The sequence below is a fragment of the Vanessa cardui genome, chromosome 11, assembly GCF_905220365.1.
Source record: "Vanessa cardui chromosome 11, ilVanCard2.1, whole genome shotgun sequence".
Taxonomy (NCBI): Eukaryota; Metazoa; Arthropoda; class Insecta; order Lepidoptera; family Nymphalidae; genus Vanessa; species Vanessa cardui.
The window spans coordinates 9,027,737-9,555,499 of NC_061133.1; the positions used below are offsets into that span (position 1 = coordinate 9,027,737).

The 527,763-nt window shown below is 32.5% G+C and overlaps 10 protein-coding genes, 1 long non-coding RNA gene and 1 other non-coding gene across 35 annotated transcripts; 5 read left to right on the forward strand and 7 right to left on the reverse strand.

Moving 5' to 3' along the window:
- Positions 1–21,791: 21,791 nt before the first annotated feature.
- Positions 21,792–40,993, reverse strand: LOC124533655 (eukaryotic translation initiation factor 4 gamma-like). The gene is made up of 4 exons (XM_047109067.1): positions 40,479–40,993; positions 36,587–37,612; positions 23,842–23,849; positions 21,792–21,799 (listed from the first exon to the last, which is right to left on the reverse strand). The coding sequence occupies exons 1-4, from the start codon at positions 40,946–40,948 to the stop codon at positions 21,792–21,794; spliced, it is 1,512 nt and encodes a 503-aa protein (XP_046965023.1). The 5' UTR covers positions 40,949–40,993.
- Positions 40,994–44,507: 3,514 nt separating this feature from the next.
- On the forward strand, positions 44,508–50,974 carry LOC124533847 (NCK-interacting protein with SH3 domain). Its single transcript, XM_047109385.1, has 10 exons — positions 44,508–44,870; positions 44,944–45,128; positions 45,205–45,517; positions 45,914–46,122; positions 46,799–47,032; positions 47,883–48,005; positions 48,322–48,505; positions 48,888–49,109; positions 49,467–49,639; positions 50,302–50,974. Exons 1-10 carry the CDS (start codon positions 44,855–44,857, stop codon positions 50,491–50,493), a joined length of 1,851 nt encoding a protein of 616 aa, XP_046965341.1. The 5' UTR covers positions 44,508–44,854; the 3' UTR covers positions 50,494–50,974.
- Positions 50,975–64,996: 14,022 nt separating this feature from the next.
- On the reverse strand, positions 64,997–130,774 carry LOC124533460 (plasma membrane ascorbate-dependent reductase CYBRD1-like). Of its 4 annotated transcripts, none has more exons than XM_047108745.1 (6): positions 130,725–130,774; positions 116,884–117,239; positions 68,665–68,900; positions 67,659–67,861; positions 66,852–67,021; positions 64,997–65,271 (listed from the first exon to the last, which is right to left on the reverse strand). In XM_047108745.1, exons 2-6 carry the CDS (start codon positions 117,036–117,038, stop codon positions 65,124–65,126), a joined length of 912 nt encoding a protein of 303 aa, XP_046964701.1. In that variant the 5' UTR covers positions 117,039–117,239; positions 130,725–130,774; the 3' UTR covers positions 64,997–65,123. The 4 variants fall into 4 exon arrangements, with proteins under 4 accessions (XP_046964701.1, XP_046964700.1, XP_046964704.1 ...); XM_047108744.1 differs by lacking the exon at positions 64,997–65,271 and adding an exon at positions 65,592–66,354 and having other exon boundaries at positions 130,725–130,772; XM_047108748.1 differs by lacking the exons at positions 64,997–65,271; positions 116,884–117,239; positions 130,725–130,774 and adding exons at positions 65,592–66,354; positions 112,415–112,643.
- Positions 130,775–136,490: 5,716 nt separating this feature from the next.
- Positions 136,491–140,817, reverse strand: LOC124533607 (25S rRNA (cytosine-C(5))-methyltransferase nop2). Its single transcript, XM_047108995.1, has 6 exons — positions 140,586–140,817; positions 140,092–140,283; positions 139,564–139,772; positions 137,816–139,180; positions 137,311–137,492; positions 136,491–137,122 (listed from the first exon to the last, which is right to left on the reverse strand). Exons 1-6 carry the CDS (start codon positions 140,683–140,685, stop codon positions 136,546–136,548), a joined length of 2,625 nt encoding a protein of 874 aa, XP_046964951.1. The 5' UTR covers positions 140,686–140,817; the 3' UTR covers positions 136,491–136,545.
- Positions 140,818–141,224: 407 nt separating this feature from the next.
- On the forward strand, positions 141,225–142,408 carry LOC124533725 (peptidyl-prolyl cis-trans isomerase H). The gene is made up of 3 exons (XM_047109177.1): positions 141,225–141,397; positions 141,653–141,829; positions 142,037–142,408. The coding sequence occupies exons 1-3, from the start codon at positions 141,314–141,316 to the stop codon at positions 142,328–142,330; spliced, it is 555 nt and encodes a 184-aa protein (XP_046965133.1). The 5' UTR covers positions 141,225–141,313; the 3' UTR covers positions 142,331–142,408.
- Positions 142,409–142,603: 195 nt separating this feature from the next.
- LOC124533724 (coenzyme Q-binding protein COQ10 homolog A, mitochondrial) lies at positions 142,604–144,264 on the reverse strand. The gene is made up of 3 exons (XM_047109176.1): positions 143,969–144,264; positions 143,750–143,875; positions 142,604–143,251 (listed from the first exon to the last, which is right to left on the reverse strand). The coding sequence occupies exons 1-3, from the start codon at positions 144,031–144,033 to the stop codon at positions 142,786–142,788; spliced, it is 657 nt and encodes a 218-aa protein (XP_046965132.1). The 5' UTR covers positions 144,034–144,264; the 3' UTR covers positions 142,604–142,785.
- A 3,344-nt stretch (positions 144,265–147,608) lies between these two features.
- On the reverse strand, positions 147,609–226,560 carry LOC124533899 (NAD(+) hydrolase sarm1). Of its 10 annotated transcripts, none has more exons than XM_047109465.1 (13): positions 225,632–226,560; positions 225,049–225,260; positions 177,167–177,223; positions 161,286–161,438; positions 154,740–154,897; positions 153,957–154,398; positions 152,625–152,870; positions 151,021–152,342; positions 150,700–150,935; positions 150,248–150,537; positions 149,798–149,964; positions 149,164–149,355; positions 147,609–148,850 (listed from the first exon to the last, which is right to left on the reverse strand). In XM_047109465.1, the coding sequence occupies exons 1-12, from the start codon at positions 226,158–226,160 to the stop codon at positions 149,196–149,198; spliced, it is 3,972 nt and encodes a 1,323-aa protein (XP_046965421.1). In that variant the 5' UTR covers positions 226,161–226,560; the 3' UTR covers positions 147,609–148,850; positions 149,164–149,195. The 10 variants fall into 10 exon arrangements, with proteins under 10 accessions (XP_046965421.1, XP_046965422.1, XP_046965423.1 ...); XM_047109466.1 differs by having other exon boundaries at positions 161,310–161,438; positions 225,632–226,559; XM_047109467.1 differs by lacking the exon at positions 177,167–177,223.
- A 6,179-nt stretch (positions 226,561–232,739) lies between these two features.
- LOC124533612 (putative fatty acyl-CoA reductase CG5065) lies at positions 232,740–249,204 on the forward strand. Of its 3 annotated transcripts, none has more exons than XM_047109005.1 (9): positions 232,740–232,870; positions 239,924–240,123; positions 240,453–240,575; positions 244,590–244,775; positions 245,112–245,307; positions 245,417–245,615; positions 246,093–246,332; positions 246,699–246,956; positions 247,678–249,204. In XM_047109005.1, the coding sequence occupies exons 2-9, from the start codon at positions 239,932–239,934 to the stop codon at positions 247,853–247,855; spliced, it is 1,572 nt and encodes a 523-aa protein (XP_046964961.1). In that variant the 5' UTR covers positions 232,740–232,870; positions 239,924–239,931; the 3' UTR covers positions 247,856–249,204. The 3 variants fall into 3 exon arrangements, with proteins under 3 accessions (XP_046964961.1, XP_046964963.1, XP_046964962.1); XM_047109007.1 differs by having other exon boundaries at positions 247,696–249,204; XM_047109006.1 differs by having other exon boundaries at positions 232,743–232,761.
- On the reverse strand, positions 246,028–260,894 carry LOC124533613. 2 transcript variants are annotated; one of them, XM_047109009.1, is made up of 6 exons: positions 260,735–260,894; positions 260,284–260,547; positions 257,866–258,060; positions 257,018–257,269; positions 250,306–250,486; positions 246,028–246,515 (listed from the first exon to the last, which is right to left on the reverse strand). In XM_047109009.1, the coding sequence occupies exons 1-6, from the start codon at positions 260,793–260,795 to the stop codon at positions 246,509–246,511; spliced, it is 960 nt and encodes a 319-aa protein (XP_046964965.1). In that variant the 5' UTR covers positions 260,796–260,894; the 3' UTR covers positions 246,028–246,508. The 2 variants fall into 2 exon arrangements, with proteins under 2 accessions (XP_046964965.1, XP_046964964.1); XM_047109008.1 differs by lacking the exon at positions 246,028–246,515 and having other exon boundaries at positions 250,151–250,486.
- A 2,765-nt stretch (positions 260,895–263,659) lies between these two features.
- On the reverse strand, positions 263,660–487,344 carry LOC124533629 (ecdysone receptor). Of its 8 annotated transcripts, XM_047109030.1 has the most exons (11): positions 487,032–487,344; positions 475,807–476,014; positions 443,535–443,593; positions 392,103–392,147; positions 364,533–364,799; positions 270,735–270,905; positions 269,998–270,290; positions 269,629–269,808; positions 269,245–269,403; positions 268,888–269,110; positions 263,660–268,324 (listed from the first exon to the last, which is right to left on the reverse strand). In XM_047109030.1, the coding sequence occupies exons 5-11, from the start codon at positions 364,744–364,746 to the stop codon at positions 268,026–268,028; spliced, it is 1,539 nt and encodes a 512-aa protein (XP_046964986.1). In that variant the 5' UTR covers positions 364,747–364,799; positions 392,103–392,147; positions 443,535–443,593; positions 475,807–476,014; positions 487,032–487,344; the 3' UTR covers positions 263,660–268,025. The 8 variants fall into 8 exon arrangements, with proteins under 8 accessions (XP_046964986.1, XP_046964988.1, XP_046964987.1 ...); XM_047109032.1 differs by lacking the exons at positions 443,535–443,593; positions 475,807–476,014; positions 487,032–487,344 and adding an exon at positions 414,534–414,997 and having other exon boundaries at positions 269,245–269,394; positions 269,629–269,793; XM_047109031.1 differs by lacking the exons at positions 443,535–443,593; positions 475,807–476,014; positions 487,032–487,344 and adding an exon at positions 414,534–414,997 and having other exon boundaries at positions 269,629–269,793.
- Positions 415,036–418,620, forward strand: LOC124533630. 2 transcript variants are annotated; one of them, XR_006966702.1, is made up of 3 exons: positions 415,036–415,882; positions 416,575–416,709; positions 417,231–418,620. It is a non-coding gene; the product is annotated as an uncharacterized LOC124533630 (long non-coding RNA). The 2 variants fall into 2 exon arrangements; XR_006966703.1 differs by having other exon boundaries at positions 415,036–415,395.
- Positions 487,345–508,595: 21,251 nt separating the features above from the next.
- On the forward strand, positions 508,596–508,668 carry Trnar-ccu. The gene has a single exon. It is a non-coding gene; the product is annotated as a tRNA-Arg (tRNA).
- The last annotated feature ends 19,095 nt before the right edge of the window (positions 508,669–527,763 follow it).

The following is a 527,763-nucleotide window of genomic DNA, read 5'->3' on the forward strand; positions in this document are numbered from 1 at the left end:
AACATTTATTTTTTTAACATTCAATAAGTAAATTTAATTCAATAAGAAAGCTATATTGGTGTGTGCTAATTTACTCCTCATTACTACAGTTGTCTGCCAGTGTACCCCATAGTCCCATCAAAATCGGTCAAGCCGTTTCAGCGATTAGATAGAACAAACAATCAGACAGATAGATAAAGATTAAAATAATATTACTTTTTGATATATGTACCGTGTATACAAACATATGCATGTAGTAAAAAGCGGTTATATTAATATTACAAACAGACACTGAAATTTTACAACTTGTATAGATTTTATTATGTTTCATCAAACTTTATTTGAGAAAGATCGATGTCAAAATTATATCCAACATACAACGTTTATTGATCATTTGAACTGTCACACAGACAGAAAACTAAGATATTTTCTCCTGAAATCATCAGAGAATGTAATGAAAGATACATATTCCAATCTCATTTAAACATTTTTCATACAGTTGAAATAATAATTACCTTTCAGATTCGTTTCGCATAAAAGTCAAAAAAGGCAAGTAACAGCCTGTAAATTACTCACTGCTGGGCTGTCTACTCTCCCATTAAGGAAAGGGTTTTGGAACACATTCCACCACGCTATTCCAATGCAGGTTGGTCAATTTTGATGAAATTAGACACATGCAGGTTTCCTCACGATGTTTTCCTTCACCGCCGAGCACTATAGAATTATAAACACAAATTAAGCACATATATATAGTGGTGCTTGCCTGGGTTTGATCCCGAAATTTTCGGTTAAGATGCACGCGTTCTAACCACTGGGCCATCTCAGCTCTTGGCATTCTCTTCTCTTCGTTTCGAATACATTACTCTAATATGTCACACACATAAACATATTCAGCTTATTGCATTTAATACAATTCGGCGATAGAACTTTGCCAATTAATACACCAAATCTATTAAGCGGGATATATCCGGATCGAAGTCTGAGGACCGTAATTACGTCAGACCTGTTCATCTTAGCATTCCCAAGCCAAGTAATAGTCCAAGATATACTGGTTGATATTATTTTTATTAAATTGAGATATACGTTACTAAATAATTAACGTGTACTCATAATATACTGTTACGCTGATCGTTTAGCATTTGGTTTGGTCAGTAGCGTTTTAAATCAAATCATTTATATTCAAACTTTACAATGAAGCGTTTTTGAATTATCAAAAATTAAATACTACAACCGGTTCGGAAAGCAGCCTCCAGCGAGAACAAACGGCAAGAAACTGGCATTGTTGCTCTTTTCGAATAATCGATCCACAATATTATACTGTTTTTCATACTGATTAGTGTCCAGCTATGAAACTCGAGTGTATATGCATATAACATATATACATTTAAAACCTTTGTAAAACTTAGTAAAACAATAAGTAATGCTCTACTAAAACCAGACGTAGATTTATACATTTATTTTTACATTTGTTTTTTTTTTTTGTATTATAGACCATCGAAGTCAGATCGAACGCAAAACAATAGTGCAAGGTAGTATCAATAAGGCACATGATTTTTTTTTTTTATGGTATAGGTTGGCGGACTACCATATGGGCCACCTGATGGTAAGTGGTCACCATCGCCCATAAACAATGACGCTGTAAGAAATATAACTATTCCTTATGCACATATCCCTACCACCTTAATTGTATTATTATGAAAATATTATTAAGAACAAAAATAATAAAAACGCATTCGTGCGAATTCGGGGCAAGTAGCTAGTAAATAAATTCTGTAAGAACTAAATTTATATAATAAATATGCTCTGCTTTTAAGAGTGCACTCTGCTTTTTAGCCTACAAAGGCTTAATACATATAAAAAGAAAGCCGAACGCGTATTCCACTATAACATTATTATACTCCCGAACAACCTGCATGCATTTGCGCTTTTCGCTCAAAACTCATAATACAGTTGAGAGCTCATACATTGCATTAAATAGATAGATATACTTTTCACATATGTTGCATTTGTATTTAAAACAGAATATCAATATGAAATGAATGGATAAATTTAACAAATTGGTATGAGTACGGTTTTGATTTAAGTTTAAAAAGACTCTAGGTGACGTTAGAGCAAGCGCGTCTCATCACAGACTTACCGGGTTTTGGCAACCAAATTTACATATCCTTACATATCTTATAGAAATAATATAATATTATTTCTATAAGATATGTACCTAAGGGCATGTACATATAGGCTATATAGTACCTTAGATCCGATTTTGGTAATACAGCGTGGAGCCAATACTTGTTGACTTTCAGTCTGGATATATCTATATCTATACCAACTTACTTTCTTCTACCTCCTTCTCTTCTTCTATATAAATCTGTAGTCTGTCTGTACAGTCAATTTTTTGACGAACTTAATAATAAATATATTTTTTTTGACTCACTGACGCTATAATTAAAGAACGGTTGAACTGATCTCTTTATTCTAAATTTGTGTACAGTAAGAACATGTGATTGAACAAATGAAAGACTATGTATAATGCCGGTAAACCTCAGCAGCTATATCAAAAATTTTAATCATTAATTTTGTATTAATTATCTTTTATGAACAATTTTTGTTTCAATGCCCAGCGAAGCGGGCGGGTAACAACTAGTTATCATATATAATTGTATTTTACTAACTAACTAACTTTTTAGTATTGGAAAAGAGTAACTAATTATTCCTTGATGGTTCGTCTTAGTAGATTCATATACATTCCGAACTAACTTTACTAAATATATGTAGTTCTTTAAAATAACGACTCAAAAGCTCTTGTAAAAGACCACTTCATAGTATATTTTGATTTTGATTTAATAGCTTTCATCGATTTTGCTAATTTGAATTTAAATAAATCTTTACATTACACTATGCCTCTATAAATAATACAATGTTCAGAAATGCATCATTATTTTCGGAGGTTACTGGCAACATACAAATTTTATAAAATAAATATAATTAAGAATTCAAGTAGAAATAATTAGTGTACCTTGGCAAAGTTCTATGGAGCTATTTGTATTCGTATTGACGTATTCTAATAACGAATGTATGAATTCGCTTACCTGACTCGCTTACATGGAAAATGTTTGAAGAAAACTGGCAAATATTTTATTGGCTAAGGGCGTCCGCTTAAATGACGAATTGGCTTGTAAAGTAAAACGATTTGAGTACTCCCACGCTAATACAAGTTTTCGCTTTAGTCGATCTCTGCGGCTTTAACTGTCACTACAGGAAGACGAGGGATCGCCTCGAGATTTTAGTCGAAGATTTCGCGATCATCTTATTAGTGAAACGTTCTTGTTATATATTGAAGAAAAATAAGTCTAAAATAAGTTTATTTTTCATTAAATTAAATTTTAAAAAATACAAACGGAAAATTACTTAATTCAAAAATGGAAAAAATATTTAAAATTACATTTGACTACGGAATCTAAAATATCTATGCATATATTTCTCAATGGATATGTATTAATACACGGTACATATACCAAAGTAACATTTTTTACAACTTTTGTTGGTCTATCTGTCTGTCTGACTGTTTGTTCCGGCTAATCTCTGGAACGGCTGGACCGATTTTGACGGAACTTTCACTGGCTGATAACTGACATAATAGGGAGTAACTTAGGCAACATTTTTTTTTTTTGTTATATACAAAGGCGTACAAGGTCGCGGGCACAGCTAGTCACTTATAAATCTTTCCAGTTGTTACATTTGCGAACATTTAATATTAACATTGTTGGATAAGCGATAAGGAGGGCCATAACTTCTAGCAAGCAAATTGCGAGCTCAGTTTTTCAATACATACAAGAATTGACGAAACGCCATTTTTGGACTTATTCTACTTCCATCAGGTCACTAGTACATCGTTTTTATTTAAATTTTAAAACATCTTTATTCAAATATACCTTTAAAAGCGCTTGGTAATATTTTGTTTAATAGCTGAATGAATAAAATTCACGGAATCTTTTTTAAGTCGACTTTTGATTGAATTTTTATTGTGATAAAGAAAAACGTACAATGTCGGCCTTTCATTTACATCCAACAACACATAGAAATAGCTTCGCAAGAAACACTTCATCAGAAAAATCGGTTTAAGGAATATGCATGAGTCACAAGTGCAGTTCAGGCCATTGTATTGGTCGCTTTATCGAGGCGACATGAGATGTTTTAAAATTGCCTTTAAAACTGGAACTCATCCAATTTTCTTCTTCAATTATTTAGCTCCGTCACTCGATAGCAGTATATTGTGAGAATAGAATACTAATATCTCAGCTCCGATCAGATAATTGTTTATACAGTATATTCGTTTGAAAATACCTTTCAATGAAAAATTTTATACTGTTTTTACAAGATTTTATTTAATTGCATCCGCTCGTCGTTAGTATGTGTAGGTCGAATTTCGCAACTGAATTCAAAAGTAGTTCTATACGAATTTCGGAGCTGAAATTTTGCTCTTATTGTCACCAGCCACGGGTAAATACAATAGTTAAATATCGTTTTTTTTTTTTTTGCAATTGTACCAACTAAGATTTTGTTTAGATTTTTTTATTCGACTTTATTACATATACAATTTTTTTAAATGTCTTTTACGTTTGATCGGAATTCCATGTTGGTGGAGGTAAAATATATTAAATTGGAGTATTTGTCAATTCTTGTTAAACGTCTTTATGTTATTTATATTTTCTTGTTCTAACAACCGAAGGAAAGACGATATATTTTTAATGTGTACATGGGTATATTTAACACTTTTATTTACAATTTTAAACAATTTTACTACATTTTTTAACTACTAAAACTTGAAGAATTTTTAAATTATTGTATAATTTAAAAATTCTAAAAAGGATATTAAAAATAATATATAAGTGATCTGTATTGTTACAGATCACTTATATACTACTTCGATAAATATTAAGTATCTGATGATAATGATAATTATTATACGCATAATGCGTATTAATTTATTTTTTCAACGTTTAAATTTGAACGTACCAAAAATGACTCATGGTTATGCAAATGAATATTCCGAATCCAACCAATAAAAGTATTATGACAATGATAGATTATACTAGCAGCTACAGTGCAGTTTCAAACAAAACTTTGAATATAACTCTTGGTGTGATGTGCCTTATAAATGTATATATGAATGGTCTGGAACCGGTGGTGTAACACTATTATGAGTTTTGGCATTTTGTGAACACGCCGCCGCACATCCGATCAGAATAAATAAAAAAGTATACGGAAATGTGTCGCGGCTCCGCTACGTAGCTGGCAGCAACTTAAATTTAAAATTTAGCTTTATGTAAAACTCCATGCAATTCCTGTGTGTATACAGACATTTTGTGTTTGCATTTTTGTTTTAGGGAATACATGTAGCCTACATTGGAAATATTGGAACTGTTCGTATTGTTGGTTTATGATGATATTTGTTTAATTGTTTTGCCATTGTCAATTAAAATACCACTACAACCAATAATACTGTCATTGAGTGTAAAATATCCACTACTGGGTACAAAATAATTTTTATTCCAGTAGGTTTTTACAAGCACTTCTAAATTGTCATTCTTTTAACAGAATTAAGTGAAGTTACCACCAGTTCGGAATATAGATTGTACCGAGTAAAACCGGCAAGACTAAGTAGTTAATCTTTTTCAATATTTCGAATACAAATAATATTTTTATTGTGTCTATATATATGTGTCTCCATTCATAATAAATCCAAAAATCTGTAAAATATTAGATTCGATTTGGAAATCGAAAGTTAGCAGCTTAAAACCAGGGCTTGTTACTATTATCAAATCACTTTTTTATAAAATGGTTAGAAATGGTTATATATATTTAACATCTCTGCCAGACGTCCTTGCGAATTTGGAGATTATTTGCTAAAGTTGGTTTACCAATGATACATAGCTATTATTTTATCTCACACACCTTTTGATACCACTTACTTAAGATAGCGCAGTGATTAGAACGCGTGCACCTCAACCGAGGATTGCGGGTTCAAACCCAGGCAAGCACCACTATATATGTGTGCTTAATTTGTGTTTATAATTCATCTCGTGCTCGGCGGTGAAGGAAAACATTGTGAGGAAACCTGCATGTGTCTAATTTCATCGAAATTATGTCACATGTGCATTCCACCAACCCTCATTGGAGCAGCGTGGTGGAATATTTACCAAACCCTCTCCTTCATGGAAGAGGTGGCCTTATCCCACAGCAGTAGGAAATTTACAGGCTGCTACTTTACTTTTTTTACTTTAGTTAAGTCTTATACAATTTTTTTTTGTCTTAATGTGTATTTCATATGGGGTTTTAATAAGTAAATCATCAGAACAAGATTTAAATCGGTAATATTTTCGAAACCCCAGTACAAGTCACAGTAGTTAGCATAACTCGAACAGATACTATTTGAAGTTAGATCAATTCATCGGGTGCACACTTATCGAAATCCCTGAAGCGATGTGATTCATACTTAATCGAATCCACCGAGAACTTGCAAATCATCCCCGTTGCTTAAGCTGTATGTAATATTAAAGTTATTGAGTATCTTCATATGAATAATATTAAAAATTATTGTATGTATATTATGACAAAGTTCCAAAAAAATTTAATTGGCAATTGTCTTTAAATAAAAAACATATTACTGCTACAGTAACCATATAAGTTTTAGTTTTTGTGTTGTTACCAAGGAAGAAACTATTTATTCACATAAGAATTAATAACATTTAATATTATTATCAATATCTTATTAATTAACAGCTTTAGTTGAATTAATAATAATTATATTATTACCGAATACATATTTTAGTCGCCATGATAGGCTGTATATCTTAGTATTGTATATAGGATACTATTATAGTGAGGAAGGGCAGCGGTAATTTTTGACCTGACGCTTAATAGTCACTAGGTACTGCACCCATATACGTTTATATTACTAGATTGATACAGAACGTGTTACAAAATAAAAGATGCAAACATAAGATAGATAAATGCAGAACATCTTTGAAAATGTGATGTCCTATGACTGTGGTTATATTGGTTCTCTCACTCATCCTTCTAATCGAAAGCAATTATCATTAAGGATAATTGGTTGAAAGTATTATATAAAAGGTTGTAGATCTAAAGGTGCAGTAGTACGTTTTAGCAATGCACGTAAATCTATTTATTCCGTGAACTCTCTCTGTTCGTATTGAATTGCTGATCCATACTAAAAGATTGAAGAGAGTTAACTTGTGCTTACGCAACCAGTTGCGGGCTATATCTCCAGCGCAGTTAGCCATTCTGCAGTAATAATGACAAGTTTTAGTAGGTACCATTACACATTGAATGAACTATTTAATTTCTAATCGTAGAAGAAGAAGCATTAAGTCTAGATAGAAGCATAATATATTAAAAAGTGTCAATATAATTCGGTCTGATATGAAAGAAGAACGAACGATGCTATTACAAAGCTAATAATGTAACAACTTCCTTGAAATATTAAACATTCATTCATCCATTCAATTAAATTGGACTCTACTAAGCGCGTATACTATAAACATCCGATACGTGGAGGTTTCTTAACGATTTTTTATTCACAACCTAGCACGAAATTAATTATAAACACAAATTTAGCACGCGAAGTCAGTGGCTTGAATAATTGCGATAGTTAAGCAATAAAATGGTTATTAGTCATTATAAAAAGCTATGAATTTAACTTTACCTACAAAGTTATAGGAATTTGTTTCCAGTGTTTCAACTATCACCAAAAAGGTATAATATAATTCGATGTAGAATATAATCATCGAGAATAATCAGGATGTCACTACGATAGTACTATCTGATTTAGCTTCTCGTCGCTTTGTGTTAACTTGACACGGTAACAACTCGTTATTCAACGAAACCTCCGGTCACAGGAAAATTAAAGTAAACGCTCTAAGTTACTTTGAGAAAGAAAATAGTAAACAATGCTTAAGATTTCTAATGATTTTTTAAATCAAATATCAAACAGAATTTTAAGGAAAAAACATAAAGAATTACTAAATGGAATATCGATATTGGTCTATTTGTAATTCATTACTGAAAAACAATATGTATAAAACCTTTTTTGTTTTGTAGTAATACTATTAAGCAATGAGCTTGCTCTTCGCAGCTCACTCTCATAAAATTTAAACTTATGTAACAGACGTGAATATTATATGATTGTAAATAAAATACTGTATCTGTTTGTGTCAATAGAATTACTGAAATCAATACATAATATATGTACATATAAGTTTTAGTTCTAGTTACGTAAGACAAACACTTTTGAATTTATAGTTCATGAGATACAAGAAATCCTCAGCCAGAGGTTTTAATAGAATTAAAACTTGTCTCAAACATTCCCAACTTCGCACACATAGAATCTGTATACATGAAACATGTACACCGAAATACATATAACATTAGTTTTCACGACGCTCGTTTCTAAGTTTCTAGAGGGCATAATTTTTTAGGCATCTTCAACAATCATCGACTTTTTAAAACGTTTTCATGAATCGTTTCTTAAAACGCTGAAAAACTGTTTAAAAATCTGATTCATCGGGTTCATCGCGTTCAAACAGGCAGACAGAAAGACACGGCAGATAAAATCAGTGATAGTGAGGTGAATGACCTATTATTTTATTAAAAATAAAATTGTTACACTCGAAACATCTATAAAAAAAAATTAAAAGATAATATTAGGAAAATGAGGTGTCATATTTTTTCATGTAAATTTTCTTTATTTATGCAATTTAAATTAATATTGTTTGTGTAATGACAATATATATTATACTTCAGACATATTCGAATAAGGATTTAGTTTAGTTTATAAAGTTAGTTCCACTGCTATTTTTGCTTACAGATTACTCATACTGGACGCAGACAGAGACAAAGACCTCTCAGGAGACGAACCAGTCAAAACGATTTGTTTAACATATTCTGAAACCACATCACGTAAATTATGGGGCATCCTTTCATTTCCTGTTTGAAAATTATGTTGTAAAGGATATTAAAAATATTACCGAGAAGGAAGGGTTCGGTACGATTTAAAGAGAGGGTGGCGTGTTCGAGACTTGAATTGAAATAGATTCGGACTGAATACATACACGTGGCCAGCGGCTTTTGAACCAATCCATATATCTTATGCGTCAGTCTAACCTCCGACTCGAACCTCTATATTTCACTGACGCTGCTAAATGTTCACTTATTTCTAACTATGATATTTTTCAAACAAAATATCCTCACTGAATTATTTATATTTGGTACTGAGCTAAATTATAGGAAAATGTAGGCAATATATTTTGTAGAAATCTGGTTTTGTTTATAAGTAATATATAAAGTGCAAAAGGGTAGTTCAGTATAGAGGGTCCGACAACGAATTTGTCACGTAGCTCCTTCAACTATGCCAAAGCATGCTTCAGTTAACTGTTCTCTTGGAAATGGCCCGAGCTGAGATAACTGCTATGTTCCGAAGACACGTTTTCTTGTCATAGATTTTGAAGTTACAAGTTATGCGATAGCGAAGCTTCTAGAATTTGTAAAATTTTACCAAAAAATAACTATTGCGTACATATTTTAATAACAAAATTGTGGATTAATTTCATTGTGTCGTAAAAAGTGTCGAGTAAATCTCAAATACGAAATTGATTTAAAGACGCGTCTTAATATTTATTTTACGACGAAGTCATTTCATACCAACAATTTTACAACTTAGCTCTGACATAAAACGAAAACGAATGTTTGAAATTTAAACCAACAACAGTGTCTTTCATTTCTACAATTTCTTACTGTCACGACATGGTTACAGCGAGTAAAAGCTTTTATGTTCTGGATATTTGATTCTTTTTCTCGATATTACTTTTTCCAGAATATTTTAACTTGCCCATTTACATAACCTTCAATTTGCAGGTCATTTACCTTGTTCAAATATTTTATTGTCACTGTCAATATTTTAACTGTGTGTAAAAAATTTTATTTTGCAATTGAAAGATTCGAAATCTTTAGGAAAATCTATACAATGGATACATTTCTTAGACGTATCCACCAAAAAGACCATCAAACCGTCAATGCTGTAATACAGTGTTATATTCTTCATAAGCCCTATCAGGAACTATAGGTTCGATTTGAAGAAATATTTCAGTGTTAAATAGCCCCATATATCGAGAAAGCTTTAGGCTTCTATAACATCACTATACGTCCAATAGAAGTGGACTATAAATGAAATATGGAGGGAAATGATTTCTTTTAAGAGCTTCCGTTATGTGTACTGCGTAAAAATCGTGTATTACCGAATTGTTTCTCTTCGAAATTCAAACTCAAACTCAAAAAAAGCAGATGATATTCTATCTTCTTTACCTAACTTATATACCTACACTGCTTTAATATAATTTAACTGTATCTAAAATAATGTATGATTCGCTAAGGTGTTTTATCAATCAATTTTAAATATATATTTATTCAACTACAATATTTATAAAATTGCCTTTATCATGATTAGGTTTCAATAAATATTTTAGGAGATATCATAGTCGGCCAAAATCGGAACGTCGCTCATGGAATGTTGGGCTTGAGGACGAACCTATCTCAAGGGGACGGTGATAAAAGGTAAAAAAGGGCCCAGGTGATGTATTTCTATATCTACTAGTTAGAAAGTCCTGGAGGCCTTAGTCCAGTTGTGGAATATTTACATGCACTTTAAATAATATATGTATAAACGCAAACAACTGACACTAACGCTATTTTTTCAGATCTACACGAACCATTCAAGTAATTAGCCGAAGGCAAAATAGTCAAGTAACAGCTAGTAAATGTACCACTGCTGGGTTAAGAGCTCTCTCATTTTGAGAATGTTTGGACCATATTTCACTACGGTACTCCAATGCGGAATGGTGGATATAAAAGGCAACAGAAATGCATAAACCAAGTTCACTTATGATTGTTTTGTAATAGATCGTTTCGTTCTTTATTTGTTAGTTGTTAATTATTGGCTGAAGAATGATCCAGACAATTAAATGCCGATGCAAAGAGCCCCGGGTTGCCGTTGACAGACACATCAAGATGTTTTATTTAATTTGAAACAACTTTGGTACAGACGTTACAGATCGACTGCAATGACAACGCATTATCAAAATCCTCATTACCCCAGAAATTGAGCCTGATTTAAATCAGACTTTCCTTAAGAATTAATTATATGTGTTAACCTTAATAAATTATGAATATCTATGTTCTTTATATCCAACAAAATTTTCAACTTGTGCTATGGTTTGTGAGCAAAATTTTACTTGTGACAGGTATTAAGCTGTTTAAATAACGTCACTGTTCTATATTTCTTTCTTTTCTGATTTGTATTTTTTTATGGTATAGGTTGGCGGACGAGCATATTGGCCACCTAATAGTAAGTGGTCGCCATCACCAATAGACAATGACGCTGTAAGAAATATTAACTATTCCTTACATCGTCAATGTGCCACCAACCTTGGGAACTAAGATGTTATGTCCCTTGTGCCTGTAGTTACACTGGCTCACTCACCCTTCAAACACAACAATACTGAGTACTGTTATTTGGCGGTAGAATAACTGATGAGTGAGTGGTACCTACCCAGACGGACTTGCACAAAGCCCTACCACCAAGTTAAGTTAAGTTGTTCTTTTATCATCATCATCATCATTACATAGTATAAAACAAGGTCGATTACCACTGTCTGTCACTATATATGCATAATTATTTAAAATTACATTATGGGTTTTGATGCGGTTTTTGTAATAGACTAGATTAAAGAGAAAGGTTTATGTGTAGAATACATGCACTGCGTAGTAGAGAAACACTGATAATTGTAGAGGTTTCAAAGTGATGTTATAAATAAACACATTTTAGCATCAGCATTGCACCCATGGGAAGTCCGATCAGGTCGCAGGAATATTAAGAAAAAAAAATTACGTATAATAATTTATATACAACACTGCTCCATACAGTAACTCTATTTAAATCAACCAGTTGCATAAACACTATTTGTTTTGAATATATTTAACTATATTAATACGGTTTTCACAATGATTATCGTGCCGCGCCATTATGTACCAAATATTGTGTTTGTGTTATTATTATAATTTTATTCGGCATTAAAAATAATTTACATATTTTTGTAACATAACAAAGGTTTTATGTAAAGGATAAAACAATCCAATATTCCGTATCACAGCTTGGTAATACAAAGTAGAATTAAATAGAATGACATGCTAAATTCCATTAGCCCTCGCATAACATTGCTTTTATACGTTGCGGTAACATGAAATGATGCTTTCGGTTACAAGCCCATAGGAAACGATGATTTTTCAAGCTCTTTATTAGGATAAAGAGCCGAATTTGAATATATATTTCAAATCATTTTTCGTTGGTTAAACACAAAAGAGGTTCTATAATATTATTTTGATTTTTCGATGATCCTAGAAATTGCTAAGAAAATTGAGCAAATCTATCTAAATTCCAATAATAGGTAATTGTAAAATATTGCAATCGTCCTAAGGATTTCAATGATCATTACCACCGAACACTTCGTCGTGAAGAAATCAATATGAAGAAGGAAATATATTCACTTTTAAATTTGACGCACTAAGCCTCCAAAATATTAATCGACATATTATTCTCCTGATGGTAAGTGGTCACCACTGCCATCTTTTTGGTATTGCATATAATATTGGAACAAGGAAATCCGCGTATTACTGTATAGCGGTAGAATAACTTTTCCGCGCCTTTTTTCACGCAATGAAACCTTCAGATAGGCACCTAGGTCTTGGGGAGAAAACAGGTTGTGTGGGATTACTAATCACTACAATCATTGCGATCCCTCCTCGATACCGATACCGTTCCTAGCACAGATCGAAAAGGCTGCGGGATCGTGACTGTTGCTCAGCGGCGCTCTCGTCAAGGGTGAAAAATAGTCTCGCTAATCCGTAAAGGCTATCCCAGCTGACCTTATATATCTTGCATGCTATCCTTTTCAGGGCCACAAGTAAACTCCATCGATCAAAGTTTAGTATAAAACTTTATTATAAAACGTCCAGCCGTTCAAGCTTGATTTAATGATAAAAAATGAACAATAATGCTTTCGTAGGTTTTTTATATTATTAGGATTATTTTACGGTTTAAATTTGTAGGGTTATATTTTCAAATCTAGATAATCCCGCAGCTTGAATCTGTGTGGGATGTTAATGTGATATTGTTTGTTAAACCTACGCTCGTCGGAAGCGTGGGTTTATAACAATATAATACGCTAACGACAAATAATATAATTTTCTATTAAAATAATATCAACTGTTTAATTTGGTGTAACGAATTAAACTGAAAATATTTTTATCAATTCCCTTTAAAATTATAACGGTTTTTTTTATCAAAAGTAATTCGTAGAATTTACTTCATTTATAAACGATCCCATAAAAGAACGATATATATGTTCGACGCGTATTTTTTATGTTTAGCATCGATAACTCGTAAATCGCTTGACCGGCCCAGGTGATCCCATATATTTGTCGTTGCAAACCTTTTACGACCCCGCTGCTGGTCTAAGACCGCCTTTCATTTTCAGGAGAAAATTTGAACGTAATTCCTTACTATTCCAATGCACTGCACATTTGAAATTTACATCCAAAATAAAATGCTGGTTTCCTCAAGGTGATTTCGAAACACAACTTAAACTCGTGTAAGTTTCAGAGAAATAGTCTGGATTTGAAGCAATTGTCTTCGCTTAAGATTCATATCTGACTCGTACTTTTCCTCCGACGCATAATTAGTTTTATGGTTAAACAATCGTCAATGTTTTCATGGGTTTTATTTCATTCCCCTAAACGGTCAAATATTGATCCGATTATTTCGACAATTTAAGATTATTTTTTATACATACCTATTTATATAATTTTAATTGAGTATTATACATAATTAGGGGCATTTTAGTATATTATAATTATTAATACAGTGGCTTAAATGTATTTGTGTAATATTTAAAGCGTTTGGACGTGACAAATTAATTGATAACAATTTCATGAGTAATTAGTCATTTGAAAATATTACTAATACTGATTATATTTAATAATTTATAATAGCTTATCTGTCAATATTTATTCCTATTAAAGTCTTTTATAATAAATCATAAAATAGTTAACATTACGCTTTTATTTATATATATAAAAATAAAACAATATATATTAATTAAATTTTCGTATCTTGAAATTGTAAGCGAATTCCGCTTCGATTTCGTAAATAAAATACAAGTACTTTTTTTAATTACGAATTTTCTGCAACACTGCAGTGCACTGCGAATTTTTGGAACAATTAATTTTTACAATGACGCCGTGTAAACAGTAATGGCCGTTCATTATCTACATGAGCAATTAAATTGACGGCGGAGTTTCGTTGTTTACCTTTAAAATTGTGTTAGTGCTTAAAAGTATCATTGTGTTGTGTGCTGTCTTGTTTTCATATGTTTTGTAGTGAGAAGTAACATTTAGCACGACATTTTATATAATATAATTGCTTTCATATTTGAATGCGTCTTTTTTTCTATTTTATTTACAATGAAATTAATAATAGTTATTTTTTTACTTTTATATTTTTATATTGTATGCTCACTGTGTTACATTGAACTATTAATTTTTCTGTATTAATTATTTTCATTTTATTTATTTAACAGTTTATTAAAATTTGCCAGATACAGTACAGATACAAATATATAAGTCACAGGAAAGCAAAATTTATAAGAGATTTCTTCCAGCATACCCAGAAGAGTGAAAATAGACGGAACAGTGAAAGGTAGACAGGCAAGAGTTTACAATTACAAAATAAAACTAAAACAAATACTAAACTAAAAATGAGAAATATATATATATATATATATAATACATTAAAGTTTACATATACACTACTTAATATGCCAAAATTAGGAGATTGATAAGAAATGCTCTTTTAACTTCTTTTTAAAAATGTGAATTGAATTAGAAGTGCGAATCGTGCACGGCAGAGTGTTCCACAAACGCGCTGCATGCACTGTGAAAGCGGAGGTGTAAAAATTAGAATTATGAGAAGGGATTTGTAGTAGGAGCTGGGCATTAGGACGGCAAGGAGAACCAGGAGGATGCAAGAACTTGAAACGTTCTCGAAGGTAATTGGGATATAAGGGACTAAAAAGTATATTATAAAGGAGACATAGAACGTGAGTATCCCTGCGAAGGCGTATAGGAAGCCACTTGAGTTCAGCACGAAATCTAGAGACATGATCAAATTTGCGTAGACCAAAAATGAAGCGGATGCATAAATTTTATAGCCTCTCAAGTTTATCAAGCAGTTCTTCAGTAGCGTCAAGAAGACAGGAATCAGCATTATCTATCAGAGGAAGCAAAAGAGATTGAACAAGAAGAGTTTTTGTTTTTGTAGGAAGGAAATATTGAAGAGGTTTAAGGGAGTGAAAGGAGAAATTAATCTTTTTACTTATCTCATTGATATGCTTGGACCAAGACAGGTCACTACTGAAAAGAAGACCCAAATTTTTGGCATGCTCGGTATAATAGATTGGTATGCCGTTATATGCCAAAGGAGGAATGCTATTTAAAGAGAGACATTTATGCATATACCGACTTCCAACAATTAATGCCTGCGATTTTGCGGGATTCACGACAAGGCCAAAACTGTTAGCCCAATTGTGAATCCGTTTGAGGTCTTCGTTTATACCAGTAATAGCCGTAGTAACATCCACAACACTAAAGTGGCGATACAATTGTAGATCATCTGCATAAAGGTGAAACTTAGAAGAAATTACCGCTGATATAGTATAAATGAAGACAGAAAATATAAATAAAATTTTAACAAAAAGAAAAACCGATGTCAAACAAAACACTATTTTAAAACAAATAAAATGCACTAAAAATAATAAAAATAATTGCATATGTAACATATTTTTGAGAGTCCTCCTATGTAAAATGAAATGAAAAATATTAGACTACTTAAAAGTCGATTTATGGTTATATAATGTAGTTATAGTTATTGTTATATTTGGAGCCGGTGTCAGCCACGGGCACACGCCTCAACAATCAAAAGAAAGAAGCGATACGAGCCTCTTGATTGACTCAGTATAATATCGTATAAAAGGTAATTGAATGAAATTTGAAATATACCGTATCTTTACAATGCCTGCATGGTTCCTGAAAATTCAGTCTTCTAGTTTTATCCACAACGAAGTTACAAGGGGTCGAAAATGGCCTGAATTGCTTCGAGAAAAGGATGGTACGGCCGTGCCGCTTTTTTGCTCGACTTAGTGAGGGCACTGCCGTGCCCCCAGATTTGTAAGAAACATATTTCTTAAAGTATTCTCGTATTGTTTTCAACCGACTTCAAAAAGGAGGAGGTTATCAATTCGTCTGTATTTTTTTTTTATGTTTGTTACCTCCTAACTTTTTACTGGGTGGACCGATTTTGATAATTTTTTTTTGTTTGAAAGGTAGTGCTTCCCGTGGGGTCCCATTTTTATTTTATTTCTTTCCGATGATGGTATCCGTATGAAAACGACATAAGTCTTAAATTTGCATTATGTATGTGCGCGATAAATAGGTGAATAACTCAAAATTGGTTGGCACAATTTTGATGATTCTTTTAAAATTATAAACGACATACTTTAAGGGTAGTTTGGTGAAAGTTTGGTAAGGTTCTGAGCATAGGATCCATGACAAATTAAGGGAACGGGAGGGAACGGAACAATTCTGAGGAGCACGTTAGCAATACTAGGTCGAATCTTTTATTTATTGGTTACTTGGATATTTAAATCACCTTCCGGAACGTGGTTATGTTCATGTTATTGTCATAATCGAATATTATAATCAACTAGCGACCCGCCCCGACTTCTCACGGGTGCAAAACTGATACTAAATATACTAAAGAATTAGTTTATTTACGACATCACATTGCAAACTTCTACAATTGTCAGTGTTTCTTAACTATATTGTTCATTTATTATATACACAAACCTTTCCATGGAATTACACTATCTATTAAAAAAAACCGCATCAAAATCCGTTGCGTAGTTTTAAAGATATAGGGACAGAGAAAGCAACTTTGTTTTATACTATGTATTGACGGAACTTCTAAACGGCTTACAGTTAGGACGCGATTTGGGGCAGAATTTCTTACCGTCTTTAATCAAGTTTTGTGTATATGATGTGATGTCATATGATGTACAAACATATAATAGCTCTTTTGCAAAGTTTTTTACTGACTTATTTATGATAGACTTACTTACTCTTACTTATTATAGACTGATTTTGATAAAAAATTATCAAAATCGGTCCACCCAGTAAAAAGTTATGAGGTAACAAACATAAAAAAAAAAATACAGACGAATTGATAACCTCCTCCTTTTTGAAGTCGGTTGAAAAGAGGGGATAGCACACTGCCTTGAGGAACGCCCGAATTAAGCGCGCTCCAATTTGAGCTTAATTCACCCAACTGAATGCACTGCGAGCGTCCTCGAAGATATGATTCAAACCAGATACACGCAGAGGATGACACTTTAAAGATCGTAAAACGCATAAAAGAACATCATGATCTACCGAGTTAAATGCATTGCTAAAATCAAGCAATACAACTACAGTAAGTTGACGATTCTCCATAGCGTATCGAATGTCCTCCGTAACCCTTAGAAGCGCTGTAACCGTGCTGTGACCAGCTCGAAAACCAGACTGCCAAGTGCTCAGGAGACGATTAGACACGAGGTAAAACGCCAACTGTTCGTCAATGATATATTCCAAAACTTTAGAAAGAAAAGGGAGGATTGAAATTCATCTATAGTGTGAAGGAGAACTAGGTTTAGGCATTTTAGGTAGAGGGATAATGTGAGCATTTTTCCATACTGACGGAAAAGTGCAGGTATATATGGAGTAATTATACAGATGCGTCAGGTCAGGAAGGAGCTCAGAGAGAATAGGGAGAATCATTCTGGAACAAATCGAATCACTACCAACTGCAGCTGATTTAATCGATGATACATGTTTCTTTACAACATCTTCGGTAACTGGCTGAAGAGAAAAAGAAGAACATTGCGGTAATACATGTTTGGACAAGTCCGAAATAGTATTTGATTTAATTACATCGTCAAAAACAATAGGAGATGTAGAAAAATGTGAATTTAAAGCATTGAGATCCACTAAATTGTCACCAGAAACGGGAACTTTACCAACACCGCAAGTTTTTAGGAAATTCCAGACCTGTTTACTGTCAGAATTATGAATAGTGTCGTGGATGGACGTATCTACGCTTCGCTTATAGTATAATTTGTTGCATCGGTTTCGCAGTAATCTGTACCGGTCATCATCAGACGACCATTTTCTAAGGCGAGCTTTAGCTTTATCACGCATGTACATATATAGTGAATATTACATAAAATATTAAATTTTCATCGCATTTAATTTATTATATATGTTTTTTAATTCAACATTGTACTCCATACCCATTTATAAAACAACCAATCAAAAAGTAAATATAAATATTTGACGCGAAATTTCTTAACAATATACATTTACAAATACACAGTACAATCCCTAAGTACGTACTTTTAATTTTTAATTATTAATGTTTATTTGATAATAATAATAACTGTATTGTTTCCATAAACTTCTAGAATCTCCGATATCGCGTCTCCGGGTTGACAGGTGACACTTGAAGAAATTGATTAAACTTCTGATGCCATTTCTTAGAACCCCTTACGAACTTTCAATATTTATCAACATGGTTCGAATCAAACCGATATACTGGTAAGTAAAATAATTACAACACACACATATGTTATGTCTCTTGTATGTGTTTATGTGTGTTCTGTTTGTAGTAAAATAGGTCATGAGACCATCTTACATGACTGTATTTTTTAAATGTTGAAAAAGAGTAACTACTGAGTTTCTTGCCAGTTTTCTCGGTAGAATTTACTTTCCGAACCGGTGGTAGCTTCACGTAATTGTAAAATGACGATTCAAAGGTGCTTGTAAAAGACTACTTAAATAAAGTTTAAGTTTATTTTCCTAAAACAAAGTTAATTTCAAGATCGTCCATATTTAAATCCAGTATATTCCAGTTATACACATACATATATAGAAATATTTAATAGAATTTACCGCACTGTATTGAATTTGTCAAGTCTGTACTCGTGAAACACAAATTAAATCTGCTGCATCCAATCAATTAAATATAAAAGTTAGCAAGCATGAAAATTAATAAAAACCCTGTAACAACATGTTCGAATAACATTCAGTTTATTTTATTAATATTGCCGAAACACAATTTGAAACTATCGAGATTTACACTGTACAAATATATATTTTTGGGGTTCCATGTGCTAATGGGAAAACCTTATTTCTTGAAGCTGAAAATTAACGATTTTTTTAATGTAATATGTGGCAGACGAGAATGTGGCTGACCTGATGGAAAGTGACTACCAACGCCCATGGACATTTGCAGCACCAGGGGGCTCGCAGGTTCTTTGGCGGCCTTAAAGTTCTTTGAACTATTTAAAAAAGGAATATCAGATAATTCATGTATGTTATTAGCAATAAAATTTCTATGCATGACGGAAAATAGCGCCATTTTATAAAAGTGGACCAAGGTTATGGGTCAGTAGCTACACGGGTTCGGCGAAAATGTTAGCAGTTTATAACATTTTAAAATAATACCAACTATTTCTCAGTACAGTACCAATTATTGAATTTAGGTAAATAACTTTTGTAACCTTGTTAGTACAAATATAAAATACGTTAGTAGACGAAAAATATTTAGTGTAAAAATTTCAAGAAGTTCGACGATTAGAGAACATGGATCTTGAGAGAAACGCAGGTCGTAGACTTATATATGTGCAACCTTTTTTAAAGCCTTATCTTTTGTATTATTAAATTTCCAATAAAAGGAAAAGGAAAGATCTTCCTGATAAGTCAAAGTATAATACAAAAAGCTATGTTTAAAGTATGATATTTAAAAACAACACCTGAATTTTTGGGAAATATCGACAAGTTCTATGAACAGATGAACACGTTTAATCCTGTCTGTATTCGAGCCTTAGATATACGATACGAAATTAGAATAGCACTCAGACAACTCAAAAACAACTAGGCCCTGATGTTAAGGGACTGAGAACCAAGCTTCTGAAGGCACGACAAGGTGGTTCACCGGTCCTTAAGGTATTTCAGAAGTTATTTCAACTCAACAACTTAATGTTTTACACATGACAGTCATGGCACAGTAATGTGCTGGTGCTCTCGTTCGAAAAGGACATGAAACCTTATTGAATAATTACAGACCCATCTCATTTCTGAGCCATGTTTACTAAACGTTTTCAAAAGTTTACTTTTATCTAGAGCGCATTTTTTGTAGATAATTTTGTGATCTACAGTTTTCATCTGGGGTATTATTATGATAGAACTGACCGTTTTGCTGGTGAAATTCAACATTTTATTTATAATTATATTTTGATCAATTTTACCAATTATTATCAGCTTGTTGTAAGTTTATGTATCACCGAATGTCTAGATTGCCCAGATTATTTGTAATAGGTACTAAAAATTTTTTATTGAATTTGCCCAATACGATTACGAGCATATATATTATACAACATAAGGATACTGATTGTGGTATAATATTTTTATGTTCTTATATAAACAATAAAACCACGCAGACGTTGTCCTGCCTGTATATTTTATTTTAAGTGATCGTAAAAGCTAAACCGATCTTCTTAACAATATAGTGTAAAAACAAAACAATTTTATATGTTATCTATATAAATGATTCTGTTCAGGTCTACGATAGTACCGATCCTATCCAGAATAACCGAAATATATCCGAAATAATGACATGACAGTTCAACGGGCGGCTATGCTTGACGTTTACGGGTGCGTTCAGAAAGCTGTGTAGAGAATAATTATTGTGAGTTTACGCTACCACCTAAACAGAGAATATGGGTTTGATAATCACAACATTTATAAACAATTTATATGTTAAGTAAATTATTAAAACGTGTTTGTTTAGTTTTATTCATTTCATCCAAACGAAGCTATCACCTAGTATAATTATATCTTTATATATTAAGTCAGTCATGTTATATTCAGTGATTATCATACATCGTCGTTGATTTTTCACTGATTTTATTAAGCTTCTCAATTTTTCGATAGAAAGCATTCATAAGGCCGCATTCAAGAAAACGCATTTTACACTCTGCATAATTGTCATAAGATCATCCGAAATCATATGTATGCCTATATCCAAAATTACAATTTAAAACATAATTTATGATTCAGATTAAAATTAAAACTCCTTATTTTACACTCAAACCCACATTTTAAAACCTTTCAACTAATACCCTAAGCCTCGAAAGTAGTTCAGTTAAACATAAAATTACTGTTATTTATAAATTTACAGATTTCAGAGTTTTCTTTAGTTTCCCTAATAAAATTAGGGTAGTCTGTATAAAATAATATGTTTATACATATTTCTTTAAAATATTTGATTACACTTTAGTAATATACGACTGGTAAACTAGTTATCACAAGGTGGGCAAAATGAAACAACTGTAGAAAAAAAAATCAAATATTAAAAAAATACATATTGACTCTAATTTTATTTTTACTTATAACACTACATACATAATAATATTATGCATTTAAAACTTCTCTGAATTTTTTTTTTCTGGAAAAAAAATCTTTGTAGGTATAGATGTCATAATAACTAAAATATTCTAAAGTAATAATGGCTTAAGAACATAAAAGCTGTTATAGATTTAGTGACCTATTGACAATTGACAAGCTTAAGTTCGTGTCATTGTCGCTCTCAATATGAAGAGGGTATAGACACTGTAAACATTTACGCTGCTTCTTAGGAAACACCTGAATTTGGAGCACAGTTCTTAGAACAATCGAACAGAAATGGCATGCAAAAAATATACTTTTAGTTTTAACATATTGAACTTAATTGCACATTTCGACGTAAAAATTCTAACGTACTAAAAAACTTCCAAACAAATTCTCAAACTCAAATAACTTTATTCAATGTAAAAGCACTAAACCTTCTTATTGATGGTCAAATTAAACACTACCACCGATTTGGAAGAAGAAACTCCCTGACCTAAGAAGAACCGGCGAAAGAAACCCAGCGGGTCTTTCGGTCTGAAAGCACATATCGTCGTAAAGACTCTCGTCGTGTATGCAAAATATTCACGCTTTCGTCTCCAGTAGCGAGATTGAGTAAGATAACCCAATAGTTTCTATCATACCTATCATTCTACATATGTGCATCTCACCTATTTCACTCGAAAAAGAAGCTAAAGTAAATAAAGCTTAGAATTACGTATTTGGATAATGTCTCCATTAATATAAATATTTTAGATAATCTCGATCGATAATATCGCGTCAGTTCCATGTCAAATTAACTTATTTTGCTTTCTTCTTCTCGTGGTTGAAATAGGCTGTAGTGTGTACAGAAACAATCAATATTGTTTTTTATATAATATGGATCATAAAAAATAAATTGTGATGTATTAGACGGATGAGCAAACTGCCAAATGAGCAACTGCTGATAAGTTGGTAAGCTACTAAGCTGTATGAAATATAAACCATTTCTTACATCGGCAATGCACTACCAATCTTGATAACTAAGATGTTATTTCCACTGGCTCACTCACCCTTCAAACCGGAACACTACAATACCGAGTACTGCTGTTCAGCGATAGAATTAATGGTTTATATAAGTGAGTGGTACCAGCCCAGCCAGCCCATGAGTGGTATCTTACACAAAGCTCTACCATAAAGTGATCTATTCTGAGGTCTCTTCCACAACTAACTGCGCCATTTAAAGGTGATAAACAGACGCGTTATAAGTTATTCATTAAGTGTTACTTAAAACTGGATGTTGATGGCCTCTCTCGTTGATATATGTAAAAGTTTCAGCCTAATGACTCGACGTCGTTAAGTTTATTACGTATTTCCCAAGAGTAACATATTATGTGAAATTCTGTTATATGTTAAAAGCAAACGAACATAAAGTAGGTTAAATGTATGCCTCGTTGTTTTACCAATTAACGCCCGAAGACAAATGACAGGACTATCTTAGATTTAAGGCTTTGTGTCGGTCCGTCAGGGAGAATACCATGCAATTATCACTTACCAACAAATATCAAGACTATGTATAGAGTTACCCGTAACAAAGGAGTCCATGTGAGTGAACAAGTTTAATTACAGGCACAATTAAACCTTTAGATTTCATGGTTCAGCGCACTGACGGTGTTAAAAGCTCGTTATACTTCTGACACCATCGATTATAAAAGATATAAAATAAAAAATATTATAAAGAACCGATTCTAACTATGTATATAATACTATGGTATAGTATTAAATAAACCTATAATTTTTAACGTATTTATTTATTTTGCGTTATGACAACTAGTAGCTAATACAATTAGACTCAGACTTTTCAATAAATATGCTGAACAAATAGATGTATAAAGTAGATCTATGTATCGTTAAATATGTAAATTAAAGTTTTCCGCCACTATGACGCTATTGCTCTTCGGAGATACAGCACATATAGTCTGTGAACACGTTACGTTTATTATAATCCGTGAACAGTACAGTAAATTAAAACTTGTGCAAAAATAAATATGGAATAAAGTAAAAAGTTTTATTAAGAGATTGCCCGGGCTCAATAAAAAACATACTCAACCTAAAATACTGGCATGAACAGATTATTAAACAACATCGACATTTTAAAAATTAAAAAAAAGGAATTTGTCTTATTAAAATTAAAAGCTTAAACAGAACACAAAGAAGAGTAACTTAACATTAGTCGGTCGGCAACTAATTGAATCGCTACGACTTTCATCAGATTTTTTGCGGGTAAAATATTTTGACACTGAAAATATTTTAACATTTTCAACGATCGGAGTTATGCATTGGTAAATTATAAAATTTTAACACGTATACGCTTTTACGAAAATATGTACAAATGGGTAATAGAATTTTTCTGTACTTCTCATCACAATAATACTCTGACAAAATTTGTATTTTTATTTATACAGACACATATATTAAATTTAGCCGACATGGCCCAGTGATTAGAACAAATGAATCTTATCAGATGATTGTTGGTTCAAACCCAAGCAAACACCACTTAAGAAAAACATCATGAGGAAATCTGCATGTGACTAATTTCAACGAAATTCTGCCACATCACACATTCTCTTCAATGTTTATCCACCAACTAAAAATGCTCCGAACCTTCTTTCCACTGCTGGACTAAGGAATCCTTCCTTAGTCCAGCAGTGGGCAATATACAGGCTGTTAATGTAATATATTAAATTCATACATCAATAACAAAATGCGTGTCCAACAACGTTATTTAAATTTGACCTTGGAAAATTTACTTCAATGTATGTATCGCTATGAAATGTATCTCGATCCTAACAAATCGGTTGGGTTCAGAGTTATTGAGAGATAGTTATATATCTTAATAATTATGATACTGAACAGTATATTTCTCGTCGATATTTCTACGCTAAAATGTTAGCCTCCTCATATTATTAACTTCCTCATCCTACACGAGTTTGTCTAGCCGAGGAACTAAATAATTGAAGCCTTCCGGGCGCGTTCCAGTTTTGGTAGCAATTTTAAAACATCTCATGTTGCCTCAATAAAACGTTCACTAGAGGCTCGCTCTTATGCATATTCAAAAAAATTATCTTATTTTGAAAGGCATCTAAAAATGTTAAAAAATCGGATTTCATAAAATATGATTTAATATTGAAAAAGATTACGTCAATTATAATTTTAGTGCTTAGAGTATTGTTCATGATAAATTATCATTACAATAAATAAAACCATACGACAAAATAATTTATTTATTTAATTACTGTCACTTTAAGCTTTAAAGTAAAAAATACTCTGTAGTCTGTTTTTTATAAAACGAAAGAAATGAATCAAAAGTGACACGTAGCTTGCTCTTAGGACTATTATTGTTTTTAAGTTATAATATACGTGAATAAATAAATCAAATAATACAGATACTGTATTGATGTATCAAGTTTAAAGACACTATTACGATAGGCCGTTAACCTCACATTAATAAAACTACCCTATAACTGACAAGAAAAGTCGAGACGCCTTCGTTAGGATGAAAAAGAATAATAAAAACTTTCCGATCTCAGCACTTCCTACCGGGTTCAAATACATTTGTTTTTTATCGAAATCGGTCTAACCGCTTAGGAGAAAATTAGTTATATACATATAACATGCGTATTTATTATCTTAAAATAGCTGTTTAGAGTAATTCAACGCCAATAAATTAATTTAAGCTATATTAGTGAAGATGATAAAGTCAAAAAAATTTGAGCAACGCTCAGATTATTCGTTCGTACATCATAACAGATGCTTAATTAATTTCAATAATAATATACGTCATACTCGGTAGTAGACGAAATTTAAATGGGTCGAAAAAGGACAATGGCCTGCCTGGTAGAAAGAGCTTTAAGTCCCGGATACTATAGAAAGCGGATATGTACCAGATAACCTTAACTCTCTTATATAATGTGAGTAATTAAATATCCTACGTTAAGGGTAGTTCATTGTTTGGTCAAAACAATTACACGTTGCGGAACTTTTGGACCTCCTCCGAAGTAACTTTTTATTGTATCATAACTTGGTTTCCGGCTATTCAATTAAACCGCTTCGAATCAATTGCTTTAATAATTATGATCCTAATTCAAACAAAACTAACGCACTTATAATCTGTAATTTATAAATAATGACTAAATTGTACCGAGAGTTTATTAAATGAATCGGTGACTTTTCAATACTTGTCATTCTACTTTTAAATTTTAACTCGATAATGCTGAGCACGTATAGTACGACACAACTTAGACGTAGCATCAGAAAACAACCCACTCATCATCATATATTCTACGGCAAAATATACATACTTAGTATGGTTGTGTTCCGGTTTGAAGGGTGATCCAGTAGCTGTTATGTCCCTATGTTATGTTAGCACTAGGGACATAAAATCTTTACATCCAAGGTTGGTAGCGCATTGGAGTGATAGGAGAAATGATTAATATATCTTGCAGCGCCAATATCTATGGGCGATATCAACCACCTACCACGAGATAGCCCGTTTGCCCATCCGCCTTCCTATACCATTTTTTCAACACATACAACATACAATTAATTAATATCTGTAAAACGTAGTAACTTCACATTCATAGGAGTCCTATGGCAAACAATACCATTTTATAATAATACATAGGTACACACACACTATATAAATTTAATAAAAACATATGTAATAAACTTCCTTTCATATACAATATATCAATTCGTATTAAACAGTCCCTATTAATTAATTATATTTTATAATTATAATTTAAGTACTATTCAGAAATAGTACATATTAATAACTTCAGTTTTAATATTCCCAATGTTATTTTTATGAAATTATGAATACAGTGTTATATATTTATTTTTCTTAAATAATAAAATACCATTGAGTATCTATTTCATTTCATTCAATTAAATTTTAAATTATTTAATAAAAACATTTAAAACATTACTATAATATATTATGCTATTTGCGAACATCAATAATGCACAGATTAAATATAGAATACTTGACTACAAGGGAATTATGTATTTTTTTAAATCTTTTTACTATCTGTGTGAATATCTGTATAAATGATATGCAATTATTTTAAAACTTCTTCATTTAAATTATACTCCACTTGTTCTAAACCTCTCTTAGATAAGCAAAAGCCCGGAGCAGAAATCGATACGGGAAAACTCGTTTAAAATGTTTTTCCTAACTTCATCGATAGTTGTTCCAGCTTCAAGACAATTACGACGAAACCGCAAACTAAGCTTGCATATAACTTGTTGGTGCAAGTTATCGCAGTATTTGGAGCTATTTGGAAACATTCAAATTAAATATTTTGATCCAAAATTAAACTTAACGCAAAAAGCCTTCTAAAAAATATATCAATTTCAGAGAGCAATGAAAATGATATGGACTAAAAGCTATATTGAACTCGAAACAAAAATAATCTTCAAAATATGCCATACATAAAAATGTACACGTTTCTCTCCCAATTAGTTTGAAATTTAAAATATATTCTTTTTAATTCATATGTTACTCGAATACTCACAACTGAAACATATTATCGATATTACAATATACGCATATAAAGGCTTATAACATTTAAATTATAATCATAAACACATAGATAATATTGGACTGTTAATAAATGTGGATTTTAATTAGCACGGATTTTGGTAGTTAATGTGTTATTTACTTTACAAACTAGAAATATTTGAAAGTCAAATATCATGGTCATTATAAGTTATGTTTTCTTTGTTTGAAATTCGTATTATAATATGTATAAACTCGACTAAATCACGGTTATATGTATTATTATATGGAGGGCAAAAAAAGAAGGGGAGGAAGAAATGTTTATGTAGTAAAACAAATTTACAAGTCAAAGCATTTATCTCTAAACACTGATTACAAATACACTCATCTGGCTAATAAAAAAAAAAAGGTTAAGAGCAGTTCCATAGTGCAGTATTCAACACTGAACCACTTCTGATCTGTTGATTTTTGTGTTTGTGGATCGTTTTGGCGTTGACCATTGAGTATGGAGCACTTCTGTTCGTAGTACTGATTGTTAGATTGACTTCACGAGCGCTATGGTGACGTCAGTAATCTAGGATCTGAAACATTGTAGGTGTGAGGTCTGTAGTGTTTTACCTACGACTGGCCCGTTTGCGATAGTGATGCGATCGTCTTTGTCGTTCAGAACGTGCATAGGATGCCTGAGTCTGTTTGGGAGATTTGGTCTGAACGAGGTGACATGCTTGAGTCTATCAACGTATTGTGTGTTGTTTGGCTGTCTTAAAAAAGGTTGCAGAAAGTATTCTGAGGTGATTATGCAAAGTCAGGGCTCGCATAGATCATGACAGGACGAATTAAGTTTTTGTCGTCTTATTTGTAAGGGACATTTTACTCCGCCTACACAGTCACATTTAGATAATATAACCCAATACAAATGCTGCTCTGACTCTACTAATAAGGAAATGTGATACCTTTTTACAAAGACTTATTATTTGAGTCAATTACACAACCGTGTTATAAGACCGGAATTTGATTAAAATATATGATCTTCCACAAATACATAGTAACAAATATTATTCAATAAATGAATTAATTCTTATACCTACAGATGAAATATTATTCTATTCAAATTACTTTTGTAACCGACTGTAACGGTATGACACGTTTGAGATGTAAGAATCCCATTTGCAATGAAAAGCTGAATAAGATTGCAAGATACGGAGATGAAATTGCCGATCATAATATTCTGTTGTAGAACATTCGTGAAATAAAAAGACTCGACTGTTTTATCTTTTATTGTTATCGTTTCATATTTCTGCAATCGTTTTTAATAGAGAAAATATTTTTATACCTTTAGATTAAGATAGAATTATATATGTGTAAAGTTGTAAAAGTATCCCATTGTTGGGGAATGGTTTCCTTTCCCCTTGAAGAAATGCTTATTTCTCTCTGCTTTAAAATGTTTCGGAGGATATATATGTCGCAGTTTTTATGTCTATGACTATGAATGACGAAATTTAATAAACGTGCTAGTCATACAATCAAACGGCAGTTTCAATCAGATGACTGCGACATACATATATACGGCTGAGAATGTTTGTAGCTGCCACACATATTCCCCTACAAACGGAGTTTATATTTGTAAAATATAAAATCGACGGGTAGGTTTCCTTCCGATGAAGATTTTCATTCACTAATCAGCATGAGATAAATTTTAATCACAAAATTAACATTAAGTTTGCCTGAGATTTGTTGTTGAAGTAATTTGACACTAGAAGCACATAATTTACAACAACAAAACTTTTTGTTTCTGTTTTTTTTTTTTTTTAATACAATAAAAGTGTAAATGAGAATATTAGAATTTGTTGATAATTATAATCAGACATATGTCGTGAAGTTTCGCCGATGTTTGATGATTCAATTAATTAAATATTTTTTGTCTTATATTTATATTTTTTTTTGTGTCTGTTTGTTAATACAAAAAATAGATAAATATATAGAACCAAAACAAAACACACACGTAAAGAAAGAAAATTCATAATTTTACACAATCTGATTGGACAAAGTCGTCAGTATTTTCTTGTAAGTGAACTCTCTTAAATTTCGTCACGCAAGTTAATTTCAGAGTCACGCAACTGGGCTGTACAAGTCGGGTCTTGGATGATAAAAACATTGAAATAGTTTTTAAGCCGTTACATTGTCTTTTCAACCGACTTCAAAAAGGAGGTTATCAATTCGTCTGTATTTTTTTTTTTTTTTTTTATTTTGTTACCTCATAACTTTTTACTGGGTGGACCGATTTTGATTTTTTTTTTTGTTTGAAAGGTAGTGCTTCCCGTGGGGTCCCATTTTTTTTTTTATTTTTTCCGATGATGGTATCCGTATGAAAACGACATAAGTCTTAAATTTGCATTATGTATATGCGCGACAAATAGGTGAATAACTCAAAATCACGTTAACCAATTTTGATGATTCTTTTTTTATTATAAAGAATATACTTTAAGGGTAGTTTGATGAAAGTTTGGTAAGGTTCTGAGCACAGGATCCATGACAAATTAAGGGAACGGGAGGGAACGGAACAATTCTGAGGAGCACGTTAGCAATACTCGGTCGAATCTTTTACTTATGGGTTTCTTGGATATTTGAATCACCTTCCGGAACGTGGTCATGTTCATGTAATTGTCATAATCGAATATTATAATCAACTAGCGACCCGCCCCGACTTCTCACGGGTGCAATACTGATACTAAATATACTAAAGAATTTGTTTATTTACGACATCACATTGCAAACTTCTAAAATTGTCAGTGTTTCTTTACTATATTGTTCATTTATTATATACACAAACCTTCCCCTTGAATTACACTATCTATTAAAAAAAACCGCATCAAAATCCGTTGCGTAGTTTTAAAGATATAGGGACAGAGAAAGCGACTTTGTTTTATACTATGTATTGACGGAACTCCTAAACGGCTTACAGTTAGGGTGCGATTTGGGGCAGAATTTCTTTCTGTCTTTAATCAAATTTTGTGTATATGATGTGATGTCATATGATGAACGACATAGCATACGAACAGCTCTTTTGCAAAGTTTTTTTACTGAGGTCGATTACAGCTCATTCGAGGGTGGTACCTTGTAGTTTATGCCGCATGACGTATTAAAGCCGCATTTTCAAAAGTCTATTTTTGCTTTATTCGAAAGTTTCTTTTGAAATTGTCCCTGAAGTAGTTTCTGATATATATAAACGGCACGCTTAATCTATCCATATTAAGAAAAAAATGTTATGTTATGTGTGTATGTGATTTTAAGTGAAGCTGATGTAGACACATCAGCTTCACTTAAAATCAAAAAATAAATAAAATTTTAACAAAAAGAAAAACCGACTTCAAACAAAACAGTATTTTAAAACAAATTAAAATGCACTAAAAAGTAATAAAAATAATTGCATATTTAGCATATTTTTGAGAGTCCTCCTAGGTAAAATGAAATGAAAAATATTAGACTACTTAAAAGTCGATTTACGATTATATAATGTAGTTATAATTATTGCTATATTTGGAGTCGGTGTCTTCCAACCCTATACTATACGTATCAAAAAACAATACGAGAATACTTTAAGAAAAGTTTCTTACAAATTACCTTTTATACGATATTATATGGCTCAATCAAGAGGCTCGTATCGCTTCTTTCTTTTGATTGTTGAATCGTGTGCCTGTGGCTGACACCGGCTCCAAATATAACAATAACTATAACTACGTTATATAATCGTAAATCGACTTTTAAGTAGTCTAATATTTTTCATTTCATTTTACCTAGGAGGACTCTCAAAAATATGCTAAATATGCAATTATTTTTATTACTTTTTAGTGCATTTTAATTTGTTTTAAAATACTGTTTTGTTTGAAGTCGGTTTTTCTTTTTGTTAAAATTTTATCATGGAATAAAATTCTAACACTTAATTTGAGAACCGTAAACAAAATTAGCGATTTTGTACGTATATAGAATAGAACGTCCATGTCTGTTCATATTTACTATGTTTTTTTTGGATGCACTTTGTTGTACCTTTACGCTATCGCTGAAAAACCATGTCATAGTTTTTGTATTCATTTCAATCGATTTAGAGTTATTTTTTGTAAGTAGTAATGAATAAATAAGTATTAAGTAGCAACCTTTACATCGATCAATATTATTCTCCTTATTTCTAGTTAAGAATATTAGTGCCACCCAATTATAGAAAACTCGTGTCATCAAAACATAAATCAATACAAAAAGGTACTTAAGCCTCTATATATTAGTACTTTGGTGGGCTGACAAAATATACTGACTAAAATATGCAAACAAAGACTTAAAGTTATTTGATTTTTGTTTCAGCTACGAAATCTTACATTTTAGTGTAATTCGAAACACTACTGTAGTTAGAAAAATACAAATGAGGGTTTGAATTAACTTTGTACTTAAGTATTCAGGATAAAAGACGGAGTGAGCAAGAAAATGGTCAATTTACACTTCAAATGGTCAGTGGAATGTAACTGAAAAGTGGTATTTATAGTGCTTGAAATAAATATTGCCTTAGGTGGCGTATTCAACGCCTGGCTTAATATTATAAAATGTAATCGCCAGATAACTTTGCAGAGTACATTTTTTTAGTATTAAAGAAGAAACCATCGAGAGAAGCTTTTTGCCATTCCGGATTATAGCAAAAAATAAGTATGCTTAAATGTTATATTCCAGAATGTTAATTAATGCAATTATTTCTAACACAAAAAGACAGCAAAATGTTAAAAATAATAGAGAAAATAAAACCTTAAATGCAGTTCAATTAAAGTCGCTCGAGTTTTTATGAGAAAACACTTCAGTGTAAATGTATAGGGTTAGTGGAAGTATGAAATATTTACGACGCTTATTAATGTTGGAGGTTCTATGCCGCGAAACAATATAAAACGTTAATTACGTAAGCTATTTACATAATCTGCAAATATTAACGAAGCCTGTACTTTTATAACATAACATTAACTATATTTTAATAAAGTAGTTTAAGCGATATGAAAAACAATGGTTTTCCATTAGACATACATTTGTTCAGGAATTTCATTAAAACCTATCAGGTACATTTTGACGGTCCGGTATATACCGGATTTGAATATTTCATGGAACGATGTATTTTACTTATGTATGGTATGTGTGAGGTATTCAGAAACTACAGTTGGTTTGCAGCTTGCAGATCGAAAGACTACAAATAATGGGAAGACAAGGTATGTGGGTAAGATTTTTTTTATAACATAGGTAAATGTACGGAGGGATGAGGTCCATGTTTTGAAGAAGTTCTTGAGCATGTGGATAAATGTAGAGGTAGGGGACGAACAAAGAAACAATGGTTGGATGAACTAATGGTACTTATAAGATGACGTTAGGCAGATATGTTTGGAAGAAGGAGATGCTGTGCCGACCTCTAAATAAAATTGTGATAAGGGTAGGAGCATGTATGCGGATGATTCAGGACCATACCGCTGAATTTGAGGAAATTTTTAGAAGTAAACTTGAACTTCGAGAAAGGACATGGGCTACTTTTTTCACTGTCACATAAGTAACTCTTAGCATTGGTACAAGGAACAAACACAAACTTGTTACACCTGTTACTCGACTGCATAGAGTCAGTAACTCCTTTGTGGGGCAATGTATACGGTTTTACAACAGGATCCTAGAAAACGTTCAAAATGCCTCTATTGCCAAATTTAAAAAAGCACACCTCTGGAATGAAACGATCGCCTCCTGGCTATCTCATTTCATTTAAATTGCTTATATAATATATGAGACAAAAAAAAGAACCAGCTGAATTTCTTTCGCCGGGTCTTCTCAGGTCAGGATATTTTCTTTTCCGAACCGGTGGTACTGTTTCAATTGACCATCAATAAGAAAGTGTAATACTTCTATATTGAATAAAGCAATTTGAGTTTGAGTTTGAATAACGGCCAACACCCTAAAACACCACAAAATCATCCGTTTATAATTAATCAGACAATTTGTTGATTAATAAGAAAATACAGATCATAAAACGCATACATATAAACTTTGACACCCACAAGCTTAAGGAACTAGTAATTAGATCGTGTTGCGTAATAGGGAACAATTAAACTACATAGTATATATTGTTTACAAAGGTACATAAACACGTGAGGAGCATATAAGTGTGTACCGGCTCACTTAACAAACATGCTAGTTAAAGGAAATAGCAACTCGCACGCCATTACAGGTGTAAAGAACTAGAGAATTATATGTAAACGCTTATTAATCCTGAAACATTATTTCCTGAATCCTGATTTATTATTAAAAAAAAAATCATTGACGAACTTTATCATTAAATTAAAAAGCATGGTTACAAACCAATATTTATGTAGTACTATATATTCGCTTTTTAATTAATTTATAAAAAGTGTCTGTTGTTTGTTTGTATTCATGAATATTGCATGGTAGGTCAGCGTTTAGTCTCGAGGGATGTTGAAATTATTAAGCTACTTGTTACGCTTAATATAATTGACAATTAATGCTTAGAAATATTTGTAAAAACGACGTTCTATATATTGGCCTCACCTTAAACTGAAATTAAAAAACAACTATTATGTTTTGTCATACAACTCAGAATAGTAGTACTTTTTTTATTTTTTAAATTACTAAAAAAACTAAAAATAGGAGCTGATTCCTAATTCAAAACATAACTTATTTAAATGTATTTATTCAAAGATACTTTCTTACATTCTTAGAAACGCGGTCATCGAAAAATGGAATAATTGTTATTCCATTACATAGAACATTTATTTAAACCCTGAGGAATTTTCGATAAACATAAACGTCAACCAGTCTGGATAATAATATAGATAAGCATTAGACTCAAGCTTAGACTCAACATATGTCTAAATCGAGGAACTTTTTAATCATTTTTATTCATCATTGTCTAGATGAAAACATCGTTACTTCCAGCCTGGATCAGATTAAAGGGGCCCCTTTTATCTTTTCGAAATTTCTCTTATATCACTACATTCATACTTATTATGCCTTTTTGATGTAGTTACCAACGAAATTAAAAACCTTTTACCCCAGTTGCTGGCCTATCTACTCGTACTTCGTTCCTGCCACAAGTATCGTATCAACAAAAGGAAAATGAGAAAAGCAAGTGAGAATAAAGATCAGGTACAGTGTTAAGAAATGTATTGTAAATTTTAATAACAACGGCCATTTTTCAGTTTAAAAGAAAATAGAGGAAAAACATTTTTTTTATTTTTTTTTATTTGAACGCACAATTACTTTTTTTACTATTTCAATGTACGCGATTAAGTTTGTGTTGTTTATATAACTTTTGCGAAAGTTGAGAATTTACTGTTAGGCACCACGTAGATTAGAACTTGCCTCACGATCGTTGTCTTAAAAGTTAACATAATTCTGCTGAAACTTTTGAGTCTACTTTACCATAGACAAAATGGGATCCTAAATTAGTTGTTTTAATCGAATTGTATAAATGCGCAAATTAAAAAATTACATTCGAATACGTTAACTATAAAGGCTTATCGTTCAAACCTATTAATTTGTCGTGTTCGGTGTTGAACAAGCACAAGTTTTACCACACTTCTTGTATAATATCTTGTAGATTAAAAAAACAATTATTCAATTGTCATCGTAGTGTTTGTTAATATCGATGATTTTAAAAAACTTATTTAAAGATACATTCTAACAATACGAAATGTCAGTGGAAACAAATGCATAAATTGATATTTTATGAAAATACTTGTTACATACAAACGTAAAATAAAATGAAGTCATTGTTTTTATAACTAGAGCTCTGCATCAAAATCGTGTAACACTACGAATAAGTGAATATTTCGCACATCGTACTTTATTTTTGTCTATTACTTCACCTTGTAAACAAACGACCTATTTCAAAACCGTAATGTAACGAGTGTTCACGAAACAAGTGAATAGTACGCTGCGAGTGTAACATGCAAGTCGTGCAACAAATAATTTGCATGTCATGCGAGCCCTCACATACCGCGTGGCTCGGAGTCGAGCACAGCCGAGTCGAGTCGCCATTACGTGCGCACCCGCGCGCTAGCTCTAGTGCAAACTTCCTTTAATTAACTCGACGCCACTCGCGTCCTCCCTCGTAATTAAGGCACCGTGCACTAGCCTCGTTGACAGATGGAAAAGTAGTTACCAGTCTAGTTTCGCTCTCAAAGGGCTGAATATAATTGAGTTTTCACTTAATTTTTGTGCTCGTAGTTGTGGGAACGATTTCTTACACGTTAGTAATTAGCATATTTGACAAGATTCAATTATCTCTCTACTCATTTGTAAATATACACATAATATAAGAACAAAACTGTATTATGATCGTGTGATAGTAAATTTTGGAAGTCACGTTATATTTAAAATTTATAATATTATCCAGGATACGTTATTGTTATAAACGCTATCCAGTTAATATTTATTGCGAAAATTTGTTACTATTCATATAAAGTTTTGTGATCAAATATATCGACTGTTTAAATATAAATTAAATTTGTGTCAAGCTGAGAAAATGAAATATCTATTTTGTAAAGATATATGCATTATGGTGGGCTAATATTGAATTCATGTCACGCCCGTGAGGGTGGGATAGTACCGAATATTTGCAATTAGATTACGTACGTACACGTCAAGATAACAAAGTTAGTGCGAATGTAAAATCATTTGCGATCTGCAACATTTAAAAATAACATTACGCTGAGAAAGACAAGTCATTACATGGTGAGTTAATTACAATAATAATGTGTTTAGAGATTAGCTAACTTTTTGCTTAAAAAATTAAATTAAAGCTCGAAATATATATTTATTAAAACTTTTTTACTGTATAAATAATGACCACGTGGTATGGTGGAAAGAATGCTAGCAGCATTTCCCCGTTGAATCGCAATTCCGATCCTCTGGTTAACAAACGAACCTACTGTAACCAGTGAAGACAATAAAGCGAGGTGTTATATTTTTAATTAAGCTTTGCACTACTAGATATTGGCACAAGTGTCGTGCAATCAAAATAACTAGCTAATTAATTATAAAGTATATGAATTAAGCTACTGACGTAAGTGCACTTTTACACAATTATTAGTAATTAAATTTTGTAATATACATTATCAAAAAATAAATTCGGTATTATTTAATAAAATCAAAAGCAAGCTATATTGAAAATAATATTTTAATTTATTGTATAATATAAATCATATACGATTAGCAAAATGCTACTAATGAAAAATAATGTCCTCAATTCACTTGTATAAATATATTTTTATGATAAGTTTTGCCAACACTGATCGATAAATCACTTTCAACACTGGCTGCACTACTTATTGATTAGACTTTTCCCCGATACTTCTAGGCAAGGCAAAACTAGTCTTTTAAGCTTCTTCAACGCTTCTAGGACTTCGAAGAATAGTTTCCTGACTAGATAGGCCTTCGATTTGGTGACTTAACATTTCTGCAATGCTTCTAGGACTTCGAAGAATAGTTTCCTGACTAGACAGTGCCTCAACTTGTTGACTTGACATTTCTGCGATGCTTCTAGGACTTCGAAAAATAGTTTCCTGACTAGATAGTGCCTCGACTTGTTGACTTGACATTTCTTCGACGCTTCTAGGACTTCGAAGAATAGTTTCCTGACTAGATAGTGCCTCGACTTGTTGACTTGCCATTTCCGCGACGCTTCTAGGACTTCGAAGAATAGTTTCCTGACTAGATAGTGCCTCGACTTGTTGACTTGCCATTTCCGCGACGCTTCTAGGACTTCGAAGAATAGTTTCCTGACTAGATAGTGCCTCGACTTGTTGACTTGCCATTTCCGCGACGCTTCTAGGACTTCGAAGAATAGTTTCCTGACTAGATAGTGCCTCGACTTGTTGACTTGCCATTTCCGCGACGCTTCTAGGACTTCGAAGAATAGTTTCCTGACTAGATAGTGCCTCGACTTGTTGACTTGCCATTTCTGCGACGCTTCTAGGACTTCGAAGAATAGTTTCCTGACTAGATAGTGCCTCGACTTGTTGACTTGACATTTCTTCGACGCTTCTAGGACTTCGAAGAATAGTTTCCTGACTAGATAGTGCCTCGACTTGTTGACTTGACATTTCCGCGACGCTTCTAGGACTTCGAAGAATAGTTACTTTTTCCTGACTAAGCGCCTCGACTTGTTGGCTTGATATTTCCTCGACACTTCGAGCAACGCGAAAATCACCATTTTTTACTTCCTCACCGCTTCTAGGGCCATAAACCTTTTCCTGGCTAGACAATGCTTCGATACTTCTCTTATTGCGAGCTTTTACCCGTAAAACTTGCCATGGCTGAGTTTTAACGTTTGGATTCCAGTTTGGGATGACAACATCATGATGAGTCGGTTTCTTCATTTCAGGAAAACTCATATCACGTCTTACACGAGTATTGGCTTGATGTGGTTGAGTATGTAAATTAGCATGCCCTTCATCCCTTTGCAATATAACTCTACCCACACCTGGCACGTTTGGACTCTTTTCGGATTCTTCCGAAACAGAGACAGCCACCAGTAACAATACGGACAGTGCACATCTAATCATTTTCAACAGATATAATAAACTGATGTTTACAAACGTTTGCAGTTCTTATATATACAGGAAATTGTGTGAGAAACTCGTTCAAGATAACATATCCAGAGTAAAAGGGTAATTACTTCAAGTGATCCCCCTATCTTTTTCTTGTTTACATCTGCAGCTTCATTTCGAATAAGCGAAATTGCTAAGATAACCTTTACCAAGGACGTTATGGGGGCATTTCATATTAAAAGATAATTTCATTTTATAAGTACATATAAAAATACAATACATATTTATATAGTGACTCATATTTTTTAAATTATAATTAGCGATATTTTGATCTCATTTCAAAAAGGCCTTTACTTTAATCTTATAGAATTTACTGTTACTTACGCGTTGGGGATTCGTTTTATTATAACTAATATATTAATCATAACATTTCATGGCTATTTTGGCGATAAAACAATAAAAAAACTCAAATAAGCTTTATTTGAGTTCGCACCCAATGACGAGTTATGCAAATTGCGATGATCTGTGTCGATGACCTTTCAATTTTATCGGGGTTTTACCTCACACCGAAATATCTAAAAAAACTTACTACAAATAGATATATATTTGAAAGTGATAGTGATTATTACCAATCGTTATTACCATTATTGTAGTGATTTCTCAATTTAATATCATTTACAGATTAAATTTATTCTACGTCAATGGCTGATAAATTAACTGAAATGCAAATAAAAAATCATTACAACAACAGCCTGTAAATTCCCACTGCTGGGCTAAAGGCCTCCATTTGATGGGAAGGTTTGGAACATATTCCACCACGCTGTTCCAATGCGAGTTGGTGGAATACACATGTGGCAGAATTTCTATGAAATTTGTCACATGCAGGTTTCCTCACGATGTTTTCCTTCACCGCTGAGCACGAGATGAATTATAAAGACAAATTAAGCACATGAATCAGCGGTGCTTGCCTGGGTTTGAACCCGTAATCATCGGTTAAGATGCACGTGTTCTAACCACTGGGCCATCTCAGCTCGAAAAATCATTATAGCTTACAATTTCGAAAGGGATTCATGTCACAGAATACTTATGTTAAAAAGTAATTATTAAGTATACCTACTTTTTACATTTTTATTATTAGTTTTCTTTTGTTTATTTGTAATTGAACCGTTGAAAGGTAACTTAGTATAATAACATGGTTTCCTCTAATTTTATATTAAGTGATAAATCAAATTATGGCACACAATAGAATCCAAGCTAATCTTACAACTTAACAACATTATCTGTATGTCTTGAAAAAAGAATTAATATCTTAAATACACACAACATAAAGTATTATATTAATTTACTAAACCTTTTTTTCTAATATGAGCGTCAGTATTTAGAGTATTGATTCTAAAGAAGAATCGTTTATTTTGTACGTTTTGTGTTTATATTTTTATTATGTCGTCGCCATTTAAAACAAGCAGACGCAGGTCATGTCTGACATATTAAATTATCAAGTAATTGTGAACTATAAATAAATTTGTTGTTGTGCTGTTCTTGTTTGAGCTCATTTCAAATTAATCAAGTGACTGATAAGACTCGTACGAATAAATAATTATTTAAATAAGATTTATTAATAATATACGTGTATTTTAACTAGTGATTTTACCCGTGTTAAATTTTCTTGCGGACTCATAACCTTCTTCTGGCCTTCGAGTATTAAGTTATTATTAAAATACGATCGTTAGTTCAATTAACAGCCTCAAATAAAAATCAAAGAAATTAACTGGCTTAAATAAATGAATACATTTTCTCTGAGTGTATAAAGAGGAAAATATCTTCAACAGCATATCAAATGGGTTTAATTGCTGACCAGATAAGAGATTGATAACAATTTAGTCATGTTAGATAACGGTAGGAGCCGAGATGTCTCACTTCTTAGAATACCTGAATCTTGACCTCTGTTCTTTATTATACGGTGAAGGAAAACATGGTAAGGATACCTAGCATATATTGTATGAAAAACTGGCACACCTTATTTACAGACGTGCATTTGAGCAGAGTAACAGAATGTGCTTCACACCATCTTGTCAAAAGGGAAGGAGGTCTGTCCTAAAATGAGACATTAACGAGCGGACGGTGCTTACTTTTTTGACGACCACTATTTCGTCGTCTCAAAAGACCAAAAAGTATTTATTCCCTAATCAACATAAACCAGATATAAATTCCATAACGGAAAAATTTGGATATTTAAATTTTTTATCTATAATAATATTATAAAAAGTAACTGTTTGTCTGTCGCTCTTTGACGACCAAGCCGCTGAACCCAATTTGATGAAATTTGGTATGAAGCAAACTTGAACTCCAAGAAAGGATTCATAGGCTACTTTATTGCATAACAAATGACAACCTACACACTAAAACGCGAGCGAAGCCGCGGCCAACTACTAGTAATTTATATACTAATATTGAATTACAGAATAATTCAACATGGGAATGGCAATGGAATAATTATTGGCATGTACTGATGTATATTTATTTTTTAGTATAATGTTAGCGTTTTAAAATAATTTACATATAGTAAATAATAATTAAGGAGTGGTCCGTGATAAAAACATTTTATAAATCTAATTCAGTATTTATTATTTATTTCAATTATTAACAAACAATTTTCCTTCAATTAGTTGTAATTTTTAAAACAATACATAATTTTGGACTTTTAAAATTTAAAACTTAAATTTTATGCATAGATAGGATAGGTCTGTCGTGGTCCTCCCGGGCGTGGGAAAGGGTTGCGTGGACCAGTCGGTCGAGGCATTGAAGGGCGTGGCATAAAATTATTCCTGATGCTCCTTGCGTTTCGACGATTATATCCAGGATGGGTTGCACCAGTGTCGCGGCTGCTACTAGATGTTCTGTGACTTCCACCCGATCTTTTAGCACTCGGCGAGTCTACGCTGCGAGCATATCTCCTGTTCGGGTCCAGCTTAACATCATCTATGTAAGTTGGTAAGTTTGGATGGTCGCCAGTCGCCGGTGCTCGGGGCACGTCGCCCTGATACAACCATAATGGTTGTTGATCTCCCGTGTCTCGAACTGTGCGAAGGATCGGTCTTCTTGTTGGTGGCGGTCTGTACGTTGGATGAATAAAGCGCTGGCCGTAGGTATCAACGACCACTGTCGCCAAGACTAACAGACTCAATAATTTGAACATTGTTTCAAAATCTTCACTGATTCACTTCAAGGAATGATACTGGTTGCAACAGCACAATCTTTTTATACTTGCTACATCTTAAGGAAAACAAGTACGTCGTTAACCAGGGACTTTACATATTATCTTTCATTTGCAAACAAAGGGAAGAACATTATTACTTACATATATGATAAATATAGACTCATATTAATTACTTCTTAGGTGTAATAAACATCTACTTCGTGATATTCTGATTTATACTAACGTGCATATTATGAAATCACCTGTAATGAGAATAATAACTTTGTATGAAATCTCCAGTAGCTGAAGTGATATTATTTATTTTATTATTATTTTGTATTTAGTCCTACAATAATTTCTCATAATCTAATTTTATAATAATAAAGCAAAGTAACGATGATAAAAACTTTTTATACAATTTATGGTACGCTATTTAATAGAAGTCTTTTCTTACCGTATTTTATAAGGAAGATGGGGATGCATGAATTAAAGTAACCTTTTCAACCGACTTCAAAAAGGAGGAGGTTATCAATTCGTCTGTATTTTTTTTTTTTTTTAGAATGTTATATAATATAAGCTCTCATAAAGTGTCAATAACTGACCAAATTCCAAGAGTTCATTTTAGTTGTAGATTATATAGTTTTTTACGTAGTTATACTATGATATGATTTTATTACGTAGTTACCATTACCATTACCATACCATACCATTACCATACCGTTTACCATTTAATTACGTAGGCAATTTTACATTTAAATGTTCAAATAACAATGTATATAATAAACAAGGATTTATATAAATGTGCTTGGATATATTATGTAATTAAAAGTAATGTATTATTATATGTATATTGAACTGAAGCTGTATATTACGATATGGAGAACAAAGTGAAGCATTCGTTAATCATATATTATTTATTTAAAAAATATATATTTCAGATAATTATTAACAGCAACAATTTTAGTAAAATTAAAAATAAAACTAATTCTTATAAATCGAAAAGAAGCAAAAGAAACATATTTATTTTTTATTTATATTATATATTATTCATAATTAATAACAAATTCAAGGGGAACACCCTTAAAATCTAAAGATAACAGGAAACTAACTTGTATTGAATACGCGTGAATCAATCGATATACTGATTACTGACTAAGTATTTTATACGTATATGATCTTATGATATCATTAATTGTCCGATTATTTCGAAACTTTCAATTATTTTTTTAATCAAACTCATTCGTTTTCTAATAATTATTCTGTTGTTTTCCAATATGTAAACATAACATTTATTCATGAAACCTAATAAATAGAAATATTAATAATATTCTTTTCTTATATGTATTATGCACCTACTTTAACAACATCAATATCCATAAAGTAGGCACGGTAATAAAACAATAACCATGAGTCAAATGAGACTCACGGGACACCGGATAGGGAAATGGTTAATTATTGATAAATAAACAAATTACCTACTATGTATACTGGATGTTAATCCAACAGAAATATGTGACTTAATATATAAAAGCGTAGATTTATTTACTTCCGGTAACGCCAACCTGCTACAGTTTGTGCAGCGCCAAAAATTCAATTAGACTATTTAAATATATGTACTTAATATAACTTGGCATAAAAAACATAATTTGTGGTGTGATCCGTAATTTCCACTCAATAAACTTACGACTAAAATGTAACTTAAACGGAAATATGGCACTGCAATAGTACCCTTTAGTTAATCATTATGTATTTATTATTTTTATAAGCGTAAACTTTTATTTACATATTCGCTTTTCTCTCTTCGAATGAATGATGACTTAATTGTCATTTACTTTGAAATCCACAAAGTATTATGGGTATTTATATTTAAAAAAAAAAACATGTGTGCCTCTTATAATTATATATATAATTCACGACCGCCATAGTGACCTAGAAAATGTTTTGCATTCTGATTTACGACGCCATAAACAAATGTATTGTCTTTGTCTTTCTTTTTGCGTTACCTATTTAAATACAAATTACATTTGTACATTCTGTTGTTGGAATATTTTTCTTCGAATAGGCGCCTTTTCCCATTCTTTGCATACGACAGTCGACACCATGTTTCTTTCTTTGGCTGGCTCTGATAGTTGCAAAATTATAGTAAATATTCCGTGATAACCGCCTAGACCAAGCACTGAAAGCAAATATTCTTCCGAAGCAACAGATTATAGGTACATATCTATACTATAACAACTATTATTGTTGTGTACAGATTTGAAGGGTCAGAGAGCCTGCGTATCATAACGATTAGCGACACAAGGAAAAGTTAATATTTCTTCAGCGCCAACGTTTATGGGCAATGGTGGCCATTTACCACAAGTCAGCCAACCTACAGCATTAAAAAACATTTTTCTAATTTTGACTAATAATATTTTACATTAAAAAACATGTAAATATATATGTTTTAAGCAGAACTGATGTTGATTTAAAAAAAAATCGGCTTTATAATATATGACAAATAAATATATTTTATTAAACTAAAATGACGCAAGTTGGTTTAATAAAATATGAATTTGGTTTTGATCACATTGTTGGGTATTCGTCCGATTTTTAATAACATTCATTGTTTTTGTCGAAATGTGCGAGACGAATTAAAATAATTTTAATTTTATCTTACTTATCAGAAGGCTTACATCAGCCTCGCAACCAGACACGACAATAGCGAATCATTTATAGTTGGTTAACACCTTTTTTTTTCATTCCAATAACCGTTGATGGATAATACCACGCCACTATAAAAATAATTAAAAAAAAATGTTTTATTAAATGAATATAGCATGCCTACAAACTTGAATTACAAAGTTGAATACATAACGTCAGCCATGAAAACATCAAAATTTTAGATACAAAGATAAAGAATATATAATGTTTATGACGTTAACAAATACAAAATTTTAGTAAGTCGTTATGTAAAAATATTTTTAATATGATTAATTAATAAGATTAAAAATATTTCTATACAAGAAAAATATTGCCTGAGTTGTTTTGCATCTAAAATAAATTTCAAATATTGCCGCTCATTTTGTCCCCGCGCCTACTAATAAAAGCACCAGATATAATAAAATATTAATGATATAAATGTACCATAATAATTATGGTGCATTTATATTTATATCATTAATATATATATATACCCAAAATATCAGGTATATTTCTTATTGTTCGGTATCGAGATATGTTATAACAACAAAAAAATTATAGTTTTTAGCGAATATTATTTTGTAACAGATTGTTTTTAATATGAAGGTATAAATTGCAACTATAAAACTAAGCTAAAATTAAATGTTATTACACAGTGAGTTTTTAGATTTATTAAATACGCTTACAATTCGTAAGCCGTAAACTCTTGAACATAACTCAGTCCCTTAAAAATCTATGGGTTTCACAATATAAATTAGTAACAATAGTTTTTTCACTCGGCATAATAATAGTATGCTGATGAACATACAAAAATATTAATAAACCAATTATAAATATTCATTCCAACTCAAGTAATAACTTCAACAATCGTTGGCAACATTGCTTTCTGTCAATGTTAGGTTGGATTCTGAAGACTGTAATTTTCCGGAAAATTTAAAGAAAACTGTTGAGATTTATTTTAAAAGACTCCGAAAATCCCTATTTTCACCAGAAATTTCAACAATTCTAAACATTTATGTCTAAGTGATTACTAAATTTTCACATAATGTTGAGTTTTTTTTTCATAGACCTGAGATATCAATAAATGTCCTCACCTTAAAATTGATTTTAAACTGCGAATTTTGAGAACGTGAAACATTATTGATAAAAAGCTATAACTGTAAAAACTCTATGCTTAAATAACACGGAATATTTATTTTATAATATTAAAATATCATATTCATAATGGGTGATAATATCGGTACGGACAGTGATCGTTATTTCTATTAAGAGCTCGTTAATAAATCGTTATTATTAAAACAAAATGATTTCAGATGATATGGAAATGCTTACTGCATTATACGACTTTGAAGCTACGCTGGCTAAAACTTTGAGTTTTACAGAAGGTGAATTCTTTTATCTCCACCAGAGTAATACGAAACAGAGAAACTGGTGGCATGTTGTTAATAAAAAAGGTCAAATCGGATTCGTACCTTCGAATTACGTCGCTGCTGTCAAGGTAATAATTTGCTTAATTATCTAAATTAACGTGAACTCTGTTGAGACTGTTCAAATTATTTTTACTTCGAATACAGGTCGAACCAGACTTCTTTTTGGCGTTTCTTAACGATTGCATCAAAAATTTAAATGACAATGATACAATGACTCCACCAAAATCAGAACTAATATCAAGATTGACTGAAAAGAAAAAACAAATACAGACTTTGATAAAACCACCCGGTAAAAAACAGGCAGCTCCTAAGCCTCCTCCACGTCTGGATGATAGTACACCACCAAATGGTGTGTCGCCTTGCTTCGACTTAAGGCCAGTTGTATCCCAGCAGCAGATTTCAGAAGAAAAACAATCCTGCTCATCGCCTAAATCAATAAATAGTGAGCTTGCAAAGGGTATGTGTTTTTAAGATTATATCATTTACAAATAATCACATAAAAAAGGAAGACATTTTATTTCTATTTTGTTTTTATTAAATATGTGGTTTATATTAAAGCTAATATACATTCTCAAAATTGTCCCAAAAGATAACTGCTAAATTTGTAATCAGTAATTTTCCAAAGCATCCATATTGTTAATTACCTGTGTTAATATCAAGCTAAATTAGCTGCTAGCTGTTCAGTTGAATAGATTTTTTCATAGAAAAATTACCATTACGTATAGATAAATGAAAATAATTATTTATACATTAATATTTGTGATAATTACTCAACTTTTATTTTGTTTACACAGTTGAAATAGTAAAATTCAAAAGTATACATAAATTATCATTAAATATTCTTCTTTTCTAGATAATGATGAGGAGAAAAAGGTTTTAAATGTCAAATTGTCATCAAATCAGCTATCCTCTGACACTGATAATCAAGATGACAGCCAGGATAGCAGTGAAAGTATAAAGCCGAATGCCATCTATGAGATTGTTCAATCTGTCCGTAGAGAGACTCAACTCAGTCACGACATGTCAAAAGTTGCTGTTGAAACTGTTTTGATTTCATTAAGAGTATGTCTACTTTTTATTACATTATTGAAGAACATAAATATTTTTATGTTGTTGGTCTGCCTGTAAGCTTATCTGGGCAAATACAGCCTGCACATAACATGTGCCAATGCCTGTTAGTTTTATTGTGTTTGGGTTTTAAGACAGAGTCTGAGTCAATTGATGACATCATACTACTGTATGTGAATGATTTTTCTCAAAGTGGCTGGGTCCAAAGATATTGACCATTTACCAAGTGGCCCTTCTGCCTGCCATTATATTTAAAATAATAATATTAAAGTCATTAATTTATTTCAAAAAGCATTCTTGTTGAATGAGAATGTTGAAAAGTTATCAGTACCTAGGTACTTATGTTTCATAAATAATTCCTTAAATTGCAGAAATTACTAAAGCTTGTTTCACATTGTTACCAAGGTATTAAAACACTATAGTATTACAGGCAATCTCAATAGGGAAACAATACATCATTATTAAGAACTTTATAACCATTTGTTTCATTGAATGAGGTACCCATATATTGTGCATGTATTGTGGGATATACTGTTTCCTCGTTAACTCTTACACAATTTTGCTATTTATAGACAGTTTAATTTGCAATTTTATTAAAGAAATAGTTTTAAACTAATATACTTATAGTTATTTTTATATATATCCAAGAATTTGTATTATAACTTTATAGGAATTTTTGCCTGGAGGTGCAGCAAGATCAATAATAGATGCTTTGCTTCGAGAGGCAAATAGCAACATAACGTGTCCTAAAAATGCAATTGACGCTGCTCCCGATGCCCTGCGAATGATGACTGCATTGAATGCATTGTCCAAGGCAGCTAATGACGCTCAGCAGCGGGGCTGGGCTCTACATGATGATGCTCATGATATACAAACGCAGTTATTAGAACTGATCTCTGTTATGGTATGTTATACTAAAATAAAATAAGTGTTTCAACGCAAGAGTGAATAGCTATCTTCTAGGAACAGTGAGTGAGGTAGTGTTACTACAGCGTCAAGGGACATAAGGTCTTAGTTTTTAATAAACTTGCATTGGTTTGATCAGAGCCGTATTTAGGGGACGGCAACCGGGGCAACTGCCCTGGGGCCTCCACATTAGTGGGGGCAACATTTTTCAGCAAGTTAACAAATACCGAGATATAGTCAAATTATAATAATGTTATTATTTAATATTTTAAAAGTTAACGATACAAGTAAATAAATCATAGCTTAGTGATTGAAATGAAAAAGTAATTCATTCATGATAATATAATTATTAGGTTGTTCAAGCTTCTGTTTGTGTAGGGCCCCCACTGCTTTGTGACCTGGGGGCCTTCAGACCTTTAAATCCGACTCTGGGTTTGATAAGTAGTGGATAATATTTGTTATTGGGCCTATGTACATAGCCGATCTTGACAGGTGGGCTACCATGGGGATTACTATCAGGTGTCTCATTTGCCTGCCTATTTTATAAACAAATAAACCCTCAGTACTCATTACTACTCAGTAGACAGTAGTAGATAAAGTGGAAGCCATTAAAAAACAATTCTTGTTTCTATATGGATATTATTTAATCATGCTTGCTCGCATGCAACAACTAAAGAGATTAGATTATTAACCAAATTTAATTAATATCATATGTATAAGGACATCCTATATTTGAAATAATTTACTTTCTTAAACATTTACAATTTGAAAATGATTTTATATAATGAATCCTTGTTGTTTTATTTTAAAGTATATGCAGTTAATTAAAATAAATAAATTTTTTTTAGTCAAATGCAGATGTGAATATCTCTCAACATGTATTAAGCAGCCATCGTTATGTCTATGTTACAACACTCGTCCAGTATTACCAGATGGAAACGAGATGGCCTCTACGTCAACTCTTACTTCAGGTTTTTTTAAATATTTATAGTACAAATAGTAATGAACAAATTTACAGATAATACTAATAGTTGCCTGAGACTTCACTCGCGTTTTAGTCTTTTGGTTGTCGTGTATTAGGCAAGTAGTTGTAGTAGTAAGTAGTTGATGTCAAATTTCATGAAATTCAGTTAAGCGGTTTGGTCGTGAAAGAGCGGTAGATAGACAGAGTTACTTTCACATTTGTAAAATTATATTATAGTTACAACATATATTAGATTATAGTTATAACTTAAAACATTGAGTAACGACTTTAGAATCCATAAAAATATTATTTTAATTTTTCAGGCATTCGGTGTGATGTGCGGTCTGGAACGAACAGCGCTTGCGACGCTGGCGCTGTCAGCGCTTCCCGCTGAAATAGCGCGCGACATGCGCGACAACCCGCGCGCTGTCAGCCGACTCTCGCATTCCGCCTTGCTATTGTCTATGGTATTGTCTATGGGTGACAAATTACCGATCACGCACTTCGGTAAGTTCAAATTCATTCTATAGTTATATTATTTTACTAGCTGCCCGCTACCTTGTACACGTTTGAATTTAACAAAAAAAATATACATATTATTGTAGCCTAAGTTACTCCTTATTATATCAGTTATCTGCCAGTGAAAGTCCCTTCAAAATCGGTCCTGACGTTCCAGAGATTATCCGGAACAAAAAGACAAACAAAAACTGTAATAATGTTATTTTGGTATACATACTGTTTTCATATACATGGAATGAGTAAAAAAGGGCTATTTTGATATAGCAAACAGACACTCCAATTTTATAATATGTTTAGATAATATGATCACATGTTTATTTTTCTTTAGAATTTTTTACTTTAATTTAACTTTAATTTAAACATATTTCAGAACAACTTGGCACCGAATTCGCTCAGTTCCTCCTCGAGTTGACAGAAAACCCACCGGAAACAGATGTTGATGAACAGATTCCTGATTTGTTTCTCACACTTCTCCTCGCATACAATTTACAGTTTGAAAACTCATTCGAGAACTTATTACTGAACGCGTTGGAGACGATAGATAACGCGAAAATATTCTGCGAGAAAGTCCTTCTACTGCTCAACCGTGAAGGTACTGTTTATTCAAAAAATATAATTTATCTATATAATCTTCTTAATTTAATATAATAAATGACCTCGTACAAAACAGTATTAGCTAGTGTTGAAGTAAGCCTTAGATATCCATCATTATTATTTCGAAAACCTTCCTTTTAATCTTGGCCTCGTAACATGCTGGCAATGCCCAAAATTATAACAGTATATGTATATAATAGTGCAGAAGGGTATACCTGGAGCGCCTTGTATTAGCTTCTATATATTTTTATTAATAATTAATTGCTCAGAGAAATATGTTTCTTTGATTTATTTATCACATACTAAAACTAAATAAATTATATATTATTTAAATTCAATAAATAAATCAACGCAGAGGATCCAGTGCACATTTTCGACCACGAACCGGCGCCTGCGCACTCCGTTCTGAAGTTGGCCATAGATCTATTCAGCCGTAAGAAGACCGCCGAACATTTCTACACGAACGACGTGAAAGTCGCTATAGATATAATCGTGAGGCAACTGGCTGATCTCTCCGCCGGTGATGTAGTAAGTATTCCATTATATTAGTGTTTTAATAGTTATAATTTTACAAAAATAAAATAACTATTTTGAAACAGATTGATTCGATCTATGGTTATATTGCTTGACAACAAAAATCGACGCACATAACAACTGACACCTTAATCTGTTGAGAAATATTAACTAAAAAAAAAAAAAAACATTCACTCTGTTGAGTGAATGTTTTGATGATATAACTTATAACACAGACAGATTATCGACTTTGATGATTTGATGTTTCAAATCAATTCTTTCCTGTTTTCATACATTAGTGAAAATACGGATTTTTTTTAATTTTTGTTAGCTGTATTTTACATCTATTTTGATATAATTATCATTATAGAAACAAACAAGTCACTGCATGGTGAAAAACAAAAAAAAAAGAATATATTATACATTTTTCTGTCTCAGCGAAGATCGAGTGGAGCTTAAATCCAGGAACTCGGAATCCCTGACCTTATATTTGGCTAAATATAAGGTCAGGGATTCCAAGTGGCTACTAAACTAAGTCAATATCATCAATGACGACGATCACCAACGACGCTGACAATAAGGATATTCTTATCTCAGCATGAAATATTACCTAGCTGCTGTAGTACTGTACAAACAATTTGAAATAATGTTAAAACTCTCTACTTGTACAATTCCAGCGTCGCCAGCAGTACCTGAAGATACTCCAGGGAATAATTCGCAACACGGAGTACGGGGCTCACTTACACAGAAGAGACGACTTGCTTCGTTGTTTCGCGCGTATTTTCTGCGAGGAAGGCGACTCTAGTCGTGATGACCAGACACTTGTAAGGGCTATTTCTAACGAGTTCCCGCAGTACTTCAAGGCTTAGGGTGTGGATATGGTTGCTGTGCTATAGTAAGCTGTAATGGAGCTTAGAAGATGTTGGAATACCATGAGCTTCAACAGACCCTTGTTGGATAAGTTCATAGATACTTAATCCCTCAAAATTTAAATCTCAAATGGACGGAGATTTACCTACTTTAGGGCGGTCACTTTTTTAGTTTGAATCCTCAATAGCAATGGTTATAAGACGGATATAGTTGTGGATACCTTAGTTAAAGGTAATATATAAGAAATACTAGTATTGCCTAGTTTTTAATATATCAAAGTGAAACTCTGAGAGGACAAGAGTTAATCTTTCTTTTCATTAAACTGACCGTCAGATCAAGTATCCCACCTGATAAGTGGTTAGATGGCTCCGAAGAGACTAAGTTTAAACTACGTGGCCTACTTGATCCAATTTCAATGCAACAAAGGAATATAAAAGTCGGTCTGATGTTGGAAAAACAAATGAATGAGATGTTTCCCATGAAGCAGTTAAATAAAGATGTCAATGGTGAATCATATGTAATTGGTAATTAATAACCATTATATGTAATTGGTCTACAAAAAATCATATATCTAGAAAAAAGTATGCCCCTTATCGAGAAGACTATATAGATGTATGCCCCTCAAATATTTTACGAAAAGTTTTGATGTTGATGAGTAAAACTACTAAAATATTTATCGAAAATACTCTAAACGAAAATATAGAATTATCCCATGACAACCGCTAGAAATAGTGGGGATGGTTTTCTGAAAATGTGTGCTTAGTATTGTGTGTGTATTTAAATAGTATTTAAAAAAAGTTTCAAATATTTAATAAGTAGATGTTAGTGTTGAATCTCTTTTACACAATTATAATTTGACGGGACGAATAATATTTGTTCGAAATATATGTATGTAGTATGTTATAACTGTTTGATGGTTTTGTTATATAATCTGTTTAAATTTTTCATTCATATGATAATATTTGTGACAAAGCATAAGTTACCTCTAAATAAATTATTATGATATAGTATGTATTACAGTTAAATTCAAGTAGACTTTTGAATCGTCATTTAGCAATTATGTTTAGTGAAGCTACCACCGGTACAGAAAGTAGATTCTACTGAGGAGAACTGACAAGAAAATCAGCAGTTCCTCTTATTCAACATTTAAAAATACATATAAAAATACGTGTAAGATACAATTAAAAATGTATGTAATATATTCTGCCTACCACACTTTTTTATGTAATAAAGCAAATATACTTCTATCTCTCTCTCGTGTGTGGTGTAAGAACGAAATAGCAAGTATTTTCGTCCTGACGAATTAGATAAATTGTGTACAAGAAATTCAGCACGATTGAAATGTTTTGTCTTTAATCTTGAAATTTTAAAGCCTACTACGAAATAAAATTAATTGATATTTGTATCGTGTAATTGGCTGTGTTAGTATCTATTAAAGAGTTTGCCTCGTTATTATTGTGTCTTATAATGATATATTATGCTCGTAAATTAAATGTTACTAAATAGTTATGCATGCAAATTATAGAATATGGATCTCATATTTGTTCCAATTGAATTAAATCATATTGACTTGTACTCGATCGATGCAGTTCTATGATGTTAATAGTCAAACTATTTAAGATTAATATAGTTATTTCTTTAGAATAATAAGTTGCACAATTTATATAATATGATAAAAAAATTATCTATTTGAAATTTATATTCGATCAATGATTAAATTTTCACATAATTTAATAATTTATCTTTTTAAATATATTTACTGAAATTGTATTTAACAAATGACAGCTTAAAAATTTCTATACTTATGTAAAAATACATATAATTGTTATTTTCGCTGTTATTTCACTGACTGTCTATAACATTTATTTGCATTTAAAATGTATTTTCTATTAAATCTTTTATGGTTGTTTTAGTATAGTAATGTTGAAAACAAATATTGTATAGTACATGTTTTATCATGTTATAATTGATTAGAGTCGGGCCAGAGGATAGTGATCTTTAAATTGACACAAATAACAGAGAAAACAATATAATACCTCCTAATCAGAAGATATCATACTTGTTTTGTTATTTTTATTACTTACTCTATAAAGTCTTAACTTCTATTTTATAATTATATTTGAAGACTCTGATTTCCAAACAACTAATCAGTAGTTTTTTAGCCATTCTTTACCAGCCTTTGGCCTGGCTATAATTTTTTCGAACGATTAAAAATAATCACATCAATAGTTAGCGCAGATCTGGTCGAAGCACAAGCTCAGATTTCTTTTTTGTTTTTGTTTTTAGTCAGAACATGCCGCTGCCCTTCGTCAGATGTGTATCGATAATCTGTCTGTGTTATAAGTTCAATACTTAAATTGTGTGTACTTAGTCAGGATATATTGTTTTAATTTTATGTGCCAATCTGCACCAAAGATACTAGTGTGATTAGGTTAAACCTAGGCACTAATAGCTTATGTATCTGTCAATTATTCCTAGCGTTATTGCTTAAAACCACAGAATATATTTACTTATTAGAAGATTATATTCTTATATGAAAAATAGTTGCATTTCCATAGATTAAATACATTTAAAAGGCCTAAATAGAGATATTATTTTATTATCTTATGTTTGTATTTGAAAAAAAGAAATCAAATAGAATTTATTATTGATAATATTCAGATGATTCGAATTTTGAAATTTTTTATTGCATGTCTATGATTAAATCTAAATTAATATTATAGAATTGTTTGTTAATATTCTGAATGATGTATTCAAAATTTAGTCTCAAAATGATGTAACATTTACATTGTCCAAAAATAAATAATGCATGAATATTTTTTGTAAATAGAACTTATACGATGTGTTTTCAATAGATATATTTTAAGAAATAAATCTGAATGTTTACGAAATTTTAAGAATGTGTCTGTCAAATGTATTAAAAATGAATTCGTATTTAAATACCATCTCATTGACCAATGTATCAGGGTGATAAGTTAAATAGATTTTTTTGTTCAAGTAGCTACGTCCTATGATGTTATTATTAATATACTATAGTATTCATTTTACCTTAGACCCGTGTTAGGTCCGTTGCCTATAGTTGCAAAATTATTTTTGGTTATATAATATAATGAAATAAAAAAATATATGTCAGAATTTCCATAAAAAAATTTCTTTACTTACAAAAAATCAGAAGTATGTTTAACAGGGAAGATGCAATATTTTTAATTTTGTGTTTATTTTCAAGAACTCTATATAGAATGGGCCACAAGTATATTAAAAATATAAAACACTAATTTATTGCAAAAAAATGCGGTTACAAAATGTCAATTTAAATTTTCGCGCAAAAACGGATCTATATTTCGTATGACGTCACTCCTGTCTGTCACTGGCCCATTGATTATGGCCCATACTCCGAAAAAAGCCGTATTAACGTACGATTTGTGCCAATGTGTTCATCTACTTCAACAAAGTTTTCAAACAAATGGTTTTTAAGTGGACCTTCTCAAGCAAAACTGAGAAAAAAGTGGTGTCAAGTTGAAAAGAGGAATCTGAAGTCTTCTTTAACAAACCCAACTTCCATTTTTATTCGAAATAATCAATTAATTTTCGTTTCAATGTTCACTTTTTTTACAACTATAACTTGAAATAAGTAGTTATAACAGGAGTGACGTCACTGAACGCTATTTAGTGTTTTGAAATACATTCCGTTTAAAGTTATTTTATTCGTAATTATTGTTAAAAAAACAACATTATATCGATTACAAACCTTGCAATTGCCCTTCTTTTATACTTTTTTAACATTTAAATAAAATCTTAAATATTGTATTTGCATGTTCCCTACTAAAAAAGAGGTTAGTTTTATGTCACAATTCGTGTTATATGGAAATTTGAAATGGGAAATATGTATTAAATGATTTCACTACACAGTACTTATTACTACTACTACTATATTACTAACCTAAGCAACCGTCTCAGCTACAAATTACTTTAATCCGTATTCAATTGATAAACGTAACATATAATGATATTATATATTCTGAAGTCAACGTCGAGTTCGACGTTACAACATAATTCAAAATACAAAAATTAAATATTGTCTTTATGTACTCTTCTTATATTGTAACGAATAAGGAAAATGTTTGATTCTTTTCAATAAATGTAACTGATTGAAGATTGATGAACTGTATTAATATTATATAGTTGTATTGTTTAGCATGTGTTGATAAATGTGTAGTTGCATTTGAGACAGCTCAAAGCAATGCCAAATAAACTAGATATTATGAAAATGTGTTCATTAATGTTCGAAAAATGATCTAAAATGTTAAAATGACTTCTGTGCTACAATGTTTATCCTCATATATATCAATAACTTACTTTAACTACTTCTCGTATAATTGAATAGATACAAATAACGCGAGATCATTTACAGAAATTAAACTGTCCCTCAATGCTTAGCAGTGGCGGATTTACCAATAGGCTGAAGCTTATGGCGGCAGATTTAGAGGGGCGGCAAATATTAGCCCAATTTTTATCTTACAGAGTTAAAAAAAAACACTTATAATAATTATGTATATACACATTACGCCCGTCATCCGTATATTCGTCACTAAATAGCGTCACACAAATCATTCGACGGGTCCCAAGAACAAAAAATAGTATCTGCGAAATTCCTACTTAACAGTGTGATGGCTTAAAGTTTTGTAAAATTATGTTTGTGAATAATTTCGTTTGTTTGAATAGTTTCGTTTTCGTCGTTCAATCAAATCAAACAGTCAAACACACTACCGTGTAGTTAATGTTATATACAGGTTAATTTAACAATAAAGTCGATTTTGTCTTATTTTTCCATGAGATTTTGTTCTTGGGACCCATCGCATTATGTTGCAATTTCAGAATCTAAAGAAAGTAAATAATATGGTTGTGAACTAAACTAACAGTAACTAGTCAGGGGCGGCAAAAATTTATAGCCTACTAGCGGCAAATTTGTAAATCTGCCACTGCTGCTCAGTACCCTATACAACCTCTTGAATTAGTTAGCCGTGCCAATAAAGATTTTTCGTTTTGTTGTATTTCATTTTAAATCAATTTTTGAAAGGGATGCGTTCTTATAGAATTACTTTTTGTAGTATTGTTTTAGGTGAAAAAAGAGTCTTGAGACTCTAATACAGTGGAACATCGATTAACCGAAACAATTCGGACCGAGACAAGTTCGGATAAATGAAATGTAGGTACTTTGGGACAAGACCAACACATACAACACTTTGTCGCTTAAAACAATACAGGTTATTAAAATTTAATATGCATAATAAAATATAAAACATTGTAACATACCTCAAAAAGTCAAATGCTATTTTATAAAAAACTTATAAAATTGTCAATAGTTGACACGCGCCACGTTCGGTTAATCTATTTTAGCGTTCGCGGTTAAATAATCAAGGTATATATAACACAGTTCTTCTGTATTTTAAATGCTGAACCATAGCACTATTTCTGCGGATCTCAAATATTCTTACATAGATGCTTGCAACTATCCATAGCAACAGTGTATTATTAGTAACAGGAGAACACCATTCATTGTAACATAAAAGATAATGAGAGCATTTACGATTTGTTTAAAGTTACTTTTCAAATATAATAGGTATATTCTTATTCTTCTTATCTACTTTTAAAAGAGTATATTACGACATAACTTAGATGTAGCATCGGCAAATACAATAAAATCGATTACGGCCGATTCAAACAACCAATAGAAATAGCTACCCGACTCCTAGGGATGTCGGGTTATGTGAAATTGTATTAAAAACCCTTCCCGCTCCCCTCGCTGGTGCGTACACCGACAGTCCAGGGCCATAAGAGGCTGCCGTCCTCCTCTCGGCCGTATGAAATGCGTGGATGCGTGAGACCCCCATCTCACACACCCACGGCTGGAGGGAATGCCCTATTTATTCCGCCCAGGGCAATGGGACTTGGAGGCCGGGAGGACGACCATGACGGTCTCACAGAAGGGGACTACGGCCTCCCTTACGGATACGGATTTACGGATTCCCTGCGTAGCGTCGCCGACACGACTGCACGCAGGCAGAGATTTCGCCCGATTTCCTGGAACAAAACCTTCCTCTCCGCGGTCCACGCGGGACACGCCACCAGCGTAAGTCTCTGAAGGTGACTCATTGCTTCCTACGCATCCAGGCCTCAAAGACCGGCAGGAACGCACTCACGACGCATTTATGCGCGTACCGATCTCCAAGGAGACGGGGCTCACCACGTCGTGAAAGCCCTTCGCTGCTCCTGCCGCCTGAGCGCTCCGAAGGCACTGGCATGGTAGGACGCACTTCCACCACTTTGACGAAGGGCGCGAATCCGGTCCTAGACCCTCGCGTCCCTCTCCGCCAGGATGTCCAGCAGCGGGCGCACGTCAGTCGGAGTGATCAAACGGGCGCAATTTAGAGGACAATCGATCGCACGACACTAGCATAAAGGCGACGAACCTCCTCCCTCGGTCCCCCGAGATAAGACAGCAGTCTGTGCATCGCACCCACTGCCTTCTCGATCCGAGGGGCCAGGAGCTTGAAGTGCTCTTCAAAGCTCCAGCGTCCGTCAAGGAGGAGGCCGAGGTATTTCATGTACCTGGCCACCTGGACGTTTGAGTCTCCTACGCGAATGATCTGCGAACGGGGCGGTTCCCGGCCCACCGACCACTTGTGGAACCGTAGCACCTCGGTCTTATGCGGCACTATCCGAAGGCCCAATTCGCAGATTTTTGCGACGACGATTTCAACTCCGAGCTCGGCGAGCCGTTTGGTCGTCTCGATACTTAATTTTGAAACTATCAAGTATGCTTTTATATAGTGAGAATCCTAAACTGAAAACCTATTCCAATTCTAGCAATGGGTTTATCAAAAATAATGGCCAAATCTGAGCAGTTTCTTTAATGTTCTACTCATAATTTTTTAAGAACTCAAACATTCCATTTTCAAGTGACATGTCATTCTTAGCACACCAAACTATACTACGACACAACTTGACACAAACAACAACGATGTAGCATCGGTAAATGCAATAAAATCGATTACTGATTTATACAAACAATAGAAATAGCTCCCTATCGCGCCATTCGACGCTATTCGTCGCTATAGATTCTCGCGTCAGTGATTTGTAAAATTTTCCAATACATTAGGTCTTATGATGTTACAAGTTATTACGTTTGTGTAAAGATAATATTCACATAAGAAATAAATATTGATGATATGGAATAGCGTATAGTACGACACAAATGAGATGTAGCATCGGAAAATGCAATGGTATGAAAATAAAACCGATTACTGTAGATTTACACAACCAGGGCCGCCGTAAGCGGGTGTGCAGCGCGTGCACCGCACGCGGGCGGCACGTCCAGGGGGCGGCAAATTGAGCAATACATCACGTACCTAATTCAAGTCATTATTATAATTCCCACAAAATTCCCTTAAGTAGCATAAATTATTCAAAGCATCGAAAAATATCGCACTGAGTAAAGTTAAAAGTCCGTCGTCCGTTATCCTATGAAAAACAGTATTGTCGAAGTTAACAGAATCCCCTTTATCAATTGGTAGATTAGGTATCCGTTACTTGTAGTAGGGCGTTGTTGTAGGGCGGCTTGAAGGGTTTCGCGCCTTAAGGTATATTGGTGGTCGCTAGAAATAGCAGGATTACGGGCACCGTCAAACCGGGCGAGGAGGGCATACGTTCGCTGTCGCAGGCGCAACGTAACAACACAAACTTAAAGGAACAGCTGTAGGCCGCACATCGCCTGTTAACAATGGACTTAGAAAAGGCATTAAGTAAACAGTGAGTAAAGAGTGAAGCTCCGGACACACGGCGCTCCTGTTACCGAATAACAACCGACAGATCTCCAGCGACTGGTTGGGGAGCTATTTCCGGGAAACAGGGCGAGTCACTCAACCATCGATGCCCTAAAACACCCTGAAGACCCGGACATTGGAGGCGGTGGTCCAAGGGAACGTAGTCCTAACGGTATCACCGGACGTGACGAACGACTTCAATAGTCTTCCTTTCTTTTTTCTTATTTAATTTACGACATCCACGGGCTCATAACTGCCCGTGCCTTTTTTATATTTTACATTTATACACTTTGGCGTTTCATATTTTTACTTAACATCAGCAGATATTCGCTGGACTTCAAGCTCGCCGTCATCCTTTCGAGACCATAGGGGATGCACTTCGGTATCACGAGTTGCCTTCCTATCTCAGAAGCCCAACGGGGTTCCTCCAGGATCCCTTCTCGATCGAGGATCGATTCTCATCACGGTGACGGGGCGAACCTTTCAGATGGCGGCCTAAGGTCGGAGTGTCACTCACGGTGGATCGAATCGAGATGCTGGTCTTAAAGATTTCTCTAACTAAAACGGAGGCCCTCCTAATACATGATAGTCGCTGAGGTCTCCTCGAGGAGCATCTACCGCCCTCCAAGGGACGGTAATTAAGGCGCAGACACAAATGAGGGATCAGGGCCTTACCCTGGATGGTAGATGGAGCTTCGGGCAACATTTTGTCCAACTCAGCTTGAAGCTCATCAACGCCAACGTAGGAGGACCTTAAACACCTTGCCTGCGTGCGCTCTATGGCATTGTATTTATTTATTTAGTAAATAAATAAATCCAATCCAATCCATCAGCCCATTTTCGTCCACTGCTGGACATAGGCCTCTCCAATTGCACGCCACTGAGATCATTCTTGGGCGACTCGCACCCAGCTCCTGCCAGCCGGCTTGCGTAAGTCATCACTCCACCGTGCCCGAGGACGTCCTACTCTACGTTTGACGAGACGCCGTCTCAACTCTAGAACACGTTTTCCCCAATGGTTATCGGTTCTGCGAGAAATATGGCCCGCCCACTGCCATTTCAGCTTACTAATCTGGTGGGCTATGTCGATGACTTTGGTTCTTTGGGGGATCGCCTCATTTCTGATGCGATCCCGCAGAGAAATGTCGAGCATAGCCCTTTCCATAACACGCTGAGCGACTTTTAGCTGGCGGACCAGCCTTGCCTTGAGTGTCCGCGTTTCGGCTCTGTATGTCATGACGGGTAGGATGCACTGATTGAAGACTTTCGTCTTAAGGCACTGTGGGGTCGACGATGTAAAGATTCCATCGCCATTGATGTTGATGCCACGTCCTTTCCAGTTTAGCGTCTTGAACATATCCTCCATTGCATTAGTGAACAATTCGGGGGAAATAACGTCCCCTTGTCTCACTCCTCGATGCAATGGTATGGGAGTTGTTTGCTGATTCTGTACTTGGACAGAAAATACACCTATTTGGTTGGACTCCCTTAATGCTCGTAACAAGGCTCTGATCTTACGGAACCGTGGTAACAGTGCTGACCCGCTTCGCCGAAAAAGACCAGAAGAAGGGTTCTTCGCTATGGATGTCTTCTCCTCCCGCCATAACTGTCCCGGGGTTAAGGGTTTCTGTACTCTGAGAACTCCCTAGGAAGTAGAGCCCCGCAGAGGTGAGCCTACCGTCAGAACTTTACGGTAGTATGCACAAACGATCTCGTGACATCCTCCGAAAAGATTTTGGATGGGTGGCTGACGTTGGGTTTTTAGCAGGTATACACCCCGCCCCCACCTCATGTGGAGGAAAAGTGGTATGTGTTTTTGCAGCGAAAAAAAGGGCGGCATAATAGTTATTGCACGCGGGCGACAGAACAGGTAGCGGCGGGCCTGTACACAACCAATAGAAATAGCTCCCTATCGCGCCATTCGACGCTATTCGTCGCTATAGATGCACGCGTAAGAGACAGCAAGTGCATGTAAATCGACGCGTCAAATTGACGAATATGATATTACAAGTTATTAAGTTTGTGCAAAGATCATATTCGCATGAGTAATCAATATTGATAATTTGAGATAGCGTACTCAATTCGGATGTGGTCGGTTTTATGGTGGTGGTGTGGTGAATTTTGCCGATGCGACATCTAAGTTGTGTCGTACTATACTTAATTCGGATGTGATTGTGTCGTGCTATACAAGTTTGTTTAAGTAAATGCGGCAACCTCTTGTCTTTATAGCCAACATATAAATATGTTAACTGTCACAATTTGCTACATCATTGATAAATACAATAAAAAGGAGAGGGCCTAAATTTGATTCCTGTAGCACACCAATGATAGCTTGAAAGCAGTCGAATTGTACCCCAATAATAACCACTTTCGATTTTCGATTAATTATGCGACTTGCAACAAGACAATAAAGAGTTATATAAGCTACAGAATGATATTTTTTGAATACTTAAAACGTAGTCGACCCTATCAAAAGGCTTCTGAAAAATCGATATTAATAACATCGATTAGTAAATCCATATGCACATATAACTATTGCAATATATCGGCGCTATTTACTACTCCCTGCTCATATGTTGGATCTCAATTATTATTGGCATCTAAAATCGTTTACTAAAATATAAGGTTCAACTAGACAAATCAAATCAATTTTATTCAAGTAAAGTTCACAATGAAGCGTTTTTGAATCGTCAACAATTAAATGCTACCACAACAAGAGAAGTCGTTCGTATAAATTCGAGTTAATACCATATATATTTGTCTTGAAAATATGAATTACGATATTAATTATTATAAAATGTATGCATTTAATTTGATTAATATTAATTTTAGATCCTCATATATACCATTTGGTTATAATAATAAATAATTAGACTAGCGAACCGCCCCGGACTCGCACGTCCGCAATGCTGATACTGAGTATACTACAGAAATTTTCTTTGAAATATTTTCCATCATTTTCCATGTTTTATATGCAAAAACCTTCCCCTCGAATCGCTCTATCTATTAAAAAAAACCGTATCAAAATCCGTTGTGTAATTTTAAAGATCTAAGCACACATAGAGACAGACAGTGATGAGCGACTTTATTTTATACTATGCAATGATTTCGAAGTTAAATCATTTATAAATTAACTAGGAGAAGTGAATGTAATATGCAATGCTACTGTTTACGGAGTAGTGTTCTTTTTCTATTGTTATTATCTTATCAACCTTGAAGGTCGGAGTGATAAAGATTGGTAAAGTTAAATTTTAATAAAAAGATGAGAAACCTATCTTTTAATGAAACACGTCTATTTTTTCCTATTAAATTATATTCTTCTTGATTACTAATTTACTTACGTTGTCATCGTCATATTGAAACATTTAACTACCAGTGGCGGATTTACAAATCTTCAGCTAGTAGGCTAGTAGGCTATTCAATTTTTGCCTCCCCTTCTTTTTTGCAATATTTATGATTTGTGTTCTATCGTCCTCATTACATCTGTTTTTACCCGTTATTATTATGATTATAAATTAGGTGATATTTCTGTCAGTTACTAGATTATTTTTCCAACCCGCTATGTAGTGACGAGTATACGAATTACGGACGTTATGTGTATACATATAATTATAAGATTTTATTAATTTCTGTAAGATAATAACAAATTTGGGCTAAACTTGCCGCCCCTCTAAAGCTGCCGCCCTTGGCTCCAGCCTACCTAGCCTAGCTACCTAGCCTATTGGTAAATCCGCCACTGATACTCACAGCGTTCATTAACACATGTTAATGGCTACATAAGAACATTGAAATCAGGCCTAATCTTTTGTGTTCGCATTCCTTTATCATAGTTCAATACCTAACATCCCTATCTATGAGACTTGGTGATCTTATTTGGCAACTACATCATAAATTAAATGAGGTCGTTTTAAGAATAAACTTAATTATTTTATTTTAAATAAATATTGTTAACATCACGAAAATGTATGAATGAATAAAAATTGTCTACTTTATGATACAGTGTTAACTATATTTTTTTAAATTGTAATGTTAAAAAATATAAATAAATAAGTATCAAGCAAAAAGTTCATTTAATTTAAAATATCTTAGTGTTGTAAACCTTTTTAACTGACATACAAATACAATTTTGTAAGTGACTTATTAGATTAAATCCTGGGATAAACATAGTTGCAGCTTCGTTCCATAAAATTGTTGATCAACAAAATAAAGTCCGGCGGATACAAGTTTAATGTCAAAATTGACAGTGATACTCTTGTATCTCTGGTTATCCTGCACCTGAAGTCCGCCCGTTGTCAGATTTCCGGTCCCTAACCCATCGCAGTATGAGAATATCTCATATCGTCGTTGCTCCTGCAAAAGTCGCTATGTTATATTTTATATTTTTCGATCGTTACACCGTTGGACTCATTATTTCAATACGCACGAATTGTAAAAAGACTATTTTGTCATTACTTCTATAGTTTAAAAATAATTTAAATTTCCATGTATTGAAATAACGAGTAAAGCAGCACAGCAATCGAAAAATATGAAAAAAATACTTATCGACTTTTGCAGAAGCCACGACGATATGTACTGCATACTTGACTACGATACGACGTCTCTGTGGAACCTCGTTGAGGTGGAGGCTGTAGATAGGTATTTATTGTGGAAAGAAATAAAACAACTCGTTTTTATACATGTAATTTAATGTACCATTATGAATGCGTATAAATATTTAAAAATGTAAAACAGTGATAAAATTCATAGTAACCAATATACAACTGTAATCAACAAAACTAAGTTTAAAAATTATATATTTCAAAAAGGCAGATTAATACAAGTACTTATAAAAGTTGAAGATTATAAATTGTTTCTGATGCAAAATGCATACATAAAAATATTAATTTGCAACTCTTTCGATTGGTTAAATAATTTATTAGAAAACTGGTTTTTATTTTGCTGATTAAACGTGTGGGTTTTATAATGTAAAAACTTGGCCCCAGCGTTTTTAGGGATCCTTAAAAACGGGAATATTTAAAATTTGTAAATATGCTCTTTGCATAGAGTAAAAATTATCGCAATAACATTATTTAAAACGACAAACTACTTATGATTACAGTCTTCGTACGGATTGTATATTTTCGTAAAAAAACGATAAAATGCATCAAATTTTACATTGGAATGTAACTTTTTACAAAATGGAATATAAATAAGTTTTGCCTAATTAATAGAAAACTTACTCAATTTCTACACAAGGAAATAATATAGAGGTATCCCTCGTATAAACACATTGAGCTTTATCCTATATAATTATTGATAAACATGCTACATGTATTTACGTAATACGTAGTAAATTGATTATAACAAGTTTCACCTCAAGACGTTATATCGAATTTGGCAACTTGATTGAACACTTCGCTTAACAGTACAGACGCATACAACAATGTCTAAACAGTACACAATATTATGTTTTTCCTCACAATCATCAATATTACTATTGATTTCTCTTGATTTCAAGCTTATTGAAAATTTTAAATACTACCTATCATAATATTGATTTCAAAATGTTTTATTAAATTAATTTTGTAAACGTTGCTTCCATCAGATGCTATTTTTACTAACAATAAATATTAAGGGTAGATATTCACTACGAATCAATCACATTCTACAATCTATCGAACACTCGCACATTACGTTAATTAAATTTAAATTTATATACAAATTACAGCTAAAATATCTTAACTAAACGCCTACTAAAATGTTTAATAACTCGGTTACTATTTTTAGGTATATGGCCACTGACATTTTTAATTTTTTATCTGTTATAAACAAATATAGGTATTTTTATGTTTTTTTTTTAATTTACCTTTTTATTTTATTTAATGAAATAATCATTCCGATCGTGATCACATTTATCTACACCTCCATTATTCTTACTGCGAATCTAATACATTAACAGTAATTACCACAGGGTAGCGAGTACAGATAATTTGAAAATCATTAAAAATATTTTCGTTGAATTGATTTTATAATTTATAAAATATGAATATATCATTGTTATTATATTTTAAAATTATATTTCGATTTTCGATTGGAATAAATAGTGGTCCAAATAAAAGAAAAATCTTTTAAAATCAGTCATCATAATTTTGAAGACGGATTCAAATTGATAGGTTTTATTTATTGAACAACGCACAACTGTTCAATCATAATAACGTTACTCAAATAGAATATATATAAAACCTAAAAGCAACAAATTGAGCTAAAGGGCGTGTAACATATAATTTTAATTTTCTTCTTTAACATAATACTTTTCTTTAGTGAAGTAAATTGTTCAATTTTGATTCATAACAATACTGATTCATTTACGTTTGCTGAGTTCATTGTATTAGCACATATTACCAACATGACAAGTTTAATAAAACAGAACAAACAATTCAACTTATACTTATACCAAGTTAAATCATTTTTAAATGGAAAACAATTTTATATATCAAGAATTTACAATATTTGGTGTTGTGCGTTCCACTGCAAGCGTAGTTTTTAACGTTCATTTGAATTTGTTATATTTTTTTAATGTTTATTTAATTAAAAATAAAATTCGTTTGATTCGATCAAACGAATTTTATTTTTAATTAAATTTACGGCCGAAACGTGGGCTGTTTAATTGTTTTTTTTTTTTTTTGAAATATAAACGTCAAATATAAACGTCAAAACTGAGAAAATTTAGGTGGCAATTTAAATGTCAAACCACAGATAAAAATGGAACAGATAATAACTACGCTTGCAATGTTAATCTCGATTACCGCTACTTCGACTGGATTCGCTTAGCTCGGGTTCTGCGTGACCTTGCGCAGCCGATAGCCGCCGGTGCCGCGCACGGTGTAGAGCACCACAATCGCCACCGCCACCACCGACATCCCGATGGCGTTAATGACAATCGCCTCTGTTGTCATCGAAGCGTATGTCTCGCTCCTGCGTACCGCATGCCCCGGGTTAGTATAGCATTTAAAGTGTACATTTTAAGGGTACTTAGAACCTCTTTAATACATTTTTGTGTAAAGAAGTCCTTAGGCAATTACATTAGTAAATTTCGCAGACTTATTTATAAAAAAAGGAAAAATATAGATTTATTGTTATTCATAAAAAAATAAATTTTACAGTTATTTATGTATAATATCATATCATATGTATAATAACTTATATTAATATTAATATGTATTATTTACATGCCTTTCGTTAGTAGCAATACAGTTCAGCAAAGCATACACATGCTCATAAAAATTAAAAGTCAATTTGCCTTACAATATTTTATTACCACAAAATATTTTTACTTAAATAATATTAATATCAAACAATTATTTTCATAAAAAATGTAAAAAATAATCTATGCCTTACTTTATAAAAAATATATTTTTGGTCTGATGCAGACCGAATCTATCGTTTAATTATAAAAGCCTCCATATTTGTACATAGGTAGGTACTTTTTATCGCTAACTTAAAATGTATAAAACTAAACTTTCCTTAAAGATCTAACCCTTCATTGAAAAATATTAATTTTAAAATAATAAATTTTCGTATATTTATTACAACAAATAACTATAGAATATCTGATACGGTCGGAAATGAATGACCGGTCTTTATATCAAGAATAAAATATTTTGGAATATGTCACATTTTAGTAAAATAGATACCTAACTAATTGATCGCATAGAAATCTTTGTACATTATCTTTTAAAATATTATCACTGCAGACTTCCGTGTTGTAATTTATAAATAACAAATTGTACTGAATGAATAAAACATTTTAATTGTCTGTAGCACTGATCAATCAGTTATAAAGTCAAATCTGTAGATAATGCAGTTTTGATACAAACGTCAGATTATTTTTTAAATTTGGAAGTCTACAAATCAACAGATGCTCTCATTTCACGGGAATCTGCTTTAAATTTGTCCCTCGATACGATATACATGACGACGGCGAGTATCGCTATGATGGCAACACCAATGGCGTTGATGATCACTCCTTCGTCCGGCAGCCCGCTGTACCGTTCCGCGCTGTGGATACGTACACATACAAGCAACTAACACAACACATGCTTAATAAAAATACAAAAGACAGATTCATGAAAAAATGTATGAGACACTTAAATGATTCCAACTTAAAATGGGCACGTTCATGCAATAATGACACATTACATTGCTGTAAAATCATAGACATTTAATAAAACATTATCAAAATAAAAATTAGAGGCGATTCGATTGGCTTATAAAAATACCAACAAAATGAATAACCAGTGAAAAAGTACCTGAGTTCTCCCACAGTTCCATTTCTGAAGTAAAAAATACGATGAGTATGTTTAAAAATATATTCTTGGAAAGGTACTTTATAACTTCTATACTTTTATAGGACCCTAAGGAAAAGCATGCTTTTCATATAAGTAAGTAAAAACTCCAGATTTCGTCTATTAAAAACGATCTAAATTTGACTCTAAGTGTTGAGTAAAACTAATCGATATCTATCTAAACGTTTTAAGCAGTTAAAATATACGTACCCAAGGGTGAAGAGAGCTTTTTCAGTAAGTCCAGTAAGACAAGCGCACACTCCAAGGACAAACGTCAGTATACCGAACGCGGCGTGAATCGGCACCAATGAAGCTCGGAAGTTCGCCGTTCCTTTGTTGCAGATCAATAGGAGCAGAAAACTGAAGAATCCGACAGCATACTGTGAATATAAAACAAAGTTTAATAACTCGTCTGTACCGATATGACATTTAAACGACTTGGAAATTTTTAATCTAGATCGTACCAAAGATCAAACTAAACTTGAGACGAAAATTAGTTTTATTCCGAACGAGTTTGGATGGAACGATGAAATGTATTCATACAAGATGTGCAGTTCTTTTGAATTTTAAACTTTATGCTATGTTTCAATGACTTATTTAAATATCTCACTAATACCCATTTCAAGAGAAAAAAGATTCTTAAAAAATGTTTAAAGAGACTAAAAGATCTACAACAGCCTGTAAATTCCCACTGCTGGCTAAAGGCCTTCTCTCCCTTTGCGGAGAAGGTTTGGAACATATTCCACCACGCTGTTCCAATGCGGGTTGGTGGAATACACATGTGGCAGAATTTCTATGAAATTTGTCACATGCAGGTTTCCTTTTCCTTCACAGCTGAGCACGAGATGAATTATAAAAACAAATAAAGCCCATGAATCAGCAGTGCTTGCCTGGGTTTGAAACCGCAATCATCGCGTTCTAACCACTGGGCCATCTCGACTCTAATAGATCTAGGCAGATAAATTTTGATAAAAAATTTACATTTTTAATACACAGTAAAAGACATCTAAACATTACCTGAAGACCGAATAGTCCCATAGCCACGAAGCCGATCCAGCTGTGCAGCGAATAGAAGTTGTTGATGCCCTTCTTGTTATGGAAATCGAGAACAGCAAGGAATCCAATGACTATGCAAGGGAACGCCAACGCGTGGAATATTGCATGCAGCAGTTTCACGTAAATTCGTCTGAAGCAGCGGCAGATACGGTAGAGCAGTACCGCTAAAAATGTAATTATTATAATTAATGGATGTATACAACAACAACAGCAGCCTGTAAATTCCCACTGCTGGACTAAAGGCCTCTTCTCCGTTTGAGGAGAAGGTTTGGAACATATTCCACCACGCTGTTCCAATGCGGGTTGGTGGAATACACATGTGGCAGAATTTCTATGAAATTTGTTACATGCAGGTTTCCTCACGGTGTTTTCCTTCACCGCTGAGCACGAGATGAATTATAAAGATAAATTAAGCACATGAATCAGCGGTGCCTGCCTGGATTTGAACCCGCAATCATCGGTTAAGATGCACGCGTTCTAACCACTGGGCCATCTCGACTCGGATGTATACAATTACGGCAAAGTTGCGTCCGTGTGGTTACACGAGCGAAAAAAAAAAAATTTATAGAATGACACTGCCACTTTAAACAATAATAACTTCAATGGTAGGAATGTTTTACGGCTACAACTAAAATAAACGAACAACTAGCGTAAATTACATATACCCCATATGGAAAAAAAATCTTGGTGTAATATTACAACGTACTCGAAGAAAAATAAATTTTCTTAGTATATTATAACAATATACTCCTATCACTTAATCAAAACTTGCTCATAGTCAGAAACTAGTACAAAACATTATAATAAAAAAAAATAGAATAAATTCAATTAAAAAATTACATACTGTATAAGACAGTGCAGTTTAATACTAGTTTTAGATACAATTTAATTTAATTTAATATGAAGGAATGTCGTAAGTCCATCTTAATCATACTTTTCTCAATAACATCCAAAAGAGTAAACTTACAAAATCCGCTGAATGTGATGAAACCGGCCACCATAAGCGTTGGATGGAGGTTGAATTGCTTCTCAGGGATGTCATCAGCCCAGCCATAGCCCTCTCTATAGAAGAAGGTCCAGAAGATGGTGAGCGCTGACACACCGATCAACAGGATGGTGGCTAAAGTGATGACCAGGGCATATTCGCACCACTCGCAAGCACCACGCTCGTGTTCATCCGACTCGTAGGAACGGCTGCGTTGCCTAGAACAGAAAGGAAAATACTTGGTTATGGATTTATTTTGATAATTAACAAGTACATTCAAATACTTTTTAGATTCGCTTTCATACTCAACCATAAGAGTATGAATATCATCTAATTACCATTGCTTCTAGTGACACACAAGTAACACGATTATTAAAAATATATTAAATACAAACTAAACTAGATCTAAAGTCTATTATGACAAGTTAATACACATATATTAATATTATTAATGAGAAAGTAACTTTGTATGACTGTCTTTCACGACCAAACCGTTGAACTGAATTTTATGATATTTTTGAAGTGTGTGTGTGTGTGTGTGTGTGTGTGTGTGTGTGTGTGTGTGTGTTTAGAAGTGTGCTTTATGAAGCACACTTGAACTTTAAGGAAGGACATAAGTTACAATTTTTGCCTCACACATGACAACCAAACCCCTAAAACCCGAACGAAGCCATTTGAGCCAACTAGTTAATGATAATTGCTCAAATCGTTCGAAAATGTTTAATGATTAAGGTACTAAAATAAACAGTCAAAACTTAAAACAAAGCTTTAAATGTAACTCTCAGACTGAACATTTAAATTGGCACACTCGTCTCCTGAACAGTGTTTGTTCGTTAACCCGGACACGAGTCAGGAGGTTTCCTGTTTGAATGGAAACAGATAACTGAAGCAGACGGAGGCTTGAAAGGAAACCGCAATGCCATTGATACTAAGTTCCACGAGAACACTTGTACCCCGTTGTTCGTTTTACCTCTTTTTTTACACTTTAGCTGTTTACCTCTCACCCTTCCATACCTTTCATCCTCACACACTTTAATTCAAATTTTAGATACATTAAATTCAATTTATATTTTTTAGTAGTTTTGATTACGATTTTAAAATATTGTTGACAATCAAAAGGAAAATCATTTTATACGAATATTTAAACGAGAATTTTAATAACACAAACTAGTTGTTAAATATTATATTTTATGTATTTAAAATTATAAAATATGTATCATTTGTGTGTTCGTCTACATTTGTCGTTCTTTTAAAGCCTATAGAGGTGTCAGATGTCATGAGATCGTCGAAGCGACACCGGATGCCCTGAGACTTCACGGGACGCTGTGGTTACATTAAGTTTTATATACAACGAGATAAGAACATATCTACACAATTATTTACCAGTAAAATCACACAATTAAAAAAAAACAATTCGAAGAATAAGCAACATTAACCATAAATACATATCATTATCATTACATAGTATAAAACAAAGTCGCTTACCACTGTCTGTCCCTATGTATGCCATAGCTCTTAAAATTACGCAAAGCATTTTGATGCGTTTTTTTATTAGATATAGTGATTCAAGAGGAAGGTTTTTTTATATAATATAAATATAATATAGAACAAAATCAAGAAAAAATCGCTAGTATATTATAGCTTTGCACGCATATGAAGCCAGGGCGAGTTGTTAGTGATATATAAAATGAGGTAATTACATAGAATAACGATGGATAGAAAAAAATATTACAACAGATAGTGATTGAGGAAAACACTCAGCGAATACAAATAAATAGGTTTAGGTCAAGCAAATGATGATGAGCGAATGATGACGACGAGATCGAACTTAATCTTCAATATTTCTTCTCTCTGATAAATTTATTACAGAAAGTAAATAGAAAATACATACTATTTTATAGATTCTTGGTCGCACTTTCATGGTGTGTGTGGCAAACGAGCAGGACTCATCTTATAAAAACTACCACCACACATGGACACCTGCTTACTTGCTCACCGGCCCTTAAGAAATGAGTGGGCTTTTTTCTTGAGGTTCCCGAGTCGTATCAGTTAAAAAAAACCTTTTGCTTATATTTAAAAAAAAGTATCAGCTGTTTTTGAGTAACATTTCCGCGTTCAAGAAATAGCTATCTGTTAACTAAAAGCTTTCAACAATATTAACTTTCCAATAAGAACTAGTTGTGCCGAGCAGCTTAACCCGCACTAGATTCAGAATATACAATAAACGTACCTGTTTTACAGTTTAAAATATCGCTAGAATCATAGAGTGAAGTCATAAATAATATAACCTTTTTAAATAAAAGGATAAATTAAAATAAAATGCGCCGATAGTTTAGTACGCCGACCATTCTCTTGAACTTTAAATGATAAGCATAGAAGATATTCAATATTTATATTCGTCAATGTGACTTTGGTTTAAAGTTACACGTTGGTGCTTAGTTAATTTAAACACAACAGTTAACTACAATAAAAAATAGGGACCACCAAGTAAGTTCCCTAGAAATTGGTTCTACATTTAATAATAAAGGTTATATTGGGTTAACGAGTTTGGACTAATTTGATTTCCATTAATAACAGATTGAAGTTTCATAATTAAAAGTAATATATAGAACTTACGTAATAGAATAGTATCCTCACATAAAAGGAATATCAAGCTTAGATCGTAATAGATGTACCTATGGCTTAACCCGTGCGAAATTTATAAAGCTTCACCTACAGCACAAAAACTGTCACTCCCATTTTACTCCCTTGAGAGGTTTTTTTTTATGGAATAGCTTGGCGGACGAGTATATGGGCCACCTGATGGTAAGTGGTCACCATCACCCATAGACAATAACGCTGTAAGAAATATTAACTATTTCTTACATCGCCAATGTGCCACCAACCTTGGAAACTAAGACGATTTGTCCCTTGTGCCTGTAGTTACACTGGCTCACTCACCTTTCAAACCGGAACACAACAATACTGCGTACTGTTGTTTAGCGGTAGAATATCTGCTGATGGGTGGTACCTAGCCAGGCGGGCTTGCACAAACCTAATAAATTAAACATATGAGCATATGTCTTTCCTCATGACTTGAACTATCTCCAGAATATACAATATAGTGGTTTAAGCGTAAAAAGTAATAGATAGAGCTACTTTCTCATTTATAATATTAGTATAGACTGATTTATATATATGAGTTCCTTAAGTATTATTAGAGTGACTTAATAATATATTATATCAATTGGATCTACTGTTGAGATGAATACACATCGAAATAGTTGAATCAATAATAATGAAAGTGGACCATATCTGTATTCCTTTAAAGGAGGTTATATACAATACACATTGATGCTACTTGCTACTAGATGGCGCTACAGTACATATACACAGACAAGACATCATTTCCACACTAGTAATATTAAACTATTTTAAACCATAGCTATTTTGAAAACTAATTTATTTTTATTAAGTACATCCTTTAAACACGTGGTGGCATATACCACTTATATGGTGACATGGAATTAATGCATCAGCAAAAGTGTTCCAATACACTTTACTTTGAGTGATCTACCAAGTTTCTTGCAGTGGTATAAAGTACATCAAGCTTAGCTAAATCAATATATGATAATTATAATGTATAAAAATAGTTATCGACTAATTTAATATTGTTATTAAATTTAATATCTCTTTATCATAATCGAAATGAAAGGAAACATTAAAATAATATGTGGTCATAATCTTCCCGTTGCTGGTGAAAGTTTTACAGCATAAGTATACACTGTTTAATGACAAGTAACTTTATAAATTATATAAGCTTTCCTATTAATGCTTAGTCGGTCCATGATTAGCCAATCGATTATATATTAATGATTACCAGCACAAATAATACTTTAATAACACTGTAACTGTTTTGCTAAATAGGTACATTTATTCTTACTATAAATTGTATCCGCGTTTGATGCAAATGGAAGACACTGCCAATAGATATTGGCGATGTCAGAAATATTAACCAATTTATCTCCAATGCACCACCAACGTTGGGCGCTAAGATGTTCTGTCCATTGTGCCTGGCTCACTCACCCATCAAACAAACACATCAATACTAAGTATTGTTCGGTATTTGAATGACTGACAAGTGGGTGGTATCAGACGAGCTTACCAAGTCCTAACACCAAGTGTTCACCACAAATTCTTTTGATATATTATCTGTAGTTCTACATTCGAAACCAAATTCCAACATCATCGTTCAGGTTTTTTTTATGGTATAGGTTGGCGGACGAGCATATGGGCCACCTGATGGTGTGTGGTCACCATCACCCATCGACAATGACGCTGTAAGAAATATTAACAATTCCTTACATCGTCAATGTGCCACCAACCTTGGGAACTAAGATGTTACGTCCCTTGTGCCTGTAGTTACACTGGCTTACTACCCTTCACACCGGAAATAAAACAATACTGAGTACTGTTATTTGGCGGTAGAAAAACTGATGAGTGGGTGATACCTACCCAGACGGGCTTGCACAAAACCCAATTGACAATTGTTGCTAACGTTTTACACCAAGTAAAACGTTAGCAACAATTGTCAATCTCTCATGTTTTGTTTATAATCGTATTACGGAATTGCAACGCCATGACCATGGATAAATAACTGTCCATTTGACACGGCCTAGCAAGGTGATCGAAGTCGTGATAGGTTGTTTGTGAAAGTTGTGTGTTAGGACAACGCAACTGAAAATTACCTATTTTATTTACAATATTTGTCAACGTGATTGTTGTGTAAATTGTTTATGGACACAAAAATCAAACATTGGGATACGTTCATACTTTTATAGCAAGATATCGGAAATAACATCTTAGATGTTAAAGTTATTGGTAAATCAAATATGAACCAAAGATGTACCGTACCGTACCGTATGTAAACAAAGTAAACCCATTACTTACTCAGCGCATCAATTGGAATACATAGAAAAAATTAAAGATAAAAATCGCACCGAAACTCTTATTAAAATTATGTGCGAAACCAGAACCTATACTAACAAATTTAATCATCTGACAGATGAAATACTAAAAAAACGCAAAATTAAAATGCAGACAAATGGAAACAGAAATCAAATATAAATATTAACATATCCATAAACGTTCAAATAGTAAACTATATATGTATAAGCAGATCCAATTGATGTAATGCCATTGACAAATTAAATAATAATACGCTTTATTGGTTTTCTAAGATAGATAATCTAGATAGTCTCTCTGAGAATGTTCCTACGATAGAAACACGTATGTCTACAATTTAAATATAATTCGTCGTGCAATTTTGTAAAAATAATATCAAAATTGCAACACTTATCCAATCTGAGAGATACACAATATCTAGTTACTTTCGCTGTCTATTTCACACTGTCGTACATATAATTTTGATGAATTGCGTTTTAACAGTTTATACGCAATTGTATGCGAAGGAAACGCCAGCTTTCAAATCTTAGTGAGATTTTCTCGTGCATAAAAAAAAGCGGCGAAACGAGTTGTATCATCTAGCTGTTCTACTTAAACGGTTGCATTGAAGAGAGGAGAAATGTGGCGTAGGGTCTTGAGGAGCGAAGGGAGGGGGGATCGGTCAACGACCTCCCGGGCCATGGTACTCCTGGCCTACATGGGACATGCTTCACTATTGCTGAGTCCAAATATTAATTAATAAATTAACGTCAATAATGATAGCAATAACCAATTAATTACAACTACTAACGTATTGATTATACTATGATCAATCAATTATGAATAGTAAATAAGACGCATTTACTTCAAATAATTCAATTAGACTCTAATCGTGTCAAATACCTTGTCTTTTTCATTATCAAAGTCCATAACATGAAGTATGACTCTTCAAAAGTTTTAAGTCGAATGCTTTCACAAACACGAGACCGAAACCGTCAAAAGGCGTTCGTAAGATTGCATAATAATCTTAAGAAGAACCGTTAAATTAACCACATTCATTCCAAAACTTCTTAGAACTTTGCCTCTGAGAGACGGGAGATCCCGACTGCCCGCTGTAATGACCACACAAAATGAACAAGAACCCTACAGAGGATGGCTGGCTCAGTAATCAAACTCTAAAGAGCTTGTTTAAAGGTCTATTTTCATGTATTACTCGCTATGGCAGTGTTTCAACAATTATACAATTCTGGCAAATAATAATGAAATGAAGGGCTTAATAAGATAAAATAATTTAAGAAAATTAATATAAAACAAATAATACCTTAGTAACATGTTGCTTGGTATAAAATTTATTAATAATATCGAGAGGTCAATAAACTTAAACCTTCTTATCATTTAGGTAGGTATTTGAAAGTCAATTCAAATTCCTCTCTGAAATTTCATAAGGCTACCATAGCTTGAAACTTATGGCTAACAATTTGATATTCGAAGAGTTTATATGCATGAAATACAATTATGGGAACATTATCATACCTAAAACTTCAAATCAAGCGTCACACACATTTTTATCATATTAAACAGTTAATAAAAAACATTTTTTGGCGTGCTAAGGTTGAATAATGTGATACCTTTGTCTTAAAACAATAAAAACATGTTTAGTATATTCTAGAATTAATGAACGACTATAATAGGACTTATATGCAATCTCTCATAAGCATTAAGTATGAGAAATAGAAAAATATGTATCAAAGACTTCGTAATTATTATTACAAGTTAATTACAAGTTGTATATAAATTACGTTCTTATTCTAAGTTAATCATATATTATTTAATCTCATTTTTTCCGGAAAGAATTTCAATATTTATATGGCATTTGCATACAAGATTATAGCATAGAGTTCAGTTTTATTTTTAAATCTATAATTAGTCTGTTTTAAACTAATTAATGTAAAAGAAAAGTTTTGTTATTTTAGGACAATATAGGTCTGAATTAAAAATGTTATTATTGTAGTGTTAAGTCGTGGTAGCTAGTTAATTTTATAAATAAACTATTATACACGCAAAACTTTGTTCTTTCTTGACGTTTACTACTTAATTGCTCTTTCAATAAAAACCTGGAACAGATGTTTATGATACATCGTATCTATTTTTTTTAATCCATTACAGCCTAGGTACTGTCATACACATTGAGATATAATTTCCTTATAAGGCAGAGGTCGAAGCCCCGTCTTAGTCCCGGGTCGGGTCGGGTTATTGTTTTTTTTTCTGAGTGTTTCTCATAATGAGACCGGAGTTAGAAAGTTTGAGTTATACTCCAGTGCCTCAAAAAGTACGTAAAGTTTTTGATCTCTCTTTAGTCGTGAAAGATTTCTGTTTTAACGGATTATGAAAATGCATAAAGGGTGCATTTATGTATACGATTACACTTGTGGACTATAATATCGCTCTTTTCTATAATATATTAAGAGATTTTAGATTTTGAGATTATCCGTCGTAAGCGAAGTTCGGTCAGCAAGACAAATAATATTGTTAGTACTTATTCATTTCAAAAATCGAATAAAGGTAATAAACGAAAATACAGCATTCAAAACGTTATACAGCAATTATCAAGATAAAAATAAAAATAGTTTTGCTTTGTTTTAAAACTATATATTATATTAGAAGATGATTTTAAGTGTGAATATTATTCATATTTAAATCAAGAAGACAAAAATAAGATAATTGGCAGATACAAGCAAGACAAAGAGGAAAATCGGCCAAAATGGTTTTTTTTTTGTTATAGCGGCAACAGAAATACGTCTTTAAAAATGACCGATGGACAGACCGACAGACGGTCGGATAGCGGAGTCTTACTAATAAGTACCCGTTTTACCCTTTGGGTACGGAACCCTAAAAACGATCGACTGATGTGTGAGTGAGAGAAAAGATTTAACTCGGAACAATTGATAATTTAATCTTTAACTTAACATTATAATAGAAAGCAACACGAAATAGATAGGCAACGTACCTCAGAAGCCGTTTACCTCAAGCACTTAACTACAATGGATCTTAAGTGCCCTCGGGAACTCGTTGTGATACGACGAACAGTTTAATAAATTAATACATAAAGACCAATTTGCATCAAGTGACGTTTAAAGTTAATAGATAATATTGCGTATTAAAATCTGTGCAGATATAATAAGGTTTTAATTTTTTCATAATTTTATTAATTTTAATCTGTTGTTATAATGTTATAACAACAGATTAAAAATAATAATTTATCGGGTTCTATAAAATTATTTGTTTTGTTTATATTTTCTATTTATTATTGTAAGGTTAATTCTAACTTAGGACTGTTGGATTAAAGCAAGAAAAAAAAACAACAAATAAGATCCTGTGTAGGTAGCGAACTAAAAAATTAAAAGTAAATAAAACGTACATACAAGACATTTTAAAGAAATTTAAAAAAAAGCAAGAAAACTCCTGTCACAATAAGCAAAGTAAATGTAGCGACGAGTTTAATCTCCAGCATTCTGGGATTTACTTTGTATTATACATGGCTCATCGCCAACAGCCATTGTTATTAATTATCCAACTGTCACTGCAATTATGTTTAATTTCAAAATAGTCACACAATTAACTAAAACGAACGAACTATCTGACCAATACAATGAACAATATTTTCCTTTAAGTATTGCTGATGCTAAAGCAAGAAACTGAAACAACAATTTCCCACTGCTAGGCTATGGCCTCATCTCCTTCTGAGAAGATGGTTTGAATTATAAACACAGATTAAGCACATACATATTCAGTGGTTTAAACCCGCAATCATCGACTAAGATGCACGCGTTCTTACCACTGGGCCATCTCGGCAAAACTTAAAATAAAGTTAAAAGTTTTGAGAGCCTATTGTAGCCTAGGAATTTTAAAATCACAGATAAAAAATCACTTTATGTATCCATATTAAATACTTTTTAAGTCGACTAAAAGGTCAAACGATTGGCTGTCTCAATAAAAATGTATTCAACGCATTAAATATGCATTTTAAATGTTACTTGCACTAATTATACCCTGCGCATAGCGTGGGTTTTTCATCTTATTTAAAGTATTAATTTAAATTGCAATCATCGGTACGAAATATGGTCGCATTTATGTCACCTTAGAATACTATAAGATCCACCTTGCTTCTTTACTATAAATAGAAATAAGAAATATAAAACGTCAACGTATATGTCAATGTGACCAGTATTCTAGTACATAACTTGTAAATGCCAAGCGATTGTTTTTTTACGGATACTTCAAGGTCTTCAAAACGTTATTAAGATATATATTCCGCAAGCAATCAGTCTCCCAATCCATTCTATACGATATTATTAAAAGAAAACAACGGCATCGTTTAATTCTATTTTACTCACTTCCCCAACTCGGAGCGTCTTTTCATGTCTTTTCATGACACAAGTTTGAGAAGCGACAATAAAGGAGTACTAAACAAAAGTTTTATCTGGCTGTTTTTTTTTCTAAATGCGACCCATTTTCAGTACGTTGTGATGAAAATATAAAAGCAGACAAAAGTAGGTTTCAGCGAAATAATATATTTTTATATACAATTGTAAAACTACGATTACTCTAACAATAAACTTTGCCTTGTATAAAATTCGTATTGTTGTCTAAGCAAACGATAAAATATTATTTTTATGTTTGGCTAAATTTAGTAGACGATATGATTTTCACGCATTCGCTATTTAATTAGAACATTAATATAGTACAGACATTTACTTTAATATAATAAAATCGTTATGTCCCCAAATAAGGCCCGCATATCTCTGCATGAGTATTGAACACAGTTTTTGAAACCACTTTTAATATATCACAATATACATGTGTCATGCAATGTTTTAACTATAAAATTATATAATGTAAATTTTTGTCTATACTCTCATAAATTCCATAAGGTCATTTCACTACGACAGTTTTTCATATTTTAATCGATATTTAATACGAACTCTTTACAATAACTACATACCATTGAACTATTACATAGATTGTGACAAATATGTATATAACCGGTTAGGAAAAAAAAACAAATAAATAATAAATGACAGAGGATTTCCTACTATCTATTAATGATTTTAGTTACATTTATATATTAATAAATAAACCGTTGGTTGTACGAATAATAAAACAAATGTAACTTTAATCAATGAACGTAAAACCAGTTAGGTACGACTACGTATCTAATCAGGTTGAGATAAACATCTTGTTTGCGTCTGAAATTTGTACATGAAAGCCGTCGCAGTGAGACGGCACGTTCCTTTTGAAGCTAGAAAGTATAACAAGTCCCTTGCAACTGCCGACGACAGCTATTTACTTGAATATTATATACACATTTTCCTTGTACATATCAAGTATAAAAATTATTTACTACAAGATTTAGTATTGATTTCGTTGTCATCTTAACATCAGATGTAAACATTCAAATTCCATAGATTTAATGCTGTTTTATAAATAAGGGTACTTAAATATTATTTGTTGTATTTACTTTTTTGTTTAAGTAAATCTTTTTATGTAACTTATTGTTGATTTTTATTATTAGTTAATAGTAAACTATGTGTAGCCGTATTTCTCCATAACAATTTTATACCAACCAGTGCTGTATCCACTGTTCGTTCTGATTAAAATTCAATAAATTTAAATTTCAAACGGAGCCTATCAATTCATCCGACATAGCTTTTCATGTGAAATTTCGAGCCGTATGATTTTACGCTTTAAAAAAAACATTTCATATTTACCTGAACATTAAAGAAATAAAATGGTGATATTTTATTGGAAATAATCGGTTAAATTAAGATTACGCGTAAATAGCTCATAAGGAGATATTATATGCTGAGCCGAGATGGCCCAGCGATCAGAACGCGCATTTGAAGCGATGATTGCGGGTTCAAACCCAGGCAGGCATCATTGTAAATTCATCTGCTTAATCTGTGTTAATAATTCATCTCGAGCTCGGCGGTGAAGAAAAACATCGTAAGAAAACTTGTATGTATCTAATTTCAAATAACTTCTGCCACATGTGTATTCCACCCATCCGCATTGGAACAGCGTGGTGGAATATGTTCCAAACCTTCTCTTCAAAGGGAGAGGAGGTCTTTAGCCCAGCAGTGGGAATTTACAGGCTGTTGTTGTTTGTCTATCTGTCGCTCTTTCACTGTCAAACCACTGAACCGAATTGGACGAAATTTTGGTTGAATATTGGACATACAACAACCAACGCCCTGAAACACGAGCGAAGCCGCAGGCGAGAACTAGTTCATGATATAAACAGCTCATTACCATCTACGGACGAGACCACGTCGATTGATCATAGTCTCATAACGATGCGTTCAGAAATTGTCACGTGATTGATGAAAAAAAAAAGCATATTATGTGTACGTAATTTTTTTATACAAAAATTGATGGACTAGGTGATCGTTTGACCGATTTATTTAAAATTCGAATCGTGTGTATATTTATAGAGATGGTTTTTAACTAGCATCGTTGGAACTAGTCGCAAGCTGGCTTTTAACCGATCAACCAGCAGGAAAGCGGCCGGTTTTTGCTAGTACAGTATAAAATCACTTGTTTGTAATTTTATATGAAAAATAAAGAATCCAAGAGGCTGGGTACGGTACAGAATTAATAAGGTATTTTAATTGTGTACCGTGCGTTGTGGATTGACAGTTCTTATAATCCAAAGATAAATAAAATAACGGTCGTAATGTCATTTTAAATTTTTTATCTCGTAGATTTTTTTCGATATAATCTATAGTCCGAAACAATGCTTTGTATCTTCTCTTGTGACTATTCGAAACTGTGAGAGCTTACGAAATAAAGTATGCGGGTATATTATATACCTATGTCTCATTCAAGCATCAAATAACAAAACTTTGTAAAACTATCTTTCGGTTTGAGGGTCAGTAATTACAGACACAAAGATTCACAGGATGTTACGAGACAACTAAGATCCCGTTCATAATTGCCCTTTGAAGTATGAATCACACAATAACCACAGATAACACATTAAATAGATTACCTTTCCGAAATAAAAAATACAACCTATATATGCATTAAACGCAACAGTAAAATAAACTCATTGCATTAAATATTATTTACCTATTTTGTAAGCAGTCTACATATCTATTGTAGAATTTTGTCACATACACTATGCTCGCTCATTCTCGTCACGTATTAAGGTGTACACATACAATATTCAATTTGTGGGACACGTTGTTTATAACCATCAGAAACATTACACAGATCATCAAGGAATTCCCTAAATAAAAGCAGTAATATACATATACGAAAGTTTATTTTTCTACTCGAACGCGTCACAAGAGATTACATTTGGATATAGCTAAAGTATAACTTGGAATATTCCACATCATATTACCTTAACACACTTTTCAATTGTTTCGATTATAAAACAACTATATTATAATTTACGCCATTTACAATTGAAAAAGCAATAAAAAAAATACGATTTAAAGTCAATCATACCACGTTCGGATACTCTTTTTAAATATAGAACGTATTTTTTATTTAATCTGTCACAAAAGTAATGACAAAATAAACATATATTATCTGTATTATTAATTGTAATAATAAAAGTTTTTTTATTAACCAACCAGCATCAATGAAAAATCACACCATCCAATATTTACGTGTATAGTCGAAGCGACAGTTATATAATGACACCGATAGCTCAGCCCCTATAAGCCCAATAATAAGCTTCATTGATCTTTTGACCCTTGCAATTGGATTTAACGAGTCGTCGCTGATTGCAAAAACGATGACAAAGAACATAATACCAAAAGAATTATCCTGTGTTACGTAAAATCAAACGACTCATTGCATATTTTATCCTAATATAATAAATTCGTGACAGAGTTTGTTTTATTTATAATAAATATGCTAGTAGAATGTATAGTATTATTATTATTGTCGATTTTATTTTTATAAACTGTTATTGCCCTGAAGTTAACAAATCGAATTTTTTTGCAATAATTTTTAAATGTTGTTCCATGCGCGACTCTCTCTTGTTTTTTTAATAATCCGTTTGCGCGGGAAAACATCATGTATTATTTTATACAGCCATACCAATGACGTTCTAAAATCGATTACACTTTTACGAAAACGGATACACTAAGAAAATATGAGTTTATTAAATATGTAATTGTAATATAAATGTATTAGCATAAAGAAGTATTTCTAACATTTATTTGTTTGTTACGCTAATAACTGTATATATATATATATATACAGTTATTAGCATCGATCAAGTCATTTTGGATACATGTTGTTTGGAGTTACTAACACCTTTCTGACACTACCCCTCCCTTGTCTGCACATACATGTGAAGGGCATTATGGTCGGTAACTAGTTACAATCCTAGTATTATTTTATTTCGTTATGATAATACAATAAAGATCGTATGTCTATTGTTTATTTGAAGGCGTAAACCTCAAAAAAGGATACGTTTTAAACTATGAACACTGAACATAACATTAGAATCTATAATTATTCACACTCAATTCTCATAATGCAGCAAATTAATTAACCGAATTACCCTACAAAGTGCCCTAGCGGTATGTCGTGCATCCGTTAATAGAGCTCGTGGTAGCGTTAAATTAAATGAGCTGCCAATGCGACAAAGACCCCTCCCACGCTTGCAGTGTAATAATCCTTTTCCGAAACCAGTAATGGAATACACTACAAAACCTATGATATTAATAAATTCAGACCCGGCTTTGCACGGGTGCAATACTGATACTAAATATACTGCAGAATTTGTTTATTTACGAAATCACATTAGAAACTTCTAATATTATATTGTTAGCGTTTCTATACCATATTTTCCATGTATTACATACAAAAACCTTCCTCTTTAATCACTCTATCTATTAAAAAAACGCATCAAAATCGGTTGCGTAGTTTTAAAGATTTAAGCATACATAGAAAGTGACTTTGTTTTATATTTTGTAGTGATGATTGACCTATACATTAAATTCTAAAAAATCTTATAAGGACATATAATGATTAGGTAATTGCAAGTAATTCTTAAAAGTCAAACAGTTCTCCAGCAATTAAGCCGAGCACAGCAGGCGGAGTGTGTAGTATATCCGAAGTTTTAGTTATAACCGTAGATCTCGGGTTAAAGACAAATACACAACAGTTAGTATCTTCAGACTATATTTGTGTTTGTAATTTATTTCTCGGTTCTGATAGAAACTATAATCTGGAAACTAAATTTATAGTTTACAGTGTAATTCTATCACTAGGACTATATATAAACTCAGAACCGTCAGATGAGAACTCTTCGGTTCAATTATGAGGTGTTAATACTCTTTGCTCTGTATTTTATACAATGATGCAATTTTTATCTGACAAAACAAGTTTTTGTTTTTCCACCTTTAGGAAGTCACAGCTAGATAGTTTTTCATTCCCAACTATGGGACCGTTCATTTATTACGTAAAACGAATTAGAGGGGGATCGACCATATCTTCTTACAAGGGTGGGAAGGAGTTTTGATTTTTTACGTAAGATCAAAATAAATGCGCGAAGTTAAAATTATTTGAAAAATGGCGCGATATTTTTTTCTATTAAAGAGGATAATAAAAAATATTCAATAAAGGAAATTTTTATTTCAGTCGAAATACAATATAATAATTCACGGATTCGCTGATGTAAGCATACGTACGTTAAATTAAATGGGTCGGCGCTAGTCAGACGATTTAATATTCGTCGCTACAGTACCCGAAGTACAACATAAATTGCAAATTCCAGAATACATTTTTTTTATAAAAAATACTGTTCACAAAATTTTCAATTCATAAATCAAAAGTTTATAATAACAATTCGTTATTACTTATAGTTTTATTCAGGTTACATACATACATAAATTTACTATGCATGTATATACAATTTCAATGTAAATAATGGTTGTATATTTTTTAATCAATACAAATGTTTTTTCATTGTCGATATAATCCCGAATATCGGTCAATGATAGCTTCACTACACAATAACGGTTAAAAACTTATTTCAAAATAGTTTTTTTTTTTGCTTTTTTCATCTTGCATTTCACCTAACAGTTAAAATAGTGATGATGATGATGATGTCCATCTGAGCGATCGCGGTCACAGCGGCCGTTCAAAGAATAACCCGGTCGAGAATTGCCGGTTATATGTATGTATTATAATGTTTGAGTGTATGTGCAAACACAGGTGCATCTACTCATTCAAAGTATCCGATAGGACAGCTTGACCGGCTTTACATGCTTCCAATGCACCGGAGTGATACTTACAACCGGCTTACAAACTTCAGGCTCATACAGAGAATCCTTCTTTTGACGGAAAGACTAACGCTGATTTGTCTCGATTTTAGATTTGATTTCACGCTTTGCAGCCTTACAAACTAATACAAACAAGATTGTTACAGGCAAATTTATACGTACATATATAATTCTCGATAATGGTTAAAATCGATGCCTATTCACATCACTAGCTGTATATCATACGGTATCGAGATTGAACTTTTTTTCCCAATACGAGTGAGCAAAACTCGCCTGCTAAAGTTCTTCCAGCCAATATTACCCTCCCTGCCGTCAATTAATATTTCCATTTTTTTTTTAAATCGCCGTACCAATTGCCGTGGGATCCGCTTCGGCGATTAGCTATGAATTGTGCAAAGGTCGCGAGGTCAATGGAAGGATAGATGAATTAACAGATTCATGGTCAAATTCTTTTGTGTTACAATCAAAACAAATATGAACATGTATGTCGACGTAATCTGTAGTGAATATAATTTCGGTATAAAAAATATTAGCTGTCAATTTGAATTCTAATTTAAATTTTGTTACTAATTCTTGCAAACATACCTCTTATAATAAAGAATATAAGCTTGGACAAGACATGTATATAAAAATAAATGATCGTTTGATTGAGTTAAGACTTTGTACAAATATCATTTACACTTTCTAATATAGTACATCAACGTACAATAGATGGAGCACGACTAAATTGAAGATGCTTTATCAATTATTGCCCACACACTCACACACACGGACACACACACATCTGTCGAGCCTAGGCGAATGCACGAAATCTTTTTAATGGATTATCTATTGACAATTTACCAAGGAAAGTTCATTTAATATTTTTATATATCTATTCCAAAATATATCGATCAACAATCTATAATATTAAGTACGTACCTATAATATTATAAATCAAAGCAAACCACACCATTATTTTCTTTTTTTTTTTTAATTTTGTTACAGCCTGCATTTCAATTATCATTTATCAGTTGACAGGTCCAATTTATTTCCGATCCCAATTAATTCTGAGTTTGTATTGTTGCGGGAAATCATTTTAACGTGAGAAATTAATTGCCTATTTGTGGCGATCGTAATTTCAGTTAATAAACAACTAACTGTCCAGTCATTCCAATACCTTATAAGGTACATTTGGTTTAGTTTGGTAATATTTTTAATTAAAATTTACTATAGTGACTATTATTCAATCAGTATTGACATAATTGAAGATAAATTTCGCAATGAAAAATTAATGTATCTCAATTGTCAATCGTATTTAAGATACAATCTTTTTCTCTTTCGATTAGGTTGTTATATAACAACCCCTTTTGTCTGGTTTGCCTGTGCTGGGCAAGACATTTTCAAGATTGCTCTGTGAGATTTAGAGAATACACAGGTTGGAGAATTTTGTCCACCGCAAAATAATCCTTACGATATCATTCGCCATCCTCGATTTCAGCACGTAATCAGTTGTACCTAACATTTTTGAACTAAACTGTACTTTCTCATTTCAAAAAAAGAATAAGTAATAACTATTTTATTTTATTGAATATTAATAAATAACTTCAATACGGGGTTGCAATAAAAATTATTCATGGTAAGAATATTGAAATGTCATGACCGCGTTACCATCGCGTCCGTTGACTGATGCCAAGTCAGATGTGCCGAATAAATGGTAAAAGTGGACCGCGTACGTACATACATAAACTATGTTAATTTACATTGCATTACGGCCTTTACGCATGTTGCTTTAAAGGTTAGAAGGTACTAAGACACGTGAGACCCACTACTTCGTAACGGGACATTGTTTATCAATGGACTTCGATGGCTTACGGTCAAAGTCACCTCTATGTAATGTTATTCATGCAACATTTTATGCGTGAATTGAACTGTGTTCTGTTTCCTTGTTAGCTATGCTTTAGAGATACAACCAATACCAATTAGTTCAAGCCCTTATAATCACTACATACTATAAAACAAAATCGCTTACTTTATCCCTATATCTAAGTATGCTTAAAACTTTAAAACAACTCAACAGATTTTGATGCGATTTTTATTAATAAATAGATAGAGTATATTATGTTAGTTGGGGTAATTTGAGAGGAAGGTTTTTGTATATAATACATGGACTATATAGTAACGAAATACTGATAATTTTAAAAGTTTGTAATGTTGGCATGCATTTGTCATAAATAAATAAATTCTGTAGTATATTTAGTATCAGTATTGCACCCGTGCGAAGTCGGGGCGGATCGCTAGTTGCTAATAATATACAACTGAAAATTTGGTAAATTAAAAGTTATTAAGCCGGTTTAAAAAATACGCTCTACCCTTTCATTGTTAGTAGAATTGTCCCTGATTTTATGTCGAACTTTAGAAAATAATGGATTACTTCATAAATGTATGTTATTATATCGTAGTCACGAAATGTATTCTATTTTATAGTATGTTCCACCAACATATTATTATTATTTTTTAATCATTATCATAAATATTATATTTAAGTTTTAGTTGTTGTATTGTTGTTGTTATTGTATTTTTTTTAATAGCTATTGAAGTAATTAATCAAAGAGTTGAAAAATATAACGGAGTTCGTTAAAGTTTAAAAATTAGCCAAAATTTCACTCTTATTGAACAGGGAAATTTTGTATAATTTCTCCACGGTATTTATGTTTAAATCAAATCACAGTCATGTACCAAATAATATTATATTAACCTAATTGGAAACTAAAAGATAATGAAACGACAGTTAACATAAATTAATTAATCTCTATACATTAATTATTCAAGCTCGATTGAACCCGTTTTCGGAATGGCGAAATTATCACTAGCGTTCCTAATTCATTGGTTTTGCAATATATTCTGCGTGAACTTTAATTATAAGCATACCAATCGTAAGTGTAAAACGAATCTATACATGTAATTACATAGTACATACATTTTATAAGAAACGAAATGCCGTAAAATAGAGCCTGTAAATTTCCTTAAATGTTGGTCGAAGGCTTCCTCTCCCTTTGAAGAGATAATTTGTAGCATATACTATGCTGCTTCAATGCGGGTTAGTTAATGAAAAAAAGTAAATAAATAGAGAATAACGAAAAAAAATAGAGAACGATTTTTTCGTTTTGATACTTATATACATAACAAATCTTAAAGGAAAATGGTATTAAGCCGTTGAGCCTGCATTTCTTCCCTCAAACTGTTAACGTATGGGTGCACGCAACTTTTGCTCCGTATAGTCACTGCACTATAATTCAACAACGCGAAAATTTATTTATATAAAAACTTACGTAGAATTAAATAAGAGCCGTCAAAGAGCCCTGAAGATCACGTAGGTTGTTCACGAATTTCGAACATGGACAACAAAATAAAATGCTTAAAATACCGATTTACATTAAGTTAACAATTAACCTGTGTATCTATAATGTCTATTTTATTTTATTATTTTCAACTGATTTCGAAACTATAAGAATTATATAAGAAATTTTTCATAAGCAAACTTCTTCCGCCTCACTAAGCTTTTAAATCGACAGTCAAATCATTATTACAATTGTTAAGTCATTTCAAGAGTTACAAAACAATTGTTAAAAATTCTTACACATAACGGTAAATTACCATACAAGACGAATAAGACATTCTTATGTAAAACATTCGCTTAACATTATCTGATTTCAATAAAGAATTTTATTCCTGACAACAAGTCTGAAAATTGCTCTTTTGGGGTACAATTTTTCAGGAAATCCACCAGGCAAGCATACTTCCTATAGTGATTTTATTCAAACCACAATCATTGAATATAATTTTATATTTCGAACATTCTGACCTTCGTTTTGACAATAACATTACACGTTCGTCGATGTCTACCATACAAAAAAAAAGAAATTCGGTTGTCAAACAAAAGGTGACGAAGGAACTTTCTTGTCTTTACCTATTCATACATAGGTAACCATGACTCCCGATATTTATTCACAATTTCTTTTCACAAATTTTCTTTATAGTATTATAATTTCTCTTTGTCATTTTTGTTTTTTTATTTATGGTATTTTAATGTGCCTGTATTTTATTAGCTGGCAACATCACAAGTTAAATTTTTAGAACTTATTTTTTATCACCAACGTATATTGTAACACGAAAATTTTCGTCAAGAGAGAAAGAATCAGGTTAACGTTTCACAACGTCGTCCCTTAACATAATAAACATTAATCAAACATTCCAGGGAAGTTTTTCTCTGAAAGGAAAAAGGAGCGCCCGGATAAAATATTCCGTTTCTAATACGGCGAATGGAAAACAAAGACCTCAAAATACTTTGGAAATTCAGAAGGTTGAACTACTAAAATTATATAATTATTACCGACATTTATATTCTTAACATATAATATTATATATAGTACACTATTGTATTAATAGTTATTATTTTATTTATTTTTAGACTATATTATTAGTTTATGTTATTTTTAACAAGGTATGTGCTATTAAATACAATATATTTTATTAAATTATTCACATAAATATGGTACAAGACAAATAGATATTAATAGATACAGAGTAAATAAAAATATATTTATTATAGCGGCAAGGAATGCTAGCAACATTACAACGTTGAATTGCAATTTCGATTCTCTTGACGAAACATTAACTTGCCTTTTACATGATGTATGTATGATGTTGTATTCCATACTGTAAAAAAGTATTAATTTTTTTATCTTTATAGTATATTAATAAAAATAATATTAATCTTTTGAATTCAATCTATTTTTAACGATAACTTAAGACGTATTTGTGTGTCAATCAATTTGAGAGCAACCAGTGTAACAATGCGGTAAACACTTTACCAAGATAAATATCTTAAAGACAACCTACAGGTGATACTGTCCAAGGTTGTGTATTTCAACGCTGTTTAACGTCAACACACACACAAACAAATTAAATCAAATATCAGAGAAGCAATAACAATACAACATAGGAAATATTTTGCTTACAAAATATAGAACGACTATGAAGGAATAAAACCCATTTCTGTCGATTTATACAACCAATAGAAATAGCTCCCTATCGCGCTATTCGACGCTATTCGTCGCTATAGATTCTCGCGTCATTTCAACCCGAAAAAGCAAGGGCATGTAAATCGACGTGTCAAATTGACGAATATATGGAAGTGTAAAGATCATATTCACATAAGAAATAAATATTGATAATTTGGGATAGCGTACTTAATTCGGATGTGATCGGTTTTACGAATTTTGTCGATGCTACATCTCAGTTGTGTCGTTATACTCTTACCCGCAGATTGAAAAGTTTTCTGTATCTCTTAGTTTCACGTTCAGAATCTTCCGAAACAATGTAACGGACTTACTGATTAGCGACTTGTCGAAAATTCCTACAACCGACAAACGAAATTGCTAAGTCGCTTTTGAGATTATCATTCGAACGATTTTATATCTTACGGTACTAAATATAAGGTTAACTTTCTATTACTACTTTTAATAGCACATACATAGAACAATTTGTCTTGAAACGAAATCAATGTATTTAGACACGCATTCTTAAATTATTTCCTCTAGCAAGTGTTATGAGCAACTCAGATAAAAAATCAGGGCACGGTTTCAATTGATGACAAGAACTAGGATTATATTTAATTAAATATTTAAATAAGGTAACTTGTTTAAGACTTTGTAAAGAAAGATTAAATATCAAATAAAATAGTTTTATTATATGTATTAATTTTTTTTTCCGACAAACAGCAATACTGAGTATACTATTACCGATTTGAAGGATGTGTGAGCCAGTAACTAGAGCCATAACGGACATAACATCTTAGTTTGGTGGAGTATCAACGTCGCAAGAATATCTATTTAATAAAAAGTAATAATTATGCTTGATATACGTTGCAGTTGACGTAATACTCTATAAAAACAGTAAACCTTATGCAACATTCAATATGTGTACTTATTATATTGGAATTTGGTAGTATAATTGATGAGTAAATCGTACAATCATAAATATAAAATAAGATATATCTATATTACTTTTACTACCTATTAAATACAAAGATCATTTTGTTGTAATCTCAGAAACATTATCGAACGATTTTATCCTTCGCTTTTATCTAAATTATTCAATTCGTTTTCAATTCGTCATTTAAAGTCACGTGATAAATCGAACATTGGTACGTCAGCTCTATAAATTGAAGCGTATCTTTGCAAAATCGACAACATCTATGTGTCTTTGACTGAGACCGCTGACGTGCAATGGAAAACTGGGTTCATAACTTATGTAATTATGCAATCAATCAAATCTGTCGCGATTTTTTCAACGATAAGATAACACAAGGACGGTGTTAAATAAACTGTTCCCATCAGAAGCGCTGATAAACGTTATTTGTGATGACAACGATAACATCGGCCTTGTCTATAGTTTAAGGTAATTGTTTGTACAAGCCTAAGGTGTTAAATTTATTTGTTTTATTTTTCAGGTTCTACCTTACCGTGTGATATCAGATGGGAATGTGGTTTAAGGCCGTTTTGGTACATTTTATATTATTTAAGGCTTTTAAGATTAATTGTTTTTTCGATGTTCTAAAAAAAGTATTTAAAAGCTTTAATTGTTGACTTCACTATTTTTATCGCAGTTTAATGATATAATTTGTTTAGTATGATAATGATAGAAAAAAGAAGAAGTAAAAATAGATAGACAAACGAAACTACGAGTAAATGAGTACTACTATACTGAAGTAGGGCTTGTGGTAGTACCTAGTAGAATTGGTACCGGTACCAAGTACCATTCTAATCAGTTATTCTAAAGCCAAACAGAAATACTTATTACTGTGGTAATTCGGTCGGTGAGTGAACCACTGTAGCCTCAGGCATATAGTTCCAAGTTTGATGACACATTGGTATAATTTTATTCGTCTGTAAGTGCTGACCACCATCAGATGATCTATTTGATCGTCCGCTAACCTATATCATAAAAAAAAAATCCTATAATAATTTAGTACCGACACAGCATGCTAGAAAAGAGTACTCCATTGAAACGAGCAAAGCATGTTTTCTGAAAGCATTTATTACACAAATTACATTATTTATACAAACGTGGTAATAAAGATTGTGTCACTGACCGATGTAAGTATCACTTATTTACTTTCTTCTTGGCCACAGGTCGTAAATTTCCTTTAAGTTTACAAGTTGCAGTGATTGTGCATGTTAGGCTGCGTCTCGACAATTGCGACTTTCTAAAGAATTGCAAGCAATAAGCATGGATAATCTAAATGACCCGATGGTTAGAACATGCGAATTTAAAACAAAGAGAACGTACTTAAACCTGTGCGAGTACTCCTTAAATCATTGTCCTTGATAAGTGCTTATAGCTCATATTATATTCGGTGCTAAAGGAAAACATCCTGTGCGTAAAGGAAAACGTCGAGAGAAAACCTGTATTTTTTTCAGATGATATTCTATCACACCAACAAGATGGTATAAAATCCTTTTCTATATACATCAAAAGATAAAATAACAATTGTTAAAACCTTAGTTTCATGATTCTGAGAATATATCTTCATAATGTTATTGGCGTAAATGTGTTAAACAATGACAAAAAACCGAAAAAAACAATCATATATGACCTACCTACCAATTATTAACAATACAAAAATAATTAATTCATATACCAGTGCTAATCATAACATCACTTCCAACACGTGTGATAGGTTAATGGAAAACAACAACAGTATTGTGAATATTTTATAAATAATCAACATTAAACATACATTCCTGACATATCTCGTTGTATTGCGTAATATGAATTGAAATTAATTAGCAATTTACTCAATACACGCGTTCCATCCTACACGTAGATTACACACGGATTTAAGTAGGAGTATTGTCAATTTGGAAGTGTGTCAATGGAACAGGAGTACGATCCAAGCTTAACGCTCAGCGAACGCTTTCAAATGGTTTATTCATATCCACGTAACACACATGTGAACACGTGAAGATATCTGTTATTTACGCGACATGAAAATCGGAATGATATAACGCTATCAAATTGTTGACTTCGTATTTCTTTTGGGAACAAGAGTAGCTACGGAGTTTTTGATTAGTAGTTTACCTACGTTTCGAATGGACTTTATGTTCAATTCAATTCTGTAACATGACGCCTCAAAGATCTCCATCTTTGAAGCGTCGTGTTAGAGAATACTTTATTTTAGAATTTTATTTAATTTTATTTGTTTAGTTTAACTAAAATAACAGTAACTCTCTTCGTCGAAAAGTTTTAGAGCAAATTTCTAAGCGAATTGGTGGATACATATATCGAAAAATTTTATTGAAATTTTACAAATGCATATTTCCTCACAAAGTTTTCCTTCATATTACAGAGATAAATTATTAACACTAACTAAGCACTTATAAATTCATTAATTGCCGAGGCTTGAATCCGCAATGACCAGCTAATATGCACGGGTTCTAAGCACTTGGCCCTACTGATACTAATTAATGCCATATGTAAATGATTTTTGACTAAGATAAGAAGCTATAGTTGTGCATGTAACTTATAATGTTATTGTGTTATTACATTTTATATAGATCTTAATTTAACAAATACCACAGAGATACGAATATTATATATATTATGATCAACGTACGTAGTAGTAGGAGTACCGTCTCTTCTATATGTTTTTACCTTTTTATAGCACGTAAACAACTTCGTAATATATCAACAGATTAAAAAAATCAATTATGGTCAATTTTATAACGTGGCTGAATGGGTACCGCTACAACCTGGGAACACGAAAAGAAAGAATAAATATGTTTATAAACTTTAAAACCTCACGCGCCAAGCGAACGTGACTTCCGTCCTTAGGAAATTACGTTAAGTTATAGCTTATACAATTTATCAATGTCGAATACATTTTAATTCGATGAAAATATATTTTAAAGGGACTTTATTAATTTTTATTTTAAATATATTAAGCAACATCTTCTCAATGTGTCCTTAATTGTCAAAGACCGCGTCGTATCTCAGGAAGGTTTGCAATTCAATCTGCCTACTGCGGATTGGCAGAATTTCATCTAAGAATGTATGTAGTATGGAGTTTTATGACGGTATTTTATTTCACGTTAAAGCGTGATACAGATAAATTAAATCATTCTCGGGATTATGCCCGTGTCTTTCCATGAACCAACTGAAGTTATTTTAAAGTGTTAGAATTTATAATTGGGTTATTTTAACTATAATGGATATGACCAAAAATCGAACACGTGCCAATTTGTTTCATCACATTAATTTCTAAAGCGACTTGTCTGTAACTTATAACAGATAGTTCGAGCTGCAATGTACTTGACCGACAAATGAAGTCACTTTCTATATAGCTAACGTTTGATGATCTTGTCGATCAACGCAATAACATATCAATTAAAATGGTTTAACTGGAATCGGTTGAGATGCTTTTATGAATACTAAGAAGCCTGCTAAGGGAATTACTAGCGGGAATTGAGCTTAGGCAATAAATTAACATCATTACTGTAACGAATACTGTAACCTCAATAATTATTAACATATACATTTGTGTTTGTGTGTGTGTGTGTGTGAGTGAGTGTATGTGTGTGTAAATAATAAAGTTTTAATTATGACAAACATTTTTCAGTGCAATCAATCAATGAAAGATGAATTTAATTAAAATATTCTGTATTTGTAATGTTGGTAACGGTGTTTTTTTATAATTTCAATTTTTTTATTTTAATAAGTGTATAACATGTGTTTTTGTAATGAGTTATCATTATAATATTTATAACATTTTTCACCTGTGAATAATTAATCAGTCTTAAAAAAGTTTGTATATGCAAAAATTAATGTTTCATAAGAATTATTTATTTTAATAAAGGACACGTATGTATTTTTAAAATGTTTGATTAAAATAAAATTCCAATAAATAACATTTAATTACTGTACTTTTAAATAAGCGTAATTCGAAAAGAATGCGACTATAGTCTATCTATATCACTTAATTATTTTAATGTTTCAATGTTAATTTCCTGAAACCATTTAGATAAAATATTTCTTACTAAATAGTAGGAAAAGTATAACGGTCAATGTTAAATATTTAACATCATATCTGCTGGTTAAATCGTGAGACGTATCCGAAGATAACGATATAAAACAATAAAGGTATGCGAATTTAAGTAACGTTTAATGAAAATCGCTAAATATTTCCTCATTCTTTCGGAAGCGGACGAAGACGCCAGCTGTTAATAAATTCTCGACTTCGTGCCGTGATTATTCAAGAACAGCTCCGCAATTTGCATAATTTAGTTTATCATCTAAAAAAACGCAAATTATAATTAACATCTTTAATGAGAATTACACTCACTGTGTACATATTTAAGCTGTCATCTCTTACTTCCCTTATGGAATTTGAATAAATTCTTATTTATCCAATAAAGCCTACATTCTAATATGAATCAGCTTTATCTTGTTATTATATTTGAAAATGAATAATGAATATGAGACAACATCACATACATTACTCTGATCCCAATGTAAGTAACTGAAGCACTTGTGTTATGGTAATCAGAAGTAACGACGGTACCCCAAACACCCAGACCCAAGAAAACATAGAAAACTAATGGTAATCTAGATCGACTCGGCCGGGAATCGAACCTGGGACCTCAGAGTGGCGTACCCATGAAAACTGGTGTACACACCACTCGACCACAGAGGTCGTCCAATATTATTAATATTTTTATTAATGTAGTTTCACAAATGCGATTCTCTAAGAATTCGCTTCGAATCTCATTCTGAAAATGTATACAATGGAATGACGGTGACACACCATTTTGATACTTGTATCCTGTGTATAATTATTATACCAAATGTCGCATATTCTGTCATTCTTTCGTTTCAAGTTCTTATTCTGCGGTGAACTTCGAATCAACCTTTCAAGCTTATCCCAGTGATCAATGAAATCTATCAACATCTTTAGATAAATCTATAAATTTGAACAGAAATAAAATTTAAATCTGCTGATATTAATCTAAGAAAGCAATGCACCACCTATTTACGTGCCTTCAAATCTAGTTGAACATCTAACATAAAAGTTAATCAATAAAAAAATATCGAAACTCACCGTCGAACACGATCATGAAACGTTATTTTTCGTAATATTGTTCACCGGGATCGTTTTTCGAGTGAAATGTCAAATTAATAAAAACAAACAGCCTAGCTTAGGTTTCAAATAAGCAAGAATTATAATGTATACGTCAGCTTAATTAAAAAAGACATTTGATAGTTCTGCTAATTAACTATTCCGTAATTAGTTTTTAATACATAATATGAACACGTTTATAGTGTTACATGCATTTAATGCTCTTTTAATCTTCCTCGGAATACTCAAGGGTAACTCGTTAGCTAATTGCTAACGTTACTTAATATACTTGTTAGGGAATAATTATAAGGGTCATAAGTATGTGCGAGGGAGGAATTAAACAGACTTCAAAACTTCAGTATACCAGTTGACTCAGCTATTATAAGCGTTTAAGAGTTCATACTACGATTAGACACGTGTCACCGTACTTATTCAAACTGAACCTTGTACGTTGTGATCACTTTTCTTTCGATATTAAAAAAAAAAAAAATTTTTTTGCATACAAAAAATATAATTAGATAATCAATTAAATTAATCTTTAGTCCTTTAAATAAAGTTTTTGTTGAGTAATCTTTAAGTAACAGCCTGTAAATATCCCAGCTAAGGCTTCTTCCACTAAAAGTAAAGTTTTTGGAGCTTATTCCACTACGCTGTTATAATGAGGTTTGGTGGAGTAATCGAAACTAACATATAAATTTATAAATATATGTTATATATTGATTACGAATTGATGTACGTTGTATTTTTAATATTTAAACCTATTCAGATTTCGAAATACAGTTTGAACTAACATTTATTAGACGTTACGAAGTGAACTAAGTTTATTAAACATTCATACATTTAAACTGTAAAGCAATTCACAGCAACGTCTCCTATTTATTACCAGTACGAGTACATACATAAATTGCACAAATTGTACTGGCCACAAATCATTGGTCGATTGTGATTTGTACCTCGGTAACAGATAACCTTTATGTCCAGAAATTGGCCAATACGCAAAGCGCATCGCACCTTATAACATATATTTCATGTGTTTTGTAATATCTGAACACAAATCTCTCGTCTATTTCGAATTTAAATAAAAAAAAATCGTAAATTTTAAAATAGAAAATACCAAAAACTGTGGTTTCGAATAACTGAAAAGTGTTTGATTTTCAAATTAATTGCTAACTGTTTAGTACGAATATAAAATAGTTACAAATTGATATTCCGAAAACACTTAACCTATATTATTTTTATAGTCAATAAACTTCATGAATTATTTCTAAAACGATCTCATCGTAAAACAATCATATCATTACACGATTTATACAAATTAAAATAAAAGTTGTATATTCAAATTTAAATGTATCTTAATACGCATTCGAATTTAAAAAATGTCATATTTGTCGAGTTTTCACAGGCAAGCGAATTACAATATTTAATGAGAAAAAGAAAGATTTCTAACCAGCTCTAGACACTTCGACGAAATCAATAGTTAATCAATGAATTTATAGAGAGAAAATAAGATAATTTCTTCACGAAAATCTTACCTTACAGAGACAATAGGCGTTCAAACAGACAAGGTAATAAACAAGGTCGTTAACATAACAATTTCATAGTGTTTGCATTCTTCCTGCCTTCACCGGACTGCCTTGAATGCGGCTCGAATAGCACTCGCTTGTATTCTAGGATTGTCAAATCATATCTAAATACGAACTCTTTACTGACAAACCAAAACAGGTTCGGTATTCATGTATTAAAAACAGTTTTATAAACACCGTTATTTAAAGATTTCGTACTAAACAAACTGCAAACAGACCATTTTCAACCGACTTCAAAGAGGAGGAGGTTATCAATTCGTCTGTATTTTAAAATATTTCGTTGTCAATTGAATTCATCCGTTCAAAAATTCAATTATTTTACTCTGAAATGTTTTAGTAGCCTTCTTATTGTAATAATAATATAATATATGGTACAATAATTGAATGAAGCAACGATATACAGAATTCAAATAATATTATACATGATACTAGAAAATGGCTCTACAAACAAATAATTTAAAGTCTATAATGTAATATGATTTTATTAATTAACTACCCGTCCCATCTTCACACATTTAAAGGATAAACACACTTTTTTTGTCTCAGGACTCTCTCGAACAGCTACACAAAGTTTAACTATATCTAATGGTTTAGGGACGTATAGAGGACAAATATACATATATTATTATTTATATAAAGATATATTAATGGATTAAAGCAACATGTTACCGAGTTTATTGTATTTATCGGTATAATTAACATTTAGAACCGGTAGTACTGACGATTCAAAAATATAATGTACGAATATCGTAATAAATTCTTACCGTTGTTTAAAATCCTCCATCAAGAACACAATATATTTACCGAAAAATGGTAAATATATTTTATTGACGCCACTAGTTTTCATGTGTTCGGTTATTTCAATTATACAGTAAGAATGTAAAGAGATACCATTGAATTTTATTAATTAAACAAATGACACCTTCAAACACTTGTGCACTTGATACGAAGCTGACTTTGAACGGTGTCGAGTTGCCTATTATCCGTATTATTTCGTCGACGTGTTCGCTGAATGCATGTTTCGAAATTTGTTAATGCGAAGCAATCAAAATTTATTAACACTTCTTTAAAATATGTTTTATATTCGCTAGATGTAAAGAATATTTATACATAAAAATGTAATAGTATTATGACCTTTGTTTTGATTTAAAACTTTATATAATTCTCACACATCTATCTGTATCTAGAGGTAGTATATATAGCCTTGCGATACTTTGTCAACTTATGAATCAACTAGGGACCCGCCCCGGCTTTGCACGTGTAAAATACTGATACTAAATATAACACAAAATATGTTAAGACATCACATAAGAAACTTCTAAAATTAAGTGTTTCTTTACTGTATACTTCATGTATTATATATATACAAAAATCTTCTTCTCGAGTCAATCTATCTATTAAAAAAAACCGCATCGAAATGCGTTGCATAATTTTAAAGACATACCTAGGGACAAACAGCGGTAAGCGACTTTGTTTTATACTGTGTAATGATGAGGAATTTATTTTTAGAAATTACTTAATAATATGTTAATTATCACATTATACTATAAACACATGTCTTATATAAAAGCGACTTCACACGGTTCGAATAAACTTGACCGACAATTGTTGGAAATATAAAAATTAAAGTGTATACATTCACCTTAATGGATTCGACTACTCTGTCTTCAATTTATTGATTATAAATCGACTAAAATCGACTCGTGTGAGCACTTCTAAACCCCATTTCGGTTCACATGCAGAAAACGTGACTTAATTAAATCGTTAACGTTTAGGAAACACTGACAATGTAATTCTAAACCATTACATATTACTTTCTATGGCGTTTTCTGATCACTATAACACAGTACACTTGCCGTTTTGTAATTACATAAACGTTACGTACAATATTATAGTGTACATAGAATATGACTAGTGTAAATTTAATATATATCATATCTACCATCTATATGTGTGTGTCTGTGTGTGTATGTTTGTTTGGGTTGAGTCAGAAATACCAATAAATAGGGTATAGACTGAACTACAAGAAAGGAACCATTGCATGAATGAATTTAATAATAATATCTCTGATGCCATATGTAAGACGTCCCTTATAGTACGAGGTCATTATTTAAATCGGGACTGGTGAAAACTGGTGAGTAGTATCTATCCAAATGGCACTTACCTCTACCACCAAAGAGATGTGTACCAAAGTAGTAAACATTAGTTTAATTTAATGTAAGGTGTTAGAAATATAATTAATAGAGAAGCATCGTAGATCTCTTATAAAATACTGTCAAGCCATGTAGAGAAGAAAGACGAACATAAGCATATAGACATAAAAAGAGTCCGTATATATGCACACCTAATTATTATTTATATTTTTTATTTTAACTTTATAAATTAAAAATATGTATACCTACATTTATTTTAATTTACACCGAAGCGAAGCATATGTATAATATGTAGTCCACACTAGTTATTCATCTGTGTAACGTGTTATGTAAACTAATCGAAATATTATTCAAAAACACATTTAAATATACCAGCTATTAAATAGCTTATAACTTTCATATGGCATAATAATTTGCAATTAAATTGATACAGCGTTAATAGTACACGCAAACCATTATAACACTTCAGGAATTCAGCATAAGATAATATTTGGCATGTCGGTACTTTTGTAATTTACATATCTATATATGTTGCAAGGACGTCAATGATCATTGACAAAATACAGTACTGTAACTGCTACTTGCTTTTTTTTTTTAAATAATAATGTTTTCATCTCGTCAAAGCTAATTTTCATTGACAAAATTATGACCATGAATAAAATATTTGACCTTTTGTAATTATATATATTTTATTGCAAAAACTAATGAAAACGATTAGGTACGACCTTTTCCAATGTGCATAATGACATGTGACACAGAGAAATAAATATTTCTTTAAAACCTAATGACATATAAGTCACAACAAAATTGCTTTCAACAGTGTTGCCAGTTGTAAATAATTTGGCGCAAAATTAATTCTGAATTTGAAAAATATTTTTTTATTTACCGAAGACTGTTTCCGTACAGACACAAACAAACAACATGATATATGTATTCTGCCGACAGTATATAGTTTTACAAGAGCAGTAAATAGATTCAAAGCAACGTAACAACATCCTTTAGTATTGCCTCTTAATTTGTATCAAGTTGGACCATTCCGCATTCTCGGAGTGAGTGGTTTGCAAATGTTTAGCCGCTATACATATATCTAGGATACAAGTACAGGTTTACGATCTATTAGCAAATTGTGAGCTATACTTAAATAAATCTAAGAGATTTATGTGAAGTAACATTAAACGTGGTTACAAATTCAGAATTGCAAAAATTTTACATTGTACTGCATAATTATTCTACGGAATTAATCTTCTAAAAAAAGATATATTAATGTTTTTCCTCTATGTTAGACTGTTCATCTGATTATGATGAAACTTTGTTATAGGTCGAAACTGAATTTTCCTGATAATCGAGTAGTAAAAAAGTAAGTAAAGTAAGTAAAAAATCGATTTCTCAATTTAAATTGATGTATAATCGATTGTTTAATTTTTTTTAATTTGTTATAACATTCATACAAACCCATGAATGTCCTGTCGATCAGCAAAAATATATTTTCCTCTTAAAAAAACACCGACACAGGTTTCCTCAAGATGATTTTCTATCCGTTAATCATCTTTGATCATTAATAATATTTTTAATTATAGTAAAACTTGTAATCAAAAGTTTATTTAATGCTAATAACTGATTTATTTAATCGTTTAAACAGCTTTACGATGCTTTCAGTACGCAATATTTAAGTGCAGCTGTTATGCTTTAAGTTAACTTGTTTCAGAACGGTTTAAATAATTATCTACATTGGTTTTTCTTTTATTAAAACAATGATAAATTAAGTCTACAGTGAATTTAAAAAAAAAAAGATATTCAACCTATTTTTCAACGAATCGATGACAAAACATTCATTTTGTATTCTCTACATTTGTATAAAGGTAAAATTTATCAAATGTTTTTGATATTAATTTCTGCCAACGCGATGATTGGACGGACTAGATCTGAGCGTCGCGTATGCCAATTAAGGTCACTTTAATACGAATAACATATTTGAATTTCACATATAAAACTGTAAAAAACAACGATGTTTTTTTATAGTTTTAATAATTATAATCAAATTGAAATTGATCGCAAAAATTCCAATAAAATTGTGTTTTGAATTCTTTATTGCATTTTTATTATATTAAATGAGTTTAAAAATTCGCACATAAAGTAAATAATATATTATTTGACGTGGGAATTAATATCGTTGTTTTAGAAAGAAAAGAAATTCCTGAATCATATTCACATCTTACCAAATATGTTACGTCAGTAGTATTAAATACTCATAGATCGGTATCTATTGAAGTATCAGATCTATCGAATCGAAATGACTCCGTGTAAGTAAATCTTATTGATGATACCGAATTCAAAGTCGGCAAGCGCCACTGAGTTTTCGATTACTTAATTTATTTCTTTAGTCTCTCTGTGTCTGAAATTCACTTTGTTAGGTTGATAGAAAACTTCCTGAGGAAAACTGCATGTTAAAAAAGCAATCGAATTAGCTTCCAAACTTTTCCTCAAAAGGAAAGTAGGGTTTGTCACTTTACACGTCAGTAAATACTTAAAATTATCGTTTATTCCTCAGCTATATTTCTATCATAAATGTTAAAATAACCATTTATAATTAGTATTGCTTACAACCACAGGTAAAATTAAAACTATGATTAGTGCAATTCAGTTAGACCGGGAGGTGATAATGACAAAATATTTGGCCATTTGTACCAGTATGGCGGTTCTTTAGGGGTCTAATTAGGTAAAGGCAAAAAGGAAAATGATGGTCCATTCGCGTTCGTATCATTATCATCTCCCGGTCTAAGTACGACATATATGACAAAAGTTAGTGTGCGTCAGAAACCTATGGAAATGTGAAAGTCGACCTTGAAATCAAAGGAGTTTATCGCACTACCCTAAACCTATCAGTGTCGCATTAATCATGAAATATTTTATGTGTGTTTGATTTAATGACGAATATCTTTACATTTTGATTCTAGTGTTTATTTAATCCAATTTCATTTATTCATATAATATCTTATCAACACAGCCTCATAATCTTATCTTATAAGATGACAGCATCTGGACTTACCTGAAACAAAAAAAATGGAAACTTTAAGCAGACGTATATTTTAAAAATACAATGCTGTTTTCACAGCACTTGAAGTTTTCCGTAAAACAATGTTTAGTATTTCTAAACATGCCAGTCTATTGGCTGTAACAAAGAACTTATAAACAATGTTATAAATATTTACATTTACATGATGTCCTTAAATTTTCAACGCCGTTGAAAATATGTAAATTTTCAATGTATTTTTTTTCCGTGAAATAATTAATATTCAACGTTTCCATATAGTTGTTTGTTACAGAACGATTCTTTTTCAAATTTTGTGTCACTATTAATATTGTGTTAACGAGCAATGTAATGACTACACAATAAATTACGTCATTTTTGCTTATAGGATAATACAGATTTTTTAACATAACAATATGAAAAGAAAGAAAAGAGTTCTGTGTTAGATATTATCATGCGTTGCATCGTTGCGTCCTGAGGAATGCCATTGTTTGTACTCGGTCATTTTGAATATAAATGGACATTACTTTCTTTCTATTGTTCATTGAAAGTATTCTCGGTAATGTTCAATTTAAAATTGACATAAAAATTACTGTAACCGTATTGAAATAGGTAAATAATTACATAGAGCTTACAAAGGATAGTAGTACGATAAGTAAGCAAATACGTACGGTCGCTGCTTTAGTTGATATCTCTGACGCATCTTGACTTATTCTATAGTTTTATCAATCACTGTACTATTACGCGTAATCACCGAGTTTTATTCACGTGAGCCATACGTCGGCTATGTAGAGTGAACTCGTCAATTAAACATGCGGGTCCCGGTGACACGGGCGCGGCCGATCTAATGAATTTAACGTTTCAAAAATTCACGATCCGTACAGAAATTATCGGGTTGCAGCATGCGATGTTATTAAGTATTAACGCAAAACGTGTATCAGTCGGTCGGAGGGGCGCGCGACTGCGGACTAGGCAGCGGCGCCCGCGCACCTCTGTACCGACATTAGCGAGCCGTATCAGACACCAGAACAGAGCAATCAATTTATGCAAATTACCGACGGGATGGGACTGGACACGAATAAATTGACTATCAAGACCAGAAATGGTCGGATATATGTATAACTGTCTCGGGGATAAATGAAATATAATCCTTTGGGTGCGCACATGCATAATAAACCGACGTCTCGTTCATATAAAACACATACATAACATTTACGATGGTATAATTAATAAAGGACATGCCAATACATATATTTTCGTAGCCGCGTTTAAAATATTTAATAAAACGAGACTGTCCCAATAAATAAAGCAGATATACCGTAAGTTGTTACACTTTAGCTTAGAATATTGCGTAGTATTTAACGAAGTGGCGTCAAAAGAAATGATTTCGTACAAACTGGACCACTGTCACAACGTGTCAATCTTTCGGCTGGTCAGTCGTTACGCGCCGCTGATCTCGTTAAGATTTATCGCTTTGCTCACCTGTTATACGACTGGTTTGTGTAATTTGGGTGCTATTACAAAAAAAAGAAACAATTAAGTAATCGATTCCTTCCTTATTCCTTATTTAGTTAACTATGATTACCATGTCTGTAGATAAATAATCTCTCCCTCTATCTTTAATATTAAATCTATATTAATATTGTAAATGTGAAAGTAACTCTGTTTGTCTGTTTGTCATTCTTTCATGACCGAACCGCTGAAACGAATTTAATGAAATTTGGTATGTAACAAGCTTGAACTCCAGGAATGGACAAAGGCTACTTTTTTTGCCTAATACATGACAAAAGCCTATCATGACAACGAATATATGACGATCTTCTTCAATATTTCAGTCAACATCATCAGTGACACAAATATAATGAAAAACTTAAATGTTTCCAACTGATTTATGAACGGTCTTGTCACAGTTGCCGTCTCGACATTTAAGCATAAACTTAATCAGTAGTATCAATTAAGAATTCACAAGAGCAATCTACTAGTGTTATAACTCTCCGGCTTTGAACTCCACCCTAACATTCAGAGCCAAACGAGTTTCCTGTCAACGTCAACGGATATATAAATAGACAACAACATAATTGATGCCGTCAGTTGCAATAGAGCAGTAACATTAGACTTAGCAAACGAGCCACATGCGATTGGCACTTTATGTCAATCTTAGTGTGTTTTATATAAAATAATGCCATCGTAAAAAACGTTTCGACAATACTGCGTACTGATAGTATTTATTTACATTCAGCGTGCCTCGAATGTTTTAAGATTACTGGAAAGTTAAGAATTATTTGACCGCTATTTTATTATTAATAATATTAGCATAATTGGAAGTAGTACTACATGGAACAATTTCCAATAATAATATAGATAATATGTTCGGTATTTTAATTTTGGTCATTATGAGAGAAAAAAATGAATGTAAAAAAAAAAACATTTTTTTCGTATTCTTTGATATTCTATCTATCTATTTCGTGTATTTCCAAGTAATTACGGTTTATCTCGTTTACAATACAAACTAGCAATATTTAATACAATTATTGCATATAAATCGTGCGTAAAGTAGACAACCGAGAGAAAGGTGCCAATGAAAGTGTTTTCGAATGGTTAGCTTTTGAAACCGCAGCGAGACGGTTTACAAAATGACAAATCACGCCTTCTCGACACACTGATGCTGCAAAATCGATACTCACACATGATTACTGTATACTTAAAAAGAGAGAGATAGAAAGAGTTTTTTAAAGAACATCGCCTGATTGACATATCTTGTAAACGCTACTGATGCTACTAAAATTAGTAGTTAGAACAATGCATGTTTTTTGACACGAAAAAAATAGATTTTTGGAAAAAATAAATCTGGTGGAAGAGCTCTATGCGTTCACGCCTGTGTACTGCGTAATTGCCATCAACTCTATGCTATTGACAAGCGTTAAGTCTTAACATTTTTGTTAAGTGGGTAAGCCAAGTGGCAGGGCGAACGATACAGTATCAGGTTGGAAGTACAGCCGCAGCGGAAACGCTAAAAGGAGACCACCCATCTACGCAAGACACGTTATATATACAAGTTTTCTTTAAGCACAGATGTAGTTTCTATTCTATCAGTATCGTAATTTGATGTGACAACTAATTTGACACAACCTAAAAGATTTCAAGCATGAACAAGCCTTCCAACATCCATCCAGATTATATAACAGCCCCATAACTTTTTATCGGACTAACCTGGGTTTTGAACCTAGAATCTGGCCTCTGGGATATATGGCCTTACATCTAGACACGAGACCAACGACGTAATGCAATTTAAGTAAGACATTATTGGAATTTTTGACAGTATCAATATGTACGATACGATCGACTATTACTAGGTGTGGACTATGACGTATACTGCATTCAGTTACACACACATAGATAAACTTTACATAGGTGAAGATGTTCATAATATCAAACGATCAGTTAAATTAGTGATAAGCGAGCCAATGTGACCTTGTTTTTTATCTTCTTTCAATATTCACATAGAAATTTCAAGGCGATAAGTAAGAGGAATTCTAGTTTGTTTGATTAGGCAAGAACTCGAATAAAAAATTCCAAGTTGTCTCTTACGACTTTTTATTATAAACTAACATTTCGACGAATTGTCTAAATGGGATGAATGAATTCTGTCAGAAGTTGGATTGTTTGAATTAAGAGCTAACACAATTTCATCTCTCGGACTGGATGCGGGCAGATCGCATACATACGCGATGAAGGTATCTTCGGACTACACTGTAGTACGATTTTGTCAAAGGCAAATACAAGAAATAGTTAGGGTCAAGTCATTTTTCGAAAATGGAACACTTATTATAAAAGAAGAACGCCCAAAGTGTCTCCAAGGATAGTGAGGTAGTACATTAGAGATGCTTCTTTACTTCTATGTACTTGTCTAATGTTTGAGATTTATCACTCTGGTAAAAATACAATCATACCAAAAACATATATACACACGAACAAACAATGGCATAATTATATATTAATCAGGTAATGCTAAAAGCAAAACGACTATACTTTTACATTTTTTCTTATATCATTATGAGTTAATATTTATGATCATATAAAAGTAGCTTGTAAACAATTTAATACTAGTAGCAATTATTTATTAAAATTACTTTTAATATATCAAACCTGGATTACTTTTAAGCTGGAATTCAATCAAAACTTTTAATTCATATTTGCATATGTAATTTACCAGTTTCCAACGCATAATATCTGAGCGTGGAAGTGAAACCGTCGTTAAAATAACCCCCAGGTTAGGTGGAAAGTTAGTAATAACGTACAAATTACTCCATCCTTACCGCGGGGCCAATGACCTCGACAATTGCATAGAAACTCGACGATTGTCAATGTAACACGATCCTATCGTTTAAGGACGTATGTATATGAGAAATGGGAATAACTCCCTCTTTGTGAGTTTATTACAATTTTTAATTATTTAAATGACTGTTTTAACTACACCTGTGCATACAACATTAGCCTTTTTGGAATTGACATCCATGGAACTATTATCTATCATCGTATTTCTATCTCATTCGGATGTCTAACAGAATCGTAACTTAATATTTTTTCGTATACAGCTCGTTATCTAGTATTACCTATTCAAGTATCCAATGGTTACCCACGTCAACGTGGTTTTCCGCCTGTCTGACCCTTCCGACAAATGCGGCGGGCATTTTGTTCTGGGACATCGCTCGACCAGCACAAAGGTTCTTTATCGGATACGAAACTCCTTAATTTGAATTACCTTCACATTAAATTTGGATTTCAATATTTGAAAATGCACTTCTATTTAAACTTGAGAGTAATGAAAATAATTAATATATTTTTAATCTAACCTTGATACTTTTTCTTTTAAAATATTCAATACGTCTCAAAAAAGGTACCAATTCGGCCAAGAGCCAAAGAAGTTAAGTCAAAATATTTTTCATAAATGGAACACATATTGTGTTGCCTCATTAATAATTTTAGTTGTAACGCACATAACATTTTAATTATTATCTGTGTCACGAAAATGTCGAAAAATAATAAAGCGTAAAAATATATTTTCATCACTCATATTTTTATAACACATGGAAACTATGAAGCATTGCGAAAAATCCCCGTATTTTATCTGTTGCTACTCCGAGATTTGAATATAAAATGTCCCGGAAATATTTTAACCGAGACGCTCGATTTTATTTCCACTTCAGACGTCGCTTTTGTCTTTCCAGGTCTGTAATTGCATGACTGGAACGAGAAGATCGGAAAATCTAGAAGGGTAATTTAAATATCATTTCTCCGTAATTATTTTTCTGGTTTATATTTCGTAGTAACTAAATATATTTTTAAATGAATATGTCACTTTATGTTTAGTGATATATATACTAAATTTAACAATAGTGTTTCCAGATTTTTTTTTACTTAATAAAAATATATTAGTCTTAGCAACGTTTTATTAGATAATACTTCATTTTTCAAGTGTCTCGAATTTCCGATGTATTTGAAAACTTGCAACGCTGATACAAATTTAAAAAAAAAAAATTTTGATTTTAGGAAGACTACAAATAGTGCTCATAGTATCAAATGTACATATTTAAGGCATTTACATTTGTCTTGCAGAATCATGCTGGCAACATCATACCTAACAAATTTTAATAAGGCTTAAACACATAATCACTCTAAAACTATTGTCGTTTCAAAAGTAGGTTTCTGAGTGGGTGTCAAAGATATACACTTATTTTATTAAGCGGAAGCGCAGATTGAATCAAGGTCTGGTGCAGTGATGGATGTCCATCTTAATGTTTAAGTTATGAAATTGATGTTTATTTTATGAATACGCACAGAAAATTCTTAGTATTTCGAGTACTATTTTTTTTTATGATATAGGTTGGCGGACGAGCATATGGGCCACCTGATGGTAAATGGTCACCATCACCCATAGACAATGACGCTGTAAGAAATATTAACTATTCCTTACATCGTTAATGTGTTGGCGGTAGAATAACTGATGAGTGGGTGGTACCTACCCAGACGGGCTTGCACAAAGCCCTACCACCAACTAAATGTTTGTTTCCTATCAAACCAGTGTGCTAAATATATCGTAAGCAGATGAACTTGTTTATACGTTATTCACTGACCAGCCAAGGTAATGCGTAATAGATGAAATAATCGTTTTACTAATAAAAAAGTTAAAAGAAGAACCATTTTGTTAATGATTTTATCTCAACATGATCCGTATATTTAACTTATATTGTCTCTTCAATCATAAATTGTTTCTAGGGATTAAAAAGTATAATATTAATCAATATTACAGGTATTCTAAAACGAGATCAAAATATTCGACGACCTCCGTGGTCGAGTGGTGTGTACCGGTTTTCATGGGTACGCCACTCCGAGGTCCCGGGTTCGATTCCTGGCCGAGTCAATGTAGATTATCATTAGTTTTCTATATGTTCTTGGGTCTGGGTGTTTGTGGTACCGTCGTTACTTCTGATTTTCCATAACACAAGTGCTTTAGCTACTTACATTGGCATCAGAGTAATGTCTGTGATTTTGTCTCATATTGTCTATTGTCTCATATTTTTCATAACAGTACTGAAAATTCTTACTGAAAACTACTACTATTCTTAGTAATACGCGGTAGTAAAAACTCACGTTACATAAAAATATATAAAGTCGAAAATATCGTTACATTAAATAATCATCTGGTATTGTATACACCCACCCCAACTCACCACTTCCCGCTAAGTGATAATCCGTCAAAACCGATCAATAAAAGATAGGGAGTCTAATGAGCTCTTTACCGCCTATATCCAACTCGTAGATAGGGGAACTATCTGACTCATAACAAAGAAAATATATTAAACTGGCGACCCGACCCGGCTTCGCACGAGTACAGTGCTATGACATCACAGTAGAAACTTCTAAAATTGTCGATGTTTTTTACTAAATTGTCCGTGTTATATACATAAACCTCTCGAATCACTCTATCTATTAAAAAAAAACTACACCACAATCCGTTGCGTAATTTTAAAGATCAAGCATACATAGGGACAGACAGCGATGATTCTTACAATACTAATTTTGTGCATAAGCTTGGCCTTAAATCTGTATAATTATTTTGTAATCAAAATATACTCTATACAAGTCGACTTCTTTAAGCACGTTTGAATCGTCATCTAACAAAATTAAATTGTATTACAAGCACTTTTGAATATTTTGATGAAATGAAGAGTAAGAGCAAGAAGAATCGATAAGAATCTAAATATAATCAATTCTAGAAGTTTTGGTATCTGTTTATTTATAATTATTTAATATGTAAGCAGTGTTGGGCCTTTATTTCAAATATTATTATTAGAAAATGTTTTATCTCGAAATATCTAGTAGCCAATTAATTACAAGTTTTTATCAGGCATTTCGATGAATCGATTTAATTGATCGAATTAAACGTAAAAGGGAACGCAAACATGACATTTTTAAAGTATTTCGATTTAAAAAAATATGATTTCCTTAGAGGTAATGTATGTTAAACATGAATAGAAAGTTATATTTCTATTATAAGAAACAACTCGTTTCCTAGAAATCATCTAGCAAGGAAATCGATTAAACGATAGCGGATGCTGCCGTCGTATTCCTTACGCCAGTCTTGTTATTAAATATAAACTTTAACTTGGCCGTAATAACTTGTTCTCATTCTAGTATGTATTTTATTTTCTTACTTAAACAACTCGGAACTTGCAAGTCAACCTAACTTATAACTTCGGTTAACTCGCATGCATTTCTACAAATATTAACAACTTTTGTAAAAAAACTTTCATATTACTTTAAACTGTATTTTGTATACTATTTTTGATTAATTATTATTATAATAATCTCTTTTAAGCAATTGAGGACATTGCTAAAAAAAATCAATTTAACTTTATTTCGATATAAATAAAGTTGCCGAAGACAAGATTAAACGACATACTTTTGAAGTATACGAGCACATTTTTTCAACTTTTCCGATTAATCCCGAAGAAATTTTAAAGTGCACCGTTATGCAAAATGTAGAGCTCTCGTAAATCCTCCCATAGCCTGAATAAGGGGTCAATCGTAGTCGGTTTAAAGACGCAAGCACACGACATTCCTCTATTTTTATAGCGACAAAAAACGCTCTCATTTCCGATAATAGTGAATGAGAATATATCTCATTCAATTTCATTCTATCATGACCGTTGGTTAGGCTGATTCAAGTTTTATTTGCTATAATGTAGGATGCGATATATTATTGTAATCTTATGCTTACGTATACATACTTGTCATGCATATTTGCGTGTTATTTAAAGATGAAATCACCGATACGATGGATGTAACGATATGCTAAAACGATTATATTGTATAGTATTACATAACAATGCATCAGATAACGCTCGGCATTGTTTTCAATGCCTTAATATATGGAATATGTAGAGCGTAAGAACGCACTCAAAGCGAATATTATGTGACTTACAATCGTATGTGTAACTAAAACAACCTGTAGCGGCATCGCTTGTATAATTTGCGAGGGATTTGAGAAGCTTCAGTAAACCCAGAAATGTATAAAGTAAAGTCTGCAAATATCCTGACCACGACATAAGCGTCCTCACCCCTAAGAGGACATTTGGAGCTTGTTTCGTCACGCTGAAATGTCATTTTAATCCGTCACATATGTATGTCAGTATTCCAGCAAAGTTTTCCTTTGCCACCGAGCACGAGATGAATTATAAACACAAAATTATGCATACATTCGCAGCGGTGATTAACGTGTTTTCATAGAAATATGCTGCAGTATAATCTTATAATAATAAAAATTAATGCAATGTTTTATTGTTCGTGATATTTTAATGAACAGCAAATAGAAACGCACTGTTATTAACGCAAATCTTGTAATTGCTACCAGCTAATCCTTTTAAAGAAATACGATGTTTCGTGTGGAGCCCGCTTCATAGGTACTTAAAAATGGCGGATGATCTGTCAAGTGCATTTGCCAGACCAACTCGTTCCGCTCTCGTCGCTCTCAATTCGCAACTGGAAGCTGACGAGTTTTTTTTTATTAAACAAGCATTTCTTTCACGCAAAAACAGTTTAGTGACACTGATCTAGCGACATGTTTTAGGCGTTAATAAGCTTCATATTCTAAACAGAAAGTTCAACGAACTCTATATTGATGGTTTACTTAGTTTTTTTTATTTACAAATTCATGTTATTTTCAGATATGTGAGTTGTAGTAAATAGTTTATTTAGCATCAATGTTTAGCGACTTAGAAAGCGACGACGTTGATCAAGAGACATAATTAACGCAAACAAAACTTTTCCATGAACTGGAAAACATTAATAATCGATAGTAATAAGTAGCAACTAGCAAGAAATTATACACATATCTAACTGAGAGTCATTACGATAGAGTTTTAGAGCAACAATATTCTACAGGCAGAAAGTTTTGGAAATAAAATATAAAAATTTAATGCAGCTATTTTTTACATTTACATCGTATTTATAGTATAAAGGTAACATATTTTTTAATTGCATTTAATCAAAGTTATAATAATACAAATCTCATATATAAAACAAACAATATCTGGTACGCATGTACCCAGTACGCAAGTACACCAGTAAATAGCATCAATTTCATCCCATTTCCTGAGCAGCTCCCTGTGACTGAGACCCACTCTGCGAATTATTAGATTCAATAAAATTACTCTTGGAGGTCAAATCTACCCATATTTCTTCCCAGAGGATTTTAGTTCGTTGGATTTATTAAGCACGTGCTTCCTTTGAAATTTATTACGATCATTATTTTCTTATTAATAATATTGACGTTCTAGGTATATTAAAACTTTACTAACAACGAACGAGTTTAAAAAATATTATGTCGGTATAAGTAATAACTGGTAAGGTTACGTAAAAATAAATTCCATTAGTTATATTCAAGGAAGTAAGTCGGTGAATTGTAGATAGTCCTTGTAATAGAATCGTATTCAATTAAATCAATCAAATTGTTTCACGTAATTGCCGACATCGCCATCGTACGCCGCTGTGCGAATTTCTTACGTAAATGTATTTAAATAAATTACATTTTTTTTTAATAAGAGAAAAAATAATTCACAAATCTCAGTATATAATTCCAAAAATGCTAACAATCTATTATCATTAGCAGAAGTACAGCTTTTACAGTAAAAAAAAAATCAACAAACCATGAGTACAAAGACATTCCAGTATTCAGCCAAACGTTTTCTTAGATCTATTATATCATGTCGTCAAATTATTTACTAACGATAAGGGAATAATTCATTTTGTCAAATGAGAACAATAGATGTCTGCTAAGACACGAAAAGTACTTAAATAAACACAAGTATGGTTTTTATCTGAGCACTGAAAAAAATGCGTTAAATTGTTACTTTCTTATCAGATCATTTTCATTTAAATTCAAATAAATTAATAACGTTGAAAATACTAACTGTTTTTTAATTTGTTTTTATTTTAACCTTACTACAATTGCATAATAGATATAAAACATAAATAACTAACAATTATATTTTAAGAAAAAAGAAAACAAAATTACTTACTGTTGACTTTTACGTGTCATCTTTTAAATTCACTTTTTCAAACCAAAAGCACTGGCAGTTATAGTTCGATAGATTTAAAAAAAAGTTCACTGAACACAAACACGAGCCGTTAAAATAAAAAGAATATATTCGATATTGGAAATTTGGCGGCAATCGTCACATAAGCATGTTTCCCTCCGCGATCGTGTCACCACTCTCCGAGATCTCGACTCGATCCGAACACGATATGCGCCCTACTTCAACTTTAACATATCGTTTGCCTGATAGAGACCGCATGTACATTTCTCGTTGCTACAGAAAGAGACAAAAATATCTATTCAAAATTAATGATGGTTATTTACAATATATTTTTATAGTACGCAATAACTAATTACGAAAATATTTTTATATATTAAGTTTAACAGAGTAACTATTAATAAAGTTGAAGTTATTATATTGATACTTGTAGTCGCGGAACAGCGCCATCTATACAAGAAGTCGTGTAATGATTCGTGACTACGCGTAGGAAAGGTTTTTCACATGAATTAATCCATTGATTTGGATCACTTGTACAAGGTTATATAGATAGATGGCGTTACTATAATGTTGCAGTAAATTTTTAAATCGACTTATAAAAAAGGAGGTTATCAGTTTTGACAAGTATGTATGTAACGTTGACATTTAATTATATTTGAGTATGATGATCCATTTAGATTTCCAAGCACGTGTCCCTTGTGTGGGACACTACATGTGTTGACACGTTGGCCCCATCTCATATCCGAGAAACAATGTTAAGAGCCGGTGCCGCTACGGAAAAAGCTGAAGCCAAAAAAATAACTAAATATTCGTGTATTATATCTAATTACTTTTTTTTTCCATTTGCTGTCGAAACGCTTGGCCCTTGGAGTAGTGGTGCAAAAAGCTTCATCAAAAGTATAACACCTCGCCTCATTGCCTCCACTGGTGACAGGAGGGCTGGTTCGTTTTTTGCCCAGAGGATCGGAATTGCGATTCAACGGGGAAATGCTGCTAGCATTCTTGCCACCATTCCACGCGGTCAAGATTTATACAGTAACTAGTTTAAGTTCATATTTGTATATATATATATTTAAGCATTTAATGTTGTTAATTCTTATGTTAATAAAGATAGTATTTATTTATTAATCAGCACGTGTGCTTAATTTCGTATATATAATGTTAATATGTATGTTTGTCTCCGAATTTCTCGAAAAGTAAAGGACGTATTGAGATGATCATTTTTAATCTAATTTAGGTACACTTCAACTTATGGAATAGTTACACTATTTTGTTTATTTGTTTTGTTTCATCAAAATCGGTCAACTAGTTTCATAGGTTTATGTATTTATACTTATAGGTATATAAATTTAGAATTGTCTTTTGTAATTGGTTGTTGTATTTCTTCATTCTACCTAGTCTTCTTCATAGTGCTCTGCTTGTACAGCCACAGAGTTATTCGATACTATAAGGGATTTGTGCAATCCCATCTCCCATCCCATTAGATAGGTACTCTAACGCTAAACAGCTATACATTGCATTTTTGTGTAACTATCGACATAAGACATAACATTTTATCACCCAAAATTGGTAACCCATTGGTAAGATGTATAACTATTAACATTTCCTATACTAACGTTTATTGGCAGTGACTTACCACCATGTGCCCAACACTTGCCCGTCGACCTACGTAGTATGAAAAACTACGTTAAAGAATAAAGTCGTGGTTCCCGTAAATGTAAATGAATTTTGTTTCGAATTCGTAAATTGTGTCCCACAGAACTATGAGAGTGTGAGAAAAACAAATGCATTTTAGCATATGGGCCACCTGATGGTAAGTGGTCACCATCACCCATAGACAATGACGCTGTAAGAAATATTGACTATTCCTTACATCGTCAATGTGCCACCAACCTTGGGAACTAAGATGTTATGTCCCTTGTGCCTGTAGTTACACTGGCTCACTCACCCTTCAAATCGGAACACAACAATACTGAGTACTGTCGGGCTTGCACAAAGCCCTACCACCAAGTGACTTATTAATCTCGTGCTGAGTTGCCTAGTCACAGTTAATAATGACCATGGTGACCGAAAGCAATGAACAGGATCACCAACATGATCTTGTATTATCATCATTAAGAACATCTTTATTGTATACACGCTGTATATACATGTTTGTTCTTTATATCACTCAACGGTTTTCGGTAGCCTTCCGTATTAAACATCCTGTATAACTATTGTTTCATAGTTCACTACCATCACTTAACACCTTTAAAACCCGTATTGGGATAGAAAACTATCAGTAGAAGCATTCTACAACTGGCGGTAAAACTCTGGCCAATTCTTTTCATGCAGTACGCATTGCGTCGACCTGAAATGAATGGGTTTTTGCAAACGAATGATAAATTTATATATCTGTTTGTTACTGCTGCGTTTGCTATTTTGTCCTCTATTTTATTTATAAAATTAAATTGGGTGACGTAAAGGATTTGTTTTCATACTTGTGTTTTTAGTGTCTATTTTAAGATTTATGTACTAAATTATATTTTCATTTGTCGCAAATTTTTGTCAGGGTACTATCAGCAATCATTAGCCTCCAATTTTTTTTGTTCCTTCTTCTTATTCTAGTTTTCTTTCTTTTATACTCCATGTGGATACGAAACATAAGTTATCAGTTGAATATACTAACAAATTATTATCGTTTTTGATACAGGTCGATGGCCCGCTAGTCGCAAGTTGTTCGTTAAAAACACACGAGGACACCCATAGACAATGAAGTTGTAAGAAATATTAACTATTCCTTACGTCGTCAATGTGCCACCAACCTTGGGAACTAAGATGTTATGTCCCTTGTGCCTGCAGCTACACTCGCTCACTCACTCTTCAAACCGGAACACAACAATACTGAGTACTGTTATTTGGCGGTAGAATAACTGATGAATGGGTGGTACCTACCCAGACGGGCTTGCACAAATCCCTACCACCAAGAAAACTTCTGAAAATTTGATAAAGTCAAACTTATTTTATTATTGTCGTCATTAAAAAAAACCCTTTCTCAATTTATGTCTAACATCGACGTTTCGTAAGCAATTTTTATTTATTCAGTCTCAGTTATAAGTCCTTTGCAGCCTTAGCAGTACGTTATACTCTCACATACAGGAATAGGTCTCATTTCTGCTACACGGGGCAGCTATCTTCAAAGAGAGCGAGCAAGCGAGCAGTAGCGACCTGTATTCGCATCTTTATTGTGATCTTTATTGCTACCAAGAGCGAGCACTTCAACTAAATGATACAACTATAAAATAGTTTACTTTTAAAGTGTTATTTGATATATAAATTCATCGCCCCTAAGTTTGTTGAAGTCAATGAAAAATCATTTTCATTTAGACAATTAAATATATATGAGGATAAAAAAGTTTGTATAATAATGAATTTGTTTACGTAGTATTATTTCATAGATTATTTTGTGCAATTGAATTGAAATACTGTATCGTTGTTTCCGAAAGGAAGTCAATGGAAAATATTATCAATCTATTAAAAGTTGAACGTACAACAGACATTCGTAAACGAAAAAGCTTTACGGAGGGATTGCAAGCGATTGTGCATAGTTACTAGACTTCACGTAGTATACGCAACGGATTTTGATGCGGTTTTCATCAATTAACAGACTGATTCAAGGAGAAGGTTTATAATTACATTACATGCATATTATAATAGCGAATTTCAACATTCCTAGTCGACAAAAAAATAAGAATAATTCTTGTTTGGTGTTCAATCTGTAGATTACTAGACTAGTGTGAATCTGGGAAGGAACATGTTACTAGATATGTCCTACACACAGATACAAAACAATAAAATTCTAACTCTATTCAATTGAAATACCATCTTTTCGAAATCAAAATGTACGCAATTTATTAGCATTGTCAGGGATTAAATCAAAGTGATATTTTTCATCAGGTTTAAAAAATTATTCCTCCTTAAAACGAAATTATCTATTGTAACGGGTCGTTAATAAATAACTTGAATCGTCATTTTATAGTACAGTAATGTATTGATAAACATACACAAAAGTATGATCCTAAATTAGTAATATCTTAATTTTTTAAGTCGGTTCAATTGTCTTAAGACTCCATACTATTATGTCCAATTTTACGATAAAATATAATAACGCTAATCTCTTTCAATATTTAATAAAGAAGTAAAGAGTTTAATTGTGTAAATGATATTTAATATAAATAATAGACATTTTGAAAATACTCCATTTAAAGTAATTGATATAAGTAGTTGATTATTTGTAATGAAGATGATCAAACTAAATTAATCCAAACAACAAACCAACGAAAAATCCTTAAATATATAAATACAAATTAAAAGTACTCATAGTCTAAAAGTTTGTTATTTTTTTCTTATTTAAGCCAATATCTATATTGGATTTTTAAAAGTACTTATAAGTGAAAAAGTTGAGGATAACTTACACTTTAATCTTCTTCCCTTCAGCCTGCGAGATAGTAGCTGGAGGCGGCGGCAGGTCGTCCATCGGCACCTCCTCATTGGGGGGCGAAGGCGGGGACTTATCGAATTCCGCGATCGGCGCTAGTTCCGGCATCGGTGAAACAGAATTGCTATCCATCGCCGACAACTTTATGGGAGACACTTTGACTGTTTTGAAATCCTAGTCGACCTCCGCAACTGCCGGAGGATGTGATCCTATTCGAAATTCAAACACTCACTGTAAGTTCTTGTAATGTTTCAGCGACAAATGTCTAATTCGCCACTGGTGTTATAATGATATCGTCGAATTTCGAAATCGACTCCGAACGAACTTCGAGACCTGAAAGCAATTATCTTTATTTACTGTTCTTTCGAAACAGCCCTCGTTTCAGTTCTCATTGCGAGATTACAGGACGGGTATGTTTGTTTTGATTGCGAATTCTCTGACCGGAATAAATATACTATTTCATTTTGCACATGATTACATACGATTTCATATAGAATGTTGATGAAAATGACATTCAAATAGAGGTATAATTTCTAAGATTGTTACTCATTTGAGTAACGTTTAAGATAAAGGCAAACAATTAGTAGTTATACAAGCTTCATTGATTCTTCTGTTAATACGTTGTTGGTATACCCAAGTTCACAATAAAGCGTCTGTTTCCGATCGTAGATATTAAAAGTGTGGTTGAGTTAGACGCGGAAGGACAATGCCCTTCACCCCATATTTATATTTCGTTATACATGACATCACTGAAGGGATCAACCATGGTGTTAGAACATCATTAATATTGAACCATGTGGGAATAAATAATGAAAGTGGTTTTTTACATGAAGTACACCTTTTTATAATTATAAATAATTAATATGATTATATTTTATTATAGACTGCAGGAAATTTGTATTTGAATTTGAACCTTAACTCTTTTGAGGAGTATTCTTATATTAAATTAAATGAAGAACTGTATTTTATTTTATATATTATTGTTTTTTTTATACATTTTCTTCTTACATCTTCTCTCTATGTTCAATAATTATAAATTACGAGCCTTTCCATACATTGCCCGGGTTTAAAAAAGCCTATCTCGTTCTTCCATATACCAAGCTGGCGAACAAAGAAACACACTATCACATTTATAAAATAAAATATCTGTGTTAGTATTAAATTATACATAAAATAATAGATACTGTTTGACACTCTAAAGGCGGCAAATCAGTCATGTTACTAAAGGTACATTCAAGTCAAATAGCAACACATATGGATTGTCATAGTATTTCCCATAGACAGGACATTAAGCTGCCTTGTGCTTGTGCTGACAGGTGCATTGACCAAAAAAAATCATTACTCTTAAACAAAATTCTACGTCAGTTCGTTTGTAAAAAAAAACTTTTGTTTTTAAATATATAGAACAGGTGAATCTTCACCGAAGTTAGGCGACACTGAGTTCTTTTCGTGTCACTTGAGTTGTGTGAGAAAACATTCGTGAATGATTCTATATGTGTCTCATAAAATCTTGCCCCTTATGTATCCAACATCCCGCATTTGCACATGATGGAATAAGCTCTGAAACTAGAAGGCTGTTAGAGAAATAAATTGAAGAAGGCCATTAAAACATATATATAAAAATATATTTAGTTATTCAAGCGTATATTAAAAATACTTTCATTATACAAAATAGACGTGGAGTTGTTTTCTAAAATAATTTTCAATATAAAGAAAAAGTAAGATAAGAAATCGGACAAAGAAAGCACGCTACACTGAATGAAAAATGGAGTCCGTTTTAATAGAATTAGTTAAGAAGTGCTGAGTCTTGTAAGTCCTAGACTGGCAACTAACAAGATAACAAGCGCCCGACTTGATTGAGTAATCAGTACTACGGCTAGTTATGTTTGAGGAATAATTGGTGAAATTAAATGAGAAGTGAAAACCAGACCGACCTGCTCCAATACTTTGATAAATACGTTCAGGTACTGGTCGAATATTTTGACAGGAACATATTTAAAAAAAAAAAGAATATTTTTTTATAAACCAATTGTGTACTCATGTTTAGCGTTAACATATTTATGGCCAAAAAAGCCGGTGTAAGAAAATGAAGTACCTACTGTGGTTTTTTCGTATCCTATATTAATAAATGAACATCAAAATATGTCGTTTATTTTTGTAATAAGTATAAAATGAGAAGATACAAATTTATGCCATTCGAAAAGTTTAATACGTTAGTAAAAGAAAAAAATATCGAATTTCGTTCAAAAACTTGAGCATATGTCGCTCACGCGCAAAGTAATCATATGTATGAAACAAGCTTAAACTAAGGGTAGTCGGCGTTCGATTAATTATAGATTTACGTAATTAAACCACAAAATAACCAAAGATAAAAGATAAAATAAACATTTATATCCAATATCTGTTCCTAATACATTGCAACCTATATCTCTTTCAGGGTGAACCCGAGAGTATTGTAGCCACATTTCTAATTCCACTAAAACTCCAGTACAAAACATTACGTAACCCAGGAAGAAATTGACTTCAATTCTCTGAGGACGGCTAATAGTGGTAGGGAATAAAATAGAGAATACTTATGTAATTGAACATTGATACATTTAAAGGTTTTAAGCAATTGATAAGATCTTGTTAATTGATAAAATATATTTTGATAAGATAACAATAGGGTGAATTTCCCAGGAACAAAAATTACGTGGCATCAATGAAATCGGTACTATAAAACATGGTTATAATGTTCTAACATTTTTTTCTGGTTAGGTGATATAGTAATCTATGTGTAGCACTAAATATGAAGTTAAATAGGATTAATAGAAGCTCCAAAAAAAAAGTTACACCTCGAAATCTTTCATTGCCGTGTTTGTCCACACATTACCTCGATGTGTATTATACGTCATTGATAAAAATCTATTGGTTATTTATATTAAAACCAAGTTTTAATTGATACGTAAACAGTTAAAGTATTGTTATGGAATACATTTATTCATATATTTAAACAATACAAAGAATGGTTAATAAAAATACATTTGTCCTAGAACTACCTTTCATCGCCGTGTCCTAAATATATTTAAGAATATTGTTTTATCTAAGGACTTGCGTCCCCCACACCTGTGCGCTAAACGTTGCATGATAGTTTCGCTCGGTGCTCCACGTGGAAGCACGTGCATACGTGCCTACGTTTTCGCGCCATAAAGGTAAGTATTCGATTTTTATGTTACTGGACATTTTTTCTATCATCGCCGTGGATAGACCTAACTTCTATTTGAATAAGTTTGTCCTCTTGATTAGGCATTCGATAGAATGCCATTTGTCTTATGTTTATTTGTGACGTGTTAATTACTCTGAATAATTAATAGATTTTTGGCTACTTGATGTTTTTGCCTTGATTTTCATCGCCGTGCTCTCATTGCCATGGTTTCCATGGCCAAAATTTGCTATGGAAATGAAAAAAAGACACGGTGATGAAACGAAATTTCATTGCCATGCCTTTTAAAAGAATTTAGTTTCATTGCCATGAGCAGTTGTTTCATTTCCGTGACTTATGTTTTCATCGCCACGGTATGGTTAAGGAAAGAAACAATCTGTAGTGTACATTCAACTACAAAAATATATCTCCACGTTAACCTTACGAAATAATTTACAATATAAAAATACATTTGGAAACAATATACATTCAAACATACGCACACACAATCGCGCACACACTCACACACGCACAAAGAGTCACACACACACACGCACAAACTTATAGTCACACACACATATATTAGTCTAATTATAAACATAATAATGGTTGCTTATTTTTAGAAAACCAAATTGCCTAAACCGAAACTATCGGAAGAGGAGAGAAAGGAAAGAAGAAGATTGGCCGAACAAAAGCGACGTGAAAAATTAAGAAGCGACCCTCTTTTACGAGAGGAGTATTTAAAAAAAGAAGATGAATAGGCTATTTTGATTTGTGATGTGCAAAAATATATCTTTGTGATCCAAGTTAATATTGAAGTATAGATAATAATAATGAGACGAGTGAATTTGAAAGGCTGATATTCCTGTTAACAGTGCTATACTGTTGGTGTTAATTAGATGTAAGTGTTAATTAGAAAGGCTGATTGTATTCTATAATAAGATTTCTTTATTGGAAAACGATGAACATACCAAGTTCACACCCTTTTGTATGGTTTATCTTTCTTGCTACACTACACATACCTATCATATCTAAAAACGAACCGTAGACAAAGGGTGTAATCTTGTTGAATCCAATACTGTAAGTCTGTATTAAATATAAGATTTAATAGAGAAAAGGTAAAAAATATTATGTTGATAATAAGGCTGTGATTAGGTAGGCCCTACGATTTGTCCAGACTTGATTTAATCATAATAAATAATTGTTTATTCGCGAATTGTAAAATTATGTTGTGTTAAGTATATATTGTTAGCAATACCTATTGCATACTTTAGAAAAGTTTATTTTTATTTGTTAATTTCTGTTCTGTTAATTTTTTTTGTGTAAAAACTTAAAATAAATGATTGTGTTGCTTTGATTCTATTAAAATTTTGTTTAATTTTACTCCTATGCAAGAAGATTATTGACAAGAGGGTAAAAAGAGTGCATGTATATGTGTATGCCTTTCCCTCTCAGAGACATGGATGTGTCCATCCCAGGTAAGTATTAAATACATATAAAAATATCATGTGTTATTGGATTTTTTCATTACCGTGGATTGATTCTATCATTCCCGTGGCACAGTTCTTTCATTGCCGTGGACACATGTTTCATTGCCGTGCATCCATGTTTCATCGCCGTGGCACGAAATTTTTAATCTTGTATATCTAGTTAGTTTTTTAAGCTATCTGCTAGATATTAAGCAAGAATACATATATTATCAAAAACTTGAATAAACACTATTTTTTCTTGTTCTAAAGTTGCAGAATAAAAAATCCACGGAAATGAAGATTTTATTGGACCTGTTGAAATTCACCCAATAGCATTCCCGACGCTCTTAATATTTATGTAACTGTCTTACTAGTGATCTGAAGAGCCTTCTCTCTTATTAATAAGTTGCTGGATTTATACCACTGTGCTCCAATCATTAATCATGCAGGTTTGCTCAAGTTTTCATGTGCAAGAAATTAATTATGAATACAAAATAAGCTTATGATGATTTTTTTGCGCTTGTTTGCTATGGAAGATTGCGGGCAAAACTAACGCGCCATCTCATCTCAGGTCAAGATGATGTTGCACTATACTTTTCGCCCGAAACCATTTACCAATGTATCGCATAGGATGTTTTCTATCCCTATATATAGACTAAGACTAAGGCTATGAACATAATTAATTTATTATGTAAGGATCCTATAAAATAACTGAACGATAATTCCACAATTATAATGCGTGTGTAACACATGGTTTTAGCAACGACCTTTGAATAGAACAGTAGAGCCTGTAGAGGCGTAACTAAGGAAAGTATACCCATATTGTTGCAAATTACACCTCATGTCTAAGACCTGTATAAATTGTCTGACGCCCGCGGCGCGCTCGCGTAATTTTCTCAGTTCTACAACGAATGTGAAATGCGATACGTAACCAATATCACGAATGAAAGTGATACTTGGTCGCTCGAGCCCTTGTACTCGTAGTATATTTACTAGGACGACGAGGTGCATTTGAGAACTTATGTCATGCGCATGCGAAATCTTAAAAGTGTTATTTTCGCAAAGTTTCCACGTACCTATAAGCGCGATTTGAATAAATTTTCAAGTCAATTAGAAACCCTTTCGATATAGGTATTCTGTAACGTAGCTACTTATGTAACGTCTCTCCTATACCCAAGAGCTCGCACTCTTATCTTTTGAAATATATATATCTTTACTTCAAAAAGGAGGGTCGTCAATAACATACAACCATGTTATTTTAAAAAAAAAGGCCACAGACTTTGGCTCTGTAAGATATGCTAACTATTCCTTACATAGTACCTGCACAGAAGTACTTTCACAAAGCCCTATAACCAAATAAAAATATTATTCGAAACATACATTTATCCAAAGGATCTAAGATGTCTTGCCCTGTGTACCTGTAATTACATCGGCAGTCACTCATCAAATCGAATCAGAGCAATATAAATTATTCATATATCTCTTTATGAAGACGGAAAAGTCTTTAATTTGTATATCATGACCTTTTCAAAAAATACAAAAAATAAAATTGTAGTTACGATTTTCGCAAATCAAAATGTTTGCACGCAATAGTGCAGTATACAATATCATATAATAAAATATAACAAAATGTGCAGAATTTAAAAAATAATACACCAAAAGTAATTTCCATTTCTAAAATGGGTCAAAACTCAAGATATGAAACAGTATTTCTCCGAGGAATCCCGTAGCTCGGGATAACACTGAGTACAGTCGACTTTGTATAGTAATGCATATGCACTATATTGCATTGTAGTCCTTATCCCACTTGTTATAAAAGTCATAATGGGCTAAAGCGAATGCCTGTAGATAGAACCGCACAGGTAGCTCGGCGAGTGAAGCGAAGGGGATTGTTAGCAAATGAGGTCGACTTGAATAGGTTCCATTGCCATAGTTAAATATACATTAATATATTAATATCGCACTTTTAATCATTCTTAAAGCCTCCCTAGAAAATATGTGTTATCTGACGCCGACTATCTGTTTGAATTCTTCTGACTCTATTTAATATTAAACGTAAGATTACACAATCTTGATCTTTACAGATCCTAAATGTAAGAGTATCAAAATTCAGGAGATGAATTTAAAATGATTGAAGTGAACTATAATATGATTAAACCTATTTTAGGAATAACAAGGTTTCCATTTACAACTCGAAATATTTTTATGATTTTGTACTATGTTATGTATAAAAAAATTGTAGTCAAGAGCACTACAAATAATTTCTGTAAAAATAAAATGATTTAAAGCTGTAAAGTACATGGAATTGTACATACGACCTTTATAACCGTAGCGATATCCGAGTTTACGTTTTAAATACCAAAATCGATTTTACAGATGGCTTACAAATTGCATAGAAATAGCTTTCTAATCCGAGTTTAATTCTAAGCTTGCTATTTAAATGCCATTGGTTTATTAAATCTGTAACAGCTGTGAATATTACAGAGCAAGGCTAATGAATCGAGATATATATGTTCTACCAAATGCCACTAAAACAACGATATGACCCAATAAACCATCTGTTTAAGATATATAGTATGTATCATCTTTGTGGTGATTTTATGACAAAATATGTTCTTAACTATATGTCGTACATTATTATATTACTTGTGGTACATATTACTGCACTATCCCCTTGAATTGTAGCGTGATTTTATTATTCAATAAATATGCTTTCTAAATAAAAAGATAGATACATAGTGTAATTGACCAAAGAAGAAACTCTTGAGCTTTATCCATAGTGATATTATGACTAAATGTTACTTTTATAGATTTACCTATGAAAAATTACTTTTCATGACGTTTGCTTTTGATTTATTATCACGAATGAACATGACTCTGACATATCTATGAATGAATTTCTAGATATGATGACTTATGACTTTGTTAATATTGATCACCCAGATAGTTTCTCGAAAATTAATACACCGACAACAACAACAGCCTGTCAATTTCCCACTGCTGGGCTCCAACCTCCTATCCTTTTGAAGGGTTAGGAATACATTAAACCTCGCTGCTCCAATGCGTGTTGCTAGATTCACATGTGACAGAATTTAGTTGAAATTAGACACATGCAGGTTTCCTCACGATGTTTTCCTTCACCGCCGAGCTCGAGATGACTTATACACACAAATTAAGCACATGAAAATTCAGTAATGCTTGCCTGGGTTTGAACCCGCAATATTCGATTAATATTTACGCATGCTAACCACTGGGCCATCTTGGCTCTTATACACCAAAAATATTAAATATTTACAGTACCATTTTAACTTTATTTAATTAGATAGTTTCTTTTTAATACTGACGAAATAATATTATACCTAGTACCACACTAATTTTTATCACACACATGTGTTTAGAACAGCTTAAAACAGTCACATTACCCGTCATCCTGCTCTTTAAAACAGTTCCCGGGACACCGCGATAAGTGATTATATGACTTGGGGCAGTGGATATAAGGGCAATTATTCGTTGTAGTGACGCGAGGAAGACGACAATTTGATATGGCCTCAAATCATTCCAATGCAATGGGGAAGGCTATCCTACGCGCCTAGATCCGGGCCACCTAACTCCGCGATTTATGCAACACATTGGTATCTGTCATGCCTTAGTGACTCTAGCAACGGTCACAGTCAGTGGCTTTACATTTTCGGTAATATTTACAATTATTTTAAATATTGAAATTACGTCAATCTTTCGTGATATCACAACTTTCACATTATATCGAGTTTTTAAAAAATTATGTCAGTAAAAAGAACCACAATTACCTACAATATTTTCCTTCTTAAAAGCTTCCTCCCTACCAGCAGTCTTAACTAAAACGTTACACATTTAGTTACGTACATAAACAAGGATACTGACTCATAATGGCATGAAGGAAATGACACTCCTGTGATGCCGTGTCACAACTTGTCACAGAACACCTAAATTTGACAGGGGACATATGAAAAGGCTATTTCAGTAATTAACCAGGGACTAATTCCATTTGCGCGTCGTTAATAACATGCTAATGATCGAAACGCAAAGTTTATGCTTAAAGGCAATTAAGGTTATTTATAATAATATATTCAATTAATTTTTTGGGATTGGCTAACCTATCCTATAAATTAATTCATATTAGTGGACTTAAAAATTGCTTATTTCCCCAAAGACTTTATAAATAAAATATATGAAATAATTTTTTCGACTACCTCCGTGGTCGAGTGGTGTGTACACAGGTTTTCATAGGTACGCCACTCCGAGGTCCCGGGTTCGTTTCCCGGCCGAGTAAATGTAGATTATCATTAGTTTTCTATGTTGTCTTGGGTCTGGGTGTTTGTGGTACCGTCGTTAATTCTGATTTTCCATAGCAAAAGTGCATTAGCTACTTACATTGGGATCAGAGTAATGTATGTGATGTTGTCTCATATTTATTTATTTAAATTATTAATTGCTTTTTTTTTAACCGACTGTCTAAAGAAGGAGGGTATCAAATCGATTTTAATCTTTTATAATCTTTATTACCTAACGTTTTCACTCTGTCATTTATCATATGATTTGATCATCAACATTCGATACAAATTTATTTTTTAAGTTAGTAGTTACTTTTGAATAGAATAGAATCTATCTAAACGACCTTACAAAATTGAGTACTTTGGGTACTATTTTCATGATCAACTATGATAATTATATATTATATTGTGATATATGATAGGTATATTTTATATTGAAAAAAACCTCAAATAAAATTAGGTAAAATTTTCAAACATAATAATAATACATACTCGTTATGTAAAAGATAAACGAAACGCCATAAGAAAAGACCTAAAGTGGTTTATTAACTGCTCAAACACCGTAAGGGTAAACATCAAAATGTAAAGGACTTGAGAATCAACTTGATTACATCTCCCTGAAAGCAGCCGACTACAGTACCCCGAGCAAATTTCTTACGCAAAAATATATTTTAAACCAAAGTGTTTAGGTACAAATTTCTCTTGCACATTCGGATATAAGTTGAAAACATATTTATCAAATATAATTTCCGGTATAAGAAGACGATCTTGGTTAGAGGAAATAATATTATTCGACATCATTGTTTGTTAACACAAAAATAATGATTCTTTTAAGAATCTATATTATATGAAACAACGTTAGCTAATTTCAAAGTCATATTTCTTCACTAGAAGGTTTCAAGAATAGATTCAAACATTAATAACTTCTACGAAAAGTATATTATTAGATAAATATTTTATAATGTTTATTAATAAAACAAGTGCAATATTAATGAGAACCCTATTTCAAGGGATTAAAATTAAGTTCAGAACATCAGAAATTCAAGTGATCATTAACCTGGGACCGCAACGTCTATTTCGAACGGATCCAAAGTAAATATTTATGAAAAGTCCGAGCTGTGTGGTCCCTTTCATGGTAGTACTTTTCACTATGTTTAAAGCTCCTGCATTTTGTTGGATTATAATAAGTATTACGCAATAACTGAAGATTATGGAGACATAATTAAAACAGCAGATGTCACTGAGATACTGGAAGGTTAATGACCTTAGCAACGAATCTGCATTTAACGTTCTGAATTTGATTTATCTTGCAAAAGAAACCAGCATAAGATGATCAAATTTGTCATGAAAGAGATTTGTATATTACGACATTCGTAATTTTAGCTACTGTATAATTCCTTGACATTTTTGATGACATACATGTACAAGTACTTCTTTACGCGATTCCCTTGAGACATTGAACTATTTATACAGAACTTCTATGATTTTCGGTGGCTAATTTACACCTACATTTGCACAAAGCGACGGTACAAAAGAGCTTTAATAAAGGAAGAATAAAGCTATAATGAAACCTTACTTAAAATGGTTTCGTATTGAAAGCACATTTCAATGTTCTAGGAACTAGGGCACGGTGTGGGCTCGACGCGGGTTGAATTATTAAAAAAGGAAATGAAAGAAAACATTTAATTAGCGTTCTGTAATCCACTTCATTTCGAAGTTATTCTCGTCGCAAATATAATATTTAATTTCGTTAAGGATTTTATTTGATTTACAGAGAGTTTAAAACATCGTCTACAATAATTATACTTATGTCTTCTTTTAAAATTACGTTCCTATTTTATATGTAACTAGCGATCAGCTCTGGCTTCGCACGGGTACGTATGATACGGCTATGTATTATTATTATGACCAAATTACATAAAATAATTATAAATTGTAGCCTATGTATTATTCTGATGTATACCTATATTATTGTAAAATTTCTTCCAAAGCCGTTCAGTATTTTTTTCATAAAAGAGCAATAAACATACATCCATTCTCAAACTTTCGCATTTATATTATTTGTAGAATGCACAAATATTGCATAAACGTGTTTTAATAATATAACTTAAATGCACAACATTCAGTATTGGAGTATTAATTTTAAACTATATTCCGTACTCCCGATTGTAGGAAAGTTGGAACAATTCCAAATATAAGGAATATCGTAGAGAATACAATTGTATTTTGCACGTTTTGTATGTAACAATCTGATATAAGAAACAGTTAAGAATACAAAGTGCAACGTAAGAACGAAATGAAAGTTAAGAACAAACTCTATATAAAACAAGTAATACGAATATACATTTATGGGTGTTTTTTAAAATCGAAGACGCGAAGGAACGACATCCCACAGCTATTCCTAAGGTGTGTTAATATAAATTGATCCAGTTTCACATAACTCCATTTAATATTCATAAAATAAATAAAATAAAAGATGTATGTTGAAAAAGTCACCTATAGTCTAGTAGACGCATCTATAGTCGATTGAACTATAAATCTGTGATGCTCTGAAAGAACACGGCTATTACACAAGATCAACGTTGTATGGATTTGACTAGATGAAATATTTATTTTGATATTTTGACTATAATACGTATATTTTTGTAAATTAATAATAATTATTATCATGTAGAAAACACCTCTTTTAAAACGAAGTCAAGAATTTTATCAAAAATATAATTCAATAACGTTTCATGAAAAAATCATCAGTCATTTTTAGAAAATATGTTTACTGTAAGCAGTATATTTACAAGGAAAACATTTCCAAACAATGACAACTCAATAGTGTAATACTACGAGAAAGTAAAAGTGGCAGAACGGATAAAATCGGCATGCTGCCAGCTGGTCATTCACGAATTTTATAGCCAATTCGACAATTGCACTGGGGAAATGGGTGAGGCGTTAAAACGTTTGACGTGTGAAATACAATTCGGTATAGTGAAGTTGTAAAACGATATCCGGGTGCTGGGCAAAGTGGGAAAATGTACTACTATTATATAGAGTTAGAAAATTTACTACCACGACATACTACGTGTACTACATAAGATAACACTATCATTATCATTACATAGTATAGAACAAAGTCGCTTACCGCTGTCTGTCCCTATGTATGCTTAGATCTTTAAAAATACACAACGGATTTTGATGCGGCTTTTTTTTCCATAGATGGAGTGATTCGAGAGGAAGTTTTTTGTACAGAATTCATGGACAATATAGTAAAAACACTGATAATTTTAGAAGTTTCTTATATGATGTTGTAAATAAACCATTTTTTTATATTTGATTTTTCATTTATATAGCAATGCGAAGCCGGGGCAGGTTGCTAGTATATGATAGAATTGCAAATATAACAGAAATCGTAATATTAATTTATTTTTGTTTTTACTTGTTAGTTTATAAGAAATCTATTTAAAATGACTGCACCTAAGTCATGATATAAGGTTAATATAACGAAATCTAATTACATTAATACTATTACATCTGTAACACATTATATTTGTATTTATAATTAATTGTTAATCATTCGTATCATCGATGATTATAAAGGACCTGACATATATACAATTTTCAACTCAATAAATGTTTTTCTAATAGTGATTGCAAAATACAGTAGAGCATGCGCGTGAGCCGTGAAAGTATGATACGCGGTGTGCATTATTTGTTTTAGTTTATCAAGAACTGCATTCGAAATTAGACTTGCGAAGAACGTAGAACGAGATAAAAATCTTTCAACAAATAGAAAAATCAATAAACAATAGTCGTATTTATACAATGAACTATACCTACTTGTAATCTATTTATATTATACGAATAAATTTTTAAACTAAACTAGTTTTTAAAAGATAATTCACCGTGTTTATTAACTTCACGATACGTATGCATTCATAACATTATGAAGTAACAGCAACGTGAAGCGAGCATAATGCCTAATTAAACACGAAATGGTCTATGAGTTAGATGTTTCTAATATAGATATTACTCGTGTAATCTTTGTTTACACCGCACCGTAACGATTTCAGTGAAAGTGAATACAATGCTATACAGCATTCTAATTAATTATATACGTATCTGTTTGATTGCATATATAGTTTGAGTAGACTTAATGAAATAACATACCAAAATTTTCCTATTTGTTTTCCAAGAAATAAATATATGTTGAATTATTCCCATAATTGAGAAGCATTTTGTTAAAACTATTTCATATAGTTTCACGTTTAATACGGTCTTCATTAATCCAATAAACCTTCCAACTTTCTGCCAGGTATTAACACTCCTGTGGCGTATCCCCGTGGCCTATTTGTTCCAAGTGCTCTCATCTACACTTGTATGAGGTGCACGGGAAATGTTGCGGGCTCATTAGCATCGGTGTAATATGCGCCCCTTTACTGAACCGAGCGAATTTCTTTATCGCTTTCTATTACATCACAAGATAAGATATTTTTAATTGAATAAAGTAATATGTTATATTTGAAATATATGAAATTATAATACCTATTTTTAATATAAAAAAAATACTTCCAGTTGAAATAGAATATAAAGAAAAATTAAGTGTGAATCATAATAAAATAATAGTTGTTAAACAGCAGGCTATTACTTGCACCGCTTTATGCGTCGGGTTGAGATAGCGGACGGCGAGGGATGCTGCGCGCTACAGCCTCCGTCACGGGCGTAGTACGAACAAAGCGTCCCGCCCTTCCCGCTTCCGACCGGTGAAAATTCGCAACACAATAAATTAAACCCGCACTGTAATTCTCAATGGAGTCGAAACGAATGCTCGGAATATTAATTAGTTTTTATATTATATTTAGTAAGATACTTGTATTTGTATTTAATGCGTGGGAGCGTATGTCGTACGTGTGAAGTCGACAGCGCGGCTAGCGAGATACTGGCAGCCTCCGAGCGAGGGGGCGCGGGGCTGCGCGGACTACGCTTTCATTAAGGACAATCGTAGCACATAGCTACGGTCGCCGCCCGGCTCAGATAAGCTCAGATTCGAGCCCCCGGGGTTATTTGGAACACTAGTGTACCGTCCTCTAAAGCCAGGATACGTTTGGTGCACACTTACTATAACATAGAATGTACTTAGATGATTATAATATATATGTATATTACACACCTTAAGAGTAATACAAAATTATACAGTTCCTTTTTTAAAAACCTTTTACGATTAATTAAATATATCTTGATATAATTACTGAAACCATTTAATAGGGATAATATTGATAAAAAAATTAATTTATATTCTTATCAGTTATTAGTCTGGCTACAAACGTGGACTGAGTCACGGATAAATTAAAAATTAAAAATCTCTTACAAAATCGTTTTTGTAAAACTTTATTAGATTTTAGTGTTAATATCTCAAAGTTACGAAAGATTAAAATCCTGAAACTTTAGCTAAGCACTTATCAGTCTGGTATATACTGGAACTAACTAACTAACACATCTATAACTACTCGGACTAACTATCCGACTACCTAATGAGGTCGGAGTAACTTTATACATGTAAATTTAACTACTTAAATCGAAAAACATTTTTCGTCGTACTTTTTTAACTAAAAATTCAGATATAAAAAGCTCGTAACCCTTTCAAAAAGGCCAAATATATTATCCTGTACTTAACCTAACTAATCCAGTTAGGCAGGTGATATTTAGGATATATTTGTATAATATATTTTAAGAACAATGTAGCCAGTTTATAACATAATTGGCTAGTACACGCTAATTCACCGCGATAAATTAATTTCTCGAGGAGTTTTCATTTCCCAAGTGCCGATTCAATCTTCATTATATATTTCTAATATTTAGAATACATTTTCAAACGAATTGTTCGTTTAAAATCTTGTTTATCAACGAGTGTATATTTATTTAATATATATATTTATTTATATATTTATTACATTACTATTATATGTATTCGGCTGAACACTCATACTGTGTTGCATTCTATTTTCTTAATTATTTTTTTTTTGAGATTTAGTCGTCAATTATATTTTTTTCATTTTATTCTGAGTGTTCTCATTTCTATTTAAATATATTATTTAACTTAAATCCTAATTTATAAGAAAAAAATATTTTCTCAGACGGGAAAAAACCGCTGGTGATCTGGGCAACTATATTCCAAAATAACATTTTAAGAAGCTCTTAGTGAGTTTCAATTTGTTACACTGTTCTTTTGAAATAGATTTTAGAAAACCAGGCTCCAGCCTGGTTACAGCCTACCTTCCAAGGTAGGCCACCTTATGTTAATCCTTACGTCCTTTGCAATTGAAACGTACAAATGCGTTTTTCCAGCGAGATTAAAATAGGAGAGCTTAGGGCAGCTGTGTTCACTCCTTACTATAATACCGCAATATTATAGTTAGGACATTTTTTTTATTAAATACTTATACTTAATTAAAATATTTATAGTATTAATAATAATAACCCTAATTAACGACATAAAAATGCAGGTTATACTATGAAAAAACTCTAATTCAAAACACGGACATACAAGTCTGTGTCTGTGGAGAAAGTAATAATAAATCTCTAATCTATAATATCTAGCCAAATAACACGAATACTTCTTGACTCAAATATTTCGATACATAACTCATAAGTTACTTAAATCAACCACATGCTTAGACTTCTTTGAGCCGGCAAATACAAAAAAAAATTAAAAATATAAAATTTTCTTTACATGGACTTTAAAACAGATTTTCAAATTATCAAATTTTTTTAAAACAAAATATACCAAATTTGCTTTGACCATTTTCTAATTTGCTCTGAATGTCTTCAAGAATATATCCTCCAAATAGTCTTTTTTGTAATAAATATATTATGAATACTCCTCTCCATTAAAACTTTATGATCATCTGACAGGTCCTGGTATTGAAAGAGCAACCTCGTTAATACAGGTAGAGTTCCATGTGCCACATATGCTGGTTACACCTCAAAAAATTTTGTTGACCTCAGGCAGCGGAATACCCTAAATGATTAGCACCCGAATGAAAACATGAAATACTTATAGTATATTATGAAATAGAATTAATAGATTACCTACAACCACTCTTTAACGTAATTATGATTATTCTATTACTGTACGAAGTTTATGCACGTTCAGTTTCTGAATGCCAACTGTTCTAGTGCAAGTTATTCAGTATATAACATGTACATTAGCTGGCGTTTGTTTGGACCACGTCACATATTAAACTACATTTCAAAACATAACTACAAAAATATAATATAACCTTTGTCACTAAGTTATCATATAATCTAATACAGACTATAATTATATACTTCTCTGTACACCAAAATAAAATAAATAAAAAAGTAGGCGAGGAATTCTATAGACAGGCTAGAAAAAAAATTTTGGAATAGAATTTCCTCAAAATCATGATAGCAGGAATAAGTTTTGTTAATAAATTCGACACAGCGCTTACGCGTAAGATTAAGAGTTTTTGGATTTAATGGAATATTATAAATTGTGCCAGAATGTATTTACAATGAAAACCTTAAATTTATACAAATATGAATTTAAAATAGTTACTGTTTACACCTTGACCGCGTGGAGTAATGGCAAGAACAACAACAGCCTGTAAATTTCCCACTGCTGGGCTAAAGCTTCCTCTCCCCTTGAGCAGAAGGTTTGGAACATATTCCACCACGCTGTTCCAATGCGGGTTGGTGGAATATACATGTGGCAAAATTTCTATGAAATTTGACACATGCAGGACTTTTTCCTTCACCGCTGAGAACGAGATGAATTATAAACACAAATTAAGCACATGAATATTTTGCCTGGGTTTGAACCTGGAATCATCGGCTAAGACGCACGCATTTTAAGCACTGAGCCATCTCAGCTCTCATGGCAAGAATGCTAGAAGTAATTTCCCGTTGAATCATAATTCCAAATCTCTTGTCAAAAAACGAACCAGCCCTCCCGTCACCAGTGAAGGCCATAAGGCGAGGTGTTATATGTACCTCAACTTCTAGAGGACCTGTAATAGTGAGAAGGCTATATACAGAATTAATTTGGAGTTGCCAATGATTCTATAACTTGACCGTTGACTAGCTTAACTTTGAATCCAAATAAACTAACTGCTTTTTAAATAATTATATGCTTGCAATCCAAACACATTAATAATTTTACCTCACTAGCATTGTCGACTATTTCATGAGCGAAGTGACTAGAAATAAGATCGCAGATTCCAAAGTCCAATGTCCAAACAACAGGTCAGGTTGGTAAAATTATTGGGATAAATCAGTTATTGGGTATATCTGTCGAAAAATTCTCAGCAACAGACTGAGTGAAGAACACTCCTCGGAAAGCACGTAAAGTCGTTAATTCTGCACTGAAGTATCATTTTAAGAATTGTTCGTGCTGGACTTGCCAGCCAATCAGATTATGGGACTAACTAACAGTAAGTGCACCTGTGATTCTGCACTCGCGTGTACTCTTATATGTACTGAGTCCGAGTGTAATCAGTCAAGACGACATCATATTAATATATAGATGTAGACGTGTATTCAGATTTCAGAGGTATATATTTTTTTAATGAGAGTATCTAATTCTTAAAATCGTCAACATACAAATAATTTAGCAAAGATATTTTCGTAATTTACGCAGTTTTGTAAATCTAGAGGTACTAAGACATTCATTTGTTTTTTTCTAAACTACTATTATTATACAATTGTTAAAAATATCTAAACTCACCGCACTCGATGTAGAATTGTCAAAAAGTTATATTATATCCTACTAGTATTATAAAAGCGAAAGTTTGTGAAGATTCATGTATGTATGTTTGTTAGTCTTTCACGAAAAAACTGCTGATCAGACTTGGATGATTTTTTATAGTAATATACGTTATACATCAGAATAACGCATAAGCTACAATTTATAATGATTTTATGTAGTTTGGTCATAATATAACGATAAATATCAAGTTACCGTGCGAAACAGGAGCGGGTCGCCAATAATATAATAAATATAGAAAACAGTAGCCGTACTATGTCAACAACAACAACAGCCTGTAAATTCCCACTACTGGGCTTAAGGCCTCCTCTCCCTTTGAGGAGAAAGTTTGGAACATATTCGACCACGCTGTTCCAATGCGGGTTGGTGGAATACACATGTAGCACATTTTCTATGAAATATGTCACATGCAGGTTTCCTCACGATGTTTTCCCTCATCGCTGAGCACGAGATGAATTATAAAGTTAAATTAAGCACATAAATCAGTGGTGCTTGCCTGGGTTTGAACCCGCAATCATCGGTTAAGATGCACGCGTTCTAACCACTGGGCCATCTCGACTCACTATGTCAACGTTCTAGGAATTAAAAGTGCAGTGCACAGAGCAGTGTTCTTAGGCAAAATAACATAAAATTGTGCATTCAAGAACCATGAAAACGAACCAAATATTAAATAATTAGGATTGTTGACTTAAAGAAACAAGTGAATTATATTTGATTCATTAACTATTGGAGCTTTGAATCAACGCAATAGCTTTATTACCGCGTCATAGGAAAACTGCCATATATTGCCGTGCAATTTTTTTATGATAACGTTTTTAATAGCAAGTAATAACAACAACAGCCGTAAATTTCCCACTGCTTTGCTAAGTTATAAGAAAATCGACTGAATTTTGAAAATTCAATCACCTACAACGTTGAATTTGAGAATATAAGTTTGTGGTTCGCCATATAAGATATGTATATTGTGCTTTATACTTCATCTATTGCAGACATTGTTTTGTTAGCAGGGTTATACAGATATTGCACCGTAGCCGAGCAAAAGTAAGGATATGTCCATTGTAGGTTACCTTTACAACGAAAATTTAATTTTCGCATAGAACACGTAAATCTCTTTGAAAATTCATCAATCTTTATAAGTCTACTGAAAGAATCATAATAACAATCAGGTTACAATATTTAGTTCCGGAATTATTACAACATTATTAGAGTTGAGATATAATAAGACACTTGCTACTTAGCTACCGAATAAGAGCCAAGATAACCCTTAGAACGCGTGCATCTTAACCTATAATTCCGAGTTCAAACCCAGGCAAGCACCACTGAATATTCATGTGCTTAATTTGTGTTTATGATTCATTTCATGTTCGGCGATGGAGGAAAACATCGTGAGGGAACCTGCATGTGTCTAATTTCATAAAAATTCTGCCACATCTGCATTCCAACAACTCGCATTGGAACAGAGTGGTGCGATATTTTCCAAGCCTCCTCCTCAAAGGCTTGAGCCCAGCAGTGGGAAATTTACGGGCTGTTGTTGTTGTTGTTGTTGTTGTTACCTTTAAGTGACTTACGTATGGTGAGCTCTACGTTAAATTATATTATCAGCATGCATTAGTCTTACACTGGGCACGAATCGAATTACAGCAAAGACAGCAGAGAAATATAAATTAGATTACAATTGTTAGGTCTGCTTTATTTTTGTTTATTTAATATTTTATGGTGAGTGGCGCACCTTTGTGAGTGAATAAACCTATATCGTTATTGTATTGTGGACGATAGATTGTGTACAGACTACAGACACACAAAATCCTTTATATTTTACATTAGAAAGGAGAACATACAAATGATACAAAATTAAATAAAAAATACATTTATTAAGCATGGTCCTAGTATTATTATTTATAACAATTTAATTTTTCTTAACCTTATTTTTATTAAACTTGTTTGATATACTTCCATTACTTGGCTTTGGGCCACCAGATTTTTTTTCATTCAATTGTCCAACCTGCTTTTTTTTCTTCTTATTTTTAAGTTTTTTCGATGCGGCTATCTCTATTTTGTCGGTTATCTTTGCTTCATTTTTATTGACAACACTAGCTTCTGGTTTGTTTATTGCTGGTTTGTTCTTCTTTTTGTTTTTGTTTTTATTTTTTCCTGGACTTTGATTTTCTGTAGGTTTATTTACAACTTCAGTTTTCTTTTGATTCGACTCTGTTTTTGGTTGCGGTGCAACTGGAGCCTTTACTGTATTTTCTTGAACTTTTCCTTGAGGGGTTTTTACATTGGGTTTACTTTCATTTCTTTCATCATTTGGTTGTTTTGAATTTTGAGTGCCCTGTTCACTTGGACCAACTGGAGTTTTCTTATTTTTCTTCTTATTACGTTTTTTCTTTTCATTTTTAGTGTTTGCCTTTTCATCTGTTTGTTCTGCATTTTGTTTTGTCTCTTTTGTATTTTCCTTTTTTACGTCTTTAGTTGATTTTTCTCTGAAAGATAAAATTACAATATTGTTAGATATAATCACCTGAATAATTGTTTTTACTACCTTTCTTTTATATAAATATTATAGCAATCAATCATTGTATTAGTAATTATTTACATACAAATGAAGACTTATTTGGTCATCTCAATAGTACACACCGAAAGAAAAATTGTATCAGTAATAAAATTATACCTATTAACAACGGCAGGTTTGCTCTTCTTATTATGTGGCTCCATTTTGTTGTTCTCTGCCGGCCTTTTCGCTGGTGCTTTTATTGCGTCCGATTGTTCTTTAGGTGTTGCATCACCATTTTGTTGTACTTCTTCACCTTCCTTTACTTCCTCTTCTTCCTCTTCATCGTTTACGGCTTCAGGCTGTTAAAAAAAATCTCAAATTATTTACGACAATAAGTACCATATTTTAATATTAAAGTAAATAAATTTTATTTATTGATGTGCTCTATAAAACAGACAGAGCAAAATGTGTCTGGTCATAGGCCTTATTTTTAATTGATTTATTTAAAAAAAATTCACTCATTTAGTTTATGCCTTATAATTCTATATCTATGAATACTGTCTCAACATATAAACATAAAAAATCCATAAGTAAAATAAAGCACTTTTACATTTTGATCATGACACCAACTAAACATATATAGAAATAATTACAATAAATGAATTATGATTAACATACTCACAATGACATTAGAGAATTTCTTTAATTTCGCTACATAAAATCCATCCATGTTGTGTGTGTGTGGGTAGAATCGTTTAGTTAACTTTAGTGATGGGTGGAATCTGTGATGTCTGTATTTGACAAAACCCTCAGTACCAAAATCAAGACCGGTTGGGACTAATTTTACATTGCGCCTTTTTAATGCGTAATTTACTACCCATTCGTTTTCTTCTGGTAATATAGAACAAGTTGAATATACAATGTAGCCACCAGTACTAGATTTGGCATTACAGCAATCTATAGCCGCTAACAACAACTGTCTTTGCAAATTAAAGCATCTTTGAATGTCCTTTTGATCCTTTGTTGTTTTAACGCTAGGATCCTTTGCAATAACACCGGTACCAGTGCAAGGAGCGTCAAGTAAAACCCTGTCAAAACCTTTGATTACATCGGGGAATTGTCGACCATCATAGTTACAGATAACTGCATTAACAACTCCCAATCTATGGAAGTTACCAACAATAGCCTTAGTCCTCTCCTTATTGGCATCATTAGCAAATAGTGACCCTGTATTTTTCATAATGGCAGCAATGTGCGACGCTTTACCACCGGGCGCTGCACACATATCTAAGATTCTCTCATTTTCTTGAGGCGCTAACGCCATAACAGGCAGGAAACTTGATGCTCCTTGTAAAATATAATGACCAGCCAAATACTCAGGGGTAGCACCAATTGGAACCGTTGAACTGTAAATCACCAACCCTACTTTACTCCACTTTCCAACTGGATCCAAATTCACACCCCTGTTTATAAGAGCTTGAGCTAAGTCACGTCTTCTGGTCTTAAGACTGTTAGTTCTTATGGTTAAAGGCCGAGCAACTTCGCTCGCTTCAAGAAATTCTACTAACTCTTGAACTGGGAACATTTGCATTAAAACCTCCATTAGAAATTCATTATAACTGTAATACACACATAGATCTTTTAATAACAAGTCCGTATATTCACAACGAGACTTGCCCTCTTGTTTCAACCGGTTAAAATCTCCCAAAACTGTAACAACATCTTTTATTCTCTGATGGATATCTTGCAAACTAGTTGGATTGTCTAATTCCTCCTGACTTGGAAACGCAAATACATCCTGTTTAGCAATATTTAGTTGTAGTTCCTCATCTGCCAACTTTTTGTCCAATTTCTGCTTCTTTTTCAACTTAATATTTGCTTTTTCTATGGGCAGCATATCATCGTCACCCTCATCATCATCATCATCTTTCTCACTAGAGTCAGAGTCATAAGTCATTTTGTTTGAAACATTTGTGTCATCTTCATCATTATCATCATTTTCTTGCTCCTCATCTGTATCTACAAATAGGTCATCAAGTTTGCCAACCTAAAAATATTAGAAATTTATTATAATATTGTAAGCAATTTTTGCAAAGCTTGGCATTAATAAACATAATATATTATTGTTATTCCTCATACAACAATCGATTTTAGCTCTTTATTCTGTAATCTATACTAATATTATAAATGTGAAAATAACTATGTCTGTCGGTCACTCTTTCACAACCAAACCAATGTACCGAATTTGGTGAAATTTGTTATGAACTTGAACTCCAAGGATGGGTGAAGGCTATTTTATTTCTAACCTAACACATGAAAATCAACCCCTAATATGCGAAAGAAGCTGCGGGCAGCAACTAGTGTTGTATAAATACATTTATTTAATTTTGATTTATTAAAACTCATTTATATAATTTTCAATAATGTTACCTTGTATGATTCTTTGCTCGATTTTTTTTCAACTCTAGGACCTTCATCATCTTCGTCAGACTCCTGATCTGGTTCATCCTCCTCTTCTGACATTTCTTCATCTTCTGACACATCATCAGGCTGACTGTCGCTGTCAGCTTTTGTTTCCTTGACATTTTTCTTATTTTTTGGTTTTAATTTTAACCATTCTTTGTTATCATCAGTAAAACCTGTTAAAAAATATATTTATAGCAATCAATATACTTAGACTAGTTGAGAGTGGATTTTAACATAACTTCTTATTTGGTAATATTATTATTTTGCTATGTTACGGTGAAAACTACAGGTCTCAGTTTTGCAATTAAATTTTACAGAATCACAGTTCATGATATTTTATTTACAGTAAAAATTTGTGAATAAGCTAATTTTAAACTTAATCTTTTACCACCTTGTAACAAAAAACATATATTATATACATACATTTAATTATCCACTATCATTTTAATATTATATTATAAAAATTTAATGATTTAGTATATGTCAATATACCTTGAGCATTTTCATCTCCTGAAGATTGATCTGATTCTTCAGCTACTATTTTCTCCTGTTGTTTGGCAACATTTTTCTTAGCTTCTTTTAGAGCCTTCTTCTTTTCTACAATTTCCTTCTTCTTTTTAACTCTACGAGCAGCCCTTTGTTTCTGTCTATGACTTAACTTTTTTTCTTCTTTATCATCGTCCACTAAAATTCAATGACAGTATTAAAAATTTAAATATTATAATTTCATTTATAACAACTGAAATTTCTTACTGTTTCTTATTTAGACTGATATTATGTTTTGTAAAGGGAATAAAGAGGCTTCATAATGCGCCAAATATATATACTTTAAAAAAATAATAATACACGTGTTTTACAACTCTTTAGTCATAACTCTGTTTCGTTCATGTATAAGTTCTAATCATTAATTTTATGTAATATTATGTTTCCTTATAACCATAACATATAAAATAGAACTAAAACTTATAATAAAAATAAGGACTTACAGAGTCCTTTCTTAAATACAGGATCGGGTTGTTTACGGGCTTTTCTACCGGGTCCCTTCTTTACCTTCTTCGTTTCATCAAATTTAGCTTTACGACCCATTTAAATGATGGTTTTGTGTTATTAATATTAACAATTATTCGAATATATTAAAAACTACTTTAAATATAACCACTATAAACACGTGTGGATCTCAAATCTCGGGAACATTGACAGTTTAATCGTATTTGACAGAAGGAATGACAATTATAAATAACCTCAGATTATAACTACATAATATGTTTCGTTTTGCGTAAAACACGTCGGTATTTGGAATGTCATACAAAATATACATATATAATTTAAATACATATCTAAGCACAATTTATGTTTAAATCATATAGTTAGGTTAGTATAAAAATTGCAGGTTTATACGGTATTCAATTTCTCAATGATTCAATTAAAATTATCTATTATTATTATATTATATATTATTGGATATTACCTTCTTGATGTTTATATTACATAAAATATGAAGAAATTAATATTCATAAAACGCTTATCTTAAATAGAATTTTTAGCAATCTAGCATTTTTAGGCTGTTTAATAACTTTTGTTTTATCTAGAAACACTGGCTATTTTGTTTACATCTTATTCATGTAATTCATGACATATTATTTTATAGGTTATATTTTTAAAAGTTTTTGTAGGTGTTTCATTTGAAAATTAATATAGCTTATTCAATCCCAAAATGCCTACATGGAACCAAATTCAATCTCAATTGAGAAACCCAAATAACCCAGTTGTATTTTTTGATGTCACCGTCGGAACTACGGTAAAAAACAATAATTATGTATTTCATTTTTGAATGAAATAATAATTCTTTATTTACTATAGTTATAAACTTTGATTAGCGTCTGTTTAGTTGAAAACTGGTATCTCTTTCGTTTTCATTAATTAGATTCTCGTAAAAGGAAGAGAGCATTGTTATAAGATTCTCCCTTAGTAATCATTTCTTAGCTACTTCGTTCATGTTTATGAATCTGTTTGTAGTTACATAGCTAGCAATTACAACTGTTGTTTATTACAGGAAATAGGCCGAATGATTTTTGAGCTATTTGCAGATGTAGTGCCAAAAACCAGTGAAAATTTTAGGGAATTTTGCACTGGTGAATACCGGCGAGATGGAGTTCCATTAGGATATAAAGGAGCTACATTTCACCGAGTAATTAAGGATTTCATGATACAAGGTGGAGATTTTGTAAATGTAAGTAAAAAGTTTTGTTTTTTTATTATAATGATAACATTTATTACAAAAATTAAAAAAAACCCAATAAAATAATATACTGTACAAGTATAAGATCACAGTAAATTGTAGAAATTTTGTAATATTTATTTTATTTTTATACCAGATATATTCCAGATATATCTATAGTTTAAAAATATTAATATTATTTTGTAATACATATTTCAGGGTGATGGAACAGGTGTAATGAGTATTTATGGAGGAAGTACTTTTGCCGATGAAAACTTTGTGCTTAAACATGATTCACCCGGCCTCTTGTCTATGGCTAACAGTGGCAAAGATACAAATGGATGTCAATTCTTCATAACATGTGCAAAGTGTAACTTCTTAGATAATAAGCATGTTGTGTTTGGAAGAGTAATAGACGGTTTACTTGTTATGAGAAAAATTGAAAATGTACCTACAGGTCCAAACAACAAACCGAAAATACCAGTAACCATATCTCAGTGTGGACAAATGTGAAAATAATGTGTTAATACAATTAATTATATGTTTAAGAATAATATAACAAGCCAAGTAATAAGATTTTTACTTTCATAAGATACATCTCATCTTTTTAATTATTGAACTGTAATGATAAAAATTTAACTGTTTTAAAATTATTGTAATTTCCCCTCTTACTAAATTTATGTACATTAGATACATATTTCATATTTTTTAATATATTTTAATAAAAAAAAATTCTGAATTTGTAATGTCAGTAACAAGCCTAAATCAAAATTGTTTTAAAAAAAATACTGTTGACACGCAAATGGTAATTTATTAATAACTAATTGAAGCTTTGCTTCACCTTATAATCATTTAAATAAATATTTTACAATTCATAACATCATACAACTAATAACAGATTATATAAATCAAGTTAATCATAACTTTGTAAGTTTGACATTTCGCTAGGTAATAACTTAAGCCCATTGTCAACTTTTTAGTGTATTACTATTCTGAAGAAGGTTTGTCGGTGGCATTGTGGCCGGGCCGTGTCTCTTTCCAACTTCTCGTATAAAAGCTCCCTCCATCTGCCTTGCAACTTGGTCAAAAAATAAATTCGATAAATGTGAATGAAAGGCAGAACGAAATTCAAATGTTATTTGAAAATCAACAACACAAGACTGTTGTTCTCTTTTCAATCCAGGACTAAATCTCCATAGTGTCAGCAAGTGATGAAAGAGTCGCCCATCTTTACATTCAGCTTTAACTAGATATGGTTTTACTAATGTAACATAGGATGTATAACTCTCATTTATTGGTGGAAAACCAACAATTAGGTCTGCTTTTAGGTGATCAGTTGTTTTTGTCAACACAACTGATTGTTTACACCATGGAACAAACTTGTAATAATTCTCTACATCTGAGACAACTTCAAACATTTGTTCCATTGTATACCTGAAAATAATGAAATTTATGTTCAAACCATTCAACTGTTTAAAATGAATGATCAATTATGATAATCTCTTAGAATGTTCATATATGTCATCCAACATTTGTGTTCATTATGAATCTTGTCACATTTCATGACTTTATACAATTTCATTACTTGAATTGATTCATAAAATAATTTTGATAACATAATTATTATTAATTAATTAAATTAATGAATTGCTCATTAATTTAATTAATCAAACACCAGATTTATTGATTTAGAGCCATTTATCAGTCATTGTATAAAACATATTCAATATCTATTGCTATCTTTTGTTTGAATAAGATAAATTTTCTAGATCAACTGCAGTTAGAGTAATGCACTTTAAGAGTAAACCGAATGAACAGTTCTACAACAATTTGACATAAAGTAATATGTACTAAACTTGTAATATTTATTGAATGTATATTTGTGATATTGCTTATATAGTAAAGAATATAACGTAATATAATTTGACTTACCCGACTAACTGTCTCCCACAGTATTCTCGTTTTCGACTAGATTTAGGAAAATTGAATAATGTTCGTTTTTGATGCTGTGATGTATGACAATGACAATCAATATTATTTACGTAATGACCCTGAAAACTGAAAGAAAGGTTAAAGTTAGATACATCAAATTATAAAGGGTTTCAGTAAACATATATAGTAAACAACAAACTATATTTTAATAAAAATTACCTATTATTTTTTTGAAGGGAATATAATATCACTCGCCCTAGTGAATAATATTTCGAAAAATTCATTTTGACATCGATTTATTTTTTCTTCAACTATACAATAATCATTTTATTATACCTAAACATTATCATACATAGACAAACTATGTAAACTATCGAATCTCAACATTATAACAAGTCAAAACTATAAATTAATTTATTAAATGAACTAACATTGCTTTAATAAATCAATTTATATTTGCACAAAATTCGCATATAGTAGCTGCGAAATAAACTGTCAATAACATTGACATTGACAAAATAAATGTGTTCTATGACAGTTGATATCCACAACTCCGATAATCAGCACAGATTAAAATAAAATAGGTTTTTATCTGCACTGACTACAGAGATAAAAAATGGAAGAGATAAAAAGCTGAGAATGTAAATTTTCCTACCCTTTATATTGTTCAAAGAAGGAAAGTTTTCTCAAATACATATAATACAAATGGTTGTTTAGTTTTAAAATCACGTGAAACTAAATAAAATCTACCTTTTTTTTCTTTCTCTTCGAATTAATGCCATGCACTTACCGATACACATAAGTAATAAATATTGGATATCACATACATTACTCTGATTCCAATGTAAGCTAAAGCACTTGTGTTACGTAAAATCAGAAGTAACGACGGTAAGACAAACACCCAGACCCAAACTAATGAACTTTTTCTACATTGACTCGGCTGGGCTTCGAACCCGGTACCGCGGAGTGACGTAACCATTAAAACCGATGTACACATCGATATACAGCATCGATAACATAAAAGTCAATGCTATGAAATTAATTTAGGTCATATTACATTTTTTAATTTATACACGTATTAAGTACCATTTAAATTTAACTTAAATCTGAGTTTATTGTATTTTCTTACAAATAATATTCAAAGAGTCCTGACAGCTGATATTGTAACACTGAAGTGTCAATGTCTCTCCTCGTGCTATCGCCTTCAGCACATAAAACTATTATTATGTATTTTATTTGTTTCCAAAATACAAAATAAATCACGCAAAATTATATTTAAAATTAAAGTTCCCATTTTTCTCAGTTTTATATCTGTATCTACTTCACTCAAATGCAGGAGGTGGAGAGGTTTGATAACTATTATGAAATACTTCAGTGCGAAAGAAATGCTACTGACGAAGAACTGAAAAAAGCTTATCAGCGTCTAGTCTTGGTATTCCATCCTGATAAGATAGATGGCATTTGCCATGGAGAAGACTTTCATCGTATTCAAAGCGCTTGGTCAATTTTGAGAGATCCTCAAAAACGTAAACAATATGATGCCATGCTTGCTTGTTATGAAAGCAGTGACTTTTTGCTGTATAACACAGTGTCGTTAGGTGATATGAACTTTGATTCTTCCGAAAGTGTATATACATATGTGTGCAGATGTAGCGGTATATATTATTTAGAGGAAAATGAACTTATATCGCCTAAAGTCATAATAAACTGTAATGAATGTTCATTTTCCATTCTGGTTAATATTCCAGAGAACAGATAATAGGTAGTTTAATCATGCATTAGTATACATATTTATTATTTAAGTATAATTTACGAATTTTATCTTGTTAATAAAGTTTTTTTATACTTGTTGCTGTTAAATTGTCTTATTTTTTATATACTGAATTTGATGATAAAAATTTTATTTTGATTCATACCAACCACTTTATTATATTTTTTTTAATACAGAAATTATTTTTTTATATTATCTTCAACACCTAATTTACTTATGTTGTAATCTTACTGGTCACCTTTCAATTGGGCTTACTGTGTATATATTTATATAAACCATGTAATGTTACAACAATATACTCCTATAAAATTGTGATTCAAAGAAAAAAACTTGAATAAAGTATACATTAGATTTTATAGAAACGTTATATTACAATGTAAAAATTTTATGTGCTAGCAGATTATAAATAAGGAAATAATTGATATATTTGCTGAAATTTACTGAAATTTAGTATTTTTACTTTTTTTTACTGAGAAATTTAATTATTAATTACAAAATGTATTAATAAGTTTTGATTTGGACAAGTGAGGAGTAAATATGAATGGAAATGGTTTTTGACTACATTTTTATTTATTATTTTTGGGAAATGTTATGCAAGTAAAGAGCCTATAAATATCTTGCACCTTGAGTTGCAATCTCCCTATTAAGATCTAGCTGACTTACTCCCTGGCCGGTCCTGATTAAATTTATTTATAATTTTTATTTCCTTTATATGCAGAACATCTGGTTGATGAAATTTAATTTTCAAATACATTCAAACAGTATATACCAGAAGTAGTTTTTTATGTTAAATTTCCCGATCATACAGCAGGCTGGGTCGCAGGTTGTGATTACCACCACCAGGAGAACTGCAAATAGTTGCTGGATTTTACGGTTTCTATTTGTCTATACCTTTGAATAGTCTCATTATGTGGTTAAAGCAAAAAATCTGATCTCAGTGATTTCAAGTATCAAAGAATTTGAGGATTAAATATGATTAGGTAATTAAAAAAAAAAATAAGGTGATACTTCAGAAATTGATTAATTCCATTTATTTTATGGTTAGGCTAAAACATAGATATATAATTATGCTACACATTAATGGTAGAATTATAAGTGTATTCACCCTTTTCAAACTAAAACTTTCAATTTAAGATCAAAAACGGAATCAATCGGCGAATCAGACATGACAAACCAAAAATGATCTATATTCAAATTACAATGCTGGTGGGGGTCAGTGGAGAGGACTTCAATGTGCTATGTGATAATTAATAGTCTGTAATGCTGATTTTTAAGAGCCCTAATAAAAAAATCCATATATATCCATATCCCCGACGTATCAGCCACTGCTGCTGATTTAATAATTAGAGCCTCTACCTCAACAATTTAAGTATTACCAAACCTCACTGCACCAAATAACATTAGCAGGGAATTCCGTATTAGCAAGTACGAAAAAGTTTATAGTAAGTATAGACACAAAACTCTAGCATTATCCAACCTTGAAAAATCACGCCGTCTCTCCAAGCCAGCATCATTATCACTAGATTCAAGAAGTTTTTCTGACTTTTTAGCAGGTCCTGATTTAAAATGGTTGTGTATATAAGGGTGTATTGACTCTTAATTATTAAGATGATGACAACATCAGTTTTCATTCAGAGACCTAAGAGGGTCTTATTTTGGACAAAATTGTAGATCAAATGAAAAACCCAAATTTATAGGAGAAAATTTTGAACAGAGAACTAGTTTCTCTAATACAATTTTTATGATGTAACAAGGAGGAACTTGATTAATTCCACTCGAAAAGTAATGATGGGAAGTTTGCTTCTATAAAATATATATTGTGATACCCATTAAGGTGGAATTGGGTCAATGGAGCACATTCCTCATTCTCTTATTATGTTATCATTTTTCTAATCTAATTTAAAACATTTCTAATCTTTGTCATATTTACTTATGGAAACCCGGGGATGGTTTTAGTGGGTAGGACATTAGGCCCTGGCACGGGGCCCTCATGGCCTCATTGAGCCCCATATATTTATTTCGGTTCCTCAACCAAAAGTTGGTAAAAGGATTGTGTAAAAGGATTTCCTCCTCATAAAACACAAAAAAAAAAGAACATAGATATATAATCATGACAAGGTAAATTTATAATAATCATGGTTAACTCTTGTGAATGACTAAGTTTAAATCTAAAGTAAAATTTTGTACAGCAATTTAATTATAACTTAAAAGGTACAAGACAATTTTGATACAGCGATTTGAGAAATAAATTATTACACTGAATGTCATTATATAAGAATGGATTTAAATTTTTTATTTATAACATGTAAAAGATCTAAGCTATCACATATGCAAATAGTAATTTCATAAGAACTTTTGTATTTTACAAAAATACTTTAGTGGCAAGAAATTAAAATAGAATACATCGATAAATTCATTTTTTAAATTCTATAGAGAGTGAAGAGAGAGTGAGAGTTACATAAAACTTAATTAGCCAAAGTAACTAAAGCAATTTGCCATACTACAAATGTACAAACTGTAATTCTCTTCATTACCACCTCATGTAATGTTCTCAAAACATAACAGGGTAGTAATCACTAGTTACATTTCATATGTAATATTACACATGCACTCTTTGAGATTACATAATTCAAGTTACCAATTATTGGTATATTTGATACACAAATTATTTACATTATTGTGCACATATTTGTACTTTAAAATAAGATTCACATAAATATGCGAAATAAGTCCAATTAAACTGAAGTTTCCACGTAAAAACACTTGTGCTATTAAAATCTGGGACCACAATATTGTCACTATTCGCACTATGAGCAAGCTCATATACATACACAATAAATATGTATTTAACTGAAATGCAATCTGCCGCATTTTGAATCTGATATCCTTTAGATTTAATTAGCATGTGGAAACGCAGCTAAAACAGTCTATTGTTACACACTCTTAAAGCACTTCCAGTGTTTATCTTTAAAGCCATTTTCCAGTCCTCATCAGCAAAGTCTCACTTTGTTAACACATCTGTCCATGAAATTTTTCTTCCTCTTGGTTTGTGTTGTAGCATCTAAGGGTGCAGGTAGCGACATCTGTGTGTGTTCATAGGAATCTACAGGGTTTTCGCAGACTGGACACATGTGTTTCCTGTCGAGATTTTCCTGTAATTCTTTCGTGTCCACATTATCACTACTTTCAGATAGTCTTTCAGGAACACTGTATAAAGTTTTAACAGGCGAATTTGTTTTGGAGGTGCTGCTGCTACTGCTTGGTGATTGATCACAGCTTTGTGAGTTTGCTGAAGCTTTTTCTACTGATGACTGCCGGCTTCTTCTCGGTCTGTAAAAGAGGAGAACATTATTTTTTTTTTAAATAAAACTAATTATAACGGATGAATCGCGTATATTAATTATTTTTAAACATCCCGACGTTTCGAGCACTTTGCAGTGTTCGTGGTCACGGGTAGACTAAGATGACATTTGTCTATTTGAAGAACAAAGGAAATATTATTAACAACTACCGCCAACGATTTTTCAATTGATATCTTGAGTAACGTTCCGGTTGCACGCATTTAAGACAACATTATTTTTTTAATGTTATTTTATTTAATGCGGTTAAATCATTATGTAATTGATAATTTAATCGAACATACCTTACTGGAGGCAGAGTGTGTAACGTTTCTAGTCAATCTGCTTTATCGCTGCCTCTACTTTCGCTAGAGTGCATACGTTGGTAGTTAGGCGGACCGCGACCGATGGTGGCCGTGCCGGGCGTCGGCACGTCACCACGACTTCTCAGCGCACCTTCCAACCTATTAGCGAGGTTGGATTTACCGCGGAGGAAACTAAAAGAAAACAAGAACGATGTATTTATAGCCGACTAAACAGCATTAAAATTCATAATATATTATTTATATAATTTTTAATTAGATATACACATAGTACGATACAAATTAGATGTAGCATTGACAAAATTCGTAAAACCGATTACTGGCGATTTGCACAACCAATAATAAGATCCCTATCACTCCATTCGACGCTATTTGTCCCTATAGACTCTCGCGTCATTTCAACCCATAGCCAGTCAGTCAGTCAGTTATATGATATAACACGTTGTTACGTTTGTGTAAAGATCATATTCACATAACAAATAAATATTTATAATTGGCGTGTTAAATTCGTATGTTTAGGTTTTACGAATATTGTCGATGCTACATCTAAGTTGTGTCGTACGATACATAGATTTTATATTTAGAACTTAAATTTAATCTGTTAAAAAAAATGTACCTCTCGAGTTTCTCAACACAGGCGTCTTGATAGTCATGTATCCAGCGTACACCATTGAAGTGGCACACGGCACGCATGTCTTCCGGTAACTCCTCGGGTTCTGGCCATTCGAAGTTGTCGATAATTGGTACAATATTGCACTGTGATTGCAACGCTGCCACTATCTCCTGCAAATATTTATAAGACGTTGCTTTAACGACGATGTATTAAAATTCTTATATACCTAATTACTGATGAGAATCTTAAACATCACTAATAAATTACGAGCTCTTGTTAAACTACACAGTACACTGAGTAAAATATTGCAACTGAATTTTGGAAAAGTTCCACGTAACGATTTGGAATTAAATTTTTGGTACAAGTTTACTCGTTTATCTGATATTTGTTATTTTTAATAATCTAAATTGTAAAATCAATGTAATTTGAATTAAATTTATTTAGAAAGCTTACCCGATGGACCCAGTCTTTTTGTTCTGTATCATGTTTGCACCTTTCAAGGGCGTTTGGTGTTAGGACCAACAAAAAGTGTTTGGCTTGGCGTATGCTTCGGAGTAGGTTGTTGTCGAATTTGCCCGCCTCTAACCTCTCGACGTCGATGAAAACCGTAAAACCTCGCACTTGCAGGTGAACTTTTAACAAACTCGCCAGTTGAGAACCGTTCGAACGACGATAGCTTACAAAAACGTCCAATTTCTTTTCCATATTCTCTTCGCCTTTACTGAGCAAATTGTTTTCGTATGCTGTGAATAACATGTTTATTTTAAGGTTACGCAATTTACGAGCGGTGTCGTGTGTAGGTATTTTATAGGGGAACCGTTATTATGAGTTAACGTAAACAAAATAAAAGACGCAGACTTTACATTCCCAGGGAATGTATCACAATGAATGATGGTTGTGCTCACCTCGTATTGCGTTTAATATTCGTAGTCGATGTATGCTATTAACTATCCTACATTCCACTTCAAGTTGTTCATCACTTAACCCTCGAATTGATTCTTTATCTACACCAGCATTTAACATTGAATATGTATAGATTGTGTATTCTGGACCAATTCCTTGTAAGAATTCGTTTAAACTGCCCGTATCACGTGAACTGTAGTCTGCCATTTTCTTTAATTGCTGAAGTTCTCTGGTGAATCTACAAAAATGAGAGGACATTAGACAAGACCTTTATAACTAAATTATAAATGACAAAAATTTCGAAATGTTTGTATATTTCGTACCTTTTACGTTTGATTCCATTATGTAATCCAATGTCTTCTTTGAGATTGTCTTCAGTTATTTGTAATAATAAGTCTCCATCCACTCGACTCTCGTAAAAGTTGGTGGCATATTCGGAAAAACCTATTTGCTTCACCCATTCTCGTACATCTTCTATCGACCAAAGAGGTACTTGTTGGGACAGCTTGTGAGGAACCTCCTCTCCTATGAGTCTCAATGCTTGTGCGGCGTATTTCGACGCGACCGCATTAGGACAACTGGCTACTTTCTTTAATGACTCAATAGCTCCGATTTCCCTAAAGATTTCTGTGTTACCTTGCTGTTTCTTTATTCCGGCTTCCATACAAAAATGGAATGCAGCGAGGTTCCTAGCCTCTTCTCTTTTTGAACTCAGTACAGGAACTAACCTCTGCAACCAGTTTTTACTCTGGCCGTGTGCATGTGCCAAATTTGATCGAGCGAACTCGGAAGGATTGTGTGTTGTAACGAATGGCTCTACTAGATCAAGAGTACCAGACTTTAGGACGGCGGCTTCTATTTCCTTATTCGCAACTAAAACAGCGATAGCTAAGCAAGCATAGTACTTGATATTATCATCATTGTGAAAAGCTAGAGGGAACAACCACATCGGTACTGATCGTTTTATCATGGCTTCTTGATTTTCAGCACCACCGTACAGCGAAAGGTTAGCAAGGGCCGTGGCACAATGTCGAAGAGTTTCAATGTCATTTTTCCTGCATTCGAATAAAACTGCGTCTAAGCCACCGAGCTTAATAACGTCGCTACAAGTGCCTTCACTGTGTTTGAACAAGTGTTCCAAGATTCCAGTACCTATTCTTGCGTGATCCACGGAGTTTGCGTGTTTCGTACATACACAGGCGACATTCACGACTTTTTCAAGTCCGTTCTCTACGACATGAGCTCTGTTCTCTGTAGTAAGGCATTGTTCGAGAAGTTTAGCGGAGCAAAATTGTAAATCAGGATTATTTGATTCTAAGCAGTTGGCCATTAATATGTCAAGACCGCCAGAAGTTCGCAATGTATTGCACAAGGAGTAGCCCAGTTCGTGTCCGTACGTCGGCACTGCCCATGCTCTCCTCAGCATTTCATTGAGTTTGTTGAAGTGTGTGCATGCGTTTTTTAAATCTATTTGATTGTTTTTTACAGCGGTTATAAATGCGTTCACACGGTGAGAATATTTTTGTATCGCTGTTTCGACGTCTTTTTGGTTCGAACTAGCATCTAATTTGTCTAAATCTTCAAACGTTAAGTTTGATAAGTCTTCATCACCGGGCTTAACTGTTCCATTCAACAATTGACTCATCTGAAACACGGTATATTATAGTTTTATTAGCAGTGTTTTGGTGAATTCACACCTACGTCACGCCGTACCAAATAATAATTAACGTATACATGCAATTTAGTATTTTTTTTATTTCTAACATAAATTCAGTTCATATCAAGAATATCAATTGAATTAAATTCCTATTTTAGAATAGTAATATTAAATTCAAAAACTTATAATTGCTAAATTTTCACTGAAGGCAATCTAGTGCGATCACGTAAATAATTTATCATATAATAAGAAGTAGAAAATACTATGTACCTGTGAGGATAAAAGAGTTGATTTCGTCGTTAAGTTTTTGCTTGAAATGGTCATATTCGAATGTGCGACACTTGAGTGTTCCTTGTGACTAAACATGCCGCTTGATGTGACTGTTTGTCGCGCTTGCGACGAAGCCATTGCCTTCTTCTCTGCACTGAACGCCTCCGTCTGCAACCGTGAACTTGTTGCAGACATGTTGTTCGCTTCCTGAGCTGTTACCTCCCCAGCTTGCAATGAACGCTTCTCCTAAAAAACACACGGATTTTATAATTTCAGTTAAAATATATATCAACTACGCTATTAGTTAACTATTAAACTCTGGAAAGTTCTTATGTGTATAGCCATGCTTATCACTAAATCACTTTTGTTTTGGCACTTTACACTGATACGTTGTACAAATATTTGATATTTACGGGAATTATAATGCGCAAGTTCGGCTTAAGGCGTCTTTTTGACGACATTGTTTTAAAATTTATAAATTAAATTCTGAATTCGAACGCAGTGGGTATTCGCTCGTCTCAAGATGAAAACTACTTTTAAATTCAAAAGTACTGCGCGTCATAGCTCGGATTGTGTGGTGATTCGTTTCTATTGGATATAGGCCAATCGCACGGCACTCGTGGGCATCCGATGATAATTTTAAAGTTTGTGTACAGACGTCACGTTTTAGAAGGTCGATGAGTAAAATATTCCGGGGAAACGGACTCTCACCGAAGGATAAAACGGCTTCGGGGGAAAGCGTGCAAGGACGCCTCTCTGCACCGGCCACGGGGCCGAACCCCCTCCAGTAGACATTCCGCTTCTAAATTTAAATTATTCTATTCGTGTACCGAAACGCGCATGCGCAATAATTGACTTCCGCGTATGCTCGCACGCACGACGGTCAAACTCTAACTGAGACAAGCATGGTGCGGTAAACGCAGCGATAAGCGCTCGCAGATAAATGAGCTCACCGCCCTCGGCGAACCTCCTCGCCGCAGCATCCTAGCTGTCCATGCCACTATGCGTGCGGCCATGGTACACTTGACATTGATAACATATATCGATTGCAGTCGTTTTATTGTTTATTATTATACAGTTTTATTATTGATTAACATTTAAAACTTCATGTGTTTTCAAGGCAAGGAGCCGAAATCGACTGAGCGTGTTGTCGGTGCGCTAGGGAGACGTCGCTTTAGACTATCGATCGAACGCCGCCAAGCGAGGTCGCGTCCTTCGGTCGCGCCTTGATGGCGGCTACAGAAATGGCGGTACACACATTGTAATTTATAAAATTTCGTGTAAAACAAAGGGTGTTGAAAAAGAGTTTTAAAGACATAAATAAATGCTTACTTGGTGATATGCAGCATTTTGTTCCGCAGTTAACCCCTCAGCTTGTAAAAGTCTATGTGAGGCTCCAGCGGCACTGCGTTCCGCGTATTGCATGTCCCCATGTTGCAGCCGGCGCATCCTTGTACTGTTAGCTTCTGATTTTGACGCACTGTATCCGTCCGTAACTACTCGTGTAGAGCTCGCTGAAGTCATTCGGGCGGCGCTGTATTTCAACTCGTTTGCGGCATTAGTCCCTACGGATGTATTACTTGCTAATAGGCATTGCTTGTCGGGGGGCGGCGTGTCAGATTCTGGAAACGTAACTAAAGGGCCATCTCCAGCCAAGTCACTCATGTCACTCATATCACCAATATCCCCCATTTCACTGAGATCTCTTATGTCAGAAATATGCCGGTCTTTTATATCATCTTGATCTACTATGTTCTCCATCGAGCTTCTTAATCTGTGAGTAAGAAAAATTCAGTTAAATTGAAACGAACCACTGAACAATAGTTTAATTTGTTTAAAATACGAGGTTTTCTTAATGAAGCTAATTTATTTAATGTTTTTTTTCGAAAAATCAGATTATTCAAATTGATCCCGCGAAACCGTACGTTGCTATTGTTTGTCGGCAGTAAACTACATACAAACGTGGAGCGGGGAAAACAGCGGGGGAGACTTGGCTTTGGGCCAAGGCCGCTCAGGTGAGCTAGAAACGGTGTTATCTTTAATAACCATTGACAGAACAATGAAAAACCTTATTACATAAAGGTAAATGCGAAATTACTAAGCACTTTGAATTACCTTTGTCCGAAATTTAAAGCGGAATTGCTGAGTGTCTTCATTTCAGAAATTGAACTTTTTAGTTCTGTGAGGTCAGACTTCATGGAACTAGCGCGCTGTGACGAGCTCTGCACCCTCTGGCTCGTGACCGCACTGCTTGAAGTTGTACTGGACACCATCTGAAATAAATAAAACAATTATTGACATTGCAAAATCCCAAATATACTCACTGACTTCTTATATCGTTTGAATCCGTCGAAAAAATCTTATAAAAATACCTTTATCAATGTATTGTTGTATAATCGTAAATATGTTCAGCTTATGCGGATTGTTTTGCACAATATTTCACAAAAAACGGAAACACTGAGGCTGATAATACACTTCGTACACAGCCGTTATCTAGACAGGGACTGTTGAGTTCAGTGCCAATGCTACAGAAGTTCGTGCGGGCGTCACGCGTTTTGGCGCACTTGCGACCAAGTTATACAGCCAGTACTATGTCAGAACAAAAATAGACTTATCCAAAAATAAAAAATCTATTTTTGATATTTCATTTCGAAATCTTTCGATTATTTATTAATAATAATGTAACACATATGATTCATCATTTAGCTACCAAAATGAAATGTATAAATAGACTTGTCTAAGGATACGTTGATAAAAAAAAATTTAATGCATAAATATCGTTATTTAGCTACCTAACCTGACAGCTGTTAATAGTTTGGAGGAAATTAAGTAATAATTACATTACGAAATCATAATTTTGCAATGAGCGGGGTGTCATGTCGTGATTGAGAAGCAACACTATGATTCAGAACATGTGGGTGGGATGCATCAAAAGGCCTTGAACCTCGTAGCCAACGAATATGCAGAGGTGGTTGTTGCCGATTTGTCTAATATACCGGTTTTAAATATTACGATTTTTTTTGTCGACGCGACGTACGACGTTTAGTCTGGCGCAAATTACATTCGTGACTTTAACATTATTTGACAAAAACACCTTTTTTTTCTAACTTCAATCTGTAATTGACGTAACAAAGTTAACCATATTTAAGAAATAGTAAAATTATTTATCGATAAGGGGATATATCGCCGATCGAACTTTTTCGTTACAGTGCAGTGGGTGTCTCAACACAAGACAATGACTACTTTTTTTTATAAATTAAATATTTTGTATTTATAATTAAACTTTAAAAATGGCACGAAGGCTGATTCAGGAAGACCTTCGTCACAAAAAATATGCAGTCAAAATCGCGGTTTCAGATTGTTCAAAATAAGTGTTATGTAAATCCAAAATGAACTGTACGAATGCATATAAAAAACAAACAATGCACGTTGATCAAGGACGAACATAATAGGAGGATGGAATCAGGTACAAATTACTTAAACACATTAAAATAATGACGGGATTAGTTCTTGTAAGGCTTACAGGTACTATTATTGTTTCAGTATAATTATAATAATCTATATGGCGGTAATTAATAATTGCACTGCATTCCGAACAGGGCCATGAGAGTAGGAATTAACGATGTATTTATTTCCTAGTTTTGTCCAAACGTTTGTAGGATTATTAAAAAAATCCGGGCTATAAAATAAATGAATAAAAATTATTTTGAGTTCCTTTGCGTTAAATGTATGAAATAAAAATAATTTAATAAATACACACGATTTTATGATATTAGTGACTATAAAACATGTTATAATTTTCTATGAGAGCAATTTAACATATATTGTGCCGCATATTACTACAAAGTTTCCAAACGATATCAACCAATATGTGTCTAGTTTATTTCTAATATAATATACCTGTCTCTTCTGGTGTAAACAGTAGGGTTGGCAACAAATTAATTGATATACAAGGTAAATCATATTTTCCTTCCAACATCATATTTATTTATTTCTATGATTAATAAAATATTCCATGCTGTATAAGTTCTATTTTTAAATATAACTTTAATATCTTATCCGTCCTATCGAGATAATCTATTACAAATATTATTTTTAGTACTCTTGTTCATAAAATATACAATTATGGTAAATTTTAAAGCTGCGTGGGTGAAATATGTGAACATGTATTACTCGCAGCAAATAGTTGTTAAAAATGTTTTTGATATGATAATAAAAAACTAATCTTTTTTCAAATAGTGTGTGTAATTTACAAAAAACAAGTAATCATTACACAGTATAAAACAAAGACGCTTACCACTATGCATATTTAAGATTATATCTTTAAAATAACGCAACGGATTTTGAAGCGTTTTTTTTAATAGATAGAGTGATTTGAGAGGAAGGCTTTTGTAATACACGGACATACTAAAATAACACTGATAATTTTTAAAGTTTCTAATGTGATGTAAATAAACACAGTGTATTGTTAGACAATACAAACTATCGACTGAGAAATTGTAAATGTTAAAACATTCTGTAGTATGTGTAGTATCAGTATTGCATCCGTGCGAAGTTGGGGCGAGTCGCCAATAAAATATAAAACCGTAAGTACCTAGTAACGTTCACTAAGCTTAAATCAATTACGTTTCAATTCACGAGATAAATATCGTAATTGATATTATTATAATTATATATATATTAAGGGTATTATTTAACAATATATTTCGTGTCCTACGTTACGCCATGCCGTTAGGTTTTTTCGTTTTGTGGCTCGTTGCCAACACAGATACTGTGGGTACGCACACGAAGGAATCATTGCTAGTAGATTTATCGTAAACAGAATTCATTTTCGGATTCCGTATAAATATATCGGTTTTCCAGTAATAAAGAATCGATTTTTTATTAATTTAATTAAAAAATATATATTATTTACTAAAATTATAAATGCAATAGTTTGTTATTTAAAATTTTTAATAAATATGGCATAAAGTCGATTGCCGTGGAATAAAGCTTGTATTTAAAGTAACTTAAAGCAAATAACGTCAAGTTATTAGCAGCTGGTATTCTGAAAATCGAATACAAAAAAATTTGAAATTTACCTAATGATCGCTGATAATGTTATAATAATTTATTACTTCTTGCAACAATTGATTTTCATGCTAATCCCAATACAAAGACATGTTAAAATCTTAATGATAATAACGGATACCGTTGACCTTGACGACGATAATTCCAAGTAGTTCTAACAATAGGTATACGCATCCCATATTGTTGCTCCGTGGCGCATTTGTTTTATTTTATTTATTTTTCTCGTAACTCGCGCTCGTCGAATTCAAAATAAACTGGCAATTTTATGAACCAACCGAGGCCAGAGCCGAAATAACCCGTGTTCTATATTTAAACATATACTAGCAAGCATTTCTATAACATATCAGATAAAAGGTCCTAAAACGTGAATTAGTAAAAAATATTAAGTTACAGAGCCAAGATGGCTCAGTTGTTGGAACGCGTACATCCTAACCGATGTATTCGGCTTCAAAGCTACCACCATTGATTTAATGTGCATCATTTTAGTTTATAATTCATCTCGTGCTCAGCATCGAATAAAACCATCGTGAGAAAACCATGTGAAGCCATTTACCTCAAATTGAGACGAGACCTTAGCTCAACGAGAAAGAAATTTACAGACTGCACGTATATTAAGTAACATGCGCACATTGAATTATAAGATTATGACTAATGTATAATAACTAATAATGTATAATAATAAATGTATTTAGGGTCAAATATTGTATGTGATTAGTATGTTATTAGCTTATTTTTCTAAATTAGTCTTTTATATGAGTATTGCTCAAAGTACCGAGTTCGCCTTGATCTTTCCAACCTTAAATCACTTACATTGGATAAACAGGCTTAATGCAAGATTTCACGCTTGTCAAAACTAATCAGAATCAACGCTATAAATTATATTGTGATTGTTCCAGTGTTTGCGATGTGTTAACGATTTCTCGAGGTATTTAACTTATTACTAAATAGACATTTCAAACGTATATGTTCGAAAAAAATGTATGTACTTATGATTTTTTTGAATAGTCTAACGCATCTGTTAGGAATTTCGGCTCTGCCGTGTAGAACCAGCAAAACTTCTCTTTTTGTTAAAATCGCCTATAAGAATATCATCATCATAATCGTTATAATCAGCCTATATGTACATAGACGCGCCACTGATCTTCGGCCATTTACTTCCTACCACCCACCCTAGGTACATCATCATGACCATCCAGCATGACATAGGGCGAGTGCCTACACTACGTTTGCCGATTCGCTGTCTCCACTCTAGAACCGTTTTATTATTACCATATAATAACATACAATTATTTGTAATTTCTACACTAAACTGGTAATCATTAAATACATGTAATTTTGTCAAATATATAATCTTATCAGAATAACTTCTTTCTTTGTGCTTTACTATAAAATAAAGCTTTTTATAAACAAACTAATATTCAGCTCGCGTTTGAGGATGTGGGTTGTTATGTATTAAAGTCCTTTCTTGGAGTTCAAGTTCAAACCAAATTTCATCAAATTCGGTTCAGCGCTTTCGTCGTGAAACAGCGACAGAAAGACAGAGTTACTTTCACATTTATAATAAATAATAATATAGAGTTAACTTCGCAGCAGCTCAATAATAATTTTTTTTAAAATGCTTATGTGTTGAAAGGTACATATTACTATAGTATTTGAGTTACTGTAAGTTAATATGAATGATTTTATATGTTGACCGAGAAATTTCGTTGTAAAGAATAACAGAAGGAAATATTCAAATTAGCCATTAGAAAAACGAGGCAGTCAATCAAGTTAAAATTTACATATAAATATAGACATGTAGGTTTTTTTTCATACATTTAAATATATTAACGATTTAACTAAATAACTAAGTTTGTTCACGTGTAATTATAAGACTCATTTTAATTGTTAATATACGCAAATAGCAATACAGATTGTTGCGAAGAAAGTTATTTTGAATGTATCTACGTTTTGTTAAGTAAAAGTAAAGTAACAGCCTGTACATTTCCTTCTGCTGAGATAAGGTCTCCTCTTCCATTAAGGAGAAGTTTTTGGAACATATTCAACCACGCTGTTCCAATGCGGGTCGGTGGAATGCACATGTGGCAGAATTTCGATGAAATTAGACACATGCAGGTTTCCTCACGACGTTTTCCTTCACCGCCAAGCACGAGATGACTTATAAACACAAATTAAGCACATATATATAGTGGTGCTTGCCTGGGTTTGAAACCGCAATCATCAGGTTAAGATGCACGTGTTAGATGTTTTTATTACTTAATCCGTCACACGCGTTCAAACCACTGGGCCATCTCAGCTCTTCTACATTATCTTTATTTTGGGTAGGTTGAAATTTAGTATAAAATTAAGAACTACCATTGTTTATAATGTTTCCTGTCTTCGGTTTACAATTACAATTAGTAATGTCCGTGACTTCTGATCTAGACATTAATCTGTGTAGTAGAAGTCAATAATACCTTATAAGTGTTAGGTATTATTGACTTCTGTATGTTATGTGTACAAAGACTTATTATTAGTACCATATTTTTTACTTTAATTTTTTAATTAAATTGTATTAATTGATATTTATAGATTGTTACTTGTGTGCTAGTAACAATCTATTTAGTATAATCTAATCTAAAGAAAAAAAGAGTAACTACTGAGTTTATTGCCGGTTCTTCTCGATAGAATCTACTTTCCAAACCGGTGGTAGCTTCACTTAATTATAAAATGACGATTCAAAAGTGCTTGTAAAAGCCTACTTGAATAAATTTTATTTTGATTTTCATTTTGTGCCCGCGACTTCGTTCGAATTTGAATTTATGAATAAAATAGTTATTGTTCAGTTTGCAGATTTAACTAAAACTTATTAATTCAGTATTTGTAATAGGTATTATCAATTATGGAGTGGTGTTATGAGCGAGGTAATGGACAGTATTCGGACATTGCGGGCTCTACATTCTGTTTTTATTTGTTATTAAACAATTTCAATTATAGTTTTAAGTTTTCAATATTGAATTCAAAATCTCTATTAAAACGTTTAATTATATGTAAGGCTACCATCGGTATGATTCTGATGTTCTAATAATAAACTCAGTAATATATGTCCATTATGATTTCAACTATTAACGATATGAATAAATTGTATCCTATATAAAAATCAACGCATACTATAGTCTGTTGTAGCTATCGTTAGCGCCCTAACGTATTAATAGCGTTCCTTAAATAATAGTTACGATATATATAAAATTTGTTGTGTTGTCTATACGACTATTTGTTTGTTTCTGGGGTATAATTGTCAGAATTATGAAACAAATTCACTGGTAGAAAGTTAAATTATTCCTGAGTGCTAAATAAATTAAGGGTTGTTATTATTTATATCATGTAATTTTGTTTAAACTAAATTAAACCCGTGCGGAGATAGAATGAGTTGTATATGTATGTACCAGATACATCTCCGATCTCCGAACCTCCTCTCAAAATAATTGTTATACATATATTTATATCATAAAATATACAATTTAAATTTAGAACACGAAATAGCCCGGTATATGAATCGGAAACGTATAAGTCAAGTAAAAATATTTATCATTCTGTTAAAATTTTAATTACTTGTTGTTTTAAAGAGCTTGTGACCTGTGTGTTGAGAGTCTGGTTCTGGCGGGCGAGGCTGCTCTTCTTCAGGTTCTCCATCACGGAGGCCAGGTCCTTGGCGCTGCCGTTGGACTTTAAACTGTTGCTGCCATCCAAAGAGAATTCTGGTATCTGCAAAGAAATATATATATGAATAAATTATAGGGCAGTGGATATAGATTTATGTATGCAATAAGAAAATATAAATCAAATCAGCCGGAGTCCAGGGTGCTCTGTCTGATGGGGCGTTATAAATAAAAACGCCGACAAACGAAGGTTGTTTATTTCTAAATGAACTTTTAAGTGTGTGACCAAGTGTATGCAACTCTCTGATCAATATAAATGAAGCACTTATATGCATCACTATAGATCTATTAGATTGCATTTATTATATGCGTTTCAAAAGTGAAAAAAGAAATATCCTGAATTATTTGCTTAGGTATTTTTTTTGTTTTATTAATACAATTGGATCAAATGAACTATCTAGTTTTAGCCTACTCTACATTTTTAAGACAGGTACGTGTTTTTTTTTTCAATAATTAAATATATTATGAAATATATCAATTATCTGTTTTATCGTAATTGTATTGGTATGATTAATATCCGTTATCGAATAAAAAAAATATTAGTAAAACAGATATTAAGCTATACTCGATAATGATATAACATGTATTGATTGATAATATTATATATATCCATACTAGGTATATAAAAATATAAACTGGGAGAAATATACCCTTTGTGAAGTTATCTCAATTTTATAACCCAATTAGGAACAATACAACCGACAACACTGTTATATAGAACATTGTAAAATTTCGCAATATGATAAATGTAGATTATACGAGTACACAATAGAAGTAACCTTCGCATCTACCTATATAACAACTTTATTGCTTTCTGGGAATCTGTTTAGAATTCAGCGCAAGGACAATCAGCAGCACTTAGCGGACCGTTGATAGGGTCAAAGGAACCATTGGTATAATGTATAATCTATGCGTGAGTCATCGGAGTCTCCAATAATTGTCTATCACAAACACAGCTCATGTATTCGAGTGTAGAACACTAGGAAACGCGCTTTGAATACTGATCGCCCCGCCTACAAAAGTCAACACTCCATCGAGACTTGAAAACGCCAACGCAATCGAAATACGCCAGTCAACAGTCACTAAACAATGGCCCTTAATCAGAGGCACGACGACGTAACAAAAGACAGAAATGTGGAAACGATTAGATCGGATCGTGGTTTCGTCGTAATCATAATCAATCAAATCGCGAAAATTGCAGAATCGAAATACATTTGTAGCGACGTAATTCTATTATCGATTTTACAATTGTAAAGATAATGTAATAATGCTTTAATTGGTTTATGACAACATCACTGATTGCATGTACGGAGAATCCGTTGAAGATGCGCGTGACGCGGCCTGACGTGTCCAGTTGATGTCATAGCTCGCGGAGCGCCGGCGGTGGACCTACGTCATCGCCATACGAAACTATTAATATGTATAATAAAAATGTAACAGAGTTATGTATCAAGCGTTTATTGAAATGATTAATCGTTATTAACATTATTTGATGCGAACGTTAAAAGTATCGTTCGTCAGTGCAACAAGTTGACACGATGATCTTTATATTTCTTAGAATAATGATTACACTAGATACGTAATAATTAATTATACTATTGCAGATATGTAATAATTAGATATATAACAGACACGAGTCATCCAAACGCATTGCTATAAAGTCGTAAGTTCAAAACATCCATAGAAACAATCACTCCTATTCCTGTATTGTAATGTCTAAAATCTCATGTAGAGAAATCCATGCTGGCTATGAACACTCAAATCATAGCTTCTATGAAAACAATATATCATTTATAATTTGCATAACAATTTGTATTTTCACATTGCGAATGATACGTTATCGAGTGTTTTTTTTTATAACTATTTTCTCAACGTTTCATATCATAAGATCCGGTGCGAAACGCTTATCATATATAGTCATATAGACGCGATTACATAATGATTTCATTGATAACTTTGCTGATGCCCTGAGTCAAGGATGAGTAATACATGTCGAAGCAAAAAAGACGAGATCTCCGTCAAAACAGGTCAATTGTGGTGATCGTGACTCATATTTCTTGGTAATGTCGTCACAATTCCAGATACGAAGCATAGGTTACGTTGGGGCACGTCACTAGCATCGTATTGCTGTGATCATATGTTGTAATACAATTGTCATTTTTCAATTACTATTGTTAAACGAAACATGACATGAGTTTGACGTGAATATCTGTATTTTTGTGTGACTGATCGTAGCTACCGAGTGCATTGAACTGAATTGATAATAGGAATAGTTCCAAAATTAAATATGTGGTCTCTGGTCAGCGGTTTCAAAACAATCCTCTTGTAATTGTTGGAGATATTCTGATTTTTTTAAATTAAATATAATATTTATAATGTCATCTTTCCAAAGTATAATGTACTAAACCTGGTAGTTAAGCAATATATTTAAAATAAATAAATAAATATTCAGTTATCTTGTAAATTTTTTTTTTCTTATAACTAAGTAAGAACTTATATCCCTTTAGCGTTTTGTTACTCTGGCTCACTCACACTTTGAAAACGAAATACAATACTATAGTATATATCATAATATAATCATAATATAATATAGTAAATACAATAGTATCGCTATTTTTCCGTAGAATATATGTTATTTGGGATGTACCTATAAAGGACGTTAAAAAGGTACACAACCTTAAACGAAACCATCGGATTTCCGAACTGTAAATTTATCAATACCTGAACCAAAGAAATATGTTTGTAAAAATGACGTATAACTCATACATATTTATTTATTTCTGTTATATTCAAAGTGTCTTGCAAGTCTACGAAAGACCCGATTGAAAACTATTCACAATTACAGATAGTTAAAATAACTATTTTTAGAAGATAACAAACATATTCCCACAAAATTCGTATAATCGAGATAAATAGATTTAAAATCCGTGAAATTCAATGGCATGACAGTTCAACGGGCGGCCATCTTTGACGTTTACGGATGCGTTCAGGAAGTGTGTTTCAAATAATAATTTTAGTTGAGGGGTACGATTATTATATTTATATTTGTTTAGTGTTATTTATTTTGCCCGGGCGAAGGTTCTCATGTAGTATCAAATAATAATGTAAAATATAGTATTTTATATTGTAAATAATCGAATAAATTGCACGAACTAATATCGTATCCGTAATCGTATCTGAGACCGTTAAAATGTTATTCATATATTTGTATACGAAATTACATATTCATAGCATCCCGGTATCTACCCAGACGGGCTGGCACAAAGACCTACCACATGCATATTATGTAACATTGAAATATTAAATTGAATGATGTATCACTACCATATGTTTACAAGTTCGTTTGTACCTAACGATGGTGTTAATAATGGGAAACAAATATATTATAATAATATAATGTACTTCAAGAGGTTAAAATAAATCTAAACGTTTTAAAAACTTCGTATGAATGTATGTTCAGAGACTATAAAGACTTGGTATCTTTGTTATCTTAAACTTATGGTAACCTTATGGTATGTGACCAAGGTGCGAATTGGAAATAATTTTATGTGGGCGAAGAAGTATGCCTTTATAGCGTTAAAATAAATAGCAAATTTGTTACATGAATGTTTTTTATTATAAAACAAATAGATTTTTAAGGATCTCGGGTTCAAATCCCGGATATAATTTTAATGTTAGCTATTATAACTACTCTATGAGAGTCTATGTATCAAAGAGCGCTCAACTTTTAAAGATTAAAACGCTCTATATTTCTGTAATTAGTAGCTAAAAATAGATAAGTTATTGAAAACATGCATAAAAATATAAATTATTTATTTATTTAAAAAAAAAACGTTTGTTCCCTATGCGTATATTCCACGTATAAGAAATTTACTTTATGGTTTTTTGGTTGTCTCATATAACACGCTTTAAGTAACACTTTGTACGATGCGCAGAACTAGCGGCGGTCATATTACGACCTATATTTCTAAATTAATAAGTCATTCGATTTGAATAAATTATTTCGTGAAGTTATACAAACCGATGACGAAATAAACTCATTTCGAATTTCGTCACATTCACGTGGATCAGTTAATCGACTATTATTTATTCGATTTTAAATTATTTAATTATTAATTATTAACTTTGGACCATATCACCATTAATCGTGATAATATTGTACTTACTTAGAAGAAAATTTTCTTTTAAAAAACGTCGTATTCACGATGAACTCTACAGGCGCCTTTATTTAAACATTCGAACCTCTAAAGAAAACATTATACACAATATGCACACATATCTTGATGATAAAAATAAGCACACGCATATTTTGTCGTTACTGACGTCAAAATATTTAAATCTTGCCAGTGCTTAGCCAAGCATGGTATTCTAATCGCTATCTCTACCGATAACTTATTTCCGTTTTTCATACTTTGTTGTGCAATTAAGTACATATATACATACGTAGTTATGGCAATTATAATCTAAAGCGATATGACTTCATAAATATGATTACGAAGCTATGACAGGAGTTACAAAATTTAAGTAAAGGCTTCATAATTTTTTATGTATAGTCGGGGTAAGAAAAGATACGTCACCTTAAGATTTAATTTCGTGTGCTCAGTTTGAGCGATAATTTGCTTTACCGATTGAAAATGACATATTGTGTCGCAATGGTTTGATGTTTAGATTCAAAAGGTACTAAGAGCTTAATAATTGATAAAAAAATGAATTTAAAAAATGTCGAAGGTTTTCTTACTCTGACTGTACCTATGTTATATCGTAACGGTAGATAGACCACTTGGGTCTCATACAAAGTTTTAACTTCCAACTCAAAGAAGTATTGATTTTTCATGTGCTTTATTTGTATTTATAATTACATATTTAGCGCTGGAAACATGAGAAAACCATGCGTAAGCATGTGTCGGATAGAATTCTTCTCTTTGAATATCGAATCACCGCAATGAAAGAGTGTACTGCAACCCTTATCCTTAACTGGTACATTTCACCAGCATCATAACATTTCGCCTCTTACTACAACAGTTTAATCAGTACAATCATTGTGTATAGTAAGGGGTAAACTTATTTGTCAGATTAAGAATATAATAAATTCTTTATAAAAATAATTTTATAAATACTATTATTTAAATGCAGATATCATATGAATTGTTTCAATAAGAATCAATTGTGATAATCCGAATACCAAATATAGAATGATTTATATTATACGTAATAAAGGAAGTACTTCAGAACGAAAGTGTTTGCATCGGATAATATTTTATTATCGATATGTATGGGTAACAACTGCATTTATCGTAAATAATAGTAGATAACAAAATTCCGAAGCGACTGAATTCAATAGAAATTTTACCGTTCACTGTAAGGACTTAAAAGAATTCCGATGTTGACAATCAGAACATAAATAAAATGTAGAAAACGACCTAAAAGACAAATAAGACGATGCCTATTCTCCTCATGCAGAGAGTGCTTATTTCTTGGCAGAGCTTTCACAGCTGCAGCCATTCTCTGCATATCCATTTGCACGATCAGGTGGACCTTATATGTGTTAATATAGAGATTATATTTGCTTGTAGTTTAAGATTCAATAAGTATGGCGATATTCTAGGTTAGTGCCAGATGCACTATGTAGTCATGCAGGGACATTGTTGATGGAGGTCAGTTTTGCATGCACAATAAACGCAACTGCGATGAGCGTGTATCTGTTATATAACTCTTGAATACAAATTGTCACGAAGTACTATATTTGCAATGTTTAAATATACTGTAGAATAGAATTTCAGTGTATATTTACCTACACCAAATGTATCGGTCAAAACAGTTACGTTTTATATAACACTACACAGTCGTAAACTTAATTTAATAAGCGGAACAACAGGTCCTTTGATTTTGCATTTATTAACATACATTTTATTGCAAATAATGTTATATGTATTTTAATTTGTACGGTAAATATGATGGGGTATCGTTGTGATCATTTTTACGTATCGTATTAAGGAACCATTAAAATTCCATAGTGTGTAAGCAAGAAATTCATTGCATATGCCGGGTGTATTTTAAACCTACTCGTCTCTAGCTATTTTTATAAACTACCTATAACTAAAATAGAAAAAGTTACAAGAGTAGACACCGGCGTCAGTTCCATCACAAGTATTTGGAAGGATTTTCCTTTAAGTCATAATGCAACAAAAACTGTATGAAGCAAACGCGATTACAATTGAATTTAAATTCCAATGTCCAAGTAGAGTTTGTTTTCATTATGCCCATGATATTTTATCGCAAATCGCTTGCACTAATTACACTTTATAAACAACGTTTAACATAATCAGTTCGTATGTAAGGGAATTTTACTCAGTCAGGTCGAATAATTAATTCTACCAAATATATCGAATGCATAACGTACTTGCAATGAGGATGCAGCAGGCTAGTCAGTATCCACGTCGCACAATGGTGCCAGTTTTAGAAGTATAGGAGCCGAACATAATGGTTTTACCTTGCGTTATGCCAACGACTAGATCTGGTGCACTGAATAAACTGTCTATTTAATACAATTCACATGATTCAAATGGTAATTTCTCTGTAATGTCTCTTGTTATCTATCGAGAGCACTGTCAATCACTTATCGTCATCACAAGCGAAACGCGTCGCGTGTTGTGTTTGAGTATAGAGTTAAAAATACGTGCCAACTTGACGGCGGTTGCGGCGTGACTGCCTTGCTACTACACTAGCCGGCCGGCCGATCGCAAACTTTAACTGGCGACCACAATGGCTAATTAGAATGGCGAGCACAGCGGGGCGAGGACCGAGAGGGGCACCACCCACGGAACTTCGCATCCGCCTCATGGACGACTCTGATGAGACACCGATCTTATCAATGCGTCCTGAACTAACAAGATCAATATTGGTAGATCGCAAGTGCTCTGATTTTTTTGGCACTGACAAATGTCAGACTAAGTATAGTTCGCAAACGCCATCGTGTCAAAATTGTGTACTAGCGTTAGTAAATAAAAAACCTATCGTCTGTATACAAAGCTCTATTTACATTCAGCCTAACATATTCGTTTTATATTTAGACTTAATTATTCTAGTTAAAATAAGACAAACCTAAAAAGAACACAAATTATCAAGTGGAATTATCAAAGTAGCAAAAACTTCATAGTAGTCAAAATTTTAATATACATTTGAAAATATTTGGTCTGTTAAAATTTGAATTATGAGATTTGAAATAATTATTTGTGAAATAATCGCATGCGTAAAACTTAAGCAAGTGAAGGGAGAGTCAATAATAATTCCGTCGTGATGAGTCAAAGACCTTTCAATGTCAGCAAGAGACGTCGGCGGATCATCGATATCGATGTGTAATTAAAGAAATATGATTTGGATATCTTTAAAGTCCAAATATGTAGATATAATTATCGATATGTTTATAAGCGCCAGACTATTCATATAGAGATTCATTCAGAATATTTATTTATGACGACACATTTTACTAGTAATTTATTGCTGTTTTCAAAATTTGAGTTCATGAACTTATAAATTATTTCCTTGAAGATATACGGAATTAAATAAAAAAAACCGCAATATGTTAAAATGACGATTCCTTAATAATTTACTTTTTATTTTGTTTATAAATAAAGTATAAATTTAAAGCAATAAACGTTAGCCTTCGACGTCGGACAGAGCGTCGGCGTCTTTAATTTCTTTGCGGAACATAAAGAGTTATTTACAATTTCTCGTTTATTGAAATCTGTGAATGAGTCAGCGTGTTCAATTCAGTGACTTAATTTGCTTGCATTCGACACGCGTGCGTTACCGTTGTGCGATGGTTTACTAAAATCGTGAGTAAACACCGAACGGTATTACGAAAAAAATTTTCTCGTGTATACATAAAAAAATCAAGTCAAAACAATTCTATATTCATAGATACATGGTTTACGAATTAATGACACGATATGTGCAATCTTAAAACGTTAGATAAAAATATATTTTACGTCTTGACGTGTAAATAATAATAAGTATGGTTTTAAGAGGCTATTGTCTGCACATCTTGGTCTCTGTCGAAGGACACGGTTCGTCTCCCACACGTATCAGATGCTTGGAGGAGTTGTATAGGTCATAACTCTGAACAAGAAATATAGCAAAAATAGCATGTGCGTAAAACAGCTGCTTATATTGAATTATTTTTATAACATATTATTCGAATGAATGGGAAATATTTTCGTTTATAATTAAGCACACAATTTCGATATTTCATTCGAAAATTATTTGTCTCTTCTATGTTCTTAGTTTATCCATTGTTTTAAATATATAAAAATATATTTCGTAGTCCATGTGTACTTGATTTCATAAAGTCTATATGCTGTGTCAAACATTTTAAACTATATTAAGTCGTTCTTATCAGTTAGACGACGAAATGTGCGAAGGTTTTAAGAGTTAAAACTCGAGTTGCAAATATTTTTAAATTAATCATTTGGTTTATTTAATGCGTGGCTTTAATAAGAATTTATTCAAATAATTTATGGACTGGGCTATTATAGTTGATCCGAAACTAATGAAGCTATGATAATAAATTTATGGAGTAGGTTATTCACCGACGAACGCAACCGTCATCATCAACCGTCAAATCAGATTTTTAAATTATGTATTTCAAATGTGGGAAATGCGTATATTATATATATAGATTTGAATAATACTTCCATCACTTGAATAAATATATATTCAGTAAATAAACTATTATTACATATTTTAATGTAGTCTAGATTACACATTAACATACGATGTCACTCTATTTAATATGTGTAGGAAAACAAGATATGTTATATGTTGTTATTGTTGCAATTATATGACTCAGTATGCTATACAGTGCTTCTGAAATATAGCATACGATTCTCAGACGGTATGACTAAAATGTATGAGTTGTTCCATTCATGAATTCACCAAGTTCATCGGTCACTGATGTTTACAAACTTTTATGATTATCAGAAGTGTCATCGTTGATAACACGTATTACGCCCGAATTTTATATATAATCTACGATAAGGCGTTATTTATGTAATGCTAGAAATATTTGGGTACACCGCTCTTTATATAAAGTTTTATACGTCATAATTTTGGTGGACGAACAAATGGATCTAGTTATAAGTGGGCAACACCAACACCGCACTAAATTTTGACCCTGTAAAAAATATTAACCATTTCTTACATACCCATCATAAACTTTGGGAGCTCAGATGTATTGTGCCTGACACTGGCTTACTTTACATTAAAACAGGAATACAACAATACAGGGTACTGTTGGGCGGAAGGATATCTGATTTGTTGGAAAGGTATCCATCCATACGGCACCAAGCCCTACTGACAAGTAAGAAAATTAATCGGATCATTACGTCGTTATATCCTTTCAGATAGATAGAGATTTTTTTGAATTCATTTAGTATTGACTAGTTCTACAATGATCATGGTTTCCAATATGTATAGATTAATTATGTAGAGCTATTATCATATTACTTAATTCATTTTTTGCACCATTCGTAGGAAATAGTTACATTTAATCAGATCAAGATTAAAATAAAGCAAGTAATTATGTTGTTTGTTTTTAAAGGATCTCGAAGCGTAACGGATCTTTTTCAAATTTGACGTAGAAATCATCTGGAGTTTGGATAAAGACTATCCCATGAATCCTCATGGGAAGAATGACTTATATGAAAATACTTTTAAACGTAAATCATTGTTTTAATAGTTAACTCAGTAATGTTAAATATTTATGAAATAAATTCAAATATATATACTATAAGGATGACTCTACCTACAATACTAATAGCAAATTTTTATAACTTCTCAGACCGTTATATTTCGCATTTTATAAATATATTGTATAGAATATTATAAACGAAAGCGTATTTGATGTCTTGCCCTTCTTCGCGCGGCAACGAATCTGCATGATTTTTTACAGAGTGTTACTTTGTAGATTGAGCGACAAGACTAATATAGATTTATTTATTTAATTTGAATGCATATTAACTAATCAGCTCGTTAGAGATTCGTCTATATTATGTATTTATGTTATTGAAAGCTATTAAGAATGCATTAAGTAACTCGTTGCCGATGATTCGCGTACTTTTAAACGCGCAAAAGGTATGCGCTATGGTGATTCATCATTCATTCACGTGGTCGCTTATCACCACACAGGCATAGTACAATATTACGGCAGTGTTCTGTAGATGTTACCTGCGCGTGCGCAGACTACAACAACCATGACTCACACATCCTGTTCCACCTTCGCGGCACTTTCACGAATTTAATATTCAAAAGGTTCGTGACCGATATTGATTTAATGATAGGAAAATGTTTTCCTTATTATGATTTTCAAAATAAAAATGCATCTGTGCACTATTATTGACAGATTAAATAAAATATATCAAATGTATTTTTTTTAATGTCGTTAATCATTTTCAAGCAAGGGAAAATTACACACAAAATAATACTATTATTAAATTTATTTCGACTCTACAAATTTACCAATTTTACAAGCTTTTTTTTAACTTTACGCGGTGTTTTTATGTATCTGTCAAGAGTATAGGAATTTCAAAGCAGCATCACCCGTTGAGCTGAAAATTTTCAAATACTTTTGTGCTGATGACTATATTTAATTCGTTTTACTATATGAATGAAACAAAATGTTATTTTTTTATTATATATTTTTTTAATTGAAAGTTATTTAAATACTAGATCACTACCGTCACCCGGTATTCGCATAACCTGTTGAATTTCTAACGTGAGTCATGTATCTTGTTTCAAGTTTAAATCGTAATATTTTTTTTTTCATCTTTTTTAATCGAACAAAATAGATATATGATGAAGTCATCCAATTAGCTTAATATTTAAAAGTTTAAATAAATTTCTTACTTGACGTAAATGTACCGATATGTCATTTGATTGTCTGATTGACTCTTCCTATTATTATTTTATACAGATAACGAAAATTCTATAATTATTTAATACAGATAAAATATATTTTCCTTTTTAATCGCGAACCAATAACAATGAATATTAATAACTTAATATAAGTTATAAATAAACACTGATTACAAGTTGATTAAACATAGTTATGTGTAGATTAAAAGTTAGTTTATTTGTTAATAATTAGTTGATGAGCATGATTAATATGATAATAAGTCAAATGAATGCGATATTAGTGGTCAAAATTAAACCAAAAAAATAATAATACAAATTTAAAAGAGATATATGAATTTTCACTTTCCAAATATATTTTTTACTCTCATTGACTTTTATATCGAAACGAACGAACGCCAAATAAAATTAATTAACAAAAACATGAGAAAATTATTCCTAGCTATCTTTGCCTATATATAATTATAAAGATAACTTATTGTCGTAGTTTACTGTGTCAATGGTTTGGTGGCTAGCTTACGAGGCTTAAATTCCGGTCCTATAAAAAAGTTACTTGATTCTTTTATGAAAGTCGCAGTAGATTATTGAGTCTAAAAGATGGCCGCGTCACGCTCCTGTGATTCGCAGAGTACACATGGCCGTTCTGAGTTTAATCTCCGATCGTGTCGCAAGTCTAATCCTCGCTGTTATGATACGAGCGGACCACCAGTATGTCGCTTGTGCAATACTATATACTAGCGCTGAAGGTCTTGTCTTTGAGATTAATATAATAATAGTATATTTATCGTACATTATTATGTATAACAGGTGAAATTTCCAACAAATCATCATCTCATTTCACAACGACTTATTTCCGTTTTGAAGTGTCCTACCGTATAACAAAATCCTAGTAATTGTTGAGATTAAACATCGGAAGCGACATAATATCTGTGATGACATTATTTACTTTAAGTTTTAGATAATTATGTACTTAAAAACCTAGATAAGTGACAACGTTCGAGCGGAAAAGAGTCTTAAGTGTTATTAAAACCATGTGGAATTTATTATGCAACCACAATTGATTATATGACGTTGTAAAAATTCACATCACAGAAATTAGGTTATAATATTAGCATTATATAGCGATGAATGTAAACAGCACGGGGAAAACCAGACATTTATCTATTTACATAATAATCGTTCTATACAATTTTAAACAATGTCTTTGTATGTGTCGATTAAACGATGAACTAAACTTGTTGCAAAAACTATCATACATTATTGTAATATCTGATGTCGTGCGATCATATCAGTAGACACAGAGGCTAATGTCAAATGTAGTAACAAGTAACAAGTTGACGCACGCGGCATTGCTCGCATTTTAGAAAATGGTTTCCATGTTTTAGGCTTAAAACGTAGCTTATGTTGTCCAAGCTTGCTGCATTTCATTTAATGGTTTTGACAGAGAAAGAGCAACAGTATTAATATAGTTATAAAGTATGTTTTAGATTAAATATATGAGTACGATGTTGATTACAATTATGTCAAGTAATTATGTTCAACACGGTGATGCTGTTTTACTGACCGATTTCGACAAGAGATGTTATCCTCAAGGGAGAGTAGCTCACTGCTGGTCAAGTTTTAGTAAAAAAGTGCGTGCAATAGTACATCTTGAAGATCTTTCAAAACTATTTTCTCCCCCATTTGTCCAAAGGTTTATTTGAAATAATAGCAGATAATAAAAGTTCGTAATATGCTAATTCAAATTGAGTCATTGTCAAATTTTTAATAATGATTAATTATAGTTGAATTTCGGCCGCTGTATGAACTGTAGTTAATATAACATAGGTTTAGCATCTCTTTTGTCACAAATGACATTAGTAATTAGTTATGAGTCCAACGACGCGATTAATTATTTGCTCTTGCGAACATGGTAAAAATATAACGTTATGTTTTTATTATAATAATATTAAACTGAAATGCTGCACGAGTTATTGTTTGTACAAATTATTTTGTTTTTAATTAAAACATCTTAAGTCGGTTTTCTCGTCTTAATTTTTTTATAACTTATGAAAGGTGACTAGTCTTTTCTTATTTCAAGAACTGAATTAATTTGATCTGTTCTTTTTAATAAATGGAAGCCTGCCCTATTGCACCTGCATTGACTCCGTGCGTTGAAGTTCCACATTTATGACATTTCTTTGAAGTCACCTGGATACTTGATTATACTATTTAAATTAGATCTTCAATACGTGTTCTGGGATTGAATTATTTTCAGTGAATGACCATTGTAGAATACCAATTATAAAGCTATCTGTATAGTTGCGGTATTTTTAGACCTTTTGTAATTGTATCTGAGTTTTTTTCGCCGGTTCAGGTCAGGTCAGGGTGTTTCTTTTTCCGAACCGGTGGTAATGTTTAATTTCACCAACCCGCATTGGAACTGCGTGATGGAATATGTTCCGAATCTTCTCCTCAAAAAGGAGAGGAAACTTTAGCCCAGCAGTGGGAAATTTACAGGCTGTTGTTGTTGTAAGTAAGTGTAATGTTTCTACATTGAATAAAGCTATTTGAGTTGGAACAAATTTCATCGTCCCGCAGTCCTCGTATAAATTGTAGTAATACAAGTGTTTACAATAGATTTATAACCATGTTCAACGTCAAATTCACAATGGGTGGCCAGATGTTTCAGTTCCAAGTGGTATTTTATTAGCGATTCATCTTCTTGTTGTCTAACCATATTAACGTAAGTTGACGAGTCCAAATTATAGGCTACGGGTAATCTTATAATAAAAAAAACATCCTTATATTTTTAGTGTTGTGTAAAGTACTATTAGGGGGTTTATGTATTTCGATTATCGTTGACCAAATTTGTTGCTAAATAAAAATGAATAAATACGTTCTATTATGAATACATTTAATTTAAATTAACGTTAAATTTGTCAATGACCACCCTGATTATTCTTTGAGTTTTTGCAAGTGTCTTATAATATTGAACTAATTCATAGATATTGGACAAGCAACTGCTCGCTCTTAAGCTACTTTAAAAAATCTGTTGTGCATGAGATTGAAAGGTGGTTTATTTTTTTATTTTAAAATACTACATGGATGTTCTGTTTCAGACGACGGTGCCTAAAATCCAAACGAACAAAACCCAAATTATATCGTGGCAGTCAAATTTCTTACGAGCTAAAGATACCTGATGTGGATTACGTAACTACATAATACTACAATTTCATGAAGTAGTTCATACTATAATCCTGTATACAATATGAAACTACATGGATCCGTACAAATCTTAATAATACATACAAGCAATTTTAAGCATACTTGAAATTAGCCTTTGTATGCAGATTAGGATAAATTAAGTACATAGCCGTGTTTTGTGGTTAGTCGGCTAACTGACAAAGCGGTTATGATTCATTTGTTATTTTAACCAATACATTACGAATATTTTGCGAACCTTATCTCGGAGACATGTATTTAGTGGCGGTCTCAGAAAACTTGTAATTGTATCATGCTGATATTATAAAGAGGAATATTTTGGTTTCTATAATGTGTCTACACTTTTGCAGTAGTACAGAGTACAAATGAAATTATTTAATAGATTTTGTTGACAATCATTTTTTTAGTTATCAACGTGTTATTAAAAACTGAGAAATTAAGAGGTGTCAAAATTCTGGATTTGTGAAAACGCAGGTATATGATAAAGTTTGTGAATAATGATTAATGCAATTGCTTAAACTTGTAGAGTCGATATCGTTATTTTTGTCTATAAAGCAAAAGTTTATTGTTTTGTTTGAACTCATTAATATCAGGATATACCAAATCGTTTTATTTACCTTTAAGATATCCCCTTTACAGAGAAAGTTTATCTATAGTAATATTAAAATAAGACACAAAATGTGTTTTACTGTTGCTCTTTCACAGATTTACCACTGAACCAAACTTGATGAAATATAGCGTGAAGACAGCTTAAACTTCGAGGAAAAAATAGGTTGCTTTTGCCTTATATATGACGACTGATCCCTAAAACTAAACGTGGGCAACATGGTTGTTTACTGGGTTCTGTACTGATGTAGAGAATAGTGTAGAGCGGAGTAATAATTATCAACGAGCGCAGATAGTAATGTTATGTATTGTATTATAAATCGTAAAGGGAAAACGATATTTCAAAACAATTGCCACTTCGGCAATTCATTTAAATATTAATTTGTTTGTACGACTATTACATTATCAGAAATAAAGGTATAATTTAATATTCATTTTGTAAAACATGTTTGAAGTTTACGCCTCTTTGACTAGTGTTATCAGTGTAAACGTAGATGTGATTAGAAAATATGATAACCAGAGCGGTGTTTTCAAATGTCTACTAAGACTGGGAAACAATAAGTTAGACGTAAAAATACGTTTAGAACATTCTCGCGGACTTCTATTTAAAATGTCTTATGTAATTTTTAGCAATTTAAATTGTTAAATTTCTACGGCATTGACTGTAGTATTGACTACGGCACTATTCTGTAAGAACTGACTTCGCTACACTCGTAAAAAGATTAAACCTATTTTGGTTATTTTTTTTGGGGTTTTGGTTCTTTAATTATTACAAGCAACAGTTCTTCCGTAGTGAGTTTTAAGTTTGGTTTTATAGAATAACAAAACTAACTTCTTCAGACTTATAAATATGATAAAATACTGAACGCACATTGGCCAAAAATATTGCCATCGGCTGTTATCGACCAATTAAAATTCAGATTGAAATAAAATTGGTTAATTTGACATTCATCTTAATTAAAAAAAAATAAAACTCTATAATCTATAGTTTAATAAGAACACTTTTAATTATTTTTAATCTACCCTCCACCGAAATTTAAACGGTCAAGTTCATACCCATCGTGAAGTTTTTGTTGTCTTTCCCGGTGAAAGGAGGGACTCTTCTGAACGTACCTGAAATATTAGGAAACCATTTAATTCAGTTTAAATCATAAAATATATTTAAATACAGAACATTTAATTGAAATTATAAAATGAGCACTTTAAACAAATATAATATCATTAACAATAAGTCCGGGCGATAAATGTAATGACGGCTTTTTAATATCTTACTGGGCCTCCTTCCCCATTTGAGGAGAAGTTTCTAGAGCTTACTTCACTTCGATACACGTGGAATATTCAACACGTGCAGTTTCCCTCACGATGTTTTCTATCACCGTTGAGCAATTATGAATACAATTACGCACATGGACACAGTGGAGTTTGCCCCGGGTTTTTACTCCGAGTCAACTTGAATCCTTTAAGTTTCACACAAGTTGGACATGTGGTACATATGTAGTGACCAATAGACTTTGGTAATTACCAATTTTAATAGACATTTGTCACAACAAAAAGTCCAACACTTTTACTGTGACAGTTTTTATCATCTACGGTAAATTATACATACGCATAAAGCGTTTGTATTTTATATATTATCCTAAGTACATAAAAACTTGAATAAAATTGATACGAATATCATAAGCCATCGATATCTGCGTCTGTATGTTATAACTCTATCAAGATCTACTAATATAAGTCCCGCCATTTTTAAAGATAAGACCAATGAGATAAAAAGTTTAAGCCTGTTGTAAATAAATAAGAATATCATACTTCTACTGATATTTAACAATCACGATTTTGATTTATTTGTACATTAATCTTATCTGAAATAATTAAAAGATATATTGGGTTATTAATTTAACCATGCAATGATCGATCATTGTTTTAAATGTATGTAAGTAGATATAAAGTTTAGGTAAAATCTTGCTGAAATAGAACTCTTTATATCCTACGAAGCCTGAGTTTTACGTGTTTATTTAGAATCAATGACAAATTATTTTATTGATCACATGATCTGATTCTGCAACTAGGATTAGTTCCAGACGAACTCTTCAATTGTTAACAGCATTTACACCAAATTCTGTATATAAAAGCTTCTTATTTACCTATACTAATATACTAATACAAAAACGTAACTCTGTCTATATGTTTCTCTTTTAGGGTTAAACTAAATTTTCTAAATCTATTTTCCCTGGACCAATTTTGACCTACAAGAAGGACATACTAATATACCATTTTCAATACTTAGTACTTAACGACCAACCCCTAAAATAATTAGTTATTTATAAATTCTGAATAATTTATCTGATTCATACACATTTTTTATTGTAGCATAAGTTATACTTACTATGTAATTATATAATAATTTCCATTTGCCATACATTCGATATTCTGCAGCATTGAAGCAATGATTGAATTCATTGAAAATTAGAATTTTAATGCTTTGTTTATGTTATTATTAATTAAGTAAAAGGTATAACAATATACTAAGGTTGAGTCACAACTTATGAATGATTGACTCATAGTTCATTTACCTTTCTGCTTATAGCTAAGTAATTCTTATGCCACAGCTTATATTTCAGTTGCATATGCTATGCGATTATCTATGGAGCTTCATTTACCGTTCAACGTCACCGATTTAATAATCTCTCAGAAAAACAAGTCAACATCAAAATATACTTGAAGTAAACTGTCCTAAACACTTTAATCATCATTCACATCAAAATTCTATTTCAAACTACCACCGGTTCTGAAATGAAGCGAGAAAAACCATTTTCGTCGAATTATTAAAAAAAATGCTATCAACATTTCAATCAACTATGTAATCTTGTATTTAGTAATATACTTTATCATTATATATTTTGTACAAGAATATTCATTCATTAATTTACAAAGTTAAAAATAAACTATCTGCGAAATTTTATAATAGCATGCCTTACCAGGAAGGATTTATTGACATTGCGTAGTCGGAAACTTTTATGAACTAAAATTATTATATACCATTTTTAGTAATTATAATATGTGTTGTATATAAAATGCTATGTTTTATAAATTATTATTTTGAATCGCCTCTCAGAGTATTGATTTTAAAATTATTACTAACAGGTTAATAAAATATTGATATGAACATAAAATTGCCGTAAATATTGTTCGATGTCAAACTAGTACCTCTATAATATGTAGTTGATAATTAAATAAGTTATCGTTTAAGGTTAATTATAAGATGTTTTATTAGATGTCTGCTAAAGGTTAACAAATGATATTAAGACGAACAATGTAACGAGCAATTCCAGAGTCAGCCCACAGTGCCGTCTAAACGCTTTAAATCGCCGACGGTCAATAATTTCGATCCAGTGCGAGCAATTTAATTCAGCTTAAGATGTCGCGTGGGCACATTGCATTGCTGCTCGTGAGTGCGTTATAAAACTTTATAAGTGTCGCGACAGTAGGCGGCCGGAAGAGTCGAGTGGCGAGTGTTAGTGGACTTCCTACTTAGACGGCTCGGAGTTCAACGGAAACGCTATTTTTGGCGCCCATCGTCGCTTCCTCGGAGGAAAGCTGCAGTTGAACAATACATGTAATACCATATCAGTTTTTTCTTTCCTTTCATGAAATGATGCGATATTTTGTAGCAATATAAAATGTTTTTAATAAACTTCTAATGAACTAAGATATATAGTTTTATTGCTATATCAATATGGAATACTTAAATTGCTTTTTCTTTTTTTTTATGGTATGCGATATTCATGTAAAATAGCGACGATTTTTAAAGTCCAATGAGTCAGGAAGGCGGCGAGAGCATTCCTTACCGCATTCCTTCCGCTGAGGGTCCAGAATTCCCATCATTGTGCCATCATGGCACGTCGGGAATCCGGCAACCACTCAACGCCTCGTTGTAGGGCATGAATATAATGTTCAGTTATTTTTATCTTTCAAAAGGTTTCTCGATACTCTCGTTTCGTTATTTATTGAAAGTCTAGCTTAAATTTCTTAATTACAAAACACTTTTTTTATTTTATAATTGGCAATAAGTTCTTTCATATAAATTTAATTTGCTTGCTACATTTAAGATAACGTTTTATTCGTAAAATTATGTTATGAGTATTTTTATTGTTTTAAAATTTAACTTAAAGAGGTTGTGAATTGAAGTGACATTTTATTTCTTGGTATTTAGTATTTAGGTAATATATTTTTTGAAATCGGATCCACCTAATTGAATGAAATTTCAGAAATTTGACTCCATTGCCACAAGACGAGATGAGATTGATTACTATCACATTACAATCTGAATGACGAAGATTATATATGTATGCCGCAATAGCATACAGAAATTATAAAATGAAGTACTTATATTTAATAAATATGTTAAGGTGTAAAATGTTAACTAGCAACCCGTCCCGGCTTCGCGCGGGTGCCATGCTGATACTAAATGGTTTGAATATTACAATAGAATCTATATTGTCCATGTATTATATACAAAAACATTCCTCTCGAATCACTCTATTCTATTAAAAATTATCGAATCAAAATCCGTTGCGTAATTTTCAAAGCATACAAAGGGACAGACAGCGGCAAGGGACTTTGTTTTATATTATGTAATGATGAAGAAAGTATTACCAATTTTATTTTCTAAGTTGACGAACGTTATATTCTAATAACAGCCACCTTAAGCTTGAAATTTGTTTTTTGTTAAGCATTACAAGGTTAGCCATGGCTTTAACAAGTTATGCTAATAAAAAAAAAACGTTCTTGTTCGATAAAAAAAACACTATATCTTATAACACAGAGTACATCGAATTATTACCCAATTGAAAATGATTATTTAATAATCTATTATAAAAAATGGGTCAGATGAACGGAACCTATCTGGCCTAGTTACAAAACTGCATTACTAAATGAAAATTCTCAGTAAAAAGCCATAATGCGATGTAGAGTGCGCGTCTGTTATCTCGACGCGGCGCTATCAAAGGGAATCGCAATTAAAACAATTTTACTCTTCTCATCTGCAATATAAAGGTTCAAATTCACTTGCTCATATATATCCAGATGCAGGGACGGTTTTACCCTTTTAACCTAAATATCGATAAAGAATACTCGCCTTCAAAATGGGGGACTTTCGTGCAATATTCATTTTTGCGTTATAACATAAGTAGGTTACAGTGATTGTGACTAATAAGTCAAAGGCAGAATTCCTAATATGATTGAGATAAAATGTTTTCATTTGCACTTAGCTATTTTAAAATCTTAATAGGTAATCTTTGTTCATGCGTTTAGCTGAAGCCTCCAAATTCACTGATAATTCTTAGAATTCAGCCAAGGTTGAAGGTGCGAATATTTCTGAAGTAGGTCGACAAAGTGGAGCGACATCGCACTTCTGAATCATATGGTACACAAAACTGAAACGTTCTCTTGACGCGTACACATTGTTGCCATACGTTTTATGTTTCATTTATAAAAAAAAATCGATATTAATAAATACAAACTAAAATAAAATCAATTTATCATTTTAAAAACAGAATGTTTTGTTACTTTACATAAATAAACCTAAAACGTACATAATTGATGTTAAAAAAATATATATGAGAAGTAAAATATATTAATTAAATGCAAATTGGGGAGTTATTAAGTCGTTGTCTACTTATAAGACGGATTGATGTATTTCATACGTAGCGACTGGCATTAATTAACTTCGCACTCGTTTGGCGGACACTTGGGAATACCTCAGCTACTCATTATTGTATACCCTATTTGGTATCTATGACTGATTCGTTATATATTCCAAAAACGTTATAGTTTTACAATGTTTAGTATTTATATGTACGTATTTATCTTTACCCACCTTGCTCAATTTGAACGCGATATTAAAACGACTTTAATTTTATGGAGGATACGCCGCCAGCTGATGAATTATCTAAATTATTATGGTAACTAATTACAATTCGTATTTGGTCGACGTAATTAACTCATTTTATTATTCCATTTACAAGCACACCTACGTAAACATAAGGCTCAATTAATAAATGTTTTGTGTTGTAATTCTTTAATCGTCAGTTGTTTATGTGTTCTTTCGTAGGTACGGTAATCGAAATTCCGTTAACGTACCACCTTTACCTTGATATCTTACCTTCTTTGGGAATAGAATTTTTGGTTTTCCCGTGTAAGCGGAATATGATGCCATATTATCGACTTTCGTAACAACCATAATTCGGTAAAGAGCACTTAATCCGGAACGAGCAAACACTAGTTAAAACGAGAAATTTGTAAAGTAAACGATTCGAGAATTTTCGTTGATCACGTGTATAAAGGTTATAGTGACTCGCTAGTAATGTTTCGAGATTACGGTCCCTTTTGCCTACGCATTGAGATCACAAAGAAAGTTTCTTTTCGGTTGATTTTCGTCGCAATAAGCTTTTAATCCTTGGACGCTTTGTGTCCACGTCACCGACGTCGCGGCATTATTTGTACGCGAATCTAATATTTGTACAACTGTTTTATTCACAACCAGTTTTATAATAAATATTATTCGAGCACTCATCAAATTTGCAGTCACATTTTAGTATCGTCGCGGACAAAATACGAACGGCGCATACACCACACCACGCGCGAGTCTTTTTCCAAACTGATTTTTGGTCGGCTTCAACTGTTGCTTTTATCAATTCAACCAGCGCGTCCCTCCCTCCGTTGTGTCTCTCGTTCACTCGAAGTGCGTAACGGCTTTGAAGAAAAGAGATAGCATCGTCGACGCGTCTCGTTCACGATATAAGTACGCCGATAGTGAATTCATATAACGACATATGTATGAGACATGTTCTGTATATTTAATATATTTATTGTATTTATATTTACCATAAAAGAGCCTGTAGAGCAGACGGCAATGTTTTAAATATTATTAACTTATATTTTATTTTATTCTTAGTTATTATTAATCGATAATCAGTTATTATTATTGAAATATTTATTTATCTTTAAAAAAATAATTTATTATTAATTTAGAATTAGAAATTAATTTAGAATATAAAATATATTGTTAAATTTCAAATAATTATTAAATAAAGGGAGAATATTGTCTGTTGACTTTTATTAACGGACAATGCGCCTACGAAGTGCCGTGTGGTAGATACATGTTATTATTATGGTAGACATCTATCCATAGAGCACCTAATGTTATGAGGAAAAACCGTTAATTGTATTATTAAGTAGAAATTTAATTAACTAAACTATCATAGTTTTAATAACGAATTAAAAATGTGTTCGAATAATTACATTTTTATTAATTGATTGATTGAAAAGGTACATAATAAATAAACTAGTGTTAAATATTTTAGGATAAAATTAATTTGAAACAAGACTCATATTTGGCTTCGAAATCGATATTCGAAGCGAATTAAATGCATCAGAATTACATACACAGTTACGAATAATTCCGTTCTTTATGAATAAGGGGGTAGGTGGTACCAGAAAGGAAAATCAAGATTTACAAGATGATTCACGAAGACCTAAGTAGGATTTCTTGTTTTTCAACGAAACTTACTCACTTGTACCTACAGCTTTGAAAATGATTCCAGTAAATTTTACTTTTCGAAAAAAAAAATATCATCAAATATTTTTTTATCATCATTAATGTTTTAGATATTCCGTTAAATTTATCATTTGATTATACTCCAAATATTTTATTATAGAATAATATGTTAAATAAATTCGAAATTTAATAAATTATTCTTATATGATATGGTTTTATGAACGCAGCTATTAAATAAAGTAATATTTATTGACTGCTTAATTATATTTCTATGTAAGGATGTTGAAGGTAAGAGACAACGTCGTAAATGAATACAATTTATCTAACTCTTTGTTTGTATAATAATTATTTTATGAAAATAAAAATAGTCACGTTACTAAATGATAACATTGAAAACGATTAATAATATTTTATATATAATATTAATTAATTAGTTTTAAATAAACGTATTGTTCTTCGTAATAATAATAACAAACTTATAATCTAATAAACTACAACACATTATTAATTATTATACATTAATGTTCTTTGAATTAACTTTACAATTTAGTTAATTAATTATGCAATTTAAATATAGATTAACAACATAACTATTTGTATTTATTTGTGTAATTAGAAGTATTTTATTACAACTATTTTACAAATTATACTATCTATTAAATGATCAATCTAGAATTTATATGATATTATGACGGTTCTTACAAAAATATGATGTGTATAATCTACGCATTTAGTTTTCATACATAATTTCCATTCAAAATTAACATGAATTGTTTTAAACATTTAAGTCACAGATAAAGGAAGGGCTTGCCAACAGTGAGACGTTTACAGGCTATTATTATTTTTATTTTACTTTTAATCAAATTAAAAACTTATATCTTTCACGAGTACGCCACTGGGGGTCCCGGGTTTTATTCTCAGCCGAGTCGATGGAGAAAAAGTTCATGAGTTTTCTATGTTGTCTTGGGTCTGGGTGTTTGTGGCACCGTCGTTACTTCTGATTTTCATAACACAAATGCTTGAGCTACTTACATTGGGATCAGAGTAATGTAAGTATGTGATGCTGTCCAATTGTAAAAAAAATTATTTGAATTTAATTAAAAAAAAAATTGGTTGTCGGATATCATAAGCAAATCAATAAAAAAATATATGTTTAATCAAATGCTGACGTTGACGGAGAGTGACAGACTACTTGTTGAGAAGTGTAATTTTTTTATGAAATATGACATGCGAATATTGAATAAGGATTTGAGAAAATGAATTGTCTAAAAGTATTTAGTTGTAAGTGTCAGTTTGTAATTTGTAAAAAGAAAAAAACAGTAATACCATCGTAATTATAGAGTATAGATAGATTTAGTCTGTAGTCTGACTCAGAAGTATAGATTGTATATACGGTAAAAAGGCTATGTAGGACAACTTAAAGAAAAACTAGAACGTTTGAGAGAAAACGGATATATCCTAGGGAAAGACAATCAGCCATACTAGTTAAATGTATGTTAAGTTATTATTTAGAAAAATTAATATGTATGACGAACAAAATTTTTTGCATAGATTATATACGAACGTCAGTTAAACCAAAATATTTATTGATTTATGTTTAGAAAAAAAATATATAAAAAAAACAAAACAGTTCTATAGCCATATATGATTTAACAGTATTATTTACGTGAGTAATAGGTAATAACTTAATAAACTGGGTAGTCAGTGGAAATAGAAAGCCATGACACATAGATGTCGCGACATTGTCGTCAACGGCGACTTGCGCCGGCGCCGGACGACATACTATTTTCAGTAATTTTGACTCAATTCCATCCTACTAAAATATATATGTGTCTTAAATCCTTTTTATGAGATTTTTTTATCATTTTAAATATTACTTAGTGTTTTTCGTTATTGTTTAGGATTATTAGGTACAGATTATTTAATCACACTAATATTTTAGCTGGAAAAGTTTATTTGGATGTTGACAGACGACAGTATACAATCGCGTCAGGCAGTATGGGCACCAGTCTGTGACCATATCAAAGTTTATTATGCATACATGCATTAAAAAAAAATCAAATGTTTTTCGTTTCGTTTGTGATGATTCGTAAAGTGTTGCTATTATATAATAACATCTGTGGTCGCATATTATACGCATTTTTTTATATCTATGGAATTATTTTATACTGGTAACCTATCCCGCTTCGCACGTCTCTGATACCCGTCGGACTTAGGAATGATATAGCTTTTTAGTGTGCAGTTAGTAGTTATGCAGGTTTTTATAGGTATAGACAGAACAAGACACACTAGAAGTCAAAAAAACAGTATTAATGTTTTAATATTATAGTTTATTTATTTATCTTAATTGCATTACAACTCAATCAGAAAATAAAAAAGTAAGATCGCGGTTTTATCTCAAGTAATGTTTTATTTATTCAATGAAATTGATATTGCACTCCTAAAATGTACCGACATAATAAATTTAAACAATTATTACTAGATAATATTTACGGTTTCATTTGCTAAACGAAACTATCATTTCACGGCTCTATTTTGCAGTGAGAGCTTTGATAAATACTAAAAGCACATGACAATTCTTTTATTATAATTATAGTTAATTCAAGCCTCTCCATTTTCATTTAATTATGTTCCTCAGACTCTATTAAATTTTTAATTGTCCATTTAGTTTAAAAGTGATTGTGATCTTATCCATACTAATATTATAAATGTAAAAGTAACTCTGTGTGTCTGTTTCGCTTTCAATCTACATAGGAAACAAATGAAACTTGGAACACTAATAGTCTAGAGCCTGAGAAAGGACAAAGGCTAGTTTTTAATTGAAATAAAGTTCTGTTGTAAACAAAGAGGTCTTATATCAAGGTAATATTTTAAGTTAATTTGTATATATATTCATATTTTCTACGCGAGAAAAACAAAGCTAGTCTTATATATATCATATGTAAATTATGAAATTTCTATTCTATAAATATAATATTTACGATTATTAATAGATAATATAATATATCGAAGTGATTGTGACATATATGTGACGAAGATAACACTTTGTTTATTCGGAGCATAGTTTTTAGTCATCTATCGTATTTTCAGAGAACTGGAGGTAACCATGACATCATTGCAAATTTCGACTTTTTTATCAGGAATTAATGATAAGTATATTAACAAAGATCTGTGATAGTACAGCGGCAATATACACGTTTTTTAACTGAAGATTACTTTTTCACGTGCTTTATTTGATTGTTCCTCTCGTAGAGAAACAAAGTAATATTCTGTGCCAGTTGATGACAAAAAACATTTCATTTATCAATTATAATAGTAATTACTAACTGAAATTATGGCTTTACCTGCACGAAATGTATAAAGCACAAAATACCAATTCGGTTTTACCCCCTTAGTGGTGGATATTGGTAAAATCCGTTCTGTTTTACACCAATAACCTACCTGCCAAATTTCGACAATGGAGCTATTATAGTTTTTGAGATTAATCATTGCCTACCTTGACATTAGATATAGATTACATTTTATTGAATCAAAAATGTACTTTATTTAAGTAGGACTATGTTACTATCTTTGAATCGTAATTGTGGATTAAAATTTAATGTAAAGCTACCTACCTGCCTTTGGTATAGTACATGCCCGGTATGTATTATGATAAAGTTTATGTATTATTGCTAAGAAAATTTATCGTTTACATACTCATGTACAGTATAATACGACATATTTGTTATTATTTTTTAATATGAACCGTAAATTAATTCGTTATTATTGTGTATGTATCTGTTCCATCGTCTTATTAGCTAAAACTTATTATTTAACTTCACCTGCCGAACTATTTTCGTAGAATATTCTACCGAAAATGCATTTCCACGTACGCAGCATGTCACCGTTTTCTTCAATTTCATTACACACCCGAAATGAACTGTAACACTTTTAACGCACACAATGTAAGCGTACGTCTACATCAATTTATAGTTTATACAATTCTGTCGCTAACTGACAAGAAAAATAAATCCTCATTCGATCTAGAGCGTAATCAGCACAAATCATTTACACGACCGATATTTTATACGATTTCGCATTTTCTATTGTATTGTTATGCAATTTAAATTGGCACACGATTTTTCCCCTCGAAGAACTGCACAAAATCATAACATATATAATTTGACTATCGTTTTAAATTTACGAACGATATTTTCAAAAATGACGGTAGTATAATATGTAAGTATGTTTATCTATTATGATATGATACAAATATGAATGTCAATATGAGTTTATATTATATGTCTATGGAAAATTGATAAATGCATAATTATATCTAAACTTAATTTTCAGTTAACAAATATTATGTTTAAAAGTTGACTATTTCTACTATAATTTTAAGCTCATATCAAAAATATCTAAGAATTATACTTTAACATAATTTGTTTATATTCAAACTTGTAGGTATTACGCGGTCATTGGCACTTACAATACTGAACGTGGACGTATACCTTTGCGCTTGCGCACCTTTCGACACCGATACAAATTGCTCTCCCAGCAGTTTATATGGAAGCACGTAGGCAAGTCTAACTTACTACCAATGTGTACGTGACGTAGGCGCTGTATTTAGAACTTGATTCAAATATCCTTTACATAAAAAAAAGAAAACTATAAATAGAAAAGGAACTCAAATAATTATTTACGTGTAAAATCTTTCTGTTTTAGTAATATGATGAAATATTCTTAAACTAACTAAGTTGTATGTATATAATATATAAGAGCGATATCCCGATGTAATTATCCATGTACATAAATTATAATAGATACAACTTAAAACATTATTTCGTTTGACCTTTGATGGGTGATGGGGCCCCTTTTTCTCATTGGGCACTTTGGGCAAGTGCCCAGGGCCCCGCGATCGAGGGGCCCTCAGTTTAAATAGATAATAAAAGTATGTGATTGTTAATAAAAAATAAATCTATTACCATCTTCTAAATCTACTTTCTTTATTTATTATGGGGCCCCATTATCCTAATGTACCCAAGCCCTATAGGTTAAAGACGGCCCAGTCGGTAATATATAGATAGATTTTAAAAGTAACCCCTACTTCTAAGAAAATTTAAAAGACCCTACAAAGCGTGTCATTATTTTGAAAATAAAGCTGCCACTCAATATTCTCATATACTTTTTAGATAATAACTAATAAATATTTTTTATCTGTGACCGAAGAAAAGACGGGCAAAACTAGCTGGTCTTTGAAATAATTAAATAGACATTGACAAATCTGAATCTGTCGCAAAGGCTGTACCTTTATAATGTATTTTGTTTTGTATTATTAATTTTAATAATATTTCATAAGATCGAAACGTTAGCGCTAGTAAGGGATAACATTCGTGTACTAGGCGTAACTATTGCCTTGTATATGTTAATGAGCCCTTTGATGTTTAGGATAATGGGTCTCAAGGAAATATTTTCTTAGACTTCTTGCGTCATACTATGTTAACAATTTATAATAATTTATTGTACATCGTTTACCCAAGAGTTTATTTTAAATCAACGAAATAATGTTTGAATATTTATTAGAAAATATTAACTTAATTACTGTTTTCTGTTGCCGTCGATAGTCCCGTGTTTGTAATTTTATCAAAATCGATCTAGTATTTGAATGCGTTTTCAGCCTGGGGGAGACATTATCTATAATCTTGTTAAAGGCTCTATTTAGAGCAATGTTTCCCCATATTTTTTTTTAATTTTGTTTGTATACGTCTTTGAATAAAACAATTTTTAGTTGTACTTATTGTACGATAGTTTTTTCTTTTTATAAATACTTTTGGCAGCATGTAATACAGAAGGAAGTCGATAAAATAATTCATTCATTCAATTGTTAATCTAAAACGTTTTTAAAAAGATTAAAAAGAAAAATAACAGAAGATGAAATACACTGCTCAGGAAAGGGTTTTCTATTTTTAAATAAATTTGAATGTAAAATTAATGAATTTATATGAAATTTGATACAAAAAGAAAGTAAGCTTTGTTTATTTGGATATGTTGAGAGGCAAAGTTCATAAGGGATCAATGACACTGTAATCCGATCTGAAAGTAACGAGATATTCGGTTCTTTATACTTAACACTAAGACTTACGAAGATTAAATACGTGATGTTTTAATAACCAAATTTTTGAGTACAATAGCAATTGAGTATTCATTTTTAATTTTTAAGACAAATTTGGTTGCTTTATTTCCGAGATGATTCAATAAAATTCTCTCTCTTATCTCTAAGCCTGAGACTTCTAGCCAGTAGTAGTCAAAACCAACTATTTTTAGTTGATAACACATTGAAAAATATGCTTTTGTTTTGTGGTGATATAGTGATTACTCATACCTGAGAATCGATAAATTTGTTTATTTGTTCAAGACTTTATCAAGACGACTTCAGTTCTAACAAGTTACAAAACAAGAAACGTGAATGGTTTCCATTAAGGAACCCAAAACTAAGCAACGTTTTTGACATTTCTGCTGTGCTACTATCGACAGATGTAGATTTCATAAATTCAAATTATATGCAACACGTGTTTAAAATAATTTGCTCTTAAGAAACTGCGTATTAAGCGAATAAAGCGGTATCGAATGAAAACAACAGAAAACCGAATACAAATCATGTATCGCTGATATTCGTAATTGGATATTTCGTCGAGCCTCCAAGACGCGTGGGAAGCAACAAAAAACTGCTACGTGAGGAAAAGGTATCACAATAATATATACCTACATATATAACACGAGTAATTGTCCTCGTATCTGTTTCACTTAATATTCAGTTCAATTATGCGCCTTGTCATAATTTATTAGTTTTTTTTAAATGTATATATAGTAAATTAAAAGCAACAATCATTGATTCACAGTTGGGCTGAATGTCTTCTCGTTTTCTTTCGAGAACAAGATGAGATTTGAGATTATTCAACGACAACAAAGTGGTTGAAACTCCAAAATGGTTTGTTGAACAATTTGAGAATGCAAAAAACTCATTCGACGCTTGCTGGCTTTACGTGGTTTTCTTTCTCCGAATATTAGGGACATAAATGCTTAGTTGTGCTTGAATGTGATCATAGTAGTATTTACAGTATAGTAAAATATGCAGATCAAGTATGAACTCGTATAGTACATCGATATTATGATAATTTCACGTCAATCATCTTAATTTAGTGTCATCGTCCCTATTGCTTATTTGGAGAGTCTTTTGTAGAGTCTAGAAGAGGCATCCTGCATGAAGAAACTTAAACAGATCTCTAAACACGATCGTGCTAAATGCCACAATGTGATATGTAATATTGACTACAATATAATAACATTTAAAGGATATAAGTATCAAAATGGCGTATCGCTGTACGTTGGTTTTCAACGTTTTACGTCTCAGATACGAAGTTAATTCTTATACTATGACACCAGAGTGAATATAAGCTGCATAGAATGGTCTTGTTAGGGTTATGGTGTGTAGTTTGTAATGTGTTTCTGTAGGGATATTAATTGTTCCCTAAGACTATACCTGTCAGATGTTTTACTGTTCGATTAAAACTTTTACGTTTAACACAACAAGGGATACCCCTGTGTTGAGGCTGAGAGGATCTATTCTCAGTCGGAACACAAAAACATGGCGGCTCATAAGACTATTGCTGTTAATTTTTGTAATGAACTAGTACTAACATTGCATGTTTAACGTATAGATGTAATAAATGTAGACTATATAAAGACGTCTCCTTTCTATGGTCGTTAAGATTTAATTATAAAATTCGGTGTCAAGTTGTAATTGTTATGAAAATTAATGTTTGGTTATTTTAAGATTAAGTAGCTAAGGTGTATTACAAAATAATTGCAAATATTGCACAAAGCAATTACTATATAAGAACAGAAATAATGTTTGAATTAATGATTATTGAACATGTTTGAAACATCGTAAAGTCATGCTGTAATAACATGGGATAATTAAACTGTTTACGAGAAGGTTGCAATCTATAATATTACGAGTATATAAAATATTTGCTATTCCAATGGTGCCATGTGCTTAGTAATACAGTAGAGTCAATATAATCAATTTACCATTCTCAAAATTTAAAAAGATTATTAATACTAAATTAATAAATAAACCATATTTTTCATTAAAATAGTACTTTTTAGAAGGAAACGCCTGGAGTTAAGCTCGGGTTTCATCATAGGACACTAATTACTGTAAATAACAGCATTGTAAATCTGTTTATTTGAAAAGATCAACTATGCGAGTGTCTTGCCGTTTCTTCTCGCTAGAAGCTGCTTTCAGAAACGGTGGTAGTATTTAATTATTGACGATTTAAAAACGCTTCATTGTGAAGTTTACTTGAATAAAATTGATTTGTTTTAATTTGAGATGAGTCCTACTTAGCTAGACCCCGTTTATATTAATACGATCATTTAAAAAAAATCGATATTAATGATATAAACTTGAAAACAATTCTGTCGCTCTTTCACGACAAATCAATCAACCGAATTATCCAAATTTGCTATGAAGCAAAAACTAACTTCAAGGAAGGACCCTATTCTTAAATAGGGTTGTCAACTCAAGTTCAGGTATCGAACATAAATGAAAAATTTAAGTAAAAGGTGTATTCAATAATTAAAAAATCTGGATGAACATTCAAAATAGAAATAAATAAATTGAATCAAGTCGGTAAACTAATGAGACTTTAGTGTACGTAAATTCTATTCCAGGTGTAGTAATGAAAATAATTTATAGCATATTGACTAATGATTTAACGATTAAATTTGATTTTCTTCAAATTAGTATTGGTATTTATGGATTTAACATGATAAATCTTGATTACTTTTGAGATAGAGTTTAGTATTATTTATACGGATAGTTTCACTCAATTTTGTTTTCGCTTTGTAAAACAAATGCTTCAAAAGTAATTTAACAATATTTGTTTATTTATTTACATATTCTAATAGTTTAATAGCTCAGTGCCTTACTATTGATACTGGAAATCATAATTCGTTCATAAAAAATGCCGTATAATATTACAGTCAAACTAACCTGTGTTTTTATAAATACGTACATATATGTATATTACGTTTATATATACGTAAGTATGTATTGACATGGAAATTCGATTTCCTCTGATTTTTCTAGTTGATTCATGCACATAAACAAATACACATAGATTAATTTGCACTAATTGTTCATTGACAACGCGTTTCAGCGGTTATCATATGTTAGATAAAACAAGTAGCCTATGTTAATTCTTGGATGGTTTGATCCTGAAAGACATACAGACAGATACCGCAATGTATGGCTATGCTCTTAGATATAATCGTAAAAAAAAACCAGTAGTTTTAATATACATATAACGCTAGGTCTAATCTAAACCAACATATTAAACTTTGACCTTTTAATAGTGTCTAAAAGCTTATATTGGTAGCGGCATTTACAGTACTTACACACAAAAGGGCATAAGAGAGCTTATTAAAAGTTACTGTATTTATAGCTGTGTTTTAGATATTAGGTAAATAAGTGATTCGATGGGACGTAGAGTGCTAGCTAGTAATTTTATAAAATAATAATGACTTTATAAATTTTATAAATGAACTTTAAAGAGTGAAGCAGCACAGCGTGTGGCAATTAATTGTTACTTCATATATCTGTAATATCTACAGAAAATAAAAGATGATAATAATCATTATTAAAGAGAATGAATGCGAAGACACACGGATAAAATGAAGTTGATTTCGCTATATATTGTAACTTATATGTTACTTGGTGGTAGGGCTTTGAGCAAGCCCGTCTGGGAACGTACCACCCACTCATCAGTTATTCTACCGCCAAATAACAGTAGGTACTCAGTATTGTTGTGTTCCGGTTTGAAGGGTGAGTGAGCCAGTGTACTGCATGAGGGACATAACATCTTAGTTCCCAAGGTTGATGGCACATTGACGATGTAAAGAATAGTTAATATTTCTTACAGCTTCATTGTCTATGGGTGATGGTGACCACTTACCATCAGGTGGCCTATATGCTGGTCCGCCGACCAAGGAAAAAAAAAGCCTGAACCATTTTTTTTCCAATGATTGTGAGACGATAGCCGCACATAAATAATCGGTTATGGTCTCATTTTAAAGAGCATTTTGTAGAAATGCAGAAAAATAAAGATAATTCTTGATTGCAATTTACTGAATTTTTACGATTTAGCAAATAAATAATATTAGAGAGCGAAAAAGTTACGGCTGCATTAGAGAAAAATGAAAAACGTAAACAAAATTAATTAAAGTAAATTGTTGTCGATAAAGACCAATTCTAAATGAATTAATACAATTTAACGTTGTTAATTTCATTAAAAAAAAAGTTTTAGCGTCAAATGTACACATTTACAATGAAATTAAAACAAAACCTGTGCTAGGTTTCGAATATCCAAAGAAAAATCTTTTGAATTAACGCGAAGTTTCGCGGGAGACCTACTAAACACAATGCTAATAAAAAATAATTTGTGATTTAAAACAACAACAAAAAAGAAATCTAAAACGGTCCTATTGTTGGTTCATTTCCGATAACATAAATTTAAACTAATTAATTAAGATAAGAAATTTTTCAATTTAATATAAATCTAAAATTATACTTTTTCATTACATAACACAAATCTTTTTATAAACTGATAATTTTATCAATGAATTTGGCATTTACTATTGTTAATTTACATTGCATTTTGTCTCAAACACGTGTTCGCAAGCCCTGCTTTATCTCTAGAGCACGTGTCTATAATGTCAACAGAGACTGGTGTTGAATTTCGCCACAGACAACGCTGACAAGAGCCTGTGATTATCACTGGGTAGGTTCTAAATGAAATACGATTAATAACACGATCAGTTTTTAAAAGGACCTCTTATTTACAATTGGATTAATCAGTTTTGAAAGTAGTAGAAATCTTCATGTGAAAAAGGTCTTATGTCCCGATCAGGCGATATTTCCCTTTCTTTCTCTCTGTATATTTTATTGTATTGTTTTTTTATCATATAAATTAGCGGGCGACCAAATGGGCTACCTGATGGTAAGTGGTCACCATCAGCTATAAACAATGGCGCTGTCAGAAATATTAACCATTTCTTTCATCGCTAATGCGCCACCAACCTTGGGAACTAAGATGTTAAGTCATTTGGGTCTGAAGCTACACTGGCTCACTCACCATTCAAGCCGGATTACAACAATACTGAGTACTGCAGTTTGGCGGTAGAATATCTATTTTATACAGCTATTTAAAATTGATACCTATTGTTTAATCTTTTGAGTTTTGTTACTCTTTAAATTCAAACAAGATTCTTGAAAACAATTTATTCATATTCTAAAACGTTATTTAGTTCAAAATACATATCGATAGCAACTTCTTTCTCCTCCTTTTCCCTCCAACTGGGGTTTTCAAGACGACTCTTTTTTGGCATTATAAGCTTTGATGATAATTTATGTTTGTTTAGGTCAAGTCATGTTAGGGCAAGTGGAACTGAAATCACTTTCTCTTATCGGTAGCTCTGATGATATTGTGTTTTTCATGATTACGCACCAGGTGAAGGAACTCTTTATATTTACTAAATTTTGTATACTACCTATACATAGTATCTTTCGAAGCCCAGATTATTTGTATGCAAAATTTATAATCCATGTGTAATATTTAAAATATTAGTCATAAAATATATTTTAATATTTTAGCAAATAAATGAATTAGGAACTAAGAATTCAAATATTAAATTTAAAAAAAATGTATATTTTTTATATTTTTTAAGAAATATTAACATGACTGTGTTAAAAATGTAGAGATTGGCGCCGACTTTATCACATTCAACTAAACGACGATTAAATCCAGTTAATATAAGGCTGGTATAATTATTGAATAAATAAATAAACCAATATTTACACATTAAATTTTTTGAACGAAATAATTCACACGGATATTAAAATTAATAAAACCCCAGCGCTATTTGCAAGTTTATTTCAGTAACTTGTAAAAGCGGCAACACCGCGCGGCAGCGCGAGTGCTGGACGTAACTGCTCACCACCTCTCCGCTCAGTCCCCTTTGAAGTCTGACTTCAGAAGTCATTACTTTAAGTTAATAATTTTAGAATGAACTGTTCGAAACGACAGCGTTTGACCTATTTTGGCCGTAAGTTATTGACCCGATAGTATTTATGTAACAATATCTCCGATGATGTTAGAGGTAAAAAAAAAAAAATAACAGCCTGTAAATTACCCACTGCTGGGTTAAGGCTTCTGTTAGAGGTGTTGTAGATTAATGAAAGGGAAGAAAAATAAAGATTTAATGCGTGACGTCACAGGCAAAATGTATTTATAAATGTGTATGAAAAGTAAAAATACCTTTAAATTTTCGAAAGTAATTATTAAAAGGTTTGTACGGAGTTGACAATATTTTGTTGACGACGTAATGTTCTACTTCATATCAGACATTTACTTATCGTAATACAATCATATCGAAGGTCTAAATTGACCTGATTATTTTTCTGTGTATTATACATTTATCTCAGCTTCTCCGGAAATGACCACATTCCATCTCGGACAGATAGAGAACTGAAAGATAATAAAATAACCCTTAAGCTGTTAGTTATAAGGCTGTGGGTATTGTCTCGATATGATGAGCTATATGTTTGAAAGATAACTGATCCGATATAATTACTGAGATAGCATGTATATATATTCAACCTATTATTTAGATATGCCAATAAATTACAAGGTCGTAGAGGTAGTGTTACAGTTTGCAAACCCTGGGTCTGCTAATTAAAATGTACCGTTGTGATAATCTAAGTAACCAACGCCCTGAACACAGAATCATGAAAACAAAATTTACTTCTTAATAATATAGTATAAATATTTATAGCAATTTAATAAGCATATAATATTTACTATTACTGAGGTCCTCACTAGTTGAAAAATATGTTATTATGTGTCCTGCCTGTTGCCTGTAGTTGCACTGGCCCACTCACCCTTCGAATATATAAATACAAAAATTGTATTTGTATACTGCTACTTGGCGGTAGATTAAATTGATATATTAAATAAACTTACTTGAAACTTTTGAAAGTTGATGATATTTTGAAGATATCTGTCGAAAAATATGTCAAAAACGTACAATTACTTTTACTTAGGTATATACATATAGTTGTTATATAAAATGGTGCTCTAAACGCGGGTCGAATGATAACAATATTAACAATCACGGGTAGCTACACCTTATTTATAAAATGAAGGTTTCATTGTTAAAACAAAGCGAACGGTTACACGCTAATCAAACGTACGCATTTAATGTTGATATTTTATCACGCTTAGTGTAACCAATGTTTACTAAACCTAATTCGTCGAGAGAAACTAATATCATAATATAATTCAAATTAGAATGATGAGAAATAATAATATTAGATAAGCACGATCGTGTAATGTTTTTTTTTAATAGGCTAAGGCAAAACAATTCGTACTTTATTCTATTCTGCTTGTTAACAGTTTTTTTTTGTTTGTATTATATAGGTTTAGTGTTATATAAATAAAGTAATATTGAAAATATGAGTTTAAAAAAATGTTCTAACTAACAATGTTTTTGGCGTAAATACTGATCTTTTAGTGTTAATATATTGGCATACATTTAAGAAATGAAATTGGTAAAATTATAAATGTATAATAATGATTACTTACTTCTAGAAAAATAAAATTTTGAAAATCAATTTTTTCGGTGAAATAACTTTTATATGTTAAATGTACTATATTATTTATATCTAACGCGTATACCTACACTTGAAATAAATAAAAACTTTCTCTGTTTAACAATGCGACTGAAAGCTAACTGAAAAATATAGCCTAAATAAGTATGCCAAAAAAAAATGTCCAAGTATAATTGTTGTTAAACTACAGAAGATTATGTACTAAAATATACGTCAATCAAAGGGATTCTATAAAAATACAATAGTCCGAATTTTGATCAATTTGGCATTGGAATTTTAACGTTCGTGGGCGGAGCGACTAAAGTCTAAACCCTAAATTGTAATGACCCGTTTCCATTCACCGGCACCGATAAGGATATATTTACAGTGGTTTATTTTATTCCTATATATTGTCAATAAGAAACACTTTTTACACCCACACAACTATCATTTTAATTCAAATACAAACCACCAGTAACATATAAATTTAAATTATTTTATAAATAAATTAACTCTGCGGAAAATTCACTGATACATAACTTGAAAAATATGGAGTGAGATAAAGCGTAAATCTAATTTATTTCTAAATTATCTATTTTAAATGAATACTAATAAACAAGGAGGTTTTTTTATTTGTAATACCTAATTGAATAGCATAAAACCATTGTACATAAAATGTATACCAGATGATACAGGTTTCAAAGATTGTTCTACTTTTAAATTTAGAAAATTGAAGTGACAAGCGTGTATTTAATTTCTTTATACATTAATAAATAACTGTTCTTTTTTTTAGAAGCGATGTTATAGTTAACAGTTATTTTTTTCATCAATAAATATGACAATTGTCAGTATTTGAAAAAACTTAATTTTTAATCTGGTTCATATTTTCTATGTATGTCATTTATAAAATGATGAAACATATATATTTACGTAACGAAACACACCTAATATTGGTCGATGAAGTCAAACAAGATAATGCTGATTCCGTATCTCCGTTACGTCAATCTGAATAACATCGGTACGAATATCAGAACGATAAACGTCATAAGTGCGCGCGATAAGAGATAGCATTATCGACATTTTCATTCTAAGAACTACTTATCTTATACCATCATTATGACACAACTTCCTTTTATTTCCGACATTCCACTTAAAACGGAAATATATATGAACATCATCACATCACAGATTATATATAAAATGTATTACTTTTTATAATCTGTAATTTCCATGTTACATCGCAAGCCAATGGAACTTAGCAATCTCGCCGGCAGGACATCTTATTAGAGTCTGTATAAAGTTATTTGTTTAAGTTTAGTGCCTGCCCACGTGCCCTGCGATAAATTAGAATATTATGGTTTTATTGTGGCTCATTCATTGACCACTTCCACCGACCATTTGACCTCCGTTTAATAGGACACTTGACACCGTCGCAACATAATACGTCTAACTAGCTTAACTGATCATTCGGTAATTGTTGTGATTTTGTCTAGAATTCAGATTATCAAGATGGAGTTTAAGGAAAGTGTGGTGTAGTACTTAGACGTATATGCTTAACAATTTTTCCAATAAACTATCTATCTATTTAATCTATATCTATATTTTATATTATAAATGTAAAATTAACTCTGTCTGTCTGTCGGTCTTTTACGACCAAACCGCTGAACCGAATTTGATGAAATTTGGTAAGAAGCTAACTTGAACTCTGAGAAATGACATAGGCATATTTTTTTTCCTAACGCATGACAACCAACACGTTAAAAAGCGAGCGAAGTCGCGGTCGAAAATTAGTTTTAAATAAATGGATATCGTTTTATTATGATATTAGAACGCGGCGATTCACCACGTCCTTTTGACAGGTTGGCAGTGTTTCCGTATATCCTTTTAAATACTGGTCTGAAGTGCAGTTCTTCTAAACTTAAATAATTATATAGTGAAGAAACTGTAAGAGAACTTGTGCTTGCACATACATTTGTATAGGTATACATGTCAGTCATAAATTACAGTCTCTTGTGAATGGCCGTTCCGTTGTATGCGAAATCTTTCAGGAGGCATTAGGTATATAAATTAAACATATCCTCATTTCTATTACGGTACATAATTTCTTATAAACATTATGAATGAATGCGTAATGTATTACAGTTACATGAAACAGTAAACGTTTTATTATCGCTGAAGATGATTCACTTCGTTTCTACAAGAACATATTTTCCTTTATGTATTTTGTTTAAAACAATGACTCTTGATAAACACAAAGAAACAAATAGATATGGATTACTGGGGATCCTTATCGATACCGTTTAAAAGATATAGTTTTTTTGATCTAAGTTGGCTTAGTCACAGTCATTTCCAAGCACAACACAAAATTTATTGTAGGTACGAAATTTCTGTCATAATTTTTTAGTAAAGATATCGACATAATCATAATCGATGTTATACCATTTGTTTATAGATTTCACTTATTTGTAATGAAAATTTCAGCTGGACTGAACAACTACATACTTCTTACTTTTAATATACAATACAAAGAGTGTTTTATAATCGGAAGCGACACACAAAGTATTCATTTTGACTTTCATGATTTGCATCACTCGTAATTAACGCACATTTTATTTCACCCTGTATTTATTATTTTTAAACATAGTGTATTCTTTAGTATTCAAGCCAATATCTACGACCTAATATTAAATTATTAGATTAACAAAAATGGTAATAATAAGTATTTTGTATTCTGCTCAAGCTTATATTCAGCTGCTATGTGGTAATTCGTATTACTCGCGTAATGCTAAAAACTGAACTACGGTGATACGCTACTTTGATATTAATCCTTTAAATGTTAAAGTTGTTATAGTCATTGTCGCATATGACTTTATGACATTTCACGATCGTGTTTAGCGCTTGGTAACTAGTTTTTGCATACAGAATAGTTCTACAGAAATCTTATCTGTTGTTACTTTACTAAAAATGACTGTGTAAGCAAGCCCAATTTTCGGTAGCCTAATTATTATACCATTGAATCAGCCAGAGTATTGGCAGATCCTAAATCACACTGTATATCACAGAGTTGATAACTTAGAGACGATGTTTTAAAAAAATAATATTTTATGCTTATCTAATAGTAATGATATCTATGGGCGGGTAGCATTAATGGTTAACCCAATTGGCCGTTTTCCTACCTGTTGAATCTCGTGACAAATTCTAGCTAATCATTCTTATTCATCGTATTTGAAACACAGTGCATTTTCCTTTTGTTACTGCTGAACTTCTTTACGTTTTAACTGAGTCACATTATAACATACACAGAAATGATCACTCACCGCTATACTGCATTATTATACAACACGAGACTTACCTGTAATAAAATAATGAAAATCTTTGATAAATCTCGAATAACAAATGTAGCTCGCTGATTCATGTATTAGTCAAGTTTATGGCGAGACGAGCCCGTGATATCGTTTGCTTTGTTAGTAACGATGGTGGATAAGAGATATAGAACAGATTCAACAATGGTAGTGCCATCAACATTAATCTACCGATACATTAATATTTGTATGGCGAGACCGCGCATATCGATTCATACTTCCTACATTTCAACATCTAGAAGTTTTACTATAAAGGGAAAATGTAACAACGTTATATAACTGCAGGAAGCAATCGCAAAATTATGCTTGTAAATTGTTTTATTAATAAAACAATGTAGTTAAAATACCCTACATTCTGGATTCTGGATTCTGGTAATATTTGATGAGTTTTTCTGACAACAAAATTAATTAATTTATTTATAATACAAAACTGTATACATATTATAACAGGACATAGTTGTCTCATCTCGATATTACAGCACGTTTAATAATAATAATTTGAAAATAAGTCTCTACGTTATATAGGTTATATTCCAGGTGACATTCCTTACGAGCGAGCTCAGGCTGCAACAAAACAAATCCATCCTGTCGTCTATCATTAAATGTCATTAACTTCGGACAACTGCTTAGAATTTTTAACAGTGTTATACTTTGAGTCTCAAGAGCGATATCACTGGTGCTGTGCTTGATATCTGTCAGTGTTCCTTGTCAGGTCATGTTAGGTCGTCAACTTATCAGATTATACACGAGAAAGAAAAGAAAGTACGTTTATGCTAGCATATAAACAAAGAAATATACACAGTTGTATAGCCTTTGAGATTGCATCGATGGTCGGAAATACCAGTAGCAATAAGTACTAGCGTTTCAGGTTTAAAACAGACGTCAGATAAAACTTATAAGGAAGAAATAGTAATCAAAATCAAAATATACTTCATTCATGTATATTTTACAAGAATTTTTGAACCGTCATTTTATAAAACTATATTTAAGTAGAGTTACCACTTGATCGGAATATAGATTCTAATAAGAAGAACCGGCAAGAAACTCGTAGCTCTTTTCGAATGTTCGTTATATCTTTAAATTGTTTAATATAACTTCTAATTTATGTAACTAATTATTAAATTACTAAAAACATTGTCTTTTTATTAAGATAATAGTATGCAGAAATGAAAAAGTATCGTAACCTGTAACCATGGAAAGTAGAGGCAATGAGTCAGATTCTTAGTTCGGATATTAGTAAGAATCTGCGTCAATCTACTTAAATTAGGACTAATTTAAAACAAAATCATTAGTTTCCGACTCCAATAGATATACAAATGTAAAAAAACAAATAATTTTAACCTCAAATAAACCCAATAAATAAGTCTCTAAGTAGTTCGGTGAAATGAGTCAAAACCATATATTAAAAAAAACGTTGTGTTTACCATCTTCCTTCCGCATTATAAATTTACCTTGCAATAAGGTATTTATAGAAATTATTCAATGACTATTTTTTCAATCATGTATCTATGGTATTAATACAGTACACACTCCTCCATCTCTATAAAAAACAAAAACTATTTGCTATAGAACTTCGTGTAATAGTATCTAAGACAAAATGGAACGCTTTAGTAGTAGATCCAAGTCAAGAGGACAAAATTATAATGAATATAAGAGCTAATTTAAAACCATATTTTAATATCTTAAGTATTCATAAAGAAATATTTCATGGAAACAGTCTAATTACCTAACAACAGGTTAATGGCCAATGTTGACTTAGGCTCCGCAAAGGCTACGCATAACTTACATACGACGAGAATGATGTCAAAATTAAAAATATGAATTACTGCACGACATTTATAAGTACGTGGATTGGCACAATACTAACACAATTCCCACGTTGTATTGCGATACTGAACCAGCCGTCCCGACTATTGGAAGCGGTCGTATAATTAAATACATTAATATTGTTACACAACAGCGCGGTAAAAACATTACGTGTATACAAGTTCAAGGACATTTTAATGTGACGCAAACACGCAAACAAAAATATTACATGTTTTTTTTTTAATTTTGAGCTTAGATGACCCAGTGGTTAGAACATATGCACCTTAACCGATGATTGCGGGTTCAAACCCAGGCAAGCACCACTATATATATATGTGCTTAATTGTGTTTATAATTCATCTTGTGCTCGGTGGTGAAGGAAAACATCGTGAGGAAACCTGCATGTGTCTAATTTCATCGAAATTCTGCCACATGTGCATTCCACCAACCCGCATTGGAACAGCGTGGTGGAATATGTACCAAACCCTCTCCTTAATGGAAGAGGAGGCCTTATCTCAACAGTGGGAAATTTACTTGTCTTGGCTTGTGCTTATTTATGAGATCACTTTAGAAACCTCTAAAATTATCTGTTTTTCCCTATTCTGTTTTGCATGTATACTTTCTAATAAAAAAACCGTATGGAAATCAGTTGTGTAATTTTAAAGATCTAAGTTTACAGGTACAGACAGCGGTAAGTGACTTTGTTTTATACTATGTAACGAAGCTATCATGCAAATGTCCTTTGTAGGACAGAGGGAAAATTAAAAAGAAATATATACAAAAGAATTATTTTGTCGACATCTGATTAAATATAATGTTTGGGTTTTTCAGCATATCGTTTAAAGAGTACCGTGTAAAACAGAATTTTGTGAATACTGAATACATTATTTGCAATGTTAAATAATAGAGTTTTGTTATTAAAATTGGCGTAAATTATTTTAAAGTTTGAGTTAAACTATAGCCCAGTCAATGATAGCTTTTTAAATTACAGTTATAAACAGTTAACCAATGTTTACTTTCGATAAGTTTATTGCAGTATTGTAACTTTATATTTTTTTTATTGTTAAGTCTAGTATTTGTGTATTGTAGATCATTGTGCTACATAGTTATATATTAGAATTTATAATATTCAAACAAAATAGACTTAGAATTAGGTACGTTTTAATAAAATATTAAGATTAACTTTGATTTCCTTACAGAATAAATAAATAAATTGTATTGTATTATTTAATTTAAGAATCGAAAAAAAAACTACTGAAAAATTCTGTGACATTTTGCACGATTTAGATTTATATTATTCGTGTAAATAAGGTTCATTGTGATAAAAGGGTAATTATAATGTTTGAAAATTACAAATATACGTAAGCTTTAATAATACTTTTGAGAGTTTCTTGTTAACAAATAGTTAATTATTCGTCATAGAAACACTAACAAGCGGAAAGAAAGACGCATACCTACGTGATAAAATACCAACGTTATCTATCAAACATAGCTGTTGATATCTTTGAATAATTGAGAAGATATCTATAAATTAATAAGATAAGTACCTACTTTGATTGCCATTGTTCACCTTCCGCGAATTTCTTTGATTTACTATGTATTATGTTTATTATGAAATTTACAAATCATTCTAGTCCCGGTTTAAAATGGCGCCACGATGATTCATTTTATATTATCAATGAATGACCTAATTTTCGCAATGAATGATGATTACGATTATTTCGTTTTATTTATACCGTATCCGCGGAATTGATCTAACTGTATTGTTTTTTATGTAACAATATAGCGAAAATATTTTTGTCTAAAACTGGAGTAAAAAAAGTAAATATTTTGAAAAAAAAAAAAAAATGTTTCGATTCGAATAAAATGTCTTTTTTTTATTAATTGTAAAAATTATTGGATGAATATTATAATGATTTAAATCATCTGTGTTTTTCTAGTCATTAAATACATATTATGTCTATATCTGGATGAATTAATATGATTTTGTATCACTGATTAGGCTTGATTGATATTAATTGACAAAATAATCAGAGATGTTTTATCGATAAATATAATTCATTAATAAATTGAAACGGTACATTTTTTTATTTTTCAATCTTGTCTGTGATATACATAATTAATTTAATCTATATCACCATAGATAATTATATCAATAAATAAATCTACATCTATAATTTCCTCCCATTCATCCGGTAGGTACTCAATTTAAATTATTACCTTTGATTAGTAAATAAATATTGGAATATTTTAAAAATATGTTATTTATATCGCTATTAAATATGTAAACGCGATCTATGATATCGATTGGTTATATTTGCTTTGTATTTTGAGATATGCCAAGGCAGAAAACTTTACTGTTTATTGTCATAGTAGTTACGCGTCTCGCCGGCGCCTGCGCAACCTAACAAAGAAGACATTGTTTTATGTTTACTTACAAGGTTCGTTTTATTCTTGAATGTCAAGTTAAAATGTTTAGCGTAATAAATGTACTACTTTACTGTTTAACCGGCAGCTATATATTACTTTGTTGTTAACATCTTAAAAATCATAAGTGCATTCTTATCTTACAGAACAATGTAAAAAAAATTGCAACTTTCCAAATAGCATAAAAGATAACAGTGAAAAAATTTAAAATTAAAATATTTGAGGTGTATTTGTTATATTAATAAACAAAAATATAGCTTCTATTATTGTACTTATTTTTAAAACACTTTTTATTACAAACTTTATACGCCTGCATAATGAGTGTTAGCAAATACGCTTGTATGCAAGTCAATGCAGATTTCAAGTTTGCCGGCGTTGTTAACTTAAACTTTAATATATGAAAAAGAAATAGAATTATGACTAACTGTTACAATACTTAATTAAAACTTTATAAATTAATATCACAATTTACTTTAATATTAATTGATCATATAGAATAAGGAAAGTTACATCAAGAAAGGAATAAGTAAAATTGAATAGATTTCTTATATACGAGTCACTATATTTAGCGTAATTACAAATAATTAAATCCATATTTTAAAAAGTATCAATTTTATTTATTTTGTATAAATACACCTAAAGTTTCATTCGCTTTCTAAAATTTTGGTGAATAGCTTGTCTTACTTTGTATTTACAAAACAAATTAAAATTTTTCAAGGTTTAAACTTCAACAAAAATGGTATAAAACGAAAAATTGGTTTAAAAGTCCTGACATGTATTTTATACCTTTTCATTATGTTCTAATTAATAGCACATTCTTATGTGATAATGTTTGCTATCGCAATAAAGACGGACTACTTGCGTCGGCGCAGGGAAATTTAATAAAGAAGAAATATGATAGTGTCAACTTGCCATCTCGATTCTCGTAGGCTACTTGTCTCCGGTCAGGAGGGCAATGACCGCGGACTGTTTCCGCCGACATTCGGCACGTTAATCGGCAAATTACAAAATGAAACCGGATTACAGTGCACTTCAAAATTTGTGATCGCAATGAAGATATATTTATTTTATTTTACAAATGCCAATTTTCTTTATTTAAATATATTTAAAGTCAGGGTTGCTGTACGGCTACTTAGTTTAAGAATAAACTTTAATGCGGCAAGATAGTAAAAAAAGGAAAATTGTCTTATTTTCATTATGTACTAATATTTGTAATTGATATCATCAGAGTCCTAATCTGGTTTAACTGAGTCAGTATGTATTTTTCATTTAATTATAGACGTCTACTAACATATAAATAAATAATAATATTATAATTAGGTAAAATTTCTTCGTATTTATATAATTCAAAATTATTACTTGGAATTAAAAACAATCGCATTTCAATGTTTATTAATTTTCAATTAAATATATGTCACTAAAATCAGAGATAGGAAAAAATCATAACAATCATTTCAGCTTAATATTAACAATATAGTATACCTGTATAGTTATTTTTATTCGTTCACTGCTATTAACAATCAAGTCAAGCAATATGACAGTCGCGAAAATTTTATTTTTATCATTCTAATTACAATTTATTAATGTGTATTCAGAACAACCTCGGACGCCATTAGCGCGTGTCAAAGTGTCAAAGGGTGTTAATTTAGTCGCATCATCGTTAAGACCACACGCGATATGCTAAAAGTCAATTGCGTAATTGAGTGTCTTCAAAACACTTCTATTATAGGATAGGTTATAAAATCGTATCCTATGGTATAGGCGCTTAAGACTTGTCGTATTGTGTAAGAAAGAGTTCGATAATATAAGGCTGTGAGTACACTATTAATAATATACTTATTAGATAAGTAATTTTTTGATAGTAGTGAGATATTTTTCAGGTCTTTGATTTACATAAATTGTGATAAATATCAATAATGTAATCTGCCTTTTAAGATACTGTAAAAATTCAAATGATTAAATAAATGTAATTTCATTATGTGAAATTTTAATTTTGTTTTTAATGGTGGTATTATTAATTTTGTTATTGGTTAGTATATATGGCTGCAGACTTGCGTCAGGCTCATAAGAGATTAATTATCTTCTGTGAAAGTATTATCAGTAGTTAGTGTAAAAAATGGAATGTTATACATTGCTTAGTTCTTGCGTCCGATATCCCTGCAATCGTGACATAATTCCGTTCCATCAATATAAGTACACCTGTGTTTTTGCACGGACAACAACAACAACAACTTGTAAATATTCCACTGCTGGATTAAACCTTTCAAAGGCCTCTCCCTTTGAGAAGTTTTGTAACATATTCCACCACGCTATTCCAATGCGGGTTGTGCACAGAATAGTACCTATGATAAAATGTAGTTTTATAATGAGAAATTTTATTGTAATCCAACATGCATGTCTGTTGACATAAATAGACTATCAGAATGTACCAAAAACGAATTTATTTAACTGTTCTCGAAATTTAATCCACACATGCCAGCGATACCGTCCCGTTACGGTTTTGTTACGCATCGCCTGTGAAAATAAATGGATGAGTTCATTTTGTATTTACGTGTTTTGTATATTAAGTCTTGCTATGTTCAATTACATTCTTAATCTAAAATATATATCGACCATTTCTAAAGCCTTGTATAGGCTGATAAAAATTGTTAAGCTTTTTGTTTTTCTGCATAATGCATTGAACTGGCTGTGATTAATAATCTTTCTAACATTAAAATATTAAATATTTTAATATAATGTTATTATCACTATTATATTGATTAAGGCATTGGTGTTAAACTGAAATAAATTGTTCCGATTAGGGTCTACGTATATTATACAAATAAAATATAATACGAATATATTTCCCGATAAAAAAGAAATATTTTATGTTAGAGATACAAACAAGGACACGACACTTATGGCATAAAAATATTCAGTATTACACACATCATCTATGTTACCACTGATACTAATTACACAAACTATTAAATTAAAAAAAGACTAACAAACATAAAATCTAATACAATAAAAGTATATTAAAAAAAACATTAACGATTATGAATAAAATTAAACATTCATATTAATTGAAGTATCAAAAACATGTAATCAAGGTGCTTTGATTTTTAAAATGGAGCAGAACATAGTATTTAATTATTTCTGTCCTGAATCGTGCTGTGAAGGATTAGTGGGTCATCCATTTTCATCGTGCGTTTTAATGCAGGTTATATATAGCTAGGAATTTCATAGTGGGCGTTCCCGTTATTATCCCTATCTAGCTTTGAACTCTTTTTTTAAATATCAAAATGAGTCATGTTCAATTGAAGCAACAAAATGTTTGTATGTGTGTGTTAGTCGTGTTCGAATATAATAGTCGGGTTTTAATCGCATTCGTGTAGTTTTTTGCTGAGTTAAATATGATACACTAGCGGCCCACCGGCTTCGCACGGATGCTGATACTAAGTATATTACAGATTTTTTCTTGTTTATTTACTATATTGTCCACGTAATACATACAAAAACCTTCCTCTTTAATCACTCTACCTATTAAAAATAACGTATCAAAATCCGTTGCGTAATTTGAAAGATCTAAGCACACATAGAGACAGACAGCGGCATGATAATAACGGCACTACCGTTCTAATCTATTTTTAATTCTGATCGCTTAAATAATTACCAATACAAGAAAAAAAAATGATGTCATAGATAGGCAAATGGACAATTTTTTTTTATGTTATAGATTGGCGGACGAGCATATCGGCCACGTGATGGTAAGTGGTCACCATCACCCATAGACAATGACGCTGTAAGAAATATTAACTATTCCTTACATCGTCAATGCGCCACCAACCTTGGGAACTAAGATGTTATGTCCCTTGTGCCTGTAGTTACACTGGCTCACTCACTCTTCAAACCGGAACACAACAATACTGCGTACTGTTGTTTGGCAGTAGAATAACTGATGAGTGGGTGGTACCTACCCAGACGGACTTGCACAAAGCCCTACCACCAAGTAAAGTTGATAATTGATGGTATCCATCGTCAATGGATATTGGCACTGTAAGAAATATTCTCTGCGTCGCCAGAGCTTTGCCATCCTATAGAACAAATATGTTATATGCCTCTTATTACTAAAGCCATAGTTAGGCTGGACGAAAAGTCAGAGCGTAAACGTCGGAAGTAACAAAATAATAATAAACATTTCATGTTACCTAATTGGTATGTAATTATTAGAATTAGGCAACACTTCGTTAATTAACGTTAGAGGTAATTAAATACACTATTCTTTGTTGGTATGATTTGATCGATGTTAAATAACTTGTGGATGTTGTTAAAACTTTTTTATAAACTCTTAACGAAATAATGACCACTTAAAATTATCAAATCGACTTAATAGCCTTACCATTTAATTAAAAATTAAAAACACAAACATTAGCAAAAGATATAACCTCCTTGTTCTGAAATCCGTTAAAAAAATACGTCCTGACCGTTTAATATAATGTCTCTTAAAAATAATTATTCGTTTGCATTGCATATTTTCAGTCTAGTTACAGCGTCTTGCTTCCTAAGAGTAATGGCGGATTGTGTACCACTTTATTTTACTCTATTTTAGATTTCATATCACTGCTTGTGTATATTTAATTAATTTATATTTTTAAAAAAAGTTACATGTTTATTTTCCGCTATTTATGTATAAATAGCATATATACATTTTATTTGTCAAGGTATAAGTTGAAGAGGCATAATAAAAAAACTGTATTATTATGTATATAATATATACATTTCTTAATTCGTTTCTTTTTGCCATAATTATTAGAATTCATCTTACTGCTGACTCAATATGACAAACATAACATTTACAAATGTAAAAATAATATACGTTCTCATAAAACTATTGCTTTCGTAAATAATAAAATCGAAACGAATGTCTACTACAAATCCTTGAGATTTGCTTCTCTTTTAATATATAGTTTTAAACACGCATTATTTATCTTCACTGGACTAACTCTACGTATATTTGAAAACTAGAACTAGAGCTTTCTATCGCAAGCACAAGGCGCCGCTAGCGTATTTTTGGCGTGCCTTTAAAATTTTTCTTCCGCGTTTCCAAGGTCCAGGTTTCCAAATTAAAGTTATATTTTGAATATTTAGAAACATTGTACACATTTCTTGTAGAAAGTTTTAAAGAAATGTAACGAAATGGAACAAACCGTATTGGCTTGGAGACTTAGCTCTCATGAGATTTATTGGTGCTTAGATTGGCATCGTTATCAAACCAATGCTCTAATCAACGCTAAAATATTTGACTCGGCGAAAAAGAAGGCATTGGCTACAAAGAAAAGTTACTTTAGGCTTTGCTTAAAAAAATTACTTTCATTTTTAAAAGTTCAATAAATTTTATTTTATATATAAACAGTAAATGTAACGAAGTCTTTACTTTTCCTATTTAATAAGAAATATGTATATGATTAATATATTTAAAGTAGAATTAGCTATCGTGTAATAAATTCCAAATGTCAAAACTTAATTTTAAATTACATAAAATCAATGAAGTTTATTTTCTTTGTTAAATAAGTATATTTAACCGTGTTTGTAGTTTTACAACATTCATGTAAATCTTATGCATTGTATGTTTTAATCATGCTCAGCCATTTATAATAATCGTCATCGCATAAAAATAGATCGAACCCTCGCTCCGAACGAGAAAACATCATTATCAGTCGGAGTGAACGATTACAAATCTGATTCATACCTAATTCTAAAGCTCTGTACTGACGTCACAGACAATCCAACATACAAAAAAACACTTAAAGTTCTTTAGATTTGGGTGCGGTTACATACTTGGCGTATATCGTCAGTGGTCTCAACGGATTTATTTATTGTGTATGACGTCACGCGCCATTGACCCCCGCTTCTGCGTCTAGGTCGATCACTCGACTCAGTGACAACTCATATTATTAGACTTTGTGCTTTCGTACTACTAGTCTTATTAATGGATCTTACCGAGAATACTTTTACTACTAACGAAATAAAAATGTCGAAAGATTAAAGAAATATAGTCAAAGAGCTTTGTAGGCTTTGAAGAAAGAAGCGTGCCGTCTTTGAATTATCCAAATATAATCAATTGAAATTATATTTAAGATATATTATATATCTATTATATTGTTTAGAGTGATTCATCAGTCACGAGATATGAGTCATATAATATGTTTTAGAACATGTACTTAACGAAAGCTAAAACAAAAATATTAGAATAATTTCAAATAGTTACTTATATATCCTAATCAACAGATTTTTTGGTTATTCATATAGACACTATTTCAGTACATCATTACATAGTATAAAACGAAGTCGCTTTTTCTGTCCCTATGTCCTTTTGTACGCTAAATCTTTAAAACTACACAACAGATTTGGATGCGGTTTTTTTTAATAGATAGAGTGATTCGAGGGGAAGATTTGTTTATATAATGCATGAACAATATAGTAAAGAAACACTGATAATTTTAGAAGTATGCAATGTGATGTCGTAAATTAACAAATTCTGTAGTGTATTCAGTATTAGTATTGCACCCGTGCGACGCCGGGGCGGGTTGCTAGTTACAACTTACAAATATAATTGAAGATGACATTTTTATTTATGAGATTTTCAATTGTATTTTATTTTTTATTATTGCATGTTTTTCAACCTAAGATTGGGTTCACTTGAATACAATTTCAATTGAATAATAATCTGAATTATAGTATATTTATCCTTCTTTATGCTAAACTGAAGCATATTCAGAGAATACTAAGAAAGTTACATTTTGGTACATATTGTAAATTAATAACATAGTACCATATTTTACGTACATATGTACTTTAAATGATTAGTTTACATTAAATAACGAGACACCTTGTACGCAATCATGAAACAGTAGTTATTTTTAAGTATAATTAATCTTTACATATGTATTGAAGTCATGTTAATATAATACATGATGGTATTTATCTTCGCGTTAATATATCGAGAAAATATATAAAGTTACATTACCCCTGAATTTTCATGATTAATTTGTGCTAATACATTTCGTCGTGAAGGAAAACATCGCGAGGAAATCTGTGATGAAAATCTGCCACATGTGTATTCAAATATCAAAGGAACATAGCCTCAGCCGACAGCTGGGTTGTCCACATAAATGATCCGTTACTTTTTTACTTCATTAACTTACAAATGTCAAAACAGTTTATGTGTTTGGATATCATACTAATATTGTAAATGGGAAAGTTTGTAAGGATGGACGTGTGTATGTTTGTTTAGTCTTTCACGAAAAAACTACTGAACGGATTTGGGTGAAATTTTACAGTAATATAGGTTATACATCAGAATGACATATGGTCTACGATTTATAATGATTTTATGTAATTTGGTCATTATATAACGATATATATCAAGTACCCGTGTGACGCCGGGGCGAGTCACTAGTATATATACATATATAGGCTTAAATGTCGTCTCGAGTATTAAATGTTTGTTATATTATCTAAATTCTTATTTAAATTAGCGAAACGTGAAGTATCACAGTGCTGAGTGTGTTTGTATTGTCGTTTAGCACTCCAATTGACCTTCAATTCGTTACGTACGGTGAGAATTTTGTATAACAAGTTATCAGCTACGTCTTCACACAATTTGTACTGTTAAATATTCGATATAATATTAAGATAACGCAATAAAAGGCGCTATAATCCGGATCCATTTAAGTTATTTACCGAGATGTGTTCGCCACGTTTATAAAGGTCAATAGGCTAACTACTCGAGCGGGAATTTTCAAATCATTTTAAGATAAAAAAATGTAATTATCTCGATTACAATTTTTTTTAAATTAACGTTTTTCATTTGTTTTAAAATTGGAGAAATTTGAAATGATATTGTTTTCGTTGTATGTATTTCATTTACATTATATTTTTTAAAATGTATATATTATACGTTTTATATTTTAGTAACAAAACAGGTGTTTGGCTGTCTGAATATTATGTAAGTATTGTATTACTTATATTAAAAAAACAATCGCTTCTATAGGTTTCATAGTAGAATATATACGCCCGTCTGGATAGGTACCACCCACTTATCAGTTATTCTGCCGCCAAACAACAGTACTCAGTATTGTTGTGTTCCGGTTTGAAGGGTGAGTGAGACAGTGTAACTACAGGCACAAGGGACATAACATCTTAGTTCTCAAGGTTGGTCGCGCAGTGACGATGTAAGGAATAGTTAGTATTTCTCACAGCGTTATTGTCTATGGGTGATAGTGACCACTAACCATCAGGTGGCCCATACGCTCGTCCGCCAACCTATACCATAGTTAACTATATATATATATACTAACTTTAACTTTCATTAAATATGTACGTAGAAATAGTAACTAGGCATAATATAAATTTGTAACCAGTGGTAGATTTTCATTAAATATAATCACGTAAAATTATTCTTGTATGCTCCTTATTAAAAAGTTATTTTATCATGATGAAAAAAAAATTGTTTGACGTCCGGCCCGATAAATTGACGCGATTACTATTGGTCTAAAACTTGATAATTCTACGATATTCAATTCAAAATTTCGAAAGTAAAATAAGATTGGTAATTAGTATGTAGTAACTTTTACAATAAATAAATAAATATGATTTGTGGTGCTTAGTTATTTGGTCAGCCGTGACTAAAATCGGCCGAATTTCACTCGAAAGAAGCTAACATTGCAGTCGTGATTTTATATCAAGACTTACTGTATTACAAAATAAAATACAATAAGTTATGATATGAAGATACATAATATACAACTAACAGCTAAAATGAATGGGACAGTTTCGAATAAATCTTTTCAAAATTAACTTATTTCCAAGCATTTAAATTATATACTAGAAAAACAAAGCGTATTGTCTTGTTAAGCAATACATCGTTCCGAGCGACAAGATATTTGCGGAGTAAACCCACTTAGAGAAACGACGCTATGACGCAGAGTTCCATTTCATTCACATGAATTTAAATTTTGTTTAGCAACTTGTACCTTTAAAACAAAGTATTACACTGTATATTGAAAAAGTTATTTATCTTGCAACGAGAATAAGAATACCAATTGGTAATATTGGTAATATAAATTTGCAATTGGTAATATTGTTAAATTATTTTTTACGACCCGCCTGGCTTCACACGGGTGCAATGATATGATATCACAGTAGAAACTTCCAAAATTATCAGTGTTTCTTTACTAAATTGTCCACGTCCATATTTAAAAAATCTTCTCGAATCACTATTAAAAAAAACCGCATCAAAATCCGATGCGTAGTTTTAAACATTTAATCATACATAGGGATATAGGGACAGAAAAAGCGACTTATTTATTTATACTATGTAATGAAGCTACGTTGCTATCGGTACTTCGAAAAACCTTCGTTTCGAATCGAGTTTAAGTATTAAAACTATTATATTGATCGTTTTATTTCGGTAACGGTTTTCCATTTACAGATTTTTGAATACAATTTAAATTCATTTAACTCATAACTGTTGAGAAATATGATGCGGTTAACCGCAAACTGAATTAACTAATTTAGACTTGGAATATTAAAAACTAATTTCTTATCAATGGATAGATTAAATTTGAAAGGAAATTTCCTTCTTTAATTGGTTATGCATTTCCGTCTCTGATTAAATATATTATTTATCAATTAATAAATGAACATCAAGATGTTAAATATTATTTAAAATTTTACAAAATAGAAGGGCATCTTTTTTCTCGTATTCGATAAATACTATGATATATATATCTATACTCTATACTACTATTATAAATGCGAAATTAACTCTATTTGTAACGCTTTCATGGCCAAGCACTGAACGGAATTTGATAAAACTTCAATTGGTCGTCTGTCGATCAACCCTTAAAACACAAGCGAAACCGCGAGAGACAGCTGATATGTGTAATAATGTAATGCTTAATAGCGAGGTTTGTTAGTATTCTATCAAAATAAAGCATTCGTTTGTTTATTTATTCATATATGCCTTAATAGCCCAGATAACGAAGGTAAAATAAAAATAATAAATGACCTGGGCCTAAGCATACCTAAAATAAATTTTCAATTCCAATTTTCAATGACCACTAAATACGGAATTGTTCTATGCGAAAATCAAAACATACTGTTATACAGAGCGTTAAACATTTTAGAAATTATTATTTCTAAAGAGAAAACATCGAATCAACATTTTAATATATAAAAACATAAAACACTATGCATTTCAACGTACAGGTTTGTACTATTTTTTAAGTGAATCACAAAATCACATACAAAGCCGTAAAACAGTTAATGTATACCAGATACCGTTTGAGCCTTTCCTACGAAATGTTTTGGGTAATAAATATATTCTAATTGAATCTAAATAAATAAAAAGGTATAAAACGTGTTCCGTAATAAATTCTAAAGAGTGGTTTTATTTGAAAGATACTTTATTATACGTAAAATACATTTTACTTTACCACATGACGTCAGTTTCCTAAACAGATACAAAGTGTTACAGAAATAGCAACACGTAGAATTTTATCCGAAGAAATATGTATCTTAAAGTTTAAATGAACAACGGATGGAAATTAGTTATTTATTATTAAATATATGTCAATGTCTATATAGCTATAAGGTTGAAGATCCCGTGTCACAGATACAAAGTTAGGTCATTAAAAAGTTATTCGATTTTTCTTTTCTCAGTAGCAGTTTTTAGTTTGACAGCTGGCCGCGATCGCGTTACCTCGCTTCGCGAAATTAATTAAATGTCTTGTATTATCTCTATATTTACTCGTCTCAATTGCAAAGCGTACAATTTAATTTGAATTATAGATAATTCTCATATTAATAAGTAATTTGTGTCGCTAATCTACCCCGATTTAAATAAAGTTATCGCTTATAATTTCCAATTTGTTTGAAAACTTTTTGTAAAGATACGAAAGTACTCGTTCACTTCCACACGATTAAAGTATATTTTGGTTTGATATGACGTATCTGTAAGAGATAGTTTCTGTCATTGTTTTTCTTTTTGAGATCAACAAATCTTCGATACACTGTTTTTGTTTTTTTTTTGTTATCGTTTAGGCAACGGTGACTTGGAAAGCGGCCGGACTATATTATCTCCGAAAATAAAATTAAAAATATAAAAAAATATGCAACTTATAGCCAGCCCATGTCAATCAAGAAACTTTTAACGATAAAAGAAATACATTTGTACTATTTTATTGAAACATTGGAAGATATCATTTAAATTAAGAATCTTATTTTAAATAAATACGTATTGAGTTCTATTAACAATCGCATGTGCTTTGTTTAATAGCCATTCCATTTCGATATAGCCGACAAAAATCAGAACACTTTAAAATTTTATTGTTTATGTTTTGTTCTGCTCATCATCGTCTGTGTTCCCATTTGATTAAGAGATAAAATTTATTTTAGATGCAGTAACGCGTAATCAACGTGAATTGTATTTTGAGATCAGTTTTGTTTTTTCAAAACTATATCAATATATGAACAAACAACAATTATAGTAATATTTATAATAATTTTGATTCCACATTATGTATCCTAAATTATTGTGTAGTGTATTAAAATACTTTACTTCGCTTTGCAAATCAGTTTTCAATGATTCACTAGAGACAGATCAGATTTTTGAAATAAGTATTATATATTTATTCTATTTTTTATGAATAATCTATAATAGCAACGACTATTATTACATTTATAAGGTTTTATACGTTTATTTAACATGCAATAATTAATGTTAACAGAGACAACTAAAGAGTACAGTCTTGTCGTCTTAGTTAGGTGATGAGAATAATCTGTGTCATAAATATATATGCATTTAATTAGAAATTAGAAAGACCATAAAGTACTCGAACGCAATAAACATTTAAGTCAATAGGGCAACAAAACGTATAATACGTATTCGGAACAAACACTCGAGTGTAAAATCTCACACCAACTCGGAATCGCGTTTATTTCAGGAATCGGCTGGATCTGATCCAAAAACGAGTATAATCGGAAGCCGGTCACTTTTCCCGCTGACTCAACCACTGACTAACTCCTCTCCAGTGACTCCGTTTTACGAATGTCAAAGATTCAGCCCACGTGCTATTTTTATATGACAATCCCGAACTATTTTTGAAATCTTATTTGTAATTTACTCGGAATATAATCATTTGGTCGGTACTGAGATTTTTTTTTTTTTTTGATGATTTATTAGATAAATATACACGTTACTCATGACATTGCATCTATTAATATAATTATTGACGCATTAATGGCATTTAGCTCTATAATGAGTAGTTCAATCCCTATTGGAAGTTCTGTAAAACTTACCTAGGTAATTGGTACAATTGCATCGAACGAAATTTCATTAAAATAGATTCAACAGTTAGCCATGAACGAAACATGTAGACGTCTAATTTTGCATTCATAACGTTAGTACAAAGTATCTCGTGATTTTGCAAGATAATTACGCTTGGATAGTGATGTACTGAAGGGAAAAAAATCGATAATATTTTCGATGTTTCTGTGAACACACTTAGGATGATTCTGTTGACAGTGTTAAATAAGATTGATAGCTGAATAGTCGCTCGTACATGCGAGGATAACTATTTTCTGTTGTTACACAATCGCTGCTCTATGCCAACTGTTTTCTACGACATTGTCGCGAAAATAATAAATAGATAAAAATATATTTGACGTGTTTGGATATCTATTCCACGTCGATTTTACTATGTCATTGTTATAAATTGTCTATTAATTGTTATTTTTATTATTATTTATTTTTATTTTATAAATAATTTGAAGTCATAAGGTGAAATTGATTATGCTGAAAAATAAACACTATGAATAGTTTTTTTTTTAAATAAATCCATTTTGGAAATTTTTAATTTTTTGTATAGGTTTTTTTTAACTATTAGTCAGTTTGAAATTCAAATTCAGTTTTTGGTGAATCTTACTAGATTTTCATGCAAATTTTTACATAACTATGGAAGGATGAATTAATAAGAAATAAAATAAAAGTTGACTTGAAAATAATCCAACAGTAATTTGCTTGCATATTGACTGACGATGTTTCAGTTAAATCGGAAACTTGACATGTTTCTCAATTTTGGTTTATAGAACTCAATAAATTCAATTAAAAGGAAATGATTACTTTTATATTATTTCTTAATCAACAAATCCACTTCACGCACTTAAGATTAATATTTATTTCAGCCTTAACAAATAATACGTCTGAATGCATCCCTATCCTAAAGAGATCAATCCGCTGTGTTAATTTGTAAACATATCACTCAAGTATCAGGTTTGAAGATTCCGATATGTTCCAGAGACATTGTTATCCACCATTGATTAATACGTACAATTTTCATTATATTTATTCTTTTTTCAACACTACTAAAATTAAAAAGTTTTTAGAAAAAATTAAAAATATAAAAACTATTTTGTAATTTAATAAATAAATTTTTGAGCCCACTTTGAGGCATTATTCATTTTACATTATATACGTCTTATTATACAGAAGATCGGATGAATTTTAGACATTTACTTCAAGGTACGAGGAGAGGTCAGAATGGCATCCTTGACAACTAATCAATGCATGTTAGATCATCACGGAAAACCTGTCTAATGGCTAAATATTTTAACAAGTTAATAAATAACAAAATAACCACTACACAAACATCATAACACGAGTACAAACGTTAAAAATCGTCGTGAAATCGATATTTCGATTCAAAAATCGATTATATTGATATTCACAAGTTGCTCGAATCAACTTACAACGACACGTTCCGAAGTAAACATTGACATTTGCATATGTACAAATGTCTTTTGACTTTTATCGACGTAATTACATGAGACTACGTTATGTTTCAATAGGTACTTATAGCTTGTACTGCGATCGTTTATTAAATACGTAACAAACATCTGTTTTGCTGACGTCGGGTAAAACTCTCGAGATAAAACAAAGATATGGGGTATATTTTAAAAGTCATTATCATGAGTTAAGAGAGCAACATTAAATGATGTAAAACAGATCGGCCTCTGTGAGACGGTCGGATTTGTTCCGCTATGATAAGTGTATTGAATCGTTTTGAAACGAACTTGGTCTATAATTTTGGTTTATTCACTGAAACGTAACTGTATTATGCAAGAATTACTTTATTATTTATATACCTGACCAAAGAAGCGTTCCCGCGCCGCTGCCATGGTTTCGTTTCGTGTCTCACTTTTGACAGAATTTGTATCGGTAGGCTGTGTCATATTTAACGATTCCTGGGATTTTTTAACGGGATCATCAGGAGTTGCCTGCGCCTGCGCAGCCTGAAGCGCAGCTCTCTCACAGTTGTCATCTGCCACTTTCGGTACTGTGTACACACTCTCGTTTACTTTACCACCTCCGACACCGTTAGTCTTTTCACTGTTTTCTTTCTGTTTTTTCTTGTTTTTCTTCTTGTTCTTCGGTTTCTTGGGCGTCTTGCCTTCGTGAAGACGGTCGCTAGCGCAGCACTGCACATTACCCATGTCGAGGTGTGAGCATGTCGCGGTTGCTCGGTCGGCGGGAGTGGGCTCGGTCGGTCGGTCGTTCGAGGCGCGTCGGCGTCGGCGCCGGCTCGCGGAATGAGCTCGTGAGTCCCCGGCGTCGTGGCGCCCACCCGCCCCGGTATTTTTGACGCAAACTTTGGATTCGCGCTGACCGCCGATTACGCGGATGGCGTCCACGAAGGATCGCACCCGAAAGCCAAAACGTTTACGCGTGCCGGCCGCGCTGGCGTCATCGCGCGCCTCGGCCCCCGCACCGCAAGGTCAAGGCGTACTCATTATTCCTCCTGGGCACCCGTCGTCACGAACCGCTCCGTCGAGAAGGCTCAGTGTAGCAACGAGCGAAACCTCAACACCTTCCTCGTCAACTGCGGCCGAGTCGCTACCCGATACTGTTATCGATCACGCAATGTTTACGTTTAGCTACCACGGGAACGGCGAAGTAACCAATGGCGACACGATATTTACGGTCGTTATGCATTTAATTAAATCGTGCGATGCATAGAGTATCAACTCGGCACGTATAATATAACTATTATTTTATACAATTTATTTTCATTGTAAACAACGCGCAATGTTTTGTTTTAGTGCGGTCGTGCCGTGCGCGTTATCAGACGCTCCGAGACTGGCGATGACAGATCGTAGTTATATAGTAACGCGACCACGTGGTTCCGCTATGCATCGAGTTGTAAATTCAATACGCTGACTTATCCACGCTAGAGGGAAACGAATAATTATAATGATGATCAATTTGATGTAATAATATCAGTATCGGAAATTCAAATTAAGAAACGAAACCATTTGTCAACGATTACCTACATTAAACTGTTACCTATATACCAGCACTGTAGCTCTAGTAAACAATGTATATCATCACGTATCAAATATATATTTGTTTATTGTGTACAAGCGAATGTCTCTGACTATAATTAGTCTGTAACGAATCATCCTAATCACAAACCTGTCATGCACGAGCCCCATCATAATTTTGAAGCCCCATTTAATTAATTTTTGCTTTACATTAAAAATAAAAGCATTCTCGATAACTGTACACAGGTATTTTATTGTTTCGTGTCTAAAATAAAATTCGAATCATGCATATAATTATTCCAAGAAATAAAACAGTTTTTAATTGTGTATTTCATTATTTTCGTCAAAGCTAGGATTTGAACAAATTTTAAACACTGAGACGGTTTATTTTAAATAGTGTTGTACATTAAAAAATCACTCTATTATTCCTAAACAAATTGTAATAAAACTTGTAGAGTATACATGCGTAAGCGACTCCGTAGCATATGATATGAAGTGAACTGCTTTCTTTATACTGGCTATCAATGGAAAACCGACCCGCCCTATATAGTCCCAATTTACATTGGAAAATTTGAGAATGAATTTTATAGTATCAAAAAAATATCTAACTCTACCTGAGTTCCACATTTTTTATTAATAAATTCTTGTATGAAGTTTTGTATGTTTCATTCGTTTTACGTCATTGTAGTCATCTATTTGAAATTAATATTGCGTTGGCTTGGTCACTGATAAATAGCAATTACGTTTTTACTACCCTCAGTGCAATAACGATAAGAGACGCAGCCATATTGATTATTGATTGCTATTCTATATAAACGAAAATAATCTTAACAATGTTTTTTAAAAAAGTAAATAAATCACACACACGCAAAACAATATAGAACAATACATATGTGTATATGTATATTACATTTGAAAAAAGTTATTTTTCGTACTCTAATCGTACAAAAACTTATGTAATTGTATTATTAATAAAGAAAAAAAATTCAATAATACAATTATAATAACTATAATTAGGAAAAGCCATTTGTTATAAATATGTTATTTAAATTGTTTTACAATTATTAGAAAAATTTTTTTTTGTATTTTATTTTGTTTGTCTGATTTAATTAAACGCTTTCGATGTATTGAACAATTTATCTACTCATTCTTAATCTTTCAACATTATATCATCATTTGATCGACCTTTCTTGAGTGCGTAGCGTAACTTTTATTCAACATTTTTTTATGTAATATTTTGCGTATGTCATTTGTCCAATTACGCACGTCGTTGCTACTCTGAGAGATAGTCTTGGACAATTTATAAAGTCATGCCTTTAATGTTAGGATTATTATAGGTTTAAAGTATTTCAAACTGATTTTGAGACTTCCACGGTCTGGCCGTACTCAATTCAGTTCTCAAAATTTCTCAAATCAAATTAACAGGCGAACTTTTATCATGATAATGCAGTACACAATTCTCAGCGCAAATACTTGCACTTTAAAACTTTATAATAAAACACATCAATATCCAAGAAACGAGAGTATATCTCTACCAATTCCCTAACTCCTGACTTCTAATTTTATGACAGAAAAATGGCGCAATATTTTACTCTATCTACCCAAAATTTGAATCTGGGATTCTGGGGATGGGATCTGACTAGCTAGATTATCACTTAACTGATAGGAGAGGTTTGGATATATGTATTAAGAAGGTTTGTGTGTTCATTTGTTTCTTGTTTCATTTATAGAATACTAGCTACCCGTACCTCACGCAGGTATAATATACAACTTATAGAATGTAGAACACATACAAAAATAAATAATAAACTGCTATTTTCCTAAAATTTTTATTATTAAAAATTAAAATACAATTCTTTGCTTATTAATAAGATCTCAGACACAGAAAACGGGACGCAAATATGTTTTACACTACGTAAATATAGTAAGTAACCCAAGTTTTGGTGGTAGGGCTTTGTGCAAGCCCGTCTCACCACCCACTCATCAGTTATTCTACCGCCAAATAACAGTACTCAATATTGTCGTGTTCCGGTTTAAACGGAAGATGTTATGTCCCTTATGCTTGTAGTTACACTTGCCGTGTAACTATAAGCATAAGGGACATAACATCTCAGTTCCCAAGGTTGGTGGCACATGATGTAAGGAATAGTTAATATTTCTTACAGCTTCATTGTCTATGGGTGATGGTAACCACTGACCATCAGGTGGTCCATATGTTCGATCGCCAACCTATACCATAAAAAATCAGGAATATTGACGTAATTGACACTGGCATTCCGCCTCCTGATGGTAAGTGGTCATCACCGATCATAGATATTGGTAGTGTATGAAATATATCAGGGTATAGGGTCCCTTATGTCTGTAATTAGTCATTTAATTCATACTTCCAAAGGAACACAATACAAATACAAATATTCGGTGATTCCATATATGACCTACCCAAGCAAGCAAGTAAGCATTCTAAGATAACAAAAAAATTAACTCTTTTGGTTTACATAATAATAGTGGGCGGCTGAAATTTAATAGGAATACATAAGAATAAATTTAAAACTTCAGATAAAATTTCGTTAAATTTAAACTTCGGTTATTTGGGTACGTGTGTCGCAACCTTTGATGGCCAGGAAACCGGGCCACGCGGACTTTTAACGTATCGACGCCTTTCACGCCGACACAACGTGAAAAGAACAACTTTCTGTATTCAACTTACTGGCTTTCTTATCAAGATATATGATAATTTTAAACTTTAATGAAAATTATACGAATTTTCCTTATCTTTTTATTAAAAACCAAGATAGAATAATGAATCTTAATTGACGCTTGCGGTTTGTGCCCCGAGCCATTTAAAAGACTTTTATAATGTTTAACTAAGCATTATTTAAAAACTATATCAATCAAATATGCCTTTGCTATGGTTACTATTAAAAAAGGTGTTATTACCTGTGTTCGAATTTTATTCAAAAATGGTCCAAGAATGAATTAAAATTATGTCATTTCGTATTAACAATTTAATTACGAAAAACCTTGCTACCAGCGAACGAGATTAAAAGGAAAGTGGTAAAATTTTTGGAGATTCGAATTTTAAAATTTATGAAATAAATAAAATAATAAATTTATAAAATTCCGTTTTCTTCTATTGAACGAATGCCTTCGTTTCCAGGTGGGCCATTTACAGTATCTACGCGATGCGTTTGTTTAAAATGAAATAAAAGCAAAAGATAAAAACTCTTGAATACACTGTCTTACCACAATGGAAATTTTCAGTTGAAATTTAATTAAAAATGCTTTACAAAATATGATAATTCGAAAGGTTTAACTTATTACTTTTTTTAATAGTCCTGAATATAAGAATAATTTCAATTATTTAAATATAGGTATGTAACAGGAAACAAAACAGTTATTTTTTCATAGAATTATTTAAACATGTAAATATTCTATTATTTTTAGTCAGAATTGTTTACTAATAGTAAACAATAAACTAAAACTAAAAATAAACTAAAAAAGTAACTGTCATCAGTCTGCAAGATAGACGAATTTAATGGAACCACTTAATTTAATTAATTATTAATAAAACGTAGCTAGAATGAGGAAAGTACTCGCTATTGCGCCAGAAACGTTTCATTATAAACGTTACATAAAGAACCGAATTAATTAAGCATATAACACTAATAAGTAAAACGCACTTACAATCGTTATACCTTTAAAAAACAGGTCATGCCATGGATACGTCATCTCAAATGGTGTCAATAACAACGCATCACTCGTTAACTAGATTTACAGTTTCCGTAGACCTCTGACTGGCGTGACCGAGCATCGTTTCGCTCGTCTGACAGCTACTTCGCGTTATAAACGTAATTATGACAAATCGCATGGAACCAGAGATTTCAGACGCGCCAGTGGGCGTTTTGAACTAACTAATTAACTTGATTCTGAAATTATTCCGGAAATTTAGCGTCTAGAACACGACAAAAGTTGCAAATGGAGATCAAAGAATTAAATATGCTGGTAAATCTGACATAATTTAAGAGTGAAGATAAACCATTTCCCTAACTCATCATTACTAACTAGCAATGCAACAGACGCTTCCGTTTGGTATAAAATAAGATGTTCCGACGGTTAGAAAAGTTAGTCAATTAACTAATGATACTGTTTGGTGAGTATACTTTAATTAGTTTCATCAAGTAAACTTGTACCATCTTACTTCCGACTTTGCAAAATTAATACATCCTTCCTGGAACACGGTATTCGTAATAAAATATACAAAAGCGTACGTTTTTTTTTTATTATTAAGGATATATATTATAAATTCAATTGTAAATTACTATCATATTATGAAATTAAGAAGAAGGGGAAAGGGGGAAGAGAGTGTGAGAGATGGCCCAGTGGTTAGAACACGTGCATCTTAACCGATGATTGCGGGTTCAAACTCAGGCAAGCACCACTGTATATATGTGCTTAATTTGTATTTATAATTCATCTCGTGCTCGGCGGTGAAGGAAAACATCGTGAGGAAACCTGCATGTGTCTAATTTCATCGAAATTCTGCCACATGTGCATTCCACCAACCGGCATTGGAACAGCGTGGTGGAATATGTTTCGAACCCTCTCTTTAATGGAATGGGAGAACTTATCCTAGCAGTGGGAAATTTACGGGCTGTTACTTTACTTACTTTCTGCAATGCAGCTGACTAGCTGTATTCTAGAAGTAATTGATTAAGATTATATTACTAACCTCAGTGTCACTTTCCGAAACCGCTATTGCGACATCTTTGTTTAAGTGTTCCTCTCCCTTATCAAATTCTCTGTTCAGTTCTAATACTTCCAGTTCCAGCTGCGGTGATGATTGCAACTCCTCGATGCCTATGGAGTGCTCCGAGTCGGAATGAAGGATATTTGGAGTTGGCATTTTCAAGATAAGAGGACGAAAGTTCAGACGAGAAATTTCTGGAAAAATGTATAGAGTAATTAGTTTAAAACATCGAATAAATCTTGAAATGAAAAGGAAGCGAGGAAAAAATTTAAATAGAATCACAAAAGATTTAAAATATAAATCTCTGTAAGAACTTAAATTGTTTGTTATTTTTTTTTTAATCATAATGGCTTTGTTATGTAAATTATATTATATAATATTAAAGTCGTATTTATTTCCTGCCACTACAATACTATAATAACCTTGTAAAATCCATGAACTTACCCACGCAAGTTATTTAAATTATAATACTATTTCATTCGCGTAGGCTCAATAAACGAGTTTTGCTTAGTAACCTTAACCGATATATTAAGAATTATTGAAATTACAAAGTTAATGTACTTACTTTTATTTTCGGACTTATCTCTTTTCGTCGTTTTAGGAGCTTCTTGAACGGTTTGACCTTGGGCTGCGTTAGAACAAATTGGTCTAATTGTAATTTTCTGAAGGCCACTGCCGGGAAGAAGCGTTGTGACCACTCGCTTAGGTCTCTCTCTCTCTGGGCTTCTCTGATAATGCCCGTATACTTCGTCAGCCTCCGCATCAATATCGATTAAGCAATCTTCAAATTGTTCGAAGTGTTCCAAATCAGAATCCAGTTCGCTCTTCGAGCCACGCGAGTCTGGTCTATAAAATGATTCGGAATTTCGTCTGCTACTCGACGGTTTAGGTTCGGGTGACGAAAAACTCCTCATGACTGCACTTTTACTTTGACTACTCCGGGGACTGGTCTCATTTTGTGGAGCGGGTGAGGAGTAGCTTCTCGGTAGTTGACTTTTAATCCCTTGCATCCTGTGCTGCTGTTGATTCGCTCTGGTTGCTATTAAACCTCTGCCTCGTCCGCTTTGAGCTAGAGGAAGCTCCTTCCGACGCATCACAGTACGACGACTTGAGACGTGTTTATCTCTATGGAACCTCCGTCCAACTGCTCTGGGAATAGTCCGAATGTAATTTTACCGTACCATGCGCGTGTCTACTTCGTAATGATTGAATTACTATATCGAATAGCAAGGCCGGGTGCAGCCAGGTGATATATAATATGATAAGCACTGGCGATCACGACTGATTTACAAACACTGTTGCTCCACATTGAAATTTGATTAGTCTAAAAGATTTTAGCCCACGCAGGTCATTGATATAGTTCGTATGGTAATCGACCACTCACGTTTTGAATAATATTAAATTAGCGATGTAATACGCGGTTAATAAATTCATTTATATTTTTAATTTTGCAATTAGCGGCACACGCGTGCTTTTCAGCTTACGGCGTCGTTGTTCAATGACGGAGCTTACGTTACGCTACGAAGAAGCGTAGGTTAAGCTCAGGAGGTAGACAACTTTCTCTTTTCCGGTCTCTTGTAATAACCGTCATTCATTAACGAGCCAGTGTCATTACAAAATTCATGTCTCACCAATTTCTATTCTGTCCAATATTTGTTTTCTTTAAAGCTTCAATAATTAACAGTAAAATAAAAGAGTTAATCGTTCAATTTATACTAAGTGGCCGTTTAAAATATTTCGATTTCAAATGGCCTGGAGGCGATCATTTAATTTTCAAGGTGTGTTTTCTTCTACGTAGTATCATGTTATCTTCTAAGTTACACAAACTTAAATAAACTTTTTTTTTATTTTGCATTTAAATAGTTTTGGATGTTTGCTCGGAGTTGTCCAAAAAAACAATTATAAACCCGCAACGTGTTGCTTATTTTATAATATCGTATTGTATCGTAATTAGTTAATTTAAGTAACAAATTCGACAAAAGTCTTTTATATTTTTACATTATCACGTTGATTAGAAGCCACAGTCACTTTTTTAATTTCCTTTAATCTATTTCCCAAAGAAAGTCTTTCCAGATTACATATAACAGTCAGTATGGCAGCCTGAGCCAGTTTTCTTCTTCTGAAACACAAAGGTCGACATATTACGCCAGAGCATAGGATCTTATATTGTGGAAATAACTAAATCAAACATTGTGAGTTGCATACAAATGTTATTTGTCATATTGGAGCAATAACCGTAATTCTTTCAAAGATGCATTGAAATCAATTAAGATCGTATGATTGTTGATTAAATAAAGCGCCATAGATGAAGTGTAAACACGCAACATTACAAGGAACTAGCAATAAAAAAAAACGAAATTAACAGTTATGTATATAATTATTACAAAAGTCATCGACATAGCCCACCGGATTAGTAAGCTGAAGTGGCAGTGGGCTGGTCATATTTGTCGTGGAACCGACAACCGTTGGGGAAAACGTGTTCTAGAGTGGAGACCGCGTCTCGGCAAACGTAGTGTAGGACGTCCTCAGGCTCGGTGGAGAGACGATATACGCAAGGCGGCATGCAGGAGCTGGATGCGAGTAGCCGAAAAACTACAGTGGCGTGCACTTGGAGAGGCCTATGTCCAGCAGTGGACAAAAACGGGCTGATGATGATGTTATAATTATTACCAAAAATACAGCTTACATAGTTCACTTCTACTTCTACTCAACTGTATGCAAATGATGTGAGTCCGTGATGTGCAGATTTCGGATCAGTTCCAGTAGTCTCCCAAAAATTATTGCGAACAGATAGACCGCAGGTAAGTGATCCATTCTTGCGCTATTTCCAGTTCAACGGATCAGCGATGACTTGCAAATCAAGGTTGAAAGTTAATGCTATTATATTTATTTACATAAGATAGATAAACATAGAAAGTAATAGATATCATCTCCCGGTATGATGAAACAAAATATTTGGTAACAAATCATTCGACACTCGTTATTTTTCCGACGCGTTCGATTAACGCCCACGCGATTGGGCCGCCGGTGCGAGCGCTATGACCATCATTTTCCTCTTTGCCTTTTCGTAATTAGACCCCTGAAGAACCGCCATACAAATGACCAAATATTTTGTGTCATCATCTCCCGGTCTATAAGCAATACAAACACAATGAGTCTCGGGTTTTTATAATAAATCATATTAGAGTCTCAGGTGTTTAAATTAAAAATATATTACTATTTTTTATGCAAAATTAAAACTTGCTGGTGTAGTCGATTCACTGAATGCCCTTATTATTATATTTAATTGATACTGAATAACGAGGATTTGGAATTTACGAACGTTTCAGATATTACCAGATTAGCATTGGATTGTAATAGCCCGCTACAGATACGGACACGATCTGCACGTAGCACCAAAGGTTAAATTTAAATATATTTTATGAAATTTTGTCTATATATTTTTATTCCCCGATTAAACATTGAATTTTTTTACTGAGTTTTATTAGGATATATAAATAAATATATAATAAATATTCGACAATGTTACCTACGTACATACATTACTCTGATCCCAATGTAAGTAGCTAAAGCACTTGTGTAGAAGTTAAATGATGGTACTACAATCACCTAGGCTCAAGGCAACAAAGAAAACGAATTTATTTTTGTACAACGACTTCGAGTGGAATCCAACTCGTAACCTCGGAGTGGCGTACCCATGAAAACCGGTGTACACACGGTCGGAACGGTAGAAGACAGAGACTTCTTTGCACAGAAGATGTCTAGTGTTTGTAGATATATTTAATTACAAATTAAAATACTAATATTTGTTTTACAAATCAGCAACTTCGTTTGTTGACTATCCTTAATAGACCCACCATTTTTATGTTGGTGATGGATGGGTCAAGTGGTAGTAAGTATCCATCAAAAATTGCCACCAACCTTGTGACCTAACATGGTATATTCCTTGTAGCTGGCTCAGTCACCATTCAATCTGGAACAGTATTAAATATAGCTATTTGGCAGTGGAATTTCTAATGAGTAGGTGGAACTCTCAGAGGGGATTACAAAGCTCAGGAAGTAAAGGATAATAGGATAAGGATACAACTATTAGTTACTATTAGCGGCCCGTCTCGGCTTCACACGGGTGGTCGAAGGTTTTTTTTAAATATTATTACCCTTAATTTATATTTTTTCGACATGTTTAACAATTGTTGTACTTTAAGTTATTAACACAAAAACCTACATAGCGGTCGGTGCTTCTGTCTGTCTGTATATAGGTAGGACTTTGTTTAATAATATGTATTGATTATTATGATTTGAGAGAGCTGAGATGGCCCAGTGGTTAGAACGCGTGCATCTTAAATTATGATTGCGGGTTCAAATCCAGGCAAGCACCACTATGTATATGTGCTTAATTTGTGTTTACAATTCATCTCGTTCTCGGCGGTGAAGGAAAACATCGTGAGGAAACCTGCATGTGTCTAATTTCATTGAAATTCTGCCACATTCCACCAACCCGCATTGGAACAGCGTGGTGGAATATGTTCCAAGCCCTCTCCCTAATGGAAGAGGAGGCTTTATCCCAGCAGTGGGAATTTTACAGGCTGTTACTTTACTTTTTACTTTATTATGATTTGTTAAATTTTACAATATACTAGTTTCATGGATTTAAACTGCAACTGTTACATAGTTCCTCTGTAAGAATTCACATCGATTCATACTCCTGAAGTGATAACAAATAACTTACACTGATACGCCATTTTGATACGTGTGTTCTATAGATTTTAGTCCATGTTGCATATCACATCAACGTTTTATAATCGTGTTCTGCGGTGAGTTTTGAGTTTATTGTTACAGAATACATCTGTGCTATGGTGATCAATTAATTCATTAAGAATATTTTACGATTGAATCAATTTAATTTACGAGTAGTAATATTCGAAAGTTTTGTGTGGTTAAATTTTTATTGCTTAATCACGTTCGAAGACTGTTAGACAGATTACAATTTCCATAATGAAGTTTTATGTCAGTTTTATGTTATGGCAAAAACAAAGGACACTTTTTGATTTATTCAATAAAAAAATGTTGCCATTATTGCGCAAATACGCATAATAATGAGGGCTCCGTTTACACGAAATTCAAATAATTTAAACAAAAAATATCCTTGATTTTTTGTTTCAATTTTAATTTAAATATAAGTACCATCATCATTACACCATCCAAAACAATTTTTTAATTTTTATATAAACTATTAAATGGACAACAAATATGATCAAAGCAAAATTTGATTATTTTTAAATCTATTTATTTTATTTGTCAATATCCTTTTATAAGCCATTCAATTAACAACTTTCAGAAATCGTCATTTTTCTGACCGGCTCTATACAACCATCTTTTTCATTCATTCACTGAATTGGTTTATTTTAATAGACCTCTCTCGTAGAAAGGACATAGACAATATATTAATTTAAATAATTGTATTAACTAACATGACTTTGTATTTTTTAAATGTTGAAAAAGAGTAACTACTGAGTTTCTTGCCGGTTCTTCTCGGTAGAATCTACTTTCCGAATCGGGTGGTAGTTTCACTTAATTATTAATTGACGATTCAAAAGTTCTTGTAAAAGCCCACTTGAATGCAGTTTATTTTGATTTTGAAAACATTACGAAAACGTGCTGAAAGTTTAATATACGATTTTATTTAACTAAATGATATTGTAACCTTACCTATATAAATATTTTTATTGTATCAAAGGTTATTTAAACCAGTTGATTACGTAGTGCATATCGCTACTACTCTTTTTTTTTTCAATTAAATAAGTTTTATATAGAGACATCTATATTATAAGACCGAAACTATGTAATAAGATAATTAAATTTGCATTTTATTAACACTAGATGGCGTTAAGCGTGGCTTAGTACATAATAAGTAATCCTGTCCAGAGATGGCGTTAATAGGCGCAGTAATTATCCTTTTTTTAATATATATGTGTTAAAAACTGCATGTAACACATTATGCAAAAGACCCGTGACATTAACAGGTTATAATACACTTAATTATTAACACGAAATAAATATTATGTCCAAATTAACTCATTAGTAACGTTAATATCGTCTAATTTTTTAAGAGTTTGATTATTATTTTTCGTTTTTTTAGTAAGAATATTTTTGGAAACTAGAACCTCCGTATTTTATTTTACTTCGATGTGATCAGTCTTCTTACATCCATTTGTTTCTTAATAACAAATTATTTGTTCAAGAACAGGATGAATTGAGAATTATCATTTTTGTTGACTAATGACGGATTTTCCTCTTATTCATATTTGTCCTTAAAGAATGGTCTATATCAGATTGTCAGTAAACTTAAACGTAACAACACATGTTGAAGATATATTTTCATAGATTTTGGTAACGGCGGGACAAGGGTGGATCAACTAGGTGTAATGCGACTTAGCAATACTGTCCTTGGGGCCCATTTGCCTTCTGAGATTTTTGTCTTTTAGAAGGTATTTCATTGATATTTATTACCAGATGTATCGTTCTTATATTTTGACCAAAAATGTGCCTTTGTTTATGACGTTTCCATTTTTTAGAAATAGATACATTAGTTTTACAACTGAAGTTATTAAATACGTTTGGATTTTTGTAAGTTTAATGTATATGAGTAAGTTATGGGCGAGGTGTGTGTAAGATATGTATATATGTACGAGTAAATCATTGATATGAATCAATCAATGTATTATCACAGAGAGAGTAATGCTCATATCTAATGCTACATATTAATATACATATTTATTTACATATTCAAAAAGTGTTAACAGCGTACCTACGACGCTATTTCGTACTTTATAAAAAATTAAATATAGAAAGCCAATTAAATAAAGGAAGAAGAGACTTGAACCAACAATAGAACAGCATCCGTCTGATTTCGACGACTCAACACGTGATCAAAACAAAACATTTAATGCGGCCTTCTGTTGTTGTCTTCAAACTCCGCAGTACCAGTATTTCATGTTGCATGCAATCAGACGCCTTTCTCTAGCCAACCTTTCATCCTTTTAGTGAACCCTTTTTACTCCATCCTTTAGATTCAGTGGTAATGTCTCGATGCCGAACTGAATTAATTATTGACGACCAAAAAGTACTTCATGTAGGTTCTTAATAATTGTAAAAGCGGAGACGTGATCTCCGTCTGTTTCGATTACATAATTAATTATATTCCATGTCATTTTAATTATATCTCGTACACGGTATTTTTGTTTATATTCCTGTAATTATATTGGCAAATGGTAGCTAGTTTATTTATGCCAGTTTGTTATTAACATAATCATATGTACGTTTACATACGTTTTAGGCATAAGATGATTGTTTTGTAGAACAAAAAAACGAGAAATTTTTGTTGAACCTACGAGAAGCTGTCACATCTGAAACCGAATTGGTATACCTTGTACCAATAATTTATTTATTTATATAGTAGCTACTTAGTATAAACAGTTTGGTAGTCATTTATATACTCTACCAAAACAGTTAAATTATAAGTAAAAAAAATAGAGTTGATATTTATTAAATACTTTTTGTTACAAGACAATTTATTTCATTTAATTTTAATGCGTGATTTAGTGTTTTGCGTGGTAACTATTAAACAGTTTCGTATAGGTATTATACTGTAACACACAGTTTACACGCAATTGCAACCTCCTACCAAGCAGTCAGGTAAGTTAGACAAGCTTTACACAACAACGCGCCAGTTGCCCTGCGCCCGCGCAGAACGTACCGCGGACGTCGCGGTCTATTGCTTTTCGTAGAAAAAAATTGTGATTCGGTAAGCTATTTTGAAATTTTATTTACTATACAACGTGTAATCCAATAAACCAATAAACCATAAACAAGAAAATAAAGATAGAGACTAAAATATTAAAAAAAAAAACAACAGATTCAGTTTATGGAACATACTATGATTGTTTCTACGGTTTTCAATCTATGTATTTCATTTCTAAGTAAATATATATGGAACTAATTTGTCTATCAAGTTATAAAGCTATGTTTTCTTGTCAAACTATTTTTGTGTTCTAATAATTATATGTTGTTCAAAACAAGTTTACATAAGTTGAATAGAATGAGAAGTTAATACATATTTATATGTGATATGTTTATGCTTTTGTATAATTAGATTAGTACCGACATACTTTTTGGCGTTATTCTCGTAAATTGTGTGTACTACATATTATTATATAATTATTTAATTAATATTGCGTTAACTTACATTGATAATCAAGTTTTATTATATAATAAGTAATTATAAAGGCCTACTGTTACAGACATCTAAAAAAGATTTTTTTTTATATAAACTTGCAAATATTAAGACTTGAAATAAAATTAAAAATCTATAAAAACTATGCGCTCCTATTTATGTTCCACGTAACTTTTATATTAAATTTAATTTATTACTTTATATTTTTTTAATTAAATGTTGTTATTATTTAGCTTTGATATATTTTTTCGTGAGGTTGTTTAATAGTAGGTGTGGTATATTGATTACGATTAATAGTAACCGGCTACGTTACGTAATACAAACACTCCCACGCTGGCTTTAGCATTCATAACATTTGATAATTTAATATTAAAATATGAATGGGTCCGCTGGATATGATTATGGATGTAAAGATGAGACCCGAAAGGTGACGGTATTGAAAAGAACATAAAATATTGTATACATATATAACCCTGATCCCTTTTCCTTTTCATTATGGTATTTTTTTCATTCATGAAATCATGAAATTCATAGCATAGTATCTATCCTATAGTCTAAAAAACGATTAAAATACCTCTGTTACTTAGTAAAAAAATCGTTTAAGAACTTTTGAATGCAAAGAGTTTTTATGTAAAATTAGTTAAGTCGTCAACAACACAGTGTTTTGAATTAAAGCCTTCTGGCTGTTTGTGTGTTACATTGATAAATAAAAATTTTAACAAAAAGAAAAACCGACTTCAAACAAAACACTATTTTAAAACAAATGAATATGCACAAAAAAGTAATAAAAATAATTGCATATTCAACATATTTTTTAGAGTCCTCCTAAGTAAAATGAAATGAAAAATATTAGCCTACTTAAAAGTCGATTTACGATTATGTAATGTAGTTATAGTTATTGGTATATTTGGAGCCGGTGTCAGCCACGGTGCCCTTGCCCCAACAATCAAAAGAAAGAAGCGATACGAGCCCCTTGATTGATCCAGTATATCATTGTGTAAAAGGTAATTTGTAAAAAACATATTTGTTAAAGTATTCTCGTATTGTTTTTTGATAGATATACTATAGGGTTTTATTGGCTGACACCGACTCCAAATATACCAATAACTATAATTACATTACATAATCGTAAATCGACTTTTAAGTAGGCTAATATTTTTCATTTCATTTTACTTAGGAGGACTCTAAAAAATATGTTGAATACGCAATTATTTTTATTACTTTTTTGTGCATATTCATTTGTTTTAAAATAGTGTTTTGTTTGAAGTCGGTTTTTCTTTTTGTTAAAATTTTTATTTATTTTTTGATTTTAAGTGAAGCTGATGTTGACTTACTAATTTTTTTTAATATGGATAGATTAAGCGTTCCGCTTATATGAGTCAGAAACTACTTCGAGGACAATTTCAAAGGAAACTTGCGAATAAAGCAAAAATAGACTTTCGAAAATGCGGATTTAATACGTCACGCGGCGTAAACTACAAGGATCCCTCGAAAGAGCTGTAATCGAACTCAGCAAAAAAACTTTGAAAAAGACCAACTATATTTCGTACACCATGTGACATCACATAACATACACAAATTTTGATTAAAGATAGTAAGAAATTCTGCCCCATATTGCACCCTAACTGCGAGCCGTATAGGAGTTCCATCACTACATAGTATAAAACAAAGTCGCTTTCTCTGTCCCTATATCTTTAAATCTACGCAACGGATTTTGATGCGGTTTTTTTTAAAAGTTAGTGTGATTCAAGGGGAAGGTTTGTGTATATAATACATGAACAATATAGTAAAGAAACACTGATAATTTTAGAAGTTTGCGATGTGATGTCTGTCGTAAATAAACAAATTCTGTAGTATATTTAGTATCAGTATTGCACCCGTGCGAAGCCGGGGTGGGTAGCTAGTTGATTATAATATTCGACTATGATAATTACAAAAACATAACCACATTACGGAAGGTGAGTCATATATCCAAATAACCTATAAATAAAAGATTCGACTGAGTATCGCTAACGTGCTCCTCAGAATTGTTCCGTTCCCTTCCGTTCCGTTACTTTGTTATGGATCCTGTGCTCAGAACCTTACCAAACTTTCACCAAATTACCCTTGAAGTATATATTTTATAATAAAAAAAAGAATTATCAAAATTGGTAAACGTCATTTTCAGTTATTCACCTATTTGTCGCGCATATACATAATGCAAATTTAAGACTTATGTCGTTTTCATATGGATATCATCATCGGAAAAAAATTGAAAAAAAATGGAACCCCACGGGAAGCACTACCTTTCAAACAAAAAAAAAATTATCAAAATCGGTCCACCCAGTGAAAAGTTATGAGGTAACAAATATAAAAAAAAAAAAAAAAAAAATACAGACGAATTGATAACCTCCTCCTTTTGGAAGTCGGTTGAAAATTGTAAGCAATTACAAAATCGGTCATAAACTGAACTAAATTTATTTTACTGGTTTTTCTCAGGTCAGAGTATTATCTTTTACGAGTCAATAGTTTTTAATTTATATATCTTCTAAATAATATTGTGTATAATGCTTCTACATATAACATTTGTTACTGTGCTTCATTATTGTTACTATAACATAATCTGATCTTTAATATTTTTAATTTAAATCATTCATATATTTTAATTAAGCCTTTTTTCGTCTTACTTTTTAAGCAACAGTTAACAATTCTCAGTCATTTGTTTTCATACCAATTTATGTTTCAGAACAAATGCCTTTGTCAACAGCAATCCTCCTGGTTTTTGTACTAAATATTTATATAATCTGTCCTTACTTAAACTTTGTAAATAATAAATTCAGCTAAAGCAAGACAAGGCAATCTGTAAAACATGAACAAAGACTCCAAAAGTAACTTATTAGGTATTGTAAATATTTAAACATTATATTTAAGTTTTCAGCTCATGGGAACCAAAATTTTTTTTTCTTGGTTTGATTGATTATTAAATATATTTTATTATATATAAATAACATATACATAGAGCTATCAGCTTTATCCCGCTGTTTTGTCCTCGTTTTGGGGGATAGGAGTTAAACAGATTTTACCTATAAAAAAAAGCTCTGTTTTTTCTATGAAATCGTAATAGAGTTATTTGCCCAGTTAAAACTTTAATATAATATATAATGTTTTTTTTATAATAGGTGCGGGTACAATTAAAGTAACATTATTAAGAGAAATATAAGTGCAATAAAACAGGCTAAAACAGTTTTAATACCTATACTTAATAAAATTTTTCTAATATAATAATACTAATAATTCATGTTTTTAAAAAATAGAAAATTCTATTTTTTAACACAGCAACCCTAATTACTCTATCACATTCTTGACATACATAGTATTTCTGTATTGTTATTCTAAAGAATATTGACGTAATATTTGTTATATATACAAACATCCGGCTCATTTCCACGTAGGCTTACTTTCTCTTTATAAAGACTCGTTTATATCACTAACCAATCTAAGGCATACTTTAATTATTGAAAAACATAAAAAATAAATTAGATTTTTTAATGAAAAGTCTCTTAAAAAATCGACCAAATATATTTTATAAACCAAATACTTAAAACATGTGTTTCAAATGTACAATGTTTAATATTTTTATTTATATGTTAGTAAAAGCCTTTGGTCAAATTTCGTTGAAAATCTCTATGCCACACTAACCAATAAATTAAAAGTAAAAAATGTGTTTGGATAAGATCATAGAGACACAACCAATGCAGAACAAAAGGTGTTTGATAAAACTTGTTTCCAATGCATTATTATCTATAATAATATGACTACGTTATTTTTTTAAAGTTACACTACATCCACGAGCTCACAGTTACGACTTACAATCTAACTTATTAAATATCAGTTGATATTAACTGGTGTTGGAGCTAGTCCTTCTTGCAAGACGTGGCCCATACTGACTGGTTTTTCTTTCTTTTTTTTTTTAATTTATAGGTAGATATTGAGTTATAGTAATTAATTCACATGTAGTCCAAACTGACAACAGACAAAATGCGCAGATTGGTGTGTATAAACAGAAGAGTTATCTCTTCTTACACATTACCTACGATTATCTCAAACAAATAGGATACAGCCTTGGCTATGAATGATGACATTGATGACGTCATACCTTTGTCAAGGAAAATAATTAACGTACTCTTAAATTGTTAGAAAAATAAAAATATGAAAGATTGACATACAATGGTATTTACAAAAGGGTCATGGTCTTAGGTTTTTCGTGATGGTATTGTGCTACATTAACATAAATGTACCTTTTTTATGCTGATGGTACTTTGCCAATAGCTTATACGCGTACGAAGAGACAAAAAGAAATATACTTATGTTTATAATAAAATTTTCTCTTTATTAAATATACATTAAGTATATGTATGTATGAGGAGTGTCTGTTGCGATCGACGTTGAATTTTTAATAATGATTGATCATCTAAAACTAAAAGTTTATATTTTATTTATTTATTATTATTCATAAATCTAGAAAGTAGGAAACAAGTTCTTGTGCCGTGCAAACTACTACTACAGCTACAAGCGTTTACGTTATACATTCATAGCAAAAAATTAAACACTTCACTCCCACCTTAATAAACGTTAGAATAAAAACACAAAAAGTAATACAAAATTAAAGGAGAATATAACATATAGAATAATAGTTTATATAAGAATTTATATTTTATATAACATTGTGATTCATAATTAAGTTGACAACTCCTTACGAGATAATCGAATAATTGAAATTATTCCCTAATAAATTTAGTGTTAGATTTATCGATATTTAAACGACAATAGAGAACATCAACTATAACATTATTTGACGACCTCCGTGGTCGAGTGGTGTGTACACCGGTTTTCATGAGTCCACTCCGAGATCCCGGGTTCGATTCCCGGCCGAGTCAATGTAGATTATCATTAGTTTTCTATGTTGTCTTGGGTCTGGGTGTTTGTGGTACCATCGTTACTTCTGATTTTCCATAACACAAGTGCTTTAGCTACTTACATTGGGATCAGAGTAATATATGTGATGTTGTCTCATATTTATTATTTATTTATCTGGTAATTGTACAAAAAATAAATAAAAAAAATATTACGTTATAATGATAACAGAAGAAACTCAGTAGGTACTCTTTTTCAATATTCAAAAATAAAAGTCAGGTTAGTTAAATACTATAGTATATAAATTACATATATAATACATCCTGCCTGGAAGTCAACAAGTATATATAATAAGTTACATCTCGTCGTCAAATATATACAATTCTAGTTAGATGAACAAGCGACAATAAATTGATGTTGTTTCTCTGCGCTTAGATCCGATAGATTTACGTAACCACGCCAGAATGACCTTATTTAAGAGAAAACCGCCTTACCTCATATTCGCGTAATATGCGGTTCCATCACCACGGAATTCATTCTATCAGATTCGCTGAAAGTTTATCTTATTAAATGCTCAATAAATAGTATTTAATGAAAAGTAGACATCGCTAAGAAAAAAAATATCAACCTGTAAGGGTTAGTCGTTAAGTGTAAAAGTTAAAAAAGTGTCGCACATAATTATGTCCTTCCAAGGAGTTCAATTTGGCTTCACACCAAAAGTAATCAAATATTCAATGGTTTGGCCATATAACAACAACACATACACAGACAAAAGTAGTTGTTCTCGCATTTATAATATTAGTAGAGATTATAAAACACTAAAAAGCAATTTTATTAATATTTATCATTAAATTGAGATGGGTGTCTTTGGGTTTATCGTTACGTATTTTGGACTGAAGACGTTCTACTAAATTTTTTGTTCAAAAATCGATTACGTTATAATACATGATACTTTATTCCTTTAATTTTTTAATCAAACAAAATTATTTTCTACTCATAATATAGAGACATAAATAAAATATTCGAAAATAAGTATTTCCAAGTCATAAATAAGGAACACAAGTCATTAATTTGGTTTCAATGTCACGGCTCTTTGAAATAACCGTTAGTAAATTGTTATGTTCGTAAACCTTCGTCGTTTTGCGGTAAAACTAAATTACACTGAAGATCGTAAGTACAAGTTTGCATCAGATGTTACGAAATACATCACAGCACTCATTTGCGGCGCGTACGCACATAATACAGTGAGTAATTCACTTTCGTGTTATACTTAGGTAACCATTATTTACACGCGGTGAAATATATGGTATTTATTTATTAAATTATTTTGTTTCAACTACAAGCCTAAATGACCTTGGTTATCTAAACTTTCACACTTCGTTTTATTAATTTTATAAATCCCGATTTGGTTTATTTTTCTCACAGAAAAATGAAATTGCTATGTAAGAGGGAAATATCATCCTTTCGAAAATTCCACCCATTTTAATTCCCTGTAAATTACAATTTCCTGTAATTATTTTTAATTGTGATTTTTATGCTTTTCTTTATCATTCCTTACATATTTCAACATGAATGGAATTTGTAGTCAATATTTTGTAATTTGCACTTTCTTATAGTTACAAAATATTTAAAAAAATATGGAATTTCAATAAGAATATGTTTCATGTATAATACAATATCTTGAAATGGTTTATTTTTGGTTATAACACTAGTTTTAATTTCTATTTAAAGGTACCACAATGACGTCAGAAGTGAACGAGTGGTACAGAGGCAGAAAGGTGCTTGTTACTGGTGCCTCAGGACTGATGGGGAAGGTTCTTATAGAGAAACTTCTATACAGCGTGCCTGATATCGGCTGCGTGTACGCACTCGTGCGCAGCAAGCGCGGGAAGACGCCTGAATCGCGAATAGAGGATATGTGGAAATTACCTGTATGTACAGCCAACTGTATTTGTTAATCTATTCCACATTTTGTATCGATGCAATATTGTACACGTACTTATAAATTATGACCAGTAACGAACTTTGTTTAAATAAAAGAAACATCACTTTTTTGTAATCTGTGTAAATCTTGTGTATTAATCTTAGTAACATTATATATTTGTAAATGTACAAGTTAGTTAGGGAACTTAAGAGTCACATATTAAATCAAATATCAATTCCACCTTAAAATAATCGTGAAAATAAAAATAGTAAGCGATTTTTTTTGTAATAGATTGTCGAATTCACTAATTAAATTCTCACTTTTCTGTTATTTCAGCTATTCTCAAGAATAAGGGAAGAAAAACCGCATGTCATGAAGAAACTCGTGCCGGTCAGCGGGGATATCCTCTACGACAACCTTGGCATCGAAAAGGATCAGCTAGAGAAAATATACGATGAGGTATTTGAATTTAATTAATTGGCAATATTAAATTCAAACGGTCTTCGAAATAAACAATTTTTCAAAATAAAATTTTTTATGCATTGTTAAGCAATAAGTCGAAATACTTTATCGCCACAGATACACAATACAAATTAAAATGCTAGCTACTTAAAATTACCTAACTCACTCGATCACTCACTAACCTAACAAACTCGATGGACTTAGCGATAGTTTTGATTAAATAAAAGTCTTCAATTTGCGTACTTAGTAATTTGGAAAAATCATAAAATGAATGCTTTGTTTACAATCGAGTTCTCATGATTTGTGATACAAGCTGGCTGTTAGACCAACATAATTTATGTATTTAGAAAACAGACAACACAAAGCCTTTAGTGTTAATTATCCTATGTGAATTAGTTCAGCATAAGGCTGTTCATCTTAACTGCTGTCATGTACAGGATTATGTTGCTATCTTTATTATCCGGGTATATGAAAAGTCACCACTACCATTTACCATCTTGGAATAGAGAATCCAAGATGGTAAATCGTAGTGATAAGAACTATCAGGAAGAATGACCTGCTGAAGAAGGTAGAGAATTTCAATTTAAATTGAATTGATAACAGCCTTCATATAATGCTTTGGATTTATGTCACAATGGCAATTTTGCTTTGTATACCAGCGTAGTGTTATAGATGGATGGGACTGGGGAAAATGGAGTCTTTTTCGCTGTGAAAGTGTTTACCCGTGTTTTCTTGACATTAAACTCAATTAAATTATCAGAGCCCTATTTGGCAATGTCCAATGTCCTAACGAGTTTAAAAATTAGATCCCTCGGCTACCAGCTGCTGCCCAACCATAGAATCTTTATGTATTGTACTATCGTCTATAGAAATGTATATTCCGAAAGGTGAGCATATAATTGATATGCAAAAGAAAAAGAAAGAAAGATATTGAGGTAAAGCCCAGCATTCACTGCATGAAATTTCGAAGCGCAACTACCAAATAAATCTCGAATCCTTTGCTTTTATAAGATGCTGGGAATCTAGATGCACAGTTGAACTGGCAATTCGTATGCCTGTATCTTGGAATGAAGTCTTCTGTGCAATTTTCGACGCCTTTCGAGAGCTTCACTCCAGAGTTGTGTTATGTACGCTAGATAATCACCTGTAGACGAAACCCGTTCTAGCGATAATTAGTTAAGACTGTGAATTCATAGGTGCATCAACTTACGAAGTACAGAGGTATTACCTATTGGACGATAATTTTCCGGATCAGACAGATCCCCTTTTTTGAGAACCGCTTGTACATTAGCAGATCTCTAAGATCCTCCACATATCCTGGTAGAAATCACTGATTTCATGTACTAGAATCTAAACTATATTTAATACTAAGCGCATGTCGTGTCCACATTATGAGAAATGTAATCATATTTATTCTTTGATGGACATTTTATTTTGTAAACCTTTCAAGCATAAAATAAGAACATTTCTGTTTAAGGTACCAATATTCAAAAAGTGAAATTAATTTTCATTACAAGATCATAACGTAGCAAAAAAACATACGAAAATTGTTTATATTATTGTGTATACGTCGCACTCGTGTATTTTAATTAGCCTTTAAGTTGCCATGTAGAAAAAAAATATTAATCTACGGACCAATAAACAAATCATGGACTCATACAAAAGTAATAAATTTGAAATTGAACAAAGACGTTTAATTCTTATAAACATTCCATGGAGAAACCTTCGACGTGAAAAGAGTTCAACCTTGAAATACTCTCACAATTGCTACTTATAATAATAAGATAGTTTAACGCCCGTTTTCAATAACCTATCTACGATTATAGATAGATCGCTATCCTCGAATGTCAGTTACAATTTATCTATCGTTAATATGCGTTTCACAATCAAGGATAAGTGCCATCTGTCTTCGACCAACGATAGATTACTTTTCCCTCTCACCTATCTTAGCTTCTTCGAACGTTTCGTTTAACGATAACCACGAAACGATGTCACTTTCAAAATTTATTTTTCATTTATATCTTTTTTATTTGTTTATTATTATAAAATTGAGTAATAAATTAATTTTAATATAAATTAAATATCAATATATAAATAAGTATTTGTTTTGTGTGATTTTGCATTCTTTTTAACAAAGTCACGGTAATGCTAGCCATCCAAAGTCAATAACAAAACGAAACATCTTGACAGTTTGAACTTTCAATTTTGACAAAATTGCTCATGTAAGTATCTACGAAATATATTTATGTTTAATAGTTACAATGCGTTCATCTCCTCTCATCATTGATATACCAACTTTTTCAGACAGCAAAGGCAGCACCTACGACTAGAGACGAAACAATGAAAAAGAAATAAGTTGAATTAGAGCTACAGGAAAAAGAAATCGTTATTGCTAAACTTCAGCTAGAATTAGAGAATGCAAAGTTAGAAAATTTAAAAATTAAAAAATGAAATAAATAAATAGTTTTTCCATTTAAAAGGAAGGACTTTCATTGTTAAGTGTAAAATACCTATATATTTAAAAACAAATAAAACGCTGATAAATTCAATATTTATATGTATAATTATGTGTTGTTGAAGTAATCATTTATGAGTGATTGCCGTGAATAATAAAATCTAATGGTTAAAGGTTATCTATAACAAAATTATTTTCTTGTGGTATAATGGCAATTGATATTTCTGGTTCTAATTCTTGTAAATTCATTTTCCTCGCAATATTATGTAGCACAGCAGTAGCTATAATAACCGCTTGCAAATTTTGAACTTTGAGTCAACAGATACCAGCATAGTGCCCAACGCATTAAATCGTAGCGCTAAAAGTATCTGATGCAAGGGAGACATACCATGGTTTCTGAAAAAAGTTAAAACATGAGTGAATTCTGATATTAGGTACCTTATGTAGGTAATGTAAGGAAATTAGAATGACAAAATTAACCTTACCTTTTAGATGTAGTTTTCAAATAGGTTATATAATATTTAATTCATTTACAGCACCTTTGCTTAGTCTGAATCGATATGCAAATTCGTAATAATTTAGCTTATTCTTGTAATTTATTCGTGGCTTATACTTCTTTTATGATCGCACAGTATCGGAATCACTGTCACTGTCTGTATCACAATCATTTATAATTTGTAATAATTCCATATCACTATAATCACTGCTACAATATTCCATCATTTATAAAAATTAGAGCAATAATATTTCAAAATCTCAAGTCAATCGGCCGAATTTGACGGATAAGCGATTGACATTACTAGAGATAGCTTCGTCTATCCGAGAGTAACTTCAAGCGTATATAGAAATGTAGGTAACCACGAATCGTATGAGCGTTCTATCTCTAGTAAGCTATTTGTCCTCCCGATGACAGATAGCTAGTATCGATAGGAAATGCTATCCGTTGATAGGTAATTGAAAACAAAGTAAAGGCAGAAGGATAGATTTGGTTATCTTTAGTTACTGAAACAAGGGATAGATAGATTATTGAAAATGGCCGTTAGAGTTACTAGCAAAGAGAAAGTGGTTTGCGTCCAACGGTTAAACTAAGGCGTATAAATCTTTACATGGTCCACGCTAGAATGAAGTGAAACCGCGTTGATGTAATATACTTATTAGAATATGTGATTTACATAATATATCTGGTAATATTTGTATATACTTTATAATTCAGAACGAGATTTTTTACTTGTGTTTTGAAATGACGTCCTTAATGACATTTTAAATATTTGCGTGATGACGCCAAAACGAACATATATGCTAATTAATATTGCTCACCTTTTTTTGTTTACAAAGAAGTAGTTTTAGAAACTTTTTTATAGTAATTTTAACATTAAAAATTATTAATTAATAATGTAGTTGATATGGGAAAATAAGTAACGTCAATTTTTTTCCAATTTTACCTAAATCATTATCAATTTATGCGCAAATCATACAAAAATTGAAGATTTTTTCATCTATGTGGCCTGAGATGGAGAACATGTCAAATATAAATATTAAATTAAATTTTTCTTTAGGTGTCCGTATTGTTCCACTTCGCTGCCAGTCTCCGGCTAGAGGCTCCTCTGAAGGAGGGCCTTGAAATGAACACCAAGGGAACGCTTCGAGTTTTGGACGTGGCTAAGAAAATAAAGAACCTCGTAGCCTTTGTACACCTGTCAACAGCCTTCTGCTACCCTGATTACGAGAGAATGGCTGAGAAGGTATTTCTTAATATTATCAAATACTATTCCGCCAGAATTCTGAAAAAAATAGTATAAATATTAATGTTTAAAAGTTTAATTAGTTTACCATATTCTTTGTCTTTATTTGTAAATTCTGATTGGAAGACAAAAAGGCAAAAATTGTATTGTGAACGGTATTTTTTGGCCCAAACATTGAAATCATTATTTTCTATCAACCGTAGCACATAAGATGTTGTTCTATGTGTCCAATTTTGTTGTAAGCACTAAACTAATTTATTTGTGCCTTGTGGGCTTGTATGAAACCTTACCATAAGAGCACCCGATTGGAATTAAAATAGCTATCAACGATTTCAGGTTCACGATCCACCGGCGAATCCTCACGACGTTTTACGAGCCGCGAGTTGGTTGTCAGACGATCAGCTGAATCTTCTAGCACCGAGTATGATGCAGAAGCATCCGAACTCGTACACTTACTCCAAACGCCTAGCCGAAGCTCTCGTCAAGGAGAGCTATCCTCAAATACCAGCTGTTGTAGTTCGCCCAAGCATCGGTTAGTCTTAAAACTATTCCTTAAATTTGCACTTTATAATTAGCTATTTAAAAATGGCTTGTACGATTTGAAGATTTCCTAAAATTAATTTAATTTAATTTAATTTTAGTGACACCATCATACAAAGAACCGACTCCTGGTTGGGTAGACAACCTTAACGGGCCAATAGGGTTGATGATCGGAGCCGGTAAAGGGGTTATTAGGACAATGCATTGTTATGGACATTATCACGCGGAGGTCATCCCTGTAGACATCGCTATTAATAGTATTATTCTCATCCCTTTCTACATTAATACGAAAATAGAAAGGTAAATATTTTATCAGTAATTTGTTTGTTATTGTTTAAAATATGATTGGAAATAACTTATAATAACTATTTGTCTATAAAATCAATATTATAATTAAGAATACTCATTTGGGGACTTTTTATAAAATCTCAAAGGTTAGCTAGTTCGAACGCAGAGATATTTAACGTTTAAATTTACTTTTAGAAAATTGTTTTTTTACAAAATTGTTGAATTTTTGTCTACATATAGTAAGAAAAAAATAATTTTATGCGCTATTCTTAATTATAGGTACTATAAGGTCAAGGTAATGTGTCATTATTTAAATTATATATTTCCTACAATCGAAGAAATATTTTCTATAGCGAGTTTATATTTTTATATCATGAAGCATTGATACCATTACGTTTCAATAAAATTTCTTAAAGATAAGATGCATAGTTTGAACCACTTTATTGTAATTCCTTTACACCACATTAAATCGAATCTTATATTTTACAGACCGGCCGAAATACCCGTTTTTAATCTAACATCAGGGGATGATAGAGACACAACGTGGAAGGAGGTCCTGGATGTTGGGAAGGCAACCGTCCGCAAATTTCCATTCGAAGGGCCGCTTTGGTATCCAAATGGAAACATAAGGCATAGCAAAATAATCCACGAATTGTGCGTTTTTTTCTACCACATCATTCCAGCCTATCTCATTGATTTCTTGATGCTTATATTCGGGCAAAAAAGATTGTAAGTACTTTTGCATATCACATTTATTTCAAGATTTTATCGTCCACTTCCGACACAGATATCATCTCTTAAAACTGAATTATCACTTATTGTTCACTACGCTTGAAAGCATAAAAGCGTATCTTCACTCATTTGGGAAGTCATTGGTAGAAAGATTGCAACTCCCAGTGCCGTTCTTACTTCCTAAAACAAAATAGGCTCCGATATAAATTTACATTTAAAGACAAATAAAAAGTATTCTATAGGATTAATTGAAAACATAATGATAGACATCTGAGCTCTGAGATATTGAACTTATTCTACATCAATGAAAATCCCAAGGTAAGTGTCGATATAATATTATCATGCACGAAAATTATGTTTCAGCATGGTACGCATACAAAATCGTATATCCGTTGGTTTGGAGGTGCTCCAGTACTTTACTACCCGTGAATGGTGGTTCGATACACACAATTTTAAGGCTCTAGCGACAAAGCTGAACCAAACCGATTTCGCTATTTTCCCTATGAACTTAGCGATCATCGAAGTTGAACCGTACATAGAGAGTTGTATGATAGGAGGAAAACTGTACTGTTTGAAGGAAAAGTTAGAAAATCTACCGAAAGCAAGGCTACAGAATAATATGTAAGTATACCGTATAAAATATATCATAGTGAATATCATCCATCTCTCGAAGTTTGAAGACCGCCTTAGTATCCTAAATGATATAAGAATAACGTCTAAAATGAAATTAATTAATATCGATTTGTTTACCTGCAGTATTTATCAAAAATCATGTTGAGTATTTGGGACATGTTTTACGGTAACCAAAACCCAAGTCAATGCAAAACCTTAATAAAACGTTACAATATTTAAGGATAGCTCTGACGAGAAGTAAATAGGTAAATAGGCAATGACATTACTAGTGATTACATGTCATTCTGGTTTTATTACTTTAAAATTATTTTTTTATTGTATCTCAATCAAGTTAATTTCTTTTTATTTCGAATCATATCAATTTATCGTCCTTTATCATTAATACTAATTGTTTATTAAATTGAAAATTTTAACGTTTAAATAATTTTATATCTCATTATTTCTAAAGATCTGTGACTTAATACCAATCAGTTTTTCAACCTTGTAATAATCAGAATGTTCTTAAAACTGGGACATAATCGGGAATTTCGAAACCATAGAAGACACAAAAAAACCGTTTTAGAAACCATTTAAGCGTTAATAAAAGCCCTTTTAAACAAAAAACAATTTGGCATCATCCTCTTCAATGTTTAAACATTTTTTCTGTATCTTGTATGGTTTCGCATTTCCCTATAACGTCCCAGATAAAAAAAATCACCGTCTAATTAAGTAATGTTTTTTATTTCAGATTATTCCTCTTGGATCTAATCGTCTCTGTATTCTTCTACCTATTTCTTCTTTACTGGCTCGTTCATTTATTCGAACCATTACGCGTAATACTTAGTTACGGAGGCCCATTCGTTAGATATCTACCATTGGTTGGAAATGCTGTATTCAGAGATGCGTAAAGACAATATTTCCAGTGCAGGGGTCTAAAATATTTAGCGTAAGGACCTCTATTTAGTCATAAGAATCAAGACCTGATAAAATTTGACTGATTTGGTACATATCCAAGATAGTGTATATCCATGTTTTATATAATACTTCGCAACAAAAAAATATTACTCGAATTAAATGTAAATAAATATTAATGCATTGCAATGATAATTTTAAGTGAATAGATTTATGATTTTAATATCTAATATATTATTATTGCTAGCTTTCGTACTTATTAATAAACATTCTGTAGCAAACAATGACATACGCCGACTTCTCTTTCTGTCATCAATAATCTGACAGTTGATAGAAGAAGACAGATATATCGTTATAACCCATCGTTTATTAGTTGTATATTAGTACATATTAATTGTTTAGCTGTATGAAAAGTGTTACTTTGCTCAAAAATAGAATAGTGAACAGGTAAAAAATATCTAGTATTTTTTTTAATTGCATTAATTTTAAAGTGAGTTATGATTTTTATATTAAAGGAATATGAGTACTCAAACATATGTAATGATAAAATCAATGTAAGAGGTCACGAAAAGTCAGTAGCGGATGATATCGAAGACCTTTAAGACTATAATAACGCACTCAAATCAACAAGTGTGTCTTTAAATGAAAATATAATTATTTCTCCTATGCTACAGTTTAATATTCCGTCAATTTTTTTTTTGATAAATAATTAAAAATATATTTTGTCGCTATCGAGTGACCACAGATAAAATAATATTGTAAAATTATTTTATTATTCTGAATAAATAAACTATGATTCACAATATTACTATGATTTATGATTTGTTTGTGGAATACAAAAGCATACATATTTATATCAAACAATATATACCTACTTGAATTGTATACAAAATTATAAATATATTCGTAAATAGGGATGATAAAGTATTGATAATACGAAAACGGCAAAGGATTAAATATTAAAAATAAAATGTATAAAATATTTCGTTTTATTTCCTCGTGAATGTGTATAATATATTTGTATATTATTTAGCTTATACATAACGCAGTATAATACAAATTATCCTAAGAAATCTACTATTCTTATTGATTATATGGCAAGGTAATCGAACAAATGTTTACATTTTACTTGTTCGAACAATCAGCTACAATATTTTTAAACGCTTTTATTAATATTTCAATTATTATATCAATTGTATCATGTACAATCTACATATTCTACTTGCCGAATGTAAATACTGCTGTATGAACACCATCGTCGAGTAAGGTAAGTTAAATGAAAGTTATTTGAACGATAATATCTTAACGTAGACAATATAAACTTTGAAAGCAAATATCTGCACTTCACAGTCACAGCTTTGAAGAATATAATACAGGAATCATAATATGTATAAGAATATATCAAGATAGAACGTAAAATCTGCCGATACATTGGAAAAAGGTTAGAACTGATACACTACTTTTTCTTGTATTATTTGCTTTACTTAATAATGTAAAAATAACAGTAGTGCTATGTGGTTATAATACAATACAATATATTATAATAATGAATGGATTGCGATTTCACAAAGGTACGATTTGGTCTTAATTTAAAGCTTTGGTAAGTAAGGTGATAACCATTCCATCTTAATATACTAACGTTTAGGCAAAATAAAAGCAACCATTGCCATGATGTTATGTTAAAAAAAGTAATGATCGTAATATTGAATGCAACGAGAATAGATAATATTTAAGAAATGTCGTGAAGAACAAATCTAGAAATCATGTTATGGGTTAACATGCATGTTCTATTAAATAATCTGTTCTAAGCTACTAGTTGAAGTCAATTAAATATCACATACCACAAAAATATGTAGTATTACATCTTTATCATTTTAATGACCTAAATCTACTATCAAAATTAAATGCTTTGACTTTTAATTTATATAAAAATATAGGCATCTCACACATACAAGAAAACTAGATAAAGAGTTTGACATTTAAATCGTCACAAACATTAACCTTTTAATAGCCGAGATGTCCCAGTGGTTAGTGCGTCTTAATTGATGATCGCGGTTTAAAACCCAGGCAAGCACCACTGATTGTTCAAGTGCTTTGTTTGTCTTAATTATTCACCTCTTGCTCGGCGGTTAAGGAAAATATTGTGAGGAAACCTGCATATGTCTAATTTAATTGATCTATATGTGTCCTCAAAGGGAGAAGAGGCCTTAACGCAGCAGTGGGAAATTAACAGACTGTTGTTGTATTAACCTTTACACGTCACGACAAATCGCGTGTATATGTCGTGTCGCGTCGTAACGTGTCGTAAAAGCGACTCAAAACCGACATTTACATTTAACTCAAACTATTTTTGTGGTTGAATTTAATTAACTTTATAATGAAATCATGCGTTAGAATATTCATTTACATTCCGTCATGCGGTTTTGTCGTGAACACGTCACCAAACCTTAGGACGTAGCTGTTACGTAGTAAGTCTATCTCGTGTTCGCAGATAAAGAATAAACTTTGATCGCAACGGATGTCGTTCAGGTGCCCGTTATAAAACATTGAGCCACACTTTTCCGCCCCTTTTCCATCTGGCTGGCCGCCTCCCCATTTAGTGTAGCCGCTGTCCGGTAAAGGCATGTCTGAAAAATAAGTAAATATATATTTTCACTGATAAGTCGAACGTATTCTATATTTAAATATAAATATTTAGATCACTAATTATCACACTCGTTTTATTATCCTATTTACATAATATTTAATATTATTATTATTATTATTTAGAAAATGAGAAATTTACATAAAATTTGATCACCGCAACAAATTGAAGTGTCTCATTTTCACCCCCCTAAAAATAAAGATTCTTCATTCAATTTTATATAATATACATATCTTAGATCTTTGTCTCAGTGGTAAATTTTGATGTTTTGAAGCGTACATTTTGCACAATATATTAGAAGTCAGTACAGAAGACTAGTGCAGTACTAATGACCTATTTATGAATATTTAAATATTTACGATTAGAGTACGAATAGAGTCGAGATGGCCCAGTGGTTAGAACGCCTGCATCTTTACCGATGATTGCGGGTTCAAACCCTGTTTCATGTGCTTAATTTGTCTTTATAATTTATCTCGTGTTCAGCGGTGAAGGAAAACATTGTGAGGAAACCTGCATGTGACAAATTTCATAGAAATTCTGTCACATGTGCATTCCACCACATGCGGGTTGCATTGGAACAGCGTGGTGGAATATGTTCCAAACCTTGTCCTCAAATGGAGAGGAGGCCTTTAGCACAGCAGTGGGAATTTACAGGCTGCTGTTGTTGTTATAAATATTTACGTATTGTTGAGTAGTCATTTACTATATAGGTATAGCTAAACACATCAACCAACTACCCTCTTTTCAATTTATACATTTTCTAAACGGAAGGTTGAGAAGAAATCGCTAAAAGGCTATAAGACTAGACACATTTGAACTATTCTGTAAAACAGACTAATGGTCAGCATGGTCAGAAAGTGTCATTGACCTTTATGCTTCTCATGTTTGAAGAAGTCATAAATTAAAATACGCTATCACGGTAATTCGGTATTCATTTTGCTAATGAGATACGAAAATATTGTTACAGAATATAATTAACTATTTCTAACATACTATATATATTACTAATAGTGAACAAGGAAGAGTATAGAAAATATGAATAACGATTCCTTTGACTTTACAGTGTGTATCATAAAATGAAATTATTGAATTTCCAGACTCAGCTAAAAGTAGATTTAACGGAAAATCCGAGACCGCTAACGGTCTCTATGTTTGCAAAATTGTATAAATTAATGCAAAAACCCATTAATTGAATATTAAACTATTCCTTTGACGAAGCCTTATTATTTTGTTATATTAATTCATTTTTTTAGACGACGAAAATACACCGGGTCTGTCATTAAGAGGTTTTTGTTTCGCAATTATTTTTCATATTTATAATACATAAAAAGTTTCGTTCCGGTTCTGACAAAAATAATTGGTAGAAGATTAACAAGATGAAGAGGAATGAGGATGCAATATATTATGTTAAAATGAAATATTATTGTATAGCACACTGTATACATATAGGTAACAGAATTATACTAAACGAATAAAGTATTTTAATTCAGTTGAAAGTCTTCGCTAAATAATTAACCTGACAGCTTTAAGTAATGAAGACCATTTCTAATAGAAATTTGATAATGGCGTAGTTTTTATAGTGCAAAAGTACGTGCCCAAACACAAACACTTTATAAAAATATTAGTATTATAAATATGAAAGTAACTCTTTATGTATGCTTGTCTGGCGCTCTTTCACGAACAAACCGCTGAACCGAATTTGATGAAATTTAGTATGAAGCAAACTTGAACTCCAAGAACGGGCTACTTTTTTGTCTAACACATGACAACCAACTACCTAAAAGCAAGCGAATTCGCGAGCGACTACTAATAATAATATATATGCATATATATGAACTTATCTTCATACGATGACTTCACACATCTATTATTATTTTAAGGATGTTGAAATTTACTATTAACATTATTATAAAATATATTTGCGGAAATTATTATTGGTTTAAATAGCTTGCCCCAGGAAATATAAATTAGTTATATTATGTAACATTGTATTTACGTCTTGTTTTGTACCATGTTTGTCATTGTCCAGGATGTTTTTAGGTATATTCATATCAGTTGAACATTTGTAATATTATTTATATAGCTTTAAACAGTACCTAATGACTTTAAGGTAATAGATAATACATTATGGTTATAACTTTTAATTAATTGTTTACTTTTTAATACTATGAAATGTTAATCATGGACGTCAATTCAAACATTTTATAGGATTCCATTTTTTATATAACAAGTAAAATAACATTAACAACGTCCAATACAATTGAGCGATATTATGTAAGACTCAATTAGATTGCAATTCTCTATATCAAATATCATATTTATTATTATTATCTGCAAAATACAGACGCTTTGTCTGTCATCTGTCACTTTGTCTAGTAACGTTATATTTTTAATCTGGTAACATGTTGACAGGTACATATAATGGCGCGAAAATTGATTCTGATACATATATAGGGTTATTGGTAATTCGACGTATATCCGTTAGGAGGTGATAGGGGTGACTATTTGCAATAATTTTAACCCCCATATGCATCGTGCAAAAATTAACCATTTTTGAGTTATCACTCAGTGTTTAATCGTTTTTATAACACAGAAGAAAAAAAAATGATTTTAATTGATACTTTTTTTAAATCAATTTTTGAAGTTGTATTTTTGAAAATTTTGAAAAAATTTAAAAAAACGTTAAAACTTTATTTACCGATAACCTAGTATATTTAGCGGCGTATCGAATAAATAAGTAATAATTTTTTTTTTCTGTCTGAGTTAAGACTAAGTTCTTACAATTAATCAACGCAAAAATAACCAAATTGAATTTAGCACATTTTTTTTAAAAAAGCTATTACAAAATAATCCTTACCATTATGATCAGAAATATTGACAAATGAATCATTTGAACTCTGATCCGCGAACGTATTACGTCATTACACTGATTGATATCCATATTTTTATTTTTATGTATCCATAGAAAATTATCCACAAGTGCACACATAGAAATACAAATTCGTATACATTTTTTTATTAAATTAATATGTATAAGGAACTGTTTTTGTGGGTGAAAAATGTATTTAATTTATTAACGCCAAACATTATTGAAAACATTTAAATTAGATTTCAATGTCGTGCACACATACATAAATACATACAAACATAGAAAACAACTGTCGATCATTTGGAATATCCTTTTGTGTAATTGTAATAAAACTATAATAGAAATGAAAAAATATCTAAGTGGATTTTGACTTTTTTGCTGGTATAATTCAAATCAAGATTGATAATTCTAATGATAAATCTTTAATTATGACGTCAGCAATATATAACATGTGCATATCGGCTTTACCAACAGGAAGTAGACATTTAATAAAAACCGGGCTAGTGCGTACTCGTGCAATGAGGGTTCCGTACCAGAAAGACAAACAGACACTGATGTTACAACCCATTTACGGCTTTTCGGTTTTTTTTCTTATATACATATATGTGCTACAATATATTGCTTCTTGTCTAATTTCATGATTATATGTCAATAACAACCCTATAGATTAGGATTCCCCAGTGCGACTGAACTGAAAATGCAATCTAAAACTTTTGATTACGTTGACTTAGAGGTTTGATTTTATTTAGCTCCAGGGGAAAGTCACCCTGTATATTTTGTATTAATTTCAATACAGACAGACAGATGGACGCACAATGTTATCTTGAGAGCACATTTTGCCTTTAGAAATACGGAACCCTAAAAATACTTGTTTTATAACGACGTCTTAATAATACGTACGTCTTTAACTAAATTTATTGTTAATTGAGATTGTTAAAAACTCATCCTTCATATCAAATATAGTAGAACGATTTGTTTATGGCACAGTTTTGCAACTTTAAATTATAATAATATTTATTATGTGTATTTTTAAAAACTTACTAAGTTGAATAATTGTTTTTTTTACGAAATATAAATATTTAATAATGCTACAGCTTTATATGCGTTTGTATTTATGTTATTTGGTAAGAGCTCGCAATGGGCTCTCCATTAAGTAAGTGATCACTTGCCCATAAACATTAGTACAGGAAGAAATATTTGACGGCGCATGGTGCGTCATCTTGTTTTCAAAGAGTATCAATGGAAGTGGAAAAGCGCTCTAGTGAAGAGTCGCGGCGATGGTAGCGAGGCAGCCATCTTGAATGCAGTTACAATGGTAGTAAAATGTCTATATGTTTATCATTTGTCATATGTTATTGAGGGTATCAAGATGTTATATTTTTTGTATCTAACAAGGTACATTCATCCTTTCCATGCTAGACCTCAGTACAACATGTAACACAATACTAAGTATTGCTTTTTGGGGATAAATATTAATTCTACCGCCAAACTTTGGAACGAGGTCTTGAAGGGTCATGGTGAAGCAATAGCCGTTTCATTAGACATCTCAAAGGCCTTTGACCGGGTCTGGCACGAGGCTCTACTTTGTAAGCTTCCAGCATACAGCATACCTTCTGAGCTCTGTGACTGGATATGTGACTTCCTGAATGGCTGTTCTTCCGATCTAATGGCAATCAATGCTGGGGTTAGCTTACCACCCAGTATTATTAGCTACGCCGATGACAGCACTGTAGTTGAGAGGTACATGTCCAACCCGCGAGCCAGTACAGATGAAATACGGTCCTTGAGAGAGTCCATGATTGAACGGGTGAACGTGACTTTGCAGTGAGTGTCCGATTGGGGTGACGCCAATCTTGTCCAGTTCAACCCTTCCAAAACACAAGCGTGTCTTTCCTCCGCAAAAAAAAGGGGCTTCGATTTAACACCCACCTTCGAAGGTGTATCCTTACCGATCACAGACCATCTAGGGCTTTTAGGCATTACCATCACCTCTAACCTCCACTTTGGCCAACAAATCGAGTCTATGGTATAAGCGGCATCCAAGAAAATTTCAATCCTTTCAAAAGTTCGGCGGTAATTCAGTTCTGAACAGCTGCTTAATCTTTACACTGCACAAGTTCGATCATGCATGGAGTACTGCAGTCATCTCTTGAACGGTGCAGCCAAATATCATCTGGAAGCTTTGGACTCAGTTGACCGAAGAGCCCGTAGGTTAATTAACGACGAAAAGCTCTCAAATAGCAGACTGCACACCTTTGAGCATCGTCGTCGAGTGGCCAGCTTATCGGTTTATTATAGGATGCACTTTGGAGAGTGCTCGAAGGCTCTTTTCGAACTGATAGAACCATCTCCATTGGTTTATCGGACAACTAGGCGCAGACAAAAGTTTCATCCATTCATTGTTGACATACCCAAAAGTCGAACTAAACGATTTGTCAGCTCGTTTTTTGTAAGAGTCGCTAAGATTTGGAACGACCTGCCTGCGTCTATTTTTCCTGATAAATTGAACTCCGGAGCCTTTAAGAGTAGAGTGAACAGGTTTCTTTTGGATGGGCGTGTACCACCTTCGTCTTCATCTACACTTTCCATCAGGTGAGATGGAAGACAAACGGCTAGTCCATATAAATATTAAAAAAAAAAAAAAACTGGAAACCCTGGGTGTGCGTAATACATATATGTATAACACAAACACATATATATTTATATATAAGTGTTTGTGTTCATTTACATTTTAATCAAAAGTTATTTTTATATTAAGTTCAGGGTTAAGTGCGCGTGTATTAAAATCACACGGTTGACAAAGAATACTTTAACTTAGCCAACGAGATGTGATTAATCTATACATATAATAAAATTGGAGTGTCTGTTTGTAATATTAAAATAGCCCTTTTTTACTCAATGCATATGTATACACGGTACATACACCAAAATAACATTTTTTTACAATATTTGTCTGTCTGTTTGTTCCGGCTAATTTCTGGAACGGCTGGACCGATTTTGACTGGACTTTCACTGACAGATAACTGATATAATAAGGAGTAACTTAGGCTTCAATATTTTTTTGTTTAGTCAAACGCGTACACGGTCGCATAGCTAGTTTAAAATAAACATTTCAAACATAAAAAAAAAATCAATGAAGTTATCGTCACGTGATATCTAATTTAAAAACACATTAGAAACATTTGATTAACCGTTCAATATTTTGTCTCTAACAATACTAAAATTATAAAAAAGCAAAATTTGTTTGTATAGGGGGCAATGATATTCTAATAAACAGATATGTTATATCCATACTGTACATACTGAATAACAAAAAACAAACAACAGAAATGTGAAAAGTTAAAAGTAAAAAGGATAGCTTGATAAAAACAATAAGTAAAAGGGATAACTAGATGTTTTAATCACGCAAAACGTATTACTACGTAATTATGATGTATTATAACGTATTACTACGTAAAACGACTAAAGGCAAACGTCCCAATTAGGACGTTTTCTAGTCTTAACTTTTTGCGCGTTAATAACATATCTGTTTACTAAAACATCATTGATAGGGGTAATAAAAGGGATAAAGGCACATTATTGCAAAGCAGCTGGCGCGTCGCTAGTCAAAAATGTATTAACAACTAAATAGCAGTAAGTACTTACTTTTAATAATAGTTTGCCATCTATTCCTTTTAAACTGAAATCCTAAGTGTACTGCGCCTCGTAAATAGTTCCCTTCCACGGTCTCTTTCGGGGCTTTATTCGTCATGTCGACTAGATGGTCCGCCTCGTCTTGAGAATTGATAACGGCCAGATATGACTGTTCCGCGTTACAGACTGTGAAGGCATCCGTCCAGTTCATCGGCGTCAAATGGAATTTATAGCATCTGCCGAGTTTCTTTACGTATTCGTAACCTAAAAATGTTGAAATTTTATAATAGTTTTTCACATTAATTACAAAAACTTTTTTGAAAGTAACTGGCCTAGTATTGGCCTAAGTATTTAATGAAAAATATTATTGAGAATATAGATTAGTGCTCATAATTCACGATAAGTACATGTAGTATATTCTATTATTAGGGTGCATATTTCAATTTAATCGGTACAAAAAAAAGGAGAAACCAATAAACGCCAAACGGCATTAATTCATCAGGCTACCTACCAATTATTTAAAATTAAAAAGTAGTGATGTTTAAAATATCAATAATAATTTAATTGACATTATTAAATTATTTAATTGTTAGGGAATTGGACATCATCGCCATCACAGACATTAGCGCAATATTAAGCATTCTGTAAATCGAAAATGCGCCGTCGACTTTGGAGCTAACATGTTTTCCCTTGTAACTTATATTAATGCGCCGTCAACTTTGGAGCAAAAATGTTTTCCCTTGTATACCAAGTATTGCTTAATGTTTTATGAATGGCTCGTAACTACCCAGATGTACTTGCTTACTTACCTAGGAAAACATACGTGAGACGATTTTGGAAAATACATATAAATATCTTACCTTGATCAGGAATATCACAGTAAACGTTCCATTCAAGTGTGCTCAACGTTTTCTTGCAAATGAACGGATATTTTTTATCGCATTGGTCGTCATTGAGGGTACCATCTCTGCGTAAGATCACGCAACCTTCGACTCCGCCCGCGTCATTGGGCTCCCCGGGCCCCCACCTGTCATACACGTCAGTTATTGGTACACCTGAAACACTGTACTGGTCAATGCTTGTTATGTTAACCACGAGAAATAAATTAAAACAAAAACACTTGATACTAAATTGAATAACGATATAATAAAGGAACAAGAAAAAAATGTGTAATATATTAATTTAGTACCAGCATTGCTAGTCGTTACTATAAATTATTCAAATACTAAGATGTTGCACGTATTTTGTGTATAATGTATAATTCTAATACGAAGAGTAATAAATCGATGGAAAATGTATACAACGATATTGAGTATTATTTTTATATCAATAACGCATCACGACTTTGGTTTTAAGATTACAATTAATTAAAGATGTAAACAAACATTTAATCTTTATAAATCCAAGCAATTTATCTGCCTCCATATTCATGAGAGATATTCATTTCAGATAAACCGCTTCTCTACTATATATGTACCTACCTACTGTTACAATTAGTCCTAAAATGTATATTTTTAAATATGCTATAGGTTGGCGGTTATGGGCCACCTAATGGTAAGTTGTCACCATCGCCCATAGACAATGGCGCTGTAAGAAACATTAACCATTGCCAATGTGGTACCAACCTTGGGAACTAAGATGTTACGTCCCTTGTGCCGGTAGTTACACTGGGTCACTCACCCTTCAAAGAAATACTAAGTACTGTCGTTTGGCGGTAGAATCATCAATTGGCGGTCAGATGAGTGGGTGATATCTACCTAGGCGGGCTTGCACAAAGCCCTAAAACCAAATATGGTTTTTTTCCAAAATAATCTTCAAATTAATGTTACTTACAAGAATCAATATTTTGTGACAACTACATGATACTTAAAGTTATCGTTAACTTCGCATTTTTCTAAATTACGTGATTTTTTATTAAGACTTACAAATAATTTTTTTCGATCTAAGTTGACATATTAAACTATGTGTAACTCGAAAGTAGGAACATTAAAACATAATACAGTTAAAAATAATATGTTAAAAATAAACAAGAAATAGTTATAAACATAGGTACATATTAGGCTTATTATATAAACATATATAAATATTCAATGAATTGTATAATACATAAACCCCGGGGAAATACCTCGAATAAAGATCATGCGTCTAAAAAGAAATAAAATTACGTCCTTGCTAAAAATATACATAAAGAAAAAAGTAAATAAAATTAGCTTTCTGATATTTTTATTTACTTTAGAATATTAGGGTTTTCACAATTATGTTTTCATATTTCGTAAAAACCTTAACTACCTATTAAAGAGCAAGCTATTCATAATATTTAAAAACAATTTGATAAATGATATCTATTGGGTTTTTACCACATCGTCTAATCACTAACGTTTTAGGCTTTTGTGAACATATCATGTTAACTTATAACTTTAACTAATTAATAGTTTTATTTGTAAATAGACAATTATTAAAAAATCTTTGTCAAAACTTTATCACTTATATATATGTATGTCAAATGTGTATCATCTTTGTAATTTGTTTTTTCTAGGTAAGAAACTAAACAGCGCATCAACGGCGGTATTTTAGGGAAAGCAGATGGAGTCGCGGGTAGCAAAGACGTTTATATTTTCTTAAGAAAAATGAGTATTTTATAACGTCTTTTCGCGGGGCGTAAATCAATACATACACATATCATACAGATTTGGCATGTTCAGTCAAATTTTAATACATAATCGACTTAGCACATCAACATTTCTTTGAACGTTAATGTAAATTACAAAAATTCATGTTTTCACTGGTTTGATCTGAAATCATTATCTATTTAATTACGACGCATTTACGTACTTATTTATACATTTATTACTGACTGTAATAATGTGAACAGTTGTAAGTACGATTATACATAATAAATTCGTTAACAGTGCATAATACTTGATATATGCAAGAATAATACTTCATATCAATAATGTAACATCCGGTACGAGAAACTCTGACCTCTAAAATGTGAGCTTAGTTTAAATACCTTCAAGGATATTGCCTCCAAAATACATGTTTCCATACTAGTTTTTAACTTAAAAAAGTTTGATAATAATCAATTATTTTTTATCAATCAACACGGGATTCACAATATGATCTAAAATTATGACTTATTTATACAAAGATAAATAAGGACTATTTCGCCAACATACATTGGAACAGCGTGGTGGAATATGTTCCAAATCTTCTCCTCGAAAGGAAGAGGAGGCCATAGCCCAGGCTGTTGTTATTGTTGTAATAAGGATTACACTCACCATCAACAGTTTCGAAAACTTGTTTGACATTAGGCGTTGATATACCAATGTACACCCAGCTGAATGGCTGAGTTTCGTTCCAATAATTGATAACGACGTTCGTCTCGTCATCATCATCTGGGTAAAAAAGCGTAGCTCCTTCCATGGAACATCTCTCCTTAGCGTCCTGCCACGTTCTATGTAACGTATGAATCTTATAGAAGGCTTTCGTATCTTCTATATATTTGTAGTCCTTTCGGAAGAACTTCAGGTTCGGTTGACAATCTTAAATAATTTCATTTTTGATTATTTACCATTAGGTATTTGAGAAGACTTTATTACTATGATATTTTCCTTATTTAAATAGAATTTCGTCGATTTGATTACAAAAATACCTCACTGTTTTGTAACAAAGAATTACAATACACAAATTATCAAGTCACTGATTAATATATAACACATGTTTACTTACACGTAATTTGACATATGTACTGAAAAACAAAAACAACAATAAAGCACTTCAATGACAACATTTTATATAATTAATTAATAAACACGTGTGCGAATTACAGACGTTTGTAGGCGACTGGACAGAACCGAGAAGATTCACATAATCGAGAACAGGAAAATCGAAACGACTCAGATACTCGTTCATTTAATAACCATATAATACATAGCATTATATACAGACAAGGAGATACGTAAGCCACAAGTCACGAAAAATAACTCTCAAACACAAAACTGATTGGAATTTGATTGATTAATTAAATATTTGGTTTTTTTTTTAGTTTCGTATGGTACCTATATGTATGTTTTTATTATTTTTTATTTAGCTCAGTCATGTTGTGTCTATAAATAACTAAAGTTAATAGCTTAATAAAGTCCAGCTGTTGAGCCAATGTCTCTTGACTAAGAGGTCATGTGACTTATAGGTTCCTGTCGTAAATTGCCCTCTTGGGTAGAAGACATTCAGTGAATGTTACCAATATATGAGTATTTACTATTACTATTTGTTACTAAAATTACTTATCATTTTATATTATTTTATCAAAAACGCAGATAGTTTGTTTTGCTTGCAATTTAAGACAGGAAACTAAAACTTGAAGTAAATTGTTCATCCATAATAACCGATGATGTAAATAAATATGTAATATATATAAAAATATGTATCATATTTATAGAAAATGATTCAACAGATAAATATTATTAGCACTGGTCCACGCGGTTAAGATTTATACAGTGAATATTTTAATATTTATATATATATATATATATATATATATATATATATATATATGTAGGGTATTTTCATTAATTTCCCTTATTTTTATAGTAAGTATAAAAATGCGAATGAAATAATTAATTATAAAAAAATACAATTTCATTATCACTAAAATATTATTATTTTTTTTAATTCGTAACAATTATATACGTATATTGTGACGTACTTATTTGTGGCTTGACCTATTTTACACAACTTTTGTACTTATAATTTTCTATATCTCGGTCTAGATGTTTATCAAACTATCAATCAGGAATTAAATAAAAATAAATGTTACTAAAAGTGAAAATCCGTAGTCCGTGTGATTCACAATACAAAATCTAAATGCATTGTATATCAAAAGAATTTTTACTGGAGACAGTTTAAGTAAATTAAAAATGTTTTATGAGATAAATAAACCGACTTCAATATGTAGCATAATAAAGCTAAAGCATTTACTTAAGCCAACGCAATTGAGTTGGCTTAAGTAAATGCTCCGAAATTAAAATGGGACCATATCACCTCTGTTGAATAAGAATTTTGCAAATCCATCGATATATAACTGAGTTATGAACCTGAACTGTTTTCCGATAGATATTTAAGTAGATGTAAACAAAATACGTTGAGAAAGGAAAATAATTACAAAAAATTGGTGAATATTATTAATATATTATTTTTGTATATTATGGTCTGAACTGGATAACTATTTATAGTAATTAGTGCAATGGTTGCTACGATCAAGTAGAGAGTTGTATGACATTCGATAATCAGTTACGCCACCTAGAAGCGAGTTACAGAAAAGAGTTTTGTATAAAAAGTATTAACATGTGGCATTTTCGTGGTAATCAATCAAACAGTGACGAAGTCTTCTAATCTGAAGATATATTTATTTTGATATGTTTAGTAACACATTGAAAAAAAGAATTTCGTTTAGTAAAAAGAGTTTCGCGTAGTTTTCATGTTATTGCTAATAAAACACACTTTCAAGTATGTTGCAGATAAATGTGTGAATTTGTATTTGTATTGGAACCAGTCAGCCGACAGATGGGTCGATGCCAGGGACGAAAATTGTATTGACGCGTTGTATCCTCACAGCCTGTATGCCACTGAGAATATTCGAACATTAAGAATTATTTAATTTTATAAGGACGGGCTGTACAAATTAGAAACAGTTAATAAATTATATTTAGTTAATAAACAAAATCTATGCTAAAATTGAATGGATCGGTCACACAGGGAGGCGCAAATTAATCTTGCCAAAAGCGTTCGTGACCCTAAGGTCAAGACCAACTAAGACGATTGTTTGCTAAATAATCAGTTTTCAAAAACCCAATTTTATATTAAAAAACAATATTATACTACGGATTTGTTATCTGCTGTTACTAATAATCTGACTCACTTGCAAATGTCAATCGTTGATATAAAATTAAAACATTTCTATATATTTCATTACAGTTCGATGAAATAATAATGTTATTCCTTATTTCTTATAATAATCCTTGTTTAGCTATCGTACTGGAAACACCTCTCGAATATTAGAAGATAAGTCCGTTAGTTTAAAAGTTAATATAAAAAATCTGAAGAATCTCCACAACGTTCCACATAATTCTCACAAGATTGTCAGTTCAGCTTGTGTTGTGTTTGTCTTGTTTGGCTAAAGCTGGTTTTTAAGCGGAGATTTTGACTTGAAATCCAAGGAATAGTAAATTTTCATGTGCTTATAAATCTGTTGATGCTAAAAGGAATAAGATCCATTTACAGTAAAATGTATGCCACATTTTACCACTTTGAAAATGAAAAAATTATTTGTAAATAAATTCCTTTATACGATAATGATTGCATTGATTATGATGATAATTTTACCAAAAATACATGTTAAATAAAACAAACAGCATATTATGTTCATTGTTTCTATTCTGGCCGTTTTAACAGCGTACCACAGAATTTATCTCGAAGTCCGCGTTGACTGCAATAATCGTGAGAAAAGCTGCATGTGTCTATTGCGCATTGGTGCACAGTGGCGGCGTAAGATTCGATCTTGCGCCGCCACTGTTGGTGTAGCATGTTGGTGTGTAATAAATATAATATCGCTTGAGGCTGTAATTGTGTTAAAAAAGGCGAAATAAAAAACAAGAGTATTTTTTATATTGAGGTGTAAGTTTATTCGCATAACAATGTTTCATACAAATTTCCTCGTTTTGTACACACCTTTTCACGTTTTGTTTTTGTAGTATCTTTTATAAAAGTTGACTCTAAAATTTTTAACATATCGTCTGTTCCCTATATCTAATTCGCTTGACCACTGTTAAATCATACATAAAGGATTCACTAAGGCAACTCATAAGGAGGAAAATCATAGTTACATCGGACAAATAGGAAAAGGAAACGATACAAAAAATGTTTTCCATAAAGTCGGAATGGGCTCTTAAATTTTTAAAATCAGCCTTCCTGTATCATTCGCCGTGGCACAGAGCAATGGGAGCAGAGAGCAGCGGGGACGCCCCGCCGCAGATATAAAGCCAGCACGGAGAACGTGAGCAAGTGAGAGCAAACGAAATCAAACGTCAAATATTCCAAATCGTTTTAACGAAATTTACCGATTAAGGCCGGAAACCGATGTCACCTTTCGGCTGTGGAATTTTACAAATCCCTTACATTATACAGAGTGTTCTAATTGATGAATTTTATTTCATGTTATGTCTTACATATTTTAAAATAAATTTCAATCACACAGCTGAAAAGCGTATTTGATGATGATTCCGTTTGCATGGCTCCGTTCGCTCCGTGAACTGGGATGAGACGTACGGGCGCAGTAACAAGGCACCCGTACTAAAACAATTTTTCTAATGGACATTGCACAAATCACACTGGTATCAGTGGACTGGCCACGAGGCTGCCAGTTACACCTAAGAAAATTCGTCACTAAATAACAACTAAATCACTTTAAAATCAATTCAAAATGTACATTATTCATCTTATCCGAGTAAACAAATCTAATCTGCTACATAAAAATTAGCAAATTTAAATACAAAGATCACCTAGTCCGTCTATGTAAAATTAATCGCTTAAGTATTAGAAAAACACAATAGTGGGAGTGGGCTCGGGGCCCACTTGTGATAGTTTATTATGCTTCCCGGCTGTACATTCAACGAATGAATAGCGAAAGATATTGCGTTGACACATTAAAACTAAAAAATTACTGTACATTTAATATTTTATATGTAAATATTTGTACATATTGCACTCTGAAGTAACAAAAAAATTATTTAGAAAAATCTGTCGAAACGAAGAAATATTATATTATATATACGCAGAACGAAAAAGAATATCTCAGTAAATACAAATTCATAGTAATCAAGTTCGATCACAATGTTCGTAGCTCGTATATTAATCTAAGTCCCTATGGCTTACAAAGCTTACAAATGATAAATACAGAAGTCATTTACAAAAAAATATAATTCTACCCAAATAATATAAAAATAACAACAGCCATCTGTACTTTCTTAGATGAATAAAATTAAACATATGTCAAACATATGACAATAGAATCTAAAGGTACCTATGTACTGCTTCGTACAGGAGACTGGACCTGCCACGGTCGGTCATCGTTCTCGCTTCCGACACAAATGAAACAGAGTTAAGGCTAAGGGCAGGGTGAGGAGGTCCAGCCACACGCAAACTCACTTGCGCGCGTTCGCACGTTCCGTTTGCACGCGCACGCTCGCGCACGCTCGCGCAGACCGGTTTGCGCGAGTGAGCGCGTGCGGCCGGCCTCGTATGTATGCCTATAACAGTCGAGCCGTCCGTCGTTCTCGTGTTCGTTCTCGTCCCGTCCCACTCAGCGATGCTCACGCAGCGTCATCCCGAGCGATATAAACTTATTATCGTACTTATATTCCATTATCAGCTAAAGACACAAATTATATTAGGGGTAATCATTACTTATTACTTTTCTCGTCTGAGATTATTACGTACTTAATAAATCTATTACAATTTCGAAATTGAATAATATGTATCAAATACGACCGGCTGTGCACCGACGGAGTCCGTTAACTATGAAGCTATCCGTATGAAAGTCTACGCGACAAATGATGTATAACAATTTACTTATCGAATGGCAGTTATATTTGTCACAAACTCGAGATGCAAAGTATGCGGCTGTACTGCAGGCCTTCGAGCGCTTACCGTCGCATCTCAGTTATAAGGCATCGTAGCGTAAAGTTAATCGTGACGGTTATTATCCTAACACTTGTAGTTTAACCCTAAGTCCTTAAAGGTGTCGTATAAAATCCGTTGCAACCACAATCATACGACCGCACCGTGAACGTACGTTTTAATGGCAGTGTGTGTTGTCAGCGCGCCCTCGCGTGGCGGCAGACGCTCTAATGACGTTTGTGCTTCGTAAACTATTATAGAAATCGCCTACCGCTACAATAAAATTATATATAATTCGAAAAGATGTATTAAAGCGGACTAGCGCGCGGTCCGCGGTGCAAGCTCGATCGTCTCGCGTACAGTTAGAAATACTTCCAAAACCTCAGGCATACGCAATACGCAATACGCAACACGTAATGCACAACACAGTGGCATGTAAAGAAGACTCATACAACACGCATCAGACAGACTTAAATTTACATCTTAATAGCGTTAAATGTTATGGATGGTGAGGTGTCGGCTCGTGAGTGCGGTGTCTGCGCGGGAATCGAACCCGGTCCGGCGCTGAAAGCGGGAATTCCTCGGAATATATCAGATAAAAATGCCCAGCGATAAACGGAAAACACGCTTAATTTATGCTTTAACAACGCTTACGGGTAATTGAGATCGATTATTTTAGTTTCTATATAACTATGATATTCCATTCAACAATGTAGGTACACAGTACAGGTAACGCGAAATAAGGCATTTCGTATGTGTAATATATTGTATATAATGGGCAGTTTATTTACCTTAATGTGAAGTATTCGTTAGTTATTTTAATATTGTTTCTTTAAAATGACTCCTCCCTTAGAACATTCAAAGCGGAGACAGATTTGGTCGTGTTATGTAGACGTCGTATTGCGTGCGCGTACACTATCAACATTTACATATACTCTATACCAATATTGTTCCCATATAGTAAGCTCGGCCAAATAGTACAATTAGGAAAAACTAATCACTGAAACCAGCTGCCATTACAATTTTGATTGCTATACTAGAGAACGGAGGATATAATAAATTAACACGATTATTTAAAAATGAAACAGATTAAAAATATTGAAATACATAATATTAAAAAGGATTTATGGGCACTATACGTCTAACCATACACACCTAATAATAGCTGCCTGACCCGCACGCAATGTAACGCCTTTAAGTAGAATTACTCAACATTATATAATATTTGAATTTTGTACACATTTATTAAGGGCATAGCGACTGGGGTTGATGGCCATATCTGCCTCCGTTACCTAATTTAGATCAACGTGTGACACAAATAGTCTATTTAGTAAACCTATAAATTAATCTACGACGACCTATGGTAAATTGCACGTGATACGCTCTTCAGTAACTCAAACTGTCGAGGAGTTAACGCGAGGGGCATTGCGTCGTACCAGCGTCAGCGAAAGTCAATAGCCTAAAGTAAAGTCGACTCAGTGCAGTGTGATCACTGTAGAAAATGAATCACCCATATATATAATTATGTCGTTAACTATCAAAATACTCAAACAGGTAGACAAGAAAACGGTGATGCGTTTATGAAAGCTACTGCGACTGTAGAACCTCTAAATGTAATAAGACACACTTATCTCAGCCTACCTAAGATACTTCAACATTTATAAATGTAATCACAGCAATAATAAATTATAATTATTCGTTAAATCGAGGGACGCGGGCACAGGACAATGGAACATCAATCGGAACTAAAATCGACAGGACACGATAACACGTCTGACATAAACTATATATAAACAAACACAGTCGTAAATCATCAACAACGTCCGCCGACAGATATCTCCGGCACCGCGGGACGTTCGCAGCGAACTTTACAATATACATATATATCAATCGAAAAGGTTAATCAACGAACCGTTAATTTTGTTAAATAAACATAACTATCAACTTTTCACCCAATAGAAACATCTCTCATATATTACTTTTTCTCTTATAACTCTCATAGTGTATGTACGATTTACATAATTTAGGAGGGTGTACTTATCCAAGTCATATCAGTCGTATCCGAGTGACCAACTCAGTATCCAGTCATATCTTAACTATCAACACTAAATATATTCTCCAACGTTCAACAGCACATATATTCACTATCTCATATCGGTCGGTCACCGAATACGCACAGTACCTTACACTAGGCGATCGCGTCCGTCACGAGTGTCCGTGCACTTCACTTAAACTAGCCAGTCTATGAGCGTTTCTCTCCGGGGGGCCTCTCGGGGCCTCTCGCCTAGCGGCCGCGCGGGCGGCGCGGGGGCGAGCGCGGGGCGGGGCGCGGCGCGGGGCGCGGGGGCTAGAGCTCGGCGGGGTGGTCCACGATGGGCGGCGGGTGGCTCGTCGACACCTCCGCCACGTCCCAGATCTCCTCCAGGAACGGCGGCAGCTTCCTGTTCTTGAGCTTGAGCGAGATGCACATGTTGGAGTTCTGCATGCCCAGCGTTCGCAGCTCCGACAGGATGGAGAGGATCTTGCCGAAGACCACGGGGCAGCGCGTCGACGCGCTCTGCTGGTTCATTATGTACACGCGCAGCGTGTTCAGGTAGTACCGCTGGATCTCTTCCACCAGGTGCGGTTGCTCGAGCCCGGGCCGATCTGGAATTGACGTTCGTTCTATCATGAATTTGATGAACTTGTGGTCTCGTGAGTCGAGATGGCCCAGTGGTAAGAACGCGCGCATCTTAACCGATGATTGCGGGTTCAAACCCAGGCAAGCACCGCTGATTCATGTGCTTAATTTGTCTTTATAATTCATCTCGTGCTCAGCGGTGAAGGAAAACATCGTGAGGAAACCTGCATGTGACAAATTTCATAGAAATTCTGCCACATGTGTATTCCACCAACCCGCATTGGAACAGCGTGGTGGAATATGTTCCAAACCTTCTCCTCAAAGGGAGAGGAGGCCTTTAGCCCAGCAGTGGGAATTTACAGGCTGTTGTTGTGGTCTCGTGGCCTTCGAATTCATTCCATAAATTAATGTTATCAATTTTAATGTATGCAGATATAAGTATACCACTATCATAGTGATAATAATATGTTAACATGTCATCGATTATTATCAATCGGAAATTGAATAGGGATTACGATTAAATACAACAATCGTTGAAGAGCAGCATTTCTCGCTTTCGCTAAGCCATTAATGTGATATGCAAACAAACCTGAGAAGATGACGATGGCAGTGAGAAGGGCGTAGTGCACGTTGTCCATTGACATGGTGTACATGCAGCGGCAGAAGTGCAGCAAGTTCTCTATGACGTAGGACATGCCGGCTTTGCGATAGTTCTCGCGAGTGTACGCCCTGTTGTTGGCGAACAGCACGCTGTCTGTCGTCGCGTCGTACCGTCGCGCTACTCGCAACATCATTACTTCACTGGAGCAAGCCTGAAGAAAATACACAACTTTAAATAAATGATAAACCTATATTTAATTTTCCAAAAAGATCTGATTAATGCTTATGACTTTTTATGTTATGGAGAATTTGATGTAAGTTACATATAGATGATAGATGTACTTACCTTGAGAAGGGTGATCTGATCAGGTTGGGAAATCTTGGCAAATCCTGGCAGGCCTTTTGCAAACTCGACGATCAGCTGCACCGTAAGGATGGTCATCTCTGTGATCTGACGGAACGGCAAGTCGGATTCCTCGTCGTCTTCGTCCGCTTCCTGCCAAGTCTAGACAGATCAAATTGGGTTCTTAACGAATATTATTCGTTAATTTAATAAATGATGAACTATTTCTCAACTACAACTAATGAAATATAAATAAAAACAAATCAAAGGATACTCGCAAAAAAATATTTTATGACAAAAATAATGCAAAAATGACTTCGATGGAAAAACAGTATGAAAATAAAGTGCGTTAAAAAATAAAATAAAAATAAAGCAAATGAAACCCACCTGTGTCACCCTTTTTAAGTCTTCATCGGAAGGCTGCTCGTAGCCGTCTTGATACCAGACGAGCCTCGCGATCAAGAACTGCTGATTCGCCGTAAGTGGAGGGATATTCTTCAGCCTGTTCTGTTCCAGGAGCTTTTCCGAGAGGAACCGCGGGACCACTTCATGCTGCAAACATTCCAGCTTCACGTAGGAAACAACAAACATTAATATTTTGTTGCCATTGGTTAGGGGGGGTTTAATATTATACATGCAAACTATTTTAATTTATGGTAAATTTTATGGGTTGCTTCTAGATAATGGAAAGGTAGCCAAGACTAATTGCCATTAGGCCTGGCTACATTATTATGAATCAAGGTATACTCCACTTACAATCCTGGCAGCTTCTGGTGGCGGTGGATCGCATTGCATTATGGGCGGCATGTGATCATCGACTGTCGTTGTGCTGACTGGCAGTTTGTCTTTTTCTCTTTGTGCCTTCTTTTCTTTTCTTTTGATCGCACACGTTGTCTCCGGAACTACACATTCTGGCCTCATACCAACTGCTAGACATTTCTTTAATCTACATTCTTGACATTTTCTTCGCATATACATATCCATTTCACACGCATGACCGAATTTGCAAATGTATACAGCATTTTTAGTAACACTCCGCCTAAAGAACCCTGAAAATGTTACATTATTATATTAATTACTGTTACTTTAATATATAATGTACATGTTTGTGTTTGTTAATTGGTGATATCAAGATACCAAACATCTGGGTTCCACTTGAACGTAGATTATAAAAGATTATGAAATCAAACAAGCTTAACAGTGATGACCAACAACATTGGAGAATTGGATGAATCAAGGAGTAGACGCGGTGCAGACGGCTATTGTGACGTTACGTCTCGACTCGGGCACAATGTGTACGTTTAGCTAACAACCTTGATAACCAGTACAATACGCCAATTCTGCATCGGATTGAAATAATCGTGGGCGCTTATTAGGCAAGGGTTTTCTGTTTTGGCATAATTATGAGACTATAAAGGACGGCTGTTAATTTTCTATATTTTACTTGCAGAAATAATTAATGTATAGTTTTAGTAAATTATTAAAAATAGTACCTTTACAGCCTTCACATGTGAGAGCGTTATAATGGTATCCGGAGGCTCTGTCGCCACATACGAGACAAAGTTCTTCTTGTTGGCGAGGAGCTGGACCTTTCTTTTGCCGTCTCGCTTCTCCATCTGTGCTGCAGCCATTTACACTTGATGCCGGTGACAATTCCTCGCGACCTGTAATAGAAAAATAAAAGATTTAATATAAAGTTTCGTATCTACTTTACTTTTTATTGAGACATGTATTTTTTTCTATGATTTATTTTCATTTTTAGGATTCTTACATTGTACATCTCAGTTCAATCTAATTTGGTTTGTTGGCATTATCATACGATAAAGATAACTAGCGCAAGTTTGCTTTTGAAGATTCATTCGATCTTCTATGCCGAGACAGGCAGCTCATATAAAATAAAACAAATCTTTGATCAATGCAACTGCGCAATAAATGAAATTCGAAACTGTTGGCCCAACGTCGCCGGGTGTCGAGAACATCTAAAAACGGAAGCTATAAAATTTGCATACATTTCATGAGCGATTTGTTGATTCGGCGGACGAGCGAAGATCGTTTGATTTTCATTTTTTACATTCGTCCTGTTGGCCCTTCGACGAAGAGATGTTTTCATAACGAAACACGATCAAGTCATTTTCGGTGGCAGTTTGAACGTTTCCTGCCCAAACAAAAGGTGGCTAAAGGCCTTGTCAGCATACTAATGATGTTTGGCACATTAGTTTGGTATTCAAGTTGCATGCAGGAGTAGGGTATGTGATGCGCAATGGAAATAAATCGACAATTGTCAATCACGCAGTAGGAACTCCTTAAATGTAAGACGCACTGTTGCAACTTTATTAGTACTTTGTTTAACCTTTAACCGATGAACACACTTATGATTTACTTACAAAACTTATCAGTTCTAATACTAACTAACTAACCGTTTTTTTCCAAATGTACCTTATTTTCTTTAAATAAATAAATATTGTCAGATAATTTAGTAAAACTTAAGCCATACACGCGTCCATTTTACTGACGTTAGTTTTTGCTCTCTCACGGTATAAGCGAGACAAAAATAGGTAGAATAAATTTTAAAGCATAATGCATTAAAAAAAACAGATACGAGGATTAACATTAAGCATATTAACTGAACCATGCAAGGCAGTTAAGTTTCTAGTAAATAATTTTATTTACATTTTATTGAGACCATTAAGCGGAGTTAAGTCGGGTCGGTGGCCTTAGCTGGTACCTGTCTTGCGCAATCGGGTATAATAAACTGTTGCCAAAAAACTAGTTCCACGTGGGATAACAGCCAGAATGAGCTAGTGACAAAGAGGCCTTGCTCTGACGACGTTAAACATAATGTACTATTTGGTTTATAGCAACTAGTTTTTAATACACTCATACTTAGTAGTAAATGTAGTGATTAGACCTTATCTCAGCGTTCGTTTTTTGTTGATACACGAGCTTAAGAATTTCTTCTTTGTTTCATTTCTTTACGATGTTTTTATTAACTTACTTCATATTAAATTATTAGCTCTAATAAAGCATGTGAAACCTTAGTAGTGCAGCGGAATATTCACGTGCACTCGTGTTGGTGTACTAATTTACTTCGATATTATAAACAGCTTTATTTCCTTTTATAGTCACATGCTGCATAACTCTTGCTGCAGATTGTTGAAGTTTAATGCGTTATGCATCGTTGGCGATCTGGACGGTAAACTCTCAGCAATAAAAGTCGTGTCATTTACGAGCATAACATATTTATAAAATTAAATCTGAACATGTTCGCGGTTTTATTAGTTCCTTTGTTAGGATTATCATAATAACTTCGAAAGTTCCAAAGTGTGATGATTATATCATTAAATGACGTTTAGTGGGTTATTAAGGTGATGCAACTCATCGAACGAGGTGAAAGTGTCCGAGATGGCTAGAACTGGTTTGGATTATCGGACATGCCATGCTATTATAGTGTTTTATACTATGATAAATAGAAATTAAAATAGTTTAACGGACAGACGAAAATAGTTATGACTAAGCAGATAGAAAAAAATATTTACCTACTGTTTTCGCATGAATGTCTCAATTTTAATAAAAATTAATATAAGTTAGTATAATTTTTCAAGTATTAAAAATTTAATATTTATCTGATCCAATAGTTATTCTTATAGAAGTAGTTATAGTTAGTGACGCAATAAATAGTTGATAAAATAGTAATAAAGAAATAGTAATTATTCATATCATAAATAGATATAAATCAAATCTATGTTCATGAAAAAGAAAGCCATTCAAAAGTTGAACGCACGGATGACCGAGTCAGTGTGTTATGTTGTTACGTCTCAGCTGTTGTGCGCGAGCGCATAGAAGGTCTAGTTCGTGGCGGTTCGGCGCCCATCGGGCATTCTCGGTTGCGGGAACGAGAGAGCGATGTGAGCGACAAGTGGGGCGCGAGCGTCGACCGGGGGCAGCGTGCGGCCTTGACTCTTACGTACCGCCCTCTCCTCCCGCGCATCTCTCCAACGCTCACCGCGCCGCCACATTATTTATGATAGCATCTGAGCTCGAAGCAAGCTCGCGATTCTCTACAGCTAATAATAACACGTTTTTCCTCTCACGCGATTGTGACTTTTTCACTTATTAAGGACTGCTCTTTGAAGTGATTCCAAACTTGGTATTTAAAACTTGATAGATAAATAACTACATTGTATCTTTTGATTCGACATTTAAAATATTGCTTTATTTCGTTACAAAAATAAAATGTTCATATTTAAAAAGCACATGTCAACATTTTAACATCGAATTTTATTAATCTGATTTCTCAATCAAGGAAAAACCTAATTTGAATTGAGGTTACAAGTTTTTAACACTGTTATTTTTACTGCGCTAGTTTTAATAATATTAGCAATAAATATATATTTCAAAGTTACATTTCCTACAAGTATGTTTTTTTTTATATTATCGCAACGTGTAAAAAAATTGCTAAGTTATAACAGTTACATTAATTCAAATTTAGAATGCGTTTTGAAAATAGAACCTCATGCCGTTTGGTAAACATTCGAGACTTCAATCCAGTTAGATGTCGTTATCCCACGGAAATGAATTAATTTATTGTTAATCATAAACATTATGTTTTTTTACGTGGACGTGTGAGAAAAACCGCTTTTGCTGACATTATACAAAACGCTATTTAGATAATTGAAAACGGAATAACTGTTATATAACACATTAGAAAATGTGAAATATATTACAATATTTAAAATATACCAACGTTACATATATTACTTTCCATAGATTTAATATGTCGTTAAAAGAGGACGTCATGTGTTGTATTTTAGTTTTTCTTTTAAACACATAATGACTTTCTACAAAACACTTTATGACCACAAAAAAATAATCTAAACGAAGATTCAGAAAGTGATGTCGATTGTACAATACGCACTTTCACTGTGACCCCAGAAACTAAAGACGTAACGATTTCGCAGGCGCACCGCGTAAGCGTGTACTAACTAGTTAGTGAAAGCTGCCCAAACTTAGGTATTGCACAAGCCTGTACACAACCTCATTGAAATTCGGGTGCGGCGAAAGTGAGCACAACATAGCGACCTGTCACATACTAAGTAGCTACTAGCGCTCAGTACGCGTCGAACGCATCGCGTTCTATTCGTAACGAGATACATACGTTTTAATCAGATAACCGTTGCAAAAAATTGATGCATAAAAAGATGCACGTGATCGATGCATCGGATGGACGGAGATCGGATAATAATATTACTTTCTACAATACTTTCTAGCAAGAGATGTGGGCCGGAGCCGGCGCAACTAGAGCGATCGGTTTCTCCACGCGCCGGGAAAATTGGATTGAAATAGAAATCGCGTGCGGTGAAAATCGCCATTTTCACGTCACACGCTATCGTGGAAACTTCGATTACTGTGTTTATATACTATATCTAATCTCATTCATCAAATGATCGTTATAAAAATCAATACAGTAATCTTAATTTGTACATCATTCACGAAAATCTCTTCAGATAAGAGCTCTCAGAAGATTCTTTAAGGATCATTTGCTACAAATATAACAGAACATTAAAACATTATTGTCCCAGAACTAAAATAAAACTCTTTGGAAATAAGGTAATATTATAATAATTAGGATTATTATTTCACGTAAACTTTGTAATAAAGATTTATATTGTTGATTCGAAAGTAAATGTAACCAATAAAAAAAACTTCAACAACGGCAAACATATTGCGGTTATATTAACCTTCAACTTTTATATTTTAAAATCCATTCGCATACGACTAATACTCATTTGATACCAATGATCTAGCTAATAGTAGTTCAATTAGTGAATATGTTGTTCCCAAAATATTACGAGCTAGTATTGATTGGACTCATTTTATAAATAAGTATAGAAACAAGCGCGTAACTGTTACTTGAAGCTCGAATTATATGCAAATTTGATACGTTATAAAATTGCTTGCATCGAGATTACCGAATTAAAAGAAAAACATAAAGTAGATCAAGCTATAACGTTCTCTTTACATATTTCGTCGTCCATGTCGCAAAGTCGAAAGTGTTCATCCGTTATCACGTGGGTAAACAAAAATGTATCCATAGTTGGACATAGCTGCTGTAATGGATATGCCTCAACTCCCCGACATTATGCTGTTTGTTTACAATACTTGATTACATCGGACCTCTCTTTTTTTCAAACGTTTTCCGTCTCACTCCACTCCCTAATTTTGTAGAGCTGTGCACCCACGCTAGTACGCCTTTTCGAGTAAACATGGGAATGGGTGAAATAGTAAAGGAAGGGAGATATAATTAGAATTAATGCCGCATGGTGGTTTCCTGGTGTTTGAAACCTATGCAGCTGAACGTATCGAATACCATTTCAAGCACATGGACGGAATGTCTGCGTCTAGTTTTGTCGCTGCGGATGTTTTTTTAACTTCCCGCCTTGAAATTGCTCTTATGGGGACCCACAGTTGGAGACAACTATTTATATATTGACTCTGTGTTTGTACAAAAATTTAACTTTTAATACAAATGATTATGATGTTTCTATAAGAAAAAAGCTACAGTCTCTACAACCGAATGGGAAGATACAGTAACAGTCATTTTTTTATGTAAATGGCAGAATTTATGTTCACATACGAAAGTTGGCCGTTATCTATGTACATAAGTGCCCTTGTGCGATGTGACTTGACCCCGTTAGCACAATACGCTGGAAGCGTTGACACCGTAGCGACTCTATCTATACGCCCTTGACACTTGAACATTGCACTTTGAACGCTTTCTATTACGTTATATCATTGGAAGTTACAATTACTCATAACCACATATTTTATTTATTAACCGTATTCCTATAAAACTGCTATATAGAACGGCGAACTAGGTCAAGGCACGTTTAAGTGACGTCAACGAGATATCGGCCGTCGGTCATCGGCTATAAGGGCTAATTAGAGCGACTAACCAACTAGGTCATCGACTCTTTGTTCTAAAAGCTGATAACAATTTCATTAGTTGGCGTGATATCACACCTTCATAACATAAGCGACATGAATCAAAATCAATTGGATCATTTTATTTATTATTTATAAACCGAAACAAAACCCTTTCTGTTGATATATGCTAAGGTTTGCCAATATCTATCAACAGTAGGTATAGTAAGTTTTTCATTTGAAATGTATATACTATGTTTCTTGTGGCCTTGATACCTAATACTACGTAATACGTAAAGGATCGTCGTGATATATAGTTATCCCAAAAATGGCTTATAAACACTAGTACTACAATGAGTACAATGTTAATTTATAAACATACCTAAAGTATTTGAACGTGTCCTGCCTGTTTGAGTTTATTAAGGAAAATGGACAAAACAATACACAAACAAGCAAAACGTTTGTTTTATAGGTCATTAACGTTCTATAAATTAAGAGAATACTGCAAAACCTCAAGAGGAAAACGTGCTTTCAAAGTAGGTCGAGTCTCAACAACGGCGGTATTTAGGTTCAACTTTACAACAATGTGTGTGACATAATACGTCGTGTTGTCTTTTATACGCTGTATTTGCCTTTTTAATAATACAATTATAGATTATACGGTAACATATATATTTGTATATTATATATATAATATCATATTTATTGAAAAGACGAAAATTTTTGACAGGGTTTCTGTGTAGGAAATAAATTACTAAAAATGTTTTCCAACTTTATCGAGAATAATTCTAAAATAAATATCGATTTATAATATTCAATAAATATATGTATATCTAATATAGCAAATTATAAAATCTGAGCAAGGAAATCACGTTGCTTTTTAGATTAATGTGCCAAGCCATCCGGGAACGTACGGGGTCAGCGACCGTGTATCAGACGAGATAAGCCGACTACGAAACGCTTATCAGCCGCCAAAGAACGCCTTTGTTTTCGATGAATTTAACGCCAAACAAGAACACTGATTAAGTAATTATACAAGATGTTTTTCAATATCAAATTCTGATTGACAGTTTAATTTAAAGGTAAAATTTTCAAATATGATATTATTAATTAAAGACGAAATAAATGTTTGAAATGGGAAGGTATCGGTAGCCTTGTAATCGAAACCGACACGTTTTTTTACAATGAAACATTTTTGGTAACGAGCAAAAAGATAAAAAGTCATGATTGTTCGTCATTGCACACAAAAAACATTACTCATACTTGTTCTTCAAAATTTGGCAAGACGTCGACATCGGAGGCAAACATTGGCTTGAAAGCTACTAAAAATACATATGCCCTTAGCCGAACTGCTGTTCCGTGATGAAGTTATAACGCAGAAACAATATGACAATTTAAAAATACATCAAAAAGACAAATATAGTCAGCAGATATATTCGACGTTAACATTAAATCTTGATCAATTTATGAAATGTTAATTATAAAAATGTGAATAAGAGTGACGTCAAGGTGTTTAAATGGAAATATGGGACAGAAATAATCGTTTGTAGTGGAACATCTCGTGAACTGTGTCATGGGCTCAGCCCACGCGCGGCGTAAGGTCGGCCGCCCTCCGCGTTCACTCAGTATCGCCGTCTGAGACTCACTAAACATGTACTTAATCTTATTTCATGCTTAAAATGATATAAACTTTATATTGTGCGCTCTTAAGATTGTTTACTTAACTACTGTGAGTATAACGCAGACGAGTACGAATGTATAGTTATAAGTATTAAGTATATACGTTTAACATATTATTTTACATTGTACAGAACTTTATGGTTGGTTAATGGGTGTTTGTTGAACAAACATGCAATAGCGTTTAATAGTACGGTACGGCCTTATATATGTAACTAGCTATTATATATTTTGATAATAAAAAAAAGTATATATGTACGGCAAATTAGCGGTGAGTTATATAGATATCAACAATGATAATATATGGATTCAACAATCCTTTAAAAGGTCTGCAGGAATTCTGTAGGGTTTGGTAGCTGGGTCGGCAGTTACAATAATCGGTGCTGTCAAGTTGATGGATAGCCCGACGATGACGTTGCGGAGACATATAAAGCATTTCCCCCTGCCCCCTCTAACCCCACTTCCCTTTCATCGCTTTTATTATTCGCTAGGAGGAAACATTTCCTAATCACCTTAAAGTATAGTTCGGTTTCAGCGAACCGAAAACAAGATATCAGTTTCAACTCTTTCAAATGTAAATATATACATTTATATAGCTAATTTAGTATTTCATGTCAGTTTTGAAAATAAATTAATGCAATAAAAATTATATTATCCATGTTATTATTCAGATCATGTATCTGCATATTTACTTATTGTATGGTAATCTCATTTTGCATCATAAATATTATAGATAAAAAACGTACCTAATCACTTTTATGTCCTTGAAAATAAAACCTTGAATTAATAAATAAGTAGAAACTTCTGCAAACTACAATTGCAGAAGTTTAATACAACAGAGCCCTACAACCTACAACGTCGGTCTTTGTGTAATCCTGTCTGGGTAGGTAGGTAGCACCCACTAATCATATAGTCTACCGCTAAACAGTCATACTTAGTAGTCTATTGTTCTGGTTTGAAGAGTGAGAGAGCCAGTGTAACTACAAACTCAAAGTACATAAATCCAGCTCCCAAGGTTGGTGATGCATTGGCTATAAAAAGTATGACTGATATTTCTGACACGGCGGTAGAGGCAACTAATTTCAGGTGGCAAAATTGTGGTCTTTATATGTACTCCATTTATTCTACTGCCAGACATTCGTATCAACTGAGTTCCGGTTTGTAGCCAAACGGGATACAATAACACGTCTCATGTCTGGCGGTGCATTATCAGTGCAACGCACACCTTGTAATTCGAAATATCAATAACCGGTGCAAATTAAATTTATTTTTATCGACAAGTAGCCTAATTCTTCTCTACCCTATGATACTAATAATAAATATAAGATATAGAATACCCAGTTAAAACCGTAAGGATAGAGATGCAGAAACAAATACGTTGTTAGCACATTTGCAATCGTCCTGTTCAGTGATATCCACAGTAGTTAGCGAGAGCAAGAACATTCCTCGGCCGGGCTGACCGGTTTCCCGACACAGGCTGTTTATGGCCGGACCAGATATAAATAGATACACTGCAACATCCATCTTCTTAATGTTTTACTTTTAACTCAGAAGGTACAACGCAGTTTTATACCACTACAAGAATATTTTGTGAAATAATCTTGAAATAAATGCATCATTCATTTAATTCGAAACGTAAAGATATTTAATACAACGTTAAATCGACCTATTCTGTTTTAGTGATAAGTCGAAAGACGAGATCGTTATTTCTGATTAGTATAAAGATCTCTTCCGATGTTACTTGTTCATTGTCCAGTCGGAAAACGCGATAAAATCATTTAGTAGTTTAATAAGACAGTCTACTTCTCCTATCTCGATAAATGTAGGTATAATTTCACTTTCACCAGCTGCCTCCGTTTTTAATTGGAACAAAGCTAACACATTCCATTCCGCTGGATTTATTTTCTTTATAAAATTAATTAGATTTAAAATAAACGTTAATCAAATGACGTTTTTTTAATACACGAAAGTTGCATAAGCGACCACGTGGAGAAAAGAACGTTGACCCCAGAAAAGTGTCGCTGTACTATACTGCTATCACCTTCATCAGATAAAACGTTTCGGTGAACGATAACGAATTTGAACAAAACAATAATCGCAACACGAAACGACCGAAAACATCAGTCTACCTATCAGTTGCGTGATAGTATTGCAAAGTCGGCGCGGCCTTGCTCAATCATCTCTACATTCTGCGCTATTGCTGGAGTCACCCACTTTAGCTGTCTATTGCATAAACGACCTCGTAATGTCAAAGGAGGTCATTGTCGCGTTTAGTAGTCTCGTTCACCCGCGGATTGCAGGTAAAGTGCTTCTCGTTGCCAGTTAGATAAATTATATCGATTGGACCGTCTCCTTCGACGTGTCTGTGACCCCGATGTAAATAACCTGAGGCGGTAGTACTGTAAACAACTGACGCTGTTTGCGTCAATCATTTGCTCGCCGCGTTTCTGCCTTACCCTACCATTGATGTGTTCGTTGTGCATGCTTCAATTCTATTTTAAGATACCGAAAAAGGCGTTACCGGGAAATGTTTCACTATTTCATAGGATACTTTGTTTTTTCTAATACAAATATATATCTTGTTATTCTTTTAATTTAATTTATGAATCATAAAACTCTATAGAGATTTCACTATTGTATTACAACATATTTCAAAATTTGTTGGTCATAAATATAGTTTACTTATGGAAGGGATCATTTAACCCAACTTTTATACGGCAGTAAAAGCAAGGCGTATTTCAAAATTGTCCGTATTATAACAAGAAACGATAATGACGAAACATGTAATTTCCATCCGCTGTACATTTTTAATTCTAGTTTACATAAAATAATATAAATAAAGCATTACACACGCACATTAGGCATTTAAAATATTTTATTATGTTTGTCTGTACAAAAATTTCACACTCAAAAGTCAATATGAGAACGTTCATAGTGCATTAGAGCTGCTCGCACAACATACACATATATATACACGCAATCAGTACGTATTTATAATCTACAGTGTAAGGTGACCTATATGATAAGATTACTTCAATAGCTCAACCACACACAAAGCTTGCAAGTCGTGTCAGTGTGTGAATTCGCGTCGAGCAGCGAGCTCGTACAATGACATTGTCGACCTTGACTACTGCCTCGTATATCAAGCCACATACGTATACACACACATTCAAAACAGGAATGTGTTCGTCACGAATGTATTTAAAGCTATCGAATAGGTATTATTCGTCTGATTTCAGATGTACACTCGGACGCCGAACGTTTCTATACTTTTAAAAATAAGCGCATGATATTTTTATTCGCGGCAGAGTAAGACCACTCTGAATTTAGACCCATCTCTGTTCGCTTTGATATAGAACAGTTCAACACACGATAAGGTGAATGCCAACAAGCCGTGCAGCGATGCACAACGATCAAGGCCAAGCGACTGAAATTATAATGAGTAGTTTTACTTTGAATGCAATGCGCTCGAACTAAAATTACACAAACACACTGACACATACTTGCATTCAAACAAACTAATACATTATATAATATAAGTGCAGTTACATATTAGTTATTTACTTCATTATATCGTAGACAAGACCGATATAGACTGACTGAGAGTTTATTAAGCGTGGCCGAGACACTTGGAAGTCAAATTCATGGAGAAATATAACGAGAGTTAACGATTCATTTGACTTGAAATATCTCTAGCCATAAATTTTAATATGATTAATATAATGTATAAATGTCTTAATGTTTTGTCATATTACCGCTATTATGCTGTTGATCTGAAACCGTAATTGACGTTAATAAAAGATATTATTTACACAAAGGCATTCTAATAAATGATTGGCTGAAATTGTTTTGATGAAAAGTCTCGACATTATGTCGGCGTGTTTTTCTACCGACGGGTCATTATTTTTTTTGTCAGAAATATTTACTTTGATGTCGAGCAAATGTTTGTCTCGTTACTGATCTTATGAATATGAAAATATTTTTTATACTATTTTGAATATTCGTATTAAGACACTTTAATCTTTCATTTAATTCACAAATAACTTAAATATTTATTATGAAATAGATTTAAAAATTAATAAGTCAAAAGAATTATTAGTGACTAAAAACACCATGATCTGATCCAATCGTATATATTTATTCTACTATTGAACAGTGGGTAAAACATTAAATATGAAAATAGTGATTACCGGTTATTTATTACGTCACGTGTCAGCAAATTAAAAATCTAAATATATCGTAATCACGTACAAATATACCATAGAGAAAATCTATTCGAGACAAAATTGTTCGAGTGTGGGTCGTATACGACGATGGCACAATAAAGCGTCAAGGAACACGCGTGTGGGGGCGGCCTAACAAGGTCCAAAGGGATATTGATATTATCCCGATAAAGCTATTCTCTGTACATACTTGAACGACAACGATGTTCAATTGAAAATACACGCACAAAATTCCCTTCGACAATTATTTATTATTTATGAAACCATATACTGGCAACATTAACATTAATATTGTTAACTGGAATTTAATTCGAGTTGATTAAATCAAACTAAGATTTAATTGTTTTTTAAATAAATAATAAAGATATGCTCGAAATGAAAGTAAAGTATGAAGTAACTAAAGTAATTCAAATGTGAATTAGTTTTAACGTCTGAACGGTTAGATTTACAAAGACTATTACAAAACAATGATATAGATGAAGCTATAAGCTCAGCACACTCGAGGAAGTACGTGAGTTACGCCTGTTATGCGAATCGCGTAGGTGTATTTCCTTTTCTATTGCTTAGTTCTTTTCCTAGTGACATAATTCATCGCCTCACAACAAACCATACAAATCACGTTTTGAAGCGATCTCTTCTAAATTACAATTCATATGTATAAATGACTTCACTTGACAATTTGAATTAAAGAAAATGTATTCGATGTATAAAGGATTCAAAATTGTATTTAACTAATAATATTTAAAGGCAGGAATAGAATATTATTTATAACTATAACTTAACTTTGGTTTAACGTAACAAAACTGAACGCATTGGCCTGATGATGAGGATGATAATAAACAATGGTCTTCTATTTACCAGAAGCACGTAATAATGACAACATTTTTTAAAAATAATATCAAATGACTAAATATAATATCAGATTGTAATATTTGCCTGTTTAACGACTATAATCAAGACTGGTTTTGTTCACAATGTAGAAGACTTCCATTAAAATATAACCGGTAGTGAGATAATAGATCGAACATGCCATATTTTCTTAGCAAAGTAATCTATACACTGAATACGTTTGACGACAAAAGTTTCAACAGATATTCGTGATTCCGTTATGATTAGCTGATTCAGTACAATGTTCTGGTGATCCAGGATGTATTTGTTTCAAGGTAAACTCTGTCACGTTTAGTTCTTAAGACGAAGACATAAGGATTATAATGTAATAACAGTTTAAATAGTAAGTTGGGGCCTGTGGTACAACATAATATACAGTCAACAATGCCAACTCTGTTTAAACGTACTTTGCGATACAACAGATGCCCTCGACAAGATAAATGAAACCATTAGAGGCGGATAAAAAATCAGCGGCAACGTTGATCATAACCAAAGCATTGTTTTTTTTTTTTGTTATATCTGATTATTGTCTTTTACCTTTAAATGTTTAATATTGTGTCCGTTTACAGTTTACTTTTATCTGTTGCTTTAATCAAGTTACACGATTATTTGAAATGTATTTGTACAACACAATACTGTAATGTACTTAATAGCATTCAAATAAATTTCAGTTTTATTCTGCTAGTTCTTGTGAAATAAAATGCCTTGATGCTACTCGTTATACAACGACAGATTGTGTGACCGTATCTCCACAAATAGTGCAAAGACGACAAAACTCAACTTGTATCAAGGTTGTCCATCTCGTGGTTACAGCGACTGGCTGAAGGGAGATAATAGAACTAACAAGCGATGCGATGGCAGCGCGTGCGCAACCGACCGAAACGAGCGCTCGACCGCATATCCGCTGTAGTGCCTTCCTAGACTACCTTTTCTATAGAATGTTGTAAGAAAAACTTTCAAACTAACCTTATTATTAATTTTAGATTTATTAAAGCAATTGTTTCGATTTTTTTACACGCCATCTCTACGTAAGTAGAGCTACAAATATCATAATTCCTAACATACGGGGTTAAAAATGAACCAAAAAACACATATACATAACATAACATAAATATTTAAAATATACGTAATATATTGTAAATCGCTTTATAAAAATAGGCAAATAAATTTCCGTATTATTAAATAACGGTCTATCATTTTTATAATTTCTTTTGATGCATACATGGACTTAGAAAATGAAGGGGGCCAGATCGAACATTAGATACGATCAAAGGGTTGCAAAATCACGCTGCAATAATGAAATTTGTTCCCTACTCCGAAACGCCAGCTGCTTGCTCGTGGGGCTCGGATTAAGTAATATTATTCTAACACCAAACCCGCTTAGACATTCAATACTTGTAGAGTTGATCAGATTTATACACTCTAACACGGAGAAAATTAATTTGGAAAATGCAAAACGAAAACAAGCTCAAAAGATGTTCGATAAACTATCTCGTTGGTGAGACTATTTTTGTTATTACTTATGTTATTTAAAACAGATGAAGTCATAAGCTATCTTCTCTTTATACGGAGTGAGGTCAGCGACCTTTTTGATTAAGGAATCATCAATCATGACTCGCGTACACGGAGAGGATATCGCATTTCACGCTATTGAAATGTTATATTTTATCGTATACATGAACACAGAGTTTGTAATTGGAAAACCAGCGTCGGTGATATAAGGGTTTTTTAAGAATGTAATGATTTAATCAATCAGATAACGACGATTAACGATAAATAGAAAGTAACTGATCACTCACGTTTAAAGTATGCGTGAAGTACAATCTATAATTTGCAGATACATATAATAGTACATGTTAATATAATTTAAATATTCAAAAAATATAAACTGAGCTGTTTTTACATTCTATGAATTTTAATTCATTCGTAAACAATAATTAATTATACATAATCAAATTCAAATACGAAAACTAATAGATTACATTATATTTGTATTCACGTACAATACGTGGCGTGGTATAATCGATTGCCTATATACCTAGTAATCAATCAAAGGTCCTTCAACGGGGTTCGTAACCCTACCGTTGCGACAGAATTAATGATTATTCAAAACGCGAAACAAATAATTTCCGGCTAAGTGAATATAACAAAAGTGACGTGCTAGGTACATGATGCTTCGATTTGCCACTATTTATATAACGACGTGTCAAAAAACCGCAGTGACCTTGGCGCCCCCACGCGGACGCAGATACATTCACCTCAGGTGGGGCCTCTGGGGTATGAAAATGTGCCCTACAGGTATTTTCACACGGTGTAATTTCTTACGGCAAGAATAGACGAAGTTTATTTATAAAAAACAATGTCTGGATGTAATAACAAAATAAATATTAACAATTTTGCAGGTTAAGACTTTAATTGTTAGTCCATTATGGTCCTATCATTCTACTTTGCACATATATTTCATTTTGTTATTATATCGCTGAATCTATGTCAGCTATTTAACCATATTAGAGTTTTATATGCACCTCAGAATAAATTTGAAGTATCGTGTCGACTTTTTATTCTACTGAATTATCTGCTGATAATCTATAAGCAGCCTTTTTTTAAAATTTCAAACAAATAACAAATAGATTAAGATTTTGAGCTACCGGCTAAGAAACGAGTTTAATTTATTAACATAATTATTCTCCTTTCGTTTTTTAATAACGTAAATTAATTAAATAAACGAAAAAAGACAGCGTTTAAGTGGCACTAATTTTTATGTGGAAATTCGATATTTTTACTATAAATGCAATAAGAGTGCCCGCATGTATGTGTTGCTACACGACTTATCTCTGATAGTTTTAATTCTCCATGACTTAGACAACTTTTATTGATGTATTTAGTCGACAACGAATGCGGGTTACTTTATTAAGCAGAGGATAATACCTATGCAGACAAATGTCATTTAAATAAGTTGAAAAATATACAACTATAAAGTCTATTCCGACCACTAGAGTATAAAAGCCAAATAAACATCATTTGACAGCGAATTGACGCTATATCATTGGTCGAGCATGAATAATCTATGAAATTCATTACGGGTTTGCGTAAAAATGACGTTTTGAACGTCAACGAAACTGTTATCGGAACTTTAGAAGTAAAATTAAAGTCGATACAAGTAATTTTTTTTATAGTGTAGGTTGGCGGACTAGCATATGGGCCACAATGGTAAGCGGTCATCATCACCCATAGACAATGACGCTATAAGAAATATTAACTATTCCTTACATCGTCAATGTGCCACCAACCTTGGGAACTAAGATGTTATGCCCTTTGTGCCTGTAGTTACACTGGCTCACTCACCCTTCAAACCGGAACACAACAATACTGAGTAATGTTATTTGGCGGTAGAATAACTGATGAGTGGGTGGTACCTACCCAGACGGGCTTGCACAGAGCCCTACCACCAAGTTAATTAAGTGTAATAATCTTATATTATAAGCAAATATATATTAATAAAAACTATTAGCAGTGTACAATATAGCGAATACATGAAATACGTAGGTTTAAGATTTGTTTATCTTTATTCCGATTGGAATTAAACTAAGACTGAACTATTGTAAGTCAAATATTATACCTTCAAATGTTTGTCACGCGATCAATATAATACCTAAGTAATTAATATTTTACTCTGTGTAATAATTAAAAATATTGAAATCAAATACGATAACAGTTGTATATATTTAGGTAACCTACAAGTTTAGTAAAAACAAAAAGAAATTAAATTTTGGATACCTATTTCTAGTCAGAAAAGGCCAAATACATATTCATTGGAATAATGTATCGCATGTTAGAGAAATAGCATGATGAAAAGGCATGAAACAATTAATTTTACTTGTAAGTAAAATAATAATAAATTAGTTTCTTTATTTAAAAAAATAACGTTATTTCTATACATTGTTTGTACTTTTATATCAACCGAGTATAATCCATCAAAATTAGGGACTACAAACTACGCAAACTCTAAGTGAAAAGTATTATGTCCACATGATTTAAGCGGTCAGTGACTTATTTAACACAAATGTAACATAAGCAAATCATAAAACAGTGCTTATAATTGCGATGTTATTTGATGAGTTGATTTATATTTGCCTACTTTATAACGGCGGTTCTGGTTTTGTAAATAGTGATTTATTTGTAAGATAATGAAGTTTAATAATTGTTTAATTACTGGGTTAGCGATATTTGCAAAGCAAATAATAACAGATTGCCTGTTCAAGATTCTTAGAATCAAAACTGAAGATATACTTGTTGTGTTTGCATTTCCCTTTTTAATTATTGTTTTAAAATTTGTTTTTACATAGTTATAGTCTTCGACTGTTTTACGAGTTCGCAAGTGAGGATCGTAAATAAATTGTGCATAAAACTTATAGAGATTGCTTAGCAAAGACGTGCGAGATGGAAAGCAAAAAACAATAAGTCAATTATAAGATGATAAGTGTGTGAAACGATATTTCATTGCTTCGCTGCGCGTAGAAGAAAGTGACTTACTATAAAGCAGCGTTCTCATAAGTTAAATTAATACTTGATTTATAATGACATTCGAAAAACATCTAAGAACCGTCTCTTTGATAAAAGAACAACTTTGCATGATCTTAAGCATCTTGTAAACATTAATAGGCTTACTTATAATATATTCAGCGTTTTGTTAAACATTGTTTTCTTTCTTTCTATCATGTTAGATTTGACATTTGATAGAAAAAGACAGCATTGTTTAACTATTACAATATGCATGGGTAGTGTATTAAAAGTGTAGTATTTGTGTGCCACTGGTCGAAACCACGACTTCTATACGCATAAGCGATTAATAAGCTGCCGAACCAATGAACAGGATGCTTCGTAAATGACCATTAACTGGCGTTTCTACGTGAGTTATTTTTAGTAGCAACATCTAAATTATATAAACACAATTATACAAACACACACATACGTGTTCCAGTTGATTATAAAAAAACTAGAACACTTATATTTTTTGCAATAATTATTTAGGCTATACATTTATGACAGGGCCAATCAACGAGTTTTTCAAGTTCGACTGCGGTCGCTAGTTTTGAAACAATTTATAAAAAGTGCCAGCGCGAATGAAGTAAAAATAAAAAATTTAATATGTATAAAAAGAAGTCAAGAGCAAGCCAAGAACGGCGACGTCGTTGTCTGAAGAAAATTAACTTTGAATGGGCCAATTTCTTCATAACGAACGAAATTACATTTTTTTTTCTTGTAGCTATATTTGAGATTACCCTTTTCAATTTAATAATGGAGACGAAATAATGACTTCGACAGTTCTTCCTCGTTTTATGACAATGATGTTTCAAATGTCTTCATAAATTTATATTACGTATTTTAATAAAATATCAATTTGTTTCGTTTAACGAAAATAATGACGTACAATATTTTACTTGGACTTAATATATATTTAGGCCCTTGGGGTTTTTTTATACGAATACTATATTTCGTAACTACATAAGTGCATTGCGTGTGTGTGAATTGTGTGGCTGCGTGTTATTGGTTTAATATGTATATAACTACGACAACAAATTAAATATAAATAAATACTAAATTAAAAAACAAAACAATAAAATGAATTTAAAAAAATCTTATTAAAATAAAAAAATTATACTAAGTATAACAAAGTAGCTGTCTTTCTTTTGTTTACAATTTGCACAATTTCTAATGAAATGGACCATACATGTAATTGATCATTATATACCGTGTATGTATACATATGTGGCTTGTCAAGCGCTGCGATTTACCATCAGAAGTGGCCTCTAAACCGGTCCGACCGGCGCGCCAGCTCTTCGACGAAACTCTTGCATCCAGTTCACTCTTAAATTGTTTATGTTGTATGCTTTATCGCATATTAAAAGGACTTCAAATAGAAGCCAACTCTGCTAACTTGCTCGTTCAAGTTTAAAACAGACTCATAATTAATTTCAGACAGACTAAATAATCTCATAACAAGTCATTATCAATATCATAATTCAATTTAATAAGCATTTATACCAATGATATTCTAATAAACAGATATATCCATACTAAAAAAACAGAAAAAAGTGTGCCGCGCCGGGGACGGTTTATTTTAATTTATTTTTAAATTTCGTTAAAAGTAAAAAGGATAGCTTGATAAAAACAATAAGTAAACGGGATAACTAGATGTTTTAATTACGCAAAACGTATTACTACGCAATTATGATAACGTATTACTACCTAAAACGACTAAAGGAAAACGTCCTAATTGGGACGTTTTCTAGTCTTCACTTTTTGCGCGTTAATAACATATCTGTTTACTAGAACATCATTGATTTATACTAAGGTAAAACGAAATTTAAAAAATGTTGACAAATAAAACGAAATTAATTCCAAGTTAAACAAAAATCTTCAAGCTCAAAATAGAACACGAATTGCTGTTATCATTCGGCTTTGGCTAAAAATATAATGTTAATTTACATCACTAGTCAGCTGGATACTAATAGGAGGGAGCGCCCCCAACCGACTGTCTCACAATTTCTCCCCGTAGATTGATGATAGATTAAACATTGTACTATTCCGGCAATGAACGCACATTTTAGGCCTCAAGTTTTAAAGGTAATTTTATAAACAAATACATCTCATATGCAACAACCCATAAGTTTCATCTTTATATTATGTATTGGCATTTCATGGCTTCATTATATACTGATTGTTAATGAAATTAACTATACATATATTCATGTAATTGCATAACTGCAATACTATTTATTAATTACCTTAATAACTTACATTGATTATAATACATTTAGCGGTTAATTGGTTAATTTAATATAGAGCGCTTTTTTCAAATTGATCTTAAACGTAAACAAGGTAACAAATATAGATCTATCGCTGTAATAATATTGCATAATAGTTATAGTTCAAATGTTATATATATGTACAATGTACATACACATATAAAATCATAGTTTGTATGAATAATCATTGCCTGCAAATTCCGTCAATAATTAGTAATATTATTATTATGTACTCATAGAAAACTATTTTGAAAATAGCAACATCAATTTATTATTCTAATAGAGAATAAAAATGTGATATCTTTGAGGAAATATAATACGCCTACGTTTTTCGGTAATGGAATAAAATGGGATATACAATAAGACCGCGTGACGTAAGATCATAACACTACATCATCTATATAACATACTTATACTATTTATATATCTACATCGTTAATATTAAAATATCAAATATGTCGCATAACTTGATTGCTAGTTAAAATAGAAGAAGTTTAATTATACCGCATTGAAGTTTGTTTATGTCGTTCAAATTGATGTTTTCGGATAAATGATTATGTTCTCGTATGTTAAATTTTCCATTTTAACCTTGAACATGTCGCGATAAGTATTACTCATGCAGTGTTCCTCCTACGTCGTCTTACTTGCTGTTTAGCGGTCACTAATCAAACAGACAGCATTGTTTACTAAGAATGGGCGAAACGCAACTATATGACCTAGCCCATACAATGTCTACAATAACCTAGTGTTCTCCGGGATCAGTATGTTACTTATTTCTATTCTTCCAACCTACAGTCAATCATGTCATACCGACGATTAGTCGATTAGTCATCCTTGCACTTTAACTTAACAACATATTTATCAATTAGTCTCAATATAATTAATTAAATGCGCTGCCAAGATTTGAATTGCCCAAATAAGAGAAGTTAGTTTCATAATGTAAACATGTACTACTATATAAAGAATAAAATGAGATAATCAAATAGTATTGATTCAATATTAGATAAAGTTTCGTTTGCAGAAAAGGCAGATATAAACAAAACATTAGGTTTATCAGTATTGTGCAGTGAGCAGAGACATCGGCCCGTGGCGCCCGGTCAAGGTATCCGGGCCAAAGGTCGATGACAGCGCTGCAACGCCTCAGCTTCTGACTTTGACACCGGCGTACGGTGTACCACTTGCCGCCAAAATTCATATTTCCATTTTCAAATACATTGTGACAACAAGTGATGTTTGAGAAAAGTCGTAATTTAATTTAAGAATCTGACCTGATGATATAGATTCGTTTTCCGATTTGGGCGTCGTGGGTGGCATCGGCAACGGCATGGATGGCAAAGGTTGAGTGGGTGCTTGCTGTTGCTGTTGCATAGTACATGTGTTGCCGAGCAGTGATTGCGCGGTGTTATAGGTGATGCCATCATCGTATCCCCATAGCTCGAGCCCGCCGTACTCAGGCGAGGCGAGCGACTCCGGTGACATAACCATTGCCGGGGGTAAGCCTAAAGCCGACGAAGAGGTGACTTCTGACGAGCTCTCCTCGAGCATTCGCAGCGGAAAGCCTCCGTTGTTAGACCAGCGGCGTCTCATGTCGAAGAGCGTATCATACGCCCTCGTATCCTCGACTGCCGACGGACATCCTCCGCTCCTCCAACACTTCACTTTTGCTTCGCACTTTATCTAACGCTATAATATTATCAACATCCACTAGTCTCGGCGGCGTCGAAACCGAAACGAATCGTTTCTCACAGTCGACCGGCTTCGAGTTCACTCCAATAAGACTTGTTATTCCGTTAAAAAAACTCTCAATACACACAACACTATATGGTTTAGCCAAAAAGTTCACAAGATTTCCCGAATATACAGATTCGGAAGAAGTTACCGCGTAAGTTTGATAGAAATATAAGCACGTTACACGCGCGCGACCGTCGTCAACGAAGTACGTAGAGCGAGCGAACAAGCGACGCGGCCGCTCTCACTACTCACTGCCACGGTCGAGCGTGACGTCACGCCACCCCGCGCCCGCAGCGTGCTCCCCGCGCCCCGCCACGGCGCGCAGCCGTGGCACAGAAAGTCAAGTCACCGGGCGACAGAATGTAGCGCGCCGATAACACCATCGCTTTAATTTATGAAGTAGATTCTTCTTCGCACTATCAAAACAACTTTGTTGTGTGTTACACAACTTTTGAACTTGACAAATTAATTTCCTAATTAAGACGAAATTCGCTACGCTACCCGATTTAGCACTTTCTTGTTGTTAAGATTACTTTAGTATTTAAGAGTTCAGCGTAGTCTAAATTAAACTTTAACCTTTACTTGAGTTCTATAACAGAAAAAAAATTAAATACCAGATCAATAAATTATTTTAAAACCAAACAAAAAAGCGAAACTATTTTTTTCTGATCTTTTTTTTTTATTCCAGTCATGGATTCATGTTTTAGTAAATGTAATTTAAAACTACAACTACGCGAGTAAAAACTATTTTTTTATTCTTAGTTTTTTAGGTGAAGCAACACTTGGCTATGAACTTGCTCGCTTACACATGGTCTATTTCTGTTTATTTAGTTAATTAGATTGGCTAGTCTTCTTTTATTATAAAATTAATAAAATTACTAATATTCAACGTTCCTATGTATGGTCACTAGATTTGAAATCAGATGTAAATTCAAGAAAACCGTAAGATATAAGGCACGAACGAAAAACGAGGTAACTTTAATCGTGTAGAGTAACATTTAAATATCTAGAATAAAGTATGTTTGATATTATGATGGATTGATCAATAACATTTTATAAATTTTAGTCGTCTCTGCTGTGACTACAAGTTACAAAAAATTAAGACAGACTATGATTAATAGTCAACGAAACTTTAAAATTCGAAACCCAGTTGTTTTTGGCGTGATATAAATGCATATATCTTGATTTAAGATGATAAAGCGAAGGTCGTAAACGAAAAATGGCACATCGACCCAAATTGCATCTAGGTTATCTATGTTTTTGTGGTGACATACTTTATAATCAATTTCGAATCTATTACATCACGATAATTTGAAAATAGAATTAGAGGGTTGTTCGGTAATTTGAATGCGTTTCGTATTAACAACGGGTACAAATTAGTCTCAAGCGAGCAATGTATGAGTTGTGTGCAAAATACAATATATCGAGAAGATTAGATTAGGCAGTATGACGTATCCATCATTCTCGTCACAGAATCACGTGTCCGCGCGGATCGTTGACCTCCATGTTTTGGAAATACGCATCTCTTCTCGTGTATGAGAATTCGCATAACTATAGTCAAGCTTCCGTGACATTTAAACTATTTATCAGCTAACGTTTGCTGGTCCATGAAACGTATAATATATAAGTTTTAATTTTCCGTCCATTTAACCGATAGTGGGTGTTAAGTCATTTATATATTTCGCTGTGATTTATTTTTAATCGCTAGGACTGTTTTTCAATTCTAACAAGATTGGTCGTAGACAATTAATAATATAATTGTCACTAAAAGAATTTGAATGTTACTCAGGTATCTTTTTTTATATTATTATTTAATCTGTGGTATTCTCACAGGTAAATAATAATACATTATGGTGCGAGCATTGCGTTGCTCAACTCTACTTCTATTTCGTCGATTAATATACTCATAGATTTGTTGGCTTATTTATGTGACAGTATAAAAGTATATTTTTCTGTTAAGTTGCATCTCCACTGACATATGGTGTTTTCTGTAACGGCAACTAATTAAAAAGAAAAGAAAAATAAGGCGGTGTACCGAACATACTCTCGTTATTCTAAATAATTAGCTAATGGCTACGAATAACCAATAGGCAATAATAAGCAATTAAACAACGTATTTGCTTCATTACTTTGATAAAGATATCTTACACAATATTAAATCTATAATATTGAATACGTACATTAACAAAGTGATTCGAAGGTTTGATCCACCACTAAATCATGACAAGACAGTTGAAATGATTTAACAATAAGTTTTTTGTTATCTGTGCTGTTTGTACAATGTACAGTCGTGATGTTGGCTAGTCGTGCGTGCCACATTATTCGAAGTCTTATTCCCCCTTCCCCTCGCTTATATCGATAAAAATCTAAAATCCAATTAATGAAATATAAACCTTTTTTTATATCAATGGAGAATCGATATGTAATTAATATTGTTATAAGTTTTAATACATAACTAATTATTTATTTCTAACAACTTCAAGACCATTATATAACTTGTATTTTAAGATTTTTTTTAATATTTGACTATGTTTGTAGCTGGTTGCTTACAAGTAGGAACTTTTTCGTTATTTTTAATAAAACCACAGACAAGTTAAATAAATTAAACAGTTACTGTAATATATTAGCACTATCACGCCTGCATCAGACGGCAGAGACAGCTTTATGGGAATCAGGATAGTATATCCATGGTCATAGTGTAATTTTCATTTCGTCTTATTTCATCGCGCTTTGCTTTTATAGCTGTTTTTTTTTTAAATAAATTTATTTCACATTTTTTCTACATATGTTAAATCGTATGAGTGTATTAGCTAAATTAAGTCACAAAAAACAAGTTTTTTTTATTAATAATTATGTTTTTAACATATCTAAAATACTTAAAAAAATTATCTCGTTCGGCGTTTATTGACAGCAGATCATTTGAATAAATCATTGTGTGTAATAAAACTAACTTCTGTAAAGGTATTAAAAATATCGTGACCGACACCGGCCATCTATTATCGATAAAAAAAAAATGCAAATATAGCATGAATATTATCAATCTTACGTCGATAGCGATAGATCCAGGGTCACAAACACTTTACTTCGCAGGATATTAATTATATATAATCAATTAAACTGACAAATTCTCACCATATCGGAAAAGAATCGTAATTGATAAATAAGTAGAATTATTCCTAGCTCAACTTCAGAAATTTGTATCAAGTATTTTTCGTGACGTAAATCGTGGTAAGCGAATTAATTAAACTATTTTGGCATTTAACGTCAGTATATATTTTATTATGTATTAATACTAGTGGAAGTGAATTAACTTAACCACATTATTGCAATTTATTGTTTAAAATTGTAACGGAAGCGTTCAAGTTCAGACATTTTATTTTATTTATGAAAAGTTTAATCATTGTGAACATTTATCGATTCAAAGGTCAACTGCGATGCTTCACGCAAGAGCTTGGTTATAAATGACGTTCGGCATGGTGATTACTTATATCCTGGCCTACTTTATTGCATGTATTATATTAAAGGTTTCACAGTGGATTGTCAAAATATTACTCTTATAGTATCTCCGTAAACTCAGATAATCTACTTTGCGGAATTTATTAACATACGTAGTTATTATGGCAGTATATATGAGTCAACAAATTATAGTCGTACATAATAAAAGCATTTCATTGAATACATATTACAAACGAAAATATGTTTTGGTAAGTTTATATACGTAACTACAAACCACAAATGATTAATATCTCAAAGTTGGCATCAAGCCATACACTAAGTTTGTTGTGCTTTTCAGAAATTGATGACAATAAATAAAAACTTATCGGAGATATCTTTATTCTTTAGACAAGTTCCTTTTTTACACAGACCTTTCAAATACTTCGCGGACAGGATCGTTATTTGTCTTACCTGTAAAAGAAAAAAAGTCCGTTAAATAAATCATTAATATACACATATATAGCCTATCTTACTTAAAGTAATTGTATTATTTTTTGCTTTATGAATTCAAATAGATTCTTCAATAGATTCTATTAAAAGTAGTTCACATGGCCGGTAACGCTTGCTTGCAACATGACAAGATTGCATGCGCTCCCAACCGGTTCAAATTTTCCTCAACTTGTCGCACCTTTTTAAGTTGGGTGGGTAGTCGTTGTCATGTTTTTACTAGTGAATAGTGATGCAGGCGTATAAAAAGTAGACGCGGCGGAATGGTCTGCTGAAGCGCAATTAAGACCAAGGTCTCCGGGTTATCAAACTCGTGTCGGCGACTCGCGATGCTTGCCGCGCCTCGTTGGCAATGCAAAAAAATATAGCGAATAATAAAGTCGATGGTATTAAAAGATAATAGCAGGGTTAACACGCCGGCTGCATAGTCTTAAATGCCTACGCAGGACCGGCCATTCGTCACGCTTTATAGCGGAATAATAAGGCGACTGAGCCTCTACTGACCGATGCCATTAATATACATGCACTCCTTAACTTACCCGCTGGCGTTAACGTTATAACTATTTCTTTTTGGCATTTATTATTTCTATTTTTTAAACCTGCATATAAAAGGTGTATATAAAGATATAATATGAATATATTGGAAATTCCAAAGCTACGTATAGTCTGGCCAGGAGCCATTAGATACAGCTAGAGGAAGTCAAGGCATCCCTTGCATACGCAATGTTCGAATCCTGTTCGTTGACTTCTATGCACTTGACAGTCACTGATGTCATACACACTAATGTGACCTGGTAAGGAACCGTTCTGTTATATACAGTCACACGAACACTTACATAATACACAATACGAATTAAACGTTAAATAAAGACAGGCTTTATGTAGAGCGCTTTAGCGTTGCTTTCGTTTGCAAGACCTATTGCACTTTTGATCTATTTACTCTACATAACATTGACAATTAATATACAAATGAAAATAAGTCTTAGACGATGAGACATAAAGTTTGATTTTGATTTGTATTAAGATATTTCCTAGTCCGTGAGTTTTATCCCATCATTTGCGTGATGAAACTATCAAATTCAAAGAGTAGTAGCGATTAGGGGTATACTTATGGACTGCGATTAAGTCGTGAGCTCTGGAAAGAGGAACTACGATATTAGCGCATACGTAGTACTTGCTTGTTTATGAACGTAGAATTTTCTATGTATCATTAACGCGTATGCTAGATTCAAACGAATAATTTTCAATGTTTTTCTCAAAGAACTACTTTTTTTTTTCAGTTATATAATTTCAACCAGCAATACTTAATAATAACTTTTATGAGTTTTGATGCAAATACTGGTTATTTTTTCCAATAGAAATATTATATTATAATATTACACATACACGGACACGCCGGAAAGTTACACAGACACAGCGGATACATGATTTATAATTTGTATTTGATCATAACAAAATTACACTGGCTTTCTAAATAATATTTAGAGAGTACGCTCCGAAGCGATAACATTTCGAGGCAATAATACTACAAAGCGAATACAACAAACTTATTATTTGAAACATTGTCTGCAATGCAAAAACTATTTGCTACATAGAATCAAATAGGTCAGCAGAAATACACTGATGCGACCGTTGTACGCTGCGCGTGAGTCGACTACAGATGGCTACAATTAGTCGTCACAAAGTCACAATAGTAGTTCTTAATGCATTAAACGTAGAGGATAAAATATGTGGCAAAAATTGTGTTGCCTACCGTACAATGCAATACAAGTTGCGTAATGCATTGTCCTTGTTGTAGGGTAGTGATGACACAATATATGGAATTGGGACATCAGTCTTACTGAGCTACGAGACGCTTGCGAATGATTAAATTTAGTTAAATAAATTTCCGAATGAGAATAAATTTACAAACATCAGAATTAAACGAAATACAAAAGAGCTAAGTTTAAGTGGTCATTACAGTGTATATTTAATATTTTGAATTTAGAATTTTTTTTTTTAATTTGAAGACGAATTGGTAGAGCAGTAGGCGGTAAGTCATTTCTCATGTTCAGAGCGGAACAATATGTAGACAAATATCTTTTATATTTTTATACTACAAAACTAAGTATCTATTTATTTCACTGACATGGACGATGTCGTCTGTCAGAGGAAACGTTGACTCCAGCTAGGAGTTAGGGTATTTGCCAAAAAGCTATGTTTAAGAGTTTATTATAGATACGGATTGACAACTTAAGACGTATTCTGCTTCTTTGCCAACTTTGCAATTAGACAAAATAATAATGGTTTCTAGTTTAAATATTATAAAAAAAAAAACATACATGTGTGTTTTACGACTTGAGCGTGATCATTGATATATATAGAACTGTTATTATCCAGATGTGGTCCCATTGTCATTTATAAATAAATATGATGATATGATTAATCTCCTATAATCGCTCATGGCTCAGACAGCTCCCTGGAGACCATTAATACGAAACTTCATATTAATCAATTAAGTAAGACCACTTCATCGGTGCATCAGAGCCAAGGTTTAATGTGTAAAGTATAATTGCATGCGTCAGTAAAATGGCCTGTCAGACCATTAGGAATAACATTGGTAGTAGCTCAAATTGAAGGTAATTATATCTAATTGCGAGTCACGGTCATGGCCAATAAGCAAGAACACGAGAAGGTGGGCAGAAGGTCTGCGACTCCTAGGAAATCACAATGTGACAAATTCATAAACAAACACCACCAATACTATACCGATTTAGTCAAAATTATTACTATTTCAAAGTGGATATTGATTCAATAAAAATAGCTGAGATAGCCCTGTAGTTAGAACGCGTGCATCTTTACCGATGATTTTGGCTTCTAATCCAGGCAATATATGTGTATATATGTATGTGTTTAAGTTGTGATTATAATTCATCTCGTGAGCGGTGAAAGAAAACATCGTGAAAAAACCTGCATGTGTCTAATTTCATCATAATTCTGCCACATGTGCATTCTACCAACACGTATTGGAACAGCGTGGTGGAATATATTCCAAACCTCTTAGTGGGAGAGGAGGCCCTAGCCCAGCAGTGGGAAATTTACTGTTACTATTAATGAAATATAATTGTTATTTATGAGATCAACTTCAGCACATATTACATATCTGTATGTCTTGTGTAATCATTATTTTATTCATAACACATACCATACTAGTTGTAATAGAAGATTATAAAACAGTGTTTACGTCACTGAGTCATGTACGTTAGAAATATAGCCTTACTTTGGAACATATGAATTATGCTTTAGTTGTTGTTACAGAAAGAATAGGTCGTATTTTAGATTGTTCATCAAACTTTGTACAGATTATTAAATTGTTAGATTATTGAGGATGAACTTCTAAGATACATGCAAAATCTTGTATAATCTATACTATTAATATTATATATGTGAAAGTAACTTTGTCTGTCTGTCTGTCGCTCTTTCACTGTTAAACCAATGAACTGAATTTGATGAAATTTGGTATGAAGCAAATTTGAACTCCAAAGAAGGACGTAAGCTACTTTTTTGCCTAACATGTGACAACCAAACCCCGGAAACGCGAACAAGCCGTGGGCGGTAACTAGTAACTTATAGGAGATTTAGCAATAGGTAATATACTAAATGATATTTAATATTTATGTTAATTTAATGTTAGATGAGAAGCATGAGTCTTGTTTTAATTCCGTATAGCCTATTAAGGGGATTGCCAACAACGGTTTCTCGATAGACACCTACGAATGTTTGTCCTAGTTGCAATGCTGGACCATCGCCAAGGCTAGGTTCATAGACTAAGCAGGGATTTAAGTATTTTTAGATATCCCATCCACAAGATTATGCCATGAGTCGGCGCTCACATTCCTTTAACAATATGTAACACGACACAACCCAGATAAAAAATATTACAAACACGAATAAGCGAATTTTAAAAACGTAAAAAATAAAATCAAAAGTATTCCGTAAATAAAATTCTTTTAGTACAATAGGAAAATTACTAAGACTGTGACGTGGAATACAAATAGAATCGGCAATAACCGAATACAGCCGAAGTCACGTACTCGTACAACCCAACACACGACCCCTCAATGTAACACGATGAAATGTCCCTGTAAATAACGCGAGTATGAAAATAGTGCAGTATAAACACATAGAACGTATTATTCAAGCTGGTTCGGTTCACGTTGAATGCTCGCGGTCTACAGGCAAATGTTGCTATATTAAATTTATTGCATCGTAACTTGTTGCTATGATCGAAGGACGGCAACAAAACCGGCCGTATTACCAGCAGGCCTATTGTTTACTGAGAATAAAAGTGGAATGGCTGCGGTGGCTGGTATGGCGTCGTCAACGTGCACTTGTTTAAACTCCAGTCATAGCTACGGCTCGGATATAACGAGAATATTTTACTACCGTATTGCGCCACATAATCCTTCCCAGCATAGGGAAATTCCTACGCCAGGCATGTATTTTATATAACGTTCCTGTAAATCGAACACGTTACGGTCTTCCAGAAGCTATAAATTTAATTACAATTATAATAATGCGAACAATAAAGCGAGTTTTGTTAGATATTTTCAAAACAAAAGAGATTGGCGTAATTAAAACTCTTGAGCGCGTTTAAATTGTTGTGTTTAGTGTTAATTAAGAGTCCTCATAGACTATTGAAATTAAAATGAAGTCTATTGGAATTCAAAGGCCAGAATACTCTGTGAAATCAACGAGAATTATAGAAAAAGCATTTTGAACATCTAAAGATGAAAATATGCACGTATTTATTGATTGGATTTAATAAACGGCATGTACTTTACGGTAATTCCTACATGAAATGTACGCACCAAAGGTTATAGGATAGTTTTTTTACAAAAGTAAGACCTATAATTACGGTAGGCCATAAAGAATGAGAATGGCGCAACCTTTTGACTTTTAATTATTGAACACAGCCAACCGACAATAGCGGAATGGAACGAGTGCTGCTTGAATCGAGGTGATGCCCTTTAATAAAAACCGTTAAATCATTTTCCAGAACTCATCTTATTATTGAGATGAATTCGAAGTGTTATTCTCATCATATCTGAACGTGAAGTTAGAAAAAAGCTGGTTATAAATAAGTAAGAAACAATAGAATGTAACAATAAACGGCGCAAATAAAACAACGTCTAACTCAGGATTAAGAATGAGGGCACTGCTGTCAGCGAGTACTGAAATATTCATTTCCCAGTGACGTCATAAACTTTTTAAATACTTGCCGAAAACTGGAACCGTTTCCACTCTTAAAAATATTGTATCAAGCTCTTAAGGCAACTATACGGTCGCCCCATTAAGAATAAGTATACCAGGTGAATATTTTCTTAATGTTTCGAATCCTGTTTCCACGAATGTTTATTTAGTTTATAAAAAAGGTATTCTGCAATATATTTGCAGCTTGCAAGGCATGTTACAATGTGGTTTTGCCCGTGACACGTTGAAAGCTACGGATCACGTCTCTAGCTCATGACTCGTTTTTCCCTCACACCGTATATTACAGTCTGACATTTCAACGGTCACTATCGCCTTAATTACGCCTACTATTTTTTTTTTCTATTCTTATCTTTCCATTTATTTTATGCCATGGTCTGTTACGGTTCACGTAAGCGCATTAAAATAGCTCCGTGGATGCAACGGAATATTTTTCCACTAAAAGTAATATTTATAAAAGCGACGTCGTTTCCTTCGGTTTATTATACATTCAGAATATTAACATCAATAGCGATTCTAAGTCCAGTGTCATTACGATAATTTTCTTTAGCTATAAGACAATATTGCTAGCTACTTTCTTGATTGAAATTTATGAATCGAGCAGTTTCTTTTTTTAAAAACTTTTTTATATGTCAGAAAGCTGTTATTCTAAATAAGGGTGTGTTCACATTTACGTTGTCTACTCAAGTCTCTATATATATACGCTAACATTCAGTAACAATAGTAAAACACTATGTTCTGTTCCAGCTTTAGCTCTCGGAAGTGATAACTCCGGACATCTATCAATCATCATATCATGTCAACATTTTGTTTGCCCTCGTTGTATTCTCCGCACTAAACTGCTTCCGTCTCACTAAATCAAAGACTTTACGTCTTTGTTATTACTGAACGCTACAAACAAACACGTCCTTTACTTGATTCATTCGCTGCGAAAAGTATTAAGCAAAAACTTCATTAAACTAATGATGAATCTCGTTACTAGTGGGAAGCGCAATTTAAAAAGGATTTATAATATTGTACCCACCTACGCAACTTATTCGTATTATACGATCGTAATATTTTATGTCCTAAAGATAAATACGCTGGTTAACTATAACCTTTTAGACAGATAAAAAAATCATAAAACACAAGCCCTAAAAAATGTACTCTACATTTAAAAATTGTTATAGTTACCATTAAACGTTATCTATGGAATGCACGAACAGTTCTAGTATCTATGGTACTGTGACAGCTATGATCATGAAGAAATCGGTTATACTGCAGCGTTGGACGTGCCCTTGAAAAGCGATAACAAGCATTTGTCGAGAACTTACGTAACGAACGAATGAACCGAGACGAGGAATGCACATGTACATCTTTGTGCATTTTAAATTGAAACTATTAAACAATTTAATAGCAACTATGTTTCCTAACAACATGTACAAGTGTTTTTCGAACTTTTAATAAGTGCATCAATGTTGTTCTGTTTTTAAATTCACATCTAAAATGATTTTATAATGAATATTTATTGCATATTTAAGCATGTGATATTTAAATTATTCATTTAATTAAATCACCAGCGTTGGTGTTAATTCTAAGTAAGATGCATACATTATGATTTTTTTATCTTTTATAAGATAAGATTCTAAATTTGAACACATCTTTGAATGCCTCTATAAAATTAATGCCGTTTATAAAATAAATAATATTACACAATAATAAATATTTTCAATATTAATGTACGTTTCAAGGCAAATTGGACCGGAAATATAAATCAAACGATATAATTGGCACTCCTGGGGAGGCGAAAGAGGTCGAACTGTAAATAGGTCAAAATCAAGATACAAGGTGGAAGGTATTTTAGAATGTGATGTCATTACAAAGTCTCGTTAAATTTGAAGATGTTGATTAACGTCAAGTATCACATGATTCGAAAACATATTAATATTATAATTTTATTATCACATATATAATAAATTTTATTTAAATATTCCTAACATTAACAAACTTTTGACAACCCTAATTTACTCGTCACAAAATTAAAATGAGGTAAGACAAAATAGTTTTTATATGATTTTTTTTTCATTGAAAAATATTATTTAAAAAGGATAAGTGTAGGATATTTCTTTTAATGTATCGCTATGAAGAGAGTGTACTAAGATGAGTATGTAGCTCGACGTCTAAAAATCATTGACAAAATTGAATTGGGGACATAGTAACCAGGTCATTGGATCGAAGCGCTCAGCCTTGACCCGGCCGTGCCTGAGTCAGCCTGTCGCGTGTGCATCTCCACTGGGCGTCATTGCATTACGTTCTATTTATAATAATTATGAAAACTTACGAAATAGATGCTACCGAGTCGGCTACACGGTACCCGTTGGAAACCGTTGCGACACACAGATTTAGACGTATTATGAGACAGAAACGACATGCCATAAGTGACTAATTTCACTACAATGTAATTGCTAAGCCGTCATGGTATAGTAGTTAAAAGACGTGAATTCTAACTGGATGTTGAGAGTTCAAATCCAGGTGCTGTTTTTCAATTTGTGTCAATAAAATTAATAGAATAAAAGATATAAAGATATTTGTACCCACTAACCGACACTGGAGCATCGTGGCGGTATAAACTCAATTTTTTTAGAGACAGGAGACCTGCCTAGCTCTGAGATATTGGCGGGCTCTTTCGCTGCAAATTTTAGTGTTTAATTCAAAGCCGATACAAGAACGTCCTTTTTAACACGTGTTATCACAAAACCATTTATTACGGCGTCATTAATGTCGGCTAGATAAGGAAAAGCACGCATAGTTGTTAACTTAAATCACAACTTTGCTTAATACGTGACCACACCGCAATTAAACATGATAACGCTAACCATTACCGTAGTCAACACTGTCTTTATTGGCTGTTCGAAGATAAAAAATAGAAAAAAGTTACATAATTCTCATACTGTGAATATATTGCAAAATAATTCAACTGTTACATATATTTTTTATTTCAGTCACCAATATCTCTAGACATTAGGACTGTCAGAAATATTACCCACCCATACATAGTTAATGCGCCACCAATTTTGAAAACGGTGCTATGATCTTTGTGTCTGTAGTCACATTGGATGAACTAATCTAAGACCATCTATACTACTATACTAATATTATAAATGTGAAAGTAACTCTGTCTGTCTGTCGCTCTTTCACGACCAAAGCAATGAACAAACAAAAACTCCAAGACATAGGGTTACCTTTTTTGGTACGCGACCGAAGCCACAGGCGACAACTATCACTGTATATTGTTCAACAATCAACAAAAACCAATCTGTTTTGTGGTAGAATACGTGACCAGTGTATGGTGTTACACAAACGCGCACGAAACCACCACCACGTAAGTGAGACGCAAATCAATACCGCATTTTCTTTTTGTTCTATAAATAAAATCTCAAAATAAAAGGCGTTTTTTTTAATGCAAATATATAAAACTTATACAAGATACAGCGCGTTCCGAATAAGGTAGTAATCGTAATAAAACATAATTATATAAGAATCTGTGCTTGGGGTCTTCACCCGATTTTTGGGACTATTTAGTGTATTACAAGTTCTTATTGAACACATAATAAGACATAGGAAATTGAAGTGTGTCTATCATGCCTTAAACGTAATTGTAGGTTTAAAAAGAGCATCCTGCTCAGGACATGCAACTGGGTCGCCGAACGGGGACAAGGCTGTGGAGGGAGCATTATTCTATTAACTCGAAACGCCCTGCTATTTGTCGCCACAATTACTAAGAACTGTATAATTCATCTCTTGAACACTATTAGCGAAAGAAAAAAGACTTGCATCATAATTGGAAGGGCAATTAATTTTAATCGATGGTAAAAAAGCAGGCTTCATTCTAACTCAGAGGTAAAGCTTTAGCTTGTTATGACTGCTAGTATAGTGTAATAGAATATTAATTTCACTTATGTTTGAAATGTCCAATAAATATTTATCGTTTCGACTTGCAAAACTAAATACAAAAATAAAATGTTTACATGACGAATGAGCTGAGATGGCTCAGCGAACCAGCTCAGAAAACATTCTCTTAAGTGTAGAGTTTGCCCAACAGTGAGATATTTTACATGACCAATTGAAATAGTACAAACAGTTATTGAGGCGCATACGACATACCGGACCGTCGTCTTATAACCCCCTTCAACACATTCCTATGTTTAACGAACAAATTGACCTTTACAGTTTTATAAAAGTAATTGCTACAACACATTTTAACGTTTATGAAATATTACAAAAGAAAAAACATGACATTGCTTATTATATAAGGTTTGTGTAATATTTTAACCCAAATTTTTATGTAAGTATTAACTGTGTTTTTAAATTTAGCGCTTGACCTTAAATCTTGACAGAATAACGTTACGAAAGAACTAATGGTCAAAAGAAGCAGTGGCATAGCTATGTTAATGCAATGCGGTTGCACGAGGCTCCTGATTTGAGGGGCCCATACGTGCCTCCAATTATTATGATGTCAAAAAATTATATCATCGCAAGAAAAAAAAATGTTTTTTTTTTTTTTTTTCGAAAATAGCCAAGAAAATCATCGTGCTTATTTAGAGGCAAAGGCAAGCGCTTCAATTGTTTTTCGTTGGGGCCCGAATAGACTAATTACGTCACTGTGAAGTTTAGTTAACTATTCGTAAGATTGAGGCCGTTGCCGTTCGTTAATCGAGGACTTATATTTTAATTCAGTAAAAAATTATCATCTATTAAATTATAATGTATAAGGTTTTGGAATTCATTGACCTAACTGTTTAATACAATAGAAGGCCCACGCAAGATTCTAGACAGATATCAGATATGTTCACGATTCGAATCTGTATAACCTTTTTAAAATGTGTTTACGTTTTTCAAACGTACTAAATATCCTTATTTTGACGTTCAGAATTATGCTTTTATCTATGTGGTCAGCCTTGAAACTTCTTTGTCGGCGTCGTATTTACAATATAAGACGGACGAAAAATGTTGGCATTACGTAGCCAGCGTTCATTTGTTGTGTAAGCGTCAACGTAATTTGGTAAAATAATATTGGGCTTGTTACTTCCGTACACACGAGGTCGTTACTGTTATCAGCTGACCTCTATACATTGAAGTGCATTTGCTTATCACACGACCTTCCTCTTTTAAAATACGCGGATTAGCTGGCGTTGATTTATTAAAATTTTGATAAACTATGTCTATACTGAGTTGTAGAAAATTCCATTGTTGATAATTGTAAATTAAAATACATACATCTTAACCAATAATCTAATAAATCTGTTGAAGGGTGATTTGCAGAATGGCATTTCTTAAAAAATAATCATTTTGATTATCATGTTAAGCAAAATACTCGTACATAAGCTTTTATAGCGATGTAATTTGGAAAAAGTTATTAAAAGAGGTATATTTATTACTGGCAATACTTTTTTTTAAACTTTATTGTAGATTAAATTGTCATTTCGTAACTGGGCACAGATTTCGGTAAATCCAATTATCATAACATTCGCGGTTGTCATTTAACAAATACCATAGGTTAATCTTTTTAACGTTCATTATTGAATGTAAACCTGTACCAAGAACGGGTCATCGACCGTGAAAAAAATCATAAAGAAACACATTGTGTGTGTTACTCAAAATTGTTTCCTTTGTTCTATGAAACAGAAGGTACAAAAAAAAATTTGAATAATTCTCATTTTTGGGTCATTTAAATATTCAAATATTTAATTGATATCATCGTTTATTGGATACTTTATTAAAGGAATGCGACCTTTAAGAACTGTCCTTTATTGTCTTATTTAAATAATGGTACAAGTAAGCTGCATAATTGATTCAGTTTAGTGCCATTAATTTTGCAATTAATGGATAAATTCTGTATTACAATAGGTACATAATGTTTACAGTATTGATGGACGGACTTGTCTCACGAGTTTTATTAAGTTTGTATAATAATAAATTACCTTGCATTGTGACCTTTGCGATACATAAATATAGGGTTCATTGATTTGTATTCATTGGTCAAGATAATTATGAACAAATTGAAGATTACTCTTACAATTAACCACAGGCACAAGGGTCATAACATCTTAGATACCAAGGTTGGTGGCACATTGACGATGTAAGGAATAGTTAATATTTCTTGCAGCGTCATTGTCTATGGGTGATGGTGACCACTTACCATCAGATGGCCCATATGCTCGTCCGCCAACTTGTACCATAAAAAAAAATTAAAAATAAGCAACTTGATGGAACTTTGCATTAATTAAAAAAATGTTTTTCTGCTTTCTTTAACGTAAAATACATATCCACAAACAAGTTCGCAAGAGATTTATTGAGTACCTAGACTAGTTAGGCTCTCACGCTACCTCTTTTTAAACTAGACTACTACTACTTAAACCAGTAGGGTATTAATAGCTTAATCCTGTAGCTCTTAAATGGAGATCAATACTAAGGCCTAATTCACATTGAAAGGTAGATCAATGACAACTATAAAACTGTGTTTGTAGGAATCATTTTATAGCGAAAAAAATTAATTTGAAATATCGATTCGTACTTTCCACTTAAAATAATCTACTTGGTTTCTGCTTAAGCACTCCTGCTCACCGTGTTTTCAAACGCCAAATATAGCAGTATATAGTATTTTAGAATAGCTTCCAAATTTGAAAGTATATAAAAAGCGACAAATGTAATGACAAATCTTGTGGCACCTTTGCCTGTTCGCCTAAACTTATAAGTATTATAAAAAGAAATAGAGTTCTATTTTTAATTGCTGTCGTGTATTTAGTCTGAAGCGGGCTTTATTCTTTGTTGTCTGCTCTCTGCAGGACCGTATTATTGCCTCTGCCCTTGGACTACATTCGTTGATAACGACGCAACGCCATCTGATAGTGTTATTTTTATACAGCGCAAACTCTAAGCCTTTTCACAGTGAAATAAATTGATCAAAAACAGCTTAAACAAAAATAGTTTTAATTCTAAAAGTTGAACGTCAAAAATATGCACGCATTAGCAATAATTATTGGTTAATTAAAATAGAAACGATTTGTTTCAACTATTAACAGTTCACGCACAAGGTTTAAATTTTAAGATGTTATCGACTACAGCTAAAATAAATTTAATAAAGATTATTTAATAAAAAATAAAAAAACAATTGCTACGTGACTCGATTTGGTCTTGATATTTTTTCGAGTCAATGACAAACGCGTTCAAAAAAAACCCACACAATGGTTTCATCATTATATCTCCGCAGAAATTATGAAGATTGATGGCGATTAGACGTTTCGAAATTCAATCACGGCCAAAAAAAAGCAAGCACCGAAATAGCACTGTGGTTCGAACGCGTACGCTCTACAGCTTAATATATATTTGCGAGTTCAAACCTATATAAGCGCTAAATTTTCGTATGACTAGCTGTTACCCAAATATGAATGAATATATTTACAAAATTAACTTAAAATATTACATTAAGACCTCTTTGTTAATAACATTTTTTCTAATAAAAAAGAGCCTATGTCCTTGCTCAGGCTCTAGGCTATTTATGTACGAAATTTCATTTTAATCGTTTAAGTAGTTTTGACGTGAAGCGAGACAGACATAAAGACAGAATTACTTTCGCATTTATTAGTCGCATAATATTAGTATGGTTTTAAGTTTATTAAATATCTCTATTATATAGATGAGCCGAGGTGGCCCAGTGGTTAGAACGCGTGCATCTTAACCGATGATTGCGGTTTCAAACCTACGCAAGCACCGCTGAATATTCATGTGCTTTATTTGAGTTTATAATTCATCTCGTGCCTGGCGGTGAAGGAAAACATCGTGAGGAAACCCGCATGTGTCTAATTTCATAAAAAAATCTGCCACATGTGTATTCCACTAACCCGCATTGAAACAGCGTGGTGGAATTAGTTCCAAACCTTCTCAAAGGGAGAGAGTTGTTGTTGTTGTTGTTGTATATAGAGACGAAAAGAAAAATTGTTCTCATAGAGACAAAACAGTAGTAGGCAAGAAAAGATCTTGATCTAATAGTAGGACATTTACGAACTGTTATTTTTACTTTCTTACACATAAAACGATTAAAGTTTTTTTCTTTTTTTTTGAATTAGTACTCATTGCGTCAATTACAAAAGAAAGTCGATTCGTGGGTGTTTTTGTGTGGCTTTCAAACTCTCGCTAAGAAATGTTCTAGTGAAATATTTCTTGTTTAAAAAAATATCCGTGGCGAGGAATTTCGCTTCAATATTTAAAATGGGAATAATCTATGTTGGTTTTAAAAAAACATTAATGACGTCATAATATCAGATACAATTTCTAGACGTCGAATTTACACATCACAATCAATTGAATTAGTAGTCAATATTATTGTGTTTGTGTGTGTATATTGAGTTATGTATTTACGTACACACGTACATACATAATAAAAAGATTATCCAATACTAGTTACATCAACATCGTTGAACGGAAATTAAAGTTTTAAAAACGATTTATCAATAAAAAACTAGTAGAATATTACATACATATGTCATATTCCATTACGTAATTTTTCTCTTTCATCTATATATAATATCTATATATGTATGTATGAATAATAAAACCGCCGTGGTCTAGTAGTGTGTGCACCGGTTTTCATGGGTAGGCTTCTCCGAGGTCCCGGGTTCGATTCCCGGCCAAGTCGATGTAGAAGTATTTTAATGGTTTTCTATGTTGTTTTGGGTCTGGGTGTTAATGGTAGTGCTTTAGCTATTTACATTGGGATCAGAGTAATGTATGTGATGTTGTCCAATATTATTATAATTATAAAACTTCTCAATGTGTAAAGGTACTGAACTATAACGATATGTATTATTTAATAGTGGAATAATTGAATATTATTGATTATTAATTAGCAGATGGTTATAAAACAATACATTTGTCTAATTGGATTAAAGTACTTAAGCCTGCAGTTTGTATAACGGTGCAAATTTGTATTTCTTATGCAAAGGTCACACAATATAGTTGACAATGCAACACCTGCGCTCGAGCACCTGTATAGAATTCATAAATAACGACAAAGAATAGATATCTATCAGACGTCCATGTAAAAATTATTAAATAGTCGTTTCTTAAGTTTTCATTTTAGCTATATCGTTTTTTTTTTTTTAATATTTATAACAGTCAGTCATCATTGAATTATTGAACGTATGTTAGACTCCTTCGAATCAAACCTCTTTTGATACATTAATTTAATAAAAAAAAAAAACTATTTAATTCATTCTTGTATTTTTCATCCAAAACATTCGATTCCGCTCAGATATATTTTTTTATTTACATATTTATTCCACTCAATATATTTTATTACATACATCTATATTATTTGTCATTTAAAATTTTAAAATAAAATATTATTACAAATCGATGCTAAAATATTTGAATATAAGAATGAAAACGGATATTGGGTGTATATTATCTGTATTTAATTATGAAGACATGTAGGCGTTATAAGAAAACGTTCGTAATGACATTGGCTGTTTCAAAATGAGTTCGTTATACTATTGAAAATTTATAGCCCATTTCATGACGTACTAGCGATTCTGTAAACTTTTGACTATATTTACGTATGCAGATTACGGAACGGTGTGAATGACATCCACAGGCTATATACAATACAAGTAAAATAACGGTCGAGAAATAGCCGCTAACAATGTTGGGATATCTTCTGACATATCCTTTATCTTATGGATATGATTTGTTATTTACTAGTTTCTACAGGAAAGGTAGTGCAGGTGCAAGGTATCTATGTCCTTTAATAAACCCTTTACATACGTATGCAAAACTTCTTGATTATCGGTTAAGTAGTTAAGACGTAACAAACAAACAAACTCATTTTCACTATTTAAAGTATTAATGTCCTTCAAATTGTAAATGCAAAACACACTTTTAAAGTGTATTTTTTTAATTTTAGGTATTGTAAAATTTTCATCGAATAATTCTGTCGAATTCAAATTTATTGATTAAAAAGGTTACGTAATAAATAATTATATATTAAAATTATGTAACATTGAAATTCACTAATGTGTTCATTGCGTCACAGTGCAAGTAAGATATATACAAATTTATATAGCATCGATTGATTTTCATTGCCAAGACACTGGCTCGACTGTCGCCTCATGTCTGTTCGTACGTGAGTCTCAATCCTACTTACAAATACGAAAGTTTGTGTGGATGGATGTATGTATGTTAGTCTTTCACGAACAAACTACTGAACGGATTTTGATTAAATTTAACAGTAATATATTTAGAAATAGGAATAACACATAGACTAAAATTTATAATGATATTATGTAATTTGGTCATAATATAACGATACATATCAAGTACTCATACGAAGCCTGTTACGAAGTCTGCTATAATATTAAATTTAACGAAACTATATAACTTCGCAATGAAGACACTATATCAAATCTGTGATATATGTAACTTTGAAATTCCGTATAATTGTAACTATATATTGTATATATTTATACATGGTGTTCCGAATATGGTTGGTTTTGCAAGATATATTATTGTACCAAGAACTAGGGTTGTCAACTAAAAGTTAAAAAAATTATTGTAGTAGATAGAATAAGTAACATTTTCGTTTTAAATTCGTTAATATCAAATAACACTCTAGTGATTTGATGCTTATTTTAAAAGTGATATTCACTTCATATATTTACGTATATGTTTATGTTTCAATTCGAATTAAAATTTTTGTAATAATCTTTTCTCCGCCATTGTTTTGGGATGCAGTTCAATACTTTATTTAACTTGCGATGGTTGTTTGTTTAGATCTAATCTTGCTAGCTGATTTAGAACCACTTCCTATATCAACTCCGTAGGATTCTTATCCTACGGATTTAAATTTAACACGTTGGTTCATGACAATGCATTTTAATGTTAAGCGTGACGTGATCCTACACTCAGGACTGACTCCAGACAAACTATGGAGGATTGTTTATTTGAATTAATTAAAATAAATTAATATATTTTAATGCAGTAAATTCAATATAAATAGTTATTGACAACTCTGTCCATAACGGTATTATGAGAGATATCGTTTTAAAACCTTTTTGGAACTTTTTTATCATATTAATCATAATGAATAATATTGTTAAAAAAAAAAACATTTAAGGATAGATTGAATAAAACCTAATTGCAATAAAATATATATTTTTTATTTTAAGAAATGATAATAATTTTGTCGCTACACTAACATACATACACACACAGAAGACACACACACACACACACACACATTAATAAAAGAAGAATAAATGTGATGAAAGAATCACAATATGCAAAATTAATTATCTTACAACGACAACCGATAAAGAGTTCAGTCGTAAATAAATTTATCGAAAACATATAAAAATAAAAATGTTAATAGCTGTTTCGCAGCTTTAGGTAAGTTATATTATAAATTCAAAAAAAAAAAAAAACATAATTACGTTGTTTTAAATCTCTACGTTGTTTTAAAATCGGTAAACGGATCTAAAATGTTAAACACTGTGGATACCAACGATCATCTCATTCGTTGCAGAGAAAACGGTCATAGTTGCGCAAGCGCACGCCATGACCCAGTACACACAGCCCTCGCCGTCTCGGTCCACCGCGGCACGTGGTGTCTTAACTTTTTGAGAAAGACAAGAAAAATCACTAAAACCGTGATGACCTTCCCAATCCATGCCTAGATATTTTTTAAATATTTATCATTTCTATTTAGATTTCCACACCTTTTGTTGACAAAGCATAAAAAAAACATTATTGCACCAATGCATTTGTAATGTTCAATTACTTAATATTAAATGTAACTTTATTCTGTCTTATCTGCATATATAAGATATTATACTATATTAAGTTAGGAGCAACTTCAATAAAATTTAATTATTAAATGAAAATTAATTACAAGTAAATGCATTATCGCACCTGCTCCGATAAAATTCCATAAGTATTTTTGTACTATTATTTTTAGCGATAAATACGTAGACGTTATTGGAGATAAAGAGCAAGGGCAATGAATTATAATTCCCGTTTTATCAGCATACTATCCGTTTTGCACCTACAGCTCAACAAACATAGGAATTAAAAAAAATTAAAACATATTTTTTTGTATCGAATTTTAAATTGACACTAACATTCGTTTTATAAAAAAATGTGAGGTCAAGGTCAAGACAAAAATGGCGGTTGATGTTTAATTTTAGAATTCGATTTTTAAATCGTTTTTGTTTTACACAATTATGATTTCATAGACAACGGTCACTTGTTGCCAACCCTAGCTGTAGTATGCAGATAGGAAAATATACTAACATTGTATGTGTGAGTTGATATAAAACAACGCTTCCATACGTGAATTCGTCTATGTATTTACAGATATTGCGTCCGTTGCCCTCTCAGCAACTCGGTGACATTGACAGAGTACAAATAAGCTGATAACTACGCGTAAATAAATATGACATCGCGCAATATCGAAGACACATTTTGCTGTTTATAAAAAAAAATCCGTAGCTAATTCAAGATCGAAAGATCTAGAAAGATTCGCTAGCCCGTGACGTTAAATATCCAATAAAACATTTTGTTTAAATAATATATTTAACTGAATAGCCTGTTAATATGAATATCTTGTACAGGAACTTGAAATTAAAAAAATAATTAATAGTAATCGTCACTGTACATAAAGTATGAGGAATTTGTCATGAATATTTTGACAAGATGCGACGGCTGAATATTTATCTCGTGTGTGGCAAGTGGGTGGGAAATAAATCTCAACGATAATCCCATACTGTCGACTAATGTACATCTTAACACGTACCACATACCACGATAGATTAGGCCATCTGATTATCGTTACAAAGTCATACTTAACAAATGACTTCGAGATAAAGTAACCAATAACAATCGCGATATGCAGAAAACACATTACGACAAATGACTATTAATCACCAATAAGAACAGTCTCATTAGTATCAAAGAAGATTGGCAATAAATTCAATGCAATAAAATAACCAGATAAATTAAAATGCCTTTTCATTAATAAAGAGAAGTTCAATGGTCTTTATCGAAATCATTGAAGAACAAGACGTTTAAAAATAACACAAATTTCAAACGTGGAACTCATTTTAAACAGGTATCACTTCGTACGTAGAACATTGAAAGGTTATTTGTCTAAATTATATTACCTACCAAAATACGGAGTGACGTAATCGCAAAGTTTAGTGAACGTAGCACTGTAGCTCATTGCTCGCTCGAAGTTGAACAAATTCTCAATTCAAGGTCTGCCACGATCAAGGTCGCAAGTAGGAAATCATTGTCGGCTGGTTCACACACAACTTACAGCAATTTATCGATAAGTCTTCAATTTTATACTTCTGTTGAACATTTGACTCGACGTTAGATCTAATAACATGTTATTAGCTGCTGCAAGAATTATTGACGTTATTTAATATTATGATTAGGGTTTATAGACAATGATTTCATAATTAAAATATAGGCATACTAAGTTGAGTGGATTTTTATCTGAAGCGAGTATCAAAAATACGAGTTTAATGGTTTGTTTCATTATTGATTTAATTTTATTCTAAGCAATTATATTTTAAGTTAACTTAATCTGTTATATCATAATTCGTGACATTTGACAAATCTCATAGTTATTGTGCAGCATACATTCTTAATGATGTCAGATCACTATGTTTTATTTCATCTGCTTTTAAAATTACATGGCTTGTGTTAATCTGTTCGGTCTTGTCTGTGGCCTCTTTAGTTAGCGGTGAGTAAGTATCTGTATTGCCTTTGTTTTTCATGACGTTATGATCTAAAACTTCGTGTGAGAGAGATAGCTGATTGTTCTCAATATAAAGTTAATCTAGTAGAGGAATGTTAGTTATGTTTGCCATGTACCCAAAATAAATATTATTAATTAAAGTGCACCTTAAATGCATTACGTCATTTTGCGCATCGTAAAGTATTTGGAAGCAGTAATTTATAAGGCAAGCCGAAAAACATTTCGGAATGCTGTTTGCTTGTGGGTACATTGACTAATTTTTATCAGTTTTGTTTCGATATATCCAAACACAACAGGTTATATTTGAATATTAAATTATGTTACGTCGTTTTTTTTATACATTTTAAAATATTTTATAAAAAAAAAAAATCATAAAAATTATTTGTCAAGGTTGAGTGATAATTTTCATAACTTACAATCACATCATACACAATTAATTGCGTTTTCACATAGCCACTTATGTGATTCTAGTCATGGGAATTGAACTCGTTTTTTTTTACATTTGGGAATATAATTAGTTCAGAGCTGCGACCGCGGATCCGTGATAAAAAATATTTCCGCACCGCTACCCACTGTAGTCAGGTACTTTAATGATATCTAAACAATTGCTGTCGTAATTTAATTAATTTAAATGAAACAACAAATCAAAGAACATATTTTAGTTACAAATATTTGTGGTACCATCGTCATTCGTTGTCCATAATACAAGTGCTTTAGCTATTTACATTGGGATCAAAGTAATGAAAGTGATGTTGTCCAACATATATTTATTGTTTATAAATATACTATTTGGAAATAATACAAATAATTTAAATTTCAAATTGTAAAAAGAATAATTATCAGCTAAAGTTTCAATGTTTTCTTACTTTATTAGAAATTTTTGTTACACAATGAAAACACTCTTTATTTCAAAGGCGTATTTTCGTTTGCCATTTTACGTTTCATTTAAGTCAGATCCTTATTTTAATTACTCTTCAGCGAGCGATTTGATAGCCGATAAAGCGACTCTAATGGCATGAGCCATAATTATTTTTTCTTTTTTGTAACTGGTCCAAGAACATATTCGTATGCAAATGTAAAACGAAGAACTGATCAAAATTCATTAATAAGCTAACCAGTTATTCGCTAATATATATATATAGATTTTATATCACTCTGTCAAATCTCACGGAAAGAATAAGTATCATGGTCTAATTCTAGTGATCTTTGATAGTTTGGTTTATTTCCTTCAAGAAGGCTCAATCAAAGCTTTTGATAATATCTTGGACCATTTCAGAACTTTTTGAGAAACCAAGAAATAAATTGAGGTCGGTCATTAATTTTTATTTCATTTCACAATATTAATTTATTTTTTCTGCATATTATGACGTGCCTATTCCTGTGTTCTTGGAACAAATCAGTTCATGGTTTAAAGTATATAAATTACAAATGATTTTAAATAAATCAGTTGAAATGATTAAGCAGTTTAATTATACGTATCTCATATCTAGGAGTATATATCTTCATAAGACGCAATGAGTCATAGGAAATATGACATTATGCAATTTTGAAATTAGTTAGTGATCAATATAATCGTTTCCTATAAAACATAACAATGCTATTAGTCACAGTTCTATAAAAATAAAGTAGGTTTCTACACCTATGATATGGGCGTTTTGTTATTTGTTTTTCGATTGTTTGCACATCTCGATATACTATTGTGCAAAGGTCAGGTATTGCAGTACAGCTTATCGCAAACATTTGCGCAAGTCATACGGGTATTAATCATATACGAGTGTTTTTGTATGAGCTGAAGGATCTCCAAAAAGGGATTACTTAATGCTTCAGGTCATTACATCATCACTTAGTTTAATTATTAAAAAAAAAATCTTCTGTTAACATTTATTTCAATTCATAATTTTTATTTGTTATATTTACTATAATTCCGGTAGAAAAATAATTCCAGTTCACTTAACAATGTTATATTCGTTCCTCACCCGTTTTATATTTGTTGTTGTACTGTGTAAGAGTTATTTTATAAGATATTGTTAGCTGCTTAAAACATAACTCTAAAGATAATTTGTCCGATATTATCGTTGTTTTTCTTTACACTTGTTTGTGCTTATAACATTATCTCGTTGTTTAGAGCTCCCATTTACATAGTTACTGTTGCATAGCGAACAGAAATGTTACCACAAATAGAAAGTACTAAAAACATTTACGAGACAAACTCTTATATTTTTAAATCAACTTTATATGAACCCAAAAGGAGTGTATAATGTTTTAAATTAGGCAATATCACAGGTCTAAATATGTAACAGATGTTTTGTAGGTCTTTTTGCCCTTCCATGGCAATGTCAAACGAAGATCGAATCCTTAAGGGGTTACGTCATATGTAATTTTGTCGGAGAACGTGGCGAGTTGTAATATCCTCCTAATTCTAAGAAGGCAGTTTCCTCCTTAAGTAAAAGTCGGGCTGAGTCATGTGCTGCCTCATTTCTTTTTAATGACCTGTACGATATTAAGTTTATTTTAAAACATTTTATAACTTTCTTGACGCTGTAACAAACAGCTTTTTCTGTATTTAATATATTATTCACACGGTTTATTTGATTTCATCGTTAAATACGTAGTGTAAATTTGGAAATATTTCTACAAAGTTAAGCTCTAAAAGTTAAGCAAAAAGAATAATAAAGAGAATGTGTCAAATCGTTGACATTCAAAACCCTCTTTCAAATTCCATCACCAAATCCGACATTATTAATTTTACGTCTGTCGCTTAATCAGATTAAGTTTTGGACTTTGTGGGTTTGGTTCGTATAAAAACAACCCACATCAATAACATATTTAATAAATAATTACTTTATGAATACTATTCACTTCCTGTTACCATTTTATTTTATCATATAACGTTTTGAAAGCATTTTGTGTTCCTATAACCGGTTCAGGTGATCGTATAGAATTAACTGAATGGTAAAAAAATAATCTAATTATACAAGCTTTAATTAATCTCATATGTTGTGTGTTGGTCAAATCTTGCAAATTATAATTCTCACCCTACCAATGGAGGATTCGTAGTTCATTGTTGCAGGAAGTGAAATAAATACAAGCTTGGTTTTAAAAAGTTTTGTACTAAGACGCATATTGTTCCCCTAATTTTTGATCGGAAGCCGTATTATATAACTTGATACGAACGAAACAAGATCCCGTTTTCATGGTCAAAGTGTGATGAGACCTTGAGTTGCTAGTGGCTTAGTAGAAGCGTGGTGTGTATTAGTATCCTCTACGCAGGCACCTGATCAAACATGTGGGGAGATAAGCAGGACACTTGATGTGAGACTTGACAGATAACGACGCCTTCCTGCCTCGAGTCGAGTACTTGAAAACTTTAACGATGTATGAGAGCCATTTTCAGCTGAATATTTACATCCCGAAAGTATTATACGTTTAATTAAAACGTCTGAAAAGTTTTCATAGAAATTTACAACTTTGAAGGGAACGCGAGTGAAGAAGCAACTCACGACTGCGGTTTTCTAAGGATGTCTCGAAAGAGTCCAACAAAAATCAAAACATTGAAAACATCTTCCGTTTCGTATGCAAATGGTGATACGTGACCACGATACCCACGAACATGACAATCAAGAGAACATTTGCCATTCGAAATGTATGAACGTAAGTCACAACTTCAAAACAACATTTATAGTATACGAGTATGTTCCGATGGATGTTTAACTTGGACAATAAGTCAATTTATATTGAATTGCGTTTCAATGATCATGGAACGCCTACGTTTTCTACGTAGTAGCTTTTTATAGTTGCTATTGTAAGTTACTGTGAGACTACTTAGTATGCGAAGAGACCCTGGATGGAACTCTGCTGAGATACAATGTGGGCGGTAAAATAGGTATATATCATAAACATCGATTAAGTTGAATTAATTGCATAAATTGAAATACTAAATATTATTATTTTATTAAATATATAGAAAAGAGCGTTGATGATTCGATCCATTCGTGTTGAAATATTACCGTAAAAATTGAATGGATAAGATCAATTACCGATTTCATAGTCAATCGAAGAATGTGCAACGAAAAGTAACGCTATGACGAAACAAGTTTACGTTTTATTTTTCTATATTCCGATTTAATATTCGCCCCTTAATTTGAAACGGACGGGAGGAATTGGTGTCCTATTATATGAATCGAGCGAAGAGGCCATGGTTTCAATAGCCCTGAGCGGTGCAGGCCGGCACGTGTAACTTTTTGTGCAAAACTCCTTGACATTCTTTAGTACTATTTCGGAAAGGATTCTGGGTTGAATATCTTATTATGCAACGTATTATATATTAAATCGTTATGTTTTTAAGATTACTTTGATTCAGTATGATTAATAGCGTGACATTTAGGTTATGACTAATTCCGTACAGTCTAATATAGATTAGCTCGCTCTATACTTCAATGTTACATTTTTTACGTGAACACCTGAGAGATGCTCTCGATAAATTCGAGTTATGTTAGTATGGAGCGCTCTAGTAGAAATGTCTCTTTGCCGGTGGCGGCGGCGAGGGGGCGCGACGGCAACTTTCTACGCGACCTCGAATTGCTGCATTCACTTTCCTCACGACTCGACACCGGTTACGCAAGAACTTCGACCGACATACTCGTATCACTATGTATAATGAAAGCGCGCCACCGTACGTCTGATGACATATCCCACGCTATTGCTAGGACAATACAAAACTAGTTAAGTGCTCATATATACATAAAAACTTGACAAATATTGACTTCGGCGCTTTCATCTATTAGAATTCGACGTACAAAGCACTTTGAATGCCTTAAATACTATACAACTCTTTGAAATGTTATAAAATTGTTTGCAAATTTTACGAAGGACAGATAAAAACGCCAGGTGCCGTGCCTCTTGCTTTCAAGGTCAGCGTTTCCTAGAGGTGCATTTAGGTTTCTTTTTATTCGTTGCATGTCCCTTCGTTGGAGCCGGATCGCGTGCGGCCAAACCAGTTTGATGCTGTCCTCCACTCCGCGCGTAAGGCAGGATAACCATTACACTTCTAAGTCTTGCGCTCATATTTCATAAAAAATAATATAAGATACATATTTGTTTACATGTTAATAAATTAAAAATTATTTCTTGAAATTTAACTTTTTAAATTTATCATATTTTAAAATTGTAAGCAATCTAGCAAAAAACTATATTCATGAAGCAAATCTTAATTCAGAGAAACTTATTTCTCTATATAGCCAGAAACATTAGAGAATAGGCATTTTTATACGTAAATGAATGTACGTTTTTATTTACGTTTTTGAGAAATTTATACACAGAATTAAAAAAAAGAATAGCGACGTTAGTGGAGTTGAAACCTAAACGAGTACAACTGGTAAAGCAACACGAGCAAAACAGTAAGGGCGGACAGCGAATTCGGCTTTTTCTTAGAAGCCTCCAACAACTGCAAAGCGCGCCAGCAGGAAGTGGGGAAGGACTTAGTTTATGTAACCTAATCACCTGCCGGCTCGAGGCCAGCTTCGACGGCATGTAAAAAATCAAGGCCACGACAGGCCAAATGCGAGCTCAGGCCATACACAATGTTATATCTAACCCTCCCGAACGGTCATATAGCAGGATGTTGCATAATCTTTGTTGTTTTGTTATCCTCCGTGCAGACCGCGTCGGATTTTAGATTAGTTTTTTGTACGAGCCGAGGCGTTTCTTATCTGGACTGCCAAGGAATATCAAACCTTAACTTAAACGTTATAGATTTCATTTTCTAAACATCTAGATGGAAAGGTATTTACGTATCGAGAAGTTTGTTACCGAATATAAACTGTTTCTTATTCTGATTACAAATTTAGTTTTAAGTATAAACGTACATTTGCTAAAGAGTTTATAAAGTTCGCTCGTCCAATTTTAAAATTTTTACCTTTTCCAACGTTACAAGAATGAAACTTTTAGACTAAATGGTCTGGATAGAAATTGAGACACCGCAAGATGGTGCTTCAACGTCTTTTAATATAGCGGGTCCACAGTATTTCTTCTATATATGTTCTCATGTTGGTTGATCTTAGTCGTCAAGTAAATTGAAGTTTAGATTGGTTTTGGCTACTAACAATTTTCTTAGAAGTTTATCTTTCTTAATGTCGCAAACTTTAAATTTAGCGTTTCGAATGTATTATTAATCGTAGCTATTATCAGTTACATGTGAAGTTGAATAATGGAGTAACAGTCTCGTTTTGTTCAAAAAAATATTCACCGGGGGATTTCCATCGGACGGAATTTCGTGGGTGAGCCGAAAAGGGCATCATCCCCTGCTTTGTGCCCGTTACCATGGCAACGTTAGCTATCTCTGCATCAATGAATGCATTGTTCTCACTTTAAACAAGGTTTTACAATCGTTTATGCGAGTTGTGTGATTCGTCGCCTTGTTGATTTTATTTGGTTTTATACTTTTGCTTTTATTTGATGTGTCCGTTCTTTAATTACTGGTACTGGAGTTATTAGTTCCCATAATACAATTGGCAGCTTTCTGCAGAGGAGTATATTGTAAATCGTTACAGTTAGTACCGAGATGACAGTGGACGTAATACGTAATCTTAGACGGATATCACGAAGATATTCCGAGGAGGTTATTATGTGTTTTTATACATAAAGGAAAGCAGAATTAAAATTCTAGTAACCCTAATTAAAATTACAAGGAACTTTTTAATGTGATTATTCGATTCATCAACTAAATTTTTCAAACGAATCAAAGCTTGTATAAAAATTTTGAGTTCAAAACTTTTGAACTGATTTTTAACATAACATTTTTTTTTTACTTTAAAAAATGAATGTGAATTAAACAGCTGTGAATGATGTTGATAAGTGTAAGGGTAAGATTTTATGTATTTCTCGTTACTTTTTTGTGATATTCCAAAACTAGTGTAGCGTGTTTTTGGATGAATAATAAATGAACCAAAAATTTGCTATCTTTGGAAAGATTTATCATTCATATTATTAAAAAAATTGTGTGAGAATGTTTGTAATTTAAATCTACAATTTTTTTGACATTTTATAACATTGAAATTTTATTTAAATATTATAAAAATAATTATAAGTTATTTGGAATTATAATAACAAATTAATTGGAACAAAAGATGTTGGCTGTACTTACTATTTGTTTTCCAATAATTATTAGACATTAATGTGTCTGTATACTTAATAACTAAATTGTCTCATTCGAAGAGGATGCAAGTTAATTATATTTAGAGAATAAAATATATAATGAGACAAGTCCGCCGCTGGAAGCTATTTAAAATGGCGAAACGATAACTATTACAATAGTTTAAGAGACTTTTAGTCGCGTGCTTCGAGCAATAAATCTTACGATCCAACCTTTAGCGTACAAGTTTTATAGCCAGCAATGAGACGATGGGAATGAGTTTCATGCCGGAATCTACAAGTATAATGCGCCCGCGCCGCCCGACCATAATATTTTTCAAAAGATCGCCATGAATTATTTATTTCTCACGTACACACCATTACAATTATTTCTTTTCTACTTGAAGGTAACAACTTGTGAATAGTAAGTACCTGCCTGTTGAACCCGCTCTTGTATAAGGCGAGCTTGGACTAAAACTCGTTTTTTAAATACCAAGAATGAAGTTTGTCTGCGAATGCTGGCTATAAATAGTGTATAATGCGTATCATTATACACTGGAACCTTTAATGGACCTTTTTTTCGCTGCATGCAACAACTATACAAGTATTAAGTTATAAAATTGAATAAACCGTTTCAATTCTAAATACTACAACAAATTATATACTCATTTCAAATAACTATAGCATATGTAGTGTTGAATTTTGATGCTTTTAAATTTGTAGTATTATAAATGAATTGTTTTAACGTTCGCAAGCATTGTTCATATTATTAAAAATAAGTTACGTCACGGCATTGCGTCGTGAAAGAGGTAAACACTCGGGGTGAACGGCCCGCTTCAACTTGACACATTTTTGGTCGGCCCAATTGTAGGGATCAGCGACCTGCTTGCGCAACGGGAACACTGTTCAAGTAGGGCTCTGGGGCAAGGATATTCCTGACAAAGTTGGCGACCACAGGTTAAAAATGCACATCAAATATATTCACACGAAACTAAACATAATACAGCAAACGTACCGATGTATTAATATCCGTTATTTAATCATAAAAATGTCTTAAAAGGATATCTTAATCATTATAGCATTTTACGTAAATGAGTTTTATGAGAGAGCAAAATTTAAATTTTCGTTTTAATATGATCATTAAACTCTGCTTTATTCATATGATTTTATTAGTTTTATCCTAATTGAGCAAAGGACTCGCCGAACTAGTTTTATTAATTTTAAAACGAAACTTGAGAAAACGGTTTTTTTATTAATATATTTATTTTATGGAGAGTATACTTCAATGATAATCATCATTAGTAACGTTTCTCAATATTGGTAGAATGAAGTATTAATTATTATTTACTGAATAAATATCAGAAGTTATTAAGATCATGTTGTTTAAGATATTGTTAAGTTACAATACATTCCAATTTTAATTTATTAGTTTTTGTCAAGGATACCTCAAACACTGCATGGCCTCATTTTGAATCAAATACTTCAAATACTCTCCCTTTTGTAAATCGCTTGCGTCACGAAGGGATGCAATAAAAACCAATAAAAAATGCAGGTAGAGGGACTCGAGCATCGACCCCGGGGTTTTTGAGTGACGTCATCATAACATTGCGTACGCGCATAGAACGAATGTAACGCTACGAGATACAATATTGTTAACCGTAATCGAAATATAATGGAACTTTGGCCTATTTAGGTCATTCAACGGGACTCCTTACTCACCGCTCTCATCAAGCATAAATACAATGAGATGCTGACTTAAGAACAAAATAAAGGCGCTATTATAATTTCATATACATTTTACAAGAAATATAATCCGTCAGGGTCTCGAACAGTTGTTGTTTTTTTTTTTAACTTCTTGTGTGTTTCTTTACATTTTGCACTGACATCCAAGTGTCAATGACCTCTCGACAGCTGTTTGACTATTGTGTATCTGTGACAAGTGCAAGATGGGCTGCCACAGGAACCATTCCGGTACACACGATCCGGAACAAAAGAGGCGTTGATAATGACGTCATTACATTTTTCTTATACAATTGCCGTAATGACCGACGACTTGGATCTAACGTGTACAATAAATAACATTTGCTGTATGTTTTTAATACGACATGTAGACTTTCTAACTTATATATGAATTTAAAATAAAATATACAATGGGTAATCAGTTATTTTTGGACAATTTGTTTATCTCTTGAATCATTTTAACTAATTAATTCGTTACCTAAACGTCCTTATTCCAAACATACGAGTTTTTTTTAATTTGATTTTATACGGAACAAAGTTGAACATAAAATTAATCTAATAAAATTAAAAAAAGAAATTGTTAATAGAAGTTGTGTGAATAGAAAATTCAAAAAATGTAGTACATTTAGAAAAATAAAAACTCCTTTTAATTATTTTTAACAAAGACGTATCAACGTACAAGACGTTTGAATGGATTCCCTACTTGTATAAGGCACTGCAAAGAATTTTAAGCAGCCTTGAGTCACGTCTCTAATGTTTCTATTCCGAAGTTGGGGCGTAGGTCATGAGGAAGCATAAATTTAGAAGAGTCGATAGCGACTCGGCTCTACAAACCCGAAACAGCTGTAGACGGAACGCCACGCCACTAACACATGCCCGCACCCCTAGATCCGCACACATACATACGACACGTAGACATAACGTAAACAGACTCAGGTTTATGTATACCAGATGCCCCTATAGAAAGAGACAAACTTAAAGTTAAACTTGGCGATAGAAAAAGAAAGAACGATTACAGAGTTCTGTTCGGTTTGACAACGTGCAGAGAACTCTAATTAATGTAGCTGGAGGATTTGAAAAAATAAAAGGATATATGCGACATTATAACAGCTTGGAACTTCACGATGGAACTGGAAAAAACTTACTATGCATGCAGCTGTAAAAATATGTACGAGCGAACGTTTCAAGTACGTTTTAAATGGGAACGCCTTAAATAGCAAATAAACGATTCATAGAAGCGAGCTAACAGAAAAATAAACAGAGGCAGGCCGAGCGGCGAGGCCGTTGTTAATTAACATACAGATAGTTTAATAAAAGGCAGGAAACAGGCAGCGAGGGGAGTAGGCAATGAAGCGGTAAAAATAGAAGCGGGGGCGACACAGACGCGCAGGAATCGATCCTCCGAACAATGCGATGCATCGCCCGCGCCGTGCCAATCAATAATGGATGCCGAGGCAGTTTCGTGCACACGGCGATTTGCTAACGATCAATATTTTTATTTATAAATCCTAAGGTGTAACCGCTTTCTAATATTCTGGGACAGGCACTGTCTCCGATCGTTTCTATAAGCTATAAAACGTGCTGGAATGTTTTTGCAAATACATTGCGTCGGTAACGCATTTCGTCGCGATGAAATGTTTATCACTGCTTAATCATTATACTATTTAAACAGTTGTCTCGTTTTAAAAGATACAAGCGTCACAGCATAATATAAAGGATCTGATAACAATTATCATATTAAAAGTGATAGCTCAAGAACTATAAAACATAAGTTAATTTTACGACATTTTCGATATGAAACGTTTCTAATTCTATTCCATAAAATAGACGATGGTTGAAGAATTAAAGTAAATGGTCAATAAAGATAGAAATGACTTTAATTAGGAATTATAATTACTTATGATCATTGCTATAGGGGTAAACGCACATTACTAGCAATTTGATAGTACCTTATGCTATAAAACCGTATTAGTTTAATTAAGAACCAGGATGATTGCATTTATACAAAGAACAATTTTACGAATACTGGATCGTTCGGCGCTAATAAAGCATTATAGCTGAGATGAGTTAGTAATCAAAGGAAGTATTTAAGGTATACTAAAAATTCTTGTATTGATATAATTATTCAAACAAGGACTGAGTCGACTCAATAAAGTTTTTTTATAATAATTAAAAATACAATAATAAAAATCTGGAGAGTTAAACTTGATAAATTTATAAGACACAATTTAGTTACGTCGAGTGTCCGTTCATCGCGAATTAATGTAAGTGTGAAAGTGACACGGAAGTCAACAAATATGCGGGACACAGCCCAGCTGACTTGCGTCCCGGTTATTTTAGTTAGCCAATTCGCAAGCACGTCGATGTTGAGTTAGGTCAGGCCCAGTCACAGGCACTCTACTGTAAACCCTAAGTGATGGGGGAGCGAATATAGGTCATCAAGGGAACACGGGTCTGCGGTGCGGAAAGCAATTTTTGCTTTCGACCGCGTTTTGTCATGGCGTTGTAAGTACGATGTGCGAAGTTTATCAGCGATGCGAAAAACATTGGGGCAGGTCGAGGTTAACGCCCTTCGCTCATATCGTTCACCTTATCTACTCATTAAAACATTACCTATATTAATTTCGTTCGTTCTTTGTTTTAAAAAATGAAACGGGGAGTCGGGCGGGCGTTTTCTTTTTCTAATCGAGTTCTCGGGTTACAAAAAAGGTGTTTCTTGTAATAAGCGCGTTCAACTCTGTGGGAACGCTGCAGGGGCTCACCGCAAGCGCCATAACAACGCAGCTCGATTCAGCGAAGCAAAACCACGTCTAGACATTACCTGTATATTAACACTCCCATTATACGCAGATCTGCATTATCCTCTTACTTTCCTTTACACTCTAAGATTTAATGAAAGAAGAGCCTCTCCCGGAGGTCTGTTTAGACCGGCGGTCGAAAATTAATGCTCTGTCAATACAACTAATTTTTGTTTTTGGCCGTAATTTCCGTCTAACTCGACGGGTGGTCCGTAAAAATAATGTTAATTCGAATGACAAGAAATTGCACGATCGAAAAAAATAAGTTGTTTATATCATTTTAATTAAATGTGTAATAAATTTTATTCGATTTTTATACAGAGTCGACTTGTACACAATTATATCATAAACAAGTTCTATGGCCGATAATATTTTCACCTTGCGAAGAAAGTATAGCACCTCTAGATATGAGTCAGTGAGGTAGTCACGAACCCTTTGTTATCGGCGGTGGCGTGGCGGGCCGGCGAGCGGGCGGGCGAGCGGGCGAGCGGGCGGGCGCGGGTAAACGGCCGGCACAAAGGCGGTCGGTCGCGGCGCCCTTCAACCGGCGGAGGCCTTGGCTGCATTTAGACGCGGTTCGACAAACTCTACGCCATTCGTTTTACTTTTCATCTTGTATCCAGACCTTTTATTGCATTACTTGCCATCGGAATGTCGCTATGTGAAACGCCCAATAAAATCGTACAATATCCTAAAGGAACGTTAACTATGCCGATTCATGGATTTCTTCTAGAGCTGGGGTCGCCAACCCGAGGGACCTTGGCCGATTTTAAACGCAGGTTCGATGATCGTTTGGATCGCTGGAACGTTTTATAACTTTCACGCTCGACGATAAAGTTTATGTCCGAACTTGTTTCCTTATGATGTCGGTTATAAATACGCACCAGCCAGATGGTACATTCGTGTTATTAAAAGCTATGGAAAATATTTCGAGGAAGATATAAAACGATCTTGACTTAACTCTTACATTGTTTGAATCCTTAAATAAGATAAATTTCAGCAATTATTTCAAGTGTCACAAAAAACAATTCAATAAGTGGTTAATTAATCGACAAAGACACGACAGAGTCGCTTCTACACTCAATTAGTTTAAGATATAAATACGTAAACATCCAAGGTACAATGACAAATGGCTAAATTAGCAATTACAAATCGAAACAAGATTAAACAAAACGCTGTCGAGTTAGCGATTCCTTAAATTCAACGAGTTGTGACAGGAACTGATGTCCTACCAGACCTTGGCCGAATTTAGCCGGGTTCAACGACCAATCTCGGCTCGCTTTCTCCCGCGCGATGCAATGCAGTTTAACTTCCAGGTTTACATTGGGAATATTTACGGCATGACATCGTTTTGAACTCGCTTTCGGAACGTGACGTTACATATACGTATTGTATGCTTTTCCTTTAATATTTACAAATCTCGTTTGTGATGATTAGAACTGTGGTATGTTTTAGATATACGTCTGAGATGTCGGATGCATCTGTTATCGAACTTATTAAACGATACCGCATTTAAATCGCTACAATATTATCCAACCATCATTATCAAAAATTCAAAGAATGTGATCTAAGAATTATGCTCATTTTAATGAAAGAAAATTAAGAAGATTTTTCGATACTGATAAATGGAATTTCTTGTCTGTCAAAAGGAATTGATGAAATGAGACTTAAAATAATATAATTTTATGCATAAGTGATAATTAAAACACAACATAAACATAGACAGATCTATAGTAGATACAATCGTATTATAAAAAATAATAATTCTAAATGCGAATTGTTTAGATGGATACCTTTGATAATTATACACGCCAGGATGGTTGAACGGATCAAAAAAATTGGCCCAAACTTAGACTAAAGAAAGAATAAAAAGTAACATATTCTACTTACTATCGAAGAAACTTGTTGTTGAATAAGTATAACTACATTAAATTTTATCAAACAAATTAAATATAATACAATTCTCATCCAAGACAAATCATTTCTGCACACGATCATACAAAAAAACAATGAGCAAGTGTTTGAAATATATCTTCAGTCATTTAGTAATTGGAAAGGAAATAGGAATGTTTATGTGTCGAAACGAGGTTAAAGTTTTTTTAAAAGCTATAAATTTCGTGCGTTTCGGGAAAAAAGGATCATTGACTGTCAATGAGAACACGAATTATTTAGATCCGTAGATTCGCATGCGCACCTACTGATTTAATTCTTTACAACTATAATAATATATCTCAATACATACTTATATGTATTTATATGTTTGTATGGTTTATTAATTTTTATCTTGCATTGCTTTTATTATGATTTTAAATTATGTGCTTAATATGACTTTGTGTAACTACATACATATTTTATTTATACTTTAGGCTGAAAATAACCTCTAGTAGCTTTCCCTGTAGTAAATTTTTTGTTTTAATTTTTTTTGTTATTTATAAAAATTAATTGATATCAAAAATAATTAATTCTTATAAATAAACTAATATGTTTCTTTTAGAATATATAAAACCTGTACCAGAAAAGCTCAAAGCTATATTAAAAATACTCATTAAAAGTATGTAATAGACAAATCGTTTACATAATTAATAGGCCTTCCATAATAAAAATAACTGATATTTTATACTAAAGCAATAACAGACACAAGATACAAATCAAAAACTCGGATCAAAGTGACCCGGTCCATGACAGGAAACCTCATGAGTTTTTTCAATGCATGAATTAAATAAAAAAAAACTTTTCCAATTTAAAACCAGCTTTACCCTTTGCAAAAAGTTAATTAGATATAATCGAAGATTAGGATTTTAAACTAACATGGTTATTTTTATTATTAAAGTTATTAATTTCGGGATATGTACCATGTCTTGTTCACGAGACTCGTGAACAAGACATTCGTAGACAATGTCGAAATATCGAGCTCCACCGAACAAAAATAAAAAACATGGTAAATATCCCGAAATTAATAACTTTAATAATCGAAGATTGTTAGTTTAAGCACTGCCATAATCAATTGAATTTTGGTAGTTATAATTCATCTTAAGTTTAAGAAGGAATACATCGCGAATGCCGCATATGTAGGATGTAAATCTTCAATAAAATAGAAAAGCGTAAGAAAGTCCAATACGTCTTCTCAAAAGGATCAGAAGAAGGAGAAATCTGTCTTAGCTCAGCAATAGATAGAAGTCAAAATCAGCAATAATAAAGATTGCCAAAAATCAGTCAAACCTTTTCAAAATATACTCCTTGTACAAACCTCAATTACTTACATTATTTTATGTATATCGATGAAGCAAATGAAGTTACTTTTTGTGGTATTTTAGCGCTAATGGAGTTTGCCAGTTTGTTTATAATATATAAATATCAAAACAACTTATTAAATTGAGATGAAACATTTGCTATATAAATAGCTTCGCTTAAAATATTAGTTCCATTATAAAGGCGGTACGCTTTTGGCACTCAAAGGTTTTTATTAAACATCTTTAAAACTTACGATATTTATTTTAAAATAAAAATCAAAAGACATGGAAGGAGGAGATAAAGATAAACAGAGTGAGATGGGTAGATGTTTTACTGGCGGAAAATTTGATAAATTCAATATTTTAAATACAGGAATATGTAAAATCGTTCACAGTTGCTTAAGCGCGTAAATCCTCAAAGTGTTTTTAGTTAAAAATAAGATACTACACTTAAGTACTTCTAAATTTAAGTAAGAGTAACTTATGCAGCTGTTGTTAAAGCGCTCTACTTACTAAAACACACTTATTTGTTCGAAAGTGTTACTAAATGTAAGACACATGATCATTTATCATGTGACACGTACATTTCTTACTGGTGATTTCCTTCACCACTGACCACAAAATATAATCGAATAAATCGAGTGAAAATTTACGGTATTTGTCTGGATTTGAACCTATGACAATCGATTAAAATGACTAAGTTTTCTAACCACTAGATCATGACGAATCACGTATGTACATATATTCTATCTATCTATTCTAAAAGAACGTACCTTTGAATTATTATTTTTATTGATTGCTATTCATTATATATCATAAAACAATTCGTAGTTTGTAAACTCTTACTTTGTAATTCAAAAGCAAAAAGACGGATTAGCTATATGAAAATCAAACATATATCACCCTTTACGATCAGTACTATTACATAGATTATAAATTATTTGATTATTTTTATTTATGTATATAAAACATTTTATTATAAAGGTAATATTATAAATTGTTAAATTAAAGCAATTGCTTGGCAACAAATATTATTCCAGCGTTGGTACTTGTATCCTCGAGATAACTCGAGTAAGTGTTTGGACACTTGAACGGTCGGAGAGTTACTCGTCTATGCAAACACACCTTCAGAACTAACATCGTCAAATTGACTTCGAACCTCTAGGCCGCTTATTTATATATTTGATTTAGATTATATCCTGTTGATCGCTATAAAAATCACTATATATTTTACAGCTGTTAATAAATATAAATTTCTTACTTTTATAATAAGATCCCTTTAATAAAAACACACCCACGCTAAACACTAACGCACACATTTATTAAAATTATAATAAACATGTAAGTTGTTATGTAAAATCTTTACATAGTATAAAACAAAGTTGTTTAAAATTACGCAACGGATTTTGATGCTGTTTCTTTTATTAGATAGAGTGATTAGAGAGGAAGTTTTTTTGTAAATAATAAATGGACAATGTAGTAAAGGAACGCTGAATATTTTAGAAGGTTCTAATGTGATGTTGTAAATAAACAAATTCCATAGTATATTTAGCATTAACATAGCGCCCGTGCGAAGCTGAGTCGGGCCGCTAGTTTCGATGTGTAATTTGAAAGGATTGAAAAACTCTAAATGTATAACGTAAATGTTCCTTTTTATGAATCATTACATTAACATATGATAAAAGGTTTCATAAATGCAGACGTATCATGAAAAGTTTAATGTATTTGCAAGTCACACCGCGAGATAGCAGCTAGTGTAACGGTAGATCTCAAAAATACTCAACGCGACACTCGAAGGATGGGGTAGATATAAAGGCAAACAAATTGTTTACTTAAGATATTAATATTTGTTCGCGCGAGTGGTTCGACCTTCAAAACGGTCCTTCTGAGGAAACCAATTCACGGGGATTCAATATCTTAATTTGAGTTTTGCAAATAAACATCTTAATTCGATTTCGAAGTGATGAAAAAATAATTATTATAATTGGGGCTTCTATGAAAGATTTAACTTAGGCTGAACTAATTACAGTCTTTGATTATTCTATGACATATTTAAGGTAAAAGGTTTTAAATTAATTTAAATCTTTTTTTTCTGGCTTTTCTTTGTTAATTTAAATCTGTCAGATTACTTTGACGTTTTATGACGTTCGACTATATGACAATTTAAAATATCAGTGATCATGACTTATTCTTCTCCATGGCACGTGACATAGGCGAAATAATCGCTCAAATAAAAGCCGTAATAAAAAAAATGTAAATCATGACAAATGACTATGTATTCAATCAACTATGTATAAAATATGTCCGAAGACTGATGCTTTTGCAGAAAAAATACCATTAGCGAATTCAATACATTTAGTGACTATAATATTTTCTACTAAATAAAAACAAAGGAATTATTGTTATTGCCATTCAAAAAGGATTATTGTCAATTATAATTCAATAATTAATTCCCATTCCATATATTATTTGTGATATTTAACAGTTTTTGTTAGTCACAGTAAAATGTCAAGGATTCCAACTGTATATATTGCCTTCGAGCTATGGTGCTAATACCATTGCCGACATCAAATATAATATATGTACATAATATGTAAAATAATATATGTATAGAATTTGTAGAGAATCTTTTATTCTGGTAAAATTGTATATTTACCTAATTTTTTTTGTTCCTAACCTAACGCTTATAAAAATTAGGTATTAAAACAAGTTAAATATTTTCGTTGTAATATAGAAATTATATGTTTAATCTTATAAAATTTTGAAACGAACAAATCCTGTTGTCAATGCCTTTTGTGTAACTTTCTTGTGTTCATTAATTTAATGTCCCTTATTTAACTTTGTGACAGTGAGTTTGGAACATTTAAATCTTTAAAAAAATTTGTTAAAGTATAAAAAAATGAAACGCATAACTAACGTGAGAATATCCTCTTTGACGTAAGTGTGAAAATGACTCAATGTTTTAGTTGACATAAAACAGTCATAAAGTCGGATGCAAATGGTCGCCGTGACTGAGTCCATTGTCTGTTTACAAAAGTAATTAAATCTAAAACAACTATATGTATAGAACATATTTTATTTGTTAAAATAATAAGATGAATTATACACACAATAAATCTATAATATTGTACGTTTAGTAAGATATTAATGAATTAAAAAGCAAAAGCAATCCGTATAAGATTGTGCATACGTTATATACGTCTACAATCTATCTCTTATTAAATAAAATATGTACTGACTTTAAAACAGTATAAAAATGAAATAAATTCGTTCCTAAACGATAATTTCGTGACGGTCTACGATCGATCGAAACCTATCCACAATTATAGATCGTTAAAAGCTTATTAATTTGAGTCGATAACATATATCCGCAGAATTAGTATAATCGAGATATTTCGATATTAAATGCATGAAATTCATTGACATGACAATTGACAGTTCAACGGGCGGCCATTTTTGACGTTTACGGGTGCGTTCAGAAAGTGTCAAATTATTAATTCTTGTAAGATAGTTAGTATATTTATACTTATTTTATTGGAGCGTTTTCATCTAATAAATATATATTTCAATTTGTTAACAATTCAATACAAATTTATATATAACCTCAAAATCGTGTTGCGTACCCGAGAATGTTTATTTGCTTCACGTTTCTTGTGTTCTCGCGTCGCAATCGTGTCGTTCTCGTGTCTTGTACGAGGACCGACTACGGCAATAATTCTCCGTTTTCCCCATGACATTAAATTTTATGTTCAGTTTCATACACGGCTATATTGTTTAACTGATCCTGCGACCATGTACGGTAGATCAAAGAAGGCTTCCGGTTGTTCGTAATGTCCATTCATAAGTAGATACATATAATATCAATCAGTATACAAAACGCACAATGAATTGGTAATATTTTATGCCATTTCCTCATACGGCAAGATATTGCATATTAATGTATTATAATTGGTTTTAAATAATTTAAAGCCTATTCTCCTTGGGTTGAATTGAAAAATTTAATTACAACGATGAATTAAATTCGAATGTGCCTTCAATAGAATATAAGCGGAAGGCGGTTTGATTGATGTTAATAGATACGATAGTAATGCTAATATATAAAATTGAATGTTTGAACGCGCCAATCTCCGGAACAGGAGATTAATTAAAAAAAAAATATTAGGCCATTTATTGCGAAATAACTAAAGATTACATGACGTCACGCTACTCAAGGCAGCGAAGTTTCAAAGAAGCAAATTTCGTTATTTTATGTTTGGTACTGTGGGTTTTTTCAGACTAGAATTAAACGGTTTGAATTATATAAGTAATCCTCTCGAGTTTTGTATACACGAATGATTTATTGCAATCAAGTTGAACAACATCTTATTTAAACAATATAAAGTAAATTGTACAATTGCCAGTGACATTTAGATAAATCGTTGATCTCCATTCTTTTTATTGTTTCTTTATCGAGTGCGCGATTCCGCTAATTACTCAATTATTCTGCAACAAGGCTACTAAGAATAAAAGATTTACTTTAGAAATAGTATGTCTCTATTTAAATATACTGTTAAACTAGTTCCTGATAAAATCTGCATAAGGTCGTAAGTATACACTTTGAATTCCGTACATATTCTGGCTGGAAATAAATTAAAATCTAGAGATGCCAAGTTCAATCAGAGAAGAGTATGCTTTTGAAATAAGAATCAAGAATTATTTTTTTAATTTGGTATATGTGTTAAAAACGTTGTCGAAGATATGAAAAATATAGAAATGTTATATTAGGTACAATTACAATAAATAAAAGCAGCAACTTCGTCTGTGTAGCTAAGATGTTGACATTATGTAAAACTTATAATAGGACATTATGTAAAACTTCCTGTGTTTCATTCTTTATAGGACAGTTTGAATGCATTTAAATCTTTTAAAGAAATTAAAAAGTTTGATTACCACAGAAACATATAACATGTGCAGATGAGGCCTTAATCAACTGACATGAATGGAACAGGCTTTGGTACTACATCCAGCTATGGAATAATACTGGCTTATCATCATGATGATGGATTATGATACATAATACTGATAAAAACCACTATGGTAACAGTATATAACTGTCAATTACAATTAAGCTCTTAAAAAGAAGGACGATAGGTGCTTTCAAGGCAAACGCCCTCCAACCTAGACCTCGTAATTGCATAACAAAATATTGCAATTTATAAAATTCACAACTGTTTTGCCTTATGCAAATACGCAGCGAAATACAATTATAATTAAATATTTTAAATGAATACGAGTTTACTCATACAGTTAAAAATGTTGATACGTTTTCTTAAACACTGTTCTAAGGTTGCGTAAATTGCCACAATTCCCTCAATTACAGATCGACAGATAACGTCCACGTACATATAAATATATAACGTAATTTATAAACGATGAGCGACACCGGCATTAATCACAATATGCTGAATGTATCGCCGATGAGATCATTATCAGGATCGAAGGAAATTACAGGAGCGGACAAGCGGTGTTGCAAGCTTAGAAAAATTTTCATAAGAGAAATAATTATTAGTCGAAAAAAAAATTAATTGTTACAATTTTATTTTCAAAGTAAATTTTAACATATCATTCGCTAGCCGTCCCAGTAAAGACATATAATGGACATATTTAGATACATATACCAAGAGAAGAAGTTACACTTATTATTTTAGGTTAGAATTTTTGACGTATCCAATTCTTTTCAACCGATAAACAAAAACTTAATAAAAATCCGTAGAATGGTTTTTAGACGTATATACGTCAAGCGTTCATTATTATTTATGTGTATTAATGTGTTTATTGTCACTATGTTGAGGTGAAAGCGATGATACAGCGAAAGTAAAATACGCTGTGCACTCAGTATTCTGACGAGAACCTCTCCTAGCTAATTAGATGTGTACAAAAATACTAGTTCGTCGGAGCTAATCGTGATACCGACATTATTCATAATTACATGTTGTTAGGTAATTTAATATTTTTAACGCTAACTAAAATTTGTTTAATCTGATGTGTCATGTAAGTCATCACTGTATTTTTATAAATGACTACTTGAATGTACATCTGAGCATTTTGCCAACACATCTCAGGATTTGCTTTCTCTTGCTAAAGCTGAAATGAATAAATCCTGGAATTCTTTTTGGGTTTCATCAAAATTGGTCAAGGGTAAATATTATTCGGCGTTACAACCTGAAATTCCGAGGCGACCTTGGTTTTCATCTCACAGGCACGCTGACCGTTGGGTCACCTCCACCATCTGTCGGTTACGCCTCGGCCATTCATGCACACCTACTCATCTAGCAAAAATCAGAGTTCGTGATCACTCGCTGTGTGAATGTGGCCTTGACGAAGGCTCTGCAACCCATATCCTGTTCCTTTGCCCTAAACTTCTCCGTCCCATTTATGACATCCTCCCTCCTAAAGTCCCTCGCCCTATAAATGTTGAATGTTTGTTGACGTTTGTGTTTAGTCCATTTTGTTCAATCTTATGTAAATATATCAAATTTAATAAAATTAAGTTGTGAATAGTCCAATTTTTCATATTTTATCACATATGTAGTTTAGAATACTAACAACAATTTTTTTTTTTTTTTTTTAATTATCCTATTATTAACTCTTAATGTTTGTGTTGTTCTAGGTTAAGGATTAACAAGGAAATTAATACTACTATTCTTGACTTTAAAATTCAATTGAGTCTAGTGTCTCAACCGCACCGATCAATCTCATTCGTGTCTTCTCCATCCTACGTGACATTGGCGAAATAATCTGTGCCCTGCCGGCACAACTAAAAGCCATTAAACTAAGAATTGAATTGACTACTTGAATGTACTTAAAATTGTATTTATACGACTTAAAAAAATTATAATTATTTTGGGTTGCTTATTGAACCAGATTATGTATCACAAGTATATATAATCATATGGTTTTAATAATATGGCTTATAATTATTATATTAATTTGAATGTGTTGTTAAAATAGTTCTTAAAGTTAACTTTCTTAATGTCACAAGTAGGTAAGGCAACGCCATCTATCGAAAGTAAGATTAAATATAGAAAAATATTTTATTAAATGAGTAGTTGAACGGAATGTTTCATTACTAAATTAAGTATTTTAAATTTTTAATATTAAATCCAATTTTATTTATGAATGTAGATACAATTATTAGTACAAGTCCTTTTACAAAATTTGGGAATCATTAAATTAAGCATCGCTACTTATTATACTTATCAGTAGCATTATTTTATATTATGATTCAAAATTATTTTTTATTCGTTAAGTAATAGGAAGGCTTTATTTAAAATGAAAGCAAGGTGACGTAGCACGCAAGTTCAATCTACGGCACGATTCCAGTGTTGTGCCGGCTTGAACTCAAATGCCCAGTCAAGAACGTTCGTTTACCGCACGCCATTCATAACGAGTACTAGTAACACCATCTAGCGGTCAATGTCGGCACGTCGTGATGTCGTGATAAAGTTTTGATATGTCGTAATAGATGGCGCTACGTAGAGTAAGATTTGATAATAATTTTTATAACAAAATATGTTTCCGACTTCTATAATCATTATTCATATATTTTGTACGCCATATTTTATAGAAGTAAAATAATGTTTTAATTATGCAATAATTTTCTTTTAAAAAGCAAATCCTATGTTTCTTCGGTATTCGCAATGTTTTTAAATCCTTCTTTAATTAATTAATTATACACACGTAACAAACTATGTAATTTTATAGTTAATTGTACTCGGATGCAAGACAACAACAAGAGTGTAACGACTCAGGGTTGTTGGTTGGTTTAAATTAGCACCATTTGAAAGTGATCTCATCGGGCCATTACTCATTGGCCGTCAAGTAAACTGGCCTAATGAAATTCGATGCGTTCAACTACTGTGGGCCGCGGGAAAATAAACTGTCAAATAATAATCTTTATTGTAACGCAGTAAGAGCTATGAAATATTGTTCGCGGTGTGTGTCCAATGGATATTGCTATTTTAAACCGGAGGACTTAAAGTTTCAACGAGTCAAGTGCAATAACGCCTCTGTTTAATGTTTTGTGAAATTAATTAATGCGAAAACTGTTTGTGATAGCTGGCGATATATATAAACATTAAATACAACAGCCATCAGTTAGGCAAATTTAATTTCTATCATAATATATATTTAATAAATTTAAGACATAATTGTTTCATATTTCTAAGAAAGTTTAATTAATATTAAAGTATTAGTTAACATTGAGTTGAACGGATTAAAATTTATTTATTTTCAAAGTTTGTGTTTTGTTTCCGTCGCTACATTGAGACATTAACGAAATATCAAATAACAATAGAGGGTGCGTGCTATTGTTTTGCAACACCACGCCCTCTAGCGGCTACGAAGCGGAAAATAGTATATAGCATTGTACTTACATTAATGACTTTGCTTTCATTACTTTAAATTTATTTTATGCGCCTTTATCCAGTGGATTTTTCAATGTGACTTTTACAATGGACTTTTATTGAGGACTTCATCTAAACTGCGTATTAGAATAATCGTAATAAGTTTCTGTTTTATGAATGGTGTTTTAATATAGTCCAATTTACATAATTTGTCATAGGAACCGAATAATCGGCAAGATAATTAGTAAGAAATCCGAAGCAATGACAAGAATCTTAGATATTTTCTAGACAAGGAAAAACCGACGATACAAAGACACAAATAAATTAAAAAAAAAATACATTGGTAACAGCGAATTATTATTATAAGAATCAAGCGTTGTCTTGTTAATCGTTGGCTTGACTATCGTTTTGTAAGTCTATGATCACTTTAGACCATAGACAATGACTTAAAGCATGAATTTGGCCGCCTATTTACTGCCAACTATCTAGGATGGTATGTCTGTTATGCCTGAACACAGGCGACCGTTCAAACCGGAAAACAGTATTACAAAGTATCGACGTTTGGCGGTAGAATATCTAATTAGTGGCCTAGGTATCGAAACCTGCACAAAGCCGCACTACCGGTAATTCAAGCGACGCAAAGGAAAGTATAAGGATTTATAAAATACTATGTTACACGATCCCTGTCTCATACTTGTCTCGATTCAAATCGGAGGGCGGCGTCGACGCAAACCGCGACACTTTCTAATGTAATGAATATTCACATTTCTCTTGCGGTTTAGTATCTCGTTAACTGGCCGTCCTGAATTGTGTTATTGAGAAATTATACTCCTTGTTTGTGAGGTTGCCGACGGCGCAACAATGCCTCCGAATTTCATCGAATTTGGTTATTTTGCAAGCGAATTCGCCTTGTGTTTGTAAATCAAATTTTGTATGCTTTGATTTCCATGCAGGACATATGTATTTATCTGTATATATTTGTTTATAAATTGCATGTGAGGAAGAGTAACTATAGTTTCTACATCTACATTTTGAACTAATGGTAGCTTTGCAATCAATTTGCGTATAAGCTTTATTGAATAGAGAATCAAAATCAAAATCAAAATCAAAATAAACTTTATTCAAGTAGGCTTTTATAAGCACTTTTGAATCGTCATTTTACAATTAAGTGAAGCTACCACCGGTTCGGAAAGTAGATTCTACCGAGAAGAACCGGCAAGAAACTCAGTAGTTACTCTTTTTTAACATTTAAAAAATACAGCGTCATGTTAATTAAATACAATTATTACAATTAATGTATCCTGCTTGGAAGTCAACAGGTATTAACTCCACGCTTTTTTATCATCTACAAAATCTTGTATCGAATAGTATGCTTTTTCTACCAATGTATTTTTAACAAACGATTTGAATTTACTAAACGGCAAAGTTAAAAATTTCTGCGGAATTTTATTATAGAAACGGATACCTTGCCCCAAGAAGGATCCATTGACTTTGCGGAGTCGGAAACTTGGCGTTATAAGTTTATCCTTACTTCTAGTGCATATACAATGATTATCACTGATTTTTATCAAAGTGATCAATGTTACTGTGAATATATACATGATATTGTTGTAAATATATTGCGACGCAACAGTAAGTATTCCTACTCTGTTAAAAACATCCCGAAGAGAGTCTCTAGCTCCAAGATTATAAATAAACCGAATTGCTCTCTTTTGTAAAATAAAGACAGATTCAATATCTGCAGCGTTACCCCAAAGTAATATGCCATATGACATAATACTGTGAAAATAACCAAAATAAACTAAACGAGCGGTATCAATCTCAGTTAGTTGTCTAACTTTCTAACCGCGTATGTTGCGGAGCTGAGTCTTCCTGTTAGGGATGATAAATGAGAAGTCCACTTCAAGAATATTTTTATTATGTTTTTACTAGAGTGAGTGTTATATGTATAAATATTCCGGTTCGAAGTTATTTATCGTGAAATGCTCGACATGTTTCGGAAGAACTACGGTTCCCATCATTACGGAACGGACGTGTCGAATCACGTAGCCGACGGCTTTTTCATTATCGACTTATTTGCAAAACGTCCTATTTCATCAAAACAGGTTTACGAATTCATTAAAATATATTCGAATGTTATTGTATTCGTTTTGTCGTGCTAATCGTCAGATTAAGTCTCGATGATAAAACATTATTGAATTTGTTGATTTTTAACATCAACATATATGAGCTTAAGCGTGATTTAATTTGGGCGCTACATAAATTAACTTTTACCTTTTTTATCGATCGATGGAAAAAAAGTATCGTCCAAGTTTCCGCTTACCTGAAACAAGACATGTATTTTTATATATTTTATTGGCAAAATTAAACATAAATATTTCTAAAAGGTCGTTTCTTTAAACGAGATATTTATTTGTCTATAAACATAAACCTTTTCAGGACTAACACTAATTATAGAGGTCAGAAATTAGTTATACACCGTATTTCTACAATGTTAGGTAGTAGGTACTATATATTATTTATGTAAATACAAGTAAGTACGTATTATACACATTATGTATAAAAATATATCTTCATAGCTAACAGGAAGAGCCACTGGTACGAGTACTTTACATACTTTACTCTTAGTATCTAATTGCTATGTACTAATGATACACAGTGTTACATAATGCGTCATTTGTTTCCTTTTTTTGGCTCTTTTAGCTCCAGAGCACACTCCGTCTAGTCTGGATAAAGTTTTTATACCATTTTCAAATAAAATGCAGACATGTAAAAAAAACAACTGAAATTTTTAGAATTGTTAGAATCGTGCATTATAGATTAACACTATGTTTCTCTTCGCATATTATTTCTGTATCCCATTTATAGTTTTAAAATACGAGAAAAATATTATAGAAATTTGTATTAAAATTTACAAAAAGACACATACATATTTGTGTGTGTGTAACTATTGTTGAAATATTTGCTTCATAAGAATCAGGTCCAACAAGTCGAGCTGATATTTTGTAGTAACTTTTTATTGACATTAAGTTTTCTCAATCACAAGAAATACCCAAAAAATTAAAAGAATAATACCAGTTATTTTTAGACACATTAGAAGATAGTTTTCGGAAATATTTAAAGCGGAAAATTCGTAAAGTAAATATCGATAGACACGACTATAATTTGTTAATGGGAAGAAGGCTGAGAAAACGGTTGTATCGAGACAATTTGCTGTAGGACAATTTTGTTGTATACCACCACCAGAGATTTAGACACAAGCGATACTGTTTAAGGAGTTGCTATATCAATACTGTCTCTTGAAAAGTTTGAGGATACACTAATAGCATCGAGTCATGATAGAAGAAGGACTTTCACCTCTCTAGGCTACATACCACTTGACTGTTGAGGCTCAGACAGGGTCGAATATTACCTATATGAAAACTGCTGTTGTTCTGGTAGAAAATATTACACGAAAACAGTCCGCCAGATATTATTATTCTTCGTACGGTACGGTTTATACTGTAGCGAATTTCCAAGCGCACTCAAGGCTGAAAATGCCCTTTAAATTGACTCGACCTCGCTCAGTGGTCGTTAACGCTCTTCGCTTTTACGGATAGTTAAATTTCTATTGTAAGAATGAATTTATCTGCGAAACATAAGCCATTTGTATTTCTAGCGTGAATGTAGCTTCGTCCTCGGGGAGCGTTTTAGTTAAAAATTTAAAACGACGTTGAATTATTTATCGCATTTGGATAATCTTTATTTACATAATACGCGGAAACAAGTCGAAAATCTAGAGAATTAAGCTTCGAATACATGTATATGGACTTAAATCATAGACAATACTTGTTTTCCAAAAAATACGAATATCCCCAATTTCCTTTGGATCGAAAAGCTTAAGTTAGGAATGATGATGATGAACAATGTTTAAGATTTAATTTGTGCCTTGCTTGGCCCGTATAACTATAACTTTTATTGCTATTAAATGTAGTTGTAATCAAATCAGTCATAATCATATAAATATCACATCTATCAATCTTTACATATTTTTACGTAAAATTATATCTTGCAAAACAACGCCTCTAAGAGAAATAGAGCGAAAAAAGATCAGGAAGATAGACCGAGGGATCGTCTTATTGCCTCCACGAGTTACAATGGGGATGGATCTTTTTTTGACCCAAGACGATGCGATTCAACGTTGAAATGCTGGATTTTCCATTATTAGCACTATTCATGATTTTGTATTGCAACTATTTTAAATTTCGAACTCTATATATATGAACCTGAATGCCTTTTCAACTTAAATCAAGATCAACTCAGATAACTATCTCGTGTTCTGAGGATGGTGAACTAGTTACCAATGTTCTCCTCCCAGAGGCTTTGGCCAAGCAGAGGATTATTGATAGGCTATTGATGTTTACTTTCGTCGTACGGGTCACCTAGTAAGGAGGTCAATATACGTCGGACTTGTTTTGGTCACTGTTATTTATCGTTTCGTAAAGCAAACACTTTTTTATACTGTATTTCCTCAATAATAATTCTTATACATATATTGAGGAATTATTAATAGTCCTATTTATTCAACCTTTTAGACTTATCATTTGTGTTAGGAGTGAGTACAACAATAGCCTAAGGTTTTAGGATCGATGCTGGGACTGCTTCCATCGCTAGGCGGCACGTAAATCATTACACTGAAAGGTCAATCCTTTCAAATATTGTTGTATGTATAAATCCCTAAAACCTAATATTTATTATAGTCATGGAACATTTCAAGGATTCTTAATATGATCAGAAACAAGTTATGTGCAGTTAAAAGCCCCATTTTTCAGTTGAAAGCAAGTTTATTTATTACTAGACGTTACGTCAGTGCACTGAATGTTCTGGAGCGCTGCAGGCGGGCGTCTCGCCCTTGAATACGGATGAGGTGCTCATGCGTATGTATGCACTGCAATCGAAATGTTCATATTTATCGATAATGTCGATAAGTTCAGTATTTTTTATCGATATTTTGGGTAAGCCATTTATTTACCTAGAAATCGGTCAGTTTACTAATGAATAGGGCTGTTATTTGGGAAATATTCTTAGTCCAAATGATACTGACAAAATTATCTTATTTACATTTTATAAATATTTAGAATTCAAGTTTCATAAGGTTTAAAATGGATTACTTCATAAATAAAAAGAGCTACAATTAAGCAGTGACCTCAAATCGCCTTTTCTCATGGACTTTGACAATTCAGGGGCGTTAGACATGCCATTCATTGCCATGCACTGTCGATCGTGGGACCTCATTGCTGTGACCTCTGTCTCTATAATTACACCGGCTCACTAACCCTTTATATGACATCGAAATGTCACATAACACTCCCTCTTAATTGTAAAATGTACACTGCGCTGACGTTGACATTTCATCTCGTATAATTATTGCACAATTGAAGTTTATAAGGTATTATGGGTGTTTTATAATTCACGGTATGCCATTGATGATGTCTCCTTGACTGGTTCTGGATCTCAGTACAGAGTAGTCAGGAGTGCAGGAGATATTTAAGAGCATAAGTGTCAGCATCACTCATAAATTCTGATGAATTGGCAATCTGATGTTTAATTAGAGTAAGGTCCAGTGACTTAACGTGCTTTCCGAAACACGTAAGTGTAAACACGGGTAACTTCGGGTAACTGCTGAAAATTTATTTTCAGAACACTTAATTATGTTTAGTAGGCAATACATAAATAAATCATTCATTATATTAAAGGGTGCACAAACATAATGTGCTGTTATATAATAAAATTAATTGCTATGCTTTTCTTTTGTGCAATTTGAAATATTCAATTTAACCTTATTTCATTTGAACAAAGCTATTGCGCTGAAATTTTTCACACACTAGTCGGTATTTGATTATCATAATATTAATGTTAATATATATTTTGATGTTTATGTTAAACTGCAAAATAAATTATTAAATTATATTTCGTTAATATTATACATATATTTTAGTTTACAATCTATTATTTTTATACGTTTAATAAATTGAAATAAAACAGCCGTGTTATTAACTGCTGTCTAGAAGGCACAATTAATTTATCCACTGTATAGAAAAATGAACAGCCTGGATTTAAGCGCATTGGATTAAAAACGGTGGGTGGTAAAAAAGGTGCCTGTATCTATGAGCTGCGGTGGTGGTGAAGTATTTGCAATTAAAAATAAATAAATTCCATATTTAAATGTTATAAAGTTGGAATACATTTGGTTCAAAATGAAAAAAAAAAGACAATGGCAAGGAAACAATGTCTTGCAAAATTCACAAAAAAACAAACTTATGAATGACTCCTGAGGTCAGAACCTTGAATTGTTACTGAAAGTTAAAAAAAAACAATAAGGTTAATTCGGTTTTTTCATAAAATCGTCTCCTCGTACGTCTTTTTTAAATACCAAACTGAAACAACTACTAAAGAAATATAATATGGACATAAGACTAGAAGATGCAGCGTGTATCGTAAAAGGTGTTTAGTGTACTAAGCCTTTAGTGAAGATGTAACACCTTTATAAAAATGTATTGTACTACATTTTTATATGTTTATCACTCAATGTAACATCACTCAATTTGGGGCATCACTACCATTCCTTTTGTAAATAAGTAAACGGTAAGCTTCCTCTGGATGCGTTTGTTCCCAAACATGTTCTTTCTATAAAGATATCTCAAAATTGATACAACTTAAATTTCGCAGACTGCTTCCGCTCACTGCTTCCAACTCGGCTTTGTGGATCTCCACAGACAACTCACAAATTAATTTCGAGTGGTAACCGAAGTAGCAACATTAGCATCATAAACGTTCTCCTTGCCAGACGCTCAACAATTTTTTTTTCATCTGTAAGACATAACCCGATTATGAAATAGCTTTGATGTTTTTTTGAAAGACCTAAAATAAATTATATTTTAGGTCTTACAGAAAACACAGCTTGTATGTAATTTCAAGTGCACGGCGTTCGCGTTAAACTGTAAATAACGACTTTGATATGTAAATTATTTTTCGTAAATATTCTAGAAAGAAATGTTCACACTCGACGCGTCTGGGACGTGTAATTTACATAATGTAAACTACATGCAGATGCTACACTGTCAAAATGTCTGACGGTTCTATTTTTTTTTTCTAATTTAAAAAAAAAGATGGGGTTGCTTGCTTATACAACATAAGTACATATATATTTTAACCAATAATGTTTTTTTTTAAACTTATGTAAATATGTATGTCATATGGACACGTAAACTTATAAAAATAGTTTATAATAAAAAAAACTAGCCAGATTATTAACTTTCAAAGAATTGTGACATCTACTCGTATATATATTATTACAATTTAGGGCTTTATATAAATCTCAATACTTTATTAATAAATCTTTAGAAGATAAAAAGATGAGAGAAGAGATGACACAATTATTTTTTAAATCGCCTTTTTATGAAGCAAATTTAAAAATAAATAATTTACAATTTCAATACAGATTTCAGAAGTCGATTTAAATAAGTACAACTACATACAATGTATTCCAATAAATCTTCAAGATATTAATCACTAAAATATAATAGACGAGAGAAGCATTTACCTACGTCCTAGTTGTATGATAAACTAAACGTCAACTCATTATCTTTATAAGATTTATGAATAAACTATTGATATAGTAATGACATAATGACGTGGCCCGCGGTTTCATCCGCATTAAAATTGGACATGCCTATTTCATCCACATGACGCCTAACTGTTCGCGAGATTGGATGAATTTTATGTTTACTGCTGCCTGCCTTAGGGTCGTACCGTAAATATCCTTTCTCAATAAATAAGCTATCTAGCACGAAAAGATTTATTCGAATTGAGCTTGACATTCCTAAGATTAGCGGGATACAGGTTCACTTTTTATTATTCCACGGATTCGTTAAAGACTTTCGATCTCGTCAGTACACTTGTCGATAGTAGAACAGATCTAGATCAATCGTGCACAAAATACGTGCAAATGCATCGTTTATACAACCTCCCAATTGCATGCCGGTATTCTTGAAAATTATCGAATGATATGTGGGCTCTCAGCCTTGGGTCTTTAGCTCTCGGCACAAGAAATTACACCAAAAGGTCATTAACTTTTTGTTACATACAGAGCAATGAAATAGATTGGCAATATACAATTCGCAATAACTATTCAAACATTCGTATAAATTGTGCAAACATTTATAAACTGTTTGGTGTTATTAAAAAACATAACAATTGAAAAAAGTACTGGCCATATATAATAAGTAACGAGTCAATAGAGAGAAGAGTTTGTATGTCTAAGACCTTTCCTGGATTCCAAATTTTAAAAAAATGCGGTTTGACCTTGAAAGGCCGTTAAAAATACAGTTACAAAAATATATTGTATTTCATAAAATTCAATTCACACCGAAGTTTATTTACATTTAAATATGTATTCAACTCAAATATAGACAAAGGTGTATTTGTTTAAAAAGTAATCAATAAATTATTCATTTCTTATAATATATTCTTACAATAGTTCGTTGGGACTGCATTTATACATATAAATTATTAATTAAAGAGTTTTAATAGAATATTATATGCAACTTTAAAGAGTATAAGTCATGTATTTCTAAATGATTTTGCATCTCGGAAATCATAAATAGGTTTTAATAATACTAATACCAAAAATGAACAAATACATTTTTTGATAAGAGATTAAATAAACCCAATCTATTACAAATACTTAATTTAAAATCATTATTGATTTGGGAATAAAAGAAATCTTTATATCTATCTAAACTAACTTAAAAGAAATAAAAATGGGCGCCTTTTTCATTGACGAACAATTTTATCATTGGCATCGCTTTGCCAATGACAAAAATACATATCGAATGATATATTTCATTTGCGTATGTATGCTAAAAACATGTACGAAACTTTCCTCAAATCGATAATATTCTAAAGAGGTCAAATTTGTTTGTTTATTTCAGTGGATAAACTAACACAATTCTATTATATTCTCAAGAAATGCACAGCGACAAAGCTATATATTATTCTAGCTACATTTGTTACATATGTATAAAAATGGTGGTAGGGCTTTGTGCTAGCCCGTCTGGGTAGGTACCAAGTTCGTCTCATCAGTTATTCTTCCGCCAAATAACAGTACTCAGTTTTGTTGTGTTCCGGTTTGAAGGGTGAGTGAGCCGGTGTAACTACAGGCACAAGAGACAACATCTTAGTTCCCAAGGTTGGTGGCACATTGACGATGTAAAGAATAGTTAATATCTCTTACAGCGTCATTGTCTATGGGTGATGGTGGCTACTTACCATCAGGTGGCCTATATGCTCGTCCGTCAACCTATACCATAAAAAAATATATATTAATTTAACGCAACCGTGCGAAGTCGGGTCGGTCTCTAGTACCGATAAGGATACACAGAAAAATATATAACGAAAATGTAGTAAAAACATTGCTACTAATTCGCTAACATAGGTTATTCTTAGTTATGTTATAATAATAAATGATTAAAAAGAAACCTATTCTATATTGGCATTTTCTTCGCAGTTGATACGATATTATATATATAAATTCGTGAACAGGTGGTCATCTTTACGTAATCGGTAGTTGAGAATTAAAACGAATTCTCAGTAATTTTAAACTAAACAAATATTTGTATTAATAACAAAAATATAGGACACTCTAATGGATTTAGAATTAAGATCAAGCTGTTTGCTAAAACGGATGCCGTTGATCTTAATTTAACCGACAAATACATTAAACTAAAATGTTTTGGGGGTACACGAATATATTTTATCTATGTAATTTCAGCATACTAACTCTTGATAAATCTTAGTGGTTTGCAAAGCATTATGAACTTATGTATGAATGATGACTAATCTAAGGTTCATGCTTGTCCTTCAATTCTAAATTTAAATTACAAAAAAAAACCAAATAATAAAAAGAAAATTAGATCTTGCCATTTTACGACAGACAGAAGTTCTGGTATTTTTTATTTTTTTTATATATTTAAACTAATTAATTATATGAAAGACGGCAATGAAAATAACAAACAACTTTAATGGAGAAATCATTACTAAAATGTCTTGGTTGCATATGTAATGTAACTATAATAATTTCAAAATTTAATTAAAACATTTATGAGAAAGAAATAACTACAAACCGTTGTTACAAATAAAAACCAAGTCATGTTAATTTATTATTACTTTATTCGTCGTTAAATTAATTGAATACTGTTAATTAAATGGGAATGCATAAACTCAACAATGCATAACGTTCCATTTTTAAATATCAATTACTCGATTACATTGTGTGTGGAACTGTCTGCCCGGGACGTAAGTAGGTCGGAGGCGCGTCCGTGTCCCGACCTGACCTACCCCACGATCCATTTGTTTCAGCGTCCCGGACATGCGTATACAGGCACTCTTGGATTATATTTACGGTGCCTTGGGGAACGCTTTCACGGAGGTTTTGTATTTGTTGCTTTTAAACTTTATATTTGTGTTGTTTATATTTAACTGTATTTTTAGACTGGCTTATTATAGATTTATTTATTTGTTGTAAAGCTTTATTAGCAATTCTTATATACAAGCACATATATTATTAAATTAACTGCGTATTACATTACGTGCCAATCTATGAATATATTATGAGAATTATTTTTAAATCAAAATCGAACGTGTTCTATTTCAAATGATCATTCGATAATTCAAAAAAAAGAAATTTTATTTTTTTTTATTTACGTTAATTTAATCATGACAAAGGCATGAAAAAAAAGGATCAAAGTAAAACGAACTAAAAAAATATATTTTAGACAAAATATTTTATAACTAATGTTTTTCAAGTAACATAAACGGCAATTTTGTATGGGATTTATTTCGATTGATGTATATCTTAATCGAAAAGGCCTTTAATGGCTCATTACATCGAATGAATTGTAATTTCAAAGGTTAAAGCGAATCATTACCAGTGTAGCATTGTTAAGCAATACTTTTAAATTAGATTTTATTTTTAGACAACGTCTTTATTTACTGTAAATTGACTCCTAATAAAAAAAGGATAATGCTATACCATCTAACAAATAAATATTGTTTTGGTGATCACAATGTAACGGAAGGACTACGAGGATTACGTCTTATGATTAGTTAGGATATAGGATGGGACAATATAGGATAGGAACACAGGTAATTTTATAAACAAACATTCTTAGTAATTCTCAAGCAAAAGTGAAAAAAATCGAAATTAATTTCAAAGTATTTTATAATAGCATTATTAAAATGTTTAAGAAAGTTAAATAAGTCGCCGTAAAATTTTCAGTTACGACAACGAAGTCTCTAGTCTGAATTAATATTCTTAATTATAAGCTGAGATAGATTTGAATTCAATTTAACAATTCTTGTTTTAGCCAATGGCGAATTATTTATATAATATCACAAAATTGATTTAACTTTGTTACAATATTTACAATTAATTAAACTTTTATATTTAACTTGTGGGTTTGAGTGAGTTTGTGTATCACCCAATTATGACATACACTACCTCCATTATATTCTTCTAAATCTATACGCATTTATTTTTACTGAATTCTAAAATTTACTAAAATCTTTACTATGAGTTAACAAAGTTAATATGACAGCATAATTTATTAATTACACTCAGAAATAAAGTAGATTTTTACTTATTATTATTTTTAGAATTCGCTCGTTAATCTTACACTACCGAATAACTAACTACTATACAAACAAATTACACCTCTTTATTATTATAGCTAAATTATTAATAAACTGTTTGTAAATACATAAGACTACCATTACTTTTTTTTCATAATTACCTAATGAAAAGGTTTTGCTTGTTAGCCATGGAACTCTAAAACATTAATCATGGTTATCTAAGTTGGCACAACAATAGCCAAAAGGTGTTTAATCGCGTCCCGTTTCATTGTGGAGGTAGCAATTACCTTTATCAAGAAATATAATAACTCATAGTATGTACCTTAAACAATCGGGTTTTCTAAGTTACAGAGAAAGTTATAAAAACACATTACTTCAGGTAACTTTAGAAACACTTAATTTCATATAAGCGAATATAAAAATGTTAATTTAACTGCTGGAGAAAATGTATTTTGCTATTTTGAGCAACAATTTTACATTTAGTATTCATTTATGTTATTTCGCGAGGGAAAGTTATGTTTTATTTTAAAGAAAAAAATTGTATTCGTTTATAAAAACGCTGAGATAGCCCAGTGGTTAGAACGTTAGCAAGCACCACTATATATAGTATAACCTGTTTCGTGCTCGGTGGTGAAGGAAAACATCGTGAGGAAACCTGCATGTATCTAATTTCATCGAAACGGCATATACCGTGGAATATGTTCCAAAACCTTTCCTTATTAGGAGAGGAGGCCATAGTCCAGCAGTGGGAAATTTACGAGCTGTTACTTTTATAAAAATATTTATTTAATATGAATCAATAATGTACGCCCCGTTATTTGTTACAACCTGTTGCCATCTTTCATGCAAATATCCCAATAACTCACCAACCAGATCTTTTTAAAAATACGACAGAACTTTTCGTCCAATCAAATATTTTAAGCTAATTATTTCAGATAACCGTTGGGGAAAACGTGTTCTAGAGTGGAGACCGCGTCTCGGCAAACGTAGTGTAGGACGTCCTCAGGCACGGTGGAGTGACGATATACGCAAGGCGGCAGGCAGGAGCTGGATGCTAATAGCCGGAGAAAGACCACAGTGGCGTGCACTTGTAGAGGTCTATGTCCAGCAGTGGACAAAAAAGGGCTGATGACTGTGATGATTTTGAGATTCCAATATTGCATTGGAGCAGTGTGGTGGATTGTACTTGGCACTTTCTTACTGCCTACATTAACAGCCTGTTACGAGAGCCGATTCAAGTGAATACTACAATATATGCTACAATGAAGACGTACATACATAAATCATATCCACTTAATGATCTAAAACAGCGATCTCAAATGCCTTATATGTAAAACATTGCACTTAACAAACTATTGAAATGTCAACGAGTGTAAGATTGTTCGCGCATCAATTCCGCGCACGATCCCCACAATGGTGTTTGTGTTTGCGCATGCGCTCCATTATTCGCGCTCCGCCCAACGCGAATAACAACCGTCAACTGCCACTTCCGTTGCTATATCGTGGAAATAAATTAATCTTTTGTGACTCCGATTTATTTGTTTTTTTTTTTTTGTCATACTTAAAACCTGTTTCGAACAATAAATAAAACTTTACGATGTTTAAAGCCTAAATGGTTAGACCGTGTGCATCTTTTTCGATGATTGCGGGTTCAAACCCAAGCAAGCACCACTGAATGTACATGAGCTTAATTTGTGTTTATAATTCATCTCGAGCGCGGTGAAAGAAAACATCGTGAGGAAACCTGCATATGTCTAATTTCATAGAAACTGTGGCACATGTCCTCGTGCATACTACCAACACGCATTAGAACAGCGTGGTGGAATATGTTCCAAACCTCCTCAACGGGACAGGAGGCTTTCGCCCAGCAGTGGGATATTTACAGGTTTATGTTGTTGATGTCGAAGAATCAGTATTACACGGAGTTATTTTTAATTTGTGATCTATTCTCGGTCGCTTTGCGGTTTATCTGTGCTTTACAACTTTTTTTCTTAAAAATATATTTTAAAATGCTGGTCGAAAATAAAATTGAAGTTGAATTCACGCTGAATGATAAAATATTTTATATACTTTTTTTATTACGTTTCGCTCTGACGCCTTCTCGATTAAGACAAATCCGTGCAAAACCATATGGTTATATAATTATACCTATATTTTAAACTTGTTTTAAGATTATCTTGCAAATTGTTGTGTTATCTGAAATCTGGTAGATTACTATTTTTGTATGCAATTATTTGTTTTTCATCCATATAAACATTATTGTTATAGCGTTATCGTTATCTAAGATTGGAATAACTTATATTAGTATTTCACTAATGTTTTTCTTGTAGCTTATAAAAGAATAAGAATGTGAAACTTCAAAATATAATAAATTAGTTGTAGTTAAGAGCTAAGATGTCCCAGTGGTTAGAACACGTGCATCTAACCAATGATTGCGCGTTCAAACCCAGGCGAGCACCACTATCTATATATGTGCTTAATTAGTGTTTATAATTCATCTCGTGCTCGGCGGTGAAGGAAAATATCGTGAGGAAACCTGCATGTGTCTAATTTCATCGAAATTCTGCCACATGTGCATTCCACCAACCCCTTAATAAAACAGCGTGGTAAAATATGTTCCAAACCCTCTCCTTAATGGAAGAGGCTAAGGCCTCTTCCATTAAGGAGAGGGTTTGGAACATTTGAGAACATTTGGAACATTGGAGAGGGATAAGTCCCAGCAGTGGGAAATTTACAGGCTGTTACTTACTTTAGTTGTTGCCCGCAGTTTCGCTCGCCTTATAGTGGTTAGTTGTCATGTGTTAAGTAAACTTGTAGCCAATATACTTCCTTGGGATTCAAATTAGCTTCACATCAAATTTCATCAAATTCGGTCTGGTCGTGAAAGAGCGATAGACAAACAGACATATACTTTCACATTTATAATATCAGTATAGGTTCATTTGTAAACTGCTTACCGTTATTTAAAATCACGTCTTTGAATACGTAAAAACTTTGACGCAACCTGCGTTAACCTTCGTGCTGGTTTCGTTACAAAAATAGGCATCGAGAATGCACAGTTAAACTGATCGTTCTTAAGATAATATCAGTAGGTCTTTTATAGGGGCGCAATCAGCGTTAACGAGCATCAGATTCGACCCCGCGCACATTAAGTATAGGAGATATTGCTTCACAGCAAGTTCACACGGGTTCAACTGCACGATAAAGCCGGCCTTGGCCTCTGCACCGTCAGACAATAGTGATTATGAAATATACAGGGAAAGCACTAATCTATACGATGTCGAGAATGTTTTGCAAGTCTGTTTGTTCGTGTATTGAGTTTAGATATGAAGGTTCTTGTTCAAGTGGAATAAATTCATATAATAATGTAGATAAATTCATATAATAATGTAGATAAATTCATATAATAATGTAGATAAATTCATATAATAATGTAGATAAATTCATATAATAATGTAGATAAATTCATATAATAATGTAGATAAATTCATATAATAATGTAGATAAATTCATATAATAATGTAGATAAATTCAACGAATTCTGGACACTATTATATTATTTCCTTTTTTTAGTTTATTATTTCTATTTTTGTTTACTTTGAAAAGATTCGTAAATGTTATCATAGATTGTTCCTTTTCAATTTTGTGCCCGCAATTATTGCGTTCGTAATAAACTCTTTCTCAATATTTTAGGGGTTTTTCCAAGGAATTAAATGTACATTAATAAACTATTATATAGACAAATGCTCATTCAATGTTATTCAAGTAAATATTTATTTTCCTTATAGAGATCAATTTTATCCCGAATAAATATTTTCGTTTAATATTTGGGAACTGTGATACAATATAAATAAAAACGTTAATACAATTCAAACATTTTGTACAATTCAACAAATGATCTGGAATTGAAACAAGCGCTGTATAGAACGCAGTGCGTTCTTGCTTATGAATGAAGTCTGAAGTGTTACTATCAAATGAATCAAAGGGGGTAGTGAGTGACTTAATCGTTGATTCTATTTCATAGACAATATCCAAGGACAGCTTCGTCATTATTTAAGGTGGTTCAAATCATTTTTTTTCCGAGTTGGGTTAAATAAATAATCATATTCTTAGTACTTGCAATGAAATGTTCTTTTCGACTTGGCACACAACAATACATCCGTTCTTAACTCATTTTGAAACACTAAAAATGACTACAAAAAGATTTTTCGAAATAGATAAATTTCTTAAAATTAAATGATTTATTTGTAATGTCAAGACAGATTTCTTTTTTCCGATTAGATTTTATCTTATGACAGTGAATAATTATGGGCATTCTTACTTAAATAAACAATTAGATATATATTAGTAAATAGAATATAGTTTCTTTGTGTGTTATTTAGTTATAAAAAATTAAGAGTTATTGTATGCAATTTATGACTAACGCATAATAAACTATTTGATTTGTTACATACGTCAAATATATTAAATATTCCGCAATAATATCTTATTTGAAAAGAAAGTAAATGACATTCGATATACCATTGTGTAAATCACAATAAAGTTGGGATCGGATTCGATATCATGATATATTTCTGTATTATAGAATCTTATTTTGATCTTATTCACACGAGCGTTCCTTATTGGGCGAATTGACTTGTGTATACCTAAGGCGTGTTAGGGTTGTCGTGTGTTCAAATGAACGTAATTACTGTGACATAATTGGTTGAAAAAAAAATGTTAAATTATACACTTACCCCCGTATACATACGGAAACATATTATATTTATAGGGTATTCATTTGCTATATGATGTTTTGACACAAATATACAACAACAACAAACAACAACAACAACAGCCTGTAAATTCCCACTGCTGGGCTAAAGGCCTCCTCTCCCTTTGAGGAGAAGGTTTCGAACATATTCCACCACGCTGTTCCAATGCGGGTTGGTGGAATACACATGTGGCAGAATTTCTATGAAATTTGTCACATGCAGGTTTCTTCACGATGTTTTCCTTCACCGCTGAGAACGAGGTGAATTAAAAAGACAAATTAAGTACATGAATCAGCGGTACTTGCCTGGGTTTGAGCCCGCAATCATCTGTTAAGATGCACGCGTTCTAACCACTGGGCCATCTCGACTTTTACTATACTAACATAATAGAACAAAACCAGCCATTTTGGTACCGTTGGTGACGTAGACGTCAATGACGGGACTTATCCTGGCGGGAAATAAGATCATCATCGCACATTTAATAATTGGTGTCAGGCAACCAGTTGCCATGGTAACAAACTCAAGCGATTCTGTGACGTCACACAATGACGAGAAAGGTGATGCTGGTTTTTACTCGATAGTCTGATACAAAGAGATATCGATAATTTAATTGCTTACGAAATATCAAACAATAAATAAATCACTTACAAATTGTAGAACCTTATTTATGTACCATTATTTATTAAGACATGACTATAAAATTGGTTATGGTGGTTGCTTATAGAACTTCCATCTTATGAACGGGTATAAACATATAAATATGTATTATATTGACAGTAAGAACGATTCCCTCGTAAAATACTATGACGGTTATATTTTATCGAGTGCAAGACTCGCTTGAAATTATTGCTTTTATTCGCAATCGGTTTCTACTGAAGGATTTCATGGCGATGCATGACATTTGTTGAGGATTCATTGTTGTATTGTCATTTGTTAAGTCAACTTTAAATTGGTTGTAACCAACATTATTAATATGAACTGGCGATCCGCCCGGCTTCGCACGGGTGGACATAAGGTTTTTTTTGTATTTATTTATTCTGTTGGTGGTTTTTATCAATGTTTAACAATAGGCTATTTGACTGCTTTTTAAAATCCATTTTATATTATTTAGTAGAAGTTAAGGAACCCAATAAAAGTACATATTTGCCGAAAAATATCATAATAAAAATTTCATATTTAAATAGCGCACAAAAACGCTACTTGGACAATATGGCGCTGCAATGGGGTCGGTGACATCACTTTCTTGTATTTTAATATGTGTACCACATATTAAAATACAAGAAAGTGTATACAGTAGAAAAGCAAGGTTACCAAGAAAGTGACTTCATCATAAGCCCGGCCAATCAGGAGCGTTTTGTGTCACGTGACAAACGTTTGAAAAAATGCATTTTTATTGATAGATTTTTGAATAAATTAAGTATTATTTTCAACTTTCAAATAACCATTTTTAAACTCATAATATACACTGAAACAATAATTCACAATTTATTTTTCGCACTGTCAAGTAGCCTATTGTCGTTAAATTTCAACGTATTTCAACGAATCCCTCTGTCTATTAATGAATACAGCATGAAATTCCGTTTAGTAGTTTTGGAGTTTATCGCGAACATACAGACATACGGACGCGGCCGGGGGACTTTGTTTTATAATATGTAGTGATTAACAACTTCCCTTTCGTGTCACATTCAATAAAAATCTTATTTTCAGTGCAATTTAAAATACCAGTGCATCCCACGCTGCACCCGAAGTGAAAATTAGAATTCTTGGAATGTCGTTTTATTCTCAAACGATGAAACGTTTCAAAAAAAGAACAATCTGTTTTATTTATTGAAGTTTTTAGCGACCGTGAGATGAAACGCAATGATGAGATTACAACAATTATTCATCTAAATATCTACTTAATATAAGACACGTTTTCTATACCACTGATACATTTGTAGACAAGAATATTATATATAATTGAGATGCGAAATTTTGACGATTTCGCATTATTGAAATTACAACGGAATGTGTCACAAAGGAAAACATGATGTAAAGCGGAATGTGCATCTGCACTCGTATATAAAATATAACATGTGAAATAATACACAGCAAATATTTATTATATTCAAGTAATTTTTTGTTATTAATAATATATATTATAAAGGATAAAAAGTTTTCTATGAGCTTTGTCATACAATAAAGCGTTGTTCCCACTTTATAAGCTATGTTCAATAGATCGTATGAAAATTGTGCGTGTCAATTTTTTTAATTGCGATGACGTCATAACACCGTTTTTGAACATTTAAAAAAATTACAGCCAAAACATTACAGTAAAATTAATATTATACTGCTTTTATTAAGGTCAACTAGTATTGAGGTTTTCTTTTTAATTAAGAGCACGAGAAGTCAGAATCTAACATTCACATCGCTACCAAAAACACTGAATCTCTGAATTATTGATTTATTAAAGTTATAAAAAAATCTTAGAAAATATGTAATGTTTAATAACTTTAAAAATATACATTCAGATTAATCTAATAATATCTTTTTGTGTAAGCAATACCTTCTTTAATATTTTTCCAACAAACATTATTAATTCTATAAAGAACACGTAGAATAAATTTACGTTGCTCATCTTATTTGAATCTCCATTACAAAGGCGTGAATGTGATTCCTATTATTGTAAAAGCCGTCGTACGGAATACAAACGAACTTTTAGCCGGCTCAAGTGTAGGTAATGAAGATTTAGATAAGATCAGCGGTGTTTCATTTCACAGAGACCGTCGGCTGCATCATGAAATAAATTTTAACGAGGAATTAATGAGGGACGCTAAGACGTGACACGGAGATCGCTTGTGAGGCAAATATTCGGCATACAAGTTTTCTTAATTGGTTCTCGGAAACTGTTTTCTTTTTAGGTAATAAAGTTCGAGGTATAAATATTTTTGATTTTATGGGGTTTCTGTATCGTAAAGTTTATAGGTTATTAGATGATTATGCGGCAACGATCAAATGCACTATTATCGACGTCCCTGAATAATTTCAATCAATATTATTATATTCGATAGCAATTTTACAATTATAGGAATTTGTGTTTCTTTCTTTATATGGGATGTAGTTTTATTAATTCTTGATTTTATTCAATTTTTGATTTAAGAAAATTGTAACAATTTCATTTAAATACAGAATTGCTTTTTATGAGCTATCTGTCGGCCATACATACTTATAAATTTTGTTTAGCGGATATTTCACAATGGTAATTGCTCTCGTTCTATCAACGTTGATTTGTCATTCGATAGACGGAGACACAAGATTATTTAACTAATCGCTCATAAATAAACATTTATAGATAAAATCGTGAACAAACGAAATAAAAAAATGGACGCGTTTTTATCTTTTATATAAAATACAATATTTTTGTATATCTTGTTTATTATCTATTACATATTTTTATTTAATACTAGTTATCGCCCACGACTTCGCTAACGTTTTAATTGTTAGGCACACAAAAAAACTATTGTCTTCCTTGGAATTTCAGCTTTCTTTATACCTTGACTTTGCTTTTACACCGTAAAAGCAAGGCAGACAGATTTCATTCCGTTATATATAATATTAAGTATAGATTATATATCTGCTGTAGCTTTTGTCTTAACATTTTATGCATAATTCACACTGTGGTTTTCTTAGATTTGTTAGCGGAGTATTGCGAACTCTGTACCCTCACGACCTCGCTAATTTATATTCTAAACACACGTAATGGAAAATATTTTACAAATTACTTTTTGAATTTATCATTAAAACTTACTTTAACTTAAACATTCATCTAGTTACCAATTTTTAAATTAAAATTTCCAACACAAAGTAATTCAATTTTGGTTTTCAATAAAAATAAAATACAAAATTTTCTAGGTACTAATGTTATGTACTCTTTGCACCTTGAATAAAAAATTAAAATGGTTACGAATAAGGAAAACTAAAAATAATACCGCCTCCAATATTAGCATTTCAAACCCAAGTTAAATCAAATGCATGTATTTTCCAGTCAAATTATAAGAATTTTTTTTTATCTTGGCACATCACGCTACACTTAGGTCATTGCCCTCATTATCGGGTTTGGCGCGATAACGATACGGAAAAATCCTTTAACACTGATAAATGAACCAACCAAATAAACGAGACCCGCGTTCACTAACTACACATTAAACTGGAAAGGTCTTGATATGTTATAACTTTACCAGATTTGTTTTTGGTTAGGAATGCGATAATAAACGGTATGTCCTTGGTTGGTTGTAGTGTCAATGAGGTCGAAAGAGGTCGAGTTGATATATATATAAATTGTTTGCTTACCTACGAGTATATTTTTATTCGGTGAAAATTGTTTATACGATTCATACATTATATGCCGTATGACGTCACGCTAAAAGAGTAACAAAACGCGCATGTGAACGTTACGTTTTTATCACGTAACGCATTATTCGCTATAGATAAACATTACAAGCCAACTTTTAAATAGTAGGTATTAAGGTGATTATTAAATATGTTATCTGTGGAATAAAATCGATATTAAATACAGATTATTAAAAAGCTCAGAATAAAACGATGTTCGAAAATTGAATTTTTGTTTTGTATATCGATTTTGTTACGAATTATTATTTAAGTTTTAAAGACTTATCATAACGAAATTCTGCTACATGTGTACCCACTAACCAACATTGGAACAGTGTGGTGGAGGATGATTGATCGAAGTAGGTACCCAGCTATATACATTGTAAAAGGATACATTAGCGTTAAAAGATAATAAAGCAGTATAAAATTATACATAAAACTCTCGACAAAAATCGAAGGAACTCCCTTTTATATTCAAGAGAGATCGTTACTTAATTTTACTTATTAATATAAGTTGTTAATAGCGCGAAGTTTGCTTTATAATATTTGATCACGATTCTTTCCGACCACCTGTTGAGTCGAGATGCGATCTTAAAGGACATCTCTGTATATACGTCTTTCGGATATTGACCAAATTTTAAGGCAAAGGGGAATCCCGGTAATGCCAAAAGCATTTAACAATCATAAAAAGAGGTTGTAACATTTATCACAGAAATAATTTAATCGCGGAACACAGATAATAATTTTCATTTTAATCTAAAAGGGGCAAAGAGTGTATTGTATTTTATCAGTGTAAACTGAGATGATGTATGTATTGTATATTAATATTATAAGTGTGAAAGTAGCTCTGTCTTTTTGTTGCTGTTTCACGACATAACCGCTGAACCGATTATGATGAAATTTGGTGTGAAGCAATGTTGTCAAAATCCAAGAAAGGACATCTTTTTACCCTTAAGCGCGCGCCAAGTCGCTGGCGACTACTACATTGTTTGTTTCCCTAAAATAAAATAGAAAAAAAAAATGTATTCTATTAAAAAAAAAAAAAAGTTAATTTGGATACGAGTGTTCGTTGCATTTGGAAGCGTGTCGTGACTGCATGCGATAAATTAAAGCTGAGTAATTTTATAAGAACTTGACTTGGGTACGGCTAATAAAATGAAATGCTTCTATAATATTTCATTTTAACAACAGAACAACAATGATTTTACTAAAATATTATTTATTTTTAATCGTAACTTTAATTTTACGAAATATAACTAGGGAGTAGTATGCTTTAATTTGAACTGTGCTAAAGTAAGTCTTGTTCTTTACAGTCCAGTGGCAGGAACGCGAAAATCTTATACGAAGATTGCGAATTCAAACTGGAACCAATACTACTGTACTGAGCGATTATGCGCTTAAATTAAAATTATAATTCATCTCGTGAGGAAACCTACATTTTGCGACCCACCTCCTTGTAGTTCAACCTTGCTTTAAATCAAATGTCATTAATTTCCTTTCAATGATTTGACCATGAAAGAGTAAAGACAAACAGACGCACAGAGTTACTTTTACATTTATTAGTACATATTTTATATATTAATAGCGCAAGTCTACGAAAGCTGCATACAATAAGTCGGCTATGGCATTTTCAGATTTCAGACCTCCAGACGTAGACGTGCAGTAAATTGAAGAGGATTTGATTAAAATTTAATAAATTGTGATAATTTGACAAATAAATTTTAGAGGGTTGGAAAAAAGGTAAAAAAGTCTTAAAAAGGTCTTTTGAATAACATTAAGTTTCGCTGTGGACATACTAGTTAATATTTTCAACCGACTTCAAAAAGGAGGAGGTTATCAATTCGTCTGTTTTATTACTCACACCGGCTCCAAATATAACAATAACTGTAACTACTTTATATAATCGTAAATCGACTTTTAAGTAGTCTAATATTTTTCATTTCATTTGACCTAGGAGGACTCTAAGAAATATGTTATATATGCAACTATTTTTATTACTTTTAGTGCATTTTTATTTGTTATAAAATAGTGTTTTGTTTGAAGTCGGTTTTTCTTTTTGTTAAAATTATCAAATATGAAAAGTCATTGTCATTTATTTTTGTACTCCTTCTATTTTTTTAAGAACCGGTATTCTTATCGCTACCACCCACTAACCTGGTCATGAATACGTATAGACAGGATATGTTCTTTGTTAACATTATGTGGGCCACTAACCTTCTGTTAAACAATGTAGGTGACTTTTAGTTACACTTAGAGGTCATTGGTGCAATATATTAGTTATAACAAGAGAATTATAGAAGTATTTGTTAGTAGCGATAGATATGTAAAATATTATATAGAATTAGAAATGTGAAAGTAGCTCTGTTTTCTCACGCTTAAATCGCTGCATCGATTTTGATGAAATTTGTTATGGAGATGGTTTGAACTCCAGGTAATGACATAGACTACTATTTTATGCCTAAAACTTATACTCTTTCCCCATGTAGAATGCGAAGAAGCGGAAGAAAAATAGAGAAGCATGTATACTATATGAAAGGGTTATGAGCTTTTTATCATTCAAATATATTGCACTACATTTTTTCTTTATTATAAGTTTGTTTCAAATTAAAATTTGTCAAATTGTCAAATAGGAAATAAGATTGAATGTTTAGTATTACGTTTAAAAAAAGGTTTTGTTTAAAACTGCGTTACAAAATATAGAAAACTCGAAGGAAACTTATATTAAGAAAATAATCTTTTAATATAAATATAATTACAGTTGATATATACGTGTAAGGCTCATACATTTTCATGATTTCACACAAACGAATTGTTAGCGATAAATTTAAGACAAGTAATTTCAAGCCCAATTACATTCATTCATATATATAGTTGCATAAAAGTAAACAATTAACTTTATAATTATTACTCCACATAACAGATGTAGAAATGTTATGATACTGTTATAATGTAAATAGAAAGTTAAATTTATACGAATATTATAAATACATTTGGGTTACTCTGTTTGTCTGTCTGTCCCTAGTTCATAACCAAACCACTGAGCCGAATTTGATGAAATTTCCTATGAAGCAAACATAAACTCCAAGAAAAGACATAGGCTACTTTTTTGCCTGGCACTTGACATCCAACACCCTTAAACACGAACAAAGTTGCGGGCGACTACTAGTTATAATATAAAAAATAAATTGGTTGCTTTCGAATAATCGGTATGGCAACGGTGCGTGTTGTAAAAACACGAAAGATGTAGAGCATATTTTTATGTTGACCGTACATAGACCTTCAGACCCGTGTCAACAACAACGGTTTTCGATTCTATTCCGATTAAACATCGATCATTCGTTGCAAAAATAAAATTCAGCTCCATCTTAATTAATAGACAATTCTACTAATTTATAAATTAGTAGAATTACGATACGATCCAAACAAAACTAGATATTTGTATTAGTTGAATAGGAAAGGTTGAACGATAATGACATTTCGATTCGATTACGATACTAACAATTTCTTAGTACGATGAGCAGGGTAAAATACCAATTCGATCGTGTGAACGATACTCGAACGCACAACACAAACAAAAATAAACATTATTTATTATTATCTGTATAGTGTAATTCATTATATCTCTGCTAATATAAATGACGAAAATGCTTGTTTGATTTGGTAAAAAAAATATTTTTCCGCTAAACAGCGATATAAAAGGGTTATTTATATGGGTACTTGCTATCACGGCTGTGACCGTTTGAAAGTCGTATCTTTTATCGTTCGGGGTAAATATGGCGTCCGTTAATATCTAAGTCCTCGTGCGACGAATTTAACGATAATCGAATCAGGCGTTGAAACGTGAAAGCAGGACAAACAAATCACTTTCACATTTATATTAGTTAAGTTATATTATGAACATGTGGTGTATGTATGTATTTGTAATCGTTACTTCGCGTGACATTCTGTAATGGATTTTAAATGGAGTTCAACGACCTCTCGCTTTTTTAAATGTTATATATTTATTTATTTATTTAAGCACACTTACAACATACATATTATATATAGCAATGGTATCAGATTATATTAGTGTTAATCTATAATTTGGAAAACTAAATTAATAAAATAATAATTAAATCACCTCAGTAAGTTATTACATGCCAGCAGTAGGTATATATGGATATGTTTATATTTATATATTTTAAATTAAATTTATTTATATTGAAAGATATTGAAAGTCTAAATACAGTTTTTTTTTAATAAATTAAATTGATTTCCGTTCTAATTTATTATTTAAAAAATATATAATATTACTATAATACTAGTACAAAAAAGAAACATTAGTCCACTTCAGTAGGTACAACCAGCCCTGTCTTTAGCGTGCAAGTACAAGCGCCTAGGTTAAGGTAATCTTCTGATGATCTTCCCTTCCTCCAATAAATATTTGTGAGACACCTAGGGGTGGCTCAAGTACGGTCTAAGATTTGATCATGGTGAGACGCCCGAGTCTTTTGTATCCCCTCACCCTGGATTAAGGCGGGTACGTAATATTCTAGCGTAACTTAAACCCACATCAAAAACCTATTGAAATTTATTTTCATATTCGCTCTATAGAAATAAGTAGGTAACCTATTTCTAAGGAATTCTCCGAGAAATTTTCACAGGAATTTTCTTGTGAAGTGTGATAATTTCCAAGAAACGAGGAAAGAATTGAAAAAAACATGGCCGTTGACGACGAAATTACGAAATATATCGTTCTCATCTATTCGTGTTTCAGTCTTAATATAATTTTGGATAGTATAAATTAATAAACGAAAACACCATTGTTTTAACACATCAAAGGCACGTTTTTGTTTCGTTTAAATGAAATCATAGCTATAGAATTTCATTACTAACACAGACTAAAGTGAATCTAGCCAAGTGAGATTAATTTTATTTATTTATCTTAAGTATTTTGATTAAAAATGTTATTTTTTTAAATAATAGTAAAGTTATAAATTAATAGGCTACGGTATGTAGAGAATACGTAAGTATATTGAAAAAAATATTATTTCTTGTCCAAAACGAGCTTTAAACAATAGATAGGCAAGTTGTAACAATATTAGTAGTTATTTATTTAGTTTTTTAATTCTTTAATTCTTTGTATATTTTAATCTATTAATTATAACATATTTCTTAAATATTATTTACTTGTGACAATTTATCTACTTTTATTATAAAGAGTTTGACCAAATATGATCATGCCGCTATACAACACACAACATGTTGAAATGTCACTGTTCTTGGTGACATGGAACACTAAAGTTAATTTCCAACTGGTTAATCAAACAGATACTTTCGAGAGGCTTTCTCTCATTCATTCATCATTTTATTTTATTTTTATTTCATTGGTGGGAATGACGGCTAAATTATACTTCTCTGAATTTTTTAAATCCACTAACTATTAGTTGCAGATTAGCTTTTTGTTTTTCGATATCTTAATATTGTAAATGTAATTCCGAAAGCAATAAATCACACTGTGCCAGTTTTAGTACTTGGAGCGTCAGCTGGAGTTGTTATGACAAAGATTTCCATTTCGTTTATTATTTATTTTATATATTTTAAACATAGAACATACTATCCTTAACAACGTCTATCATATGACCTCGTACACTTTTTAAATATGCGCATATCCTTATTATTATGTGAATATGTAATTTATAATTATTGTATCTGATTTTTAAAAATAAATTATAAGAATAACAGAGATACAGTGCGATTCTGTAAGAATTCACTTCGTATTTCACTGATGAAGTGTTAACAACCAACCTAGGGTGACACGCCATTTTCATACATGTTTGTTATTTCATAATCATTATATGATATGAATATTTAAATATAGTTCTGATTTTAATGACGAAAATTGTTAGGGAGACGGGATTAAACTTCGAAGTTATACATTGCTAAGCAATTTTGACCCTTATTGAATAGAGATTAAGTTTTTTAAATATTTATATATTCTTACCTATTTTTCCATTGGGGCTATAAGGGCCATAGCTGCCCGAGGAGAGCGGCGACGAGTAGCCGTTGGGCTGCGGCTGCGTCGCCGGCGACGGAGACCCTCCCCCCGCCATCCAGTCGCGGACCTGCCCGTTCAGGTGACCGTTATGACTGACCCCGGGCTCAGCTTTCACCTGACTCGGGATACCCCTGTATGCCACCTCGTGTTTCAGGTCCATGCCGCTGTTACCGCATGCTGTACCGCCACCCCCGCCGCCCGCGCTCCACACTTCTGTAACAAAATATAAATTAACATTAGAGATACTCATTGAAATTATACATTGCTGAGTTTTATTATTTATCCTCTATAGAATATTCGGCAGACGAGCTGATGGTGAATATTCCCCAGTGGAATAAACATTAGCAGACGCATTAACATTAAACATGAAAGTACAAAATTCCATTGTCAGTATGTTTGCTAGTCTTTTAAAGGTACAAAATTATAGATTTCTTTGATAGCATTATATCCGGTGTTAGGGCTTTGTGTCTTCCCCTATATGGGTGGGCACCACCCACTCATCAATTATTCGACCCCCAAACATCAATACTGTGTATGCAGTGTTCCTGTTTGAGGGGTGGGTGAGCCAATGTAATTACGAGTAAGTAATATAGAGTCTTAGATCCCATTGTGGCATCAAATTGTTTGTGTAAAGAGTGGTTCACACTTCTGGCATAGCTACGTGCTCGATTCCAAAATTTAATTAAAAAAACATTGTAACAAATAGCCATTTGAAATGTTTTTTTTTTCGATGTTATAATATTAGTATAGATTAAATAAAAAACAATTAACCTTACAGTTAGAGCTGCTTTAATTTATTTGAAAATAAATGTAATTCTAGAAGCCAAATTAACTAAAGGTTGATTAGAAGATAACATGACGAAGGACATTGAGACCACGTACTCGAGTTAATTAAACTTTGCCTTGCTTGAGTTAAGTTAGAAACATAGAGGTTTCGATTAATTAATAAAACTACTTAGTCTCAATTATCCTATAGGCTTAATCAGACCACATCTATGCCTCACGCAAAAAACCGTTTAAAAAAAGTAATTCTAATACAGAAAAGATATTCTTTATAGAAATTAAAGTGTCATAATTTTATTGTGAGATATTAGGCCCGACAAAAAAAGCAATTTGTGAACTATTTTCGGTATTTTATTCATTAAAATATGGCCGATTGACGGCACATTTTTTGTTAAGAGTTGATGATTATTTGTGGTATGTAAATAATAATATTCATTTTGATAATAATATCCTAGCATGTAATACCCTAATCAGGGGTTTTTCACTGTTATCACAAAATCTTTTCGTTTTTTGGATCCTATTTGGAACAACCTAGTATTTTATCTTTTTAATGCTGAAAAATGTTTGTCATAATACGTTATCGTAACTATATACTAGATTTGCGTTTCCAGTATGAATCGTCATTCTGTCTCCAATACTATGCTCAAGTTTATATAGCACCGTGGCTGCATCTGATAACGGTTACAGGAAACTATTTAGTCTAACAACCTCTTACAATACCTGTATACTTCAATACATATCGAAATGATTCGTTTCGAACACATTTAAAATGAAAATACGATTGTTTGCAACCGTTACATTGGAGTGTTGCCATTTTAAAAAAAAAATTGATTGCTAAAATTATTTTATATAACAAAACATACTTTTTGAAAGATTGTGGTTTTGAGCATTTCTTTTTATGATTATAAATTTGAAGAAGATTGCATATACTTTTTTTTATTGAGTCTGTCCAAAGATTACGTTTGTGCGTTCCTCGACGTATTTTTTATTTCCCGGAAATATTTTAAAGAATGCGTCTATTCTGACCAGATGAAGACTGAGTAATAGATGTTCATTATCATTGTATTTTTAATTCTTGTTTCTGTACCAACTATTTAAAGTATTCTGTTAAATACGACAAATGTAACCAGATCTCTCCATTAAAATTGTATGTGTATAGATATTTACTTAATACATTTATTGCATGTTGGGCACTCATGGATCTACTAGCCTTGGTATTTTTTGTTAACAGCAACTTACAAGAATTCATTGTCACGAAGTAGGTTAACACGTCTGCAACTGATCGTGATAACGAAAATCAGTTTGAAATCTCCATTGCTTAAACCAAGGTTAAAATATATTAAGATATACATGAAATGAAAATTAATTTAATAATATTTATGATCGCGGTAATTTAATTGCATATTAAATTAAGCAATATTTTACGGCAAAGGTTTTACTGTTTGGTAAGATTTTTTACATTGGCAATGTATATATGAAAATAGCTCGTATTACATAAATGTAATCTAACCTAAAAAATATAATTGAACATGCAGTGGTTACGAAAAAGGTTGTATATATTTATAATATTCGTATCAGTTACATTCGCTTCGAATTTGGAATATTGACGTGAATTTCATATTTTTAAGAACCCAAATTGAATCAATGATGCGACGGATTAGGAGTTTTTCTCAAACAATTGTTTAATTTAAAAATAAAAATGACAGAGAAAGGAGATTGAGACTTAAGACTGAGAAGATGGCACGATTAAGCATAAATGACATACATTATTAGTTTTGCTTACAGATAATAAAATTGTCTGTAATTGAACCAGAGACTACTATGGGCTTGTTAAATATATTTTACATTTAGCAGTGAGGAAATTTTAATTACACAATTCTATTAAAGCAAAACGATCCGAGTTTTTAATCTTGTTAAAGACTTTAGTCGGTATTATTATTGAAATTTCAAAATTAACCCTGAATTTGCATTGAAATGGGTTTTGTTTATTTAGACTTTCATCAAGTAGATGGTTTGTTGTAGCAAACCTACGCAAGGAATTACTGTTTCTTAGATAAACCAGCTAAATTAAAGGTTCTAAAAATATAAAAAAATATATATTCTTCAGAAATCATAATATTAAAAATATTTTTAGTTTCTATATTTTTTTAAAGACTGCGTTGTAAATGATTATAAACGTCAGATAACAATTACGTTTATGATATATGACAGATGTCAAAAATAATTGCCGCCTCTGACGCATCCATTGTTCGACTGCATTGTTCTTTATGCTAAGTACATAAAAATCTGACTATGAAAATTGAATTTTATTAAAATAATCCGAAACGACATCCGAATATATCTATAAAAAAAGTAAAAGTTTCTTACTGTGTAACTTTATCGGGCAAGGTTTTAATAAAAAAAAAACTTTTAAATTTGAATGTTCCGAAACCCGTAAAAGGTATTTTATTATGTAAATTAAAGCTCAACTCATAAAAAGTTACAAATGCTTTTATAATCTTATTCGCGTATAAATACTTGTGAACTATATATTATAACTATATTGTAGGTTTATAGCCTCCCAAATATTATAAACGATTTCCAAATGCATGCACTAGGTATGCATGTCCACGTTGTTTTATGAGCAACAGTAACTGTTCCTTAAAATATTTTACGACAAAACATTAAATATAAATTGAGCGATACATACAAAATTTAAGTGAAACGTGCAAAGCTTAACATTTTTAAACACGACAGAAGTTTTGTTTACGTTCGTGAGAGAATTTAAGAGGTTTTGACACGAAAATTAAATTGTTCTAATTACAATGAGCTTTAAGAACAATGATACAAAGAAATGCTTTATTATGATTAACAATTGTATAATGTAAATGCTCTTGAGCAATTTACATTGATACGTGGCATCAAAAGCCGAGACAGCCCAGTGGTTAGAACGATACTATGATGTTTGCGGGTTCAAACCTAAGCTACACCGGATTTTCATTTCGTGTTCGGTGGTGAAGGAAAACATCGTGAGGAAACCTGCAGTGTCTGATTTCCACGAAATTCTGCCAAATATGAAATAACTAACCCACATTGAAGAGGTTTTGGAGCATGGAATATGCTCCAAGACTTCAAGGAGAGGAGAACCTTGGCCCAGCAGTGGAAAATTTACAGGCTGTATATGTTGTACATGTTTGTGACATTCATCAATTAATCCGTTATGTCTACGTTCATATCAAATCAACATCATCATTAGCAGTTTGTATATATTATCCTTATTCCATTTATATATATATCATTTTCATAATTACTTTATCTCTAACTCTTTAATTGTAGACGTTATCACACAATCTATCAAAGTATACTTCGAAATTATTTTTGCCGTAACTATAAAAGAAAATTAGATATTAAAGTTGAGTGTTACGTAATTAATCCCCAAAATTGTTATTAAATGCGAAACGGCAATACTGCGCGAACGCATCACGCGCTTGTCGTTGCACAATGAACGCGGGCGCAGAGAAAGCGTGTGACGTCACGACCTCGACACGCTCACCTACTTGCCGCCTCGCCTGCAACAACCCACTTCGATACCGGCCCAATGTCGAGCTTTCTATCGGCTCTCGACTACCGACATCATGGGCTGTCTAATCGGGAATGCTGTTGCAAGTTACATTAAAACGTTAGATAATTGTCGTCCGTTTTAATGGATTAAATGTTTCGAAGTTTCCGTCACAATTTACATAGGATTCGAAAATTTGCAGTGCAATATAAAAGCGATAAGATTGTACATGGCGTAATGTATGAATTAAACTTATTAATATTTATCAATAATATCGGTTATTATATTAGCTTGAACCAAAGGACAATGAATTCTTTTAAGTAAAGATATTTTTATGTGATACAAGTATCATCATTATCATAATCATTACATAGTAAAAAACATAGTCACTAACCGCTGTCTGTCCCTACTCCCTAGTTATAACAGATTTTCGAATCGATCGAAAGAGCTAACGACTTCTCAATAACGGTTATATTATTTAATGATTAAATTTGCAACATGCCCACACATCGTAACATGGTTCTCGCTCCATCGCATCAAACCTTCAGACCAAACAGAGGATGTGCTTTTACGACAAACGATAAATTTTTATGGCTCATTACGATAACGTTAGAATAAAATACGGAGAGCAATCGAAAGCATATAAGCACCGGATCGTTTCGCCAGCCACGCTAAGTCCGAGTTTCTCTGAAATATTTTCCCAGCGGAACGCTAGATGTAGCAATGCAATCCGATTTTATGCACGTTGAAAATATTTTGTTGAAATATTTTCGAAGAACTTGTACATGGAAAACTCAGATATATAAAGTTCGACTTTAAACGTGACTTTACTGGTCAACGGTCCATTCTTAAAGAAACCATAGTAAAAATTCTAGACTTAAAATACCGTAGTACGAAATGAAGTAACGCAGTCAGCGTGGCGCGCCATAGCTCTCCAAAGAACATAATCTATATGCAAAACTGGTGACGACGCATTGTGTTTCTTTGACATTAGGTATCGTCGATGCGGAAATAGAATTTACGAGTGGCACGACCCTAGTTCGCTTAGTGATATATTCGGCGAGGTCACCGCCGAGCCAGCGACATTTCATTGCGTCACTGATGGACTAACGACCTTGTTATCACAAATAGGTATAATAAGGCATAGTTCTAGGAGGTGGGTTCGATAACCGCTAGAGGTGGGAATACGTCGATTGCGTTGTTTGCCATAATTAGAGAGTTCGGCACGGCGGATGTGTGGACTCTATGAATTATTGAAACCAGCGTGTGTGTTCCGACCTCGAGTGACTCCTAACAAATTGTTATCATTCCCACGGGATGTAACACTCGTGATACTTAACTATTTTACATAATATACGAACACGATGTCACTGTCGTTATGAATTTTATATAACAATATTTTAATTGTGTCCTATATGTATGTAATCCATAATGGTAACAATGTTTGAAAGTTTTGCATGTTTTAATATTAAATAATAAAAGAATTTTAATTCAATTTGAGCACTGGCTTCTTTTATGTCCAAGCTGAGCGCAAATTTCATTAAATAAATTAAAGAAGTTTTGACAAACCCGCAAATCTCCGACATTACATTACGTATGCAGCGCCCTAGAGAAATTCAAGGACTAGAAGTCTTAACTTCAAGTGACATTTTCTTTTTAGTGCATCCTTCGAAGTTGATGGTTGAGACTTATATTTATAAACCAAGTAAATTATTTAAAGGATCAGATAAAATGAAATAAATATGTAAGCATCAACGGATTATTGCGCTACCTCCAGACCGGCTTCCATAGCGAGCAATATTATTCTTATATCCACAAGGGAGTGCTTTAATAATACGATTTCTCGATTTACTCAGAATGAAAGATCCTTGGATATTCTCGCCAGATGAAAGTCCATGTGTTTACTACGTCTTACGATGCAGAGGGACGATCGAGAGATGAAAAGATTCGAGGACTCAGCGAGGGAATCACGTCGCTATTTTATCGACGCATTCACAATATATGCTTCTGAAATCGTATCAGATCTTTCTTATCCGATTTGAGATGATAGTTTTATTTAAAAGTTCTGAATAATGGTTGAAATCGTTCATTCGTTTTCATTCAAAAATGGAACCGAAATTGAATATAGTTACGTAAGTACACGTTAAATATAAAATCAACGAAATTACTTTTTAAATTTACAGAAACAAAAATACCTTAGAGTCATCATATGGTTTGAAAAAAAATTGCAATAATATTATTGTGAAACATAAAGTGTTGCTCATCAAATTAAACGATTGTCAGTGCTTACTAAAATGGCAACATTTAACCATAAGAAAACAATCTGTGCTCGTTTGACACGACACCATTACTTGTATTACGAAACACGAGTTACAAGATTAAATATAAGCTGATTATTATTTATTTCGGTGATACGAGAGTTGTGACATATGTGTCGCTAAAATAGCAGAGCGTAAAAATGATTTAGTGATACCGATCCATATATGTCGAGTTGCAAGAGCTACGTTTGATTTGGACGTGACTTTCTATGACGAAATTGATGTCTTTTTTTAAAGAACAATAGTCGTTCTGTTATTGCAATTTTCTCCTCCATCTAAACGTTGATTTTGAAATGAAATTGTTACTATCAATAGCTCAACGAATTAGGATTGAATTTGCGACTATACTGTCTGTTGCGACTTGCGAGCAAACCGCTGAACCGAATTTATTGAAATTTGGTATGAAGCAAACTTGAACTCCAAGAATGGGCATATGCTACTTACTTTGCCTAACACATGACAATAAACACCCTTAAACAGTGATTCCCAAAGTGGTCCAGGTGGACCCCCAAGGGTCCTCAGGAGTCATGATGGGAATCTACGTAGACGTGAATAAAAAATGGGGTTACATAAGATGTTAATGGGTCCACGAAAATTTATCCGCTTTTACCTTATTAATTTTTTCTTGTTATATTCTTTTAATAAGTAAAGTTTTAGAAAATTTACTATTTTTTATTTTATTTGACCTATCGGAATATAGGAACAGAAATCAGAAGCGACACAATTTTTATTTTTTGTCGACTTCATGAATGTGGTAGAAATATAGCAGCCGAAACCAATACAATTTTGAAAGTGGTCCACGAGAAAAATAAGTAACTACTGCCCTAAAACGAGCGAAGCCGCGAGCAATAACTAGTAATTTAATAACTGAGTTGTTAAGCTTTTATGATATATATTATACTCAAAGTAAATAAATCAAGCAAAATGTATAAGATGACTGTGATGCAAGTAATTTAAAATCTCAAGTACCTCATCTTCAATGTCAGAAGTTCTCACATAAAGACAAGTTGCAATTGTGTGGCTCAAGTTGAACAGTTTGCATAATAGTTTTATATTGCTTTTATGTTTCAGCATTTATATGCTCGTACGAGTGTGCATGATATTGAAGACCATTCAAATGTTCTTTAGTATTTTCCTATTCAACTGCATTTTCTCGTGAACAAATTGCTGAATGTTTTACCGATGAAATACGTCGTATAATGTACCTTACGAATGTTTGAAATCGAGACAACTATTATTATCGTCGAACGTCGGTTCGTAAGATACTTTGTGTTTTACTTCTTACGACTTCGAAACTTAAATCACAATTTTAATATGAAATTTTTCATTCTATGATAATAACAAAGTTACATGCAAAAACGTTGTAGTTGTTAAACTTTTTTTTATGGTATAGGTTGGCGACGAGCATATGGGCCACCTGATGGTAAGTGGTAACCATCGCCCATAGACAATGACGCTGTAAGAAAAATTAACTATTCCTTACTTCGTCAATGTGCCACCAACCTTGGGAACTAAGATGTTATGTCCCTTGTGCCTGTAGTTACACTGGCTCACTCACCCTTCAGACCGGAACACAACAATACTGAGTACTGTTATTTGGCGGTAGAATAACTGATGAGTGGGTGGTACCTACCCAGACGGGCTTTCACAAAGCCCTACCAAGTAAACATTACAATAAAGTCATTCGTTTAATATTTGGTAGCTAATGGGTGGTCGTAATCAGACGAGCGTCAAAATGTCCTCATAAAAATAATGATTGAGCGCATTACACACGCGCACTAAATCTGCAGTTGCTGTTAATTGCTCGGACTTATCGTGATAGCGTCCTTTGTATCTTTTTATGGTTGTCGTAAATATACACCCACACCAGCCAAGGTGCTGGATTTATTATTAAGAAATTTAATTAGCGATCTAATGTCATGTAGTGTATATGGCAGCCCACGCGCAGATATTACCGAGGAGACTAAATTATTGGAACGTATTATCATTCGAGAGTTGAATCATGATGTTGGGATCAAAAAGGCAGGGTGATAAATGGTTTTGATTGCCACAATAGATATGGTACTTATTAAAAGCAATACACAAGCACTTGTAGATAGGATAATAAATGGGAAGCAAGTGCACGAGCGAGATATGCACTTAAAGATGTAAAACGCTACAATTCGTAATATTCTGGTGATTTTACTTACGATTTGCGTTACGTTTAAATGTTTTCGATCTTTTTTTTTTATAAATATGACACAACATCACATACATTACTCTGATCCCTATTTAAGTAGCTGAAGCACTTGTGTTATGGAAATCAGAAGTAACGACGGTACCACAAACCCCCAGACCCAAGACAACAAAACTAATGGTAATCTACATCGACTCGGCCGGGAATCGAACCCGAGACCTCAGAGTGGCGTACCCATGAAAACCGGTGTACACACTACTCGACCACGGAGGTCGTCGATTATTTAATCTCTTTGTAAAACTTTGTGTTATTTGATGATTCAGAGCATTTTAAGTGAGAAGTTTGTATTCAGAGCAAGCTGAGTTCTGGGCGCCGTGTCGTGACGCCATCCGAGTTGAATTTTGCATCCAAATGTGCAATCGCCGACACCAGCGCCAGAACTTAAATACTCTTATCTAAATGAAAGTACGATTTTGTTTTACTCGCCATTGTAGCTGAATCCAGACGCAAACTAATTTTCCTCGTCGTAAAACGAAACTGTGTGTGCTTTTTTTGCTTTACAATAATAAGATTTCGTTTAGAAACGGAATATTCTGTATTAGTTCTTGAACGACTTTGATACAATAAGATTATATCTCTAAGAACGTGTCCATGTTATATTTCTCAGTTGAAGATCATTCTAAATAATTCATCACAACTTTTCCTCGAGGTACGTGAAGAAAGGCAAGCAGTCGTTCAGATTGAAAGTAAAATTTTTACTCATGTTTTAGTTATCTGTATCGACAATGTTATATACATATATAACTTTCACGATTCATATTATTAATAATATAAAACCACTTTATAATTTTAATAATAAATGGTAATTAACTTTAATTATATGTAACTTTTCAACCGAAGTTATTTTTACATCTTGACGACAGTTTCTCGTGTTCCAAGGCAGTATAGGTTGAATTAAGGCCTATCAAGCTAATTCCTCATTAGGGGAAAACGCAAACCGGAAGTATTTTGGTATGTGTAATCATTTGTTTATTTTGCGACAACTCCACTAAAGGTTTTCATTAGAAATGCTGATAAACTTTTTACAATTCGTATTACCGTTCTTTTAGTGAATACTTTTATGTGCGTTTTGAACGTAATTTTTTTTCGAATTTTCAACAAGTTACAACTATAAGTGGGGAAGTAATAACAGTATTTCATATTTAACTGAGTATCTACGCAAATAATGTCATAAAGCAATGAATATTGAAGGAACAAAGGAGTTCCGATTTTATTCCTGTAATATTAAAGCGTTGAATTTATTACTGAAAATGTTTCCAAAAGCTATTATCTTTAAAATATGCACCAATAAAGAAACTAAACATTTACGAACAAAGATTTAAGGTAAGATTAAAACTAAAATGGCTGAGATGTGTGTGTGTTTACTTCATCTATTATAAATTACGTCAATTTATTATTGCATTTATTTAGAAAGCGGACTTGATATAAATATCGTATTATAATTTTATATATTAAGAACTGAGATCGTTTTATGTACTTATATATTAAAGAGATTACATATATCTATAAAATATTGTTAACTTGTCTAGGATTAAATTGAATTATTTAAATTTGTATGCCATTCATAATATTAGCCCAAATGTAAGTAATACATACCTCAGCCTCTGAGTATCCGATTGCCATATACTTATCATAAAAATCCATAAAATTATAGGTATCGTGTTACCAGAGAATCACATAGTTACAACCATTAACAGACACGGCAAAAATGCAACGACACATTCACGAACAAAAAAAAAAAAAACCAGCACTCAAAACTTGCAGCAGACTTGAGAACAAAAAACTGCGACGGGAAAACGCGATGCACTTTCATTACACGTTGCATCGCATCGGCGAATTCGCGTTTGCTTTACACTATTTAGTTCACTGGATGAGTCAGTCGCCTTGTTTGTTTGCGAACGGGGCCTCTAGGCGTAAGGCTCGCAGTGCGCGGCCGCCGGGCTACGTGTTGTGTCTGTGTCTGGGGCTATCGATCCGACGGCCTCGTTTCGGCCCGACTGCGCCTACAAGGGTATAAGATAGCTCGAAGTGGCTATGCAGGTTAGTCGGACACATTCATCGAAATATTAACAGACAATTTTGGAACACGCAATGTTCTAACTCCTCTTGACAATCATGGCCGTCCTTAATTATGAGCTAATTGTAATGTTTGAAAAAAAAAATTATCAACCGCCTTTTGCGATTTCATTCCACGCGAATAAAAGTCGAACGTTGATTGATGACTCGTGATTAATAGATTCCTTTCAAATATATGACGTCGTGATAAAAAACATCTGTTCGCTTTCGGTCTACTTTTATCGTCTAATAAATGTCACGAATTTAAAATAATTCCTTCTAGATTAGTAATATTTCCGTGACAGTTTGCCGTTAAAATAGTACTCCCAACAGTGTCCAATGCGGCTTGCATTAAACTTAAGTAGAAAAATGTAGTCTGTTTTACGATAAATATAAAACCTTTTGTGTTTTAGTTGAGCAAATAATTACAAAATTCGTTTGAAAAATTATTAATTACTAATTGAACAATAAAAATGCAATTCTCTTTGTATATCGATCTCAGGAATTTACTAGGAAATCAGAAATAAATGACTGTTTATGCTAAAATCTATAAATATAAAACACGTGGATTTTAATCAGAGATCGAGTAGATACAGATAAGAAAAAACTTTATTGAAATAATTTGTGTTTATAGTTCATCTCGATCGATCATCTGTAGTGTTGTTGTTACTACACACACACATACAATGATAAAAACAAGACACGCAATAATTGAAAAATAAAATTTAGATATAGATCATGACATAGAACCACATCTATACTTACATAAGACGAAAGTAACTCTCTTTATCTTTCTATTCATTAGTCTTTCACGTCCATACCACTGAACTAAACCAAGAGCCACCAACCCGCATTAGAACAGCGTGGTGGAATATGTTTAAAACCTTCTCCTCAAAAGGGAGGAGAGCCCTTAGCCCAAAAGTGGGAAATTTACAGGCTTTTGATGATGATGACTACTGAACCGATATTGATGATAATTTGGTATGAAGGAAACTTGAACTCCAAGGGTCACATTTCTGGTTAACACTTGACGATATTCCTTAATACTAGATGCGACGTTAGATGTAGCATCGGAAACTGCAATGAAATGAATATAAAACCGATAACTGCCGATTTACACAACCAATGGAAATAGCTCCCTCCCTAAATCGACGTGTCAAATTGTCGAATATATTAGGTCATATGATATTACAAGTTATTACGTCTGTGTAAAGATCATATTCATATGAGAAATACATATTGATAATTTGGGATAGCGTACTCAATTCGGATGTGATCGGTTTTTGCCGATGCTACATCTAAGTTGTGTCGTACACATTGTGAATGTGTGACATTCTTCGAAATAGCAATGTCTTCAAGACGTTATTTAAGACATCGATTGTCTGTTCGTATCTCGTCGCGGAATTGGTATCGATTTCTCGATCGTTTATTGCATAGCTTTTCGATTCGTTTCAGATCCGACACTCACCTCGAAAAATATCTTGAAATATTTTTCGGTTTCATCCGTTCCAATATGGCGATACGCAATCGGTACAGAACACTTTCTATTTTCTTTGTTTATTTGAATTTTTAACATATTTCCAATATTATTATTTGTTCATATATATACATGTACATATGTATATGTGTACACATGTTTATATTTATAACGCACTTCTTAACTGTGTTAGATAGTCAGATCAAAATATAGCGTTATTTACCTTATTGTTTAATATATATAAATTGCGATTCTCTATTTTATTATTCTGTTCATTATTTTGTTAAATATATTAAAAAATGACGAGCATATAATTTGTTCAATAATATAACCTACACTTATATTTTAAGGCATAAAATATATAACCTTAATATTTTAATAATAAAAAACCAACAAACATCTTCGATTTTCCATTGGCTTTATTTAAACATTCCATGACGCTACGAAGCATAGGATTTGAGTTGTCTCTAGTGGCTGTTAGTACTCAACTTTCAACTGAAGAGCTAAGTACCGATGCGAATTGCACTGAGCCATACTATGAACAAACATTCAATATCTGTGTAATAGCATTTTCTCATAATGTTGGATCTCACCGTGCTAATTTTAAATAAAGTTAACATTACACGAACATTAAATTCACGATTGTCATTTCAATAGTCCAAAATATGAAATTGCTAAACGAAGTTTCATATATTATTAAAATTCTTGCGAAATACGTTACATCTTGTAACAAGTTTGTTTCTATTTATCATTATAAAATAATAGTCCTCTTATTTCGATATGGTCATAAAATTATTTCTTTATTTAAAATAGAAAACAAATGACTATATGTGCAAGATAGTATCAGTATATTAGTAAGTATTTTCATTGTATTGAAATAGGTATTAATTGTGTTAAATATTTAATCGAAGCACGTTTCAGAAACAACGATTGCTAAATCAAAGTAAACACTGCCAAGTTTTGGTGTAAAGAGCGTTGACAGACATAATACTGAGGATATACTAATACATGGCAAGTATTTTAATATTACACGTGCAGAATATTGTATAAAAAGTAAAGAAGAGTTTGTAAATATTCCATTGCTGGGCTAGTACTTCTTTTCCATTTCAGGTTAGCTGTGCGTTGTTCCAATGGATATATATGTGACGGATTTTAATCGTAATAAAAATGTAAGTATTCAAATATGTTTGAGTGAAATTTGTATGCAGACAACATGTAAACAAACATTTTATATCCGGATATAACCGGAATTCCTGTGTTCACAGTACGAGATAAACTTTAACTGTTGTTGTTCACAATATTCCGAAAATAGAAATAGAATATTATAAACGGGAATAAGATGGCGATTGACTTGGCACGTGATCGTTAGCAGAAATACAGGAATATAAATTTTGCTATAGCTCATAATAATCTAAATAGAACAAAATACATTGTACTCTCAATATATTGTAATCATATTTCGTAACGATCAATAAATATAAGGTACATATATGTCCTGGTATCCCTTTTCTCGAGGAGAATGTTCGCAGATTTTCCATGGAGCTGCTCCAACACGAAAAGAATTAAATCTCTAATTAAATTAATATATTTCCGTCATCACCGATTGAACGACGACCTCCGTGGTCGAGTAGTGTGTACACCGGTTTTCATGGATACGCCACTCCGGGGTCCCGGGTTCGACTCCGTCGAGTCGAATTGGTTTTCTATGTTGTCTTGGGTCTGGGTGTTTGTGGTACCGTATTTACTTCTGATTTTCCATAACACAAGTGCTTAGCTACTTACATTGGGATCAGAGTAATGTATGTGATGTTGTCTCATATTTATTTTATTCATTTTATTTTAAAAATAAGTTATAAAGAGATATCAAGCATATGCTTCTCAGTGATGCTTGCTCGGGTTCGAATCAGTTATCATTCGGATAAGATTCACGTGTTCTAGTTACTGAGCCATTTGAGGTCTGGTCTTGTGATATTTGTATTATTATATTATTAATGTTTTTAGTCTTACTATCTAACTAATTACAAGGACATAAGAGATAATGAAATTAGAAACTTACATATATGAATTGATAATTATTATAAATAATATTAATTAATGAATACTGGACACGAGTATAAATTATTTGTGTTTTAAATTAGAAAAACAAAAAGACATAAAAAATTAAATTTTATTTTATATATCAAGTCAGAAAATTAGAAATATTCAGAAAACTCAAGATCGTTTATGCCCTATTCAAGTTTACATTTTATTTTTTTTAATTATTCCAGTTCCGGTAGAGTTCAATAAAGTATAACAAGGCTCGACCTGTGTTTGCACCCTTTTGGGATATGTGGCTTTATGAATTAGTTATTAGACTAAAAAGTCAATACAAATTCCTTCCATTGATTCAATTATATATTATTTTAAAATCCGAAGCCTGATACGTATTAAAAATCTTTTTTCTTTGTAATCAATGTTTTCGCATTCGATTTATGTGTAATTAATTATGTAAAGGTACTAAAATAAATTCGATGCAGACAATCTTCAACTATAATGTTTCGCTTGTATCGAAATACGTCACAGAAGTTTTAATTGACGGAGTCGATTGCATGAGTGGAATAAGTAAGGTCGTGTAAACAATACAAAACAGTTACGCTACACCAGTGGTTCAAACAATACAAATAGCGGAGATAAATTTGCCATGGAGCTCCTTCCGACTGCATTTGTTTTATGATACCCCACTTCATTCGTTGATTGAATCTCATCGAGTATTTACATTACATCCATAAATCCCTTCCCCTAACAAAACAGAAAACATTACCTAATTGAATTCGTGTTATTTTTGCCGGTGTAGAAAATTGGCCTTGCATTCAAAGCGTGAGAATGTAGACGATGTTTCAGTTTATACGTCCAGTTTAAAAACGTACCTGGTTTCTTGTATAGCGTTCGAAGGGAAAGGTCTTTTATTACCGGATGTGTTTAACGAAGGTTCGCCTTTAAAGAAGCCCTGTTGGCTCGCTAATGTTCAGTTAGGTGTAGCGTGTAAGGGTATAATTTCCAGAAGCCGTTGTGTAGATTTGCATTAATATAGGGTTAGACAGCTCATAGTGAATTAGTGAGTCACAACCCATAGAAAGAGCTGGACTTGAAATAAGATATACGACTTATAATAAGTAAAGTGAAATACTAAGTTTTATTATTATTATATACCTGTTTATTATTATATAGAATGATTATTTATTTTGAGCCAAAATGGCCCAATTGTTGGCCCAACTATATTTCTATATACTTATATAACTATATTTCTATATTGTCAAATCATTGTGTACTTTAGGATGGGACCTGATTGTGTCATATAAGTTCAGGCAGATGTGTACCCAAGACCAGAAATTTGGATTCACTTCATGCCTTATTTTCAGACATATATGTACTCTATATTTTTTTAATAGTCTTCAGATATATATAGGTATTTAGATATGTATATTAACGTAACAACAGTACATTGAAACAGTTAAATATTATATGTAAAAGCCTCATAATTCAAACGCTGATAATATTATATTTATACGTCATAATGGAATAAAGTTTTATCATCACAATGCAAAATTGTTTGTTTTCAAAATAAAAGCTGTAGGCGGACAAAAGGTATTCGAATAATGCTATTAAATAATAATAGCCGTATCCCATTAAGTGTAACATTGTATTTTATAGCTAACTTTATGTATGAATTACTTTGTAAACGTAATGTGTGTGGTTAAGGTGGATGCATTTTGTAACGATCATCAAATATGACGCTCACAATAGCTTTAATTTTCTGTTTGTTTACGACTACAGATACGTCTCAGAAACGGCTTTTGAATTTATATGACGATGATAGCTTTTCTTCCCGGTTTCATGCAGGTAAATAAAGTCTGTACTATATGCATTTATTATACACATAAATTTTCTTCTTATGTTACTCTTTTTATTATATGCATGTTATAACACATGTATTCTTCCTCTTAAATTACTCTTTTTACTGATGAAAATACTTTAATTACTTAAATATTACGTTGATGATTGGTATAGAAAGAGGTCTTACCTCTATTTACAAAATGACCTTTCTGAGGCTCTAAACTATTTGTGTGCAAAATTCCATTTAAATCTTTCCAGTAGACGTGAATGCGAGACACACAGACATAATTACTTTCGCATTTATAATATTAGTATGGATTACAAAACGATATTTAAATCAGGCAGAGCGGATGCGTATTGTCTTATAGAGTAGCTTTGTCCACTTGCTTAGGTTATAAGATGACCAATAAAAGTGTTGGAGTATGAGTTCACGTCTTGTTATGACTGTCAAGAAATTTCACTTCAGTTTGGGATTACACTCGTGCACAATAGTTGTCTAGTCTCTCTTGAGAATGTTTGACAAAAATTGGTCGGGTGTTAATCCACGTAACGTTAGCTTGAGTGTGAGTCGAGGTGCACAAACAATTCAGGACGAAAGGGAGGGCGATAAAACACCCCGATTAACTAGAAATGTTTTCTAGGTAACAGATCTGGAGCATGGGTATGCTTATTGATCTCCTAGTTTTCTGTATTGTATTATTACTTTGGTGAAACTCCTTCTATGTTGATATTACCTTTTAAAGCTGAATTTGTTTTGTTGTTAAAGCTAAGAAGCAGCATAAACACAGTAATTTATTTCGTCACTCACTTTTATAAAACAGTAAGAGAGACGTACGAATGGGCTGTTAGTAAGCGGTCACAGCTTGCAGATCACACCTCACAGTGGCGTGGTGAGCAATTTTTACCACTCCATACTTCACCAGTGCGTGACCAACCTTGAGAACTAAGATGTTATGACCTTTGTGCCTGTAGTAACACTGGCTCATTCACCTTTCAAACTGGATTAGACCAATAAGTATTACTGATTGGCCGGTTTTCACAATGCTCAACTACCAAATAAAACAGTATTCAATTTGCAGTCTGTGTTCAATGAAATTTCATATCATATTCAATAAATAGACACTGCAATACTTCAGAGTATTGTCACTATGCTAACGAGGCATGTAGGTACCTACTCAATAAGAAAGACACGAGCTTCATAATATGTAGTTATTAAAACCTCATATTGAAAATATTTGCGGAGCGCTCATTAAATACGAGAGTTATGTGCGAATGAAATGACAGAATATTCCATTAGCCTTTACTTATGCGACATGTTAAGGATTGATTTATTATGAAAGTTGTAATATTTCCTTCGGGGACCCCTGTTGAGACGCCATTAAATGTATCCAATCTTCGAGATTGAAAATTTTTATACGAAAATATTAAAGTTTAACAAATATGTACTAGTACAAAATATATTTATCAGATTTTAGAATTGAGAAAGAAAAATCAGCATTTATAAATTGTTTAACAATTGTTTATAATTACTCAATATTTGTAATTATCTGAAAATGTCTGAAGTCCGACCATTTCATTCCTAAGTGTTTTATCATCTAAAAAGTTAGTCGCTTCATTTGATTTATAACCGTGAGCAAACTTACTCTTAACAAATTTCGTGCATTTGGTAAGTTTTAAATATATTCTAGGATCCTGTTGTGAACTCGTTTACATTCTCACAAAAGAATTACTAACCCTGAAGTCGATTTGAGCAGTATTGTGTACAATGGTGGTTAGAACGCGAACATCTTAATGGTTAAAACCAATGGTTGCGGGTTCAAACCCAGGCAAGCACCACTGAATATTCATGTTTTTAATTGGTGTTTATAATTCATCATCATTCATCAGTATCTAATTTTATAGGAATTCTGCCGCATGAAAACCGTACTGGAATAGCGTGGTGGAATATGTTCCAAAAGTTTCTCCACAAAGGGAGAGGAAGCCTTAACCCGGCAGTGGTAAATTTACAGGCTGTTGTAAGTGTACAATTGATCATTGTATTGATACGTAGGTTATATAGTTTGTCACAATTTCTAGCGATATCTGTCTTCACGGGTAATGGCCTGATAGCTCAGCTATAACCAATACTTAAGGTGCCCTTACATTGCTAGATCAAAGGCCCGAGGGAGACGACATTGTAGCTTCAAACGGCACGTATATAATATAAACAATTTCTCAAATCATCACCATTGCCTTCCGTAAATGACGGTACAATTTTCTATTTATGAAATTGTAAAAAAATAAATGTATCTTTGCGTCATTGTTAATTTGTTTCTAAACCGTGCATCCGATTGTGATGAAACTTGGCTGACTGTTCTGTATACGCCCGGGAAGGTTTCTGAACTAAACATAAAGAACAATATTTATTATCCCGCAATATTGTCGTCTTTTGTAGACTTATTCGTAACCCATAAAAATCATAATGTGTTTTGCTAAGATGAATTTCTCAGAATCCATATCCAAACATTACAAGTCATCTAATAGTTGTAAAGTAGTTTGATCGAGCAAAAACGTTCCATAACATTCATTTACTATCTACGTTTGAAAATGGAAACATTAAAAATAACAATAAAAAACGTTTACTATTTATATTGAAGTGATCGTTTGGTAAAAAATATGTATCAATCTATTAAGTACTATTTAATTAACAATTGAGTCGAATTCATTAAAGTTTCAACTCAACAACAGAACTGTACGCTGAGAGTTATACAATGATAGATGACAGGTGACCTACCCGTGACCTTTGACCCAGCCTGTAACCTACATCTGGCTACAATCGATACCCGCTTCTGGGCTGAGGACGACATGCTGTTATGGATTATATAAAGTAGAGCGAAATTTTCGTACAACCGTTAGGAAAGGTTGGCCTGTCTCGAGGGTTGGGGGAGACGCAACAGCCAGAGGTGACCCAGTCGTGACCTTTGACCTGTAAGCCTTTAACCTACATCTGATGCATAATCGATAAGACATTATTTAGATTCTACAAGATGTTCATGACAATTTAACCAACGATCTAGGAGACATATTCTTTTAAACGTGTATTAAATTTCATGAATATTTACACAAATGTATATTTTTTTGAATTTCCATTGAACATTACATTTGAAAAAATTATCGTAACAATTATGAATAGAAATTTCAAGCTTTTTTTTATTGTAAGCAAAGTGAATCTAATAAAAAAAAATTCATAAACATATTTACAAATAAAAAGCAGGCACGCAGTCTGTGGGAGGAGAAATTGAATTTAAAAAATCTATACGTAACAGCTATACCTGTGACACTGTGCTTAATTAAAACACGCTCTTGCGAATGTCAATTCAATATTGACAGAAGCAGAGCATCTGTGTCCAACCAAACATCTGATAAACAATTTATATAAGCGAACAGGTAAATTTAAAGGTGACTTTACCATAAACAACGTTGTTATTTATTGAGATGTCTGAATTTACGCTTTTAACATAATTAATCAATTAACATAACCATTTAAAGGATACATAAAAAATAATTCACATTATTTCCAGCTGTTTCCTTACAAATGTCAGCTAGATCACCTGTTTCGTATAATTTGTATAAACAGCAATGTTATATAGGTCAACAAGTCATTGTACGTTACTTATCGCTCACGACATATCATGGTATGTATAAGACACGCTTTAATGATTACAAAACATAAATAATAAATATGTTTAATCAATACATTTCACTATTTATATTATTTGAACGATGCACTTTTTTTTTTCTTTTTTTTAAACATAATTAGTGGCTTGCCTTTTTTGTTGTCGATGTTTATTTTTGTAAATTGTGAATTTAATTTCAATACATTTTAAAGTGTGTAGAACTATATTAATTATATTTTTTCTGTTGTAGATTGGGTTGGCTGGATATTTTTGGCATTATGTCTGTTTATCTTTGCATAATTTGTATTATATTAATTATTTATGTTTACTCATGTAAAAAATGGTATTTAGCAGTGTCAAATGCTTGAAAACCTGATTAAGCTGGCTTGCGACCGGCTGGATGACGAAACCCTTCTTGAAAGTGCTTTTGCAGGTGGACTGATCCCTTGCCACCACAAGGGTAGACGAGGCGTTAAAATAACGCTTAGTCTGCTCTAACGACAACTAGGAATAAGGAGTGGTTCAATCGTGTAGTTGTAAAATAAATTAATAAGTAATTTAATGTAATTTTTATGCGGCACTATTTCCAGCAACGTAGGTGCGAATATTTTTGCCAACGTTTCATATTTTACGTAAAAATTCGCGAAGTAAAATAACTAATTAAATTTCGAGGTTGATCTTAAAGAAACACCGAGCTTATTTCTTAAATAGAAAATTATGAATAGTTGTTTGTTAAATATAATTATTCTAAATAAATTACTACTAGTTGTCGCCCGCGGCGCCTCTCGTGCTACTTTTTTAACACCCTAAAAGGGTGTTAAAAAAGTAGCTTACGTCCTTTCTTGGAGTTAGAGTTTGCTTCACACGAAATTTCATCAAATTCGATTCACCGGTTTGGTCGTGAAAGACCGATAGACAGACAGAGTTACTTTCACATTCTTAACATTAAATAATACTAATACGAATAAATTCTAATTAAACATTGTACGAATATATTTTTGACGATATCCTAAATTTCACTTAATGTATCTTGAAGGTTGAGTAAGTTACAACTAATAACGCTTCCACATCGTATACATCCAGCTTCATCACCCTAACTAGTACTAGTTCAGGCTGAGCGACCCGGTAACGCTCCCTCCACTGCTCTTGAACTGGTTAGTGTACTCTCAATTTCGCTCGCCCGGGACAGCCTGACCTACCCAAAGATCGCTAGAACTTATCGCCACGCTAGATGTCGCTTGCGACTTTGACGCGCTGATATTGATTCTATGCATTATAAATATTCAGTAGAAAGAGAAAATTTTGCTATTGTAAGAAGAAAAAAGTTCAATTTAAATTTTATACGCATTATCTTTACAGAAGTGGGATGTTCTAAGTGTTATATAATTTGTATTTGCAAAGTGTAACTGTTTTTATCTAGAATAAAGAAGTGATAGATCAGCTGTTGTTATATGTAAGCCTGAAGACATTGTCAGCGGATGAAATTGTAAATGTGAATTTTTTTTTGTTACGTCACTAACCTTATTACTGATATGTTAGGTCAATTGTGTCTGTAGTTAGACGGGCTCACTGTTTCGTCAAACTGGAATATAATAGTACTAAGTATTGCTGCTTGGATGTTGTGTGTGTAACCTATCCAGACGGGTTATACATAACCCTATCACCAAGTTATCCGACCGAGTGGGCTCAAGGCGTTGACGCAGCTGAAATTTAAGGGTTTTAACGACGTCGAGGGCCGTTTGCTTTAGAAACGGTGCGCGCAAATATTATTATACACATTATTAATAATCAATTAACGTAAATTGTTTTAATAAGTAATTAAATTAATAGTGATGATGTTAGCAGGAGTATCGTTATATACTGTTTCAAAGATGTGAAACTGTGTTATCGCTGTAAACAACTTTTCGGCCTCGAGAAATAATTTCAAACTTCTTAACTAACAATGGATAATGAGAATATCTTTTTTTTTGTTACACAGTTTTTAAGCCCAAGACCTCTGGATGTACAGCCTAATAAGAAAGATACTAACCAAACAGTTTGATTCATAAATGACCTGCTGCTGTATACAAACTATGTTTTTAATAGCACAGCACCGTCGGCTACATCTGAAGAGCTGTGCGGGTTTCAATGGTCCTATGTCCCAACTTTTCATGTTTATTTATAAGCTCATTCTAAGTTAACGGCCGATGTTTTCAAAATCGAGCTGATGTCTGAGTTATTTCAAATGAATCTTGAATACGTTCCAGATACAAGTATATTTTATTCTGAAGATAACTAAACATTTTAAAACAACTTTAATTTTAAAGATGATGATTTATTATTATTCTAAGTGCCCTAAATATGTAACATCTCAGTCTTTTCTGAATCGCCACCCACCGTCGCCGGTTTTTCTTGGCGTAGTCACGATAAAAATCTAGTACACATTAAAAGAGTTTATAAGACATGTATATATAGGAACGGAAATCCTCGTCTGTATATTACTTATTGTGAATTTAGATGTACTATGTTGTTATTTACAATCTGGAAGAACAAATAATAAATCGGATCTATAAATACATATTTCCTAGAAATATTACGCGAGAATATTTTATAAGTAACATAATATCTTTAACGATGCGTACCGATATAAATATCCCGGGGAATTCGGGTATTATTAAGTCGAACTTGATATAAGGAAAACAGGTATTATCTTATGCGAGGTGAATGACCCTTTGTCGGGAGTTTTTCACTCACTGACACCGGGACAAAGACGCCGAACCATTATGTCTTGTCACGCTTCATGAGGCTTTTTGTATCCTTGTCTTATTAACGACAGTGTCTTCATTAAAGTTAGTGATAAATAGGGAACAATATTTAAAAAAAAAAAACATTTAAATTTCGAACGCATTCTAAAAAATATTACGCTTTGATAATTTTTTTTTAAGTATCGTGCATATAATTTATAAGAATTATTGAATGACTCAAAACAGCCGAGGATAATTTTATCCTCGATAAGGCTAAGTTCATTCATTCTTTTAATGGTGTCATTGCTTTTAGTAATGTCTTTTCATAATAAATAAAGGTGTATCTTAGTTGAAAAACGAACGTGTCAACCGCGCGCCGTTGTTAATTCGTTATACTGATAACATCGGAATTTGCATTTTCTGTTGCTCATAATAAACTAGTTGTTGCCTGCTGCTTCAATTGTTTTTTTAGGGGTTCGTCATATGTTACAATACGCTTGGGGTTCAAGCTTGCGTTATACCAAATAAAAAAAAAATCGGTTCCGTAATTGACCGTTAATTCGTCACAGACAGACAGAGTTGCTTTCTTATTTATAATATTATCAAATATGAAGTGTGACATATATTAATATAATATATTACAAACGCATTTACCTCTCAATTTTTGTAAGTAGCATGTGTTTGTTGTATGAGTATGATGTTACGAATTGGAGGTTCTTTGTATTTTGCTCCAGAAATATAACGTGTTAAATTTTGTGTGATATGTATTTGAACCGTTTTTAGTAATAACATTATTTATTATCTGAGGTGACTCAGTCAATGTATTATGGGAGGCGTTTTCAAAATAGCGAGTAACAATTACTCGCAATAGAGCATTGTTGTTTTTGTAACAATTAACAATACACTATTATTTAATATAATTTTTAGATTACATTTTATTTTATTTGTTTAGAATAAATCGATATGAAGGTTAATTATTAAAGCAAAATTAAAGACGTAAGTAGGCAAGATGACCGAGCAGGTAGAACGCTTGCACATTAACAATTTTTGCAATATGATATGTTTAAGGCGGTGAAGGAAAACTTCGTGAGGAGACCTACATGTAATGATAATAATAATAATAAATAAATAAATATGAGACAACATCACATACATTACTCTGATCCCAATGTAAGTAGCTAAACCACTTGTGTTATGGAAAATCAGAAGTAACGACGGTACCACAAACACCCAGACCCAAGACAACATAGAAAACAAATGATAACCTACATTGACTCGGCTAGGAATCGAACCCAGGACCTCAGAATGGCGTACCCATGAAAACCGGTGTACACACCACTCGACCACGGAGGTCGTCAGAACATGTGTTTCAACCTACATGTGTTCATTTCAATGAAATTCATCAATATGTGTATATACGGACTGTCATTGGAGAGACTCCTCGAAGAGATTAGGGCTTATCCCAGCAATGGAACATTTGTTAACGATATTCAAAACATGTAATAAATACTATGTCTACTGAACTAAACGCTCTAACTCGGGCCACACGCCCACTGACACGGCTTGTCGCTATACGCGAGCGCTGTAGTGGGCGATACTTCCGCGTCTATTATTATTTTTATATTTTTGACTTATATCATAACTTCTGTACATTGACATCGTGGCGCCAATTCAAACTCTTCTAAAATACTTTCTTTCCTTTTTTATCTATTAATAGGAAAGAGATAGCAATAGAATTAGTGGAAAATTTTTACTCTCAGAACTAAAGATTGACTTTGAAAATTTGCAGTTTAAAATTTTTCGCAATATTAACATTTTTACTTGTGGTCAAGAATTTAAGATAATCAGACCTCCAATTATGTTTAATTTAGAGTGAATTTGAGTTAAGTACATACATAAAAGGTAATTACGGAGAGAAATTGTTTTTTTTTTTTTAACTAAATACCTCATTTAACATACTGTGGTGTAAGCAATTATTTTAATGAATAATTATTATCTTCAGTATTGGCACGTTTATATTAGGTTGCTAAAATAATAAAAAAAAATTATCATGCAACTTTACTAACTTTCCATTATAATTTAGAATACATATAATATGCTAATTTCGAGGTGATATGTTAACAAAAAACGAAGTGAAATAGAGCAAATAGGTCCTTAAATGCCTCAGCCCACACTCTCATCTCATCTCACAATTATCTCAAAGCCTGATGAAGGACCTAAATATGTTCATAGAATTATTCTTTATTATCAACCAAATTACAACTATGTCTGTTAATGATATCGATTGAAAACCGCAATAATGCGCAGGCGCACACCATTTTTTAAGACTTCAAAACTATAACATTTACATATTACTTAATCATATCGCTGTATTAACATACCGTGTGTTATTTAAAACGTATTTTTTTTTTATATTCGTGTTGAATTAAAATTTTATAGAGAAGTTTAAAAACAACTCGAGTTTTCGTTGACGCAGTTTCATGTATCAATTGCATCAATTTCAATGTATTTGATAAGAGATTCATAGCGATCTTTATTCAGCGTCCCGTTTCAGATCTGACCAATACGGAACCATACACAGATCCCTACAAGAAACATACACTGTTTTATATTCACTGCTTCACATAAATAGAGAGAAAATGTTTTGTAGCACCTGGACGGAGTTTTCAAAGTCAAATGCGTGAAGGATATGAATTATTATTAAATAAGGGTTACGGATACGGGTTTAAAAATAAACCCATTTCATGTTTATTTCATTTTATGACGAATATATATTCTAGAATGTACAATTATTGTATGTATTGTGTGCATGTACAGTAATAATAGACTCACGTGAGTCTAATCAGAAAATGAAATTTGAATTTATAAGTTATCGGGTTTGTCGGTGAACAATAACCTCAGAAAACCTGCGTCTGATAAAAACCTGTTTAGTGGTAAAATCTTCTCCGTATGCCAAGCTGGACATTTAAGTGGTTTCACGAAACATGTTTGGGGAATTTATATTTTTATATGAAATTTATTAAAAAAAAAATGTAGCAAAACAATTAATCTAAACTATACTAATATTATAATTTCGAAAGTAGTTTTTGTTTGTTTGTTGCTATTTCACGGCCAAACCACTGAACCGATTTTGATAGGACGTTTTATAACTTAGATCTGATTATTGGGTAAAACCCGAGAAACAACTATTTTACTATAAATGCAACGAAAAGCCTTAAGTAAATAAATAATTCTTCTTTTAATATATTCGGATGAGAACAAGACAAAGATCATTCAAAATCAGTATTGTTGTCACTGTTGTTATGATCGTCGTGATATCATCTCTACGCGTTCCGTTAACTTAGCTCAAAAAATAAATAATTAGAAATGTATCATTGTCAGTGTTAAAAAGTTTTAAATAACAAATAACACAATCTATCATAGAGCATAAACGTAAAATAAAACCACATAAATATTGAAACTCTTGTATAAAGTAATAAAACTCTCGGATAAAAAGTATAAAGCATAAAAAGAGAAAGTAAAGTGTATATATGTATTTATAAACATAGGTTCGCGAGATGAGGTCAACGACAGCATTGACTTTCGTTTAATGACACTACCTCGGGTCTAAAATGCTAAATATGTTGTAAACGGGGATCACGCGCTGCAAACCAGATAATAATTTCTCCGGCATGCGCAGACGTCGTGAAACGCGCACACACGACGCCGGCCATTATGCATTTCTATCTAGTTATTTCCCAGAATTTCGCAAGATTATTGTTAAATGTTATATTGTTTTAATTATTCATAAGAATTCATAATTTCGCATAAATTTTATTGTACTTGCTTTGGTTACGAGCATACCCCTATTACCCTTGTTTATAAACATATTTTAATATATATTTTGAAACCACTACTACCATTTTTATATTTTAATCGTTAATTACATTAATTATAATGGCTTAAACATTTTTTTTTTCGAGAAATAAAATATCCATTTAAAAAAGGTTTGCAATATTTCGTTTTATTTCTGGCAACACACGAGCAAGCTAACTTAATTACGAGGTAACTAGCCATGGTAACATTTTAACAGCGAAATTCTAAATATTTTATATTTTCATATACATATTTTATTAATAATAATAAAGTCGTAAATGGAAAAGAATTAAAAATATATCTATGTCCACAGTTCCAGCGCAGTCGAGTAGGGGGTCTCGTTACATAATATGAGTGCAGAAATGAGTTTCTTGTGGCCAACATCGCGCGGAAGTATGTAGGCCGTCCGTGGAGCGATACCATATCTTATTGGGTTAATAACCTATCGCCAAGTACTGTAAGGCAATCGCGCTTTATCAAAACACTTCAAATATTAAATTGAACAATGCAGAATTGACATAGTTTATAAATTACTTTATAATTCATCTTCGTTTGGTTACTGTCGAGTCTAATAACTGTATTATTTAATATAGCTTCATTTTGTGTTCTATATTTATCTATATATCTATATGTATATGTTCACCAAAATTTTGAATTTCGAATTATCAATTTTATTGTTATTAATTATCGAAGAAAGCCGTAAGTACTTACTGTGCATTTAATCAAGTGTTTGTTAATGTGAAAACATTATTTTTAAAACATAAACAATATATTCTAGTAATTATTATCATTATAATAGATTATATATAACTTTAAAAGCAATAATTAAAATGAATTATTTTATATATTAGATATTAAGAGTGGGGTGATCATTAATCATTTCTCAAAACGATTGCTTTGTATTCATCTATATTATAATGTACACAAATAATATTTCTTTAGCTGCATCCATATAGCTCTTTCGGGATTTGTTTTGCTATATATGAAATATATTTAACTTACCACTGGAGGCGTTTTCTGAGGCGAACAGCGGGGCGGCGTTGTAATCTGTAAAAATATAATTTTCATTATTAAATAAAATCTAAGTATTCATTTTCAAAGTATTTTCTATTATTTTTTTATTCGAACAAAAAGAGAAATTTAATAAATTTTTAGAATAATTTTACTATTCGGATTATTTCTAATTATGATATTTTTATTTTAGTAATGAAGTTTTCTCTCTTTAATTTTAATCTGGTAAGTCGTTTAATATAACTAATAAAATTCATGATGATTATAATGAATTAAAACATTTGTTATATATTTTGATTTAATTTTTCGTGTGAATAAGTAATCCTTAAAACGAGTATACAAACAGTGATATGAATTCTGACGCTTTTATAGATAACGCAAACGGCGCCACAGGAAATAACTGTTTCGACATAAATAAACACATATATCTTCTATAGTGTTTATTTCGCAGGTTCACCCGCATTTAAACGATTGACAACATGCATGAATTTCATATTATTTTACTAATTAATGCGTTCATAATTAATAGAAACTACGTCTGCCGTTTGACTGCCCACTTCGATACGACCAATTGGCACAATAATAATAATAAACATTTGACGACATTACATACATCACTCTGATCCCAATGTAAGTAGCTAAAGCACTTGTGTTTTGGTAAATCTGAAGTAACGGTACAAACACGCAGACCCAAGACGATATAGAAAACTAATGGACTTTTTCTACATCGATTTGGCCGGGAATCTAACCCGGGACCTCGGAGTGGCGTACCCATGAAAATTGGTGTACACACCACTCGACCACGGAGTGCGTCGTGCATACAATGCATAAGAAACTCTTTCCGTACATTGAAGGGTTTTGTAAGTAATTAATTTGACATATTTTGATTTTTGGGAATTTATTTATCTTTCAAATATATAGATCATAATCAAGTAACACTTTCATATAAACCATGCATAGTTCGTTTATGAATAATTCATCGTAAAAATACATAAGTGTATTGCACTAGTTGTGAATGATGCCAATAATGGTCTATGAAATATGCGCGAAGGCCACGGGGTAAACGACACTTTCTTACGCAACATTCGTTGGTTGCTAAACACCACTGTACTTTGACCTCCTTATTATGACCATTACACGTATGCCAGAACTCAAATAAACTGGACGTTACTATCGATATAATTTAATTAGCGTAGAGCTGGAAGTGGTATCGTACTTTCACTGCTATTTCTGTCTCTTTTACTCAAAATATTCCTTTTTCAAATCGAATCACCTAAGCGAATAACAATACAATATAAACTTTGTTCTAAAATAACTACCACAGATAAAATATAAATTAAAAATATTGTAATCCATAATAACGTTTTACAACATAATTTTATTTATTGTTTTAAATTTATAGTATTGTAAAAGATATTTGAGAATTTCGTTATATTAATAACACTGTAATGTCAAACTGACATACTGATCGACTATTCTGTTGAATCGCCGGCTGCCATATTGCTTACATCTATTGCATGCAAATGTGTAGGTTTATATGTATTCATTGCATGTATGTGTGAGAGGAAACTTGTAAGATATGTTTGTGTTTAGTACATGAACTTGTAAATGTGTGTGTCGCGGCCTCTTTATACATAACTTAACTCAGTAGTTTCTTAACTAACACTATAAGATTAAATCTAATAAATAAATTAAACGAAGAACAAGATTTCGAAACATAGTTGTTTTTAACTTTATTCTATTTTTTAACTAGCGACCCGACCCGGCTTTGCACGCGTGCAATACTGATACTAAATATACTACAGAATTTGTTTATTCACATCAAATTAAAATCTTCTAAAATTATAAGTGTTTCTTTACTATATTGTCCATGTCTTATATACAAAAAAACTTTCTCTCGAATCAATCTGTCTATTAAAAATCCGCATCAAAATCCGTGGAGTCATTTTAAAGATCTAAGTATACATATGGACAGACAGCGGTAAGCGACTTTGTTTTATACTCTGTAATGATAATGAGGACATAGGTTATGAATGAAAATTATATGTCAGCTTTAACCAAAATCCAGTGAGTGAACAATATGTATTCATTCTCTCGTTCAATGCACGTTAAGCCATTCGTCACGCAATTATTTTAGTCGGCATTTTAATCGATTTACATTCACTCAGTCGCCAGAACAACAACACAACCTATAATCAATTCTATTTAACACAAAAACATAATATATTCTTATTCATAATATATTATTGAATTTTAAGAAAATGTTTGTAATTTTTTGATATCGAAATAAATAGAAAATAACGTAAATTAATGACTTCGTATGTCATTAATGTAATTCTTTTTTGTAATGTAATAAGAAGATTCGAATATTTCATAGGTTTTGCTAAAATCATCCATAGATTTAGCCTTTTGCCCATTGGTGGACAGGTGGATTGTGAGATGAGTGGATTTTGGTTGATGACCAATTCACCGGTCCAGGTTTCCAAAAAGGGTTTTCATCGCTGGCAACTCGCCATGAGTCTGTCTTATCCTTTTTTTTTTCATGCAGTTTACAGCGCCGACCCAAAATAAACGGGATATGGGCAAGATAATGACGACGATACAGTGACTTCTTTCATTGCTGACCACAAGATTTAAACCTTAGCCATATACGGATAAATAACTTTCTTTCTTGTAACGATATTTTTCAGATACCCAGTTATATCCATTATATTCCAATATACGTTTATAAGGCATTATAATCTATTAACAAAAGTTATATTTAGATGTATAAAAGTAAAGTAATAGGTAAGCCTGTAAACGTCCTAATGGGATAAGGTTTCCTTCTTCCTTCGAGGAGGAAGTTTGGAGCTATTCGAAAACGCAGATCCAATACGGATCCATTGAAATAAGACATTTTCTCACAATATTTTCCTTCACCGCCGAGCACGAGATGAATTATAAACACAAATTAAGCACATAGAAATGCAGTGGTGCTTGTCTGGATTTGATCCTGCACCTTTATCAGTTAAGATGCACGCATTCTAACCGCGAATCCGTCTAGACGTGTACATATAACACAACACAAATAAATACTATCAAATTTAATCAAGAAGCATTTTACTCATATACATTCTCAAAGTATCAACTACCAACGGTTTGGTTTAGAAAATACACTAACTGAAAAATTTCTTCATTAAATTATTGGTAATTGTTTACAATTTTAGATATGTTATATAAATAGCAAGGCTGCGATCGTTTTAATCCCACAATGCGCTAGATTCGTGTACTATTTAACAATTGGTTAGTGTAACATCTTTCATAACATTTTTCAAATTTAGCAACATACGGACTTTGAACACTGATGATCAGTACTACTATTTGCAATATTAGTTTTTTTTTTTTCCAACTTACGCATACACATAAGAATTAAAACTATCGAAATTTAAAAACTAACAATTTATTCATAATTTAAATTTGAATTCTAAGTTTCAAAATAAACAACCTTATATTTTTTATCTGCAATAAGTTCTAACGTATAATCTGACTTTCAATCATGTTTCCGATTGGAAACAAAAACAACATCATAGGCGATACTGTGTAGTTATTTAAAAACTAGCGTCCATAAAGTTAGTATGATATGCAGTTCATTTCTGATTCTGACCTAAAGCAATGTATGCGTCTCGCTTCCCCTACTGACCGTGCTCCTGAGTTTTCCACAACGAAAACCACAGTTCATTCGATAATTTGTTATTCAAATATGGTCTCTATTTATAAACCAATAAAACATGATTTTTATACATACATGCCCAATATACGAAGAACTGTTTACACTTTATGCACGCATAAATGTGCATAACACGGCTCTCGCACGCTCCCATGTACAGTGTATACATGACTTCCATGTACATAAAAGATATATAGGGTTGCCTGTTAGTAAAATATATTTTTAAATAAATTCAATGCTTACTTATTTTTAGTTCTTTTTTTAAATATATTTTTAATGATTTATTTGTAGAACTTTTTAATTCATTTAATTTAAATAGTTTCGTGTCAAATATTTCACAAATAAAATCAATTATAATCGCAGCAATTATAAAGAAAAAAAAAACGTTATGATTACGATTTGTAATTGTTAATTCTAGTTAATTAATTAGAAAAGTAATGAATGATACAACGTATTTACTAATTAGTTACATTGAATCGATAAAAAGTACATGACATAATCCTCGCTATGTATGTTTTACTTAGTTTGCTGTAATCCACACGAATGCCTCCACAACTAACGTTGTTTCAAAACAGGCGGTGGGTAGACAGCCCTGGGGAGGGAGTGCGATGGGAGGAAGGGGGGTACGATCCCTGACCACGCACAACTAGGTACTTCGCTTCCCGACGGCCTATATTTAGCGATGCATTTCACTGTACTTGGAAATTGTACGCCATGTTTCAGAACGAAACCTCGCTTGGTAAAAAGGATATATTATGTGTATGTATTTAGTGCAGTTATTTACGAGTGTGTGTGTGTCTCATAGTCAAAATAGTGTATTGAGTTTTTTTATGGGATATTGATTATATTATGTCATTTCTAAACCTCGATGTTGACGTTTACTGCTTGCAGTCGATTTATAAAAGAAAAAAGTAGATTATAACTGGAAGCTTAGTAATGAAATAAGTGATATTTTTTTTTAATTGTGGTCATTCCTTTTTAATCTTTCAGAATTTTGCGGTTTCAAGATAAATAGTTTTACTCTTTCTTTTATAGTAGTGAAATTATGTTTTATATGTATTTAGAGTTCCAACAAATCATCATTTCATATTTTTAATTTTTATTAATAGTTTTGGATAAAATATTCTTACAATTTAAGCAAAAATGCTGGTCAAATAAATTTAAACCTTTTCAAGGCTATAAGGGATATTATGAAACAATAATTAAATACATAGATTCTGACATGTAAACACATGACAAATTTAACAAGTTATTGTCGGCCACGGCATTGAACTGTGAAACCAAAACCACACCTCAGCTGTAATCAGGATCATTATTCTGAGTACTGTAACTTAAAACAATGTTAATACAAGTAGTTAAAGAGTATTCAGAATTATTGGCTTTTAAGAAGTGGAATTTTTATTTTGTGATTATTTACGGAATGGCTTATGTTTCAATCATAATACAATGTTTATCATGAAACGTAGTCGACATTCATTACTTATTCCAACAGATAAAATAACAATGAGCAATATGAGTGAATATTCGAAATTACATTCGAACGTGCATTATTCTTGCGGTTAAGAGTGATCGGTATTGCGTGTGGGCGTCACCGCAAGCCACCCTGCGCTTTATCCCTCCAGACTACCACCATTGCCTTATTTCAGCTGTGCATTGTCCTGAAATAGTACCTTTTCTCTCACACATTTTTCCTATACAGCATATGTACTCTACTGCACTGCACTGCCATATAGGAATGTCAAAGATCGTTCACAACGGTCCTGAAAGGTTTTAAAGTTATACATATCTATGAACATATGATCAGCTACCAATTACTCGCAGATGTTGGCTAATATGAAATTGTTTATAAAACCAGATGTAGGATCCGACGCGACGCATCGAACGAGGCATTAAGACTTCGAAGCATGATCGGAATTAATACATGAGTGAAAGCATCATATTTTCCAACTGCAAGTTTCACTTGAATTAAGTTCTCTGCGAAAGAGAAATCGAACATCGAGCGCGACGCGACTCCGTGGAAAGCGAAGAAAAAGTCCTAGAAGAAAAAGAGCAAAAACGCGCGGCATGACTCCGTCCTACAACAACATAAATCGATAATAGGAAGCCCTCCGACTAGTTCAGCAGTGCGTGCGAGCGACCTAATACACCCACTACGAGACTCGCTCGCAATGCGGGCTAAATATACTGGCCCCGGCGTGTGGCGCGTTCCTTCGATGCATCGCGCCGAACGGAACTTATGTCGCAACGACAACGTCCACAATTGCTTGTTCAGAGAAAATAACCGGTTTCATGGTACGAGCGTGCGATACAAAACCCAGTAGGCTCGCGGTTAGGTCGACATTCGTTTGAAATGTACGAGGAAGAACGCCGTTTCACAAGAGAGCGGTCGCGGTAATAACACAGCTAGGTGCATTCTCGCTGCAATTTCCCTCTCGGTCGGGCTGTGTGTTTGTGGCGCGCTGAAGATCAGGGCTAACGATCGGCGTGGCGGCGGTCTCGCTCGCACGCGGCTCGCCTCGCTCCTCAGTCCTCAGGCACGTCTAGCAAAAGAAATGCAACAACTTTATCTGACAGCGACGCGACGCGACGCCGAGAGGCTTTTGTGCGTTTTCTATGTTTATGATTATACGAGAACACGTATAAGGGTCCCTTTGAACGCGTTCCTAGCTACATAATTCTGCGACAGTTTTGTTTTTGTTTCAGCTTTTTATTGAAGACGGAACGTGTTGCGTACAATGCGTGCGATATCATCAGCTAATCGCGTGGTTGCGGTGCCGCTTTTATATCAAACAAAAGCTGTTTAAACAATCTGCGTAGTGGACTTCTATATTTTTTATTTAATTCCAACAAAACTGCGTCATTTTTTGGCTTACAAAAATATTAATTGGTCTTATTTATGATTAATTTTGCACGGTGTAAGCTACAATTCTTTAGTAAAAGTAAGAATCTTAATCAATTTATTATTATAAAAAAACGATGAGAAATGAAACTTTCATAATATTAAGGCTATCTAATTGCTGACCATCCGATTCTACGGAAATCGATTCAAACTGTTTGCGTTGAAAATTGGGGAATCGAATCGTAGACGTAATAATTGACACGCACTTTTGGAATTTTTTATTCCAATCACCGAATATAATTTGACCTAATTCTGTAACAACATTGTAAGCGATGTTCGAAGTAATTTTCGAACTCTTACAGATTTGTACGGCGCGGTTGATCAAACGTAATGATTGTTTAGAAAGTTTTCGTGAACATTTCGTTTAAATAAAAATTACAAGCTATCAACCGCGCGTATTCTTCGGTCGTAAATAATAAATGTTGTATTAGATTAGTTCAATAAGTAACTAATTTATTATTATCGATGTTTTTTATGTTTTATAATATATTTATAAAAGAAAAAATGGATATACCTTTCTAATTACATCACGTAGGTACATATATAAGATTTATAATATAAGAGTTTTATTTTATATAATCAGTTATATCCAGTATATTTAAAATACGTCTATAAAAAAATAACACGTGCTTAACTTCGCAAACAGAAATCAAGTTACGACTAGGGCCGCATAAGGTCAAAGGGATTTGACAAAGCTACAAGGGGGGCCGTTGATTTAATTTCGCGAACATTACCGCTGCGTAACGGATTACGAGTACTATATTTACTTCGGGGCACGTGTTCGGCTCTGAATGGGCCCGCCCTTGACCCCGGCCACGGCACGCACCGCCCGCCCAAACGACTGGCCGCGCCTCTGCCATCTCCCCTTCCTCACTCCAATCAATAGCTTCCTATAGATCTCACACATTTCAGTTTTCTACCTCCTGCCAACTATACGGTTTCTATCTCATAAATACGATCTAATTTTAGCACGTGAATACTTGCAACTGCAGCCGTCTAATCTCTGACGTCAGTTTGTAATTGTGAATAGATAATTTGAAATTAATTGCTTAAAATGAAGTCTGAATCGAGATTAGGATCGACCGCTCCAACTGTGGCTAACGATACGGAAAATGAATTTGTAGTTTGGAGGTCGTATAATCTCAGGTGACTTAGTCGGCTGCCTTAACAGCAATTAGCAAATATCTTGACAATTATATTAAACGAACGAATTAGACAACTCAATCGATATGACAAATCTAAAATTATTATACCCTTGGCGTTTGTGAGTACAATTATTTCGATGCATAAAACAATCTATGATATTTACGCTTGCGCTACACATTATACGTGAAAATACAGTCTGTCACGCAGATTGTTGCAGCTGTGTGTGTAAAGTGTATTAGTTATATTGATAATGTAGTTGTAGAGAAGTGACCGGCAGTGTTACGTAACCCGACTGTAGTATTCATCGTCGGAGGTGAGCTATCCAAGTCTGGCTACGGGTAAGCAATGCTGACTTTCGTTGCATATTAAGCGAGTAATGTATGCGATTGTTATAGTTTCCATCAAGTTACAGTGTTTTTGTGGTAATAAAGGCAAAGTTCGCCCAACTCGATCAATAGTCCGGTGTCTAGTGTAGCCATTCGGTTGCTAAGATGGATACATTTACACGTGTACGTTCCACTTCAGACCGCATACATTTTATTTAAATCAACCATTTTTAGTGATTATGTGAGGGGCATTTATATATCAATAAATATTTGAAACAATCGTTTATATAATATTGCATAAGTATTACGTAATATGTATATTTTTGTATATTTAGGATTTAGGACCGCATGGCGACAAACTGGTTATTTTGAAATTACACACTTTAAAACTTTAAAAAAACCAGTTCTGTAACCATGGCACATAATGTGACTAATTTTAACATTCCTCAAAGAAGTTAGCTACCAACGAGTTTTTGTTCTTAACTGCCACAAGTTAAAAGCTGGCACGTCTGTCTGTTGCCGTAAATTTCTTCGTATAATTCAGTACAAGTGATTTAACAAAATAAAAAAAAATGTCGTGGAACACCCGGGTGGAAGGTGCTTCTAGCTTTCTTTATATTATGTATTAAATAACAGACGCATTAATATGAATAAAAACCTTTTGAAATTAATTAAATGATAATGTAAAATTGTTATTTAAATCATCTGTGCAATATAACATAAGTTGAAATAATTATATAGTATAAAACAAAGTCGAATGCTTAAATCTTTAAAATTACGCAACGGATTTTGAGGCGATTTTATTTTTTTATAAAAAGATTGATTATAAATATTAACAGAAGATTTATATATATATACATAATATGTGCAGAGTATAGTAGAGAAGAACTGATAAATTTAGAGGTTTCTAATGTCCATCTCTTAGTCCCACAATAACCATTTTTAATTCTTAATTTTTTACGAGAAATATTAGCTTATTTTCAAAGCAATACAGCATTATTCCTTATCCAAGGTAGTACAAGTAGGTAGTAGGTAAGATAGAAGAAGCAGTAAATTGACTGAATATTTTTGAAGATATTAGAAATTTGAAATGTACGGACATAGCGGTTAATATTGTCTAATGACAAAAAGCTATTGACTTTAAAAACATTTTGTAGTACATCTAATGTCATTATAATTGCATCCGAGTAAAACCGGGTCGGGTCGCTATTATATGAATTCGTAGACTATAGAAAGAAATAGAGAGAAGGAGAAAGAGGGAGAAAAGACATCTGGAGGGGGCATAACGCCTTTTCTTTATATTACGATTTTTGCTAGTTCATTCGACTGTGAGCTGCTCGAAAGAACGTCGGTCCAAAAAGTGTTACCAATTATTTTTTGTTTGTTAAACAACTTAGTCAGGTAGCCCAAGAACTCTAAATAATTACAGATCAAAAATTATGTTAAACAGATGCTATGAAGACGTATGTATTACAATTTAAAGTTACCTATTTCTAAGCTCTTTAAATTAGTGTATTTCGTCATATCTTCATCGTTATTTAGCCTCGGTTTCACGATTTTGTAAAGGATTTTTTTCAAAATATCCTCATGCAATCATAGTCAGAACCTAATATCACCTTGGCCGGGTTTCACATCTGCCGCTACAATGGACAAGTAGGCCGCTCCATTGCCCATTGTCAATGATCTTGCGCAATTCGAAATACGGCATTTCTGTTCAGCTTAAAATTCTAATATTTTCATTACAAGAATATAACACTAAATCATGCAGGTTTCAATACATAACAAAAAAAAACAACAACAACATATAATGTCTATAAATTCCCACTGCTGGGCTAAAGGCCTCCTCTCCCTTCGAGGAGGTTTGTAACATATTCCACCACGCTGTTCCAATGCGGGTTGGTGGAATACACATGTGGCAGAATTTCTATGAAATTTGTCACATGCAGGTTTCCTCCAATGTTTTCCTTCACCGCTGAGCACGAGATGAATTATAAAGACAAATTAAGCACATGAATCAGCGGTGCTCGCCTGGGTTCGAACCCGCAATCATCGGTTATGATGAACGCGTTCTAACCACTGGGCCATCTCGACTCAGATTCCAATGCATATCTTAGGTATATATTTATTATGAAATCCATACATGAAAGTGGTATTCGTAATTATTGATAATGCATTTAAAACGTATGTCGTTATCAGTGTGTCTGGAACTTACACTACTAATAACTTTAACTAAATGTCCTGAACCTGCATTTTGAAGTCGTTAAACAGCTAATTTATATAAAATAATTATAATAAAAAACGATTTATAAAGTCATAATGTAAACAAAGTTGCAAGCTCTTAATGTACTTATCGTAAGTGATATAAGCAAACTTTAACGCAGTGATGTATCGCAAACACACATATACATATATATCTATCTATCAACGTAGGACGAAATCCTTTCGGGTGTAACGGCCTCTGAGGTATCTCGATCAGGTATCGAATTAATGGGCATCGACATTTCGATGTATAAAAAGTACACATACATACATATAAATAAACGTTAAGCAATATAGGAATCGTGTTCTCGGAACACGCAGCGAACTCGGAGATTTTAGGAGCAATGCACATGCAACAATCTGCTTACACGAAACATCGATTTTAATTAATCGTTAAGGTAATGCGAATCGATATTAAATCGATACTACTCATTATTAAAGAAGCAATTTTAAAACAAAAGTAAAAGTTGTTACCTTTCGAAACGCTGCTTGTAAAATATTGCATGTGCAATCGCCCTTAGTTTGAGGAAAGTTCAATAACCTCAATGATAAGAAAGCTGATTCAGAACGAGGAAAATTTATGTGTTTATTATTATAATTAGTTTCCATAGCCTTAAACTTGAAAATATTCCTATTAATATAACACCTAATATTTTTAAATTATTAAATATAGAGAACATCGTTTTTTTTTTAAATTTCTAATTGAGATCCAAGGTTTAAAACCAATGCCTAATGCTTCTTGTTTAAATTAAGAAATTTATTTTAATTGAGCGTAAGCGTTTCTAACAACGTTGCAAAAGTTGTTTTTTTCAATCTATTCAAACATTTTCCACAACTTAGGGTTTAAACGAGCAACCGTCAGCACACAAATACGACCAGTTCTTATTAACGAACTTATAGTCCTTTTATCATTTTTTATGTCGGTCAATGGCCTTGCCCATTGTGTTCACTTCATTGACATCGATCTTAAGGGTTAGATATAATTGAACTTAGAAAAAAAAAACGTTTAAGTTTAGTTCTAACGCTTATTCAAGTTGACAAGCACGCACGTGCGCACAAAATCAATGTAACACCCGACTTTTGAAAATTACCCTTTGAAAACTGGTTTTGAATGGCAGCATGAGTCGTTACGTTTGCATACGTTTGGTATTAATATCGTAGGCAAAAAAAAATCAAATATCGTACATAATATTTTTATTGAAAAAAATGTTCCATTTTCAAAATGGTCAAACTTTTTTTTTAACAATAGAATAGCGATTGTTGGTTGAAAAAGTTTTTATTGTTTTAGCTGAACTCATCAAAGAGCATTATTAAAAAGAAATTTAAACGTATTAATTATATGTTCTACTCTTCGTTAAGTGGATACGTTAAACGGCATTGCAATTTGTAATTAAGAACCAAGTAAATTACTCATTAAATAATTTATCCGTATGTATCGACACTGCCAATACATCTTTCTACTGGTCACACGTGTTTTTCTATCATGTTAAATAATGACCTATTTATCAAACGGTGCTATATGTCAAATTTAAATAAATAAAACCACCTGTATGTTAATATAATATCATAAATCATTTTATACGATAAATCTGTCGACCGTTCTTCGAAAAATATGAACACAAAAAACATTTAGTCGTAGATAGCTGAATGATTTTTTACAATTTTATTTTATTTCATCAATATAATAATATTAAGCCTTGTTGGAACAACGGTTAGAAGACGTGAAATTTCACCGAAATTATCAGTAGAAACATAAATAAATAAATAAAAAATTATGAGACAACATCACATAAATTACTCAGATTCCAAATGTAAGTAGCTAAAGCACTTGTGTTATGGAAAATCAGAAGCAACGACGGCACCACAAACACCCAGACCCAAGACAACACAGAAAACTAATCAAACCCAGGACCTCGGAGTGACGTACCCATGAAAACCGGTGTACACACAACTCGACCACGGAGGTCGTCATAAACATAAGTCAGCACCACTGATATTTCATTTGCAGATACAGTATAGTGAATACAATTCTGTCACGTGTTTCTAGAACCCGCATTGGAGCGTGACTCACTTCAAAAATTTCTACTCAGAAAGGAAATGACGCTTAGCCCAGCCGTGGGTCAATTTTAGGCTGTTGCTATACCCTTATAGCCAGGGCAAGACATAACAGTCCACATAAAAGTATCGTTACATTTAAACGACCTGCTAAATTATTTTTACGAGCGCACAGATTACCAAAACCCACGCCCTGTCTTCGTGTTTTTCACACTATTTTTTGTAGATAATCGGAGCTTATTATAACAGAGTCACGGTAACCGATCAGCAAAAAAATGTTTATTAATGGGAACTTTGAACTCGTGCCTTTTGTAAATTTTTGTTGATGGCAACAATTATACTTCATAAGGATATTTATTATTAAAATTTGATTATTTTTATTAATTTAAAAATAAGGTTTTATTGCCTCGCCTTTTAAGTTTTGTTAATTACTTACTGTTTAGGTTATCCTTATACGGTTAGTGTAATCGGTATGATTTTTACTAATTGCTATATTTATATGCACATTTTTGCTCTCAATAACTGATGAGTCAATAGAATATATGATTTTTGTCACTAGCATGTTAATATGATAAAAGAAAAGAGTATCTACTGAGTTTTAGCCAGTACCTAACATAGAATCTGCGACGTGTACGTTTTTGACTTTTGAGTTTTTCTCGAATTTTATTAAAAAAAATTGCAAACAAAATAATTAATTACATGGGATTTGATAAAACTCGACCGACGGTTTACTAATTAAACTTTAAATAAAACGTTTTTAGTATACGTTTGCTTAATTATTTAATGCGAACTGGCATAAACCGGTGCTTACAATATTGCAATGAATGCAATAGTTGTACTAAATCCATTGTTATACAAATTAATTTAAACAATAGATGTCACTTAAATCGAGGGTACGGCTCTGCGTTAAATATTTATGGCTAGAGCACGCGGCAATGTTTGGTCTAGGCATTCGATCGAATCGAGCGTGTGTTGACCGCGGCAATTCACCTTGAGACCGCACCTCGCTTCGTATAATCCTACTAATAAAAATATCCCTTGACCAGTTCCACTCATAAACAAAGTAACAGGCTACACAACTTGATCGTTTAGTACAGTTTCGTACAATGCTCGAAGACCGGTCCAGTGCTGTGGGTGAGCGAGTTGTGGAATGCATGGGACGGACTAAGTCGGCGTGATTTGAAAGTGCTCGCGCCCGACGGTTATCGACTTTTTCCTTGCCTATTCGGCTGCCTTGTAATTTAAATGTTTTTTTGTACCTACTCGGAATAAAATTATCAATGTAATTTCATAGACCATAAATTACAGTCCTGTTATAATTATGCCTTCTTACCTCAACCGTGGGACGGTGATATTCGCTCATTCATACCTTTAATGCATAACCGATTGTTTATTGAAACAAAATTGCTCATAATAATATGATGTAATTTATATCTATAATGAGTTGATTCTGAATAATTGCCGTGATTAGATTATCAAATTAACATATTTTATACATAAAACAGTCGCACGCGCAACCAGTGACCTGAACAAAAACTAAACTATATTTTTTTTACCTTGAAAAAATATAAATAATTGCCTCGGGTGTAGTCGTTTTTAATTTGAATCGGAATGTGATTTTCGACATCCTTTTCGACTTAGATAAAGTTAAAAATATCAATCTTTGTCAATTGTGTTAATCACTAGAATATTATTCAAAAAATATACGATGCCGAAAATTTTTATACGTTAAAAAAAACAATTATATTATTTAAAATGTCAGTGTTATCATTAGAAAACCGCCGAATGAAAATTATCATTTAACCAAAAGCACTATTATCTGGGAAAATTAAAGTTTCACAGATAACAAATCACCAACTCGGTGTTCACACTAGACATACTCGTATGACATATCGAGTAGATATGTTTTCTTCCTGATTTTTTATCTGTAGTTGTCTGAAGGCGATGAGTAATTCATCATCCCGGAGGAAACCTTGAAAACATTAAGCTGTCTAATTGTTTGTCTGTTTGATTGTTCTTTAGGTTATACATACGTAGAGGGCTAGACAATCTGAGGCCGTTAATCGACCATATTATTAAGCACTTCCGTTTAGTGACGCAACAAAAAACCGTCGACGATTTTATGTATTTGCCAACGCATAAATTGTGTACAAAATACCTACAGTTTCGAAGACGTAAGCATGTAAAATAGCTAGCTTATAAGGTGCTTACATTCAACTGAATAATCTTTCTTTTATAAGCGTTTGAGAATAACAAAATGTTGCTCGATTTTCGTTGTTAAGTAACATGATATTGTATTTATAAAATATATAAGGAAACAAAATTGATGAATATTAAAAATACATATAAATATTATACATGCATACAAATTCGAAAAATTTTATCTAATGAAATACACACACATATAAACTTGTCTTTAAAAAACGGTAATCCGCAATACCCATATCTAAGAAGTGCAAATAACATAATATTACGTCCCCCAAGAACAAACTATGGCAAAAGAAATATAACATTCGAAATATGTATAATAATAAAATAAATAAATCCTCCACAAAATATTAAAAAAATACATATTATATAAAATAATAAGTTTCATTTAAGGGAATATGTAAAATTTTTTACGAAACAATAAATATCTTAAACCATATAAAAAATATACCTGTTTTCATTTTAGTTCAGTAATGGCTTTAATTCCTGAACAAAAAGTCTATATATATGCTATGCCCGTCGCTTTCAACGTTGTTTAGCAAAAAAAAAAACTAGACGGACCAGATGACAGATGACAGTTTCAAGATTCGCGTGCGATGTGGACATTTGCAAAGATATCATAAATTTTGTGAGAAATTGTTTGAAACGTCTGGTTTTATATATATATAACCGTAATTTTAGACGCGTTTTATTTTGTAATAAGCGATCACAAAAAAATGTCTGGGTGGGATTTCGTCTGAATTTCAAATCCCGTTTATACTCATTGGTGACTATAATCCTTTACTGTACACTGTTTCTTGGTGGTAGGGCTTTGTGCGAGCCCGTCTGGGTAGGTACCACCCACTCATCAGTTATTCTACCGCCAAATAACAGTACTCAGTATTGTCGTGTTCCGGTTTAAAGGGTGAGTGAGCCAGTGTAACTACAGGCACAAGGGACATAACATATTAGTTCCCAAGGTTGGTGGCGCATTGACGATGTAAGGAATGGTTAATATTTCTTACAAAGGTTTAAAGGTACATTAAGTCAGTTAAATAAAACTTAATCTGGCCTTATGTTTGCTTTGAGGGGAAATTGTATTGTCCTCAATAGAAGCGAGATTAATCACAGATTCACACACAAGCACAGATTTTCTTCAAAATATAAATCGATCCCTCTAGATATGGGCGAATAAGTCATAGTATGAATTGAAATAAAAGCTAAACTACTATGTAACCTACATTTTTCCTGAAACTAGCCAGTTATAACGTAAGCCAATATTTGGCGTTATTCTTCAACAACTCAAGTAAAATATATCTCTTCAATATTAGTATTTTTTACATCACATATAGGTGGACAGGCAAATGACACATCTATTTGTTAGTCACTACTGTCCAGAAATTAAGTTAAGACTACAAGAAGTATTAATAATTTTTATTGCGCTAGCTCACTCACCCATCAAGCCTAAACAAAAACTATTGCTGTTTTATGTTAAGCGAGTTTACGCAGTATTTCTATTGCCTTAATCAATATAATGAATGAATTCTATGAACAGGTTCTCAAGGAAAGTATGTAGAAAGTACACACGGACACTTAAACAAGTTAAACGAGTTAGCTGGAACTTAATTAATCGCTTCATGCTTTATTAGCTCTTCGATAGATTATTTCTAACATTTTAATTTATAATCATTAAGAATAATATAAAAACATTATACCATATATATGGTGTAAGGAATATATTAACGTTGCTATATGGTCTGTAATGACAAGTGTAGATTACAAAATTAAGGCTACATTTCGAGTTGGCAGCGATTAATTATGTAAGTAGAGATTATATTTCAATTTCCGTGATAAAACAGATACTTTATTTTAAAACGACACTTAAGATTTGAATACAAAGATAAAGATAATATTTGATGATTTTATTGAATAATTTCAAGTGTTTATATTATTGTATGTTTTTTTGAGTATATTTTTTAATAAACAGTACCGCACATTATTTAATAAGAAGCTCGATACATATGTGGTATATTAAGACAGTTTGATTATTTTTTTTATTTAATTTTTCTATGTAACAATCCTTAGACGATTATTTTTATAAGTACTTGATACTAGACAGCTGTAAGGGAGCAGGAATAACTGGAAGATGTGTTTATGTATATAAATATCCGAAGTAATTAAAGAAGCAATTTGACCTTTTAAAACGTTTCACTCACATGATCCCTCATATTTTATATATTCTTTTTAAAAGAATCATTGTAATAGTACATGGTCAAATTAATATATACATTGAGTACTATCTATTTAGCACATAACAATGAGTCAAATAACATCGAAATGTCATCTTAAGTAACGCTAGATAAAACGGTACGTTATCAAATCGCGCCTAGCAGCGTTCATCTATTTGTTTTCAAGCTCTCGGTTCGGAAACCCCGATGTTAACGGGTCGCCCTAATTCGACAACCGAAATAACCCGTGCGGTGTCCTAATTCCGATGTCCCGCTCTACGCGTGTAAGGTCTCGACGGGCGCCCGGTTTTTTACCGCCGGGCCCGGATTTTAACCCCGTGCGATTGACCGCGTGCAAGGAACTTAGTTTTTGTGCACATGATTCGGGGAAACCTTGCTCGTTTTAGAGGATTTTTATCCTTTAATTTGTTCGTTCGTGTATAACTGTTTCGTTAGTAAAGCGGTAAAGGTGTGTTAGAAAATATAAAGTCGATTTGTGGAAAATATTACGTAACAATAGATTTTTCATAGTTTATATACTCGTCTGTAATAAAATAACGTTCCTGAAGCGATCGAGTCTGCTCCGTTCACTTTTTGTACTTATTTTGTGTTATAAATTTCTCAACAGTTATTTATCTTATCTTTAAGCTCAGTATAACTAAATCGAAACCAGAACTACCGGTTTTAAGTCGTATTATAAAGGCTTAAATAACCGAAAATAAATAGGAGTTCAGTTTCTTCAGTTAATATAAAATTTAAACAGAGTTTAATGTCTTTAGTTACGAAACATTTATCAAAGATAATTTTATTTATAACAGTAATAAACATACCGTATGATTATATCGCATGACACAATCACGTATGGCTAGACTGTACTTATTACTGCCACGCTTAGCATTACGTCCTGACCGAGCTAGTTAGCTAGGTTGCTAGGCTGACGCTAGACGCTAGACTTTCGTATAAAATTCGTCATTCGGCCACGTCCCGGTTCCCGGAGCGGCCACAATCGGCGCGGGCCCCGTTATCTTCGAGTTATAAATGTATAGATGTGTATGGTAGCCAAATATCGGTGACAGGGGTGAACGACCGCGCGCACTAAGGCACCTGCGAGCGCGTCTCTGTTGACACAAGCACCGAGCGGCCGACATGACGCCCCAAGTGATAATGAATGTCGGTGCAATACACTTGAGATTTCGAATTAAGAGTTTTTGTACGCGTGTATTTTATGTTCTAAAAGGACAACCGGTTTCGATTGAATACCAAATGAAGGAGGAAATTTACACGATCACTTACGTCATTAGAAGTTGACGGCTTATAAGGAGATTTTGCAAAAGCATTGTGTACCGATTTATAAAGTGCGATATTTCGATTAATTCGTATTGTCAAAATCTAAATATAATTTATTCAAGTAGGCTTTTACAAGCACTTTTTAATCGTCATTTAACTACTATATTAAGTGAAACTACCGCCGGTTCGGAATATAGATTATGCCGAGAAGAAGCGGCATGAAAGTCATTAGTTACTCTGAATTGAACATTCGAAATCTAATTTAGGAATATAATATATTTTCATTAAGATTATCTAATTCGTTATTTAATTTTTACGTATCTTTATTTTTTGTATAATTTAACGTAATAATTCTTTAAGGTTAGAATGTTTTAAGACATGAGTTAAATAAAGAAAGTTTATGATACTATCGTGTTACAAAAATGATAAAGTTAGCTTACATACTGAAACTAATGTTCTCTGTACGCAAATTGAGAGTACAACCTTGTACCGATTCTGAATATTGGCACACTTTTTTTCTATTCTTTGAATCAAAGCCAACGTCACATTTCTGACTGGCCATATGAAATCTATATACCTCGGATTCTGTCGAGAAACATAATCTAGAGACACGTGATTTATGTAAAACAATTAATTCGATGGCGGTACGTCTACAGGAAAATATAAACTTGCAATAATAATTCTGAGCTCATTCTTAGTAAATAAAAAAAAATACTTGTTTAAATCGTGTCATTGACACCGTTCTTACTCAAATAAAATTCCGCTTATAAATTTTAATTATGTTTAGTCATATTGTAATCATAAAATTTAAGTCATTAAAATATACATGTATTTACAAAGCATTACTTGAAGCATTGCGCTAGATTATTTTCGTGGTCCTCAACACGAGAGGATATGCATTGTTGGATTTGTCTATAACGTGGATTTGAGCCGAGATGGCGCAGTGGTTAAAATACGTCATTCTTAACCAAAGATTGCGGATTCGAATCCGGATAAGCATCACTGAATTTTCATTTGCTTTGGGTTTATAATTCATCTCGTATTCAACTCTAAAATAATCTACAGGTGACGGATGAAAATCTGCCACATATGTGTCAATCCGCATTAGAACATTATGTAATAAGATCATGTCCTCTCTTTGAAGATTAATAGGCTTATGCGACATTTAGATTCTGATACTTTTATTAGTCGATAAATATACACCATTGTGGAGCATTTACATACAGCAATAATTTTAAGGATATCAAACTACATTGGCGGCCGCAGTAATACTATAGTACTTTTGGCAATTGCATAGCTCGTATTGGCAATAGATACAGAGTTGCAATTACGTGTAAGAGTAGTTTATATCGCGTATAGATTCGGTTACAGTGGAATGAATTTGAAGAAAATTCATTTATATTAATCTGGTTTTCCTATAATACTATTGAAGCTGTGTTAGATCGTAAAAACCAAGAAGAAATTGTGAATTTTAATTGAAGATGGCCGGTGCAAGATTGACGAACAATACTAATTTTGGAATATAGTTTTATAATTTATTTCATTATCTATGACGAAAAATACAACGACAAACCTGAATATTGATGAAATTCAGACACATATGTTACTTCTTTTGAAGAGTAAGACCTTGCCAAGCTGTGGTAAGTACTTTTACCGGTTGCTTTCAACTTGAATGTGTAATAACAACAATAATTTTATCTTATTACTCAATAATCATGTATAATCTTAAGTATTGCTCCATTCATTGTTGGAGTACGAATTAACTAATCAATTTTATGTTTTTATCGTTTCATGAAATTATTTGACGAGCTGCTTAGGTTGAGTATATTAATAAACTGTTTTTTAATTAACGATTAGTGAAATTGACTGATAACCGCTAGTTTATATTTTTGTTATTATTGGATTTAACTATTGCAGTTTATTCTACAAAAGTTCATTGTTTTATAATCAAGTATCATTCAATGTGTTTATGATTTAATTATAAAATATTAGTTCCATAGACAAAACCTATAGGAATATTATGAAGATTAAAGTAACTTTATTTGTGACCTACCTCTACCTGACGAAGAAAAATGAGCACTAAAATAAAGCAGCGTGTAGTACGCTTGTTATTTTGACGTAAATCAAAATCAAAATATTCTCTAATCCAGTAGGTTTATGTCAGCATTCTATAATTATGTTACAGTATAGAATAAAATGTAAAACTACCGCCGGTTGGGAAAGAAGATTCCTCTGATATTAACCGGCAAGAAATATAGTAGTTACTCTTTTAAAATTATACAAATCAAGAATATTTTCAAAAGCAAGTCTTAGCGGCTGGGTTTTTGCATAACTTGGTACGTCCAATTAAGAAAGCGTTCGGTGTAATAAATTTTCTAAAAAAATATTTACGGAGACAGGTTATTTGTCGCGTGATTATCTGTGTTATTTTTCTTTATCTTTTTATTATACATTATCTATCTTAAATCGATACAAGTTAATTATAGTTTGATTAATAATAGTAATTAGTTTGGCAAGAGTGAAATCAATTCATCTAATTAATATTAAAAAATAAGTATTGTAGCAAGTTATCATTTCGGTTTTCTTTCACATAAAATTATCATAGCTGTAGTTCATGTATTAAGATCATTCATCAAATCTACAGACTTTTATATGTTTTAACTAAGATTTTTATCTGATTTATGAACAGAAGCTTCTATGATCGGCGCTCCTGTTTTTTACTACAAGGATAACCGTTTCCGTGACCATATAAATTTACTCATACTACTTTTGTATGATTCCTTATGCTAACAACTGGTTTTATGTTACAATATACTATTTTACATACATCTGAGATATATACTTAAATAAGTTCGAAAGCAAATTTTTACGATTTACTTTACATATAATATGATACTATTTAATGTGTTTTTTATCCTTGAATATAATATAAGTTACTCAATAACCCTTGAACCACTAACTTGAAACAATTAATTTCTTAATGACTTAATCATTTTTAACGTCAGTTCAATTGCAAAACCCTGTCTGCATATTGTAATAAATTATGTATGAAATATACAGAAATAAAAAAAAACAACCCTCGATTTTCAAAAAATCCAAAATAAAACCCAAGAAAAATAAGTAAGAAAACAATACGTTTGTTTGTCCTTAATATGTCCTTAATATATCAGAAACTACACAAGTTTTGAAACTGTTGTAAAGTATTTGTACTTATTATATTAAAGAATAATTCATACGTAAAATATTATAGGTATAATAATTATGTTCGCTGACACTAGTTATATAAAATATTGTAATCGTATCGGGTCCGACTGGATATTAATTTAACTTCCATGTTCCACGCGAATGATTGAATATTAATGAGAGCTAAAGGCATCGAAACAAACACAGGTAGTGACTTATCCAATGAAGGCATTATTTCTAATGCTAGTTTATTGGACTTGAAACTAATTCAATTTGTGCAGCTAACGCTAAGCTGTTTACAGTCCCATGTTGTTGACCTGACTCAGCTAATATAGAAGACCAGAAGAGTTTAGAAGAGTTAGAAGTATGTCATTATATTATATTTAAATTTAGCGTTATAGATTTATATTAGTTATGAACATTTTCGGAGGACTTTAATATAGAAAGTAAGTTGATAATTTTATTAATTAAATATATTCTGGGTATTTATTGTCTTTCACATTGATAAACATAAATTAAATCAACTTTGATGTTGCTTTTGTAGTTAATTTCAAAATAGATGCGGTAGGTACAGGCGGAAAGGCTCAGTTTCAATTTTATTATAAGTCGATTGATTTAAAATATTGACGTAACCCAAATTGCTTTATAATATGCAGTGAGTATATTTTTATAATTATAACAAATTATTTACGGAATCGTGTTCCTCAGTTGTAATCAAATAGGACATTAATGCCGTCGCTATCTGCCCGCTTGTGACTATTTTAAGTAAATAATCTAACCTAGATTTAGCTTCGTGTCAAAGATCATTTTAAAATTGCAACTGAACACGTTTCCTACCATAGAATAAATTCGGAATTAATAAATTAAAACACCCAAACGAGGTGTTTGGATTCAATCCGCGATGGAATACATCAAAGAAATTTGTGAATTGTGAATTTTGCAAGGAGATTAGTAGGACAAGTAATCAGCTGAGCGGCTGACCGGATGCGGGCAGGCCGCGCCACGGCACGCGGTGCCTGGCCGCCTTCGTTGACAAACCGCCGACACTTTCTTACATGCATGCTATAAATATTTAGCGATCGCTCTGCCAGCGGCCAGCGACCAGCGCTCCTACCGCGCTGGCTTTCGTCGCCGAATGATACCCACCTAGATACAGTTTGGGCTCAATTTTGACGGTCCGTTGTCGCACTCCACCAGAAAAATGTCGACAAGGCGGTTTGCGCGGGCACTCGCGCTTCTGTCTTATTCATCCATCACTGCACATCCGCACCAATTGGAAAATCACGATTTCACTGTCACGGCAAGCGACGTCCGTCTGGTTCGCCGGAGTCACAGTATGCACCAGCACAACACGCTTCGACAGTATCGCGGCAATCGCTGCAGCGGGCGCGATTGTTGTGACGCGAGGTGAAATCGCCGAGAACCGAAACCAAGTTGCGAGGTCAGAGCGACCTCCACGCTCGAGAGCGTGAGAGCCGACAGAGCCTGAACGATAGCAGGTGTGCGGCTAGAAGTGCAGCGATAGTACGAAGAGAGCTGTACGAGACGACGCGCGTGACTCGCCGCCGCCGACTGACGGGGCGCGCCGCGACGAGGCTGGCTTCACCACCACACGCGCACTCGCGCACACTCGCGGCCGCGGCCGGGAGGCGCGGAGCCTCGCCGCCCGCTTCGCCCGCTCGCCTCCGCCGCAGCGCTGCCACACCGCGCCGCGTAACAATCGCGCCTCACCGAACGACCGAACGCGTTTACCGATAATATTTTTAAATTTCATTCTAATTTGACTTTGTAATATCGATGTTCGTCGAAACTCACCGTCCAATAAATTTGATATTTTCCGAAACGCGATTGAACTACATCATGGTGGACGGATTAGTTGCGCAATGAATGAATAGCGCGTGTAAAAACATCAAAAGCGCATGCGTACTGTCATTACTATTCAGAATATGATAGTACCAGCAATCGCATTCTAAACGTGCATAACAAAAGCAAACCAATAGAGATTAAGGTCTGTCATTTCAAATTATTTTACCTTATAGCGCTGTCTATTAAGTGCAGACTCAACTGCATAACTATCATTTTCATTTAAAAAAAAGTGAGTCTAAGATACGAAGTAGTAACAAATGAATGCATGCGCGGAGGCAGAGTAAGGTCATCGGAATGCTTTAGGTGCGATGCTACAAATTGCGCAAATAGATGTTCCAATGAACTCGTTTAATAATAGCGGGCGTAGTGAGGGCGTCAGCGTCGAGCGTCGAGAACTAGCCGCGTATCGTATCGCTACTCGACTATAATGCGAAACACGCTCAAGGTTGTCAGAGCACGTACGCCGGCGTCACGCACTGCGCTCACTAAAATCTCACTAGAATCTTGAATGAGATAATTTCATCACGTCATCGGCTTATGAAATTACTATTATCAGTTCGCGCGTAGTGAGCCCTTTGTGGATTGCTAAACAATGCAACATTGATGAAGTCGACAGATGTCCAATTCATGTAGGTATCGAAGTTAACTCAAATTCAATAAATCGCATCTCGACATTGCAGCCGTCAATTTGATCGTTTTATACAAATATAATTATTTTTTAATTATATCAAAACCAATTAAGGTACATCATTCGCAGTATTTATTAGGAATGCTTACATTAATATTATTGAGATCAAAATCGGTGACTAAAATTTGTCTTTATAAGAATTTAGTATTTAAGTGAGAGCTGGATAGAATAAAAATACACCTTTATTTTCGGATTATAGTAGTCGAGATGACATTGAAATGACGTAAAAAAGAGATACGGAACGCCGCGGGCGTCACGCCACATCAGTCTCGGGAAGCAACAAATTATTATCATATTGAACGACTGTGACTCTTTAATTAAGAAAACGTCCAAATAGTCAGTTTGCCAAGTAACGCAAACATGTTACTTCCCAAATTAGATGTATATTTTTACTTAATTTGAATTGTATTTCTGCGAATCGACAATTATATTTGCATCTATTACGTAATTGTACGGTATCGTATTTAGTACAAAAGGTTTAAATCAGAACCGAAATTTACATTTTGCATTATATACGAATTGTTGCAACACGAGTAAACTGCAAAGGTTCTTATGGCTGCAGTTTTACGGCTTCGCACAGACATTGTTGCATTTAAGCATTGCTTAAAAATGAACTGCATTTATTCTAAATAGGACACAACGGCACTCAGTGTCGTTTGAACAACGTCGTGTTTGTTCGACGGAGGTGGTCGCCCGGGATGCCAATCTGCACTTCCGCCGGCGCCCGGATCATTGCCAGAAACACTTAGGGGAAAAGTCAAGCGAACAGTAAGAGGACTTTAAATGACACGATAAAAATTGTAATTCAACAACGTTACGCTAATTTGATCTCGTAAATTTAAAGCTTCAAAAGAAATATTCTAATATGCATAATGATGCCAAAATTCTGTACGAACGTTCCCGACGATGGAGCTAAAAAAACATAGAAGTTTAAAGACGAAGTTGCTGTAATTGAAAAAATAAAATTCAGTATACGAAAAAGTTCTGCAATCTGTAGACGGAACGTGTGAAATTTATCTCATTAGTGTCACGTATGACATTTGGGACGAGCGTAAACAACTTTGGTCTTTTGTCGTGCGTCGTTACTTAAAAGGCATGAAATTAGTTCCATTAAAACGCAAATTTAATATTCAAGCAATAATAACTCAAAGTACCCATCTGATAGTTAGTTACATTTGCACATAACAAATACAAAACAACGCTTTCCAATGGCATTGTTTTCTCTCAACCGAAAAAGGAGATGAAAAGGAATGGGTGTGGTCTCCTCATAGATAACTTTGGTCTTGCAGTTGAATGGACCACACCGGTTTATGGGACTTCAGGTTCGAGAAAGTCTACCGACGCGACAAAGGCCCCTGACGAGCATGAAAACTTCTACAGCCGGACAATGCCCCATAAACGTTTAGATCTTTTTGTAAGCAGTAAGCGAAACATTTTCGCATCTTGTGAGGACATAACCATACTAACAAATAGTCGTAACACACTACAAACAAGCTATGTACAAATGATGCTTAAAAAGCTAAAGCAACGGTCTTTTTTCAATGAATATCAACGATTTATAAGTAAAAATGGAATGTCCGTCGTAAATAAATGTCGACTTCTAAGCGTATTGAAAGGAATTATTCGATTTAGAATATTAAGTTGGGGTCATTGGCCGCTTGATGCTGAATAATCTTGATATTTCATAAACGTTATCATTAACTACCTTTTGGGACTGAGTTGTAATACAGGACAATAAATTCAGCCGTTAAATGCTACGAACGTTTTATAATTAAAGTACGAATATGGTATGATGTTATCGAAATCGCTGCAAGATTAAGTATGATTTCACATGTATCCTTTGAAATTATAAAGCAATGCAAAATATATATTTAATAAATACAGTATTATATCAACATAAACCTTCGTGAAGAGTGAGTGTAATAATACTCGTTTACAAACGTTAAAATAATAACCATTTAGTTTTGAATGATCGTACTAAAATTATGTTCAAAAAGGTCATTTGGCTTTTTTTTGGTAACACACAAAAGCTGTACTTCCGATGAGTGTAATAGCACATTTATGTAGCATGTTTATATTTATTTTATCTTCCATCATACCATTTAAATTGGTAAGAGAATCGTAGTGTAAGGCGATTTTCTGACTCTTATGATTCTCTAACTTTTGACTTTTAACACACTTGAAGATATCCACAGAGTTTACGGAAGAATAGAAATAGTGGCTTATTTTTTACGCCAAAAAAATGTTTAATGATCGGCAATAATTATGGTCTAAAAGTTTCGTAAATATTGAAATATATTTGATTTAACTTAAGAAATAAGATGGAAAAATCTCATGCACTAAACATTTTATAAGATTTATGTATATCGTTACATTCAGAAATAAAGTATCACGAAACCAGACTGACAGAGGCAAGTAAAAATTGGATTTAAAATTGGAACTGCGGTACAACTTCAAATATAATATAGTTTTTTTCCCAAACTAATTAGTGTCAAAGTAACATCTCCGTAGGTATTTTATCATTGCTACTAATCTCTTTGCGTATGCGCTAGCAATTAACACCTTCAGAGGTCGAAGCGGCCTCGTCATTAGTTCTAACCCTCAGCCTACGTTACACCCACGTTACACCCAAACCGAATTGTTAATCTCACATAAATCAATACGCATAAATAAAAACGCACTCCGCTTATATAATTACAGATGTGTTTGATTTATAACCCTATATTTATTTAGCAGCGGCTGTTGTCATGTCGATATGATCATTTTTTCATTCTGGTAAGCCGATTAGCCGAAGTTTATTTCGTCGAGTTGATTGTTTGTCGGCAGCATTATCGAGTTATTTCCAGATTATTAGAATGTTTTTTATATGTGTGACTAATTTCATTTTTTTACTAGCTGTGCCCGCGACTTCGTGCGCATTTCAGTTATAATGAAATGAAAAAAGTACCCTAAACTACCTAAAGTTACTCCTTGTTACATCAGCTATGTGATATTGACAGTACGCTCAAAATCGGTCCAGCCATTACAGAGATTAACCGGAACAAATAGACAGACAGGCAGACAAAAATTGTAGATTTTTGTCTGACTGTTTTATCGGAATATGAACTGTGTATATACAAATGCATTTAGTAAAAACCAATTCATTTAATACTACAGACACACCAATTTTATTATATGTATAGATAGTAAACAAATAAATCTATTAGAATAATAAATTGCGTCAGTAAATTGAAATGCTTCAATTTTTCACAATAAAAATGATTGACACCTAATTAATTAAAAATTGAATGTGTATTTTATCAATAATCGGTCTCGTTCGTGTATTACGATCGATCATCGCTCATCAATCGATATTTTCACATGATAACATCTCACACACACACACACACACACACACAATATAAGAACGAAGCAATAAGATTAATTTAATTGAATAAAAAAACCGTAGTAACCGAGATTCTAATAATATTGACATAATATGTAAACATATAGAAACGTATATACATATATTAATTGAAAAACTTCGTATATCCCCCTCGTAATAGAGTCCATCAATAGTTAATTCTATTCAGTGAACTGTAATTGTAATGGTTGTAGCTGTACGCGTCGTACTCATATCGCTTGCGCGTGCGCAAGTAGGATTTCCTTTTTAGACCATTCCTACTCGTCCATTGGGTCAGTATGCGAGGGTGAATCTAATGTTTCCTATAACATGTTTGGACGACTAGGTACTCCTACTATCGAGCTATTTCTATTTAATCAATGAAACTTATTTGTTGGTCTATAATATAAATTGTAATACGTAAAAAGTGTTATGAAATAGGTTTAGGAATTTCCCAAAAAAATGTCTTTGGTCTGAATGTTTCAAAACTTTAAATAATTTTTCATATCAAAATATATCATTGACTAAATGATAACCGGTGTTGGTTTTGGTGGCCGTGATAAATAGTACTGTTCTGCTGTGTCATAACCTGATGATATAGGCTCTTTTTCAAAAAATATATTTTATCTTCAGCAACAAAATACTTTCAATAGCGAGTTTCAACAGATTATTCAATGTAATATTAGTATAGTTATCGTAGCATACGAAAATAAACTAGATCATTGAGAGAATATCGTTAACACAATTCGTGGTTTACGTTTAAGAAATCAATTTATGTATAACAATGGCGCCACATATGTAGGTTCTGTTGCCAAATTGCCTATTCCATCGCTAATGCGCGAACAAGATAGCAAATACTGCACATACGAAACACTAAAACGACCTAGAGAGGTGAATAAACGCCTATTATCGAGTTCAACCCAAATTTCTGACCTGATTCGAAGAAAAACCGACGTAGGCTAACGACCTACCTGACGTAATATGGAATGGAAAAATAAAACCAAACAAGGAATGCAGTTAGCCTTCTTGAGCTTTTTTTGGTTGAAATTTTCGTTTATCTGCGAACTTAACGGGAAATATTGCCTTTAATGAGAATAAAATAATGAGCATTGTAAATTTCTTATAGGATATTTTAATTAGTTTGAATTTCTTAAAGAAATTGTTTTCTGATATTTTCTTTAAGTTAGATTGAGAATAAGTTATTGTATATGTAGTTGCTGGAATAAAAGATTGAGAATAAGTTCCATTCATTCCAGAAACTTTACTTGGTGGTAGGGCATTGTGCAAGCCTATAGCCTTTTGTTTAGGCAAAAACCTTTGGGTCGGTACCACCCACTGATCAGATATTCTACCGCTAAACAACTGTACGCAGTATTGTTGTGTTCCGGTTTGAAGGGTGAGTGAGCCAGTGTAACTACAGGCATAAGGGATATAGCATCTTAATTCCCAAGGTTGGTGGCGCATTGACGATGTAAGGAATAATTAATATTTCTTACAGCGTCATTGTCTATGGGTGATGGTGATGTGTTACCATCAGGTGGCTCATATGCTCGTCTGCCAACCTATTCCATAAAAAAACTATATCATAGTTGCTGGAATGAAAATAAGTTATTATATTGTTAGGTAATAGGATCAGTTAGAGACTGTATTTTGATAAAGTATATACATTTGATATATTTTATAGTTGAAAGCATATTGTATTTGGTTTGACATCTTTGATCCCAGGTTAGTGCGTAATCGAAGATGTAAGGGTTAGTTAACATTTTCAGTATCTAACGACGGTATTATATCTGTCAAAATTAACTATTAAAGGTAAAGTACCCATCGTAAGCATCATGTAATTTATTATCTTGTACACATAAGCACCATAGGCAAATATTATAAATCTGAAAGTAAATTTGTCAGTTTATCTATTATTCTTTCACGGCCAAACTACTAAACCAAATGTTATGAAATTTGAACTCCAAGAAAAGATGAAACAGACTTCTGTTTAACTACTACACCTAACAACAAATAACGTCGCGGGCGATAATTAGCATATGAGAAAGTTAAAAAAATCAATATAAAATTTTCTTTTTGACTTTTTTTATACTAAACATAGCAAAATGTATTGGTTGTTAAGGTGATAACGCTAATATAAAATTTTATGAAAGTCAGTTATTGTGAATTTGAAATTCCGTTTTTTTTATTTTTCCCGATGCTTATATTAATTATTATGAATTGACATACATATGTTTAATGCTCGAATATTATGGAGTGATGCCAAGTAATTGAAATGAAAATGACATATTGACATGATATAAATACTTTTTGGATGTGTCGTTCATACAAGTTTTAATGTATCCGCTTTATCTGGGGTGGAGGAGGAAATGGGCAACCATAATAAGTGGTCACCACCACTTATAGACTGCCGCTGTAGAAATATTACCCATTGATTGAAAATAAGATAACATCTTATCCTTTGTGCCTATAGTTATATAGACATACTCACCTTTCAAACCTATTGTTAGATTTTTAGAAGCGAAACGTTGGTAGTTATATTTTTGAAAAATGAACAAGCACAATTTTAATTTTAATCATTCAATCTTGAGACTTTTTACTGAAATAACTGTAACAAACAAGACTTTTCTCTATATATTTTTAATTACGAACCAATTGTTTTTCACCTTAATAAAACAGAGGGAAACGTAATTTGTTTGCAAATTGTTTGTCCCAATAAAATTCTTTCTATATTACCAAATATGGAACATTATTATTTAATATTATTTCATTAAAAAACCGGCAGCAGTTATATAAAAGAATTTAATATGTACATAATATACGGTTTCCTAGAATTGTTTGTTGCTAAGCAATATTAATGATAATTTTTATGAGAAGACGAGGTTTGGTAAGCACATAATTTGAGTGTTATACTTTGTTTACGAGATACAAATAAATTTCTTACATAGAGTTATACATACATAAATTTATAGTAACTATATTAATTTTTAGTCCGGGATAATCAAAATCATAATAAACTTTATTCAAGTGGGCTTTTACAAGCACTTTTGAATCGTCATTTAACAATTAAGTGAAGCTACCACCGGCTCGGAAAGTAGATTCTACCGAGAAGAACCGTCAAGAAACTCAGTAGTTACTCTTTTTCAACGTTTAAAAAATACAATCATGTTAGTTAAATACAATGTATGTATATAATGTATCCTGCCTGGAAGTCAACAGGTATTAATTCCAAGCTATTTTATCATCTACAAAATCTTGTATCGAATAATATGCCTTTTATACTAATGTATTTTTATAAATGATTTGAATTAACAAAACGGCAAAGTTAAAAATGTCTGTATGTCTGATAGACATATATCTACTATGAAGTTCCGTTTTCCCTATTACTATCGAACAGATAATTCACGTATGTTACATTAATAGTCATTATGTAATTTAAAGTGGGTGAAACTCAAAAATTTATCTGTCCATATAATACTAGCTGCCGCCAGCGGCTTCATTTGTGTTTTAAAGGTTGGTTGTTAGGTGTTAGGCATTACAAGTAGGCCTTAAAGTTAAAGCAAAGCAAAGTGAAATCAAATTTGTTCATATAGTTCCGTAGTTTCCAATAAGGCAACAGACAGATATGTACGTGCATTTATAATATTAGTAGAGTAATATACACAATTATATACTAAAACCTTTTCTGAAACGCACTGCGTCGTCTATATAGTATATTTTTGTCAAAGTTAGACTTTACTAACAAAACGTCCTTAATCAGTATAGATGATATTATATGAGATAAAAATACTTTATTTGGATTGGCATACTGTGTTTACTTGTTATAGCTCACATATAAATATTTCAATTCAAACAATCAACGAAAAAGCGCAAAATACATATTTATATCTCTTCGGTTGGCTTTCATAATGAAATTGATTCTTAATGTAAGTTATTGAATATTAAGGTAAAATTATATAGCCCCAATAAATTGTTCGAAATAAATTGATGATTGGGATGCAGTTCTGGGAACCGACGCTAACTTAACCAATTATTTACCATAAACATGTAAAATTTTCTAAATGATTTTGATATCTTATACAAAATACACAATTATTGTTTGAAATGTTATTTTTATAAAAAAGTTATTATAATATTAGCCGCGATTAGATAAGAATATTCTCGTCTGTTAAAAAATATCTACAATAGATTTCATTTAACTTATATATACGAGTAATTTTTAACACGGTACCTTAGTTCACTAATTTGTAAGAGTAGTTTAAAAAATAAACTTGACAATGTTTTAAAACCGGGAAGATATACTCGTACATTTTTCAAAAGTCACCGGTTTGTTATTTATAAAGGAAACATTTTAAAGAACGTTTGAACTTGATATTGCACTATAAAGTTGCTCAGATAGCCAATAATGAATCAACTTATGAAGCGAGTCTTATTGAAAGTGCAAGCAGTCTACGAAATTCATTCCACCACTTGCGACTGGGCCACTGTGCACATTGCGTTTCAATTCCAACGTGACGTATATCTAAACAAGAACGACATCTAAAATAAACTCTAAAGCATACGTATAAAGTTCATTATACTTTGAGATCGCTAGTGACGTAAGGCGTTTAAATGTCACGGATATGCACTATTTATAGAAGAACTAGTAGCGAAACCTGTGTAGCAGGACAGTGGGCTTAATGAGAGGCAGAGTTGGATTATTGCCACATGTATCGAGTTTGAATGATGGCATACACTTATCTGGTTACCTGAGCATCAAACGGCACACACAAAGGGATAATATCAAGATTTATTCATGTGACATTCACGCTAATTTATTTTCGTTGCTCGCACTTATCAAAGGAGTTTTTATTCAAATCGGTTATTTTTTTTTTCATTTGGGTATAAATTTATTTAATTAGTTGCTGTTTCCCGTTACGTCGGACGATTTTTGAGACGAGAAATATGTTTACGTGTTCCGATATTAGGGTAAAGTAAAAAAGTAAAAATTTAAATTTATATTCATAATGCATGTTATAATTTCTGTCGTATGCTTTTTTAGCTTTTATAGTATGACGACGTTTTTATTTCAAGTGAAAGAGAAAATATAAGGTTAATAGTTTTAAGATCAAGATATCATTGATCAGATATATATTTTTTATTCGTTTATAAAATTAGATCGTAGTAGATTTTTATCGGAATTTTATGATTTGAATTTGGGTTAACATTCATTAGTTTCTTAGCTTTTTTTATGCAAAAATAACGTTATATATTTTCGTTATCGATTTCAAAATTTTGCCGACATTGTTTGCACATAGGATATTTATTTATACTAATAGTATTCCCATTTAATAAGGCATAATGCAGCTAAGCCGCTAGGAGTGGGGACGAGAAAAGGCCAAGGTCAGGATCGAACCTGCGACTTCATCGCAAGGCGACCAGTTTACCACTCCGAATAATCACAATACAAATAATAAAAACAACAATTGAAGTTCTGTTAATATTGCAGATAAAAAGCAGAGAATGATATGTTCAAAGTTCAAAAATATATATTAATGCCTTATTATCCATTTTAACTAAACATTGTACTTTGCATTTACAACGTTTTACAAATTAATAGTGCATAGTAACACAAAAATAATAAATATATATTTATTTATTTTTGGACATTTTTACAGATATGACTATTCTAGTAAGTATGCAATTACAATCTGAAGTTATTCGTTACCTTTTAAAAATGGATCTCAATGGAAGTGGTAGGTATATAAAGGACAATATAAGAACACGATTCAAATATGGAATAAACCGAATATTACATTCGATTTTCAAATATCTACAGCAGAATGACGTCAGGAAAATGAGAATAATATCAATTGACATGATATGGCTTCATTAATTTCGATACATTCGAAATAAATTCAGCGTTACGTATTTGTACACGTCTGGGTAGTTGGTGAAATGAAATAGAACATTTTATTTGAATTGCTACAGATAAAAAAGGAATAAGTTGGCTGTTTGAGAGTTTACCTTCGATTTTTGATTCTCGCTCAAGTGGGTATGAGTCGTAAAATATAAACAACTAAAAAAATTTTGCTATTATTATTCGTTGCAATTTTTTAAATTGTTTCGATTTTACACGTAATTGATTTTAGAGTTTATTTTTACTGGTCGGTTAGAGATCGTTATTGCGGCTGTATAAGAAAAACGTAAACCAAATCAAAAGTGTCATACGCGCGTGGAATCGCGTTCACAGCTAGAAATTTATATGATTAGTAATTAGTTTCATAGAAATATTTTTGCTCTGATACCGTTTTTAAAATATCATGTTCCATGGCCCTAAATGCAAATAAACATAATTTATTGCATTTTTTTAAATAGTTTCGATTTTGCATATAATTGTTTTAAGAGATAAATAATGTTACTGGCCGGTTAGAGAGCGTTATGAAATAGAACATTTTATTTGAATTGAGCCAGATAAAAAAGGAGTAAGTTGGCTGTTTGAGAGTTTACCTTCGATTTTTGATTCTCGCTCAAGTGGGTAAGAGTCGAAAACAATAAAAAACTAAAAAAACGTTACTATTATTATTCATTGCAATTTATTAAATTGTTTCGATTTTACACATAATTGATTTTAGAGTTAATTGTTACTGGCCGGTTAGAGAGTATTGCGGCTGTATAAGAAAAACGTAAACCAAATCAAAAGCCTCATACGCGCGTGGAGTGGCGGGCACGGCTAGCAATTTATATGATTAGTTATTATTTTTACAGCGATATTATTGCTCTGATACCATTTTTAAAATATGATGTTCTATGGCCGTAAGTAAACATAACGATGCATTCTTCGAGCAACGGTTGTATTAAGAACCGGTAATTTCTTCAAAATATATTCCCAGCGACCGGCATTCGTCATAAATTAAAGTAAAACAACTGGATAAATAGAACAAGCTGGCAATATGTACCGGAAACGCTATGTTAATATAAATTATTTTCAGTTTAATTTAAACACTTTGACCACAAACCTCATTACACAGTATTTTTAAAGATAATAGTGGAATACATCAAAGCGGGAACCGTCGAAATATTTCGAAGAAGGTTAATTTTAAAGAAGGTTATATCTAAATTGTTTTTAATCTTTCATTTACGTTTATTGATTTTATTTGATTGTATATATTTTTGAGGGGGTGATAAATTTAAATAATTCTCTAATTAATTAATTACTGTCAGTGTGAATTTGCCTAATGCATGTTTTATTGTTGAGTAGTTAGGTAGTTATGCTAAAGAGTCATCTGTTAGTTTCCATAAAATAAAAATAAAATTTTGTTGTAGAAGTTTATTTATTAACTATATAATACATTTAGTGTTAAATAATTATTAAGGAACTATTACAACACTAAGAACTATGTTTATCGATTAATACTTATATGAATATACATAAAATATCAGATTATCTAATTTGTCCAAAGTTGAATATTATCATATTATATTTATAATAACTTTTCTTTATGTAACACCTATAAGTTATTTTTTTTTAATATAAAAATTCTTTATTAGTACGTAAAAGTATTCGGAGTCAGCGACCGATGTAGGGCCGATATCCTGATTATTCACGAGACCCGTTGCTTCCGCGACTGCACGTGACTCTCGGGAAAACCATAGAGCCATTAGAGAGCTATCAATGTCAATTGATGTAGGGAAACATCACGTGTTCGAAATAGGAGTAACGGAATTTCGATGCTGTTTCTGGTGTACGAAGTTTCTATATAAAAACAGGACTAGATAAGGATAGCAAATATTGCTATGCTCTTTTAACCTACATGCTAGTATATGCTAGTGATGATGACGTTCTGGTCAATTTCGGCTACCGCAGCTCATCTCAAGAAAGACTAGATAAGTACGCATGACATCTGATAGTGCACAAGTGTGAGTGAAAACACACATGCACTCTTTATCCCCTATTTCATTATCCGACACGACGAGAAAGAGTTCAGGCGCGGAATGGCTTAACATTATTTTCGAACCACAGTGCACACACTTTTGACTTCCAGACTTCACGCCCGAGATTTTTTTTAACAGAAAACCCACGAACACAGGACTTCGTAATCTGCATTATATCAAGTTACTGTACGAGGTAGTCTTATAGCAATACGGTGAATAGAGGAAAATCAATAACTAAATATAATTACAGTCTTAATGTTAAATATTTCATTTTAAAAGTGTTGGAAAGGTGGTGAGGAGTGGTGCATAAGACCGGTCGTTGTGGCGTTCTTTGGGGGAGGCCTATGTCCAGCAGTGAACGTCTCACGGCTGAAATGATTATGATGAAAAGCGTTTTATTGCATATTCGTAGAGCCCATACACGCGGTTTCAATTTTGGGCGCAATATTTTCCAGGATTTATTGATACGACCATTTGAATCAATCATAGAGATCGGTCTAGAGTAGTTCCCGTGCCACAGTCATCTATCAACATTCGAAAAAACATTGTTCGCCCTAAGGGATAATCTTTCTTTTATGGAACTTACATAATATCCATAATACTTTGTATTATGAGACGTGTTTTCTTTTCATATTTTCTTTTCATCTTATTCTTTTTTATGGTATAGGTTGGCGGACGAGCATATGAGCCACCTGATGGTAAGTGGTCACCATCACCCATAGACAACGACACTGTAAGAAATATTAACTATTCCTTACATCGTCAATGTGCCACAAACCTTGGGAACTAAGGTGTTAGGTCCCTTGTGCCTGTAGTTACACTGGCTCACTCACTCTTCAAACCGGAACACAACAATACTGAGTACTGTTATTTGGCGGTAGAATAAAAGATGAGTGGGGGTACGTACCCAGACGGGCTTGCACAAATCCCTACCACCAAGTATCTTATTTGTGATTGTGCAGAACAGAGATGTTATGGTTATGTAATTTGGATCTAGATATAGATACGGATATATGAATATTATTTTAATTCTTATTCTGAATTATCCGATTGTTACGAATATATTCTGTTACTAATATTAGATTGTAAAAGAAATGTATACAATGTAACGATTTGACTTCAATTGTAGTCTTTGATTCGATATTGGGTATAATTAAAGAAACAAACAGATAGCCTCAAGAAAAATTAGCTGATCTTTTTAATATAGCACTATGTAAAAACAAAATTATGATAAATTATGTTTTATCGGAAACATTTACGAGTTTCGGATATGTTGTCTATACATTCGTCTATATCTTCGATTTTCGACAGTTTCGGTTACAGTTACGGAGTTCCATTATATCATCGGCGCTGAAATGTGGCGATCGTCGAAAAAACATATGGATTAAATGGTTACAAATCCGGGCAGCTACAATTCAGTTTCAATTACTTTATTTTTTTTAATTCTTTCATAAGAGTAACAAACTCGTGTCGGATGAAACTCTTTATCGTATCGTATTATGTCCCGCAATGGAGCAACGATCCAAAGTTCCAAATCATTCCCTTGGGAGTACTGAAATTTACGATTTCACGCACTGTTACTTTATCGATTGCGTCATGCAAAAATATCTATTGAATACTTTACTACTTCAACAAATGTTGTCTTAATTTTTTATAGAAACTTTCACAAAGCAATTTAGTTTTAATTACAAGTATAATGTTTGTGTTATGTTACGTAAATGTTACAAACACATTGTTTGTAAATGGGAAATATTAATAATCAATTGAAACTCAATAATCGAGTAATAGAATTGTTGCGGAACGAATTAATAAGATGTACAAATGAGACTAGGTCATGCGCCCGCGCAGCTAAATGCACGAATATATAATACATATTATCAAAAACGTACTCGTAATATTCTAGCTCTAAACGATTGTTAGTCCAATATTCGCTTAAGTAATGTGGAGTTAGCAACAGTAAAAATATAAGTGTATATTGGTACAGATCCGTTTACTCATAAGTGCATCCTATGCATGTTAAATTATTATAGGCGCGCACTAACAAATATAGTGAAATTTCTATATTTTTCACTTTATTCTCGCATAGTCAAGATACCTTAGTGTGCATGTGCGTGTGTGTAGATACACGCACATTAATGTATCTTGCAAAACACAAGCGTTACTTTGCAAATGTACGGCGATAAAGTAGAGGGGCGCGCCATCATGTTCGAATGGATTGTACCGTGTAATTTAACCAAATATAACTCTTATTCTATAGTACTTAAGGCTATGATGTTGTGCATTAATAGTATGTATGTTCTATATGTTCGTACATGTGTTCAAATTAGCGTCCGTAGACGTGACTAGCTTACAATAGTGACAATGCTGTTGGAACAAGTAGTGACGATAAATAATGCCATTTTTCATTTTTACTTTATTCGTTGGTTCAAAACTTATCATTGCCAACATTGTTATTCTTACGTTCAAGTTACAAGTTCATTTTATGTGTTACTAGCTGTGTGATGCGCGGTTTTATCCGCGTTGAATAAATATGGTACAAGTTTAATAGAGAAGAAGACTACAACAAGATTTAAGGTAGTGTTGGTTATGGTAACTTAAAAAGGGCCATATGAAATCAACAGAAACAGAAATTTCTACTTTATTTATATGTATTATTTCGTTTAAAAAAGTCAGAATGTTATCGATATAATGGATTAAATGGACAAATAATCATTTACACTTAATGTTTTTAATAGATCCAAATGGCTGACCAAAATCTGTAGCAACATGTTTCAATATAATTTGGTAATGTTTGGGTGTGGTAGGCGGGGACGGGTGATTGAAGCAATTGCAACATCCGACGCGCCGTCTGCCGCGCCAATTTGCGCCGGCGCAACAAATGGTCACCGCTGCACCCACAAAATAGCAACTGGCGTCGTAAAACTGCATCTATGACCTCATCCTATTGTACTTGACTCGTACGTAGGAGTGACCGCTAAATGGACACGAATGATTTATAGCAATTAAAGTTTATGTAACGCAGCGTACGGGCGGACAAATAGTGTGCGTGACCGAGTAGTTTCATTCCAACCGAATTGCGTTAATTTCGAAAGCAAGGTCGGTCGTTGCCCCTACACTAATAATTTATGCTCTACACCCGTAAATAATGAACGAAGCGACAATTTTCCATTATATTGATGGTTTGGGTCGACATTGACGCCTTAGCTTATATTTTATATGTACGCGACCCCCTTATCGGTCATCTGGTACGTGCATCAACTATTTTAACAGCTTTTTGTATGTGACTAGACTTATCAAATCTGCCATATTTGTTCGGCTTACGAATTTTTACTTATAAATTCTTTATGGTCGATTCGTAACGAAATTTTGCCAGAAGATATTAAAATATACTATTTAATTTTTAATAAACATAAAAAAGTACAAAATAAATAAACGTTAAACTATTTCTTATAGATATTAAGGAGAAACTTGGAAGGATAATCAGGCACTACGATTTGCTGTAAGGGTGAAGTAACGTAAAAAGTAACGTATTTTTTATTAGAATAACGATTATTTACCTAACCATGGAATAACGTTATTTTATTGAACAAACAAAATTATTAATAGTTTATGTAAAGATACGTCGAGAGCATACGAGCAAGTTTCACCAATTTGTATGATAAATAGAACATATTTTACAGTAATGAAATATAATATATTTGGGTAGTGTGTAATGCTGTGTTCTTCGTTAAGTAATTGTGACAAATAGAGAGAAGTTTTTTTTTAAGACGACATGCTGCGCCGACCCCTTGTAAATCGGGATAAAGGCAGGATGGCTTTACTTTTGTTAATTTAATTTCGATTAGTGAAATGAAATAAATAAATAAATAGTGTGAAAATAAATTAAGGAATTGGCATCTCTATCTCTTATTATCTATAATGTAAGCCATTAATTGTAATGTAAAAAAATACTAATCATTTATGATTTATTATACCTTAATTAAACATTTAAGGTGTATCAACTTTGATCTGCTCTGTTTAAAATTCAACACTTACATATATGAATTCATGTATATATTTAAAATTAAACTTTTAATCATATCGTGAATCAATATAGGCATAATTTGTAACTTTGTTGGTTTATATTTATTTGTCATATATTTTTTTATGGTATAGGTTGGCGGACGAGCATATGGGCCACCTGATGGTAAGTGGTCACCATCGCCCATAGACAATGACGCTGTAAGAAATATTAACTATTCCTTACATCAATGTGCCACCAACCTTGGGAACTAAGATTTTATGTCCCTTGTGCCTGTAGTTACACTGGCTCACTCACCCTCCAAAGCGGAACACAATAATGCTGATTACTGTTATTTGGCGGCAGAATAACTGGTACCTAACCAGATGGACTTACACAAAGCCCTACCACCAAGTAATAATAATATTGACAATATACTTTTTGATTGTTAATTCGCCGAGAATATTTATCTCCATGGGAACGAATACGCGTACAGCTCTCAGCGAATAAAACTAAACAATCAGTGGAAGGCGGCTCGAGGTAAACAAAGTAATCAATTAGGTTGCTAGCTTGAGTAATGATGCTATAAATTCAGCGACTGCCGCAGAACCTTCGCGGAATCAATGGAGTAATGAAAATTTAAGCCTAATCGAGCAACGTGCCTGGACAGACGTGACTTAACAGGACAATTTAAATTGTTAACTCATTATCAGATATTCTTGGGAGAAAACGGTCAAAGGGATAAGTTATATTTGAAAGGAACCGTGATTTTATTCGAATCTAATTGGTTTGACATTGGAAATCAGTTATAAACGTTTCTTTTCGTTATGATGTTAACGATTTCGTTACACAAAAGAAAATAGTAGTCTTATAACGTATTGTACGTTATTCTTTTCTCTTATTTACAGATTAAATAAATAAATATGAGACAACATCACATACATTTCTCTGATCCCAATGTAAGTAGCTGGAGCACTTGTTTTATGGAAATCAGAAGTAACGAAGGCACCACAAACTCCCAGACCAAAGACAACATAGAAAACTAATGGTAATCTACATCGACTCGGCCGGGAATCGAACCCGGGACCTCAGAGTGGCGTATCCATGATAACCGGTGTACACATCACTCGACCATGGAGGTTGTCAAATCATTATATATATAGTTCGTAACTTAATATAAAAAGGTAAGTTAAATATAAAAAGGTATTTTATGTATTGTTATTGTTATAGTATCGACTGAATTTTGTCAATCTTTTTTTAATCCGGTATAAAAATTTAAACTTACGAATGAAAATAAAAGAGACCCTTAAATAAAGCCATTCGTGCGTTAAACATTTTTCTAACAATAGGACCAGGAAAGTATGAAATTGATGCATAAAGTTATTGGCAAGTGAAGCGAGTGATTAAATTAATAAGGATTATAATTTTAGCTAAATATATAAGAACTTTTTTAATCTTGATGTGAATCTTAGTTGATTGTTACGGATTCCTGAGTTTTGTGTTTATAACTTCGTCTCGATACACCGATGAAGAGAAATATCGTGAGGCAACCTGCATATGATGTATTTCCGCATGTATGCCTTTGCCCAGCAATATTACTAAGTACACTTACGTTTTTTTATTATTTGTTTTTCGTATATATATTAAAACTCTTCTGTCGGGTGCATGGAATGACTAATAACTATTTAATTATTAGTAATTGTTGCTTAACAAATATTAAATTTTATATCAACTAACTATAGTAAATATTGAATATAGACGCTGCTTTGATTTGGAAGAAGGAAATAAAATTATGTAATTTATTATACCCCTGAAAAGTAGTATGGAAATTAATTAGAATTAAGTAATCAGTAGTACTGGAGAGACTTAAAATTAAAAAACCAGGTTGTTATCGCAATATACCTACATATATATAAGGAAGAACTTCTACCAATATATACAGCATTATATAGTTTAAAAAAATGTAATGTAAAAAGAAAAACTTAAAACGCAGACCAAATGTTAGTGCTAGCGTGCTTACACTATTGTCATAATTATGTACATTATTTATATATATATATATATATATATATATATCTACGTAAAGAGTAAAGTATTCATTTCATTTATAAAAGTGCTACTACTTATTATTAATATATTAAAATAAGTAATCAGTACGAACATTTTTTGCCATATCAAAAGACTGACTATTTTGCATAGGAAAGCTACGTACTGAATTTGTTCGTACAATATGTATGGAAATGACAGGCATTCGATATGTCACGTGCTTATGACGAATGGAAAAATACATGTATTTTTTTTAAATTTTGTAGCGATTCCGTACGACATACTTTTCAAATAGTATCTCGTTAGACTTCCATACAAGTTTGACAATCAATATTTGATTTGATAATTTATTCGTTTTAATATTAATTGTTTACCTCGAAGCTGTTTACACGACAAAAATAAACTAGTCGGTAGGTATATTATTATTGGTATTAATGTTGAAACAATGGCAGTCTTCTTAATTTAATCGTGTAATAGTTCCTTATTTATACAATTATGCACAGTCACAGTTTTAATTGTCGTTATAACGTATCTCAAAGGTCGAATCGTTCCAAAATAATTCGATACGAGGATGATTGATGTATCAGAATGATATGATTAATAGCATATCAGTATTCGCGACACCAGACGGGCGGAATTAACAAGCACCTTCCTAAACGTGATACACCAAACAAATTGTTTTTTACCCTTCTTCAAATATGTCTTTACTAAATATAGACTTTGATTTAATATTATATTACTCGAACACGTCAGGAGAATACGGAATGAATAGTTATGCCCATTAAAGAAAATATGCTTTATATGTGGATATGTTTTGTGCTCAATAATTTTGCCAATTTTATTTGATATTATAATTTTTGAATGTATGAATAAAATGTATGTAACTTAACGTAGTAAGTCATTTAGACGTATAATATGTTTCGTAATTTTGTATTTTTAGACAATAAAAAACTTTGATAGTTTTTGCTGGAAATTTGTGCATTTTTCTGGTTATCAATGTATCTATATGTATAAAAAACACTTAACCAGTTAATACTATAAGCATCATGAAAAAAAATAAATGACGAAATAAAAAACAAATGATTTTAATTACGAATTAAAATTAAGCAAAGAGGTTATTTGTTTTTTTTTTCTCGATATTTCATTTACGTTCTTAATTTAATTTTAAACCGTAATACCGTAAAGACACCTACATGTGTTAGATCACCTTCTTACTGATGAAAATCTTTGCCCAATGGTAGGCAATGTAGGTATTGACTATAAGACATAAAAACAGACCGTACAATTTGTCCAATCATCGAATTGAAACACAAGAATGATCATCTTTATTCCATTAAATTATTCGTAATGAAAGATTAAAATGATGAGTGTAACTTGACACTTTTCTGAATCATTCGACTAAAGGAAATTGGTAGGCACTTAAGTCTGAAGCCTGATATATGGATTTAATCCCTCCACATGTGCATTACTTGAACAAGAGATATACTGAAACTAATAGGTATATTTTATTTATGACTATATAATTACACAATTAATATAAATAATCTTATAGTAGCGTGGCTTTGCTTATGAATATTATTTATGGAGAAATTAGTTAAGGATGTTTTGTCTCTGCTTTCAAATGATAAATAAATTAAGAAAAAAGACATTGATCAAACAATAACAGTTGGTGGAATACACATGTGGCAGAATTTCTTTGAAATTTGTCACATACAGGTTTCCTCACGATGTTTTCCTTCACCGCTGAGCACGAGATGAATTATAAAGACAACTTAAGCAGATGAATCAGCGGTGCTTGTCTGGGTTTGAACCCGCAATCATCGGTTAAGATGCACTCGTTCTAACCACTGGGTCGTCTCGACTCAATTACACGGTTACTTAGAAATAGAACTAGAATAATATGTATTATAAACGGAGTCCAAAATATTCATTGCCCGAAGGTTAATGAGTTTACACCGCGGGTTTCAAATGAGATCGATTAATCAGGCGTTCCGTATAATATATATGTTGATTTACTTTAATACAAAAGTCACAAAAGACGCGAACGCAGCGTTTTATTACCGAGCATAAAGGAATTTTACTTAAGGCACGATGTAAAATATGTTGGTAATAAAATGGTGTGCAAGCCGTGCGGCGCGTAGACAAGCATGGACGCATCCTGTTTGGAAATGATGTATAGAAAGCGTTCTTATAAATGTCTTACATTTGCATGAGGATAAAAATATCTACTGTTGTTACATGGGATAATGTTATCTTATCATTTATAATACTCTTTCATATCGTCGATTCCTATTAGTAATATAAGTCAATAAATCCTTCTTAGGGCAAGGTATGTATTTCTATAATGAAATTCCGCAGACATTTTTAACGTTGCCGTTACATAAATTCAAATTATTTGTAAAATATTGGTATTATTGAGTAAAATTATGTAACCGTTAAAAAAGCGTGGATTTAATCTTTGACTACCAGGCAGGATATATTTCATACCTACCTATACATAAAATTGTATTTAACTAACATGACTGTATTTTTAGATGTTGAAAAAATATAACTGCTGAGTTACTTGCCGGTTCTTCGATGGTAGCTTTGTAAATGCAATTGAAAAAAAAATGTTTGTCGATGGTAAATGACGATTCAAAAGTGCCTACTTGGATATAGTATATTTTGATTTGGTTAAATAGTTCTGTTGTGCTTGATGTAAGATCAATGTTATTAATCAGTTCATATCAAGCCATTCCTTTTGTTGTGGTATGTAAAATTATGAGTAAATATTAATTTCATGATGCGCGCGCAGGCTGATGCAAACTACATGATTAAGTTGCTCGCTAAACCGCCAATTACGTGTCATGTCATGGAGAATAGATAATTTTACACCTCATCTTAGTTTACAATATCGATTTTGTTTCAAATTTAAATTATGACTGTTTACATTAAGCTGTAGATATTCAATATGCGGTAGTATTTTTTTTAAATAAAGGATTTTTTTTATTTATAAGATTAAGTGTATATTATGTACTAAGTGTATAACTTCACGCTGGGTGGTCTCTCACAGCCCCCATTCCGAAGAATAGGCCCGCATGACGATTATTCTATTAACCATTGACGTCCGTAAAACGCTTGGTATTTACTTATTTTTCGAAACCAACGGTTACATTATGTACAATAAATTTTAAAGCAAGAAATATTATCTCTATATATAATAAAATTGTAGTGTTTTTACTATATGTGATAAAATCGTAGACTTTTTACTAAATACATAGGTATGTATGCATACACGGTGGACATACCAAAAAAACTTTTGTTAAAACTTTTGTCTGTCAGTTGGATTGATTTTGACAGGACTTTCACTGGCAGAAAGCTATATACGGAGTAACGTAGGCTCCACCATTTTTATTTTTTTGTCAAATTAAAACGCGTACGAATTTGCGGGCCTTGCTAGTCCATATATCTTATGTATGACTTGATATCATTATTTTACATGCTTAAATATATATATACAAATATGAACTAAAACTAGTTACTGTATAAATCTTGACCGCATGGAATGGTGGCAAGAATGCTAGCAGCATTTCCCCGTTGAATCGCAATTCCGATCCTCTGGGCAAAAAACGAACCAGCCCTCCTGTCACCAGTGGAGGCAATGAGGCGAGGTGTTATACTTTTGATGAAGCTTTTTGCACCACTACTCCAAGGGCCAAGCGTTTAGACAGCAAAGAAATTAATTATTTAAAAATTATTTTACTCAGGAAATAAAAAGATTCGGCTGTATAGTATCGATTTACAATTATAAAATAAGTTTATATATTTCGAACAAGAGTATCTGTTTCATTTTGTTAAGGAATGCCCTTGAATTAATAGGTCACCTGATGATAGCACTACCGATTGCTATTGACTTTAACAATGTCATTGTAATACGTAATTATGCCTCACATAGCCAGTGCGCTGCCAACCGTGAGACGTGATTAGGCCCTCTGTGTCTTTGTTGACTAACTTACCCATCACATCGAAAAGTAGCTCATATCACTATTGTTTAGCGATAGGTCAGTGTGTGGTATCTATTCATACAAATAGTTCGGCTTCTCATTATTTTAATCAACAAACTCACACAGGTATAATTCAGTTATTCCTCTGGGTGTTTAAAGCACAGATAAATAATCACACATTAAAACACAATTGATATCCATTGGACATTAATTATGAAAAAAACGCTGATACATAGTCAATTTTTTTAGTGGCTGAATAATTAGATATCGTGTATCAGGAGTTCGATTTTCGAAAGATGATATAAAGCCGATTCGCGCTAAAAATTTTAATTACACAAGAGATTCAATGTACGATTCGAAATTCGAATTCACTCTGTTAGGGCTATAATGTAACAAGACACTCGTCTCACCGCAGAAGTGTGAAATACCACAATACCATTTGTGACTATAATAATTATAATGTTCTAGGATTTACGTATCAAAATGGCGTATCACTGTTAGTCATTTGTCAAGATTTTACCAGTTGACATACGAAGCGAATTCGCTCTGAAGATTGAATATCAAATTTTTGTTATCTGTCTGTCTGTTTGCTCCGGCTTATCACTGGAACGGCTGGACCGATTTTGACGCAACGATCACCGGCAGATAGCTGATGTAATAAAGAAAAATTTTGCTACATTAATAACTTTTTAGTTAAATACAAACGTAGTTTCTTATAAACTAAAACGTTTTTTCAATTCATTATAATTGACGATATAAGTAGATTAATGACGACCAAACATTATTATAACTAAAAATTAACATAAAACTTTCATATTCATAATTTCACGCACGGACGTAAGTTTTTGTTGTAATTAAGAATTTCGATTTAAAACGAATAATTCAAAGAGTAATTATATAATTATGATTAAAGAACGTATTACTTTAGCATAACGAGCAGTAATTTTCCGACTCAGCGAAATGTGAAAAGGCGATGTAATATCTTCATTTTCGCTTTAGCTTATAGGTTTATGAACATGTTCATAATTAAAGGGGTGGTACATAAATGTGTTAAACAACGCGTCGTTTAATTAAAAAACGCTGTTCCGTTTTATTTTATTGTAAACAGATATTTTATTACAGCTGTTAAAAATATAGTTTTAGCATATCGTCTTAACGGTTTAAGAAACGCGAATCTTAAATGGAGATCGTAAATTTATCGGGAAGTGTATTTGTAATTCATCTCAAGCCATTAGAGGAAGACAACTTATAAATTAATATACTTAAATACCATTTTCGTAGTGTTTTAAATACTTATTTATGTTAATACATTTATATTATAGTTTAATATTTAATAAACTCATTATGTTAGTGTATCTGATTTCATAAAAGTGTAATCGATTTTAGAACGTCGTTCGTATGGCTTTAAAAAAATAATACAAGACGTTTTCCCGCGCGAACGGATTATTAAAAAAAACCAAAAGAGAGTCGCGCATTGAATATATTTGATTTTAAGCTTCAGGAAAATAATAATTTTATAAAAATAAAATACATACTAAATAAATAAATATTACTTCTACTGTGTATTCATTAATATTAACTGTTATAGTGCTTTATTTAATATTTTCTGATTTAATTTTAGTGTAAATAATTGTAACAATAATAATGCACGAAGCTAGCCATCTGTTGAAATGGTTACAAGAAACTTACATTGTAAATTCAAAGAAAACTAGTCTCTCGATGTTATGTCAATATGGCGTCAAGACATCGACGCAGCGGCCATCACTGTTTTCGGGGGTCATTGTGCTCGCGGGTGACGTCACCAGTGACCTTGACGCGTTCCCCCCTCTCGTTGCACGCGTGAAAAATGTCGCTGTCAAATGCGCTGGCCTCTTTGCTTGTGTTTTTTTTTCCGCTCCACGCTGACAATTACTGGTAGTCGACGAACACGTGTATTACATTACAGACTGTGATTTAAAGAAAATGGTTACTTTAAATGTTCATGTTACGAGCCAAATATATCCTTTAAATGTTAAAGCCAAAAAACATACCTAATTATATCGATAATTTGGTCGGCAACAAAAATATCGATTACAATCCGAATGAGAAGTTAATCAACACGGATCTCGCAAAAAAATATCGATGTGCCAGTCGGTTTCACAGTTTGCGTTTATGATTAGTTAGCAATTAGGCAAGTAAAGTTCGGGAGAATCGACCGTCTGACATTCGCCGCCCTTGCGCCGCCCTCGACGAACTGAGCCCGACTTCATAAAGCGTAACGCGCGTAAATATTACGAGGGCTGTAACATTTTTAGATAATACGCTGAAATTAAAATAAATTACGTCAGTTGACGTTTATTAAAGTTAACACCATAAATCAAAAAACTTTTTTTTTATTCGCTGCTTTACCGCTGATATTAAAAAAAACCCTTTATTTAATTATGACGTCATAGCGATAATATCTTTTTGAATTATAAATTACGTTTAAATTAAATTAACGGCCTGTAAATTTCCCAAAGCTGGGCTAAAGCCTCCTTTCCCTTTGAGGAGAAGGTATGGAGCAAATTCGTTGTGGCAGAATATCGTTGAAATTGGTCACATGCAGGTAACCTCACGATGTTTTCCTGCACCATCGAGCGCGAGATATAATTATAAACACAAATTAAGCACATTAAATTCAGTGGCGATTGTCTGGGTTTAAACCTGCAATCATCGGTTACGGATGTACTCTCTAACCATTGGGCCATCTCGGCTCGTTTTAATTATCAAATTTCAATTAACTATTGCTCTCAGACTTAATAAACGAATCAATCAAACTTCGTCGTAACGAAAGTCTTTGTTTGAATATTTATTGTTCTGATTATTGAATTTATTGAGGACTTTAATTTCGTTCACGCATTGTTATGGTTTTCATCATTCTCTGAGTAAATTGAACGACTCTGAATGTTTCGTACTCTGCAGCAGCGGTAAGGTATCTAATCAAATATAAATGTCCTAGAATGGGATCTGTAGGTTGTATTGTTATATTGGAATGCCTGACTATCTAAATTTTCTCACAAGTTTTGTAGGAGCGAAAAATATAGGGTCTATCTGAGAGAAAAATATAATGCGAAGACAAATAGTTTGTTAAATCCATATTAATATTATAAATGTGAAATCAACTCGGTCTGGCTGTCGGTCTGTCTGTAGCTCATAAACGTGAAGCAAACTTGAACTGTAAGAAACGACATAGACTACTTTTTTTGAAAACTAAAAATGCGAAGCCACGGGCGACTATTAGTATTACATATTTAAACAAAATTACGAACATAACAGTAGGAGGAATTGTTCATGATAATAACTTACCCTTTAGAGCCTCAGAAAGTACATATACCTTTCGGACTATGAGAGTCCAAAAGAGATTATGGGATAGGTTGCACCTGTGTTTGACACTCACACATATGACACATATGTATTATATAATATTACGAGTTTTCAGTTGAGGGTTGCCTGTGGTCGAAGTCGGTCAAGAGGTAAATCATATTTAGTAACTAAAGCTCCGGATTAATTGGGAACACGAATTGATCGTTTGAGCTAAATGTAGTCGTCCGAGTTGACAACTTCGAAATTGTTATGAACAGGTTTTTATTATGAATGTTAAAAAAACTCCCTATAAATTCTGCTGTTGAACAATGGCTGGTAAATATTTAAATTCTACCACGTTATACTTGCTAGACCCGACTAGAAGCGGAAGGTAGAAAACCAGGAGGTTTAGACAACATCACATACATTACTCTGATCCTAATGTAAGTAACTGAGGCACTTGTGTTATGGAAATCAGAAGTAACGAAGGTACCACAAACACCCAGACCCAAGACAACATAGAAAACTAATGGTAATCTACATCGACTCGGCCGGGAATCGAACCCGGGACCTCAGAGTGGCGTACCCATGAAAACCGGTGTACGCACCACTCGACCATGGAGGTCGTCATAGGTTAGTGTGGAGAGACAAGAGGCATTTGCGCATTCTGCTCTATGCTTTCTTGCTTTTTCACTGTTGAGAAATAGGTACATGAGTTGTAAAAACAACATACGAATAAATCTCACACGGTTTTCAAACGACGATCTTACGTTTATTTTTGGACAGTGTGCATTTTCGCTAGCCTGTTGAACAGTGTTGCAATTTTGCATTGACATATAGTATATGATATAAACATATTATGTAGGCCTTTAGTACATTATGGTCCTAAATCAGAGGGCAGGTATTTTAACACAACGCGCCTGGATGTCCAATTCTAGGACCGAAGGTGTATCGCCACAGAAGGATTCAAAAAAATCATTTTCGGTGTTATCGAGAGATAACCAGAACACAGCTTGCACCCGCACGCTTGTTCTGTTAAACGGGTCGAGCTAATGTTAATATAATTAAAGGTATTACGTTTTTGGATGAGACTTGATTGCGGCAACATCATAAATGGCGGACAACAAAGAATGATTCATTATTTGATTATTACCGCCGCAAATTGTTCGTGTCATTCACATCTTTATGTAAAAGGTATTCGGCAAATTTGAATAACGATGTTGCCATCTAAAGTCGAAAGGATAATTCAGGGCAAACATTTAATTTAAATTCAAATGAAACATTTATTTGTTTACATTACATTGATACAATACAGATTAATTAAAAGTAATCGAAGAAAATTAAACTGCATTTTTCAATATAAATCTGTATCCTTTTTTGACACTGATGATTTTGGGATTGATTTTGGATGGGTACCTTCCACTTATCAGATATTCTACAACGGTAATCAGTATTATTGTGTTCCGGTGTGAATCGTTGGTGAGCCGGTGTAACTACAGGCATAGGGGACATAACATCTTAGTTCCCAAGGTTGGTGGCGCATTGGCGATGTAAGAAATGGTTAATATTTCTTACAGCGCTATTGTCTAATAGCGGCAATGACCCCTTACCAATACCATCAGGCGGCCCATATGCGTGTTCGCTAACCTATGTTATAAAAAAATACAAGAATGACATTAAAAAGCTGTAAATACTTTAAAGGGTTTGCCTGATTCCAGACGTATGTAACAGTGATATAAACTATTCATGAATACATCTACCCAGCCCTTCCCCTAGTAGGACATTTAGGTTCACAATGTTTCATTTTAATTTTCTATAGAAAAGAGTTTGTGTCTCTGATTACTAATTTTACATTAGCTGCTTAAAATCAGTATTTATTATTTGAACATTCACTAGAAATAATATTATAATAATTATGTGAGTATTTTTATTAACCAGACTGTGCTGTTGGCTAGTCTAATCTAATTAGTGCACTTTAGCGTCAGATAGTTTACAAGTACCTACTAGACTAACTGTACTTAGCTGACTATTGCAGACATGTAATAAAATTACATGCAATGCAAAAATTAAATATTCATTATATACTTATATTGGATGGTGGAATATTATACAGTGTAGTTTGTAAATAAGAGATCGACACTGTTAGAACGTTTTAAGCCAACACTAGCATTGCCATAAGTTTAGATTTATTGGAAGTTTTTAATTTATTTATTTATTAATACGTAACTCGAATTGCTATGAAAATTCAAATTTAAATGCATACTGTGAAACGTTGAGACGTTTCTCTAGTATATTATAACTAGTAGTCGCCCACGGTTTCGCCCGCCTCGTATTTTTGTTGGTTGTCAAGTGTTAGGCAAAAAAATAGCCTATGTCCTTTCAAATTTCCTTCATACCAAATTTCGTCAATTACGGTTAGGTCGTAAAAGACCACAGACAGACAGACAAGTTACTTTCACATTTATAACATTAATATAGATAATGGTCAATAAAAACTAGATAAGTATTCTTTATGTTTTCACGAGGTTATTAGCTAAAGTTCAACTGGGTTATTATTGTCAGAACATGTGAAACTTAAGACCATATGTCTCTACGGAGGTTAATTACAGAGGCTTGCTAAATAACCAATACTTATGTGTAGTAGGTTCCTTACTTAATAGAGTTGTAGATATGTTTTGAACTAGGTCTGAAGGGTGAGTGAGCCAGTGCAACTACAGGCACAAGGGACATAACATCTTAGTTCCCAAGGTTGGTGGCACATGGACGATGTAAGGAATAGTTAATATTTCTTACAGCGTCATTGTCTATGGGTGACGGTGACCACTTACCATCAGGTGGCCCATTTATTCGTCCGCCAACCTATACCATAAAAAAAACAAAATAGTAAAACTTCACGTGCAGTTTGTTGAAATTATATATTACGTATAATTTTTTGTCTCAAACTCACCGTTTATCAAAGCGAATCCGTCGGACGATGTCGTCGATATCGTCAGAATAACACTGTATCTGAAACAAACAAACATAATTACGGTTATAATAATATTTGCATTCTATCGTTTATATCACAATACACATTTTACAGGCATTTATTTTTGAAACCGCGAATATTGTTTTATCATAGTTTTAAAGTAAATATTATTAAAAAGAAATGTATAAATGATTTTATACATTTATAAGCCCGGCCCTTGTTAGGTACCACGCAATCATTCCACCGCGCAACAATATTTAATGTTGTTGCATTTTTTTGACGGATGAGTCAGTAGTAACGAATGGACACAACATTTTAGTTTCCAAAGTTAGTAGTGCAATGGTGTTAAAATGCATGGTTAATATTTATGATGGTGCCAATATGGGTTATGTTGACTACTATAACATAAAAAAGAGAAAATACATCATTTCATTGCATCAGAGGTGTCATATGTTTGAACCACTGCGCCATATCAGCTTTATCATTTCGTTAAAAGCGTTATCCAATGTTGCCTAATAATTTATTCATTAGAAAACAATTTACTATAAGGTTAAGCAGTAAAGGTCTCCCACTTTAGAAGCAGATCCCACACAATGAATACAAAGTAGACTTGTTGTTTAGTTGTTTATTTATTTATTATAATAAATAAACAGAATGTAAGGTTTTCTAATTTCATATTTCAGATTCTCTTATATAACAATACGTGGGCTGACTTTGGAAACGGAATTATATACTTTATACCATATAAGTCATGATCAGTTATGTGTGATGTAATAGTCATATCAGAGAAAATGTACACGTTAATAGTCCAAGTGGTTTGAGTTGACTGAATTGTGAACTTAACTGAAGCTGGTAAAGAACTGGTCATGTATGTCAAGACTGATCAGTATTGGAGCAATTGTCGATATCGTCACTGATGGCCTTAAGAGGACTAGACTTCATGCGTGGACAGTAAGCGCATACCTTGGGAGACTATGTCTAGTCGGGGACTGAGATTATCTGAATGATAATCATACAAAAGCAGTCGATTTAGATGTTGAGATTTTATACTTCAGTGTGCCGAAACATATTTACACTATTTCATAATTCATAATATAGTATAAAACAAAGTTACTCACTGCTGTCTGTCCAAATATATGTTTAAATCTTTAAAAATTACGCAACGGTTTTTGATGCGGTTTTTTTAATAGATAGAGTGATTTGAGGGGAAGGTTTTTGTATATAAGTCATGGACAATATAGCAAAGAAACACCGATAATTTTTGAAGTTTCTAAGGTGATCGTAAATATACAAATTCTGTGTTATATTTAGTATCTATATTGCAACCGTGCGAAGCCGGGCGGGTCGCTATTTTTCAAATAAACTTAATATTCATTCCAAAAAATAAGCGTTGAATAAAGTCTTATCAATGCCGAAAATGAATCTTTAATTACTTCGAATTGTAAAAAGTTACCGTCGTTTATAATATTATGTAAATGACGGTCGTGCCTCAAATTTTCAATGAAAGATTTAAAGATTTAGAAACAATTAAACAACTCGTGACTTTCATAAATTAAACAAAGACTTTATTTCTATTTATAATTTTTTGATGAGGACGAGCGACATTCCATGGTGTTGGAGGTAAAACAATGTTCTCTTTTAAAACCCTGGGAAGACGTTACATCATTGACAGAAAATTTCAAAGATATGAAACATAATAAAAAGTTTAAAAACATGTTTTTTTGTTTGTTTCTTTATGAATTAATTGCCACAATTTTTATGGAAGTTAATTTCGTAACGGATTATCAATAAGGGTCATTATTAAATGACTCTTCATATAAATTTAATTCAAATAAATTATATTCAATAAAAGAAAATGCTAAAGATTTCGAGAGATGCCATTTTGTTATCAGAACCAAAATGACAGAATTACAGTCTGATTACTATGAAAGAATTTTGGTTCTTGTTACTTTCAAGAGTTCATAACACGTTAAACTAATGCCCATAGTATTTAAGTGTATGTTTTCGGTTTTATGACAAAAGTTATTAAAGTCTGATAATTTTACAGGTCTACAAATAACTTTATGCGAAAACGACAAGAAATAATTATATTAGCTCTGTGAAATTAAGTAATTAGGTAGCTCAAGTCCTAATAAATTATCTTTAATGGTTATTACTTCTGCTAGTCATTTCAATTTACTCATTAGCGAAATGTATAAGTCTGTAATTGAAATTCATGCTTCCTTCTTGGACACATTTCATAATTTTTTCTGTCATAATATTTGAATATGCATGTTACAGCTACACTTTATAAAAGCCTTTTTAGAATTAAATTCTTGCAGGGCTATTTCGTTTTTTAAAAAGTAAGGCAAAACTACAATATCGTAAATATTTAAGTAATATTACTGCATTAAAAAACACTATAATTTAAGTTTACGTGCTATCTTTATCATTTTCTAATAATTAATATTATACAAAAATTTAGAGCAATTCAGAAAGTTAGTTTTCATATAAAACAAATTACACTTTGACAATAACTAAGATCTAAACAAGCAATTAAATCCAGTCTGAGTTCACATGCATTTTCTAATTAATCGCCTACACTAACGACGCCTTAATACATACAAATTAAATGTTAGTCTTGAACCCGCGACATGCTCGTGTTATTCTGCGCACGATTCGAGTTCTGATTTATTCCTAAGATTATTTTATTCACACCTTACTCCGTTGCATATTTCGCTGCTATTAGGACCGGTCGTCGCTGTCTTATCGGGCGAGCTTTTTATTTCTGCGCCTAGCAATTATTTTTGTGCTGCAATTAACTGGTGCGCGCATGTTTCACTAATGATCATTAACTTGATTTTCATTTACATGGAAGAACGGACAGCGTGATTTATATCTTGTATAGGTGAAGGTACTTATTACGGAAGAGGGTAATAAATCATTTAAAACACAATGATTTTTTTTTAAATAAAGAATAATCGAATTGATTTTGTTTTGTTATTTACGAATTATATCTGATAACATATTTTGCTGACCTACTGGTCTGTTTGCTCTGTGGTTTTGGCTGCGCACGCGCCGGATGCGATGTAATCTGTAACCGGGCAGAGCGATGCGTGTTTTATTTCGAAATGCGATATGTAAACGTCTCTTTGATGTTATTTGATTTTCATCTGACATTCGCTGAAAGGCAAATTTGGGCGTAAACAAATTATATATCACAATACATGCTTTAACAATTGTTTTAAGGTTATTAATATTATTATTTTTAAAAATATAACATCATAGTTATTTTATTGTTAAATTTCTTTAGTCGTTTGTCGCTAGACCTATTAAGATTACAAAAGAAATGTCTCACTGCTGGGCAAACGCTTTCCTTCCTATTTAGAAGGATACTTGGAACTGGTTCCAGCAAGCTATTTCAATGCGATCGGTGGGTGGGTACCCAGCTGGGTAGATGGCACCTTTTATTTAACCCATGCTGGTGTCATCTCTATGTTTTCCTTAACGGACAAACTCGAGAATCTTCCCGACCTGTTGATCGTCTATTGTTCAAATCTTTTAAACTTTCCTATTTAACACTAGATGGCAAATAATTGTAAACACTGGTTTATGATCTAATATTGTATTATATTTTAAATTCAAGTATTTATATGTCTCTGACCTTGGTGAAAGGGCGAATGTAAATATTTTAATAAAATGTAAACATAATTTTACCATTAGCAAAAACATTTAAATAAAAATCGTACTATAACGGCATTATTCGCTACAACATCGCTTAAGAGATATAATTTATACTAATATTAAAAAGCGAAAGTCTGCCTGTCTGCCAGTTGATATTTCACGGCCAAGCCATTGAACTGGATTTGATGAAATTGAAGATTGTAATGAAGAATTTGATGATAGATTTCATCAACTTTCAAAGAATAATTTGTTATGCCTATAATTGACTACTAATCTCTTAAAGCCGAATGAGAGGGCGTCGACAAGTGTTATAGAAAACAATCAAGATTTGTTAATTTCTTCTTTTCTTTGCTAAATACCAAACGACCTTAACAGTAGCCATTTTAGCACTACACACTCAAAGTAAAGTGACATCATCATATAACATAGTCAAATCTATCTATAAGCTTGAATTTAATATATAGAGACGACTAAAAATATGGGTAGAAATAGCTGTTATATAAGATACCTAATGAAATACCTAATTTAATGTGACAGCTATACAGTAAAATTATATATTAATTCATTATAAAAATCCGATAAAGATGCTACAAAATATCGGATTGCTGTTTGTCCGGATACCGGACATCCGGTAATCCCAACAAATCGAATAGCCGTTTGTTGGTGATTAAGAATAGGCTAGATTTATTGAAGGCTCACATGAATCAGCGAAATGTTTGATAGATAAATATATGAGGCCTTTAAAATACTTTCATAAAATAAGATTACAACAACAACAACAACAGCCTGTAAATTCTCACTGCTGGGCTAAAGGCCTCCTTTGAGGAGAAGGTTTGGAACATATTCCACCACGCTGTTCCAATGCGGGTTGGAATAAACACGTGGCAGAATTTCTATGAAATTTAAGTTAAAAAAACAGTACGATTAACTAGTGAAGAAATAATCGATTGACATCGCTTTATCAATGGTCAGCTTATGTCGCTGTCGGTATTTTAAATTACTTATAAGAACTATATTTATCCTTCAGGACCTTACAGTAGTGTTTACCCCCTATTCGGTATACGACCGGATATTGACTTACTATCGAGTATCCGCCGGACACTAAAATTAGGCCGGCTACGTAACGGATATCCGTTTAATCTCTAACCTGCACTATGTACCTAAGGAGTGTTGTTCTTTGTGTTTGAAATAAATTTATAATGAGTAATTTGGCACGTACTGTTTTCAATTTCAAAACAAACACAATATTTTAAAGTAAAAAAAGTAAAATAAAGTCTGCAAGTAAAGTATAGCCTGGTAAATTTTCCACTACTGGGCTAAGGCCTCCTCTCCCATTAAGAAGAGGGTTTGGAACATATTCCACCACGCTGTTCCAATGCGGGTTGGTGGAATGCACATGTGGCAGAATTTCGGTGAAATGGGACACATGCGGGTTTCCTCACGATGTTTTCCTTCACTGCCGAGCATGAGATGAATTATAAACACAAATTAAGCACATATATATAGTTGTGCTTGCCTGGGTTTGAACCCGAAATCATCGGTTAAGATGCACGCGTTCTAACCACTGGGTCATCTCAGCTCTCACAATAATTTTAATGACAACGATATTTTGATATCACAAGCTATTATTGTTCTTAAATTTCATTCTTTCAGAAACCTTGTGAAATGTATAAATAATTCTAAAACATAGTTGCAGAAATTAGTCCAAGGTTTCATCCCGAGACGTCTCAACAGCTCCAGGCAAAAGACGTTCTTATCCTAACGCTCAAACATTTCTGCTTTCGCGATAACTAAAATAATAGACGAATGCCGTAAGGCACTATGAAACCTTGCAAGTTGCGGTATTCGTATTGATACTCGTATTTCTTGGAAGAATGAAAAGAAAACATAAAGGTTCGTTTATAAAGTAATGTTTCAACAAATTATCTATTTTTCTATTTGCGTATGCAAATTTGATTGCAACTTGAAATTATATTTAATCTTCAATATGGTATAAGATGTTACTTCTATAACATCAACAGGCAGTAAGCGTTCTATGGAGGATTTCTTCCAGCAGTTAAGCTGAAAAATAAGAATTACGAATAGCGTATTTGTTCCAAAGTTGCAAATTACGTACTTTGATTAAACTACATAAATACCGTCGGTGCTCAGAACTAATAAATGATTTGTACTAGCATTTTTACCAATCGAAGCCATGATGATTACATTTACATATATTAAGTCTTTAATGTAAGCAACTCTTGTTTAAATATACAAATACAAAATATATCGTTATTTCCAACATGATTTAAAATTTCCTGATGTTTATAATCTAAATTATTTCTGTTTCATAACATACCTTTTTTAGATAGAACTTTACCTATCGTGGTCATCTCATCAAATCAAATCATATCAAAATAAATTTTATTCAAGCGGCCTTCTACAAGCACTTTTGAATCGTCATTTAACAATTAAGTGAAGGTACCACCGGTCTGGAAAGTAGATTCTACTGAGAAGAACCGGCAAGGAACTCAGTAGTTACTCTTTTTCAACATTTAAAAAATACAAAGTCATGTTAGTTAATACAATTCTTTAAATTAATATATCCTGCCTCGAAGTCAACAGGTATTAATTCCACGCTTTTTCGCAATCATGAGTGAAAAATTATATCTTAAGACAAAAAAATAGATAAAGAAAACATTTCCTGATAAGAAAAATCTCTAGAGACCTTGAGGAAGCCCTTCAACCGAAATTATTAGCATTTCTCGCCGGGGAAATCAGGAGGTGTTCGCTTATCTCATTTCATTAGACGAGCTGAGGACAAAGCGAACGCGAACCTCCAGGGGGATGCGGGAGACAATGCACACACATATCCCTTATTACCTCGTACATAAAGTCTAGATTAAAATGAATTCTAGTAAATTTGTATTGGTGTGAGCTAAGGAACTAAAAGGCCATCGATAGTTGTTGATAAAGTACGTTGGATAAAGTTTGTTTTTACGTTTACCAGTACATCACACTAATATTATAAATGAGAAAGTAACTCTTCCTATTCCCTTGTTCACTTGTTCCGAACTAAATTACTGATCTTTAATATTTGTTGACCTAAATATTTTAATTAATTTACGCATATTAACTAACGATGTGATAGAATAAGCAGATTATGATGTCTTTAATAAAACACGTTGTCTTTTCGTATTCAATAGACATGTTTAAAAACGGAACAAACAGTCATAACTAGAGGACGCCACATGTACCTAAAGCATAGATAAAATACAGACAGACTAACAATTTTGGTTACCAACATCTAAAGTGTTATAGATATCAAATACAAAGCGTCAATAGCGCCAGCAGAGTCGTAGGTTCGATCCAGACCATTTACCATTGCCGCAATCGTACCTAGTACAAGTTTGAAGCTTAATTGAAGGTAACTTAGCAATTTCTTAGAAAGAGATATTGCTACTTTCATTCATATAATTATTTCAAATCAAATACTCAGATTGTAGTTGTTTATTAATTCCTAGTTGTCGCCTGCTTTGCTCGCGTTTTAAGGGTCATTGGGCTTCCTTGGAGATAAGGCTCGCTTCATACAAAATTTCACTAACTCTGTTCAGTGGTTTGATCGAGAAAGAACAGATTAATAAGCAGACAGAAAGAGTTATTTCAACATTTACAACAATACTATAGATTACTAAGAAACAATCGTAGATGACACAAAAGTCCACCGTCAATGGTTCATCATTGACTGGTTTCGTAACCAATCACTGTGATCCGGTATGAAGGTAGCCAATCAATCAATTTATCGAATAAATTTACATAATGATAGGGCACAGATGCACCGTCTGACCATAATTTATCCTCGCTAGTGTTTAAGATCGACGCGGTAGCTACAGGTATAAAATTAATGACTAATTAATTGTTACGTATGTATCATATGTAAACTAAATTTAATAATACCTACGAATAGTTTATCAATTTAGTAACAATATAAACCCGCTGATGCATTTGTGTTTGTTAATAATATAATAGACAATACATATTATTCTGTTTAAGATAGATCTGTTAAGAAAAGAGAATTTAATATTACTTGATATAAATATAGTATAGAAAGTATTGTGTTATTATCACGTTTTAGTTATTATTTTGTTAAGGCGTAGACTCTTTTCTAATATATTACATACTTGTATATGCAACATTGATATTTACACATAAGAAATTATACAACTTCTTACTAACTGTTTCATGACTATTAAGCTGTAGTACACTCGGTTGTAGGGCTTATTGCAAGCCCGTCTGAGTAACCACCAGATATTCTACAGTCAAACGCAGTACTCAGCATTGTTGTGATCCCGTTTTGAATGGTAAGTGAGCCAGCGAAATTACAGGCACAAAGGAAATAAAATCTTAATTCCCAAGGTTGGTGGGTTACAGGTTAATGAAATGTTTAATATAAATGGTTAATATTTCTAACAGCGATGAAAGAGGGTAGCCCATTTTCATCTATTGCCATGAAGAGAGGTATTTCAATTTATTAAAAAAACTGTAATTATCACATCAAGTTCGTGTAATAATTAGCCTACTTAAATGCATTATACTTCTTCACCTTCGCTCCTGGACTGGAATATATGCAGGTTCAAATTATCATCAACTTTTCTTTTCAGCATGACATCTACAAAAACGCATCGTCCATGCCTTTGAATTATGCTATAATTTTGATTGAGTTTAGTTTCTTACGACAGTTACATTAACGGTTCTGACAGGTTTCATTTCCAGGTAGCGTCCCAATCGTTCCAGGATTTCAATTTTAATTGGTCACTGTGGTTTGTTTTTGTTTGCGACTTATATACGATCCACTTAGCAATTATAAATCCAATCAGCAATGTTTTGTATCGCTCGCATCCAGTTCAAAGAGTGATTTAAGTGTCGTTGACACTATCGAATACATAAGGAACTTTTTGGTGATATCAATATATCCACTTAGGTGGTTCGGTTTTTTTTTTTAATTTTTTTTTTATGGTATAGATCGGAGGACGAGCACCTGATGGTATGTAAGAAATATTAAGTATTCCTTACATCGTCAATGTGCCACCAAGGAACTAAGACTTTATGTCCCTTGTGCCAGTAGTTGCACTGGCTCACTCACCCTTCAAACCGGAACACAACAATACTGAGTACTGTTATTTGGCGGTAGAATAACTGATGAGTGGGTGATACCTACCCAGACGGGCTTGCACAAAGCCCTACCACCAAGTCCTCTAAGTTTATTCGATATCAATTAAAACCTATATAGATCAATATATAGATCAATTTACGCTTAGCTAATTTCAAAAATGAGAACTTTCTTAAATTAACTTCCAACTATTTTTCCGATTCTGATTATGTTATTTATAAAAATATACTGTTCGTGATTTCGTTAATTGTTTTCGCCGTAATATGTAATTAAAAGACGGATATTGATATGATGGACTTTGTTACTGTAAATGGTCACCACCGCTCACACTCAAATATTCCTTATATTACCATCATATAGGAGAACTAAGACGTTATATCAATTAGGCCTGTAGTTACACTGACTCAGCAATGAACACCGGAACACAACAATACCGAATATTGCTGATAGTCGGGAGAATATATGAGAGGATGTTACTAAGGCTCACACACCCTTCAAACTGGAACACAACAATACTGCGTATTGTTGTTTAGCGGTAGAATATTTGATGAGTGGGTAGTGATAGTGGGAGTATAGGTATTTCTCTTACGCCCATTTTTCAGAAATTCTTCCACCCATCAGTAATATTTGACATCACCGTATTTCAGTTAGAAGAAAAAGTGAGCCAGCGAAATTATATTAGGCATTAGGGAAAAAACCCTTTAGTTTTCAAAGATGTAGGTGCATTGAGGATGTAATGAATGGTTTACAGGCCAATCTCTAAGGCGGTAATAACTGATGAATTAATATAATGTGGTACATTAAAAAAAAACGTGTCCAAAATATACTATTTATTCAAGTAGGCTTTTACGAGCACTTTTGAAAAATTTAACAAATACATTAATTGAAGCTATCACCGGTTCGGTTCGTATTGCGCCAACGAATATATATATATTATTAATTACACAGAATTTTCCACGATATATCCTTTGACCAATGACCTTATGATAAATTATGAATAAAAATACGTATAAGATAAAAGCACATACCAAATATAAAAAAAATAATAAAATTTGTATTTAAATTATTATCCAACATTGTGAGCATAAGTGAATTCCAAAGCCAGTATAAAACTATAGCGTATTATTTGTCTAATATCAAAGGATTTCGCTTAAACCATACTCATCCATTCAATTCAATTACAAAATAAAATAGCAGTACGGAGAAAGTTCCAGTTTCTTATTCAGACAATCCTTTTGAGGGCGAACAAAGGAGAGTTCATTAAAACAATTCCCGGTAAGTTGTGGTATGTAAAGACTTAAATAATATAAAGTCATAAATATACCTCATTATAAGTAGCTGCTCTATTATAAATTCTACTTTAGGTTAATAGACGAGCCCTGGGGCCGTATTTGTACTGTAAAAATGCAATTGTATGAAAAAGATGAAAAATAAATGTGATCTTCTCTGCGATGAACGAAACCGTTTTTAGTTTGGACTTGGAGCTATTTAAATCATGTTTCGATTGTAACGTATTTATAATAAACAAACAACAACACCAGCCTGTAAATCTCCCATTGCCTGGCAGTGGCTCATAAAGGCCTCCTCTCCCTTTGCTTTCCAATGCGGGTTGGTGGAATACACATGTGTCAGAATTTCTATGAAATTAGACGTATGCAGGTTTCCTCGCGATGTTTTTCTTATGCACGAGGTGAATTATAAACTCAAATTAAGCACATGTATATTCAGTGGTGCTTGCCTGGGCTTGAACCCGATATCATCGGTTAAGATGCGCGCGTTCTAACCACTGGGCCATCTCGCCTTCCATATTATAGTATCCGTGTAAAATTGGAGCGAGCTAGTTAATGGCGCTCATCTCCAGTAACTATTTGATAAATTTCTTTCGTAGTATTTTAACAAAATTATTATTTAAAAAAAGACTCAAATAGTTTGCATTTTTTTTGTATTCTAGATTATTTAGAGACAATACACAATATTGTGTCTCTGCAATGTTATGCTGGGTTTTATCCAAGCTCAACAGTACATTCTTCGAAACGTCTTCGTTTCCAAATGAAAAAGGAAAACTAAGTTAATACCTTAAGTTTATCTCCACAATCTAAGTTGGAACAAGTTATCTTGTAATTGCTGTTACGTCCAATGCTATACGAATTGTAGGAAAGATCTCATTTAGTTCCAAACCTTGAAAACACGATGCGATGAGTAAAATCATAAACAACACAACAAGATGTTCAATTTAAACCGAAACTATTAACAATAACGACTTAATCTTGTTCGTTGTTTTGTAGAATGCACATTCCGAACCAATGTCGTGATAGTCATTTGTACACAATTCGTTTCCTGTTTAATGACTCAAAAAATCATTGATTTTCTTGAAGTTCCTGTACAAGATTACTGAGAATTATTTTAAGAGTCATTTTTTCCATAGAATATTAACAGATCAAAGTATTTTTTTACATGTTTTTCTTTTATTGTATAGGTTGGCGCACGAGCATATGGGCCTCAATGGTAAGCGGTCATCATCACCCATAGACAATGACGCTGTAAGAAATATTAACTATTCCTTACATCGTCAGTGTGCCACCAACCTTGGGAACTAAGATGTTATGTCCCTTGTGCCTGTAGTTACACTGGCTCACTCACCCTTCAAACCGGAACACAACAGTACTGAGTACTGTTATTTGGCGGTAGAATAACTGATGAGTGGGTGGTACCTACCCAGACGGGCTTGCACAAAGCCCTACCACCAAGTAAAAGGTAGATATATATCTTACTTAGGGTACTTTTGTTCAACACGAAAATGGAAAAAATTCTAATATGAAAAAATCATGAAGATCCTTCTCGTCAAATTCGTAAATAAGCGAATAAATAGATATTGCCGAAAAGTGAAGTTGTAGTCGTTATCGATGTAAATTCTTGACAAATTCGGTATTATCGTGTCTCCGGTTTTTGGTTCTCTACTCCTGTAGTCAGGTTTCTTTGCTTTTCTGAAAGCTGTCTGAATTTGTATATTCGTATGTATTCGCTGTTTCACTTATATTTCGGCTCCCATATACATATGTAGAACGTTGACAATAACTTGTTGTATTACTAATTAACTATAAACAGTTTTCATTATATTCGACTTATCGGCAAATTTTTAAGTTATATTAAAAAACGACAACGGACGTCATTAGAACTACAGAGTGAACATGAAATGAATGAATGAAATGAAGATGAATCACGGAACAATAGACCGTATCTTTCTAATTTTTGTGATTATTTTACGTATATTTAATTAAACTAAATTAAAAAATCAGTCGTGTCGTTCTCTGTAAATAGTTAGTCGTATACTGTAAATGTCCTCACGAGGAAACAGGTTGTGCCCTGTACCAGCTTATAACATAACTTTGCCAGCGAAAGTTCTAGTATAATTAAGAAAGTGCATGCAAATCTCAAGCAACAGCGACAGTTGCTCGGGAATCTAAACGTGATTTTATTAAAGGTAATGTATACTGAGTAAAAGTTATATGTCAAATGTAAGAAAACTTTCTTTAATGACATTTCTCAAACCAATGTTTTCTAATATATGTAAATGCGGCTTATACATAATTATGACTAATTTTGAACTAAAAATAGATTAAGATTTACAAGAGACTGGTTAGAACTGGAAGGTTGGGGGTCACCTATAGGTTTTAGGTATAAAAAACTAGTGATCCTCTTTAGGGTTCAAGTTCAGTAGTTTAGTCATTAATGCGTAACAGACGGACTGTGTTAATTTACATATAGTATATAAGTATACATTTAATATATTTATGAACTGTGTGTTTGAAGGCATTACAAAATAATTAATTTCTTACTATGTATGATTTTTGTTGAAGTTATTAAAACATAATGTAAAAAATATATATAAATATCACCACCTTAATAACATACTTCAAGAACAAACAACGCATAGTTTTTGTAAGACCACAGTTAATTAAATATCAGATTTTGATGATTAAAAATAATTATCAATGAAATATAACTTTTTGTTTATATTTATCTGTGGAAACTACGTACGTACATACATAAGCTTAGATAGTATACTATCTCTAAGAACGTTATCTTTGAACCATGATATAGAGCGCCGGTGGAGTGCACATGATATTCTCCGCGGCTCCATCTTCGCTTCTATGGACTAGTGTTGTATTGCGATCGAATCACGTTTTTGGCACGATTATAGCCAACATTTCGGCAAACTCACTTTATCATTTTTTATATATAGCTAAAATGGCGATGGTCCAGTATTGCTCCTGCGCCTTTATGCTCTGACATTGGGGGTAAAATTTATATTAATAATTTAGACTCGATTTTTGATTTATAGATCGATAAAAAATAATAATTGTCAAAAACATATATTCGTAAAATTTGATATTGATTCGAAATATTTAGATATTAAATCCTTCAATTTCAATGACATGAAGTTCAACGGGCGGCCATGTTTGACGTTTACGGGTGTGTTTTACAAATAATAATTTCGCCCACGGTACGGTACTCAATATAAACGAATCCATAATAAATTATTAATAAAAGATAAACCGCATTTGTTTAGTTTTAGTTATTAGACCCGAGCGAAACCAGGTTTTAATATAGTGAGTACGATAATTAGGTCCTTACATCACCAATGACACGGTAGACAATTGATCTGTTGTGATTATAATTAAGATTTTGGCGGTATTTGTTAAACTGTTAAGTGGGTGGTTAAGCATAAAAATATGATAACATTTTAGTAAATATTATTATTTAAAAAATATATTATTCCTAACATAAACAAATTTCTCCAGTGGTTATAATTTCTCACAAAAGCAAAACATATGTTTGTCCATAGGTCATTGCCCTTAGCACTAGTGTGAGTGCGTCATACATGCAGTTTTCAATGTATACTTAGGAAATAAGAAATAGAACAGTGAGTCATGCGACTTCAACCAAGGACTTCGCTACAGAACTGCAATGGCCGACCGCGTTATTTTTGACGCGAAATATTCGAAAGGTCGAATATGATTCGAATTTCGAACACGGATTGACGGTAATTTGTTTTTAAACCGGGCATCGCTTAATTTATATATCGAACATCTTTTTTAATAATTAAATAAACGCGTTCATTTTAAAATTAAAATGAATATAATCTTTTTATTACAATATAATTTAATAATATAATTTATATATTATCTGCTTACTTACCTATATAATAAATGATTGATATATAATGAATGAATGATACCTTACATTTTATTAAATGCAAAATTTTGGTGTCATCATCATATTTTTTTCTCTAAGCTCCTATATTTGGTATATGATAAATTATTGACAGATATAACATATACTGTAATAATTAAAATTGAAAGACGAAACAACAGGAATAACTTTTACGAATTATTTAAATATAATTTCATTGCGATTAAAAAGATATATTAATTTGATTTTTTTTGCTTCGGAGTATAAAATGATTAACAAAATTCAATTACAGTACCCTAAATGTCTTTTACGGGTACAAATCGACATTCAATATCGAATTATGGTGGAAATCCGAATCTGGTGTTCAGTGGAGCGGGAGTTTGCTGGACCGTGAATGTCACAGATTGAATCGACATCCGCCACTTTGATCGGACCAGAATTTGTTTAATTATCGCTTAATCATTTGCGTGTAAGGTAAATAATGTGTTTTGTATCGATCGGAAAATATTTTCAATGTAAATTCATTATTTATAAATGTTGATGAATATGAAATACATAAACAAAGAATTGTGAAGTTTTAAGCGTTTCATATTTATCTGTATGCAAAAAGGATTCGATATTTGAAATACGATTTGTACCTTTTTTGACGATAATGCAAGTAACGTATTGATATTTTTTTTTCATAGCGCTGTAAAGCTAGTTGTTAACTAGTGCCAGTAATATTGTTTTGACAAAATAATTATAAATTATTTTTAGTGACTGTATTCAATAGATAATCATTCTACTTACTCATTGATTATAAAATAACTTAATATGTATTTATGTACATGTTTATGTATTATGTAATCAAGTAGTTTATAATTATTGTTTTAAACTTGTTTTTGTGTGAATTATATTTACACATTGGTAAATAATATTTTCTATCTATCTTTTGTAAAATGTATTCTTAAACTGTACTATAAATAATATTTCAATATTACCTTCTGAATAAAAATTCGAAGAACTCGCTATATGTATTTTATAATATTTTGCGTTTATTTTATTCGATTACACGTACTTAAAAAAGGGTATAAATACTATTGAATTTATCATATATCATGCTTCACTTAGATCATACATCAAATAAGCAGTAAATAAAGTAATGTCGGCTTTAGTTTTTACATTATGTGTAGCTTTCGGAGCACTTACTATTTAATCAAAATAGTTCCCTATTAACTTACAGTATAAGTGTTTTTTTTGGTTGCGACACTGACGTCAGATAATAAAACAGTTTCTTGCAATAAAAAAAAATTAAATCCAAATAAAGGGGTTAAATTTAAAAGATCCTTGCGCTAGATGCAGTGGAGGTGAATCTGTGATGTACCATAGAGATTAAGCCCTAATAATACTATAAATCCGATATCGTCTGTTGGTTTGTCCTTCATCGACATAGTAACGGAGTGATCGGTCAACGATTCGATTATAGGTCACATGAAATCGTTTTTGTCCCGGAAAAATAAATAGAGAAGATGCGTTATGTTGGTATAAGAATTAATCAATGAATTATGTGAAATTTGTGATGACATAGTATCTTTTTTAATTGATTGATTTTTTTTGTAAACTTACATATCGAAAGATAAACTTTTATCCTTTAAAGTTTTTAGGGTAGTTCATCATGTTGGTGGTTAGTACAGGTTGGTGAATCTCATTCCGTAATTATAAGATATTTTATATTATTTAACATATATTAAAATGATTTTAGTGTGTATTTTAAATTACAATTCGTTTAATTTAGCTGCTTTCGGCTTTTTTTATTTGTTAATTTTTATTTATTTATATTTGTTAATTTTATTGATTAAGAATTTGATTTGATGGTTACTTTTATATTTGATTGGATTAATGTCCATATTAGATAAAAATCAAAAAAATCTTGTGGAGTTTTCTATTTTTCTATGTATTAATAATTTTCTTATAATTTGAGTATAAACTGTATTAAAATAGAAGATTATGTTTTTTAAACGAAACAAAAATATAAGCATCAGATAGTAACATTAAAAGTAAAATATAACAAAAAACTATATTAAAAAATACATTAACTAACCGTGTATTTCATTGAAAAGGACCAACTAATGAGTGTTTTTTTCTGTCTCCGTATTCAAATGTCATAAGAACCGACTCAACTACAAAACATTTTGATTTTTATTTTCGATAAAATAAAGATTGTGAGTTAGTTGCACATAATTAGATTGTATATAAATTATGTGACAGTTCCTGATAAAATGTCACTTCTAAGTAAAATTATGCTTAATAAATAACATATTACTCTCTGATGGGTTGTAAATATAGTAAATTACACTTATCAATTTTATTATGAGTAATATGCCCGAGCCTGTACATTTTGTATTTTAAGAAGGATATTTATGGTTTGTTTTTTTAATTGGCTTAAGAAAAACGAAAGGAAAATGAAAGAAAATATGCTATCCTAAACATATACATATTAATTAATGCAGCCACTAGTCAATTTCAGGTATGATCAGCACAAGTTCTAGGATAATGCTAAAGGAACTTGAGTCGAGATAGCCCAGTGGTTAGAACGCGTGCATCTTAACCGATGATTGCGGGTTCAAACCCAGGCAGGCACCGCTGATTCATGTGCCTAATTTGTCTTTATAATTCATCTTGAGCTCAGCGGTGAAGGAAAACATCGTGAGGAAACCTGCATGTGACAAATTTCATAGAAATTCTGCCACAAGTGTATTCCACCAACCCGCATTGGAACAGCGTGGTAGAATATGTTATAAAATCTTCTCCTTAAAGGGAGAGGAGGCCTTTAGCCCAGCAGTGGGAATTTACAGGCTGTTGTTTTTTTTTTTGTTTTGCTAAAGGAACAGTCGCAGGCCACCAAAAATACCAATGTCAAGAATTTATAAGCTCCTATTACGACCCGCAGGGTGACTCTGCAGTCAAGGAGCTCAAGGTTCTAGTAATATTTATTCATAACATTGAAGTATTATATAATTAAGTTTCATGTTGCTGGTTCTTTAACTTTGTGTAGTTAAACGAAAATATAGGGAGGTACCACCTACTCAATAAATATACTGCCACTGACAGTACTCAGTACCATTGTGTTTCGGATGAGTATCCTTCAAACAGAGCCAGTGTACTGGACAACTACTACTGGCACAAGGGACATACCATCTTAGTTCTCAAGGTCGGTGGCGCATTGGGAATGTATGGGATAGTTAATATTTCCTAGTAGCCTGTGACCACTTACCATCAGACAGCCCATTTGCGTGTTGGCTTATGAATGAATGAATGAATTATTCTTTATTGCACACCACAAACAAAAAACAAAAAAAAAAGAAAGTAACACAAAATTAATAAAATACAAAAAAAGAATTAAAAAAAAACAAAAGAAGTACATTAAAAGTGTTGTACAACGGGCTGACTTATGGCTTATTAGCCATCTAGCAATCTTTATTATCAATCTATATATAGCTCATCATTGTCATAAAAAAGAGTCCTTGTAAAACGTACATTATTATTTAAAAAAACATGCAATCAGTGTGAATCGTTTATTGTTATAAAATAATATAAATCCATTTGTATGACGTTGATAACAAAATAATTATAATCGAGAGAATATTCGATGTATGCAACACGCACCAATATTTGCACTTTATATCAGGTGGAGGTCAGCCGTGACCGGGTCAATGCAACTAGGTCGCCACACCTACGTCCTAGATTCGCTTCTCCTGAACTATATCATCCCGAAATATGGATTTTATATACATATCTAGTTTTATTTTATCTCATACAAATTACAATATATTGTGTAACATTGAATGTTCTAATTTATTGTATTGACAAATTTATTTCTTTTAGTGTGTATTTAAATGTAATGACAAATAGGCATATGTTTGTTTTATTTTTTTTTGTATTGAGTCGTAGTTGGTATTGAATTACGTTGAATGATCATTTTTTTGTCGTAAATACCATTAATATACATTAGTTACATATTTAAATAACACTACCAAACTATATAATTTTTGTATCTTCCCAAATAGTTTTTTATTGTAGAATTTTTCATTCTTAATGAATTGTTTATATTTTAGTGGATTAGATTAATTGTTTTTAAATTTAGGAACAGCGCCTATGAAAGGAAAAGTGGTAAATAAAACTTTTAAATTGTTTGAGTGACATCATTTATTCTAATTAATTTGAGTTGTCATCGAATAAAAATTAGCCACGCAACAACCTCGGAATTTGACTTTTGATACTCATTGCGTTAAGTGATATAAGTATTTTGTCACGATAAATAAATAATGTCTAATTTCCTGGTAATTTATTTTTATTAATCAATACCAACTTAGACCAATGTCAACTAGACTGCCTCTATTACATATGTCAATTTACACGGTAACTTCATTAGGGCAAAATTTCCTCCACAAGTATTTCTCTGTATCTTCACCAGGATCCTCACAGTGGAGGAGTTCGTCCGCCATCTCGCACGCAAGATGTTCATAAGGGCGGACAACAGTGCGTGCACCTCCACGACATAGCACCACTGCATGCTTGCTTTCATGCACTGGTTTAATGGCCCTGACCCAGACAGAAATAAAGGACGCGGTAGATGAGGCTACCGGGGAGGACCAGCCCGGGTAAGGAGGGAAACTTCGAGATCCGGCTTGCCCTCGGCCGAGACGCTCCATCAAGAAGCTCTGTATGCAGTTTTTGAGATGATGCCGGTGGCGAAAGACATGTGGTAGTTTTGACATCACAACTGTCACTATAATTAGCAAAATATATAAACAATTTATATGCAACTGCACTTTTTGGTAGATGTTATCTTTTATCTAACTTGGTTGGTGTACGATAGTTTAGATCCATTAAATCGCATGTAAATAAATAACTTCTAAAACCATTCAGATTTTATTTTCTGTTTAACCTTTCGACTTAAAGGATCAAGACAAGGTGAACGATGCACATTTATTTTTGACGTCACAAAGCTTTTTAAAATGAATATTACTTAAATTAAAGCACAAAAGCAAAAAATATATATATTGTAGGATGCGAAAAAAGAGTTTTTTTGTCTCTATTGTAAATGAAGATATACTTATCAGCTTCTCTCTCATAAAATTGATGATAAACTGAGGAGGTCGTTTATTAAATGTTTCAGTAAATTGTGACTCAATGATAATGCCTTCATCCTCCTGGCTGAATTACGTCATAGCGGTGACACTTATTTTCAAGGGTGACTTCGCTATCATCATAATTATTTCAAACCCGGTTTATAACAAAATCGAAAAGATTTTCGCGATCAATTACTTTCCGTTTCCGAGGTATGCATTTATAAATAACACACTTTCTTAAGGTAATTTCTCGATGGACGAACATACTATCTTTTATTTTATAGAAATAGTTGATATCAGGACTTCGATTTGTGGTTTGCGGTCCTTGTAAGCTATTGTCTAACTGGACCAAGGAGACAGCACAACAAGGAGGCCAACTTAGTAATCCAATGACAGCCAAACGTGTAGCGGTCCTAATCTAAGCTCAAAGAGTGTTACGAGGAACAAGAAAACTTCATTGATTTCATTCGAAGTTAGATAATTAGTACTTTCTCCGCAATACTCTCGTCGTATTGTTTGTAATTGGAAACTATAAATCACATAATTGAGGCCAATCTTTAAGACAATCATTGTTCTCGTAACTGCATGTAATAAATGTCTATTAAATAACTTATATACAACCTCTTCCTGCTTTAAAATTTATTTATTTTAGAATGTATTGTGATTTTCTAATTGTTTTTTGCATAATAGAGTAAGGCTTTACAGATTTTTTATGTCGATTGATAATGAAATAAATATTATGATGTCTTCCTGACCGATTTCGATCACTGTCGGCATTTTCAAAGAATATTCCGCAGGACAATTTTTCATGTAAATACAAGTGTGTTTTCATTTATCACTTATGCTTGATACCTCTTCATCCAATGGTATACCAAATCCAATATTATCAGATATGCCCAACCGAGTTGAAGCACAGTGTAAACACTGCTAGCTTCCTCGAGAAATTCTCGAGGGAAAAACCAAATTGCTTTTTTAACGGCCGGGCTCGGGTTTAAAATCGGAACCTGTGGCTTTATAACCACGAAATAGATAATGACCATTGTACTAGCGCATGATCAGTATCATCGAATTAATTTATTTTATTATAATCGACTAGCAAGATAAGAATCGAGTATTTGTATTATTTTTTTTAATTGAATATAGAACATATTTTTTAAGTTTTTATATCGCTAATATTAAAGACGAAATATATGTGGGTTATAATAATAAATCTCATTAACATCAAAGATAAGACATGTCTCAGTTTTTGTTTCGCAACATTAGAATCGGTTTTAATTTAATTTTAAATTTATTTTGCATAATAGGAATGATATAGATAAATCAATCGTTTTTTTTTCTCAAACACCTAATTAAACACGTTATGATAATATTTTAGGAATCGTTAAAATATAGCAGAATCGATTTATCGTCTAATTCGAGCGATACGATCGAGTAATTTCTTCGCGTGATGGACTATAAGAATCGATTGGTTGCATAAGTGTTAAGCAAACATTCGCGTGCATAGTTCAGCCTTGCCAACGTTATCATGCGTTTCCCGGGCTGATGTCTGGGTGACCTTTGTGTTCGCCGCTCGGAAACTGGGTCGTCGACTCCTGACCTTTTTGTTTGTATTGCTAGATTGAAAAAGCCGATCTATTCCGAGCTCCCCCGAAGACGCGCGACAACTATTTCGGTTACATCTGATCGGAACTTGAGACCGTTTTATAGCGTGTAGCAATTATACAATCGATGTTAGTAATGTGGGTCGGAGCGACCTTTCAAGCTGTTTGCTTATCGCTTCATAACATGCTAAGTTGTAATACGGCAGCAGTTTACGACGAGAAGGTAGGAGAGAGGGTTTAGTTATTAAAGTAGCCACAGCTGAGCTTGTACGAAGAGTGCCTATTAATATGTTTATGGAAATATTGTTCGTCGGAGTTAAGAAATAACTTGATACAGGTACATAATATATATTCATACATAGTATTACAAGCACAGTATGCAATCCTCCTCTCTTAAGGCTCTATTTTAGAGTGTATTCAACTCTACTGCAACTCTAATGTACACATATGTGAGAGATTTTATAAAATACATGCAGGTTTACAGTCGATTACGAGGTGAATCATAAATGTAACTCAAGGACCTAAAAATTATCCAAAACTGGTTTAAAAATGATTTCTTAAATACAATACTTTCTTAGAAGCTTTGAATTTATACTAATTATTTCTAACTTCAATTTACTTGGAATTTATTATAGATTTTCATTTAAGATACCTTATTTAACCTTCTTCCAAAAATGGGGGTTTCAGCTCAACACTGGGATATTTACTGTTGGTTCTTTTGATTACTTATTTAACAACTACAGTATGAGTTACTTAAAACATTCTTAAATATATAAGATTTTAAATTAACATGGTTATTTTTATTATTAAAGTTTTTAATTTCGGTTCACGAGAACAAGAATTTGTAGACAATTTCGTAATAATGAGCTCCATCGAACAAAAATAAAAAAATATGGTAAATATCCTGAAATTAATAACTTTAATAATTCTTAAAGATTTATTTTAAGCACGTCTTCATTAGGACTATTAAGCTCGTGATAGGCAAACTTGCATAGCGTGACGAATCGAACAGGTATTTGGCTCAGCATCACAAATCGTTCTGATACTGAGGATAAACTGTCGAATGAAAATTGCCTTTAATAATGAACATAATTAACGAGATTAAGTTATTATAGAAACGTCTAAGGGAATATAAATTTAAATTCTCTCATACTTAAGGCGGTGGGCGTGGTGTGCTCGCTCCATCGACGATCATGACTAGCCAGCCCCCCATTACTTTACTAGCGTACTAAACAAGACGTATTACTCCCGACTTGTACCTCAGTGTACCCATGCTTATTCCCTCGCTAATACTCATACTTTTCTTTTAATGAGCGTAAGAGCTATCGGTCATAGCACAAATTGTTGTTCATTAGTGAATAATGTAAGGTTCTCTTAAGGCTAAATATGCCTTTAGTATTATTAATTTAAGTATGCTTCTTGCATGTTCTCATAATGTGTATCTTTCTGTTAAAATTGCCTTGCGATTCATGTAGATTAGAATGTAATAGTCTAGTGTTCTAGACGTGGATTTAGGAATGTTTGACGATATTATTAATGTAACGCGTTACGGCCCCTGTAAATTTTTGCACATGTTTGTTTATATCGATATTAAATCAAATCAAACCAAATCAAAATCAACTTTATTCAAGTAGGCCTTACAAGAACTTTTGAATCGTCATTTTACAATTAAGTGAAGCTACCACCGCTTCGGAAAGTAGATTCAACCGAGAAGAACCGGCAACAAACTTAGTAGTTACTCTTTTTATTATTATTATATTATTTCTTTTTATATTAGATTATTATTAGATTATATTTTAGTTATTAATTCTTTAAGGGCTTTCAAAAGAAACAAAAAAAAGTATCCCTATGAGTTGAGGTCAAGAACGCGTCTGTAAAGTTCTGCCATATTATATTTTCCTGCTAAACGCGAAAAGATGGTACCTTTAAGTTGTGTTCTGTATGAGTGAGCCAGTTTAAATATACGTGTAAGGGATGTCATCTAAGATTCAAAGTTCAGTGGCCCATTAGAGATGCTATGGCTATATTGATACAAGGCATTTCTTACGATGCCAATGTTTATGTTTTTTTTTTGTTTTATGGAATAGGTTGGCGGACGAGCATATGGGCCACCTGATGGTAAGTGGTCACCATCACCCATAGACAATGACGCTGTAAGAAATATTAACTATACCTTACATCGTCAATGTGCCACCAACCTTGGGAACTAAGATGTTATGTCCCTTGTGCCTGTAGTTACATTGGCTCACTCACTCTTCAAACTGGAACACAACAATACTGAGTACTGTTATTTGGCGGTAGAATAACTGGTGAGTGGGTGGTACCTGGTACCCAGACGGGCTTGCACAAAGCCCTACCACCAAGAAAATTGACGGTGGTTACCACTTTTTTCCACTTATCGTTCTTAAGTAATTAAAAACTATTATAGAAGTATACAAAGCCTCAATACAATTTAAATTACACTAATAAACCAGGCGTGGATCCACGGCCTTTAAGGCCACATGCACGATATAATATCTCAATAATATTTGAAAGAACACCAAGGATACATTTCAATTGAGTCATAATCTGAAGGATGTCGACTTCAATCGAAATCGACAGATTTATCCGACAAGTCGAGCGCAAACAGCACGGTGACCGGACACATCGTAAACAATGCATTATTGCAATATTGTTCCAGCGATCGGTGCGCAGTCTTGCAAAGAATGAGACGTGAACGTCGCGATTTAGAAAAGCAAGTACATTTAAAATAGTAATAAAGTAAGCCATTACAGCATAAGAAGTACTCGATATTAGTCGTCGTAAAAATGTAAGCATGCTTTTTGAACGGTGATTAAATATATTAAATTATATTTTCAAGTTTTTATTTCAGCCTTAACTAATTTACGACGTGTTTCTTGAGTACGTTAAATGTTTTTTTTGGGGTTGTTATAAAAAAAAAACTGTTTTTTTTGTGATTACGTGGATTTCTCATCAACACAGGGTAACTTTATAAAATTGCTCGCAATACCGTTAAATATATTATGTCATAAAATTGTTACGGGTTACAGATAATTATTATTAACTTTATAATAAAAACATCTTCTTTTTATATTGTAATTAATTACTTGAATGCAACTAAAGAGGCGAGATGGCCCAGTGATTAGAACGCAAGCATCTTAACCGATGATTGCGGGTTCAAACCCAGGCAAGCAGCACTGAATATTTATGTTCTTAATTTGTGTTTATAATTTATCTCGTTCTGTTCGAAACCTGCATATGTCTTATTTCATCTAAATTCTCCCACATGTGTATTCCACCAACCCGAATTGCAACAGCGTGGTGGAATATGTTCCAAACCTTCTCCTTAGTGGGAGAGGAGGCGTTAAAACTGTAGGAAATTTACAGGCTGTAGTTGACTAAAACAAGCATCTTCGGAAGTCGAGAATGGGGTGTAAAATTAATTACCAAATTCTGATACGTTGATACAAGTTGTAACACGCGGAAGAAATAATATGAAGTTTGTATATAAGTAAATACTTACTACAGGAAGTTCCTCAAAGCCCATATGAGCGAATTTTCGTACTTATTGCTGTTAAGATGTTTCCTAGACGTGGTACCCAAAGATAAACAGTAAGGTGCTTGAATATATCACAATAAGAAACAACTAAAGAATGAAATTTATATAACAGCAGTGAAAAGCTTGACTCAGTGTAATAAAACATCGCTGCAGACGGAATACCAGAGCAAGCAAGTATAAATAATAAACGTATGGTCCATTCAAATAAGAACAAATACATACATTACGGTAAATAATAAATTTATGTGCCATACAAATAAGAAAAGCCATATAACAGATTGTTCTCGTGAGTAGATCGATCACGAACGTTGGCGAGGGAGCCAATTGGACCACTGCGCCAGTCGGTAGCCAATATGAACGTTATTGTTTTATTTCAAGTTGGAAATTTATTTTAACAACAACAGCCTGTAAATTTCCACTGCTGGGCTAAAGGCCTCCTTTCCCTTTGACGAGAAGGCTTGGAACATATTCCACCACGCTGTTCTAATACGGGTTGTTGGAATACACATGTGGCAGAATTTCTATGAAATTTGTCACATGCAGGTTTCCTCACGATGTTTTCCTTCACCGCTGAGCACGAGATGAATTATAAAGACAAATTAAGCACATCAATCAGCGGTGCTTGCCTGGGTTTGAACCCGCAATCATCGGTTAAGATGCACGCGTTCTAACCACTAGGGCATCTCGACTCAATTTATTTTAAGTGTATGTATAATCATGATCTAGATATACAATACTATATTCAGCATGTGTTTGTAAAAATCACTTTACGAATATTTGATGAAGTATTTTCTTAAGAATTATATAATAAAATATGACATAAAATGGAACTCGAAACTCACTGCAGAACACGAACGTGATTTTAGAGAATGTGATATGCGATATCGAATATAAGGATTGTCAAAATGTTTTATCGCGTTTTATGCAAATGTATATAAATTAAATTCGGTCTTTGCAATAGTATGTTACCTTAGAACACAAAATACATAATAGCAGAGATAATTACATCTAGCTTCGAAGAAACTTTTAATTTGATGTCCAATGAAAGTATAATAGTGTATCAGTAATAATTCTCTTAAATTGCTATCAACATCATTAGATTTTAGATTTCTTTTTGTTCGCTTGTTGCTTAATAGAATGCTAAAAAAGAAAAAGCATAGTTGAATAAACAAAAATTTGAAAATGGAATACTCCGATTGAATCCTTTTCAATTGGCACTCAATAAAAAAAAACAGAATTAATATATTTTTAAAAGTAATATGTAAAACGTCCAGAAGACACATCCCTCTATATAATAGACGGTATAGTGTAATGAATAATCAGCGACGTGGGACCCACGTAGCAGGAAACGATGTGACTATTTAAGTACATAGAAGCACATTCCACGGAATATTAATAGTCAGACGTGAAAGAAAAATGTGCATAGTTTGTGAGATTGAGTATCAACATACATATATTTCATTAATTTTTAAAAGATGTTTTATGAAAAATAACATCATTAAATTATATATACATATCATTACATTACATAATATAAAACAAAGCCGCTCGATATAGTCTGTCCCTTTGGATGCTTAGATCTTTAAAATTTACAAAACTGATTTTTGTGTGCTACTTCTCTCTGCACGTATTAGAAGGAATTCTGTAACACTAACATTCACTTGCTCGGTAGTAGAGCTTGAGTAGAGTGTGCAAGCCCGTATGAGTAACTACCACCCACTCATCAGATATTCTGCTGCTAAATAATAGTAATCAGACTTTCTAGCTTCTAGTTTGATTAGTAAGTGAGCTACACGTACGAGATATATACCATTTTAGTTCTCAAGGTTAATAGCGCATTGGCTATGTAAAAAAGGGCTAATAATTCTTAATGTGGCATTGTCTTTTATCACCACTGGTGATAAGTGGTCACCACGTTTTGTGCGTTGGTGACCACTTACTATCAGTTGTCGCGTTCGTCCGCCGCATTTTAAGGAAAGCTATAGATCAAGCTGTTTTTTTTTGTTAATTTTTGTTTTTCTTCGCAAGTATATCATGATTTAAAAAAAAGGTTTTATATATCGTAGAATGTTACTGCATGTGAACTAAATAATTTATATTCATTGCCTTATTGCAATGCGGTGTATATTTAGAGTAGTGATGAACGAAGTCGAGTGTTGTATTTGTTTTTTACACAACTCGACTATCTTTAGAAGTGCCACCTATGAGTTGGTTGTTAGCTAGGGCTACTAAACAAATTTTATAATTAAGGCAACTATTTTAGTTGACAAATAGTTTATATTGTGGATTAATTGTGAAAACAGTATCAAATAAATTGATATTGACGAATATCATACAACAAAAATAAAATGTTAATTGAAGAAAAATACACTATAAAATGGTTCATATGCAGCGCCATCAAAACAGATTTTTGATGTGTAGTATACTTTTCCTTTTTATATGATAACTTTTAATATAACTGAAAAATGTGACGGGAATCAGGAAGACGGTCGTGTTATTCAATGTACTTTATTTATATAAATGAGGTTAAATATTACGCATTACACACAGGCTTATAAGTATAGGTACATACAAGGCACACATTTGTATGCATATACACATTCAAACTTTTAGACGTAGACGATTTGTATATATTGTATACTAGGATTGCTACATGGCTTCGCTCACTTTTTTTGGTCATTGATAGTCATGTATTAGGTAAAAAAGTAGCCTATGTCCCTTTTTGAACTTAAAGTTTGCTTCATACCAAATTTCATCAAATTCGGTTCGGCGGTTTGGTCGTGAAAGATCGACAGACAGACAGACAAAGTTACTATTGCATTTACAATATTAAAATAAATAAAGTGAACGTCTTTGCTAGTCAACGCGCCTATTTTTTGTAATACATACCAAAATTGCGAGACCAATATGAGTAAAACTCATACAATAAACTCAGAGCGTTTTGGAAAAGGTTTGGAGAAGTAATTCATCCGCATGAAACGACTACTCACGTGACACGTGTTACGTATTCTTGCACATTATAATTACAAGCACTTCCTAAAATGTCAGAGTAAATAAAATCCAATTTACATTTAAAGAGCGTCGGTCGTATCTCTTCATTTATCTCAATCAAAATATAATGAAACGAAAAATATTTTATAATAATGACGTTGTACGTTGCACATGACAAATAAAAAAATAACAAAAGGTCGTATTTGCAGAAGGTGACAGCTCAGTCATCGTTCGTTATAAAAATGCGCACAAAAAATGAGGTATTTTTTAAAAATATTCTCTAATCTTTAGCGCAATCATAATGATATCTTTGCTTAAGAAATATATAATAACTTCACATAATATTGAAAAAGTTAGTACTATTTAATAAATGAATACTTGAAGTATGTTAGATGTTAGATGGCTCTTTTATAATTCGCTTCATTTTATTACTATCATTATTTCATTATGTAGTATTCAAAAAATGTTGCTAATCGCTGTCTGACCCTATATATGCTCAGATTTTTAAAATTACAAAACGGATTTTAGTAGAGTTATTTGAGAAGGTTTTTGTATATAATACATAGCAAATTTAGTAAATAAACACTGATCATTTCAGGAGTTTCTACCATGATATCATGGCTCTGCACCCGTGCGAAGCCGGGGCCAATCGCTAGTTTAATATTAATTGAATTCTGATTCTTCTTGTATGCTCTTTTCTGTTTCTCAAAGGTATAATATACGGGCTAGGCAGGCAGCTAGCGGAGAGATAGAATATGCCCCACGGGGTTGAAATCGAAACTGGGGGTATTGTCGTCCACGCTTTAAACTGGAGAGGTAAACAGAAATATAGTGTTTTGAAAATAAGCATTGCTCTTTATTACATGACAGTAATTTACAATGTCTTAAATTATAATAGTTATGGGCCCATGATATTTGATATGTTAAATGACTAAGCTTGTATACATTTCGTTCTATTTACTCATTATAATTAGTACCTCTATTAATGTCGAAAATATAATTATAATTTCTTGACAGGAACGAACAAAATCAATTAAACAAGTTCACTTAAAAATAACCACTTATACATTGAAATAAACAAAAATAAATGATAGTATATATCGTAATTATAATTAACAAAAACAATCTTCGTAAGATATTTTTGTGCATGTGTAGAATAATATACTAAATACACATACATACTTTATAAACAGATATTTAATAGCAAACAAGTAAAGAAAAAAGTTAAGGTAAATTGAAATATAAAAACTTCACAGAAGACGTATTGACTTTGAAGTCAGATAAAAATGGAATTAAAAGTGAATCTTATGTTTCTCCTGTATTAAATATACATTATATATAATTAATTCAGACTTCAGCAGTGCTTATCTCTTGGTTACAAGCCTAGTCCCACTAATATGCAAATATCTTTTTTCCGTCGGGCAGATCTACAAAATCGTGCCTGCTCCGACTAGATAATGAGCCGAGATAGCCGCTACGTGAGCAAGTAGCTAATTAATCACACCTGAGACCAACTCGTACCGCGGATTTCCTTTAATTAAAACAATCCTGCCCTTACGTTATTCACTAGAAAATTCAGTCTCAAACACGTAAATCGATTCAATTATTTATTTCTTATGAAGACAAAAGACAAGTATCAAAACCTTAGTTTTGATACAATTAATGGTTTGATTACTAGATTAATTTGACTAAAACTGCGATAGCCAATCGCAGGCGTTGGCCAATCAGAGCGACTGCTTCGGCATAGTTGAACCCGGCTGTATAACGCAAGACACTCTGGATTAAGCATTCAACAAGAACACAACCATATAATGCGTAACAATATATAACAATTATAAAAATAAATATTGTAGTATTTAATTAATCTGATCTAAGATTACTGATATGAATCTCTTTTACTAATATTATAAAACAGAGTAAATTGTATGCGACAAAACTACCAGTTTTATTTTGATAAAATCTTTTGTGTACGATATCGTTTATCGAGTAAGGTTAAAATTTTTACAACCGGAAGTTTTGTTTGAATATCAACGCAAAGTAGGTTATTCTTCTGACTTTATGCCTTCTTGACCTCACCGTCGGGCAACAGGCAACGAGAGCATACCACTACGTCATCGACATTTTTCCCAGTCGCACGAAAAATTTTGCTCCCTTATACTCATGCGCAAACGTAAGAATTGGAATATCCTTCTTATATAAATATGTATTTCATATGAAAATTATAAAGTCAATCTCAAAATAATTTATTTAAAATAAGAGCATTACATACTTATTGGGTTACTTTTTCCCTTCGCATAAGAAAATATTCTAAACTGAGAATCACTAGCGCATTTAATTCAACAGTTATTTTTCTTTTAATCCGAGAATAATCTTCCAGACAAGCCCTTTCGTTAATACAGTACATCGGTACTTAATATTGGGTATGAATGTAATAAAGCGTAAGCCTAAGTCCATTAAAAGAAAAAGTTGTAGTTCTATAACTTTACGCTCCGACATTAGGAGCGGGCAATAACCATAAACGTCAAACAACCTGGAAAATCGTAGGCAAGTAATCATCATGTATGGAACGGGCGTGTTTAAATATTATTTATATTTAAATATGCATGTTTGAAAAACTTATTGAAAATAGACTTGTCTTCGGACGGATTACTACTGAAGTTGACACGTATATATTTTTGATAAATAAATAAATATGAGACAATATCACATATATTACTCTGATCCCAATGTAAGAAGCTAAAGCACTTGTGTTAAGGAAAATCAAAGTAGCGACGGTACCACAAACATCCAGACCCAAGACAACATAGAAAACTAATGATAATTTATATTGTCTCGGCCGAGAATCGAACCCGGGACCTTGGAGTGGCGTACCCATGAAATCCGGTGTACATACCACTCGACCACGGAGGTCGCTGATGTTTGTCCAGTGAAACTTAGCGTTTATTCAAATGATTTTTGGGATTTGAAAAAAACATTTTTGAATCAAAGTTTTTCACGTCAAAAACAGTTGTTCTCTACAACCAGCCAATAACTATAATTTTTCCGCTCTCTAAAAAGAGTTATTTATTTAATTATAACAGTTTAATAAATTTCAATCAATAATCTCCTTCAATTTCCTCATCAAAACATCAACGGCTGACGGTTTTTAAAATGAGAGTATAACCAATTTTCTATGTGCAGCTCTCGTCCCATAACCACTGGAACAAAATCGGACAAAAAAAATATATAAACATTTCAATAATTGCCTAGCGGCATAGCAAAGTACTATTATTATGAAGCACATTAGTATAAATTAATAAATACAATTACGAAGAGGTTATTTGAGAGTATTATCTAATATTGTGTACAAACAATTCTTATCGCAAATGCACGGATTAAATATAGCTGGAAGTACCATTTGTTGGAATTTAAATATTTATTCTTAGTTTTTATTTTAGTTTTTGTTTAACTTTAGTATTTATATCATTAAATTTAATGTATAATTTTGTTTTATATTATTATAAAGTTTATTTCATAGTATTTATTTGTGTTTTTTTTTTACTTTTAACGTGTATTTATAATAGTTTAAACGTGTTATCTTAGCCCAACAACTTCTATAGCCTATTCCAATGGGAGTAGGAAAAAAAGGTAACTAAACTCTAGATTTACGCATATCATACGTATTGCTAACATATCTGATATTATGCACTACTAAGAGCAGGGCCGCCGTAAGCGGGTGTGCAAAGCGTGCACTGCACGCGGGCGGCCCGCCCAGGGGACGGCAAATTGAGCAATACATCACGTACCTAATTCAAGTCATTATTATAATTCCCACAAATCCTGAAATAGAATAAATTATTCAAAGCATCGAAAAATATCGCACTGAGTAAAGTTAATAGTCCTTCGTCTGTTATCCTATGAAAAACAGTACTGACGAAGTTAGGGAATCCCCTTTAAGCTTCCTTATCAATTGGTAGATTAGGTATCCGTTACTTGTTGGCGTTGTCGTAGGGTGGCTTGAAGGGTATCGTGCCGTACGGTATATTGGTGGTCGCTCGAAATAGCGAGCTACGGGCACGGCATACGTTCGCTGTCGCAGGCGCAACGTGCTCAATGCAAACTTAAAGATACAGCTCATACAGCTGTAGGCCACACATCGCCAGTTGAAAAAGGAGTTACAAAAGACGTTAAGTAAACAGAGAGCAAAGGGGCGCCCCTATCGTGGTTTGCGACGGAAGTTCCGGACACAAGGCGCTCCTGTTACGGAATAACTACCACCAGATCTCCTGCGTCTGGTCGGGGAGCTATTTCCCGGAAACAGGGCAGGTCACTCAACCATCGATGCCTTAAAACACCCTGAAGACCCTGACAATGGAGGCGGTGGTCCAAGGGAACGTAGTCTTAACGGTATCTGCTGCTGCAAATCTCAAGTGAGAGATGTATTCGCCATTGATGTTGATGCCACGTCCTTTCCAGTTCAGCTTCTTGAACAGGACGTCACGGTAGTATGCACAAAAGATCTCGTGACATCCTCCAAAAAGACGGAGTGGTTGGCTAGAGTTGATTTTTTAGCAGGTATAAACCCCGCCCTCCATCTCATGTGGAGGACAGTGGTATGCGTTTTTGCAGCGAAAAAAAAGGGCGGCATAATAGGTATTGCACGCGGGCGACAAAACAGCTAGCGGCGGGCCTGACTAAGAGTTTATGATTAATATGCATATCTTTATTTATAAGACAACACTATTGCACTTTACGACTTTATTTTATTTCTAAAATTAACAATTTGCGTCGACGTTCAAATCACCATTTATTCGCAAATAGAGGGTTCGACCAATGACGTTGCGTCAATTTGCTGTCAAATGATAATTATATTTGACTTTTTTCCTGTCATAGTTGAAATAGAGCAGGTACGTGTAAGCACTGAAAACATTTTAGCATCATTTGTATAACATAAGTCCAGCTGTAACAAATGAAATAATTTTAGTTAAATATATTGTTTACTAACCTGTCAGTCACCGGAGTCACTTCGGCGTTTCTCCTGGTATGCGTTAAATTCTCCACTTTCACAATTACTTAAACTAGTCTTATCAAAACTTCGAACACGTATTATATTTGATGGCAGTATTATATTATTTGTCTTAAATTTTACTTGTGCGACTGAATCGATATTTTACAATAAATTCGTTGCACCTCCCTATTCGAGGCGCTTAGACCTGAAAAAGAAAAAAAACAACATGAACGAAGATAAAGTGATCAAATTTATAATTAACGGACACACATACTAAACTTCGGAATGAAGCTCCTTTTTTATTCGTTCAGATAATAATAATAAAAAACCTTCAATGTCAAAACTCACATTTGTGGCTGGATTTAATCAAAGCAAATGCATTCATTATTTTCATTGTGCTGTGAAGATACATTGAAAGTTATGTGTGAGAAACAATAGATTCGAACGAGAATTCGTTTCAGTAATATTTGCAGTGCGAGATGTTTCGACGAATTGTCCAACAAATAAAAACAGACTGTGTACCCTTGCCCTTGGGTGTAAAATATGCGATGTAATAAACCGAAAGCGTCGACGCTGGACGCAATCTTTCTTGTTTTATTTGAACAGAAACAATCTTTATTCACTTTAACTTAAGGCCTAATTTCGATTGAGGGTCAGAAGCAGCCGGTGCAATGAGTTAGCTAGACTGTTTGAATGTCAAACCAATGATCGACAGCGACTGCTGCACCAGTGCAATAAAAATATAATTTATTCACGTCTGAGTAAATAAGATGATGGGTACGCAAATTGGAAATTTGGACTGGCTTTGGCGACGGAAGCTGGAGCGCTGGGGAGAGGATTGTTAGCCTGTTTTTAACAACACTCGCTTGGGAACGGATCAGGATTTTGAAAGGTCAATTTTCTCGTGCAACATCCATCATAATTTAAGTAATTCGAATAGCTGATCCTAAACTCGATCTGTTACAGTCAGACCTGTAAACACCTATTCTTAGACGAAGGACATAGTAAACTAATTAGAAATATTATTATTTAATAAATTACGATACGAACATAAGTTTTCATAAAACATCGAGTTAAAGTGGTAATGCTGCGTTCGGTGTGTACTGAGCCTTTAGTGATCAATCATTTCAGTTTGTATAATTTATCATGACCTTATAAAAACTCGCAAGGTTAATATCGTTACGAAAAAAGCGGTTATCATATAAAACACTATATAAAAATAACTTTTAAAAATAATATAATGTTAAAAGTCAGTACAGAGTTCTGTACGTCTTGTCTACGTATAATTAGGCAAGCAACTGCCAATTGTTTCTTGAAAAGAACTTTGATCTAATCTCTACAAAACCATTAATTAAGTATGTAACAGGATGTATAGTTTTAGGCCTCCTAAGAGCCTTCAATAAAATCCTGGAATATAATTACTAACTCACGCATACGCTATGTAAAAATAACTACAACCTTCAATTCAATATCGAGTAATTTGCATTACAATACGTTTAAAGTCGTCAGTATAGATTTTTGTTGCAAATATAACCAGTAATCGTAAGCGTTTGCTGTTGTTTTCGGAAATTATCGTAGTTTAATATAGCATCTATGCGCCGAATGTTATGAAGGTCGTCCATCGAGACGCAAATCTGGCGAGGCATTGAACTATGAAACATAACCGGAAGCCGAGGCCGATGACTGATGAACGCTACCGCACGAACTTAGGGCTGTCAAATAAGCAATCATATTTATCTATAAATGTATGTAATCGGCACTCTACAATCCTAAAATGACATCGTGTACAGGCAACCTTATCACCGATCGTAAAATATCCTCGCAGGCATGTTGTTTGTTTTTTTTATGCCGACGGTCCGAGGTCGTTTATATTTCATGCAATTTTCGTGTGCTTTACGCGAAGTCTTAAATATCACGACCTAGATTTTAGTTTTATAAGCGAATTGTTAATATTCGCATAATTAAAAACGGCGTCGCGTATACGATAAAAACACGTTTTTGTAAACATTACGTTTTATAATTCGAACGAAATATATTTTCGTTTTTATATAATTTAAAGTGATGCTTTTTTGATAATATGTTATAAATTATCTTGAAAGGTTTTAAAACGTATTTGGACTCTATATATTACGCCATATTTACGATTCCGCGGCCTTGTAACCGCCTTATTTTTTTCAGTATCGTAATGAAAATGCGAAGAAATGGCGCCTGTAAATCAGTCCTTCATTTTATATAGGCAATAAATCCATTTCGTAAATGGGTCAGCCTATTCTGTCTGTCTGTATTTATAGAGCACTGGAGCGAGATATTTTGTCTCGTTTATGCTTGATATGTTTTTTTCCTGTTAGTAAATACTTCTTGGAGATTGGATTTTAATTAAAAAAAAATATATCGACTAATAAATGGAAAACAGATACAATGGCAACATTTTATTGCTTTGATAGCGATATATTTTACTATGGACGGTCGACTTTATTAATTTGCTGTTATTCAACGATACGCTCAAATGAAATTTAGATATACAGATAAGCGTGTCGCCTTAAAATTTATATAATGATCCTTGAAATTATTTCATTAATATCTTATTGATAAATCTAAAAGTAAAAGTGGTTTCGTAAAATTCACCTACATTTTAACAAGTCCTCTAGATCACGGCGAGAATGAAAATATATTATTGACACATAAAACCTCTTTCACAACTTCACAGATAAAATATTATCACTGATTTTTCATTGCAGTGTGTGTACAAACAACGTATTCGATGCGATTCCATTCTTTATTCAAATTCAGATACCGTCAACAAAACCGTTCAAGCAGAGCAATGTTAAATTACAAGTCTCGGATCTTTAAAAACGTGTCAAAGCAACTTTCCTCTTCGCTTGTTGAAAAGGAATTTAAAGTAGACCGTCGCGGAATTCAAGTGCACGGGACTAACGTTAAGAACACAATTTGTTAAACATTTCAACTGCGGGCCCTGTTATGACGTACAAAAACTAGCATATTTTTTATACACTAATGGCCGGCTTTGTTCTTTGATAACAGTTGGAATTAAAGCTATCTTCTTTGATTTATGAGTTTAATTCTACTACATCAGAACACAAGGTTAGGTTGTCTTAATATAATTTTAAAATGTTGTGTGCACGTACGTATAAATGTTTATGGTTTTATGATAAGTATCAAATTGTCGTTTTGCAAAATACGAACCTACCTATTCCGAGTCGACTCGAAATAAAATTAAAAAAGCTAAAATCGAATTTTATCCGCGAGTCATATTGAAGCAATATTTTGTCAGACTATAAAACTTCGTGTAAAAATCGGATTATATTTATATTTTAGCGAGCAAAAATCGTAAAATATCGATAATCTTTAGCGTTTAGCTCGTGTATGTGTGTATCTAGGTTCCAGCTCTAAACTGATTTATGCAAAAGATTTACATGTTTCGAAATATATTTTCGAACAGGACGGTTATAAGTCATATCTACAATTACAAGCTGTTTGGCATTGGCAGTTGACGTCCATTGTTTTAGGCGGTACTGCTAACACACTCAACCTTGACTATATGCTAGAGGACGGCTGTCCATTTTTTTTGCTGCGTTTTTGTCTCGATATAATATATTGTCTCACAATGGTGCTGAATTTGAAAGGAATATATTAGTGGTCCGGTCAATGGCTCTACGTTAACAGCCTAGTCCTCCAAATGTCATCGGTAATATGTACAATTTGTTAAGGAATATTCATTGCGATATACAGGCGATTAAGACGCTATCTTGAACGAAAACTATCTTGTAACAATAATCATTGTTATAAAAGTTACGATGAAAAATAATCATTCTATAATAAATTAAAATATAAAGTGTGTTAATTGTATTCAGTTCGTACATATACAAATAAGTTATCATTAAGTAATATGTGTGTACTAAGCTTTCATAGTAATAGTTTGTTGAGATATAGCTGGACTGGCTTTTCATATAAAAAAATCAATATGATATACGCCTATTTTTGACCAAATCCCCACTGTAAGTGAATAAACTTTTGAATAAATTTATTATTTTATATAAATTAATATTTCTATTATTTTTTTAATTTAATTATTTACCATTTTTTAAATGCACGATTTTTAAGATCAACGTGAACACAAAATTACATTGAAAAAGATCTTCCGAAACTATTAAATAGCTAAAAACATAGACAACAACTCTAGAATAGTCGATGCAGAGATCCTTTTGTTTTCTCAACAAATAGCACAGTATTGTAAAGGCAATCTACATAACAATATAGTGCTGAATGCAATACGTATAAATCATTGATCGATTTCGGATTCGGAATACGTATCTGCCGTAAATACCAATAAGTTTCTAAGATACTTATATCTTTCAATCTTTACGTCTTATTTTATACGTGGAATGTAAATTTATGCATATAATTTTGCTCGTGGGTCTGCTGGTAGATTTGTTTCCACAACCTGCAGATGAATGGTATGAGATGGGTTGAAAAGGTCTCGATTACTTGAGAGCCGAATAAAATTCGTCAGTGCTAACGGTGTTAGGTCTGAACTTTGAGAACAGTGCGTCAGATTCCTATGCAAAAGAAATTTCGAAAGTCATTAACAGATAGAAAATGGCATTTATTGTCAAACGAAGAGCGTCTTATGGACATCTGCTAGATTCTAGATATATAGAGATGATAGATAGTTGTGTTGCTAAATTAGAAGGAAAAACTGTTTGAGAAAATACTAACTGTATTTTTTACTCTGCATCAAAATAAAAGTGAGAAACCTCCTAATTCATGGTCATTCAGAATACAGTGTCTGAACGAAGACCGTATCAATATGGACCGTATAAATATAGGAATCCTGGCAGTGTCGTTTACTTAGCGAAGACCTGTAATAGTTTCCCATTCTAAACAGTAAAATAGGATGAAGTATATATATATAACTTGTGAACCAGATTGATATGAGCTGGATATAGTTTTGCTTGTACGATTAATGAAAATATATGAACTCTTTATATGCGATTGGATGACCAAACCTATGCTTATCATTACCCATCAATTCATAAAATACATTATTTTTCATGACGTCAATAGCATATGCAACTTTTAATATGTATTCCTAACACGTGTCGTCAACGATATAAGTTGTACTATAAGCTCCCGTTTATCATTGTATCAGATATGAATGCTTTATGTAAACCCGTTAAGACGAACACGTGTCGAAACTTCGTCAAAGAACGTGTAAATTATTTGTACCCTTGACCTCAGTCGAACCCTTCTCGCCAATCAGGCTCATGGGAGATTGATGCCGTAGTCCTATTTGTTATTTGTCACCAAATTAATCTTCGAAACGAATTTATTTGCCATTCTATCGCCGAACAATAGATTGATAAGTCTTCTGGTTTGGATTATCAGCAAATTTATTTCTCGACTCGAGAGATAATCATTTTGGTATTAAGTTATTTTCGATTGAATACGAAAACACGTGTATGACCTACATTTAAAATACTAAAAAAAATAACAAACGAAAATGTAATAATACCAACTTAATTAAAAACATCCTGAAGCACATCTCAAGCTTCAAGATTATAAATAGACCTAGCAGTTCTTTTTTGCAGTATGAAAAAAGTTTCAATATCTCGGGGGTTTGTTCTTGCAGGTGCGTTGACGTTAAGGGATATGAAGGTTTTCTTAACTCCAAAATCGCCATCGAAAGCTGGTTCCACAGAGTGATTGTGAGAGGCAGAAAATGTTTTAAAAATCGCGCTGGTATGGATTTTCGCACATGAAGGTGGTGCGAATTCACTTACGAATATATAATATAATTAAGAAGTAATATAAGAAACGTAAAGTGAAAATGTAAAGAAAAATATTACTTTCAATTTCCAAGTACAGTTTCTTACGGTTAGCGTTCGCGTTCAGTAAATATATTGTCACATAACACGAAGCAGAACTGAGATCACCACTCCCTTAGTTTATGATAGCTATCGTTTCTCCTATTTAATTGCTTTATTAGCCAATATACGTTCGCAATGAAAGCTACCTATAAAACCTACTCGTATAACATGGCAACTATTGTTTTGAAAATAGAATTTCTATCAAATTATTGGTAAATAAACCATTGTGCGAGGCTTCACATTGTATACGAAATAACATAATAATTTATGTTATTTATTATTTGATTTCTGTCAACAAACACCGAACAATAGCAAGTTGGTAACATGCTACATAGCAACATGTTTCTATTAATTTCAAAGAGAAATATCAATGGATATAAATGAATTTGATTTCTTAATAAGGATTAGTACAAAGCTTATATTTTAATAAACCGAGATGGCTCAGTGGTTAGAACGCGTGCATCTTAACCGATGACTGTGGGGTCAAACCCAGGAAAGCAGCACTGAATATTCATTTACTTAATTTGTGATTATGATTCACCTCGTGCTCAGTGGTGAAGGAAAACATCGTGAAGAAATCTACATGTGTCTAATTTAATAGAAATTCTGCCACAACCTTCTTCTCAAAAGGGGATGACACCTTTTCCCAGCAGTGGGAAATTTACAGACTGTGCTTTTTGTTGTTATTGTTTTTATATTTGCTAGGAAATATAACTATATAATATATAGGTGCATAGAACACGTGGAATTTGAAGGTCATGGGTTCAATTTCTTGTAGCCTATACTTAGTTCTTATATGCTAAATATGCGTTTACTATTCGTCTCGTGTTCGAAACACATCGTGTCGTTAATGATAAAGGGTCTTATCTCGCATTAAATCTGAGCGAATTGAAAGTCTTCCAGTCATTTCCTTGAGTATTATTCCTTTAAATTTTGTTATAACATTAATATATTATATATTTATTTTTTATGTTCTAAATTTATTTTTCAATAAAATAATTCATATGGTGGCAGGGCACTGTCAAATCCCGACTGGATACAATTCTTATTATTGTTGTTTTGCGGTTGGAACGGTGAGTGACCCAGTGTATCTACAGTCATAATTGACATAACATCTTAGTTCGCAGAGTTGGTGGTCTATTGAAAGTGGTGATCACTTACCTACCACGAAACATCCTTGCTCGTCAGTTTACGTATTTAACAATATATAACAAACAACAACAACAACAGCCTGTAAATTCCCACTGCTGGGCTAAAGGCCTCCTCTCCCTTAGAGGAGAAGGTTTGGAACATATTCCACCACGCTGTTCCAATGCGGGTTGGTGGAATACACATGTGGCACAATTTCTATGAAATTTGTCACATTCAGGTTTCCTCACGATGTTTTCCTTCACCGCCGAGTACGAGATGAATTATAAATTAAGCACATGAATCAGCGGTGCTTGCCTGGGTTTGAACCCGCAATCATCGGTTAAGATGCACGTGTTCTAACCACTGGGCCATCTTGACTCTATTTAAAAAAAAAAAAAAAATTAAAAATATATAAAATAAAACAAAATTGTTTTCGCTGAATTGAATCAATTAATACGAGCTCAAGTTGGCCTCGACACCTTAAAAAACTCAATTATTCATAAGTCCTTGCACTCTTGGGATTCTGTAAACAGTTTTATTGGCAGTTAAAATTTCTCTCGAATTAATATAAAACGTTTATAAATACGCTTTACGTTCCGACGATCCATATTGACGACTAACTTTTTGTACTCGTTTTTTATTTTTTAATTCGTATTTATTTAAACTTTATTCGCGACAAAACAACTACATAGTAAAACTGCAAAGAGCGGTTTTTACTTCAAACAGACATTATTTGCTAGACAAACTTTTATATACATATATTATATAGATATTTACAAAGGCTTTAAACCTATAGAGATATCGAAGCTATACATGTATGTTAATAGAGTAATATCAGGTCCTCTCACTTCCGTTGATCACTCTTTTTTATTAAGTCGTAATTAACTCGTATTATTTAACAACAATACTTTTACTAATTTCGATAATTTACATCTGTCAGGCGTCCCGTAACGTCTGCGATATCTTTTTAATTATTTATTAATTCGATCTGAAATGACATGTAATGGATTAGCTATTTTTTCTTTTTTGCTGACAAATGAAACCAACCAAAATAACCCTAACTCAAAACATTTTATCATATATCATACGATTTTTTATAATAACACTGTTTGAGAAGTTTAAGAGTTAATAGTAATAATAAATACCTTTTTTTTATTATTGTCCCAATAATGTAAATTATTATCTCTGCTATATTTTGTGTTGAAAAATTTTAATTATTGCATTTAATTTTTTTATGGAATAGGTTGGCGGACGAGCATATGGGCCACCTGATGGAAAGTGGACACCATCATCCATAGACAATGACGCTGTAAGAAATATTAACTATTCCTTACATCGTCAATGCGCCACCAACCTTGAGAACTAAGATGCTATTCCCTTGTGCCTGTAGTTACACTGGCTCACTCACCCTTCAAACCGGAACACAACAATACTGCGTACTATTGTTTAGAGGTAGAATATCTCATGAGTGGGTTGTATCTACCCAGGCGGGTTTGCACAAAGCCCTGCCACCAAGTATTCATTCGTTTTTCAAAGTTAATTTCTGAACTTTCTTAATTTGATCTGCCCGTCATTGTGATGTCACTTATAAAAGTTGAGGGTAATTTTTTCTCCTTCACTTTATTACGATTCAAAACGACTTATTAATTTAAATATTTCAGTAACTTTGTAAAAAAATTGGGAAATTTTTGACGAATCCAACTTCTAACATTTTTTAGAAACAGTTGACGATCTCGGCGTCGCTCACGTTCGTTAGGTATTAGGTATAAAAAGTTGTCCTTGGAGATCAAACTATATAGATATTTTATAGGCGGTGGGGTTAACATGCGACCATATGACACAATTACTGGCTATAACTTAAAAAAAACAAATCAACTCCATAGCAACGCATTAAAAAATCAACTCTCGCATTGTACACACTGGGCTATTTCGTATCCGTTCAGCTCGCCTTTCATAGACCCCATAATTAAAAAAAACAGCCAGCGTTCTATTATTAAATAATATAAACTCTCTATGTTTGTCTATTGGCGATTCACTTCTCACTGGAGCCGGTTTTCAACGGAGCCCATACGAAATATGATTGCACCGACCCTGACATTGGCCTACATTCTCACGATCTTTAATACGGGGACAGGATACAAAAGAATTACGTATAATACGCTGTACGCAAAACGACATCGCTTATTGTGGCACAAAGGACGGTAAATATTGGGTTATGTAAGCGGTTGTAGCTCCGCACTTTTATAATTGGTATAAGGGTTCATATTGCCGGTTACGCATTACGCAATACGTTTGGTAAAATCTACTTAGAATTAAATGGCTGAGACAAGTTATGACGTTTGTTTTTGCGTGGATATACGTATTATGTTGTAATATTGATAATATTATGCATCTATGTATAAGAAATGGAAGAGGAATTCTATTTATTTTATTGCTGCGTTTTTTTTTCTATATTTTGAAAACTACGTTCTGTACTCATGGAGAACATGATTTGAATTTGTTTCATATTTAGAATAATTTCGATCACCAGGCCCGACGATATTTTTTTATTTTTCATTTTGAAAGGACTGTTATTTTTCTTTTTAATCTTATATTTATTGTTATCTGTTGCTGCAATTCTTTTCATAGGAGTACCAATCAATATTTTATAGACAACAATAAATATTACAGTAATTAAAAACTTTAATTTTTCATATAATACTGATTGATAATCCGTAACGTACTTACATATTATTATATAATAAAAGTAATTTTTTTTAAGACTTTCGTCCTATTGGCGAAAATGTAACGATTCTGTTTTGTTTGTTCTATTTTGTATTTTATTCGCTTTGTATAGCGTTTACATAAATTACGGAAATACATTTATTTGCCGCCCATTGTAACTTGATGGGACTCTGCCAGAAAACTCCATGCAGTTGCCAACAACAACTTTACAAAGATTTTACTCAATCGGATATACGATGCGTGAACGCATAGAGTAGTTATAAAGAAAAAAAGATTCATAATTGGAATGAAACTAGTTATAACGGATTTTAATTAATTTTGACATCCCGACGTTTCGAGCACTTTACAGCGTTCGTGGTCACGGGTAGGTCAAAAATAATTAATATACGCGGTTCAAATCCGTTATAACTAGTTTTATTCCAATGTCTAATAATCGCGAAAATTTAAGACAACATTAAGAGTCATAATCTTGATACGTTACTAAAACAGACTTAGTTAACACACGATTTATGTAGATTAATTTATCCCTTAAAATTCATTTTTAAATTTTAACTTTTATTTATGTAATACTGGTTGTTGTTTTAGGGTGTTGGTTGTCATGTTTTAGAAAGAAGTAGGCTATGTCCTTTCTTGGATTTCAAGTTTGCTTCACACCAAATTTCATCAAATTCGGTTCAGCGGTTTGGTCGCGAAAGAGCGGCAGGCAGGCAGACAGACAGATTTACATTCACATTTACATTATTAAGTAATGTGAAAGAAATATGTTTATATTAAAGATTAAAGAGATTTTGATTGAATTTATTATCAAAACAGCTTAAGTCCTATGGAATAGATTTCTTAAGAAATATCATAGTAAATGCACAATAACGAAGACGTCTATATTAGCCCGTGACTGTACATACTCGTATTATAACAATTGAATGAACAGAACGGCTCCCATTTATGTCGGTTGTATGTTTGTATGTTTATTTGAACCGGCTATTCTCGTAATCCACTGAACAGATTCCAAGCTTTATACAGAAAATGCACACAGGCGGCACATACTCGGAGCAGGTTACAAGTAAAACAAATATGTCGCAATTCTAGTTTTAAATACGCCAACTACATTTATTTTTAACTATTTTTTTTACAGTATATAAAATAAATCAAAAATGGAACACAACAAAGATCTCATTATTTTTAATCTGTCATTTTTCTAATAGTTGAATTTTTCATTCAATGAAATACAGGTCATTTGACAATACCGTTTTGCAGTTGTTCCTTTTCCTTTTATATTAAAGTCAGCATGCGCAGATGCGAACGCGTGTATCATATTGCAGAACGTCGCTGTAAAAATCGCGGTTTATTTTAGAGAGTAACCTCATTCCTAAGCGCTCAGCGAAAGTAACCACTCATATTCGCCCACTGCTATAATACTTCGCACATAACCCGACCGCGTATAAACTAAACACGACCTCACTTCAAAACACAATCACTTACCGTCTAAAAGCTCCAGTGTAAACGACACTTTTAGGATGAAGATAGTATCCGCGTAGGTACAATAATAAACATCACAATCCCGAAGCGAACCCGCGGGGGCGCTTGTGTTGACGTAACGGGTCGGCGGCCCAGGAGGAAACGATCAAAGGATTGGGCGCGAACGCGTCTCGGTAAAATCAAACACCGCGGATCGCGAATATAATAAAGAAACGAATTTATTTTGACGGGATTGATTGGAGGGTTAAAGAGTTAGAGACAATAAATGCGGCAATGTCGGGGAGTGCGGAGTGTGCGCACTGGGGACCGGGGCGATACTGCCGGCGGCCGGCAGGCGGCGCCACGATCGGCCTCGTATTGATAAAAGCGCAAAGGGCACGACGGCCTGCTATGAGAGGATGCGATTTGTTTTCAGCACGACCAACCTTGAACTCCGCTATCGGGTATTAGATAATACCTGCATGGATAAATAAAAACAGATTAAGTTGGGACGCGACGGAATACGCCAACGAGACAACGCGCTGTTTCACCGACATTTCATTACAAACTGAAAGAGTTGCTTATTCGACAGAGCGGCGGTTAAATTGCAAGCAATTTATATACTCGTGTGATTTATTGCATTGAGTAAGTGGCTAAAATTGTGTCCAGCTATGCAATGTATGTAATAATTATGCGGTTTCATATAACTTAATTGTTTATAATTAGTACGACGTTTTATTCTTTTTAATTTAATTAAGTCAGTATATTATTAACAATTTATTATAATGGTATTTTTTAAATATTTGGAAAATACATTAACGATTTTCCTCTCCTGTATATTAATGTTTGGGCTTAGAGGATATTCACGTGGCACAATTTTATCCGTCATATCTAGGTATCCTAGATATCTTAGGTATATTTTTATCGAACACGATTTTTTTTTATCAATGGCTAGTATTTACGGGTAACTTTAATTGATTCTTAGTGTTAGTACGTATTTGAACTGTGCATATTTGTATTAGTAGATATTTTATTTTTCAATATCAATTCTTTTTCCGAATTCTCAAAACAGTTTAGATAGCTTGAAAGCCAAAAGAAATATTGCCAAATACAAATTCTTGTACAAAGGTACTATACGAGATTAAAAAAAAAACGTAATTCTCTTAATCTCAAGATTACTATCAAGCTGAGTTGACAGCGATGTCGATGGTTCTTGTAAATAATACCGTCAAAGGCTTAGCACGACTAGTTAAGGATCCAGTCACTCAATACTTGTTTATTGAATATTCATTAATAATATTATATTTAACAGAACGTGATCAGAATTATAATGTTCACGATTATAGATTTTGATACTGAGAGTAAATCTTGTCACATATGTATTATATTTTGGTGGAAATTTGAACGCAAACAATCAACTTAATTAAACGATGTGACTGAAGTCGATAAACATATAACTAGAAAGATACCAAATTTGCTTGATACTACAATTTTCAAGATACATCAAATATTTAAATTAATCATTGAAAAGAACCATCGTCCTACAAAAATAAAGACAATTTTTGACCGGTTCAGACTCTTCTCTAGGTCTTAATATTGCAACAGACTAGGACTAATACTTATTCACAGGAAACCAGTGCCAGTTCATCAGGTCTATTGGGATTATCATTTCTAATTCCATGGAACTCAATAAGAGATGCTAATGATGGCAAGAGCCCTGCGTCATTAAGGGCAGAAAACCTGATTTCCGTGCTCAGGAATGACTATGTAAGCCGCAAAAGCAGCTGTAAAATCCCACCTTTTTTCCACTCAGGTATTCTGGCAAAGCACAGCGATGTTCTAGGTCAGAGGCCTACTGATATGCGGAATCATTCGACTAAAAACGTCCTACAATTGTTAGAGGGTAACGTATGCAACCAGTGACCTGAGCTTTTGATAAAGCTTGCACTGTTTGTTTTCATTTATATAATTTTGTGTCGAACTACGTAGTGTTACTTGAACCAATGGTGAATCAAAAAGCTTTATCTAAATTACCTTAGAGTATCGTAATTAGGGCATTTTACTAAGAATTCTCTGTCACCTCTGTCACATTAAAAAATAATATTTGAAATACATCATCATACATCATCATACAATCAATTTTGATGGAGTTGATTCGCAATTCCGTTACTTAATAATTAACGAAGAAGATCCTACTTTGTCTCATTTGGTGCGCATTAATTAAGCTTACAGATACGTTGGACATATTTGTTTATCGTGATCCAACAGTAAGTCGAGTATATAGCATAGATTGGTATTACTTAGAGAATTTGCATAGTTGACCCGATACTAAGGAATCTCAAACGGTGAGCAACATTCACTCAGCGTTATTAACAAATCGTTGATTACTAAAAACATTGACTTAAGAATTACAAAACGAAGGTACCAAATGCATTCTGCATACACTTTGTTAAGATGAAAATAAATCCAGCATCGATTGAACAAAATTAAAAAGCTACACAATCTCAAAATCGCAGTTTTCGAAAGTGTGGACACACATAATAAATAAAGTGACAGTATTTTCATTTCGACAAACAGATCTTAAAGATAACTTACACTGAGAGGGCTGTAGTCGCCGGCTGACCTTGAAAAGTTGCACTTAGATTTCCTCCACTCCTCCTACTTTACCCCCCTAACGCCCACCTAGCTGATCCTGTAGGAGTTTCGTCTGCTAAATCACGCTTAGTCTGCTATTACTCTCCATCTGAAGTTGAAAATATATAAAAGATTTTGCTTAAGATTCCATTTATCAAACGTTTACTGAGAATGTATAAAAATAGTTTTTTATACAAATAAAAGATTAACAAACATTGGATGTGCCTTTTCTTAGCTCCTTCGCTACTATATATGTTTTAAATATATCAAATGGCACTATAATAATTACTTCAGGCAACGATTTTCGATATATTTACTGACCTTGTAGTTATGTATAAAGTCACAGTACATCATGAAACTTTAGGCTATTGTTGTCTTGTCCCCACTTCTAGCACTAGCTTTGAGCTCAATTATAGGGCTAAATATAAATAATTTAGTAGCTGAACTTGCTTTATCAGCATATATATTGTATCCTAACCTACACCGTTGGTTGCCTGGAAGAGTTGCCAAAATTGTTCGCGTCCTTTATTTAGATTGCATCCATATCATATTTTTTATTTTATTTTACATAAAATATAAAAGTAAGTAAAGTAAATTATAACATAAAATAATTCTCCCCAAATTTTACCCTCTCTAATAAACATAATTAAAAGTAGCCTTTTCCCTTACTTGACATTTAAACGTGAATAGGTAACAAACAAATTTCTATAATTATTTTTAAAAAAAGAAGCAACAGTAAAAAAACGGTATTATTTAATAAGATTAACAATTCAACGTGCAGATGCAGATAGCTTAACGCATTTATCAAATTGATGACGGTCCAACTTAACCAGACTCCTAAACTCAACCCGTAGACTTCAGATTGACGTAATTAATTATTATTAAAATGAAGTCGTTAGATTATTTCGGCTTATTTATCGCCTGCCACGCTTCGGATTTGAATCTTTTATTTTTCGCTCGAGTCGTCGCCCATCAATCAAGTCTCTTAAATAAACTTAAAGTGTTTAAGTCAGATGAAGATGCCTATGTGTGAAGCGGCCTTCAAAATCTTGGTGTCGAAATTTAAACCAGTCTATTAATACTGCCCTAATATGGGAATGAATTGAATACATTCGACCGGTTTGAACAGAAGTAAGCGTCATGTCGAATATTGAAATTAAACATATTATCTATTTGGAGAACAAAATTAGAATTATTTTATATTTTTGTTGCGTTTTATGAATTAGCTTATATGTTATTTTTATGAATAATATTAAATTACTTTTTAATGTTTTTGCTAGATTTTCCTTTCACCATATTTGATTCAAACAAAATAATACATTCATTTATGTATTAATTATCCATTCATCTCTACATAGTATATAACAAATTCACTTCTTGCCGTCCTTACTTATCTTTAGATTTAGATCTTTTAAACTACTCAACTAATTTGAATCCGGTTTTCACCACTCAATAGTTAATTGATTAAAGAGAAAAGTTCATATGCATTCATATTACAGTACAGAAAAGCTGAGAATTTCTTTCCTAACCTGCAAGAAACAATAATTTTATTATTGTTATGTTGGTCAATCCATGTGAAGAGAGAAAGGTTAGCTAGACTACTCATACTCGTACATAACTGACTTTTCGTCTTTGGAAGTAAAAGCATCTATTTATCAGCGGGATTTTAATGGAGAACCATTCACCAAAGAAGGATATACTTACACAACTTTACGGTGTCGGAAACCACATTTAGCCTTCTTGTATTGAAATTTCTAGGACGCATTTATAAAGTCTTTTGAGATAAAATTTCACAATTAGAAACGATGGGGCATTGAAATGAAAATTAAGAACGAATACTAAATTCGAAAATCGAAACTTACAATTTTTCGACATGACCTGATGCATAAGGTAATAATTTATTATGCCCAAAATATTTGCATGCAACAGTTAGTCTGAAAAAAGGTCGAATATAAATTTTATGTTGAAATTTCAAAACTAATTTGCACATGTGGTACGAGAAATTCCAGTCCATTTGTCTGTCTGGCGGTCAGTCGAGGTATAGTCACTGTAATATTTTAGTTGTCATTTTCCTTTTTTCGGTTTGCCTTACAATAACTTTAGAGACCTAATGAGCTGGGTTCGTGCATTTGATAAACCAGCTAAGTTGAGGCTGGTGTATTAATATAATAAAATTGTAGAGCCTTTTACGACCAACCCGCAAATAAGATTTTTGACAAAAGTGAAGATGGTTTGAATTTGCTTGGTGTTTTTGCATCGTCTTGTTACAGATAATAAGCGAGTAAATAAAAGGTTGTATATATATTTTCATGCTATGCGAAAGAATCCTATCGGGCCGAAGAAAAGATTTGAAGTTTATTCTGCCGCTCTGGTCCAATTGTTTTTGTTTTTATTTAAAATGCAGGCTGGCGAATATTCCGAAGTGTATGTAGCCATCAATGTCAATTAACATCGATCTAAGAACAAATGCCTATCCCATATGCTGCATATTAACAAATTTGGCAAAATTTCGTTTGACGCTTTCTTACAAAATCGTATGCAGGCTTTACTTTACAAAATTGTCACGAAGTTAAGCGAGTCGAGATGGCCCAGTGGTTAGAACGCGTGCATCTTAACCGATGATCGCGGGTTCAAACCCAGGCAAGCACCGCTGATTCATGTGCTTAATTTGTCTTTATAATTCATCTCGAGCTCGGCGGTGAAGGAAAACATCGTGAGGAAACCTGCATGTGACAAATTTCATAGAAAATCTGCTACATGTGTATTCCACGAACCCGCATTGGAACAGCGTGGTGGAATATGTTCCAAACCTTCTCCTCAAACGGAGAGGAGGAGTTGTTGTGGTGTGTGTCACGAAGTACGAAATAAATTATAATTCACGAAAATCCAGTACTGTTTTTAAAATAATTTAACCAGTAAATAGTCACGTCTAAGAAAACCAAAAATCCAATACTACGAACGGCCAGACACTTACAAACTGTTTGTTATTTGTGTTATGATGTAGTTCTGACCGATTTTAGTCACGCAGGCTAATCATAGGAGAGTCAACTCTACAGGACATGTTATAGTGCTCATAATCCGATGACAAATCCGACACAGCTACAAATACTTTAGGGTCTAGACCAACAATTTTTTTTTCTAGACACAGGAGTTAACTTACTTCTAAGATCCAGACTCCAGATGTTACTGAGAAGTTTTCGACCGAAAACTCGAATACATTTTATGATCCAGACCTGGGAGTTTAATCCAGGATATGTAGTAATATCCGAGATGGCCCAGTGGTTAGAACACGTGCATTTTAACCGATGATTTCGGGTTCAAACCCAGGCAAGCACCACTATATATATGTCCTTAATTTGTGTTTATAATTCATCTTGTGCTCGGCGGTAAAGGAAAACATCGTGAGGAAACCTGCATGTGTCTAATTTCATTGAAATTCTGTCACATGTGCATTCCACCAACCTGCATTGGAACAGTCTCACTGGAGGCCATTAGTCCAGCAGTGGGAAATTTACAGACTGTTATTTTACTTTTATGTCGTAATATATCTAGCCTTTAGATGGACTAGGTCGTTACTTATATACTTACAATACAAATCTACTTATATAATGGTAATTTTGTTCACAGTTTCAACGCATTAACGTACAAACGAACATTACAATGATTTATTTGCTCATTTCTCTTAAACGCGTCAAAACTGACAAAAACAACATTTAACGACACAACATGTATAATGATAGCACTTATGAAGTCAAATGGAATAGACCTTAATTAAAGGTTCGTTTATGACGTATTAACTTGTACATTTCTCTTTCATCTAAAATGAGTCATTACTCTGTGGCTTAAAAAGTTCACCAAGGTTGATGATTGGGGTGTAATTGTAATTGAAAACAGTTATTTACATATGTATGTATACACACCCTTAAATAAAAATAAACAATTTTTTATATTCTTATTCATATAAAACATTAAAATCAGACGACTTCCGTGGTCGAGTAGTGTTTACACCGGTTTTCATGGGTACTCCGAGGTCCCGGGTTCAATTCCCGGCCGAGTCGATGTAGAAAAAATTTATTAGTTTTCTATGTTTTTAGGTCTGGGTGTTTGTCGTACCGTCGTCACTTCTGATTTTCCATAAAACAAGTGCTTTAGCTACTTACATTGGAATCAGAGTAATGTATGTTATGCTGTCCAATATTTGTATATTTATTTATTTATTTATTTAACCCATTACAACTTGCTTAGCGCTAATATTTGCAATAAATACATATAACATTTATTTTATATAGAAAAGTAACACTTAAGTTATTAAAATATACTGTACATTAAATGAAGCAATGCTAAGCAACTTAAGTTCGATGGACATACCCTCCGTACTAGGTGAACTGTATGACGGTAGGAGCACATTTCTCGATCGCGAGTCAATAGCTGCATAGTATAGGCAAAAGTTACATGCTGCTTCCATAATTGTTCTAATTATACAGAGCACTTATTTTAATTTTATATTAATTTTAGTATCACATGATTTATACATACAAAGCAAGATGAGACTACCTGTAAATAGTAGAAATTTAACCTTGATAATTTTGAAATGTAATTTATTTATTGTTTGTTATATTGTATCTACTGTCGGTTGACCCAATAAAATTAAAAATAAAGATAAGTATAAAATAAAAATAAAATAAAGATAAAATAAGATATCGATAATGCAATTTTGTATATGTGTAAGCATTTACGTAAGTGCCTGAGTTCTTGAGTGGTTGTGTGTCTGTGTGTGTGTGTGTGTGTGTGCGTGTACGTGTGTTTTTAACAAGAATTTTCTGTATTTAGATGAAATAAGTTCTTAAATGAAGTCAGGTTTTAACAATTTTTCAGTATCATCATACGATAACATTTTAAGAAATTTATGAAGTGATATATCTTGAGATTATATTTAGAAAGGTCTTTTATAATAATTTTTCTAGATATTTTATTATATAGGTAAGGTGCCAAATAGAGATAGAATGATTTAGAGAAGGCTAGTTTGTACTTTGGTTGATCATATAATCTATCATGTCGCCTCTTATTTTGGGATGCAGTACATAGCTCACTATGTTGCATCATCAATATGTCTTTTATATATATATTTGTCGAACGGTTAAAAAAGGCAAGTTTTTATATAGTGAGTCGGTAGGATGCATATACTCTTTAAAGGTGACATGACCTTCAATATAGCCCTTTGAGCTCGTTCTAGTGTAAGCATTAAATTTTTACTTGCTCCACTCCATACAGAAATTCCATAACTTAATAGGGAATAACAAAAGGCGTAATAAATTGAGGTCAGCAGTTTTATATCACAAACATACCTGAGATTTTTAAAAATGAATATTAATTTTCTTATACGTCCACTTAACCCTGATATATGGTCTTTCCACCGTAAATGGTGGTCTATTGTTATTCCAAGGTATTTTATAGACTCCGTTTGATCCAGTTTTTCACAGTGACATGCTCTGTCCGTTGTATAATTACTACAATGATGGGCTTTTATAAGAATGGAGTCTAATTTTGGTTGGTGAATTACGCGTTTGCTATATTAAGCGTCAGGAGGTTATAGTCAAGCCATAGAGTTACGGCCCGCAAATCATCATTAGCATGTTTGCATAATTGATCCCATGATTTTCCATTAGAGATTAAAACAGTGTCGTCAGCAAAAGATATTAATTTAAAATGTTTAAGAGGTAGTTTACATAAATCATTAATATAAATCAGAAATAGCGTCGGACCCAGAATACTTCCCTGAGGGACGCCGTATTCTATAATCATCTTACTGCTAGTCGAGTTCCCAATTTTAAGACTTTGATAGCGATCGGACAAGTAACTTATAAATAATTTTAGCGGTAATCCACGTATTCCTATACTTTCGAGTTTTTCAGTCAAAATCAGATGAGACACTGTATCGAATGCTTTTTTTAAATCAAGAAAGATACCAAGACATTTTTTCTGAGTATCCAGATTATTAACAACCTGTGATGTTAAGGTTTTCAAAGCATCCGAAGTTGATCTCATATTCCTGAACCCATATTGATTTGATGCTAAAATATTGTTTTTTTCCAAGTATTGTTTTAATCTGGCATTAATTATTTTTTCAATTATTTTAGATAGCGTTGGTAAAAGCGAAATTGGTCTGCAATTAGAAATATTGTCTCTATGACCCGATTTAAATACCGGAATAATGATTGATTTCTTTAATGCCTTTGGGAATGAACCTGTCTCAAAACAGAGATTGCAGATGAATTTAATGGGTTTTACTAATATATTTGCCGCCATTTTATAAAATGTTGAAGTGATACCATCCCAGCCACATGCATTAGTATTTTTGAGTGATTTAATTATTTGGCTAACTTCAAACTCATCTGTTGGATTCAAATAAAACGAGTTTACTTGATCTGATAATTTGGGTTGTATATTTATAAGTTCGGCTTCAGTGGTGTTAATCCTATTTATTATATCATTTGCCAATTGTTTTCCAATGCTACCAAAATAATTATTTGCATAATCGATTGACTTTTTGGGACTTGTTTTTATTGACAATATATCTGATGATGTGTCATTAATCTTAACTAAATAACAAATTTGCTTAATATATTTCCATTGATTTTTCGCATTAAATTTATTTTTGTTTAATTTATCTCTGTAATATAGTTGTTTATTGTTATTTAATACTTTTCTACATGTATTACGATATCTAATATAACTGATTTTAAGAATTACATTGTCTGGGTCTTTACGTAGTTTACAATGCAGTCTATCTCTATGTTTTATACATCTAATCAAACCTGGTGTTATCCAAGGCTTAAGATTTTTCTTCCTATTTGACAATTTAATGTTTATAGTATGGCGGTCTAATGCTTTTGCAACAGTTTCAAGAAAAATATTAGTGACTTCTTCAAGATCTTTATTTTGGAATATTTCATCCCAATTAAGGCTTTGTAGGAATTTTATTACTAGATGGTAATCTGTCTTTTTAGTAATATGTTTATTTATATTTTTATTTGTTACAATCCCAGTAGAAAGTTCCACCATAACACATGCATGATCTGTTGAATGACATACTACAGTTATAGTATCATGTTTTGTTTTGGCTAAACAGTGGTCAATACAACTTTTATTACTAGTTATGAAATTATGTGTCGGTCTTAAGCCGTAAAATGAAAGTAATTCTAAATAATGCTCAGCAGTAGGGTTATTGTGGCCATCCTTAATATCAATATTGATATCTCCCAGAATTAGAACATTATTCTGTTCGTACTCTTTTAGGATTAATTGAAGCGATTTTAGAAATTTATCTAAACATCTAAACTCACATGGTCTATAAATACCTATAATATTTGTATCTTTCAAACATGCTACCAGACAAGAGAGTTCTTGTGTATGTTTTGGTTCTAAAACCTTAACATCAAGAGTTTTTTTTATGTACATCACAACTCCATCATTTTGGTTCTGATTGTTCTTTGTGTAAAAATGATGGTAATTGGGCAACGTTGGTAAAACATTAACTTTAGATAGCCAACATTCAGTAAGTATAATAATATCTTGTTCAACTTTTAGCCTCTGAAGAAGAACTGTTAGCTCATCAAAATTTTTGTTAATACTTCGAATATTTTGAGTAAAAATACGTAAGTTACTATCAGAATTTAGCAATATCCTTTCACATTGTTCCACATCCTCTACTATCAACGCTTTGCCGATTTATATTATATATGTGCATGTATTATGAAATAGGTAAGCGGTAGAGTAAGTCTCTTGATGGATAGTGTTCACCGCCCATAGACAATGTCGCTTAACCATTCCTTACATCGCGAATGTGCCTCCAACCTTGGGAACTAAGACGTCATATCCTTTCTCAGGCAAATAGATACACTGGTTCACTCAATATATACATATTTTAAACAATACAATACAGGTACTACTGTTTGGCAGTAGAATATGAGGATTGGGAGGTACCAATCTATACCGGCTAGTAAATCTATACAACCATGTAATACAAAAAAAGAAAACAATAATTTAACTAATGCTTTCGAACGGGTAATATTCTTTATCATTTTTCTCTAAGTTAATCTGGTACGAGTAGGTAAAAACAGTTACTAAATAAAATAAATTAATAATTTGCACGTTACGTTTTGCATGATAGATTAAAAAGTGTTAAGATTTGAGTCACGGGTTTCTTTTTCTCCTGACAGCAATCCAATTTGCTATCCATAGCATGGCATGTGGATTTCAAAACAGCCAGCCGTCTTGGGGAGGCCGCCATATTGGATTTGACAGCCAGTCCGCCATCTTGGGCAGGCCGCCATTTTGGATTTGTAATGACGTTTCTTAGCTAGTCATGTATCGTTATCAGAACTCAGACCGTGTGCAAAATTTCATCGTAATCGAATTAAGATTCCAAGATTCTTACATACATAGTTACAAGTGTAGCTAATAAAAGCGTTTTGATAAACGATGGTTTTATTTATGACTAAGTCAATCAGCTGTATAGCCGTTACTTCGTTTACATAGGGCTTGAATATTGAATAATTCCTATATATGGGATTCCACGTGTGTGTTGCATGCTGCCGCAGGCAATAGCATTTTTTATACAATGTTTATTAAATAACCCTATGTTATAGTAAATTATTTAAATATTTCAATTAAAATTTGACGTAGACACAGCTTTCCACTTTTATTATATCGACATTTATTTAAATAAAGGGCATTATTAATAAACATGCTATTAATAAATAGATAATAATTCTTGTCCCCCTTTTATTAAATACTGAGCATGTTTATATGTAGATGTATATGATACTATGTTAGTATAACAATAGACATGAATTTTAAAGTTGTGTTTAGCTAATGTTATTTTATAAGATTTAAGGAACCATTTAGCACATTAACATGATTTACAGCCGTCCGCGATTAGCATTTTAATAAAACATGCTCTTCTAAATTTTTATTTTATTTAAATGTGTATTATTATATTATTAACATGGCAATAAATTTAAGGCTAAATTTTAAAACATATATAAACATATTTAACGACTAATTTATCGTGCGTAACTGTTATATAAATCATGAAGGTTGTTAAGAAACTAAAATCAACATATACTTATTTGGATTGAAACTTGAAATAATTATGATTAATGTTAAACGTTAAAGAAACAAGACAAGCGAAGGTATATGATATTTTACTGATGTTGCCAGCTCTATTTAAAAAGTCCTAATGGTTGAATCATGCCATCTATCGGTATTGTTTTGTAACTTAACTCGGTAATCCTATAGCTCTACAGTACCACCAATACCAGGAAGAAGACACCACTGGGTCCACGGACCCTGACCCATTGGGTCAAGAATAAATGACGCGGTAGCCGAGGCTACCGAGGAGGAGAGGCCCGGGTAAGGAGGGTAACCTCGAGGCCCGTACCCAAGCCTAGCCTAGGCCAGGCTGGAAGACCCGTGATGATGATAACTATACAGGATGTTTGTAAGAGCGAAATACGGTGAGTGCGGACACCCCCACGGCATAGAGATCGTACTCAGTCTCGGGAGCTCATATTATCGCATGTGATCTGCCCCATAGCAGGCATTCACGACAGCGACGAATAGGACGATGGAAACCAACGGACAAGACAAAATATCGGATGAGACACACCGACGTAATTAACGACGAAGGAAATTACGCGATAGCTGAGGCTACCGGGGAGGATCAGCCTGGGCAAGGAGGGTAACCTCGAGGATTGACCATTGGCCAAGCATGACCACTCTCTCTCTCTCTCTATTTCTTAATTCTTTACCAAAATACTTGCAAACAGATAGAGACGAACATCTCTTGACCTAAGCTTAGAAAAGGATTTGACACTATATGGTCACATGACCTTCTAAAGTCAGAATCAATAAGGGTAAAATAGAAAGTATCGAGTCTCGGACTCACATTAGGTTAGGCCTCGATATATCTCTGAATCGTTTATATTCAAGACGTTTTTTAACTGCAGTAATTAAGCCTTATAGTTCTGACGTAAAATACATCAATGATAACAGCTTTTATTTATTTGTTAATTAACGTTTTATCTCCGTTCGCTCGTGGGTTGACGGTAACGAGAATATCTTTTACAATTAGTTATTTCATAATGCCGCTGAATTGTTCTATTTGAAGAGTTAGCGGATTGGTATTTGACTCGTATGCTCGAGAATCCTACGCCATTCAATTAATGTCAATATGATAAAATACAATTACGAATTTTGATTGGTCTTTGATTGCAATTTGAGAACTATGTTTATTTGAAACTCCATCTGAAACAATGCAGAAATAAACATGTATAATTATTTCAAATAAATATGTTTAGAAAGAGAAGAAGAAGAGTATATTTTATGGAATAGTTGGGAACTGAGATGCTATGTCCCTTGTGTCTGTAGTTACATTGGCTCACACACCCTTCGAACCGGAACAACCGGAAATACTGCGTACTGTTGTTTAGCGGTAGAATATCTGATGAGTGGGTGGGTGGTACTTACACAGACGGGTTTGCAAAGCCCTACCACCAAGTAAATTAAATTAATTTTTTTTCAAATTTTATTTATAAATACTTTGATAATTATCTATATATATTGTTTCTATGTCCTCGGTAGGCGAACGGCAAATGATACCTTGATAGTAAGTTGAATGATCATAGATAGACACCGCTGCTCATAGACATTGGCGCGTATGAAATATTAATCATATCTAAAATAACCAATGCGCCACAAACCTTGTCAAAGTATTTATGCGTATCCCTTTAGTAATCTGGCTCACTAACCCTTCAAACCGGAACACAACAATACAAAGTATTACTGCTTGACGGTAAAAAATATGGTTAAATATTGGGATAAACACATGAAAAAATATTCTCTATTAAATTTTTGAACTAAATAACTCTAATTATTGCGCATCAAATCATTAGTTATCAGATCAGTGTTTGTTTAAAATAGGAACACAAGCGGGTAATCAGTGGTACATTATCAACACCGCCATTTTGATTAATATATTTTACACTTTTGTTTTACTTTTCGTAATCTTGCAGGTATATAGGTAAAGGAAAATAATAGAGCATTTACACACTTTAGATACTTCTTCAATCGGTTATAAGCGGTGTGTGATGTACATATGGAATACAAATTCGTTAATTTCCAATGCTAACTGCGTGGCAAATCCCCAATGATAAGCACTACATCGGGGACTACGATCGTTTTCCAACAACACGCTGGGTATAGCCACGGTCGTTAATAATAGAGACACAGTGTCGGTTACACAATCAGTCTTGTGCACAGAGTTTTCCGTGCATCGTGGAGAGTGAAACGAGGCAAGGAGCGACGCGGACACGTGACTCAGATCGTATATATTCCACTGGTTATAAATTAACATCGGAGTTGCTTATTAATACGAAACCTAAGGTAGAAAAAAGTAACATTAATGAAAATATAGTATTTTTAAATTATTACAACAACAACAACAACAACAGCCTGTAAATTCCCACTGCTGGGCTAACGGCCTCCTCTCCCTTTGAGGAGAAGGTTTGGAACATATTCCACCACGCTGTTCCAATGCGGGTTCGTGGAATACACATGTGTCAGAATTTCTATGAAATTTGTCGCATGCAGGTTTCCTCACGATGTTTTCCTCCACCGCTGAGCAAGAGATGAATTATAAAGACAAATTAACCACATGAATCAGCGGTGCTTTCTTGGGTTTGGACCCGCAATCAATGGTTAAGATGCACGCGTTCTAACCACTGGGCCATCTCAGCTCATATTATTATTAAAATAACTATAACTTTTCGAAGCAATTTACGTCCTATAAAGGCATCACGAAAAGTGTAGGTATATACGTTTATAAATGTTTTATGTGGATATTTTTAATCAACATATCGCAATTAGTTTATTTTATATGTTAATAAAGGTAAATTAATTAAAGACAATGTTATCAGATTTACAAACGGCGTAAACAATGAAATTTAAGTATAATTTTAGTGCATTAAATAAAAATTGAACACTTCGTTTTTGTAGGTATATCTAACAGCTCATATCAAAGTGTACAAAGCGGTTTTATCTTTAAAAAACTATGAATAACGTGGAAAATGGACACTTAAAAAGATACAATACACGATTAGACGTTCATTACGGAAATTACGAAATTAAATTTGATTTCAAGCAACTTTGATATTTCTGCTTAAGACAAGAAGATGAAAAAAAAATAACGTTCACACACATACAAAGTCAAACACACACACGTACCTAATTTAAAAAATGTATAGAACGTTTCGTTTGTACATTAAAACGCGAAGATTTTTTTAAAATTGGAAACATTTCCACAACTTCCGTATAGTAAGGTAAAAATGTATGTATATTTCTTTTGTATTAAAGCAGAAATCGTTATTCACTTAACTGTCTGGTACATAAAATGTAAAATACATCTGAATTATGAATATAAACTGGTAAACAGTTCCTGTTGTTTTCTGTTTTATAAAGAAATCATATATCGTTTTGAAGAATTTATAAATAAAATTTCATATATAAATAGATATTTGTGAGTTGCTCTACGACAAACGAAGCGTTCGATATTTAAAAAAAACTATTGAATTATCAATTGCAGGATCGTTTCGCGCCAAATTCATGTATCAAAATACCAATAAAAAGGGGTTAATGAACTTGATATTAAAAAAAAATCTTTACTACTTTTCTGTCATATATAGATATATTTGATTTGATTCATAAATATTAATCGAATAAACGAGGTAATCTAGTAACAATACTTTTAAACGTCAATTTATTCGACTAAGCAAAATACTGATTCAGTTTCAAACTACTATGAAGAAAAACCTAGAAAATACATTCATTTTATTTCATTGCGTCAACATATTAATAATTTACTAATTAAGTAATATTATAAACAAATAAATTTAAAGTAACAGTCGGTAAATGTCCTAATGTTTTATGTCTTCTCTCCTTTAATGGAGGAGCCTTTTAGCCTATTCTGTCACACAAGCAGGTAACAGGCAGGTTTCCTCATGACGTTTTCCTTCACCGCCGTGCCCAAGATGCAAAAAAATATTTGGTGCATGCGCGATGTTTCTGAAACATTTCCAAATTAGTTATGTTCCTATGCTAAAAAATATACTCGTATTTGTATTTATTTACTAACAGTTGGGCATGCTATTTTCTGTTATGTGATAAATCAAAAAGCTACCTATATTCTATTCCCATTGTAGAAGGATAAAATATTATCACACCTTACATTTACGTGATACATGCGATGTTCTTGTCCACGGTGAAGAGTTATTTATTAATATATGTTTATTTATACAGCTCTATTCCAAATGACTTAATGCACTATAATAATATGTATATAAGTAGTAAATAAGTTCCAAAGTTGCGGTAACAGCTTCGTCGACATTCAAAATAGCAACCAATGATTTCACAGGAATTTTATGTTAAATTTTGTTTATTTATTTTTTGTCTTCTTGTGATTAGGCTTTGTGTAGAAATATAGTTAAGTCACAGAGTACTTTACTCGTCAGTGCAGCTGTGAAACGCAAGGTTTTTGTTGTAATATTATACAATATAAAGTAAGTATGTGTAATTATTCATGTGCTTGTCCCATAACAGGTCGGCACTTCTGTTTATATTTTAACTAGCGAACACAAGCGAGCACTTCTGATACTAAATATGCTACAGAATTTGTTTATTTACGACATCATATTAAATACGTCTAAGCTTATCAGTTTTTCTTGTGTTACTATTGTACGTGTATTACATACAAAAGCCTTCCTCTCGAATCACTATATCTATTAAAAAATTGCATCAAAATCCGTAGCGTAATTTTAAAGATCTAAGCATGCATAGGGAAAGACCGCAGTTAGGGATTTGTTTTATTCTATGTAATGATTTCATACGATATATGTGTCTAACTTTTTTTTTGGTATAGGTTGGGCGACGCGCCTATGGGCCACATTATGGTAAGTGGTCACCATCACCCATAGACAATGAAGCTGTAAGAAATATTAACTATTCTTTACGTCGTCAATGTGCCACCAACCTTAGGAACTAAGATGTTATGTCCCTTGTGCAGTTAAACTGGCTCACTCACCCTTCAAAGCGAAACACAACAATACTGAGTACTGTTATTTGGCGGTAGAATAACTGATGAGTGGGTACCTACCCAGACCGGCTTGCAAAAAGCGCTACCGCTAATTAAGTAGAACTGTATCACATAGAATTGTATCTATAGTTTAAATAACACTTATTACACCAAATGCTCAATATATTATACATACATCAATTAGGTATCGTGTAATATTGGTACATAGTTCGTATCAGAATAAATAAAAAAGTATCAGACCAGCTCAAAAAAAATGTTTATGAATATTTCGCAAGTACCAGTAGTGACTCCCCTGTTCCTATTTCCGCTTTACTGACTCTCTATACCTGTACGTCCCTATTCAATGGCAACGAGCAATACCCAAACGGTAATCATCAACGGGATTTCGAATAAAAATTTTATAATTGGCTCGATACCTCTTCAGTGTTTTACAAGCAATTATGTTTTTATTTTCGTTCATTATGGCATGTAATCGGTAAGAGGTACTTAAGAAAATAATGCATTGTTTGCAACAAACAACAACAGCCTGTAAATTCCGACTGCTGGGCTAAAGGCCTTCTCTCCCTTTGAGGAGAAGGTTTGGAACTTATTCCACCACGCTGTTTCAATGCGGGTTGGTGGAATACACATGTGGCAGAATTTCTATGAAATTTGTCTCATGCAGGTTTCCTCACGATGTTTCCCTTCACCGCTGAGCACGAGATGAATTATAAACACAAATTAAGCACATGAATCAGCGGTGCTTGCCTGGGTTCGAACCCGTAATCATCGGTTAAGATGCACGCGTTCTAACCACTGGGCCACTGCATTGTCCAAATGACTTAAATTCAAACGCGCACAAAGTTGCGGGCGCAGATACTTTAGAAATGAGATATGAAATTAGTTCTTACACTAGCACTGTAGTTAAAAAGTAAAAAGTGATATTTCGATGATTCCTTGCTTATGTTATTTGTAGCAACACGGAGTCTTGAATCTGGATGTGTACATCTTACTCGAAAAGCGGTTGGTCTTGATCCTGAGGTGTAGCGGTTGTGTCAGATTTGTTTGGCGCACAATTAGTGTGAGCTGAGATGGGGCAGTGGTTAGAACGCTTGCATCTTAACCGATGATTTCAAGGGTTCTAACGCAGGCAAGTACCGCTATATATATGGGCTTGGGCTTTTGTGTTTATAATTCATTTCATGCTCGGCGATGGAGGAAAACATCGTGAGGTAACCTGAATGTGTCTCATTTCATCAAAATTCTGCCACATGTGCATTCCAATTCGCACTAAAACAGCGTAGTGGAATATGTTCCAAAAATCCTCTGCTTAATGGAAGAGGAGGCTTTAGCCCAGCAGTGGGAAATTTACAGGCTGTTACTTTACAATTAGTGCAATACACAGAATGCATCTGTGTTTGTGCATACACTTGTGTTCTATAATAAGTGTTCCCTCAATTCGTAACCAGTTCAGGTACTGGTAATAATTATAATATTTAAACAAATTCGATTATATTTAGAATAACGAAATTCCCCGCGATACGTTCGCGAGGTAAACGATCTGTTATCTTGTTAATCAAACAACCTCTATTTAACCTAAGTCTGTACACGATATTAATGATTTTAATTACAAACGTTTTTGTATGCAACTAAAATAATGATTGCAAATGAATCACTTTATTGAATAAATTAACATAATGATAGGACGCAGATGCACAGTCCGTCCATAATGTATCCTGCGAGTGTTTAAGATCAACGCTGTACAAGTATCGAATTAATGAATCATTCTCTAAGGTAAAATAGGTAATGCATGTTTTAGAACAGGTAAGTTTTATTTCTATCAACTCAGGTGATAATCTACATACATGTAAATATATGTAGGTATAAATGTGTATACCGTTTTATAATTTACCAAGAAAGCACATATTTTTTTATAGAAATTGGGTTTATCCAATTTGTAACTCTTTGCTTGTCGGTGATGCAAAATATCGTCATAAACACAGAGCAACATATTATATTTTTAAGCTACTCTGCACTATTATATAAACATATATACAAGTATCGAAACGATTATTGATCTTTTAATAAGTATGTATGACGATTTTCTGTTAAATAAAAACCAAAGTATTTTCATAGAGGCGATATGGCCCAGTGGTTATAAAACCCGTGCATCTTAACTGATGATTGCGGGTTCAAACTCAGGCAAGCACCACTGAATATTCAAGTGCTTAATTTGTGTTTATAATTCATCTTATGCGAAATTCTGCCACATGTGTATTCCACCAACCCGCATTGGAACAGTGTAGTGGAATATGTTCTAAAACTTCTTTACAAATGAAGACGAGGTCTTACCCCTGCAGTGGGAAACAGGCTGGGCTTACAGGCTGTTGTTATTGTTGTATTTTCATAATTATATCATTTTAATAGTACATTCTGCTTTTCGTAAAAAATCATTTGATATTACAAGTTCTGTAGCAAAAAACAGTTTTCACTTCTCTGTCGTATTCATTATGAAGTAGACTATAAAGTATGTAATTGAAGTTTACTATCTAATTAAACACACCTTTTCTCATGCATAACATATAATGGAGATTTACGTCCTGTTTATATCAATATTTGCATTTTGTTATGGTACTTAATTTATCTTGTTATTATGTATGAGTATAAGGCACAGAGTGTCTCATGATTGTAATTGGTAATCATAGCGCACGTAATAATTGATTACAAATCGATTTCGACATTTCGATGTGACAAATCCCTAAAATATTAGTTTACGTAACCTTGCCTCGCCGTAAGATGCTTAAGGAACGTATTTATTTCTATAGAATATAATTAGCTAGATGATCGGACAATGTTATGTCGTCGACTTTGTATAAGCTGTTAAAAAGCAAAGCGTGTGCACATTTTATACAGATATAAATTACTAATCTGGTCTGTAGTGCTTCTAACGTGATTTTTTTTTATTGAGGGTGATGGCCACAGACCATCGGTCATCATATTACGTTTATTAAGCTTTTCAATTGCACATTTTTCTGACTTCGCGGTTTGGCAGTCCAATTAGTGATATTTATTATTTCTTATCTCTTTTTTTATTAACATCTGGTCACAATATAGTAAAGAAACACTGATAACTTTAGAAGTTTCTAATGTGATGTCGTAGAAAAACAATTTCTGTAGTATATTTATTTCCAGATTTGCATCCGTGCGAAGCCGGGGCGGGTAGCTAGTTTAAATATAATTTAATTAAGTAGTATTTCTGATATACCTGGTAGAGGTAGTATTTTATATAGTAGTATTTTTGTATTGACTGAACTATGAGCAATTCATATATGTGGTTGTTTTAATAAAAACTTACTTTATTTGTATTTTTATATTCCGGTTTGAAAAATGAGTGAGCCAATGCAAGTAAAGGCACAAAAGGCGTAATACCTTAGCACCCAAGGATGGGTGTGCATCTTAGATGTAATAAATGATTACAATTTCTTGTGATGCATTCATTCATTTACAGTTAAATGGTTATGTATTAATTCATCCGGTGTTAATGTATATGGGCAGTGGTTAGTAATTTACTATTAGGTGGCTGATTAACCCGTTCGTGTAGCGATGATATAAAAAAAGAAATAAAAAGTAAATAATTTAATAAATTGCAACTAACAAACTCTATAAGCTCTTCGTTCATTAAAAATGCAAATAGGCAATAATTAATCACTATAAAAAGTCAACCCTGCATGATATCCAAATGGAAAATAAAAAAGTTATGAGGCTGGAGATAAAACCTCATTGATTGACCTGAATGCTTTGTGGGCGCTCGAGGGTCATCCAGCGAGCAAGAACCCTTAACTGCAATGTGGTGACGTCAGCAGAAATGACTGATTTTATATTCGCACTCGTGTACAATGTTTTATGAATATCTGAAACTAAGCTGCAAGACGGAAACTATGCAATTCATTTCATTTATTTAAAATTCATAATGGTACATTAGTTCATTATTTTTTTTTTTTATTACCCAACCTTAACCTATCACAAACCTTCGCTTTTTTGTTATCTGTAGTTTTTATTTTATTATATATTCGAAGTATATAACAGATTTTGAAAATAAACATTACTTTGAAATGAAAACTTATTATAAATTAAATTAAATCATGATATAATAGTCGTTTATTAAAATCAATTTTTATTTTAAAAATAGCAACACTGTACTCTATGATCGAAATTTTAAAGATTTTCATACAATGATCATATTCACATTTTAATTATCAGTAAGTTTGTTTTTTTGTATCAGTAAGTTTAAATTACGGTAGAAAATAGAAGATTTTGAAAGTCATTAAAGATACCTACAAGTAAAAAAAATAATGTACTTGATCAAAAACCGAATGTGTTGAACATTACACTTCATTATATAAAATAAATTTAGAAGTAAATACAGAAACAAGTATGAAAAATAATATACATATTTGATAATCAAAATTAAATTGTGTTAGAATATAACACTTCATTATATAGAATAAAGTTTTATTTAAGTACGCTTTTCGATTAAAAGCTTACGGAAATTAAGCCGTTCAGACACTTAATTGCTTGAGATGACAAAATATTTTGTTTGAAAAATATATCCTGTCTCGAAACAAGATGTTGATGTAGATGTTGATTCTGAATCTTGAGAATTGCATTTTACATTATCACATTAATTTAGAGTGAACATCAAAGGATAATCGGTTGTTTAAATAAAAACACATTAAAAGCTCCAATGTATATTATTAATAACGTCAAAATGACTTGACTTTTAAGGGTTACTATAGTGATTGATAAATTCTTATGCAATGTCGTTCGCCCCTGTGGCCTAATGGATAAGGCATCGGCCTCCTAAGCCGGGGACTGTGGGTTCGAGTCCCACCAGGGGTAAAACATATATAATTTTGTAGAATCATAGTTAATTTTAAATGTTTGTATTATTTTTTTCCATCTACAAAACGTGCTTATAATTAGGTACTACTTTATTAATATTGATTTAAGCTTTTTCTTATTTTGGATATTTATGCGACTACAATTTTAATAAATTATTCGTCATTAATAAAAATATTCTGTAGTAATGTAGTTGTAACTAATATTATGATACCTTTATTGGCAATTAATCTCCGCCATTTTAACTGTTTATACATATTTGAGCTGAGATGGCCCAGTGGTTAGAACACGTGCATCTTAACCGATCATTTCGGGTTCAAACCCAGGCAAGCACCACTATATATATATATGTGTGTGTTTAAAATTCACTCTTGCTCGGCGATGAAGGAAAACATCGTGAGGAAGCCTGCATATGTCTAATTTCAACGCAATTCTGCCACATGTTTGTTCCACCAACCCGTATTGGAACAGCGTGGTGGAATATGTTCCAAACCCTCACCTTGATGGGAAAAGAGGCTTAGCCCAGTAGTGGGAAATTTTACGGGCTGTTACTTTTTTTTATATATATTTAGATAACATGCTACATGTGGTAGTGACATTATTGTATATATTATTTATATTGCAATAAAAACAGACCATTTGAGTTTGTTAGTGAAATGTATAAAGAAAAATAAATTTATTTAAAGCTATGAAACTGCTTGTTGTGTTATAAACATACGGTAATGTAACTGTCAACTTTATATATATATATAAAGTTGACATAGTTGTTTAAGTTGTATAGCACATGAAGTCACAATGTATTTAAATAGAATAACTTCCTTAAAAAGTTTTTTGAAAAAAGTCCTACATGATTGAATAAATTCTTTAAAAAAATCTTTATCCTAATTAAACTGGAATTGAGAGATAATAATGTAAAGGCATTGATTACACTGATTACAGCGCCACCTAATTGCGTTTTAAAACGAATAGGTATCAAAGACATCGATATTTGCGGCAAATACCTTTTGCATGAAAAAAATCATATGTACTTTCATGGTAATCAATCAAATATAATATCATTTTATATATATAATATATAGCAATAAAAAAATCGACGTTGACGAATATCTAAGTTTTATGAATATTATTAACTAACCGGTATTAATAAATATGTTTTATACGTTATATGTCATTTTAATTCCGACACAGTACCGAAACCAGACCCAATTACAAGCGGGAATCAAACGGTCTGGCTGGTTGTTAGAGTTTTAGATTCGGCACAAAAAAAGACACAAACTCGATATCACGTGGAACTGAACAAAGACAAACAAAAATTTAAAACACCAAAGAGTTTGTATACATTTAGAAAAACATCGCGTGGAATCATACATATTGAACAGGAAGAAATTCTCTCTCATATTAGGTGAACTGCGTCACTGATAACGAGACAAATGCTTAACAGTATTTATAGATTTATTACTATATAATTCATTTATATTATAAATAGTTTCATATTATCATGTACTCGGATTCCTATCTCCTATAGGTAGTCAAAACGCCTACCGAACAGAATGATATAAATAAGTATATCACCCAAAACGTAAAGTTTAACGGCCTGAGGTCAGGTACAATCGCGGACAGTGCGTGCACTGTGCGTCTGTCTGCGACCTTGGCAGGGTCGACCGGAGACCGAAACGCTCAGAGAGGATGGGGGAATCGATAAAATACATCTCTCCTGAAGTTCAGAAGATATTTAAACATAGTATTATATACTAGAAGTTTGAAAATATTTTCGATATTAAATTTTTGCATTATTTTACTTTTAAACTTACTGATTTTTTATTCGATATCAAGAAATTATAATTTATCCGTCTATTTGAGCTAAGTATAATAAAATTTAGATACTGCTTAAAAAGAGACTCTTATATAAAAAAGGCAAATGTATAACGTACAATGCCATATACGTTTCTTGAAAAAAATTAATAATCTGTATTTTGCTTACGTTTCTCGGAAAAATGATTAAAATTTTCAATACACTGGTGTATACATTACATTTCAGCGGAATTCCTTTAAACAAAACACGACTGAATGAGATCGAGTTCTGAGAAAAAAATTCACAATTTATCGTCAAAAGGAGTATCTACGTAAAATACATAATAACCTTCTTATATTACCTTCATACTAATAACCTTCTTGAGATCTCTATATGTCAAAATATTTAATTTCCTCTATTTCAAATATAATAATCACCATTAACATTAATCAAAATGCTCTCTATGCATATGACTTATTTTTATATATAATAGTACACGACTCTAATCATCATTATAAATTCGACGAAAACAGTAATGAAATTCGAATAATTATGAATTTGCATGTGTAGTTTTTTTTATGTTCTTTTTGTGGTTGAGTGCAATTTTTCAAGAAATTTTTTATGATATAGGCCATCTGATGCTTAGTTAGACATTGGCGCTGAAAGAAATATTGAGCATTCCTTGTAAGGTACAACACTAAGGCATCACGCACCTTGGAAACTAAGATGTTATGTCTTTTGTGCCTGTAGTAACACTGGCTCACTAAGCCTTCAAACCGGACATTAAGACAAGGTATGGCTGTTTGGCCGTAGAATACGTGAGTGTTGTCTGCTTGTCTGAACAGGCACAAATTACTACCCAGTAATATTCAGATTTATTTGTGAAATGACCCTCATAAGCAGCTCGGCTCTTAAATGTTTGCTGTGTAGCTCCTAAAGCCTTCGCTTATAGCATGTACTTCTTCACGCTTTTATGAATGTCTTTACTGAAACCGATAGAAAGAAGAGCTGAGATGACATAGTGATTAGACCGTGTGTATCTTATTCGATGATTGTTGGTTCAAATCTAAAATAGCACGCTTTAATTGTTTTATTATCCTGAAAGTAAAAGCAGAAGTACTGAACACACAAAAAACAAGCGATTGTAATCGGAAAATTGTTTGTTCGAATCCAGGAAAGAACTTATGAGTTTTGAGGTGCTTTAATTGATTTTATAATACACAAAATTTTGACGAATTCCAAGATTCTCAAGTAGACGCTTAAAATTCTCTCATCTTTATGGTATATTCGTGTATTTTACGCGTGTACCGACCACAGGTAATTAATGAATAGTCAGTGATTAACGGTTGTGAAATAACCTAAAGATTTTAGAATAACCTAAAAACTTGGACTCAAAACTCATGACCTAGCATTTATAAGCTGTTATTTTCAGTTATCGTATACTATATGGTTCCGTTTAATGCTGGATCAATAACTTAGCTATACACTCTCCAGTAGTTATAGTTGAACGTTAGTCTTAATAAGTATTCAGACTCTAATATGAGAATATATTTTTGCGGTTTAATGTCTTTTTACTCGCGATAATTATAGGATATACAACTTTATACTAGAATACCTAGAAGCTCAACAATAACCATAAACTTAAACCAATCTTGCGAACCGTACCCGTATTTAGTTAACGAGTTGCACAAATAATTGCTTATTTACTATAATTATGTACTGTAGAACATACTCTGTACTAATAAACGACGAAACATTATACTTGTAAGGCCTTAGGTAAATATATTTACATAGGATTTCTACCAGCTGATGCAGTGCTCTTCGTTTTGCAAACTGATTAAGTATGAATAATATTTGGTACAGAGATCTAGCCTGGGATATTTTAGATTGATAGAAAGCGAAAGATTTACATAATATAAAACACCTGAACATTTTAAGTGTACAAGTGTTTAAAATTTTAACAAAAAGAAAAACCAAATTCAAACTAAACACAATTTTAAAACAAATAAATATGCACTAAAATGTAATAAAGCGTCTCTTGTTGAAAACTCATTCAAGTAATATGTTTTTAATTTAGATTTTCCGACAAAATAGTAGTAGTAGGTAGTCTTGATACATATTTACTTTAAATTAGAAATGTATCATCTTTAAAAAATAAAGCTCATTAGAGTCATTGATGAACTGCATCAAATAAAACAATAATGTTTTCGAGTCTTTGAGTCTTCTACAACGTACAAAACACATTTTCAGTTAATTTACGTCAGGCCATAACAATAGTCTTAAAAACTGGATTTAGAAGCACCTGTTACAGTAATCAAATGTAACACCGGTGACCTCTAGTCGGGCAACGAACGCGATGACATTGATACAAGACACCGAGTGAACCTCACACCACTCGAAACCCCTATGTAGCCTGGCCTCCCTCGCCGGGACTGAGCACTCACAAATGCTTTGAGAAATTTGAAAAAAGTTTTTATATATTTTTAAAAATCGATTCATTTTCAAAGTAATGTTTGAAGTTTAGATTATATAATAACATTGCTTAGTAACAGCATTATAGCTGCTCAAACAGAAAGTAGAATAAATAATCAGCCGCGAAACTGTTTTGACAAGTAAAATAACAATTGATTTATCTTTCGAACAGTAATACAAACTTCCTACGGAAGTGTATCTTTGAATGACGTAATCAGAATGTGCGGCCACAGCGCTAGAAATTTCGCGTCGTATTTTCGATTTCAATTTATATACCCTATATACACTATGTTATATGTGCGGTTGGCTGTTCAAGTATTAGGGCGTTATTACCCTTGTCAGGACCATAACTGTATGCGAAAGCGATCCAGTTACGCCCGAGAAAGGACAGAGAGATATCGCTGGTTTTCAGTGGGTATTTTGGTGTACAGGGGCTTACTCGACTTTCAGGGTACCGGCGAGTCTCACATATCCCCACTGCTACGTGGGGGAAACGTGTAATGCGTTTTTCCAGCAAGATGAAAAAAGGTCTTTGTTACCTAAAAGCACCCACAAGTTCGTTCGCCATTACCAATAAAAAGTCTTATCTATCATAAACATATTACACAACAATCAAACCCTAGAGGTCGTGGGTAAGGAATAGTTAGTAGGCGACTAAGCTTTTCTGTAGTGTTTTTATTATTATTTTTAAGATATTTATTGTCTTCTACACTATAAAGTCTAAATCAATAATAACATTTAATAATACTGTAGCGAAAAAACATTGTATTCTTCTAAGTATAGATTTTCTTCCCTGTATCGTTAAAATCTACTTTCCGAACCGGTGCGCGGTGGTATATTTACATTTATTTCAACAACGTAATTTGAGAATTAAAATGTGATTTTATGAGTCTAGTATGAGTTATATTTTACTTTTATTTACACATTTTTTGTTGCTTTCTTCCGACATATATAACAATTGTCGTTTTATTTCAAATTATTCATACAAAAATGTTAATAAATTATACACCAAAATCTTCCTTATGAATACCTCTGTCCATTAGTGAGAACCGCTTGAAAATCCGTTCAGTAATTTCGGAGTTTAACGCGAAAATACAGACGGATGCGATGTTGTTTTACTAAATGTAGTGATTATTAAAAAGTAACAATTTCCACGTCAAGTCAGTCGTTTTACGTAACACGTTTCTTTGTCCTGCATATAATAAAAGCCGCAGACACACGCACAGTCCCAGCTATTGTTGTGCGCAGTAATGCAGCGAAATTATTTTTATTCTTTGCATATGAACGAGTTGCAAAGTTTCTTTGATACGTTAGTTAGCTTTATGTTGTATTACTTTGAAAGTTTTTATACGTAACAGAGTTTAGATTCAGTGTTAGTTACTATAAGACAATTTTTATCTTCATTCGTTTGAAGAATATTGTATCTTTTGTTTTTTTCCTTTAACTGTTAAAACTAAATTTGTACGGAATGGTTTCATAACAGCGCAGTCAGTCAATTGTTAGGCTAGGTTAGTCAGCATCTAATGTATCCTTCCATCCACATTTGATGATGGTTTATGGGCGATAGTGACAACTTATCATCAGCGAAAACATTTTCATTTGAAATTTTATTTTAAGGAACTTAAATTGTCTATCTTTAATCGTATCAATTCAACTAGTCTCTTAAATTATTGTAAAATCTCAAAATTTAAATGAAACGTCGGGATGTTTAAAAAATAATTAATATACGCGATTCATCCGTTATAAATAGTTTTATTTAAATGTGTAATCATCGCGAAAATTTAAGACAACATTAATTTAAATGTTCCTTAAAATTTGATTTCACATTTAACACGTAGGTACAAGCAATGCGGTACAATTGAATTATTTTGTCAAAATACTGCTTAACCTTGTTTTGCAGAAAAGGGTCGTGGAGCACCCGTAATTATCTTTCAGATTAAGAGCATTTTAAACGTAAATTTTAATCTCGTAGAATTTAAGGAACAGTTCAATTAATTTATTTAGAAATTGAATGTGATTTTTTTTCTTTTAATAGGGACAGAGATCTTTAAACTAATTTAAATATAATATTTGATAGTTACAATGCTTTCTTATTTGAAGAAATTATGTATGTGTATACCTGTGTAATTTTTGTTTTTTAATCGAAAAATAATCAAATCAATTTTGTATATTTGGTATTTGTTCTATTTTCGAATTGAAACAAATAAAATATTCTTTATTTAAGTACGTAATAACACAACCAAATCATGCTTAACATTTTTGGTGGTAGGACTTGTTTGTGGCCATATCGAAGATACCACTCATATATACTTACCGCCTAGCAGTAATACTTAACAATATTGTCTTTCGGCTTGAAGGGTCAGTGAGCCAGTGTAAATAAATGCACAAGGAACATGACATCTTAGTTCCCAAAGTTGGTGGCGCATTGTTGATGCAAGAAATTGTTAAAATTTATAACACCAGTATCTATGAAACGCAGTTACTAATGTTTCAAAAATATTTTAAGTACTCTATTTTTAAGGGTATGTTAATTGAACAATCGATACAGCGACTAGTATTCATTTATCCAGAGAGTTGAGTGCAAGTACGTACGCTTTATTCCGCATTAAAAATGGAAATAAAAATCTAGGTGCATTAGACTTATCTCTGTTACGGGAATTTTCGAATAATTTTTTGCAACTAAGTGTACACTGTCTACGTGACGGAATGTCGATTCTATAGAAAAAAATACGATTAAAACAGCGATGACCCAGTAGATACAGAGTATCTTAATCAGAGATCGCCGGATAATCGGACAAGCATCACTGAGCTATACTGTGCCTAATTTGTGTTTATCGTCTTTTGAACACAGAGTAGAATATACCGCGTCAATGTTGGAAGATGTTCTAGCTCATACAATAATCCATAATGAGGCATCGTTGTGTACGCTTCAAGTCTTATAAAACTTTGGGCATCTGTGTTTATTGCTATTAAATTGATATGAAACCTAACTGTTTATATACTTAGATTAATAAACTCTCGAGTAGAATATAATAATATATTGTCCATTAATTTTCTTTTATTATTATTTTTATTGGTAAATCTATACTGTCTGAGGAATTCCTTACAATGATATTAAATACAAAAAAAAAAAACAAAATCTGAATATAAGCGTGACCCAGAAAGTACGATACCAAAAAAATATTTAATATCTCAATATAAGCGTGACCTAGAATGTAAGAGTGACGAATTTAAGCAAATTCGAGAAGTAAGAAACATTAAATAATAATGATTAATAATATCACAGAAGAAATAACTTATTGAAATGGCAGAAGTGTTACGCGCCGCAGAAATAAGTCTTTGACGAATCAAGTCTGATTCGTTTCGCAAATTAGGACATTCTTCGAATCGAGACTTAGCACTTAATGTGTTAAGTATAATGCGTCCACGTTGCGTGAATATGTTTTTTGACCTGAGTTTGCTAAGGCAGGAATGTATTTAAATATAAACTTATATGGATATATTTTCTGAAATTCTTTAAAAAATCTAGAATGATATAAATATTGATAAAAAGTAAAATCTATAAAAAATTTCGAGTAATAATAATAAAATGATTTGAAGTCTGAGACGAAAGTGACTGACGTCGAACCGACGGCCGTTGAAATGGAGTGGACTAGGGCTACCTAGGTAGCTATACCTAGTCTACTTTATTTCAACTCATCAGCTGATCGGCATCACAGCATTCACTCGGTGACACTCGGAGCACAAAAGGTGACGGGACTAGATACAATCGAAAGTCTTTTTGCATCTTGGGAAACTTATGTTCAAAATAACGCTAATTAACACGAGAAAACATTAACAAAAATAAAGAAATATGATGATACGAAAAAATGTCAATATGCTATTTCATAAAATTAATATAACATTACAATAAATACGATATTTACTTTGAAATTTATAATAAATAATTTAATGTATTGTCTATGATTAAATAATAATTTTTATAAAAATATGTTACTATACAACGCCATCTTGTGTCAAACTGTTGAACAAATTGTATAGACAACTACTGCCATCTATCGTAATAAACAACTAAAATAAATAGCACTGACAAGGTTATGATTTCGTAGGTACAACCTAGATGGCATTACTGAAAAATAAAAATTCGCCGATTTCAAAACTAGGATTTAAATTGGAGATACAAAGCTTTTAGTAATCTTTTGTTATTAAATATGAATTAAAAAAGAATCTCCCATTCTTCGATATTATTCTTCTAACAAGCGAATTGGTTACTATAGGAATAGAATAAATATATGAGATGTACGTTTTTCATTTTAAACCCATAGTAGGTATTTTATTTTTTTATCAAATTTAAACCTAATTATTTTTCTTCTCTGTATGGTTAAAATTTCAGGAAATCCATTTTCATCAACACAACTGCCCAAGAAAGGAGTGCAATCTATACCAGTAAGTATATTTTATAGATGCTGAATTTACTTAGTCTGTTTGTCTCTTGTACTGTACACCTAAACCACTAAACCGAATGAGGTTACATTTGGTATGAAGTAAGTTTTAACCCCAAGGCAGCTTTCGACTTTTTATACCTAAAACCTGACAACTAACCCTGAAAATGCGAGCAAAGCTGCGGGCAAAAACTAGAATTTCTATAAGTTAATTAATTCAGTTGAATAAACTGGGGCAGCCGTGTTTTATAACTATAAAAAAGAGATATAGCAGATATTTGTCATACGTAGTACTTATATAATGTAAATATTATATTTTATCTTAACCTTAATTTACTTTGTTACATCCTACATTAGTTTCGTCTCTATGGTCTCTACAAATACATTCATTACAATATTTTACCAAAATCCAGAGAATATCTGATAGACTTGTACCAAATATAATATGGGTAAAAAAGACTACTTACTTACCAAATCATAACTAATTATCAAGTTTATTTATTTATATTAAGTACAATATGAAATCGGATCAGCCCACCTGTCTGTTTGGCGTCACCACCCACTTACCACCAATTCTACCGCCACACAGCAATCGTTTGTATTGCTGTATTCCGGCCAGATTTTGAGTCACCGTGTAAAAGTATTACATGCACAACATTTTAGATCTTGTGGGTGGTAGAGGTGGCCATTGTCATATTAAGAAGTCGTTTATATTACTTGATGTGGGGGAAAGCGATCACTTTCCATCATATGTAACATTTGCTAGGCTGCCTGCCTAAAATAAAATTTATCTGTATAACGTCGAAGTATCGTATAAGTATAGTTATATTTCTTTTGGTATGTGTTTCGAAATGAGGAAAATATATAATTAATTATAAACGGATACAGAGTTTGTATTTAATTTAGTTTTTATTTAAGTATTCATGAGTCCGATGTCAAAATCAATCCAAAGAATCCGTTGCTTTGAGGTCATAAAAGTAGGAAGCCAAAATGCGGGTTAGGCGAGCAAATTTATATTGTAAACATACAGGCGGATACTTGATATTAATAATATACTTTTAAAAAAACATGTAATACCAATGTTTTTAGTTTAATTTTTCTTGCTGCCTTTCCTGGTCAGGATATCACATAAACATATTAGATTATGTAATTGTCATGGATCTTTGATTCGTGTGCAATGACGTTTTGAATTAAAATTTAATCTTTGAAAATCAGTTTAAAGATTCCGTTACAGACGTACATACCGGATTACATATTATACTTATGTGAAAGTTTGAACGTTTGTTACTTAATCACGCAAATTCAACTGGAGGGATTTAGTGTAACTTATAGTTATAGATTAAACTAGACTTAACACATATGCTACATAGGCTTCTATCGCATAAGAGCATGCGAACGAAGCTTAATATGAAAACTATTTTTATACTAAGTATTCGGTGCTGCTCGCCAGTTCTGTCACCTGAACTTGGCTGACACCCTACCGAGTGTCTAGATCTGATAGTTTTATATAAACGGGTCCAATCTGGTCGAAATCAAAGGATAACTGTGTTTACGGGAACGTTATTTGTTATATGTATGGTATCCTGTACAATTTATTTCCACCAGAATGTTGATTATATTCCTAATAACATTCAACAGAACTTATTTTACTCACTTATTTTTACAGTATTGATAATTAAATGGCAACCATGTAGATAAATGTAGATACAAAAAAACCATGGTAGGTGAACTAAAAAGTTTTATTATTTATTTATCAGGAGAAAGTTTAAAAAAAATTAAGAAATCAAAATCAGTACACATCGATTTTATTTCAAAAAATAGATAATATTCTTATAACACAGCATGGTGTCTACATTTATAATATAGTTCTAAACAATAGAAACCAAAAATATGAATTGTTCTTAATACCTTTCTAACATATTATCATTTGCTATTCAAATTTAAAGAGATAAAACAAACGAGGATGCCTTTAATAAAGCAATAATAATGATCAATATTATTAATATATAATTCCGAATAATAATACGTATGTAGCTCATAAGCAGGATTATTCTACTAACAAATTGTAAATGTATTACAATCAAATCGAAACGTAATCGTCAAAGTTTTCTTTGAGCGCCTTAGCTTAGCGCCTTTGTTTTCTACTTTTCTTGGGTCTGGGTGTTTGTAGTCATTGTTATTTCTGATTTTCCATAACATAAGTGATTTAGCTTACGTTGAGATCAGAGTATGTGATTTTGTCCAATACTTATTATTTATTATTATTTTCCATTCTAATACATCGATGTTGAATTGCAGTAAAAAAACCAAGGGAACGCATCATAAGCGTTCCAAATCATTACAATATGTATATTATAAAGGGCCAATCCCCTTGATACGGAATCATAGCAAGATATGTATAGCTGAGGCTTGAATCGATATGGTAACAGATATAGATTAGTAGAATTACCCCAGTAAGCCATAAGCGTTCGTGACGTAACGTAACGGTCACAGCGGCGCGCGCGCAGTTTCGCAAGCCGCCGGCTAACTGGCGACTTCTGCTGATATCAAACACTTATATAATAGTTCTCATCTTATGGTTCTATCGAATTAATATTTTATAGAATATAATGTGTTCTTACTTAATTCTAAAAAATCATAATTATGCTACTGTATACTTAATTAATTAATTAACAATAATATAATAGTATGTTTTCTATAAATAAAACTTATCATCGAAAACGAAATTAATTTATTTATAAAAAATATACCTACATAAATTATGTTTGCATTCTAATGTAATTAAAATTTAAGTTGTATTCGTTATTAATAAAAAACTCATTCTAATATTTATTAATTCTATTCAATTTATTCTGATGTAGTAATATTATGCTGCTGATTGTTATTAAGCTTTCTTGTTATAACGATCAACACGGTCAGATCCGTGTTGATCGTTATAACTATTACAGAGTATGTACAAAAAATAATGTAGTGAAATAAGATACACTTTTAGTTGAATCAATTTAAAGTTTCACAAGGGATATTGGGGACAAAGTCTTAAACAAAATATTAATTTTGTATCCAGCGTTGTATCAAAGGATTTGTTACCTTTGTTTAACTACTTTTATGGAACTTATGCTCGCTCATTAATCTATACTAATATTATCAATTCGAAAGTGACATTTCTCCGCTTATCTATTGCTGTGTCACAACCAATAAAACTGAACCGTATTTGATCAAATTTGCTGCAAAAGTAGCTTGAAATTATCGAGAATTTCTCACGACATTTGAAGCGATAAGATATTTCAATTGCCTCTGGTCTTGATGTACTCGAGGATCCCCGTATGGGTCAAGTTCAGGGTTATGACCGAAAGACACAAACAAACTATTGTGAATATTAATTGTTTTAAAGAATAATAAATGTCAACCGTAGGGACCTTGACGCTTGAAAATATGTCAAAATTCTGACACATCAATTGAATGACTTAATATAAAAAATTGTATGTTCCAAGGAAAAAATTACCGATATTCTATTTGAGTTGGTTACGTCATGAGGTCGAGTGGTCAGGATCGGTTCAGCTACCTACTTTCACTTGGAACAAATCCCGTATAACGACGAGCTAATGAGATTTGATGCTAATGACGTTTTTGTTTGAGATATGCGCACTCTGTACTGTTAAAATCAAAAAAAAAAAAATGAAAATACACTTTATTCAAGTAGGCATTATAAGCACTTTTGAATTTCATTTAAGAAACTATATTAAGTGAAGCTTCCTCCGGTCTGGAATGCAGATTCTACTGACAAGTACCAGCAAGTTACTAAGTAGTTACTCTTTTTTAACATACATTTCTTATTTTCTCTCTTTTTAAATACTTGCTTGCTAAGTCAGTTAAGGTCATACATTTTCTTTTCAATACTGATTATAAACCAGGTCCTAAAATCTGGTAGGTACTTTATAAATAAGTTTAATAAGTAATTTCTACAGTATAATAAAAAAGGGCCTTGTCGGGTCATTACCATCTTTTATAGATGTGCTCAATATATGCAGGTGCTTTCTCTACACTAAGAATCTCAATATGGTTATAAGAAGTCGCCAGGACTCGCCTGGATGAGAGGGATAGTCTTTGGGTAAGACTTATGACGTCAATCAGTTGACTATATTAGGCTGAACGCAGTTTTTGTAGCGAAACTTTTTTCGTAAGTCACAAATTCAAGGTCGACTAAAGTGCAACCTTTCTTTGTCTTATATTTGAACAAAAGATTGAAACGCGCCACCGAAACACGCTTCTCAATTTTCGCGTGTACATGCAACAATCTGTTAAAAAAATATGGTTCAATTTTTGTTCTCCTTACATCTCTGCGGTAGGTTGTCGGCAGAGTATTGTGACGTAATTAACATACGTATATGGTAGGCACCATATAACAATGGAACATAATCTTAAACTGAAATGTAAGTCTTTACATAACCGTGTAATGCTCGGCGATAGAGCACTTACATTCTATTGTGGACAATTTATTGAATAAATAACTTTTATTGGTCGATAAACATTAACGACAATCCGATAATAATATTATTAAAGCTTTGATAATAATGAGAGCCGAGATGGCCCAGTGGGTAGAACGCGTGCATCTTAACTGATGATTGCGGGTTCAAATCCAGCACTGAATATTCATGTGCTTAATTTGTGTTTATAATTAATCTCGTTCTCAGCGGTGAAGGGAAACATCGCGAGGAAATCGGCACGTGTCTAATTTCATAGAAATTCTGCCCACCAACCCACATTAGAACAGCGAGGTGGAATATGTTCAAAACCTTCTCAAATTCCCACTGCTGGGCTAAGGCTGTACTTTCCTGCACTTTACAGGCTTTTGCTGTTGTTTGATAAAATAGATAAACCAATTCATTAGATTTAAAGCCATTTCTTTCTGTTTGTGTTTTTTAATCGGATTATCTAAAGAATTTAGGTATACGGGCAAGTGCTTGTAAGTAGTCACCTCCGCCCATATTCAATGGTGCTGTATGAAATATTAACCACTTCTTACATTGCCCATGCGCCATTAAGCTTGGGAACTAAGATGTTATGTCTCTTGTATCTATACTTACACTGGCTCACTCACTCTTGAAACCGGAACACAATAACACACAGCACTGCTCCTCGCTCATGCCACCACTCCGCCGTCACGTTGGGTGCCTCCCATGAACGACTAAACATCACAAAAGCTGCCTAATACTGAATTAACAAATTATAGAAAATTCTCTGAACTGGACAATTACTTTTTGTTAAATTCTAACGCGTATTAAGTTTCGAGCATACACAGTATTCTATAAAACCGTATATGCTAGAAAGAGACGGAGAGAAAGAGGAACAGAGAAAGGTCGCCAGGGGTATTACGCAAAAACGTAAGGAAAACCTTATGCGACGATTTTTGCCAGGTCACTTAACTGTTAACCGTCTTAAAGAACTTCCAATAATTGATCCAACACGTGCTTTCATCAAGATCTTTCCATAACGTCCAACACCAATGAAGCTCATGAATTTGCCCAGGTTTTAATCCGCAATCATCATCTAAGAAACACGAGTCTCTCCACTGGGTCGGTGCAAAATGAGAACAAAACGCTCGATCGGTAGTCGGCAAACATAACTTTTTACCATAATGTCGAATGACATTACTCGGTATTTGAATTTTAAAATTACATAAGAATATGAAAAGACGTGACGTCTGTATGTACAACTTATCAAACAAAGAGAACCGTTCGTGCATGAAAATCTATACTCAAAATATGTAATTGAAAATATTTCATTAAATACTTCTTGGTTAAAAGTTTAAATAAGACCATAACTGCGTAATGGTAATTTATTTTTGACGTAACAAAAAACTTTCCAAAACGTTAATTTATGTACATTCTCACTAACTTGTTATTGATCGTTTTGAAAGTGTCAGAATTTTGAGAAATTTTCAAGCGTTAAGGTCATACAGTTGTCATTTATATATTTATATTACATAGTTTGTGTCTTTCGGCCACAATCCTGAACTCGACCTAAATGGGGATCAAGTTCATCCCAAGACCAAAGGTAGTTCAAATCTCTCTTTCACTTCAAATATCGTGAGTAAAGTTATTAACTTCAATATTATTGAATTCAAATCATTTTCACTCACCGTCGTTCCATAATTCATTAAGTAATTATCTTATTAACACGTCTGTGTTTTTCATTAATATTCAATATAAATCGTCGTAAATTATTTTTAATTCTACTTAACGGATTATCCGATCACTAAGAAAGTTTGAATAATCAAGGATAAAAGGGAATAATAGAATAAAGGAAAGTATTATTATTATAAGTCGCCGCTAAATGTCACTTATTAAATAAAAAAAAACACACAGATAATAATTTATTTCATACAATGTTCGAAATTTGAATGACGTGATATCGTATTATAAAAACCAAAAGAATATTTTAGTATGGATAAATACTTGAAATTTGTGATACAGGAAGAGCGAGGCCTCAACACAGGCTTTTTATACTTCAAAGAAGGTCTGGCCTGTCGGATACTGTCATGTATAAATTAATAAATTTTCATTTCATTTTTATTTCATACCTAGTACTACCATAATATCCACTGACCAACCAATTATCAGACAATTGGTCGAGTTACTTCATTCATAAATTATTTATTATAAAATTTTGTAGGGATTGTCATTTTTTTTTAAATACTTTTGTTTTTCGCCGAAATTAAAACACTAGTTAAACACTAGTAGTATAATCTCTATATTTTAAGTATTGTACATCGCCGATTCAGCGATAAGAATGTTCAATGATTGTATATTGCTACCAAATCGAGTAAAGGCTATTGTCAGTCTAGTTTGAGTTTTAATTTAGAAAAACGGTCAGTTATATACGAGAGTGTGTAATACAATAATAATCTTTAGGGAAGTAATAATTTATAATATCATAAAAATAATGAAAACAGATAAAAATTCTATTAAACACAGATTTTTTTTTACACAAATTCATCTTCAAATATTGTTCTAAGGCAGATGATGCAATATCATTCATAATTATTATGAGCGAGTCACGACTTGCAATGAATATTTTGAAAGTCGAGTTTGATTTTCAAATAAATTTAATGTCGCAACCGCTAATATATATAAATATCAAAGCTTAGTAATTCATTGGACGAATAAAGTAAATTCTTAAAACAGATGTAAATATTAATATTTTATAATTTATATATTAAAACTTACATTGTTCCAATAATTTAAGTGTAACCTAACTTAAATTAAAAATGATCATATCAATACGACTTTTAGTTTTGAGAAATTCTTGGACAAACATAGAAACATACCTACAAACATACACTTACGCAATTATGTATCATCACACACAAATATAATTCAATTCTAACAGTGTTACATACATACATATCGAACTGATTACCTCGCTTTTTAAAAGTCGGTTAAGAATGGTATCATTATTGATATTTAAATTGTAAAAAATATCGAATCTATTAGTGTATGAAACATCTATTAATATAAGCATAGCTTAATTGTTATCAAATCATTAATTAGATTTACTTTCTCTTTCACGGATTAGTATCGCCGTCATGATCTAGTCCTAATAGGCTTCAATATATTACAAATAGATTACTATCTTCTATAAAGGTTGGCATACATGAGCGTATTGCGACGCGACGTTTCTGATTTCGACTCGAGATGGCCCAGTGGTTAGAACGCGTGCATCTTAACCGATGATTGCTGGTTCAAACCCAGGCAAGCACCGCTGATTTATGTGCTTAATTTGTCTTTATAATTCATCTCGTACTCGGCGGTGAAGAAAAACATCGTGAGGAAACCTGCATGTGACAAATTTCATAGAAATTCTAGCAACATGTGTATTCCACCAACCCGCATTGGAACAGCGTGGTGGTATATGTTCCAAACCTTCTCCTCTAAGGGAGAGGAGGCCTTTAGCCCAGCAGTGGGAATTTACAGGCTGTTGTTGTTGTTGTTGTTTCTGATTTCATTACTGGACGATATTGGAGATATCGCCCGTCTTCTATCGTACTTAATACAAATATCTTCTTTAAACATAAAGGTATTACAGTTTCTTATTCATTTTCGAAAGTCTACCAATACTAATCATCCGAGAAAACCCGGTGCCAGAAAACGGCATGGGAACGTTCGAAATGATTATGGATTAATTAATAAGGGGTATTGGTTATTTACAGTATTTTAAGATACATTGTTATGTAATAAAGAATAAAATATATAGAAGAGAAATGGGAGCAACTGCTTTTCACACATTTTTTATTTTATTTTTTTAATAATATTTACAGATCTGATCAATAAAGAAAACCTGTAGCCTACAGGTTTCTCTAGGTAGATTCAAAGTTATTATAAAAACTACAATTTAAGCGCAAAAAAGTATTTATTATGGCATCACTTTAAAAGCCTCTAAAATAATCAGTGTTGGTCTACTATATTGTGCATATAAACCTTTATAATAAAAACCTCTATATTAAAAAAACCGCATTAAAATCCGTTGCGTAATTTCAAAGATCTAAGCATACATATAGGGACAGAGTACGGTAAGCTACTTTGTTTTATACTATTTAATGATGATGATGTGTATCGGTCCTAAGTTATCTCTTGTGATATCTTTGCATTTGAGATGTGCAAATACGTAATTAGTTACGTGAACGCTTTTATCGTATCAATTACGTACTGAAATCGATTTATACGTTTTTTCGCTAACGTTATGTGATAACCGACGTTATGTTGCTTTGAGTTCACATCATTACCATACAGAAGACATCGAATTCCGCGATGTGGAAAGATGTCACATTCACCATAAAGTTCCTGGTTGTATAGGTGATACAAAGATTAAGTAATCAATAGTGTTTTGAGTTTGTTTTAATAGAATTTTGTTTTATAAGTACGGATAAATAATTAACAATTAATAATTTCAAAATTTAAGTGTTTATTCGAATCAAATACTATAAGTGCCTAGGTAATGAATTAATTGGTAATTTTGACAACGATGGCGCGTTCTATTTCAAACACGCTCCTATTAGTAAATTAATAATTAGTTTATAATTAACAATAATAAAGTAGTACCTATATTTCATATAACAAAATTGAAGTGACTGTTTGTAGTATTAAAATAAGCTTTTTTTCTAAATGCATATTATATTTAGAATGTAAGCACGGTACATATACCAAAATAACATTTTTTACAATTTTTGTCCGTTTATCCGTTCGGCTAATCTCTTGAACGGCTGGACTGAATTGTCACTGACAGTTAACCGAATTAATAGGGAGTAACTTAATCTAATTTATTTTAAAATGATACCTATATAAAATAATAATACGTCTTTATTATTAAAGACACACTGGAATGTCCAAATACTGTCCAGTACGGCGCGGAGCCCACCACTACCACTTCGCCGTCACGTTGGGTGCCTCCCACCAATGACTTATTATGACAAAAGGTGCCTAATACTTATATTTAATAAGTAATAATAAAAACAATTGCAAAACAATATTTTATATGTTAAATTCAAACGCGCGAGAAATCGTTGATACAGCTAGCTACAAATAAATATTATTTTACTCTTAAAAAAATAATCAAAAAATTTATAACACCGTACCAAATTCCAAACGTAATAGGTGACAAGAAATAGCCTAGCCGAGTTAATAATAGTAAATATTTGTATTCAGTTATTTCTTATTATTTTTTTTGTATTATTTGCCGTCTATTCTATGCTCAGCAAATAATGGATTTTGATCTTACCGTTTAATAAATTTGAGCAGAGTTTTACTATGAGCTATTAATCAAATATGACCCGTATATATCTATCTTTAGAAAACTATGCGAATACTACAAAAATTACAAAAGAAACACACACAGAACACGTTTCATATTTGATTAACAATCTCTGATTATCAGAATTCCTTGGAGGTAGGACTTTGACCGCCCGTCTGGGTAGGAACAACCCACACCCAAATGTTATACCGTCAAACACAGTATTCAGTATAGTGTTCCTGTTTCAAGGGTGAGTGAGCCACTACAGGCACAAGGAACATCTTAGTTCCCAAGCGCCATTGTCTATGAACGATGACCACTTACCTTTTTTTTACTTACTTATATTTTTTTTATGTTACTTATATTTTTTTTAGGTAAGTGGTCACCATCACCCATAGACAATGACGCTGTAAGAAATATTAAATATTCCTTACATCGTCAATGTGCCACCAACCTTGGGAACTAAGATGTTATGTCCCTTGTGCCTGTAGTTACACTGGCTCACTTACCCTTCAAACCGGAACACAACAATACTGAGTACTGTTATTTGGCGGAAGAATAACTGATTAGTGGGTGGTACCTACCCAGACGGGCTAGCACAAA

Coding starts and splice junctions, on each gene's coding strand:
- LOC124533460 (XM_047108744.1), bottom strand. CDS start 117,038: ATGGATAGCAATTCTGTTTCACCGATGCCGGAACTAGCGCCGATCGCG. Junction 68,901..116,883: donor GAAGGGAAGAAGATTAAAGT/GTAAGTTATCCT, acceptor TTTCTGTTCTAG/GCAACGCAGCCGTTCCTACG. Junction 66,355..66,851: donor AAAGCTCTCTTCACCCTTGG/GTACGTATATTT, acceptor ACGTATCCACAG/CGCGGAACGGTACAGCGGGC.
- LOC124533724 (XM_047109176.1), bottom strand. CDS start 144,033: ATGAATTTTTCGAAATATTATTCACTAGGGCGAGTGATATTATATTCC. Junction 143,876..143,968: donor TCCCTTCAAAAAAATAATAG/GTAATTTTTATT, acceptor CCTTTCTTTCAG/TTTTCAGGGTCATTACGTAA. Junction 143,252..143,749: donor TGTGGGAGACAGTTAGTCGG/GTAAGTCAAATT, acceptor CATTATTTTCAG/GTATACAATGGAACAAATGT.
- LOC124533899 (XM_047109465.1), bottom strand. CDS start 226,160: ATGCGTCGGAAGGAGCTTCCTCTAGCTCAAAGCGGACGAGGCAGAGGT. Junction 225,261..225,631: donor AGATAAGTCCGAAAATAAAA/GTAAGTACATTA, acceptor ACATTTTTCCAG/AAATTTCTCGTCTGAACTTT. Junction 152,343..152,624: donor CAACTCTTTTATCCTCACAG/GTACATAGTATT, acceptor ACCGTGTTTCAG/ATGAGTCAATTGTTGAATGG.
- LOC124533629 (XM_047109025.1), bottom strand. CDS start 291,346: ATGAGACGCCGCTGGTCTAACAACGGAGGCTTTCCGCTGCGAATGCTC. Junction 269,809..269,997: donor CACCAGAAGCTGCCAGGATT/GTAAGTGGAGTA, acceptor TCCTACGTGAAG/CTGGAATGTTTGCAGCATGA. Junction 269,111..269,244: donor ATCAGATCACCCTTCTCAAG/GTAAGTACATCT, acceptor TATTTTCTTCAG/GCTTGCTCCAGTGAAGTAAT.
- LOC124533613 (XM_047109008.1), bottom strand. CDS start 260,795: ATGTTGTCATTGAAGTGCTTTATTGTTGTTTTTGTTTTTCAGTACATA. Junction 260,548..260,734: donor GTACATATGTCAAATTACGT/GTAAGTAAACAT, acceptor AAATTATTTAAG/ATTGTCAACCGAACCTGAAG. Junction 257,270..257,865: donor CTGTGATATTCCTGATCAAG/GTAAGATATTTA, acceptor CAACATTTTTAG/GTTACGAATACGTAAAGAAA.
- LOC124533847 (XM_047109385.1), top strand. Junction 45,518..45,913: donor AAATAGTGAGCTTGCAAAGG/GTATGTGTTTTT, acceptor CTTCTTTTCTAG/ATAATGATGAGGAGAAAAAG. Junction 48,006..48,321: donor TACGTCAACTCTTACTTCAG/GTTTTTTTAAAT, acceptor TTAATTTTTCAG/GCATTCGGTGTGATGTGCGG.
- LOC124533725 (XM_047109177.1), top strand. CDS start 141,314: ATGCCTACATGGAACCAAATTCAATCTCAATTGAGAAACCCAAATAAC. Junction 141,398..141,652: donor ATGTCACCGTCGGAACTACG/GTAAAAAACAAT, acceptor TGTTTATTACAG/GAAATAGGCCGAATGATTTT. Junction 141,830..142,036: donor AAGGTGGAGATTTTGTAAAT/GTAAGTAAAAAG, acceptor TACATATTTCAG/GGTGATGGAACAGGTGTAAT.
- LOC124533612 (XM_047109005.1), top strand. CDS start 239,932: ATGACGTCAGAAGTGAACGAGTGGTACAGAGGCAGAAAGGTGCTTGTT. Junction 240,576..244,589: donor TAGAGAAAATATACGATGAG/GTATTTGAATTT, acceptor ATTTTTCTTTAG/GTGTCCGTATTGTTCCACTT. Junction 246,333..246,698: donor ATATTCGGGCAAAAAAGATT/GTAAGTACTTTT, acceptor ATTATGTTTCAG/CATGGTACGCATACAAAATC.
- LOC124533607 (XM_047108995.1), bottom strand. CDS start 140,685: ATGGGTCGTAAAGCTAAATTTGATGAAACGAAGAAGGTAAAGAAGGGA. Junction 139,181..139,563: donor CGAGCAAAGAATCATACAAG/GTAACATTATTG, acceptor TAATATTTTTAG/GTTGGCAAACTTGATGACCT. Junction 137,493..137,815: donor AGAAATTCTCTAATGTCATT/GTGAGTATGTTA, acceptor TTTTTTTAACAG/CCTGAAGCCGTAAACGATGA.
- LOC124533655 (XM_047109067.1), bottom strand. CDS start 40,948: ATGTTCAAATTATTGAGTCTGTTAGTCTTGGCGACAGTGGTCGTTGAT. Junction 37,613..40,478: donor CAGACCTATCCTATCTATGC/ATAAAATTTAAG, acceptor TCAAGCCAATAC/TCGTGTAAGACGTGATATGA.